Below are 576716 nucleotides of genomic sequence, written 5' to 3'. Positions count from 1 at the left end.
ATAGCTGGCGCTGCCCAAATGCCACTCGGTCCCTTCAGGGCTCTCCTCCCTGACATCTTTGCTCTTTCTGGATGTCAAAGCCTGCTTCCTGAGTCCAAGTGTCCTATCCTCACCCCCTAACACGACAGCTGTCCCCAAACAATGACTGCTCGGATGGGTGTGTCAGAACCCCAGCTCTCTTGCCCCTTTGTGACTAAATCTGCTCTGTGCTCTAGGCGGATCCTAGAGTTTCCTCAGAAAGAACAAGCTCCTGTAACCCCTTCGGCGAGCGGCACCTTTTATTAGCGCCCCCTTCCCTGTCTCCCTTTCCAGCTCCCCGTGGCTTGCTGCCCAAGATCACGTTGCCAACAGCCTGCACTTGAGTCCTCATCTGAAGGTCTTCTTTGGGGGAACCCAGGCTGATCCAGGAACTTACCCTCTAGGGTTGATATGAGGATTCATGCAGTCAGTGCTGAGAGCTGTGCTCGGCACACAGTGGGCACTCCGTAAATGATCGCCATTACTATTAGTAGCTGAGCCCTGAGTTTGGAGTCAAGACACCTGATTCCAGTTTTGCTTTGCACCTGCCAGCGAGGGGAGCCTGAGGAAGCCAGTTATCCCCTCTGAGTGTCAGTTTCCGCCCTTTCAAGGCTATTGGGGGAATAAAATAGAAGAGCTCTGCAGGCACTTTGCAAACGCTGAAAGGTTACACCCAAGTGAAAGGTAAGAAGAACTAAAGGCTGAGGAAACGCACAGCTCAGCTCCATATACCCCTGGAGCCGGGAGCCAGGACCACCTTGGGCCCAGATAGGAGCCTCCTGAACCAGCGCCCACTCACCTGGGAGGGCGGGGAGGCAGCTGGGGATTCCTCAGCCTCGCTCGTTTGACACAGCAGTACTGAGCACTGCTGAAAGTCAGGCCCTTCGATCCCTCCAGTGCTGAGCATTTGGGGCCGGGTATCTCAGGAGTCACAAGGCTTTTATTTTGAGGTATTTAAAATGGGTATATTGGGCGGCTTCCTCGGTGGCGCAGTGGTTGAGGGTCCGCCTGCCGATGCAGGGGACACGGGTTCGTGCCCCGGTCCGGGAGGATCCCACGTGCCGCGGAGCGGCTGGGCCCGTGAGCCATGGCCGCTGAGCCTGCGCGTCCGGAGCCTGTGCTCCGCAACGGGAGAGGCCACAACAGGGAGAGGCCCGCGTACCGCAAAAAAAAAAAAAAAAAAGGGTATATTGGAAACAAGAGCAATGCCAAAGGGGATGTAATACAATGCCACGTTCCAATATTTATCTTTTATGAATCAAATGCTTGTAACATGAAAAGTGCAATGCAGCATAATTGTGCCACCAGCATCATAATTAAACTATTCACGAATCATTCTTAATTCACAGTGCAGAACAGGGGCGTGGTCCAAGACAAGACTCAGAAGTTTTCTCCCTTGAACTGCGTGTGTTTTGTCGAAGAATCCCCAGCTTAATTGGCCACGATGTCAGAGGCCTGACTCCTTGGCCCTTTGTCCCCCACATGAGCCGGGAAAGCCATTTTGAAAGTGGAGGTGTTGAAAGGGCCCCCTGGGAGCCCTGTGGAGTGTGGACGGCAGAGGAGAGACAGGCAGGGGATTTTTTTAAAAAAAATATTTATTTATTTATTTTTGGCTGTGTTGGGACTTCATTGCTGCGAGTGGGCTTTTCTCTAGTTGCGGCGAGAGGGGCCTACTCTTCGTTGCGGTGCGTGGGCTTCTCATTGCGGTGGCTTCTCTTGTTGCGGAGCATGGGCTGTAGGCACAAGGGCTTCAGTAGTTGTGGCACACGGTCTCAGTAGTTGTGGCTCACGGGCTTAGTTGCTCCGCAGCATGTGGGATCTTCCCAGAGCAGGGCTCAAACCCGTGTCCCCTGCACTGGCAGGCGGATTCTCAACCACTGCACCACCAGGGGAGCCCTAGAGACAGGGGATTTATTTGGACATACCAGCAGCCATCTGGACTGAGACCCTGAAGGGCTTAAATGAAGTTGTAGAAAATGGCGATAAAGAGGTGAAAGGGACTAACGTATATTTTGAAGGGGAAGTCTCCTGGTTTTTGTTTTCTTACCTACGTGAAATAACAGAAATACAAACAGGATTAACAGAGGGCCATTTTTAAAAAGAGCGTTCGAAGGATTCTTCTATGGCTTCCAGAAACTTCCAGTAACTGGTGACTTCTGTCCGGTGATTGCTTCCCTCTCCTCAGGGGAAGAAAGAGTTTTACTCAGGCAGGCAGCTTGCCAATGACTGTTCCTCCAGCAATGCACATTTGTCTTTTTACGCCTGAGACATGTTTTTCCTCAAAATGTCCGGGCAAACGCCGGTAGGAGACAACGTGTCCCAGGGTAGTGGATGTTGCTGACAAATGTCGTGCCCTTTCAGACTTCATTCTGGATGCCGGGAAGATTCTGAGGTGTCCAAGCTGCTGCAGTGCCCGCCATCATTCTTGCATTGTACACGATGGGGAGATTTGTCTGGAAAAGGAAGGGAGGGTGGACTCCAGCTCTTCCAGTTTGAATTTCCTGTGAGGGCAGAGGTGGGGTCCTGGGAGGGAGGAGGGGCTCCTGGAAGGCTGGCCAGGTCCCCTCCTCTCCACCATAGCACTGTGCTAACCACCAGCGAGGGGCCAGGCCACTTAAATCTCATCTCAACCTGGCTGCTTTACCTCGAAAACCTCAGCGTCACCAGCTGAAAAAGTAATGATAATGTGGCGAGGAAAAACTGCCAGGCAGCCTTCTATTTGAGAAGAGGTGGGTGCTGGGAGTGGAGAAGCAAGTGGGCCAGTGGACAGAGGACAGCCTCCCAGTGATGGCCATGGTCACTTGGCTTTTGGGGAGTTTCTGAGAATGGTGGAGGCCTGTGCCCTGTTACCACGCAGCTGGCTAAGACAAGTGTGGGATTTCTGAAGGGATCGAGTACGGAAGAAAGCTAAGAGCCATGGTGGTCTTAGAGATTGAGGCAAAACATTCCTGCTTCTTTGCTTAGCTCGGAGGACATGAAGCCACCCAACTCTCCTGACTTCAAATGGGCCACCCCTCAGCATGACCAGGAAGGAAACACAGAGTTCCTGTTTCCAAATGTTAGCTCTTTGGATACTTGTCTGACCCCGGAAAGGGGGAAGGGTTCCCCCAAATATGCCTGGGGTTGCATCTCCCACCACCTTTAAATAAATACAACAACACGCAAGTCCAGGTTTGTGGAGTCTGAAGCTTGGAAAACTTGGAGAGCGCTCTTTAAGAAAAAGAATGCCAGGCTATGAATACGCAAGTAGGCACGGAAGTGATCATTTATTCGGAACAACAGAAATCACAACAGATTACAAAATGTCAACAATGGGCTGTATTAGCTTCCTGTGGCTGCCACAGCAAATTACCACACACTTAGTGACTTAAAATAGGGGAAATTTGTTCTCTCACAGTTCCGGAGGTCAGAAGTTGGAAATCAAGCTCTCAGTCAGGCCATACTTCCTCCCTTCAGGGGCTCTAGGAGAGAGTCCTTTCCTGCCTATTCTAGCTTCTGGGAACTTCCCCAGCAGGCCCGGGCTTTCTTGGCCTATGGTCGCCTCACTGCAGTCTCTGCCTCTGTGGTCACGTTGCCTCCTTCTCTTCTGTTTGACTCTTCTGTGTGTCTCTTATGAGGACACTTGTCATTGGATTTGGGCTCATCTGGATGAGCATGATCTCATCTCAAGACCCTATGTAATTATATCCGCAAAGACCCTTTTTCCATATACAGTAAATTTCATGGGTTCCGGGGATTAGGGTGTGGACCTCTTTTTGGAGGCCACTATTCAACCCACTACACTGACAAATACCACAAACATCACAAATGTCAGGAAGATAACATTACATTTTTATTAAATAACTGTCTGAATTCTTTTCTGAATACTTTACACTTCTGAATACTTTTTCTGAAAAGTTTTGGCTGTGTACCATTTGTCTGCCTCTCCGTGTGCCAATGATTTTATAATTTCATTTTCTGTAGAGACAATAGAAAGAAGACCCATGTTTACTCCATCATGATTTATGTAAATGTGCATATTATGATTGATAGGATGCATAGAACATGTGGTTCCATGCATTTACTGCTTCCAGGACTGCCGTAGGTTCATGTCCACAAACACAGGAATTCGGATAAGTTCTATTTCACGTGATTCCTATCAAAAGAGGAAAAGAAAAAGTACGGTAACAAAGTACTACAGACTGCGTGGCTTAAAACAACAGAAATGTATTCTTTCATATGTCTGGAGGCTGGAAGTCCAAAATCAAGGTGTGTGGGGGGGGCCTCGATCCATCTGAGTCTCTGGACAGAACACTCTTCACCTTTCTCTGGCTTCCGGTGTTGCTGTCAATACTTGGCATTCCTTGGCCCTCCCTGGTTTGTAGCTGCATCGTTCCAATCTCATCCTCTGTCATCACCTGGCATTCTCCAGTGTGTCCAAATTTTCCTCTTTTTATAAGGCCATCAATCACTGTGTTAGGGCCTGCCCTACTTCAATAGGAGGAAGTGGATGACTTCATTTTAACTGACACTTTAATTATATCTGTCATGAAATAAAATTTATATTTTAAGGCAAGAAGAGAACAATTTAAACATAAACTTTTTCTCTGCCAGTTTGGGCCTCCTCCCTTCCCTCTAGTATGCATTATGCATCTACATTATGCGTTAACTAGACCTCCCCAACCGTAGAACTATCTGCTCAACCACAAAGCTCAATTTTTCTTCTTTTGGCCATACAAGTCCTTAGAAGATAGCATTCCTTTCTTGGTCTTGTAAGGGGGGTCATGATGACCCACTACTCTCCATGTACGTGCAGAAGTCTCTGGTGAACTTTATGTGCAATGTCCAATATGTACTTTCCTTTAAAGATAGTGTTTGGTAAGGAACGGACTGGGTCAGATGACCTGGGGAGATATTGGGCCACACCTAATGGAAGTTCTTAGCTTAAATATTTATGCCAGTAGTATTCTGCCTATTTTATAAGAGTATTGTTTCTTGAATTACCAGATGGGTGACTAAGCCTCCGATAAAAATAATGATGACTAGGGGACTTGAAACAATTGACCAAATATATAGTCCTGTAAGATCAATGATTGTAATAGTGTAACTCGGGATATGGGAAGAAGCAACAGGAGGGAGCCATTTCCTGGACCGTAACAGACTAGTAAGACAGGTGGTCCACAGGCTTTTGGCTACTGTTAACTGGGTCTGGTCCAGTAATAGCACATGAAGTGTCCCGTCAAGGAAATCCTCGCCTGACCTGGGAATGAGCATTCCTAGAGCAGTGGGACAATTGGTCACAAAATGCCTCCCAAACCTTGGTCAAAATTATGACCGCAAGGGAGGGGATTGTAAAATAAGGGATGTTACCCACCATCCAGTTCTATAAGAATTAGCCACTGCAGTCGCTGACCTACAATACACCCTGAAAGGGATTTACGGTGAAGATCAGTGCGAGATACTGTCTGCTCTGGGAAAACTGACAGCACTGGCCCTCAGACAGTTAGATTTTTTCAGGAGAGAGTTTTATGAACCTAGTTTCCTGCATTTTCCCGTACTTAGAAAAGCCCTGAAACCATTAACTAAGATATTTATTCCTTGTGAAGAGCAGTAACCTTCTACCAACCTGTGTGCTTGATTGCATGGACCCCTTCACCAAAATCACATATATACTTGGCCTCCCCCGCCTTACCTCTTTGGAACAGTCCTCAGAGCTTTCTGAAAGACTGTCTCCTGGGTTAGGATCCTCAGGTTGGCTCGAATAACATTCTCCATTTCTTTTTTTAAATTTATTTTTATATTTTTTAAAATTTTTTAAATTTTTTTTTTTTTTTTTTTTTTTTTTTGCGGTACGTGGGCCTCTCACTGTTGTAGCCTCTCCCGTTGTGGAGCACAGGCTCCGGACGTGCAGGCTCAGCGGCCATGGCTCACGGGCCCAGCCGCTCCGTGGCATGTGGGATCTTCCTAGACCGGGGCACGAACCCGTGTCCCCTGCATCGGCAGGCGGACTCTCAACCACTGCGCCACCAGGGAAGCCCTCCGTGTCTTTTTCTGATTATTAATTAAATTTTCCTCGACATCTGCAAAGACCCTATTTCCAAATTACATCACATTCAGAGGTACAGGGAGGTAAGACTTCAACCTATCTTGAGACACAATTCAGGTGTATTTATAATTGTACAGGACGCATTCTTCAGTATATACCAGGAGAGAGCCTTCATTTCAGACTCTGCGTCAATGAGAAGCAAATCCTTCACTGGCAGTTTTATCCGCCAGATGACTGCAACCACCTTCCACAGGCTAGCTTCCATCTCTAGACAGTTCAAACCTGTTTATTATGTTTGCCATAATTTTCTGGAGAATGGGCACGTATCATAAAATTCAGAAACCCCAAATGAAAGGCTCCCAGAGAAGAACCAAGAAGAAGGCTGTGTTGTAGAGATGAATGTCTTAGGGGAGTGTGTTGCCTCTGGATGGAGAACAGAGTGGGATGTTCTTGAGGATGTAGAGGGGTCTTGCTAACTCGCTGTCTTGTTTCAGGGTTTTACAGTGCTGACTGTCTGGGAGTTCTTCGGACCTTCACATGTCTCCTGCTTTACTTTAATCCCACTTTTTTTTTTAAATGTAGGTGTGTTTTAAAATTTTTTTTAAATTAATTAATTATTTACTTTGGCCATGCTGCGTGGCACGTAGGATCTTAGTTCCCCCACCAGGGATCAAACCCGTGCCCCCTGCAGTGGAAGCGGAGAGTCTTAACCACTGGACTGCCAGGGAAGTCCCAATCCCACTTTTTTGAGTGGAGGGGTCTCAGAACAGACACCAACGACTCGGCATGCTTGCCCTTAAATCTTCCCATCTGCCAGGATAGGACCTGGCCAGACATCCTTGTCACTGAGCCTGGGCCCAGTGGCTTCAGATGCCCCAGCTGCAGAATGACTTCATTTACATTGCTATTCAGAAGCAAATGGCCCAGCTCCAGGGAAAGTCTTTCCTTTCTAACCAACAAGCCAGTATGTGGCATTTTTCTTTTCCTTACTCTGCAGAGTAAAATGAACCTTGCAGATGTCCCTATAATCCCAGGAGAATAAGATTCACACATGAGCCGCCGAGAGTGGCTTGGCTCTGATGCTGGGTTAGCCAGTTGCCATGTGGCCTAGGGTCAAGTCAGAGGGAGCAGCTGGGAATCTCGTTTGAAAGCTAACTTCATGGCTGTGGTCAGAGAGCCAGAAAGCCTGTTTGCATAGAGCCTTCCCTCACAAACTGCAATGAATGTGCTTCCCCCGTAACAAAGCCTGCAAGCGACAAAGGGGGTAGATAAGAGCACCTCCTTGTCCCAGGAAAGTGGTGGGGCTTGGCTTTCCCTAATCCTGGTGGTGGTGACCAGGCAGTGGGAACCCAGGGAGGATGCAGGAGGCAGGACCCTTAACCCATAGGGACTCAACCCGGGAGGATCCAGATAAATAAAACATTCTAGAGTTGGTCCATGATGACTCTGGGAATAGCCATCACCTAAATAAGTAGAGACAAATGGATGCTGGCGCTGTGTATTTTGTGGCAGACCCATCTTACTAAACGGCAGTCAAAGAAACTTTCAAACCAACCAATCAGCGGCCACCTGTTTCCAGGGTCTTATGGGCAGATCAACCCAAAGTTCAAACAACATCAATAGTATACATTTGGGGCTTCCCTGGTGGCGCAGTGGTTGAGAGTCCGCCTGCCAATGCAGGGGACACGGGTTCGTGCCCCGGTCCGGGAAGATCCCACATGCCGCGGAGCGGCTGGGCCCGTGACCCATGGCCGCTGAGCCTGTGCGTCCGGAGCCTTTGCTCCGCAACGGGCGAGGCCACAGCAGTGAGAGGCCCGCGTACCAAAAAAAAAAAGAAAAAAAAAAAGAAAAAAATGTATACATTTAAGGACAATTCTCACGTTCAACTGTCAGAGTCTATTTAAGAAAGAGTCCAGTTTGAAAATAACCATTAGGTCGCAACACAGCAAAACTCTCTCTTCTCACAGACGATACTGATGCCAGAAATGACACTCCCTTTCAGAGCATTTTCTCTTCCTCATTCCATGAGATTTTCACCCTTGTTAAGCTGTAGAGGAGGAAAAAGAAAATTTTCCTGCCCTGTTAGGCTCTGCCTCTGGAGCCCTAGAAATTAAACTGACAAAAGGCAGATTAACAGGAGAAAAGGCATACACATTTTATTTGACGTTAATTTTTTTATGTGTGCGTGGAAGCCTTCATATAAAAGAAATAAAGACCCTCAGAGGAGGTTAGGCCTGAGAGCTTATAGACCATTTTTACCAAAAAGAGATAAAATTGTGGACACGTGACAGACAGGAAAAGGAGTTTGAACTTTTAGAGGCAGTAAATTGTGGAAAAGTAAATACATGGAGGAAAGTAATGGAAGATAAGGGTTGATTAGTAAGATTTGTTATGCGGATTCCTCTCCTGTGTCTCTGGACTGATAAGAGTCTAGAGTCTTCTCTGGGGATTAATGGTGATTCAGAGTTGTTCTGCACTTCCTGGTATGAGAGAGGGGGGGATCCCTCCACAAGGGGAAATTTATGCCCTGCTTTTAGACAAATAGAGAGCGTTTCTGTGTCTCATTAAAAAATATCAGAACTGGATGGTAAAGTGATAAAAACAGGTTTTTCTCAGGACTATTGCAATAGGGAAAAAGAGACCTCAATATAGAACTGGGCTCGGTTTCAAATATAGCAGGGGCAAGAAGAGATTTAGAGCCAAGGAGCAGGGTGGGGGTCAGTGGAAGGAAAATTACTAAGAGGAAACATGGGGGGTGCAATTCTTGCTGCAGGCAAGCCAGAGTCATCAGACATCACCTGGACAGTGGTGGAGGCTGAGGAACCTGATTAGATATCTGTTGAGGGTGATCAGATATCGAACGTGGGGATTCTAGCTAAACTGACCTATGGTATTGTTAACTGGACAATATAGAGACAACACACACGTCCAAAAGTCGAGGTTAGCAGAGGAGAGGGCTCAGAGGCGCCTAACTAAAGTTTGGTCAAGGAGAGACTCTTTGTCAGTCTGCAGTCTGTCAATTGCCTTCAGCTCAAAATAATCCTTAAGCCAATGTGGCATATTTGGAACAGCATATTCTGATCCTGTTCATTGCTATCACGGAACTCAGCCATGTACCAGCATCTTCCAGGTGGCCATCACAAGAAAGGGGACCCCTGGGCTGTGCAGTAGACATGTTTTAAATGACTTCCATAGACACAGAGGCATTTGATTGTCATCACTGCAAGAACTCTTAGTTATAGAGACATAAATGCACCCCAATTTAAAGAATTCAATAAAAGAATGTATAGAAAATGACTAAAACATGGCCCCAATTATCTTAAAAATGTGTATGCATACACACTTGATTGTATAAATATATTTGCAGTTGTACTCGTGCTGATGATTAATTTCTATCTCTCCACCTAAGTGTACACTCCTTGAGTGCAGGGATAATGTCAGCTGGAGCCTGGAAAAGGAGGATGACTTTCTGACCAAAGGAACAAATGAAGAATTTCCAGCAATCAAATATATTTTCAGCTCCTTATGATGCTTTAGCTATAAACGGCTTTTTAAAAGAATTCTGACCTTTCAGGGACTTCCCTTGTGGTGCAGTGGTTAAGAATAGGCCCCCCAATGCAGGGGACACGGGTTCGAGCCCTGGTCCGGGAAGATCCCACATGCCGCGGAGCAACTAAGCCCACGTGCCACAACTACGGAGCCTGCGCTCTAGAGCCTACGAGCCACAACTACTGAGCCCATGTGCCGCAACTAATGAAGCCCGCGTGCCTAGAGCCCATGCTCCACGGCAAGAAAAGCCGCAACAATGAGAAGCCGGCGCACCGCAACGAAGAGTAGCCCCCGCTCTTCACAACTAGAGAAAGCCTGCGCCCAGCAAGAAGACCCAACGCAGCCAAAAATAAATAAATAAATTAATTAATTAAAAAAAATTCTGACCTTTCAATCTGGATGATACAAGGCTTTGGAAATATTTTGGATCTCATTATTATTATTATTATTATTTTTTAACATCTTTACTGGAGTATAATTGCTTTACAATGGTGTGCTAGTTTCTGCTTTATAACAAAGTGGATCAGTTATACATATACATATGTTCCCATATCTCTTCCCTCTTGCATCTCCCTCCCTCCTACCCTCCCTATCCCACCCCTCTAGGTGGTCACAGAGCACCAAGCTGATCTCCCTGTGCTATGCAGCTGCTTCCCACTAGCTATCTGTTTTACGTTTGGTAGTGTATATATGTCCATGCCACTCTCTCACTTTGTCACAGCTTACCCTTCCCCCTCCTTTGTCCTCAAGTCCATTCTCTAGTAGGTCTGCGTCTTTATTCCCGTCTTACCCCTAGGTTCTTCATGATATTTTTTTTTCTTAGATTCCATATATATGTGTTAGCACATGGTATTTGTCTTTCTCTTTCTGACTTACTTCACTCTGTATGACAGACTCTAGGTCCATCCACCTCACTACAAATAATTCAATTTCATTTCTTTTCATGGCTGAGTAATATTCCATTGTATATATGTGCCACATCTTCTTTATCCATTCATCCTATGATGGACACTTAGGTTGCTTCCATCTCCTGGCTATTGTAAATAGAGCTGCAATGAACATTTGGATCTCATTATTTATCTCATAAATGACTAACATCGAGCTGCCATGCTTGAAATACATCATCAGGTTCCCATGGAGACCAGCCTTTTCATGGGTTGCTCCCAGAGATGACCCGGTGTGGCAGGGACAGCAGGAAGACCCGTTTCTGGGATGGGTGACATTGGTTCGAGGACTCCGCATTGGCCTTGCCAAACTTCCCTGGAAGTACTGCAACCCCAAACTCTTCCACTCAACCTTCCTTCCTTCCTTCACTCCTTCTGAAAATAGAGAAACACTCTGTCCGACGTTCAGGGTAAACCACATGGAAGGACACACCAAAAGAGAAGAATCTGTGGCGAAAATAGAAATGGCTGCCAGGTACGTACTGGCATCTGAACCCAAGAGAAACCCCTGAGCGGCTGCCCTGGCCCCAGGGGCACAGAAAACCCAAATGTTTCCTGTGTCCCTAAGGGTGTACTTTAGCTATAGCTTTCAGGTATAACCTTTCTCCCAAGAATTTCCTGAAACTGAAATTTTTCATACATGAAGTGATTGAATTATTACTAACTTAATCAAATGTCGTGTACTGGAAATATTACTTCCAAAGGGAATGGCAGCTCAAGATACAAACTGAGTTTAGGTTTGGAACAAATATAAAAAATAGGTTTTGCAGATGAGTTTTGTGACTTCAAAAAATTTTGCACTGTAGACACATATATGTTTATTGTATAAGCAGTTTTTTCACTGGACTTTTCTTGACACTTAATATATTGTGAGAATCTTCCATGTCAATAAAAAGTTTTTCATTTTTAATAGTCATGGCCACATCATCATTTACTCACTCACTCCCTTTTCTTGCTGGTGGTCAGCCAGGAACCTCTCTTAGCTGGGAGCCTTTCTCAGCTCCGTAAGGTCACCTACATTCCTTGGTCGGTTGGCCCCTCCATCTTCAAGCCAGCAAAAGTGTGTCAAGGCCTTGTCACACTTGGAATTTCTCCAGCTTCCCCTCCTACTGCATCTCTTGTGCCTCCAACCAACTCTAAGATCCTCCCTATTCTACGTCTGTAATCTAAGTCATACCTGCAAAGTTCTTTTTCCACAGAATGTAGTGTCTGCCCAAGTTCCAGGGATATGGCATGAACATCTTTGGGGACTGTTCCACCTGCCCCAGTGCTTTATATCATATGTGCATATAGTTAGTTGCTTTATAAATGTTAATTGCCTTAATTTTCTGGTCATTCAATTTCATATTGCTCTTATTTTAGCTGTAGATAACATTACAATAAATCTGTTTGTTTTGTTCTACCTGAGTTATACCTCACATATTCCAGACTTCCTCCATCCTGAGGTCAACTCTTAAGGAAGAAACAAGGACCACAGCTGTAATCTTAGTTTGGAAATGGCACTTAGCTCTCCCTGTGCACAAGAACATAGAATTGAGGATTGAGGGGAATAATGTACCTGGAAAAATCTTGTATCAGTTAGAATTAGGTTTAACTCCAGGTGACAGAAAATTTAACCTTAAAAGGGGTAAAGGGGTTTAAACAAGACTGAAGTTCATTTCTCTCATAACAATGAAGTCCAGAATTAAGTACCCAACAGCTGGTACATTAGCTCCACAATAATCTTGGGCCAAGGTTCTTTTTAGCTAATTGAGGCACTTTCCCCGTATGGCTTCCACCTCATGGTACAAAATAGCTGCTTGAGTTCCAGCTATTACATCCACATTCCCATCAGCAGGAAGGAGGAAAGACGGAGACGTCACACGTAAGACCTCTTATCTCACTGGCCAAAAGTTACTCGTATGGCTACGCCTAACTCCAAGGGAACCTGGGAAATGTAATCCCTATTCTAAGTGGCCATTATGCCCTGTACATGTTCTTATTACTAAGGAAGTAGAGGAGAACAGATACTGTAGTGAAACCAGCAGTCTGCCATAGATCTAAACCTAAAATTATTTTCACTTTTCCTTCTGAGTCCTCCTACCTGCAAGCTGAGGAAAGTGGTCTCTAGTAAGCTGCGTATATGGCCAGGAAGGTGTGAAGGAAATGCAGAGAGGCGTTACTATCTAAACGTTCATTATTTAAGCCCCCAAACAAGGAGCTCAAGGTCACTAATGAAGTAACCATATGGAAACCTCACCCCCACTTGTTACTCCCTCCTCACTTAACGCTAGCATCTGTCACCGCCAATCTCCTCACAACTCTGTCTTTCAGCCTCTCCCAGAGTTTTAGCTACTGCGACAGAAGGCAAATGCCAGGCAAGCTGATCTCAAAGTAACGTCACAAATACTGTAAAAGGTCCAGGGTTTCATGAAGTCCATGAAATGCTATTAGGGAACCTCTTGTATCCCAGCAAAACCAATGACGAGCACCTCTGATGAGAGTGACTAATTAGCAATTAAAGAAGGAAAGACTCTTGAGGCATTTCAAAAAGGAGTTATTTGAATATTTAAAGTTTAGGAAAAGCCCTTGGTGAAATTAGTGAAAAGCATCACAGTCATGTATTCTTTTGAGTTAAAAATCGCCCTGTCCTTTCCTTTTGAAAAATGTAACCGTTGTGAGAAGGTTAACACCTCAGTGCCTGGGTTGTCAGCAAACATGGTGGGCCTCTTCTCTCAGATAGAGAAAGGGGCTGTGTGGAAACACCAGAACTTTCTGGAGACTAGGGGAGAAGAAGGGTCCACTGAAGGCTGAGGCAAATGTGGAGAAGCACGTTATTGGCTCTATAAATTTGCTCAAGGCCAGCCCCACAGAGCCAGACAGTTATGTCATTTATATGAGGAAATAGGGGGGACCTTCAAGATGGCAGAGGAGTAAGACATGGAGATCACCTTCCTCCCCACAGATACATCAGAAATACATCTACACGTGGAACAACTCCTACAGAACACCTACTGAACGCTGGCAGAAGACCTCAGACCTCCCAAAAGGCAAGAAATCCCCCACGTACCTGGGTAGGGCAAAAGAAAAAAGAATAAACAGAGACAAAAGAATAGGGACGGGACCTGCACCTCTGGGAGGGAGCTGTGAAGGAGGGAAAGTTTCCACACACTAGGAAGCCCCTTCACTGGTGGAGACAGGTGGTGGGTGGGGCGGAAGCTTCGGAGCTACGGAGGAGAGCACAGCAACAGGGGTGCGGAGGGCAAAGCGGAGAGATTCCCGCACAGAGGATCAGGGCCAACCGGCACTCACCAGCTCGAGAGGCTTGTCTGCTCACCCGCTGGGGCGGGCGGGGCTGGGAGCTGAGGCTCGGGCTTCGGAGGTCAGATCCCAGGGAGAGGACTGGGGTTGCCTGCGTGAACACAGCCTGAAGGGGGCTAGTGCACCACGGCTAGCCGGGAGGGAGTCCGGGGAAAAGTCTGGACCTGCCTAAGAGGCAAGAGACCATTGTTTCAGGGTACGTGAGGAGAGGGGATTCAGAGCACCGCCTAAACGAGCTCAAGAGACAGGTGCGAGCTGCGGCCACCAGCGCGGATACCAGAGACGAGCATGAGACGCTAAGGCTGCTACCGCAGCCACCACGAAACCTGTGTGAGAGCACAGGTCACTATCCACACCCCCGTTCCGGGGAGGCTGTGCAGCTCGCCACTGCCAGGGTCCCGTGATCCAGGGACGACTTCCCCGGGAGAATGCACGGCGCGCCTCAGGCTGGTGCAACGTCACACTGGCTTCTACCGCTGCAGGCTCGCTGCACATTCTGTACCCCTCATTACCCCCAGCCTGAGTGAGCCAGAGCCCCCTAATCAACCTCTGCTTTAAACCCATCCTGTCTGGGCGGGAGCAGAAGGCTGAGGGTGACCTACCTGCAGAGGCAGGGCCAAATCCAAAGCTGAACCCCAGGAGCTGTGTGAACAAAGAAGAGAAAAGGAAATTTCTCTGTGCAGCCTCAGGAGCAGCGGATTAAATCCCCACAATCCACTTGAGGTACCCTGCATATGTGGAATACCTGAATAGAGAACAAATCAACCCAAAATCGAGGCAGTGGACTTTGGGAGCAACTGTCGACTTCGGGTTTGCTGTCTGCAGCTGACTTGTTTCTGATTTTTATGTTTAGCTTACTATAGTTTTTAGTGCTTCTGATCATTGGTGGATTTGTTTATTGGTTTGGTTGCTCTTTATTTTAATTACTTTTTTATTTGAATATTTTTTTATTTTTATTATTTTATTTATTAAAAAATTTTTTCTTTCTTTCTTTTTTTCTCCCTTTTCTTCTGCGCCATGTGGCTGACAGGGTCTTGGTGTTCTGGCCTAGTGTCTGTCCTGAGCCTCAGAGGTGGGAGAGTCGAGTTCAGGACATTGGACCACCAGAGACCTCTCCTGGCCCCATGTAATATCAATCAGTGAGAGCTCTCCCAGAGAGCTCCATCTCAACTCTAAGACCCAGCCCCACCCTACAGCCAGCAAGTTCCAGTGCTGGATGCCCCATGCCAATCAATTAGCAAGACAGGAACACAATCCCACCCATACGCAGACAAGCTACCTAAAATCATACTAAGTTTACAGACACCCCAAAACACACAACCGGACATGGCCCTGCCCACCAGAAAGACAAGATCCAGCCCCACCCACCAGAACACAGGTACCAGTCCCCTCCACCAGGAAGCCTACACAAGCCACTGAACCAACATTACCCACTGGGAGCAGACACCAAAAAAAAAACGGGAACTACGAACCTGCAGGCTGTGAAAAGGAGACCCCAAACACAGTAAGTTAAGCAAAATGGGAAAACAGAGAAATACTCAGCAAATGAAGGATCAAAGTAAAAACCCACCAGACCTAACAATTGAAGAAGAAATAGGCAGCCTACGTGAAAAAGAATTCAGAGTAATGATAGTAAAGATAATTCAAAATCTTGGAAATAGAATGGACAAAATATAAGAAACGTTTAACAAGGAACTAGAAGAACCGAAGAGCAAACAAACAATGATGAACAACGCAATAAATGAAATTAAAAATTATCTAGAAGGAATCAATAGCAGAATAACTGAGGCAGAAGAACAGATAAGTGACCTGGAAGATAAAATATTGGAAATAACTACAGCAGAGCAGAATAAAGAAAAAAGAATGAAAAGAATTCAGGACAGTCCCAGAGACCTCAGGGACAACATTAAACATGCCAACATTCAAATTATAGGGGTCCCAGAAGAAGAGAAAAAGAAAGGGACTGAGAAAATATTTGAAGAGAGTATAGTTGAAAACTTCCCTAACATGGGAAAGGAAATAGTCAATCAAGTCCAGGAAGCCCAGAGAGTCTCATACAGGATAAATCCCAGGAGAAACACACCAAGACACATATTAATCAAACTATCAAATATTAAATACAAAGAAAAAATATGAAAAGCAGCAAGGGAAAAGCAACAAATAACATACAAGGGAATCCCCATAAGGTTAACAGCTGATCTTTCATCTGAAACTCTGCAAGCCAGAAGGGAGTGGCAGGGTATATTTAAAGTGATGAAAGGGAAAAACCTACAACCAATATTACTCTACCCAGCAAGGATAACATTCAGATTCGATGGAGAAATTAAAACCTTTACAGACAAGGAAAAGCTAAGAGAATTCAGCACCACCAAGCCAGCTTTACAATAAATGCTAAATTCCTGCTAGGCAGGAAACACAAGAGAAGGAAAAGACCTACAAAAACAAACCCAAAACAATTAAGAAAATGGTAATAATAACATACATATCAATAATTACCTTAAATGTAAATGGATTAAACGCTCCAACCAAAAGACATAGACTGGCTGAATGGATACAAAAACAAGATCCACATAGGCTGTCTACAAGAGACCCACTTCAGACCTAGGGACACATACCGACTGAAAGTGAGGGGATGGAAAATGATATTCCATGCAAATGGAAATCAAAAGAAAGCTGGAATAGCAATTCTCGTATCAGACACAATAGACTTTAAAATAAAGACTTTTACAAGAAACAAAGAAGGACACTACATAATGATCAAGGGACCAATCCAAGAATAAGATATAACAATTGTCAATATTTATGCACCCAACATTGGAGCACCTCAATACTTAAGGCAAATGCTAACGGCCATAAAGAGGGAAATCGACATTAACACAATCATAGTAGGGGACTTTAACACCCCACGTTCTCTAATGGACAGATCATCCAAAATAAAAATAAATAAGGAAACACAAGCTTTAAATGATACATTAAACAAGATGGACTTAATTGATATTTATAGGACATTCCATCAAAAAACAACAGAATTCACTTTCTTCTCAAGTGCTCATGGAACATTCTCCAGGATAGATCATACCTTGGGTCAAAAATCAAGCACTGGTAAATTTAAGAAAATTGAAATCTTATCAAGTATCTTTTCCAGCAACAATGCTATAAGACTAGGCATCAATCACAGGTAGAAAACTGTAAGAAGTACAAACACATGGATGCTAAACAATACGATACTAAATAACCAGGAGGTGACTGAAGAAATCAAAGAGGAAATAAAAACATACCTAGAAACAAATGACAATGAAAACATGACGACCCAAAACCTACGGGCTGCAGCAAAAGCAGTTCTAAGAGGGAAGTTTATAGCAATACAATCCTACCTCAAGAAATAAGAAACATCTCAAATAAACAACCTAACATTATACCTAGAGCAATCAGAGAAAGAACAAAAAAACCCCAAAGTTAGCAGAAGGAAAGAAATCGCAAAGATCAGATCAGAAATAAATGAAAAAGAAATGAAGGAAACAATAACATAGACCTCTAAAACTAAAAATTGGTTCCTTGAGATGATAAACAAAATTGATAAACCACTAGTCAGACTCATCAAGCAAAAAAGGGAGAAGACTCAAATCAACAGAATTAGAAATGAAAAAGGAGAAGTAACAACTGACATGGCAGAAATACGAAGGACCATGAGGGATTGCTACCAGCAACAATATGCGAATAGAATGGACAACCTGGAAGAAATGGACAAATTCTTAGAAAAGCACAACATTCTGAGACTGAACCTGGAAGAAATAGAAAATATACACAGACCAATCACAAGCACTGAAATTGAGACTGTGATTAAAAATCTTCCAACAAACAGAAGCCCAGGACGAGATGGCTTCACAGGCGAATTCTATCAAACATTTAGAGAAGAACTAACACCTATCCTTCTCAAACTCTTCCAAAATATAGCAGAGGGAGGAACACTCCCAAACTCATTCTATGAGGCCAGCATCACCCTGCTACCAAAACCAGACAAAGATGTCACACACACAAAAAAGAAAACTACAGGCCAATATCACTGATGAACATAGATGCAAAAATCCTCAACAAAATACTAGCAAACAGAATCCAACAGCACATTAAAAGGGACATACCCAGTTATCAAATGGAGTTTATCCCAGGAATGCAAGGATTCTTCAATATATGCAAATCAATCAATGTGATACACCATATTAAAAAACTGAAAGGTAAAAACCATATGATAATCTTAATAGATGCAGAAAAAGCTTTCGACAAAATTCAACACCAATTTACGATAAAAACTCTCCAGAAAGTAGGCATAGAGGGAACTTACTTCAACATAATAAAGGCCATATATGACAAACCCACAGCTAACATTGTTTTCAGTGGTGAAAACTGAAACCATTTCCTCTAAAATCAGGAACAAGACAAGGATGTCCACTCTCGCCACTATTATTCAACATAGTTTTGGAACTTTTAGCCATAGCAGTCAGAGAAGAAAAAGAAATAAAAAGAATCCAAATCGGAAAAGAAGAAGCAAAGCTGTCACTGTTTGCAGATGACATGATACTATACATAGAGAATCCCAAAGATGCTACCAGAAAACTACTAGAGTTAATCAATGAATTTGGTAAAGTAGCAGGATGCAAAATTAATGCACAGAAACCTCTTGCATTCCTATACATTAATGATGACAAATCTGAAAGAGAAATTAAGGAAACACTCCCATTTACCAGTGCAACAAAAAGAATAAAATACCTAGGAATAAACCTACCTAAGGAGGCAAAAGACCTGTATGCAAAAAACTATAAGACACTGAAGAAAGAAATTTAAGACAATACAAACAGATGGAGAGATATAACATGTTATTGGATTGGAAGAATCAACATTGTGAAAATGACTATACTACCCAAAGCAATCTGCAGAGTCAATGCAATCCCTATCAAACTACCAGTGGCATTTTCCACAGAATTAGAACAAAAAATTTCACAATTTGTATGGAAACACAAAAGACCCCGAATAGCTAAAGCAATCTTGAGAAAGAAAAATTTAGCTGGAGGAATCAGGTCCCTGACTTCAGACTATACTACAAAGCTACAGTAATCAAGACAGTATGGTACTGGCACAAAAACAGAGATATAGATCAATGGAACAGGATAGAAAGCCCAGAGATAAACCCATGCACAAATGTTCACCTTACCTTTGATAATGGAGGCAAGGATATACAATGGAGAAAAGACAGCCTCTTCAATAAATGGTGCTGGGAAAACTGGACAGCTACATGTAAAAGAATGAAATTAGACCACTCCCTAACACCATACAGAAAAATAAACTCAAAATGGATTAAAGACCTAAATGTATGGCCAGACACTATAAAACTCTTAGAGGAAAACATAGGCAGGACACTCTTTGACATAAATCACAGCAAGATCCTTTTTGACCCACCTTCTAGAGAAATGGAAATAAAAACAAAAATAAACAAATGGGACGTAATGAAACTTAAAAAGCATTTGCACAGCAAAGAAAACCATAAACAAGATGAAAAGATAACCCTCAGAATGGGAGAAAATATTTGCAAACAAAGCAACTGACAAAGGATTAATCTCCAAAATATACAAGCAGCTCATGCAGCTCAATATCAAAAAAACAAACAACCTAATCAAAACATAGGTGGAAGACCTAAATAGACATTTCTCCAAAGAAGATATACAGATTGCCAACAAACACATGAAAGGATGCTCAACATCACTAATCATTAGAGAAATGCAATTCAAAACTACAATGAAGTATCACCTCACACTGGTCAGAATGGCCATCATCAAAAAATCTACAAACAATAAATGCTGAAGAGGGTGTGGTGAAAAAGGAACCCTCTTGCACTGTTGGTGGGAATGTAAATTGATACAGCCACTATGGAGAACAGTATGGAGGTTCCTTAAAAAACTAAAAATAGAACTAGCATACAACCCAGTATTCCCACTACTAGGCATATACCCTGAGAAAACCATAATTCAAAAAGAGTCACGTACCACAATGTTCAATGCAGCACTATTTACAATAGCCAGGACGTGGAAGCAACCTAGGTATCCATCGACAGATGAATGGATAAAGAAGATGTGGCACATATATACAATGGAATATTACTCAGCCATAAAAAGAAATGAAATTGAGTTATTTGTAGTGAGTTGGATGGACCTAGAGTCTGTCATATAGAGTGAAGTAAGTCAGAAAGAGAAAAACAAATACTGTATGCTAACACGTACATGTGGAATCAAAAAAAATAAAAAAAGGAAAAATGGTTCTGAAGAACCTAGGGGGCAGGACAGGAATAAAGACACAGACATAGAGAATGGACTTGAGAACAAGGGGAGGGGGAAGGGTAAGCTGGGACGAAGTGAGAGAGTGGCATGGACATATATACACTACCAAATGTAAAATAGATAGCTAGTGGGAAGCAGCCACATAGCACAGGGAGATCAGCTCGGTGCTTTTTGTCCACCTAGAGGGGTGGATAGGGAGGGTGAGAGGGAGACGCAGGAGGGAGGGGATATGGGGATATATGTAAACGTATAGCTGATTCAGTATGTTATACAGCAGCAACTAACACAACATTGTAAAGCAATTATACTCCTAAAGATGTTAAAAATAAATAAATAAATAAATGAGGAAATATTTGCGTGAAAGGCCTCTGTGGCCAAGCTTGTATAAATAGTCACATTCTATAGGCTGATTGCATCTTTTGAAGGGTGTCACTTAAGGACATGACTAACCCTTCCATCAGGCACTGAGGAAGGCAGCTAGTCCCCATCATGTAATAATGCCCTCAGAGGCCCTGGGGGAGACAGAGGACAGAGCCCAGGTCCTGTGGTGGTTGTGGTGGATTCGTCATATTTTGGAGGCAGGAATGCTGGTGACTGAGGTGTGGTCCAGGCTCCTTTTGGGTCATCATTCTTATTATGAGCTGAACTGTGTTCCCCCAAAGTTCACATGTGGAAGCTCTAGCCCCCAGTAACTCAGAATGTGACAATATATGGAGAAAGGGCCTTTTAAGAGGGAACTGAATTAAAACTTGGCCTTTACTCTGGGTCCTAATCCAGTCTGACTGGTGTCCTTCTAAGAAGAGGACATTTGGATGCACACAGATGACCATGTAAGGACACATCAAGAAGGCGGCCATTGCAAGCCAAGGAGAGAGGCCTCAGGGTTAACCAAACCTGCTGGCTCCTTGATCTCAGACTTCCAGCCTCCAGAATTGTGAGAAAATAAATTTCTGTTGTTTAAGCCGCCCAGCCTGTGGTACCTTGTTGTGATGGCTCAGGCAGACCAATAGGGCTGTTAAGAGGCGGGGAACTACCTGGCATCTCCAGCTTCCCCTCTGCTTTCCTGCGCCTGGTTCAAACCTTCACCGTAACTTTTTTTTTTTTGCGGTACGTGGGCCTCTCACTGTCGTGGCCTCTCCCGTTGCGGAGCACAGGCTCCGGACGCGCAGGATCAGCGGCCATGGCTCACGGGCCCAGCCGCTCCGCGGCATGTGGGATCTTCCCGGACCGGGGCACGAACCCGTGTCCCCTGCATCGGCAGGCGGACTCTCAACCACTCCACCACCAGGGAAGCCCAGCCGTAACTTTTTATGTGGCTGTAATTCTTTGATATCCTGATGGCCTCCTCCTCTGACTGTGAGTCCCTGGAGAGGAGAGACTATGTTTTGGTCAACGCCGAGCACTTTGATTCCATCGTGAAGATTTGGGGGAATTATCATTGGGGACCTTTGTGCCTGTCAGTGCTGAAGATGTGATCATTTATTAATTTTTCAGTTATTCAAAGTATATTTATGGAAAGCCTACTTTGTGCCAATAATTATTTGTTCATTTAAAGAGTAATGCACAGGGCTTCCCTGGTGGCGCAGTGGTTGAGAGTCCGCCTGCCGATGCAGGGGACACGGATTCGTGCCCCGGTCCGGGAAGATCCCACGTGCCGTGGAGCGGCTGGGCGCGTGAGCCATGGCCACTGAGCCTGCGCGTCCGGAGCCTGTGCTCCGCAACGGGAGAGGCCACAACAGTGAGGGGCCCGCATACCGCAAAAAAAAAAAAAAAAAAAAAGAGTAATGCACAGTCACTATTGTAACCTAAATTAGAGTGATAGGGTAGATTCTAGGGAAACAAAATAGGTTGTGTGCATTTCCTTACCTAAATGAACTTAGGAATTCAGAATAGTAAATACATATGCTGCAAGGCAATGTGACAATGCTGTTATGGACAGAAAATACTGCTGGGACCAGTAAGGAAGGAGAGTAAATTATACCCATCTTCCACCCCTAAGAGAGAGAGGGGGGGCTCCTATGTGTGCCTTAAGCATCTTCTTTTAGATTTACTGGTTGAAATAGACAAGGCAGTTGACTGTGTCTCATGGCAGACAGCATGTTAGGACATTTGTGATTCCAACAGTGGGCTTTGAAAGTCTACTTTCTGCAACTTAACACATTGTCTAAGGCTTTGAACTAGACCCACTGCTAGAGAAAGGGGGAAACGCAGAGCTAGCTAGCTGGTGACATGTCCATCTTCTGTGTGCTCTGGTATGCACTGAGAGCCGGCCAAGCCGCCCTTGCCAGCCCATCATGTCTGACTTAGGCTTTTGCCTGGGTTGAAGGCTATCATATTTTGATGAGAATGACATTTTGCGGAGCCCCCTGGGGTGTTTGGATGTGTACAGAGTAGCTGCTCAATGAGCCGTGGAAACAAAGTGTGGGTAAGTATATAGACTTTGGCAGGAACTCTAGTAGGAAAGAAGTTAAACTGGTCTCTGCCTTACTCCTTGCTTCTCTCTCTCTCCAGCCCCGCCACCATTTTGCTCTACTCGCACCCTCCACCCCACATCAGCAACTTTCAATTGATGACAGCAGAATCAGAATTCAAGAAGAGCTCACGGTGTTTACGGCAACTTCAGAGAAGATGGGCAAGGGTAAGGGGGTGGGGGAATTAGGTCTGAAGTGAAGAGAAGCCTCATATGACATCCACAGAGGGGGAATAAATATGATGGGACAATACATCAGGTTGAAACTTTCCAGAGGAAGTTCCCTGTCACTGACACTGTTCTTTGTTCTGTAAGAGTGTCTGGAAACTCGCAGACATGCTCTATCTGCTCAGTAGACTGAGCCGTCTTAGCAGATAAACCAGAGGCAATCTGCTTCCTTCTCATCAAGGATGGTCCAGGTTGGAGCCCAGGCATCTGAGGAGTGAAGGGAGGCCTGCCTCCTGCCCAGAAAAACAGCTTAGGGCTTCATCCAAAGGCCATTTACTGAAAGTATCCACTGGCATGTTTACAATGGGAAGAAAAGTGTTTACCTGGCTCTGTTGGAGGAACGGTGGATTCTAGGAACTCAAGGTATCTCCCAGCTTACTTCACAGACAGGGAAGCCTCATTATCCTTGAATAAAACTGGTCAGCATGAAGCATATGCCTCAGGTTCCCAGCCTTCCGCATTGCTATAAAGACAAGTTTCCTGGATCCAGAGAAACTTTCCCTAGTCATCAAAAAAAAAAAAAAAAAAAAAAAAAAGGCATTTAGCAAAGGATAGCTGCTAAAAGATTTAGAAAGCACATTTATAAGTGTTCTAGAATTGTTGAAGGGCACGTCTTCCCGAAGAATGGATTATGAGAGAGAGGATTATAGGGAAGATCTGTCAACTGGCAAAAGTAAGCTGGGAATAAATGGCTTAGGAGACGGCTGCACATTTCTGTCCTCATGACATGGAGCATGAAGATAAATGTTCTGTACATCATCTGTCCCCCTGCAAACTATTTCCTGAAGAAGAAGTCCAGCCACACCTAAAACTCTTATTATTACAAGTTCATTGTCACCTTTCTCCTCTGCTTGATTCAGTTTCACACATTCATCCTTAGTGGTTGTGTTAGGGTCGTCCAGAGAGACAGGACCAATATATGGAGAGAGAAACAGAGATTTATTTTAAGGAATTGGCTATGCAATTATGAAAATTGACATGTCCAAAATCTGTACAGTAGGTAGTCAGGCTAGAGACCTAGGGAAGAGTCAATGTGGTTCAAGTCCAGGGGCCATGTGTTGCCAGAATTCCTTCTTGCTTGGGGGGATTGGGGGGTCATTCTTTGTTCTTTCAAGGCCTTCAGCTGATTGCACGAGGCCCACTCACATTATAGAGAACCACATGCTTTACTCAAAGTCCACTGATGTAAATGTTAATCTGATTTAAAAGCACACTCCAGAATAATGTTTGGCCAAGTATCTGGGAACCGTGGTGCAGGCAAGTTGATACATAAAATTAGCCATTCACATGGCCCATGACCTTCAACAGTGTTGTGGATGATTCCCATATTTCCTTTCAACCCAAAAGTCAGCGATTTTAGGCTCTAAATATTTCTGTGCCACCTGTTCTACTTATCACTTGACATTGTCGATGAAAGTTCAATTAACTATCAAATTAAGAAGAAAGAGAGGGAATTTTATTCAAGCCAAATTGAGGATTATGACCTGGGAAACAGACTTTCAGAAAGCTCTGAGAGCTGTTCCGCCTGTTAGAAGTCAAAGGCCCAGGCATATACATTTTTGAGATAAATGATCGTAATTAAAATGACATACTGATGGCTTACCTAAAGTTCACCAAGGATGCACAGTCCAGGTAAGCACGGAACAAACTAGCAGCAAGTCACCATGACCCCCATACAGAGCTGGGAAAGAACTATTCTTTTAAGAAGTCACATTGCTAACATCAGAAGAAAATAAAAATTGATCTTTATGGTCAAGCAGGCACTACCATCTATGAGGAGCTCCGGTTAATGTAATGCAGATGCATACTGCACCTTAGGGATGAAGGGAAGAGGCCCAAACAAACTCAGAGAGAATTTTATGTTTAATTTTTTCTTCTCCTGCCTTCAAATATAAATTTTATTTCATCAACAAGAAGGCCAAGTACTTTCCAAAGTGTGGTCTTTGGACCACCGCTTGTCACATCTCCATCACATGGTTACCAGGTGGTGTGGCCGTTTCAGAAAAAAATAAGTTGGTGTACAAAAATTTTACAGATTTTGAAATGTAAGATGGAGTATTAGCCCAGAAATACCACAGCATTGTTAATAAGTGTTATACTTTGTAAGGGAACCCAAGGTTGATCTTGGTCTGTTCAGTTTCAGTTAAAGATGAGGCTGGAGTCTGCTGATGGCATTAGTAGGTTGTTGCTGGTGCTTGTTAAACTTGCATTTTTAAAAGATTTATTATTTATTTATTTTATTAACTTTTGGCTGCGTTGGGTCTTAGCTGTGACATGTGAGGTCTTTGTTGCGGCGCACAGGCTTCTCTCTAGTTGTGGGGCGTGAGGCCCAGAGCATGTGGTCTCTGTAGTTTGCAGCATACGGGGCTCTCTAGTTGAGGCTCACAAGCTTAGTAGTTGTGGCACATGGGCTTAGTTGCCCCGGGGCATGTGGGATCTTAATTCCATGACCAGGTATCGAACCCGCATCCCTGCGTTGTAAGAGGGATTCTTTACCACTGGACCACCAGGGAAGTCCCAAATTTGCATTTTTTCCATTGTTTCTTTTTTATCTATATTATATCCCAATTCATAAAAATGCATCAATTACCTGGACTGGTTCACTAGAATATAAAAGTCATGATAAAAATTAATAAGCAAAATGCTACAATCCAGAATGAAGTCAAAAGTTGTAAAAAGGCGAACTAGGACTTCTGTGTAAATATTGGATATAAATGTGTGTGTTCCAGGACAGGTAAAACCATGATTGTGATAAATACGCACAAACTGCTCTGAGAGAAGGACAAAGAGGCTGTAACATTATGAACACCTACAAATTGTACTTTGTTGATTCTGTATTCATTCAGTCCCCATTTTCTCTCCCTTTCCGGTGTGTTGTCTATTGTGAAACCACAGAGTAATGGATTGGAACTCATCAAAGCCTTGTGTAATTTTCACTCAAAGCAGAGAATCTTTTCTGGTAAACGAATGAAATTTTTTGGGAACAAGTGTTAAATCATGCATTTCAGGGTAAAATTGATGAATACTGCCCTTAAATTGGAGAAGAGCGGTCCCGGAAATTCTAGTGACAATGACCAAGTTAGGTGATACATCCCCAGAGTAGCTTATTACCTAGAACCAGGACCATTTGACAAGATATGTGGAGTGGTTGTCAGGGGGCAATGAACTCTATTACCCCAAGGCTGAGCAGCTGTCTCCCAGCTGCTGTGTGTTTCAGCGTTAAAGACAGATGCAAGTATGCAGATTTCCCACTGCACATTGGAAAGTATGAGATTTTCATGGGCATAACTGCTGGAGCATTGTGTCTGTCTCTGGAGCTTCGATTTATTGGTAAAGGCCCTGTGGACTTAGAAAACAGATGTGGACCACCCAGCAGCAACAGGGGTATAAATCCATGTCAGTGATTAATCTGCAGCCTTAAGCTTCCTGCCATGAACTGAAAATCCTTCTACAGCAGGGGAATGTGAGTCTAATTATGTTGAAAATCCATACCTCCCCCTCGTGCCTGAGCCCACAGGCAGAACACATGGAACTGTACTCTGGTCAGTTTAGAATCCACCCCTCGTATGTCAGTCCACAGATGTGAATTGGGTATTTCACCCAGGGGTCAACTCTGGCTTTGAATTCCTCATTTGTGCCAGTTGACTTTTGTCATTGTATTGGCTATCCCATGTCTCTACCCTGTCCATATGGGAAGAAGTCCTCACTGTGTGTAGTGCTGGTGGGGCTGAATGCTCTACTGTCCACTGTAACCCTTGAAGTATAGAGATTTCCTCTCCTACCTACCCTCTGCTAGCCACGGAGTGGGTATGTGTGTTGTTTAGAGTCAGGCAGGACTTAGATTTGGAGTAAGTGACAAAGAACAAAGGGTCAGTTAATATTTAATCATAGTGGCTTCATGGGTATTCAGGAGCACACAGTATCGGACCCCAGGACAATGACACTACAGCCTTATGTTTCTTCCTGCAAAATAATCAATTAACTTCCTGTATAGGACCCTCTATACTGCCTTTCTAACACATTTTCCAGGTCTGGTCCTCTAGCTGTCAGTCAGTTGTATGAGCATCTCACAACTTTCCAATGTGAGCCTTTTCTGCCTAAGACACCCTGTGATGGTTTCCATCACTTCCATCCACATCCCTGATTGATACACATGCTTTTTGGTCTCTGAATGGTGGGGAACGGTGACAGTGGTGATCAAAAAGGAGGAGGAAGAGAGAGAAGAGGAAGAGGAGATGATAAAAATATCATGAAGATATAGATGAAGACAAAAAGGAAAAAAAAAGACGACAAATAGGAAGGTTATGAAGCAGGTGAAAAATTCAGATTCCCACAGCTATTTTATAGAAGCATCATGAGTTGTCTTTTTTTTTTTTTTTTTTACTGTATCTTTCCATGTACTGATAATATTCCTTGTAAGTTACAGAGCAATCTGTTCCTTAATTCAGTCAAGAAGACCCTGGAGAGATCAGGCTTAGAATAGACCAGGGATCTGTGACCTCAGGGCTTCCATCTGTTTTTGGAAATAGTTTTACCAGAACATAGCCATGCTGATTCATTCCTGTATTGTCTCTGACTGCTTTCAAGCTGCAATGACAGAGCTGAGTCGTTGAGAAAGAGATTGTAACAGCCAGCAAACCCTAAAATATTTACTACACGACCCTTCACAGAAAAGATTGCTGACCCCTAGAACGGAACGTCTGAATCTCTGGGAAATGAAGTACAGAAATATATTTTCTTCTTATTTTTCATTCCTTACCTAGATGTCCAACCTTCCCAGCTAAACTTTCGCCATGTTGAAGGTTAACCCAATGGGCCTGCACTATTTCAGTGGCCTGGGATCTGTGTTGTTAGAGGACAGGAACAAAACAGGGAGAGAAGATGGAAGCAGCTCTATGTCCTCCCTCCCCAGGGGCCCTGCTCTGGGGACTCCAAGGCTGCTTCTGGAGGCAACATGGGGAGGCCGAGTGCTGAAGACCACAGGCTGGTTAGTAATGGAGAACAGGCCCAAAGCCAAGTCTTCCTATACCTGGCCGAGCGCTCTCTCCGCTACCATTCTGTCTCATCAGGGAGGCCTGAAAGGAGGTGGCGGGTGTGGAGTCTCCCTCAGAAGCCTGAGTGAGATCCAGCCAAGCAAAGACCTTATTTAATCCTCCTTCAGTGCCTAAATGTTGAAGAGCAGCATTTCACTGTGCTAGAAACATACCACACCATTCATGATGAAGCCCGAAAGTCACCAGTCTAGAAGTCAGCAGACCCATGTTTTTGTTCTAACACTGCCACTAACTAGCTCCGTTACCTTGGGCACATTGCTTCTCGTTTCCCAGGCCGTTATCTGCTCGGACCTAACAGGGTGGGGGAATTAGATGAAATGAGCTGTAGCTGGCTCTGCCCTTCTTAAGATCCTTGGCCAGGATGCTCTTGTTGCTCATAAAACACGTGACCTCTCCATGGCTGCACATCCCAGCTAGGTGCATATAAACTGGATGATTTTGCACCCAAATTCATCCTCAGGGGGCCAGCCAAGGATGCAGTCATAGGGCGTGAGCATTCAACTGGCTTCATTGGAAGTCCGGCAGCCTAGAGGGACAAATGGCTCTGCAAGATGAGAGCACCACGTCACACCAGCAGACAGGAACCAATGGGTTGAGGAAACTCATCAGCGGACACGGCTGGGTAGACTCTTGGTTTAGAATCCAAGAATGCCTTTCCTGTATGGCCTACTTTAAGGCTCGGAATAAAGAAATGTATTTGGGACGCCAACCCCAGATCTATTCCCCTCTGTGGTTGGGGTGGAGTGTCTGGAATCAGCATGACTCATGTGGAAACATTTTGCTCTTTAATACCTCCAGAAGATCCTGGAACGAACTGTGGCAAACCACGAAAGCAGGCAAGACAGGGCAGCCCTATTACTTGCTGAACCAAATGATTAATTTTCAAGGTGGTTTGAAAGTTTTCTATGAGTTATTCATATATCTGTAGAGCTTTACTCCTTCTGGAGGTTTGTCTCTGTTTCTGCATAGAAAAGAAATCTATCCTTATTTTCTCAAATGCATCTTTGAGAAATAAAAGAAGTTAATGAAATATCTTATAGATTACACGGGGCTCCCAAACTATTTCTTGGACACCAACGAGCTGAATTCAATGGAGGAAAAATTTCTCCCAGCACTTAAAAAAAGACACAAAAGAAACAAATTGTTTTTATTGATCTGAAACCTCTTAATACGTTTAATGACTCAAATGCTCTTTTTAATTGCTTACTCACTAGCAGGAAGTATAATAAAAGTTTATATTGACCAAATGTCTTCTTTCTAATCATTTCCTCCAGCTCCACCCCTTTATTTCTATTTTTGAGCTACAATGATAGTTAGTGGGTGCCAGGCCCTGTGCTGGGAAGACAGTGCCTCACTACAGAACCATGTCTTTTAATCTTCACCAGCACCATGGGAGACAAATGACATGAGTCTTATTTTACTAATTGGGAACCTGAGACTTAGAATGGCTAAGGAAACACAGCTAGAAAGTTGGGAGCTGGGAATCAAACTCAAGTTGACTCTGAAGCCAAAACAAATATCCACCTGTCCATCCTTTCATTCATACAACCACCCACCCATCTATCCATCTCTCATCCATCCGTCATCCACCCATGCACTCGCCGACCGTCCATCCATCCATCGATCATCCATCCATTCACTCATCCATCTGTCCATCATTAGCAAATATTTATTGGCACTTATATTCCTGGAACAATGTTAGATACTAAAAATATAATAGAAAACAAATGATCTCACATGGAATACACAGTCTAGTGAAGAGAACAACATTAATAAAAGAATACAACATCATCAAAAAGTCTACAAATAATAAATGCTGGAGAGGGTGTAGAGGAAATGGAACGCTCCTACACTGTTGGTGGGAATGTAAATTGGTGCAGCCACTATGGAGAACAGTATGGAGGTTCCTTAAAAAACTAAAAATAGAGTTACCATATGATCCAGCAATCCCACTCCTGGGCATATATCTGGAAGAGAAAAACTCTAATTCGAAAATATACATGCACACCAGTGTCCATTTCATGGCAGCACTGTTTATAATAGCCATGAAAGCAGCCTAAATGTCTAACGACAGACGAATGGATAAAGAAGATATGGTATATATGTACATATCACTTTGCTGTATACCTGAAACTAACACAACATTGTAAATCAACTATACTTCAATAAAAAAAGAATACAACAAACAAACACAGACGTTAACTGGGAAAGTACTACAAAGAAGAGATTTTAGTGCTCCAAGAACATAAGAGAGAAGGAACTGATCTAGTTAAGGATGCCTATTAGGTGAGGTAGGATATAGACTGCCTGTAAAATAAATTCATCCTCGAAGCACAGTGGTTTAACACAACGAGGTGCATCACTTATTTGGAGTATATGATTTATAAGGGTCAGCAGGGTTCTCCTCCACCCAGTCATTGAGGGACCCAGGCTGACAGAGGCTCTGCCATCACAGCCCCCATATGGAACACATGGCCTCCAAGGTCAGTGTGGAAGAAGAAAAGTAGGATAATCTCACTGAAGATCTTCAAGGCCAAGTTCAGAAGTGGTTCACCTCACCCATGTCCACTGACCAGAATCCAGTCACCTGGTCCCAGTTGAACTGCAAAGGAAGATGGGAAATGTCTAGGAAGAGAACAATGAAATGGCAATACAGGGCACCGTTTCTGCTGTGAAAAGTCACAAAAGGCTTTGGTGAGGAAAAAAGGGACTGATGTGAGGAGGGGGTACACTGCCTCTTCAGGAAGTACTGAGGGACACACAAACGGGGGCAGAATTCTCCAGCCTCTAAATCCCTTGGCTTCTGTTTTGAGCTCAGGGGAGCTTTAACTAATCAACCCATACGTGATCTGTTAATTTGGGTTATATTTTCCATTTATTTATTCTATCAGTTAAAGGCTTTTATGGAATGTTTACTATGTGAAAGCTGTAAATACAATAATAAACATGGTATTATTATTTCCCTCAAGGATCTTCAATCTAGTTGAAAAAAGGCAAATGTGCAGAGATTATTAAGTAGTAACACAATAATGACAGTATCGTTTATCAAAGGCACAAACAATACATAATGTATTCTCTCACAGAGCAAGACAGTTGAGTGGCTTGGAGATTAGAATCAATGGCTCCTGGATGCCCTCAAGGAGCAGATTCTTTATATCTTTCCCTTCTGCCGTCCTCGGGGTTGTCAGTAGTGTTCCACTTCATCTGTAAACATGATAAGATTAAGTGGAGGAAGAGACAGAAAATGTACATTTCCATCTTGCATGTCCCTTTTTAAGAGTGAAGAGTCTTGAGTCCTTCCCCTAAGTACCCTAGCAGATTCCTTTCCCACTGGATTATGTCAAAGTCAACACCCCAGATAATTACTGGCAAAAAGATGACACCAATCCTGATTTACTCCCTGTGGCTTAGACTTGCTTCCTCAGAAAGAAGAACAAAATCAAGATTTTGTTACAAGGAAGAAAGAGACTAGTTGTCGGTCCCTAAACAAAACAGTGTCTGCCATGGAGATGATGCTAAGTGTGAAATGAGTGTTCAGACATTTATTATAACAGCAAGAGAACCCATTGCGGTGTCACCTGAATAAGCCTGACAAAACATTGTGAAGAGGGACTCTGGCATCAGAGAGCCTTTTCAGGCAAGGAGATAGTGACCAGGAGAGAGGAACATATAAGGACTGATGGGCAACGGAAGGAAGGATTGGGTGGGGGCAGGGACATCTATGGAAGCCTAAGAAAGGCTGAGCTTAGAGACACTGAAGGTAGGGAGAGTGAGGGATCTCCACAGGCCTGTCCCCTAGCGCTAATCCTCCCTGGAATATTTCAGGATGGGGGAATTCTCTTCCCGTCTCTCAAGTATTATTGGATTATTCTTTGTGGTTACCAAATGTACTCAGCTCTCCTGAGATATCTATTCACTTTCTACAATGACACCTACGATGCTTAACTTTACACGTCAACTTGGCTAGGTTCTGGTGCCCAGCTGTTTGGTCAAATACCAGTCTAGATGTTGCTGTGAGGGTGTTTTTAAAGATGTGACTAACATTGAAATCCGTAGACTTTGAGTAAAGCAGATTGCCCTCCATAATGCAGGCGGACCTCATCCAATCAGCCGAAGGCCTCAAGAGAAAAGACTGAGGTCCGCAAGAAGGAAAGAATCCTGCCTCCACACTGCCTTTGGACTCAAGACTACAGCATGGACTCTTGCTAGAGTTTCCAGACTGCTGGTGTGTCTTGTAGGTCTCAGACTTGTCCGCCTCCACAGTTGCATGAGGCAATTCCTTAAAGTAAATCTCTCTTTATGTGTATATGCATCCAAATCTCTCTCTCTCTCTCCATATGCATGTATACATATATATGTATATATGAATATATATGTATGTATATATATATGTATATATGAATATATATATATGTATATATATATATGTATATTCCATTTGTTAGGATCTTGCTTTAGCCCAGCAAGATCTCTGAGAAAACAACACTTGTCTCACCTTGATTATGTGACTCTGTACTTTGCCTCAAATTACCAGGAGGATGGCATGGCTTGGCCCTTGCTGGGAAATGGAGTTCCTGAGTGTCAGCTGCTTCTGCCTCAGGCTTCTTCAGCATCTGGATCAAGCTCATTTGGCCTCCATCGGCAGAAGTGAAACCCCAGTTCCTGAATGAGGAAAACGACTTTGGGCTGACCAGTCCTGGGGGAGGTCATTATGTCAGTGTCTACTATTCCCTGAAAGAGAAAGAGTCCAAAGGTCATTTATGAATACCCTAATCCAATCCAGGTGTTCTGGGTGCAGCCTCCAGGGGAAATAAGAAAGCTTTTGATTGTCTCTGCCTGCAGAAAGAAATTATTAGGAAAAATGAGATGGTCTGAATAAAATTCACAAAGGGAGAATCAGATCCGCCTGAGTGATGAGTCTCAAGGGCTGCATCAGTAACTTGACTTCTGCTCCTGTAGCAGGACCATTCTTAGAGATGGGGCTGGTGCACCTCCTCTGTTCAAGCCATGCAGCTGTCTCTTGGCTCCAACCCAGTTTCAAATAATCTGTCCTGTGATGCTGGGACTGTGACTCTGCAGATTACTCTTCTCCTTTGTCAACCAGTAGGAGGTGCTGGAAGAAGGTGCTGGAAGGAGGAGTATCCCAGAAGACATTTCCTCTCTCCTTTTGCTTGCTGTTTTTGTGTCATCTGAGCAATGGCCCTTCACCCTGGTAGCTATAGTTGGCTCCAGTCCAGCATCTTTCTATATTCCCAGAATGAACCTCATTGTACCCTGATAAAGGTACCAGTTTTAGCTGGGCGGTGACTCCTCCTCAGACATCTGAGTTCCAGCTCTGCAGGGACCTTTCCTCTAGCTTCTGAATTCTGGTACCATCACCCTCTTCCCTTTGTTCTCCCAGCTTTAAGAGATGGTTGCTTCCTGTCATTACTATCTCTGTGTTTAACCCATTCCTTGTATGAAATTCTCTCGTTTTAGGTATCCGGCATGGTTTCTGATTTTCTGTTTGGACCCTAACTACTGACACAAATGCATGATGATACCAGCCATTAATATTAAATAGCAAATTTCCTTTCACACACACACACGATCTCATGCTTATCACACACCTCTCAGATTAGAATTTGGCTGCTTTTGTAGATTTCCTACAGTGAACATTTGTTGCCCAGCAAACATGCACATGTATAGTCCATTTGAGAGTTATATTCTTCATTATAAGTGAGAATGCTTGAATGCTGGTTTTTATTTTTGTTAATTTTTAAAATTTATTTTATTTTATTTTTTTGCTGTACGCAGGCCTCTCACCATCGTGGCCTCTCCCGTTGCAGAGCACAGGCTCTGGACGCGCAGGCTCAGCGACCATGGCTCACGGGCCCAGCCGCTCCATGGCAGGTGGGATCTTCCCGGACCGGGGCACGAACCCGCGTCCCCTGCATCGGCAGGCGGATTCTCAACCACTGCGCCCCCAGGGAAGCCCAATGTTGATTTTTAAACATTAGTCTCTGGGGAATTCCCTGGTGGCGGTCCAGTGGTTAGGACTCAGTGCTTTCACGGCTGAGGACCAGGGTTCAATCCCTGGTTGGGGAACTAAGATCCTGCAAGCCATGCAGTGTGGCCAAAAAACAAAAGAAGACAAAACAAAAAAACATCAGTCTCTGACAGCCTTCCTTTGGCCATCAAGACACATCCATTCCTGGGACACTGGCAATGGGTCTCCTGCACTTGCCTAAGGAGGGTCAGACCCTAAAATGTGTAATTTCACCAAGGTGATGACACCCTGATTAGCCGACCAATTCCTCCCCTGACTTTGCCTCACGTCAGTGCAAAGCACAAACCTATTTTTCTTAAAATGGCGCCAGCGAATATCTATCTATGTATGTATGTATCTATGTATGTATGTATCTATCTATCTATATATTTTGGCTGCACCTGGTCTTAGTTGCAGCATGCAGGATCTTTTGTTGCGGTGCACAGCCTCCTCTTTGTGGCCTGTGGGCCTCTCTCTAACTGTGGTGCGCAGGCTCCAGAGAGTGTGGGTTCAGTAGTTGCAGCTCGAGGGCTCTCTAGCTGTGGTGTGTGGACTCTAGAGCACACAGGCTTAGTTGCCCTGTGGCATGTGGGATCCTAGTTCCCCGACCAGGGATCAAACCTGCGTCCCCTGCATTGGAAGGTGGATTCTCAACCACTGGACCACCAGGGAAGTCCCAGCACCAGCTAATATTGAGAGACAATGGACCCTTTCTGAACACACTATATTCCTTTTTGTAAATTCTTCTCAAACAAAACTTCTCTGAAAATAATCTGAAAAGGTCTTCAACATCAAGATATAAATGACCAGTATAGCTAAACTATCTCATCTCAGGAAGTATTTTAATTTTATTTGCATTTTAAGTTTCAATGAAAGGGATCAAGCCTTGAGTTTAGAATCTCAGAATTCGCTGAGCTGAGTGTTGGGAGAATTTTTCCGTGGGAAGGGGTAGGAGAGAGGTGGGTCACACTCCAGCTGCTCCTTTCTGGAAATGACACAAACACATGCCTTCCTCAGCTACCCTTTCAGTTGGCACTGATATAAAGACACGTTCTGTCGCACACAGTTCTTGACTGTCCATTGCCACACCAGAGCTGATCTCCTTTTGACCAAGGGCACAGTGGAGCGCCCTGGGGGAGGCCACAGGGCACCTACACATCACATAACAGCCTCCTCTGTGAAGCTAAACAAATATTTGCCTCTCGCTTGCAGAGCACATCTACGGAGCTGACTTTTCACACGTATTCGCAGTGTCTGCACCTCTGTGGTTCACGGTGGTATCTGTGCCAACGTCCTGGCTGTAGCCTAGGAGCCAATCAAGCAAGCAAGATTCAGTGGCAGTCCCGGTACATCATAGCAGCCAGATGTCTCCAGTCATTTGCTGTGGGCTCTCATAGCCAGAGACAGCTGTGCAGAACTGGGGCTTTGGTACCTTCCATGAGTTTGCTGGGTGTAGATGTTCTCAACCCTCAGCCTACGATTAAGGAATTATGCCCACCTTCCCCCCTACCAAAAAAAGAAAAGAAATTATGCCCAACTCTGATTCATATCTTTTTTTTTTCAAAAGTTCAAGAGAGAATCTTTTTTTTAATTAAGTTTTATTGGAGTATAGTTGTTTTACAATGTTGTGTTCATTTCTGCTGTACAGCAAAGTGAATCAGCTATACATATACGTATATCCTCTCTTTTTTGGGTTTCCTTCCCGTTTAGGTCTCCACAGAGCTTATTCACATCTTTGAGCAAGGGACATTGCCAGAGCATTATGAAATGATAACCCCAAGTAAGATTTAGTAATAAGCCATGGTTTAAAATGCATTTCATGGGAAGATGCCAGAGAACACAAACTAAGGGGCTGGGGACTCTTCTCTGGGCCAGGTTTGCTATTCTCTGTCCATGAACTTGAGCAATTCGCTAAATCTTTTTAGACTGTCATCTCCCTGTCTGTAAGATGATGAGGTCTGGAGTTTTTTAAGGCTTCCTTACATGCTTTCTGTATTAGTTTGCTGGGGCTGCCGCAACAAACTACCACAAATTGGGTGGCTTAAACAAAGGAATTTATCGTCTCATACTTCTTGAGGCTAGAAGTCTGAGATGGAGGTGTCAGCTGGGTTGGTTCCTTCTGAGGGCTGTGTGGGAGAATCTCGTCCAGGCCCTTCTTCTAGCTTCTGGTGGTTGGCTGGCAATCTTTGGCGTTCCTTGAGTTTTAAGTGCATCACTCCATCTCTGCTTTCATCTTTACATGGTGTTCTCCCTGTGTCCGTGTCTGTTTCTATGTCTAGTTTTTTCCCCTTTATAAGGACAGAGTCATATCTGGGTAGGGTCTACCCTAATGACCTCATCTTAACTTGATTGTCTGAAAAGACTATTTCCAAATAAAGTCATACTCATAGGTACTGGGGGTTAGGACCTCGATGCCTTTTTGGGTGCTACAATTCCACACATAACACTTGGACTCCAGATTCTTGTCCTGGCCACTATGGAGCTGGCCTTCTCTCTGCAGTCAGCCTGACATTGGTCCTCTGCTTTGCTGTAGAAGGGAGGAAGACAGATGGAGTCATATCCTAATAACCCCTTTCCAGTGGTGCAATACCAGGCAAGTTACTTTACTTCTCTGAGCCTCTGTTTCCTCATCTATAAGACGAGAACAATAGGTTTACTGAGAGAAGTCAGTGAGCTAAAGCAAAGAAGTACTTGGCTGACGTATGGTAAGTGCTCAACAAATGAGAGATCTTATTGTTATTTATTCCTACTGAGTGAAGGAAAGGATGGGTCAGTGATTCCTAACTCTGACTGCACATTAGAATCATCTCAGGGACTTTTCAAAAACTCTTAGTGCCCAGGCCCCACTAGCGATTCTGAATCAATTGGTCTCGGATGGGATCCAGGCACTGATATATTTAGAAGCTCCCTGGTTTATTTTATTATGCAGACAGGAATTGAGAATCACTAGAATAAATGAAAGGGTGGAAAACACCAATGGAAATTCTCAATACAGTTGAAAGTCAGAAGAGGTTGACTTGGAGTTACTTATCCATATGGTCCAGGTGGTGGGATCAGCCAGAAACAGCTCTTAGAAAACTCGTGAATGAGGTGACCTAGATTTCAGAGACGTTTCTTGCTTTGTGGTCTCCTGTAAAATATTTTCCAGGCTTCCCTGATGACGGAGCCACAGCAATATCCCATCCACTTGCTTGTCCAAGGATACCTAAGAGCTGTCCTTCCCCAGTCTCCTGCCCCAGGTCTGTTCAAAAATCCTCAGTAAGAATTGATGCCAGATAACCGCTTGATGTGCTACCTTCCTCAGGGATATCTGCCCAAGAGTGCTCATCACAGAACTCAAAAAATCCTCCAGTGGGGAAATCCTGGACACCTAAGGGTAGACTTATGAAATGGGGACGGCAGAGCTCCTTATACCCCGCTAGGTGGGAGCTGCCTGCTTAGAAGAAGCATGGCTCCCGAGGCCCCTGCATTTGTGAACTGAAGAGCTTTTATTTTACTGAATCACTCTCTCACGCCATCCTCCACACCAAGTCCTTTTACGTATAAGTGTGAGGTCTAGAAGCAGCTGCTCTGACAGTGGCAGGAGTGATGAATCTTGCATCGAGAGGTGGCTTTTGGTTCCCAGGCCCCTTTGCTGAGTGAGGAGAGCAGCTGTAAGCAGCCCTCTCGCCACTTTCCTCTCTCCAGCTGCTCTGTCATCTCAGCACCAGGCCTGGCTTCCCCAGCTTCGGCTTCTTACGCTGCCACCCTTGTCCTCTGAACATCACATGCTGGTCACTCACTGCCTTTTAAGTCCCAGGGTGTCTTCAGTCCTCATGGAGGAGGGCAGTGACTTTTTGTTATGTGAGTGAGTGAGTAATATTAAATAAAATGATATGGAAATAGAAGCAATTTTTTTTTTTTTTGCGGTACGCGGGCCTCTCACTGTTGTGGCCCCTCCCGTTGCGGAGCACAGGCTCCGGACGCGCAGGCTCAGCGGCCATGGCTCACGGGCCCAGCCGCTCCGCGGCACGTGGGATCTTCCCGGACCGGGGCACCAACCTGTGTCCCCTGCATCGGCAGGCGGACCCTCAACCACTGCGCCACCAGGGAAGCCCTAGAAGCAATTTTTAATGGCAAAGCTATATAAGTTCTCTTTATTGTCACTAAGAGGTTAGGAATGTCCATTTTCTCTTTGGCTGAATTCTTAAAAATGTAGCAAGTATTCTAAAGGAAATGATAGTTCTCTCCATCCTGATCTACTTGAGGGAGGTTGTTTGGTTTGATGCTTTCTAATTCTTTACTTTTATTTATTTTTCATTTATGTTTTTAAAAACCTGATTCATCTTTTTATATATATAAATTTATGGATTATTTTTGGCTGTGTAGCGTCTTCGTTGCTGTGCAACGGGCCTTCTCTAGCTGCGGGGAGCAGGGGCTACTCTGTTGCAGTGCACCGTCTTCTCACTTCGGTGGCTTCTCTTGTTGCGGAGCACGGGCTCTAGGCGCAGGGGCTTCAATAGTTGTGGCATGTGGGCTTCAGTAGTTGTGGCTCGCAGACTCTAGAGTGCAGGCTTCAGTAGTTGTGGCGCACGGGCTTAGTTGCTCCGCGGCATGTGGGATCTTCCCGGGTCAGGGCTCGAACCCATGTCCCCTGCATCGGCAGGTGGATTCTTAACCACTGCACCACCAGGGAAGTCCCTCGATTTCTTCAATTTAAACAAGAATATGTGAGAAGGAAGAGGAGCCAGAGACAGACAACCTTCTTTTAATATGAAGCAGGATGTCGTATCTTCATCTGGCAATAAAGCGACTTGGTCCACTTTGATCTAATTTTGGCTTTTGGGAACTCCAGGGAAAAGGAAATGAAACCTGGGATGGGGAAATGCTTTTGTTAAACCCAGAGACTCTGCCCCTGAATCCAGCTCAGTGTTCTGGATTCACCCAACTGCCTTCTGCTGCCAGTGCCGGAGGCAGAAATGAGTACCTTTAAGGGACGGCTACAGTGGGGAAATATTAGCTGTGCAATGAGAGTGCAGAGCTCTCTTGATGGCCCTGAACACGTTCCCACCGCCATTTCAGACGGAATTGATGCAGTTAAGCCCGAATTTCCTGGCAAGCCCGGGAGGAGGTTTTTCCAAAAGGCATCTTAGACTGCAAAGGCACAGCCTTTCCATGTCTAATAGCAAAAGCAAACCACTGGACACACGCTGCCTGTTTCCAGCTGGTTGTGCATGTTTTCTTCACGCTTTAACAAAAAACGTGCCAAGGTGTGACATTTATGAACCCACCAACTGGGAGCTGTCACACAAATCGTTTTGCCTGTGATGTGGGAAAGTAATGAATGGGGGCCGTTCCGCCCACGGAGGAGCACCGCTCTTCCTCTGGCCTGCAGCCTTATTTATTACATACCGAAGTATAAAACCGCCTGGCCGGCTGCAAGTCTCATCTGCAGCCCTGGCACTTGCCCGAAGAGACCACGGCAGCTGGAGCCCTAGCCGTCTTCTCCAGGAGGCTCTGTGGCTCTGTTGGGAATCATGCTCGGAGGGCAGCTCGTCTGTTGGCACCTGCTGGCTTTGCTTTTCCTCCCTTTTTGCCTGTGTCAAGATGAATACATGGAGGTGAGCGGAAGAGCTAATAAAGTGGTGGCGAGAATAGTGCAAAGCCATCAGCAGACTGGCCGTAGCGGCTCCAAGAGGGAGAAAGTGAGAGAGCGGAGCCATCCTAAAACTGGGACTGTGGATAATAACACTTCTACAGACCTAAAACCCCTGAGACCAGATGAGCTACCGCACCCCGAGGTAGATGACCTAGCCCAGATCACCCCATTCTGGGGCCAGGTACTCGGAATTCTCTTTTAAGGATTACTGTCAAAGCTTAATGAGTTTTGTTGCTTTTGCTCTTTTTCCAGCTATGATTCTTAGGATCGATGCTTTCCAGAAGTTGGCTGAGCTGCTTGTGGGTCTCTCTCTCTGGGTTGCTGTGGGATACTGGGGACGAGGCTGGTCTGTGTTAGAAAATCAGCAGAGGTAGCACTGATGGACTGAGATAAAGAGAGGCCACAGCTGTCCCATCAGAAAGGGGAACAGGGACAGCCAGCCCAGCTCTGCTGTGATTTGGTTTCTTTCTTGCTCTGTTGATGCGGAAAGGAGGAGAGCTGACCTTTGCAGATCTGACCTTTGCAGATAGATCATTAGAGATAATCATCTGCAGATCGTAAGTTGGACTTCGTTAATTCTTCCCAGCAGAGAGAAGCTGCCCTTTGAGTTTTTCACTTGATTTGCGAGTTTACTGTGACATTTCATGCCAGGCTTGGTAATTGGATTTATAGCCCTCTAAGTTGCTAAGTCTCTACGTTCACTCTGTTTAAAAAAGGACCAAAGAGTTAAAACAAAAGCACACTGTGTTTAAAATGCAGACTTGATTCTGTTGTATGAGTTAATGCCTGATAATCACAGAGGACTTGTGTAAGATGCTGAGTATAAGCACAGCATCTAAGGAAACATCTTTAACTCTTTCAGGGTAGTACGGGAGTGAGTTAAGGTTTCAGTGTAGTGAATGGCAAATTGATGAAACTCATTTTAATCGAAAACATTAAGAACAGGAAGAAACAGGTTTTCAAGTATGTCTTTATTATTTTTTTAAATTAAAAAATTTTAATTGTGGTATAATTGACATATAACATTATGTTAGCTTCAAGTGTACAACATAAGGAAGAAGCAGATTTTGATTTGTCTTCTAGGTATCAAGCACGTTGAAATCAGATGAGGGGCAAGGAGAGTTATTCTGAATTATATGATCTTTGTTTTTTTATTAAACATTTTAAAAAATTTATTTTATTTATTTATTTTTGTCTGCATTGGGTCTTCATTGCTGCGCGTGGGCTTTCTCTAGTTATGGCGAGCAGGGGCTACTCTTTGTTGCAGTGCGCAGGCTTCTCATTGCTGTGGCTTCTCTTGTTGCGGAGTACCGACTCTAGGCGTGCGGACTCAGTAGTTGTCGCTCTTGGGCTCTAGAGCGCAGGCTCAGTAGTTGTGGCACACAGGCTTAGTTGCTCTGCGACATGTGGGATCTTCCCGGACCAGGGCTCAAACCCGTGTCCCCTGCATTGGCAGGAGGATTCTTAACCACTGCGCCACCAGGGAAGCCCCCTGAATTATATGATCTTTGAACAAATAAGTTTTACTACAAGAATTGACTGCTTCTATGCGTTGAATAGGCCCTGGCAAAGTCCATGCAGCTGAAATCTAAACCCCTCTGACCACAGATTGAAAGTTTGCGTTGAGACTGGTAGTGTGATCAGACCAAGATCACAGGCAGAAGCATCTGTAGATCTGCGACAAACCTGGGACTTCTAACTTGACCACAAATGCAGTTGCCCGAACTATTCTGTGGGGCCTGGTCAAGAAAACATTGCTCCTTTGCAGAGCCGTGGAAGAAATGATAACCTCTAAATCCAATCCTGCTTTTTGAAAGACACTTTTAGAGATTGTTCTTTCATTTGACAGTCTTTTGGCTGAAGAGTGAGTACCACTCATTGTTTTTCTCAGTGGTAAAGATATCTGTGCTTTTGTCCAAGCCTTGATCTGGACAAAATGGGCTCTTTGCTGGATCCTTCCGGGTCATGACATGTGAGCCCCCAGAGGCAGCAGAAGGCAGATGTAGGCTGTCATCGGTCATCAATTCTTGACTGAAATCCAAATTACATTTCTACTCCACCCCACCTTCTAGTGCCTCTAGGCATCTAGCATGTGGAAATCAGATGAGGGGGAAAAGAAGCCACTTTCTAGGTTTTCTTTTTTTTAAGCCGGGGGGCTTTCCTACTCCCTTGGGTTCCTGAAGTATTTCCAAACCAGCCCCCCACAGGAGATAGTGAGGAGATTTAGCCACTGATATTCTAGAGGGTTCAGTACCACTCTCTGCCAGTAGATACAGAGACCCACATTGAATTTAGGACTGCTCTGTGTTCCTCCCTCTGGCCTCACTTCCCACACTGCTTCTTTCCTTTTATTCCTCCTTTTCCCTCATTCATCCCTTTACCGATTAACCTGTGTGCTTCTAGTGTGAGTCATGCTTTAGGATGGGGATAAATACACCCAAGCTTCTCTCTCTGAGCAATGCTGAAGGGCTCCAGTGGGGATAAATCAACAGGTAATTAAGTACCATGTGATAAACAAAGTAATGGCACAAAAGACTATTGGGGGAAAAGGGTCAGAATAGTGGTGGCCGCTGAGTCGGATCTCAAATGATGAGACGAAAGCGTGGGCATCCCCGGAAAAAATAAAATAAACAAACATGCGCCACAGCAAGAGCCTTGAGAGGGGCTTGAGGAGTGGGTGTGGCTGGAGAGCTGGGCTATAGGAGGAAGACATCAGTGATTTTAGTGCCACCTGATGGATTCCGTTGGCCGGTGAAGAAGCTTAGACCTTATTTTGCCAGCAAAGGTTTGTTTGTTTGTTTGTGCATAGCAGGGAAGTGAGGTGATCAAGTGTGTGTTCTAGAAAGATGACTCTGGCCATAGCGTTTGTGCGGAGAGGTGGGCTGAGCAGACCTGCGCTCTATTTTCCTGACATTTTCTTCTCTGTAGCTCTTTATTGTTCACCTTTATCCAGCTCCCCTCTCTTCCTGGACGCCTATCTCTCCCTCTTCCACTTCCCTTCACCTTCTTTCTCTTCCCTCTTCCTTAAGTTAAGGAAGGAGCTGTGGACTGTCTTTCCTGAAGTCATTTCCCAATAGTAGAGCTTCATTCTCAGTAGCTGCCCCTAGGCCTCCATCTACAAAATGGATGGAACTTGTCTTAGGGACTTTCTTCCTCCCATGCTGTCCATTTGCATGAACTTGGTGTTCAAATTTGACCTAATTTGGGGAAAGGAGTTGAAAAACTTGAGAGGGTAATATAGAGAACTACCTAGAATGTCATTTTCCCTTACCTGGGAGAAAACTTCTCAATGAACACATCCTGTCCAACTTGTTCTAAGGCTCATGAACACGGTTCCATTTGACTGAACTCTGAAAGACCAGGCCAGAGGGAGGACCATGTTGTGAAATGTCACAGGACAGTTCTCAGGAAGGGGCCCACTTAATGACCAGAAGTCTCTCCCTGTTTTGGCGGCAGCGCTATGCTCTCAAAGTGGTCGGGTATGCACCCCATCTCCTGGCGCTAACGCCTCATACCCAGACACTAGATTTCAAAACAACATCTTTCTAAGTCACCATCTGAGGCTTTGGAAAAGACTTCAGTATCCTTGTTTGCATTATAGAGCTGGAAAGAAAATTCATGACCATCTTTACCCTATCCTCTAATTTAGTGGACAAGAAAAATGATGCCTGGGGGAAAATGACTTCACAAAAGTCACACAGACCTATGATGGGAGTTCTGGCTCCAGTCCACTTCTTTTTCTGACATTCTTAGCATCTCAGTTTTTCAATTCTATTTTTAAACCAATGGTTCCACTTCAGTACTTTCCCTCCCTCCCCACCCTTCTCCTTCCCTAAAATTTCTTATTGGCAGAGCTCAGGATCTCTTGGAGCTTAAACAGCTGTATTTCATATTAGCAAAATCATACCAGGAAATTACAGAATACCTACTTCTCAGGTTGCATCTTTGGATTAGAAGGTGGGGTGGTGCTGTGGTGTCTGACTTTCCAAGTGTCTGAAATCCCTTGTCTCAGACCAATTGCTTTCACTGATTTTCTTTGCCTCTGCCAGTTTTATAAAAGGTTTTCATGGACTCCCATACCTGTCCGAGGTTGGGTCTGGGGGACAGAAGACTAGACTAGGAGATTGCGCCAAATCCTAGCTACTGAAAACTTGAGATTGAGCTCTGAGCCGTTGCAGGCAATTGCTGGGACTACAGCTGCTGTTCTGCATTTTTTTCTTAATAGCTATAGGTGGGAACCTGTAGGAAAAAGGAATGAGAGTAAGGAAAAAAGCCCAAGTTTATTTTTTGGTTTGTTTGTTTTAATTTAATTTAATTGTTTAAATAATTTTTATCGGAGTGTAGTTGATTTACAATGTTGTGTTCGTTTCTGCTGTACAGCAAAGTGAATCAGTTGTACATATACATATATCCACTCTTTTTTAGATTCCTTTCCACGGCCATGACAGAGTATTGAGTAGAGTTTCCTGTGCTATAAAAGTCTAGAGGTGCAGCTGTGTGAAGCCTTGATACATTGTTCTACTTGGATTTCTAATGATAGAGAAAACTTCAATTTTGAATGACTTCTTCCTCCCTCCCTTTCTCCCTTTCTCTCTCTCTCTCTCTCTCTCTCTCTCTCTCTCTCTCTCTCTCTCTCTCGTCCTTCCTCTCTCACCCCATCCTTTCCTTTTAAAAAGTGAATCCCTTAGCAACAGTATGCTATTTTCCAAAAACTTTTGAATTATAATTGGTGTCGAGGAAAGTTTCCACGAGTCTTTTGTAAGCCATCATTAAAAGTTGCCAGTTTAAGGGACTTCCCTGGTGGCGCAGTGGTTAAGAATCCACCTGCCAATGCAGGGGACACGGGTTCGATCCCTGATCTGGGAAGATCCCACATGCCACGGGAGCAACTAAGCCCGTGAGCCACAGCTACTGAAGCCTGCACTCCTAGAGCCCGTGCTCCACAACAAGAAAAGCCATCGCAATAAGAAGCCCGTGCACCACAAGGAAGAGCAGCCCCTGCTCGCCGCAACTAGAGAAAGCCCGTGCACAGCAACGAAGACCCAACGCAGCCAAAAGTAAATAAATAAATAAATAATTTTTTTTAAAAAGTTGCCAATTTAGAAGAGACTCCAAATTTTATGAGCAACTCTAACTCTTCTGCCATTCAACTTCTGCCAAATCTCTAGCTCCTTGACAGTAAGCACAAGTTTTTTAGAAATTTATCATTGAATAAAGAAGCATTGAACTCAGTGTCATATTTGAATACATTTAATATCCATTAAGTACTCATGAAATCTCGGTTCAAATAATGCGTTAATCACTTTAAATTTTCAAGTGGAATATGAAACAGAACAGCATGTTAAAGGTGGAAGTTTAAAAAAAGGGAGTTAAAGTTGTTTCAGGATGTAGATAATTAATAAGAATTTATTGGACTAATGAATACTTTCTTTCCTTTATTTTCTAAGGCAATTTTTGTGTGTTGTGATACAATTCAGAATTTCTAAGAACTCTTTACCCAGTATCATGAATATAGATAGACTTAATAACTACATTTGAGGTTGGTAATTTTTATCATTTGAGGGTCATCTACTCAATCTAGCTACATCTGAGACTACTGGCAGTTGGAAGAGAAAGGGAGCTTTCTCTTTCTGTAGCAGCAGGAACATACTTCCCAGAAACACAGCCCCAGTCCTCCACTCCCACTCCCAGTTTCCAAAGAGGCTGTTCTTCTAGTGACTCTCCTGTTTCCTTTGCCTTTCTGATCATCACCTCACCTTAGCTACTCCCTGACTCCTTTGCCATTGACATAAGATGACATAAGTCACCCCACACTTTCTTTTCTGATGTTGTCATAGGCTGTTTGGAATTAAGCTTACCTAGGGGCTGTGGCCAGAGGAAGCTCAAAAGTTCTAATTACTCATATGTACCTTGCTCTGAAGCTTCTCTTTGTTTTTTTTCAAAGTCTCCACAAACTGGAGGACTGCCCCCAGACTGCAGCAAGTGTTGTCATGGAGACTACAGCTTTCGAGGCTACCAAGGCCCCCCTGGACCTCCTGGTCTCCCTGGCATTCCAGGTAAGGATGAGAGAGATGCGTTGTTTCCAGTCTAATTGCAGACTGTGCCAAAACAGGAGCCAGGGGTGAAGCTCAGTGAGTTGGGATCACTTGTGTGTGATCCAAAGCTTATGCATGGAAAATCCAAAAGAGAGTTGGCTGGGGAACTGGGCTTATTGAGTTAATGAGGTGGAACTGTGTAAACTATAGTATTTATTATCCATACTGCTTGCAGAATCCCATAGGCATTAGGCATGCTGGGGCCCCAGCTTACAGGCCAGGAGGCCCTTCCCCAGCGTGGAGTCTGCAACCACTGGAGCTGAACAGGTTTATACTCTTGTTGTTTTAGTGTTTCTGCCACCGTGTGCTCCATACAGCGCACCAGATCTAGGCTTCAGGGGATTTGGGAAGTGAGAGTGGGGAGGAGAGCTTGCTGGTCTGGGTTTTAGTCATCTTCACAGTCTCTTTTACTGAGCTACACATCTTTCTGTCTGATTCTAGGTCTAGCTGAGTTTTTCTTCCCTTAATCCCCAGGCCCTTCCATGCTCAACTGTCTCTCAGTTGACCTTCATGCCTCTCTTGGACTCATGGGGACATTTTTGGGCTCCAGCACCATATGGTGGCACGAGGCATGCTGTACAGCTCCACTGGGTCCCTCTAGACCCACTGTTCAGCCATCTCTACTACTGAGTGGCACCCCAGACATGGATCATTTGGGGAACTTGCTAGTCTCCTGGGTCAGCCAAGGAAAGGGCAGCCCAGGTGCCCTCTGTCCCAGGACCTCCAAATCTATCTGGGGGTTTAACTGACTTTCTTGTCTCCAGGTCAATTCCTGGGGATATAGAACATTTTCTCAGGGTTTGGCAAATGTCTGCTTGCTCTTCTCTGACTTACTCCCATTGATGTTAATATTTAACAAATAAGGTTTAATTTTTCTTAATACTTTGGAGTGGCTTGTCAAATGAAACCAAATTTAGAATAAGAAAGTGCTCTGTTAGATTTTATGATCAGTAGCTTGGAATCTATGTCACTGAACACCAAGGGCAGCAGGCAGCCCGTACAGTGATTACGGGTAGGGAACTTTCAGATCCCTCTAAAATCTTCTTACGTCTAAACTCTTCTGAGGTCACAGGACAGGCTGGCCTTGGCTACGTGCTTCCCATCAGGAACAGTTTTGTCATTAGCACATTAACTTGTAAACCCAGCCAAAGTTCATTAATCTGGAAGAATTGCAAGCTCAGTATGAAACCTGACCAAAGGAGGCACACAAAATAAACAACAAAAGGGCCTGGAATTCAATAAATATAAAAATAAAGGGAGAGGTGTAGAAATTATCTCTTAGCAAAGTAAAGTGAAGAGTTGAAATCATGATCCAAGTCTTGCTTTCAAGATTACTGTTAAAATTTTTTATCAATGATTTTACTTTTCCTCCAGTTATAAAAGTAGTTCGTGTTCTTTGTAGAAAATTTCAAAAATGCAGAAAAGTGTATAGAATGACACAAAAATCATTTGTGCTTTATCCACTTAGAAAAAACCACTGCAAAATATTTTTATGTAATTTGTTCTAGTCTTTTTCCCCTTTGGATAAAACATGTACATATTTTATATTATATACATATATATACACATATACATAGTATCATGCTATCACTATTGATTGATTCATAACCTTTTTTATCTAAAAAGATCATGCTATTAAATATTTTTCTTCAGCATTCTTTTTTTGTGACTATATAACATCATTTACTGGGATGTACCATTTTTTAATTTAACCCTTTCAGTATTTTTTTTTTAATTTATTTTATTTATTTATTTTTGGCAGTGTTGGGTCTTCGTTGCTGTGTGCAGGCTTTCTCTAGTTGCGGGGAGTGGGGGCTGCTCTTCGTTGTGGTGCATGGGCTTCTCGTTGCGGTGGCTTCTTTTGTTGCGGAGCACAGGCTCTAGATGCGCGGGCTTCAGTAGTTGCAGTACCTGAGCTCAATAGTTGTGGCTCGCGGGCTCTAGAGCACAGGCTCAGTAGTTGTGGCGCATGGGCTTAATTGCTCCGCGGCATGTGGGATCTTCCCAGACCAGGGCTTGAACCCGTGTGCCCTGCATTGGCAGGCGGATTCCCAACCACTGCGCCACCAGGGAAGCCCGCCCTTTCAGTATTGATGGATATTTAGGTGGTTTCAAATCTTTGCTCTTATAAAGGATGCTTTATAATGTCTCTATGCAATTTTTCATCCAAGTCTTGCTTTATAGGTAAAACAGGCTTTGGAGCCTGGAGCCTTAGGAGTATCTAAGGCTGTTTTCAGTGTCCCATTTAAAAGTGAACCCATCTGATGATGTCACCATGGCTGTGTTTGAGCTTGTTTCAGATGGTCCCCTTTTACAATTAAGTTTGTCATTTTTGAAGAAAGGAGCTGCATTTGTATAAAAATAGATGGTGAGTATGAGTGACTGGGCTTTCTCATGTGATGATGTCTGGTTGTTTAAGGAAACCATGGAAACAATGGCAATAATGGAGCCACTGGCCACGAAGGGGCCAAAGGAGAGAAAGGAGACAAAGGTGATCTGGGGCCACGAGGGGAGCGTGGGCAGCATGGCCCCAAAGGAGAGAAGGGCTACCCGGGGATCCCACCAGAACTGCAGGTAAATCGTCTTGGCACGTCTCCAGATGACCCTCACTCAGGGTCCAGGAATCAGAAGGCTTGAGTGCTTTTTCATCCTCAGTGTTGAGTAAACCTGTCTCAATTTGTTCATCTCCACCACAGGGTGTTTGCAGAAGACCTATGCTGTCAAAGTGCTTTGAAATCATTCTTAGGGAGAAATGTATGAAGGGTGAAATTCAACACCCTCATTGGACCAAATTACAAAGCAGCCCTGAACATCAGCTAATCTCCATTTTCCAAATGAGGAGACATGTTCAATAACAAGGTTTTTGGCGACTCGAATATGTAAACTTTTAGATGCATAAAATATTATTAAGTAGATATTTGACTATTCCATTTATTTATCGATTTTGTTACATTTGCATATTTAAATTACATATATGGATATTAATATACAAGTAATTCTATCAAATCAGATTTCGTGGCATTAATTTTTATAAAAGGTTTTCTCATCAGTATCTTTATTACTGGAGGCATTTTATTTTGAGTCATGAGACCATATTCATTTCAGCTTAAAGTTTTTTTAATTCATTTATGAGGCTATCATTGGACATTTTATCTCAAGCCCACTACCCATTAATCTGTTCTTTTTTTATATATAAATTTATTTATTTATTTTTGGCTGCGTTGGGTCTTCATTGCTGTGCGTGGGCTTTCTCTAGTTGCAGAGAGCAGGGGCTACTCTTTGCTGCGCTGCGCAGGCTTCTCTTGTTGTGGAGCACAGGCTCTCGGTGCACGGGCTTCAGTAGTCGTGGCTCTCAAGCTCTAGAGCACAGGCTCAGTAGTTGTGGCGCACGGGCTTTGTTGCCCTGTGGCATGTGGGATCTTCCCGGACCAGGGATTGAAGCTGTGTCCCCTGCACTGGCATGCAGATTCTTAACCACTGAGCCACCAGGGAAGTCCCGCATTTATCTGTTCTTTATTTCTCTTTTAAGTGATGTTCAAAATTCTTGTTGTCAGTAACACCTAAAACTTGCAAATGTGAGGTTAGGTCACACCAAGAAAATTACTAGGTCTGGGTTATTTATTTATTTATTTGGCTAATATTTTTAAGATGGATTCTTCCAAGGGACTCCTATCAACATCGAAAACTAGCATTTTTTTATTTCTTGTTTCTGGCTGGTATGTGTTCCTGAAACAGCAACTAGTGATTAAAATTAAGTAACTGAGAGAACATGCTGATGGAATCAAATTCATATTTTAAGGCAAGACAAGAAAAATTGAAACATAATTTTTTCTCTGCCCATTTTGGCCTCCTCCCTCCCCTCTAGTGTGCCTTGTGCATCTGCATTATGTATTAACCAGACCTCCCCAATGGCAGAAATAACTGCTCCACCATAAAGATCAATTTCTCTTCTTTTGACGCCAGACATGTAACTCCTTAGAAGATAACATTACTTACTTACAACCTTATTAATGTTACTAGCTATATTACTTGCGTTCTGCCTATTTTAAGATTATTTTTTCTTTCATTACCAGTGTGTGACTGAGCTTCCAATAAAAATAATGATGACTAGGGGACTTGAAACAATTGACCAAATATATAGTCCTGTAAGATCAATGATTGTAATAGTGTAACTCGGGATATGGGAAGAAGCAACAGGAGGGAGCCATTTCCTGGACCGTAACAGACTAGTAAGACAGGTGGTCCACAGGCTTTTGGCTACTGTTAACTGGGTCTGGTCCAGTAATAGCACATGAAGTGTCCCGTCAAGGAAATCCTCTCCTGACCTGGGAATGAGCATTCCTAGTGCAGTGGGACAATTGGTCACAAAATGCCTCCCAAACCTTGGTTGAAATTAAGAACAGAAGGGAGAGGATTGTAAAATAAAGAATGTTGCCCACCATCCAGTTCTATAAGAACCAAGTCATTACCACTGCAGTCGCTGACCTACAATACACTGTGAAAGGAATTCAGGGCGGAGATCAGGATGAGGCATCTTGTGCTCTGGGAAAACTGACAGCACTGGCCCTCAGACAGATCTTTTCAGGAGAGAAATTTATGAACCCAGTTTCTTGCATCTTACCATTACTTAGAAAAGCACTGAAACCATTAACTAAGATATTTATTCCTTGTGAAGAGCAGTAACCTTCTACCAAGATGTGTGCTTGACTGCATGGACCCCTTCACCCAAATCACATAGATACTGGTTTCTCCCCCTATCCCCACACCTCTTCAGAACGGTCCTCAGAGCTTTCTGAAAGACTGTCCCCTGGGTTATAATCCTCAGGTTGGCTCTAATAAAATTTTCCAATTTCTGTCTTTGATTACTGATTAATATTTTCATGGACAATACTATAACACGAGAAACTTTCAAAGAACTATAAGGTACAGCCACTCTATCTGAAATATCAGTGGGGGAAAACTTTACCCTTTATTTGGGCACATGTGGTAGTTGTTTGACCTTGGATAAATTCCATCATTTTGGGGGGAATCAAGTTATTTTAAGGGTAAGCTAAGAGATCCTGTGTGTTACTCAACCTGCTTTTTTGGTTTCGTAACGTCTTTTTTTTTCGTAACTTTTTAATGACTGCTGTTTAATAATTTTAGCAACCTGCGGTCTGTGTACCAGTATAAATTTACAAAGGAAAGGAGACAGATGCCATCGCCCAGATTATAGGTACCTAATAAGATGGATGGTTCTCAAAGCTAGAAACTAACCCAAATCTGGGAATGGTTATATGCTAGTTAAGGGGCCTTGTAGTAGCCAGTTTAATGGAGAACACCTGGGCAATTATTACATTTGCTCCATCAGCTTTTTAACCCTAAAAACACGTTATGGTCATTAGGGAGAACTACTTTCACATGTTTTGAAGGAGGCATTAAAGTGGAGACAAGATTGGTCCTGGGCAGATTGTAACGGAGGGTGACTTGCAGCCCCTTCATCCCCATTCCTAAATCTCGTCCTCTGGTGTCACCCCTTCTTCATCCTTCTGTGTCCAGTGCCCTCACACTGTCCTCTGAGTGCCCCAATCCTTTCTGTGTTGATTCTCCCAGGCCTGCCTCCCTGTCCACACCCCAAGTCTTCCAGAACGTCAAATTATTTGCTCTCTCCTCTCTCACCCCTCTCCCTTAAAACTTCCATTCATTCAAGATGGATAATCCCAGCAAGTTAAAGAATTTATTGATCTAATTCGCACTCAGTTTCAATGACTCATTTGGACAGGGGACTGGCATTGACTTTCAAATGTGACTCTCCAGTGGTGGTACAATTTCCGAGTGTGGGCTATTCCCATACCACCAAGCAATTCTCGGATACCAGCTGGATGTCTTACAATTCAGCTCACTTCTGACACTTACGAGCTCAGTCCTTCGAGACTGCCCCACCCTTCCCCCACTTTAGGTGCCAATCCAAGTTCAGGTTATCACCTGTGCTTCTGTCTTCCAATGACCCCCCCCCCCACCTTGGGTTTGATTAATTTACTAAAGCGGCTCACAGAAGCACTCAGAGAAACATTTTACTTACTTGCTCACCAATTTATTATAAAAGGATGTAACTGAAGAACAACCAGATGGAAGAGATGCATAGGGCAAGGTGTGGGGAAAGGGGTCTGAGCTTCCACTCCCTATCTAAGAGCACCACTCTCTCCAAATCTCCATGCGTTCACCAACTGGGAAACTCTCCAAAACTTGTCCTTTGGGTTTTTTTTTTTTTTTCGCGGTACGCGGGCCTCTCACTGTTGTGGCCTCTCCCGTTGCGGAGCACAGGCTCCGGACGCGCAGGCTCAGCGGCTATGGCTCATGGGCCCAGCAGCTCCGCGGCACGTGGGGTTTTCCCGGACCGGGGCACGAACCCGTGTCCCCTGCATCGGCCGGTGGACTCTCAACCACTGCGCCACCAGGGAAGCCCCGTCCTTTGGGTTTTTATGGAGGCTTCGTTACTTAGGCAAGAGTAATTAAATCACTAGCCATTGGTGACTGATTCTCTGTCCAGCCCCTAACTCTCCTCTCCGGAGGTTTGGGGGCAGGGCTGAGAAGGGGGGGATGGGAGAGGACTGAGAGTTCAAATCACGTGGTTGGCTCCACAGGCAACCAGACCCTCCCGAGGGATTGTTCCAAAGTTACCTGATTAACATAACAAAAGACACCTTGATTGCCCTCAACACTTAGGAAATTCTGAGGATTTTAGTTCTCTGCCAGAACTGGGGTCGAATACTAAATATATATTTATTATAAATCATAATATCACAGGTGTCTTTTTGGAGAAAATAACACAGGGCAAACAAAGTTAAAAAGTTGGCTGCAGGACTTTTCGGATCCTTTAGTATATGCTAATGGACATGTAATAGCTATATGTAGAAGATTTCATCCAAATTTTCCAGTATTATTTGATAATAGAATTTTAATATCTCAGAAAGCACTTTAAAGTCTAATGTTCATTGAAACACATGCTCAGAACTGTTGATATATACTTTTAATGATGCATAGCATAAAAATGTTAGAAATCACCATGATTCAATTTTTCTCTATAGATTAATGTTTAAATTATTTCCAATCTTGCTGTTACAAATATTGGTGAAATAAAGTTCTTGTATCAAAACCTTATTTCTCTAAGATAAATTGCCTTTTAATTAACCACCAACTCTTCGCTTAGATTGCGTTCATGGCTTCTCTGGCAACTCACTTCAGCAATCAGAACAGTGGGATTATCTTCAGCAGTGTCGAAACCAACATCGGAAATTTCTTCGATGTCATGACTGGTAGATTTGGGGCCCCAGTATCAGGTGAGAGGTAAAAATAAATGACTGGATTAATCAATTAAGCAACCAAGAGAAAGAAGGAAGGAAGTGGGGGAGGGAGGAAGGGAAGGAAGGGGGAGGGAACAAAGAAAGAAAGACCCTAAGGGAATTAAGAGTTCTTTGTGATTCTGGTTAAAACATATATATATATATATATATATAATATATATATATATATATGAAAAGACAGAGACATTTTTAAAAATGATGATGACCGTGGGCTACTTAGATTATTAACTCATTCAAACTAACCAAATAAAGCTTACAGGCATAGTTACCTCTGCCTTGAAAAGCCCTTATTCTCACAGTTTAAATGTGTCATAACTGAGTTCATCCCCTCTCCTTTGCCACCACCCCAAGGAAGGTCGTATCCTTTTTTAAAAACGTTAAAAAAAATTTTTTTTGAGTACTTCTGTATTCATTTCCTATTGCTGCTGTAACAAATTACTGCAAACTAGGCTTAAAACAACACAAAATTATTCTGTAACAGTTCTGGAGGTCAGTACTTCAAAATCCGTCTCACCGGGCTAAAGTCCAGGTATGGGCAGTGCTGCTTCCTCTGGAGAGCTCTAGGGCCTTGCCTCTTCCAACTTTTAGAGGCTGTCACCATTCCCTGCCTATTGGCCACATCACCTCAATCTCTGCTTCCACTGTCACATCACTTTGTCTTCTCAGATTCTGACCTCCTTGGTCTTTTATAGGGACAGAGTGATTACCCTGGGCCCACCTGGATAATCCAGGATAATCTCCCCATCTCAAAACCTTGAATTTAATCACCCTTGCAAAATCTCTTTTGCCATATAAGGTAAGAGTCACGGATCTTGGGGACTTTAGGACATGGGCATACATGGGGGCCATTATTCAGTCCCCAACCACTTTCTTACTTTCTAGTTCACAAGCTGCTTCAAGCTCATATTGCATTTTCCCCTGTCCTAGCTCTGGAAATACCCATTTTCCCAAGGAGTCTTGGGAGACTAGTATTTAGAAACCAAAACTTGGGTGCTAAATATACTCATCGCTATTAGCAGGTCACTGCTTCTGGGTCCTGTCAATGGACAGAGTTAGGAAATACACATGTATACTAATCATGCATGCATACATATCTGTATTTATTTTCCTACTATCTATCTATGTTTTGTGTTAAAAAACAAACAAAAAAATGAGTTCATTCTGATACAATCTATCTATATTGTGTGTTAAAAAACAAACGAAAAAACATGAGTTCATTCTGATACATCTGACTCAAATCCAGCACCACTGAGTTCATCCTAGCATCTTCTTTATTTATTTGTAACTTCTTTCTTTGACAATGTGAACCCTGGCTCTCTTAATCTATAATATATTTACTTATTTGTTGAACCTTAGTATACAAATAAAGTAGTTAAAAAATTGCAAACCCGTGTGCCATGAGAAACAAAGTTACCAACTAGGGTGTAATGTTTGTGTCCAATTTTTTTATTTTTACCGTCCAGTCAAAACACTGTCTTTAAAAGCCCTTAGATCATCTTTTTCCCCCATGCCCTTCAGTTCTGTTACTTCATTCATTTGTAATACAGTTAGATTCATTTATCATAATCTCATCTTGAGTTTCTCATATTCTAGTTGAGTTTTTAAAACTCTGCAAGGAGCAAAATTTACTCTTTGTGGTGTACAGCTGCTCTATGGGTTTTGACGAGTGCATAGAGATATATCTCCACCACCATAGTATCAAATGGAACAGTTCTTTCATCCCCCAAATTCCCTTGTGCTATCCCTTGGTAGTCAACCCCTGACAATGACTGATCAGTTTTCCAACCTTAGAATTCCAAAATGTCATATAAATGGAATTGTACAATATATACAATATGTCTCTTAGCAAAATTCATTTAACGTTTACACATGTCTATGTATGAATCAATAATGTTTTCCTTTTTCTGGCTATGTAGTATTCCATTGAATGGATGTATCAGTTTGTTTATCCACTCATGAGTTAAAAGACATTTAGACTATTGGTGAATTGACCCTTTGTCATTATATAATGTTTCTCTTTATCCTTGATAATATTTCTGAAGTCTCCTATGTTTAGTATATTATAGCTTCCCCAGCTTTCTTTTGGATAGTGTTTTCTATCTATCTATCTATCTATATATCTCAAATATTACAAATAAGCCAATCAATGAGCTTATTATGTCTCCCACCTTCTCTCTTTCTTAATTTTTAACTTTTGGTGGTTGAATCATTTATACACTGTCAAGGTATAAAACAATTACATTTTAGTTTGTCAACATTACCCCTCCTATGATTTGGACTTACCTTGCAGTTAAATATATTCAATGTTCACCACTAGTCATGTTGCCAAAGTCTCCCAGATATCTCTTTATTAGCTAAACTTTATCCTTCAATTTTCTCAAGAAAGCTTATGCCATCAGTACTCCCTGAGACTTTACATGCTCTAAACTGTTATAACCTTGGCTGCAAATAAAAACCTTGGCTTACTTTTTTTTGGTCCTGTTTTCTGGCATTTGGTCTGGAGAACTCTGACATAAGTCTGAGTTTTTTCGTCTTATAAGTGACAATCTTTCTGCTTGACTTCCCAAAGAATTATTTCTCTATCTTCAAAGTCCAGTGAATTTTCTAGAAGAAGTGTTAATCATTCTGGGTCAGATTTTCCTGCTGTGTCCTTTCAATATGTGTGTGTAAGCCTTCTTTTTGTCTGGGAAAGCTTCTTTGAATTATATTTTAAAACATAAATAAAGTTTTTTCTTCTCGTTTTACTAAGGTGAGGTGGCATTGGGAGCAGTCTGACTTGTGTTAGGAAATTAGGCAAACGGGATATATTGTCTATAGAATATTTAAAAACTGTAATAAAGCCAATGAAAGTTAGCTAGATTTTTTTTATTAGCATCATAGACCAGCAGTTCTAAACATGTCAGAGATAAAATACTCCTCCCCTGTGGGGTGGACCGCTCGCAAGCATCCCCCTGGCTCCCTCCCCCTGCACCTTAGTACACCACTGGTTGACTTTTTTAAGAACTCCAAGTATACTTTGTTTTGTTTTTGACTTTTCTTAGTCTGTCTTCTGTATGCATTATTTTCTCTAATCTTTTGGTGCTCTTGACTTCCATTTCATGTTGTTTGCTTTTTCCATTTCTATCCTGCATATGCTTAAAATTGCATCTTCTAGGGATTAATTATCCTTTTTGCTTCTTCCAATTTCTTCCGTCTTGTTTCTGTGATCTTTTTTTTTTTTTTTTTATGTTTTCTGTGTTTTACACTAGTCATGATGTCCTGGCTTTCAGTTCCTCCTCTTGTCTGGTCATTTCTACCATGGATTTCTGTATTCTGTTTTACAATGTTCTTTCATAGAGGGATTTGCTTCATCAATATATTTCAAACACATGATGGAATCTTTGCTTACATTTTTCATCTACCACATGATGAAATTTCTTCTTGGTGAGTAATTTTTGTTCTTTTCTACTTTCTAAAATTAACCGATGGTTGAAGAATTTTCCTAGATCAGCTCTATGCAGTAGTTTCTTGGGGAAGGGGAGGGACCCCAGCACACTTCCAGGCTTGGTGGCTTGGTGGTTCCTACCTTGCTGCCAGGGGACTCCCCATTTCTTTGTTTTCTTTCTTCCTTTTCTTTTTTTTTTAAATATGGAATGCTTCACAAATTTGCATGTCATCCTCGCACACGGGCCATGCTGATCTCTGTATCGTTACAATTTTAGTATATGTGCTGCCGAAGCGAGCACTCTACACTTCTTTTTTGACTGCCCCGCAGGGCTTGCCAGATCTTACTTCCCCTACCAGGGATCGAACCTGCGCTCCTGCAGTGGAAGCACAGAGTCCTAACCACTGCACCGCCAGGGAAGCCCCGCCACTTCCTTTAACTACAGCCGCCCTGTGTGGCCACACTTCTCTGTCTCCCCAGACTGCACTGGGTCTAGGAAAACTTCTAAAACCAGCCTTGCACTGGCCGGTTCCTTGGCCTTTAGGAGACTTATATTTGCTGGTAGATTCTGAGATCTGCCACCGTAGGATGGCTTTCCACACCTTCTGTACTTTATCTAGCAACCTTCTCCCCAAACATAACTTTTGCTTTATCTCAGCCCTGCTCACAGGAGCTTCTTTTCGGCATCTATATTTCAGAGTGGCCCTTCTGCATCAGGGAGTGCATTTTTCTGGGCACTGTTTGAGATCTGCTGCCACTTGGCTTCCTCAAAACTCCTTGCCCTCCATGTTGACTCCCCGTGACTCTGCCTGCGGTCAGTGACATGTGACAGGACTTAACTGATATGTTAAGTTTATTGATTTTTTTTTCAGTCTCCTAGTTTTGCAGAGAATGGATACTTTTTTGGTGTTTGTTGTCAATTTTCCTTGTCTCTGTATATGGTATTGAGAAGAAAAAAAAGAAAATTCGGATGGGTGCAGTGGCCATGTTAGATTTGTCACAAATGCTTTCTTTTTTTCAAATTTATTCGTTGTGTTGGGTCTTCGTTGCTGCGTGCGGGCTTTCACTAGTTGCGGCGAGCGGGGGCTACTCTTCATTGCAGCGCACGGGCTTCTCATTGCGGTGGCTTCTCTTTGCTGCAGATCACGGGCTCTAGGTGTGCAAGTTTCAGTGGCTGTGGCACGTGGGCTCAGTAGTTGTGGCTTGTGGGCTCTAGAGCGCAGGCTCAGTAGTTGTGGCACATGGGCTTAGCTGCTCCGCGTCATGTGGGATCTTCCCAGACCAGGGCTCAAATCCGTGACCCTTGCATTGGCAGGCAGATTCTTAACCACTGTGCCACCAGGGAAGTCCTGTCACAAATGCTTTTAATGTGTGCCTTGATTTATTTTTCTACCCAGCTGAAGTCAGAAATGAACTGACATACGAAGTGATAGAAGCAATCTTTCATCATGCTTCAATCAGCTTTAAATCTTCTTATGTGATTTTCTGCTCTGAAGGCTTATGTTATAATTTTCCTATAACTATTTTGTTAAACACTGTCTGTGCCACAGATTACATAGGTGCGTAGATATGCCCAATGAATGCTTCCATTGCTTTCAATGGCTTTATAATTGAAGCTCAAGGATTTAGTTGTGTTTTAGAATTCTCTTGAGCTGGACATAATTCAGACAATAACAACCATCATTTGACTCCCACTTTACTGTTTAAACCTCATCCAATAGATTATAAAATGGCCTTTTCATACTTCTTAACTCTGAGAGTGATGGGACAGAGAAAACAGAGTTTTCTGAAAACTCCTGAAAAACAGAGTTCAAATGTATTACCTCTGATTTTAGTACCTTCCCTTGCAGAGCAAAGCCATGTGTGGATATAATATAGATTCACTTTTGAATTATATTTCCAACTCTATAGTCATTTCAGTTATTCACCATTTGGTTTCTTAGTCTTTCTAAAATGCTTCTGCATCTATTTTTTATAATAGTCATCATTTTTTCCAGGAAAAGTAATATCTTTTTCTGTCATTTTGTTATTATTATTATTCTATTTTATTTTTGGCTGCATTGGGTCTTCGTTGCTGTACACAGGCTTTCTCTAGTTGTGGCATGTGGGCTTCTCATTGTGGTGGCTACTCTTCTTGTGGACCACGGGCTCTAGGCGGGCAGGCTTCAGTAGTTGTGGCTTAGTTGCTCTGTGGCATGTGGGATCTTCCCAGACCAGGGCTCGAACCTGTGTCCCCTGCATTAGCAGGTTGATTCTTCACCACTGCGCCACCAGAGAAGTCGCTTTTTCTGTCATTTTGATTCCCACTTTATCTTCTTGAGGCATTGAAAATTGTTGTGTGTGCATGTAATAAGAAGTTTTGTAAAATGTGAAAAACTGCACACATATAAATTACTTTCTTTGAGTCTCTAATTTCTATCTGCCTTTACTTTTCATCTGTGGACCAATCTTTAGGCATATGAATGAACATGACTTATTTTTATATCGTATCTTTTATTCTCAGCACATTGAATATGCAAGCCTGGCAATAAATTAAGCATAATCATACATCTTTTTTTTTTTTTTTTGCGGTACGCAGGCCTCCCACTGTTGTGGCCTCTCCCGTTGCGGAGCACAGGCTCCGGATGCGCAGGCTCAGCGGCCATGGCTCACGGGCCCAGCCGCTCTGCGGCATGTGGGATCCTCCCGGACCGGGGCACGAACCCGTGTCCCCTGCATCGGCAGGCGGACTCTTAACCACTGCGCCACCAGGGAAGCCCAATCATACATCTTTATTTGGTTCAACTTGACTGAGAGGCAGGTGGATCAACATGGTAGCCTTAGAGCTTCTGTTTTATTTGATTGCACCTTTGGAAAACAGCATAGAACTATGTGGTGCTTTTTTTTTTTTTTTTTAGATGTTTCTGGGTTTTTCTTTTACAAAGTCTACTATGGTCTGACTGTGTCCCCCTAAAACTCACATGTTGAAAGCCTGATGCCCAAGTTGATGGAATTAGGTGATTAGATCACATGAACTCCCATGAATGGGATTAGTGCCCTCATAGAAGAGGTCCCACAGAGCTCCCTAGCCCATTCTGCCATGTGAGGACACAACCAGAAGTCTGTGACCTGGAAGAGGGCCCTCACCGGGTCTTGGAATTCCAGTCTCCAGAGCTGTGAGAAATAAATTTTTGTTATTTATGAGCTACTCAGTCTGTTGTATTTTGTTATAGCAGCTCAAATGGATTAAGACAAGGCCATTAGTTTAAAAATGTAGCATGGAAATCAATAAGAGTTGGATGATTTATATTCATTCATCTTTCCAAAATGCAGTCTCAAAACCAAGATCGTTTAGAGTTAGGAAGATTTTCCTTTTCGCTCATCTCTCTACTGTTGGATTTTTCTTAATCTTTCAGTGAAGGTATTTTCTACACTGGCATTTAAAGTGTATCAGGTATATTAAGTTACTTTCAATTAGGAGCCCTAGACTCTTAAAAGAAAACTAAAATATTTTAAAATATGTTGGTGTTATTTTAATGAAAAGGATTCATATTTTTAGTAGCAAGGTCATGCTGCTGAGTCAAAGTTGAATCTTTTTATTGTACATAATTTCACCTACTTACAATGAATAACATGAGAAATTGCTGGAGCTGTTAAAACTGATGAACATTTCACTGTGCTACAGTACTTTCTTATCTTTGGCTAATGACAATGTTGCACTTGGGTCATTTTTTTTTTTTTTTTTTTGCGGTATGCGGGCCTCTCACTGTTGTGGCCTCTCCCGCCGTGGAGCACAGGCTCCGGACGTGCAGGCCCAGCGGGCACGGCCCACGGGCCCAGCCACTCCACGGCATGCGGGATTCTCCTGGACCGGGGCACGAACCCGCGTCCCCCCATCGGCAGGCGGACCCCCAACCACTGCGCCACCAGGGAAGCTGTTGGGTCATTTTGTTAGGCCACAGAAGACCACGGGTGCCTCCATGCAGGCCTCTCTACTTTGTCCATATGTGTCCTGAGGAAGGTGTGAATGATGGTTAATCTAAACCTAGGGATGGGTTTATATACTTTGCGCTTTGTTAGGGGCAAGGAGAGGCCATGAGATACAGCCAAATCCTGCCTTTAAAGACTTTGTATTCTTGTTAGGGAAACATGGTCTACGCACTGAGAAAGTCTCAGTAATATGTAAAGCAGTTTGAAAGTGAGAGCAGGTAAAGGGACACTCACAGAAATAAAGGCCAAGAAGAACCTACATACCACGTAGAATAGCAACAAAAGAAGTGTGACGTCATGGGACATATCTCCCCGCTATCTCCCAGTCCTCAATGTACAATAGTTAATATAAATGTGGATAAATATCGGCCTCTTTCAGGTGTGTATTTCTTCACCTTCAGCATGATGAAGCATGAGGACGTTGAGGAAGTGTATGTGTACCTCATGCACAATGGCAACACGGTCTTCAGCATGTACAGGTGAGTGGCCTTTTCTATCATAGGAATCCATGCTGCCATTGTTCGCTCAAAGGATGGCCAATGCCAGCGGGTATATAGGAATCAGCAGAGACTGGCATAAACCTTGTTGTCGTTGAGACCTCCCATGTACAGTATATGGCCAGATTATCTTTACTGTTTGGGAAGCAGTGAATCGATAAACTTGATCATAAGCAGGTTGATAAGAGGTCTTGAACTAATTACTAGCAACACTCCCCATAACTAGTCATTTGTATTCTTTTCTCAACTCATTCTTTCTTTCCTTCCCTCTCAGCCTTTTCTTCTCCTTTCCTACTCTCCGCCCCCTTTGCCTAGAGTTTAGTCCTTTTGATGGCCTTCTCTATCATCCCTGGAGCTGGCAGTTCAAGAGTTGCGAGTTGGTTTCCTTCTTTAGCAGTGTTGTGGCTCTGATGTTTACCTTAGCAACCTGGCCCTTAGGCACCTTGGAAAAAAGTTCATTTAAAAAAGAAATATTGCAATTTGCTCTGATATAAGCTTAAGATGTAGGGAAGAGAGGCCAACACCTTTCCCATAATTAAATAAATGGGTATTGTGAAACTGTGAAAAACTTCGTGGTTGTTATCTTTTCTCGGTTATTTTTGATGACTTGTGGGGATTGCCATATTTTTTTCTTTTGGACCCTGGCCTCTAGTAAGAGGCTTTGAAAAGCCAAAAGAGAAAAAGATGAGTTAGGTAGGTGAAATGCTGCAACAAAGAGATCCAGAATATTGTGGCTCGAACTCACTAGAACTCAATTTTTCTTGCCTGGTTTCAGGTTGGGGAAGGATGGGGTGGAAAGGGTGGAGGAGGGAATTGTGTGGAGTTTGGAAGGAGAGTTGCTCCACCAGGTTTTTGAGGGATGTGGGCTGGTGAAAGCATTTCTGCCATCTATAAAACTGACTCCCAAATTCTCACATCATTGTCATTGCCACAGTCAGAAGGAGGAAAGAACAACAAGCTTGTGGACACTTTTATGCATCAGGCGTTCTATTCCAAGTCATCATGTTTTCCTAAATGTTTTGCTCTAGCATGACAGGGATCTCCAACTTTCAAGCCCACGATATCTGTTTCCTCACCGCTCTCTGCCTGACCATGAGCCGATGAAACATGTTTTAGTTTGCAATATGGCAGCACCCTTCTTTAGAACCAAATTCTAAATTAGTTAAGGTGGACTGAACTGCTATAACATTGGTCCAAGGGCTTGAACATGATAGAAATTCCTTTTCTTCTCAGGGCACAGTCTTCAAACACTCGGGCTTCAACAGATGGCTTCCAAGGTCACGCTGGTCATTGTCATTAGCATTCCACACAGTCATAATGAGGAAGGAGCAGGGGGGCTGTTTGTGAGAGCTGTATTGGTGAATCCTATATATGAGTGGCACATGGCATTTAGAGAATTTAATCCCAGGACTATACGTAATTGTATGAGACTCCGGAAGAGAAGGGAGGACGGATTTTGGTAAAGAGCTGGCTGTTTACTGCAAAGACTAAGTAGTCGGTGCCTTTTTTTCTTTCTAGTTATGAAACAAAGGGGAAATCAGATACATCCAGCAACCATGCAGTGCTGAAACTGGCCAAAGGGGATGAGGTTTGGCTGAGAATGGGCAATGGCGCTCTTCACGGGGACCACCAGCGCTTCTCCACCTTTGCAGGCTTCCTGCTCTTTGAAACTAAGTAAAAGTATGAATAGACCAGCTCCACTTTTGGGAAGACTTATAGCTGAGCTGGTATTGTCATGATGAGGGACTTTAGATTTGATGGTTCTACATGTTGTATTAAAAAAAATTTTTATTGGTTACATTGCTAATCATACTGCAGGTACATCAGTAATGTGGGATGACTCAGGAGCTCAGAAGAAGAAACCACAAAACAGTCTTCCCAAGTGACCTTGACTAATATACCCAGCAACATTTATCACTCTTTCCTAGGCACCTAAAAGAGAGTTCCCTTCTTGATACAGGTTGGAAATAATTGTTCCCATCAGAGAAGTCATTTGCAAAGAGTATTGGCTGTTCTAATAGCAACATTCAGGAACCCCTGAGGGTCTGGGTTCCTCATTCTTTTATTTATTATTATTATTTTTTTGGTACGCGGGCCTCTCACTGTTGTGGTCTCTCCCATTGCGGAGCACAGGCTCCGGACGCGCAGGCTCAGCGGCCATGGCTCACGGGCCCAGCTGCTCCGCGGCATGTGGGATCTTCCCGGACCGGGGCACGAACCCGTGTCCCCTGCATCGGCAGGTGGACTCTCAACCACTGCGCCACCAGGGAAGCCCTGGGTTCCTCATTCTTTACAACGTTTCAGAGAACAGGATGCAGTGATTATGATGGGGCCAAGGAAAGAATAGGGGGCACTTGCCTGGATCAAGGTACCAGAAATATTTGTAAAGTCTAGACTGGGAAGTAACACTTTGATCCAGTGGGTCAATATTCATGGATAAAGTATAGATATTTTTTAGTAATTCCAGATAGCTTTAATATAGCAGAAGTATTCACAATTCTCAAAAATAATTGACGACTCCTTTTTTTATAAGGATAATGCTATAATTAAATCTTGACTTCGAATGGCTTATATTTTTGGAAATAGAATTTTCCTGTGATCCAGAATTGGGTTTACCAGATCTGGATTATCAGATTGACTCTTTTCCTTTGCATCTCTTACATTACAGCAGAGCTTTGTTGACTTTGGCCTGCAGTGAGTGTAGGTCCATACAGTACGGATATAATCACCCACTTTTCTATCAGCTTAGAAATTACCTTAGTATACTATACACACACTGACATGGCACGTTTAAGGACCTGTAAACCCAAACATATACAGCCAAACTAAGTATACAAAATATAAGGGTATTTCACTTAGGAGACATATAATAAAATTGCTTAATCTTTTTAAAAAATAAAAAATTATATGGGAATTGCCTGGTGGCCCAGTGGTTAGGACTCGGTGCTTTCACTGCCACGGCCCGGATTCAATCCCTTGGTCACGGAACTAAGATCCCGCAAGCTGCGTAGCGCAGCCAAAAAATAAAAAAATCTGTATATTTAAAAAAAATTATGTGACTTCTTTGATTACCATATTTAATCAATATTCACAGAGCAGCTGTGCCACTTGACTTTTGCCTATACCTCCCCAAAAATCAATTCTCAAAGGATTAAGTTTGCCACCAAAAAGATACTCATGAGAACGTGCCGTAAGTTCTGATGACAGTACCCCAATTGGTTTACTTTAAGCAAAGAATCATTGGAATATGCGTTTACCTTGACGTTGAATCATATTTAAAATGCACTACAGAGATGTCCATCTAACAAATATTACATAATGAATTCCCTTAGAAGTAATGAGCCCTTAATTTCTGTTACAGTTTGAATTTCCACAAAGGCTTTTGAACTATGTGTTTACTTGTATCTTGTATTGATTACCCCCTATAGCTAGAAGCAGAGATAATGAATGAGAGCTGCCCTTTTAGCTAATAATGTGTTCCACATTCATGCCAGTCTTTGACCCTTTCCTTTTGATCTACGAATATTTTGAAACTCTTCCTGAATCCATATACAATGCTATTTTAAAGTGAATGGATGTTAGCTATAATGTGCTTGACTGGTAATGTTTTTGTGGTTTTGTGTCTATTCTCCCTCCCCCACCCCACCTCGGTATAGGGTCATGGGGTTGAAGTTTACTCTTACCAAATGTCATAACTTTCCTAGAAGTGCATTGCCAATAGATAACTGAATATTGCATGTTGCCCAAAAGGACTTCATATCTAAAGAGCATGCATTACTAATAAAGTGACTTAGAGTAAGATATTGGCCTGGCTTTAGATAAAACTGAAGCAAGAAAACTGTAATAAGCATTATATGGAAATAAACCCACTTTTGTGAAATGTTTCTAGAATGTTTTTAATAAAGTTGAATAGTCATACAATTATAAGTCACTATGGTTTGTTAACACAAAGTTAAAATATTTTCATGCAGATGATGTAAACAGCCATACAGTCGATGGTGTGGGCACAGAACAGGGTCACCGTCTACAGAAAACTCTACTTTTCAGTTATTCTATTGTTCTAACTTCAACCCTCTGGGTCTTTAAGACTCTGATGTTTAGAGGGTCCTGTGATGAAATCAGCATCCCTGAGGGGAAGGGACCTTCATCACACACTTGAAGTCTTTCTATGTTGATGCCTAAATTCCAGTTTTCACCTTGGTAGAGACACCCAAGATCTGGTTGCAGGCAGGTAGAAAGCACTTTGGGCTGGCAAATAAGTCCCAAGTGTGAAGAAGAGTGGGTAGTAAGGATGGTGGGAGAAGGCCAAGGTAATTATCATAGATTCATAATTTCACCAACGACCAGAGTTATATCTGGAAGACTGATTTTACGAGTCTTCCTAAAACTGAGGCTCTGAAAAGGAGACAGTAGGTAGGTGTCATGGGAAATTTAAATATATCATCTAAGCAGCCAACTTTAAAATTCTAAACCCCCAATGAAGGCAAACTCTACAAATGAAACACATGGGTGTATGCCTGCTGCAGAAATGCAATACAGGGTAGAATAGCTTCACATAATGATTAGGTTGGGTGATTTTCCAGTGTAGAAAAGGCTACGTTTGAACCTTGGACAACGAATAACTTATACTGAAGGAATTTTATTGAGCATATTGTGAGTAAAAGCCGAAGTCAATAATATTCAAACAGAGGATAGAATGATCAAATGTAAACTACAAAGGGCCTGGCTGGAATTGATAAACATCTACTCTGTGCAAAGGTACTGTGGTATTCCAGGAGTGACTCAGCATTTAAAGTACAAGTCTTACCTTCCATGAGTTTTCAACTCAGTGAAGGAAGATAAGTAAAAAGAGGAAAGTGCATGGATGTGTGGATAAAGAATATCAGAATATCACTTGCCACATCAGTAAACAAAGGGTATTGCAGCCATCAGGCCATCAGCTACTGCAGCTGTGAGCTGTGAGGGGACTCGGGATGGAGAAAAACAGGATCCTGGCCCCAGATAGCTAAGGTGCACATCAAAGGCACCTGTCACCTGCAGATGCCCAGGTGTTACCGGACTTTCCCCCAGTTTTCTAGGAAGGGAGGATGGGAACTCAGCCCTATTAGAAACTAGAAACCAGACACCGGACCAGAATTCGAGTTCTCTGCCCACCAGAGGTGATCAGGCTCCATCCCTCAGGTCAGGCTGAGGCCCTTCAACCAGACTCTCGCGTCCAGGACCAGGACAGAAGAAAAAAGGGTAGGATAGGAGGGGTTGGAAAGAGGAAAGGGAGAGGGAAGGGGAAAGAGGTCAATAAAGTTCCTTACCCAGAGTTCCTTGTCGGGGCTCTCTGGCCAGTCGTCTGAGTCAGGAGGAGACCAAGGATAAAACGGTCCTGGTTGCGGCCTCTGAGTCTGGTCCGTCAGCAGGCAAACTGGTCCCTGAGTACGCCGAGTGGTCAGGATGTCAGTCGTAGAGAAGAAGAGATCCTGCCAGAGTGGCCATTTTTTGCAGGAAGGGGGACCCCTTCCAGGGCCCGGGAGTGGGCTGTTGTCTAACACTTAGAAATGAATTGTCCGAGGAGACATGTGCTAACAAAGCAAGAGACTTTATTGGGAAGGGGTGCCCGGGGGGAGAGCAGCAGGGTAAGGGAACCCAGGAGAACTGCTCTGCCACGAGGCTCTCAGTCTCGGGTTTTACGGTGATGGGATTAGTTTCCAGGTCGTCTCTGACCAATCATTCTGACTCAGGGTCCTTGCTGGTAGCGCATACATCACTCAGGCAAGATGGATTCCAGCAAGAAGGATTCTGGGAGGTTGGTAGGACATATGGACTGGTGACTCCTCTCTCCTTTTGAACTTTCCCAAATTCTTCTGGTTGGTGGTAGCTTATTAGTTCCACATTCCTTCCCAGGACCTCCTTTTGTAAGATAACTCATGCAGGTGGCTACTATCTTGCCTGGCCAGGGCAGGTGGTTAGCTTTGTTAGTGGTTCCCCTAAAAAAGCTATGCCAGAAAACACATCTAAAATGGGACAAGGTCTTGCCAATTGCTCTCTGTATGCTGGTGGCCCCTAGAAGCGGGCTAGGATTGAGCCCTTATGGAATTATATACAGGGGACTACTCCTGATGCCAAAATCTTGGCTCTCTGTGCAACGATGTCGAACAGAAATATGGAGACAGAGTTATGGAGGAAAAGAAAGAGTGGCTTTGTTTCTTTGCAGAGGGAACACAGTAGGCTAGTGCCTCAAGATCTGTGCCCCACTCCCTTGGGAATAGGGAGAGGTCTTATAGTCAGGGCTCCTGGTCAGGGGTATGTGATAAGGATCAACACAGTAACAGTCCTGCATTCTTCTTTCTTCTGCAGAGTTTCAAAATGGTGGGGTTGCTGACAAGATTAGGGTGTGTACAGGGTCCCAGGTGGTGGGTCTCATCATCTAGATGAGCTTCTCTGGTCCCTTTAATCTCGCCTCAAGTGGTTTCCTGGCTGCTCCTCCCTTGATTAGCAACTGTTCGAATCTGCCCTTTGGAACTCAGGGAAGGTCATGGAGGCTGGAGTCTTGCCTACAAGAAATGGGGGACAAAAAGGCCTCCATGCCTGGGAGCCCCATAGGGGCTCCCAGCAACGCCACCCTTGGGAAGCATTGTTATAAAACTCCTTATCAAATCCTCCCGGGTTCGGACACATAATTTTGGGGGGCAGGAGCCCACTGTGTCCCCCTTTGCCTGGCAAAGTAATACAGTTATCCTTTTCTACTTCACCCAAAACTCTGTCTCCGAGATTTGATTTGGCACCAGTGTACAGAGAAGCTGAGCTTTCGGCATCATCCCTGGCCACAGGATTAATTATGCTAAATAAATCCAGAATTTAGGAAGCATGGTTCCATAGCTAAGTAACTCTCTGGGATATAGTCTGTTTGGTGACATGAGAACCTCATTAGAGACCTCATCTATAATCATGGGTCAGAGGGTGTATTAGTTTGCTAGGGCTGCCATGACAAAATACCACAGACTGGATGGCTTAAACAACAGAAATCGATTTTCTCACAGTTCTGGAGGCTAAAAGTCCAAGATCATAGGGTCAACAGGTGTGGTTTCTTTTGAAGCTTCTCCTTTTGGCTTGCAGATGGCTGCCTTCTGCTCTGTCCTCACAAGATTGTCCCTTGGTCTGTGTGTTCTATGTCCTACTCTTTTCTTATAAGGACACCAGTCATACTGGATTAGGACCCACCCATATGACCTCATTTTATCTTAATTACCTCTACAGGCCCTATCTCCAAATGTTGCCGAAATCTCGGCTTCTCTGTGCACCGATGGCAAACAGAAATACAGAGACAGAGATTTTGAAGGATGAGAGAGATGGCTTTATTTTTCTGTCAGGCAGACGGGAAGACACAGCAGGCTAGTGCCTCCAGAACTGTTCCCTCCTCCTTGGGGAATCAGAGAAGATTTTATACGTGGGGCTCACAGTCCGGGGGTATGTGATAAGGATCAAAGTAGTGAAGGTCTTGCATTCTTTTTCCTTTGCATTATTTCAAAACAGTCATAGCTGACAGTCAGGCAGCCCAGTAATTGGGGTCCAGCATTCCGGTAATTGGGTTCATTTGTCTCTGGTTTATCAGCCAGCAACCTTCTCTCTGAAATGCAAAAGCTACAGGGGGTGATTTGTTACAAGGGGGCATAGGGAATGTAAGCCCTGGGATGTAATAAGGTTAGGGAGTGATAGGCACAGGATGTAACTCACGCAGTTAGGGGTGATAGGTGCAGAATGTAATTTACATAGTGTCAGGGAGTGAGGTTAATTTTGTGAAGTACACATCTAGTTACAGATACTACAGACGAGTGAAGGTTAAAATAAAACTAGGAGTGATTAACTCTTTCAGGCCAGGTTACATTTCTTCTCTAGCTTGTTCACTGTTCCCTTTGTTTTCCTTGCTCTCAGGAAAAGGAAAACTTCATTTCTATTTTTGCTGCAACACAAATACAGTCACATTCTGAGTACTAGGATTGGACTTGAATATATGAATGGTAAAGGGACACAATATAGCTTGTAACAGGGGGTATGTGTCCAATGAAGGAAGGAAGGGCTTGTAGTGTCAAGTGAGATTCCCCAGACCTCTGCTTTGTCTCATCATGTCTCTGCTGACTAAAAAAGTATTCACAACCTAAAAGTTGAGAGTTATGTTTCATTTGGCAGGAATTTTTAGGACTTCAAGCCTGGGAGGCAGCATCTCAAGTAACCCTGAGAGAACTGCTCAGGAGTTCTGAGGAGGTGAGGGGAGAGCTAGGATATACAGCAGTTTTGCAACAAGGGGCAGGTAGTCAGCACATCAAAAGATTACTGTTAATTAAAGAAAACCAGATATCTGGAGTTAAGGAATTTAGCGCTTTTCTCTGTATGGGAAGATGCAGGAGTCTGGGCTCACTGAAATCATTCCTTTGAAATGCACCTCAGCTATCTGGGGCCAGTATCCGGTGTTTTTACATCCTGAGTTTCCTTGGGGCTCACCATAGAGAGTGGCTGCAGCCTGATGGCTGCTAGATGGCAGGTATTCTTCCCTTCCTGAGTTCCCTCAGGGCCACCAGGTCTGGCAGTGGCTGTAATCATTGATGGCTGTGACATCCTTTGTCTACCGGTAAGGCAGGAGATATTCCATTTATCATCTCCATGATCTGCATCTTTGACCATATTAGTAAAGCTTGATGCTGGTAAGATATCTGATTCACGTGAATCTGATCCTGGGTGTTAGCACCAGCTGTATCTGTACTGTTTACTTTTTAGAAAAATAGACTGGGAGCCACTGTGAAAAAATATTAGTGGATGTCTGGATGTCTGCTATAGCATTTTTTGTATTTTTCGCTTTCTTTAAGTTTCTCAAAATAAAAATAAAACAAGAGGATGGGGGTAAGGAAACGTATGCTTGAGCAAAGGTAGGAACATGGGGTACAGGGGGACAAAAAGGTGTTAAATTAATTAAACAAGGAAGCCATTAGACTGATGTGGCTCTAATGCCCTTGGCAGTCTCTGTAAATGCCTCAAATTTCGGAAATCAAAGGTAAGAACCAAACCCAAACAGCCAACCAGGCTTTAACGTTATAGCCAATGAATAATTTCCTTGCTTTGCCTTTACTCTATAAAAGTCTCCCTTTAGTTCCTGGAGCACCCCTAACTGAAAGGAGTAGGCCTATTTGGAATTATTTTATTGTACTTTTAAAAAATGTGCATTAAAATCTAAAACTCCAAGCCGTAATTGTCTGTAGAAATGGCAGGTGACAAACTAAATATTTTTAAACCTCTCTGATTTGCCTCTGATGAGCACCGCCCTCTCAGATGTTCTTTTGATATTCCACTATACGCAAGCCATCTGTGGGTGAATCATCGGGTGGCTAAGAAAGAAGTAAGAAGTCTGCAGCCCACCGAAAAAAATACTTTAGCATTGTTCTTAAATATTTATGTACTTTTAATTTCTCCAGGGCCGGAGAGGTTTACGAACCCAAAGCGCACAACAGCTGGGATCGCAACATCGAGAGTAAAAGCGTCCTGAGAAGTCGGTGACCAGCCACGGGGTCCCCAGGTCAAGCCCGGTCACGATTTAGGATTCCGCACTTACAAAAAGCGAACACTCCGCCGGCCCACTAACGGCCCCGGACCCGGGGAGGCGGGGCCAGGAAACGCCCAATGCGCAGACTCCGCGGCCGCACGCAGGCGCACAAGGGAGAGGCCTCGAGGGCGGGGCCCCGAGGGACGGAGGGAGAGTGCGACGGGGGGGGGCCCCAGGCCCGAGTGGCCGACGTTGGGGCCGTTCCGTTTCTTACGCCTTCGGAAGGATATGCGGGTGCCCATGGCTTTGCAGGGCATCTCGGTAGTGGAACTGGCCGGCCTGGCCCCGGGCCCGTTCTGCGGTATGGTCCTGGCGGACTTCGGGGCGCAGGTGGTGCGTGTGGACCGGCCGGGCACCCGCGGCGACCTGAGCCGGATGGGCAGGGGCAAGCGCTCGCTGGCCGTGGACCTGAAGCATCCGCGGGGAGCGGCGGTGTTGCGGTCTCTGTGTGCCCGGGCGGATGTGATGCTGGAGTGCTTCCGCCCTGGTGAGCCCCAGGTCCCGACGCTACGCGAGACCGGACGAGGGACGCTCCCCGAAGAAGGGAGGCCGCCGGGCATTTGGGGTTGGCACGGCACACCTTTTCCCTGTTGCCACCCGAACCCTTTCCGTCCCTGTCTGTCTAGACCTTTCTGTTGCATTTGATATTGTTGCTGATCGTTCGCCCACTGAGACGGTCTTCCATACTTGGATTCCGAGATACTGTTGTTGCCTTTGCTCTTCTCATACCTCTCTCTCACTCCTTCCCAGTTTCTGTTTTTTTGAGTCACCCTCTTATAGTTGCCATTCTTAATTACTTGAGGATCGTGAACCCTATGAGAAACGATCGAAAGCCATAGATTCTCTCCCCGGAAAGCTGCATATAGGTACATAGTCATTTTGTTACCGTTTGGAGCTTGGTGTACCTCATAAAGCCATCCACGGACCCAGGACAACTCCCTGCCTTAAATGCTGGTGTTCCCAAGTTCCAGCTTCTGCTCAATTTCCTTTACACTCTGCTGCTTGGAGCCACCTTATCTATTCCTATTATTTTTACTTTTTACAGGCAGATGTTGGCCAAATCTATAACTGTACCCCCTTTTAGAGCCACAGACTTCCGGAATACCCAGCTCCTGTCCATTTCTACTTGGCCTTCCCCCGGGCACTGCAGCTTCCACGTATTCCAAACTGAGCTCATCATCTTCCCTACTAAAATGAAAACTCCTCTTTGTGTTTTATTTCAGTGAAATAAAACTCCTCTTTGTGTTTTATTTCAGTGAATGGAACCAATGTCCACCCAGTTGCCTGAATCAGAAACTTGTACTTCAACCAGGACTCCAAATCTTCCTTTCCCCCTGCCAGCTTTCAGTTATCACCAATCCCATCATTCTTCCTCCTTCCTATGACTCAGGATTCTTTCTCTTCATACCTGCTGCAGCTTCCTTGGCAGCGTTTTTTAAAGCTGATGTTTGGGTGTAGCACCACTCTGATCTATTCTTAGACAACTGCCACCGTCATCTTGCTCAAGTACAAATACAGAGCTTTGCCTGGTATATAGCAGGAAGGCAGTAAATGTTTGGTGGATGAATTGAATGTCTGTGGGCATCAGGCATATTTAAATGTGTCAATTCATTTACCCTCAGATTTGAGGATTATAACAGTAATAATTTAGTAATTAGGATTATGTCATGATTTAATAATACCATATTTGAAGTTGAAGGAGGTTCAGCATGGTTAAATAACTTGTCCACAATCTTGGAATTAGGAGGAGGGTACAGCTGTGAATACAGACGTAGCTGCCAGGGGAGGGGATTGTGGCTGTTGTTTATCTAGGTAGAGGAATAAAGTTCTTTTTATTTTATTTTTTTATTTTTTATTGAAGTATACTTGATTTACAATGTGTTAATTGCTGTACAGCAAAGTGACTCAGTTATACATACTTATACATTCTTTTTCATATTCTTTTCCATTAAGGTTTATCACAGGATACTGAATATAGTTGCCTGTGCTATACGTAGGACCTTGTTGTTTATCCATTCTGTATATACCAGTTTTCATCTGCTAATCCGAAACTCACGATCCATCCCTCTCCCAGCCCCCTACCCCTTGGCAACCACCACTCTAGGAATAGAGTTCTTTTGTAACTTATCATAGCTTTATGGAGGCAGAGGCACATTATAAGCCTGTGGAAAGAGATGAGGCATGGATCCTGCCAGAGGAGCTTCTGAGCTGATAGGGAAGATGGAATATATACATACATAAATAAGTATAGCAGGCGCTGATGCGGATATAGACATAGAAAAGGTCCTGAAAGGAATAGCAGCTTCCAAAAGTGAATTTTTGGTCAAAGACCCAGAGTAACTTCCAAAAGAACAGACCATTTCTAATAAATTACTAAGGAGAGAATTTGGGGAACTATAAAGGGCCTGAATAAAGGGATGAAATGTCCACTCTGAGGATTGAAGATGCTTGGGTATGCCTCAAGGGATGCAGGGCAGTGCTGGAGGGCAATAGCATTCTGGGGGTCGGGGGGAAGCCACACATTCCAGAAATGGGGGCTTCACTCTCTTGGTCCTTAATTACTGGCAATACCCTATAAACCCGCAACAAATGTTACTAGTTTTCCTTGCAAGAGTGCTCTTTTATGTTTGCCACAAAGAAGGGATTATACCCATCCTCAATTCATGCTCTCTTAAAAAAAAAAAATTGTAACTTTTCTCAAGGTGTGATGGAAAAACTCCAGCTCAGCCCAGAGATTCTGCAGAGGGAGAATCCAAAGCTTATCTACGCCAGGTTGAGTGGATTTGGCCAATCAGGAAGATTCTCTAGGGTAGCAGGACATGACATCAACTACTTGGCTTTGTCAGGTATGTTGAAAACAATAATTTCTCTACACTTTTTATTTTGTTCCCAGTCAAGATCTACGGTTACACTTATTAAAAAGAATTTTTTTAAAGTGAAGATTTAAATATTTGCTGGAATCAATAAAGAGCATGTGGTTGTTTAAAAAGGGTTGGTTTGTCTTGGAACAGTCATTCTCATCCTCCCCCTGCCTTAACACATTGAAGGGGTAATGTGTTCACTAATAACGTTTACTGACTACATTTGTGAAGTTAATTCTCCAGCAAGCCCCTGCTAGGAATTAAGAGACTTGTTGGTAGTAGAAAGGGTTGCTCTATATTTTGCAAAGATATAGTTTGATTTTGATACCCCTCGTCCCTCACTTTATTGAGAATCATTGACTGAGTCATGATTTTAGAAATTCTGTGAATACTAGAAAAAGCCCATGGTTTTCAGGTCATAATATCACCTTACTAGAGTTTTTGCCTGTAAGAACATATCTTAGGGCTTCCCTGGTGGCGCCGTGGTTAAGAATCTGCCTGCCAATGCAGGGGACACGGGTTCGATCTCTGGTCTGGGAAGATCCCACATGCTGCAGAGCAACTAAGCCTGTGCACCACAACTACTGAGCCTGCGCTCTACAGCCCACGAGCCACAACTACTGAGCCCACGCACCACAACTACTGAAGCCCACACGCCAAGAGCCCGTGCACTACAACGAAGAGTAGCCCCCGCTCACTGCAACTAGAGAAAGCCCACATGCAGCAACGAAGATCCAACTCAGCCAAAAATAAATTAAAAAAAAAAACATATCTTAGAATGGCCTAATTCTAGATTTCTAAGAACTGCATTGCTGAGTCAAGGAAGTCTCAAATTTTCTGTGTGTACACATTTAAAGGCTGAGGAAAAGAGTGAGTGTAGAGTTGGCTTTTCTCATCTACTTAAAAATTTAATTCCTTTTCTTTTTCTTGTGTTTATTTTCTTGCATCTCTTTCTAATAAGAATGGAAGTGCATTATACTGTTGTTAAGCCATAAAGTGCTAAGTGGATAGCAACCGTTTCCCCCCCAAAACCCAGTGAATAAAAACTTAGCAACAGAATTCTGAAAATGTTAGTTGGAATAAAGTTTTAGAGAAAACAAAATAATCAAACAAGGAACGTTGTTAGAGGGAAAGCCTTCTCTTTTTTTTTTTTGCAGTATGTGGGCCTTTCACTGTTGTGGCCTCTCCCGTCGTGGAGCACAGGCTCCGGACGCGCAGGCTCAGCAGCCATGGCTCACACGCCCAGCCACTCCGCGGCATGTGGGATCTTCCCGGATGGGGGCACGAACCCGTGTCCCCTGCATCGGCAGGCAGACTCTCAACCACTGTGCCACCAGGGAAGCCCAGAAAGCCTCCTTATAAATATGCTGAACAGGTTTAGGTTTAGAAAAGCATTAGGTATTAGTTTTCACTTACAACAGTAACTAGAGAGATTGGTTTTCCCCCTAAGATGTTCATGTATTTATTTAAAAGAGGCACTAAGTTTACAGTTGGTGTTCCCCGATTGTTTTTAATGGTGTAGGTGTTTTATCAAGAATTGGCAGAAGTGGTGAGGCTCCATATGCCCCGCTGAATCTCCTGGCCGATTTCGGTGGGGGTGGCCTCATGTGCGCACTGGGCATCCTGATGGCGCTGTTTGAACGCACACGCTCTGGCAAAGGTCAGGTCATTGATGCCAACATGGTAAGTGTTGATTGGGGGAAATGATAAGCCTACTAGTTGTTCCTGAGGTCGATACATGGCTGCCTCACATCCTCTTCTGAACAAGACGAGATAAATGAGATTTGAAATTTGAATCCAAGTTACCAAGGATGGCCTTTTCTTTAAAATAGCTTCATATCTTGAACATGTGTCAGAATGTCATATTTTGATCATCTGTTTGTGGAGTCAATCTTCTAAACGTTTCATGACTCACCTGATTTCTATGTTGTGTTTCAACAATTTTCCCCGTGCTGTCTCTTGTGCTTAGGATATGGTTTTCAAGAAATCTTCATTCAAAACTGGGCTCAGGAAGTCTCCCTTAGCAGGTAGAGAAGATTCTTAATGATGCTCAAGTAAAATGGGCCAGTCTAGACCTTCCCGCTGCATTGTGTAGGGGAGACTCAAGTGTCGGGATGCTTCGGTGTTTTTACCCTCATGCACGTGCCTCATGTTATCCTAGGCACTTTTCCTGTGTGATTTCTCCTGATCCCCCAGACAGCAGTTTCACTTGGAATACATTGTTATTTTAAAGAAGAGGAAACTAAAGCACAGAAATTTGCCCCAGTTCTCACAGCTAGTTGATGAGAGCCCAGTCCAGTGTCACTATACCTTTGCGTTTGGACAGATCTTTGGCGGTAGGGTGGAGAATGGATTGGATGGAGAGAGAAAAGGCGAGAACTAAAATGGTTAATGGTAGAATGGGTCTGGATTTAAGGATTTACATTTGAGATGTAAAATTGCTGGGATTTGGTGAGATATTGGCAATGAAGGGAGAGGGAGGAATCAAGAATGGCTCCCCCATCTCTGGATTGGAAGACCCGGTGGATGGTGGCCTTGGAACCCTGGGGAGGATTGCTGAAGGAAGAGGGTGATTGGGGGAAATAGATACCTTATTCTTTAATTTTTTTTTTTTTTTTTTAATTTTCTTGGCTGTGCTGCACAGCATGTGGGATCTTAGTTCTCCGATCAGGGATCGAACCCTTGCCCCTTGCGTTGGAAGCATGGAGTCTTAACCACTGGACCACCAGGGAAGTCCCCAGATACCTTATTCTTTTGGGCCAGTAGTTTCCAAATGACTTTAGCAGCAGAATCCTTGATCCAGGCCTGCCTGTGATGACCTGGAGTTGTCTCTTCATCAGACTGTTGCCTTAGAAACTAGAGTTAAGGTAACTGTGGAATGTGCAGTCCGTTTTATGGTGTTTACTCCTGATCTGGGAGTGCTCATCTGACCTGGGGGGCTGTGTGTTGGCATGCAGGCCATTGGCCTACGTGATGAGAACAATATAAAAGGTTGGGAAATTGAGGCTGCAGTGCGTCAAAGCCTCTGGTCTGTGGCAGCACACGCTACATGTGCGTGAGGGGAGAAGAGAAGTATGTGCTGGGAAGCCTCATGATGAGATGAGGATTATAACTGCTGTGTCTCTTGTCCTCTATCCTCCTATGACACCAAGTAAAGGTGGAATTAAATTAGAGCCTGTTTGTATCCTGAGTGAGCCAGACCAGCCCCATAACACTGTTAGGACGTCTGTTTTCAATAGACTCATCACTACATCCAGTGTGTAAAAGAGATTCTATATGTATATGTATATATATGTGTGTGTCTATATGTGTGTTTGTGTGCATATGTCTAAATGTGGGGACACTCTAAGATCTCTGTAACCCCATTTCAAAAAAAAGCACCACCACAGGCCACTTATACAAACTCCACTACTTGGTGACAACAAATGTCAGATCCATGAATTGAAGTGTGCATGAGCTTCCTCCAGTTAAACGGGAAAACTGGGATGTACCTAAAGATATATTTTGTGTTTGTTTTATTACAGCCAGAATCTGTGAGAAGTCCCATGCTCACAGTTGGAATGGGGCCCCTCCGTTGGTAACCTCAGAGACAGGGATGCTTTGATGGCCTTCTCCCTGTGGTGCCAGAATCATTAGGATCATAACGCCCTAAGGATGGGGAAGTAGTCTTCTTTAGATAGCCCAGTGCATCCAGCCTTGTGATAATCATACCTGAGTTTGTGAATCCATTCCCGTTACTTCAGGACTAGTGGGAAGTTGGCATTCCCAAACTAGTTTGTCTGTACTCTGAAAACCCATATACCTGCCACCCATACTGTTATGTTTATTTTGTAACTTTCTAGTGATTATTAAAGTTAAGATATATTAAATACTCAAATTTGTTTTCTTGGGCTTGGAGTCAAACTAGAACAAACTAAATTTAACTGTCATGTGATTTACCTTTAAAATGTGATATGCTTCATATATCTGTGTGTATGTGTTTGTAGGTATTGAGATCAGATGATAGATTTTTAAAAAAACCTTTTCGCTTTGTTTTCAACTTTTTTATCCTGACAGTTGTTAACATATATAAAAGTAAAGAGAATGTATAATGAACTTCCAGGTACCCTCACTTAGCTTCAAAAATTATCAGCATTCTGCCAATCTTATTTGAAAGGAAGAACAAAAGTAATTCCTTTAAGTCTTTTCTGAACAGTATTCCCTGATCTGAATAGTGCAGAAACTCACTCTGTCATAAACCTGCTCTAACTCACTTTCTTGAAATATCAAAGAAGTTGTATAATTAGATATAATCTTCCTATATTCTAAGATAAACATTTTTATACAAATATTTTTTAAAAACTCAAGTAGAAATCGATCATGCTTTTTATAGTTGAATTGCCAGGATTTATACTGTATTCTGTTTCTTCAAAGGTGGAAGGAACAGCATATCTCAGTTCTTTTCTGTGGAAAACCCAACAAACAGGACTGTGGGGACAGCCTCGTGGACAGAACATGTTAGATGGTGGAGCGCCTTTCTACGCAACCTACAGGACGGCGGACGGCGGGTTCATGGCTGTTGGCGCATTAGAGCCCCAGTTCTATGAGCTGCTGCTCAGGGGTGAGTACCTCTTTTCTGTGGATGTTTTTTGGACTATTTTGGAGTCTTTTGAAGTTCATGATGTCTTTTATTATATATCCACCTTATAGTTTACCTAATTATAGCCATCATTATATTGTGGGGCACTTCCCCCATCTTTTAAATTGACAAGTAAATTTACAAGTCTGTAAAATAGCTCAGATTAAAAAAATAATAATCCTTTTTGTGGTAGTTCAGTGTTTTTATCACATTTCATACTCCGTAGTATTGGATATTTATCTTGCCCATGTGTGCCCACATCCTTTTCTTCCCTGGAATGATCTACTGGTTCTACCAGTTTTTGTTCCTTGATAAATGTCCCTCATGGTACTTCAGTGACGGGGTCACCAGAGCACAGAGAGACTTTGGTGAATGAGAGTTTGTTGGAATATGTTACCATCACTTGATGCTTCTGCAGTTTACCTTTCTTGCAGATTCTTGTCTTATTGACATGTTGCCACAAGTTAGCAGGAAAATTTGGGATCCCCTCTTCCCTAATTGATAATTGGACTGAAGTTACTTTGTTCCTGTGAAATGTGAATTTAAAGTTTACAGATAATTTAGTATCTAAGAAGTTGTAGAATGTACTCTGAAGCGGTGTGACAGGCTGCTTGCAGCACATTTATCTTTCAGCTTTAAGTTTGGAGTTTTATCGCCGTGTTTGGCAGCTTTTCAGATGCGCAGTGCTACTCAGAGTTATTTGTATATCGCTGAAATGACTGTTTTTGCTAGCCTCAGAAAGCATTCTGCGATCAACTATATTAACTTCACCAACTTAACTATAAGTTAGAGAAACCATAGAACAAAATGGTTTATCTAGATCATAGAGGATGCCTTTCCATCCAGAAATTAAGACTAAGACTAGAGGTCAATTCAAAATTCTGGACAGAACAGTGCTATACGAGGGGCTGAGTGCTGGGAACAACACTCCCACTCTGGGGTTCAGGGCCCTAGGAAGCAGCAGATACATAACATAGTGGAGTCTGTGCCTTACAAAAACCTTGTGTTTTTATCTATAGGGAATTTAAATATAATAATAAAATTAACTAATCTTCAGTGAAATTTTATTATCACCACCCACAGGCAATTCTAAATGACAGTTGCAACTGACTTTTTTTTTTTTTTTTTGACAAATGTCTCAGGAATAGGGCAGTGTAAGCTCTGAGTGAGATCAACTAAAGACAAGCCCTGAGGGTGGGGATTTTCAGGGAGCTGTCAGACAGGCCAAACATTGGCGCTTCTCTGGGGATAGGATTTTGTGGGAGCTTCAAACTCATTTTGCCTCCTCTTCCTTGGCTGTTAACCTACTGATTTTCATGACTACCATTGTTGAGAGCCTGTTGGTTTTCAAGGCCATCACAGAGCTGGGGAGAGAGGGATGAAATTAGCCTAAGTTATAACACCACAAAGCTCACTGGTCTTACTGAGTTCAGTCATTTTTTTTCTTAAATATGCTCCTTAGATTGTTGCAAGCTTTTAGTTAATGTCTAGAGTTACGAAAATGTTGATTCTGACAATTTGTGCCAGTGTTCTTGTTGCTTTCATACAGGAGCCAAGTTTTGAAGGTCCTTGCTCTGTCATTTCAGAATTTAACTCCTCTCTGTGGTGTATTTTGTTGTTTTCTTAAAAACATACATGTTTAGAATGATCATGTCTACCATCCACACTCCACCTCATTTTGTAGCAGGCAGACTGCTCCAGCCCTTGACTTGTGGTAATCTTCTCCCGGGTTTCCTCTTTCTGAGTCTAAACTCTGTAACCCCTGAGTCTAAACTCTGTAACCCCTGAGTCTAAACTCTGTAACCCCTCCAGTTGTTTTGCAGTCGCGGCCTTTTGTGGTATCTTTCATGTCCTCTCTTCCTTTAAAGTTCACTAAGGATCCTTAGCTGGCAGGTGGCTTGTGCTTTCGGCGGACTTAGCAAGTTCGTTCAGCTTTTGTTTAATCTACGTAGTCCATGCCGAAATGCCTCAGCATCTTCTTTCTTCTACAATATTGATTTGCAAAAATAGTACTTGTACTTGTCCCATACACATTACTTCTCTCTCAGGCCTAACTGGACAAACCCCCATATCTGTAATGATTTTTTGAGGTAGTATTAATTTATTTATTTCACCTTATATACTGAGATCTTTGAGAACATACCTTCATTTAGCTCTCAGTATCTGAACATAAATACACAAGGTTTTTGTAAGGCTCCGACTCCTCTGTGCTATGCCCCTGCTGCTTTCCAGGGCAAAGAAGTCTGAAAGTACTGAGAATTTCATGACCTCTTGAGACTCTTGTAGTAAATCAGATAAGCAATAGAGATTTTTTTTTTTTTTTTTTTTTTTGCGGTACGTGGGCCTCTCACTGTTGTGACCTCTCCTGTGGCAGAGCACAGGCTCCGGACGTGCAGGCTCAGCGGCCATGGCTCATGGGCCCAGCCGCTCCGCGGCATGTGGGATCTTCCCAGACCGGGGCACAAACCCGTGTCCCCTGCATTGGTAGGTGGATTCTCAACCACTGCGCCACCAGGGAAGCCCCTGTATTCTTAATAGTGACTGAAATGGTAAATTTTGTATTTTGTGTATTTTACCACAATTTAAAAAAAAATGAAAAAAATTCAAAGTAATGTATTTTTTTAACGAAAAGAAATGTAAACAATACAGAATTTGTAAAGTAAGAGGTAAAAATTCTCCCTTGTCCTTCCGCTTTGGGAAAGTTTGGGATGTGGCCTTGAAGAACTTTCCCTATGCACATGCAAACACAATTAAAATTTTTTTACAATTTATATATAATCTATTTAATTATATAAATTTATAATTAATAACTATTTTTATTCAAAAATATAGCAAAGACATCCTTTTTTGTCAGTACCAAAGATCTTCAGCCTCACCCTCTTTATATAGCAGCCACATCACATTCCGTGGTATACCTGTACTAAAATTTATTTAACCACTTCCTTATTCAAGTTAATTTACGTTTTTTCCAGGTTTACATTATAACACATAATGTTTATTGTTTATTAATAAGCATTAATCTTTGTACATATGTCATTGCATACTTGCAGCATACATTTTTGACTGCTTAATATGTGCCTAATATTGTGTTACAGAGTAGAAAGTTTATGACGTGTACTTAAAACAATAAATATTTTGTATAATTGTGTGTGTGTGTGTATACATGTATGTATAAGGTAGTTTTTTGGAAATCAAAAACTACTATTTTCCCAAGTTTTAAATGGTGTCTGAATCCCCAGGTCAGTCTCTGAAAGTCTGTTTGACTTATAATAGCAGAAATTGAATATTGATTGTACTATAAAAGCTAGCCACAATCGATAATTGTGCTCTATGGGGAAATGGACTCAGAGTTACGCATAGGCTGTCAGCAGCACAGGAAGCAGCCCACCCTAAACCACTGGTAGTTCATTCTGGGGCCTTGATGAGGGGTCCTGAGCTTGCTGGGAAATTGTGGGCTGAGAAAGGGTGATAGGACGATGGAAGAGCTGGTGTGTCAGAGTTAGGGGTAGAGCCTGGGGTCTTGATTCCTAGTATTTTCCAGTATACAAAGTATGATCTGTGTAATCTCAAGTATAGTGTTTGTTGGAGAACTATTGACTCCAGTTTTACTTAGTTTATGATTCTGATCACATTCTGATTTTTTGTTTTTAAAAAACTGTTTAAAAAAGCATGCAAATATGTTTCCAGCAGTAGCTGTGGTCTACTTAAATGCTTTTGGCCAACTGCTCGTTTTATGTGTTTTTTAATCCCAGAGTTCGGGGCTATCAGGAAAGAGAAAGCAAAGTGAAAGACGCCCTTAGAAACATTTCCTTATAGATTTTAGTGATAAACCTGAAACTGTGGCTCCATATCTTTCCTGGCTTTGAATGGGGCATGTGGCCACAGAGAAAAATGTACTTGTATATCCCACAGGTGTTTCTTCACAGCTGTTCAGAACTATGTGAATTCTCTTCATATCCCTCAAAACACTAAGAAGAGCCTGCAGTATTCATGTCTTCTTACCTCCATAGGCACTTTTGCATCTTCAGAGCAGCTTACAATTGGTCATTGTTTTTCAACATGGTAGATGAGAAAAGGATGATAAAAGTGAGAATTACTTGATTAACTTGGCCAAACTTATGCAAAATATTATGCGTAATTTAAATTTAGAAACCCTCTTCTACAAGAGGGAATAAAAATGACAGTTACACCAAACCCCAACAAAGTGTCCCCTTGGGTATAATTTAATCAGCACTGGAGTTTGGTTGTATCTACAGGGGTAGGTGCTTGTAGTCAATAAAGGAAGCACAGGTCAGGTCATGGGGCAGAGAAGCCATCCTTCCTGTGATATCCCCTGGTGGATGCTTTCATCCTCTCTGTCCCTTGTGTTGATGGGCCCTTCAAGGTTCTTCATACTTGAGAGAGCAAAAAAGTCTCTGTGCCCCCTGTTGATTGGCTGGCTGAAAATTTTCTGTCCTGTTTGCTATAGGAACAATTTGCATGTGTCTTTGGTTACTTTACAAGTTCTTTGTTCCTAGGTCACAGCAGGGTTGTAAGAGAGTAATGAGTCAAATATCACTGCCCTCCTAGAGCTCTTTTATTTGACGAAAATAAAGAGAAATGAACATTATTTATAAAATTGCAATCTTGAATTTAATCATTTATCCTTATACTTCTTCCTTGAAAACAGGGGTACAGGCATACCTCACAGACTTTGTGGGTTGGGTTTCAGACCACTGCAATAAAGGGACTATCTGAAAAAAGCAAATCACATGAATGTTTTGGTTTCCCAGTACGCATAAAAGCTATGTTTACATGATACTGTAGTCTATTAAGTATGCAGTAGCATTGTCTAAAAAAACAACGTACATACCTTAATTAAAAAATACTTTACTGCCAAAAAATGCTAACCATCATCTGAGCTTTGCATGAGTTGTAATCTTTTTGCTGGTGGAGGATTTGAAATATTGCAAGAATTACCAAAATGTGACACAGAGACACGAAGTGAGCAAATGCTGTTGGGAAAAATGGCGCCCATAGACTTGCTCCACCCAGGGTTGGCACAAACCTTCCATTTGTAAAGATGCAGTGTCTGCGAAGTGCAATGAAGTGAAGGACAATAAAACGAGGTCTGCCTGTAGTCTTGTATAAAGTGTTTAGATTTTAGCTTTTGTAGGGTTTGGGAGCACTATATGAAATATGGGTTTTTTTTTATATAAACTTACTTATTTTATTTATTTATTTATGTCTGCGTTGAGTCTTTGTTGCTGCGCGTTGGGTCTTTGTTGCTGCGGGTGGGCTTTCCTCTAGTTGCAGCGAGCAGGGGCTACTCTTTGTTGCCGTGCGCGGGCTTCTCATTGCAGTGGCTTCTCTTGTTGCGGAGCATGGGCTCTAGGTGCGCGGGCTTCAGTAGTTGCGGCATGCGGGATCTTCCTGGACCAGGGATCGAACCTGTGTCTTCTGCATTGGCAGGCGTATTCTTAACCACTGCACCACCAGGGAAGCACATGGAGTTATTTTAATTCAATATGACAGATAGTAACATCATGAGGAAATTTCTTTTTAAAAACCTACTCAGAAGGAAGAAGTCAGTTTCTGGAAACTAGACTATTAAAAATAGACTATTTTGGTTGAAATGTAAATAATAAAATCTTGGTAAAGACTTGGAAAGTCTGTTTTGAATCCTGTTACCCCTACTACCTTCTCCAGCCTTTGGCTCCAACTTCAAGTTGAGTTTGAATTTCTTCTTTTGACTCATTTGAGAAACCCTGTAGAACATCCTGTTTTGGGTGACTATAGTGAGTTCAAAACTCATTTTCACTGATTATATTTACTCTACCCAAAGCATACTAATTTAAGAAATTGTGTTTTTCTCTCAGGACTTGGGCTAAAGTCTGATGAACTTCCCAGTCAGATGAGCATAACTGATTGGCCAGAAATGAAGAAGAAATTTGCAGATATATTTGCAAAGAAGACAAAGGCAGAGTGGTGTCAGATCTTTGACGGCACAGATGCCTGCGTGACTCCTGTTTTGACTTTTGAAGAGGTTACCCATTGTGGTCACCACAAAGATCGGGGCTCATTTATTATTGATAGTGAGCAGGGTGTGAGTCCCCGCCCTGCACCCCAGCTGTCCAACACCCCAGCTGTCCCTTCGTCCAAAAGGGATCCTTTTGTAGGAGAACACACTGAAGAGATACTCAAAGAGTTTGGCTTCAGCCAGGAAGAGATCAGTCAGCTTAAGTCAGATAAAATTATTGAAAGTAATAAACCAAGAGCTAATCTCTAACTTCTAAGCCCCACAACTCAAATAAATTTGAATATTGCATTTATAGTATAGAATAATGCAAAAAATTGTATGCATGGAAACATGAAAAAACAATATCACAGTGGTCCAACTATTCTGATCAGGAAACAAGGCTGATTATAAAGTGATGATTGAATTCTGAAAACGATTAACATCATGGTTTTTGATTTAGGAATATTTTTAGTTGGCCTATACTAAATTGTGGCAGTTTTTCTGCCTTCCAATTTACTTGATTGGTTATATTTGTTGATTTAAAATATTTATAATATACTTTAAGTGAATTAATATAATGCTTTTTATTAAATAAAGCTTTTTTCCCCCCAAAGTTCACTCATGCTTTTAAGTTTGTGAAAAACTTTCAAGAAAGTTCTTTAAATAGAATCTAAATCTAAATCTAAATCTAAATCTAAAATCGCCTTTTGTTACTCCTTGAAATATTTTAGTCTCTACTGTTAACCAGAATGAATGTCCTTAGATAGAAAAGTCTGATCCTTTTCATTTGGTGAGGAAATCATTCAGCCAGTGTCTTGGAACTGGAATTTTAGAAAACGTCCTGAGATTTCCTTCAGATAGTTGCCACCTCTCCGTCGAGACCCGCTCCTGTGTGTAGCTGCCTGTTGGTATCATCCAAATGTGTCTCTTGATCAGTAAACTCAACCGTCATGCATTTGAAAGTGTTAACTAGACTTTTCCTCCTCTTACCAGTCTCCAGCTTCCGCTCCTGTGCTGTCTCCCTCTGCCCCCAGTAGGCCCCCACGGCTTACGCCTCACCTCATTTGGCCACTGTTCACATGTCCCTTACGGAGAGTCCTTTCCTGACCCCTGTCCAGGATGGCAGCTGCCTTGTCACTCGCTCTCCCCTCACCCTATTTCATTTTCCTTCACACTGTGTATCACTGCTGACATGCTGATTGACCCCAGCCCTCATTCCGTAACCAGTGCAGGCTAGAGTGGAAGCTTTATGAAGGACTTTGTAGGTTTCATTCCTGGGTTTCATTACTAAGTCCCCAGTTCCTAGAGTAGTGCCTGGCCCATGACTGGAAACTTTGTGAATATTTATTAAAGGAATGAAACTCAACAGTGAAGTGCTGTCAGTTCCACCTTCAGAGCTCCCATATCCATCCTTCTGCCCATCTCCCATTGCTGCTTTCATCCAGACCCCTGTTACCTCTTCCCTGGACTACTATTCAACTTCCCTACCCAGCTTTTCACCTTCATTTTTTTCCCCATCATGTAGCAAGTTCTGGATCTCATTTCCACACACAGCAACATCCAGAAGAAGAGAGCATCTCAGGAGCCCTCAGCAAACCTTGTCTTGTGTCTCCTTGGATCTGGATAAGTCACAAGCCAGTCCTGCACCAGTCTTTGGCAGAGAGGATAGGCTTGTCCTTAGATGAAGCCAACCTGCTCCTGGAGCTCCCCTGGACTCAACTTCCTGGAAGCATGTGGGTATTTGAGGGAGGGGTGGATTCCTGAAGCTAGTCCAGGTTCCATCAGGATGGGGGAGTGGAGAACAGATGTTACATCTGTGACATACAGTATCTCAGTTGCTCTTCAGTGATCACAAGGGGAAGGTAGGGCAGGTTTCTCCATTTTATAGATGTGGACACAAGCCTCAGATGGTCCTAAACCATCTTAGTTCACATCTCCCTTAGTGTCTTAGTAATTTTTCCATGGTGCCCCTAGGTCAGAAGAAATACCTAACTATTCCCCTTATAAATAATCAGGTCCCAACAACTGAAGTATTTATGTCCTGACAACTTATTAGCTGTTTGAAAAATATAATACATGTACATTGAAGATATTTTTTATTTCATTCTTTTTTAAAATTGAAGTATAGTTGATTTACAATATTGTGTTTAGTATACAGCAAAGTGATTCAGTTATGTATATATACTTTTCAGACTATTTTCCATTATACGTTATTACAAGATATTGAATATAGTTCCCTGTGCTATGCAGTAAATCCTTGTTGATTTTATATATAGTAGTTTGTATCTGTTAATCCCATACTCCTCATTTATCCTTCCTCCACCCCTTCCCCCTTTGGTAATCATAAATCTGCTTTCTATGAGTCTGCTTCTGTTTTATACATAGATTCATTTGTATTATTTTTTAGATTCCATGTATAAGTGATACCATATAATTGTCTTTCTCTGTCTGACTTACTTCACTAAGTATAATCTCTAGGTCCATCCATATTGCTGCAAATGACAACATTTCATTCTCTTATGGCTGAGTAGTATTCCATTGTACATGTATACCACATCTCCTTAAGCTAATTGTCTGCTGATGGGCACTTGGGTTGTTTCCATGTCTTGGCTATTGTAAATAATGCTGCTATGAACATTGGGGTGCATGTATCATTTTGAATTAGAGTTTCCGTGTTTTCTGGATACGTACTCAAGTGGGATTGCTGGATCACATGGTAGCACTATTTTTAGGTTTTTAAGGAACCTCCATACCCTCCATAGTGGCTGCACCAGTACAAGTTGCCACCAACAGTAGGAGGGTTCCCTTTTCTCCACACTGTCTTCAGTATTATTTGAAGACTTTTTGATAATAGCCATTCTGACTGGTGTGAAGTGATACCTCATTGTGGTTTTAATTTCCATTTCAGTAATAATTAGCGATGTTGAGCATCTTTTCATGTGCCTTTTGGCTATCTGTATGTCTTCTTTGGAGAGATGTCTATTAGGTCTTCTGCTCATTTTTGATTGGGTTGTTTGTTTTTGTGCTATTGAATAGTATGAGCTGTTTGTATATTTTGGAACTTAAGCCCTTGTTGGTTGCATCATTTGCAAGTATTTTTTCCCATTCCGCAGGTTGTCTTTTCATTTCGTTAATGGTTTCCTTTGCTGTGCAAAAGCTCATCAGTTTGATTAGATCCCATTTGTTTATTTTTGCTTTTGTTTCTATTACCTTGGGAGGCTGATCTAAGAAAATATTGCTACGATTTATGTCCGAGAATGTTTTACCTGTGTTCTCTTCTAAGAGTTTATGGTGTCACATCTTATATTTACGTCTTTAAAACATTTTGAGTTTATTTTTGTATATGGTGTGAGGGAGTGTTCTAATTTCACTGATTTACATGTAGCTGTCAACCTTTCCCAACACCACTTATTGAAGAGACTGTCTTTTCTCTGTTGTGTATTTTTGCCTCCTTTGTCGTAGATTAATTGACTGTAGGTGTGTGGGTTTGTTTCTGGGCTCTCTATTCTATTCCATCTACATGTCTGTTTTTGTGCCAATAGTGTGAAGTTTTAAGAACTGTAGCTTTGTGGTATTGTCTGAAGTCTGGAAGGGTTATGCCTCCAGCTTTGTTCTTTTTCCTCAGGATTGCTTTGTCAATTTTGGGTCTTTTGTGGTTCCATATAAATTTTAGAATTCTTTTTTTCTAGTTCTGTGAAAAATGTTATGGCTATTTTGATAGGGATCACATTAAATCTGTAGATTACTTTGGTTAGTATGACCACTTTAACAATGTTAATTCTTCTAATCCAAGAGCATGGACTTTCCATTTCTTTGAATCATCTTCAGTTTCCTTTATCAATGTTTTATAGTTTGCAGCATGTAGGTCTTTCATCTCCTTGGTTAAGTTTATTCCTAGGTATTTTTAAAAAATTAATTAATTTATTTTTGGCTGCATTGGGTCTTTGTTGCTGCGCACGGGCTTTCTCTAGTTGCAGTGAGCAGGAGCTACTCTTCGTTGCGACACGCAGTCTTCTTATTACAGTGGCTTCTGTTGCGGAGCATGGCCTCTAGCCGTGTGGGTTTCAGTAGTTGTGGCACGTGGGCTCAGTAGTAGTGGCTTGTGGGCTCTAGAGCGCAGGCTCAGTAGTTGTGGCGCACGGGCTTAGTTGCTCCGTGGCATGTGGGATCTTCCTGAACCAGGGCTCGAACCTGTGTTCTCGCATTGGCAGGCGGATTCTTAACCACTGTGCCACCAGGGAAGCCCTTCCTAGGTATTTTTAAATGCAATTTTAAACAAGATTGTTTTTTAACTTCTCTTTCTGATATTTCATTGTTACTGTAAAGAAATGCAACAGATTTCTGTATCTATATCCTGCTACCTTGCTGAATTCATTAATTAGTTCTAATAGTTTTTGTGTAGTCTTTAAGGTTCTCTGTATAGAGTATCATGTCATCTCCAAATAGTGACAGTTTTACCTCTTCCCTTCCAAATTGAATACCTTTTATTTCGTTTTCTTGTCTGATTGCTGTGGCTAGGACTTCCAATACTATGTTGAATAGAAGTGGTGAGAGTGCGCATCCTTGTTTTGTTCCTGAATTTAGTGAGAAAGAAATTTCAGCTTTTCACTGTTGAGTATTATGTTGGCTGTGGGTTTGTTTTAAGTGCTTTTATTATGTTGAGAAATGTTCCCTCTGTACCCACTTTGGTGAGAGTTTTTATCATGAATGGATGTTGAATTTTGTCAAATGCTTTTTCTGTGTCTATTGAGATGATCCTGTGGTTTTTGTCATTTCTTTTGTTAATGTGGTATATCACATTGATTTGTGTTTGTTGAACCATCTTTGCAGCCCTGGAATGAATCCAACTTGATCGTGGTGTATGATCCTTTTTATGTATTGTTGGATTTGGTTTGCCAATATTCATTGAGAATTTTTGCATCTATATTTATCAAAGGTATTGTCCTGTAATTTTCTTTTTTGGTAGTGTCTTTGTCTGGTTTTGGTATCAGGGTGATGGTGACTACCTGGAATGACTTTGGGAATGTTCCTTCCTTTTTAATTTTGGGGAGTAGTTTGAGAAGATTAGGTGTAAGTTCTTATTTGTATGTTTGGTAGAATTTCCCAGTGAAGCTGTCCAGTCCTAGATTTTATTTGCAGGGAGTTTTGTTTGTTTGTTTGTTTTTTAATTATATGTTCTATTTTACTTCTAGTGATGTTCAAATTATCTGTTTCTTCTTGCTCAGTTTTGGTAGGCTGTATGTTTCTAGAAACTTGTCCATTTCTTCTAGGTTGTCCAATTTGTTGGCATGTAACTGTTCATAGTATTCTCTTATAAGTTTTTGTATTTCTGTAGTATCAGTTATAATTTCTCTTCTTTCATTTCTTATTTTATTTGGGTCCTCTCTCTTTTCTTGGTTTGTCAATTTTGTTTACCCTTTCAAAGAACCACCTCTAGGTTTAATTGGTTTTTTTCTATTGTTTTCTAAATCTCTATTTTATTTATTTCCTCTCTGATCTTTATTATTTCCTTCCTTCTGCTGACTTTAGGTTTTGTTTGTTCTTCTTTTTCTAATTCTTTTAGGTGGTAGGTTAGGTTGTTTATTTGAGATTTTTCTTGTTTCTTGAGAAAGGACTGTATCTCTGTTAACTTCCCTCTTAGAACTGCTTTTGCTGCATCCCATAGATTTTGTGAGGTTGTGTTGTCATTTTCATTTGTCTCGAGATACTTTCTCATTTCTTCTTTGATTTCATTGTTGACTCATTGGCTTTTTAGTAGCATATTGTGTCGTCTCTATGTAATCATTCTTTTCTCATTTTTCTTTCAGTGGTTGATCTCTAGTTTCATACCGTTGTGGTCAGAAAAGATGCTTGAAATAATTTCTGTTCTCTTAAATTTGCTGAGGCTTGTTTTGTGACCTACCCTAGAGAATGTTTCATGTGTGCTTGAAAAGAATGTGTATTCTGTTTTTTTTTTTTCTGTATTAAGCCCAACTAGTCTATTGTGTCATTTAAGACCTCTGTTGCCTTATTGATTTTCTGTCTGGATGATCTGTTCCTTGATGTCAGTGAGGTGTTAAAGTCTCTTACTATTATTGTATTACTGTCAATTTCTCCCTTTATGTCTGTTAGTATTTGTTTTATATATTTAGATGCTCCTATACTGGGTGTATATATGCTAATGAGTATAATATCCTCTTCTTGTAGTGATCCCTTTATCATAATATAATGTCCTTCTTTGTCCTTATGGCCTTTGTTTTAAAGTCTATTTTGTCTGATATGAGTGTTGCTACCCCACTTTCTTGTCGTTTCCATTTGCATGAAATATCTTTTTCTATGCCCTCATTTTCCGTCTGTGTCTTTCTTCCTGAAATGAGTCTCTTGCAGGCAGCACATGGTGGGCTTTTGTTTTTTTTAATCTAGTCTGCCACTTTGTCTTTTGATCAGAGCATTTAGTTCATTGACATTTAAAGTAATTATTGATAGGTATGTACTTATTGCCATTTTAAACTTTGTTTTCCAATTGATTTCGGAATTCTTCATTTCTTTTTATTTCTCCTTTTGTGGTTTGATGGTTTTCTTTTGTAGTATGCTTGAGTTCCTTTTTGGTTTTATGCATCGATTTTATGTTTTTGATTGGTGGTTACCCTGGAGTTCAAGTGTATTGACCCATAACTATATCTACTTGCTTTAAATTGATAGTCATGCAAATGCAAACACATTCTAAAAGATCTACAGTTTTTTACTCCACTCCCCCACATTTTACGATTTTGATGTCCTATTTTAATCTTCGTGTTTATCCTTTTGCTGTTCATTGTAGTTATAATTGCTTTTACAAAATTAAAAAAATTTTTTTTAATCTGTATACTGGCTTTTTAAAATGATCTTCAGTCCTTTAATATATTTGCCTTTCCTGTTGTGTTTCCCCTTTCCTATAGATACTTGCTTCTTTTCTATTTAGAGAAGACCTTCCAGTATTTCTTTTAGGGTAGGTTTAGTATTACTTAACTCTTTTAGTTTTTCCTTGTCTGAGGAATTCTTTCTCTCTCCTTTCTGGTGCCTTTTTTTTTTTTTTTTTCATTCTACCTGGTTACGTGGAGATCTTTCTTGCAGGTTTGGTTGTATAGAAGATCTTCTGCCAGTTTCCAGTTGCTTTTCTGTGAGCATTGTTCCACATGTAGATGTATTTCTGATGTGTTTGTGGGGGGAGTTAAGCTCCACATCCTCCTACTCCACCATCTTGATCTCCCTCCTTATTTCATTTTTAGTCACTAATGGGTCATAGGCACCTGTTGGACACTGCAGCTTCTCGTGCCTTGGAATCAGATTGGATGTCACTACCCTCGTTTTCTGTTCCACATTGATATTCATACAGTACTTGCTTTTTTTTTTTCTTTTGGCTGCGTTGGGTCTTCATTGCTGTGTGCGGGCTTTCTTTAGCTGTGGTGAGTAGGAACTACTCTTTGTTGTGGTGCACGGGCTTCTCGTTGAGGTGGTTTCTCTTGTTACGGAGCATGGGTTCTAGGCACGTGGGCTTCAGTAGTTGTGGCTTGCGGGCTCTAGAGCACAGGCTCAGTAGTTGTGGTGCACAGGCTTAGTTGCTCCGCGGCATGCGGGATCTTCCCGGACCAGGGATCGAACCCTTGCCTCCTGCATTGGCAGGCGGATTCTTTTTTTTTTTTTTTTTGCGGTATGTGGGCCTCTCACTGTTGTGGCCTCTCCCGTTGTGGAGCACAGGCTCTGGACGCGCAGGCTCAGCGGCCATGGCTCATGGGCCCAGCCGCTCCGCGGCATGTGGGATCCTCCCAGACTGGGGCACGAACCCATGTCCCCTGCATTGGCAGGCGGACCCTCAACCACTGCGCCACCAAGGAAGCCCTACAGGCGGATTCTTAACCACAGTGCCACCAGGGAAGTCCCACAATACTTGCTTTTTATCATGGCTGTGGAAAACTCAGCCTCACAAAAATCTAAAGTCACTGAAAGGATTGTAGTACAGTCTTATGTTGTGAGTATGAACTATTTCATTCTTACTTCATGTAGTATCTGAAAGATGTTGAGTTTCTCTGAGTTTACTCTCTTTAAATTTTTAAATCTCCTGAGATACCCCTTTGAGTTCACTGTGGTGCCCTGGGGCACCTTGGCACACAGTTTGGGAATTACCACTTTAAGTGATTTGCTCAGGGAAAAATACAGGTAGAAGGAGGCAGAGCCAGAATTTAAACTTTAATATTTTGACTCCAAGTCTTGCTGTTAAACCATTTTTAGGGCCTTTCCTATGAGATCATGTTTCCCTTGCCACTCAAATTTTCATTTGAATTCAAGGTTCAACAAGGAAAATATGACCCACTCGAAGTCTTTAAAACAGGAAATTTATTATGGAGAATTACATTGGTGATAGAAGAGATGAGAAGCCCAGGGGACAGTGAGGCAACTCAGATACGAGCAACCACAGGAAGCCAAGCTCACTCCCATAGCTGCAGGATCGATGGGAAAGATAGTGTTATAGGGACCCAGAAGCTAAGGTTGGCAGCTGGACCCACAATGGAGATGCAGACACTGCCAGAGACATCTCAGGATGGAGAAAGAGAGGGGAGGAAGTATCCTGATTTCTTCCTTTCTCCTGCCCCGAGTCTTCCCACCAGTGCCTCTGATTGGACACATCTACCTCGAAGCCAGAGAGCAAGGGAACCTGGGAAATGTAGTCCCTTATGGTATGGAGCATAGTATGAGGGGGAGAGAATGGATCTGAGCAAACAGGCAATTGACTGGCATTACAAAATGTTGTGTATACACTTTATTCATTCTATAATTCCTGTAGCAAATGTTTATTGAGGACCTACTAGGTGCCAGGTATCATGCTAGATGCCATAATGAGCAAAACAGACCAGATCACTGCTCATAAGGGGATCAAAGATCAACATAGGAGAAGGAGAATAAACACGAACTATCTGAAGTGTGTTAAGTGCAATGAAGGAAACTATCACAGTGCTGTGAGAGAGCTAGCGATTTAGGGGAAGGGGCAACCTCCCACTGTTTTAAGTCTAGTTAATTGACTATACGTATGTGTGTGGAAAACTTGTGTTCAGGAGAGGACAGAATATTTATACCTAGAAAAAGTTTAGAAAAAAGATATCGACTCATTCATACTTAACATCTGGATTATAGGGCTTTATTGTCTCAAAGCTGTGTGTGATTGTGTGTCACAGATTGTGTGTGTGTGTGTGTGTGAGAGAGAGAGAGAAAGAGAGAGAGAGAGGCAGAGAGAACAGTACAAAGGAAGACTCTTAGAAAAACATTCTAAGGAGCCAGAGGGCTCACAGCAGCTAATCTCCATCATGCTTTCCAGGCCCCACCCCCCTTCCTTCTCATCATAACTTGTGATCTTAGAGGCATGAAAGAATTTGAGCCCCTCCCCCAGCCTGACCATCTCTGTTGGCCGCTCAGCCAGGCTGCACCTCAAATCCAGCTGGGAGCGCAAACCCCAGGGCCACGCAAGAGGTGGTGGGCTCGCAGGCAGGTTCCTCACCCAGTGGCCATGGGCGACAGCAGTGGGCAGCCTGGCATCCACACCTACAAATCCCTCGCTGAGGAGGGCCCCTTCGGCTCTCTGGAGCCGCCCAAAAGACCCACAGGGAGCCTGGTCATGCACAGCATGGCCATGTTCGGCCGGGAGTTTTGCTACGCGGTGGAGGCGGCCTACGTGACGCCAGTCCTGCTCAGCGTGGGCCTGCCCAGGAGTCTCTACAGCATGGTGTGGCTCCTGAGCCCTGTCCTGGGATTCCTGCTGCAGCCCGTGGTGGGACTGGCCAGCGACCACTGCCGGGCCCGTTGGGGACGGCGGAGACCCTACATCCTCACGCTGGGCATCGTGATGCTCCTGGGCATGGCTATGTACCTTAACGGGGACGCTATCGTATCAGGTCAGTGGGCAGCACAAGGTGGGCAGGCTGGGAGAAGGGTCCTGTTATACAGCTCGCTGAAAGGAGAATGCAGATTTCTTTACGCCACAGTCAGAAATCAGGTAAAACTGATTCTCTCTCCTAAGTTACACTGAGTTTTCACCTTTGAGTGACCCAAATTCTGTGGTTAGGCAACTTTACTTTTAGAAACATCAGGATACATTATTTTTCAATTGTGAGAATTTGAAAATAGGATTATATTTTTACCTATTTTATTAAATTACATATTTTTACATGTTTATCAATTATGGGGTTTTTTTTGTGCCCATTATATCTTATTTAGTACTTTCTCAAATTAACCAGCTGCCAAATGGCTCCATAAATTTTTACAATAAATGTAACTTTGTGTCCAGATGAGAGTTAATTATGTTCACAGCTTTCTGTGGAGTCTTTTAATAGGTACCGGGCATCAGCCTGGTAGCTCAAGGGGACATTTTTGCACTGCAAATTGTGGACATAAACCTGACGGTGAGCACTTTTTCTAGTCATTAATCAGCCACCACCAATTAGTCAGTAATTGGTGGTAGTACATATTGCATTGAGAAAAGAATCGTTAAACTTAAAAATAGCACACATATTTTGAGCATTAACTCTCAGGCTAGCAGAAGGGATGATAATGAGACAGGATAATCAGTTATCATTTGTGTGTATTTAAAAGAGGGCATAAATCTATAAATGTAGGGTGTTTCTGGAAGAAATTACAAAAAACCTGAAAAGAATTGTTGCCAATAGGGAAGGAGTACTAAAGGGCTGGGATGAGAGGGGGAGGGTAGACTTATTTTTCACTTATTTTTTTACTGTATTTTTAAAAACAGGTACATACAGGGAGATCAGCTCGGTGCTTTGTGACCACCTAGAGGGGTGGGATAGGGAGGGTAGGAGGGAGACACAAGAGGGAGGGGATATGGGGTTATACATATGCATATAGCTGGTTTACTTTGTTATACAGCAGAAACTAACACAACACTGTAAAGCAGTTATACTCCAATAAAGATGTTAAAAATAACAGGTGCATATATTACATACTAGGTTTACAAAATAAACTGAAAGCAAGGAAAATAGTTGTGAGTGAGTCAGTGAACTGTGGCATAGCCATAGGATGAATATTATTTAGCTGTTAACACTGTGAAGTTGCTCTTCATCACCTGAAATGCTCATGTACAACACGATCCCGTCCCCAACTCCCGGGCCATGGACCGGTACCGGTCCATGGCCTGTCGAGAACCGGGCCGCACAGCAGGAGGTGAGCAGGGGGGCCAGTGAGTGAAGTTTCATCTGCCGCTCCCCGTGGCTCCCGTGACCCCCCGAACCATCCCTCCCCATCGCTGGCATTACCGCCTGAACTGTCTCCACCCCCCACTCCCAGTCGTGGAAAAATTGTCATCCATGGAACCGGCCCCTGGGGCCAGCCTGCAGCATTAGCCTCAGTGGGGGGCTGTTAGAGGCCCCACCTCCCACCTACTGATGACTCACAGGAGATTCACAGAAGGTGGAGCCCAGCAATCTGTTTGAACAAGTCGTCCAGGTGGTGGTTAAGCACGCTGAAGTTTGAGAAGCACTGCATAAGGGCACAGGTGCACACCTCTCTACAGTAGTGTGTAAAGGGATGTCTGAAAGATGACCAGATCTAGGGGCTGGGATCTAGAAGCATCTCCCCAGCTTTTCTATATGGTTGGAATGGTTTACAATCAGCGTGTATAATTTTTTAAACAGCTTTATTTAAAGAGATGATTCACATACCATAAAAGTCACTATCTAAAAGTGTACAACTCAGTGCTTTTTCATATGTTCTCAAGGTTGCATAACCACCATCACTATCTAATTACACAACACTTTCGTCCCCCTGACCAGAAAGAAACCTGGTAACCGTTAGCAGTCACTCCCCACTTCCTTCTCCCTGACAGTCCTAGGCAACTGCTCAGTCTACTTTCTGTCTCTAGAGAGCTGCCTTTTCTGGACATTGACTGCACCATTTTTAAAACTTGAGAAAATAATGGAGCTATTTCTTATTTGGAAAAGCAAAACAAAATGAAAGTAAAGGGAAATAATTTGATGACAGGAAGTCTGGGTGGAAATAGAAACGCGGATCATTCTAAACCAGGATTTAGGAGACCAATGTTTGTTTCTCTTTTAGCTTTGATTGCTGACCCAAGGAAGAAGCTGATTTGGGCCATCAGCGTCACCATGATAGGTGTGGTTCTCTTTGATTTTGCTGCTGACTTCATTGATGGGCCTATCAAAGCCTACTTATTTGATGTCTGCACCCATCGAGATAAGGAAAGGGGCCTCCACTACCATGCCCTCTTCACAGGTAGGGAAATATTCCGGAAAGTCTATCCTTCAGCTCCCCAGATAGGGAGGCCCTTCCACTGAAGCCATCCAGTGTCTCAGCACTCAGACTTTTTCAATGAATGGATCCGTTGATGGACTGCTCCCATCACGCGGGCTCTGTCTTCCAGTGCGTTTCTCTTGTGACCAGGCTGTGGAGTTTTTGCAAAGGAAGTTTATACAAGAGCTTTCTGAAGAGCCATTTGTGGAGACCTTTACAACTAAAATGAAAAGAGGCCTTGTAGACTTGACTTTATTTTTTGTTTTGTTTTATTTTTGAATCAGTAATTTGTAGCATCAGCATTACTTAGGAGCTTGTTAAAAATGCAACTTCTTGGGCCCCTCCTCTAGTTATTTTGATTCAGTAGGTTTGAGGTGAGGCCTAGAAATTTGCATTTTTGCTGACTACCCCAGATGATTCTGTGGCAAGTATCCCAAGAATCACATTTAAAAACAAAAATAGAAACAAACCAAGCAAATAAAAAGCCCCAAGTCTTAGAGGTTTCTTAGTTGTATAAAGAGTTGGCATTTCCTCAGCCTCCTGGTTTGGAAAAGGCCATGCCAGGAGGATATGGGGGGGCTCTCTCCATTTCTTGGGGCCATTGCCGGTTTCCTTTTGTTGCTGTTGGGTCCTTGATTTAGAGCAATGCTACTGATGTTCAGCATGAATTTATAGAGCTCCAGTTAGGACTTTTCTAGGACTGGGGTGTCATGCACAAGATGACAGCATGATCCTGGCCTGGGAGCATTTCTGTGTCTACTCGTGGGGACTCTATTTGATTGTCTTCATCGCCCAGCCAATATATTTTATGTTTTGACATATTCTGTCTCCTCCCATGGACAGGTAGGTCCCATGAGAAGCAAAATCTTGAGTTTTGTCCAGTTTGTGTCTCTGCAGCCCAGAATGGCACCTGCACGGAAGCCGTTGGCTCAGTAATTTGTTGTTAGAGCAAATATTTGGTTGGTGAGCCCTGGAAGGATGGGGCTGCCCAGCAGAGGGTATTTCCTCCGTGCTCCAGGGCAGACAGAGAGCAAGAGTCCAGCCCGTCTGTGGGGCCCCCGAGCCCCCTGTCTACAGCTAGAAGGTCCCAGAATAGAGATTCAAACTGCATCTTCCTGACTGAAATCCCACAGTTCCTGCTGCTTTATCATAATCTGCAAATTAATTACAGCAACATCATGGGAGACTTGTTGGCTTTTGAACCTGACACATTGACAGTCTTATTGCTCTAAGTACTTTGGGCAATATGGCCACTTCTTCCCGGCTTACATCAGTGTTAGTCTCGGCCAAACAATCTCTGCTTTGCTGCCTCTGTGTTAGCAGACTGAGCCCTGTATTTTGGGAACTTTTCCGAGGTTAACGCATGGTAGTATTTCTATTGAGTTCGATAAAAAGTCTTGAAGTTTTCTACTGATATTAGCGTGTAGTGGTCTCAAGCAAACGTGACCTGGGTTTAGGCTTTCACTGTATCTTTTGTACTTATCCTTTAACTGATTTTCCAGTCTCTAATTTCTTCCTATTCCAACTGAAACAACACATAGCTTCCACTTCATATTCCTAAAAGACAGCTGTGACCAGGGCACTTTCCTGTTCAATGACCTGCAGTGGCTCCTGTTGGCAAATTATGAATTAATCGACAGTCAATCGAAGAAAGAAATAGAGAATTTTAGTCAAGCCAAACCTGAAGATTATAAACCAGGAGACAGTCTCTCAGAGAGCTCGAAAACTGTTCCTCCCATTAGAGGTCAAAACACAGTTAGATTTGAGACAAAGGATTATACATCAGATGACATATTGACAGTTTACATAGTCCAGATCTGCACATACAAGGTGAGTAGTGGGTCATCGTGACCACTTACAGGATTAAGAAAGGAATGTTATTTCCTAAGGGGTTACCTTGCTTGTGCCAGGAGAAAATTGCTCCTTATCGAGCAAGTATTCCTGTGTCTTATACAGTGGTCTGGTTAATGTATAATACAGATGCACGCTGCACACTAAAGGGGAGGATGGAGGCCCAAACGGGCAGAGAGAACATTTTATGTTTAAATTTTTCTCGTCTTGCCATAAAATATGAATTTTATTTCATCACTCCCCATTTGTCTACTGAATCAAGATCAAATTCCTGGACAGGGTTCAAACTCCCCACAATCTGTTCCCACCCTACCCTTCAAGCTTTGTTTCCCATTACTTCCGCCACATCCTCTGTGCTCTGAGCAGTTTCCCAGCGTGTTCCCAGGGACAGAATCCAGGACTGTTTTACTCACTGTATCCCTGTACCGCCACCACTGCTTGGCATATTGTAGGTACTCAAAGTGAGTATTAATGGAACAAACCAAGGAGACTGCCCTTTCCTTTCCAGCTTCTGGGGCTTTACTCACACTGAAATTCCCTTCCCCCTCTTCTCCCTTTGGAAATCAAAGCTGCTTAGAAACTTTCTTCTACCCACTTCCTAGAGAGAAGGCCCCTCCATTCTCTTCCAAATTGCAGGCAAACTTAATTTCTAATTTGGTCAGAGGCTCCGCCCACAGCATAATCAAAGCACAAAAGTTCATCAGGTATCAGTGAAATGGATAATTCCAGCAGGAAGAGACAGTGGAGGTTACAGTTCACCATACACATATCCTGAATTTTACTTCCCTTGTGGCCTATGTGGTCTGCTTGGGCTGCCATAACTGAATACCACAGACTGGGGGGCTTAAAGTACAGAAATTATGTTCTCGCAGTTCTAGAGGCTGGAAGGCCAAGATCAAGGTGCCAGGAGGGTTGGTTTCTGGTGAGATCTCTCTTCTTGGCTCGCTCCCGGCCATCTGCTCGCTGTGATCTCACACGGCCTTTCCTCCTTCCTCCGTGCATGCACTCCTGGTACCTCTTCTTCCTCTTATCAGGACCCCAGTCCTATGGATTAAGGCCCCACTCTTATGACCTCATTTTACCTTAATTATCTTCTTAAAGGCCCTGTCTCCAAATATGGTCACTTTGGGGGTTAGGGCTTCAACATATGTCTTTTAATGAAGAAAACAAAAGCTTTCCTAGAACCCCACAGACTTCTGCTTGTTTCTCATGGGGCAGAATTAGGTCACATGAGCACCGAGGGGCCTGGGAGGTTGGAAAAAAGAGAGGGTATTTTGGGGGGTGGGGAGCATATCCCTGAATCAAATTGGGGTTCTGTTAGCCAGGAGGAAGGGGTAATTATTAATACTGAATAGGCCCAAACTGGTAGCTACCACAGAGAATACAAACACAATTGAGTATTAGCCTCATTAATTAAAGACCAAGACTATTGTAAGACAGTGACAGCCAGAGCTTCCAAATCCCAATCTCTTAGTGAATAATGAAGAGGTAATTGCATTTTAAAGTTATATTCACAGTTTTACCTGATCACATTTGTTACATTCACATTCTCTCCTGAGTTATAACTCACTATGGATTTATCCATCTCTTCTACAAGATTTGTAAACTACAAGATTTGTTAAAACATGAAGATTCACCTGCAAACTCCCATGGCTTCCAACTCATTGCTTGCCATTAGCAGACACTCAGAAGTGTTAGCTATTTAAAAAGAGACTCTAGGTTTTATAACCCTGCTTGTATTTCGGGCAGTTTTACAAATCGCAGCGATCAGATGAATATGCTCATTTAGTTACCTTGCTTTGTCTCTTGACCAACATGAACTCTGGACCTCAGTCAACTGTCTCTGGCTATAGGGGGACCCCTGAGGGTGTGCGGATGGCTCAAAGCAAGTTCTTTCCTCTACTAGAAAAAAACAACTTAAAATACCTTCCTCCTATAAAACAGAAAGTCTCACCTTATTTAAAATTTAGATTCTAAAGTCCCTTCTTAAGTGATAATCACAGAGAGTCCACATTATTTGTAAACGCCTCTCAGATCATTTATAAAATACAGTATACCTTGTTTTATGTATGTAGATCTGCATAGTGATGGATACAGATAAATATATCTGCAGATTCATCTCCTCTTTAGTGTTTACTTCTGGACATGCACTCGATTAACAGAATAGCAGATAGGACAACCCATATTATTTAAAATGTTCTTTTTATCTTTCTTGCTCTTTCTCTCCCTTTTTTTTTTTTTTTTTAAGATGACAGAACCTTTTAGAAGTTGAATTAATTTTTTTTTTTTTTGAGGCAGGGCTGGACCATACAAGGAGCTGGTTTATTTATTTATTTATTTTTGCTGTGTTGGGTCTTCGTTTCTGTGCGAGGGCTTTCTCTAGTTGTGGCAAGCGGGGGCCACTCTTCATCGCAGTGCACGGCCCTCTCACTGTCGCGGCCTCTCTTGTTGCGAAGCACAGGCTCCAGACGCGCAGGCTCAGTAGTTGTGGCTCACGGGCCTGGTTGCTCCGCGGCATGTGGGATCCTCCTGGACCGGGGCTCGAACCCGTGTCCCCTGTATTGGCAGGCGGACTCTCAACCACTGCGCCACCAGGGAAGCCCTCTCTCCCTCTTTTTAAAGTGTGAGTAGTTGAATTCTGTTGAGTTAAACGTGGATGTGTGACCCCACTGTGGTGTCCTTGCTCTGAATGGTAGACCACATTAAAAAATGGAGAGAAAAATAATGAGCAGTGCATTATCCCTTTGCTTAGTCTTTGCATACATTGCCAGACCTCCCGAATTTACATGAACTTGGCAAAGAGATGTCTATAACATTCTGCTTGAAACAAGCATTTTATAATAAATTCATGTTCAGTTTTTGGGCCCATTTTGATTTTCATCATCAGCAAGATATCATTGACCTGACGAATCCAATCATTCGAAATTGAAATTCTTTTTTATTTATTTCAGAGCTGTAGTCCAGGCCCAACAATTCCAAATGCTTTGTGAGTAAGTGTCAAAGGGTTCACTGCCAAAATATTTTCCAGCATATTTCTGTTTTTTTTTTTTTTAAGAAAAGACCCTACTGGCTTCCAGAAGGACATTTTAGTCCTCCAGCTTCTCTGTCTCTTATGTTTAAGGGTAACTCTATCTGCCCTCCATCCCTGGCGAATGTGGTAGATATGCTGTGTTTAGTGGATCCACCCTCATGCCTTCACCCCATGCCTTCACCTTTGGGTGCTTCTGAGGCTGTGGAACCCACACTCACCAGAAGGAGATTCCTCCCTTGTGTCAGAATGCCTCTAACCAAGCCTGTGTTGCTAGATTAACCCAAGGCCTTGCTCTCCTTAGCAGTGGGCTCCATCCCACCAGAGGAGGCTGGGACCAGACATGCTGGCGAAGGCCGTCCCAGGTCACATCCTGGCTCCTCCTCTGCTGAGTCGCCGTAGTATTTCTGAACTTTTGTTTCTTCACAGTGGTGTGAATCTCTACACAATGCTAGTTATTAATATCCTGGCAAGTAGTCCCGGGTCCAGAGCAAGGAACCATTTAAAAGGATTCAACACCAAATGTTTATGTGTATTAGATTTCCTCCATTCCCGCCGGACCTGTGAAAGTTTTATTTGTATATAATGACTCAGTGAGAAACTTGCCCCATGTACATCTTTGGAAGAAGAATAGGTAACTTCTTAGGCTCAGCCTCTTTTGATTTTTCTGTTTCTTTAATACTTCAAAGTGTGCATGAAAATGCTAGTGAAACAAATGCTCAGATTAGAAATAATTAAGAACTAACAAAACGAGTCCTAAAAATAAATTTCAGATATGGGCCCCTTTGACCAAACCTATACAGGTGGCAAGAAGCCACGTTTCATGTTAGAGTCAGTTTTAACTTCTCCTTTAGGCCTCATTGCTGCATGAGTGGATTTCTTTCATCAGCTGGGTTCCCTTTGAAGTTTCTGCCCCTGGTGAACTTTCATATCGCCTCACTCAGGCAGCTTGGAAAGGATGTGGGCAGAGCAGAAGCCAGGATACAGGAACTTCAGCTTTGAGGGTGACGTGAATAACTTAGGGCAAAACGGTTAATGTCTCCAAACTGCCATTTCTTTTCCCATTTCAGCACCTACCTCTCAAAGAATCTCAAAGGCAGGTTAGAGACGGGAGCCCCTGAGGGCATTTTTCGCTGACTGCGTTGTCTGCCAGAAATCTTTCCCCAGATACCAGTTGGCCACCTTGGTTTGCTTTCACTCTTTGTTACAATCTGGTGGCATAGCCCCTCCTCAGTGATGTGTTCCTGATTACCTGATAATATATTATTTGTTCATTTGTTTGTTGTTTATTGTCTGCCTCTATAGCCAACATATAAGCTCTGTGAAGACAGGAATATTATCTTTCCTGTTTGTTGCTGTATCACCAGTGCTTAGAATAGTTCTGGGAATAGGCTGAAGAAATATTGATGAGACCAATACTCTATTTTAACATCCTCATTTTACCTATGAGGAAGCTGTGTTGCCAAGAGGTAAGTGACTAACCCAAGGTCACAGAGCTGAGTAGCGGTAGACTAGACCAGGGGCAGAAGCCAACCAGCCAGCCAGCCAGCCAACCAGAGACCTGGGTCATGCTTTTGTTTGGATTCACCTCAAAGCTGAGCCCCAGGGAAGGTCTGTATGCACATAGCTTATTGGGGAAAGGATTCCAGAGATTGAAAGTGAGAGAACTGCGGGGGAGTGGAACAGGCCAATACAGGAAGCATTACAGAGTTGGCCTTTGTTCTCAGTGGCTGCCTCTATCTCACCAGGACCCTCCAGGGAGCCTTATGAAGTGCATCTCAGAACTCTCCAGCTGGGAGGATCAAGTTGGGGAGGTGAATGCATTGGCTCCGGTCTCCACCGGCCAAGGGTGCTCCCGTGGGTTTTAACCTCCCTTGTGTGGGTGCTGCCCCACCTGAGTGTGGGTTCCCTCAGGCAAGGTACCTGAGCAAAGAGGGCCAAGGCTAGCTTAGAACTGGTCACTGCAGCGGCTGCTGGAGAAAGGGCTGGGATGGGGGTACCGAGAGGACCTGCCGTGTCCACAAGGGCTGCCTGATTCAGCTCATGACTTAGTCCTGAGCTTTTCCACTCTAGCGTAGGTGCCCCATGCTGTTTGGTCACCATTAGTAGGAGTTAAAGCATTTTGCAAAGTGCTCAACAATTTACCTTACAGTAAAACGAGCTGCTGCAACTCAGAACTGAAATATTAGTTCTGCAGACTTAAAGAAAACTCATGGAAGCCACAGATGGCTCCAGAATCGGGCCCATCAGTGACTTGACTATTTCTAATCTTTAAGCAAGAACAGGAGTCAGATTTGACATGTCACGTCAGAAAATGAGAAGTTTCAAGAACCTTCTCTGAATTAGGGTAGCAGTAGTCATTCATAGACTCAAATCAAGAAACTTGCCTTTAGGAAATGTTGAGATAAGGTGAACGCTTTTATGGGAACCATTATTGCATTAGACATGTCAGCAGCTTTCACAGGAGCACAAAATGCGGTCTCAGTGCTCTTACCCTCTGCGGCAAACACTCCCCCAGTTCTCTGCATGCGTGTGTTTGATTAAGAAGTATATGATTCTGGCATTGCTTTGCTGCAAATTTTTTAGCCTACAGCATAACCGATGCTCGGTAATGGAAAATGTTGGGTGAATCTTCATGTCTGAAATGGGTGTGAATCCCAAACCCCAAACTTAATTTAATTGCATCTGTGTTAAGCCCCATTGGCACAGGATGGAAAAAACTTAGTGTCAGTCCCTTTGGAATATTCTCCCACCCCTTTCCCCAAGGGTTGCATCTAAATTCTGAGAGCTTAGAGTAGAAAGGTTTCAGGGCAGGGAGGATCTGGGTTTTAGCATCATGTGTTCACACTGGCATTTACTGGGCTGTCCCTGGTCCCCCGGTGTCTCAGTGGTCAGGCTCAACTGGTCACAGTTGCATTTGCTCTCATCCTTGTCTGCAGGGCCCCTTCAGAACCCGGGGATTCTCAGCTCCCTCCACCCCCAATGCCATTCTGCTCTTCCCACGCCTGCCCGTATGAGGGGAGCTCTGTGACCTGCAAACTCTCCGTGCTCTGATTTCCTTGTCTCTAAAATAGAGATAAAAATACAGTTGATCCTCCTTATTCATGGATTCTGTATTTGTGAAGTCATCTGCTCACTAAAATTTATTTTTGCCGTCACAAACTTGTAGCTTGTTTGAGATCACTGAAGGCATCTGCAGAGTGGAGGAGAAAAATTTTGAGTCATCCAATGTGCCTGTTCCCGGCTGTGGTTGATCAAGGTGACACTCTGACTTCTTGTTTTGATTCTCACACTGTAAACAGATGTCCCTTTACTGGAATATTTAGTGCCAATTTTTTTCTTTGCATTTTTTTGGTGATTTCACTATTTACAGTGGCCCTAAATGTGGTGCTGAAAGCACTGTCTCGGATTCATAAGTGCAAGAACGTCGTGATGTGTCTTATGGAGAAAATATGTTTAATAAGTTTTGTTCAGGTGTAGGTTATAGTGCTGTTAGCCATGGGTTCCATGTTAATGAAACAACTGTATATTAAATAAGATATCTTTAAGCAGAAACACACGTAAAACAAGGTTGATCAGTTGATGAAAACGAGACTAGAGGCTCACATGGAACTTAACACGGTATTTCCCCTCAGAGCAGTAGTTTACTATTCACGAATTCAGGGCTTGTGGAGACTTTCTAGAACGTAACTACCACTAATAATAGGAGTCAGTGGTAGTACCTTCCTCAGAGGGTGGTTCTGAGGACTGTATGAGTCGTAAATGCCAAGCACCTAGAGCAGAGCCTGACACACAAGCCCATCTGTCTCCATCCACCGCATAGCCATTTCTTTCTTGAGGTCTTAATATCCCCCTGGGGTCTTCCCAGGAAATAAAGTATTGGTCCCTTCTGCTCTTGGATCCCCCAAGCTACCTGGAAGGAAGGAGGTTCTGAGGAGGTTCCCCACCTCCCATCCTCCCACCCCAACTAAGCCCAAGGAGGAAGGAGCACAGCCTCCACTGCCTTAGGGATTCGCCAGTATAGGCACACCCATCATGAATGCCCTGCCTACCCTGGGAAGCCTTGTGGGTTTTTTTTTAATTTTTAAAAATTATTTTATTTATTTTTTGATGGGGAAGGAATAGTGACTTTATTCAGAAGCCAGAAGATGGTTCCTAGAGAACCATCTTAATTCGGGGTAGAATTTGGGCTTCTTTTGTGCGAAGGGAAGAGGGGAAGCGGGAAGATTTGGGATTAGAGGGTGAAGGCAGATTGCAGACTTCTGGGAGCCACCTGGCCTTCAAGGAAGCATAGCATTTCTTTGTTCTGCTTGCTCAGCAGGCCGGATCACAAGGCTGCTACAAATCTCACAGCTCTTGCATTGTGCGTTTGTCTTTCAGTTGACAGTTTAGTCCAGCAACAATGCATTCAAGGATGGACGTGGAGCATTCCAGGTCAGACAGGCAGCTTGTCCTGACCCTGTGTCATCCACCACTGCTTCCCAAGGCCTGTCCCCAGGCTCACACCTGGAGCTGCAGGGGCATCCCCTTGGGACCAGGTGATGGGGAAGGAAGAATTCCCAGCCCGGTTCTCCATCGGTCAGCTCAGTGTGAGGGAGATGGGGCCTGCACTCCAGCCCACTCAGGGGTGGCCCGAACACCAGGGTGAGGGGCAGAGCGGCAAGCAACTTACTTTCATTGGACCCTTGTCCCCAGAGGAGAAGCGTGTACCTGGGTGTGGTTGCCAGTACTCCCAGACCTCAGTTGCACCCCTCAGGAACTCGGAGTGCTGACCCTGCACAGGAGTCCACGTCATATGTCATCCCCAGTGATGGGAACACAAGCTTGGGTCTGCCAGTCACGTCCCACACCTTACCACCCCACTGGAACAAGCAGAGGGTGGGCACCCCTCCTGGCTCCAGTTAGCCCTCAGGTCAAAGGCCTTTATGAGGTGCTGTGTGGCTGTAGGTAGAATACATGGGTCCAGGACCACAGGGCAGAACTGGGCAGCTCTGCCTCTTGTCGTTTCCTGGACCACTGGTGACTTCATCCTCTCCAGCCCTGGTGCTCTGGGCTCTGTGGGTTCAGAAGTTCTGTTTCCCGAAGCTTCCTTCAGGTGACACAAAAAGGTGCCGTTGGGCTTCCCTGGTGGCGCAGTGGTTGAGAGTCCGCCTGCCGATGCAGGGGACGCGGGTTCGTGCCCCAGTCCGGGAAGATCCCACATGCCGCGGAGCGGCTGGGCCCGTGAGCCATGGCCACTGAGCCTGCGCGTCTGGAGCCTGTGCTCCACAACGGGAGAGGCCACAACAGTGAGAGGCCCGCGTACCGCAAAACAAACAAACAAAAAAAGGTGCCGTTGACCTAAGATCTCTGGATGCCCCTTTGTTTCTCATGCCTGGGTCACAGACAGGGCCACTTGACTCTGGTCCGCAGGAGGAGAGAGGGCTGCTCCACATGGGGGAGCAAGGTCCCCTCTTGCCCAATTTTGATGGTAAATGGCCATGTGCAGCGCTCTTGCCCCCAGACGGTCACGGTGACCAAGGCCTAGGTTTCTCGGAGAAGGGGCCACATCACACAGCAATCCACCGGGCCTAGCAGAGCTGGTAGCTGAGGCTGAGCAGAACGTAGGATGAATTCCAGCGTGAGAAGCTTCCTGGGGTCCTGGAGGGGCTGCTCGCAGAACCTCCTCCAAGAGGCCCACGTGAGCAGCTCAGCGGTTAGGCTGCGGTGGCCGCCGTGACGCACATTCAGACCCACCATCATGAAGGAAGGACTCACTCACTCCTGAGCCTGTGCTGCCTTGGCTTCCTAGCGGAAGCCTTGTTCTTAAGTCACATTTTCTACTGAATCTACCATCTATGCCTTTGGAGCCTAAGGGCCTTTGAAACTCAGAAGCAAGGAGGTACATTCTTGTTTCTCAGCTTTCTACGTTCATGTCCTTCCCCCAAGCAATGAGGCATCCTGGCTCCGCTTGAATGTGGAGGAAGGGCCCAGGGAAATACCGGGGTAGTTGTGGGTGGACAGAAACCATTGTCAGTACTTTAAATATATTATCTCACATCTCTTAAGAGACGAGTTGCCTTGTACATCTAAAGGAGTGTCAGGTCTGCTTGTGTCTTCCCTCTTTTTGATTGATTTTCCTTGTACACTCAGCCTCCAGGAGGGCAGGTCATGTCTGTGTTGTTCATTGCTGTATCTCCAGTGCCCAGCACAGTTCTTGGTGAGAGTAGTCCTCCATCAATTTCTGTTGATAAACAAATGGGGTCAAGGTCTCTCTTTCTCTCTCTCACACACACACTCATACACACCTAGTAACTGGTACTTATGTTAGCTCTCTGGGATTTAGTGTGTATGTGTTTGGTGTAGGTAGGAACCTAGGCTGACACTTTCATTGCTATTTTCTGAGCACGTAGAGAAGAATCAGAACGACTCTCTCATGAGCCTCCCGGGAACGTGGAGGTCTTTCGTCTGTCACCTTGCTGGGGTATGGAAGCTGGCAGCACACCGCTAGCTCTCTCACCTTGAGCTCTTTCTCCATCAGCGTGGAGGTCGTTCAGTCACACACCTGAAGCAGGGAAGCAGTTACAGGCATGTGGTATGTGTCGCGTTTGACTCAGACAGACTCTCTTCAGATTCCTTGGCGCTGAAACTCTCCCAGTTTCCTATTTTACCTATTATAGTTGTGAACAAAAGAAAAAATAATACATATTTCTATACGCTTGGACTTCTTCCAGGAGGAACCGTTGTTCAACCTGTATCATTCATTAGTTATGAAATACAATATCTGTCTGCCGAGCCATTCACTCTCCTGGGGTTGGCTCTGGTGTGAGTTTGACATCACGGCCTGGCTCTGTGAAGGAGGAGCCTTCTTTATAAAGAAGGCTGGACCACTTGTGGGCCCTTCCTCGTAAAGGCTGGTTATCTGATGTGGCAGCAGGTGCCCTTTGGAAGCTCTAGCTTATGATTTGGCCAGTAGCCTGGGGATTGACTCCAGGAGCCCCAGGGAGGCTGGTGTTGGCAGCAGAGATAAATGTAACCTGGACGTAGACGTGGGAGTTGATGCTAACCTCTGTTGCAGCTGCGACGACTAGGCTTTGTTCAGGAGACTATTTTGGAGATAAAATTCTTAGTTTAAGCAGAGGAAGTAAAAAGTAAAGCATTCAGTAAGTTCCCACAGCCCTCCGCTGGCCCTCATCATACCTGAAGGTGTGAATAGATAAAGTTAAATGTTTCCATACAGAGTTTTAATATGGTGCCTACTAAAATAATATCCCCAATGGCCTACTATTCCTTCAAGGCATGTTCTAACTTTTAGTTAGGTCTCACAGTAGCTTTGGGACAAACAATCATTTTACTTATTTTTTCCCCCCTTCCCCGAGAGAAGAGAGGATTGGAATACTTTCAGATACTTGTAGCATGTTTTATTTAACTGATTAGTGAGGGAACCGACAGGGAAGACATAAAGAACAGTTTCCCCAAGTTCTTGCAGGATAAATGTATATGTGTGTGTGTTTAGCAAAAGAAAAAAAAATACTAGGTTAGATGCAAATCTGATTAACCTTCTACAAGGCAATATAACTATAACTCCTCTGTAGTAGTTCTACCAGGTTACAAATCATAGAAACCTATTAATATCTGCAAATTATCCTTAGTTTTACAGGACTGCACATCACTGTGCTTTATCAAGTGTGGCTTGTTGGTCAAATATCCTATGACAATAAAATCTCATTCCCAAGAATATCAGGTAAGGGTGGGGCAGGTGGCTTGCAAACTGCTCTGTCACCTGAGTACTCAGTGATATTTGGACTAGCAGCCGTGGTATCACTGGGGAGTGTGAAAGGAATGCAGAGCCTCAGCCTATGCCTGCATGTTTAAAATCAGAACGTGTGCTATAGATTGAACGTTTGTGCCCCCCAGAATCCACATGTTGAAAACCTCATGCCTAATGTGATGCTCTCAGGAGATGGGCCCTTTAGAAGGTGATTAGGTCATGAAGGCTCATGAACGGAATTAGTGCCCTCATAAAAGTGGCCCAAGAACGTTCCCTTGCCATGTCTGCCAAGTGAGATTACAGTGAGAAGATGGCTGTCAATGAGGAAGTGGGTCCTCACGAGACACCAAATCTGCTGGCACCTTGATCTTGGACTTGCCAGCCTCCAGAACTGTGAGAAAGACACGTCTGGTGTTTATAAGCCGCCAAGTTTATGGTATGTTTGTTACAGCAGCCTGAACGGACTAAGACAACCTGTATTTTACCAAGACATCTGTGTGACTCACGTGCACATTGAAGTCTCAGAAGTGCTGCTTTATAACGATATTTTTAAAGATCAGGCGCTTAAACAGTTCTCTTTCCAGGTTCGAGATACATATTTTTTCCACCATACTTGCTACAGGCCACACTAGGTCAGTGGTTAGCCCAGGTCTCAGCCCTCAAATGAGCCCCCGATTCTAGTCACTGGGCCTAGAATGACAAAGTCCTTTCGGCCAGCTCCAGGCAGATCGTCACCCTCTGTGCAGCAGTCAGCTTCTCCTGCTTCTGGATGAGGCTTTGGGATTAGGGTTTCTGTAGGAAGTCAACAGGGCACTTGGTTTGGGACCTCGTTCTGCCACTGTATGTGCTGGTGCTTTACACGTATTATCATGTTAACCCTCACAAGACTCATACAAGGAGGCGTCACTGTCCCCATTTTCAGAGAAGTGCCCAAGGTCACATGATTAGAAAACACACAGGTGGGAATTGAAATCAGCATGATTACAAACCCTTCCTTCTATGTGGTCTCCTGTCACTTACCCACTGTAGCCTGCGGTTTTCTTATCTAATTCAAGACAAGCTACACACATCCTTCTACCTCTAAAATCTTTGGATTCCTTGATATATTGAACTCTTATGAGCTTCACTGCTGATTAAGAGGAATTCTGTAATAATAAATGTACTCTTCAGAGCTCCTCTCTACTGTTTGAGTACCCAGCCCACAGTTCTCACATCATTTATTACAGTTTTTTTTAAAGCAGCTGTTTACTTATCTGCTTCTTCTGTTTGTAACTATCTTCTGAGGAGGAGACGATTGGGCTGCTGTGGCTTATTTATGTTTATATCCCCAGAAGTTAGTAGCGTTTTTTTATATATATTTAGTACTCAATAAATATTTATTGAAGTACACGACACTAGTGGACGCAAAACTAGACTAGGAAACCCTTCAATTTTAGGACTCAAGTGTTCGAGTCAATATTTAATATAAATCCATTATGTTTATATCCACATGTTTGTATTCATAAAATAAAGCCACCATTCTGTTGCACAGTGGAGGATTTATTTCACACATGAATTCTTTCAAATGGGTAGGGGTCTTCTGTTCTATATTTTCTCTGCTCAGTGGAACAATAAGTTTGAAAGAACGGCATACATGATAGGAGAACTTAATGGCAGTATGACAACCATTGATCTAGTTACAAATGATAGTTTTGAAAACGGAATGTGTAAGTTTTTCATAGGGTTAATTAAGATCAGGGTTTCTCAGCTGGGGCCCATTTAGCCCCGTGAGGGACATTAGGCAATGTCAGGAGACATTTGTGGTCGTCCAAACCAGTGGAGAAGTTTTACTGGCATCTAGTGGGAGAGGCCAGACATGTTGCGAAATATCCTACAATGCACAGAACAGCCTCCAAGAAAGAATTATCCCACCCCAAATGTCAGTCGTGCTGAGATTGAGAAACCCTGGTTTAGACAGACCCTCAAATAGTGCTGGGCTTTTAGTACGTTCTTTTCGGTTGAGTGCTTGACTCAGCACTCGACCTCTGACATCCACGGCATCTCCATGATTGAATAAAGAGCATCATTGTCTAATGGCGATCCAGACGCACCATATGTCCCAGAGCTGCCCTCTGAATCAGCAACAGTGTGACCCCCTCAAGGGCCTTCCGTTCTCGGAGCCTACCAGGGTGCCCACTGTCCAAACAGGTCACTGTATGTGCCACTGATCTGTTTATATATATGCACATCACCCATAACTAGGCCACATACTCCTTGCTGGCAGAGAACATGTTTTTTCATTGCACCCCATTGGCCACCATTTCCCATAATTCCACCTTAAAATGCTTTGTCACTCAGGGCATGATAATGATGCCGTCTTTTTGGAATTCAATTGTTAAACAGTTGTTTATCTGTAAATATCCTCTATGATAAATTGCAACTAGACAGAATGTATAGTCACCAGACTCATCCATTCTTCCACCATTCTGGATAAATTGGGATTCATTTTATTTGGCGTTCAGATCTGTGTTCCTGGGGTCAGAGTTTATGTAAGTTTAAATGTTTAGGGTTAGAGATAGAGAATTCCTTAAGCTCTGTTTTCTTCCTTGATTCTCTGATTCGTGGGGATGTTGTCTTTATCTGGGAAATAAAATGGAGCCTTCACTCACACAAGAAAAATAAAAACAAACAGAAAGCTGATCTGACTGGGTAGATATTTGTCTTTGGTAAGGCATGATGGGAGGTTGATAGGTAAAGGTATTTGCCAGAGGATCAGCCCTATGAAAGCTTGTGATGTAGGTAGAAGGTGTGTTTGGCATTCATCTGCTCACTTCCCTGGACAACCTCCCACCCCATGGTAGACCCCCGCTGCAGCCCGGTGTTCTCAGACGTCACTGGTGCCTGCTGCCAGAGGGACCATCTGAGGAGCACTTAGTATTTGGGCGCTGAGACATGCAATGTCTTGTCCGTACCAGGAGCACTTGCTTTTTAAAACAGGAACCCAAGAGAATGAATCACTAATGGTAGAATTTCCAATATTAGACCACAAGGGCAGGATCGATTTTGAGAAGTCCTTCCTCCCTCAGGTCACACTGTCTTTAAGTGTAAGCAGGTAAAGAAAGCACCAGAAAGACTTCAGGTCCAGGTCCTGTGAGAGGATAAGATTTAAAAAGATTCATATTTAAGCTTTTGTTTTTATTTTTCTGTGGCTGTCAACTGGGAACAATTACCTTTAGCTTTTTTTTTGTTTTTTATTTTATTTTACTGAAGTATAGTTGATTTACAATGTTTCAGGTGCACAGCAAAGTGATTCAGTTATACATATATGTATACATACTTTTTCAGATTCTTTTTCATTATAAGTTATTGCAAGATATTGAATATAGTTCCCTGTGCTGTACAGTAGGTCTTTGTTATCTGTTTTATATACAGTAGTATGTATCTGTTAATCCCAAACTCCTAATTTATCCCTCCACCCACACCATTATCTTTTCATAGATGAAAGAAGACAGATTCTAAGGCTGTTAGGTCTCTGCAAACTTGTGTCACCCTAAGAAGCTTATTAATAGATCAACAACAATACATAATTATATTTTATTGCAGTCAGAAACTGGTTTTCTTTGGAGCCCTTTAGGGCCAGGAATTTTAGTTCTTAAGCAGTGTTGAGAGTGCAGTTTAGAAAGCTGATGGACTTCAGATGGTGGTACTATTTACTAAGCGCTTACTACGTGTCTGGCACTAGTCCATTTTCCAGTCGTGACCCTACCAGTAGGTTGCTTTTTTATTATCATCCCCGTATGACAAGTGAGGAAGTCCAAGGTCACAGCAAGTGCATGCTAGAGCCAGGCCTTGAACCCATGCTTCCTGGCCAAGGTGTCTTAGCTCCTCCCATCATAACCAGGCTGCCTACGCTGTCCTCAGGGAGCTTTCCCACGGAAGGAAATGGAAAGAGACGATGCTTCTAAATAATGCTAATACAGCTCTTGCTTGCTTGCTTTGCAGGTTTGGGAGGTGCCCTGGGTTACCTTTTGGGTGCCATCGACTGGGCCCACCTGGAACTGGGAAGACTGCTGGGCACAGAATTCCAGGTCATGTTCTTCTTCTCCTCGTCGGTGCTCACTTTGTGTTTTATTATCCATCTGTTCAGTATCCCTGAAGCCCCGCTTAGAGATGTTGCCAAGGACATTCCCCCACAGCAAGCCCCTCAGGACCTTGCATTGTCATCAGACAGAGCGTATGAGTATGGGTCTATTGAGAAAGTTAAAAATGGTTATGTACACCCAGAGCTGGCGCTGCAGGGAGAAAAAAACAAAAATCCTGCTGAACAGGTAAAGATGCAACTTCTTTTTTATTACCTTAGGAAAAATATTTTTGTTCTTGTCTTTTGTTCAGATTTTTATTTTTATTTTTTTATTTTTTATTTTTGTTTTGTTTTGTTTTGTTCAGATTTTTAAAAATTATTCTTTGTCTTTGTTTCGTTTGCTTATTTGATGCGAAAAGTCTTGTGAATCCTCAAATCCCCAGTAGCTATTATCCCTTGGAATTAAAACTTTGCACCTAATAGAAAAATGTGTGCATTTTCTTCTAGTCCTCCTGTCTCTTACTCTTTTCAGACTGTCAAACCAGGGAAGATGAAGCCAGTTGAAAAATGTAAGGCCATAAGAGAAGCCTTGACTCATCCTCAGGACACAAGAAGTATCTTCACTTCTTAGATTAGGATTATAAATTTGTATTCCAGATAGCAGCATCCCTGGGTAGGGAACTGGAGGAACTAAGAGGTTATTGGGATGAAGCCTTCCTTTTATCTTGATCACACAGTAAATAGAGAAAAGATGAGAATATAGGTTTCCGGAGACCTGCTTAAACCTTTGCGGCTCCAGGCTACCTGGAGGAGAACACTCACACTCCCTGCTGATCTCAGTTAGGATGGAGCTCCTCGCTGTGCAGTTCTGCAAGGCAGCACGGGAATCATGGAAGAGCCATACGATGGAACCCATTCGATCATTAAAGGATCTGTGTGTTTTTGAAGATTTATTTAAGACATAATATATCAGATAAAACACACATACATATACAAAATGATCTCCACTGGGAAAAGCTATGCAGATCCAGAGAAAAAATAGAAAGGATATATACCCAAAATGTTAATTGAAGTTATTGTCTCTGGGTGATGGGCTAACAGGTGGTTTTCATTTTCTTTTCTAAACCCTTCAGTCTATTCAACATTTCTATAATAGACAAGTATTACTTTGAAAATAAAGAAAAATAATGTCAGGGTTTAAGGAACAAAACAAGGCAGGGTTTACTAAAGATTAAGTAGCTATTATAGATTATGCCTGCCTCTTTGCCCTATTGATAGATTATGACTTGCCCTCAAAGGGTCACCCAGCAGAGGCTGTCTTATTCTACCCCGAGGCTGTTGTGATGATCAAATGAAATCAAGTGAGTAGAAGTCTTTTGAAAGGCATAAAACCCTCCACACCATTAAGACTTGCATCAAATGTAATTAACTTGTATTAGTATGTGCCACACGCACAACACTGTAGGCTCTGAATGGTTCTATTATGTGACTTAAAAAATAAAAGCAAAACAACATAAGAAAAAAAAAAAAGAGAAACATATCTTAGGCTCAAAGCCAAGCATCTGACACCTCTATTCCAGAAGTGCATCTTGGGAGCTTCCAGCTGAGCAATGGGTGTCTCCGAGGTGTCAGGGCCAAGGCCCTGGCCATCTTGTTTGTCAAAGTCATTACTTTCCAAAACGAGGGTGGCTATGCAATTTGAGAACTGGGATTTTTTTTTTAATGGCAAGAGGCCTGAATTATTTCATTTATTGTTCGAGCTGGATACCATAAAATCCATCTCTAGTTCCTCCATGCCATCAGTTACTCCCTTCAATATTTAGTCTCCTTCTGGTGGCACTTTTGTACAGTTCTCTCTCCCCCTGATGGCTCTGTGCCTTTTTCACTTATAAATCCATCACCACCCAATGTCCAGTTGACAAAGGTGCATAACGTATGCAGTAAAACATTTCCCAGCGGCTCAGAGTCATTGCAAGGGCTTCACAAAGGGAATTGATGCGTCAGTGAATAAGAAGCCAGCTGCATTTTCATTCTGAGTTAAAATACCCAAAGGGACTTTAAGTATTTACATTCACAGCTTTTACAGAAAGACTAGGCACAATTTTGAAGCTTTTATTTTTGGAAGAAAAAAAATTAGGTTAACAATGAAAGCAGGCTGAAAATTATGTATAAGGCAGAAGCATAAATTAATGTTTGGAATGAGACTGAATACTTGCTGGTCAGATTCACTTTTTAAAATTTTGAATTTTTGGAAAGGAAAGAAAGTGAAGGTAAATCACTTTGAGGCATGAAAATCAGGCTGTTGTCTCCCAGTCTATACCTATAATTGCTTCTTCCTGTGGTCAAGGAAAAAAGTAATAGTTCTTCATTGGATTTCTGTTATGGTCACCACTTATTTTGACAAATACCATATTCTACATGCAGAAAATGTTTATTTTTCCTAACTCCAAGGTAATGTCTATACTTTTTAATACTGATTAAGTATAAAAAAATCAGTTGAGGCATAGTCACAAATACTACAAAACTGATGAATTAAAAAAATCAACTTGTACAACGAACCTACAATGAGTAAATATAATTTTCTGCATCAAAGAATAAAAAGCATTATCATATAAGGTTAAGAGCTATGAAACAATTTGCTATTATAGTTAAAAGAGAAAATCTCAGGAGACTGTCTTATAAATAAACGAGCCAGGACCCAATATCATTATGTCAAGACTCAGAATAAATAAAAATCTGACGAGAAAGACCCATTACCCCATCATGGTTAATGTTTATGTCTCAGTGTCTTCAGGGCAGGTGATTGCTTCATATTCCTGAGGTTTCTTTCTTCTCTCATATGACAAGCTATTAAAGGCTCTTTCCTTTTTTTGTATTTCAAAACAGTTGTGTCAATAGTTCAAAATTTTTCATTCTCTCAAGGCTACTGATACCAATAAATTATAGCCTCTGGTTTTAATGTAATTTAAGTCTAGATTAAAGAATTGTGGGCATATGTAGTCATTGTGTGTGTGTGTGTGTGTGTGTGTGTGTGTGTGTGTGTTCTACAATGTTCTCACTTCTGACTTGACATAGGGCTCGTCTACACCTGTTGGCTGATGGCAGGATCCAGAGAAATAAACTAGGAGGAGGTACCTGGCCCAGAGCAGGGAGCTGATTGGCTCTATGTGGTAGTTTTCTGTTGCTACATAACAAACTACCACAAATTTAGCAGCTTAAAACCGTACCCATTTATTATCTCACAGTTCTGTAGGTCAGAAGTCTGGGTGGGCTCAGCTGCATTCTCTGCTCAGGGTCTCAAAAGGCAGAAATCAAGGTGTTGGTGAAGCTGCCTTCTCATCTGGAGGCTCCAATGGGGAAGAATCAGCTTCAAGCTCATGCAGGTAGAATCCAGCGGCTTGTGGTTGCAGATGTCCTTGTTTTCTTGTTAACTGATGATGGCCAGGGATCACTCTCATTTCCTAGAGGCCACACCCAGGTCCTTTCCATGTGGCCCCCTTCACCTTCAAAGCCAGCAATTCTTGAGCTTTGAGACTTTCTGGCTTCTCCTTCTGCTCCCAGCCAACTGGGAGAAATATAGAGAAAACTCTGTGTTTTTTAAAGGGCTGATATGACTTGATAAGGGTCACCCAGGTAATCTCCCTATTAATTAACTCAAAGCCAACTGATTAGTAACCTTAGTTATATCTGCAAAATCCTTTTGCCATGTAACGGAACAGAATCATGAGGATGGAGATCATAGAGGCCATCTTGGAATTCAGACTACTACATTTTAAGAGTCAAGAAAGAGGCTTCCCTGGTGGTACAGTGGTTAAGAATCCACCTGCCAATGCAGGGGACATGGGTTCGATCCCTGGTCTGGGAAGATCCCACATGCCACAGAGCAACTAAGCCCGTGCGCCACAACTACTGAGCCTGCGCTCTAGAGCCCATGAGCCACAACTACTGAAGCCTGCGCGCCTAGAGCCCGTGCTCTGCAACAAGTGAAGCCACCGCAATGAGAAGCCTGCACACCTCAACGAAGAGTAGCCCCCTCTCGCTGCAACTAGAGAAAGCCCACGCACAGCAACAAAGACCCAACGCAGCCAAAAAAAAAAAAAAAAGTCAAGAAATCTAAGAATTATAACCATCTAGGGGCTGGCTTAGATCTATGCGCTTCATCCTCAGCAGTGGTTCTGTTGTTCAAAGATAGGAAGCTAGATATGTCTTACATCTTGGCTCAAAGCAAGCTTTATTTCCAGTCCCTTCACCCTATCCCCAAAGCCCTGTTCCTGACCTGAAACTGCTAAGTATCTGTACGTACTTAACAGAACACCTCTTATGAGAACACGCGATGGAAACCTTGGCACCATGCCCAGGAAGTGCGACCTCGTGTGATAGTCTACTGACAGATATGTAACATGGCTGTATGCTTTGCTCCCACAGCTGGCTGTGTGTCTACACTGAACGTCACACCTGTTTGCTGTTTTATTCCAGACTCGGAGGGCAGTGACCGTGAAGTCACTGCTGAGGGTGCTGTTGAGCATGCCTCCCCACTACCGCTGCCTTTGCATCAGCCACCTCATCGGATGGACCGCCTTCCTGTCCAACATGCTCTTCTTCACAGACTTCATGGGCCGGGTAAGGGGCATGTCTGTGCACACGCTCATTATCTCACACACCTGTCCCTCCATCAGCACCTGTGGAGCTTCTGAGCCAGCCTCTAAGATGGGCACAGTAAGAGTGTAGGAAAGGGTACCTTCAAGGAGCTGGCTTACAGACAGATTCCAGAGGGAAGTTACTACACCCTACACAACTAGAGGACACTATGCGATGGGACCAGTACTTGATCAAATACAACAAATAAGGAAGAAAAATCAAGGTGAACTGTAGCGGTCACAGCAGGCTTAATAAAGGAGGTGCAGTGTGATTTGGATCTTGAAAGGAGAGAAGGAGTTGCAGAGGGAGGGGTGAAGGAGAAAACATTCTAGGCAGGCATAGGAATGGCATGTGTAGAGATGAGTCAGAAGCCTGTTGGTTGTACCAGAATATGGGTGGCCGGGTTGCCTATGGCGGGTAGAGCCAGCTGTTAGGCAGAAGGAGGGGTGTTAAAAATCCAGGGGGATGTTGTTTAGACTTTATGCATTAAGACCTCCTGAGGGTCCCTGAATGGAGATGTGAAAGGATGAAAGGGTGACGTGCTCATGGGAGAATGAGGTCTGAGCCCCAGGAGGGGGTGAAGAAGCAGAACGTGTGAGAAGGGGTCCTTACCACCCTGCACTGGTAACTCAGTGGCCCCAAATCTCTCTTGCAGATCGTGTACCACGGGGACCCCTACAGCGCACACAACTCCACAGAGTTCCTCATCTACCAAAGAGGGGTCGAGGTTGGATGCTGGGGTTTGTGCATCAACTCTGTGTTTTCCTCCCTTTATTCTTGTGAGTCTCCTCCTCCTAAGGATGTCTTCTACGGGCTGGCGGAATCTTGGATTTTATACATCTGTATTTCTATATTTATTTTTTTGCTCTCTAAGATGCCAGATTCTTGATAAATATATACGGAGGTCAGGAAAAACTATTTCCTTAGAAAGGACCGCATCAAGTAGCCTTTTCCCTAGTGAATTCTGGGTCTCATTTTCCTCAGTGATTACTTTGTACTTGCAGTAGGTGGGATCCTAATCAAAATCCTTTGGAAAGCAACAGGAAATCTTGTAAACGATATGGTGAAGTATTGGATGGATGGGGGGTAGTCACAGCCAGGATTATTGATTAACGCTAGGTCTGTGTTCTGCTGGAATAAGGGCACTGGTAGCATTTCATAGATGTGCTTATCAGTCTTGACAGAAAATGAGGGATGGTTAATATGCTAGGTGACAAAATGAACGTATAAAATAACTTAAGCTCAGATGGGCGGGTATGTAACAGGGCCACTCTTCCAGATTGAGAACAACAGCTTACCTTCTCAGACCCCAGCTTTCCATGGGGTCTGGAGTCTATTAACCCCCCTTGGCTAAGATCACCTATGAGGACACTGTAAACAAAGGGAATTCTGGGATTGGTTTTAAATAAGTCCAAACGGATGTACTCCGACTCTAGGGCATCACACAGGCTTGTTTTGTGCTGGCTAATTTGTTTGGAAGTCTCCAAGTGCTGTACACATTGAATTAAGTAAAAACTCTGGCCTATAAAACGTACGCAGGTCCCCCATTTGGAGTGGAAATCTGAGAGCTTCTCCGGCATTGTGGGGAGAATAGCTGGTCCCCAGGGCAGAGCTCCAGGCTTTGGACAGGCCCAGGGGACAGCAGGGGTATGGCTGAGGTTGGGGGGGAGGCGTTGGGGACAATCCCTGTTACCATTCTCAGGGGCATCATTCTGTCACTGAACCGTGCTTCTTGTGGGGATGGAGGCTGAATATATATAAGGACCCCTAGTCTGGCATTTAGCCCTTTGCTAAGCCATAGCACAGTGGGAAACCTGCTTCGAGATCAAGAAAAATCTCTTCAAAGTGTAGCACAATTGGGAAAAGGGGACCTAATATAAGCATATTCATGAGCCCAATCATCATAAAACCATAAAATTCATTACTTTCAAATTTATGGTAACCAAGTAGTGGTGGCTTAAAGCTTACGTTTCCTCAGCAAACCCATTTTTTCCCCCTTAGAGTGTACGAATTAAGGAAACTCCAGGGCGCTTGCTTCGGCAGCACGTATACTAAAAGGAAAGAAAAGAAAAGAAATCTCCAGGAGGACGATTTCAACTACCTAGAATCAGGGAGTGTTAGACTGAAAGGATTTAATAAATTATCCATCTCAATCCCTTTGTGCTTTCAAGAGGTGGGGGGAATATTTACCACTATTCTCATTCTTGTAAGAGGAAAACATTTTTCTAAAAGTCATTAGTATTTGAATTTTGTGTCAAGTTTAACTTGTTTTCCTCAAAAAATTCCCTTCTAGGGACCCTTCCATTAGTCTAGTCTGAGTTCCTGTATGAATTTCATGGCATTTGAAAATTCAAAAGCATGTTATTTTTTAGAGCCTTTCCAGTTAAAATCCCTGTGTATAAAGAATACCTACTATTTGAATAATTTTCCAAAGTTCTATTAATGCATAAATCTATGGGATCCCTATCACTGTGAATTAGAACTAAAATTTTCTTTATAAAATACCAACCAGCCCTACCCAAGGATCTTCAGGGGCTCTCATGCCCATAAGATGGAGTAAAAGTCCTGATCTGGGCACTCCGGGATTCACAGTTTGGCCGGGCTCACACTTGGACCTTTGTCACTCCCACGCAGGAACTCCTCCAGTGACCCACTGCACGGACGTTCTCACCTCTGTGTATTTGCTTTTGGTTTCTTCCACCCGAACTGCTGTTTCTACCTCCCCACCCAGACCCAACTCCAATATGTCCCTCTCTGTGCAATCTTTCAAGTCTTTCCCTCTGCACTCCAACCCAGTCTGGGCAGAATCAATCATTTCCCTCAATTCCAGAGCACACCCGATAACCCTGTGTTCTGGACTCATCACATAACATCAGGCACAGACCCAGAATTTCTATCCAGACAGAGCTTAGCAGGTTATCTGGCTGCTGGGCGGGCCGTGGGGAATGGTGATAAGGGACTTGTTTTTAAGCTCCTTCGCACAGCAGGCACACGTAGATCAATGAGTATAGCCACGCTGAGTACTGAAATACAGCCAGTTGTTCATATCATACACTACTACCCATAGCTGGGGCTTAAATCAATCATTTCCGTACAATCCTAAGGAGAGGCACAGTATGAGTTGGCGTCAGACCCAGCAGAGGACAAGTCAACTTGGCCCTTAAACTTATTGCTTTCTCTTTATGAATAAAGCATTCTTTGCTAGACTTTCCATCTTCGTAGTGAAGTTAGTTATGTTTCCAAATATCTCTTTATCCTCTTTTGCCTCCTTCCTGGCTGGCCTATACACTTAGTGAGAGCATTTCCCTAATGAATACCGATGGTTATCTTTTAGGTACTGAGACAACTTAGATGACGTTTTCCGCATAAATGTAATCATTAAGCAAACAGAAACTGACCTAAATTTCTACTGCTTTTATTCTCAACCTTGGCAACAGCCCTCCAAGCATGGCATGAATTTAACAGAGGAAGCACTGTTGCCCATTTAACATTTTCAGAATTCCATAATTGATACAAATGTAATAAATATTAGGTTTCTTGTCTATGCAATGTAAATCCAATAATTATTTGAACAGATATGGAAAATTTCACTCTTGAATAGGCACATTTCTAGTATCTATCATTCGTGTATCCCCTGGGTCCATGTGTTCCAGTAGAATGGGGCAGAGGAAAGACAAGGAAAGTACGGATTAAAAGCCATTTGCAGCAACATGGGTGTACCTAGAGATTGTCATACTGAGTGAAGTAAGTCAGACAAAGAGAAATATCGTATGATATCACTTATATGTGGAATCTAAAAAAAATGATACAAATGAACTTATTTACAAAAGGGAAACAGACTCACAGACTTAGAGAAAGAACTTATGGTTGCCAGGGGGGGAAGGGGGAGGGGGGAGAGATAGTTAGGGAGTTTGGGATTGACATGTATTATGTAACAACCTAAATGGGAAAATAATTTGAAAAAGAATGGATACATGTATATGTATAACTGAATCACTATGCTGTACACCTGAAACTATCACAACATTGTTAATCAGCTATACTCCAATATAAAATAAAAAGTAAAAAAAAAATAACCAATTAAAAGAGGAAGATAAAGGTTTTTTTTAGGGATTTTTCCCTACTGTGGTGGAAAACATAGTAAAATGTTTTAAAGCTGTATTTCCAATTTTAAAAAATGAGCTCTACCATGAGTTCTTTATGAGCAAGCCAAGTTTACCTGCTGGGAGGGGACCCCAGTTAAGAGTCAACCATATTCAGCAAGCTCTGTATTTATTGAAGTAATGATAGCCACCATTAACTGGGTGTCTTCTGTGTGCTTGGCACGGGGCTGGGTGATTTCCTAGACATTTTACTTCATTTGATCCTGATAACAACCACCAAGAAGGGTTTTGTTAGTTCCATTTTCTGATGAGGAAGCTGAGGTTTTGAGAAGTTGTGGAACTTGCCCATAGAGGGTGAAGGCACCAGCGAGGGGGAGGACCCCCTGACCAGCCTGGGAAGGGCTGGCAAGGCAGGGAGAGCATCTACAGGTGATGTATGTTCTTTACTTCCTTCTCAGGTTGTGCAGATGACATTTAGGTGGGGCAAAGAAACTGAATGAGTTGGATCATTCTGTGCAATCTGGTTGTGTTAATTTCCTCCAACCTGACTTTGGGCTGTGGGGCTAATAGAGACCTGGATTGTCATTTTGGTCTTGTTAGGCTAGATCTCTGTGAATCGGAAAGATACCCGCTTTTCTTCCATGGCTTGCTGCCCCAGGGTCCCATAACCAAGGCGGGCTTTTCAATCGCCTCTTTTGCATCCCGTTGCTATTCAGCTCCCCAGTACACAGTGCCTGGTCCTTCCCTGCAGAAAAGAAAATCAACCCAGCAAGGCAATCTCCAGCTTTTCTTTACACAAAGGATTCAAAACTTATTCCAAAAGCCAGCTGTTTTCAAGCACAGATAAGGAGGTTCTTCTGTTCCTGACTCAGTGTTAAAGGAAGGCTAAAAAAAGTGAATCTTCAAAAGGAAAGGTTGTCTGAAATTATGAGATGATGTGAGGCACTGCCAGCTGTAATTTCTCCCTCTCTTCTCCCCACACACAGACTTTCAGAAAGCTTTGGTTCCCTACATCGGATTAAAGGGTCTTTACTTCATGGGGTATTTGCTGTTTGGCCTGGGGACGGGCGTCATCGGGCTCTTCCCGAATGTCTACTCCAGCCTGGTCATGTGCACCTTGTTTGGCGTGATGTCCAGCACCCTGTACACCGTGCCTTTTAACCTCCTCACCGCATACCACCGTGAGCAGCAGGAAGAGCAGGTGTGTTGTTGAACCTCTGCACCGAGTGACGTCCGGACTCACCTGGAGGCTGGGGGAGCTTGCTAGGAAAATGTAGAGCAGAGCTGGAGAACAGGGCTTCTTGAAACAGCAGCACTAAGATGTCCAGCCAGATGTAACGATGGTCTAGCCAAGGCCTGACCACTTTTCCAGCCCACCCCCTCCTTACTCTGAAGCCCTGTGCACCTGGGAGCAGTCGGGCAGGTACCATTACTCCCATTAGTCAGATTAGGGAAGGTGAGGTTGGTAATGCTGAGAAACCAGCCCACAGTCACACAGAGACAAAGCAAGGGGAACTCTGGGCTCATGACATGTCCAGCATACCTGCAGTGTTTCTGGATGCCACAACGAGGGCCCAGGCCCTCAACCACTGCAGAGGTGCCTGGTGCAATTTCCGGGAGTTACTGGTTGAGCGACGTTTTCCTTGGAAGTCCGCGTTTTGGTAAGTCATGCCCTGTGTGCAGGGAGGAAAGCTGGTCGCAGGTGGTCATCTCACCAGCTGCCTCAAGGGAGGCCCGCCCCATCTCCATCTAGGAGCTCAAGCCAGAGGGCAAGACCCTATGCTGCCCTAAAAAAGCACTAGGTTTGGTATTTCTGCTCTAAGATTACCACGTTTTCTTATCCAGATATGCAACTTTTCCCCTGAAAATAGGCTTACATTTCTTTAACTGTAAAAGTTAAAGAGATGGCTAGTAGCTTAATCCATCACAGTAGGAAACTGCAAAAACGCTGAACACGCGTCCATGTGACCGCAACGCTGGCCTTCTTTTTCATCATTTGATCTGGTAAACACAGCAGGAGAGAGTTGCACTGGGTGTTAAAACCTTTTAAACAAGAGTTGTAGCTGTCCTCTTCCCTGGCAGACATGGTCACTAATGTTTCAATGCATGGCAGGTGCTTTGCTGCTAAAGAGACAGCTATCATAAAGAACTATCCCTCCACGAGGGAGTTGGATGGTACTAGGCCCAAAACACAGAGGCTTTGGACTCAGAGAACCCTGGATTCAAATCCTGCCCCGCCCCCCTCTGACAGCTATGTGACACTGGGGATCTTACTCATTTATTTATTAAATATCACTCAAAATGAGTTCATGTTTAGATGGGATAATACAATCACGTCGTTCAACAGCCACAGTGATATACATGTACGTGTGCATCCCCTCCCTCGCCTCCCCACCCTGGGCTCCTACATGTAACCACTCCCATCAGGTCTTTGTCTATTTTTCCAGTATCTTTTAATGAAAATCCAGCGATTATGGATCCGTTTTCTTATTTTCCCTTTCTTATTCAAAGGATAATGTGCGTTTTCCTGCACAATGATTTTTTCTCATTTAAGGAATTATCATTCAAACTCTCAGAGCCTTAGTTTTCTAATCAATGAAGTGGGAATGATACACCCACCTTAGAGAGTTGTCGGAAAATTAAATGAAACCAGATAGTGTAGGTAATCCGCTTAGCATAATGCCTACCTGGCACCTGGCAAAGACTCAGAAAATGGTAGGTAGTAGTATTATTGTTATCACGGGGCTAATGATTATGATATGTGCATCGAGGGAGGTGGTAAGAGTGAAATGAAGGAAGGTATGTGAAAGAGCCTTGCACAAGGCCTAGCACATATATGATACCCAATAAATGGCAATGTTATCAACCAATTCCGACCAAATATCAAACTAATCAAATATGAATCTACTAAGCAAAAAGCAACCATATTTTGAAAGGTGGAATTGCTTTTTATGTTGCTCCCCCTACACATACCTGTGATTCAACATCCTTCTGAAAATGTTTGAACCGTAACCACTAGGGAAGAGGAGGAATGGGAGACTTATTGAGCTTCTACCGCATTGTATTTATTGACTTATTGATTTATTGAAGAGATAATTTTGCGTTCTTAACCATTTAACTCCCATAGGTGTGAACGGTGGAATTTAAGACTTCGTGGCAGGTGGGGAAGAAAGGTGCAGGCCGGGGGGTGGAGCTTGAATCAGGAGTTGATAAACTGTCTTCTGGGCCGAACGTGGTCTGACACCTGCTTTTCTGTACAGTCTGTCGTGTACAGACACGACAGGAATTCTAGGAATTCTCTGACAATTTTAAAATGAGTTTTAAAACATCACTGGAAGGATAATATTTGTGACAGGGGAAACTTACATGAAAGTCAAATACCCGTGTCATAGAATTCTGTTGGAAGGCCACCTGGTTTACGTTCTGCGGCTGCTTTTGCACTGCAGCAGCAGAGTGGTGTAGTTGCAGCTGAGATCAACGACCCACAAGCTGCAAGTATTTATTACCTGGATTTTTAGAGAAGAAGTTTGCTTGCTGCCTTCTGCCCTGAAGGACAGTTGGTGCAGATCAAACGCTGTTCCTGTGCTTCCCTTGCAGAGGCAGCAGGCCCGGTGCGGGGGCCCGGACGGCAGCGTGAGAGGGCAGGGCGTGGACTGCGCCGCCCTCACCTGCATGGTGCAGCTGGCTCAGATCCTGGTTGGAGGCGGCCTGGGCCTTCTGGTCAACATGGCCGGGAGCGTCGTCGTCGTGGTGATCACAGCCTCTGCGGTGTCACTGATTGGCTGTTGTTTTGTGGCTCTCTTTGTTAGATATATGGATTAGGTCAATAAAGAGACATCGTTCCTAATCCCAGACACAGTGGAGCACACGGCAGGAGATCGATCTTTTCTTTAGCTCTGCACTGTTTGTATCTGCCCATGGGATGCCGCGTGTTACGACTTCAGCGGCGGTGATCTGCCCACTCCTCACTCTCAGCCAGCCCTCTGCACATCCGTTTCCCTATTTCAGGCATCATTGGTCTTAGGAGAGACTGGGCTATGCCTCCATTCACTGGGGGCAAAGGGCAAGTGTGGGTGACGGCACCGCCCCGGGCCTTTCTCCCTCCGTCTCAGTGCAGCGGAATGGAGAGGCAGGGTCTGTTTTCCACAGGGCATTTCAGGCCTTGACGAAACCTGCGAAGCAGACTAGCACGTCCCTGTGATGCTGGGATTTATGCTGTAATGTGATTTTTTTTTAAAACCTGCTGTCCGTGTATAGTTGGCGGGGGGGAATAATATTTTTCGTCAAATTCACTGTAACTCAAAATATTGCCAATGATTTATTTAAAGATATTAATTCAGTCATCTTTAATTCATATTTAACTCGTTCATAATTCGTGCTAATTTATAATATCCCTGACAAGTCTGCTTGAACATCTCATGCTGGAGGATTTGCTACTTTTGAAAGAGCTCATCTTATTGACACAGTAAAAATCTTTCTCTCCAGTCTGCACTTTTGTTCCAGCCGCTGGAGTCTCTATGGAAGCCTTTCAAAGAACTGCCTTCCATTTCTCTTCTTGGTCCAAGTGAAGCCGTTTTCTCAGCCAGGGGTCAGCATGGTTTAATAGAGAGACCATGAGCTTTAGAGCCGGGCTGGTTTGGGATCCTGGCTTTGCTGCTCCCCAGCAAACTACAGACCCACCCAAGCCACACTCGTTCATCTGCACATTTGGGGTAATAATTCCTACCCCAGAGAGTTGCGACCATTTGTAATAACGTTAACACTTACGGAGTGCTTACCACCATTCTCAGCGTTTAACCTGTGTTAACACAGCAATCTTGAGAGAGGCTGCTGTTACTGATCTCCATTTTACAGATGAGGAAACTGAGGCAGAGAGGCATTACAGAACTCGTCTGAAGCTATACAACTCCTAAGTGGCAGAGCTGGGCCTCGACCCCAGGCACTCCGGCTCTGCTGTTTCCGGTAAGAGCAGCGCTTGGGCTGACAGTTGGTCTGCACTAGAAAAATGACAGCCATTGTCACTATTTTTGAAGGCTCACCGTCCTGCTCTCCCAGACCTCGATCCTTCCATCCCCAGCCTTTCATAAGTGTTTGTCTGAATAACACCGGATGTGCCTGAGTGGTGCGGAATGATTTGCCCCCAAGTGTTTACAAGTTAAAAAAATGTTTGTGGTTCTTCCTCCTGCCTCATCTTAGAGTCTGATAGTGTAGTCGTTGCCTCAGGTGAATTTCTAGCTTATCAAAACCTCCCACGTTCGAAGGGAATTTGGAGAAAGGAAACGAGCTGCTCTGAGAACAGGAACGTGGGGATTTGGGCTGTTCTCTGGTTTTTCTCCTGTGTAGCAGGATGGATGGTGTGGTAGAGTGGCCAGGCCTCTGCAGGGTCAGCTCATTTGGGGGTAGGGGTTCCGAGAAGAGGAACCGTGCTCTGGGGGTTCTTTGGGTTCTCTTTCGCAAAACTGCCGGGGGCAAAAGGGGTGCAGGCCCACTCCCAACTTCTGCTTTCCGGGGCCCGGGGTGAGAACGCTGATGAAGGCCCCTCCCTCCTCCCCCCACCCTTAGTGCCACCCAGCACTGTGAGGGCCCTTGTGTGCACCTGGGCACCTGCATACCCACAGCCTTCCCAACCCCTCCAGCCTCGACCACACCTTCAAACAGCCGCCCTCAGCCTCCCCTCGCACCTAAGTGTGCAGAGGCTCAGCGGTGTCGTTCACCTTCCGAAGGACAGGACCGCCGGAGCCCTTGTAGACTCAGGGCCACTCAGATGGGGAATTCTGACGTCTTGGGCACCGGAGCATAATCTAGAAGGTGTGGGTGTGGAGTTCAGGCTCCAGGCGGCTCTGGATTCCTTGCCATGTGGGAAGGGGTCCAGGTGGGAGGGGAGGACAGAGCAGTGCCCCCTAATAATCAGAGCCAGGGCAGGGGTCCTGGCTGCCCGGGTCTGAGGGGAGTACCAGAGAGTACCAGCCGAAGGGCAGGGCCAGATCCACTGTCACCGCGTGGCAGCCTCCCTCTCCTTCCCAGTTGCTCCAGTGGTCTCAGGCTAGGGCTGTATTCTCTCACACTCACTCTCCTCTCACCACTTGTGGGCTTCCAGGCTGCTGCAGTTCTCTTGGTTGCCTCCGTTTTGTTTTACGAACCTGATCTCTGCTGCTCTTGGGTCGTGGCTAGGGCAGTGCTAGCGTGTGTGGGGCGGCACGTCGGGGGCACCCCTGTGGATCTGGGCACTTCTGGTTTGTGTGTGGGGGGGAGGTGAGGGGAAGGAAGGCAGCGACTTACACCGCAGCGGTCACCCCTTCCTGCCTCCTGCAAGACACACATCTTGCTTATCCAGCAACAGCCTCTCTGGGCTCCCACAGTTTATCCCATTTTCTCCAGATTAACTTTTTCCAGACCGGGCTGAGCTTTCTCCTCAGAGCTGAGTGTGCTATTGCTTCACTTATCAACCTCTGAGCCCTGCTCTCCTCCTCTCCACAGCGGCACTTATTTTCTGCCCCCCAACCGGGTCCCCCTGCCTTCTACTAGTGTATTCACTCCCAAATGAAGTTACCACATTCACATGCAAAAATATTCCATCTTCCCCAGTCTTCCTTCCTCCCTCTCCGCCTCACGTTATCCATCTGAGCACAGCAGGGTCATGACTGACTTAGAGGAGTGACCGGGGAGAACACCTGCCCCCAACCCCACAGTGTGGGTGAAGCCAGGGCTTCCAGGACCCCACGTGACACAGCACCCAGCATTAGGAAAGAAACAGCACCCAGCCGCCTCTCCTGCTTCACCTACCTCTTCTTGACCTCTGCAAGCTGTGGAAATGGAATTGTGTGCTGAGTTCAGTGTTTATTTCCTGATCATTTCTCCAAGGACTGCTCAGGTGATTAAAGATTTTGAAATGAATGACTGGGTGAGCTGGGAGGGTGACCTACAGCCGAGGGTCCTCTTACCTGGACCGCCCAAGAAGTCAAGAGTAGTCATCTCTGACCAACAACAGGGCATCAGGGCCTGGTCTTTATTACAGGGGAAGCTCTTTGCAGATGGAACACTGGATGGGTTATGGGATGAAGAAGGGAGCTAGAGCACACAGCCTCTCTCTCTCTCTCTCTCTCTCTCTCTCTCTCTCTCTCTCACACACACACACACACACACACACACACAGAGTCACACTCAAATATTCAAATACTTTACTCCCTTAACTTCATTGAAGTTTGAATGAGTGAATAGAATCCAGTTTCAAAATCCTTTAACCACCTTTGGGAACCTAAGTACTTGTTCTTAGTGTACCAATGACATATCCTCTCTGAGACAAAAATGTCTCATTCCCAGACAAATAAAGCAAGTATAGGGATATCTACATTCTTCACAGAAATCCTAGGAAATCCTGCAGGAGAAAGGGAAGCCACACGGCTTTGCTTCCCTCCCCCACCATGCACCTGGCATTCCAACCTCAAAGCCTTCCATCACTGCATTTCCTCAGCTTCAGACACCCTCTCTCTGTGCCCACTCCCCCGTCTCACCTGCCAGATCTGCCCATCTAAAGTGTACCTATCTTCCTAGGTCCATCTCAAATACTGCTTTCCCCCAGGAGAATCCAGCTTTCCATCCCTGTGTTCCTATAGACAGCACTTCCTTTTAGCCCTTACTATGACATTCAACTCACTGTCCCATGACTCATTTGCCTTGTGTACATGGCGCTGTCCCCTTCTAAAGGTCAGGAACGTGTTTGTGATCCCAGCACTCAGGATAGAGCTAGGCACACAACACGCATTCATAAAATAAATTGCTGATGTCCACTGGATTTGACCATTTCCTTGTTGATGCTTTTGTCCTTGTGACAGACAGAAATCTTGGTCTTTGCTCCCTCTAGCCGTGTTCTCAGGAGTCCTCGGGTTTGGGTGGGGGCGAGGTGACTCGTTTCATAGAGTTTTTTCACGAAGTCCTTGCCCACAGCCCCTTCTGTTTTTCTAGTGCCCAGAAGCACACACTTCAACATATTGCCCCCAAATCCTGGGCTACCCACACATTATTCTATCGTCAAAATTGAAAAGGCAAGTTGCTTTAATAAAGAGAATCTCTCTGTAAATGTCTAATACCAGCGTTACACGTAGATACACTACCATGCTACTATTTGTTCTTTGTGGGTGTTTACTTGTTCATTTATTTTGTATTTTGGAGACATGGAGGGCTTACAGTTCAATTTTTATTAGCCCATGGGTCCTCAATATCAATATCAGTAAGTTTTCTTTCTAAAGGGCAAAGAGAGACTGATGTGACTACTTTTAAAGAAAAGCATTTTTCTGTTTTCTGAAAAAGGTAACTTCTCAAGGCTACTCAGGATTGAGGATGCGAGGCAGCTTTTGTTTTTGCGGCAAGGCCTGAGGGTTTGCACTGTGTGTGTTAACAGGAAGCAGGGCCGGGACGCTGGGGCCGTGCAGTTCACGTTTGGAGCCTTAAATCTCAGACGCTACTGGGAATTTCCAACAAAATCACAAAACGATTGACAGTTCGAGAGGCTATTTAAGCAGACATGTTTGTATAATGATTATTTATGGTATTAAATAAGCACACCAGTAGGTGCCTACATTACCTGTGTTTTGATCCCAAACTAGGTCGCCAAAGAGAACAACCGTAGCACCTCGGTCAAAACTGGCAGCTGGATGGGTAGATTGTTCGATCCCCACTCTGAGCAGCCTCAGGAAAGGACTACTGTGCCGTGACCGGAACGGAATTGTTATGAGAAACGTGTCACCCTTCAGATGGTCCCATACACTGGGGCTTAAGGAAGAATTCATCACGCATGTCAACGTGCTGACCACTCCTTAGAATGAATGGAACTTGGTTAAGGTAGAGTCCTGCGGGAATTCTGACTCCCTGCCTTCTCTCCTCAATGTTATGAACAATAAGAAACCCCACACCTGAAATCCTGGCGATCCCCTCAAAACAGACTCTCGGTACTCTTTTCCCTTTAGGACAGATTTTACCGGAGTCTCCCATTCCCCTTCCCACCCCACAACCCCCCCTTGAAAGATCAGACGCCAGCTTCCAGGAATTTGGGTTTCAGGAACCACCTTTCTACAGCATCTCTTAATCTTCCATCTAAGCCAACGAAAAACGGGGCCGAACGATCCCCCTACTTGCTGGCCCAGAGCCTCAATCAAACCGGCATTCCGATTGCCAAAGAGTGAAGGGGGAGAGGCTGCAGGGGAGTCCCCAGTCCCAGTAGCCTGTCTACTCAGACCTGTTCAAGTTGCTCCTGGGCACAGCTCACTTGCAGCGCGCAGACCCGAACGCAAGGAGTGTCTCCAGGTACCCACACGGCTCTCAGGGGAACCCAGACGCCCAGCTTCCAGCGTGCGGCGCAGTCGCTGCTGGGGGACCCAGAGAGCCCCCTTTCTCCTTTAGGGGTCGTAGCCTGAAGAGGTCTCTCTATTCAGCCCCTCGAACTACACTGCGTCCGCTCCCTCCCGCAGAGACTCCACTCCCCCGCGAAGGGGCTCTCACACGCACGCCGGAGGGTTTTGGTCTCGGCGACCTATGAGCGCAGAGGCCATGCAGGGTCTCAGTCGGGCTCCGCGTGTGTCCGCTCTCCCCATCCCAAGTGACAAACCATACGCGCCACGGGAGGTGGCTCTCTCGCGGTGCATTTCCCCTGAGGGCGGACCAAGATAGTCACTCCTTCCTTCTAACTCCGAAGAAGTTTCTTGGTCCCATACTCTAGGCTCTCCGCCCAGCCAAGCAGCAAATCAGGCCTTCGCGCCTGGGCAGCCCCGGAGCCAAGGTGCAAAGGTTTTGTGAGTGGCTTACCCGACTGGGTGCACCTTGAGGACCCCTTCAAGAGCTGGGGCGGGGGTGGGTAGTCGCTGAAATAAGTGCGCTCAGTTGTCTGCGCACCACTTGGCTGAGGCCCTCTTCCTTGTCCCCGAACTGCTTTACATTCCTGATGCCTTTCTCGGCTTCTGGGCGTCCCACACAGCCCAGCGCTGACAGCATAAGGAGAGGAAGGGGTGTGTGTGGAGACAAGGGGGACGGAGGCTGGTGGCTTGGTCCATTGAGGCTGGTCTCGGCCACTTTGCCACCTTCCTCTCTCCACCTGGGTTCGCAGCCTCCCCTCGCCGGAGAAGGTCCCCTGGCCACTTCGTAGGCTGCTCTTTTGTGTTTCTCTCTCTCCTCGTCCCTCCTACCTCTTGATCCGGGGGCCCCCAGCATCCTCTAATCCGCTCTACTCTTTTCCGCCGAGGGAAGGCCACTTGGCAGTTCCTGCGTACCCCGGGCCTCAGCCTGCGTCAGTAGGCGGAGCTGCTGGGCAGCAGGTCGTAGCGCCCCTCGCTGTAGACCACCACGCCGGGCGGAGAGTAGAGCATGTCGGGCTCCGCGGCCTGGTGGAGAGGCGCCAGGGCCTGCCGGTCTGGTCCTCGGGCTCCGGCTTGGTGGCGGCGGAGAAAGGACGCATTGCTAGTGAGAGAAGGCGACGCGAGGCGACGCAGTAGATTCTCGAGCGCATTGCGGAACTCGCGGCGCACGAGGCAGTAGAGGATGGGCTTGAGGCAGCTGCTGGAGTGCGCCCCGCACACGCTCACCGGGAGCGCGTATACCTGGCACAGGAAGTACTCTCGGCTGAAGGGCACCGCGTTGAACTTGATGAGGATGTTCCAGGTGGTGAGTGCCTGATTAGGCAACCAGCACAGGAAGAAGGATAGGACCACGACGGTCACTGATTTGGTGGCCTTGGAGCGTCTCCGGGCGCTGGCTCTGGCCAGGCCTCCCCCGGCTGCTGAGGCTCCTACTTCGGTCCCTGCCACGCGGTGGTCGGAGATGAAGCGCACCAGCAGCTGATAGCACAGGCTGATGATGCCCAGCGGCGGCAAGAAGCCCAGCAGCACCTTCTGCAAGTGGTAGAGGCCCAGCTAGTACTGCCTGTCGCGGCCTAGCAACTTGTCCGGGAAGTGCACCAGGCACAACTCCTCGCCCATCACCTTGATCGTGGTGGAGAAGATGGCTTTGGGCAGCGAGGCCAGCGCAGATCAACACGCGCAGTGCTTTGGCCGAGAAGCGGCAGCTGTCCCCCAGGCTCCGGCCGCAGCAGTCACCCCCGCCGTGCCCTCGGGTCCGGTGGCTCTTAAGAGCCAAGGCCACCGAGTGGCAGCGCGCCACGCTCGTGGAGGTGAGAAAGAAGACGCTGGCGTACATGTTCATGGACGTCACTGTGGATACGATCTTCCACGTGGCCTTGCCAAAAGGCCATCTGAAGTCGAGGGAGTTTTCCACAGCTCAGAAGGGCAGGGTGAGCACGAACTGCATGTCCGTCAGCACCAGCTTGGTGACGAAGAGGTTGATGGAGGACTTGCGCCAGCCCTGCTTACTCTTCATCAGGTAGAGCGCCAGGAGGTTGCCCGTCAGCCCCAACGCGCAAACCGCCCAGTGCACCACGCTGATGAGGATCCTCACCCGCGCCTGGGTGTCCGCGCTCTCTGCCCCGCCGCCGCCCGGGGGATGCCCTGGCGCCGCGCCGGCTGGCAAATCTAGCCCCAGCTCCCACGACAAGTCCTGGAGCTGCAGGGACGCGTTGCCGCTAGTGTTGGTCGCCTGCAGAAGGTCCGGCATCAGACTGAAGAGTTCTGCGAGCTCGTCCCCGCCAGCCACCTTATTCATGGTGGCTTCCGCGGCTGCAGCGGCCACCTGCCTGCGCAGGTGCCTCTAGGTCAGGTTTCGGGAGATAAGCCTTAAGGGAGTCCAGCTCTCCCGGGGTTCCGGCGTGCCTGGGGGTTTTCAAAGCAGCCGCGGAAGAGAGCGCCTAGGACCAGGGCGCCAGGCGCGTCCCCGGCGAGCGGAGCTTGGCCTTGGGCGCGGGAGTTGCGCGGAGCGTCTGTTCTGAAGGGGAATTCGAGAGCCTAGGAGCACAGTATCTAAGGCGAGCGGTCGGCGTCTAGAGGTTCTCCGGACAAGGTGGCAGTCTCCGGGTCCCTACTGTAAGAGTCAGACTTTGCCCCCTGCGTTTCCCGCTGTCACTTGGTCACTAGCGCATACCCGCCCTGCCGCTCAAGGCCGCTATTGGGGGCCCTCTCCTTCTCTTTCAAATACCTTTGTCGGTTTCCTCGGCAGTTGCGTGGACGAGGCTTCTGAACAGAGTTCTGTCTACCTCGCTCTGACTCTCTGCAGGGCTTTCGATGCTGCCCTCGCAGCTTCGCGTCTCCGTCTCTCCGCTGTTGTCAGCTCCCAGGGAATTGCCAGCAGCGTTCCCGCGAGTTGCATCCCCACCCGCCAAACCGAGGCCGCGGGCTCCCAAGGAGCCTGCGTAACCCCCGCGCCGTGAGAGGGGGCGCTTTCCGAGGTGCTGAACTTCGCCGCGCCCGCCGCGGGGGAGCAGGGAGAGGTGCGCGGCAGGAAGAGCCCAGCGGCCAATTTCCCTTTTCCTCTTCAGCTTCAAAAGGAAATGGTCGTAACCCTTTATTTTCCTATGTTGCTGGAGAAAGTCGGCTTTGATTTGCGATCGCTTTTCCTTTCTTATTCTCAAACATAACTATTAGAATTTTTTCTTTCTCACTCCCAAATGCAAAATCTTCTGCCAATTTTTCTTTTCTTTTCTTTTTTTGCAGTATGCGGGCCTCTCACTGTTGTGGCCTCTCCCGTTGCGGAGCACAGGCTCCGGACGCGCAGGCTCAGCGGCCATGGCTCACGGGCCCAGCCGCTCCGCAGCATGTGGGATCTTCCCGGACCGGGGCAAGAACCCATGTTCCCTGCATCGGCAGGCGGACTCTCAACCACTGCGCCACCAGCGAAGCCCCCATTTTTCTTTTTAAAAGCAATGATAGTGGCCTCTTTTTTCCTGCCCAGACCTTAAATCAGATGAGGGCTCTTCCTGAATACACAAACGCCAGCTCCACTTCCCCTTATTAATTAGCTGACCACTTTAATTGGTGTCTGTGACTGTCAGGATTTTCAAAGCGTCTTCACATAACAAATCTCTGGGTTCATGTGTTGCCCTCTGCTTTGGTGTATTCTGAGAACTGAAGCGAAGCAGAGCACGTAATTGGTGTGCCGACTTTACAGACATTAGATGTTTAGCTCTCAGCCCAGAGCTCTTCAACAGATTGTTTACTCATATACAACCACACTCTACCTTGATGCAGTTGGAATAGAGGATTTCATAAGGCTGTTTTTTGGCCACCAGCCCCCCATTTCCACTACTATTATAATCAGAACTCTTAACCAGTGATTTTTTTTTTTTTTTCCAGACCGGTGGAAGTAAATTCTAAGGAATCTTTTAAGTTCCTTTGGGCAACGGGAACCAATATAAACCATTTGAATTACTTCTTAAATTGAAGTTTATTTAAATGTCAGATCAACCGCTCTGGTGTAAAATGTACATTTCTTAGGATAAACTTAAGAAATTTGAAATGTTTTCCTCACTGTCCGGGACTAAACTGAAACAAAAGTATCTTACGCGTAACTGTCCTCACTCTTGCAGAGCTCGTGACTTTACTTACAGAGATAAAGAGTTTGCGCCTTGAAAGCAGAGGTGATAGAAAAAGCATAGTGAAAAAGAAACCGCGGTACCCAAAACATGTGAAGGGAAACGGAAACAAGCTTGATTCCCAAGCGGGAACACGGTTCCGGAGAACACGCTTCACGGTAGTCTCTGGTCTACTCCGTTTACCCGCTAGAGGGCGCCAAGGCTTTAATCAAAACCAAAACCAAACCAAACCACTTCCTTTGAGAAGTTCTGATCTGGAGAAACTCAGCTCTGCGCGGAACCGATACACAGGTCGCTTCTGTTTACATCTCTTATCCCTGCTTTAGTAGCCTCATCTTCAAGTTTACTTTTCACTCAAATTTTTACTAGCTCTTTCTCCATCAGATTTTTATTTCTCCTTTATTTAAAAAAAGTTTAAAAAATATTTCAAGGTGCTGTTGCAAAACAAGGAAGCTTAGGGCACGCCCGGAAAGCCTTTTGCCTTGGTTTCCTAGTAGGTACGTGGGAGGACTTGTGGTTTTCAAATATTCTGAGGCTAGGTGCTGAGCAGGTGATATCTGAGTCAGCTGGGGAGCTTGATTATATTTCAATATAAGTCGCTGCTCTCCTCCCAGCCCCATGCGGCCACAGAGATTCTGATTCTCAGTGGAGTCAGAAAGGGGCTCAACAATCTACATTTTAAAAACATTCTTCCAGGTGATACTAATTTTCCCCCAAGTTTGGGAACATCTGGATTAACTTTTATTCCTTTTCTGTCTCTCCATGTGAAAAAATTTAAGTCCCAAAGAAATATTAATGTCCACTGGTGGTTGATCACATACGAGGATTGGAAGCAAAGGAAGAGAAGGGGGTCTCAACAGGTTTCCTTAAAATCACATTTAGGCCCAATAGTGATATTTTCTTCACTGTAGGACAGGGGGGACCATGAGCTCCTGAGGTCTGCCAGGCCTTGAGTACTTGGCAGCAGGACTCAGACTGAGCCCCTAGGAGAGGCTCTTCCCAAGTGTGACTCCCAGAGAATGCTGCCAGAGTGCTTCCGGGCCTAGAAGGCTCTTCATTTCCAAGTCTGTTCTCTGAAAATGAAGCACACGTGTGAGCAGGAATTTATAGCATCACTTAATTAAGTCTGCGTCATGGAAGGAAAAAATCCCTTTTCAAATAAGTTCTTTTTCAGTATGACCTTAAGATATTTTAGACCATTTTTCTTAAAGGCAAGGGCCATGTTTTTCTCAACCAGCATCTAAAATATTCAAAGAGAGAGGCTTATCAGTCATGGTCAAATATCATTTAGGTATACTGTTAAAATATTACCAAAATCTTACCATATAAATTCCTAACGTAAAATTTGGAAAATTGACAATGTTGTCAAATTGTATGTTGATCCATAAGGATCAACCTTATGGAAAAATTAAAAGAGGGGCTTTTTTAGTTGGTTTTAACCCAGCTGTTACCCCTCCTCCTGCCCCATTAATCTAATTGCGTGTCAAGTTTTATTACTGAGGATCCACACTTGTCAGTCTGTTTTCCCAAGTTAGTACCTTTGCTAACAATGTTCTTGTGCAAGTTCTTCCTCTATTGTCATCTCTCTCTTCCCCCACTTAACATATTTCCATGTTACTTACACTGTTTAATATTACTGGCCAAAGGTTACTGTCTGGGGGGAAGCTTTCTGAATTCTCCGAGAAATAGGTATTGATCGTTTCCCCTCTTGATTATCACAGAACCCTCTATCAGCACACCTGTTAAGACATGCCTCCCTATCAAGAAGTGCTGTGGCTCTTTCTGAATATGTCTCGTCTTGTTTAAGAGTGTCAGCCTGGCAGGGCAGAGCGTGTATCATCATCATTGTTGTTTGCCCTTAGTGCTGGGCTCAGACTTTTCACATGTATGGGCACAGGACACACTTATTGATTGGACTCTGCATTCAGATGCAATCTTCCTACTAAGGCAATTCCTTCAAAGGTAACTTACAAGTTTCCCCTAACTATCTACTCCTATAGAATATCCAAGTCTAACTCCAGGGAATTGATTTATTTTAAAAACCTTTCATTTTTACCTAAGCTAGACCTCCATCTATAAAGCCACCTGCACATTAAAACCACTTAAAAATATTGATGCCCAGTGCCGACCTTACACCAATAAAATGGGAATCATTTGTTAAGAGTAAGATGTGTGGTTCCATAGGGCTTATTATAAAAAATTGCAGCTCCCCTACAGCTGGACCATCCGTATTTCTTTTGCACAGAGGCACATTCGAATCTTTTAACCGATTCTTTTGCTATATACTGCATAACTCTGGTTGAAATACTTATATTGGTATTTTATTTTTTCATTGTAGGCATTAATAGTTTACTCCCTACCATGGAAGGTGAAAGTTTAGCTTTTTTCTCACACATCCTCTCCTTCCACTTCTCCCAACATTCTGACACCCCCCCCCCAGTTTATTTATATTGTACTTTTGAAAGATCCGTCCCCAGCATTTTCACTGTAATGACTATGTAAACGTTAACAACTGAGCCATATATAGTATATGATTGTTATTCTTTTCTTTCACAACTTTTTGTCTCCATTGGAATTAATAATTATCTTTGTTACTAAGGTAGGAAAGACCAAGTAGAAGCTACTAGAACTGCTTCTACCTACCAAAATAGTAAACCAAAACCATACCACCCACCTGAAGGAATCTTGGAGGAATAAGTGTTATCATCAAGGATTTCAAAGACGCAGAGGTGGCAGTGAAGCAGCAGCTATTTCCATTTAGGACAACAGGCACTGCTGCATCTTGCCCACATTTTCAGTGATCTGCTGGCTCAATTCTTCGGCGTTGGGCAGCATCTGGGGTCACAGCTCCTGCAATGCCCACCAGATCTCTTCCTTCAACTTTTTTGAGTCATCAGCCAGCCACATATGCAGCTCCACGCCAAAAGGTGTCATCTTCTCCTGCAGGCCTCTCACTGGCGATATCGGAGGCAGTGAGAGAGAGACGTGGACCCAAGTTTGTTTTCATGGGTTCCAGAAGAAGAATATTTGTTTTAAAAAGGAAGACAGCAGGGTAATATGTCTGGAGGTGGTTGAAAGTCCTCTTACTCCAGCTCCAAAGACTAGTTGGCCAACAGATTTAGGTAGGTTGTTCCAGCAGGTGAAGAGCAAAGAACCAAAGTTGACCCTAGGTGGGAGACCATGCTGGAAGGAATGGCACACGATGAGACCAGGATGAGCAAGTGTCAGATCACACAGAGCCTAGGAGACCATGATTGAGAGTTTGGATTTCATTCGAAACTCAAGAGCAAGCTACTGGAGGGATCTAAGTAGGTTTAGAGATGCTGTTGGTGCCTTGCCCATCTCCCCTCCTTACATGCCATTTCCCTAGTTGCCAACTTGACCTTCAGATACCAGCTCCTGTGACTCTTTCCCAGTGGCCTTTCTCTGAAGCTGCTTTGCTTGTTTGTGGGGCTGCCTATAGGTGTTGCCTAAGGTGGACTTAATCTCCCACTCTCACCTCTCAGAGGAGCCTACAACAAATGACTGATGGAGGTTGGTGTATAGGTACCCCAGCTTCCTTGTCCCTTTGTCAGAGTAACTCTGATTATGTGTTTTAACTTATTCCCCAGAATTTAGAGATAAGCTTTAGCTGGCAGAGTGGCAACTTGTTTGACGATACATGCTTATTGGGTTTCTCCCGTTCCCTGTCACACTTAACTTTCAGTGTCTTCAGGGGCCTCCTTCCAAATAAACTACTTTCACTAGAATTTTTGGTTCTGGATCTGATTTGGGGAGAGTCCAAATCAGAACAGCAGGGGAATTATGCCATCCAATTCACACATTATAAAGACCATACTGATTGGTGAAACAGTTATAAGGCATGAAGGGTGCAAACTGGAAGCCTGGAAAAACACTACTGCAACAGTCTAGGTGGGAGATGGTGGCATCTTGCCTTAGTCGATTCAGGCTGCTATAACAAAAACACCGGAGACCAGGTAAAGGAAACAACAAACACTTATTTATTACAGTTCCAGATTCTGGGAAGTCCAAGATTAAGGCACTGGCAGATTTGGTGTCTGGTGAAGGCCTAGTTCATAGAAGGTCATCTTCTATTCCTCTATGCTGGGTCCTCCATTGCAGAAGGGGCAAGAGAATTTTCTGGGATCTCTTCTATAAGGGCACTAATGCCATTCATGAAGGCTCTATCCTCATGACCCAATCTCCTCTCAGAGGTCCCACCTTCTAAAACCATTACATTGTGGGTTAGGATTTCAACCCATGAATTTTGATGGGACATAAACATTCAGTCCAGCTTAAGGGTGGTGACTGTGGAGGTGGAGAGAAGTCCTGACTTGAATTTTTATTTGGACAGTAGAATCACCAGGATGTGGTAATGATGATGGGTTGGAAGGGGTTAGAGGTGAGAGGAAAAGTAGTTTCCAATATGTAGTAGTTTCCAATCCTAGGTGGTTAACAGACATTTAGTGTGATGGAAAGACTGGAAAATGAAAAGACTTTGGTAGAAGATCAAGAGATTTCTTATGGACATATTGCCTTTTTGACCTCCAGTTGGAGAAGTCAAACAGGCAGTTGAAAACATGGGTATGTGGAGCTTGCAAATTAGGACTGGACTGATCTTTAAAGCTATAAGAACAGATGAAATCATTCAAGGAGAGAGAGCATAGAAAAGAAGACCTGAGCCAACATGTGGTACAAGAAAGTCAGTTTCTTAAAATGAAGTTTCTATGACTTTTTTTGGAGGAAGTTATCATAATGAACATTTTAATTTTATTATCTATTTTAAAAATTAGTTCTCTTGGAGAAAACTAGAACTATCATCACCAAGCTGAATCTGGATAATAGAGACAAATAGAAAATATTAAAAAGAAAAGTTGAGCATATGCTTACCAGGACTAAGACCTTGAAGAATGTGATAAATATTTTCACTAAATACAGAAAATATTGATATACCATTACCTGGGGTCCTTCACAGATCAAGAGAGGCCTGGGACTCCTCCAATATTTTCCTAAGCCTCCTAATATAGATAAATATAGATACAGTTTACATAATGATATGTACTCTAATGAAAACATGCCAAAACAAATTACAAAATAATATTGTTATAATTTACATATTTACTATTTAAAAATTTGGTATTTTAATGTAAGTAAAGACTGAGTTGATGCAAAAGCCTAAGTTTGATGCCATTTGCGAGTGCAAGATCCAGATCTCCCCCGCTACTCCCTACACTCTTCCGTTCCCTCTGATGCCAACCACTGTGATAACTTTGGACCCAAAGAGGGAAGAACTCACCTTGGAGTGGGAATGATGTTTCTTTTCTTCCCTGATGTCCTCTTTGTCAATAAACAAACTTTGAACCATAGGCTGTAGAAGAGGAGGCATCATCTCCTCTCGGGCTGAGGCAATTGTAGGGCTGGACTTCAGGCTGGGTGGATGTCTGGGTGGGCTGGACTTCCCTGTGGAAGGAGTTGGGCTGAGATACTCAGATTATGAGCCTCAAAAGAGTAGCCAAGGCTAGTAGCAGGATAAGCAGTCCTCTGTGAAATTCCTTCTCCAAGTGTTTAGAGAAGAGCTGTTAAAAACCATCGCCTGGATTTAAGTGGGAATGAAAGAAGACATTTGAATTCATGCCTACAGTGGATTGGTGCCAGGAGAGAAAATTAGCCTGGAAAAGAGTTATAGGACTGTACATTGTGACCTGATTTTCCAAGGTCACGGGTGATTCATTTGAAGTTCACATTGTTGGCAGAAGGGGCTAAACAACCACCAGGCGGATTTGTGGAGTATTCAAGCATTCCTCCTGGATTCTTGTGGTTTCTTTGCAAGTGGAATACAAGGTAGGGATGGATTTTCCTTGGGATGGGGCTTAGAAAATGAGCACTGGAGATATAAATAAAAAGTATGACCTCAAGATGGTTTCTTCATACCAAAAGTATGGTTTCAAGATGTAACAATGAGGAAATATGTCTGGTAAAGATGTGGTAACATTCCTTATGTGTAAGAGAGTCATTCTGCTGTGTTTTGAAACAAGTATAAAGACTGTCTGATGTTTCGGTACTTATAATCACAGAGATAATATACTGATGTGAAAAGTTGAGTAAACATATAAAGCTATAATCCAATTAATGTCACCTATAATTAACGGGTAAATAAAGTCTAGGATGTGAGTTTGGGGTAGTTTGTTCTGGGAAGATTTCTGCTGGGCAGAAGAACTTGAGCTGGATCTAGATAAGAGAACAGGAAATTACTCCCAGAGTCAGATTAGAGAGAAGATATATAATCAGAACTTTATAGAGTCTGGGATTCTACAAAGCAAAGTGTGTTTTCAGATAAGAGAGAGCAGAAAAGGATCCATCCTCTCGAGATCCCTTTGGAGTATGTACAGGCACCGCTCACTCTGCATTACTTCTTCTTAATCTGCAAGTATCACATCTTTCGTTCCACCGTAATTATAAATTGAGTTCTTACTATGTGCAATGCAATGTGTTAGGTGTTTGGACAATTAACAACAAAAACATCAATGACACAGTATGATTAATGATTGAAGTGATGATAACAATCACATGTCACATTTATTTGGATGCTGTATTATTTTCCTAGGGTTTCTGTAACAAATTACCACAAACCAGGTGGCTTAAAACAACAGAAATGTATTATCTCACAGTTCTGGAGGCTAGAAGTCAGGGTGTTGGCAGAGTTGGTTTTTTCTGGAGGCTCCGAGAAGGAGACCATCCCATGCCTCTCTCCTAGCTTCTGAGGGGGTTGAAGGTAATTTCTTGTCTTGTAATTGCATCACTCTCATCTCTGTCTCAGTCTTCAGATGGCATTCTCCTCTCCGTGTCTATCTTTGTGTCTCTATTTTATCTCCTTATAAGGGCACTAGTCATTGAATTAGGGTCCACTCTAATCCAGGATGACCTCATTCTAATTACTTTCATCTGCAAAGACCCTATGTCCAAACAAGATCACATTCACAGGAATCAGGGGCTAGAATTTGAACATATCTTTTTTGGGGACACAATTCTACCCACTACAGATAACAACCGTGTGCACTGTGCCAAAGGTTCTGCATTATCTCACCCAATGCTCACAATGGGTGAGGTTGATACTATTGTTATCCCAAATCTGATTTCCAGACTTTTATCCCCAGAACTCCAGAGTTGTAAATTCAACTGCTGCTTGACATTTCTACATGGTTTCTGATTTTCCTTCAGTTTTCTCAATCTTAGTAAATGGCATTACTATTCACTTAACTGTTCAAGCTTAAAATCCAAGAGTAATTCTTAATTTCTCATTTTCCCATAAAACCAGTCTAACCCAATTTAGTAGGTCCTGTTATCCTGTTCTCAAGAACAGAAACAAAAACCCTGAAGACCAAAAAATTCCTGAATTGATCTCCTTCTTCCCATTTATTCACTTCTCTCTGCATGAGTTATCTCTTCCGAGATAATGATTTATGCTGAAACTTTATGGCTTAAAAAAACAAACATTGGGCTTCCCTGGTGGCACAGTGGTTGAGAGTCGGCCTGCCGATGCAGGGGACACGGGTTCGTGCCCCGGTCCGGGAAGACCCCACATGCAGCGGAGCGGCTGGGCCTGTGAGCCATGGCTGCTGAGCCTGCGCGTCTGGAACCTGTGCTCCGCAACGGGAGAGGCCACAACAGTGAGAGGCCCACGTTACCGCAAAACAAAACAAAACAAAACAGAACATTATTCCACAGTTTGTGTAGGTCAGGAATCCAAGTGCAGCATAGTGTCATTGGCTCAAGGTCTCTCCTGAGGTTTCAGTTAAGGTATCAGTGGGGCTGTGGTTTTATCTGAAAGCAAGAGTGCTAGGGAGAGGGATTTGCCTTTAAGCTCACTCACACGCTTGCTGGCAGATCTTCAACTTTCACCATGTGGGATTCTCCGCAGGGCTGCTTCACATTACTGCAGCTGATTTCCACCAGGGTGACTGATGAGGGAGGCTAGAGAGGGGGAGAGAGGAAGAGAGAGGGAACCCAGCATGAAAGCTGGGGTCTTTTTAGAATGAAACAACAGAAGAGACATGCCCACGACTTCTGCTATATTCTATTCTTTAGAGGCAAGTCAGTAAATCAAGTTCACACTCAAGGAGACGGGAGTTATACAAGAGTATGATTACTAGGAAGCAGGGGTCGTTGAGACTATCTTAAAGGCTGATTACTACAACAGGGCAGGTGCTCACAATATCCAGCAGAAAACAAGAGTTGAAGGGCTACTCAGCTGAGCAGATATTTCAAGAGCCACAAGGTGCTGGGGCAACAGAGATTGAAGTTCAAGCCTGATAAAGTGGAGGAGAATAGGTAAATAGTCCAGGCTTTCAGTCAAAACCCCAGAAGAGGCACATCGGTTTTTGTTTTTTGTTTTTTGTTTTGCGGTGCGCGGGCCTCTCACTGCTGCGGCCTCTCCCGCTGCGGAGCACAGGCTCCGGACGCGCAGGCTCAGCGGCCATGGCTCACGGGCCCAGCCGCTCCGCGGCATGTGGGATCCTCCCGGACCGGGGCACGAACCCGCGTCCCCCGCATCAGCAGGTGGACTCTCAACCACTGCGCCACCAGGAAAGCCCAGGAGGCACATCTTAACGGTAAGTTCTACACTCTATTCTCACCAACCAGAAAATATATACTTTATTCAACTATATACAGAGCACTCACCAAAATAGGCCATATGCTGGGCCAAAATCAAGGTTCAACAAATTTCAAACGATTGAAATCATGCAGAACATGTATTTATTTTAAACAGCTTTATTGGAGTATAATTGCTTTACAATGGTGTGTTAGTTTCTGCTTTATAACAAAGTGAATCATCTGTACGTATACATATATCTCCATATCTCCTCCCTCTTGCGTCTCCCTCCCACCCTCCCTATCCCACCCCTCTAGGTGGTCACAAAACACCGAGCTGATCTCCCTGTGCTATGCGGCTACTTCCCACTAGCTATCGATTTTACATCTGGTAGTGTATATATGTCCATGCCACTCTCTCACTTCGTTCCAGCTTACCCTTACCCCTCCCCATGTCCTCAAGTCCATTCTCTATGTCTGAGTCTTTCTTCCTGTCCTGCCCCTAGGTTCTTCAGAACTATATATATATATATATTAGATTCCATATATATGTGTTAGCGTATAGTATTTGTTTTTCTCTTTCTGACTTACTTCACTCTGTATGACAGACTCTAGGTCCATCCACCTCACTACAAATAACTCAGTTTCGTTTCTTTTTATGGCTGACTAATATTCCATTGCATATATGTGCCACATCTTCTTTATCCATTCATCTGTCAGTGGACACTTAGGTTGCTTCCATATCCTGGCTACTGTAAACAGAGCTGCAATGAGCATTGTGGTACAAGACTCTTTTTGAATTATGGCTTCTCAAGGTATATGCCCAGTAGTGGGATTGCTGGGTCGCATGGTAGTTCTATTTTTAGTTTTTTAAGGAACCTCCATAGTGGCTGTATCAATTTGCATTCCCACCAACAGTGCAAGAGGGTTCCATTTTCTCCACACCGTCTCCAGCATTTGTTGTATGTAGATTTTCTGATGATGCCCATTCTAACTGGTGTGAGGTGATACCTCATTGTAGTTTCGATTTGCATTTCTCTAATGGTTAATGATGTTGAGCATTCTTTCATGTGTTTGTTGGCAATCTGTATATCTTCTTTGGAGAAATGCCTATGTAGGTCTTCTGCCCATTTTTGGATTGCATTGTTTGTTTTTTTGATATTCAGCTGCATGAGCTGCTTGTAAACTTTGGAGATTAATCCCTTGTCAGTTGCTTCATTTACAAATATTTTCTCCCATTCTGAGGGTTGTCTTTTGGTCTTGTTTATGGTTTCCTTTGCTGTGCAAAAGCTTTTACGTTTCATTAGGTCACATTTGTTTATTTTTGTTTTTATTTCCATTACTCTAGGAGGTGGGTCAAAAAGGATCTTGCTGTGATTTATGTCATAGAGTGTTCTGCCTATGTTTTCCTCTAAGAGTTTCATTGTGTCTGGCCTTACACTTAGGGCTTTAATCCATTTTGAATTTATTTTTGTGTATGGTGTTAAGGAGTGTTCTAATTTCATTCTTTTACATGTAGCTGTCCAGTTTTCCCAGCACCACTTATTGAAGAGGCTGTCTTTTCTCCATTGTATATTCTTGCCTCCTTTATCAAAGATAAGGTGACCATGTGTGCATGGGCTTATCTCTGGGCTTTCTATCCTGTTCCATTCATCTATATTTCCGTTTTTGTGCCAGTACCATACTGTCTTGATTACTGTAGCTTTGTAGTATAATCTGAAGTCCAGGAGCCTGATTCTTGCAGCTCAATTTTTCTTTCTCAAGATTGTTTTGGCTATTTGGGGTCTTTTGTGTTTCCATTAAAATTGTGAAATTTTTTGTTCTAGCTCTGTGAAAAATACCATTCATAGTTTGATAGGGATTGCATTGACTCTGTAGATTGCTTTGGGTAGTATAGTCATTTTCACAATGTTGATTCTTCCAATCCAAGAATATGGTATATCTCTCCATCTGTTTGTATCATCTTTATTTCTTTCATCAGTGTCTTATAGTTTTCTGCATACAGGTCTTTTGTTTCCTTAGGTAGGTTTATTCCTAGGTATTTTATTCTTTTTGTTGCAATGGTAAATGGGAGTGTTTCCTTAATTTCTCTTTCAGATTTTTCATTATTGTATAGGAATCCAAGAGATTTCTGTGCACTAATTTTGTATCCTGCTACTTTACCAAATTCATTGATTAGCTCTAGTAGTTTTCTGGTAGCATCTTTAGGATTCTCTACGTATAGTATCATGTCATCTGCAAACAGTGACAGCTTTACTTCTTCTTTTCTGATTTGGATTCATTTTATTTCTTTTCCTTCTCTGATTGCTGAGGCTAAAACTTCCAAAATTTTCTTGAATAATAATGGTGAGAGTGGACAACCTTGTCTTATTCCTGATCTTAGAGGAAATAGTTTCAGTTTTTCACATTGAGAACAGTGTTGGCTGTGGGTTTGTCATATATGGCCTTTATTATGTTGAGGAACGTTCCCTCTATGCCTACTTTCTGGAGGGTTTTTATCATAACTGGGTGTTGAATTTTGTCGAACACTTTTTCTGCATCTATTAAGATGATCATATGGTTTTGTCCTTCAGTGTGTTAATATGGTTTATCACATTGATTGATTTGCATATATTGAAGAATCCTTGCATTCTGGGATAAACCCCACTTGATCATGGTGTATAACCCTTTTAATGTGCTGTTGGATTCTGTTTGCTAATATTTTGTTGAGGATTTTTGCATCTATGTTCATCAGTGATATTGGCCTGGAGTTTCCTTTCTTTGTGACATCTTTGTCTGGTTTTGGTATCAGGGTGATGGTGGTCTTGTAGAATGAGTTTGAGAGTGTTTCTCTCTCTGCTATATTTCAGAAGAGTTTGAGGATAGGTGTTAGCTCTTCTCTAAATATTTGATAGAATTCACTTGTGAAGCCATCTGGTCCTGGGCTTCTGTTTGTTGGAAGATTTTTAATCATAGTCTCAATTTCAGTGCTTGTGATTGGTCTGTTTATATTTTCTATTTCTTCCTGGTTCAGTCTTGGAAGGTTGTGTTTTATAAGAATTTGTCCATTTCTTCCAGGTTGTCCATTTTATTGGCATAGAGTTGCTTGTAGTAATCTTTCATGATCTTTTGTATTTCTGCAGTGTCAGTTGTTACTTCTCCTTTTTCATTTCTACTTCTATTGATTTGAGTCTTCTCCCTTTTTTTCTTGATGAGTCTGGCTAATGGTTTATCAATTATGTTTATCTTCTCACAGAACCAGATTTTATTTTTTTGATCTTTGCTATTGTTTCCTTCATTTCTTTTTCATTATTTCTGCTCTGATCCTTATGATTTCTTTCCTTCTTCTAACTTTGGGTTTTTTTGTTCTTCTTTCTCTAATTGCTTTAGGTGTAAGGTTAGGTTCTTTATTTGAGCTCTTTCTTGTTTCTTGAGGTAGGATTGTATTGCTATAAACTTCCCTCTTAGAACTGCTTTTGCTGCATCCCATAGGTTTTGGGTTGTAGTGTTTTCATTGTCATTTGTTTCTAGGTACTTTTTGATTTCCTCTTTGATTTCTTCAGTGGTCTCTTGGTTATTTAGTAGTGTATTATTTAGCCTCCATGCGTTTGTACTTTTTACAGATTGTTTCCTGTAATTGGTATCTAGTCTCATAGCACTGTGGTTGGAAAACTTGATACGATTTCAATTTTCTTAAATTTACCAAGGCTTGATTTGTGACCCAAGATATGATCTATCCTGGAGAATGTTCCATGAGCACTTGAGAAGAAAGTGTATTCTATTGTTTTTGGTTTGAATGTCCTATAAATATCAATTAAGTCTATCTTGTTTAATGTATCATTTAAAGGTTGTGTTTCCTTATTTATTTTCATTTTGGATGATCTGTCCATTGGTGAAAGTAGGGTGTTAAAATCCCCTATTATGACTGTGTTGCTGTCGATTTCCCCTTTTATGGCTCTTAGCATTTGCCTTATGTATTTAGGTGCTCCTATGTTGGGTGCATAAATATTTACAATTATTATATCTTCTTCTTGGATTGATCCCTTGATCATTATGTAGTGTCCTTCTTTGTCTCTTGTAACAGTCTTTATTTTAAAGTGTATTTTGTCTGATATGACAGTTGCTACTCCAGCTTTCTTTGATTTCCATTTGCATGGAATAACTTTTTCCATCCTCTCACTTTCAGTCTGTATGTGTCCCTAAGTCTGAAGTTGGTCTCTTGTAGACAGCATATATACGGGTCTTGTTTTTGTATCCATTTGGCCAGTCTATGTCTTTTGTTTCGAGCATTTAATCGATTTACATTTAAGGTAGTTATCAATATGTATGTTCCTATTATCATTTTCTTAATTGTTTTGTGTTTGTTATTGTAGGTCTTTTCCTTCTCTCATGTTTCCTGCCTAGAGAAGTTCCTTTAGCATTTGTTGTTAAGCTGATTTGGTGGTGCTGAATTCTCTTAGCTTTTGCTTGTCTGTAAGGGTTTTAATTTCTCTGTTCAATCTGAATGAGGTCCTTGCTGGATAGAGTAATCTTGGCTCTAGATTTTTCCCTTTCATCTCTTTAAATATGTCCTGCCACTCCCTTCTGGCTTGCAGAGTTTCTGCTGAAAGATCAGCTGTTAACCTTATGGGGATTCCCTTTTATGTTATTTGTTGCTTTCCCTTTCCCTTGCTGCTTTTAATATTTTTTCTTTGTGTTTATTTTTTGATAGTTTGATTAATATGTATCTTGGCATACTTCTCCTTGGATTTATTCTGTATGAGACTCTCTTCGCTTCCTGGACTTGATTGATTATTTCCTTTTCCATATTAGGGCAGTTTTCAACTATAATCTCTTCAAATAGTTTCTCAGTCCCTTTCTTTTTCTCTTCTTCTTCTGGGACCTCTATAATTTGAATGTTTGTGCATGTAATGTTGTCCCAGATGTCTCAGAGACTGTCGTGAATTCTTTTCATTCTTTTTTCTTTATTCTGCTCTCAGTAGTTATTTCCACTCTTTTATCTTCCAGGTCACTTATCCGTTTTTCTGCCTCAGTTAATCTGCTATTGATTCCTTCTAGAGAATTTTTTATTTCATTTATTGTGTTGTTCATCATTGTTTATTTGCTCTTTAGTTCTTCTAGGTCCTTGTTAAACGTTTCTTTTATTTTCTCCATTCTATTTCCAAGATTTTGGATCATCTTTACTATTGTTATTCTGAAATGTTTTTCCAGTAGACTGCCTATTTCCTCTTCACTTATTTGGTCTGGTGGGTTTTTACCTTGCTCTTTCATCTGCTGTGTGTTTCTCTGTCTTCTCATTTTGCTTAACTTACTGTATTTGGGGTCTCCTTTTCGTAGGCTGCAGTTTTGTAGTTCCCGTTGTTTTTGGTGTCTGCCACAGGGGGTAAGGTTGGTTCAGTGGGTTGCGTAGGCTTCCTGTTGGAGAGGACTGGTGCCTGTGTTCTGCTGGATGAGGCTGGATCTGATCTTTCTGGTGGGCAGAACCACGTCTGGTGGTGGGTTTTGGGGTGTCTGTGAACTTATTATGATTTTAGGCAGTTTCTCTGCTAATGGATAGGGTTGTGTCCCTGTCTTGCTAGTTGTTTGGCATAGGGTGTCCAGCACTGTAGCTTACTGGTCAGTGGGTGGAGCTGGCTCTTAGCATTGAGCTGGAGATGTCTGGGAGACCTTTTGCCGTTTGACATTACGTGGAGCCAGGAGGTCTCTGGTGGACCAATGTCCTGAACTCGGCTTTCCCACCTCAGAGGCACAGGCCTGACACCTGGCCAGAGCACCAAGACCCTGTCAGTCACATGGGTTTCTTCTGGCCTCTGCTACTGGCCAGCAATCCTTGGCATTCCTTGACTTGAGGCAGAATAACTCCAATCTCTGCCTCAGTAGTCACATGGCATTCCTCCTGGGTCTCTGTGTCCAAATTTCCCTCCTCCTTATGGTCATTCCTCTTGCAGTCTGCAATCTCCCTCCACCCAGCCTCTATTTACACCTGGAAACAGGAGGCGCTAATGCGCAGGTGGAGTAGGATATCCCAGGGATGCAGTGGTGTCTGCGGTTGACGCCAAGCTAATTGAAGGTGTTGTCTCCTCATTGTAGTTTTGATTTGCATTTCTCTAATAATTAGTGATGTTGAGCATCTTTTCATGTATCTGTTGGCCATCTGTATGTCTTCTTTGGAGAAATGTCTATTTACATCTTCTGCCCATTTTTATTATATCTTGTAGTTTCAAATTGCATTTCCCTAATGAAAAATGATGTTAATAATCTTTTCATGGGTTTTTTAGCTATCTTTTGTGAAGTTCTCATTTAAATATTTCACCTATTTTTATTGGTTGGTTGTCTTTTTCTTACTGAGTTGTAAGAGATCTTTATATATTTAAGAGACACGCCATTTTTCAGATATATGTTTTGTAAATATTTTCTCCTTGTCCATGACTTACCTTTTTATCTTCATCACAGTGTTTTTTGATGAAGCCCAATTAATTGATTTCTTTTCTTTTAGCATTTGTACTTTGGGGTTTTATTTAAGAGATCTTTGCCAAACCCAAGTTAAGTAAGGATTTCTCCCAAGTTTTCTTCTAAAATTCGATATATTTAGCTCTTAAATTTCACTTGAAAGAGAAATATGATGTCTTTGAAGTTAATTTTTGTATATGTTGTGATTTCAGGGTCAAAGTTAATTTTTTTTCATTCATTTAATTTATACAGTTCTTTCAGCATCACTTATTGAAATCATTATATATATATATATATATATATATATATTTCTGTCTTTTCAGATTCTTTTCCCTTACAGTCTATTACAAAATATTGAGTATAGTTCCCTGTGCTATACAGCAGGTCCTTGTTGGTTATCTATTTTTTATGTAGTAGTGTGTATATGTTAATCCCATGAAGGCTTGCTTTTAAGTTTTGCTAAGTGAGACCAGGACAACATTTATTCCAGGTATCATTTTGTTCCACTATTGAGGCAACATCCTTCTGATGCCTTGTGTATTGTAAGGCTATTTTCCAATTTGACTGGTGGGAAAGCAAACTATTTCTAGCACTGTGTAATCACTGGAGTTGTTCCACATGAATCTTTCCAGTGTTTTCTTTTTTTAAATTATTCCTCCTGCTTCAGATAGTTTATTCCCATGCATGGGCTGAGAAGTGATCAGTTAAAGGCTTGCAGGGAATCTGCTACACATTTCTGAGACTCTCTCTACATGCAGCAGACCTCTCTGTGCATGTCTCTCCTCTTCCATAATCTGTCCGGCAAACTCTTAGCTACTTTGGCTTCCTCGAATTCCTAACTGCATCCTCAATTCAGAGAGACCATTAAGCTGTTTGGGGTCCCCCTCCCTGCACTGCAGCCTGGAAACTCTCTCTAGGCAGTAATCTGGGTAATTGCTAGGCTCGCATCACTTGTTTGCCTTCTTTCAGGGATTGTAGTCCTGTGCTGCTTGTTGTAGTGTCCGAAACCATGGTTTCATATATTTTGCCCATTATATTTTTAGTCATTTACACCAAAAGGGAAAATTGCATTTCTGTTACCCCATCAAGATTGAAACTGGAAATCCCTTTTCCTAGATATTACATCCTGTTTGTGTAAGGTTGGGAGTGTCTCTACAATATCCTCCTCAAGCCACATATCTTCAGGATTCTAGTTTAAAAACATCTGGCATTTATCAGAGAGAAAGATAGTTGAAGTACTTTTAATTGCTGACTTGTAGTGTGAACTTTTTTTTTTAAAATAAAATTATTTATTTATTTATTTATCTTGGTTGCATTGGGTCTTTGCTGCTGTGGGCGGGCTTTCTCTAGTTGTGGCAAGTGGGGACTACTCTTCGTTGCGGTGCGCGGGCTTCTCACTGCAGTGGCTTCTCTTGTTGCAGAGCATGGGCTATAGGCATGCAGGCTTCAGTAATTGTGGCACGTGGGCTCAGTAGTTGTGGCTCGCGGGCTCGTAGGCTCAGTAGTTGTGGTGCACAGGGTTAGTTGCTCTGTGGCATGTGGGATCTTCCCGGACCAGGGATCGAATCCGTGTCCCCTGCATTGGCAGGCAGATTCTTAACCACTGTGCTACCAGGGAAGTCCCAGTATGAACTCTTGATTAAATATTACCTAACACTTCTCAAGGTTCATATCGTTTTTCTAGGGTGTACATTAAAAGTAATACATACCAATATTATTGATAAAAAAATATTTTGAAGTAAATTGTAGATATTGTATCCCCTTCTCCCCAGTAAAAATTTGCCTGTGACGTGGGATGTTGGTTTCACTTTCCAAATCCTCACCAGCAGAGCGCCAGCCAGGGGTTCTTCTTTCTTGTCTATGTGCTAAGATTAGATGCTGGAGCCAGGACCATGTGCAGAAGTGACAGAGAGGGGGTGCTCAGAGTGCTGCCACAGTCCCTTGAGCAGTGGCCGATGCCCCACCTTCTGCTGAGGTACATATTGTCTGTTGTAACAAGTATCAGTGCTAACAAACCCCTCCTTGCTGCAGTGACTGGTGATTTCTATTGTTACGTTTGCTTTTAACAAATACACACAGGAGAGTACTTATTCCTGAGGGCAAAGAGAGGAGAGGATAGTCTAATACTAAGACCAGAATCGATTTCCCAAGGTCAGGTGGGATTGAGGAGAGGAAGCCAACTCTTAACAGAGGGGCGTTTCCATGGGCATCAAGGCAGATCATTCCCCAGAATATTCTCCAGTAAGTCACCCACCCACACACCCATCCTCCGATCAAATATTCATTTACCATTTTTATCTTTGAGGGAAATGCAGAAATAAAACATAGTCTGTACCTTCAGTTTATAATCAAGTGGAAAATCAATCATAACCAGTCATAAAATTCATTAACCTGAATCTCACTGCAGGAAATGCAGCTCCAGTTGTCACTTTTTAATTCACCACATGATAGCATCACTTCTTTCTATAAGACTTTCATAGACTTCTGCCTGTCTTACACACTAAGCCATATGTTCAATAAACATAGCCTGTGTACTGAATTTTCTCACACTGGGTTGCAAAGGCTCCATCCATCTATCCATACACATATCACCTCTCTCCCCTTCAAAAGATGAATCGCAGCACCTTAATCTGATCACGGCCACTGCAGGAAGCAGTGACTGAATCAATACAACCCTTTGCTCTTGGGGACCTCTCAGGAGACTTGGTACAGATTTAGCAGGAAAGCAAAACAAGTAACTAATAGTGTGAGTCTGTGTTATCAGCAACACTCAGAGGGCTATGAAGCAACAAAGGAGGCCTTCTCATTGCCAAGGAGGCAACCCTGGCAGCACCATTTGGAGAGAACAGCCAGGGTGGATAAAGGTGTTAGCAGAGTACCTTGCCCTCTGCCAGCCATCCCCTGGGCCTCGCGAGAGCACTGAGTCTGGCTATCCGTGCTCTGGAGAATCAAAGTGCTACAAAGACCCATCCCATGGCTGTGAAGATAACCTCTCCTTGGGTCTGGCAGGGGAGTTTATCTTTACACCACCATCAAGAGATCTTTTATCTTAATCCAGGGTCAACTTCAAAGATGATTTTTCATTATTTTGATGTGTATCTTTTAAAGCACTTCATCCTGAGGAGAAATATATACTGTCCATGGAAATAAAGTTTTTTTGAGCAATTAGGGACCTTCATAAATGTTGAGGAAAGATCTCTAACATGAACTAGTGGTATGCACACATCTGCCTGGTTTTAGATGAGGTGCCCATGACTAAGCTTTATTTCCATCATTTTTTCCAGTGGTTAGCAGATAAATTAATAACAAAGTGAATGAATAGACAAATTGTGGTAGATCCATATGATGGAATACTATGCAGAAATAAAAAGGAGCAGAGTATTGGCACACAAAACATACAAATAATTATGCTGAATGAATGAAGACGGATAAAAGTGAGTATATACTATATGACTCCATTATGTAAAGTTTTAGAAAATGCTAATCTCCAGTGAAGGAAAGCAGGGCAGTGGCTTCCTGTGGTTGGGAGTGATGCAAGTAGGGACAGGAGGAAGGGATTACAAAGGAGCAAGAGGAAACTTCGGGTCTGACACATACACACACACACAAACACACACATACACACACACGCTTGCACACACATGTACATGTCAAATTTTATTGTGGTGATGGTTTCACAAGTGTGTATGTACAAACACATGAAATGGTATACTTTAAACATGTTCAGTTTATTTATGTTAGTTATACCTCAATAAAGCAAAAAAAAGAGTGGGTACTATTATTATATATCCTTATTGTTACCTGAACTAATCTCATTTACTCACTTCAAAGTTTCTTAAGGGCACAGTTGATGTTCTGCTCTCAATGATCCCAGGAAGAGATCAAAGAACAGTGATAAATACTGGCACTTAGCTGGTCTCTGATGAGAACCTCAGCCCAGTCTACTTGTAGGCTCTGGTTGAGCTCAGCATGTTCAGAGAATATAAAGAATGAGGTGAGCTAGGGTTGTGGACATTCCTTGGTACTCCCATCCCTTCCTGACACCACTCTCCATGACAGAATTTCTAATTTGGTCAGGTTTCAAGGACCTTGACTGAGCTACAGTTATTGGGTTGGCCAAAAAGTTCATTCAGGTTTTTCCGTAAGACTTTTTTCCAAAAAGTCCGTTACGGACTTTTTGGCCAACCAATATCAGTGGGTAGAGTTATTGCTTCTTAACTGAACAAACTCAGTCTTTGGTCTCTTTCTTCCATTTTTTCTTCCACACAGGTGGGTATAGAGAGCAAGGACTCCTCTCCTGTCCTTACCTCCAGTTAGAGCTAGTGAATCACTGTGGTATATTGATTTCGAAGGTACCACACTTTCCTGATTCTCTTCTTACCTTGTTGGCCACCCCTCAGTATTCTTTGCTGATTCCTCTTTATTTCATCCCCCCACCAATGTTTTAACCCATTAGGGCTGCTGTAACAAACATACCATAGACTGGGTAGCTTGTAAATAAGAGAAATTTATTTCTCACAATTCTGGAGCTTGGGAAGTCTAAGATCAAGGCAATGGAACATTCAGTGTCTGGTGAGACATGCTTCCTGGTTCAGAGAGAGCCATCTCTTGCTGTGTCCTCACATTGTGGATGGGGGAGGGGCCTCTCTGGGTTCTCTTTTATAAGGATGCTAATCCCATTCAAGAAGGCTCTGCTCTCATGACCTAATCACTTCCCAAAGACTCCACCTCCTAATGCCATCACATTGGGGGTTAGAATTTCACCATACGAATTTTGGGAAGACACAAATATTTAGTCTACAGTACCCAGAGTACAGTCCTCATGCCTCTTTTCTTCTCAGCTACATTCATACATTCTATTTCATGGCTGTCAATATCATCTATATACCTATGATGTCCATATGTACACCTTCAATCTGAACCTCTCTGAACTCTAGACTTGTATATCCAATGTCCTTGTTGACATTTCCTTTCAAATGTCTAAGAGACATCTTAGCATGTCTCCAACTGAGCTTCTGATTTCCCCACCCTTATCAAACCTATTCTACCTTCCATCTTCCTCATCTCAATTACTGGCAATTCTGAACCTTGTCATCATCCTTGAGTTCTTTCTTTCTGTTATACCATACATCCAATTCATTAGAAAGTCTTGTTGGCTCTACCTTCAAAATAAATCCAGAATCTGAGTAATTCCCACCATGTCTTTTGCTACCACCTGATGTAACCCACCATTATCTCTTACCAGAGTTAATTCAATAACCTCCTAACTGCTCTCTGTGCTCCTGCCTTTCCCTCCCTACAGCCATTCTCAACCCAGCAACAAAAGAGATCCTTGTAAATCCTAAGTCACTTCTCTATTCAAAACCAGCAATGGCTTCTTAATTTGCTCAGGGTAAAATTTAAAGTCCCCACTAGGGATCTTCATGCTTTCCCCTCTCTCCCTCTCCCACCACTCTCCCCTTGCCCGCATGCTCCAGCCACACCACACTCCTCAATTTTCCATGTCCTCCTAGCATATTTCTTCCCAATTGAGGATCTTTGCTATTACTGTTTCCCTGGCCTGGAATATTCTTCTACCAGATAGCTATTTTCCTCAGAGTCTTATTTTTTTCAGGTTTCTGTTAATATCATCTTAGTAGGAAGGCCATTTTTGGCCCCCTTATATAAAATAGAAACCCACCCCTCTCAGTCACTCACTGTCCTCCTTAGCCTGCTTATTGTTCTCTGCTGCTCTTACCACTATCTTACACAGTACATATTTGTTTGTTTGTTTATTTCCTTTACCCCTGATTCCCACAACCTCAAACTAGGACATATTCAAGCATGAGGAAAGAGTCTCTATTTCCTTCATTGCTATACTCTCAATGCCTGGACATAGTAGGCAATCAATAAATATTTGTTGAATGAATAAATGAGGTATTCTCTTTTTGCTAAGGTAGTAGTATTCAAAGGTTCCCCGATACATTCCACCCCTAATTTCTTCCTCTCTTTGGGAACAATGAGCACACTATTCTTTAATTCAGGCTTAATCTTTAAGGCAGAGTGTTAGAAAAGGACTGGTGCCCATGTGGTTCAGGACCAACATAGGACCAGTCTGACAATGGTAACATCCACAGCTGTCAGCATGGGTGCTCAGAGACTACCATACATGGGCACTTAATTGACTACTAACCTCTCATTATTAGGCTTCTCTAATTCCCAATTCTGTAGCATCTCTACCAAGTGTTAAATTATTTTAAAGAATGAGAACAGATTGTTACATTTGATGTTTTTTATTTAGAAGCAATCTCAAACTTACAGAAAAGTTGGAAGAGAAGTTAAAAAAAAGCAGAAAACATTTTGTGTTCTAAATTATTTAAGTTGTCAACTAGATGTCTCATCACCTTCAAATATTGATACTTTAAGGTATATACCTCTAACAAACAAGGACATTCTTCTACAAAACCACAACAATCACAATCAGGAAATTAAGTGAAACAGTACTACCATCCAATCCTCTGTCCCCTTTCAAGTTTCACTAATTGATCCAACAATGTCTTTTGTAACAAAAGGATCCTATTCAGACTCATGTGTTGCATTTAATTGTCATATCTCTCTGGTCTCCTTCAATCTAGAAGAGTTTTTCAGTTTTCTTTTGATTTTCATGGCCTTTTGAAGATAAAAAGCCAGCTATTTTGTAGAATGTCCCTCAATTTTGGTTTGTCTGATGTTTCCGCATTGTTAGATTCAGGCTATATATCTCTGGCAAAGGTTTCACACAAATGATGTTGTTCTCACTGAAGCCTATCAGGGAGTGTGCAGTTTTGATTTTCCACCTCACTGATGCTGTTTACTTTGTTAACTCGATTAAGGTGATACCTGCTAGGCTTCTGCACTCTACTCTTTTGAGTACTTTATAATTAATAAATATTTGGGAGGAGGTACTTTAAAATTATATAAAGATTCCGTCCATCATCGATCTTTCTATTCATTTATCTATTTGTATCAGTATGGATTCATGGTTCTTATTTTATGTCTAATAACGTATTACTATTGTGTATTTTTGCTTAAACTTTCCTAGATTTGGCTAGTGGGTGCTCTTTTATGCTAGCTCCTCTCCTTTTGATGTGCTCTCATCTTTCTTTGAGTCTTTCTTTGTTGTTGTTGGCTTTTTTGGTTGTTTTTTTGTTTGTCTTTTTGTTTTTTGAGCAATAAAATGATTCAGGCTCATCTTCTGTTTTCTCTGAGCCATTTCTTTAAGGAGTCCTAGTTCCTTTAGTGGAGAATCGTATTTAGAATCCAAGATCTGAGTGTCAGACGTGTTCATTGCTTTTGGGGTGTTGTTGCTCCAACATACTCAAACGGACAGGCCTAGGGAATATATGTACGCATACACACATATACGTAACACTTATGCACATTTATATCTTTATTTCTGTATACATCGATACATACATCAACAGCTATGGGTTCCAACTATGGATTCAGTTACAATACAACATCACAGAATTCATTCTACTTTTTTCTCTTTTCTGACTGGTACTTCCCTTCACTGGCAGTGAGAAACTTGACTCCCATTATCCTTGCTGTGTTAACTTATTTAATCAATCCCCCTGTATGTAACCAACCTCCAGTCACTGCCTCAGTTGCCACCATCACCCCACGCCTCCTTACCCTGCCAGTATTTCAACACCCTGCTGGGACATCCCCTCTTAGGGGGTACCCTTCTCACTCTGCTCTGGCTCTGATACAATTCATTGGGCAGCTATCCTACACAGATGTCCTTTTTACATGGCTGAGGCTCTGACCCCTTTCCACAAGCCCTATCCCCCCCTTACCCCACCTGGGCTCCCTCTGGGAGACCACCCATGTGGATCTCCTTCCATCAACCCTAGTAAACCCTTGTTACATTTCATTTTGATTAGGCTTAAGTTGATCCCAAACTGATGTTACTTTCCATTTACTGCAACATTTTGATCCAAGTCCTACACCTTTTTCTTTCTGAGGTGCACTGTTTTCTTTCAGCCAATAGTATGTTTTTATAATCAGGGATCCATGGCTTTCTCAGCCATGGCTTTCAAAGGGGCATTGGCATGACATTGTTTCTTTAATCAAATGGATTAATTACAATGTCTGAGGAATGGTCCAATGGCATTCACTTAGTACAAAGCCAGGTAGCTTTACAAAATCTGCAATGAATAGATTCTAGGGTCTTCAAATTGAGCCAGGAAGACAAATTCCCTGGGTGTTGGGAATGTACAGAGTGGGCAGTGCTTATTATTGATCCAATTATACGTTGAATACAAATGGGTGGAAGAATAAAAGTGAACTGACAGTCCTGAGGGTTACAAATACCATCCCCATCTTCTTTCAAGGACTGCAGAGAGGTTTAAAAGAAAATAGTACTTGTGACAACAATATTAAAATGTATGATTTTTGAAGGTAATGTTTTTTGACTTCCAAGCACAGTTAAGGTCTAACTACGCTCGAAAACCTCAGAGGAAGACGCTTCTCCCTTCCATCCTCTGACTTGGCTTACGAAAAGAACTTTGTAAACTAGAGAGTATGATACTATGATTGCCGTTATGAGGTGGTGGTTGTGGTATTTGGGTAGGACTAACAGATGTTAATTCCCTTTCTGTGGCATATTCATTTGTAATACTTGGGGCCAAGTCAGGCTTGGTTTTCTTGGCTTATGTCAGTTTTTTGTCTTTCCAGCGTTAATGACAGCTTTGAAAAATGCCTTGAGCTAATTTTCCTTGAATTTCAGCCATCCCTTGTTCGTCTACAGGTTTTTAAGGAAAGTATGAATTTTTTATGCCTTATTTGCTTATGTAACAGAGGAAACTCTTTGTGAAGCATTTTAGATATTTTGTCTCAATTTGTTTTTTTACATGGAAAACACTTTACCATAAGAACTAAACCACTACCTGAGACACTATGATAATGTCTGTATGGTGGTATTCTTAGTTCCTTCACTCTCTGTGGATGAAGACATTACAAGGAAGTGAGACAGTTCTATATTTGATTCTACCTGGTGTCTTGCCTAAGTCTTTTCATTTCTCCGACCTTCACTGCTTCACCCTAGCTTTCCGCTTCATGGTGATGTGATCCTAGGCAGTTATTAACCTTTCAGTGTCTGTTTTCTCATCTGCAATCCAAAGATAATAATATTACCTGCCTAATTAATAGGTTTTTGTGAAGATTAAATAAAGTAATGCAGACACAGGGCAATGCCCAGTAAATAGTCAGCATGTAGTAAATGTTTGCTGTTCCTACCTCTTATTTAACAGTTGGATTTTACATGTGTTTGTAGTTTTTCTTCAATGGTAGCATATTTGCATCAGCCATGGGATATTTTGGAGACTATGCACTGCTTCACAGCTGTGCTCTCTATAGAGGACATATCAGGAAAGGCAGTTGGCTTTTTTATTGCTACCAACCTTGGTCACCAAAAGGATTTGTTTCCTTTTCCCACTGAGCAGAGGAAAAGTTGAGCAGGATTAATTCTTCCCTCTACCCTGAGTTAACACCAGGCTTTGGAGGAATTTTATGAATTCTGGAGAAAGTAAGAGGAACTCAGTCTTGGAATGATAGCAGGATGCATATATGTGCTGAGCCATGTTGAAAACTTGCTGAAATTGGAGACGTGAATTGGTAGTTGCACCAGTAGGTGCAATTATGTGAGTCGCTTCCACAGTACTTGGAAAAAAAAAAAAAAGCAGAGAAAAGACCCTGAAAAAGAATACATATATATGTATAACTGAATCACTCTGCTGTACACTTGAAACAAACACAACATTGTAAATCAACTAGACTTCAATTTAAAAAAAAAATGGGGCTTCCCTGGTGGCGCAGTGGTTGAGAGTCCACCTGCCGATGCAGGGGACACGGGTTCGTGCCCCGGTCTGGGAGGATCCCACATGCTGCAGAGCGGCTGGGCCCATGAGCCATGTGAGCCATGGCCGCTGGGGCTGCGCGTCCGGAGCCTGTGCTCCGCAAAGGGAGAGGCCGCAACAGTGAGAGGCCCACGTACAGCGAAAAAAAAAAAAGAAAAAAGAAGAAGAAACAGAAGGAGGAAGAAGAGGAGGAGGAGAAGGGCAAGGAGGAGGGGAAGAGGAGAAGACGGAAAGAAACAAAGAGTTCTAGCCCAAAGTGGTTCTTCAGTGCCTTTGCAACTGCCCTACTGTTGGGTCTTCATGACATTTCACTAGGCATGCCTGTCTTCTCTGTATCCCCTTTGGACTCAAGCTATGCTCTTCTTCCCTAATATTTATGTCACAGAACAAGAGGCTCAGAGCAGTTCTATGACTGGCCTATGACAGCACAATATAACCTGTAAAGTATGGCAAAGAGGATAAGGTTGCAGATGGAATTAAGGTTGCTAATCAGCTGACTATAAGATAAAAAGATTAAGCTGGATAATCTGGGTGGATCTAACATAATCACAAGGGTCCTTATAAATGGAAAAGGGAAGAAAAAGGGATAGTGTCAGGATGATGCGACTTAAGAGACCCAACTGGCCCTTACTGGCTTTGAAAATGGCGGAAGGAAAGGAAAGGGTCTCGGGAAAGGAATGCAGCTGGGCTAATGCCTTGATTTAGCCTAGGGAGACCCGTCTCAGACTTCTGACCACCAGCACTGGAAGATACTAAATCTGTGTTGTTTTGAGTCACCAAACTTTTGGGAATTTGTAATGGCAGTAACAGGAGTCTTATACCTACCCCTTGAAATGTCGTGGTGTGTATGTATCCAGTCTGAAGTCCTTCAAACTACCCGCCCCAGGCTTGTGAGGACCACCTTGTACTTGGATCACTGTTTGACTTGGCCGCACTGGCCGTGGGCAAGGTTGGATGAGTTGGTACCCTGCCCCCCTCCTCTCACTGAGCACAGATGGATGGCTGGAAGCCATGGAGAACCAATATGGGGCCAAATTCCTCCTGAATGGAATAAGGAGGCCCGTTTCAGCCCAGAGGTGAAAACCTTGGCTGGATTATCCCAGGAAGTTCTCAGGATGCCTGACAAGCACCCTAGTTTGCAGCATTAGCTCGTTGAGGTAAAGCTTGAGCCCCTGAATGGTTTCCCCTTCCGAGGACAGCCTGTGCAGGTGAACTGGAGAAATACCATGACACCTTCTTGGGCTGACTTACTTCCTCTGCTCTCCGGGTTTCCTTTTGGGTGAGTGGAGGTAGGCTTAGGAAATTAGAAAAGCACTAGAGAGACCTGCAGACTCAGAGTGGCTCATGGTCCTGTGGTCCTATGCATAGCCTCATGGTACAGATGAAGGGACTTGTCCAGGGTTGAACTAGCATTTGAACAGACCATTTCCCTTTGTGTGACTTGGCAAAGAGAAAAATTGCATGTTACTTTTTCAAATGAAAGCCCTAGCCGGGCCTGGAAGAGAATCGCAGAGACCGTCTGAGGAGCCTTGCTAGAGCAATGGTGGGAAAAGTTCGGGAACTGGGAAAGGCCGGAAAGGGGGCAGCACTGAGCTGAGGAGGGTCAGGGAGTGGGGTCCTCTCTGCCCCATCCCTGCGCTCAACATTTTCCGCCTGTATGAGGGGCTGGCCTGGGGGGGCCTCTCACTCGGAGTCCCGCCCAGGGTGACTCTTCCCGGGGCTCCCCTATTTGGCCGGCTTGGCCGGGCTCTGGGCGGGGCCGGCGGAGCGCGGGGGTGGGAGTCCCGGAGGAAGATGCGCGGAGCTGTCTGCGAGGAGGCCTGGCGCCCAAGGCAGAGGGGTGGGGATCGGGGGTGGGCTGCGCCCTCCCGCTCTGACCCATTCCGCACCCCACGGAAAGCAGACGCTGTCAGCTGAATCACTCCACTTTCGGGAGGAGGGAGGGGACGGAAAGGTAACTAGCCCCTTTCTGCTTAAAAGAGCAAAGGGAGATCGTGGGCAGCCTTGCAGCTTCCCCCTCCCCACTCCTGGACCATGCACCCCTGCATCTTCTTGCTCGGCCATAGGCGAGGACTTGATTTCTTGAGCTAAAACTTGTTGACTTTTCTCTCCGCAACAACTGAACCATGCCATGTGCACAGAGGAGCTGGCTAGCAAAGCTCTCCGTGGTGGCTCAGCTCCTAAACTTGGGGGCCCTTTGCTATGGGAGACAACCTCAGCCGGGCCCTGTGCTCTTCCCGGACAGGAGGCAAGGTTAGTGGCTTTTCTTTATTTCCTTTGAAAACCGCAGGGGTAAGACGCCAGCAAAGTTGGTTGCTCTCTTTTCCCTTCCCCCACTCGGCTGAGCTCCGCAAAGACGTTTGGCTGAGTTGCGAGGAAATCTGGGCTGGGAGCATCTTGCATTTCAGTGCTGAAGGTGTAGATTCCTTACTTTTTACCGAAAGGCGAGGATCCACATCTCTTTTACACTGAGGATGCTGCAGTGAAGACTCTAGAGGTAGCTCGGAACCACCCCCAACTGTCTCTTTTGTCTCTTCTGAATGCTGCACTGTTTCAATCCCTACTTTTCAGATGCTGAAAACGGAAAATGATTTTTTTTTAAAAAGTTCCAACTGTCCACTGGCAGTCATTGCCATGTTTTTAGTTAGTTTGAAACTTCTGGTGAGGTAAGGGGAAATGTGATTCCAACCCCCCCTGCTGAGTGAGCTTGGCTGTGTTTTCCTGGAAAGATTTAGGGCTGTGTTGTAAAAATAACAGACCTTTTAGAGAAAATTTCCTACCATAGGGGTGCACCTTTCCCTGTCCTGTCTTGCTGGTCACAGCTGGCTGCTTCTCTTTCAGAATTTCATGGAACTCTACAATGCTATAGAAAGCATTGGAGGAGTTGTGATGGAAAATTTGTTATTATTATTATTGTTGTTGTTGTTATTATTATATATTTTTAAAACCTAACACCCTGAGCAGGATGGTATTGTTGCCTCTGTTTTTTTTATTGGACTTGCAAGGGTCAGACACACTTTCCTGTTTGGTGAGGAGTTCGTTGGACTTCTGAGGGGAAACAGTCATGGCAGCAGCAATGACCTGCGTGGCTGGAGTGTGTCCCATGTGCCAGGACTGCTAAGGCACTCTGGTGTGTCAGCCTCTTGACCACTGACAACAGCTGCCTGGGGTGCAGGGACCACTGTTACCATCCCTGCTTTACACCCATAGAAGCTGAAGCTTGGGGACTTTACGGGCTTAGCTATGGTGGAGTGAGGTTTTAAACCCAGGTAGCCACACTCCAGAGGTTGGCTTCTTACAAGCAAGCAGCATTGTCCTAGAACAATAATAGGGACAACACACTCACACACACACACACACACACACACACACACACACACTCAGCACGGGGTTAGCATCCATTAAGTCCTCTGTCTGCTGACAGTGCTCAAGTCTCGGGAAGCTTCCATAGCCTCCTGACCCCATTTAATGCCCAAGACCACTTGGGTGGCAAACATCACCTGCCTGACCTTGTTGAGGGTTTCTGCCTACGTTGCAAAGCTCAAATACTGCTGGAGACCTCATTTGTTGCTCACTTCCAGAGCCATCAGAAGCAGGTCCCTTTGCTTTCCTGGGAAGCCAGAACGAGCAAACCCTGGGGTGAGATGTCAGTCAGCCAGCACTTGCTTGTGTAAACGGTCCAGATACGATCTCCCACCCCCAAGTTTAAAATAGCGTTTGTTGTTCTTTGAAAAACAGCCCTTTTGTGAAAAGTCTCTCTTTTGCTGGCAGCACAAACAAAGCCTGCAAGCACTTCCCAGGGCATTTGGAGATGATTTGGTTCAAAGACACGCATTCTCCTGGGTTGGTTTTCAGCTCTGCTTGTTCCACATCTTTGTAAGCAAATTCAGCTTAGTGTGGGACAGACTCCACTGGGACTTGCTTTCTCCTCTCTAAAAAGTGAGAGATGGTTGTCTTTCCCGGTCACCTTTAGGGTTATGGGCTGAGAGGAGTTGATACCGAAAAATAGTTGTACAGTACTCTGAGCTTATTAGTGATGCACAGATATATAGATTTAAAAAATAATTTCCAAAAAAATTTTCAGATTTTAATTAAAGACCTAAAATGTAAGACCTGAAACCATTGAAATCCTAGAAGAGAACATAGGCAGAACACTCTTTGACATAAGACGTAGAAATATTTTTTTGGAACTGTCTCCTAAGGCAAAAGAAACAAAAGCAGAAGTAAATAAATGGGACCTGATTAAACTTAAAAGCTTTTGCACAGCAAAGGAAACCATCAACAAAATGAAAAGATAACCGATTGAATGGGAGAAAATATTTGCAAATGATATAACCAATAAGGGGTTAAGATAAAAAAATATATGTATATATATACACACATATATATATGTATAAAACTCAATATCAAAAAAACCAAACAACCCAATCAAAAAATGGGCAGAAGACCTGAATATACATTTTTCCAAAGAAGGTATAGAGATGGGCAACAGGCACATGAAAAGATGCTCAACATCAATAATCATCAGAGAAATGCAAATCAAAACCACGATGAGATATCACCTCACACCTTTCAGAATGGCTATCATCAAAAAGTCAACAAGTAATAAATGTTGGTGAGGATGTGGAGAAAATGGAACCTTTGTGCACTGTTGGTGGGAATGTAAATTTGTACAGCTACGATGGAAAACAGTATGGAGCGTCCTCAAAAAGCTAAAAATAGAACTACCATGTGATCCAGGAATTCCACTGCTGGGAAAATATTGGAAGAAAATGAAAACACTAATTCAAAAAGATACATGCACACCAGTGTTCATAGCAGCACTATTTACAACAGCCAAGGTATGGAAGCAATCTAAGTGTCCATCAATAGGTGAATGGATAAAGATGTGGTATATATATACAATGGAATACTACTCAGCCATAAAAAAGAATGAAATTCTGCCATTTGCAACAATGTGGATGGACCTAGAGGGTATTATGCTTAGTGAAATAAGTCAGAGAAAGACAGATATTATATGATATCACTTGTATGTGGGATCTAAAAAATAAAACGAATGAATGTAACAAAACAGAAATAGATTCACAAATATAGAGAATGGACTAGTGGTTACCAGTGGCGGAGAGAGGGGTAGGTTTAAGATAGAGGTAGCGGGTTAAGAGATACAAATTACTATGTATAAGATAAATAAGCTACAAGAGTATATTGTACAGCACAGGGAAATATAGCTATTATTTTGTAATAACTTCAAATAAATAAATAAAATTAAACTAGAAAAAAATTCAGATTTTTAAAAGTCTTTTCATCAAAATATTTGTTCTCAATCAACTCACCAGTGGATTTACAAGTAATCCCCATTTGGTTCAAAAGAGAAATTTCTGAGCAGATTTCCATGTAGAACTAAGAGAGAGAGAGGGAGAGAAGTGAGAGAATGAGAATAAGAATGAGGGCAAGCTAGTTAGAGAAGGAAATTCTTTTTTTTTAATTTAATTTTATTGAAGTATAGTTGATTTACAATGTTGTGTTAATTTCTGCTATACAGCAAGTTGATTCAGTTATACATATGTATACATTCTTTTTCATATTCTTTTCCATTATGGTTTATGGCAGGATATTGAATACAGTTCCCTGTGCTATACAGTAGGACCTTGTTGTTTATCCATTCTCTATATAATAGTTTGCATCTGCTAATCCCAAACTCCCAATCCATCCCTCCCCCAACCCTTTGACAACAAGTCTATGCTCTATGGCTGTGAGTCTGTTTCTGTTTTGTAGATAAGTTCATTTGTGTCATATTTTAGATTCCACATATAAGTGATATCATATGGTACTTGTCTTTGTCTTTCTGACTTACTTCATTTAGTGTGATAATCGCTAGCTCTATCCATATTGCTGCAAATGGCATTATTCCATTCTTTTTGATGGCTAAGTAATATTCCATTGTATATATGTAACACATCTTCTTTATCCATTCAACTGTCGATGGACATTTAGGTGTTTCCATGTCTTGGCTATTGTGAATAGTGCTTCTATGAATATAGGGGTGCATGTATCTTTTCAAATTAGAGTTTCATCTGGATATTTGCCCAGGAGTGGCATTGCTGGATCATACGGCAACTCTATTTTTAGTTTTTTGAGGAACTTCCATACTGTTTTCCATAGTGGCTGCACCAATTTACATTCCCACCAACAGTGTAGGAGGGTTCCCTTTTTCTCCACACCCTCTCCAGGATTTGTTATTTGTAGACTTTTTAATGATGGCCATTCTGTCCAGCGTGAGGTTGTACCTCATTGTAGTTTTGATTTGCGTTGAGAAGGAAATCCTTAAGACTTCCAGGGAATAGGATGACCAGAGCTTTGCCTCCACATGACCTGCTTGCTGCTTCGTAATTAAGCAATCTCCCTAGACTTCCATTTCCACTCTGACAACATTTTTGAATTGCACCCAAATTCTGAACATTTAAACTTTCAAATTACTTCAGATGTCATGTCTGTCATCCTCCTTATTTTTGCAGATGAGGAATGAGAGACCCAGCTGGTCCGTCAGTCAACATGCATTTACTGAGCACCTACCCACTGCCGTTCCAGCAGTGGCATCAAGGGAGTCACACAGGGTCCTGCAGTAGGAGGCTGACTCAGAACCTCCATGACTATTAAGGTTCCTTCTAGTTCTAAGGGGCAGGCAGAGTCTGGATTTTAGATCTAGGAAGGACCATGGAAATAAATCCAATCCTTTCTGGGACTAGAAACAGGTAGATTGGGCAATCTCTGCCCACTATTCTTTCCACATCGCTCAGTGGTGACATACACAATTGTGTGATGACCTCCACAAGGCTCCCAATGAAGTATCAGAACAATAGGAAGTATTAATCTTGCACACAACACGTGGCCTCTCTTCTATAGCTGACGATATCCCCTCAGGTTCGTTTTGCCCTGTACTGTTTACAAGTCACCGGTCACTTCCATGACCTCTTTTGCTGCTGACAACTCCATGAAGTTGAGAGGACCGGCACCTCATCCCATGTTAGAGACATGCTCCAGGTTGCACGGACTTGGATGGAACCGAGGGAGCGCTGCAGTGCGTTTCAAGACCAATGTCATAATCATGTATTTATGCCATTTGCAAAAAATAACTTCTGCAAGGAGGAAATCATTTCAGATCTTAATGTAAGAAGAGCCTTCACAGGGCTTCCCTGGTGTGCAGTAGTTAAGAATATGCCTGCCAATGCAGGGGACACGGGTTCGAGCCCTGGTCAGGTAAGATCCCACATGCCGCGGAGCAACTGTGCACCACAACTACTGAGACTGTGCTCTAGAGCCCGCAAGCCACAACTACTGAGCCCATGAGCCACAGCTACTGAGCCTGTGAGCCACATGGCCCCAGCCCTGTTGTCACCCTACCTTGATGTCTGGCTCTCAGTGGTTGCCCCTTGAGAAGCAGTGAGAGCAAAGGTTAGGAGGTTGGGCTCTGGGGTCAGATTGCCACAGCAGGAATCCTCACTCCTCTTTATTGTCTTTTTACAGAGGTGGCGATGAAGGCTAAGACAAGGGACACTTGTTAATCATATTCCAGATAATTGTGAGGATAACCAAGACCAAATTGGTGTACTCTAAATGCCATCTTTGACCATAGAAATGGGAAAAATTAGGAGTTATTATTATTTCCTGATATCTTATTTCTCCATCCCTGTCATATCCCCTCTGAACTCTGCTTTCTGTTGGCCAGGACGATGGCTAGCTCATCTTCCAAACTAAACACCTACTGAGAGAAAGCCAAGATGAGTGCAACCTCTCCCCATCGCCTGGAGCTTACATGTACTTAAGGCCACAGAGATCCCTAGTAGCCAAGTTTCTATCTTTATTTATATGTATTTTTGGCTGCACCTCACAGCTTGCAGGAATCTTAGTTCCCCGACCAGGGACTGAACCCTCGACAGTGAGAGTGCAGAGTCCTAACCCCTGGACCGCCAGGGAACTCCCCCAATTTTCTATCTTTAATATCAAGAGTAAGTAGCTAGTGTTTAGATAGTGAGTGTTATCTGTCAAGCACCGTTCCAAATCTATTACATATATTACTACATTGAATTCTCACAACCACCCTAGGAGGGAATACTATTATTGTTATGCCCATTGTGGAGACGAGGCAGGTGCAGCTGGGCCACCCCCGGAAGCTACACTCTGTAAGTGGCCTCCTGTTTCCATCCACACCTATTGCCAGATGTGGCTTAGCCGCTTCCTTTGCAGCAAAATCAAGAGGTGAAACTGGTCTTGCCTCCCATTACTTCACCTGATAAAGAGGCAGTTATTTTCTCCATTTATTGCTGAGTGACTTGAGGCCTCTTAAAGAAGTCATGCAGTTCTTTTACTGTCAGATCATCATCCCCAGGGGCAGTGCTATTACCTCTCCTCTGCTATCCCCGCTGCCAAGTACAACTGCTTATGTACACAAAATGCAGTGGCCAAGAACATGATTTTGAAATAGGAAGCACAAGATTTTAATCCAAGTAACATTGCATGTTGGCTTTGTGACCTCTCTTACATTCTGTTTCTTTTTCTATGAAATGGGGATAGTAACTGAATCTGTGTCAGAGTCGTGGTGTGTATTAAATGAGGAGTATTGTAGCAAGTGTTCATTAAATGGTTACTATAATTATTATATGATTATACAACCAGCTTATGCTGGCTCTCTTAAAAGCACATTAGATCAAAAGCAACTGGGTCAAAAGCTGTATATGTATTTGCTCTTTTATTCTTTGGGCAATAGGTGCTGGGGTTTAGGCAAGTTAGTCTTTCTTTTTATATTTAAATCATGTTTAATTCTTTGAGATGTATCTTCAGAGACAGGTCCTATAAGGCAGCGGTCTCCAACCTTTTTGGCACCAGGGACCGGTTTCGTGGAAGACAGTTTTTCCATGGACGGGTTGGGGGGTGTTTGTTCAGGCTGTAATGCGAGTGATGGAGGGAATGGTTCAGGAGGTAATGCAAGCAATGGGGGATGATGGGGAGAGGCAAATGAAGCTTTGCTCGCTGGCCCCCCTGCTCACCTCCTGCTGTGCGGCCCGGATCCTAACAGGCTGCGGACCAGCACAGGTCCATGGCCCGGGGGTTGGGGACCCCTGTTATAAGGGACATAAGAGCTTCTCTTGAGAGGAGCCAGCATCAGGACAGGACCACGTACAGGGGGTACCATTGTAGGATAATGGCTGTATTCAGTTGAATAAGACTTTTTCTGTCCCTTACTGCTCTCCACTGCTCCAACCCTGGAAGAGCCAGAGACATCACTGTGAATCATAGAAGAAAAGAGAAACATGAGGGAAATACTAGAGAAGCTGACTACATCCAACCTCAGCCAACCTGCCCATTCCCCGCTGAGGTCTGAACTCTGAAGGGCAGTGAAGCTCTAATACTAACGAGGTCCAGATATTCCTTGAGGAGCTGGCAGTACAGAGGCCTGAGTCAATTTGACTCCTAGTGTTGGTACATTAGCACTATTAATTTGTGTAAAACACCTTTCTTGTTTTGTTTATTTACGCATTTTGGTCCTCATTCTCCACTCCCATTCCTCTGCATAGAAAACCATTTTAATGGGTTCCATATGTATTTTTTTGTTCGAGTATGTACTGGCAAACTCTGTGTTATTGTTTTTGCATGTATTTTCCATGAATGTAAATGGCTCTGTATTAACTTGTTTTGCTTCTTATTTTTCACTGAGCATTGTTTTTAAGGTTTGTTCATGTTGCTTTGTGCTCTGTTGCTCTTAGTTGCTGCAGTCAGAAACAAGGGTCTGGACTTTTAATAGTCTCTTAAAAATTGAGACTATTGGTTAGTACCTAAGAGTGAAAACTGTGCTCTGTCTCATATTTCCCTCTTTCTTTCTTTTATTGAAGTATAATTGACCTACAACATTCTGTTAGTTCCAGGTACACAACATAGTGATTTAATATTTCTATACATTTCAAAATGATCACTGGTAAGTCTAGTTACCACCTGTCACCATACAAAGATATGACAATATTATTATTACTATTTTAGATTTTAGCAAAAGAATTTATTTTTTTTTAAATTTATTTAATTAATTAATTTATTTTTGGCTGTGTTGGGTCTTCATTACCGCACATGGGCTTTCTCTAGTTGTGACGAGCAGGGGTTACTCTTTGTTGCAGTGTGCGGGCTTCTCATTGCGGTGGCTTCTCTTGTTGCGGAGCACAGGCTCTAGGCGTGCAGGCCTCAGTAGTTGTGGCTCGCAGGCTCAGTAGTTGTGGCTCACGGGCTCTAGAGCGCAGGCTCAGTAGTTGTGGCGCATGGACTTAGTTGCTCCACGGCATGTGGGATCTTCCCAGACCAGGGCTTGAACCCGTGTCCCCTGCATTGGCAGGCGGATTCTTAACCACTGTGCCACCAGGGGAGCCCAGAAGAAGAATTTATTAAAGGGATCTTGGATTGCTCAAGGAAATGCCAGGAGAGCTGAGAGCCAAGTGTGGATGCTTTGCAGGAGGAACAAAGGTCAGAATATGGCTACCTCTGCGGCCACTGCCTCTGCCGTGTCCTACACACTTCAGCTTGTGATGCTCATCCACTGGGGCTAGACGCTGGGTGCTGCTTGCGAGCCCCAGCTCCTCCTTCATCTTGGGGCCGCTACCATAATCCCTGCTTCTTAGTATCACTGCTTCTGGATTCAAAGTCAAGGCAGTGCTTCTGATGAATGAAGCGTGAGTGTACGGGTTGCTCCAGAGCTGCTAGACTGGTGAGGGACATGCTTCCTGCACTTGCATCTTCTCTCCTGGGAGGTGGGCTCTGTTCCCAAGACCCATGATGAGGACCTCCCTAAATGTGGTAAAGACGTTCAGATGCAAGGCAGCCATAGGAACAACAAATGGTCATCTTTACATCTACTGTATGAATGATGCAGCTAGACCTGGTGGAGGATACAGAGGTGAATCACACCTAGAACTTGCCTTCAGAGGCCTTATAGACTTGGAATTCTCTTCCTTTCAACGTGTACATTTATTTGGCACCATAGTTTGCAAAGCCCTCTCATTGTCATTGTTTCATTAGCTCCTCCCAACAGCCATGTAAGGTAGACAGAACTGATATTATCTCTATTTTATACTTGAAGAAGCTAAGAAGTTAGGTGATGAACCCAAGGTCCCACTGCTGGTGAGTGGCAGAGCGGGAACTTGGCCTGTCCTCTGATTCCAGGCCCAACGTCAACCAGAAGTAAGACGTGATCACAAATATTTTGCTTCATTGATTCCTAGGCATGCGGTTTTCCCCCACATTTTTTTTTATGTTAACAAAACAAGCCTTTATTTTTAACTTTTCATCACAGAAATTTTCAAATGTACACTAAAGAAAATAATATAATAAACTCCCATTACCTAGCACTTCAATAACTACAAATTATGGCTACTTTTGTTTCATCTATAATCCCCCCTCACTCCCACCTCCGCCCCCAGTATTTTATTTTATTTATTTATTTTTTAAAACTTATTTATTTTTGGCTATGTTGGGTCTTCGTTGCTGTGCGTGGGCTTTCTCTAGTTGTGGCGAGGAGGGGCTGCTCTTTGTTGCGGTGCGCGGGCTTCTCATTGCGGTGGCTTCTCTTGTTGCGGAGCACGGGCTCTAGGCACATGGGCTTCAGTAGTTGTGGCACATGGGCTCAGTAGTTGTGGTTCGTGGGCTCTAGAGCGCAGGCTCAGTAGTTGTGGTGCATGGGCTTAGTTGCTCTGTGGCATGTGGGATCTTCCCGGACCAGGGCTTGAACCCCGTCCCCTGCATTGGCAGACGGATTCTTAACCGCTGCGCCACCAGGGAAGCCTCACCCCCAGCATTTTAGAGCAAATAGGCTTCCTTAAAAGATAGGACTTTTAAACTTAGTGATTACACACTTCACATGTCTGTTTCTCTTTTATCACCTCACCAAGACACTAGATAGAGTATGGTGCCACTTTATGCAAATTTTTTTAATTGAGGTATAATTGATATATGACATTCCACTCAGATGTACAACATAATGATTCAATATTTGTATACAGGGCTTCCCTGGTGGCGCAGTGGTTGAGAGTCTGCCTGCCGATGCAGGGGACACGGGTTCATGCCCTGGTCCGGGAAGATCACACATGCCACGGTGCAGCTGGGCCCGTGAGCCATGGCCGCTGAGCCTGTGCATCCGGAGCCTGTGCTCCGCAACGGGAGAGGCCACAACAGTGAGAGGCCCGCGTACCGCAAAAAAAAAAAAAAAAAAAATTAAAAATATATTTGTATACAGTGAAAATTATCACCACAATGTTTAGTTAACATTTGTCACCATAAAATGTTAAAGATTGTTTTTCTTATAATGAGAACAACATTTAAATTTGCAATAGAGTATTATTGACTATAGTAACCATAGTGTACATTACATCCCTATGACATACTTATTTTATAATGAGAAGTTTATAGCTCTAGATCCCCTTCACACATTTTGCCCAACCCCACAAGTCTCCTCCCATCTGGCAACCACTGATCTGTTTGGTAGATCTATGAATTCAGTTTTATGTCTATTTTTTCAGTTGTTGTGTCTTTTAGATTCCACATATAAGTGAAATCATACAGTATTTGCCTTTACCTGTCTGGCTTATTTCACTGAGCATAATATCCTCAAGGTCCATTAGTGTCTCAAATGGCAAGATTATATTCTTTTTTAATGCTGAGTAGTATTCTTCTGTGTGTGTGTGTGTGTGTGTGTGTGTGTGTGTGTGTGTGTATGTGTATATATATATGCCATATCTTTCATATTCATTTATCTACTGATTGACACAGTTGTTTTTTTTTCATATCTTGGCTATTGTAAATAATGCCACAATGAACATAAGGTGTGTATATCTTTTTGATTAGAGTTTTTGTTTTTTTCAGATAAATAACCAGAAATGCTGGATCATATGGTATTTCTATTTTTAATTTTTTGTTTTCCAAAAAAATTTGGATAAATTTTACTTATTTTTTCTGCCTAATTGTTCTAGCTAGGAACTCCAAAATATGTCAAATGAAAGTCCTATGAGTGAGCATTCTTTTCTTGTTCCTGATCTTAGAAGAAAAACTTTCAGCTTTTTACCATTGAGTATGTCATATATGGCCTAGGTTATACTGAGGTATGTTTAGTCTACACCCACTCTGTTGAGAGTTTTTATCATAAACAGATGTTGAATCTTGTCAGATGTTTTTTCTGCATCTATTAATACAAGCATGTGATTTTTGTCTTTTATTTTGTTAGTGTGCTGTATCATGTTGATGGATTTGAAGATGTTGACCATCCTTGCATTGCTGGAATAAATCCCCTTTGATCATGGTGTATGATCCTTTTAATGTATTGTTAAATTCAGCTTGTTAATATTTTGTTTCGGATTTTTGAAATCCGAATGAAAGAGATTTCTGTGCATTAGTTTTGTATCCTGCTACTTTGCCAAATTCATTGATTAGATCTAGTAGTTTTCTGGTAGCATCTTTAGGATTCTTTATGTGTAGTATCATGTCATCTGCAAACAGTGACAGCTTTACTTCTTCTTTTCTGATTTGGATTCCTTTCCTTTCTTTTTCTTCTCTGATTGCTATGGCTAAAACCTCCAAAACTATGTTGAATAATAGTGGTGAGAGTGGGCAACCTTGTCTTGTTCCTGATCTTAGAGGAAATGGTTTCATTTTTTCACCATTGAGAATGATGTTGGCCGTGGGTTTGTCATATATGGCCTTTATTATGTTGAGGTAAGTTCCCTCTATGCCTACTTTCTAGAGGGTTTTTAGCATAAATGGGTGTTGAATTTGATCAAAAGGTTTTTCTGCATCTATTGAGAAGATCATATGGTTTTTATCCTTCAATTTGTTAATATGATGTATCATGTTGATTGATTTCTGTATACTGAAGCATCCTTGCCTTCCTGGGATAAATCCAACTTGATCATGGTGTATGATCCTTTTAATGTGCTGTTGAATTCTGTTTGTTAGTATTTTGTTGAGGATTTTGCATCTATGTTCATCAGTGATATTGGCCTGTAGTTTTCTTTTTTGTGACATCTTTGGCTGGTTTGGGTATCAGGGTGATGGTGGTCTCATAGAATGAGATTGGGAGTGTTCCTCCCTCTGCTGTAATTTGGAAGAGTTTGAGAAGGATTGGTGTTAACTCTTCTCTAAATGTTTGATAGAATTTGCCTGTGAAGCTATCTGTCCTGGGCTTTTGTTTGTTGGAAGATTTTAATCACAGTCTCAATTTCAGTGTTTTTGTGGTTGGTCTGTTTATATTTGCTATTTGTTCCTTGTTCAGTCTTGGAAGGTTGTACTTTTCTAAGAATTTGTCCATTTCTTCCAGGTTGTCCATTTTATTGGCATATAGTTGCTAGTAGTAATCTCTCATGATCCTTTTTATTTCTTCAGTGTCCATTGTTACTTCTCCTTTTTCATTTCTACTTCTATTGATTTGAGTCTTCTCTGTTTTTTTCTTGATGAGTCTGGCTAATCGTTTATCAATTTTCTTTATCTTCTCAAAGAACCAGCTTTTAGTTTTATTGATCTTTGCTATTGTTTCCTTCATTTCTTTTTCATTTATTTCTGATCTGCTCTTTATGACTTCTTTCCTTCTGCTAACTTTGGGGGGATTTTGTTCTTTTTTCTCTAATTGCTTTAGGTGTAAGGTTAAGTTGTTTATTTGAACTGTTTCTTGTTTCTTGAGGTAGGATTGTATTGCTATCAACTTCCCTCTTAGAACTGCTTTTGCTGCATCACATAGGTTTTGTGTCGTCATGTTTTCATTGTCATTCATTTCTAGGTATTTTTTGATTTCCTCTTTGATTTCTTCAGTGATTTCTTGGTTATTAAGTAGCATATTGTTTAGCCTCCGTGTGTTTGTATTTTTTATAGATTTTTTTCCTGTAATTGATATCTAGTCTTATAGCGTTGTGGTCGGAAAAGATACTTGAGATGATTTCAATTTTTTAAAATTTACCAAGGCTTGATTTGTGACCCAAGGTATGATCTATCCTGGAAAATGCTGCATAAGCACTTGACAAGAAAGTGTGTTCTATTGTTTTTGGATGGAATGTTCTATACATATCAATTAAGTCCATCTTGTTTCATGTATCATTTAAAGGTTGTGTTTCCTTATTTATTTTCATTTTGGATGATCTGTCCATTGCTGAAAGTGGGGTGTTAGAGTCCCCAACTATTCTTGTGTTACTGTCTATTTCCCTTTTTATGGCTCTTAGCATTTGCCTTATGTGTTGAGGTGCTCCTTTTGTGGGTGCATAAATATTTCCAATTGTCATATCTTCTTCTTGGATTGATCCCGTGATCATTATGTAGTGTCCTTCTTTGTCTCTTGCAATAGTCTTTCTTTTAAAGTCTATTTTGTCTGATAGGAGACTTGCTAGTCCAGCTTTCTTTTGATTTGCATTTGCATGGCATAACTTTTTTCAATCCCCTCACTTTCAGTCTGTATGTGTCCCTAAGTCTGAAGTGGGTCCCTTGCAGGCAGCATATATATGGGTCTTGTTTTTGTATCCATTCAGCCAGTCTATGTCTTTTGGTTGGAGCATTTAATCCATTTACATTTAAGGTAGTTATCAATATGTATGTTCCTATTACCATTTTCTTAATTGTTTTGGATTTGTTATTGTAGGTCTTTTCCTTCTCTTGTGTTTCCTGCTAGAGAGGTTCCTTTAGCTTTTGTTGTTAAGCTGGTTTGGTGGTTCTGAATTCTCACTTTTGCTTGTCTGTAAAGGTTTTAATTTCTCTGTCAAATCTGAATGAGATCCTTGCTGGGTAGAGTAATCTTGGTTGTAGTTTTTCCCTTTCACCACTTTAAATACGTCCTGTCACTCCCTTCTGGCTTGCAGAGTTTCTGGTGAAAGATAAGCTGTTAACCTTATGGGGATTCTGTTGTATGGTATTTGTTGTTTTTCCCTTGCTGCTTTTAATATATTTTCTTTGTATTTAATTTTTGATAGTTTAATTAATATGTGTCCTGGCATGCTTCTCCTTGGATTTATCCTGTATGGGACTCTCTGCACTTCCTGGACTTGGTTGCATATTTCCTTTTCCATATTAAGGAAGTTTTCAACTACAATCTCTTCAGATATTTTCTCAGTCCCTATCTTTTTCTCTTCGTCTTCTGGGACCCCTATAATTCGAATATTGTTGTGTTTAATGTTGTCCCAGAGGTCTCTGAGACTGTCCTCAATTCTTTTCATTCTTTTTTCTTTAATCTGCTCTGTGGTAGTTATTTCCACTCTTTTATCTTCCAGGTCACTTATCCATTCTTCTGCCTCAGTTATTCTGCTATTGATTCCTTCTAGAGAATTTTTTATTTCATTTGTTGTGTTGTTCATCATTGTTTATTTGCTCTTTAGTTTTCTAGGTCCTTGTTAAATGTTTCTTGTGTTTTCTCCATTCTGTTTCCCAGATTTTGGATCATCTTTACTACCATTACTCTGAATTCCTTTTCAGGTAGACTACCTATTTCCTCTTCATTTGTTTGGTCTGGTGGCTTTTTACCTTGTTCCTTCATCTGCTGTGTGTTTCTTTGTTTTCTCATTTTGCTTAACTTACTGTGTTTGGGGTCTCCTTTTCGCAGGCTGCAGGTTCATAGTTCCCGTTGTTTTTGGTGTCTGCCACAGGGGGTAAGGTTGGTTCAGTGGGTTGCGTAGGCTTCCTGTTGGAGGGGACTGGTGCCTGTGCTCTGGTGGATGAGGCTGGATCTTGTCTTTCTTGCAGGACCACATTCGGTGGTGTTTTGGGGTGTCTGTGACCTTATTATGATTTTAGGCAGCCTTTCTGCTAATGGGTGGTGTTGTGTTCCTGTCTTGCTAGTTGTTTGGCATGTCTAGCTAGGGTGTCCAGCACTGTAGCTTGCTGGTTGTTGAGTGGAGGTGGGCCTTAGCATTGAGATAGACGTGTCTGGGAGAGCTTTTTCTGTTTGATGTTACATGGATCCGGGAGGTCTCTGGTTGACCAATGTCTGGAACTCAGCTCTCCCACATCAGAGGCACAGGCTTGACACTCGGCTGGAACACCAACACTTTGTCAGCCACACGGCTCAGAAAAAAAGGGAGAAGAAAAGAAAGAAAGAAAGAAAGAAAAATAAAATAAAGTTATTACAATAAAATTTTTTTAAATTATTAAAAATTAAAAAAAATATTTTTAAAGTAATAAACAAAAAAAAGTAAAGAACGAACAGAACAACCAAACCAAAAAAGAAATCCACCAAAGATAATAAGCGATAGAAACTATATTAAAAAAAAAAAAAAAAGGACAGACAGAACCCTAGGACAAATGGTAAAAGCAAAGCTATACAGACAAAATCACACCAAGAAACTTACACAGTCAGAAAAAGAGAAAAAGGGGAAAAATTATATATCTATACTAAAAAAGAAAAAAGGAAGAGAGCAACCTAATCAATAAACAAACCTACCTATGATAATAAGCTCTAAATACTAAACTAAGTGAAACATAAATCCAGAAACAAATTTGATGCAGAAAGCAAACGCCAAGTCTGCAGTTGCTCCCAAAGTCCACCTCCTCAATTTTGGGATGTTTCATTGTCTATTCAGGTATTCCACAGATGCCGCATGCATCAAGTTGACTGTGGAGATTACCTGAGGGTGTCTGTTCTTCGACCAGACAGGATGGGGTTAACGAAACAGCTGATTAGGGGGCTCTGGCTCACTCAGGCCCGGGGGAGGGAGGAGTACGGATGTGGGGTGAGCCTGTGGCAGCAGAGACCAGCATGACATTGCAACAGCCTGAGGCGTGCCATGTGTTCTCCCTGGGAGGTTGTCCCTGCATCATGGGACCCTGGCAGTGGTGGGCTGCACAGGCTCCCAGGAGGGGAGGTGCGGACAGTGACCTATGCTTGCACACAGGCTTCTTGGTGGCTTCAGCAGCAGCCTTAGCGTTTCATGCCCATCTCTGGGGTCTGCGCTGATAGCCACAGATCGCGCCAGTCTCTGGAGCTTGTTTAGGTGGTGCTCTGAATCCCCTCTCCTTGCGCACCCTAAAACAATGGTCTGTTGCCTCTTCGGCAGCTCCAGACTTTTTCCCGTACTTCCTCCCAGCTAGCCGTGGCGCACTAGCCCCTTCAGGCTGTGTTCACACAGCCAACCCCAGTCCTCTCCCTGGGATCTGGCCTCCGAAGCCCAAGCCTCAGCTCCCAGCCCCCGCCCATGCCGGCGGGTGAGCAGACAAGCCTCTCAGGCTGGTGACTTCTGGTCAGCACCGATCCTCTGTGCGGGAATCTCTCTACTTTGCCCTCTGCACCCCCATTGTTGCGCTGTCCTCCATGGCTCTGAAGCTTCCTCCCTCCGCCACCCCCACAGTCTCCGCCCTCGAAGGGGCTTCCTAGTGTCTGGAAACTTTTCCTCCTTCACAGCTCCTTCCCAGAAGTGCAGGTCCTCTCCTAATTCTTTTGTCTGTTTTTTCTTTTGCCCTACCCAGGTACATAGGGAGTTTCTTGCCTTTTGGGAAGTCTGAGGTCTTCTGCCAGCGTTCAGTAGGTGTTCTGTAGGAGTTGTTCCACATGTAGATGTATTTCTGATGTATTTGTGGGGAGGAAGGTGATTTCCATGTCTTACTCCTCTGTCATCTTGAAGGTTTCCCCATGACAGTATTATTGACTATATTCCCCACACTGTATATTTCATCCCCATAACTCATTTGGTAACTGGAAGTTTGTACCTCTTAATCTCCCTCATCTATTTCACTCATCCCCCTACCCCTTCCCCTTTGCCAACCACCTGTTTATTCTTTGTATCTATGAGTCTGTTCTGTTTTGTTATGTTTGTTCATTTGTTTTGGTTTTTAGATACCATATATAAGTGAGATCATAGGGTATTTATCTTTCTCTTATTTCACTTAGTATTATACCTTCTAGGTTCATCCATGTTGTCACAAATGTGAGATTTCATTCTTTTTTATGCCTAGTAATATTTTATGGCTGAGTAATATTCCATTGTATATATACGTCACATCTTCCTTATCCATTCATCTATTGATAGACACTTATGTTGCTTCCATATCTTGGCTGTTGTAAATAATGCTGCTATGAACATTGGGGTGCATATATGTTTTCAAATTAGTGCTTTTGTTTTCTTTGGAGAAATACAGAGAAGTGGAATTGCTGGATCATATGGTAGTTCTATTTTTAGTTTTTTGAGGAACTGCCATACTGTTTCCCATAGGGTCTGCAGCAACTTACATTTCCCCCAACAGTGTACCAGGGTTGCCTTTTCTCCACATTCTCGCCAATAGTTGTTATTTGTTGTCTTTTTGATGATGGCCATTCTGACAGGTGTGAGGTGATATCTCATTGTGGTTTTGATTTGCATTTCCCCAATGATTAGTGATGTTGAGCATCTTTTAATGTGCCTGTTGGCCATCTGTATGACTCCTCTGGAAAAATGTCTGTTCAGGTCCTCTGCCCGTTTTCTTAACTGGGTTGTTTTTTGATGTTGTCTGTCCTATATTTCACCCAAGGCACAGATGAACGACAAGTGTGTTTGAAGGCAGTTGTCTGGAAAAGAACTCTTTTGTAATTGTACTCTATGAAGTCCAGTTCTTTTGTTTAGCCAGCTACAAATGTGTTCACTGCTACATCTACAGAAATGAATTGGGTACCTGTGATGTGCAAGATTCTGGCCTCTAAAGGGTTTGGGAATAAATAATATAATAAACAAAAGGCTTTGTAAAATTGGGCTGTTCTGGGAGCTACAGAAAGTAAGGACATGGGGGTTCAGGGGAGGGAGAAAGAACTTTAAGCAAGGACATTAGGAGAAAGAAGAGGGAGAATTTGAGTTGGGACTTTAAAAAATAAGCATAAGATTATGTTAAACATAAGATTCTGATAGAGAGTGTGAAAGACATTGTAGTTGGGGAGGTAACTTGAACAAAGTAATGCAAGTTACAAAGTGCAAGAGGTACAGCTGGGAGGTGGAAATAGAAAAGTAGAAAAAAGTAGAATTTTTTTCCTCTTTCTCTCTCTCCTTCTCCCTCTCCTTCCCCTTTTGTTTTCTTCTTTCCTTCCTTCCCTCCCTCTCTCTCTTTTTTTTTTTTTTTGCCTGAAGCAAAAGATTCGTTTATCTGCGTTTAAGTGGTTAATGGTTTGCTTTAAGTAGTCTGTAATCCAGAGCCTGATGCTTACTCCTTACTAGTTAGATTCCTTGTTATTCTCAAACAGGAGAATGAAGAGGCAGTGGTGGAGATTTCAATTTGAGGAAGTCAAAAGGTGTCTGTGTTCTCGTGTGTGGAAGGAAGGAAGAAGTGTGAGTGTCTTGCATTTCTAAAGTGGCAATTTTCATATTTTGACCCCATGCCTCTGATCCTAGTACGTTCCCTTACCATTTTATGTTGTATATTTTATAAAAATAAAAAAGAAACACCCAAGTTCTTTTAAGTACTCATTGCTACATTACAGAACACTTGTGCTGTAACCGTGCAAGGTTTGTCAGAGTGTACATGATGGGTTCACTGTGCTTTTGCAGTTTTCCTCCAACATGACTTAACTGGAAATTCCAGAGGCATTTACACTCCTTATGTGAAGCCCTGTGATTTGTATTAATGAACTCTAGACCTGAAATGTTTCTGTTTGTCATAATGATCTTGCCCCTTTCCTAACCATATTCCTCATGAGTTAATTCTTGTCTTAGTTTGTCTCCAGTAAAACATCTGACATCCAGAGCTATGTCTTGGTGTCAGCTCAGAGAGCCACCTGTCATCTATGAGACAGTCCCAGGTAAATTTGTGTTGTTCGGGGAATTTGATATTGATGGTGTTTGTATGGTGGAAACGATCTCTACACTTCAACAGTGGGATTTTGCAATCAACAGGGTGAAATCTAAGTTCCAAACAAGGTGTATTTGTCTTGCCACAGACTCAGCAGGGATCTCTTAGGCTTATTCTGCGTCTCCTTTTTTTCCAGAGCATTTTGTCAAGGCCCTGCCAGAATACCACGTGGTGGCTCCTGTCCGAGTCGACGCAAGCGGACATTTTCTATCTTATGGCTTGCACCATCCTGTCACCAGCAGCAGGAAGAAGAGAGATTTGGATGGCCCAGAGGACCGGGTGTACTACAGAATTTCCCATGAGGAGAAGGACCTGTTTTTTAACTTGACGGTCAATCAGGGATTACTTTCCAAAAGCTACATCGTGGAGAGGAGATATGGGAACCTCTCCCATGTGAAGATGGAGGCTTCCTCGGGTCCCCCCTGCCATCTCAGGGGCACAGTTCTGCAGCAAGGCACCAGGGTTGGGACTGCAGCCCTCAGTGCCTGCCATGGACTGGTGAGTCCCCTTACTTCTCTGCCCTCAGTCCCTGACTGTCGTGGTCTGCACACCCACTGCCAGTGGGTTCGTAGATGCATTTAACGCATAGGAATTGAGCACTTGTGGTGTGCATGGTCTGGGCTTCCAAACAGGCTGGGGAGAAAATGCATAAAATTAAAATCAGTCTGGGTGGTAGGGGGAATATGGACATTGAGGGTCCAGGAAGAACTTCAACCAGGAATATCAGGGCAAGGAGAGGAGGGGATCAGAGTTGGGTCTTCAACCTCCGAGGCAGCTCTGAGCGTGCTGGTGACTGACTGGGTGGCCAGCCCCTTCTGAGTGCGAGGCTTACAGATGGGATGGTGATGGCAGCAGCTGCTATGATCTAATTGTTGACTGCGGGTAGTTTATAATCAGATTTCATGTGGGCCCTTGGGCTGTCAGTTGATTCCTTTGTGCCTCTGTTTTCTCCTCTGTAAAATGGAGATAATGATAGCACCCAACTCACAGAGCAGGGGTTGGCAAACTACAGCCCACAGGCCAAATCTGGACCACTTCTTGTTTCTATAAATAAAACTTTATTGAAACACAGATATGCCCATGTGTTTATATTGTCTACGGCTGCTTTTGAGCTGCAAGAGCAGAGCTGGGTGGTCAGGATAGAGACCGTATGGGGCCACGAGGCCCCAGATATTTGCCATCTGGTCTTTGCAGAAAAAGTTTGCTGACCCCTGTAATAGAGTACTGTGAGCATTAAATGAATTCATATATATATAAATCTTAGAAGAGTATTTAGTAAATAGTAGATAATGAAGATTGGCTGCTATTATTATTATTTATATTTCTAACATGCCAGACACTGGAACGTGTAGCTTATTATGTGATTTACACACACTGTCCTCTCTACAATGTCCCCCCACCCCGCCACCAGTTTAGCTATGTTTTAACAGATGATGCAGTTTGGAGATGTTGAATATCTTTACTGTGTTGTTGTTAATTTGAGCCCGAGTCTTTCAACTGTTCTGTGCTGCCTCTCAAAATGTGACCAAGCTTGTTTTTCAAAATTTAAACCTTAAAAAAAAAAGTGGGCCCTTTGTTCCCCCTTACTTCTAGCAGCGACGACAGTGACAGCCCCACTGGTAGCTGCTTGGCGAACAATGCCTAGGACTTATGTTGAGGTTTCGTCATGCTGGAGTAGGGGGCAGGCACCAGCACTAACCAGGGGTACTTAGGGACTGACTGTGGGTGGAAAGCCTCCGGAGTCCTGGGGACAGTTGTGGCAGAGACTTGGGCATCGGCCTTGGCACCTGTACGTGGGCTTTTTTTTTTAATATAAATTTATTTATTTATTTGTTTGTTTGTTTATTTCTGGCTGCGTTGGGTCTTTGTTGCTGCACACGGGCTTTCTCTAGTTGTGACGAGCAGGGACTCCTCTTCGTTGCGGTGCGTGGGCTTCTCATTGCGGTGGCTTCTCTTGTTGTGGAGCACGGGTTCTAGGCATGTGGGCTTCAGTAGTTGTGGCACGTGGGCTCAGTAGTTGTGGCTCGTGGGCTCTAGAGCACAGGCTCAGTAGTTGTGGCGCATTGGCTTAGTTGCTCCGTGGCATGTGGGATCTTCCTGCACCAGGATTCAAACCCGTGTCCCCTGCGTTGGCAGGTGGATTCTTAACCACTGTGCCACCAGGGAAGTCTGACTGGGGTTGTTTTGCTGGGCAAACCCGCTAGTGGTGTTCACATTCCTACAGGAAGCGCTCATCTCAAATCCTCCCATCCTTACTGCCAGTTTGATAAGAACCCTGCTCTTCATAATTTAAGAGTCTGTTTATCCTGTACCTGTCTAGTTTGGCTTTGCTTGAAAACTGTGGGAAAATTAATGTAAAACATTGTACATCAGTTTATAGGTACCAAGAAAGTTCAATGTTCTGAAGGACCTCTGGGGATGAATCGTTTTGTACGATAAGCGGAAAGTCTTGCTTTGCCATTTTTTGGTAAATCTAGATTTTCATATGTAGCTATTTATCATTTCATAAATGACACAAAATAAAAAAAGATGCCCTATTCTTTTCTTCTTCTCCCAGGGTCTCATACAGTGCTTGGTTGAACCAGGGGATATCTCCTGGCTCCATGGTCCTAATCCTCTGGGTTTCCTCTGGGTTCATATCACATTTTCCCTTTGCAATTTCTGCTTTCATTTCTATGAGACAACCCTGGAAGCATCAGTGTCACCTGATCCTCTACGACTAGGGTAACAGAAGAAAGAGCCCTTGTTCTAGAAGGACAGGCACATAGGAGTGAAGTGATCCACAAAACAAACATGCAAAAGCCACACTGCTCCAGAGAACACTGATGGGGGAACCCACCTATAGTCACTACCATTAACCATTCATAAACCGTTATCGTGCTCATAAAATCCTAGAAAGTTTAAATGCCATTGCCTTTCTGTGGCCTAGAGCAGTTTGGTCTGTGACTTCACAGAATCAACATCACCTGGGATTTCATTAAAAAGGCAAATTCATGGGCTACACTTCAGAACAAGTGCATCAGAATCTCTGGGAGTGGGCAGAAACCTATGTGAGTGTGTTTTAACAGCTTTACTGAGATGTAATTCACATACATACAATTTACCCACCTAAAGTATACAGTCCAATGGCTTTAAATATGTTCACAGGGTTGTGCAGCCATCACCACAATAGATTTTAGAACATTCTCATTAGACCCCGAAGAAACCCCTTAGCAGTCACTCTCCAATCCTCCCATCTCCCCTCCTCCGTGGGAGCCTCAAATCTACTTTTGGTGTCTGTTAACTGCTTTCTTTGAAACCTTTGATTTAATGACCTCTTCAGGAGATTCTGATGCTCCCTAAAGGCCTGGACTAGGGCAGTCATTCTTAACCCAGGCTGAACATTAGATCAACTAAGGCTTTTTTTTTTTAAATTGAAATATAGTTGATTTACAATACTGTGTTAATTTCAGGTATACAGCAAAGTGATTCAGTTATATATATATATGTATATATATATATATATATTTCAGATTATTTTTCATTATAGGTTATTACAAGTTACTGAATAGTTATTCCCTGTGCTGTATAGTAGTACCTAAGGAGCTTTAAAAAAGTACCCATGCCACAACCCCATGTTCCAGATGCTCTGATTTGACTGGTCAGTGGGGGTGGAGCCCAGGCGTCAGTATTTTTAAAAGCTCTCTAGGAGATTCCGATGTGCATTAGGTGTTGCCAATCACTGGATTAGTGCGAGTGGGTATTAATGAGCAGTATTAGCCAGTATTGCTCTAAAGTAGCCGCTCACCCAGGTGATTCTAGCGTGCAGCCAGGGTTGAGGACCATTGCCCTCAATTTCTCCCTACTTCCATCTTGTTTTCTCTAAGGGAAATCGCATACTGGTTAGCATTATTCCAGGCTTGGGAATAGAATACTGGGAGCTTTGCAATTTCTAATGGCCCCAGAGAGCTGCAGGATCCACCATGTGGCCATTTTCAGATTCAGATTTCAGATTCATGCTAAGCACAGGAGCACAAAGAAACGAATGTGAACTAATAGACTTATGTGGTGGCCAAGATGATGGAAAGTTTTAGATCTAAATCCCTGAATGATGTTTTTCCAGGAGAACCAGTCCACTGGGATTATTTTGGATCTTTTCACACATAATTGGACAATTAATGGATGATTATAAAAAAGGCACCAAAAGTCCAATGAGTTCGTTTTGTGAGCACACAAGTTGGCTGGCTTCAAGCTCATTTGCTCACGTGCCATCATTTCACAGTGCTCATCTACAGTGGTTCTAGTCAAAAGGTAGTGGTTGGACTTGCGTCTGATTTCTCCTGGCCAGTTGTCTGGGGCCTGATCTTCAGGATATTTATTTTCCTTTTCACCCAGGGACGACCCCACACTCAGATTCACAGGATGGCAGGCTTAGGATATGCTGCCTCTAAGCCTCCCAGCACTCCTAGGGACAGAGGTGGCATTGGGGAAGGCTTTCTGAGGCAGGAAACCCTCTTGTGTGGAGCAGGACATTTGCTTCTTGTTCGTATGGCTCAGGGCTGGCATATTCTTTGCTTCAGATGGGCTCATCCTAATGTTGGAGGCTGTGTTCTCTTGGAGTTTTCTATAATTTGAGGTTCATCTAGTCTCCCTTGGAGAAGACTCAGATGGTTACAAACTGAAGACCCAAGAAAGGTCACCCATGACAAGATGTGGGATGACCTCCTTCCTCCAGTTAATATCCTCTCACACGGCTCTGGTACCCATCCTCTTGGAAGCTGCTTTCAGACCGGGTCAGTCCCTGTCTGAAAGTTGGCTCAGCAACTTTCTCTATGTCATCTTCACCATTTTCACCATCTTTTCCCCTCAACATTTGTATAAACTTTGAAGTTATGGAATTTGTTTCTTTTGAACAGTTTAGTTGATTTGTTTTATTCTATGTTCTTTGATAGAGAAACTGTATTCTTTTATCAATTAGATTCAGAATTCATCCGCAGTGGGAGTTGTTACCTGTGAGAACCCTGGGGTGGTGCTGGATTTGCTGTTATCAAGGGCCCTACACGATGTGTTGCAGGCTAGTTTGCTGTTCGTATTTCAGTTTAGATTTCTGGACTAGGAGGATAGTGCAAGGTGTTAGACTCCACACTTATGTGTGATACAGGATTGGGGTTCTGCCTCTTAATGGAGTACCCCACTTCCACCAAGGGGCTTGGGCTAGGCATGCACTATCTAGACTGCATACTTGAGTCAGTAAAAAATTATTTTTAATTTTTACTCACAGTCAGGCACAGTATTTCTCAGCTCAGTCTTTATTAAAGTGAATACAGTTCTTGGCTCCATCCTAAACCCTAGCCTCAATTCCAGGCCCTGCTGAGGAGTTGAAGGCTGACCCCTAATCTGAATAGCAGGGTTATTCAACTTCAACTCCTACTCAACTCTCTTTCGCTTTCCCTTTGGGCCTATTGAGATTTCCTGTCTTGTTTCAAGCTCAACTATGGATTAAAATTTTGAAAAGGTGTTATTTTTAGTTTTTTTAGAGTTAAACTTTTTATCTTGAGATAGTTGTAGTTTCATATGCCGTTGTAAGAACCTATACAGAGAGGTCCCCTTCCCCCACAGTGGTAACATCTTGCAAAATTACTATATAATATCATAGACAGGATCTGACATGGATACAGTCAAGATGCCCAACATTACCATGAAAACAATCACTCATGTTGTCCTTTTAGGCACACTCATTTCCTTCCTGCCTCTATTCTCTTTTGAGTTAATTTTTGTTTAAAGTGTGAGACTTAGGTAAAGGCTCATTCCCTTTCTTCCTCCCTCCCTCCCTCCCTCCCTGCCTTCCATCCTTCCTCCTTTTTCTTCTCTTTTTTTTGCCTATGGATGTCTGATTGCTCTAGCACCATATTTTAAAAGGCTACCTTCCCTCTATTGAATTGCTTCTGCACTTGTCAAAAATCAGTTGGACATATTTCTGTGAGTCTGTTTCTGAGTTTTATGTTCTAGTCTACCAATAGAATTTTCATTCCTATGTCTTCATTACTATTGCTTTAAAATCAGTATTGAAATCAAGTAGACTGATTGCTCCCGTTTTATTCTTCTTTTTCAGAATTGTTTTAGTAATTCTAACTTCTTTTCCTTTCCATATAAATTTCAGAATAATCTGACAATAAAAAATTGCTGAGATTTTTTTTGACAGGAATTATATTAAACCTATATATTAATTTGGGGAAATTGACATTTACTACATTAGTCTTCTAATCCATGAACATGGTAGGTCTCTTCCAATTCTGCCCATGAGACCTATCTAGGTTGACTGGTGGAACTGAAAGGTCCACGATGCTTGGTCCTCCCTCTTTCCCAAGGTGAGAGTTATACAGCCTTCTGGGGAGGAATTCTAAATTCCACTCTGATGGCATTTCTCACAGGAAATCTTCCAGCCCATCACCCTTATAATATCACCCATTGGGTGGGCTGTCCTTGTGGGGCATCAGACCTACCCCACCCATAGGGTAGTTAGTGTGGGTAGAGAATGAGTCTCTTAAATAGACTCCAACAGTTGCCTTTTTTTCCCCTCTGGGTCAGATAATTTATTTGGGAAAAAAAAATAGTGAACCATTTTTGCAAATTTGTTCCCCTGGTTTGTTTTGTCATATTAATTCTTGCAATATTCTGTTTTGGAAAGTTTCCTGATTCTAAATTAGTCTGGTAGAATGATAGCAATTTCTTCTGTGCTGAGCCTCACTGTCTCCCCATCACGGAAAGACGGGGGCTGGTGGGATGACCACATTTTATTCATAGGTGAGATTTGGCTCGTCGATTTAGGGCATGCTTGGAGAAGAGTGTCCTGGTGTAACATAAATTTCTATTCCTCAGTAGTATGATCTATGATTTCTTTTCAGTCTGAAGGACTTCAGTGCCCTTTTAATTTGACTGCCTTTTTACAAGCTTTTAAATGTGCAACCTATCTGGAAAGTTGTGGCAAGAACCTGCTTTTTAGTGACTGTTTTCATTCCAACATGCCCTTTGCAATCTATCTGTCTATCTATCTATCTATCATCATTATATCTATCAATCTAATCATCTAATTATTTGTCTATCTATCATCTATATCCTCTATCTCTATATCTGTATATGTATGTGACTAACTACTACATTTGTATATCTAACTCTGACATTTCTTGGAACTTCAGCTGTCTATCTGCCATTTCCACATGCCTAACAGGAATCTCAAATTTAAGATGTTCAAAGCAACACCCTCAATTCCCTGCTCCCACACTCTTCCCCATTGCTGTATGTGGTAACTCCATTTTCCCTGTTACCCAGGTCAAAAACCCATGGAATTATTCTATCATTGACTCATCTCTTTTTCTCACACTCTCTATCTATTCTTATCAGCAAGTCCTATCAGCTCTTCCTTCAAAATATCAATATATTCAGAATTTACCACTCTTGTCACCTCCACAGTTAACCCCCTAGTCCAGAAATTCTCAGCAGGGCTGGTTGTGCCCGCCAAGTGACATTTGGCAATGTCTGGAGACATTTTGGGTTGTCACCACTGGGGGAGGGGAGGATTGCATCTGGCATCTAGTGAGGCCAAGGATGCTACTAAACTTCCTATAATGCACAGAACAGCCCCACAACAAAGGATTATATGGTCCAAAATGTCAATTGTTCCGAGGCTGAGAAACCGTGCCCTAGTCCTAGTCACCATTCTCTCTCCTCTGGACCATTGCATCGACCTCCCGAGTGGCTCCTCTGCTTCTTCCCTTAACTCCCTACAAGCTATTACTCGCAGAGTGACAAGACTGGACTTCTAAACACATTTATAGAGCAGTGCATTCTTCTGCTTAAAATCTTCTACTGGTTTTAAGTCCACGATGCTTGGTCCTCCCTCCCTCAAGAAAATCCAAATAACTTGCCCTGGCTTCCAGAGCTCCCTCTGATCTGGGGGGCCCACCTCCCTGCACCCCTCTCCCACCATGTTGCCCTCCTGCAGAGTCCTCTAGCCACACTGACCTTCTCTCTGTTTTTCAAAGTATCAGGCACACTCTGGCTTCATTGTCTTTGCATGGACGGTTTCTTCTGCCTACAACACTCTTCCCTCGGATTTCTACATAGCTGCACCTTCTTCTTCTTCTGTCTTTCAGATCCCAGCTTGTGGTATTCCCTGACTACACAAAGTCTACACTCCTCCGGTATTCTATCACATTGCCTATTTTATTTTTTAAAAAACCTAAAATACCTGATATTTTCTTCTCTTTTTTGCTTAACTTTTCTTCCTCTCACCCTGTCTTGTTTGCACATGTTAAGCTATGTTTCATAATAAACACTCAGTAAATAGTGGTTGAATGGATGTGCTTATTTCAGTATTTAGCCTTTATACTGCTCCAAGTTTCTGTAGACCCTCCCAGTCTGTGGCTTCACAATGAGATTATAATTCCTCAGCTACCCAAGCAATGGCTTGAATGCCATCTATTGAACTCCTGAATGCAGTCTGCTTAAATGTTCCCTGAGCCACTTCTGATGGGTTCCCAGGGTGCTGGCTCCCCATCATGGCTGGGTGATGTTACCTCTACTCCAAGATCCTCCTGGGTCTATCACTCTACAAGCATGGTGACTGCCACCATCATGTTGACTTTGGCAAGGGGACACCGCAATCAACTTTGCTATTCTCTTCTGCATCTCATTCAGGCCTTTTCTTTGTTCTGTAAAACACATCAGAGTCCAAACTATAATTTTCAGCAAGATTTCTTTGAAGGTTTGCATGTAAAAGGAAGAGAAGTACAACACAAATAATAACCTAAAACTGCCAGTCACCTTGGCTGTGCTTAGAGCCTAGGCTGAACTTCAAGAGCATCTCTAACCAAGCACTTGGGCTTTCATCATGTAGCATGAATCACCCTACAGCAATCTCCAGTGTAAGGGATGCCCCTAAACATAGTTCTCTCCGGAGGCCTGGGTCCAATCATGAGGCTGCTGGGAAAGGAGGAAATTTCCCTAGCCTGAGGCCCATCTTTGTTTCTAGTTCTCCTTTCCAGGAGTTCCTTTCAAGGAATATCTACTTTCTTCAGAGGGATGCCCAACCTAAAGGTGCTGGGTCCCACCGGGCAGTTTTTGCGTTACAAACCCTACAAAGGTACCCCATCCAGGGGACCAGTTGGGGCTGAAATCCATCTCAGGCTCTGCCAGCCGAACCATGTCCTGGCTCCAGGAGGAAAAGGGGTATTTTTATAATCCTTGTGCTCAAAGAGGAGCATCTTTTTGTAATTTGTCTACTTAGATGCGGTGCCTTTTAAAATTCATCTGTCTGGAGGGGGCATCTGTTAAAATTTCATCTGCCTCCCCTGCAATTGCCCCCTCTTGCAATTTGCACAAATGTGTGCTACTGCAGTAGCCCTGGAGCCCCCTTCCCATAGGACTTGGCTCTGTGGCCCCCAAGTGACAATCACAGGGGAACACAGCAATCCACGGCCAGTGTGTTCCCCGAAGCCTGAGGTATTCAGTTTCAAATAACAGTGTGGAGAGATGGGGTATGTGTGCATTAGTAACAGATCCTTTTCCACTGAGCTGCAGCAAGTCCTGACCGAGTGCCTTTCCCAATCTCCCTTTTGCTTCAAGGTGAAGAACAAGTCTGTTCTGTTTCCTGAAACTCGGAGGTCTTTGCTACTGATCTCTAGTGAACAACTGCTTGAGCTGGAACACAAGGGAGGGGGTCTTCTCAAGAAGAAACAATTATTGATACATAAAGGCTCAGTTTCTATAAATATGTGTAGAGAAAAAACACTGCTCCCATACAGATGCCCGAAACTGCAGTGAAACATTTCTGCTGAAATATATACCCAAGAGTCATGTTTGAAGGCATCCTTTTCTTTCTTTGCTTAGCCATCTTCACCCGGAAGGGAATAGAATTTTAATCTTTGTCACCAGAACAAATGGAAGGGATACTCTGAAAAGAAATTCAATCTTCGGATGCAGGACAGTATGGAACTCTGGAATCGTTTTCCAGCTTCTAACCAGCAAGGTATCAGTTTTTGCTAGGATGGGCTGTTACAATAATTTTCACAGTTTAAATTTTGTTAGGTTCCGATGTCCAAAAATGCAAACATTAAGTGTTCTCTGCGTTTTGCTATGTGGATGCTACAAATGAGATTAGTGACATTTAAAAGTCTCTGCTTTATGGTGGTGCCTCTAATGAGAGGGATATACTTTATACCATGTCACTCCCTCGAGTGCTGTTGAGTTCTTGGCCCAGCTGGAAAGCCCTGCTGGTTCCTAACATACAATCCAAAAATGCAGCCGTTTCTGCCCTCTTGTTCTTGAACTCAGCTGAAGCTTGGGGCGATGTAGCTGAGGAATGAAACCCGCTGGCAGAGCTGTGTGGGAAAACTTTCTCAGCGCGGCTTCTCGCCTTGCTTCCCGATGCGGAACTTGGTGGCTTATTTGCAGAAAGCACTCATTTGAGTTGCGAGGTGCCTGCATGTCAGAGTTTGTTGTTCCTCGCCAGGGGGAGGGAAAGAAATGCTCTGTGTATCTCCTAACTCTGCTCCCAGGCCGAGGAATTCTCCGTGACCCCTGACCTTTGGGGGTTGCCTGGTAAGACCCATGCTTACTCAGACATTAGACTTTGGAACGGGGCCTCTAGCAGGCGGGAGATTCCTCTCCTCACTATTAATGCTTTGTGTTACAGGTTCATAAATATGAGCATTTCCAGCCCACCCCCCCGCTTCTCTCCCTTTTTGTCTTTCTGCTTATTTTTCAATTCATCAGGTTCATTTTGTGAGTTCCCAGCTTGACAGATTGAAAGCGAGAGAGAGACCTGAAGAATCAGTAGTTCAAGAAGCACTGATTGTGAATCAGGGACCCTCCCTATGGTCCAGGACAGGAATGACCCTCAGCTGTGATGGGAGATGAGCGGCTGGATGTTCTGTTTATTACCAGGCTAATTACTTGGCTTCCGTGTCCACACAAGTGCAGCATAGACACGTTACTCTTCTCTTCTCTGGAGACTCTGCTTTGAATCTCATTTCTGTTTTCATTACAGAGACTGAAGATTAGGTGTCCAGAGTTTCTCACTAGATGTTCATATATTAATATTTCTCTTCTTTTTTGATCCAGCATGAATCATAGGTCAAGGGAGCTTAAATATTAGCTTTCAGAAAGATCTGGTTCTTTTCAAAAATGTCTCCATTGACTGACAGATGTTAATAAGAACGTTGAAAAATGAGAAAACAGGAGGCCTGGGTTTTAGGTTTTGTAATTGAAAATAACGTTTTAACTTGACTTTTGGAGATGATCTTTCAGGGTGATAGGACTGATTTAATTTTAACCACCATATAACCCATGTCGGAGAGACACAGCCAAGTCGGGGGAGATGGCATACTTTTCACATGGAGCAGTCCCACTGGATTTGGGAGTCACAGGAACTGAGTTCAAGTCCAAGCTCGATACTTACTAACGATGTAACCTTAGATGGTATCCTTTGCCCCTTTGGGTCTCTTATTTGAGTGGACTGGGTCCTTGCAGCTAAATGTGTGGCCCATGGACCAGCAGAATGAGCACCACCTGAGAGCCTGTTAGAAATGCAGGTTCTCAGATCCCACCCCTCTCATCTGCTGAATCAGAGCCTAAATGTTAACAAGATTCCCATGGGATTTGTATGTGCATTAAAATTTGACAGGCGCTGGCCCATCAAATCCAGCTTCCCTAATTCTATTTGAGTTCAGTCTTTTACATATTGCATCCTTTTGGCAAATTGTTTGCCCAAATGCCCAATGATGCCTAGAAGCAGTGGGTGGGAGATGCTGCTTATTCTAATCGGTGTCGATGAGTGAAAGGATGGAAGAGGAATCTTAGATAATGTGACCCAGAAAAAGACTGAGAAGGTACATGTGACCTTGGGAGCCAACTAAGACGGGTTATAGTGGTCAGGTGGACCCATTGTCTTCCTTTGCTGCTCTTCTGTCCTCTGCCGTGTTTTGTTATGTTAGAGCCCGTGTCTTTGGCATGGCAGCTCTTACCAGGACAACTTCTGGTGGTTCTCAGGCTCTTTCATTCTCATCTCTCTGGTGCCTGCGCGAAGTAGCAATCTCTTGTTTCTGTGTCTTCATCTAAACTGTTGAGAAGAGACAAGCTTTCTGGGCCCTGAAAGGCTGGGAGAGACAATAACAACTGATACTGTTTAGACTTTCGTCCCCTTCCCGAAGGGATGGAGCCTTGTTGATGGTAAGTTTGGGTTAAGAATGAAGAGACCTTGATGTTTATAAATATTCCCTTAAGAGCTTATAAGTGTGGCATTTTCCAGAATGTTTGTGCAAGTCTAGGTATAAAAGGCAAAGCAAGAATGGGGCTCCCTTCTCAGCTCTGGGAGGACACTATCCATGCAGAGAGGGCCACTTACAGCAGTGCACCCCCTAGACCACAGGGACAGGAGACACGGCCTCTGCTCCTGGGCCTGGCCACCTTACTTCCATTAAGTTCTATATCCTTGACTAAATACATTGGGGCCTTAGAGAAAGTGTGCATGTGTTTCTCTTTCCACTTGTCTGTAACCATTTGTTAACACCACAGTTGTCCTTGTTTGCCTTCTTCATAGATTATACCTGGTTATTTGCTTTTAAGCCTTTAAAAATAGTCAAAAACTGAAAATCTTCCTCTAAGCAAACCCATTAGAAAATGAACTTCTGAGATTCCCCAACGGTGTATGTTGCTGGATTTGTTGATTTCCCTGCTTGAGATAATCCAGGAGTTCACTTAAAAAGGTGCTTCCTTCCAGACCCAGCTTCTTTGACTTCCAGACCACACATTCTCACTGCAATTCCTTCATGGTTCTGCAGTGAAGTTGGCTGGGATGACAGTAAGCTATTCTGAGAAACAGATTTATCAGTTACAAAAGTTCATACTAAACGGTCCCATTTCATGTCATTGACTCTCCCCTTCACCAATCCACCCTCCCCTGACCACCCGCCACCCTGTTTACAGACAGATTTTTCTCTGGAAATTTTTTCCTCACTTGATTTCTGCTTTGGCCCCAAAGAATGAGTCACACAATTAAAAGATGCACAGCTTCCAGTCTCTGACTGGGTCATCAGATAGCGCTACTTTCCGTCCAAGCAGGCTTCCTTTCTTCTAGCAAATTAAAAAAAAAAAAATTTTTTTAAGTTTACCACTGAACTTCTCTCTTTCCGATCCTCCAACATTCTCAGCTTGTCCCTTAATGACCGATCTCCCGACCCTCCCCAGTTGTGAGTTTTCTGGGCTTTCTCTTTGGCTTTCCTTTCTCTTGCTTTTGCTGTATTTTAGTTATTTTTACAATTTTTTAAAGCACATCTGCAGAAGGAACACATGAGGTTGAGCTGTTCATTGAATAAAGCTTATTTAACTTCTAAAACTTATGTATATATTTAGCTTTGAAAATAATTTATGTATTTTATATGTTTACGTTACATATAATTTTAAATATATACATTTAACTCATATAACATACAACATAAGTTATTTAACTTATATAATTTATATAAATTTCTTACCTCTTTTCCAACCTCTACATAACTTGATAGAGAAAGAACATTGGAAATGAGCTGCTTATAGCAGAGTTTCCAGACAAATTGGTGTTTATTGCAGGTAGAGGAGCAGACTGTGTGTGGGGGTGGGGAGGGGAGGGAGGGAGATAGCTAATAGAGAATGTCTACAGAAAGCAACATTTATCTGAAGCTGTGGTTCAGAAGATGGATGAAATCACAGCGACTGTTACAGCTGAAGACGTAAAACATCCTTGACCATCATTTGTTTGAAATTTTACTGGAGCGAAGGGCACGTCTGATCTTGGAGGATGGATAGAAGGCACTCATCTAGTTTCTCTTCTGACTGGGTATTCTTTTCTCTCTGGAAGGTTGTGATGGCATTTGCCTTGCCAAATGAACAGGAAAGGATTTGAGATCTACTGAGAAATGCTTTACATCCTTCCTCTGGAAATGATTCAGTCTTTTACTAGTTAATTCTGTTTCCATTCAACTGTTTTAATAAAGAGATGCAAGTTTGACAAGTGGGCTTTTCTTCCCTTTTAATTCAATCTCTAGTCCAGTCCACTATGATGTAGGTTTAAGAAGAGTATTTTATTAATCAAAAACATTGGACTTGGAGTTGAAAAACCTGTACTTTATGTCTGACTGCTCCTGGCTCTCAGGAGCTCTGAGGCAAGTCCCTTAATTCCTCAAGCTTCCAGCTTCCTTGTCTGTGAAATGAAGGCTGAACAATTTCCATGATCTCATAGAACTCAGGACCACTGACACTGTGACCAGTCTGTGGCCAAGGTACTTACGATCACTAACATACTATCGTTTACCATGCAGGGTCCATCCGTGTTGTCCCAAATGGTAGGATTTCCTTCTTTTTAAAGGCTGAATATTATTCCATGGTGGTGGTGTGTGTGTGTGTGCATGTGCGTGTGAGTGTGCATGTATGTGTGTGTGTGTCTCTCTCTCTGTCTCTGTCTCTCTCTCTCTCTCTCTCTCTCTCTCTATATATATATATATATATACATATATATCACATTTTCTTTGTCTATTATCCATTGATGAACATTTGGGTTATTTCCATGTTTTTGCTTTTGTGAATAATGCTGCAGTGCATGTGGGAGTGAAGATATCTCTTTGAGATCCTGATTTCATTCCTTTTGGATACCTACCCAGAAGTCTGATTGCTGGGTCATATGGTAGTTCTATTTTTAAGTTCTTTGAGGAATAGCCATACTATTTTCCAGAGCAGTGGCACCGTTTCCCATTCCCACCAACAGCGTATAAGTGTTCCAGTTTCTCCACATTCTTCCCAACCTTGTTAACTTGTTTTTTTTTTTTTGATAATAGCCATTCTGACAGGCATGAGGTGGTATCTCATGGTGGTTTTGATTTGCATTTCCCTGATGATTAGTGATGTTGAGCATCTTTTCATATACCTGTTGGCCGTTTGTATACTTCTTTAAAGGTTGAATAGTATAAGCTATCAATTGCTTAAAAAGGAAGACAGTTCTTACTGTAGACTTTTAAAATCTCAATGTCTCTGTGGAGAGCAGAAGTTGTGTGTAAGTTAGGCACTGTGGAATTTCCAGACCAGAGTGGGAGACTTGTGGCATAGTAGGGCCAAGCTCTGAACTTGGAGGCAGAAGATCTACATTTTAAGCCTGTGATTGTAGCTTGCTTCAAGGAGTTGGGTCTGACAGCTAGGTGCAGTAAGGGACCCCTTGACTATTCTCTATAGGTCCTCTGTGCATTTTGCCAATGTCCACCTTGGGAACATTCCACAGCGAATGCTTACATGGAGAAGTGCAAATATCACTGCTACCATTAATAAATGTCCACAGTATCAGAATGATGTCATTGTGCTTAGCTGTTGGCATTAGATATTAGATAACTAATTGTAAACATATAATTCGGATGTTCATACGTGCTATGAATGCTATAGGAGCATATAAAAAGGGACGCAGTGAGGTCTGGGATTTTGGAGGAGGCTTCCATGAGAAGATCATTTTTAATCTGAGTTTGAAGGACAAATAGGAGAAAAAGGTGGAAGACAGCATTTCTGGAACCTGTGTACCGGCCATGGGGCAGGAAGGAGCAAAGGAAGCCCCTTGGAGGAACTGCGAGAAAGGGGTGTGGCTGGAAAGCAGAGAGAAGGTCTTTTTACTCTCTCTAATTAATAAATATTTAGGGGGAAAAGAAAATTTTGAAGCTATGTAAACATTCTCTTTCTCATAGAGTTTCAATTTATCCATTCATTCATTTATATTAGTATGAACTTGTGTCCATACTAATAAATCATTATTTACTGTGATGCTCAATTGTCTCAGTTTGGTCAGTGGAAGTCCTTCAATCTGGCTTCTGTGTCCTTTTGACTTGACCCATCACTATTTGAGCACTCTGTTGTTTTTGGGTACAGTAAGATGTTCCAGCCTCACCTTGTACTTTCCCAGCCCTAAAATCAGTCATTTCGTCAGGGAACTTTTTCTCCCTCTCCTGAAGAGCGGTATGTAGCAGCAAAGATCTGGGCACTAGATGTGCTCACTGCTATTGGGCGTTGCTGTTCCAGGCCCACTCAATGGAATATATATGGCCACACGCATACATGTATGTAAATCAAAACACACAGTCACATCTGTAGTTATTAATCTATCTATCTATACATATAGAAAATTATGAATTTACATCAATACATTCAATTCTAGTCCAACAATAGGATTTCTTCTAGTTTTCTCTCTTTCCAAATTTGTAAAACTATCTTCTCTGACAATGACAAAACTGGTTCCCATTATTCTTTGCATGTTTTCTCATTTGATCAGTCCCCGTCTTTATAACCAACATCCCATTGCTCTCATTGCTATGGCCACCTCCTTTCTTCTGTAGATGCCCTTGTTACCTGAACTGGCCTCCTCCATTCTATGCTGGCTACCCCCAGATGCCTCATGTGGGTGCCCTCCTCACCCTGCTTGGGCTCTGACCCTCATGCCAACACACTGGACTTCGCTTTCCTAGCTAGGCTGCCTCCCTGTGGGGTTGTCACCTCATTTTGTTTAGGCTCTGAAACTCAGCACTGTACCACTTCTCCATCAACAGGGATGCATTATGCATTCCTCCTGTGCGGGTATCCTTTTCACGCTGCTCAGGCAATGACATTCTGCTCTGCTCCTCCGCAGCTCTCCCTGCACCTCCAACCTCCTTACCCTAGCCTTGCAGGTGCCTACTTTACTCTGCCCTACTTAAGGGCTTTAGAGCTGAATTGTTCAGGAAGAGAAGAGGAGAGAGAGTAAGGGGAGAGAAGGGCACCTTGTCTGTAATTTGACCATTTGCCTCAGTGATCACCAAATACCTTTCCAGTTCAGATATTCTGTGATCCCATGCTGGGTTGCTCACAGATTCCCGGTTCTTCCTTGGTATTTCTTGTGTGCCCACCAAGTGTGGCTGTGCCTTTGGTAGCTGTCCTGGCCTTTGCTTCCGTCCTTAGCGTTCACACCTCACTGTTACCCTGGCTCTTGGTGTTAGGCCCACAGTCTTGGTATCTTGGGGTCTTCTATCCTTATATGTGTCATCTGCAGGGCCTCTCCACCCAATGTTACAGGGCTTAGCTGCCCCAGGTCCTGGCACCATGCCTGCTTTCTATTTCCCTGTGTTTTTCCAGCTGCCCCTGGAGTTTTCTCAATAGTTCTTTATGAAGCACTGTGGATATGAAGTACGTTTTATGCTAGTTTCAGTGTGAAAGGTCTGTTTAAAAATCGCAGTGTGGACAACTCCTGTTTTAAATTCCTTTTGCTCTAAAAAGCTTTTATGAGATGAAGACACACTTTTGTTAACCCTCCCTTTGTGGGTAGGTGCAACCCTGTAAGTTTACTTACACAGGAGCCATTCCCAAAGTGAATTCTATTTGACCATCGATTCAGCTGTATAACTTGAAATATATCCTTAAGTAAAGCACCCTTAAATTTATGTAAGCATTAAAAAGGAAGAATGGCAATCAGTAAAGGGAGATGGAGATTGAAAGGGCACGAGGAGAACACGTTACACTTCTGTGCTTAGGACTGTCCAATATTTTCTCTCTGTTGTGACTTACACATGAACCTATCCAATTAGCTATTGGGCCTATATCCCTAGATGTCCTAACAAAGTAAAATCATGATTCTTTTGTTCTGGCAACTGAGAAGCATTGCTGAGAGATGGTTGAAGGGGCATGACAGAATTATCTGATGCACGCATGTTGTTAATTCTCTTCACCTGGGTATCCAGGTGTGTAAGAAGATTAAGGAGTCAGGAAGGGGGTGGGGTAAGAGGAAAATGAAGAGGCGTCAGGGTCTGGAATGTCCTGGTGAGCATGAACAGTGATGTGGGGAGGGCAGAAACCACAATGTATTACACAGAACAGTGAATAGGAGGAAATGAATCTCCAACTGTAGGCAACTCTTCCTGAAGGAAAGAAAAATACACGTCAATGGATAGAGAGAAAGAAAGGGTTATGTGTGAACTGACTTTTCTTTTTGAAAGTTGGGAGAGACTTGAGAGAAGGCACCAGGAGCCAGAGGTTGACCATACAGAGAGAGGACAGCTGATGAAACATGGACCCTGAGGAAATAACGGGGTCCAAGACTCAGAGCACAGTGAGAAGACGACTTTGCCTTAGTTGGGAATTTTTAATTTTTTTTTTTACTTTTTAAAGGTGGGATTTTTATAATGACTTTTTGAGGGTGTCTGTGCTTTTGTACATTTTCTAGCCGAGAAAAAGTAATGCCGGGGTATTGGGCGTGGACACGGGGCATCGGGCATGGATCAGGGGTGTCAGGCGTGGATGGGAGTGTCTGGTGTGGAGCTCGGGGGCGTCTGGCCTGGGCCGGGGCTGCAGCAGGTCACTAATGTGCAGGTCGCATCGCACTGCCTTGGAGATGCCCGCCTGAAAGTGAACCTGACGTCCCTCCTACGCTCCGCAGGGCCCATGCGCAGAGCGCGTGCGCAGAGCCCCTATGCAGCTCGGCCGGCGCAGGTTTCGGGGCCGCGTGCCCTGCCCTCGGGGCTGCAGCTTTCATGATGTCAGCACAACCGCAGAAGTCCGTCTCAGGTAACTCCTCCAGGGCCCGCCTCTGGAGGATGCGCTCCAGCCGCTGCTCGTGGCTAAGCCCCTCTCTCCGCAGCTCCAGCTCCCGTGGAAACTTGGCCCCTGAGGGACATGCGGCCACTTGGGGGCTGTCCCCAGCCTGGACCAAGGTCTCCCCCTGCCTCATCCTTGCTTAGATTTCGAGGACAAAGAGCTGCTTAGCCTGGTAGGGGCGGGGCTTAAGAAGGCTCCAGACCTCCCTCCTCCGCGCGCCCTTGGGCGTGCAGCGGCAGGTTAGGCTGGAGGCCAGTGTGGCGCCCACGAGGCTGGCCAGCTACTCCTTCTTGCAGGTGATGTACGGCTCCCTGCTCACGGGGCGCAGCTAAGGTGCAAGGATGTACAAGGGCAGGCACAGCATGTTCAGGACAAGGGCTTGGGGTGCAGCCAGCCTGCCAGTGGCCACGGAGATGCCAGACACCAGCGTCTGATCCCTTCTGCTAACACAGGGAGGGTGGAAGTGAAGGTGGGAGAAGACGCAGAGAGTGTGAGGTTGGAGGACCGGAAGTGAAGGAGCTCCAGCAGTGCCCGGAGCCTCTGAACCCTGGTCAGAACTGATAAGGGCTGTGGCTATCAGGGCCTGGCTGAGTAGTCTGGAGTTCCCCGTGAAAATCCAGTGCTGGCCTATGAACCAAGAGACTGTGCTGAAGGCCAGCCACAAAGACTGGGCGAGCATGCCAGGACTGGGCGTGGAGGCAGCTCAGATTAGCAGACATGGAAGTTTCTAGCCTCATGAACCTCTGCATTAAACCACAGGCCTTGGTAGCTGGGGGCTTGAGGCCCCACTGGCTGGATCAGAAACTGGACAGAGGCTGCGTCTGCGGGCTGAAGATCGTTCCTACCCCTGCTGGTTGGCCTTGGGGGTCCAGAGACTCAGTGTGCACAGGACCAGGGCTGCAGGAAGGCCACTGCATTCCTGGGGTCTTGGGCAGAGAGCTGATACTGTGATCGCTACTACTAGGACTATTACTAGCTTGAACACTTGACTGTGTGTGTCAGGCACTATTCTACCTCTTTATTTCATTTAACCTTAACCACAAATCTACGAGGTGGTACTATGATAATCTCCGCTCTTGAGAAGAAAAAACCGAGGCACAGAGAAGTTAAGTCAGTTGCTTGAGTTTCTGCATTTAGTAAGCTGCTGAGCGGTGATTAAACCCAGGCTGTTGGGTCCCTGGTCCTGAGCTCTGAAAATGCCACACTGAACCGTGACCAGTTCAAAGGTGGGGTGAAGAAATTGAGGCAAGGGAGAGGGTAGGAAACCTGCCAGTTCACAGCTAGTGAGGGGAGAGGAATTTGAACACTGCAGTTGGACCCTAGGGTATGAGCATTGTTATGTCTTAAATTAAGCTCTTATAAAGACAGAGGTGAAGAAAGAAAAGGAATAAAATAGGCCATGCTAATCTTTTGAGTCCCGGACCTGGATCTCACTGCTTTTGCAAAGCGTTAGAGAAAATACGTTAAGTAACACCTTTCCAGGGCACTTACTCCTTCATCAAAGTTTGGCATCTTTCTGCAGATGCCACCCACTTAGGATCCGTACAGGAATGTCAGTGAATGGGGAATTAGGGGTTTGCTTAGAAAAAAATCATCTTTTCATCAAAATACATTTAGGAAAATAGCTTTGAATTCTTTAATGCCAAAGCCATCTTTGTTTTGTATTTTCTCTCTCCCTCACAGCTAGTCACTTTATTCGACCCTATTGAAACACAGGAGAGGGGCTTCCCTGGTGGCGCAGTGGTTGAGAGTCCGCCTGCCGATGCAGGGGACGCGGGTTTGTGCCCCGGTCCGGGAGGATCCCACATGCCGCGGAGCGGCTGGGCCCGCGAGCCATGGCCACTGAGCCTGCGCGTCTGGAGCCTGTGCTCCGCAACGGGAGAGGCCACACAATAAGAGGCCCGCGTAATGCAAAAAAAAAAAAAAAAAAAAAAGAAAAAAGAAAAAGAAATGCAGGAGAGTTTTCTTCTTCCCATTTCATGAAAGTACCAAGCAAAATACTGTGGTTTATTTATAGTGAACATAAAAGGGTGGACAAAAGCAGGGGAGCAGGGCTAAATTATGCTTTTACTGCTTGTGTTTCAGTAAAGAGCTTTATGCAACCTTTCTGAATGAGCAAGACGGTGGAGATAGGGGCGGGAGAGCACAGTATTTGCAGAAGGGGGTTTGAAGTAGCCCGATAGTCAAACCTAGTAGGTGAGAAGCTTGACCTCAGTAGGAACCAAGCAAGGAACCCCCTGTCCAGTCTGCTTCCCTCAGCATGGAGTGCAGACGTCCATTCTCTTGTTCCCTCCCAAGGTTGGAGCCAGGGGACCAACCACACATCAGGGAGACTGGCTTGGGATCCTCTAAAGAAAGGGAAGCACCTTGCCTCAGTGTGACTCAATAATGTTTAGACTTGGGAAGAGCACATGCCGATTATTGTGACTGTAAAACGTCTAACAAGAGCAGGCAGCAAACTTCTGATCTAAAACATGGTTAGCCCACACCCCCCATATGGATTAGTGGATACTTGAAATCTGGGATAAAAGATCTCTGCCAATAGACAGCTCAGTCTTCTGACCAGGCTCCATTCTGACTCAATCTTCGCTAGAACCCTACAGATAAATATTACCATCACCTCCCATTTCTAGGCAAGGAAACTGAGGCACAAGTAGGTTGAGTGGCTTTCTACAGGGCACACATCAAGAGGAGATTGAAGCAGCTGACTTCCTGTTCCTGTGGTCTTAGTCTCGGCACCGTTCTGCCTCTTTTTAAATCACAGAAGAGTCAGGTTTGAAAAGACCTGTTTTAGGAGCTTCATCTTATAGATGAGGGAACTGCAGTTGAGGGAGGTTGGACTCAGAGTTGGGGTAGCTCTTCAGGTTAACGTCAGCATTGGCACATTCTGAGTCCAATTGTTTTTCAGTCAGAAGAAGAGGAAGTTACCGTAACCACTGCTATCTTTCCAAGTGTGTCAGTCAATCGTCTGGTTTAGGGACACATCTTCTCTTAGGAAATGACCTTCCGTGTTCTGTGGTAAGCTCTTCTTCTCTCCTTTTTCCTCCTACACATTTCTGTGCCCTCATCCCCTCTCCATCTTTCCCCCGCTTCTGCTTCTTCCTTTCTCCCTCCCTCCTCCCCACAATTTCTTCTCCTCCTCTAATACCTTTGTTCTCCACAATTCTCTTTGTTTGCATCCTGCTTTCCTTTTCTTTTCTTGCCTTCTCCTCTGATGCTGTCATTTTCTAGTTAAAAATTTTTCTTTTTTATCCTTTGACTCCATTGAGTCTGACGGATGGGGTCTAAGAAACAATATAGTTGACACAGTTCCTGTGATTGAACATCTTTAATCCTTCAGACCCTCGAAAGATGACTCCATTGCTTCATATTTTCTAAATTTGTGTAGTCTTTGCTCATCATGGAAGTCTAGACACCCGTGTGAGTCCACATGAGGCATCGGGGGAATTTTTATGTGAGCATTTCTGTGGCGATGTTGTGGAGAGTAATTAAAATGCAATGTGATTTTTCATGACAATTCTTTAAAAAAATGAGAGATGTTAAGTTGAACCACAAGTACAGATCTAATTGAATTGCGGCATTTCAGTGTTCTTAGTAAGTAATAGTTTTTATATCATACTCTCTATTGTCTACAGCTTTTAAACTTCTTAATAAGTTTTCTGAAAGGCAGGTCTTGCTCAGTAGGAAATCTGTTTCTCTGGTAAAAAGTTTTAAGTGAGGTTTCTTTCAATAATTCCCTCTCAGCAGTGTTCTGGGTGTAGGAAGTGTGTGCTGACAATGCAGTGATTGAGTCCGGAGAGCCACAGTCCTGGATCTGTCTCCTTAGCTGTGTTATTATCATACTCCATGCATTCTTTAAAACTTTCTTTCACAAAATAATAATACCCTCCAAGGAGCGCCAAGCAGGAGAGCATCTGCAGATTCTGGGAAGGTAGTGGGAAATACTTGTACCTCAACCCAGGAATCCCATTCATCTGGAAACAAAGACATGCCCTACGGGGTCAGATTCCTACAAGAAGTGGATGCTTTTCAAGAACTTCTTGGTGGACCCAGGTGGTCAGTCGTCAAAAGAATTTGTTTATTTGTGTGAGTGTGGTGAGCAGAGCTCTTATATGACTTTCTTATCATTCATTTTTGGCCTGATGCAAGGGGACTGGGATCTCCCCTCCCCTCCCCATCACCACAGCTGGGGCCATCCTTAGCCCCATTGATTCTGGCTCCAAAGTATAGTTCAAGTCCTTCCCTTCTCCCCATGTCCACTCTCGCTCTATCCACCCCCTCCCCGACCCCACCTGGTCTCATTACCTCTGTATGAGTCATTCTACACAGAACAGCTAGAGAGACCTTTTAAAGACATAAACTGGACTTGTGGTTCCCCACTGTTCTTGGCCTAAAATCCCCACTGCTGCAGAGGCCGAGCATGACCTCTCTCTGCAGGCTCTGTTCTGCCCGTTCTGCACACTGCTTCTCAGGGCTGCAGCCACCCTGCCCGCCTTTGATGTTTTGGGGATGCCTCAAGCTCTTCCCCCCAACCCCCAGCCCTGTGCACGTGCTGCTGTCTTTGGCCAGAACATCCTTTACCTGCATCTGGTTCCTTCTGGCCCTTCAGTTCTTCACTTGCTCGTGTATCACCTCCTTTGAGACTCAGCTGAGCACTGCCCCGCCTTATTATTCGCTGCTCCATTTCCTCATTGCTCTCTTTCCCAGCAGGGAATGTAATTTTTGCTTCTTCATTGCCTGAAACCTATTGTCTGTCTCCCCCTCGCCCCAACTAGAATGGAAGTTCCCCCAAGACCAGGGGAGGAATCTTTGTCTTGTTCACATATGCTCTCTGTTATATCCTTAATATCTAGTGAATATTAAAGATTTGTTGAATGAATGAATTTGTTTCTAGCCTCCCTGGTTGTCCTGACTTTTATCTTCCCCTCCCAGAATTTTAATGTGCTACTCCACTTGGGATTTGCATTTTCAGAAAGGATATTTGGAGAAGGCTGGCGCCAACGCAGGGAGTGAATCACCCATTGGAGAAAGTGAGGGTTGAAGGGAGGGACATTTTCTAGGGGTGGAGCGGCCGCCTGACTGCTTTCAAGACATTTCAAATTGGCACCACCTGCTCCTCAGGCTGAGGGGGTCTTGTGGCTGGTGAACAGCCTTCTCCCTCCACCCAACCGGACCACAGCAGGTGTGGCCAAGTGGTTTCCAGATTCGGCACTCACGTTCGCTCAGCCTTCTCAGTTGGAGGAATGCTTTGTGATAACTTAATGTACAGGGGGTGTAGATTTCAAGAAAACACAAACAAAACCAGCAATATTTATGTCTGTACTTAGGTTCTGCAGCACATGTCTTGCATTGGGTCTCAGCATAAACTGCCTAGCTAGATGATAGAGAGATAGGTGATAGGTGATGGGTAGGTAGATAGATAAATGGATGGATGTTTTCCTCAATTTGGTCATAAATTCTCTACAGGTGTGGGAAAATCCTATACTGCTGTATTTTTCAATCCTGAGAATGTTGCACAGACTTAATTTCTCCAAGCCTCAGTTATATCAGTTCTAAAATGGGGATAATAATACTGATTTTGCAAAATTAGTGTAAAGACTAGAGATAATACTTGACAGATTCTTACCGGGCACTGTCGGTTCTCAGTAAATGATACAAATTTGTGCTTGGTGGGGGGCAAGCTATTTGGTCTTCTTTCATTATTCAACAGATACTCTTTATGAACCCCACTGGGGACCTGCCTTTGTGGAGCTTATGTTCCTGAGTGGATGGATATGAATGGGGCTCTGGAGATAGGCTTGGGCTCTGATCCTTTTACTTGTAACCTAAATATGTATTTTTAAGCAGACATTTGGAAGTTGCATTCTTGGCCAACAGCAGCATGTGTGTCTCACAGTTGGAACACAGTGTCCTAACCCTCCAAGGAACTGGGGACATCTGTCCTAAATTCCTATCTGCACAGGGAACTTGGGTGAAATGTGCGTGTGTGAGGTCAGGGAGGTTAAGAGCGGTGGACCTGACTGTGGTGGATGGGCTTTGCCCTTCTGACTCCTGCAGTGGAGTTTTGTGGAGAAGGGCAGGCCCGGACCCTCTGGAACGCAAGCCGAGGGTTCATAGCCGGTCACGGGTTCCCACGTGAGGGGTAAGTCATTCCCTGACACATACCTGGCAGTCAGCTCAGTGTTAAGGAGGCAGCTTTGCAGGAAAGCCTTTCCGTTTCTCAAGAATGCGAAGAACTTGTTTTAAAAATAACCTTCATTGTTTTTTTCTAAATATAAAAGTAACACATCTTATTGTAGAATATTTGAAGCATTTATAAAAATACTAAAGAGAAAAATGAAACTCGCCCCTCATCCCGCCACTTTCTTCTTTTTTTTTTTTAACATCTTTATTGGAGTATAATTGCTTCACAATACTGTGTTAGTTTCTGTTGTACAACAAAGTGAATCAGCCATATGTATACATATGTCCCCATATCCCCTCCCTCTTGCATCTGCGTCCCACCCTCCCTATCCCACCCCTCTAGGTGGTCACAAAGCACTGAGCTGACCTCCCTGTGATAGGCGGCTGCTTCCCACTAGCTATTTTACATTCGGTAGCGTATACATGTCCACACTACTCTCACTTCGCCCCAGCTTCCTCCTCCCACCCACCGTGTCCTCAAGTCCATTCTCTATGTCTACGTCTTTATGACCTTAAGTCCGATGAAGCCAATTTGTATAGCGACTTCAGAACTAAAAAAGCAAGTACCGCTCTATGGCCTGAGGCACACTTGGAACTTTTCAAAACAAAGATTTTTCGAACAGAAATTTTATTTCCTCTCCTCCGCCATCCCATCCCCACCTTCGTTATTCATCCTTATCATTCCACACTAATTCCTGTGCCTTTATAAAACGATGGGGACAGTGGCTCACATCTCGTACTTTTATTCATGGTGACTTATTCGTAGCCATTGTACTCCTGGAAGATCTCTTATTAGAGAGAAACAAGTATGTTACTGGAGTCTGTGCTAATAAGAGGACTGTATTGACTTGAAGCTAAAAAAAAAGGAAGAAGAAAAGTTTCTCCAAAGGATGGAGAAATAAGCGAGGGGCCTTTGTGCATGCAGCCCACCCTTTTAGTCTGGCCCCTGACTCCCATGTTTGTCTCTGATACACAAGTGAGAGTCAGACAGAGTGAGTCTTATATTTAGACTGATTTAAGTGGAGGCAAAATATGGGTTTATATGGGAAAACTCATATGGGTTATATTTAAAGAAGGGGAAATCCAGCTCTTTTATAAACAGTCATTCCAAATAAGCAGACATTGAATCATTGTTCCCAAATCAAAATGTACCAAGGGAAGACACCACCACCCATCCAATGCTGAGTGGAAATTCTCTCTCTGAGCATGCGCCGTACCAAGTGGGAGAAACTGTCCACATTACATGTTGTAAAGTTTTTAATGCATAATGCATTTGCCTGCATGTCAGTTGAATGGAACTCAATTGAAACAAGAAAAGGAAATTCCGTTTTGCGTTTGTGAAAATTCCAACTACATTGATTATTTTCAGTTTTCAGGCTGTAACTTTAAATGGGTGTACGGTGACCACGCCCATAGGTTTTTTTTTTTTTTCCTCACAAAATGTTCATTTATTTATTAGGTCACTCTCTTTGCAAAACACACCGTCAAGTGGGAACCTCGTATAGTGCAAATGAGGAAACTGAGGCACGGAAAGCTTTCAGATTTTGATGAAGCTCAGACGAGTCAGTGGTACGACTTAGAAATGAATAAAAGATCTCATTTCCTCTTTAATTACCCTAAACATCAATCTACACACCCTCGCACAGACTTCCAGATTTTGCCTTTAGAAAGTAAATGGCAGATACTCATTCCCCTTCTTCCATTCGAAATTTTCCAGATAATTTTAGCAACAGGTCACGAATGGTGGTCTTGGTGATCACCTGAAACCGGCGGAAATGGCTGCATTCTTCAAAAGGCGGGGAGCTATGCTTGGTACCAGCTCCCCTTCAGGAATCCTGGGAACCCCCTGTCTCCTGATACGGAACACTTCTTACCTTATCATTCCTGGCAGGACTCTCCCTGGGTGTCAGGAGGTACTTGAGGGGACCCGCCTGCTTCTAGCTCCCGCAGTGGCCTTGGCTTTGGGGCAGGGCTTTCGTGACTGTCTCTGCCACCCGGAGTCTTCATCTTGGGGACCTATTCATTTGCCATGGCAATATATTTTGTTTCCTGGGAAGGTAGGTGGGCTAGTATTTGGGAGAGTAGCCAAAATGAAAAGATAACGAGGGAGCCAGGTTAATTTGTGCCTAGCATTCTGTCAGTAATTAAGCAGTACAAGGGGATGCAGATGGAGGCAAGCTCTTGGCTTGGAAGAGCTGTCTCCCGTGTGGTTTGAGGAGGTGAGAAATCATCCAGGGTGAGGACCACCAAGACAGAAGATGGAAAGAGCGCCCTTCGATTGGAACCCATGTTGTGTCTCTTGCTGTTGGTTACTAAGGATGCAATAAGTCAAGCAAAATATTTGCCCTTAGCAGCTATTAGTGAGGAATCTTTCACGATGAAGCTTGACTTAAGGTCACTGTTTATTTCTGCCGGGCAGATAAATCACCATTATTGAAGAGGCTGTGTAACAGAGTGATTTTAGTGATAGATTGTGGAGCCAGAGTGCATGGATTGGAATCCCAGTTCTGTCCCCTTCTCACTGTATGATCTTAGACGAGATGTTCAATCTCCATCTGCCTCGATATATGGGAATGTAAATAGTAACTATTTTAGAGGGTGTGGATTCAATGAGTTAACACATGACATGTGCTTAAAAGAGTGTCTTGAATGTCATAAATATTATCTACTGTTTTCTCTTATTATTGTTGCAATTATTATTTTTTTCCATGCGGATTCTGGGTGTGCTCTGAGTTACGTGTGTGTGCGTGTTTGTGTACTTCATAAGGCAAGAGTCTGTCACATATTATGATGGAAATCATTCTGAAAATGGAATTAAATCAGGAACCAGAGGCATCAAGTCAGCAACTGTCAACAGTTACAGTGTGGTCTTTTTTTTTAACAGAAACTGATGAAAAGGCAAATTCTTTAATAAGTGGCTTTGAAGTTGTTAGGACCCCCTGCCCCTAGACCTTTCTTTGTTCTGTATCAATCAACTAGTTTCTTGGTGGGGTGACCATTTTCTGATTATCTTCTTTTTTGAAAATAAATATTATCATGTAATTAGGCTGGCCTTATGTCAAATTGTGATGCAGATCAAATTTGCATTCCAGTTGTCCTAACCCATTTTGCCACTAGTCTCTTCGTATCACTCCTCCCGTCTACCCCTCTAGTTGGGCAGTTTCACTCAGGTCTGCCTTCCTCATAGATCCTTCCCCTTCGCCCCACAGTTGTCCCATCCTTTCTTCTCCTTTAATCCATCAAATCCCCATTCCCATAGCGTAGCCAGAAATGGCTGCTGCATCCTCTTCCTGATTTTGATTTGTATCCAATGACCTTGGCCTCTTTCTTGTCTGGGATATCTTGCCCACCTTCCTTCATAATGTTAGGGTTTAGGATGCTAACATTTTATTGGGTCAGAGGTAGAGGCTGACCAAGAAGGTAGTGGAGAGGGCTCTCTGAGTGCCACTGAAGAGCCTTGAAGCTGTTGGCCTGGGAAGGGCCAGGGCTTTCCATCTATGGTGCCAAATGGATTCCTCAGTAAAGCAAGGCTGAATTCCATGAAATTAAAGAGAGCTGGTTGACATTAGTGGGGCTGGAAAGGGTCCTTCCATAAGGCTTTGTGCTTGCTGACTGTGGTTGGTTAACTCAGTGGAATCTGCTCACAGCTGTATAGGGGAACTGTTTCCAGGGAATGAGTTCAAGGGAATAGAGAGGCCTCGAGAGGAACTAATTATTAAAGCCCAGGGGGGTTAAAGAAGGCAGGGGCAGCTCAAAGGCCAGGGGTCAGATCCTCTTTCCATGTAGTTCCTGGGAAATCACTTCTGAACTTCCAGGCAGAATTAGAAGTTGAGGGAAACAGATAAAGCAGAAAGTCAGTTGTGTGCTCTTTGGAAAGGTGGGGAGGGAATACCCTGGCTGAATGAGAAGAGAAGAGGAATGAAAAACTTTCCCACAAAGCTTTAAAAAAAGCAGTGAGTTTAAAGTATATCATGAAAGATGTGTCTTGTGAAGGCCTTTTTAACCAGGCAGGTCAGGACGTCTGATCTCTGAGACCAAGTCCTCTGCTTGGCCCTAGAGTCTTCCATCTTGTAATGTTTAGGGAGGGCCAGCTTGGGGAGGTGCAGCTCACAAGTGTGGTCTTTTTAATGGGTTCTTCTCCCATCTCTGGCCTAAGGAACTATACCATTTGTTTATCTTATTGGGACTTCATCAACTTTGTGATGAAAAAGATTTGAAGATGGAATGGAGCACATCCAGTGCAGCGTGGGTAATGCCAGCTGCTGATGTAACCAAGGCTTACATGGTATATGTCAGCATGACCCTTTCTCTACTACCCCCAAGTGGAAAGGAACTCTAGTTCTCAATAGAAGAAGATAAATCAGAGATTAGTAATTATAACACATGGGCCAGATAGGATGTTCAGGAGAGTATCTCCTGGGATGGACCCTTCCGTTTACCTCTTCCCACCACCAACATCTTGAGTCACTGTATCATGCCCTTCTCCAGAGGATGGTGGGATGACTTTGGCTTTCCACCCCCACTGACATCTGCATTTCTCATCTTACTTTTACCCAGGGTATTGTGGAGCAGATGGTGCTAAGAAAACTGGCTTACAATATGGAGAAGAGTAAAACTAGAGTCTCACAGATATGGACTCTAGGTAGATTAAGGACTGAAATGTGAAAGGTAAAAATATGAAGTCAAGAGAAGAAAATACTGGATACTATTTTAGTGTCTTAATGATGGGAAATATTTCTTAATAAGGATTCCAATAAAGTACAAGCTATAAAGCAAAACATTGATGAATGTGCTTATATAAAATGGAGAATTTCTGAGTTAACAGGAAAGTATTACATTGGGAGATACCAGAAGAATCTGGTCTCCAAAAGATACAAGAACTTTCTAGAAATCAATTTCTAGAATCAATAGCAAATCAAATCTAGAAAAAGATGGGAAACATAATAAAAAATTTGCAAAGAATATGAGCAGGAAATTCACAAGAGGGGAAATCCAAATTGTTAATACATATATGAAGTAACACTCAAAATCACTGATTCAGAGAAATGCAAATTAAATGAACACTTTATTCCTTGGAGATTGACAAAGATTAGGAAGTTGGTAATGTCAAATCGTGGAAGAGATAGATAGAAAACAGGAACCCTTGCACTGTCAGGGGAGTAGCCTAGTGTAACATTTGAGAGAGTGATCTGATAATGCACAGGTAAATTAACTATCATATATCCTATGACCTATTTATCCTATTCCTCGGTATGTACTCTGGAGGAATTCTTAGACAAGATCATGAGGAAACATCTATGAGGGATGCTTATCATAGTGCTGGTTTTGGTACCAGGGAATTGAAGGCCAATTTAGAAGAGTGCATTAATAAAAATGTAGTGGATACATACTATGGAATACATACTTCACAGCAGTTGGAAGGAACTCACTAGATATACCCACAGCAACATGGATAGATCTTAACAAGATAGGTCTTGTAAAAAAATTAATAGCATGGCATACAGGGCACAATACTATTGATATAAATTAAGCTACATATATAAAACAAGGATGAATATATATATATATTCATATATATATTTTTTAAGGAACCTATACAAATTCAAGTATACATGTCAATCACAAACAGAGCAGTTTGCCTATGAGTGAAGGGGAGTGAGGCTCAAAGGAAATTTGCTGAGGCATTAGCTTTCTATTACTAAAACAAATTTTCACAAACTTTGTGGCTTTGGAACAACACCTATTTATTAACTCAGAGTTCTGTAGGTGAGAAACCTGGCACAGCTTGGCTGGTTCTCTGCTGAGAGTAATACATGTCTGAAATCAAGGTGTTTGGTTGGCTGAATTTTAATCTAGAGGCTCTGGGGAAAAGTCTGTCTCTAAGCTCAGTTCCTTGTGGTTGTAGGACTGTGGTACTTGCTGGCTATAAGCCAGAGACACTACCAGCTCCTAGAATCTACCTGCATTCCTTGCCACATGGCCCTCCTCTTGTCTTCAAGCTAACAGTGACACATCAAATTCTCTCATGCTTTCCATCTCTGATTTCTTCCTCTGTGACAAGCCAGAAAAAACTTTCAAAGGGCTCATGTGATTATATCATGGCCACTCTGATAATCTCCGTATTTTAAGGTCAAGTGATTTGGGACCTTAATGATGTCATCAAAATCCCTTTACAGCAGCCACTAGATTAGTGTTCCATTGAATAACTGGGAGAAGCTGTGAACTTCTGAAGTGGGCTGGGACCATTTTTGATGTCTACCTACCACACTGACCTTGGGATCAGATATTTTTCTTTTCACAGTCCTTGATCTCCTGGAAAGAGTTTCACATTTGTTGTTCATTAGTTTGTTCATTTGGCATTTTTTTAAAGAATTTTATTTATTTATTTTTTAAACATTTATTTATTTTATTTATTTATTTTTGTCTGGGTTGGGTTTTCGTAGCTGCGCATGAGCTTTCTCTAGTTGGTGGCACGTGGGCTTCTCATTGCGGTGGCTTCTCTTGTTGTGGAACATGGTTTCTAGGTATGCGGGCTTCGGTAGTTTTGGTGCACAAGCTCAATAGTTGTGGCTCACGGGCTCTAGAGATCAGGCTCAGTAGTGGCACACGGTCTTAGTTGCTCTGCAGAATGTGGGATCTTCCCAGACCAGAGCTCAAACCCGTGTCCCCTGCATTGGTAGGCAGATTCTTAACCACTGTGCCACTGGAGAAGCCCTCACTTGACATTCTTAGCCTGCAGAGACTTCATCCACATCTTAAATCTTGACTTGGTCTGGGAGTAAATATAGAATGTGCTATGAGGAACTCGATCTTGCCTTGAATATAATGAGCTGCATGCAGTCCTGCTATATAGAAAGCCATTTTAGGCTTATCAAGCTGAAGTCTGTGTGCCAAACATTACAAAAACACCATGTTCTTGTGAGTGACTTGACTTTGGCTGGCTGCCTCATCTGTTCCCAACAGCTTGCCAAGTATAGCAGGTGCATTCCCCCAAGAAGGGATTGAATGTTGTTCACCACTGGCTTTGAAGAATAGCTTTTTGGTTACATTTTCCAGGTCCTCCTAGCCCGGGGCTGTTTTCCTGGCCTTCTGGGTACCCAGGCTTCTTCTGCATCATCAACTTCTAGTGCTTACTTGCTTGGTATCAGAAATGCAGCCTCCTCACTGTGCAGAATAAAGATGCTGCCTGAGATGTCAAGATTTCCTCCCAAGTCCACGCTCAGGAGTTGTCAAGCAAGTCTAACATCTGCCCATGTCTTTTCTTGCAAAGTAGTTCCATTGGAAATGCATAGAGTAGAAAATAGGAGGTAAGCAAAAGACTTTTATGCAGACAGAGTGACTTAAGAATCCATTGATTCATCTCCATGTATTCTAGGAGGGATATCAGGGATTTAGTTACCTTATGCTATTGCTATTAATTGCTTTTGTGCCTTTCTAGAGTAATAGATGAGAATAAAAATGCACATGAGAATCAAAGAAAAAGCCATCTGGTATTTAGACTTTGGACTTTGTATTTTCAATTAATTTTTGTAGGTTCTACAGGAGTAGAACCTACAAAAGGAGTGCCTACATAATTATGTATGTATGATATAATATTTTTCCAGGCCCCCCACCATGGCTTCAATCAAAGCAGCTCTGTTTTATTTAACTTTTAATTTTTTTATTGAAGTATAGTTGATTTAGAATGTTGTGTTAATTTCTGATATACAGCTAAGTGATTCAGTTTTATATGTATATACACACACACACACATTCCTTTTTATATTCTTTTCCATTAAGAATGAAATAATGCCATTTGCAGCAATATGGATGGACTTAGAGATTATCATCCTATGTGAAGTAAGTCAGAAAGAGAAAGACAAATACCATATGGTATCACTTATGTGTGGAATCTAACATGTGACACAAATGAACTTATTTACGAAACAGAAACAGACTCACAGACATAGAGAACAGACTTGTGGTTGTCAAGACAGGGGGTTGGGGGAGGGATAGATTGGGAGTTTGGGGTTAGCAGATGCAACTCTGTTTTTAACCATTTTATATGTTTATATGTCTGGGTGACTTTTCCTTGAAGTCAAGTGTTCTGAGGTCCTGGTGCAAGAATCTAGTTTTTGTTTTTGACTGTTCTCTTCTGCTTCATATCTCCTTACAATTCACAAGTTAATTTTTGTAAGTAACAGAATGCAAAAACCTAAACATAAAACAATAGCTAAATGTTTATTTGCCAGGAGTGGTGCAAAATGATGTACATGGATTCTGTTAGAGGAGAACACATTTTTGGGGTGAAGGGTAGATAGCAAATTTTTTAGTCTTTGGGTGCCATGCAGTCTCTGTCACAGTTCCTCAGTTTTCCTGTTGCAGTGTGAAAGCAGCCATAGGCAATACATATATGAGCCGGCGTGACTGTGCTCCAATAAAACTTTATTTACAAAAACAGGTGGGCTGCGTTTGGCTCATGGACCAGAGTTTGCCAACCCTTGAATTTATATCATTTAATCCTTGTAAGAACCCTAGATGTAGAGACTATTATTATTATTTCCACTTTAGGGATGAGGAAACTAAAGCCTAGAAAAATTAACTTATTTGCCTAATTTCACACAGCTAAGAAGTAGAAAAGCTAGGTTTTCTTTTCCATTGTGACTTCAGAACTCAGCTCTTATCCTTAAGCTATAACTTCTCCTGACTACCGCTAAAGAAATAATTAAGTAGAAAAACATTTGGGTCTTATGTTTTATTATTGTGGATTGACTAACAAATAGAATCTTCCTGAGCTACAAGTACAAGGTTCTAGCTGTATCTTTTCATCCATTTCTTCGATGTAAATAAGACTGACCTTCCCCTGCTCCTACCTCCCTATGAGACCTGATCTTGGTCGATGGTGGTCAGGATTGGGGGGGTTTCATCAGGGTTGATCCTGAAAGTGCTGCCTCAGGCCCACTTGCCAGCCTTGAACAGCCTCCTAATGAGCTGAGAAAGGGCCAGGTCTTTATGAGGGGAGTGATGCATTCCATCGACTTTAATTTTTGTGGATGACTGAGAGCTATTTAATAGCAACCAATCGTGTGTTATGAAGGGTTGTTAAGTTTTAGTATTCATACTCAAATTAGTGCATTACTGGAGCTTATGATGGACTCTAATTCAGTATTTTACTAAGAAACCCGGTGGCCCTGTAATGCTTGGCAATGCAGCAGGGGGCCCACTGCCCTCCAAACACGTAGGTGGCTGCAGTTCTGCAGTTTTGGGACAGAAACTTCTAACCAGGGTGGTACTTAGCTTTTTGTATTTGCTATTATTCTTGATTTTTTAATTATAAATTGCACTTATCAATTTAGTTTGTTATTTGCTATATAGTTAATCAAATAATGTGTAGTGGTACACATTTTATCAAGAATATTTTTGACATATGTTTTCAAACAATTAGACTATAAGGCGTATATATGTACGTAAATGTATATGCACGTATATACTGAGGTGCAAATTGAACCACCCATACCCTGTTGTTCAAACCGATGTGTATAATCTCCCCCAAATCTGCTAGTACTGTTATCACATTTTTTTCCATTAACAATTAAAACAAAATTGGTGAGTTAGGTGAGCAGTGAATCTTTTGCCCCCTCCAGGTAGACTGCCATTACAAAAAAAGTTTCAGTTCCATGGCTCAGGAAGGAGAGCTCTTCTTTTCTGAGCACACTATTGTAGACCTTATCAATAGGCACAAACTGAATAAAAACTTTTAGAAAAAAAGTGGAAAAACCAATCTGTTTCTTGACTTCACTTGGAACTGTCTCTCTTATCAACAGATATCTAGGAATACACAGGTGAAAATATCACATGTTTTCATCTCCTTTTTCTTTTGGAGGGAGGTTTTTATTTTTTAATACTTCCCCTTCACCCAACTGCAATCAGACAACTGCGTCAAATGATACATCCAGCCTCTTCAGCTGTGGCCAGGGAGGGTTCTGTTCCAGTGTGACATTTTCTAAATCCAATTTGCAGATGTGACCTGGTTCAGCCTCATTCTCTAGACCAAGCCTGATTCTAGTTTGGAGCATACTCTTCAGCTTACATAATTGAGGACCCGCATGATAGAAGTGCTTCCAGCGATTTCTCTATAGAAGGGTTGAGCAAGGACTCGTATGGGGAAGAATTGCTTGTAGTTTGGTCCAACTTTCTCTCTCACTTCCAAACAGTTTTCATGTAATCAATTATTACTTCTTTCTCAATCATAATTTGCTGAGCAAACCCCCTACATTTAGAATTACCCATTGGAAATCATCTGATTTTTTTAAAAAAGTACTGCATCTTGATTAACTAGTTGTATGCAACTAGTTAAGAGCCTTGTATGCTTTTTTAAAAACAACACTTTTGGTTTTGTGTGGCATCTGAAATACAAATCCTGGATGTATAAACTTCCCTCTTGGCAAAAGCTTCTGCCACATTCATTGCTTTATCAGTTGAAGGTCATCAAAGTTTGGCCACTGACTAAAACTCCTGTCCAGTGAAATGGCATACCAGCCAGCCCAGTTTCCCTCCCTGAACAATTTGGGTCCACAGTGCATCTGTAGGTATCCCAAGGAGGGCTTGTCTGGAATTTCAGTAGGTGACTTGACTCTTTACACAGGTAAGGGTATTTTCAGCAGGTTTTGTGGGGTCATTTCTGGGGACCTCATCAAGAGTAAGAACTTTGATCATTTGAAGGGCAGAAAAGCTTGTGCACACTGGATCCTTGGTTAGGCTTAGATGAAATCACTCTAGTTTTCTTGGGAACTCTATTAGGATATGCTTGCCAGCTACTTTAACACATAGCTCCCAAATCTTTGTGGCTAATCACAAGAAGTTTTGTTTCTTATTCACATCATTGCCCAGTCTGGGTCAACATCTCTTCTGTATGGCTGTCCTCCAAAAAATGGCTCCCCTTCCAGTGATGACTCAGGGAACCTAGCTTCCTTCATCTTGTGGCTTTGCCATGTTGGAGTCCTTTACTTCCCACCTGCTGAAAAGCTATCAAGGTCTGTGAGCTGAGGATCTCCTAGGAGATTTTAGGGGCCAGATCAGGAAGTGTCATCCTAGCCATGACTGCATAACTTTACAGAGAAAGGGGCACTGGGAAGTGAGGCTGTCCTGTGTGACCAGAAAGAGGAAATGGGATTGGCGAACAGACAGGCAGGCTTAGCCACAAATACCATAGCAGGACCTTTCTTTCACACTTGTACTCCTGAACTGATGGCCTGTCCCTAGACAGCCATTCTTCAGAGTGCTGAAGGATACACTGAGGCATATTAAAATTTGGAAGAGTTTAAAACAAAATAAAAACAGACTCATAGAAGCAGAGAACAAATGGGTGATTGCCAGAAGAGAGGAGCTCCTCGGGGGGCTGACGGAAATAGGTGAGGGGATTAAGCGTTACAGACCTCCAGTTATACATCAAATAAGTCACAAAGATGTAATATACAACATGAGGAATATGGCCAATAATATTGTAATAACTTTGTATGGGGACCCATGGTTACTAGACTTATCATGGTGATCGTTTCATAATGTATGCACAGGTCAAATCATTATGTAGTACACCTGAAACTAACATAATATTGTACCTCAACTATATTTCAATTAAAAAAGAAATAAAAAAGGATATGAATCAAAAGTATTATAGAGACAAAGGAAAGCTGAGGTAAAATAAAACCCTCAGTTATGCAGAAAAACAATTTGGAAGAGTTTATTTGAGCAAAAATTGGTGGAAGCAAGTAGCGCCAAACTGGAAGTGGATAGGAGTTCTCTGCTGACAGGAACCAAGGGAAAGACTTATACAGAGAAGGTGTGGAAGCAAAGAAAGGAAATTATTTGATTGGCTGTAGCTTAAAGCCTAGTTGACTGATTGGGATTGGTTATCCTTAAGTTTCAATGTCATAACCTTGAGGCATTTACAGGATTAGGTTTTGGTTTGCCTATATGGACCACCACGGCACTGGAGCCCCTTCAGTCTAATGGCCTCCTTGTTTACTTAAACAACAGCCAGCTGACTGGCTCCTCTCCTTTGGCAACAAGCAGGGCGCTCTTCTGCTTCCCCTCTGCTCTGGATGAAGACTGACTGCTTTAGAATGGGGGAACCTATTTTTTCAGACAGGTTTATATTCTTATTGTTCATTTGTTTTTTATTTTTATGTGGACTGAATTGCCTCATTGAAGCTTGCAAAACTGTAAAGTTAGGGGCCATTTTCTCTGCTAAGATGAACTTTACTGGAGAAAGGAGGCTACCTTCAAGGGCTGTTTGGGATCCGTAGCTCTTCAGTGGGGCTCCTACAAACCCACAAGTTATCCCACATTGCTCCCTTCCTCTGGCCGGGGGCTTCATGGGGTAGAGCATAGAAGTTAAGAGCATGATCTTGGGTTTGAGTCCTGGGTCATGCACTTGAAACTGTTTGAATTTGAGGTTCAGGTGAAATTAACCATGTAAAGACTTAGCACAGTATCTGGAATATTGTTCTTGGTATATCTTAGCTTTTGTCATTGTTGCCTATTGTTATTTAGAAGGAAGAGGTTCTCTTCGGTGGGTGAGTTGCCTCATGACCCATTTATGCTTTGGGATCTTTAATTTCAAACTTTAGAGGTTGGTTTTCTTCATGCTTCTCCCTTTCTGCCCCAATTCACTCTCACTTTTTGATCCTAAAATGACACCCTTGTCTCATCAGATGGTTCTCTCTAATTTTTTTTTTCAACAGGGTAAGTCTAAACTGACTGTACAAAGACATATGACATATTTTATCTGGCTTGCATAGTACTGTAATCAACCAGAGCTAACAGGTAAAATGTCAGGAGTTTCTATCTGAAAATGCAAAGTTCCTGTTACTCAAAAGACCAGATCTTATAAGAATAGGCCCGCATGCCAGCGAGGCCAGAGTCAATGAGGACTGGGTGTTCTTCTCTCCCCTAGTGGTTAAGTGACTCCTGTCAAATTCACTGCACGCCCCACCACTTCCTGTATTTCACCTGACACTAAGGCTGAGGTGGGGCAGTCACCATTTATCATTGTTTTTGTACTTTTGTTTTCTAATTGTTGAGTGATACTGTTTTTCTCGCGCATAACTGTATAAAACAGAGAGAGAAACAAAAGATAGACCAATTGTGTTAAATGTATCAGGAAAATGGGAGAAAGTATAATTCTTTGTGAAGGTGAAGACCATTCCTGTATCTAAGTATAAAGCATGTGTCAATTTTGAAAGAATAAAAGCCAGCATGCTTCACTCACTTGTATTACCAGTTTGGCCCCTGAAGGTAATTGAGCTGGCTACCTGGGGAGAAGAAGATGTTAATCAAATATCATTAAGTACCACAATATATAGGGTGGTAAATATTATGGGCAGTCTGGAGGAGGGCTTTGTGTTTTTCTTGATTGAGTTGAACTGCCGTGCAGTGACATTTCTTAATTACTGATGTCTAGAAATTCCCTTTTCATTGGGAACTTAGGGACTTTTGGAGAAGACCATAGAGATGAAAGGGGTCTTATAGGGCATATAACCCAATTCCCTCATTTTCCAGTGAGAAAAACTGAGGCCCAGAGGAATAGTGAGTAACATCACACAATCAAAGCTAGGACTCGCATCTACCTCCCAGAGCAGTGCTTCTGAGTTCTGGGTGATCAAGTAGGCAGTTTATGTCCCCAGGATGAGGTTTGCCACTGAGAGAGAAGGATTAGAGACCACATGGAGGATCCTGTGGCTTTTTATTTTCCAGGCATTAAAATGAAAGTAATCAGGGTTTAAGGCATTTCCCCAGACTGCCATGAAAAAGACTTGTGGGAGGTCTGTAACTGTGGAAGATGGACTATTCCACGATGATAAGTGTAGATTCTAAGAATAGAGAGAGGACTAGGGATGAAGGAAAAATATAATAGTTATTTAGAAGTAATATCATAAAGAAACATTTGTAAAAACGAAATGGAACATGACTTGAGGACCCCCAAATCTTAATCAAAATATGTGTTACTATCTTAGTCTAAACAGAGAGTAGACAGTTTCGGCAAATCACAAATCCAGCAATTTTAAAGAAAGAGATGAAGTTTAGTGATCAATGACTTGGTTGGCAGAGATCCATTACTGTATTGAAAACTCTTCAGTAAAGCTTTTGAAGGAGTGAAGGTGGGTAATTAGGATCTGCAGAGGAAGTTCAAAGCTAGAGAAAGGAAGGAAGCACTTTGATGGATTTGAGTAAAATATGTCTTGGAGTAGCTAAGCCACGGGAATGACTCTTTTTTTATTTAAAATTTAAAGTAAAATGTATTTGCTGCCCATCAGATTTCAATTACTTTAAAGTTAATGAGTATTAAAAAAAAAAAGTTAATGAGTATTGACAGTGGTAGGGGAGAGGGCACACCCATGTACGGCTGCTTGGAATGGATTATGGTACCAGTGTTCAGAGGGCAGTGTGTAAACACAGATCAAAATAAAATTTTGTATGAAGTATGACCTAACGATCCCATTTCTAGGATTTTATTTCCAGAGTATCCTCTAAAATTCAGCTACCAGAATATTTGCAAAAGCATTGGTCATAGTAACAAAAAACATAAATCGAAAACATACCAAATGCCCAACGATAGGGAAATGCTCAAACAATCAGAGGATCTTCATACAATAGAAAATTATGTAGCCATTCTCAGTATCTTGGGTGATTATTTGATGATGAAGAAAAGAATTCATAATATTGTTAAATGTGAGAAATAACATGATATGAGTCAAAATTTAAAATTATAAAGACCATAGATATTACTAAAGCTACAGGAGTGTCATCAGTGGTCATTACTGGTATTATAATCACCTGATATTATTTTTCTAAGCTATATTTCCCAAGTTTTCTTTATAATTTAGCAATAAAAATTTATAGTTCAGTAATTAAAAAAACCCAACCCCACAATCAAACTGAAATTTCCTCTCTCAGCTGACACTGGCTTTAGTTCTGTTGACTACAGAGCAGTTTATTATCTCCTCTACCCATTAAGTATTTTGCAGTTGTCTTAAGATCTTGTGCAAATGCCGAACATGATCTGCTGAATACATTTTTAAAGCTTGTATGTATAAAGCTGTTCTCTAAGAGTTTCCAGACGGGCCACACATTAAGCATTCTTAGAAGCAAACAAGCCATGTGACTCTTTAAATCTATTCCAACGTGATAATACCTAGATTGTTAACAGTCTGCTCTGTATTTAACTTAAATCCACTGCTGTTGGTTTCAAAGAGTGAAGTTCCCCCTGCGGAGTGAAGCCCTGATTTTTTTATTTTATAAATATCACCAACAATTATGGCAATTTCAATTATTTTGTTTCAAATTTTTTGAAAGAAAGCATAGAATGTTAGCATTTGAAAAGTCTCAGAATGTATAGATGATACAGTTGAGACCCAGAGAAATAAAAGTATTTTCCCAAGGTCACAGTTAGCCAGTGCCAGAGATGCCTAAGTAAATATCAGCCCACTATGGCCAACAACATCTTAAGGGGCCTGAATGTGTAATCCATTAACAGCAAGGAAGTGAAATTACTACTAGATAATCACAAATACAAAATGGTGGCCAGAGAATGGTGACTCTTCCTTTTCCCTTCCCAGCTGGTCAACTTTTAGCTCTATGTGAGTACTTCTTTCTCTCTGTGCTCCCTCCTCTTCTCTTTTCTGCCCCTCTGCCCTGCCCATCCAGGTCAAGAATAGGAAGTATGTACATCACTGATGACACCATTCTGGGATGGCTCCTCAGTGCTTCATGTGGGAAGTGTTTGGGCCCCTCAGGTTCTTTTGAGTGGAGCATCTACAGGACAAGTAAATCCCTATCTTGCTGATACAGTTTTCTTTTCACAAGGAAAAGCCTCTGTGGCTCAGTGGTTAAGAATCTGCCTGCCAGTGCAGGGGACACGGGTTCAAGCCCTTGTCCAGGAAGATGCCATGTGCCACGGAGCAGCTAAGCCCGTGTGCCACAACTACTGAGCCTGTGCTCTAGAGCCTACAAGCCACAACTACTGAGCCCGTATGCCACAACTACTGAAGCCTGCACACCTAGAGCCCATGCTTCGCAACAAGAGAAGCCACCTCAGTGAGAAGCCCGCGCACCGCAACGAAGAGTAGACCCTACTCACCGCAACTAGAGAAAGCCCGCGTGCAGCAAGGAAGACCCAACTCAGCCAAAAATAAATAAATAAATAAATTAATTAATTAATTAATAAAAAAGAAAAGCCTTGCTTAAATATCTCTGTGTTGTACTATGGGATGATTTGCATGATGTAGCAGTAAATGAAAAAAAAGTAGGGGGAGAAAAAGTTACACATTTAAAAAAATTAGTGAGTCAATCAGGAATATCTAAATACTGACTGAATATCTGATACAATTAAAAGAATTATGGTTCATTTCTTTAGGCACAATAGTAGCGTAGTTTTATATATATATATATATATATTTTTTAAAAATCTATATTTTTGGAGGCGCATACTAAAGTATTTTCTGATTTAATTATCTGATGTCAGAGATTTGCCACAAAATAATCCAGGGCATGGGGTGGGGGAATGGGTGAAGTATAGATTAAAAGACATTGTCCACGAATTGATAATTGTTGAAAGTAGGTGATGAGTATATGGAGGTTTATTATATGATTCTATTTTTGTAATGTTTGCTATTTTCTGTATAAAAAAGGTAAAGAACTCCTATTAGGATGTTTAATGGAAAATGCAGGAGCTTGAGCTCCTTGAATACTCAGGGCTTAGAGAGGGAGGACCGAGGATGGTGGAGGAAATTCCATTCTTCAGTATCATAAATATTTCTTGACTGAAAAAATGATAAATTGAAGGTATGAATGAATTAGTAACCAAATGTGGTTCTTCTGATTCTAGTGCAGGGCAGTTTCCAGTGAAGTTCAAGTTAGCCTCTCCTGTAAAACAAAGACTAATTACCACCTGTAGGTTTCCAGATCAGGGTTTCTTACTTGTTTATTCAACATCATACTTTGTAGTCCAGGTTCCCTTCTGAGTTTCACATGCTTTGAACTTGCATTTTGACTCACTTTTTTTTTTGTTTGTTTAAGTTTGTATCTTTTGACCACCTTCACCCATTTTGTCCATTCCTCACCCCTCTCCTCTGGCAACCACCAATCTGTTCTCTATATCTATGAGTTAGGTTATTTTGTTGTTGTTTTGTTTTAATATTCCAAGTATGAGAGAGATCGTATAGTATTTGTCTTTTTTTCTGTTGACATATTTCATTGAATGTAATGCCTCGAGGTTCATCCATGTTGTCACAAATGGCAGGAATTCCTTTTTTATGGCTGAATAATATTCAATTGTATCTATATACCACAACTTCTTTATCCATTCATCCATTGATGGACACTTAGCTGTTTCCAGCTAATCTTGGCTGTTGTAAATAATGCAGCAGTGAACATGGAGGTGCAGATATCTTCCCCCCCATTTTATTTATTTATTATTTTTAAGGGTTTTTTAAATTGAGGTATAGTTATTTACAATATTAGTCTCAGGTATACATAGTGATTCAAAACATTTATAGATTGTACTCCACTTATAGTTATAAAATATTGGCTATGGTCCCTGTATTGTACAATATATCCTTGTAGCTCACTTATTTTACACATAGTAGTTTGTACCTCTTAATCCCCTACTCCTAAATTGCCCCTACCCCCTTCACTTTCCTCACTAGTAACCACTAGTTCATTCTTTGTGAGTCTGCTTCTTTTTTGTTATATTCATTCATTTGTTTTATTCTTTAGGTTCCATGTAGAAGTGATAACATAGAGTATTTGTCTTTCTCTAACTTATTTCACTAAGTGTAATACCCTTCAGTTCCATCCATGCTGTTACAAATGGCAAAATTTCATTCCTTTTTACGGCTGAGTAGTGTTCCATTGTGTGTGTGCGTGTGTGTGTGTGTATCCATTCATTATGGACCCTTAGGTTGCTTCCATGTCTTGGCAATTGTAAATAATGCTGCTGTGAACATAGGAGTGCACGTATCTTTTGAATTAGTGATTTCCTTTTCTTTGGAGATATACCCAGGAGTGGAATTCCTGGTTCATATGGTAGTTCTATTTTTAGTTTTTTGAGGAACCTTCATACTGTTTTCCACAGTGGCTGCACCAACATACATTGCCACCAACAGTGTACAAGGGTTCCCTTTTCTCCACATCCTCACCAACATTCGTTATTTGTGGTCTTTTTGATGACAGCCATTCTGACAGGTGTGAGGTGATATTTCAGTGTGGTTTTGATTTTCATTTTTCTGATGATTAGCAATTTGAGCACTTTTTCGTGTGCCTATTGGCTATCTGTATGTTTTCTTTGAGAAAATGTCTATTCAGGTCTTTTACCCATTTTTTAAATCAAGTTATTTGTTTTTTGATATTGAGTTGTATGAGCTGTTTGTATACTTTAGATATTAATCTATATCAATCTTATAATTTGCAAATGTTTTCTCTAATTCAGTAGGTTGTCTTATCATTTTGATAGGTTGATGTTTTCCTTTGCTGTGCAAAAATTTTATGTTTAATTCAGTCCCATTTACTTATGTTTGCTTTTGTTTCCTTTACCTTAGGAGACAGATTCCCCCTAAAATATTGCTATGATTTATGTCACAGACTGTTCTGCCTATGTTTTCTTCTAGGAGTTTTATGGTTTCTGGTCTTTAATCCATTTTGAGTGTATTTTTATATATGGTGTGAGGAAATATTCTAATTTCATTGTTTTAGATGTAGCTGTCCAGTTTTCCCAGCACCACTTATTAAAGAGACTGTCTTTGCTCCATTGCATATTCTTGCCTCCTTTGTCATAGATTAATTGACCATAAGTGTGTGGATTTATTTCTGGTTTCTCTATTCTATTCTGTTGATCTATGTGTCTGTTTTTGTGCTAGTACCATGCTGTTTTGATTACCATAGCTTTATAGTGTAGTCTGAAGTCAGGGAGCATTATACCTCCAGCTCTGTTCTTCTTTCTCAAGACTCTTTTGTCTATTTGGGGTCTTTTGTGTTTCCATACAAATTTTAAAATTATTTGTTCTAGTTCTGTGAAAAATGCTATTGTCATTTTGACAGGGATTGCATTGAATCTGTAGATCACCTTGGGTAGTACAGTTATTTTATCAGTATTAATTATTCCAATTCATGAACATGGTAAGCTTTCCATCTATTTGTGTTGTCTTCAGTTTCTTTCATCAGCATCTTACAGTTTTCTGAGTAATAGGTCTTTTACCTCCTTAGGTTTGTTCTTTGGTATTTTATTCTTTTTAATGTGATTGTAAAAGGGACTATTCCCTTAATTTCTCTTTCTGATAGTTCATTGTTAGTGTATAGAAATGCAACAGATTTCTGTATATTAATTTGTGTCCTGCAGCTTTACCAAATTTACTGATAAGCTTTAGTAGTTTTCTGGTAACATCTTTAGGATTTTCTATGTATAGTATCATGTCATCTTCAGTGACAGTTTTACTTCTTCTTTTCCAATTTGGATTCCTTTTATTTCTTTTTCTTGTCTGATTGCTGTAGCTAGGACTTCAGCACTACATTGAATAAAAGTGGAGAAACTGAGCATCCTTGTCTTGTTCCTGGTCTTAGGGGAAATGCTTTCAGCTTTTCACCATTGAGCATGAGGTTAGCTGTGGGCTTATCATAAATGGCCTTTATTATGTTGAGGTATGTTCCCTCTACATTCACTTCGTGGAGAGTTTTTATCATAAGTAGATGTTGAATTTTATTAAAAGCTTTTCTGCATCTATTGAGATAATCATATGGTTTTTATTCAGTTTGTTTATATGATGTATCATATTGATTAATTTATGGATATTGAACCATTCTTGCATCCCTGGGTTAAATCCCACTTGATCATGGTGTATGATCCTTTTAATATATTGTTGGATAAGATTTGCTAATATTTTGTTGAGTATTTTTTGTTGTTGTTGAGTATTTTTGCATCTCTGTTCATCAGTGATATTGGACTGTAATTTTCTTTTTTTGTGATATCTTTGTCTGATTTTGGTATCAGGGTGATGCCAGCCTCACAGAATGAGTTGGGAAGCACTCCCTCCTCTGCAAGTTTTTTGGAATTTTTTGAGAAGAATAGGTGTTAACTCTTCTCTAAATGTTTGGTAGAATTCACCTGTGAAGTTATCTGGTTTTGGATTTTTGTTTGCTTGGAGGTTGTTTTTTTTTTTTTTTTTTTAATTACTGATTCAATTTTATTACTGGTAATTGGTCTGTTCATATTTTCTAATTCTCTCTGGTTAAGTCTTTGGAGAGTATACATTTCTAAGGATTTGTCCACTTCTTCTAGGTTGTCTATTTTATTGGCATATTGTTTTTTTTAGTAATGTTTTAAGATCCTTTGTATTTTGTGATATTGTTTGTAACTTCTTTTTCATTTCTGGTTTTATTGATTTGGGCCCTCTTTTTTTCTTGATGAGTCTGGCTATAGGTTTATCAATTTTGTCTGTCTTTTCAAACAACCAGCTCTTTGTTTCATTGATCTTTCTATTGCTTCTTAGTCTCTATTTCATTTATTTCAGCTCTGATCTTTCTTATTTCTTTCCATCTACTAATCTTGAGTTTTGTTTGTTCTTTTTTCCCCTGGTTCCTTTAGGTATAGGGTTAAGTCGTTTATTTGAGATTTTTCTTGTTTCCTGAGGTAAGCTTGTGCCACTATTTTCTCTCTTAGAACTACTTTTGCTCTGTCCCTTAAATTTTGAATTGTTTTTTCATTTTCATTTATCTCCAGGTATTTTTTTATTTCTTTGATTTCTTCAGTGATCCATTCGGTTGTTTAGTAACAGATTGTTTAGTCTTGATGTGATATATATTTTTTTGCAGTTTTTTTCTTGTTGATTTCTAGTCTCATAACGTTGTTGTTGGAAAATATGCTTGATATGATTTGAATTTTCTTAAATTTACTGAGGCTTTTTTTTGTGGCCCAGCATGTGATCGACCCTGTAGAATGTTCCATGTGCACTTGAAAGGAATGTGTATTCTGCTGTTTCGGGATAGAATGTTCTCTATATGTAATTAAGTCCTTCTGTTCTAATGTGTCTTTTAAGGCCAGTGTTTCCTTATTGATTTGCTGTCTGAATGATCTATCCATTGATGTAAGTGGGATGTTAAAGTTCCTGACTATTATTGTGTTACTGTCAATTCCTCCTTTTATGTCTGTTAATATTTGCTTTATGTATTTAGTTGCTCCTATGTTGGGTCATATGTATTTACAGTGGTTATATCTTCTTCTTGGTTTTATCCCTTGATCATTATGTAATGTCCTTTGTCTCTCATAACAGTGTGTTTTAAAGTCTATTTTGTCTGATTGATACCCTGGCTTTCTTTTGATTTCCATTTGCATGGAATAACTTTTTCCATTCCCTCACTTTCAGTTTGTGTGTGTATTTAGATCTGAAGTGAGTCTCTTGTAGGCAGCATATATATGGCTCTTGTTTTTGTATCCATTCAGCTACCCTATGTCTTTTGACTGGAACATTTAATCCCTTTACATTTAAAGTAATTATTGATAGGTATGTACTTATTGCTGCTTTGTTAATTGTTTTGGTGTTGTTTTTGTAGTTCTTTTTGTTCCTTTCTTCTTTTGTTCTCGTCCCTTGTGATTCAATGACTATCTTTAGTGTTATGTTTGAATTCCTTTCTCTTTTCTGTGTGTGTATCTACTATAGGTTTTTGGTTTGTGGTTGCCATGAAGTTTGTATATAGCATTCTATCTATCTATCTATATAGATATAGATATATGTATGATTATTTTAAGTTGCTGATTTCTTAATTTCAAACACATTTTAACAACCCTGCATTTTTACTCCCCTCCTGCCACAGTTTCTGTTTTTGACAGCATATTTTTAACATCTTTTTGTTTGTGTATCCTTTAACTGCTCATTGTGGACATAGATAATTTTACTACTTTTCTCTTTTAACCTTCCTACTGGCTTTGCACATGGTTGATTTTGTACCTTTACTGTATATTTGCCATTACAGATCAGCTTTTTCCTTTTGTAATTTTCATGTTTCCAGTTATAGCCTTTTCTTTTTCACTTAGAGAAATCCCTTTAATATTCCTTATAAAGCTGGTTTGATGGTGCTAAACTCTTTTAGCTTTTGCTTTTCTGTAAAGCTTTTGATCTTCCCATCAAATCTGAATGAGAGGCTTGCCAGGTAGAACATTGTTGGTTGTAGTTTTTTCCCTTTCATCACTTTAAATATATTGAATCACTCCCTTCTGGCCTGAAGAGTTTCTGCTGAAAAAATCAGATCATAGCTGTATGGGAGCTCTCTTTGTGTAACTTGTTGTTTTTCCCTTGCTTCTTTTAATATTCTCTCTTTATCTTTACTTTTATCCATTTTAATTACAATGTGTCTTTGTGTATTCCTCTTTGGGTTAATCCTGTTTGGGGCTCTCTGTGCTAAATGTACTTGGAAGTCTATTTCCTTTCTCAGATTAGGGGATTTTTAGCTATTTTGTCTTCTATATTCTCTGCCCCTTTCTCTTTTCTCCTTTTGGGACCATTATAAGGCAAATGTTAGTTTAGCTGTTGTTATCACAGAGATCTCTTAAACTGTCCTCATTTCTTTTTTTTTCTTTTTTCTGTTCAGCTTCAATGATTTCCACTATTCTATCTTCCATCTCACTGATCTGTTCCTCTGTATCATTTAGTTTACTGTTGATTCTTTCTAGTGTATTTTTCATTTCAGTTATTGTGTTCTTCATCTCTGGTTGTTCTTTATATTTTCTAACCCTTTGTTAAAAACTTCTCACTTCTCGTTCTGCTCACTGTTCTTTCTCCTGAGTTCTTTGGTCATCTTTAAAATCATTACCTTGAACTCTTTCTTGGGTAGGTTGCCTATCTCTACTTCACTTAGTTCTTCTTCTGAGGTTTTATCTTGTTCCTTCTTTTAGAACATGTTCCTCTGTCTCCTCATTTTGCCTAATTTGCTGTTTTTATTTTTGTGTATCTGGTAGGTTAGTTTCATTTCCCAACCTTGGAGAAGTGGCCTTTTGTAGGATATGTCCTATGTATCCTAACAACACACTCCCCTCTGATTTCCAGAGCTATGTACTCTAGGGGTGCCACCTAAGTGGTCTGTGTGGGTCCTTCTGTTGTGGCAGGCTGACTATGTGGGCAGTCTGGTAGGTGTGGCTGGCCCCAGATCTGGTTGGTTGCCTGGCCTTGCCTTGTGCAGAGGCTGCTGGCTGCTGGTTGGTGGGCCTGGGTTACAAGGTGCCTGGCTATGGAATCCTGGGGATCCCTGGGTCTAGTGCTGGCTGGTTGGGGTCCAGGAGATCCTGGAGCTGGTACCCACCTACCAGTGGGTGAAGCCAGATCCTGGGGCTACTGCTGGCCCATTGGTGGGTCTGGCTGCAGGGCCCAGGGTTCCCAGAGCTGGTGTTAGATCCCTGGTGGGTGGACCGGATCCCAGAGTGGCTGGCTGAGGGTCCCAGGGTGTCTCAGAGCTAATGTTGGTCTGCTGGTGTGCCAAGCCAGGGCCTGGTCTGTTTCATGGCTGGTTATGGCCCGCTGGTGTGTGGGCTGGGTCCTGTCAATGTAGACTGTGGGGCTGCACTTTTCCTGGGGCTGGTTCCTGCCCACTTGTGGGTGAGGCTGTTTCCAAGGCTAGAGCTGGCTCACTGGTGTGCAGGGATGGGGTCCAGGGAATTCTAGGGTCAGTGCCTGCCCACTAGTGGGTGGAGCTGGTTACCAGGTTCTCTGGCTGCAGGGCCCTGGGGGTACCTGTCTAGTGCCTACACACTTGTGTGTGAGGCACACCAGGGGTGGCTGTGAACTCAGGGAGTCTTAAGGCAGCCTGTTGGGATGGCGGGTGGGGCTGCCCAGTTAAGTTGCTTGGCCTGAGGCATCCCAGTACTGGTGCCTTCAGGCTGGTGGGTGCGTGGGGAGTTGTGTCTTGAGGCTAATAAGTGAGAGGGAGGATTTCAAAATGGCCCTTGCCAGCACCAGTGTCCACATGGTAGAATGAGCTCCCAGAATTGGCTGCTGCCAGTGTTTTTGTCCCTAGTGTGAGCTCCAGTTGCCTCCTATTTCCCTGGGAGACTCTCCAAGATCATGAGGTAGATTTGACCCAGGCTCCTTTCAAATTACTGCTTCTGCCCTGGGTCCCAGAGCATGTGAGATGTTGTGTGAGCCTCTTAAGAGTAGAGTCTCTATTTCTCACAACCTTGGGACTCCTGAAAGTAAGACTTGCTGACCTTCAAAGCCAAATGTTCTGGGGGCTCATCTTCCTGGCACAGGATCCCCGGGCTAGGGAGTCCAATGTGGTGCTCAGACCCCTTGGTCCTTGGGGAGGACCTCTGCAATTGTAATTATTCTCCTTTGTGGGTTGCTGACTAGGAGTATGGGTCTTGGCTCTACCATGACTCTGCCCCTCCTACCCATCTCATGTGGTTCCTTCTTTGTGTCTTTAGTTGTAGAAGATCTTTTCTGGTAGGTTCCAGTCTTTTTCATAAATAGGTGTTCTGTACATAGTTGTGATTTTGGTGTGCCCACAACAGGAGGTGAGCTCAGGGTCTTCCGAGTCCGCCATCTTGGGAACTCTCCAGATACCTTTATACCTTAGTGATTTCATTTCCATCAGATAAGCACCTAGAAGAGAATTACTGGATCATATGGTAGTTCTGTGTTTAATTTTTTGAGGAACCACCATAGTGTTTTCCATGGTGGTTGCACAAATTTACACTCCCATTGCCTTTCTGAAAGGGCAGAATGGGATCCTTCCTTTTGTCCTCTAAGCAGCTGTTTTTGGGAGAAGTCTGACCAATATGTTTTAATAATTCAATTTGTGGTACATGACTCTTTTTGAATTATGGTTTTCTCAGGACATATGCCCAGTAGTGGGATTGCTGGGTCATATGGTAGTTCTATTTTTAGTTTTTTAAGGAACCTCCATACTGTTTTCCATAGTGGCTATATCAATTTGCATTCCCACCAACAGTGCAAGAGGGTTCCCTTTTCTCCACACCCTCTCCAGCATTTTTTGTTTGTAGATTTTTTGATGATGGCCATTCTGACAGGTGTGAGGTGATACCTCATTGTAGTTTTGATTTGCATTTCTCTGATGATTAGTGATGTTGAGCATCCTTTCATGTGTTTGTTGGCAATCTGCATATCTTCTTTGGAGAAATGTCTGTTTAGGTCTTCTTCCCATTTTTGGATTGGGTTGTTTATTTTTTTGATATTGAGTTGCATGTGCTGCTTGTATATTTTGGAGATTAATCCTTTGTCAGTTGCTTCGTTTGCAAATATTTTCCCATTCTGAGGGCTGTCTTTTCGTCTTGCTTATGGTTTTCCTTGCTGTGCAAAAACTTTTAAGTTTCATTAGGTCCCATTTGTTTATTTTTGTTTTTATTTCCATTTCTCTAGGAGGTGGGTCAAAAAGGATCTTGCTGTGATTTATGTCAAAGAGTGTTCTTCCTATGTTTTTCTCTAAAAGTTTTATAGTGTCTGGCCTTACATTTAGGTCTTTAATCCATTTTGAGTTTATTTTTGTGTATGGTGTTAAGGAGTGTTCTAATTTCATTCTTTTACATATAGCTGTCCAGCTTTCCCAGCATCACTTATTGAAGAGGCTGTCTTTTCTCCATTGTATATTCTTGCCTCCTTTATCAAAGATAAGGTGACCATACGTGCTTGGGTTTGTCTCTGGGCTTCCTATCCTGTTCCATTGATCTATGTTTCTGTTTTTGTGCCAGTACCATACTGTCTTGATTACTCTAGCTTTGTAGTACAGTCTGAAGTCAGGGAGCCTGATTCCTCCAGCTATGTTTTTCTTTCTCAAGATTGCTTTGGCTATTTGGGGTCTTTTGTGTTTCCATACAGATTGTGCAATTTTTTGCTCTAGTTCTTTGAAAAATGCCATTGGTAGTTTGATAGGGATTGCATTGAATGCATAGATTGCTTTGGGTTGTATAATCATTTTCACAATGTTGATTTTTCCAATCCAAGAACATGGTATGTCTCTCCATCTGTTTGTATCATCTTTAATTTCTTTCTTCAGTGTCTTGTAGTTTTCTGCATACAGGTGTTTAGGTAAGTTTATTCCTGGGTATTTTATTCTTTTTGTTGCAACGGTAAGTGGGAGTGTTTCCTTAATTTCTCTTTCATATTTTTCATCATTAGTGTATAGGAGTGCAAGAGATTTCTGTGCATCAATTTTGTATCCTGCTACTTTACCAATTTCATTGATTAGCTCTAGTAGTTTTCTGTTAGCATCTTTAGGATTCTCGATGTATAGTATCATGTCATCTGCAAACAGTGACAGCTTTACTTCTTTTCCGATTTGGATTCCTTTTATTTCTTTTTCTTCTCTGATTGCTGTGGCTAAAACTTCCAAAACAATGTTGAATAATAGTGGTGAGAGTGGGCAACCTTGTCTTGTTCCTGATCTTAGTAGAAATGCTTTCACTTCTTCACCATTGAGGACAATGTTGGCTGTGGGTTTCTCATATATGGCCTTTATTATGTTGAGGTAAGTTCCCTCTATGCCTACTTTCTGGAGGGTTTTTATCATAAATGGGTGTTGAATTTTGTCGAAAGCTTTTTCTGCATCTATTGAGGTTATCATATGGTTTTTATATCCATTCAGCCGGTCTCTGTCTTTTGTTTGGAGCATTTAATCCATTTACATTTAAGGTAATTATCAATATATATGTTCCCATTACCATTTTCTTAATTGTTTTGGGTTGTCTTTGTAGGTCTTTTCCTTCTCTTGTGTTTCCTGCCTAGAGAAGTTCCTTTAGCATTTGTTGTAAAGCTGGTTTGGTGGTGCTGAATTCTCTTAGCTTTTGTTTGTCTGTAAAGGTTTTAATTTCTCCGTCGAACCTGAATGAGATCCTTGCTGGGTAGAGTAATCTTGGTTGTAGGTTTTTCCCTTTCATCACTTTAAATATGTCCTGCCACTCCCTTCTGGCTTGCAGAGTTTCTGCTGAAAGATCAGCTGTTAACCTTATGGGGATTCCCTTTTATGTTATTTGTTGCTTTCCCTTGCTGCTTTTAATATTTTTTCTTTGTGTTTATTTTTTGATAGTTTGATTAATATGTACCTTGGCATGCTTCTCCTTGGATTTATCCTGTATGAGACTCTCTTCACTTCCTGGACTTGATTGACTATTTCCTTTCCCATATTAAGGAAGTTTTCAACTATAATCTCTTCAAATATTTTCTCAGTCCCTTTCTTTTTCTCTTCTTCTTCTGGGACCCCTATAATTTGACTGTTGGTGCATTTAATGTTGTCCCAGAGGTCTCAGAGACTGTCCTCAATTCTTTTCATTCTTTTTTCTTTATTCTGCTCTGTGGTAGTTATTTCCACTATTTTATCTTCCAGGTCACTTATCCGTTCTTTTGCCTCAGTTATTCTGCTCTTGATTCATTCTAGAGAATTTTTAATTTTATTTATTGTGTTGTTCATCCTTGTTTGTTTTCTCTTTAGTTCTTCTAGGTCCTTGTTAAACGTTTTTTGTATTGTCTCCATTCTATTTCCAAGATTTTGGATCATCTTTACTGTCATTACTCTGAATTCTTTTTCAGGTAGACTGCATATTTCCTCTCATTTCTTTGATCTGGTGGGTTTTTACCTTGCTCCTTTATCTGCTGCATATTTCTCTGTCTTCTCATTTTTCTTAACTTACTGTGTTTGGGGTCTCCTTTTTGCAGGTTGCAGGTTCATAGTTCCTGTTGTTTTCCATGTCTGGTCCCAGTGGGTAAGGTTGGTTCAGTGGGTTGTGTAGGCTTCCTGGTCGAGGAGACTGGTGCCTGTGTCCTGGTGGATGAGGCTGGATCTTGTCTCTCTGGTGGGCAGGACTGTGTCCAGTGGTGTGTTTTGGGATGTCTGTGACCTTAGTATGATTTTAGGCAGCCTCTCTGCTAATGGGTGGTGTTGTGTTCCTGACTTGCAAGTTGTTTGGCATGGGCTGTCCAGCACTGGAGCTCGCTGGTTATTGAGTGGAGCTGGGTCTTAGCGTTGAGACGGAGATCTCTGGGAGAGCTCTTGCCAATTGATATTATTTGGGGCCAGGAGGTCTCTGGTGGTCCAATTGTCCTCAACTTGGCTCTCCCACCTCAGAGGCTCAGGCCTGACACTCAGCTGGAGCACCAAGACCCCGTCAGCCACATTGCCGTGTATGTTTTTCCAGTGATGTTCAACTGCACAATAGTAGACACCAAGTATGTGGCATGTTGGAGTTTTTTTTAAAAATAATTTTATTTATTTATTTTTGGCTGTGTTGGGTCTTCATTGCTGCATGTGGGCTTTCTCTAGTTGTGGTGAGCAGGGCCTACACTTTGTTGTGGTGCATGTATTTCTCACTGTGGTGGCTTCTCTTGTTGCAGAGCATGGCCTCTAGGTGCGCGGGCTTCAGTACTTGTGGCATATGGGCTTAGTAATTGTGACATGTGGGTTCAGTTGTTGTGTCTCACAGGCTCTAGAGTACAGGCTCAGTAGTTGTGGCTCATGGGCTTAGTTGCTTCCCAGCATGTGGAATCTTCCCAGACCAGGGCTTGAACCCATGTCCCCTGCATTGGCAGGTGGATTCTTAAGCACTGTGCCACCAGGGAAGCCTGGCAAGTTGGATTTAACCTAGGTTGTCTCCTGGCATTCCTGCTCTGCGAATCCTCCTTGCACTGTAAGTCAGTGTGTTTTTCTGACACTGACAGCAGCAGACCTCAGGCCTTCACGTTTGGTCACGGGTAGTCTTTACTTTCAAGGAAAGGAGGCAGGAGAAGCATTTCCCTGGGACCTGAATGATAGCCACTGGAGTGAATTTCAGGGTCAGAGCCCTCTTGGACCTGTGTGCCCAAGTTAATGATAAAGGTGCTATCTCAGGCAGTTCAGGCTGCTACAACAGCATATCTTACACTGGGCAGCTTAAACAACAAACATTTATTTCTCCCAGTTCTAGAGGCTACAAATCCAAGCTGATTGTGCCAGCGCAGTCAGGTTCCCAGTGAGGGGCCTCCTCCTGGTTACATCCTCACCATGCTTTCTTTGGTGCACACACAGATATAACTCCCCTTTCTCCTCTTTTTCTAATAAGGGCACTAATCCCCCTGCCATTTCACCTGCCTTCACTAATCAAGGTCATTTTGAGACATGCACGTCCTCCAATAGGCAGATAGCTTAAACAATATGATGCTTGCCTGAGTTATTTTCCAGGAACCTGAAGTCACCTGTGTCTCCCATTTCCCATTCTTTCCTGAACTCTTCCAAGGCATTTGCCTCTATCACTCCTCCTTTCAAGGAGTGTCTTATCAGTTTCTCTGGTCTGTCCCAATGGTCTCCACAATGATAAAGCTGATGGTAAATCTCAGTCCTGATTTTCTTGACTTACCAGCATCATTGACACAGTTGATTATTTTGTCCTCCTGGAAGAACTTTCTTCACTTTGTTTTTTGTATACTTCCTTCTCCATTCTGCTGGTTCTGCTGGTTCTTTATCTTTTTCCCAGCCTTTTAATGTTGTAAAGTCCTAGGGCTCAGTCCTTGGACCTCACCTCTCCCCTCTTATATTTTCTTGGTGATTTTATCCAGTTTCATGGCTTTAAAGAAACCTATGCATGTGTGATCCCCAAATTTATATCTTCATTGTGTACCTCTTCCTTGAAATTCAGAGTCGTATATCTAACTGCTTAATTGACCTCTCTACTTGATGATTTAATAGAAAACTTAAATTTAACTTGTCCATATGGAACAGAAGAGAAAGCCCAGAAGTAGAGTATCACATATGCAATTACTTGGTTTAGGACACAGGTGATACTGAAGTGCAGGAAAACAATGGCCCTTTTGATAATTGGTGCTGGTGAAGTTGATATCCATGTGGAAAAAAAGTGAATCTCAACCCATGTCTCACACCATAAGAAATGTCAGTTCCAGATGAAGTTTAGGTTTTAAGATGAAAGGGAAAACCATAAAACTTCTTGATGATAACATAAAAGAATATATTCATAATGTTGGGGGAAGGAATGATTCCATTAATAGAACACTGAAAGCACTGAGATAAAGGAAGAGGTTGATAAATTGAACTTCATTATAATTACGAACTTCTGTTCATCAAAAGACATCATTAAGAGAAGGAAAAAGCAAGACACAGACTGGAAGAAGGTATTTGCAGAACATACATACAACATAAGATTTATATACAGCATATTAACAATTTCCTAAAAATTAATAGGAAAAAACAGAAAGTAATTTTACTTATTGTCTGCTGCATAACAAATGACCTAAAAATATTAGTGGCTTAAAAAGGAATGTTTAATTTACTCACAATTTTGCAATTCAGGCAGGATTCAGTGGAGACACGTCTCTGCTCCATGTGGCATCAAGTGATTGGGGCTGGGAGATCCATCTGCAAAATAGATCACTCCTAGGCTTGCAAAGTGGTGCTGGCTGTCGCGTGGGAATTCAGAGGGGGCTGTTTGCCAGAGACTTTAATTCTCCTCCATGTGGGTCTTTCTGCATGGCTTCTTGAGCTTCCTCACAGCATGGCGGCTAGGTTCCAAGAGAGGGGACATAGTAGCCGTCAGCCCTTTCCAAGGGTAGGCCCAGAACTGGCACTGCATCACTTCCACTATATCCTGTTGAGCAAAATATTGAATGGCCCTGTGCAGATTCAGGGGGATAGAGAAGTATATTCCATCTCTCACTGTGTGTGGGATGGTTACAACAAATTTTGTCATCTTTAATCCACTGAAAAAAATCTAATTAAAAGATTGGCAAAAGACTTGAACAAGTACTTTGTGAATAAGGGATATTAGCATTACCAATGGCATGAAAGTGTGCTCAATAACATTTGTTATCAGAGAAATACAAGTTAAAATTGCAGGATACCACTACACATCAATCAGTTGGATAAAATGAACAAACAAACAAACACACTTTATAGCCATTGGTGAGCAAGTAGAATGATACAAACTCTTAAATACTGCTGCTGGGAACTTAAATTAATACACAACATTAGGAATTTGTTTGGCATGATCTGTAGATGACTCACATGACCTGCAGGTTGGTGCTGGCTGTCCCTTGAGAGTTCAGCTGGGGTTGTTGTCTAGGGAACTTAATTCTTCTTCACATGAGTCTTTTTATGCAGCTTCCTGGGCTTCCTCATAGCATGGTGGCTGGGTTCCAAGTGAGAGGAAGCAGCATATATGTACATACAGATATGGACCCAAAGAAATGCATATATATGTGCAACAAAAGGTACATAATACAAGAATGTTCCCAACAGCTGTATCAGTAATAGTCTCAATCTAGAGACGAACCTCATATACATCAACAATGAGTGGATATATACGTTGTTATGTTTTCAAGCAATGGAATAATATACAAGAATAAAAAAGACAAACCACTGTTATACTTAACAATGTGGATGCTTCTGACAAATTTAATATCAAATGAAAAAAGCCAGGCACAAGAGTTCTTATTCTTTGATTTCATTTATATGGAGTTCAAAACCAGGCAAAACTAATCTATGGTGATGGATGTCAGAATAACAGTTACCTTTGGGGTGAGTGGTGACGAGGGGGGATATGATGAAAACTTCTGTGTTAGCAAAAATATTCTGTTTTTTGATCTTGGTGGTGACTACCCTGGTATGTTCTTTGTGTACAAATTCTTTGGGCTGTCCATTTAAGATATGTGCATTTTTCTCTATGCTTGCTTGAGATAAACATAGTAACTTGTCTAAAACTGAACTTCTCATCCTCCTACCAAAACCTGCACTACTTAAATCTTCCCATCTGAGCTAATGGCTCCCCTATTTTTTGAGTCATCTCTGACTTCAATCTCTCTTCCTCTCACACCCGAAATTCATCTGTAAATCTTACTGGCTATTCAGCATAGGTCTAGCTTCCAGCCACTTTCTGTTCCTCCAATGGAACCATTTTGGTCCAGGACACCTTGGTCCATTATAGCCTCCTAACTGGTCTCTCAGCTTCCACTCTGACCCTTGCTACATGCTGGTTCTCAGAACTGCAGCCAGATGATCCACTCAAAACCCAAGTCACTTCTCGGCTCTCCTTCAGTGGCCCCCATCTCACTCAGAGGAAAAGCCCAAGTCCTTAACATGCTTTATGGGGTCTGGAGGGTGTGGCCCCATTTCCTTGCTGTTTTCCTTGCATCCTTTTACGTTTCACTCTGGTCTTCTTGCTGTTCCTTGAACACAGCCTGTGCACCCTCCCCATAGGGCTTTTGCCCTTCCCATTTCTTCTCCCTGATCACATTTCCCCCCACAGAAAGGGGCATGGCTTTCACCTCTTTAAGTCTTTTTTCAGATCTCACCTTCTCATGAATCTTACTCTGACCACCCTAGTTAAAATACCCGTCCCTTGTAGTCCCCTGCCGTGTTTTGAATTTCACCTTTGTCCTTCTTATCTTCTAACAAACTATATATTTTCCTTATTTGTTCTGCATATTATTTGTCTTTCCCCTTTATACAAATTCCCTGGGGGATTTTGAAGCAACTTAAAGTTTGGGAAGCTCTAGTTCTGACCATTCTGCTTTTAAAGTGCTTTTGCATCCTGTGCTTTTGCATACCCTGCGAGTTGGCAGAACATATGCCATTAGCTCCAAATTTGTTGTTTGTTGAGATGAGGAAACTGAGGCTTAGAGGACAAGGTCATGGTGCTAGAAAGCGGCAGGGCCAAGACTGGTATTCAAGGAGTTGACTCCAAGGCCGATGTTGTTTCCATATCATCCCCTATGGCAAACAGCTGTAACTAAAGGGCGGGTGAGATATCGGAGAGAGCCCAGCAAAGAGGTGGGCCAAGGAACAGAGGGAGTGACCAGGACTTAATTTAGTTACGAAGCAGGATGGGGGTGGTGAGTATGTGGACATAAAAATGACGGACCCTGGCTAAGAGATAGCTAAACTGTTGTCCCCAGAGACTGCTGTGGAGTCAAGTAAGGACAGTTCTGGCTTGATTCCATATCCAGAGGCTGGAAATGCAGCAAGAGAAGGGCAAATCCTTTAGTGACCAAATCCCTCAATTTCAGAGCAGAGTTCCTGGACTGTGATATTATATTCCTTGTTTTTTTTTGTAAGTAAACTTTCTTTAATTATGGATTAAAGAATTTTACGACATTGCAAGATACAGCTTATTATGCAATTATTAGTTACATTTCTGTGTACAAGCAATAAACAGCCCAAAAATGAAATTAAGAAATCAATTTCATTCACAATAAGATACTTAGCAATACATTTAACAAAAGCAGTGCAATATATCTGAACACTAAAAGTTATAGAGAACAGCTAAGAGAAATTAGAGAAAATCTCAATAAATGGAGAGATATTCCATTGTTTTAGAACTGGCTTATGAGATAGTTGCATAACTCCATAATTTAATAAAAATTACTAAAGTGTACACTTACAATTGGGGAATTTTATGGTATGTAAGTCATACCTCAATAAAGCTGTTAAAAAATTGTTTTTTTAAATGACCTTTCTGGGTATAGGTGCTAGGATGCATTTGTGTCAGAGAGCTACATTTTATGTTTGCACTTTTGAAATAAAGACTATTGAAGTAAATATGAGGGTTTATTAAAACCAAGGTAATTTTATATTCCTAATTCCAGTCTCTTAACTCTTAAACTGCTAAGCATTTATCATAAATTTTAACTTCTAAACTTGTACGATTATTTATTTGTGTCCACAGCTAAAAAAACTTGGAATGTGTATTTTTATTGTGTTACTTGTTAAAACTATTGTGTTGTGTTGTTTACTATAAGGAGGAGAAAATAGGGTGTTGTGGATGAAAATGAAGCTAAAAGCTGTGGCTTTCTATAGGTTAGTTATTTCAGTAATCTGCATGGCAATCGAGCAGTTATATTGAAACATTTTCTCCATTAGATGGAAACTGGCAATTAGATTAATATTTTAAATATTGGTAGACTTCTCAGTGTGAAAATCTCACACATCACCTACTCCCTCTGTTAAATATCTTTTATGTGGGGAAGCTCCCTGTGAAGCAACATCTGTCATGTTACTTTTTTTTTTAATTGGAATACAGTTGCTTCATACTGCTGTGTCAGCTTCTGCTGTACAGCAAAGTGAACCAGACATACGTACATGTATATATATCCCCTCTTTTTCGGATTTCCTTCCCATTTAGGTCACCACAGAGCACCGAGTAGAGCTCCCTGCCCTACACAGCAGGCCCTCATTACTTATCTATTTTATACACAGCTGTGTATATGTCAGTCCCAATCCTCCAATCCATCGCCCCCCCCCCCAGTATCCATACGTCCATTCTCCTCGTCTGTGTTTCTATCTCTGCTTTGCAAACAAGATCATCTATACCATTTTCTAGACTCCTCATATATGCATTAATGTACGATATTTGCTTTTCTCTTTCTGACTCACCTCACTCTGTATGACAGTCTGTAGGTCCATCCACATCTCCACAGATGACACAGTTTCTTTCCTTTCTATGGCTGAGTGATACTCCACCGTACATATGCATCATATCTTCTTCATCCATTCCTCTGTCTATGGACATCTAGGTTGCCTCCCAGCTTTATTCCTTGTTTTGCTGGTGCCCACAGACCTCTTAGTGGTCTCAGATATTCCGTAGTATTTACATAAGAATCAGGTCCAAATTTCTAGATTCTTTTACTTACATTTTTATACTCTTTCCCTCCAACTTTCCTTATAAGTAGATTTGAGATAGCTTACGACTTAAGAGGACCAGTAGCATAAACCTAAAAGATAAATAGTGTATGTGTGGGGGGAGGGTATGTAAAAAGCCAAAAAAATTTTTTGCTATAGTGAATTTATTGTAAATGGAACATTTGATTTTCATCATTCTGAAAGCTGGAGAGAAAATGAAAAGTAGCAGTTATTGCCTGACTAAAACATGCTCAATATTTGGTTACAGGGACGTGGAAATTTTAGGGGTATCTAAAAGGAACCCATCACGCAAATCTTATTTAAGGGATGTTGACTTCATTAGTGGATTTCTATTTTTACAGACCTATTTTAAAGCATTTTTTTTTCTTGCTGCTGCTCTATGCGCTCTTATGTGTTTGTTGGCCATCTGGATATCTTCTTTGGAGAAATGTCTATTTAGGTCTTCTGCCCATTTTTAGATTGGATTGTTTGTTTTTTTGTTATTGAGCTGCATGAGCTGCTTATAAATTTTGGAGATTAATCCTTTGCATGACTTAGCATTTTTGTGTGCATCACTGTCTTTTAACTTGAGTTTGCAGGTTAAATTTAAACTTCTTGAGGATTGAAATGTATTCCACTTCTTCTGTACTCCCTCAATTACAGGCCCCCGATATTTTAAAAACTACAAAGTCTTCAGCCATCTGTCAACGGAGTTTGACTGTAAAGTCAGATCAAAGACAAAATTTGACCTTGAATTCTCATCTAGGATTATACTGGGTGAGAGATTTAGAGCCGAGAAGCTTTGGTTTGTGTACTGGCTCCAACGCTTACAAATCATGAACTTCAGTTTCCCCTTTTGTAGATGGGACAGTTAATGACCCATTTCTCATATGACCTTCGCTGTGATAAATTTAGTAGTCACGTGTCAGTTTTAGTCTTAGTGAACCAATCAGCAGCATTTGACACAAATGATTTCTTTCTCCTTTCTGACACACTGTATTCACATAGTTTCCAGGACACCAAATTCTTTCCATATGGTTGGTCACTCCTTCCTGGTTTCATTTGCTGGTCCCTCTTGACTTCTTAAAGTAAGTGTGCTCTAAAACTAACCCTTAGCCAACTTTTATTCCTCTCTGTCTCTATTCATTGGTGATGTCACCAATCACAAACATAGGCTGATATATGCCAAGGTCTCCCAAATTAATGTCGGCAGTCCGTATTCCTCTCCCTCAGACTTCAGACTCATGTTCATCAAATTGATTATTCAACATCTCCACCTGGATGTCTACTAGAAATCTCAAACTTACCACATCCAAGACTGAACTCTGGACTTCGCCACTCCTCACTCCCTAAACTTGCTCTACCCACAGCTTTCCCCATCTCAGTTGATGACTACATCCTTTTGGTTGCTTAAGCCAAAAACCTTGGAGTCATTCCTCTCTTATCTTTCTCTCTCTCCCCATGCAAGCCATTAGGAATTTGTTGACTCTACCTTTCAAGAAGACTGCTGATAGTTGGAACATCCTGACCTCAATTTTTTTTCTCACCAATTCCAATGCCAATATCATGGTTACACCCCATGCTAACATCCCTATGTAATCTCTTACAAAGATTATTGAAAGAAAACTTTCAACTTGTCTCCTTGCTTCTAAAAGAAGCTCCCCTTCATGGCAGTCATAGTGATCCTTTGAAAATAGGTCAGCTTATGTCACTTCCTCCTTAAAATCCTGCAATATCTCCTCATCCCATCCTAGGTAGAAGCCAAAATCCTCCTACAGTGGTCTACAAGCTAGTACCTACATGGTCCCCACCCCCAGACCACCTCCACTAGAGGATTTGTATTGGCTTTTCTGTCTGGAACACTCTCCCCCTTGACATCCTCCACATCTTCATTAAAATGTCATGCTCCCTGACCATCAAATATGATATTGCACTTGTCCACACCCAAATAGCAACTTTTTCTTTTTCCCATAGCACATTTCAACTCTTAAGTTACCATCTTAATTATTTATGTTTGGTGCTTATTGTGTCTTCTTCTGCTGGAATGTAGTGTAAGATCCATAAGTCCATATGGGAAGAAGCAATGACTTGATAATTTTCCAGAATTGACAAGAGACTCAATGCTCAGATCGAAGAAGCATCCCAAGTCTCAAGTAGGACAAATAAACATAAAGCTAGTGCATTTCACCAAAGACAACAAGAAAAAAATTTAAAGTCACCAAAGGGAATGAGGTTCTTCCCTTTAAGCAGGCAATTCTTAAAAACAAATACTAGACTGGTATAGAATTTCACATTAGCAACAGTAGAGGTCAGACCACAGTACAATATCTTCAGAGCCCCTGGGGGGAAATAACTGTTAACATTGAATTCTGAATCTGCTAAACCCTTGCTATCCAAAGTGTGATCCAAGGACCAACAGTACTGGAATCACCTGGGAGCAAGTGAGAAATGCAGGATCCACCCCAGACTGACTGAATCATAGTCAGTAGTTTCATAAGATCCCCAGGTGTTTTATATGCTCGTTACAGTTTGTGACTCGTTAAACTAAATTATTCAAAATGAGACCAAAACAAACAAATTTTCAAGTCAAGAATAAGAGAACCTTGCTAAAAAAATTACTTCAATAAGGAAATTGAACCCACAGGAAAGAAAAAGGATGTGGGAAACAAAGAAATTGGCCTATGTGGGTAAACCTAAAGAATTGAAGACATAATTCTTACTCTCAGGGAGTTTACCATATTGCTGAGAAGGGAAACCAACACACACAGGAAACAGAGGATCAAAGGTGCCCTTGAAGTAGTTGTCAGGAAAACTAGATTCTAGTGTGAAATTGGCCATCATTCGTGGGTGTGCTTTGTGTGTGCATGTATGTGTTTGACTTTAAAGGAAACTTTTAATCTATCTGAACCTCAATATTTTCTCATCTGTGAAAGGAGTTTAAGTCACTGTTTTTCAAACTTGTTTGACCCTGACCCGCAATAAGAAATACGAACTTATGCAATTAAACAAAATGTTAATCAGAATTGTGCTTTTCCTTTCTATGGGCAGAGCGCTTAGACGTTTTCTATTCTGTTTCCTTTATAAGTTGGCTGCTGTGCTTTGATTTGAAGAAGATAAAACTGAAGGCTCTCTAAAGCTCTTTTTGGTTCTAAACATATATAATTCACTCTTAATGGTAAATGTTAAATCACATACTATCTCTAGGTGACTGGTTCTCAAACTCGACTCCATATTAGAATCTCTTGGGTGGTTGTTGTTTCCTAATTACTGATGCTTGTGTCCCACTTCAGAGATACTGATTTTGTTTTGGTGTGGCATGTAACCTGAGGTCAGGCGTTTTAAAAGCTTCCCAGGTGGTCCACAGCTAAGCCAACTTTGAGAACCACTGTTGACAGAGAGTCCCCTGTGTTTGAAGCATCTTTGCAAATGGAAATAGCTTCTCCCAGGCTCTGCTTTTTGGTGGCTCCCCACAGCCATTGCAGAAAGTCTCACTAGTGTATGTAAAGATGTACGTTTGTCTAATTCCTCCGGTTACATCAGAAGAGGAGTCCTTCCTCCTATCTAAAGTTCATGCTTGCCCTCTTCCTAAGCTCTGGATCCTATCATCCTCACTCCCTTGGGTACTTTGCAGAATCAGTTATCACCTCTCCATCCTGCACTCCACGTTGCTGTCTCTACTACTAGCTCCATCCCCATCCCATTGTCCCTGGACATTTCAGCATGCCCTAATCACCTGAGGAAAAAGATTTTTCCCATCTCACCTCTTTTCTCTCTTTTGTAGTAAAACTTCCCATGTAAACAGAGATGTCTGCTACCCCTTCCCACTCCAACCCTTCATCAACCAACTGCCCTCTGCCTTCCACATCTGCCCCTTTTATCAAAACTGCTTTTGTCAAGGTCACCAGTGCCTCCCAGACTGTTGGGTTCAATGGATGCACTTCAGGGCTTAACTTGCTTGAACTCTCAATAGCATTTGATGCTGTCAGCTGTGCCTCTCCCCTCAAGGCTCTCCTTGGTTTTCTAAGAATTTCACGCTTTCTTAAATTGCTTCTTAGTAGTCAGTTCACTTCATACCCCTCCCTGACCCCGCACATTACCCCCCCCCACTGGCTTTCATATTCCTCAGAGCTTAGTTCCATATCTTTCATTTCATTTTTTTATGCCATGCTCTCTATCTCATCTTCCCCCATTTCTACCTATATGAAATAACTTGTAAATTTCTGTTTTTTTGCCCCAGATCTTTGTTTGGAGCTCCAAGTGCTTGCTTACTGATAATCTCCATAGACGTCCTACAAACTCTGTTTGTCCAAGGCTGAATTCATTGTCCTTTCCAACCCTTTCTCTGTCAGTGTTGCTGTTTCAGTAAATGACACCAATATCACCCAGTGGCACAAGCCAGAATCCTGCACATCCTCCTCTTTGTTATCTCCCACAGCTGATGCCTCATTACATCCTGTTGATTCTACCTTTTACATTTCTCTTCACTATCACGGTCATCCATCCTGTTACCATCTTCTCAGTGCTGTCCACCACACCATGACTGCAGATTTCAGATTGCTTCCTGCCTGCTCTCTAACCCCTGGAATTCATTTTCCACTTACTGTCTCTGTGTATTTTGAGAATGTATATCTGCTCGTGTCGTTCCCTGTTTAAAACCCATTAATGTCTTTCCATGACCTCATAATACGGTCTGAACCCTTTCCCACAGCTTATACAGCTCTTTTCCCTCTGGCTCCTTTGTGTCTCCAATCATTTTTCTCTTTTCTCTTTCTGTTTCAACAATGCTGGACTTTTATCTCCTCCAGAGTTCCACATTCCCTTCTGCCTTTTGGGTCTTTGTCCTTGCTGCTTTTTATCTCCCTCTGCCTGAAACAGTCATTTTACAGGTAAGAAAACTAAAGTTCAGAAGAAAGGAAGTGACTTACCGGTGGAAATTTCATCTGTTTCTTCGTTAGAAAACAACTAAAATCCCAAAGTAAAACAAAGAAAGACAATAGCGTGGCTCTAGGATCAGACACACTTCGCTTCAGCTTTTAGCTGCATCACTTACTAGCTGTGTGACCATCGTCAAATGACTTAACTCTTCTGTAATCCTTGCTTTCCTTATCTATAAAATGGGGATGATGGTAGAACCTTTATCGTTGGGTACCTGTGAGGATGAAATGAGATGGTAGGTGTAAAATTCTTATTACAAAGCCTGGCACATAGTAAACATTAAATGAAAATCTGGTACTGTGTTGTTGATTTAATTATCACCATCATCATCAGTTGGCTTGTTTCTTGGTTCTTTGAATTTAAATCTAATGCAGTCATAAAAATGATGCCATAAGTAATTCATTCAAGTGGAATATGGAACCACTTCAAAAATGGGCAGTGAATTACTTATATCCAGTGAAAGATCAATAAATACATAACAGGGCATCGGCACATAGAAAATTGTATGGAATTCAAAGAGAGCCATCATAAGCAATGTTTATCCAGATTGAATAGACCAAAATTAGCACGTAGCTATTTTTAACCAATTTATTCTTATGCAATATTTGTGGAGGAAAACATATTAGGCACCCTCTCCATCAGCTTCTTCTTTCACTGAGACTTGAGGCTCAGAGGAATTGAGTAGTCACCGAAGTCACATCATTTTGAGTGACATAGCTAAAGTTCAGGGGTGGGGCTGGGACCTGAGCCCAGGTTACCAGACTGCAGGCAGCATTCTTTCCACGGTATGGCCCAGTCACAAAGCCTGTCAGCTCCCACGGCAGGAAGGGAAGCACTGAGTCACATAGAGATTTAACTCGCTCAGGGTCACCCAGGTGGTACTAGGTGTATGATCCAAATAAATAGGATACATTGGAAATCTGTAACATGAGAATATTCATTTTTTTAAAAGTGTAAAATTTTCTTCCCTAAGTTCTATAGTAACTAGCACATTTAGAGGATTTAGAACCTAGATTCTACACTAAAAACCATTGTTTCTTTAAAAATGGTCACAAGGTGAAAAGTTCCTCTGGGTTTTTGCCTCAGTAATGTGTTTTTTCCCATCAGAAAAGCTCAGACAGAGCCTGAAATGTACTCTTGGCAGGAAGCATGGAGACTGGGAGTTTTATCACCAACTCTATCACTTGACTAGACCTGGGATTCCTCGACTCGGATTTCAGTGAATAGTTTTTAAAAAGTAAAAGGTCGGCATGAGATTGTTGATGTTTTTACTTTTCCATGTAAGGATATTAAAAGGTTACAACCACCTGCAGCTGTAACTGACCAGCATCATTTCATTCCATAGACCAGTACTGAGAAAGGACTTAGCTAGGCTGCCATCATAAGTGGTCTTTACATCCTTAAGAGACGGTGCTTCCATTAACTATATCTTTGTGTATATACTGAATACAGTCGTCCCTCGGTATCCATGGGGGATTCCAAAATCTTGGATGCCTAAGTTCCTTATATAAAATGGCTTGGTACGGTAGGCCCTTGGTATCCACACGTTCCGCATCTGAGAATTCGGCGAATTTCTATCTGTGGTTGATTGAATCAGCGGATGACGTGGAAACCGCAGATATGTAGTGTCCACTGTACATTTCTAGATTCATTAGTGACTTCTATATATTGGGGGCGAGGGGAGAGAGGGAACTAATACCTTTTGAAAATGCACAGTGCTTCTTCCTATGCTCGAGACCTTCTACTCTAAGCACTCTTAGTTGGTACTCTGTAATTATTATAATGCAGTATCCCATTTAATGCAGCACTCCTTTAAGATATAGGAGTATTACAAATGAGAAAGCTGAATTTCACAGCAGATCTGTAGCTCGTTGATGGAAGAACCAGGATTTGTATGACTTTAAAGCACAAATTCTTTTAATATTTCATCATCTTATTTAGAATTATAAAAGAAACATATCTAATTTTAGACATTTGTACTTATTTACTCCTTAGACTGCAGTAGACTCTAATTAAACATAATTATATTTAGTTTATTTTTAAGTGTTCTATAATTTACATTCTTTACAAAGCCATGTTTTTCCAAATTAGAAAAGGCTTTTTTTTCTTGTATAGCATAGACATCATAACTTCTTTTTTCTGTCACACATGCAGACATTTATTAGACAAACATTAATTAACAAGGCAGGCACAAAACAGTACACAGATCTGTTCTGTAAGCTCTGTCTCCTCTTAGGTGCTCTGCCCCCTCTCTATATGAAACTACTCATTCCAGGCAGATGTGGCCACATTACAAGGCAGGATGTTGTGCAGTCAGTCATCCTCCTAATCCCATCAGTGGTTGTGAGTCTGATTGAAGATTAAGCCCTACGGTGCCCTGTCCATGTCTCTGGTTGTGCTGGATTCTTATACTTTGTTCGTGTAAGAACAGAGAGCGTTGCTCAACTATCTTAGCAGTTTATACATTTTCAGCCTCTTTCATTTCTTCAGGGAGATTGCATTTCTAATACTCATTATGCTAATTAACAAGACCCTAATCTCACAAGTGTTTTTTTTTTTTATGTACACTGTGCTAATTAGCAAGGTATAGACTGTTGATGTTGACCCAAAGAGTAGGATTCGTGGGAGCCACTCAGGGAGTGTGGCTCTTTATTTTAATGCCAGCTGACCATCCCTGGGCTGCACATCAAGCACATCGTCAGCTTGGCCAGTCTTGGAATCTAAACGAAACGAATTGGTGCGTACACAATATTATACTGACTAGACCGAGATATCTTACAGAAGTTACATACTTTATAACGCTTGCTCTGTGAATACACTGGTCCTAGTTTTGTTTGTGTGGTTGAGGGGACAAAGTACCCTGTGAAGAATAGGGGCTTCATCTTGGCTGTGCTGATTCCCATTGACTTACGAATATTTCTCTATTGTGTGTTCTTAATAGGACTTATCAGAATGCGGTGTTCTGTCCACTTCCCTCCTTATTCACAGGAGTGAGGTCAGGCTCACAGGGTTGCGGGGAGTGGGGATGTTGAGCAGGTCAGGTATGTGTAATGTGAAATTTCCAAGGGATTCTGATACCACTCCCTCCCCACCCGCTGCCTTAGATCAGTTCCTCCTTTTGGCCAAAACATTCTTTTCACTTATGAATTGCATTGCAAACATTTTCTCAAGATGGTTTCTAGAGTGCTATCAATTTCCTAGGACCTGTCAGTCTGAGCAGGAAGGTGAAAACTTGATTGTTGTAAGACAGCAATCCTTTATTGTTGCCTATACATCTGCAGGTCGGCTGGGAGTGTGCTGGGCATGGCTCCCATACAGGGTGAGCTCAGGTCTGCTCCATGTATGTGGCTTCTGGGGCCAGGCTGGGGGGCAGCAGCTGTTGGGAGAAGCTCTTTCCAGGGCAGTGGCAGAGTAGAAGAAGTGGCATGAGCGCCACTGTGCAAGCTTAGTTCACGAATTTGGTTGCACTACGTCTGGTTACAACACTTTTACCAAAATAAGTCATGTGGACAAGCCCAAAGTCAAAGAGCAGAGAGGTGTCTCCTTGCTTGGAGATGGAGGAAGAGGGAGAGGATATGTTCAATAACCTAATCTGCTGCGGGCTATGAGTGAAAGGGCATTTTGGAGCAGTTTTTACTGTGCAAAGACTTCCACCCACTTTTTTTTTTTTAACATCTTTATTGGAGTATAATTGCTTTACAATGGTGTGTTAGTTTCTGCTTTATAACAAAGTGAATCAGTTATACATATACATATGTTCCCATATCTCTTCCTTCATGGTTCTCCCTCCCTCCCAGCCTACATATCCCACCCCTCCAGGCGGTCACAAAGCACCGAGCTGATCTCCCTGTGCTATGCGGCTGCTTCCTACTAGCTAGCTATTTTACGTTTGGTAGTGTATATATGTCCATGCCACTCTCTCACTTTGTCACAGCTTACCCTTCCCCCTCCCCATATCCTCAAGTCCATTCTCTAGTAGGTCTGTGCCTTTATTCCTGTCTTACCCCTAGGTTCTGCATGACATTTTTTTTCCCTTAAATTCCATATATATGTGTTAGCATACGGTATTTGTCTTTCTCTTTCTGACTTACTTCACTCTGTATGACAGACTCTGGGTGATCCACCTCATTACAAATAGCTCAATTTCATTTCTTTTTATGGTTGAGTAATATTCCATTGTATATATGTGCCACATCTTCTTTAACCATTCATCCGACGATGGACACTTAGGTTGTTTCCATCTCCTGGCTATTGTAAATAGAGCTGCAATAAACATTTTGGTACATGACTCTTTTTGAATTTTGGTTTTCTCAGGGTATATGCCCAGTAGTGGGATTGCTGGATCATATAGTAATTCTATTTGTAGTTCTTTAAGGAACCTCCATACTGTTCTCCATAGTGGCTGTACCAATTCACATTCCCACCACCAGTGCAAGAGGGTTCCCTTTTCTCCACACCTTCTCCAGCATTTATTGTTTCTAGATTTTTGATGATGGCCATTCTGACTGGTGTGAGATGATATCTCATTGTAGTTTTGATTTGCATTTCTCTAGTGATTAGTGATGTTGAGCATTCTTTCATGTGTTTGTTGGCAGTCTGTATATCTTCTTTGGAGAAATGTCTATTTAGGTCTTCTGCCCATTTTTTGGATTGGGTTGTTTGTTTTTTTCTAATTGAGCTGCATGAGCTGCTTGTAAATTTTGGAGATTAATCCTTTGTCAGTGGCTTCATTTGCAAATATTTTCTCCCATTCTGAGGGTTGTCTTTTGGTCTTGTTTATGGTTTCCTTTGCAAAAGCTTTCAAATTTCATTAGGTCCCATTTGTTTAGTTTTGTTTTTATTTCCATTTCTCTAGGAGGTGGGTCAAAAAGGATCTTGCTGTGATTTATGTCATAGAGTGTTCTGCCTATGTTTTCCTCTAAGAGTTTGATAGTTTCTGGCCTTACATTTAGGTCTCTAATCCATTTTGAGCTTATTTTTGTGTATGGTGTTAGGGAGTGATCTAATCTCATACTTTTACATGTAGCTGTCCAGTTTTCCCAGCACCACTTATTGAAGAGGCTGTCCTTTCTCCACTGTACATTCCTGCCTCCTTTATCAAAGATAAGGTGGCCATATGTGCATGGGTTTATCTCTGGGCTTTCTATCCTGTTCCATTGATCTATCTTTCTGTTTTTGTGCCAGTACCATACTGTCTTGATTACTGTAGCTTTGTAGTATAGTCTGAAGTCAGGGAGCCTGATTCCTCCAGCTCCGTTTTTCGTTCTCAAGATTGCTTTGGCTATTCGGGGTCTTTGGTGTTTCTATACAAATTGTGAAATTTTTTGTTCTAGTTCTGTGAAAAATGCCAGTGGTAGTTTGATAGGGATTGCATTGAATCTTTAGATTGCTTTGGGTAGTAGAGTTATTTTCACAATGTTTATTCTTCCAATCCAAGAACATGGTATATGTCTCCATCTATTTCTATCATCTTTAATTTCTTTCATCAGTGTCTTATAATTTTCTGCATACAGGTCTTTTGTCTCCTTAGGTAGGTTTGTTCCTAGATATTTTATTCTTTCTGTTGCACTGGTAAACGGGAGTGTTTTCTTGATTTCACTTTCAGATTTTTCATCATTAGTGTATAGGAATGTGAGAGATTTCTGTGCATTAATTTTGTATCCTGCTACTTTACCAAATTCATTGATTAGCTCTAGTAGTTTTCTGGTAGCATCTTTAGGATTCTCTATGTATAGTATCATGTCTTCTGCAAACAGTGACAGCTTTACTTCTTCTTTTCTGGTTTGAATTCCTTTTATTTCCGTTTCTTCTCTGATTGCTGTGGCTAAAACTTCCAAAACTGTTGAATAAGAGTGGTGAGAGTGGGCAACCTTGTCTTCCTCCTGATCTTAGTGGAAATGCTTTCAGTTTTTCACCATTGAGGACGATGTTGCCTGTGGGTTTGTTATATATGTCCTTTATTATGTTGAGGAAAGTTCCCTCTATGCCTACTTTCTGGAGGGTTTTTATCATAAATTGGTGTTGAATTTTGTCGAAAGCTTGCTCTGCATCTATTGAGATGACCATATGGTTTTTCTTCTTCAATTTGTTAATATGGTGTATCATATTGATTGATTTGCATATATTGAAGAATCCTTGCATTCCTGGAATAAATCCCACTTGATCATGGTGTATGATCCTTTTAATGTGCTATTGGATTCTGTTTGCTAGTATTTTGTTGAGGTTTTTTGCATCTATGTTGATCAGTGATATTGGCCTGTAGTTTTCTTTCTTTGTGACATCCTTGTCTGGTTTTGGTATCAAGGTGATGGTGGCCTCGTAGAATGAGTTTGGGAGTGCTCCTTCCTCTGCTATATTTTGGACGAGTTTGAGAAGGATAGGTGTTAGCCCTTCTCTAAATATTTGATAGAATTTGCCTGTGAAGCCATCTGGTTCTGGGCTTTTGTTTGTTGGAAGATTTTAAATCACAGTTTCAATTTCAGTGCTTGTGATTGGTCTGTTCATATTTTCTATTTCTTCCTGATTCAGTCTTGGCAGGTTGTGCATTTCTAAGAATTTGTCCATTTCTTCCAGGTTGTCCATTTTATTGGCATAGAGTTGCTTGTAGTAATCTCTCATGATCTTTCATATTTCTGCAGTGTCAGTTATTACTTCTCCTTTTTCATTTCTACTTCTATTGATTTGAGTCTTCTCCCTTTTTTTTCTTGATGCGTCTGGCTAATGGTTTATCAATTTTGTTTATCTTCTCAAAGAACCAGCTTTTAGTTTTATTGATCTTTGCTATCGTTTCCTTCAGTTCTTTTTCATTTATTTCTGGTTTGATCTTTATGATTTCTTTCCTTCTGCTAACTTAGGGGTTTCTTTGTTCTTCTTTCTCTAATTGCTTTAGGTGCAAGGTTAGGTTGTTTATTCGAGATGTTTCCTGTTTCTTTGGTAGGATTGTATTGGTATAAACTTCCCTCTTAGAACTGCTTTTGCTGCATCCCATAGGTTTTGGGTGGTCATGTCTCCATTGTCATTTGTTTCTAGGTATTTCTGATTTCCTCTTTGATTTCTTTAGTGATCACTTCGTTATTAAGTAGTGTATTGTTTAGCTTCCATGTGTTTGTGTTTTTTACAGATCTTTTCCTGTAATTGATATCTAGTCTCATAGCGTTGTGGTCAGAAAAGATACTTGATACAATTTCAATTTTCTTAAATTTACCAAGGCTTGATTTGTGACCCAAGATATGATCTATCCTGGAGAATGTTCCATGAGCACTTGAGAAAAATGTGTATTCTCTTGTTTTAGGAAGGAATGTCCTATAAATATCGATTAAGTCCATCTTGTTTAATGTATAATTAAAAGGTTGGGTTTCCTTATTTATTTTCATTTTGGATGATCTGTCCATGGGTGAAAGTGGGGCGTTAAAGTCCCCTACTATGAATGTGTTACTGTCGATTTCCCCTTTTATGGCTGTTAGTATTTGCCTTATGTATTGAGGTGCTCCTATGTTAGGTAAATAAATATTTACAATTGTTATATCTTCTTCTTGGTTCGATCCCTTGATCGTTATGTAGTGTCCTTCTTTTCTCTTCTTATAGTCTTTATTTTAAAGTCTATTTTGTCTGATATGAGAATTGCTACTCCAGCTTTCTTTTGGTTTCCATTTGCATGGAATATCTTTTTCCATCCCCTCACTTTCAGTCTGTATGTGTCTCTAGGTCTGAAGTGGGTCTCTTGTAGACAGCATATATATGGGTCTTGTTTTTGTATCCATTCAGCCAGTCTGTGCCTGTTGGTGGGAGCATTTAATCCATTTACATTTAAGGTAGTTATCGATATGTATGTTCCTATTCCCATTTTCTTAATTGTTTTGGGTTCGTTATTGTAGGTCTTTTCCTTCTCTTGTGTTTCTTGCCTAGAGAAGTTCTTTTAGCAGTTGTTGTAAAGCTGATTTGGTGGTGCTGAACTCTCTCAGCTTTTGCTTGTCTGTAAAGGTTTTAATTTCTCCACCAAATCTGAATGAGATCCATGCTGGGTAGAGTAATCTTGGTTGCAGGTTTTTCTCCTTCATCACTTTATATATGTCCTGCCACTCCCTTCTGGCTTGCAGAGTTTCTGCTGAAGGATCAGCTGTTAACCTTATGGGGATTCCCTTTTGTGTTATTTGTTGTTTTTCCCTTGCTGCTTTTAATATGTTTTCTTTGTATTTAATTTTTGACAGTTTGATTAATATGTGTCTTGGCATGTTTCTCCTTGGAATTATCCTGTATGGGACTCTCTGTGCTTCCTGGACTTGATTAACTATTTCCTTTCCCATATTAGGGAAGTTTTCAACTATAATCTCTTCAAATATTTTCTCAGTCCCTTTCTTTTACTCTTCTTCTGGAACCCCTATTATTCAAATGTTGGTGCGTTTAATGTTGTTTCAGGGGTCTCTGAGACTGTCGTCAGTTCTTTTCATTCTTTTTTCTTTATTCTGCTCTGCAGTAGTTATTTCCACTATTCTATCTTCCAGGTCACTTATCCGTTCTTCTGCCTCAGTTATTCTGCTATTGATCCCTTCTAGAGTATTTTTAATTTCATTTATTGTGTTGTTCATCATTGCTCGTTTCATCTTTAGTTCTTCTAGGTCCTTGTTAAATGTTTCTTGCCTTTTGTCTATTCTATTTCCAAGATTTTGGATCATCTTTACTATCATTATTCTGAATTCTTTTTCAGGTAGACTGCCTATTTCCTCTTCATTTGTTAGTTCTGGTGGGTTTTTGTCTTGCTCCTTCATCTGCTGTGTGTTGTTCTGTCTTCTCATTTTGCTTATCTTACTGTTTGGTGTCTCCGTTTTGCAGGCTGCAGGTTTGTAGTTCCTGTTGTTTTTGGTGTCTGTCCCTAGTAGCTAAAGTTGGTTCAGTGGGTTGTGTAGGCTTCCTGGTGGAGGGGACTAGTGCCTGTGTTCTGGTGAATGAGGCTGGATCTTGTCTTTCTGGTAGGCAGATCCATGTCTGGTGGTGTGTTTTGGGGCGTCTGTGGACTTATTATGATTTTAGGCAGCCTCTCTGCTAATGGGTGGGGTTGTGTTCCTGTCTTGCTAGTTGTTTGGCATATGGTGTCCAGCACTGTAGCTTGCTGGTCGTTGAGTGAAGCTGGGTGCTGGAGTTGAGATGGAGATCTCTGGGAGATTTTTGCCGTTTGATATTACGTGGAGCTGGGAGGTCTCTTTTGGACCAGTGTCCTGTAGTTGGCTCTCCCACCTCAGAGGCACAGCACTGACTCCTGGCTGCAGCACCAAGAGGCTTTTATCCACATGGCTCAGAATAAAAGGGAGAAAAAGTAGAACGAATGAACGAACAAAAGAAAGAAAGAAAGAAAGAGGATAAAATAAAATAAAATAAAGTAAGGTAAAATAAAATAAAGTTATTATAATAAAAACAATAATTATTAAGAAAAATTTTTTTTAAAGTTAAAACAACAAAACGGATGGAAGAACCCTAGGACAAATGGTGAAAGCAAAGCTATACAGACAAAATCTCACACAGAAGCATACACATACACGCTCACAAAAAGAGGAAAAGGGGAAAAAATAATAAATCTTGCTGTCAAAGTCCACCTCCTCAATTTGGGATGATTCGTTGTCTATTCAGGTATTCCACAGATGCAGGGTACATCAAATTGATTGTGGAGATTTAATCCACTGCTCCTGAGGCTGATGGGAGAGATTTCCCTTTCTCTTCTTTGTTCTCACAGCTCCCGGGGTTCAGCTTTGGATTTGGCCCCGCCTCTACGGGGTTAAAGGAGCAGCTGATTCGGGGGCTCTGGCTCACTCCCGCCGGGGGGAGGGAGGGGTACGGAGCGCGCAGTGAGCCTGCAGTGGCAGATGCCAGCGTGACATTGCACCAGCCTGAGGTGCGCCGTGCGTTCTCCCGGGGAAGTTGTCCCTGGATCCCGGGACCCTGGCAGTGGCGGGCTGCACAGGCTCCCCGGAAGGGAGGTGTGGACAGTGCCCTGTGCTCGCACACAGGCTTCTTGGTGGCGGCAGCAGCAGCCTTAGCGTCTCATGCCCGTCCCTGGGGTCCGCGCTTTTAGCCGCGGCTCACGCCCGTCTCTGGAGCTCCTTTAAGCGGTGCTCTTAATCCCCTCTCCTCGCGCACCAGGAAACAAAGAGGGAAGAAAAAGTCTCTTGCCTGTTCGGCAGATTCAGACTTTTTCCCGGACTCCCTCCCGGCTAGCCGTGGTGCACTAACCCCTTCAGGCTGTGTTCACACCGCCAGTCCTCTCCCTGCGCTCCGCTCCGACCGAAGCCCGACCACTTTTTTTTTTAACATGCTAAAAACCATTCAGTTTTATTAATTAAAATCTATTAAACTCACAAATAGCCTAAATAAATTCTTTCGTAATCCACTGTATGATCCTAGATCAAAATACAGATTAATCACATTCAGGCCCATCCCAGTGGGCAGGACCAGGCCAGGCTGGCATCGCCTGTCACAGTGGGAGCTGAAGAGGTAAGGAAGGATGAACTGGTCCATTTAGCTGAGCAGCCATCTCTTTCTTCCTTCTTGAGGCTGCTTCTCCAAAACGTAGAGCTTCCGAAATGTCAAATCAAGGATTATTTCCCCAAATTACAATATCCTAGGGATAGTTCTGATTCCCATGTTAACTCCTAAAGCAGTTTAACTCATCATTGTCACCGATAACTGTGTGTCGTTAGCTGTAAGGCAGGATTTCCTTTATACAGTGTGTGTATCTGCCGAACTCTGACCCAGAAACCAACCACTTAAGAGGAAAATTCAGACAATATTAATGAAAATGAATATTGAAAATGAGCATGTTTCTCACTTGGGAACAAAGAATTGATTTTGAATCTAAAATTGTTTAAAGAACAATAGACCCAAGTGCAAATATTCAGGAAGAGCTCCCCAGGAGAATGGAATAAGAGTTTTTTATTGTAGTATTTCCCATCTCCACACCATGTAGAGGACAGAAGTGTTGCTCATGCTTTTTTTTCTTCCATGGTATGTTTTTTTTAAAAAATGCTTTTCTGTCAGGTTTAAACATTTTGAAGTGTCCCATTGACAAGAACATACTGTAAAACAAAAATATGAAGAGTAATATATGGTACGTTTGTGTTCCTATTGTAATAATTTGATTATAAGAAACTTACTTATGGGGGCTAAATTACACTGTACGAATGTCACTCTTAAAACTCGCATGTTTGACATAGCTTCTAAGACACGTAATTTGTTGTAACCCTTTTGAATTTTTAAACTTTTAATTAACAGCTAGTGAATATGAAAGTATTTCTGAATAAAAATAATTCTACATTACTGGAAAAAAATACAGGTTAATAGAGTTCAGAAGCATTCCTGTTATCCTAATGGAATGATTTGAAAATTGTGATTTACATGGTTTAAAAACAGAGGCTAATTATTTACTAATCATGGGTGTACATTAATTTTCTAACCTTTTAGGGAAGAGTTACCTATACTTTTCTTCAATATCTGTGAAGATGTCTTTATTTTAACCTTGTCAACTAATATTCAGTGACTTCTGTTGCTTTTATGAAGATACATCAGTATTTAAATGAACTGTCATTCAATCCTTACAATAGCCCTGTGAGGTACCTATTATATCTGCCTTCATTTTTAATGAGCAGTTAAGGCTTAAAGAGGTTAAAGACATTTGATAAAGGATGTCCAGTCCGTAGATGACAGTCGGACTGCTTTCTTCTTCCCCTGCATTGTCTCATTCCCCACCTGATCTCCCATGAATCACAGAGACCTTTGCCCTCTGGGCTGCCACTGGAGAGCATGAACGTGACTGTGCGTGTTTCTCAGTGTCATTTGTTGATGGCATCCTAAGGAACATTGGAAGCCAGAATGGCTCAGGCCGGTACATCACAAACTTCCATGCAGTTAAGAGTGAACTTGTGTGATCATCTTTGGCCTCTTCCCTGGCGATAGCACTAACGCTTTAGGTTGCAGGGAACGTGTCCTCAGTTGTCTGTCTCTCTAAGTGTAAGCTGCTCATTGACGGGGTTTACGTCCTGTTCCCAGTAATGTTTCTGATGCTGCCAGTTGTTTGTCCCCATCATCTTCTTTTGGGTTTTGTTGTAATTTTGTCTGTGGGTTTTGGGTTTGGTTATTCTAGTCTGTCTCCTTTTATGGGGAATTTGGGGAGATTCAAAAGCAATACCATCAGTGTTTCCATCTTCCCAGAATCTATACACCTGATCATTTATGGAGCCATTCCTGGTCCTCCAGAGCAGTGGTCCCCAACCTTTTTGGCACCAGGGACTGGTTTCGTAGAAGATACTTTTTCCATGGACGGGGGTGGGGGGAAGCGGGGGGGATGGTCAGGCGTTAACGCGAGCGATGGGAAGTGATGGTGAGCCACGGGAAGCGGCAGACGAAGCTTCGCTCGCTGGACCCCTGCTCACCTCCTGCTGTGCGGCCCGGTTCCTGACAGACCATGGACCAGTACCGGTCCGCGGCCCAGTGGTTGGGGATCCCTGTTCCAGAGTACTTCACTCCCACCTCCTTTGGACCCCACGATACCAGATATCTTTATCTCATAATACCAGTGACCCTTGCTGATTCTGTGTAAGTCTCCTTCTGAAGGCAGGGGTTGCTTTTTACCTGTCTTAAACCTCCAGTACCTAGTTCAATCCTTGGCATATAGAATTCCTCAATAAGCATTTCTTAAATGAATGAATAGGTAAGATTTTGCTGCAAATAGGTCCCATACCTGGAGGAGTAAACTTGTTACCCTGTGCAAACCACCCAGTAATAGCAATTACAGTACCTGTCCCATAAAAAACAAGTCATGGGATATTCACTGTGCTTGGCTGTTGCTAAAAACTATAGCTTGAAAGAATGTCCAAGGGGTTTATTGGGGTGGGGGGATGAGGGGAGGGTAAGGATTCAGAGATGTGTTGTCTTAGAGAAAGTTAGATTGTTTTCTATTAGCTACCCCTGGGTGTTAACTTCAGATGCCACCAGAGGAAATTGCCTGAAGTCTTCATAAAACTTTAAGCAGAGGAGTGGGTAAGGACATTTATGAGGAGTAATGGAGGAAGATGCAGAGAATAGGGACCCAGGTGGCCATCCGAGCTGTGGTTTGCACATTGCTCTTACCATAGTATCAATGGAGCAGAGGCGTCTCTGGTGATAAGCGACACCGTGGGTGGCGTCCTCTTGTTTGACAAATGAGAACTGCCAGTACTTAGGATACAATTTTGTACCTGACCCAGTTTAGTTTTTCTCGGAGATAGTAGCTTGGGTATGTGTTCAACAGAGAAACAAACGTTCCAATGTATCCCCTTTCAGAAAGCTCTTTGATTAGTCTGGGAAAGCATCTCCCACTGAGAGGTCCACTCCCCGGTGACAAAATATCTCAGTGACTTGGCACTGGGATCGGAAAGAGTGAACACTGCGGAGATGGGATACCTTAGCAGGCACCTTTGACCTTTACCTCACACAGGCATTTTTTTGGTCACTTAGCTATCTAATGTCACAAATAGTGGCCCCTCCTCAATGACAGGCATCGTGTCTTGCTCATCTTTGTACCTCCAATGCTGCTTCTGGTACACAGTACGTGCTTAGTAAATGTTTCTAGAGTGAATGTGTTTGTTTTGAGGCTCTTATTTTTCAGGAAGAAAACCACAAACAAAAGTAAAGAGATCTATGTGAGGACAGATGGAATCTGTTTGGGGAGGAATCAGAATGAAGATCCTGTTCACAAGTTAAGTGCATTTTCTGGTGTATGATGTCACATGACATCACATCATAGTACATCATGCCATGTCATGCCATGAAGCATGTTCTCTAGTTGTTTATCTCAGGCCAAACTACCCAGTTATAATGTGAGTGCACACCAGCTCTGTGAAACCAAAAGCCCTGATTTGTAGCATTGCCAATTTCTGTGGTATAAATACTCCATCATGGCTGATTTCAAGCCACCCACCATATTAGCTTCCTGTGGCTGCTGAAACAAATTACCACGAATTTAGGAGCTTAAATCAACAACAATTTATTCTCTCTCAGTTTTGGAGGCCAGCAGTCCAGAATCAGTTTCATTGGGCTGAAGTCAAGGTGTCAGCAGGACCACACTCCCTCTGGGGGCTCTAAGGGTGGCTTCTGGTGGCTGCTGGCATTGCTTGGCTTGTGGCCACATCACTCTAGTCTCTGCCATGGTGGTCACATTGCCTTCTCCCCTTCTGTGTGTATCAAATCTCCTTCTGCACTCCTCTTCTGCCATGGTGGTCACATTGCCTTCTCCTCTTCTGTGTGTATCAAATCTCCTTCTGCACTCCTCATAAGCATTTATATATGATTGCATGTAGAGCCCACCTGGATATCCTCCCATCTCAAGATCCTTAACACATCTGCAAAGTTGTTTTATTTTTTATCATATAAATTAACATCCACAGACTCCAGGAATTAGGGCATGATATCTTTTGGAGGGCCATCATTCAAGCAACTATACCTCTATTTAGCAATCAGCTCACAAAGTGTCTAATAATTTAGCAAATAGTTCTCACAGCAGGTAAAAGGGGACTCAGGACACCACTGAATGTAAGCTTCTTGCAGGAAAAGATTGGGGCTGCTCCTTAATTTGTGTCTTCTACAAGCCTCAGACTGGTACAAGCCAGTATGAGCTAGTACTTAAAAAGTGCTCCTGAATTGTCTAGAAGAGACCTTAGTTACAACCCAAAAGCTAGTTACTGTAAAACCACATTGGTTGTTTATTTCTAGGAAAAACCTCCTGTTGTAGAGACGAATAATTGAAGGCTCAGGAACATGGTCAAAACTTGTAGCTTGGTGAGAGGGTTTAATGGGTCATGACCAAAATTTACACAGTACTGAGCACTTTGGAAAACCCACATATCTGCAATGATTCAGTTTCTGAATGTTCCCCTCAGGTCAGATTTTCCAGTCCGGAGTTTTTTTGTTTGTTTTTGTTTTTCCTCATGTCCTTTGTCTCACCCTCCTCATGAGACTGAGCTCGTTGGGCAAGGATTGTGTGTTAGGATGCCTCATTACCCCTGACCTTCTCCCTGCACCCAATTCTGCAAGGCTAGAACAGTACCTTGAACTTAATGCCTCTGTGATTCTTTTGTTCTGTACCACGTAACTGAGCCACTCACCAAAGTGAAGTGTGTGTCTGTGTGTATGTGTTTCAGCAGTCTCAGTATGAGACTGCTGAACGAGTGAAAACTTGAACAGGCCTTGTCTTTTTCTAAAGGTATCAAGTCCTGTATCATATTGGTAACTTCTTTGGTTCCAGTGCCTGGTTGGCACAGGTTGTGTTGCCTGGGCCCTCATAGGAGGCAACAGTTCTGGGGCCAAGAGGAGTTTCAAGAATGTTGGTCCCATATTCCTCTAGTCCCGGAACATTCTATGGCCTTCTGCTCTCTGCTGCTCCTTTATCTACTGACCTCGCCCCAGTTCCCCTCTACCTGGGTTGAGGGGGGAGATGGTGCATGCAGCATGTAAAGGGGGTGCACTCTGAGATGCCCTCCTGGTCTTTTGTTGGATCCAGGGCATTGACCAGACACAGCCCCTTTTACCAGCCTTCACAATCTTGCTTTCAGATGACCACTCAACACTTCTGATCCTCCAAGAAAGAAAGAGAGAGGAAACCCGTTAAACATACACTTTATGTCGGCATTGGACTACGTGGTTTATAACATAGTTTTCTATTTACTCCCCTTGACAACCTAGCCAATGGGGCCTTATCCCCATTTTATGGATGATGAGATTATGAATGTCCAAAGAAGTGAGTCAGCATGTACCTAAAATAGTTGGGGAATGAAGGTGCCTAAATATGGATGGTCAATCAGTAAACCGGGTATTGTAATTCCCACTTTACAGAGAATGCAACCATAGTCCAAAGTAGTCCAGAATGTGCCGCATTTCTCTTGTGGGGAGCCCTGTCCCTACCATCATCTATATTTTCTGGCATTATAAGCCAGCTCACTTTGGCTTCTGTGCTCAGCCGTGGTCACCTAGGGGTCAATGTTGCTGTGTTCCTCTGGGTCCCAGAATCTTTCTCCCGGGAGACCCTATTTCACACTGGTTGGTAGGGGGTCGTATTTTAGAGTGAAGGCTTATCAAACTGTGAGCAGTTACATATGCTGTTCATAACTCTTTTAATCCCAGGGTTTACTAACCTTTATTTCTTGTAACTCCAGGAGATAATGGGGATTTTTTTCAGTGTTATTGACATAAAATTGACAAACCTGTAAGATGTTTAAAGTATAATATCATGATTTGCCATGTATACGTTGTGAAAGGGTTCCCCCACTGAGGTAATTAACGCATCTGTTAACCGTACATGCTTACCATTTGTTTTTTTTTAGTGAGAACACTTAAGTTCTACTCTCTCAGCTAATTTCAATTATACAATACAGTGTTATCAACTGGAGTCATCATGTCATATGTTAGACTCTCAGACTTGATTCGTGTCATAACAGAAAGTTGGACTCTTTTACCAACCTCTTCCTATTTCTCCCACCCCCCAGCTCCTGGCAACCACTTCTCTATTCTCTATGAGTTCGACTTTTTTTACTTTTTTTATTTTTTTGCGGTTCACGGGCCTCTCACTGTTGTGGCCTCTCCCATTGCAGAGCACAGGCTCCAGACGCGCAGGCTCAGTGGCATATGGGATCTTCCCGGACCGGGGCACGAACCCGTGTCCCCTGCATCGGCAGGCGGACTCTCAACCACTGTGCCACCAGGGAAGCCCCGACGTTTTATTTTTTTAGATTCCACATATAAGTGATACATACCATTTAGTATTTATCTTTTTTGGTCTGGCTGATTTACATAGCATAATGCCTTCCAGGTTCATCCATGTTGTTGCAGGTGTCAGGATTTCCCTCTTTTAAAAGGCTGAATAATATTCCATTGTTTGTGTGTATTATACATACCACTTTTTCTTTTATATACATCCATTGATGGACACTTAGGTCATTCTCATACCCTGGTTATTGTGAATAATGCTGCAGTCAACATGGGATTACAAATACGTCTTTGAGATCATGACTTTGTTTCCTTTGGATGTCTACACAGAAGTGGGATTGCTGGACCATATTTTTAATTTTTTGAGGAACCTCCGTACTGTTTTCCATGGTGGTTGTAGCAATTTACACTCCCATCAACTTCTCTTTTTGATAATAGCTATCCTAACCAGTATGAGGGGATAGCTAACCTAACAGGTGTTAGGTGTTAGGAGGATACGCCTAGCAGGTGTGTGAGTTTCAGGCAATAGCATTTAAATAGACTACAACACGAATGGCGTTTCCTTGAGTTTTACAGGGCAGGAGCCCTCCTCAACGCGCTTGGCCAGGAAGACTACAGATCCTTGACCACTTTTAAGAGTACTAAAGCAAAGGGTAAGTTCTTTTTGTCTAGCAACTGGTGCTGGGACTGTGGGAGGCTAGGCATCTAAATTTGTTGATATGACATAAGCTAAAGGATTGCTTGCTAAATATATTGCCTTCTCATGCCTGAATTTAGGGACTCTTTTATAAAAGAAGGTTTCTCAGATTCTTTTCAATCCTGCCTTCTGTGAATTCTTTGCTTTTTATTTTGGACGTGATTTGATCCTGTAATAGCTGGAAAGAGGTCAGGCTGCTTTGAAGGACTCTGGCCATCAGTAGTCGCAAGGTTTTACCCATCATCCAGTCTTCCGTTCCCAAAGGCAGTTAAATCTACACAGCGTTCATTTGAAATCACATAATTTTGATCTTTTACTTATTTTTTTGAGGTATAGTTTGCATATAACATTATATTAGTTTCAGGTGTACAATATAATGATTCGTTACTTGTATATATTTCAAAATGATCACCACAGGAAGGCTAGTTGATATCGGTCATCACACATAGTTACAAAGAATGTTTTTTTTGTGATGAGGACTTTTAAGATCTACTCTCTTAGCAACCATCAAATATGCAGTACGGTCTTATTAATTATAGTCAGCATGCTGTTCATTACATCCCTATTACTTATTTATTTTGTAACTAGAAGTTTATACCTTTTGACCTCCTTCAACGATTTCACTCACGCCCCAGTTTTAACCTTTTAAATAAAATGAAGATGTGACTGAGATTTGGGCTTGGGATGGGGTTTTGAAACTGCCCTGGGCACCACAGCTTTGTCATGGAATTGGAATGGCAAGTAGCACTCTTGATATTAACCATTACAAAGTTGGAATTGACATAACTTGATATACAATAAAAAGGATTCCACGTTGTAGCAGGCAAAGTTCGGCTTATCAGGATGCCTCTTCATTGTCAGACAAATAGTTCTTCCCATCTTTCCCTTTCTCTATTCTTCAAGGAGAGATGGGAGAGACAGCCTTTGGTTTCTGGAGATTTGGGGCAGGTTCCATTTTGTGTCTTTCCTTTGAGCTTCAGTCTTTTAACTTCAGATTTTGCTCCTTGTTAAAATATGCTTCCTGCTTGGAGGCAGTCACAAAACTGTCCAAGCTGTTTTCAGTTTAGAGCAGTGGTTCTCCATCAGCTCCTTTCTCCAAGGCAGTTCTCAACCTTGGTTGCATGTTAGAATCACCTGGGGAGCTTTGGAAACTTCTGGCACCTCCGTCCCACCACCAGGAATTCAGACTCAGTTGGTTGGGATGCAGCTGACACTGGGATGTTTAAAGGCTCACCAGGTGACCCTGATGTACAGCCGAGCTTAGAATCAGTGGCTTAGAGGAAGGAGCCAGTGAAAGTTTAGATGGGGCTGGAGGAGAAGCATAGGGTGTTTGGGGAGCTGGGGAGTAGAGACGATAGGTAGGGAAGAAAAGCAAGGCAAGAGCAGAGAAGAGAAAGGCACAGACAAGGAAGCTGAAAGAAGGAAAGACAGGCTTCTCAGATCTCACTTTTGCTAGATTGGCCCAGCTGGAAAGCTCCCCCCACCCCATGCTAACCTGCTCAGTTAAATGATTTCCAGCTATTCTAAAGCTGCCTGATGCCAGGAGATGAAGGCATCAGAAACTGAAAGAGAAGCTACAGGTTAAGATTGCACGTTGGCTGATTTGGCCTTACACATGGACAAGTAAGTCAAGAGCTAGGAGCAATCAGAATTACTAATTACAGATGTGATTGTGTTTAGTGTAAAACTGAATTTTAATGTTTTTATTATTATTTTTTTGGATCATAATCAACATCTAATTTATTGTGTATGAATTATTTAATGCAATAATCACAAAAACTAAATTATTACCCTTCATATAACTCAATGCATTCATATATATATATATATTTAACATCTTTATTGGAGTATAATTGCTTTACAATGGTGTGTTAGTTTCTGCTTTATAACAAAGTGAATCATCTGTACATATACATATATCCCCATATCTCCTCCCTCTTGCGTCTCCCTCCCTCCCTCCCTATCCCACCCCTCTATGTGGTCACAAAGCACCGAGCTGATCTCCCTGTGGTATGCAGCTGCTTCCCACCAGCTATCTATTTTACATCTGGTAGTGTATATATGTCCATGCCACTCTCTCACTTCGTCCCAGCTTACCCTTCCCCCTCCCCGTGTCCTCAAGTCCATTCTCTACTACATCTGCGTCTTTATTCCCGTACGGCCCCTAGGTTCTTCAGAACCAATTTTTTTTTGTTTTTTGTTTTTAGATTCCATATATATGTGTTAGCATATGATATTTGTTTTTCTTTTTCTGACTTACTTCACTCTGTATGACAGACTCTAGGTCCATCCACCTCACTATAAATAACTCAATTTCGTTTCTTTTTATGGCTGAATAATATTCCATTGTACATATGTGCCACATCTTCTTTACCCATTCATCTGTCAATGGACACTTAGGTTGCTTCCATGTCCTGGCTATTGTAAATAGAGCTGCAGTGAACATTGTGGAACATGACTCTTTTTGAATTATGGTTTTCTCAGGGTATATGCCCAGTAGTGGGATTGCTGGGTCATATGGTAGTTCTATTTTTAGTTTTTTAAGGAACCTTCATACTGTTTTCCATAGTGGCTGTATCAATTTACATTCCCACCAACAGTGCAAGAGGGTTCCCTTTTCTCCACACCCTGTCCAGCATTTATTGTTTGTGTATTTTTTTGATGATGGCCATTCTGACAGGTGTGAGGTGATACCTCATTTTAGTTTTGACTTGCATTTGTCTAATGATTAGTGATGTTGGGCATCCTTTCATGTGTTTGTTGGCAATCTGTATATCTTCTTTGGAGAAATGTCTGTTTAGGTCTTCTTCCCATTTTTGGACTGGGTTGTTTGTTTTTTGATATTGAGCTGCATGAGCTGCTTGTAAATTTTGGAGATTAATTCTTTGTCAGTTGCTTTGTTTGCAAATATTTTCTCCCATGCTGAGGGTTGTCTTTTGGTCTTGTTTATGGTTTCCTTTGCTGTGCAAAAGCTTTTAAGTTTCATTAGGTCCCATTTGTTTATTTTTATTTTCATTTCTCTAGGAGGTAGGTCAAAAAAGGATCTTGCTGTGATTTATGTCATAGAGTTAAAACTTAATTTTTAAAATAGAGAGTTACATGAAATAGCTAAAGCCCCTCTCCCTAATCCTGCCTTCAGAGATAAAACTCTTATCTGATTGTTTTTTATTCTTCCAGATTTTTTTGTGCATTTTGATATTTGCATGTATGTATTTGTAAATATACACATATATGCATACATGTATAGACGTGTGTGTGTGTGTGTGTCTGTGTCTGTGTGTTTTGTAGTTTTTAGAATTAGGTTAGATTATGCTGGGGTAACAGACAACCCCAAACCCAGCTGAACACGACAAAAGTTTACTTCTCACTCCCGTATTTTGTGCATATTGAGGGGATCTGCTCATTATAATCACGTCAAGATCCCAGTTGCTGGAGGTTTGATCTCAACACTTACTTTCAAGATAAACTTGGGAGGGGGAAGAGAACTCTGAGGCACATGCTGGTATGTAAATGCTCTGTTCTGGAAGTGATGCATGTCACTTATGCTCACAACTCCTTGGTCATAACTAGACATGTGACTCCACCCAACTTAAGGGGGCCAGGAAATTCAGCTTTCCATGTGCCTGGAAGGAGAGGAGTGTGGGCATCAGTGAACAACACAGTGACTACGGGTGTGTATAAATACTCCATATCTATGTGAAACATACATAATTTTAGAATGAAAAAGATCTAAAGAAATAAATGTGTATATATCACTAACAGTAAAAATGGAGTCATACTGTTCTATAACTTGGTGCTTTTCATGTAGCAGTATACCTTGACATCTTTCGATGTCGGTCTATGAAACTCTTGCTTATTCTAAAGTTTGCGCAGTAGTGTGTTTATTGTATTCGTTGATTCATCTCTCCAGTGTTACTATACACCAGGCCCTCTGCTGGGTCCTGGAGTGAATACCGTGGACATGGCAGCCCTTGCCCTCATGGTGCACTCTGTGCAGCCTCTATGTAGTGTATCTGCTGTGGGTATGTACCGCAATCTGTTGTCCTATTGATGTCCTTATTGTTCGGACATTTAGACAATACAAATAATGCTGTAGGCAACACCACTGTGCATATATCTTTGGGCACTTGTGCAAGTTTTTCTCTCTCGTCAACAGTGGGGAATAGATTGTGAATCCTAGTGGTTCTCTACATGCTCAGAAAGAGTCTGTTTATTGTAATGGAGGTGCCAGTGGGACTCTGTACAGTTGGGCTTTCCAAGTGGAATTTCCAGGCGCTTGTTGCTGGGCTGTTCCTCAGTCGCCTAAGGTACTTGGTCCCTTCATTCTCTTCAGCCTTTACTTCAGATGGTGGGGGAAACATGGCAGATTTTCAGAGCCCTCCGTGTTTGGGCTGCAGTGGCTCTCACTGACTGTGTGAGGGACAGGCTCTGAGAGGAGCGTTATGCATCCCTGCTGGACCGCTGCATCCCTGCTCCCCTGCACAGAGCTCTAGGAGTTTGTTTGCCCACTGCTGCTCCTCTGCGTAGCTTCCTTCCTAGAGATGACACTTACCCAAATGTTTTAGCATCTTTATTGGAGTATAATTGCATTACAGTGTTGTGTTAGTTGCTGCTGTACAGTGAAGTGAATCAGCTGTATGTATACATATATCCCCTCCCTCTTGGACCTCCCTCCCCACCATCTAGGTCATCACAGAGCACCGGGCTGAGCTCCCTGTGCTATACAGCAGGTTCCCACTAGCCATCTATTTTACCCGTGGTAGACACTTATCCAAATTTTTGATTTAAGACAGACTGTTTCCTCATTTTAGTCCTGTGAGTAGATTTTTCCCCCATATTAAATTATCCATTTCATATGATTTAGGGGGTCTGGAGAGCTGTAATTTTCTTTTGTTTCTGCACTGTCTTTGCCGGATTCCTCTCATGTATTTAGTGTCCTCCATCGTAGGGCATTAGGTGCGGGTGACACTTTTTTTAATTTTGTTCCCACAGAATGTTATATTAGGGTTGGTGTATTATAACATATTGAGACATTTCAAATCGCTAAGCTTGCCAGCCTAATGATTCTCTCGTCTTTACTGCTAGCGCGGTGCCGCTGTAAGCACACCGAGAGCCAGGGCAGATGCTTACAGAAAGGATTTACTTGAATCTTTCAGACCATGGGTACTATCATGTTTGCTTTAGGGCTGGAAATATAGAGAAAGCTCTCCCCAGCTTTCCTCTGCTAGGCCTTTAGAGTTTCCAAATAAAACCCAGACTTTGCTGTACAGGAAAGTCTGTTCTTAGGACAGGCTGCCCGAAAGTAACAAACTTTTCAAGTGTCTTTTTAAAACATTTAGAACTTTGTAGTTACTAAAAGCAAGATGTAAATATCAGTATCTCTGGGAGGAAAAGGACATCCTTGGAGAGCTGTCCCTTGAAGAATATTTCAAGCTGCCAATGAAGTTATTTCTGGAGCTGAATTTCTGACAGGTGGCAGCCTGAGACGTGATTCATAGAATTGGAAAGTGCACTGCCTTCTTGCTTTTCCCTCAACTTCTGGGGAGCTGGCCCATTGCAGACTGAGGAAAATATTCAGGTGGGTGCCTCACATGCCTGCCAAACCAGAGGCTGTTGAGAGAACCTCCACAACATCTGTACGGGCAGCTGCTGCCTGTTCTGCTACTAACGTGCCACCCACAGCAGCAGGTGCGAAAGGCAGCAGAGTGTGAGAAGGGCATCAACTAGCAGTAGGCACACCACTCCCTACCTGCACCGTGGTCTCCAATCCAGTGGACATCACATACTTGGTTTACTTGATTGAGTGGCTGTGCTGTAAATTGAGAACAAAGTACAGCACGATGAGAGTCAGCTCATGCACCAGGCTGGATCCAAAGAAACAAGGTTCTTTCCAGCTTTCCCCCCTAACCAGGTGAGTGCCCTCAACTGCACTCTTCTTAAGTAATAAGGATGCTTGAAGAGACAGCTGAGTCTCTTTCCTCCCAGGAATTCTTCCTTGACGCTCCTAAAAACACATATCTGTCCTCTCTTGAAACTTTCCAAGTCTGTGCCACACTCTGACACTTATTTACATGCTGTATTTTATTGTTCCCCTCGTGTTCCGTGCATCAGCCATGACTCCTCAAGGACAGGTATGCTCAGAGGGAGAGAAAATGCATTACACATTGTACTAGAGAATTGCTGGGCCTCGCTGAAGGGTCGTCTGGTCAACCTTTCCCCCAATTATGAATATTGAGTTTATTTGAGATGGCCAAGGCTGATTAGAAGTTAATCTCCACCTTTTCTTCCACACTAATCTTTCACTCCTTCTGACAGCCCCTTCAACACCAATCAAGGCCAGATATTTATTCTTCTCTGCCATTTCTTTCTTTGGGTCTTAAATCCAGTTGTTCCTCTAGTTTCCTATTCCCCTTCCCCAGTATCTTTTTAAAATTGTATCCTTCCTTCTCAGTTCCACTCCCCATAAGGGGCCTGCATTGCTGATTTTGTCCCTGATTATTAACACTGATGATAATTAGTGCTCCATGACGATTGGTCTTTGCCAGGTTTTACACGCATCTTTTCTCTCCTGGTCTAAGAGGTCAAGACTGTATTTACTACTTCTATATTATTTTAGAGCCCAGGGTCACGCAGTAACTAATTATTGTTGGTACCATCTTCCTAATAGTACCGGACTTTGAGATTCATTTAGAAAAGGGTCCCATTTGACAAATAGAATATTCTCTAGAAGTCTTATAGTGAAAATACAATAATAAACTGAGGTATGGATATCAAATTGAATATGAGGATAACATATGGAGCTCCATGTGGAAATGTATTAAACAAATAAGAAGAAATTTGGGTAAAATTGGGTAAAATAGCTCAATCTAGTCTCATTTGAAAAACCTCAAATTCAATTTTAAAAAATGATTAGATAACCTTCCACTTATATCAATGCATAGTCCTTCCAGATGTTAAGAAACCTGCCTGCCTAAAACTTCTACTGCTAGATGTTCATTAGATTTCCCAGGATTTTAAACTATTCAGAAGATTATTCTTAAGAAATGAAAAAAAAGCAGAAGTTTATTGTATACAACTTTAATTCCTAATTGAAACAAATAAGAACATTTGACATTTCCTTTAAAAATTTGAAAAGGTTCTCATTTTGTGGGAATGGACATAGAAATAAGATTCTTCTTCATTTTAGACACAGTAGAGATATATGTGTAGCCATCATGGAGGAAAAGAGGGATGTATTCATTCAACAGAGATTTACTGAGCACCCGCTAAGTAACAGGCAGTGTTCTACAGAACCAAGGTAAGAATTCATACTCTCCTAGAGCTTCCATATTGAAGAAGATAGCCAGGAAATAAGCATGATAAATATCTACTTTGTTTGATGGTGATCAGTACCGAGGAGAACAACACAGCAGGCAAGGAGGGAAAGAGTTATGGGGACGATGAAGTGGATAGGGTGGCCAGAGAGGGCTCAGTGAGAAGACAACTTTGAGTCCAGACCCATGGAGATAAGGGAGAGAGCCATGAAAGTATCTGGGGAAAGGGTTCTGTTGACTGAAGGAACAGTATTTGCTGAGGCAGAAGAGTGACTGGTGTTGAAGGCACAGCCAAGAGACCAGTGTAGTTGGAGTTGAATGAGTGGGGTATTGGGTGGCAGGGGGTGGTGGTAGAGATTCCTAGGCCCTCATAGCCATTGTCAGGACATTGCCTTTACTCTGAGGGAGCTAGGGAGCCATGGCAGGCTGATTGAGGAGTGCAGTGACATGATATAACTTATTTCACCTACCGTGATGAGAACAGACTGAAGTGGGGCGAGGCAGAGGGCTGGGGAAGATCCAATCAAGAGACCGCGGGATGGAGTTAGTGGACCCTCTGAACTGGAGGGTCTTAGTGTCTGAGTTCTGAGGCCAGGGAGTGGATAAGATGCAAGTGAATGGAGCAGAAGGATTGAGCACACACCAGATATCAAGGAAGGGCCTCTTCATAGTTATATCACTTAAATCTTGCAAAAGTCCAGAGGAAGAGAGTGAGGGATAGATGTAGGGGATGAGAGAGGGAGGGAGCTGGGGGTGAGGGAGAGGGAGAGAACGAGAGGGAGAGCGATGTCTCCCGTTTGACAGCTAGGTTCTGAGAGATGAAGGGATTGCCCGAGTTCACACGGTGACTGCAGTGTTGAGTGGGGTTAAGGCCCAGGAGAGAGGGACTGTGGAGGTGAGGCCTGGGGCACCTGAGGGCGCAGTGTGCCTTGCTTTGAAGGGTTGCACGCATGCAGAGTGACGTCTGAATTCCTTCCTCTCCAGGAAGCAGAGCTCAGGTATATCCCCTGTGGGATTGCGTTCCTTCAATCCTCCCCTGCTACCCTGCCCTAGGATGAGGTCTGGGGGCAGCCAGTCTCCAGAGCCCCCCTGCCTTGTCTTTGCAGGGGTGATTCTGCAGCAGAGCCTGGGAGAGGAAAGCCCTTCACACCTACTGCAGCTTCTGTTCGCCTGCCTGTGAAGGCAGGGAGCACAAGGACCCAGGCACGTATTTTGGGGAGTTATAAAGGAATCTGAACACTTGGCCTCTGCCCTCAAGAACTTTTTAGTTTGGGGGAGGGGGGAAGATGGAACAATAAAAATAACCCAGCAGAGAAATAGGAAGCTGGCGTTCTCCTGGGGCCTTCAGAAAGGACAGCCTGGGGCCAAGGCTTCCGTGCCACTCCCTTGTTGAGGACCGCAGTCTCTGGGGGCAGGAGTAGGGGAACAGAGTGAGGCAGGGGAGGAAGGGGGGTGCACCGCCAACCTGGGAAGCCCTTGGCATCACGTGTGTCTAGTAGCTGCTTCTGAGAAACAACACAGAGGCCTGTTCCTCAGGGCAGGCTGCTTAGGGACAGAGGGGAAACAGATGTATTTGCTGGCTCTGTCTCCCTTTGCTCAGAGATCTTCCCGTGAGATCTTATTACCCTGCCCTTCCAGAGTGTGCATGGCTGGGTGTCAAGGGTGCGTACCGTGGCATCTCTCACCTCAGAGTCAACAGAGAGGTCTCAGAAGAGGAGGTGAGACGTAGGCAAAGCAGTTATCGGATGCCGTCTGGCTGTGCCGTGTGGACTTAATCACGGTCCGGGCAGCTGGTCATTAGAGTGGTGGCAGGGGCTGGAACAAGTGGCCCAAGCCCTGAGACAGGTGAAGCCCAGATCATCTGAAGTGGCAGAGGAGAGGTGTCTGATGCCCCCAGGGCACAGCCCGAGGGAGGATGGATTGGCCCAGAGTCCGCAGTTGAGTCTGGTGTTTAGGGAGTGCCCTGGGAAGAGGAAAGAGAGGCGCGGGCTCAATCCCGGAAGGCTGCCTGGAGAGGCTGACTTTGGGGTCAGTTCAAGGGTACCAGGACTGGACTGTATTTGGTTGCTTGGACGGTGCTCTGCCCAAAGACACCAGCCACAGGACGAGTGGAGGTTGGAATCCAGCTCCTACTCTGCTCACCATGTTGCTCTCCACTGGTTGGACTGCAGGTCTAGAAAGGAAGGGGCATGTTTTAAATTTTACATAAGCGTGGCCCTGAGGCTGTGGCTAGCTTTTCAAGGGCACTGTTCTTCTTGACTTTGCTCTATCCCTGTGGAGGCAGCCTGGTAACCAAGGCCAGTGAGCCCAGGGGCGAGCCTCTGATCCTTCTTACGGCTTTGCAGCAGCCTCAGGACAGGTCAAAAGTACTCGGATTCCTCAGACAGTCTATAGATTTGTCACTTTTCCTCCCAGACCCGTCACCGATGACTCCACACAGGATCAGGGACAGCAGCAGTGGCAGGACAGCTGAGTCTGTATCTTCCAGGCATCTCCTGTGTGCCCACCCCTGCATAAGGTTCTCTGGGGGATAAAGAGAAGTACAGGAAACTTCACCAATGCAGTCATTGGAGTGCATCTTCACTCATGTAAAATATGGAGTTGTGTTGTTACAAGGTCAGTGAAAAAGAGTGCTTACAGATGATAACAATTTTCGTCCAGTCTCTTATGAGAATGGGAAGTGGGCGGAAGACGGGAGCTACCTACATGAAATGCACGTTCCGGGCATCAGGGGGATTTCCTCTGTGGTATAGGGTCACTTTGTTCCCCATCTAGTGGACTAATAAGGTGTGGAAGCACGTGGGAATTAAGTTTGGGTATGAATACCTCAGATGTTGTAGGTGAGTTGCACAGGTAATTAGCCCCATAATATATGGACAGAGAGCTGTCACCATGGCTGAGGTAGCCTAAGTGTCTTCAAGAAGCATCAGAATCTGAGTGGCGCCTTGGAAGGTGGGCAGTGTATCGGTAAAGGTTCTTTTTGTAGCAAACAACAGAAACCAACGTGGTTATCCTAAGCCAAAAAAAAAAAAAAAAAAGGAATTTATTGGAAGGTTTGGAAGGATATCTGGAGTATCTCAGAGAAGCACAGATGGATAGAACAACTAAGAGTGAGACATTTCAGGAACCAAAGCAACAAATGTTTGTGGGCATCTTCTCCAGAGGATTTCTGTTAACGTGGCTCAGCTGCCACTGTACAGTCACTGCACAGACGTGCCAAGTTCTAATTCTCAGAAGATAAAAATCTGATTGGCTCGAACACTCCTCCGGGTTTTTTTCTCATTGAGTCCTCCCTGTTTTGTTTTTGTTTTTAAGGGGTCTGGACACAGCAAGGATGTGTATGTAAAGGTTAATAAAATTTTTCATTTTTTAGGAATTTTATTTTTAGGAATTTTTAGCTTTAGAGCTGGAAGAGACTGAGATCAACTTTTTCATTTTACAGTTGGAGTTTCAGAGAAGGTTAAGTGACTGGTCTGGAGTTACAGAGAATGTGGATGTCAGGGTTAGGTTTAGGATCTCAAACTTTCCTATACTCCGTGCTGCTCAGTCCCTCTCCTTTGGGTAGTTTAAGATTTTAAAACTCCTGATCACTCCTATGGGCTCTTTCAAGCCAGTAGCTACCAGATAGCTAATTCTTGCTGAGAGCCAGGGGTTAGGGGTTGGTTATGTTGCCCTGCACGTGAGAAGTTGTGACCAGGTGGGGTGAGGAATCAGGGGCAGAGCTCAGGCCAGAGGTGTTGCCCTCCATCTCCTGGAAGGCTTTTAGATCCGGGCTTGGTTTGCCTTTGTCATTAGAGCCTGCTCTCACACTTTACAGTGGGGGGAATCACCTGGTAACCCTCTGATCAATGTTTGCATCACTAAACGTGGGCGACCTAGCTAGATGTTAGGGATACCTCATGTGGGATGCAGCAGGAAGAACATAGCACCACCTATCAAGTGTTCTTGGTCGTGTATTTGTATATATGACTCTTGCCTATATATATGTAAGAGTAGCTGGTATCCATTATTTAGCCATATGTGTGTGTGTATATATATATGCATATATATGTATGTGTCGAGCTAGAAGCTTGATTTGATTCAGATATATATATGTGTGTGTGTAAATATATACACACACGTATGTATACACACACACATACATGTACCATGTACCTGAATTTAATCAAGCTTCTAACTCAATTTACCGGTTTACAGAACAGGATTAAAGAAAACCACAAAGAAGCAAACAGAAAAATCCAGAATATGAGATGTTCTAAAGGACAATTGACCTGGTTCTGCAGGAAGGAAAGACAGGTTGACCTGCTCTAGAATGAAACAGATGTAAAAGATAAATCAACCAAATGCCAAGTGTGGACCTTGTCTGCTCCTTACGTGAACAGATGAACTGTAAAGAGATTTTTTTTGAGAAAATTGCAAAATTGGATTATTTATAACACTCAAAAATTAATTCTTCACTTTGTTAGGTGTTATAAAGCATAGTGGTTATGTTTGAAAATGTCCATAAATTTAAGTATAGCATTGAGATGAAATGACATGATGTCTGGGATTTGCTTAAAAATACTTCAGCAACCAGTGTGGACCTATTCTCAGCCCAAGAGGGGTTGCGAGGGGCGGGACTGAGGTGTCCAGTTAGAGGGAGGGGCCGCAGAGCCCAGCACACTTCCCCTCCCAGAATGGACTTGAGAACACTCGCGGGAAATGTCCTTTCCCCTGAGTTGGTCAATTTGTCAGGAGCATCAAAGTAATTTCAAAATAGAGGAAAGCAAACCATTGCCCTGAAATGCCAGTGACAGGGTGTCAGGAGCCTTGTTTCTGTTTTACTTTCAAAACGTCACTGCTGCAAACATGTTCATTATTTCTTTTCAAACCTGCTGGGAATGTGGTTGCCAGCAGCATCGCTCCTCCGTGGACCGCGTATTACTTTCTGCTTTCCTGCCTGAGGGCCCCATGGGGGACCACAGAAGGCTCCCATGGATTTCTCCACTGCTCAGTCCCCTCGGGGGTGGCCCACTGCAGGCCGGGGACGGAATGTGTGGGCAGCACTGGCTGGCGTTTGAATGACAGATGTGTCCTTATCCACATTTCACGATACCCACGTGGGGCAGCAGCTGGTCCTCTGGGGATCTGAGGCCCTGGGCCTGAGACCTGGCAGCTGTCAGGCTGTCCCCTGGCTGAGTGTGTACGGCCATCTGTCCAGTACGGAACTCACACAGTGTCCACAACCTACTAGAGTTCCCATGTTCCCACAGATCTTGAGCATTACTCAGCGCAAAACCACCCTTGGTTTACAGGGTCCGTGCATCCTGAGTGTGTGTGTCTGCATGAGTCAACCTTCCGTGCCCTGAATCACATTTTCGGCGAGCTGGGACTTCACTCTGAGAGACTGGAGTTTCCAGGCTCCTGGAATGAGTGGAGAACCCCCTGCAGAGCATTGTGGGGACCGTCAGAGGGCCTGGAGGAAATTCAGTTGCTGCGTCTGTACAGAGAGGGTGGTGATGCCTGCCCTGCCTCTCTAACAGGGTTATTGGGGGAACGAAGGAGAATGTGCGTAGAGGTGCTTTCGAAGCTCAAGTGTTCTGCACACGTGACACGGGGTTTCTGTGGACTAGGCTTGCATATGGCGAGAGTCACTTCCTCCTCTTAAGTAGCCCCTCTCTTTCTCTAAGGCTGTGATCCAAGGATACGCTCTCAACTGAAGAAATTCCAACTCGCTGCCTGGTGCACCTACTTCCGTGTGTTCTAATCATGCCCCATTCCTTTCCCCACCAACTCAGCTGGAGTCCCTGGAAAATGAAATCCCATGGAACTATCCAGAGAAAGACAACATTTGTTTTTTCTTGCACCTCCACCTGGTATATTTTAGTAGTCACCGCTTTTCCTTCCTCCCTCCCTTCCCTCCCTCCCTCCCTCCCTCCTTTTCCTCTCTCTCTTTCTCACCTTCTTCCTTCCTTGTGAGACTGACCAGGGTTTCTGGACTCTTTAATCAATAGAAATTGATGAGAGTCCAGGCAAGCCTTTATGTGCTGCAGCACGAGGGAGTGAAAAATAGGTTCCCTTGCTTACTCCCTGAGGCGGGGTGGGCTGGTCCCTTATAGGGTGAGGGTAGGGGCAGGTTCAGGGGTCCGGCTGGAAGAGTGGCTTAGATGGTCCGCCCACCCCCTTGGTGGTGCTATGTGAGAGATCACGTGCAGTCCCTGCTTTTGCTCGGGATATCTCAGAAGTGGCAGTTGGGATTTTGGTCTTTTTGCATCTTGCTGTTCATAATTTGCCCCAACTTAGCATGCATGCAGTTATTTTTAGTCCTTTATAGTTTCTTTGTATTCTATTGCTGGAGGAGACATTTGTCTAGGTGCAAGCACTGCAGTAAAGGGTCCTAGCCTGCCTCACTTCTTGGTACATTTTTATACCGTTCCAGTGGGTTGTTATCAAATGTAATTACGTGTATCATCTTGGATATGTACTCATTTATTGGATAGGCAGAGAAAGAGAGAGATCCAGGTCTCTCCCAAAGTTGCTTGTTTGTTTCAGTGAGAGGAGGTGCGTTAGTCCGAGGTCTGTTAAGTGATGGGAACCACTTCAGACTGTTTAGAAGGAGCCATCCATGGGCAGGTGTTCATGTCCCAGAACAGAGTACAACGCAAGGACCTGGACACGTTCCACAGCCATTAGCGGGTGATCAAGGCAAGGACGGGGTGCCCATCTGCTCTGGAATTAATTGACATCCTTATGAGATCATCTTGATTGAAGGTGACTAATAGTTGCCTGTTCTCTCCCGTGGAGTGAGGCTAGGAGCTCCTTGGTGGCAGAGACCGTGTTATGTTTATCTCACTTGTCTCACGCTGGAGCGCTCCCTCACATGTGGTAGGCATCAGTAAGTGTCTGTTTAATGCGTGTGGAAGAGTCAGAAGAAAACATCTGTTTTCTACGCTGCTTCCCAGGCCTCTGTAACATGTTGAAAAAAATTATCACCCCCATTTCTATATGGGAGACTCTTCTGTATCCCCATACAGGGGTGTAGTAACATGCGACAGTTAGGTGTGGATAGCTAGCTGGCGTGGAAACCAGGAAATAGGCCTTCCTAAGGATGGACCACAACACAGAGAGTCCTGTTGACTTGATGCCGTTCAATTCATGGTTCCCATGACTAATGTTACCAAAGCACCCTTATATATGTGGTAATTAAAGTGCCCATAGTTGCTTTCTTCTCTCAAGAAACACGTTCATCATGAACCAGCCTTCATGGGAATGCTTAAGGTTTTGTCCACCATGCTAAACAATGGTAGGGATTTCAGGCAGTTTGCTAGACTGGAACCTTGTTGACCTGCCTAGAGCTGGCAGTGACCCTTTGATGGATAGCAGTAGCACTTTAATTTTGTTGAAGTCCCCATGTTCTCTCTGCTACAAACCTGTCCTTTTTCTAAAAATAATAGGAACATTTAGCCTTCATCTCTAGCAATCTGATTTTTCTGGCAAACTTAAAATCAGGAAAATAAAGCAATAGGAGATGACTGCAAATGCTGTATATTTTTTGTTTCCTACATTCTTCCAAGAATGGGAACCTTCTGTTGACTAAGGAATGACAAGATGCTTCAAAAGAAAAGACAAAACTTTTTAAAAGGGGAAGTATATTCTCATGGTCTCATAATCACTGAATTGGCAAGACCCAAAGCACTTTTCACCCTAGAGGACCACAACTAGGCACATATATAGCAGATTATCTCATAGCTAATATGTGTTATAGTATGAGTAGGTCATAATCATAACAAAATGGTTGGCCTTTTTGGTATTGAGCTCAGAGGGATTCATTTCAATGGATCAGAATCCCCACCAAAGGTGGAGGAATTGGGAGTCTTAATTATTGGTTTAATTCACTAAAATCATTAGGTATTGGCTGTCCCCAGTGTCTGGCACTGGAGGTGGACTGGGTAGATGTGATTAAAAAAGGGTCAGAAAATAGGTCTTCCCAGAGTAACATTTATTTCACTGTGCCCTGCCATGATGCTGAAGGTTCCTAGAATTGTAGAACATGGGCAGAGTTTCTTAAACTTATCTGATCACAAAAATCACCTGTTTTGCTTATTGAAAACATAGACTTCTGGGACCCAATGTGGTCAAGAAGAGATTCTCAGGGGTACATGTGTGGGTAATGTATATCAGAATCATCTGGGGGAGTATTTGCAAACTACCTATAGCCTTCCCATAATAGATGATGATATTCTTTGATTTCTAGTATTATACTGTAGGGAGGAGCAAATATATATATGTGTGTTAAGAAAAAAAAGCTTCTTAGATAATTCTAATATGCTACCTCCTGTCTTCCTCCCTGCCTCCACCCCCCATCCCCACACACCCTCACTGGAGAACCACTAGCCCAAAAAAGGAAATGATTTTTTGGGGAAATGTTTTTCAGTAGCTTTATTGACATATCATGTACATACCATAAAATTCACCCACTATAAATTTACAGTTCAAAGATTTTTAGTAAATTTATGCAGTTGTGGAATCATCACCACAATACATTTTTGGAGTATTTCTATCACCCCCAGAAGTTCACTCATGCCTATTTGCATGTCAGTTCCCATCCCAGCCCCAGGCAAATACTGTTCTCTTCTCTAAGAGATGTGCATTTTAAAGAAATTTTATATAGTAGAATCATATAAGATGTAGTCTTCTGTGTCTGGCTTTTTTCACTTAGCATAATATTGTTGAGGTTCATCCATGTTGTTGCATTTATAAGTAGTTCGTTCTTTTTATTGATGAACAATATTTCATTGTACTGATATATCATAACTTGTTTATATGTTCACCAGCTGGATGTTTGGATTGTTTCCAGTTTTACGCTGTTGTGAATAGCACTGCTGCAAATATTTGTATACACAGCGTTGTGTGAATATATCCTTTCATTTCTCTTTAGTAGATACCTAAGAGTGGAATTGCTTAGTTATATGAAAAGTATATGTTTAGTCTTTTGAGGAACTGCCAAGCTGTTTTCCAAGATAATTGTACCATTTTACGTTTTCACCAGCAATATATGAGGGTTTTGGTTTCTCCAGACCCTAGCCAACACTTGGCATTCCTAGTCCTTTAGATTATAATCATTCAAATGGGTATGTAGTGGTATATAATTATGGTTTTAATTTGCATTTCCCTAATAATTAATGTTACTGAACATCTTTTCATGAGCCTAGTAGGAACTCATACTGTTATTGAAGTGTCTGTTCAGATCTTCTGCCAATTTTATAATTGGTTTGTCGTCTTATTGAGTTTTAAGTATATATGTATATATATGTGTGTGTGTGTATATATATAGTCTTATGTGAAATATGTATGTATGTGTATATACACATACACACACTAGGTATTAGTCTTTTATCAAATATACGTTTTGCACATATTTTCTCCCTGGGTGTGTCATGCTTTTTCATTTTCTAAAAGATATCTTTTGAAGATAAAAATTTTAATTTTGGTGAAGCTCAATTTATCAATTTTTTCTCTCATGGGTTGTGCTTTTAATATTATATATAAGAAAAATTTTTGCCTTATCCAAGGTCACAATGATTTTCTCCTCATAGTTTTCACGGTTTTTATTCTTACATTTAGGTCTATGGTATATTGTGAATTTTTTTAAAAATTTATTTATTTATTTTTATTTTTGACTGTGTTGGGTCTTCATTGCTGTGCGCGGGCTTTCTCTCGTTGGGGCGAGCGGGGGCTACTCTTTGTTGTGGTGCACGGGCTTCTCGTTGCAGTGTCTTCTCTTGTTGCGGAGCATGGGCTCTAGGTGCATGGGCTTCAGTAGTTGTGGCTCATGGGCTTCAGTAGTTGTGGCTCGTGGGCTTCAGTAGTTGTGGCTTGTGGGCTCAGTAGTGGTGGCTTGTGGGCTCTAGAGCACAGGCTCAGTTGCTCTGTGGCATGTGGGATCTTCCTGGACCAGGGCTTGAACCCATGTCGCCTGCATTGGTAGGCAGATTCTTAACCGCTGCACCATCAGGGAAGCCCTATTGTGAATTTAGTTAGATATATGGTGTGAGGTAGATGTCCACCGTCATTCTTTTCCATGTGGATATCCAATTGTCTCAGCCCCATTTCCTTTCCCATTTTTCCTATCCTGTCCCCATTAAATTGCCTTGGCAATTTCATTAAAAATTAATTGACCTAAGAGTGAGGGTTGATTTCTTACCTCTCTGTTCTCTTCCATTGATCTGGGTATTTTTCCTTACACCACACACTGTCTCGGTTACTGTTGCTTTATAGTAAATTTTGAAATTAGGTAGTGAATTTCCAACTTTGTTCTTTTTCATAAAAGTTATTTTGGCTGTTCTAGGTATTTTTCATTTCAGTATAAATTTTAGGATAATCTCAATAAGCTCTCCCCCCCCCCCAAAAAAATGCCACTTGAAATTCTGATAGGGATTGTGTTGAATCTATAGATTAGTTTGGGGAGAATTTCACAAAATTGTGTCTTCAATCCTTAAACATTATACATTTTCCAACTATTTAGAAATTTTTAATTCATCTCAGTGATGTAGTGCTGTTTTATCGGTTTCAGGGTATAATTCTTGCACATCTGTTTAAAAATTGATGTGTAATTTTTCAATTATTTTTGATACTGTGAGTAGAATTGTTAGTTTCATTTTTGGATTGTTTCTAGTATAGAAATACTTTTTAAAAATGGTAGCAATACAGTTAATTTTTCTATATTGATCTTGTGTCCTATAATTTTGCCTTCCCTTCCCTAGTTGATTTTCACTGTCATAGGGTCATTTTCAAAAAGTTGAAAACATGATTTTCATATATATTTATTTATATCTTTAATGAATTTAATTTAATTAATAATTTAATTAATTCATTAAAGAGGGAACCAGCAGCATAATAAAGCTGGTAAAAGAAGAACATAGTAAGAGTTAATGATGAAAGAGAATGCTGGGATAAGAATGTCAAGCCAGATACAAAATGGTCTAATATTATATAAGGCAATACAAATTAATCTTCAGGGTTCTCTTCTCTACTGGACAGGTAACCATTTCCATTTCCATTGGACAAAGGTCATTTCAACTTTTCAGTCTTCTACAATTCTAACTTCACAGAGTCTGGACTCTTACCAAAGGTAAAAAGTAACTCAAGTAAGAGTACATTCCTCTAGAGAATTAGACAACCTTTTAGTGGGCCTGTTTGACAATGTGCCAGTGTGAAATCACAAGGACATGCTTCTTCCTTTTGCATTCTTTCCAAGTTTGGGGTAATTTTTCATACCATTAAGTACAGCCACGCTTAGAAAAAAACAGCACAGTTCACCCACATACAAACAAAACATGCTAGTTGGCGCCAAATTAAGCGTAAGTGTCAGTTTCCTGGAAGCCCTCATGTGCTCTTACAGAATCCCACGTGTTCCTTATCGGTCCTTTTATTACAATATATATATTAAAATTACTTATTTAATTCTAGTGTTCTTCAGTAGACTTGAACTTCACAAGGCCAGGAATGTCTAGTTTGTTCAGTGTTATATTCTCAGGGCTCTGAAGGAGAAGCTGGTGCACAGGAAACACCTGATAAATGCTTCTAGATTGGGTAGATGAAAGTGATGATCTCAGAGCAGGTTAGTGTGAAGTTAAACAAAAGTCCAATACAGTGGATTCAGAGGAAGCCCAACCAGCTGCTTTCCTAGGGCAATACTTGATGGTCAGCCACTTCTTAACAATGTTAAGGGCCAACTCAACCCTATTTTTCCCTAACAACAGAAAGGATTGAAGGTTATCTGTGCATCTGCAAAAAAATCATCACCAGCATCCTAAAAAAAAAAGCTATTTTCTTCAGTAGCTCAGTGTGTATGGTGCTGTGTTAGCTTCTGGAAAGAAAGCACTCACCATCATCAACACCTATAAATAGGGGTTAACCAGGATACAAGGTGTAAGGTAGACAAAGAAAACTGGCATTTTTGGTCTCTTTTCTTACCAGTTTTATGCATATACTTAGGTCCATTCTACTACTAGGAGGCAGGTAATTCTGAGTCTAATGACTAATTCACATAGAAAAATAGACCCTAGTTCATCATGCTGATGGCCACAGTGGTGGAGCTCTGACAAGCCATGAAGGAGGCTCAGTAGATGACACACATGTACATCTAGAGCACACACCAGGCCATAAACTGTTTGGCAGCAGGCTTTCATCTTATAAAGGCCATAGTTCACTCATTCGCAGCCAGTTCTCACTTTAAACTCCTAAGTGAGAAGAATGAAAACTCTAGGGAGCATGGTTCTTAAAGCTGTGAAAACTTCTCTGCCTGCTCTCTACCAGGCTTCCACCCAAATGTTGAGATCGTGACCTTTCTTTGCATTGAGTAGACTGATTATTGGAAAGTTGGCCAAAGACTTACTGTGTTGAGCCTAAATTCGAAAAGGGACAAGCTTTAGAGCCTGAAATGTCATTGAACAAAAAGATAAGTAGCAAAAGCTGTTCTCAAGACAAAGACGAATTGGAGCAGGAGATTCAATCAAGAGCAGCTTCTATGTTCTGGAATCTCGGCTATGCCTTCTACCTTCCATATCTGAGCTTTGTGCAGAGTCTTTTCAGCTGCCTAAAAGATTCTATTCTAAAGTACTACTCATTCTCCAAGGCCCAGATTGCAGATACCTCCCTTATGAAACCTTGCCAGATGGAATCAATTGCTTTCTCATTAGAACCTCCACAGCGTGGGATCTGTTCCTTCTCACTATCCACTTTGAATTAGTTATTCATGTCTGTACCTAGAAGGCAAAATACAAGCCTTATTCATATATACATCACATATGGTGGGGCTTACCTTAATGCCCTTCAAAGAGTCTGCTCAAAATAAATCAAATCCAGTGGAATCATATCCAGTGCTAACTCATTTTCTTAAGAGTCGTGCAGACCTGCCTTTAAGACAGAACTCTCATTATGCAAAAGGCTGAAACACAGTGGCTGAAACACAGGAGCCCTTAGTGGCTCCTTTTCAAGAACCCTGGAGAGAGAGGATCTCATTTTTCATTCACATGCATACACTTTATTACGTATGCATGTAGGCACATATGGGAACTCTCTCCATCTCTTTTCCTAGAGTATTTTTTTTAAATTCTGCCATTATTTTTGCTCAATCTCCTGACCTCCCATATGTTTTCCAAATGAGTAATAGGACACCTTAGGAGGAGTTATGTCTAGATCACAATGGTAAGTAAGTTTCATCTCACATTGTCAAATTTGATTAATTGATAGAGGATGCCTGAACCACTGTTGAGAGGGTCTATAAGGTGAGTAGAAGGTGTGGACTGTGTGCCACGAATGAACAGCAGTGACTGCTGTGAACACAGTACAGGGCCATGTAGGTGAGGCAGGAGGCAGTGTGTGGACCAGGCTTTTGCCATCTCTGGTCTAGATGGATTATGGTAGCTCTTGTGCAAGGAACTGGCTGCTGAGAGTCTAAAATTAAAACCAGACAGAATTTACTTATTGAAAGAGACAGCACAGCCTATCTATTCTGCAACACAATTTTATTTGACAGTGTTATTTTAAGGACAATGGATATTTCTTTTCTCTTTTTTTGCAGTTTTTTTATATTGTGGTAAAATACACATAATATAAAATTTGCTGTCTTAACCATTTTTACATGTGCAATTTTGTGGCATTAAGTACATTCATATTGTGAATAGAATGCGTCCGTCCACAGAAAGCTTTTCATCTTGAAAAACTGAAACTTTATACCTATTAAACTCTACTTTTTTAATGCACTTTCATTTTTTTAAAGAGCAGCACTAGGTTCACAACAGAATTAAGAAAAAGGCCCAGAGATTTCCTTTATACCCGCGTGCCCGCCACCACATGCATGGCCTCCCCCACCAGAGTGATATACTTGTTACAACTGAAGAACCTATATTGACACATCATAATGACCATAGTTTTACTTTAGGGTTCATTATTGGTTTTGTACACTCCATGGATTTGGACAGATGTATAATGACATGTACATGTATCCATTATTATGTTATCATACAGAGTATTTTCACTGCCCTAAAAATCTTCTGTGTTTCACTTATTCAACACCTCCCCCCCCGCCCCCAGTCTCTGGAAACCACTGAGTTTATTACTGTCTCCATAGTTTTGCCTTTTTCAGAATGTCGTATAGTTGGAATCATACAGTATCTAGCCTTTTCTGATTGTTTTTGTCACTTAGGAATATGCATTTAAGTTTACTCCGTGTCTTTTCATGGCTTGATAGCTCATTTCTTTTCCATACCAAATAATATTCCATTGTCTGGATGGACCACAGTTTGTTTATCCATTCACCTACCGAAGTACATCTTGGCTGCTTCCAAGTTTTGGCTATTATGAATAGAGCTGCTATAAATATCCAGTTGCAGGATTTTGTGTGGACATAAGATTACAACCCCTTTGGGTAAAAAACAAGGAGTGTGGTTGCTGGATCGTATGGTAAAAGTATGTCTAAGCATTATAAGATACCATCAAACTGTCTTCCAAAGTGACTGTACCATTTTGCATTCCCACCAGCTGTGAATGAAAGAGTTTCTGTTGCTCCACGTCCTCATCAGCATTTGATGTCAGTGTTCCAGACTTTGGCCATTCTAATAGGTGTGTAGTGGTATATCGTTGTTTTAATTTGCATTTCTGTAATGATGTATGATGGGAAACATCTTTTCATATGCTTATTTGACATCTGTATATCTTCTTTGGTGATGTGTCTGTTAAGGTCTTTGGCCCATTTTCTAATCAGATTTTTTTTTTTTATTGTTGAGTTTTAAGAGTTCTTTGGATATTTTTTGATGACAGTTCTTTATCAGACGTGTCTTTTGCAATATTTTCTCCTAGTCCATAGTTTGTTTTCTCATTTTCTTGACTTTTTTTTGGAAAGCAGAAGTTTTCCAAAAAGACCAGCTTATCAATTATTTCTTGGATCATGCCTTTGTACTGTATCTAAAAAGTCATCACCATACCCAAGGTAGTCTAAGTTTTCTCTGTTGTTATTTTCTAAGAGTTTTATAGTTATGCATTTTACATTTATGTCCATGATCTATTTTGAGTCAGTATTTGTGAAGGGTGTGAGGTCTGTGTCCAACACACCATTTATTGAAAAGATTACCTTTGCTTCTTTGTTAAATATTGGTTGACTATGTTTATGTGGGTCTTTTTCTGGGTTCTCTGTTCTGTTCCATTAATCTATTTGTTCTTTTGCAGTACTACACTATCTTGATTACTGCAGTTGGGTAGTGTCAGTCCTCTAACTTTTTTCTTCTCCTTCAATATTGTGTTGGCTATTCTGGGCCTTTCGCCTCTCTGTATAAACTTTAGAATCAGTTTGTTGATATACACAAATATGACTTGCTGGAAGTTTGACTGGGATTGCATTGAATCTATAGGTCAAGGTGGGAAGAACAGGTATCTTGACAATTTTGAGTCTTCCTATCCATGAACATGGAATATCTTTCCATTTATTTCTTCCTGGATTTTGTTCATCAAGGTTTTGTAGTTTTCTTCATATAGGTATTGTGTATATTTTATTAGATTTATACCTAAGTATTTCATTTTGGGGGTGCTAATGTAAATGGTACTGTGTTTTTTTTTTTTTTTTTTTTTTTTTGCGGTACGTGGGCCTCTCACTGTTGTGGCCTCTCCCGTTGTGGAGCACAGGCTCCGGACGCGCAAGCTCAGCGGCCGGGACCAGCCGCTCTGCAGCATGTGGGATCTTCCCGGACGAGGGCACGAACCCATGTCCCCTGCATCTGCAGGCGGATTCTCAACCACTGCGCCACCAGGGAAGCCCGTAAATGGTACTGTGTTTTAATTTCAAATTCCAGTTGTTCACTGCTGGTATATGAGAAAATTATTGACTTTTGTAAAGTGTTTCCCACAGCATTGCTATGATCACTTATTAGTTCCAGGAATTTTTTTTTGATTCTTTACATAGATGATTATTTCATTTGCAAATAAAGACAGTTTTATTTCCTCCTTCTTAATCTGTGTACTTTTAATTTCCTTTTTTTTGGGGGGGTCTTTTTGCATTAGCTAGACCTTCCAGTAGAATGTCAAAAAGGGGTGGTGAGAGAGGACATACTTGCCTTATACCTAATCTCAGTGGGAAAGCTTTAAATTTCTCACCAGTAAGTATGATGTTAACTGTAGGTTTTTTGTAGATAGTCTTTATCAAGTGTTTTTTGATATGCCAAGGTGTGGTTTTTGTTTTTTTGCATTTATCCTGCATGCTGTTCTCTGAGCTTCCTGGATCTGTGGTTTGGTGTCTGATATTACTTAGGGGAAATTATCTGTCATTATTTCTTCAAACATTTTTTCTGTCTCTTTCTTTTTTTTTCTCCTGGCATTCCCATTATGTGGATGTTACACCTTTTGTATTTGTCCCAACAGTCCTTGGATATTCTGGGTTTTTTTTTTCAGTCTTTGTTCTCTTTGATTTTCAGTTTTAGAGGTTTCTATTGATATATCCTCAAGCTCAAGATTCTTTCCTCAGCCATGTGTCCAATCTACTAATAAGCCCATCAAAGTCATTTTCCATTTCTGTTAGTGTTTTTTATCTTTAGCAATTTTTTGTTCTTTCTTCAAATTTCCATCTCTCTGCTTACATTGCCCATCTGTTCTCGTATGCTGTCTTCATGACCTATTAGAGCACTTAGTATATTAATTATGGCTGTTTAAAATTCCTGGTCTGATAATTCCAACATCTCTGCCATGTCTGGTTCTGATGCTTGCTTTGTCTCTTTAAATGGTGTTTTTTGCCTTTTGGTATGCCTTGTAATTAAAAAAAAATGTATATGTTTAAGGTGTATAACATGTTTCCATATACATAGTGAAATGATTACTATAGTCAAATTAATTAACATATCTATCTCCTCATGTAGTTATGTTTGGGGGGGTAATTTTTTCTTGATAGGTGAACATTATGTATGGGGTAAAAGGAACTGCAGGAAATAGGCCTCTAGTAATATGGTGGTGAGGTGTAGGAGAAGGGGAAGTGTTTTGCAGTCTAATACTTAGGTGTCTCAGTGTTTAAGTGAGCCTGTGCTTCTGGATTGTAAGCTTAACAAGTGTTTTTCAGTTTTTTTCTCCCCCCTTAGGTGGGACAGAATAACTAGAGTGGGCTGGAGTTGAATATTTCCTTTCTGCTATGTAGAAGGCTAGAGCTGTTTAGAGTTGGGTATTTCCCTTCCCCAAGGTCAATCAGGCTCTGATTATACCTGGCAGGTTAGGCACTGGTCTACTGTTCCCCTGAGGGCAGGTCTTGTTAAGAACAGAGTGGCACATTTTAAAATGATTCCTTTTGCCCTCCTCCTGATGGAAGCACGATAGGATTTTTCTCTGGTATTTACTGTGGGAATTTGGTTGAGCTCCTGGATGTAAGTCTCACAGTATTGTAGAGACTCTTTGTAATTGGGTGCCCCTGGAGTTAACTCTCAGAGTTGTCCACACTAAACTTCCAGCAATTCATCAATTACAGTTCAGGTTTCTCTATCTCGGCACTGGTTCCCATGGTGTTTTCCACTTGTGAGCCTCTGCTCTGGTAAGCCACTACTTCCTGTACTTGCCATCTGTCCCTTCAGTCTTGGGGGCAGTGATTTGCTCTGTGTCCTCCCTTCTCTTACGGATCCAAGAAGAGTTGTTGATTTTTCAGTCTGTTCAGCTTTTTAAGTGTTGTTAGGATGGAGTGGCTTTCAAGCTCCTTACATGCAGAACCAGAAACTAGAAGCCTCTTTTGTAACTATTTTGGATATTTCTTTTTTAGTTAAAAATTTTAATAATAAAAACTAATCACTTTAGGAAGTTTAGAATATACAAGAAAATAAGAAAGAGGAAGAATATCATTAAATGGTACAATTAATGTCCTGGTGAATGCCTCTCTGTTCACTGAGGCTCTGACTTAGTTTGTCTCTGATTTATCATCATCTGTTCCAAGAAAAGGACTGAGACCCACTCCTTCATACAGATTAAAAAACTTACTAAGATACTGCTTCCAAAGTTATTTTAATTATTTTTCAGGAAACAGATTCCTTATTTACCTTAAGCCAAAGGAATAAAGATCTAATTATGGATTTTAGGCATCAGTTAGTCAACATTCATCTCTGAACAGATATATGTTGAACACCTACCATGTGTCGGGTTGTATTCCAAGCAACGGAGATATAGGGTTGAACAAAATAGCTAAAAACTCCTTCCATCATGGGACTGAAGTCTAGCATGGAGAGTGACATGAGACAAGATTAAAGTGGTAAATATACATGCCTATGTATAGTATGTAATAAGTGCTTTGAAGAAAAATAAAGGAGGTGGGGCAGGTAGGGAGTGCTAGGGTGGGGGCTGTCTACATTTTTGTTTGCATGGTCAGGGAAGGACTTCCTAGAAGATGACGTCATAAGCACACATATGTCTGGGGGAGGGGGATGAAAGCACAGCAAGGACCATGAAATAACATTATCTCAGTCATCCTGCCTGGGTCTAATTCACAGCTGACTATCTGCTTAGACCCCTGAATTGTTTTGAATGTATATTTCAGACAGGTTTGAGAAACACTTTACATTGCCGCACAACCCCAGAAAAGCTGTGGACGTATGTCAATGAAAGCTGGACTTATTCAGAGTTGCTAATATGTCCTGGGAGAAGCTGTTGAACTGTCACAGGCAGTTGAAAACTTCTCCTTCTCCCAAACAATGTACAAGTTACAAATTAAAACAAAGCAGTGAGAAGGGATCCAGCGATGTGCCCACAATTTCCCAGTGGGCTGCAGGAAGGTTAAAACTTGATCTGAATGGGCTCTCTTGCTCCCCACAGATTTCACATTTTCCTATACTCAGTTCATAATTGGAAACAACCAGGACCCAGCGCATAAGGGCCATTTCCTCCTTAAGGCCCTTGAGGTTTAACAGATTGTTCTGGGAAGGTCTTTTTGGAGCCTTTGGAATGAAGACATGTTTAAAACCATGAGCTCATGCTTTCCATAGATGAGACTTTGTCAGATGGACTGTCACATTATAAAAAGAGCATCCACCCACCATCTCCAGGCATGGGTTTATTTGAAAGAAAACTATTACTAAAGCATAATTGTGACTTGCAGAAAATCATAATTTATCGTGCACAAAATAAATGATTGTGATTATTAAACTGAGACTAATAGACGGTTATATATATGTATTACTTGCAGCTTCATATATAGTTTTGTTTGCTTTTCACTATACCCATGGGAAGAAGGCAGGGCAGGTATTATAATTTTAATTTTTCATTTGCAAAACTTGAGATCTGAGAGAGTCCATGACTGCATAAGATCACATACCAGGGTACGACTGCATCTCCTAATTGCTAGACCAGCGTCCTTTAAGTCATTTCTTTTCACCTCTTGCATTCCACCTCACAGTCCCAAATCATGTTAAGATTTCTAGAAAGACAACTAAATATCTTAATGCTGTTTCTAATTTTTCTTCCTAGTAGAAATTGTGTTTTCAACCTTAATAACCGTGGCATTTTCATTGTGCTGATTTGGCAAAAACTTGGAGGGCTGAGATGAACTCACATCACTGTAATTGATTTAAGGTGAATACAATGACCTCCTTTTAAGTTCTTTCAAACACTTTAGTCTGGACCAAGTAACTAAAATTTCCAGGGAGCAAAGTTAGCCCTTTCCATCAATCCCAGGGTTAGGTACTATTTTCCATCGAAGTTTAGGTAATCTTCCTTTATTTGCAGCTGGCAAGCCAATTCCAGCTGGCAGCCTGTCCTTTTGCACTTGATGTACGTAATACAAACAAATGTTGTATTTGTTTCCTGTTTGCTGCTTTAGCAAATTATCACAGGCTGTGTGGTCTAAAGCAACATAGATTCCTTACCTTACAGTTCTGGAGGTCAGTAGTTTGAAATGGGTCTTGGTGAGCCAAAAGCAAGATGTCACCAGGGCTGCATTCCTTCTAGAGACTTGAGAGTAAACTAGTCGCTTGCTTTTTCCAGCTTCTACAGGTCACTTGCATTCGTGGTTTATGGTTCCATTTCTCTATCATCAAAGCCAGCAATACTGGGGGGAGTCTTTTTCACACTGCCATCTCTCTAGTTCTACCTCCCTCTTCCACTTAAAAATAATCCTTTGGATTACATGAGGTCCACCTGGATAATCCAGGCTAATTTTCCAAACTCAAGGTCAGTTGATTGGCAACCTTAATTCCATCTGCAATCTTAATTCCCCTTTACCATGTAATCAACATATTCACAGTTTCTAGGAATTAGGACATGGTCGTCTTCGGTAGGGGACATTATTTTGCCTACCACACATATATTGTTTTGTTTTCTAGTTGTCTCCTTTTAACAATGTGCATTTTATTGTATAACAACATGGTAATATGTGGGATTCTATTTTCCCATGAGGAATATTTAAACCAAATAAATTATAGCTAAAACCCACAATATGCTATAAAGGGAAAAGCACAAACATTAAAACCCTTTTAAATTAGTTGGAATAATAATATTAAGCCATAAACCCTATAAAACAAATGTGAATGTATTCTGTCCAGTAACTGCATCTTGCATTTTCAATGTACCGAAAATTATAAAGCAGGCAAAGTACAATTCTCCTGCATCATTTACAGAGGATAGAAAGCTAATATCTTGGCAAGTCAGACACTCAGAAAATACTTAGGTAATAAGAATTTCCCTTTCTTATGATTTAGAAGGACTTTTGAAATAGTGATTTTGATCACCCAAAGCCTCCAAAAGCTTAGTGGTATTATTATTTCCCTGGGGTTAGCAGTTGTCTTCAAAATCACCCCTCCGACTTTAGAGATTTGCTTTTCAGAAATTATCTACACTTCTCCCTCGTGTGCTGTGCAGTAAACAAGTGAAACTGAGAAAGGAAGTGGAAGTGGGAGAGTCCTGGACCACCATTGATGGGCAGGACAACCCACTCCGAGGACAACATGGGGACCACCTGTATGTCTCCTTACACACAGAGCTCTTGTATATTGACTAGCGCAGGTGTGAATGGTCTCTTCCCCAGGACATTTTCTCACAGCTATGAAATATTTTTAAACAAAATTCATTCCTGATATAACCCTGTTGGTTTATCGACTGATTAAGAACATCTCTAACCCTGTATTATTATTGCCTTTTAGTGAGTTTATTTCATGTAATTTCCAACTTCCTACTTCCTAGATTTGAGAGCAGTGCATGTTTTTCTCTTTCTTTCTTGCCTTCTTTCCATCCTTCCCACTCTTCCCTTTACCTCTTTTTCTGTAATTCCTTTTTTCTTTTCTGTTGTATTTGTCTTTTCCCTCTTCTCTCTGTCTTCCTCCCCCTGTACATTCTCCAACCCCACTCCCTCTTCCCTGTTCTCAGCTGCTTCACCTGTGGACCTGTAATTAGCAGTGTAATTGGACAAACTGGTGACTGATATCAGGAACAGAATGTATTTTAAAAGCACTTTAAAATCATGCTTCCTAATTAAATATCCCCTAACATCATACTCTGTGTATAGCACTCAGTATCCTTAAAAGTCTTTCCCTAGCTAAAATGTGTGTTACCATTCAAACCATTGCATTTACAGAGTATAATAAAACATTTTATACATACTCTTTGGTTTTTAAAATATCATGTGCCAATATGGAGATTAGAAAAATTCAGAAAGGCACAAAGAGGAAAACAAAAATTATGTGTAATCAAATCGCACAAAGAAAAGCACTAGCAAATGTTTTGAAGATCATTTTATTTTACCATAAAAGAAATATATATCCAATGTGGCAAATTCAGCGTTTTCAGCAAAAATATGAAAGAGAAAATAACCATTATCTAACCAGTCAGGAATGACTATGATTGACGTTAAAAGATATATTTCTTTCCTATATTTTCTCTATATTTCTACACAGTTGAAAGCATGCTTAATGTACAATTTTGTATTCTTTCATTTAATGTCATATAATGAACATTTTTCGATATCATTAAAAACCTGACACATTTTTTACTTGCTACATAATGTCCCCTTATATAGATGCTATATAATTTATTTCCCAGCTCTCTGTTGCTGGTCATTTAGGTTGTGTCCTGTTATTCATCATTATAAATAAAGCAGTGATGGATATCTTTGTGCACCAACTGTTTTCCTTATTTGAACCAGTTATTTAGGAAATAATTTTACAAGTGGAGTTTGGGGTCAAAAATGTGCATTTCCAAGGCTCTCAATCCATATTGTCCCAAATGTCAGAGGTTGTCCTCCCTCTCTTCCTCTGAAGTGTGAGAGTGTCTGTCTGACTGTGATAGGAGGGGTCATATTGACAGAAGAATTGCACAATTTTATGATGGAAAAAAATTCTAATTTCTCTTCCCAGATTTCTATTAGGATTCACCTTCCATCAATTTTAACACAGTTGTTTTATCTATCTATCTATCTATCTATCTATTTATTTATTTAGTGGTACACGGGCCTCTCACTGTTGTGGCCTCTCCCGCTGCGGAGCACAGGCTCCGGACGCACAGGCTCAGCGGCCATGGCTCCCGGGCCCAGCCGCTCCGTGGCATGTGGGATCTTCCTGGACCGCGGCACGAACCTGTGTCCCCTGCATCAGCAGGTGGACTCTCAACCACTGCGCCACCAGGGAAGCCCTGTTTGTAATTTCTAAAAGGATACTTTTTATTTTAGAGCAGTTTTAGATTTATAGATAAGTTGCCAAGATAGTACCTGTAGTTCTTGTATACCTGGCCCCCAGTTTCCCATATTGTTAACATCTGACCATATTATGGTGCATTTGTCATAATTAAGGAACCAGCATTGGTACATTACTGTTAACTAAACTACACACTTTATGTAGGGCTCGCTAGTTTTTCCTAACATCAGTCTTCTGTTCCAAGATCCCATTCGGGACCCCACACTACATTTTAGTCATCATATCTCCTTAGCCTCCTCTGGGCTCTGACAGTTTCCTAGGCTTAACCTGGTTTTGATGACCTTGACGATTTGAGGGGTATTCTGTAGAATATCCCTAAAGTTGGGTTTGTCTAATGTTTTTCTCATGGTTAGACTGGAGTTACGGATTTGGGGGAAGACCACAACAGAGAGAAAGTGCCCTTCTCGTGACCTCATATCAAGGGCGTATGCTGTCAGTGTAACTTATCACTGATGATGCTATCCCTGATTGCCTGGCTGGAGTAGCATTGGCTGTGATTCTCCATTGGAAAGTTACTTTTTTTTCTTCCCTTTCAGTATGCCACTATATGAAACCAAGTCACCAAACACAAGCTACACTAAAGGCAGGGTTAGGGTAGGGGGAGTTAAGTGCCACTTCCTGGAATGAAGAATATTCACCCACACTTCCTATAATTCTTCTTTACAGGGGAAGAAGTTTGTATTTTTAATTTTATAAAATAAGCATGTCACATAGAGATAGCCACTGGTAAATTTTTCAGAATAATTGTTTTGTGTATAAGAGAAATATATATCAAATGTATATATGTATATGTGTGTTTTATATATAAACATATACATACATACAACACATACATATATACATATATATTATATATATCAAATGTAGCAAATTTAAGAATTATAGAAAAAGTATAAAAGAGAGAATAACCCTTTTCTTGGTGTCAATGCTGTGATCAGAAATTCTTGATTATACTGTTGTGCTTTGCTTAATAATTACTGTTCATTAGTAATTTGGGAGGTCATGAATTAAGTGTCAGACAGGTTGACATTTCCATAAGGCCAGTTCATCTCCAAGAACATCACTCTCATCAAGGTTAAGGTCACTGCAAAGGTCACAAGTGGTGGATAAACTTCAGCTGTCATTCAGGTACCTCAGAAAGTTCTGTAGAACTCACCACATGCTTTCCAGAATTGCATAAATTGTGCTGTATAGATTTTGACAAGAATTCTATGTTATTTTAGTGTATAATTATTGGTAGGGATTTTTTAATATTTTATGCCAGTTATCATTTCTATGTTATGAATTATTTTGGATATAAACAAATTTAAATGGTGAATTAAAACAAAAGTAGACTTATTTTTCTGAGTTTAAAAAAAGGATGAATTTCATGTTTTAATCTCTTTGATGTTGGTGTGAAGGTTTAACTCATTGTTTATTTAAATCTGTTAAAATTATGTCTCATTGGGGACTTCCCTGGTGGCGCAGTGGTTAAGAATCTGTCTGCCAATGCAGGGGACACAGGTTTGAGCCCTGGTCCGGGAAGATCCCTCATGCCGTGGAGCAACTAAACCCATGCACCACAACTACTAACCCTGTGCTCTGGAGCCCATGAGCCTCAACTACTGAGCCTGTGTGCCACAACTACTGAAGCCCACGTGTCTAGAGACTGGGCTCCACAACAAGAGAAGCCACTGCAATGAGAAGGCTGCACACTGCAATGAAGAGTAGCCTCCCGCTTGCTGCAACTAAAGAAAGGCCACGCATAGCAACAAAGACCCAGTGCAGCCAAAAATAAATAAGATAAATAAATTTTTAAAAAGTATATCTTATTAATCTAATTATTTTTAATGTTCCTGGAACCATCAAAAAGTTGTCAAAGATGACAGATGGCACAGTAGGTTTCCTCTCCTTCCTAATAATAACAGAGAATAAGAGAGGAGCTTTCTTAGGACATGAGATTTAGACAGAATTCTAGAGGATGGAAAGTGGGACAAGTAATAACCAATGTTTCATGGCCAAGTGAGCCCGACCCCAGAGTGTGCATACTGGTGGGATGTAGACAAGAAGGAAGTTGATTTGACCCAGGAACCACAGAGCATTTTGGGACTTAGAAGTGCTGGATATGATGGAGGGAAGGCAGGGAGAATGAAGGCATGGGGCTGAAAACAAAATGGTTGTCTACTTCTAGTACTTCAGGCAGAATTACTACAGGCAGGTGTCTATCCCTTAAACTATAGACTAGAGTTTTCTTCTCTGCAGGAATTAAATGGTCCACAAAAAAAGACTGTTACATTCTGGCATTTAGGAAATCCTCCAGCCATAAATATTAGGTACCTACCAGATTCCCACTTGAACAGTCAAAAGTCCTTCATACGTACACAGAGCACTTCACCAGCTTTTCAGCACTCCCTCATATATATGGATGGATGTCAAGACATTTTAGGAAAACTTCAACAAGAAAGAAGTAGAGCAAGGTAAATAAACAGGAAAAATTAACTTTGAAGATAATGCAGGAAACAGAAAGGAATGCATCAGACAAATAGGCAAACCTCAAAAACCTGTAAATAGTGTCCTTGGGAGTATTCTAGAGTAGATTTTGTCCATAAAACAAGAAGAGGATACTGTGAAAAAGGAACAGCTAGAGGCCAAGAATGATATCTCTGAAAAAAACGATTTATGAAATTTATAGGAAATCAACAGAAATGTTGGAAGATAAAGCCAAGAGAATCTCCAAAAAGTAGATAAAGAAGACTAAGATTTGGAAAAGATGAGAGAAAAAGTTAAGGAAAATGGAGGAGCAGTCCAGAAGATGCAACATCCAAGAGTATTTTTTCATCACTGAAGGACTGAAAAACACAGTATCCAGAGTGAGATGGTCTATTGACTGTCCAAAACAATGGATGAAAGAAGACTCACTCAAAGGCACATAATTTTGAAATTTGGCAAAGAGCATGGGTAAAGAGATGACCCTAAACCTTTTGGGGAGAGAGGGAGTAGCCACCCAGAAAGGACTGATATTCAGAAAAACTTCTCAGTTTTGAAAATGGGTGCTGGAACAAACAGACATACAGATGTGAGAGCCATAAATCAGTAGCTCTAACCTGGAGGTGGCATGGAGGGAAGTCCCTGGATAGGATAGCCCGGGGCTGGCCTGTGAGCCACTAGGCAGGAGCAGGGAGACGGCGAGCTCCAGGGATGTCTCCAAGAAAAAGAGGGACTCCATAGAACAGTGCTGGTATGTTGAGGATGTAAAAAGAATGAATTGTAACAACAGGGAAGACAATGCAATAAGAAAAGAAAGATAAGCAGAAATTCCAAGAAAAACAAAATGCGACACAAGAAAGGAAATACTAGTACCCTGTATGGCTTAGAGACCAACCTATTAGAGTAGATACTGGCCAGTAAGTTGTGTCAGTATCTACTGGCTGAGTTTCAGGTTTGCCTTTGCATTGTTTCAGAAATGTAAATGCAGTCACCAATATTGGTTTGACGAAAGTAATGATTCTGGGAAAATGGCAGAGTCATTGTGTAACGATGCCAATCCTCATCTATTATAGCAGGGACAGTATTTCAGATAATGTCTAAAACTGATTTTTTTTTTAAAAACAGCATGTTATTGAGAAAATATAGAGATAACTTGCAGAAGAATACGGTAAAAAAGTCAAGAGTCATTACCTCTGGGGATTGGGAGAGGTAGAACAAAATATTATTGTTTTTCATAACAGGCTTTTAAGAAATAGTCCACTTTTTAAGCTATGTGCTTGAGGTACATATGAGCAGAAGAGGCTTAGGAAGCCAATCAGTGTATAAAAGGCAATGATGGGTCAGAGAAAAGAAACTAGAATCATTTATCAACATTCTGGCTAAATAATGATTTTTCTTTTGTATGTAAAGCAGCTGCTTTTTAAGGGAGGGGAAATAGCTTTAGCAGTGACATAAATAATGTAGGAAACTTTCTAGAGGGATTTCTGAACAGATGTCTGGTTACTGAATAGCCCAAGAGCATAATAATATAAACAAGTTGAAGGCATGAATCTAACTCTGAGGAGGGGATTTTATGAAACATCAGCTACCTAGTGGGGTAGGAGACTATCAATATATTGTAAGTTCTGAATTTAAGAAACTTTGGCAAAATTATGTTTCAGTGGATTTTAATTTAAAAGTCCAACCTAAAACTCTTGATCCAAGAGTGTGTCTAACATATACCAATAAAATGGTACGTTCCAGAGGTTTAAAAAAATAATAATTTATTATAAAACAACCAAACTGCATTGTATTAACTTGATTAGTTCTAGATTACTAACAAAGAAAGAAACAATGAATAGCTCTAAAAGATGTTTTGGGGGACAATATGGGAAATTGGAACATGGAATTAAATTAGGATTATGTTGTAGAATGATTACTAATTCTTAGGTGAGGTAATGGAACTGTGGTTACATAGGAGAGTGCCCGCTTCTTAGGACAGGCTTGATAAAGTACTTAAGGCTGAATTGCCACAGTGTCTGCAAGTTACCTTCAAATAGTGCAGCATATATATTTCAGAAGTGGCAGGATATTAATATTTTTTAATCCAAGTGGGGACATATGGATGTTGATTATACTGTTCTTTGAGGGGGTTTGTACTTCTGAAATTTTTCTAAATAAAAAGTTGGGAAAAGAAAAAAACATCACATGTACTCTTAGTCCAACTTTTTCCCTGCAATAACATCCAGACACTGCCAGCCCATTTTGTAGAGAGATTGGAACTGTTTGCAGAGGGCTAGTTTTGGTGTGGTCTGTTCATATCCCAAGCAGCACTGCCATGAACTGTTTACCGACCATCTCCACTTGGATGCTGAAAGAATGTTCAGAATGGCAGGGAAATCGAACTCTAATGAAGAAGATGTCTGGTCAATTCAGGGTGTTGTTTAAGAAAAAAATCATTAAACTTCAGGGAGTACTGAGACATTCTGTCTTCAGTGTTGTCACTATGTATTTTCTCCAATTCTGAAGCCCATTTCCTGGACTCCATGTAACAACATGGAGAAAATAGATCATTTCGTTAAGCCCTAGTAAAAGAAGTAAGTCCTTATTAGACCAAATTTTTGCCTTACCAATTTCTTCCCTGAAGAATTTGATTATTGTGAAGGGAAAAAAAATACTTTTCCCACTATTTCTTTTCTCCAAAGTTGATGGCATTGGAGTGCTAGGCTCTCAATGCCCAATTCTGGTGTCATTTTTAGAGAAATATTGACAAGCTGTAGTCAGGGCGATTAACCAGACTGCTAAAGGATTAGCACAATAAGAAATGAAAAATGATTGAAGGAAATGAAAATATTTAGGCTGAAAAGAGAAGTCTTAGTGGCACATGATAAATGTTATCCAATATACTTAAGTAGATATTATGTATAAAAGATATTAGACATATCTGGTATAGCTCCACAAGGCAGAACTAAGATGATGAGTGGGAGTTATAGGCACACAGACTTTTAACACCATAAAGGGAAAAGAGTTCTAATAATTATTTTAGCAATAGCAGATGCCTTGAGAAGTCTGTCTCCTCGTTAGAAGAGCGTTTATGATGTGGATGAGTGGAGGTGAGGAGACAATTCCAGTATCTGCTGAAAAATTGACCCTCAAAGAGTCTTAGGATAAGATTCTCTAATTTTATAAGAAGCCACTATTTTTGAATGAATGCTACACACCAGCCATTGTAATAGGTGCTTCCTCACAACAGTTTATTTATTCTTCTTAACAGCTTTAGCAAGTAGGCAATCCCCATTTCTCATGTGAACAGCCGGAGACTCATCAATCAACTACTTGACCAAGGTCACACAGGAAGAAAGTATAGAACCAAGATAAGAACTCAGATCCAGATTTAGCAGTAAAAGTCCACCACCACATTGGTGTTTTTGAATCTGCAGATTGTAATCCACTTACATGGATGTGAAATCAATTTAGTGTGTTAGAACCATAATTTAAATTGAATAACACAGAATGGAATATGTCAGAATGCCTTCTACATAGCAAAAGAAGGAAGCATTGCCTCCTGAAATGTTTTGGCTATATACTGGGGTCACAATGTGAAATGTATTTTTAACTGCGGGTCAAGGTGAACACCTTAACCTCATGGACCCTTCACCTTCTTGACTTCCCTTCCCTAGAATTCTTTGATTGGGTTCCCTTTGGTGACCTATTCCTATGACCACTCACCAGGTGTATGACTTTCCTAAGGCTGCTGTAACAAATTACTAGAAATGCAGTGGCTTAAAACAACACAGATTTATCCTCTTACAGTCCTGAAGGTCATTCAGAGTGTCATGAGTGTCATTAGGGTCACATTTCTTCTGGAGGCTTCAGGGCAATCTGTTTTCTCACCTTTTTCAGTTTCGAGAGGCTGCCTGTTTTCCTTGGCTTGTGGCCTCTTCCTTGTCTCATTACAGCCTCTTGTTTCTGTCATTACCTCTTCTACTACTCATTCTGATCCTCTTGCCTCCCTCTTAGAGGACTCTGCTGATTACACTGAGTCAACAATCTCCTCATCTCAAAATCCTTAACTTAATTACATCTGCAAAGTCCCCTTTACCGTGTAAAGCAACCTATGCACAGGTTCCAGGGATTAGGATTGGACATCTTTGGGGGCCATATTCATGCTACCACACCAGGCTTGCCTTACAAACTCTGAATGCTTAAACTTTAATATTCCCCTTTCTGACCACAACCTCTTCTGCATTTGCCTCATCTGTCATCTCCTTTGACTTGCTTTTCAGTGGCTCACGATCTCAGCTGAGGCTTCAACTGGGCTCTGTCAAAGGTTGGTGCCTTCTCCCATTCTTCAGAGCAGTTTCCCAGATGCCTTTCCTACTTGCCTCAAGTAGACGATTTTACCCTCTACTTAAAGAGATTCCTCATATGTATTGCTTCAGTGATTCTCTCCCTGTGCCACCTTTGAGGGAGGATACAGCATTTCTAGTCACACACACCAAAAAAGTATTAGAGAACAGTGTTTGTTTTACTGAAGGTTTCATAGGTAAAAAAGATAAAGGAGTTTACCTTGTACATTTCCTATGATGCTCCAAGCAAAAATCCCCATTTTCTTTTTTTTTTTGCGGTACGCGGGCCTCTCACTGTTGTGGCCTCTCCGGTTGTGGAGCCCAGGCTCCACATCATATGTCTTCATCACCGTGGGAAGAAACAAATTGATTTGTTAACTTTTGGAATTTTCAAGTGAAAAAGGAATTTCTTCCCAGGACCGGTTGATGAGTTTTAGTGACAGTGTTCCACTGCACACCTCCAGGGGGCGCCACTCACAGTTTTTTTCTATGTGAAGAGCACCCCCTTGAGTTGTGCAACACAGGGCCCTGAGTGCTGGCTTTGATAAAATCCCCCTATGTCTTTTACAATACCATTGTTTTTATTCTTTGGTCTGCCGTTTTCACCTGTGGTAAAACCTGAAGGCATGACAGCATAGGTTAGGTGACTCTTCAAGGTCTCTGGGCTTTGCAATTCTAGAACATTCTATTCACAAATTGCTTGTAAGACACTACCGGTTTCCCACTAGGAAAAGTAAATTGGTACTAAAGATTCTTAAGCTTCTTCCCCCTCCTTCCTTAGCAGACAGCAGTAGAGGTTCAATGCCAAATGACTCATGCTAAGGTAGCTCAGTCCTTTGTCTCATCCCCACTGGTTAGGACTGGTAGGAAGCAGTATGAAGAGTCCGGCTTAATGGACCTTGAGAAATCCCCCTGCCTTAAATTTCTCCCATTGGCCAGTCCCTAACACTCGAAACGAACTAGAAGACATTATTTTTTTTTTATATCAAGTAATGCTTCCTGTAAAGAATTAAGGATAGGTTTAAAACAAATGTATTAGTGTTAGAAATCAGAGTAAGGTTACCCTTGGGGATGATATTGACTTGGAAGAGAAACAGGAAGTTTCTTGGCTGCTGGGAATGTTCTGTTTCTGCGTTTAGGTGTGCCCTCTATGAAAGATTTATGGGACTTTACAATTATAACTTGCATATCTTTCTGTATGTTTATAATGCTTCACAATACAGCTTATTTAAAACAATTCTTAGAAGAGAGCCTCAGGAAGCATTCACAGATATTTATAACTTAGTTAAAACAAGGAGGTGAGTTTATTTCCAAAGGACAGTTAGCAGTGTGCTGGGATACTGGATACTGACAGGAGGAAGAGGAGATGGACGGAGGTAAAAGTGCAAACTTGTCCGCTTTGAGCTTCTGCCTGCGGCTCATCCCGCTCTGGTTCTTCCAGGAACCTGTTCAAGCCCCCAGTGAATTGGATACCTTGCCCTCAAGTCCATTCTCATTCTCCTTCAGAGATATAAGAGGTGAGCTGTTTGTCGAGAAGACTGGAATGAAGAGTGGCTTCTTTGGTCCAGATGCAGAGCTGGCAGTGAAAGAAGGTGGCTCTCTTGGGCAGTTAGCTTCAGGGAGAGAGTGGAGCCAGTCCTTCCTTCCGGTGGAAAGAAAACCGGTATATGCTCTAACCAGAGCATGACCTGGCTCTGTTAGATGAGAAGAGACCAGTGACCCATGGCCATTTGGGTACCAGGTGTACAAAGCTCTGTGTTTATATGTTGGGGAAGAGGGGAGGTGCGCCGCTCAGCTGGGAAATCTTCCCGCCTCACTCTCCCTGAACCAGCGATGTCCCTTCATCCCCCATCCTGTCCCTTCCCTTCTCCGTGACACACACGGGGTGCTGGGGCCAACAGCCCTGCTTGCATATGAGCAGATGTTCTGTTTCCCCTCCAGCTGGTCACCCAGTTCTCCTAAGTCTCCATCCAGCTTCTGAGGAATATTTAGGCTGTACAGGTGATTTCCAGGTACACACTGGCAAAGCTGGCCTTGTGCAGGAACGGAAATGGAAGGAAGCCTTTAAGAAAATGCTTGTTTGGCTTTCAGACACCCTCATTCATATTGCCCATAAAACGGTTATTATGTTCTCAACTGGTGCCCCATTTGTTTCTTCTGCACCACCTGGGGCCAGAATTTGAGGCTGGAGAAAAACCAATATATCCTTCTTGTTGATGTTATTTTTTTCTTCAAGGACTTTAGTATTAGTTTGATGACAGTTGCACAAAGGGACCCCACACCAGCCGTCCCCGAGGAGTCCTTGCCTTCTATTGCGTTTCCATGGAACAAATGAGCTTCATTAGCAATAGGCGCACCATCTCTTTGTGTCCCTGGTCTTTGTCTCAGAGTAGAAATAGAACCCAGTCTCAGTCCTGCATAAGTCTGTTTCCAGCTAGTTTATTGTAGTCTGGACCTTGTCAGTGCTTCCTGTCCCAGAGGCTTTTCCTCAAAGAAAGAGGCTGAGGAAAAACAATGTCATGTCTCCTAAGAAATGCCAGCAAATTTGAAGTCAGATATAACCGCTTCTGGGGTTGGTAGTTAAAATAATACCACCCTGCATTTGTAAAGAGTTTGCATGGCAGTCGGCTAAGCTTCAGCTCATTTGCTTCTCCTAATAGCCCTATGAGGTGGTAGGCATCATCCACATTTTACAGGTTGGGTGACCCATTCAAGGTCACACAGCTCTTCGTATGACTTTCAGTAAAGTGTTCCTTTTTTTCTGTTCTCCCTGTTATCAAAGATACGCTAAGGTCAGTAATCAAAGTAGGAAGCCAATTGTGAGGTTTCTGTTTAGATCTGGTTGTATTACTGGTACAGTGCAGCAAACGTTTTGGAAAGACCCCCAAGTCAAAGCCTGTTCAACAGAGAGCGTCTCCCTTCGCAGAGCCCCTGTTGCCTCCTGACCCCGCTCACCCCATCTTCAGACTCGTCTGTGTAGCAGAGCATCCCCAGCTTGCTGACATGTGGTGAGGGACCTTGAACTTTGGGACCCGTTCATATTTTTCCTAACCTCAAACTTTCCAGGTTTATTTTTGCAAACTTAATATTCATTGAACAGCTATATTGACTCCGGAGACCCTAAGACAATGAAAAGACGTAAAATCTGAGATCTGGCAAGAGTCTAATAACAGATAAGACTATGGGCCACGCCCTTTTCTAGGAGCTTCACGGGTATTAACTCATTTAATCTTCACAGCATCCCTTGGTTATCCCCATTTTTCATTTGAGAAGGCTTAACCTGAGCAAGTCATTTGTCCCAAATCACAGAGCTAAAAAGTGGAGGAGCTGGGATGTGAACCTGGGTTAATTCCAGAGTCTGAGCTCTTGGTCACCTCAAGAGGAAGCTGCAAGGGGGGCGTCGAGGGCAAGCCCTCTTTTTCATCAATATAGAATTCACATCCTGAGAGCTAAGTCCATCCTAGGAGATCATTGGCAAAGCAATTTCTAAACATCTTAAATGGGCACTAGGAAATTTTCCCAAAGAGGAAACAGAGTTGTCGGCTATACCGCTTCTAGACCTGACCTCCAAAAAGAGTTACTCATTGCCCAGCATTCTCCAACTTATGGCTGATTCCCGTATCTGTGAAATGAGAGTGCCCTCTTTAGACTCTTGGAAACTCAGACTCAGATCAGGAAATTAGTATTATATTTCTTTGTTTCCTTGAGAGCAGAATGGCATTACACACTTCAAGTCAAACCGCTGCTCACTTACAGGTAAACGTTCCCAAAAGTTGTCAGTGAAATACGGATTATAAGTACCAGTTCCATAACAGGGCAACCGGGAAGCACTAATTTAAGATTCATGGATATCCAGCAATGAGTTATAGGGGTGGAGGGAATCCACGAACCTGAAAAATTGTATGCTACCTTTGGATATGTGTGTATATATACACTTTTTCCATTAGCGTCTCAAGGGATCATGACCCCAAAACATTTAATAACTATTACTATGAAGACATTTCACTAAATTATTTACGTGTAGCTCTTCTGCGAGATCACATGGCAGACGATGAAAGCACCAGTCTTATGAGTTTCAGGGCTCATCATAATCTATATAATTTTCACTTTACTAATTTTCTTTGCCTCGGTAAAGAATTGATTCAAATAAAACCTTTGTACTGCGTGTATTTACAGACTGGATTTTTCCATCTGCCACATGGAGACTTTTTCATTGAGCCTGTCAAAAATCATCTGCTGGCTGAGGGAGTGTACCACCCACATGTCATGTACAGGAGGCAGAGGCCGGGCGTCCCAGAGATGAAGGAGCCAACCTGCGGATTAAAGGGTACTGTGACTTAATCTCCTCACTGGATGGAGGAATCTGTTCTGTTCTATTATTGTTTTTTTTTTACAACGAGACCTGCTCTTCTTCAAATCTGTTATCTCTTCCCCATTCTGTGGCCAGAAAATATGTACCCTTGTACCCTTCACTTCTCTGTACTCAAGTCTCTGTATTCTTAACGGGAAAGGAAAAAGGTATCTCTTACATCCTTGCCACATTAGTTGATGATATTTATATGGTATTCATAATGGTAAATTTTTTTTTAAGCTTCTTCTGAATCCCTTGGAGGAAAATAGTTTAAATTACAAACGATGCTTTGCAGTATCAGCAATGTTATAATACATTAGCATGGAATATCACTAGACAGCTTTTCATATCTGCATATGGAAAGCAGATTTAAATATTTGATGACGCTGATAATGATGTGTGAAGAGAAACTGAGAAAATACCAACACGTTATCAAATGATGAATCCAGCTAAGGTTCTTTTGGCTGCGTTTTGTTTGTAGTCTGCTACAAAGTATGTTATCTGCCCCCGTGTCTTGGGAATGATCCGAACTGCTCCTCTCTGCCTTGTACTAAAGAGTTTCAGGTAGTTTTCAGAGCTAAACTGACCCAAGTTATTTCCTTGCGACGCCCATATTCTCTTTAATATGTAGGAGATAATAGTAATGCATAAAGGGCCACTGGAAATTGGGACTTTTAAAAAATATTATTTAGTTTCTCCTTTCTTCAGAGGAAAAAAAAATAGTGGACTAGGGAGACAGTTACCAAAAGGAATCCATAATATTATTTATGTGTCTCAAGGATTTAGAAACTGTGGACCTCAAAGGGAAAATAGATGAGGAAGGAATTAGGGAGAGTAGATTCTGATAAGCGTTTCAGAGGACTCAGAACTTGAGCTTTGCCAAGTAGGAGAAAGAAAGGACAAGGGGAGGAGTAATTTCTCTGCAGACATCATCCAGACCCTAAGATAGATGGTAACTTTCCTGGGAGTTTCTTCTGTAATCTTAGCAGAGTATATGCAAGCAATAAGAAATTTTTGAGTCTATATTTTCTGTATACAAAAATGGACAGCTGCTTAAATTCCTTAACTTTAATAAGCTATTGGAACTCTGACCTAAATTAGATAACTTACTATCTAAATCTCCTTCCAGAAAGCACCAAGAGAAGAGACACATCATCTGGTCGGTCCGATTGATTGATGTACCATTCCAGATAATTTAGTTTCAGTGTGAATTTTTAGGACTCTGTCACCAATCCGATCATCTGGAAGGATTGGAATAGTTGGAATAATTGCCCAATTCCTATTAATAATTGCCCAATTCTTATTAATCTTGGGTGATGGATGACACTTTGTATGTGTGATTTGATAGTTTTTAGATCACTAGGTAATGAATATGGCGGAGGGAGTTACTAGGACCGTGAGTGAATTTGGCTGGGTAATTGCTCCTGTAGGCATGGCTGCTCTGTGAAATGAGTTAGGCTGTTCCTCATCCGCCCACTTGAACCCATTCTCTCCTTTATAACTCCGCTGTTGAGGTAGAGTTGAGTAATAATGTGTTGAGAATGGCATGCGTTTAGTCATAAAGGCAGAAGAGATGAATAGGAAAAGAATGAGGTTTACAAATGTGATGCCCCCAGTAGGTCACACGCAATACCACAGTTATAGTGCTTGCAGTACCACTTCATCATTGTGCTTCTAGGCCAACCTTAAGACCCACCACTACTCCGAAACCTTCTCTGATTAATCCCACCTTGGAACAATCTTTGCATTGTGAGTTTCTCCACACACATCTTCTAAAAGATACTCCCTTAGACTTCTTTAAAACCCAGAATGTCAGAAGTGAACAGCTTTGTCAGAAGGACCTTTGAGAGTGCCTTAATGTAGCCTCTTTCTCTCGCCAAAGAAGCAACTGTGGCTCAGAGGAGGGAGTGAATTTTCAAAAGCATCGAGGCAGTTGGTGTTCAGAATATAACCGAGCTCCTAAGTCAAGGTTCTATTACACCTCGGGCTTTATACTCTGTCGTGTTTATTCTTTAAGTCTTCCTTGAATGTAAATCTTGTTTTATCAACTATCTGGAAAGCCCCATTAGAGTAGGAACTCCCTTCCCAAACAGTATGTAACATAGTGTTAGGTGCAAAGTGGAAAATCAGTAAATCATTGAAATGAAATGAAGAGTGACTTGTAGCCACATAGATGAATCTAGAGTGCGCTGGCATCCGGTCCACATAACATAACAGAAAAAAGAAATGTGTGATTTCTAGATGTTAAGGAAGTGTCAGTTCTTTGTGACGATCTCCCTCCCTAAGACAATAATTGTGACTCAATACTAAAATGACAGCTAGAGATTGCAGAATAAGCTAATGTGCTTGTGATTATTCTTAAAGTATACTTGACATTTGGAATTTAAAAATCTTGGTATACTGAAATGTGCTTGGTCTCCCCGAAACAGGTAATTGCACTGTTCTTGTACTATGTTACCCTGCAGAGGGGATGAAATTCACCAACACTAGGCATGTCATTAGCCCACGTTAAGGTACACCTCGTGCTTAGGGAAGTCAGTGCTACCAGATTGAATTACTGTGATTGTATCGAGAAAGACCACCTTTCCTTGTATAAAACATTCCTTCTTCATAATGTTCAAAACAGGAACACCCTTGGTATTGAAAAAAAGATGTACTTTAAAAGTACTCTAGTACTTCAGGAGAGAAAGTATATCAATTACTTTCCCCAAAATGTGTCCCTTCACTTATGTTTATTTCCCAAATAGAAAGGTACTCAGGAATTTCATAATAAGTCCCTTTTCAATATGGCCCAATGTAATTAACTCCTTTTTTTTCCCCCAGAACTTTAATGTGATACTATTTTGTTATCGATTTGATCAATTTGAACTAGAATTTCTTAACCAGTTTTGTTTGCTGTTCTGAACCTTGTATTTGCCGAGCCCTGTCAAAGTCTTTGTTTACTCCAACTTTCTGGAATCCATGTTAAATCATGGGAAAATACAACTTGCCGGAATTAAATCTAGAGCACATTTCAAAACCTCATTTTATTGACATTGACAAGCTCCCTTCTCTTAGGGTTTTTGGTGGCAATGTATCACACTGGGACTTGAGTGGCTCTTAGATGGAAGTATCCGGGGGAAGTATGGTTTTTGGAACCTGGGGAAGGGGAGTCAGATAGGTCAGATGACAACAGTTGCAGGGTCATCTATGGCAGAAAGGGGTCCAGGTAGGTAAAATCAGGGTTTGGGATTTCGTGCATCAGGACACTAGGCTAGAAACACAGGGTCTGTTTCCTGGCATGCATTTTTTTCTTTCTTTTTTTTTTTTTTAACATCTTTATTGGGGTATAATTGCTTTATAATGGTGTGTTAGTTTCTGCTTTATAACAAAGTGAATCAGCTATACATACACATGTATCCCCATATCTCCTCCCTCTTGCATCTCCCTCACACCCTCCCTATCCCACCCCTCTAGGTGGTCACAAAGCACCGAGTTGATCTCCCTGTGCTATGCGGCTGCTTCCCACTAGCTATCTGTTTTACATTTGGTAGTGTATATATGTCCGTGCCACTCTCTCACTTCGTCCCAGCTTCCGCTTCCCCTTCCCCGTGTCCTCAAGTCCATTCTCTACGTCTGCGTCTTTATTCCTGTCCTGCCCCTAGGTTTGGCATGCGTTTCTGTGTTCAAAATTTATTCATTCATTCAACAAGTATCTGTTGGGTATCTTCTTTACGTCTTGTGCTCTCCTAAGTTCTGTGGGTACAGTTGTGAATAGGATATAAATCTTGGTCTGAAGAGTTGACAGCCTGGATATAGGATGTGGGTAAGTAGGGATCTGGTCCAGGTTTTTTTTTTTTTTTTGTACGCGGGCCTCTCACTGTTGTGGCCTCACCCGTTGCGGAGCACAGGCTCCGGACGCACAGGCTCAGCGGCCATGGCTCACGGGCCTAGCCGCTCCGCGGCATGTGGGATCTTCCCGGACCGGGGCACAAACCCGTGTCCCCTGCATAGGCAGGCGGACTCTCAACCACTGTGCCATGAGGGAAGCCCTGGTCCAGGTTTTATCTTTAAAATATGTGATAAGACCATGAAAAGAAATGAAATTTTAATATATGTATTGGGCCAGGACATGTAGCTGTAATTCATTCATTTTCTCTGTTGTAGATAGTCCATTATGTGACTCTTCCACTTGGACTAGTCTCCTGTGAGTGGATCTGAACTGCTTCCAGTTTGGGGCTATTATACATTATGCTGCACAGACCATCTTGTACATGTTTTTTAGAACACAGATTCACAGGGTTTTCTAGGGCGTATACCTAGTAGTGGAATGAAATCATTATCTCATAGGATATATACATCTATGACCTTACCAGATGATGCAAAATTGCTTTCCAAAGTTGTTCAAGAGCAGTGAATCTAATAGTTCCTATTGTTCCATATTCTGTCTAATACTTGATATTCTCACTTATAAATTTTGCCAGTCTGGTGAATATGAAGTGATATCTCTTTATGCTCAGTGTTGAAGTTACACATGTTCCATGGTGGAGTTGGGTCCCAAATCTATGGCTTGTGGCTATAGATTCTCCATGAACAGTTTTCTACCCTGTACCCAGAGTTGAAGCCCCGAGAGCCAAGTTTAGGTTTGCTTACTTGGTTCTTTGTTTTCTGGTTCACATTTTCACTTAGTGGATCCTAATCTGACTTTTCACCTATGTGAGTCCTAAACTTGCCTCTTTTCTCCGGAGCAGAAGTAGGGAGCAGCAGTTGCCCCAGATCAGCAGTGAGCCTCATGCATCAATCGGGGTTAGCCAGAGAAGCAGAACCAGTAGGAAGTAGATATTAAGAGGATTATTGCAAGAAATTGGTTTACATGATAGTGGAGGCTGGCTAGGCAAATCTAAAATCAGTGGGCAGGCTGTCAGGAAGGGCGGGCTGCAGCTTTCAGGCACAGGCTGAAGCAGCGTCCATGGGCAGAATTTCTTCATCTAGGAAGTCTCAGCTCTGTTTTTAAGGTCTTTTAACTGATTAAACCAGGACTACTAGATTATCAAGAATAATCTTAAAGTCAACCAATTATGGACTTCCATTACAGCTACAAAATGGCTTCACAGCTGCACCCAGGTTAATGTTTGGTTGAATAACTGGGACTGTAGCCTAGCCGACTTGACACATAAAAAAAGATCATCACACTGCATCTTTTACTTTTCTCTCTGAGTTTCTCTCATTTCTTTGTATTTTTCTTTTTTTGATTTTTGACCTCTAAGGACTTACCCCCTTTCTTAATGCTGTAAGCTTTGTTAGGGGCTTAATACTGGGAGAGTTTTTCGGAATATCTTGTCTACCCTATTGAAGTCCTGGGTGGATTTCTTACCTAAGTCATTTGGAAATCTTTGAGTTGCTTTTTAAGTGGCCTGCACAAATATTAATTATTATAATAACATTAACAATCCCTCATTAGAATTAGCATATCAGATCACTAATCCGACATCATGTTGGGAAGGTATTGTGTATAGTTTTGTTCCGATTTAATGGAAATTGGGTGAGTTGAAGATCTAAGCAAGCACCATACTCCATGTTGAGTCTAAAATGCACTGTTAGTTTTCCTTGGCTAAGAGCAAAGTTTCTTGGTACAACCTGCCTGAGACTTATCTTGAATTTCTTGATTACCTGATTTCCTCATGATTATAGCTACTCTACAGTGATCCATGCTATTCCTTGCTATGAGGTAGTTAATATTTTAATTGTTGTTCTGTACTTTTAATTTTTCTTTTAGTGAAGGGTCATGTTATTTTTAATTACCTGCTTTCAGGACTGGTAGGAGGATTGGCAAAGTGCTTCAAGCTTTTACTAGTGAGAGGAATGAGAAAACTTTTGGAGAGAATTTGGGGAAATACTTCATGTGTGAATGTATGGGAAGATAAAATGGTAACCCAGTGAGTTTTGTTTGCTTAGTAAAATCCAAGACCAAGACTACAGGAACTCAGAGCACTGACATCTCAGCACAGTTGCTTTGTGGCAATGAGATATTCATTTATCCAGTCAAAAGCCTTTATCCATTAGCCAGACCTCACCACGGTAATTCCTTTCTTTGCATTTTCCCAGCACTTGACAATTTTTGACTCATTTCAGGTACATACATTCCCGCTCCCCAAACAGGAAACAGCTTCCCTAGGAAACATGACATCTGCTCATTTTACCTCCTACAGTGCTCTGTGCTGAGCATGTGCTGTCAGAGTGGCTGGGACTACACCAAAGTTTGGGTAGAATCTGGAAAGGCAGAGAACACTGGGGAGTGCATGCTAGGCTGGGAAGGGGATTTAGATCAGTATGAGCAAAGAATCAGTTTCAACTAAAAGATGATTCCCTTATAGGGCAGAAAGTTTTAAGTTTGAAGAGATGTTATGTGAGTTGTTAGCTATTAAACTCTACTTCACTTCCTACAACTCTGTAGGGAAACACGTGAGGTATCTTGATGAGTAGTGGCTCCTGGCTTTGCCCTTGGTCATCCTTGTGCTTCCGTGTGCCTTGGGTGGGGACGAGAGGAGGTTTATCCTGTTCTGACCAACCTCTGGCTTCCTCCTGCTGCCTGCAGAGACTGAGGCAGTGGTCTCATCGCTCCATCCCACTCTGGTCTTCTCACCACTGGAGCCATCAGTGGCCCTTACTGGACAGTGATACTGTCCCTAAAAAATGGATGACTCAGTCTCTAGCTTCAAAGATCTGTGTGGCAAACAAACTCCTGGGTTTTCTTCTTTTATTCGCGTCTTCAATCAACCCACATTACCAAGTCTTGTCATTTCTGCCACCTAAATAGTTTTCTAAATATGTCTCCCTTCAACGTCATAACCTCTCACTTGAATTACTGCAAAGTCTCCCTGCCCTTGATCTCATCCATTATAAATCGGAGAAACATTTCTAATACATAAATCAGCTCATCTTTCTCCCATGCTGAAAGCTTTCCAGTGTACCCTCAGAATAAAGACCCAGCTGTTTAGTAAGTTTTAGGATCTCCTTCTCTGTGTGACTTTTGCCTTTTTCTCCAGTTTCATCTCTTATAACTCCAAATATAGCCTTGCCATCCTGAACTAGTGTTTATTCCTCAAAGAAGCTGCCTCCAGCCCTTGCCCTTATGTTCCTTCTTCTGAAACATTTTCTCCCCAATGCTTTACTGACTCTCTTCTGTTTTTCTCTAGGACTCACACATGACTTCCTTTAGAAAACCTTCTAGACTGCCCCTCCATCTGCATTAGGTGCCTCTCCTGTGACTATTATCACCAGTTGCTTCCTCTGCCACAGGCTTTATCATATAATGAACATCTGTCAGTGTCATTTGCTAGGCAATAAGATCAACAAGGATAAGAATCACATCTGCTCATTCACAGGTTTGTCCCCAAGATCTGGCAGAGTTTCTGGCCAGGGTAGGAACTTAAAAATGTTGAACTTCTAAGTATTGATTTTGTTTATCTTCTCAAAGAACCAGCTTTTAGTTTTATTGATCTTTGTTATTGTTTCCTTTATTTCTTTTTCATTTATTTCTGATCTGATCTTTATGATTTCCTTCCTTCTGCTAACTTTGGGGTTTTTTTGTTCTTCTTTCTCTAATTGCTTTAGGTGCAAGGTTAGGTTGTTTATTTGAGATGTTTCCTGTTTCTTAAGGTAGGATTGTATTGCTATAAAATTCCCTCTTAGAACTGCTTTTGCTGCATCCCATAGGTTTTGGGTCGTCGTGTCTCCATTGTCATTTGTTTCTAGGTATTTTTTGATTTCCTCTTTGATTTCTTCAACGATCACTTGGTTATTAAGCAGTGTATTGTTTAGCCTCCATGTGTTTGTATTTTTTACAGATCTTTTCCTGTAATTGATATCTAGTCTCATAGCATTGTGGTCGGAAAAGATACTTGATACGATTTCAATTTTCTTAAATTTAGGCTTGATTTGTGACCCAAGATATGATCTATCCTGGAGAGTGTTCCATGAGCACTTGAGAAGAATGTGTATTCTGTTGTTTTTGGATGGAATGTCCTATAAATATCAACTAAGTCCATCTTGTTTAATGTATCATTTAAAGCTTGTGTTTCCTTATTTATTTTCATTTTGGATGATCTGTCCATTGGTGAAAGTGGGGTGTTAAAGTCCCCTACTATGATTGTGTTACTGTCAATTTCCCCTTTTATGGCTGTTAGTATTTGCCTTATGTATTGAGGTGCTTCTATGTTAGGTGCATAAATATTTACAATTATTATGTCTTCTTCTTGGATCGATCCCTTGATCATTATGTAGTGTCCTTCTTTGTCTCTTGTAATAGTCTTTATTTTAAAGTCTATTTTGTCTGATATGAGAATTGCTACTCCAACTTCCTTGTGACTTCCATTTGCATGGAATATCTTTTCCATCCCCTCACTTTCAGTCTGTATGTGTCCCTAGGTCTGAAGTGGGTCTCTTGTAGACAGAACTTATTGACCATCTGTGCTGAATTTGGCAGCTTATTGGATACTTACATTTTACCTCAGTGGAGCCAGTTTAAGCCCTGAGAATATCCATGCCTTCCTGAAGGAATTTAGTGGATACTCTGATACCTCGCAGTCGAACAGGAATATGTAAGACAAAGATGTGGCCTGAGGATGTAGCTGAAGACAGCTACTTTGAATTCTCGTTTTGGAAAAAAGAAGAAGAATGGGTGGATGGATGGATGGATAAATAAGAAAAAACAAGTGACATTTATCTACTCAACAAGCTCCTACTTTGTGCCAGACACTGTTCTAGAACTGGGGATGCAATGGTGAACATAATATTGGTCCAGGCAGGAATGTAGAGATGGGGGCCTGAGAGACCCATCAGCTAGGGAGGAACAGGTGTGTTCTCTTAGTAGAGTAAAGAAGAGCAGATGCCTTGGAAGATGAGTGCGTCAGAGAGAACCAGGTCAGTCATCTGCAGCCACGTTAGCACTCCGACTGCTGGTCTCTGAACCTAGAGCACACGTGGTTTTCAGCTTCCTGTGGAGAGTGGGAAGACAAGTTCTCAGCTGGTCCACTAGGCAAATTGCTGGCATCCTTTCAGTCTCATTTCAAATGCTACCTCCTTGTGAGGTTCCCCCCCACCCCCATGTAGGACTGATGTGCTCCTTTCCTGAGCTCACTCTGCATCTTGATGTGGTCCCTGGTTGCCTTCTACCTTCCTTCCTGCCACTGTCCCCTCCTTCTCTGCCTCCTAGGCATTCCTGGATGTGGGCTCATCCTAGGGCCTTTGCACTTATTGTTCCCTCAGCCTGGAATACACCTCCCCAAGATTTTTTCATGGCTCATTCTCTCATGCTCTTCAGGTCTCTGCTCAAAATCACCCAATCAAAGAAGTCTTCCTTGACCACTAAGTTATATAGCTTTCTCTCTGTCACTTTGTAAACCATTTCTCCTGCTTTAGTTATTTTCATAGCACTTGTCATCCTCTGATGTTATTTTATCTCTTTATTCATTTATTGGTTTATTATCCATCTCTCCCCAACAAGAATGTAAGCTCCACCAGTGCAAACCCTTCCTCACTTTTGAACTCTACTATATCCCCGCTGTCTTGGACAGAGCCTTTTATAGTAAGCACCTGGTAAATGTTGAATGAATGAGTAAATAAACAAATGAATCATAGCTTCATTCATGATTGTTCTGTTAAACTTGTATTCTATTTTCACCACGAGACTCATCTTTGCAGCCCAAGTGTCAGGGACACTTGAATCCTAAGGCCAGGGTCTGATGCATAATATTCATTTGTTTGATAAATGTTTGTCCATTGAATGAGTGCATGATGTGTATTTGCAGTGGGGTCCTGCAGGTGTGAGCAGGACACCCATCTTACCTCAGCTAGTGTGTCTCAGCATTCCAGGAGTGCTCTGAGTCACTGAGGCAAGGCAAATGTGTTCTTTTGGAAGCAATTAATGTTAACTGTATGTTCTTCCCACAGCTTGATTAATGCCAATGTTTGGGAAAACAAGCATTCCTACCCCCCCGCACTGTTCCATTTCTGTGCAGCAGCTGGAAGTCTCATTAAATAACCACAAACTTGTTTCTTTATGGGGAAGGACGTTTACTTGTTAGATTTGAAATTAAATACTTGAGGAAATTATCAATACACTTTATGTTCTAAATCCTCTCCTCCAAAAGCCCAAGAAGTGGATTCCCAGGCTGTTTCCTGGGCCAAGAAGCCAAAGATTAGAAGGTTCCAGTTTAATTCCATTGGTTTGTGTGTCATTGGTTGGCCTTCCTTCCTTCAGAAAATTTTAATTTGGTGCTTCCTAGGGACCAAATACTAAGGGACAAAGCTCTGAACATTCCAAGTTGGGTCCTGCCCTCACAAATTTATAATCTCCTGAGAGGAGAATTTAAAAATTCTAAAATTAGTGTGCACAAGCATTGTGGCTATAAGAGTGTCTACAAGAGGAACTTGATTGATCAGGAGGCTTAGAGAAGGCCTCCCTGAGAGAAGCCATAGACTGCATATAGGTTCTTAGGGAGCTGTTTTCCCTGAGATCACCTCTATAGAGTATCCAGCATTTGAGGAATGGTGTCTGTTATCGATTGATTGTGTCCCCCGCAAACTCATATGTTGAAGTTCTAACTCTTGATACCTCAGAATGTGACTGTATTTGGAGATAGGACCTTTAAAGAGGAAATTAAATTCAAATAAGGCCATTAAGGTGGGCCCTAATCCAGTATGAGGAAAAACAAGAGGAAATTTGGACATAGACAGACACAGAGGGAAGACCATGTGAAGACACAGGGAGAAGACAGCCAGCTACAAGCCAAAGAGAGAGGCCTTAGGAGAAACCCACCCTGATAATACCTTGATCTTGGATTTCAAGCCTCCAGAATTGTGAAGAAATAGCTTTCTGTTGTTTTAGCTCCTCAACCTGTGGTACTTTTTTGCTCTGGTGGCCCTAGCAGGTTAATACAGTGTCTATTTGTTAGGGTACCTGCACAGTGATCCTCTAGTTCTTTCAGGCTGCTTTTGAGCAGTTAGTTAGCTGTCTGAGCAACAGAGGATTGTACACACAACAGTAAAGTTCAGTCAGGGCTAGCTTCATGGTGACTAGAGTAGCCTCACAGGGCCATACTCAGAAGAAGTCTGCCATCTTGAAATTCTTAATGGTTTTCTCTTCGAATTTGTGCCTCGTTAAGTGAAGTCTGATAGGATGATGGAGCCAGTGCTGTGGGCCTGGAGCCTCTGCTCTTACAGATGACTCTTGCCACCTCCCTGCCTTCCTAGGATGGGTTCTCGGCCACTTTCTTGCCCCTTTGTGCCCAGTCCCTTCTGGCCTCCTGCTTTGCACTCAGACACCACTTTCACTGTGACCCTGCCAGGGCAGTGATTAGGTTGCACCTGGGTGAGGGTGGAGGCCTGTGTTCCATAGCTGCCCTCTGCCCCCCAGTGGGAGCTTGGGCACACACTCGGAAGTTCAGGTTGGAGTGTGCATCCCACAGTGTCTTGAGGTGAGGCGACAGCAGTCCTCCCCACCCCAAGCTGGCATGCGGCAGGTGGCTAGGAAGGGGACTGCTCATCCCTGTCCCGTTCAGGTACTGAACATATCCAGGGGTGGTGTTGGCAGTTCCTTGGTGGTCGCCCATCTGCTGTGGGTTCGGGTGGTGGGCTGTGGGAAGGAAAGATTGAGGTCCCTGCCCCTGGCCAGGGCCCTGTGTTTTCATTTTGCGATGCACTCTGCAAATCATGTGGCTGGCCCTGGGTTGAAAATTGCTTTGCTTGCAAAAGATTAAAGTGAATCTGATGCATATTTCCCCCCCACTTTATTTTTTATTGAGATATAACTGACATATAACATTTAGTTTCCGGTGTACAACATAATGATCTGACGTTTGTATATATTGCAAAATGATCGCCACTAGAAAAATGGTACAGATGAACCTATTTGCAAAGCAGAAATAAAGTGAATCTGACACATATTAGTGGAGATTACTTATAATTAGCCAGAGGTAGAAAGCAATCATTGCGCATCATTATTTTTAGTTTTGCTCATATACAGGCAAACGAGTTTTACATTTTTCTCTTTTCACAGTAGAATTTAGAGAGAAATGGACTGGAAATTGGAAGAACCATGTTCTATGCCACCTCTGTCGTCCTGTAACTTAGATAAGTTACAGGAACCCCAGCTTCCGTTTGCTTATCAGTAAGATGAAGGGGTTGTGGAAGATCTTAGCAGATTCTTTTAACTCTCATATGTTATGAGTATGTTGCTGTTTCTATCCTGCAGTATCTAGAAACAAAGCATTGTTGACATTCTTCATTCATACCAGTGTGGTTTAACATGACATGAGGGTTTGTACACACTGGCGTCTCCCACTTAAACAGCAAAGATCTTTCTTCTCATATATATATTTATATATTTTATTGAAGTATAGTTGATTTACAATGTTGTATTTATTTCTGCTGTACAGCAAAATGATTCAGTTATACATACATACATCCTTTTTTATATTCTATTCCATTATGGTTTATCACAGGATATTTAATATAGTTCCCTGTGCTCTACAGTAGGACCTTGTTTATCCATTCTGTATATAATAGTTTGCATCTTCTAACACCAAACTCCCAATACCTCCCTCCTCCCACCCCCCTTGTCAACCACAAGTTTGTTCTTTATGTCTGTGAGTCCGTTTCATAGATAGGTTCATTTGTGTCATACTTTAGATTTCACATGTAAGTGATATCATTGGTATTTTTCTTTGTCTTTCTGACTTACTTCACTTAGTATGATAATCTCTAGGTTCATCCATGTTGCTGCAAATGGCATTATTTCATTCTTTTTTTGTGGCTGAGTAATATTCCATTGTATATATGTACCACATCTTCTTTATTCACTGTCGATTCACTGTCGATGGACATTTAGCTTGTTTCCATGTCTTGGCTACTGTAAACCATGCTTCTATGAACATAGGGGTGAATGCATCTTTTTGAATTACAGTTTTGCTCAGTTATATGCCCGGGAGTGGGATTGCTGGATTATATGGTAGTTCTGTTTTTAGTTTTTTGAGGAACCTCCATATTGTTTTCCACTGTGGCTGCACCAACTTACATTCCCACCAACAGTGTAGGAGGGTCCCCTTTTCTCCACACCCTCTCCAGCATTTGTTATTTGTAGACTTTTTAACGATGGCCATTCTGACCAGTGTGAGGTGGCACCTCGTTGTAGTTTTGATTTGCATTTCTCTAATAAGTAGCGATGTTGAGCATCTTCAAATGTTGAAGATCTTGACCCATCTCTTAGGTATCCCTAGGGCCTGGTTCCCAAGTGCTCTCTCCTTGAGAGCTTTCTACCCCTTTACACCCTTGCCCCATCCCAAACCGCCACACCTGGAACAGAAGCACAGGTTTCACCCTTCCCTCCCTTCACCCTTCCCCTGACCCAGGAAAGCCAGCCAAGACCAGCATTTTGGAGGCCTTAAGCTGGGGCCACAGAACTCCAGGGTCCTGAGTTAGTGGATGTTTCTGGTCCATCCTCATGAGTCAGTGTATCAAAGGGAAGGAGGGGCAGTCCAGAACCGACTCTGGACCCAAGATCTAATACCTGGGAGAGGAGAGAGGTGAGGGCATGAATGTTAGCAAGATTAGAGGGTCTACTTACCCAGGCATGGCTCTAGGGTGCGTTTGCGCATGCACACACACATACACGCGCGCGCACACACACATTTCTCTTGAAATGTGGTGCTTAGTTAGAGAGTACCATATATATTTAAGTGATGTCAAGTACAGTGGGCCTGTTATTCTAAGTTCAGAACCTCACGTTTTAGCTACATTCAGCCTGAGTGGGGTGTGTGTGTTTGTGTGTGTGTGTGTGTGTGTGTGTTGTGTGTAGATGTGTTTAAACACATCCATCACACATTTTGGCCCCAGGAGGCAAAGACAGCTTGCTCAGCTGTGATGACTCAGGGTTTTATGGACGTTCTTTCCATTATCGTTAAATATTCCACCCTGAAAAGCCCAACGTATTCTCTCGTCAACAGAGGAGTTCTTTGTTTAATTTAACTGAGGAGGGAGTGTTCAAACTCCTCAGAAAAAAAGGCTTCCCTTGCTGAGAAACCATGCGAGGAATAGTGCCAGTGTCAACTCTGCCAGCAGCACCCCGCACGGCGGCTGCATCTCCCGGGGGATTGCAGCTGCTGAAGCGCGCAGAAAGGGGCAAAAGGATCATGGTCCGTGAGGCCAGTTCCTCCCCACTCCACCCTCAGGAAACATTTAGTCACGAGTCAGCCCCTCTCATCAGCTGCTCTGGAACCCCAAACCCTAGCCCTTTGGTGCTTTCTCCCAATGGGGCCAGCATGCACTGAGACATTGAGGACTGTCCTTCCTCAGCCAGTTCAGCGCCCTGATGCGAAGCCTGCCCCGCAGTGACTCCCATGGTGCCCACGTTGATATGCAGAAGACAGACAGATGTCAATGCAAATCTGCTACGAAGATCGGTCGATACAATATCTGTGGTTATGACGCGTCCCTAACCAAGGGACAGGGCTGACCTCGGATGTGAGCAACGAGAGCCAGAAACTTTTCTCTCGTAAGCTCTGTCAGGCTTCAGAGCTCTCTTGGCCTCATTTCTCCTAGGAATACGCAGGAGATGTGCCAGATTGAGAGAATCAAAGACACTTTCAATGTGCACACCTTCTACTTCTGGGGAGCAGCTTCAATCAAAAGTGGGCGATTAGTGTTGGGGAGAAGGGAAGCAAAAGCTCACTGATCAGAGCTTCAGGCCTGAGAAACAAAAGATCAAAGGACAGTCCCCAGGGACTGAGTAGTGGTTTGTCCTGCTCATGTTTCTGGCTCCAGGAGTGACATGAGTTTGGTAAGAGTGCGGGTCGTGGCCTTCCAAGGGGAGAGGTCAGTGTCAAAACGCAATGGCTCCGTCTCACACACCTTCCACTAGCACCATATTGGAATGGATTCTCTGGGATCTTCTTTGAGTTTCAAGGGACTTCTTTAGGATTCCGTGTTTCGTTGACCATATCTGTGTCCACGTTAGCCTGGGGTCAGGGTGAAGCCTCAGCAGTTGAACTAGGCAAGTTTGCGTTTCCACAAGCTGACCGACCTTTGCCCAGTGGCTATTTTACTCCTGTTGCATCCTGTTTCTATTTTCTCATCTGTAAACTGTGGATAATGAACATTTCATACTGAGGTGGCGTAGGGTGGGGTTAGTGGGAGCTACAGGCTCGCAGTTCCTGAGCTGCAATTCCAAATTCCGGAGACTGCTGAAAACCAAAAGTCTCTCAGTGAATATTCAGTAAACTTACTTTGTGGCAAAATATTACCTGAATTGATATGAGGCTGTATGATTTTCATTTATCTCAGTGAGACTAGTTGTGCATTTTGTTGCAGACGTATCAATGTGTTTGATTTCGGGGTACCACCCTAGACCTTGCTAGGGATGTTCAGTAATATAGAGAATATGATCCTAATTGTTTTTTCATAAAATTGTGGCAAAATACACAAAACATTAAATCTAACATCTTAACGATTTTTAAGCATGCGGTCCAGAAATGTTATGTACATCATATGATTGTGTGAACAATTTCTAGAACTCTTTTCATCTTGCAAAACTGAAACTCTATCCCCATTAAACATCGGCTCCCTATTTCCTCTACCCGCAGCCCCTGGCAACCACCCTTCTACTTTCCAGATTACTTTTATAATTGCAAAAATCCTGAATTCCAACACACATCTGGCCCCGAAAGTTTTGGATAAGGGATTGTGGACCTTAATTAAGGATGGGGAATGTCACCACCTGTGAGACAGTCATCCTGGAGAACGCAGTTCCTCTGATCTTACAGGGGTCTTCTTATTACATCACTCTGCTTCCCACGTTGGGCGCCCATTTGTAAAAGACTGCAAAACACGGAGAACGAGTGCCACGGGATTGTGACTAGTAGCCAAGAGAGTGTGGGGACTGGAATGCAGTACTTAATGCACTCTCCCTTTTCTCCCCCTTGTCATTCCCTTAATCTGACTCTTTCTGGGGAAGTCGAGGGGCATGCATTGGCAGTTGGTGGTGACATCAGCTTTTTAGCTTCATGCCATGGAACAGGATACAGTATGCTTTCACAGTGAGAAAGCATTCAAACCTGCACGGAGACTGAACTTGTAGGGAAGATGCTGACCGCCCATTGAGACCTTGCTGAAGGACTTTAAAGCTGGATTTTTCCATTTTGCAGAACTCTCCAGGCATGTCAGGAAAAGTGGTACCACTTACTTTGTTATTCCCCAGCAGAGCTCAGCAGAGGGACCTGTTCTGAGTCATGTTCTCTCTAATTGGAATGAGTTCAGAGATTGTTAACACGTCTCTGATCATGTGGGGGTGAAGGGCTCCTCAAGGTTTTCATTGGAAAACCCATCAGTAGCTGAGCATCGTTATTGGAATGTCTTCTCTGCACCACCCATTTTGTGAACTTCCGGGGGTGGGTGGGTAATGGAGAAGTGCTTCTCTGCAGGGGCCTTATGCTTTCTTTCCCTGTTTGTAATCTCCAGGGACAAAAGTGGGTGCTTGAAAAATTGGAAGCTCATGGACACAAAAATTCAGAACATGGATAACTCCTGACAAATATGGAAAAACCTTAGTACCGGATCTTCCGCTTTGGGGTTATCTAAAATATGCAAAGAGTGGTATGCTTTCAAAGCAGATTACATTAATTGGGGTGTCTTTGTTATCATCATTACAGTTTTTAAAAAGCTGTAAGAAATCCTCTATTCCCCAAAAAACAACACTAAATACAGCACTTTTCGTGAACTAGAACTAGCCCCAGAAAAATCAAACAAATGATCAGATTCCAAACATCAACATGGAACGTTCCCAGTCCACAGTGACCAGGGTGCCCCTGAGTGCCAGAGGCTCCAGAACAGGTTTCCTATACTCAGTGGCATTGCCACCCCATCACTGCCACTGTGTGGCCTGCGCTGGATACCAGCTGGCCTCTCAGTCACTGGAAGCTAAGGTTCACTTTCCTGACAAGGACATTAATCTGCGGGGACCTTAAGAAGAAAACAGGTGTAGGGTGGGGCACGGAGGGACCAAGACCAGGAATTAGTCTAGAGTCTAGACCACAGGTCAAATGTGGCCTGAAAGCTAAGAATAGATTTTACAGTTTTAGATGGTTACATTTAAAATGGTTGCATGAGTTCTCATATCATACCCTTGATTTTGCCCCTTGATCGTCAAAGCTTAAACCATTTATTTACTGGCTCTTTCAAAAAAAAATTTGCTGACTCCTCATCAAGGCCATTAGTTCTCAAAGAGTGGTTCCTGGATCCAGCAGCATCAACATCACCCTGGAGCTTGTTGGAAATTCACATCCTCAGGCCTCACCCCAGATTTACTGAATCAGAAACTCTGAGGGTCGAGCCCAGCATCTGTGTTCTAACTGGTCCTCTGGACGATTCTGATGCAGGCTTAAGTTTTGAGAACCACTGATGGAGACCGTAAGTGCCGTCCTTCATGAGTTCACCGATTTACTCCTTAAAAAAAGAGGACCTGGGGCAGATTATTTAACCGCGGTGGGCCTGGCTTTCTTTATCAGGAAGTGTTTTTGTAAGGATTAAAAGAGCTAAGCATGTTCAACATATTAAAGTAAATGCTCAATGCATATTAGTGGTTCTTTCACACTTATGGTTACTAAAAACTTTTTATTAGATCTGAGGTCATCTGAAAATCAAGAGAACTTACTAGAGCCCTGAGATTTTATTAGAACTCATCAAGGTACCTTACAGCAAGGTATGCCCTGGAGGAATTCAGATACCGGTCTAGAAATTGGGTGCTGAGGGCCGCAGACCCCATCAGGGTGACCCACAGGTCCTCCTCCAGCCAGGCTCTAGGATGTGTCTCCAGCCCTGACCGGACACCCCGGCCGCTCTTTCTTCCAAGGAAGTGCCCTTCTAGCCCTCTTCCCCCGCTTTGGCACCAGCACCCTTCCTGTCAGGCCTCTGGGGGGTTTCATTCTTTGGAGCAGGGTCCCACTTCCTCACCGACCTTGGACGTAAGCACGCATACTTTGTCGTCATGAATCACTATCAGGAAACTGGGCTCATAAAAATCACCCTAGGGATAGGGTGGTTGTAGGGAATTTTAAAAGCTATATATGTTTTAGCACGGTGAATTGAATATGTGCTACATGTTAGCTGCTGTCGTTATAATTTTTAAAGTTTGTAATTGTTATTCAAAAACATGGTGACTAAGTCTCAAGCTGGTTAAAGTCAAGAGAAGCGGAAAGTTCTCTTGGTCAGCTGAGGTTTCTTGATGCTGCTGCTTCTCCCTCGGGGATCTGGGCCTCCATCCTTGGCTGTGTTTCCTGAGGGTGGCTTTGCAAGGCTGTGTCCCCCACTCTGACCCAGGAGCACTTGGACCATGTCAGGCAGCACCTGAGGGCATGTCCCCCTTTGCCTGTGGAGGCAGCTTTCCTCCAGGGTGGCAGAGTGATGACTTCACTTGAGAGACAGGGGTGTTGATCTCCGGTTACCAGGAGGAGAGGCAGGGAACACATCCCTTGGTTATAGAGTGGAGGAGAGAAAGGAGGAAACTGGGGCCTCTCTACCATCTCTGACGACTTGACCCCTGCTCAGGGGCTGCGTCCCTCCCTGACTGCTCAGGCCATCTTCAGAGGAAACTTGATGCTAAGAGCTGAGTGTGTGTGTGTGTGTGTGTGTGTGTGTGTGTGTGTGTGTGTGTGTTGATGGTGGTGGGAGAGTCTGGGTTTTGACATCACATGGATGTGGGTGTGAAACCTTGGCTCTGAGCCTCTCTGTCATCTTGGGCAAATTTCTGAAGCTCTCTGAGCCTCATTGTTTTTATCTGTAAAATGCACATGGTCCTCGCTTGGCTCAGTGTCTGCATGAGTTGGAGAGGATGAAGGGCTCAGTAAGTGCTGGCCTCTGTTACGGGGGCGGGTAGCAGCTGTGTCTCACTGACGCATCTCCTTGACGACGTGTGGAAAGATGGTTTATGAAATGGCATTGACGATGATTCTCAGGAAACTCCAGCTAACACAGGTTCTTTTGGCCAACCACAAAGCCAGCTGGACTTGCACAAAGCATGGCCCCGTAGGCATGCGTTTGGAATGTAAGGACTCAGGGTGCCATAGCCGCTTTCACTGGCTGAGTCTAATTCACCCAAAGCCGGTGGTCAGTTCCCCTCAGAGTAGCTAGTGATCAGTGTTTTAAGTACCTCCTAGGGGCCAGGAGCCATACTAACCACTTGAGGGTATCTCTTACTTAAGACTCATAGCTGTCTTATGAGTAGGCACTCTTATCATCCCCATTTCACAGACAAGAAAACTGAGGCTTGGAGAGGTTAAGTGACTTACCCAAGTTCACGTTGTTAAAGGTGTCAAGGGTCTGTGTGACTAAAGTACTTGTTCTGGCCCACTATGCTCCAGGATTCTTTTCTATGATTAGGTTGCTTGAAAAAAATTCATGTGCCAGTTTCAATCAAATAGAATTTAAAATTTCCCAGTTAAAAGAAAGAATAGGGACTTCCCTAGTGGTGCAGTGCTTAAGAATCTGCCTGCCAATGCAGGGGACACAGGTTCGAGCCCTGGTCCAGGAAGATCCCACATGCCATGGAGCAACTAAGCCCGTGTGCCACAACTACTGAGCCTGCACTCTAGGGCCTGCGAGCCACAACTACTGAGCCCATGTGCCACAACTACTGAAGCCCGTGCACCTAGAGCCTGTGTTCCACAACAAGAGAAGCCACCACAACGAGAAGCCCACGCACAGCAACGAAGAGTAGCCCCCGCTCGCCACAACTAGAGAAAGCCCGTGTGCAGCAATGAAGACCCAATGCAGCCAAAAAAATAAATAAATATATTAAAAAAAGAAATAATAAATTGTTTTCCACTAGGAAAACATAGAATAATAAAATGAGGAAAATAAAAATTACTCCTAATCACACAACCCAAAATAACCAGTATTTGTGGATATTTTACTTATTTTTGATATTGCATGACATATATGACATGACAATATAATTTAATTTAATATTGGATAAAAATATAATATGCTATAATAGATAATGAAGCACACAATTGAGATGTGCAAAATCTTTTCATGTAGGTTATACAGGAAAATTATTCCAAAGCAATTTTAAGGATTGATTAAAACTCCTCTGTTGGATAAATCAAATTTTATTTAACATTTTCTAATTTGGACATTTAGATTTTTTTCCAAATGTTGTCATAGTAAAATTCTTTATGATTATTATTCTTGTGTTGTAAATTTTGCCGCCATTTAAAAATACTCCTTAGATGAGATTCCTATAGATGAATTACTGGAAGTATTTTCAAGTATTCTCAGAAAGGCAATGTATATTCCTAAAGCAACATATAAGTATCTACTTATATTCTTACCTGCATTGAGTAATGTATCTTTAATCTTCTCTAATTTTATGTGCAAAATATGTTATCTCATGAGTGCTCTAGTTGTTTCTTTGAATATAAGTATGCACATTTGTAATCTAAGCTTTTGAGTCATTTAAAATTCTTCCTTAAGAATCATCTCTCCATATTCGTTTGTCATTTTTCCATTGGCTCATTAGCATTTTTCTTAATAATTCATAAGAGAGCTTCCTATATAAATATACAGTACCTTTGTCATTTGTGAAAAATACTTTTTCTGCTTTTTAAACTTTTATTTTTTATTTATTTATTTTTTTTGCAGTACGCGGGCCTCTCACTGCTGTGGCCTCTCCTGTTGCGGAGCACAGGCTCCGGACGCGCAGGCTCAGCGGCCAGGGCTCACGGGCCCAGCCACTCTGTGGCACGTGGGATCTTCCCGGACCGGGGCACGAACCCGTGTCCCCTGCATCGGCAGGCGGACTCTCAACCACTGCGCCACCAGGGAAGCCCAATTTTTAATATTTTTTGATACCTAGATATTTTAGAATTTTGCTTAGATATTTTTCTTTGTAATTTCTTCCATTCCTTTTATGCTTACAAAATTCTTTCCCATCTTAGTATCAGATAAGTATTCACCTATTTTTTTTCTGGTATCTTCTTCATGGCTTACAATTGGATTTTGAATGAGAAGAGAGATGATGGGTATATGGCACATTCATTGCTGCTTCTGGCTCCTGGTGTCTGGCCAGACATTACTAATCTATCACAGCATCCTATCCTGCTCAGCCTGGATGCAGCCCTAGAATATTGCTCAGTGCCGCTGCACCTCTAGCCATACGCAGCCCGTCAGAGTTGGACCATGAGATTATATACCTTTTCCCCATCTCTACTGAAGAACAAATTTTCTGATGTTGACAATGGTTGAATAGTTTTAAAATCCTAAGTATCCTATAAATCTTATATATTTGTGGAATAATGTATAGTCTTGTTCATAATAACACACAGTCTAATAATGTGCAATCTTAACATTTCTTGGTCAGGGTCACAAGCCATCTGCAGATTTCTGGCATCTTTCTGCTGGACAGCCTCTGCTAGGACAGAGCATCTTATTCCTTTCACTCGTGCTGCCTTTCCAACTGGCCTCAATTCTGGATGTGTCAGTGTGGTCCTCAAGAGGGTGTTTGCTCCTTTCTGCTTTCTCTGATGTCTGAGGACTTGATCTCTCATCTTAGTGGACACCGCTGGCCCCTGTTTTGGAGCTGGATACCATGACCTGCCCTCTCCTGGCTCTCTTGCCTCATTATCACTCATACCTTTTCAAGGCATTAGATAAGGGCCATATCTGAGTACACCTGAATGAAGCTTGGGATTGGATGAAAAGGCAGCAGGAGCTTCTGTATGTATGCCTGTTGTCTTCAATACTCGCTGTACTGTAGAGGAAAAAACAGAAAACCAGCAGAGGGGAAACTGGTGTTTGTTAATTCATAATAACAATGATTAAAACTAAATTGCCATTTATTGTATGCATGACATTGAGTTAAATACTGTACAAATATCATATATTTAATTATCACAATAACATTCTGAGGCCATTTTAAATATCCCTATTTATAGATGAGAAAACCAAGGCAGGTTAGAGATCTTCCAATTAGTAAGTGTGAAGATGGGATCTGTAGCCAGGTCAGTCTGACTCCTAAGCTATTAACCATTGCTGAAGGGCGTCAGGAAAATAATTAGATTATCCTAAATGAGCAAAGTTAGGGGATTATGTAGAGTTGCCTTTCATGGCCACAGTTAGGAATGTGTTAAAATATATCAGTGAGGTTAATGATATCATACCAGTGTGGAAAACACTATATGAAGTAGGGGCTCCCAATGAAACAATCTCTGCTGTGTAATTAGGTGGAAGAGGGACCATTCTGTTTTTGACACTTGCTTCCTGTAGATCAGTGGTGGGAACCAGTCTTTGGAAGACTGCTGATTGATTTTAGTATATTTTCCTCTTATTAAAAAATAACGAAATTATAGATTTTTATCCATTCCCTTAGAGATTAAGATAATAAATGAAAATTCTATGTGAGGGCTTCCCTGGTGGCGCAGTGGTTGAGGGTCCGCCTGCCAATGCAGGGGACACGGGTTCGTGCCCTGGGCCGGGAAGATCCCACATGCCCTGGAGTGGCTGGGCCCGTGAGCCACGGCCGCTGAGCCTGCACGTCCGGAGCCTGTGCTCCGCAACGGGAGAGGCCACAACAGTGAGAGGCCCGCATCCCGCAAAAAAAAAAAAAAATTAAAATTCTATGTGAAAAAATAAAAATAGGTGTTTAAACTATATTTTAACCATATATAGGAATAAGTACAAGAACAGGAGGAGACATAGGGTAGGAAGGATTCTGTGATCCTTCCCACCTCTCACTTTTCTGTCCATCTACCCTTCAAAGAGGATTAACTCTTACACACACACACACACACACACACACACACACTATCCGACTTTGATAGCATAATGATGCCATCTTGTGGCCTTGTGCAATTTTGATACTTAAAGAATGTCACAAATATGCTGTTTTTGCAACTATTGGCATAAACTGTGTATAATCCCATTTCACACAGAAAGATTTACATTGATCCTATGCTAGAAGGGTCTCACTTCTAACCCTGGGTGGGTAGTGAAGGACATTGTTAAGAGCATCAGGGTGGGAGGAAGGAGGCTTCTATTCTGTGACCTTGCTTGTAGTTCCAGAATTGAACTTTTGCCCATAGACACACCCTTAACTATTATGTATTTAGAAAAGTTGGGTATGTAATAAGTACTTGTTGAAAAGCTACATATACTCTGTACCAGTGGTTCATGATACACACACATACAGTTTCCAACCCTCTTGCTCTACCGCCTGAAACTGGCTGTTCTGGGTCTCACCACTGCTAGTATCTCTTCCTTTCACTTGGAAGGAAACTTTGGGAGAATCCGCCATGTGCTAGTAGGCAGGGTCTGCCTGACCTGCCAGTTGCCAAAATCCCAAATGTTCATTTGGGCGATGCTTCTGATTCTTCAGAATACTTTAGAGCATGATCCCACTGGATGACATATCTACCTATACACTTCATGAGCTGGAAATTATTATCCCGTTAAGCTCTTTTTCTGATTGTGTAAGTTGTGTCTGCATAATATAACGTTTGGAAACTCCATGCAAGTATAAAGAATATAAAATATTGGTGTACTTGTATCGCATGGAGCTAATATTAACATTTCATATTTCATGTGCATCAGTTTTCCTATGCATACATACATATATACATGTATGGATACACATATGTACGTCCATGTGTGTATGTATACACACACACACAGACATATATATACGTGATGCATGTTATTTTGTAATGAGATACTTTATAAATTGAGAAGTTAAACGACCTGTCTAGCCATACCTGATGTTCCTGGTTAGTCATCTGATTCTAGAAATTCTTTCTCTCCTATTGGCCCACCCTCTGTTACACATAAGCTGTCCACAAGGCTGGGTGGCCTTTCCCAACCTGGGGTCAAAACAGGTTTTGTGGAAGAGCCTGTGCTAGCCCGTGGCCTGAATCCCTGCTGGCAGGGACACTGTCCCTCCCTCATTATGGAGAAGTGAGGCTTCAAGAGCAAATGGTCCCAGCAGAGAAGGTCCAGGGATGGGCTGATTGCACAGACCACACACTGAGAGGATGTGGGGGCCACCAGCCAGAGGGCTTATGAGTCTAGGGGATCACAGCTCTGTGGAGGGAAAGGGGCACCGTTGGGAGTCAGGGGGCACTGAAAACTCATTCTGTCTGCCTCACAGTCTGTGGCAGATCCACCTCCAACCAGGAACCTGGAGGGAGCGTCCCACCCACCGCAGACGGCGCCCAGCGCGCAGGAGCCTGGCTCCCTCCCAGGCCTCCCTCATAGGGTCCTTTCTTAGGCGGTGCTTTGGCTCTGCTCCTCCCCTCTCCCTTTCTTCTCCTTTAGCCTGTGGAGTTTTCAGCTGAAATGTATTATTTCAGTAAACATCGCAAGTAGAATAACTTCCTCCAGCCTTAGGGAATCTGGGCGGCAGACAAAGAATGGGGCCTCCTTCTGGGAGAGGAGGGTGGTCTCAGGCTGCCCGGGGTTGGAGGTGGGGGGGGGAGACAGGATGTCCAAGACTCATTGAACTGCCACCTGAGCATTTCATGGACATGCCAGGTCTCTGAGTCAAGTTTTGTTAAATTCATTTTTTTCTTTAGAAAATATGAGGAATTTCAGTCTCTGTGTTTTTGATCAATCTGCACATGTGTATCGAGTGCCTGCATTCTAGATGCTGGGGGTGGACTGTGAACAGGCAGTGTGTCCTCAAGGAGCCCACGGTCTCATAGGAAGACTGATAAGGAAAGAGATAAATAATACAAATAAACAAAAAACAAATGCAAACCAATAAAAACCAGAAATGGAATTAGCAACATAGAGCAGTAGAGGACACAGGGGATGCTAAGATGCTCTGCAGCGCTCGTAGGCTGAGAGTGGAATGATAGGAGACATCCACTCAAAATCCAGGACCAAGATGCACAAAGGCCTTGAGCACAGACAGCTTAGATTATTTTAGGGATTGAAAGAAGGCTTGTGTGACCAGAGAGATGATAAGGGGAATGCGCTTGGAGAGAGAGCCAGGAGCCCCCCTTGAATAAGCCCTGAGCTATCACTCATGTATCTATAATAATCGAAGGCCTTGGAAAGTTTGGAAAATGGAAATGCCCAAGAAACTGAGACCTCAGAACAGAATCCGTAAAGCTAACGTTTGAATAATTCTCTCTTCAAAGTAGAAGCTCACAGTCAGAAAACTGCTTTCTCTAGAGAGGCAGCCGCAGAGCTGTGAGATGCCTCTAAAGAGAAAGAAAAGAGGCACAAACCTGAATGACCTGCTCTTGGATCACTGAGAGTTTATTCAGAAATGCAGGGACACATACATGGATGTATCATCCCAGGCCAGACCTCCAGGCCGGACCTGACCTTGACCCAGACTTCCAAGACCAGGGCAGCCCTGATTCATGGTGCCCCAGCGGGTGAGGTGGAAACACCCCTTGAAGGGAGGGAGAGGAGAGAGGACTCTGTGGGAGCCTCTGTCCATGGGGTGATGAGCTGCCTCGATTAGAGCTGGAGCTTCCTCTGCAGCCACAGGGAGAAGACAGCAGCTGTCAGAGAGCCAAGTCAAGGAGGTGCTGCCTCGACAGGCAGATTTCTGGACCTGGCCTTCCAAAAGGGTGGATTCATGTGGCTTCAGAGAGTGAAGGCACTCCGTAAAGTGCAGAACACCAAAGAATTGGAAGGGAAAATTTTTAGGAAGGTACTAAAGACAGATTGATGATTTCTAGGTGGTCACCTGACCAGAGACTTGGAGCTCAGCCACTGCATTTCTTTAGGAGCGCATAGCTGCAGCCCTTCACCCAGGTCTCCTCAAATAAGCCTCCAATGTGAGAGAAATCAGTGTACTCACCAAGTAGAGGGGGCTTCAAGACAGCCCTCTGGACCTGCCCCTTTCGACCAGATTGCTGCCTCAAGCCCCTTGTTTATAGACTTTCTAGTGACCACTGTACACTGAGTCTGTTTGACGGTTATTGCTTAGGCCTTGTAGTGGAAGGTGACCTAGAACAGGACACAGAAGACCTGGGTTCTTGGCCTGAACCTGGCGCTAATAAGCTGTGTGGTCTGGGGCAAGGGACTCAGCCTCTCTGGGCCTCCATTTTTTTTCTTCAGCTATAAATTAAAGAGCTAGGGATATATTTTCTAAGATAGCAGTGGTTGTTGAACTTGAACGTGCATCAGAATCCCCTGGAGGGCTTGTTGAAACAGATCTCTGGGTGTCCTCCTTGAGTTTCTGGTTTAGTAGGTCTTGAATGGAGCCCAGGAATGTGAATATCTAACAAGTTCCTAGGGGATGCTAGTGCTGCTGGTCCTGGGAGTCTACTTGGAGATGAAATGTTCCTGAGGTATCTTCAAGCTGAGTTATAGCTGTGATTGTAAACTCCACAAAGTGAGGGTTTTCTCGCTGACCCATCTGGCAAGGCCTTTCACAGCTACAGGTCCTGTGCCTATTTCCTTGGGTGTCTCTACATGGGGCCCAGCTCCTGATTATGTCTTTTGATGGATGCAATCTACTTTCAGATGCTTCATCTCAGCCCTCTTTTCCTCCCTCCTCTGATTTGTCAAGTTTAGACATACAGAGCTTTAAATATTTCAGAGAGTTCTGAGCTCTCAGATAGCAACAGTTGGATATTTTAAAGGGAGAGAGTTCTGAGTAATGAAAAATCTCACTCTCTAGGGCTGGATGAGATGATAAGGCAAGGAAGGAAGGGCTGGCTCTTGTGCTAAATACCATCCTTTAAAGTTTGGCCTTATATTATCAGATAAAGAGAAACTATATCTAGAGAGCCAGGCAACCTGGGAGGATTCAGTGCGAGGAATCAGGATTGGAATTTAAAGCAGAATGTTAAAGCTAGTGGGGCTTAAAGATCATCCAACTCAGAGGTTTTTAAAAACTAGTGTTTCTGCAGAACCACATGAAGGGCTGTTTCAGGGTTGTTGGATTGTCCACTTTTCAAAGACCACCAGCTTGCTGAGTAAGCACAGCTAGGTCGATTAGACATGCTGGGGTAAAGGAGAGCGCAGCGGTATCGCATAAGGGGCAGGGCATTGATGGGATCTGGGGGCCTGAGGTGGGTGATTTCAAGGCAGGTCTTGTAAGGGAGGAAGTGGTTGGGATTCAGAAGAGTTTATGACCTAATAGCTTGGTATTGGTGGGCTCAGCAAGGCGAGTGTCTTAAAATGGATTTTGATAAACAAGCTGTTAGTCATGATTCATAGCCTTACCCTCCAGGAAAAGAAACGTCCAGAACACACAGCTAGCGTAGTCCCCCCTGGGTCTCAGAATTGTTTAAGATAGGAACAGGAAAGTGTGTCTGTTTCCAGTGTTGTTTAGCATAAAGAAATAAAGGGGATTATGTGGGCTTCAGATCTTAGGACCCAGGGGAGTGGTTGCTGTATGAGTCCCTGCCCCTCCCCTGCCTTCTCAGTCAACTGGACCACCTGCACAGTTGTCCGTTTTCTACTTTGGTTCCCTACATCAGAGTTCAGTGAAAGAAAGGGCTTTATGTTTTGAAAGCGGTTCAGAAACCAGATCTACATAAAAATCTCCATTTAGAAAAGAGAACACAGAAGTCCAGAGGGGTGATACAGCGTGCCCACAGTCACACCGTTGGTTCATGGCACAGAAGAGGACCAGCCTCACCTTGTACCACGGCCCTGGGGCAGTCAGGACAGTGATGCTGGGCTCAGCCACAAGTCACTCCCCAGATCTCAGCAGTACCCACTAAAGGTGTCTCCCCCTCATGTCACATCTGAAGGGATCAGGCAGCTTTCTCGAGTCTTCCATCTTTCCCACCAGGAACATGTGGTCTCCAAAGTGCTGTGGAGGTAGAAGCAAAGGGATTTGGTTCACTGGCCCTGAACTCCAGCGCAGTTGAAAACACAGGTCACATCTGTGTGCAGGCCATTGGCCCCAACCTGACCGCAAGGGAGGCTGGGAGACCAGGAAACGCTCGGTGAACACTGACTACCTCTGCCTTGCCCAGGATTTGGGGGTGTACACATGCTTCACCTTCTGCTGTTTTTATCCCCTAATTTCTAGAGGAGAAACTTGATCAGCGAGGATGAGCCACTTGACCAATGCCACACAGGCTGAAACTGATGTGGCCAGCATGTGAGTCCAGATCTGACTGAAGATTAGGGCTCTTGTCTCTCTCCCATCCTGTTAGGGAAAGAGACGTGGGAGATGAGGTGCCCAAAGCCGGACTGCTGTGAGGGAGAAGAGATCCCCACTTTGGAGGCAGAGAGGCAGGACCAGGTAGACAGGAGGTTGAAGGAAGATCGATAAGGTCTTAGAAAAATAGGATTAAAAACACAGATAAAATATTAGCAAGCAGAAAGTGATGGGATTATTTCTCTTCCTCTTACACAAAAGGAAGAATAAGAGAGTAGTTTATAGATCCTGTGAATATGGGGATCAATGGAGCCTATACACAAAACCTGTGATTACAGTGACAAATGACAGTACAAAGGGGAGCGGAGGCATCTGCCCACACTGAGAGGACAGGAAAGGAGCAGAGTAATTAGATGCCCCAGGTTTGCATTGGATCCTGTGACCTGTGCTCCCCCGTCACCTTGCCCCTCCTTGTTACTACTGTCCCTGGCTTCTCTGTGGCTACTGAGGCTGCATGCTGGGCACTTCCCCCTTGCACACAACCTGCCCTGCCTCGGGGAGGCCAGTTTGCTGCTCCAGTGTCATCAGACTTTGGTGGTCACTGCTGGGACAATTGTCCTGACTTGGTGATCCCTCGGTTGCCTGCCTTGACTCACCTGCTTCCAGAATTATTCCTGATGAATTCTTGTTAATAGAGTAGCTGTCCCCTCTATACTCTTTTCATCCTTCCTGCTAATGGCAGTCCTCAACTCTGCATAGCTAAAATCCACTGAAAAGAGTCAAGCTTATTTTGATATTTGGTCTAAGAAAAAATTAGGAAGATCCAGCCTTAGGAGAGGCAGTGAGGCTGCTTGGGTTCACATCCCAGCTCTACCCCAGCGAACTCTGAGACTTTATGCTGATTGCTTACTCTCTCTGGGCCTCACTCATTCTTCATCTGGAAGATGGAGATAGTAGTAGTTTCTACATCATAGTGTGTTTCTAAACCTTAAAACTTGTTAATATCTCTAAAACATTAGGAAAAATATATCTAAAACTTAGAACAGTGGTAAGAATAATATAACTGTTTACCATCATCATTATTGCTCCTAAACACACAAGTGTTCCTAAACACGGGGTCAGTAGTGATAATGGTTCTATTATTGCACATTGTAAAAATCTGTGTCACCGCTTTGCTTTATTCTCATAGCAGATAATTACTGGTGGACCATATTGCCATTTTGGTTATAATGGCATTTCATTAGGTTCAAATATAAAAAGGTGTCTTCTGAGTTTGATGGGAGTGTGGTTGCTGTGTCAGTCGTACTGCAGTTTTATATTCTTGCCATGGGAAATATTGTGACCAAAGAATTGCTTTTATCTCAAGTCACAAGGGAAAGTTTTATTGAAGTCAGGATAAGGGGGAAATCTTATTGCCATCAAAATGAAAGGAAAAGTCTTCACACACTCTATAAAGAAATCTCAGCGTCAGATCCCTGTGAGCAGAGACCATAGCATCTGGGATGAGCTCTTTGGAGGCTCAGAGGACCATTGAGAGAAGGGCAGTCTCATTTAGTAAGATGGGAGGCTGATCTGCTGGTTTTCGCTCTCAGCACAGACTTCTGCTTGAAAACAAACAAGGGAAGATGCAGGTGGTAAAGCGGGGGAAGCTGTGGAATAGACCCAGGAAAGCTGAAATCAATCCAACGCAGGATGCAGAATTAAAATATTTACTCTGGTATTGACAGAAATGCCTGCATTGAACGTTCTCTCTGCTCTCTCAGCAATATCATCTATCTTACCACTTCTCTGTCACTACCAATCTTGAAGCCTTTAAAATACCAATGCTTAGCATCTTCTGGGTAGAAATCCAGATTTAGGGAAAAGGAACCCTTCCATATTGGGAGACCATGGAGCCCTTTGCTCCAGCCACCTTGGAGCTATAGAGAAGCAAAAAAGCAAGGATCCCTCTCCTGATTTATCCTGCGTCCTGATCTGATTGCCCTATTCCAATGGATTGACTGGACATGGAATTTTTAAGCTTTTTTTATTCATTCAACTTAAAAAAAAAACCTAACAGAATAGATTGCTTTTGCCTTTTTGGTACTTCATATAAATGGAATAATTCAGTAAGTATTCTTTGTACCTGGCTTTTCCCCTGGACATTGCATTGGTGAGATTCATCCATAATGTTGTGTGTGGCTGGAGATCATTCTTCACTGTAGAGAATTCCATCATGTGAATACTATTGATGGGCATTTCGCAGTTTCCATTTGGGCTTTTTGACTAGTGTTGCTATAAATGTTTTAGTACATGTCCTTTTGTGAATGCACGTGCACATTTTGGGGGGCTATATGTGTGTGCATTGGGGACACACACACATATACACATACTCCCTTCACACCTAGGAGTGGAATTGCTGGGTCGTACAATACGCATATGTTCAGCTTCAGTTGATACTGGCAGTTTTATAAAATGGTTGTGTCAGTTTAGAGTATGGGGGTTCCATTTGCTTTCCATTCAACTTTTGTCTCTCTAGATCCTAGGGCCAGGATGACAGGCTGCACATGGAATAAGCACATATAACATGCAACATACAATCCTACTTCCAATAGGCAACTTCACATTCTTTTTTTTTTTTTTTTTCTTTTTTTTTGTGGTACACAGGCCTCTCACTGCTGTGGCCTCTCCCGTTGCGGAGCACAGGCTCCGGATGCGCAGGCTCAGGGGCCATGACTCACGGGCCCAGCCTCTCTGCAGCATGTGGGATCCTCCCGGACCAGGGGCACAAACCCGTGTCCCCTGCACCGGCAGGCGGACTCCCAACCACTGCGCTGCCAGGGAAGCCCTCACATTCTTTTTAAAGTGGAAGCTAATATCGTGGCCGCTCACCTCAGCTGCTCTCTGTCTGACTGATGAGATTTATCCGTGGAGCCGTCAAGTCCCTAGTGATATAAACACTGATCAGATCTTCAGTTTTGGTTTTTTCTTGACCGTTGAGCGTCTGTTCTTGATGGTTGCCATCAAAGGACAGTCTTCATAACCTATTTATAACAAGAAGGGTGGAAGGACTTGGAAAGCCTATTCCTGAATCTGGAAAAAACACATACTGGAGTTGGGAAATGAAGCCACTTTTTGGAGTTGACAATTGCTCTTTTTTGAGGGGAAGGAAAGCTATTAAGAGCCTATTTAAGAAATGATATGTTGATGCCAAAAATCTCTTTCATTCTCACCAAGGAATTCATTTTAATCCCACTGTCCAATTGGATGAGTTGTTCACAATTTTAGAAGTCTCTGGTTAGGTTCCACTGTGGGTGTTTGTTTGTATGTTTTTACAGGCAGCATATTTTCTTGTGGAATGTTTGGCAAACATTTGCAATAGTTTGGATTTGAAGTTGTAGATCCAAACATCTGCAATAGTTTGGATTTGAAGTTATAGATGGGTAAGGTCACCATACAAGTCAACCAGCAAGTAATATTTAAACTGGATATAAGTGTTTTGACTACCCCCTTCTTCTTCCCACTCTCTCTGAGTATTTAAATTGTATCTTTCAATAATTAACAATGTCGTTATTGGATTTTGGGCAAAAGACTTTTTTTTTTTAATATAGCATTAATCTATCATAGTAACTTCTCTTCTTTTAAGGAAACTAGTACAATTTCTGCTTTCCATGCTGCCTTTTACTCATAAATTAACTTAAATTCCAGCAAGAAAAGATGACAAAAGCCAGTGGCTAGGAGTTGTCCTGCAGGTAAGATATTCAGCTTGAAGGTATTTCAAATGCCACTTTGCATGATTAAGATTCTTAGAAATTGACAGTGCTGTGAAACCACTGGACTTAATAGATACTCATTGCACAACCTAGCCATCTGACCATCTTATGACTCCCTGGTCAGAAGAGCAAGTTAATCATGTATGCCACTATTTTGTAGCTAAATTTCTAGAAATGAAATTGCTAGGTCAAAGAGTAAGTACACTTAAGAAATTTTACAAATATTGCCAGATTGTGGTCCAGAAAGGTTGCATCACCTTTCACTCAATCCACAGTCTACCAGAGTATCTCTTTCTCTCATCACCTCTTTTAAAACCTGTCATAAAAATAAATTGCTCTTGGCTTCTTTTTAGAAGCCCTCCTCTCACAGCTCCACTTTGCATTTCCTTGGCATCTACCTTTTCCTTCTCTATGGTTCATACTTTGCACAGTTTTACAGCTTACTTACTTATCTACTTTATCCATCCACCCCTTCCTACCTAAGAGTTAAATTAAAACCCAAGTGGATGGGAAGAACTGTTAAGTTCTCATTAGTGGAGTTGGCTTATGTACAATTTTAATTTCACAATAACTTATGAAATAGACAAATTGGGCAAGTTAAGGAACACCTGTATAATGATAAAGATACCAAGATTAGGACTGTTAAATTATTTACAGTGATCAAGGTCTTTTATTTGGCACAGGATGGTTGGTGGGGGGGGGGAGAATATTTATGAGAGACAGTGCAGTGGTTAAGAGCTAAATTGCCAGTGTTTAAATCCTTACTCTGCCACTTACTATCTGTGTGACATCTAGTCAGGAACCTATGTCTTCTGTAAAATGGGAATAATAGTTGTACTTGCCTCACAGATTTATTGTGTAGATTAAATGACTTAATATACGCAAAGCACTTCTAAAAGGATCTGGCACAGGGCCATTAGTATTAGTTTAGGGCTATTATTATTAGTTCATTGCTTCCTTTTCTTCAGTGCACTTAACTATTCCATTGACAAGAAGATGAAAGTTCTGCTCTGAGTTCCCTTCATAAGACTAGCTGAAATTAGGATGCATGGAAAGGCAGTTTACCTGAAACAACGGAGCTTTTCTGCCTGAAACAATAGGCAGGATGGTGCTAAAAGAAAGTGTCAAAGAAGAGATACATGGCTTCCCTGGTGGCGCAGTGGTTGAGAGTCCGCCAGCCGATGCAGGGGACGCGGGTTCGTGCCTCGATCTGCGAGGATCCCACATGGCGCGGAGCGGCTGGGCCCGTGAGCCATGGCTGCTAAGCCTGCGCGTCCGGAACCTGTGCTCCATAGCGGGAGAGGCCGCAGCGCTGAGAGGCCTGCGTACTGCAAAAAACAAACAGACAAACCAAAAAAAAAAACAAAAAAAGAAGAGATACAAATTTTGTCTTATCTATTTAAAAATATTGCCTGCACGAGCCTCAGTTTTGTTTGTTTGTTTGTTTTTTAATATTTACTTATTTATTTATTTTTGCTGTGTTGGGTCTTCGTTTCTGTGCGAGGGCTTTCTCTAGTTGCGGCAAGTGGGGGCCACTCTTCATCGCGGTGCACGGGCCTCTCACTGTCGTGGCCTCTCTGGTTGCAGAGCACAGGCTCCAGATGCGCAGGCTCAGTAGTTGTGGCTCATGGGCCTAGTTACTCCGTGGCATATGGGATCCTCCCAGACCAGGGCTCGAACCCGTGTCCCCTGCATTGGCAGGCAGATTCTCAACCACTGCGCCACCAGGGAAGCCCGAGCCTCAGTTTTTTAACTATTTGATGGACACAGTGGCTACCATAAAATGGGTACCTCTTTCTTCCTCCTCATGGCTCATCTGGCAAGGCTTCAGCAAGGAAACATAAGCCATGCTAATCTCCATGATGCCAGGACATAGGACAACCTTCCTTTGCAGCCTTTCCTGGCCCACAGCACCTCTCTTGTGTGGTGTGCACAAAAAAAAGCCAAAAAATATAGAATTCTTTCTTAATCAATCTCTACTTACACCTGACTTGCCAGCCTCTAAATCCATAGTTTCTTTATCTCTGTGGTGGGACCAAAACTGTATGCATGTTCTTAGATTTTTCCCTCCCCAAACGAATAAATTAAGGATTCTGTTTTGGCAAGCTCACTGACTCTCCCCTTATCTTTCGAGTAGGGTTTAGTCCTACTAGACCAGTTCTTTGGGGGCTTTTGTAATGTGGAATCAGGAGGAAAGTGAAAATGGAGAAGAATCTGAAACCCTTGGACTTGGGCTTAGGCTAGGGGAGGAGATTTCCAGGGCAATTTTGGAGGGATGCTATGAGCTGAGACATTGGTCCTTGTCGTGATGATTCATCATTACAAGTAAATTGCTTGAGTTATTATAAATTTATTTCGTGAGTGGCTGAACTGTGATCCTCTGTTCTTATCAAAATATAATTTTCAATGAATAAAAAAGCACATTCTGATAAAGATTATGGTGACCATGTGCAAGGTTTTAACTACTGCAGTCATGAGGGAACCAGCAGGATGACGAAGCTGATTCACAGGAGGACATGAGAAACTAACATGTATACAGCCAGTGAAGGAAGAACGAAAAAGAACATGCAGTAAAGAAACTGCAATAAGACTGCTAAGTTTGATGCACAACTGGTTCATTTCCTACAGGGCAATAAAACCATAACCTTTGTGGTTATCTTGTCTATTGGACAAAAAGCATTTGTAGTTTATAAGTTTTCTACAAATTAACATCTGTTTTTACCTAGTTGTAAAATGCCTGGCCTCTTATCAATGGTAAATAGTAAGTCAAGCAAAGCTACCCCCAAGCCTGGAGTCCGATGAAACTTGGGTGGGCTTGTTAGACAACTCCCTCAGTTATCTTTTTGCTTTTCTTCCAAGTTTTGGGGAATTTTTCCCAATAGTCCTTTGTGTGGTCATAAACAGTCTTCTAAGATTCATTTTATTGCCAGAAAGGCTGGTCTCACTGTGTTTTGTGTTCTTTGCCTGCTTCCTTTTCAGAGGAGCAGCATGTATAACACATACCACCATTCTTGCTGTGCAGCCAGCAAATCTATAACCATGAGAAGCCAAGTGATACAGAAGCCAGAGAATTAGCTTTGTCCTGGAAACTTTGTAAAGAATCTAGGATTGCATCTCCGTAACCTCTATTATTACAAAGATTATCTCCCCAAATGTCTGTCTGTTTTAATCATTCTTATATGCTTATTTATTCCTGAAGGTAGAGAAACAAAATTGAGAAGTTCATTTCCATCTGGATTTCACCCACAGTGCCTACAACTGCATGTGAATTCTTCCTTTCCCGAGGTACCCCATATTGCTAAAGTTCCTTGGCTACCAGGAAGTGATCCTCCTTACTGCCTGTAAGGCTAGACCCCTGTAAGCACATACCAATTTCCCAGCATGGCTTTGTTGACTTTCAGTCCACATACGACACTCAACTCTTGTTGCTTGTCATGCCAGGTGACATGAGGTTTAACACAGGTACGACACTCTAAGTATGGCCAAAGTTTACTAATCAATTTGTTCAATTATATCTCTGTTTTAAAAAAAAGCACAGGGCTTCCCTGGTGGTGCGGTGGTTGAGAGTCCGCCTGCTGATGCAGGGGAAGATCCCACATGCCGCGGAGCGGCTGGGCCTGTGAGCCATGGCCGCTGAGCCTGCGTGTCCAGAGCCTGTGCTCTGCAATGGGAAAGGCCACAACAGTGAAAGGCCCACGTACCGCAAAAAAAAAAAAAAAAAAAAAAGGACAGATTTTTAATAATCTGTGTAAATAACGTATCTTGCCATCATTTTAGTGGAAAGAATACCACATTCTATTTTGCATTAATATAGTATCTAACAGTAAAGAATTTATGAGCGTTTTTAAAATGAAAATCGAACCAGGCTTTGTCAACATTTTAAACAAATTTCTTTTTTTCAGTCTTAAATTTGCAGGTTTTATAACTAAGGCAAAATTTCCTTTTCTTCGAAACCTCTGCATCTTGCTCCCATGCAGGTTTTGGCTTTCGCCATCTTTTTTCACATTCTAGCACAACCAGATATTTTACTATAAGATAGCATTGCTTTCCATTTTCGTTAGTAAACCAAAACACAGCCTGCTATCTTACATACATTCATACCTATTTATTAGGCACTGTTGTTCTCGGTGTAGTCTCAACCGCTCATCTTATTTACAGCTTTTAACTAAAGTAACTCATTTTTTTTCATACTGAAAACTGGGAGGTAATATTTAAGAACGAACCATCTGTTATACAGAAGCATCCTAACAGACTAGCAAAGTCGAACACAAGCAACACAACGTAGTACAGCCATACACATCTGTTTAACACATACATGAGCTAGGAGCTTACAGCTTCAGTTCTACAGCTTGGTGAAATGTAGATACAGACACAGATACATAATCAAACCAACCAATCAACCAACCAACAAACTCCTGTCTGGAGTTTTAAAAAAAAAAAGAAACCCTGCATGCAAGATCAGCAGACCCTGAGAATGGATAATTACTCTACATTTTTTAAGAGAGGCTTTCCCCATAGCATATACATAGCTGTGGGCCGTTATTTAATGACATTCAGATACAAACAAGTGATAGCAGAACCAAAGTCCACACCCAGGCTTCTAGCCTCTATCTGGCAGACAGGTGTCCAAAGTTGCCTATGATCTCACCTTGGAAAGGAGATCGTTGTCAAACTAGATCTTTGAGACTCTCACTCTGAATGATAATAAGCAGAATCACTAGACCTTAACATTTTTTTCAGATCTCAGAAATAGTTTTGCTTCTATTAACCAGTGGGTTTTTGTCAAAGGAACAGTGAAAGTCAAATAACTAATCACATTTCCCTTTTCTCAGTAATGACTAGAACTGAAGCCAAGTTTGTGGACCAAACAAAGCAAGGAAAGACAGAAGATAAGAATTGTTTTTTAAATTAGTCTCATCGTTTTTCACTCATTTTATCTTCTTCCTCTTATTTTTTTTTCTTTCTTGCTGTCTTCTAATTTAAGTAATCTGGTCATAGTGTCTATATTTGGGAAGCACATGAATAACTCCATTGTGAAATAAACAGGGTATGTATATATCAATCAAATTCCCATACTGGATTCATTTCCAAATTTCTGTTTGTGATGCCCCTGCAGTTTTGAGGATTGAAAATGCTTTAGAATGAACAAGAAAAAGTTGTTGTAGCTTTAAATCTGTATTTTCCAAAAGCTCTTGTGAGAACAGGTAATGACATTATTTTGTATGTTGGGGGTTTTTGTTTTTTGTGTTCTGTTTTTGCTTCCCTAGAACTTGACTTCCTCAGCAATGAGTTAATAGGACTCACTGCTGCTGTTGACTGGACACATCTATATACAATAAATCTTGATAAAACAGTATGCACTGAGGAGTCGTATGTATAGCTCCCTGATTGGCCCTTTTGATAATACTGACTGTTACCTTTGTTGCATTTCACACTATGAATCAAACTCTAAGAACTGGGAGGAAACATCTCCTTAGTTTCAGAAACATCAATTCAGAGTCCTAAGGCCCCAGATTATGGGCCTTCCACAATTACATATCTCGTGTGGAATTTGGGGTATTTGACTAGTATTTGTTTAAAATCAAGATGTGAATCCCTAACCAAGTCCCAAATTTATTTTAAAATGAGGCCAAACTACACGAATGTAGCTAGATCCCCATGTTCTGTGATGACCTGAATTGCTCTTGGGTCCAGGCCATGATCCAGCCAGTGGTCCACAGGCACCTTCGTGATCTTAAGGGCCAGATGTTGTGTTGAATGCACCAAGGTTCTAGGGTCCAGCGGGCAGACACTATATTAGCTTATCTCGTCTGGATTCATCTCTTAGTCCAAGAGGGACTCAGTAGGCTCAAGAGGAGTGAGGTTTGAGTTGAGAGGCCAAGCTAGTTCATCATATAAATCATCATAGCTTCTCACCTAACTTAGTGGTATTGGCCTTGGCTTTGTCTCTTTAACCATGTCAAGCCTCATCGATTCTTTTCCCTGCCTCTGAAACCCCTAAAACCTATGGTATCCTCTTCACTCATACTTGCCTGAATCCATGCAGCTTAGTGCTGTAAACTCATCCCACACCTGCAAGAGGCAATTCTACAGCAAAGCTGAGGGTTTTGTGACTTGCTTTTCACAACCTGCTTTCTCTCCTCTATGTTGTTCTTTTCCATCCCCAAACTTTTATCCTCATCTATATTTGAGGACACCTCTGAAGAGCATTTGAAAACTTTTTAGCTCTCTGAGGCAGTGTGTGCATTTGGGGGATATGTTAAAAATTGCTCTCATCGTCCAAAGCCCAATTTGCTATTAATTGAGTCTTTTTAGTTTTCCAGCCAGTTTTTATTTATTGGATCAATTATTAATAGTAATAGATAACATTTATTAAATTTTTAGTGTGCCAGATACTATTATAGGTATTTTATGCATCAACTTATTAATGCTTGTAATAATTCTGTAAGTTAAACTCCAGTGTCTTCTCAATTTACAGATGAGGAAACTGAGGCAGAGAGAATTCAAATAAATCATCCAGAGTCACGCAGGAGTTACTAAGAAGCAGTGCTGATTTGGCTTTGAAGCTCTGCATGTAAAGACCATTCTATGGTCAGAACTAAGATTAAGATACTGTTCTGTGTTCTGCACATGACCTCAAGGTCACTCCATCTCTCCAGGGTCTATTGTGTTCTCAGTGTTTAAGTAGTATTTGTACCTCTGAGTTTGAGAAGATAATACATACTGCAATTCTAACTTTGCAGACATTTTCAAAGAGGAAACTAGAAGGGCAGTGAGGAAGGCAAATGATGATGTTTACTTACTGGCATTAATTTTACATGTTGCTTCTATGGGAGGGTGTTGCTTGTGTATCTGTTGACATAATTTCATTCTTTCAGAGACTGATGTTAGGGAGTGGTGCTTGGAGCGTGTAGTATAGTTGGAAGGGCACCAAAGTCTGTTTGTGTAGCACAGACCCCAAGTCTGTGCCCGCTAAGCTCAGTAAGGACTTTACTTTAGAATTTCCTCAACCACTTGCATCCAAAGTATGTCATCTGTGTTTCAAAATAATCATTGAAAAGGAAGCACAGACAGTAAGTCAGCTGTAAAAATTGTATGATATCTAACAACGGGGCCAGGTTACCAATGGTTGTCACCCCTGTGAGGAATCCATAGCAAAGTGCCTTGGAAAGTTCCATGTTGACTTGGATGGAGAGGCCGCGGTGCGTCTGGAAGGGCAAAGAAGTTTCAGGGTGCTGGTAATAATTTGAGTAGGGTGAGTCAGTTACTCACTGGGCTCTGATTTGGGTGTGAAGGACATTGTCCGGCTGGGGCCTAAGTGGAGGAGAAAGCTGGCTTAGGGGGCAGAACATGGCATTTGAAAATGATGGGGGTGAAAGTTTTTATTGGAGAAAAGGCAGAAATGATCACATCATCTCTAAAGGTGCTTCCTTGGTTGCCATCGCTCAAGGCCATGTATCATCTGGCCCTGCCCTCTGTTCAGGGTAATCTCTTATGCCACTTGCCCCACATTCACTATGTCCCAGCTCATCCTTTCTGATAGTTTCTAGTTTGTCATAGGAGTTCACACTTGATCCTTCCTGTGTCTGGAATTTTCTCCCTCTATGTCTACACATGGGCTTCTCATCATCTAAGTCTCAGATTAAATGTCACTCCCTCGAAGTATTTTTTCCTGATCATCCAGTCTAAAAAACGTTCCTCACCTATGCTGCAGTTTTTCCCATCAGCCTGCTTGTCGTGTCTTTCCTGGTGCATATTACAATCTCTAATCGGTTTGATTGTCTCACTTATTTATAGTGACTCTTCACCATCAGATTCTAAGCTCCATGAGGCCAGAGATCATGTCAGTATTGCTCACTGCTGTCTCCTCAGCTTCTAGTACAGTGATGAGCTCAGAATAGGTGCTTAATGAATGTTTGTTTCAAAGGCAGGCAGGGGGAGGAAGAAAAAAGAGGCATGGTGAGCCTTGGGAATGGTTTGTGATGGGATCCGACCTCTAGCTTCATCTTCTTGATTCCATACTCCAGTGGCAGTACCTGGATTCAGAATCATTTCTACATGCAGATTCTCTGGCTCTCTTTATGATGATGGTTGGCATGTAGACTTGAGTGAAGAAGCAGAAAATTGATCTGATTGGTGATTTGACAGGCTGTGTGAGACTTCCAGAGTTGTTTTTTTTTAATGTAAATCTTTAAGAATAAGTCTGAAGTAATATCAGTTACTAATTCCTAATATGTATATAGAACTTGTCATAGAATGGTCATACCTAGAATATCCTTGGATTACCATAGTAACCCTGGGAATTTTAATCCCATTTCAGAGCTGAGGAACTAACCTTGGAGAGTTTAAGAGACTATCCCATTGTCAGATGGGATCAGAATACAAGACCGTTGGTGTGTATGGATTGCTCTTTTTATTACATTTTTTCAGACAATATGTGTTTTGTTTATGTGTATATGTTATTTTCACGGTAGATTGCACTTATGCAATTTTGATCTTTTTCTGTATCCATAACTTTGGCTGTGTCCCTGAAGTCCCTCTCACTTTCTCCTCTGAGTATGCCTTTGTGTATAGTTCTGACTTTTACAACTATAGAGACGTTTCACATTTTCAAAAAAAAAGAGAAAGAAAGAACTAAAATCAACTGGGATGTGGGAGGAATCAATATGGAATGCAAGCAGTAGCAAATAAACCTAACTATATTATAAATGCATGATATAACCACAGTAGAATGGGTGGGGAAGAAAAGAACTAACGTAACACAGAAAAACAGTGTTTTGACTGCATTGTAAGGCTAAAGACCACAACAAAACACACAAATACAGTACTCTAGTTAGTAGATTTGTTTTTCACATTTCACAGGGTATGGGTTAGCAAATCTGAAACTGTGTTACATGTACTAGAGAACTGAGCAGATAAGTAAATACATTGTGGATAATAAGAATTAGGTTTCTCAGTGGTGGAGAAAGAAGTTATAAACAAAAAAAAGAGGAAAGCTAAAATAAACCCTATGATGTTGGATACCCAGAGGTATCAGTAAGAACTCATGGTTTTTAAGAGGTGGATGGATGGATGGAATGATAGATAGGCAGACAAATAGATATAGACATTGATATAGATGTGTGCATACATATATTTCCCAGCTCTCTCTGATGAGAAGGCCTAGAAGCAGGGACACCTCAGTAGCAACAAGCACATCTAGCACCCAGATCTTGATTTCTAATACCATTCTCCAATAAAAGAACCTGGGTTTGTTGGTAAAGTGGTTGATTCCATGTCTAGGGCAGGGAAAATACAAGATGAACCTGGACCATCTTATGGTACCAAAAAATAAGGAAGTACTTGAAAATGTTGGACATATTGAAAGTACATAGAGCCAACTTGAAAAAATTCCCAATGGCCAAAGTTGGGACAATTTAAGCAATAAAATAAATGATGATAGTATTGGATTATGGCCCACAGAATAAATATAAGTCCAAACTGTTGTAAATAAATAATTGAAAAAAGTAGTGGTGAAGGGGCAAGGTTTTCCTTACAGTAAAATTCCAATTAATACATGTAGCTGGAATGATGGAAATAGAAAATCACCATTTGCAGAGCAATAATTGTTTCAGGCAGGAATCACCAGTGTTTGCTAGTATTAGTGGGTGAAAGTCTGATGAGAAACAAGATATTTGTATAATTTCAAAGTAGCTCCCTATGAAATACTTATTGATTACTAAGGAACAAATGGTGACTTTACAGTAGAGAAATCTGGCAGATACCATCATAGTCAAGTGATGAAAGTTAGCATCATCAATACTGAGTCATCTACCTCTTGATATCATGTACTGAAAAGGGCATAGCATCACATCTGTGGTATTTTTGCCCCAAATGCATGATCTAATTTAAACCTGAAGAAACCAGACACACCCAAATTGAGGGTTATTATTATACAGAATAACTGGCCAGGCCTGTTCTAAAGTGTCATGGTCATAAAAGACAAAACCTGAAGAACTGAGCCAGATTTAAGGACACTAAGGAAGCGTGACAACTAAATGCAATGTGGGATTCTGTATCAGAGCCTACAATAGACACAGAACGTTAATTGGACCTTGGCAAAATTTGATGAGGTCTGTAGAGTAACAGCATTGTATGTCAATGTTAATTTCCTGGCTTTGACCATTGTATTGTGGTCAGGTAAGATGCTAACATATCGGGGTGAAGGGTATATGGTAACTCTTTGAACTATTTTTGCAAATGATTTATAAATCTGAAGTTATTTCTAAGTGAAAAGTTTAAAATACAAAAAGCAGGTGTAGTTGTGGCCCCCAAATGTGGTCCCTGCCTTTAAAACACTTACAGTCTAGTGGTGAAGACTGATGCTAAAGTAAAAACACTTAAATAAGTGTAAAATTACAAGTGTGATAAGTGCTCCAAAAGGTAGGATAGTGGGAGGAGAGCACATTTGTAGGGAATTTATTCTAGTTAGGGAGGAAGAGACATTTGAGTTGAGATCTGAAGGAAAACTGGGAGTCACTGAGATGAAGGAGGAAGGAGAGAGCAATCCTGGCAGAACAAACACCCTATAGAAAGGCCCTATGGTGGGAAAGAGCAGGACACATTCAAGAAATCGAGATAAGGCTAGTGAGGATGGAGTTCAGAGAGTAATGAGCAGAAGAGGAAATAGGCTGGAGAATTAGATAGGCAGGAGAAAAGACAGACCGGGCTGGCTTCAACAGGAGGATATGGGATTCAGGGAAGGAGAGGTTACCATTTATTTGACATTTATTATATGCCAGGTTCTGTGCTAGACCCAGCCCTGACGCGGATGCTCTTTTTAGCCTTCTTTTGCAGACGGCAAACTTACGTCACTTGCCAACATCATTGAGAAACTGCAGATTTCAGCTCACTGGTTCTACTGAACCAATACCACCAAGTTCTCCAGATCTCAAGAGTACCATGAGAAGGTCCTAGGGAAACTGCGATTTCAAAAGAAATGCATAGTTAGTTCATAAAAGAAAACAGCTCTCACCTAGGAGAGTTAGTGGCGACTGAGGTAAAAAAATAGAATCAGTGCTAGTTGCCACTTACCTGCACTTTGATCACTGCTTTTGTCTTGGGTAAGTCGGCTCACTTGAAGCCCATGGTACAGTAGACTCTGCTTTATCCAGAACTATTCGCTGATGCAGGGTTCAGGGAAATTGTACCTGCTGTTTGACTTACACTCTGTGTCACCACACTCCTCAATGTTTAAAAACACAGAAGGGGATAGAAAGTATTCAACAGGAGAAAGATGGGCATAAGGCTTTCTTTGATGATTGAGAAGGCATGTGTAGAGCCTCACAGGCTCACGATCACCATCGGTGCCATGTAACACTGTAGCAGAAGAAAGAATATCCTGTAGGGAAGCTGGGCTGATTCTAGAACAAATGCTGGAAGTTGCTTTATATAAATTATTGATATCAATGCCTTTATCATTTGGCCAATTCTCTTTCTCCTGTTAAAAAAAGGGGGGTCTAAGGGGAGAATGATGCCCCGGTTATGTATCAGATTGAACTTTGTGCTTGTTAGTGTTCCGTGAACAGTCATTAAGTGTCATGTTAGTAACACTTCTATGGGATTCGTTATGGGAGACTTTAATCTGTCTGTTTTTAGCCATCTTGAACACCCAGAAAATCCATTTAGTCTAGTGCATGCACTGCAAAATCCTGTAAAGGTTGCTGTTGCTGGTTGTCACTGTCCTTCAGGTTGACATTAATAGGAAACGTGAAAGAGGAAAATGACGGGGATGTTTTGGGTTTTGTGGCTCTGGGGGATTTTCCATCTTCATCTACAACAACTTAAGGCCATTTAAGACTATGGGCAAGGTGTTGTGCTGATGGTTGTGTGGTTCTTCAATTTTATCCCCACAAGGTAGGTCTCCAGCTGGCAATGGAACCAGCGACTAGAGTCTCTGTCCTGATTGTCAGTTCTGAATGTGGTTTTTTGGAGGTCAAGGCCATGGGTTATCTACCGCCTTGTATGACAATCTGAGAACCTCAGAACTTTTTAATTTTGTATAATTTTCTTCTATATTTTGAACACATAAAATCTGAGGAGAGCTTCTCAGTAATTCTAGGATCCAGCTTAGGATAACTTCTTATGGATCCAGACCTGCTCCCAGGGGCTACACTGGGACAGGGTGGGGATGGATGGGTGGGTTGTCAATGCCACTTCAGGGGAAGCTCAAGAGAAAGAAGTGAACACTGCTGTATGGCCCATAATGGGTACACATGGAGCTCATTGGGTCATCTTAAGAAAAGGAGTAGCTAGGCAGCTACAGGCCCAGGAAGGAAGGGAGGAAGAGAGGGAGGGAGGAAGGGAGGAAGATATGAAGAAAGATTTTAGAAGAGAGCAGTAGCCTTGCCTCACCAGGGAAACCAGAAGAGGTTGAAGCTTCTAAGGGTGCTCAGATGCTGGGAAGCAGAACCTGGAAGAATTCTGCTAGCAGGTGACAGCCCAGCTAGGCCTCTTTTAGGCTGATTGTATTTGAGTTACCTTCATCTTGTTTGTTTTTATTTCTTTATGCACACACCTCTAACTCCCCACACCTGGGATTGTATCATGCAAACTATTGTTATTATGGGCACTTTCCCTGTCTCTCCCCCACTCCCGTTTCTCAGCAGTTCCTCTGCTTGGTGCTGAGTTCACTCGAGCAGGAAGCACAGATCAGGAGCTCAGAAGGGCTGTTTGAGCCAGAGGAGTAGTGGTGAGCCACTGGCTCCGGACTAGGAATTGGGAGATTTAGGTTTAGTTTTTGCTTTTCTACTACTCTGTGTGAGCTTGGACAAATAATTTATTTTAACAAAATTTTACTGAGATAATTGTAGTTTCACATATAGTTGTAAAATATAACAGAAAGAGATCCTTTGTATCCTTCATGCAGTTTCCCCCAACGGTAACATCTTGCAAAATGATAGCATAATATCACAGTCAACATAATGACATGGACATAATCCCCTGATCTTATTCAGATGCCTCCACTTTTACTTGTGCCCATGTGTACGTTTATGTGTATGTGTAATTAGTTATACACAATTTTATCACATGTGGCACTGTGGTAATCCACTGGCACAGTCAGGATACTGAATAGTTCCGTCCCCAGTAGGATCCCGCATGTTGTGCTTTTATAACTACAACCGCCTCCCTCCCATGCTCACCGTCCCTCATTCATAAACTTTGGCAACCACTAATCTGTTCTAAAATTTTTTTTCTAAAATATTTTCATTTCAAAATGTTATATAAATGGAATCATACAATATGTAACTTTTTGGGGTTGGCTTTTTTCACTCAGTATAATTCCCTAGACATTCATCCAAGTAGTTGTGTGTATCAATAGTTTGTTCCTTTGTATTGCTGAGTAGTATTCCATGGTGTGTATGCACCATAATTTGTTTAACCATTCACCTTTTGAAGGACAGTTGGCCTGTATCTAGTTATTGGGTTTTGGGTGAACATAAGTCATCATTTCTCTAGGATAAATGCCCAAGAATACGATTGATAGCTCATGTGTTAAATGCATGCATAATTTTATAAGAAAATGTCAAACCATTTTCCAGAGAGGCTGTATCAATTTACATTCCCGCCAGCAGTGTATGGGTGACCCAGTTGCTCCATATCCAATACCACAATAGTGACATTGTCCCTGTTTTTAACTTTAGCCATTCTGATAGATATGTAGTGTTATTGTGGTTTTAAGTTGCATCTTCTGATAGATAATGATGTTGAACATCTTTTCAGGTGCTTTTTGGACATCTGTATATTTTATTCAGTGAAATGTTTGTTCCTGACTTTTGTTCATTTTTAATTTGATTTTTGGTTGGTTGTCTTTTTTGGTTACTATTGAGTTTTGAAAATTCTCTATATATTCTTGATACTAGTTTTTTGTTAGATATGTGGTTTGCAGATATTTTCTCCCAGTCTGTAGCTTGTCTTTTCTCCTCTTCACATAGGTTTTTTTAAAAAAATAACAACTTCATTGAGACATAATCCACATAAATATAATTTATCTGTTTAAAGTGTACAATTCAGTGGTTTTTATTATATGCACAGAGGGATTCAACCATCATCACAGTCAACTTTAGAACATTTTCATCACCCCAGAGTGAAGCTCTGTACTTCACATTGGCTTTTGCAGAGCAAAAGCTTTACATTTTATTGGGGTCCAATTTATTAATTTTTCCTTTTAAGGATGATCCTAAGAACTCTCTGTCTAGTCCTGGATCCCAAAGGTTTTCTCTTATTTTTCTAATAATGTTGTAGTTTTACATTTTATGCTTAAGTCCACACATTCATACATTTTGAAGTAATTTTTATATAAGAAGTAAGGCTTAGGTTACGATTGTTTGTTTGTTTGTTTTGCCTATGGATGTCCAATTGCTCCAACATCTCCTCCATTGAATTGCTTTGCACCTTTGTCAAAAATCAGTTAGGCTTCTTCATGTGTGTCTGTTTCTGGGTTCTCTAATCTGTTCCATTGATCTTTGTGTCTGTGATTTTAATTTAAGCTTTTTAAAATGCAATTGGCCTATCTGGAAAATGGGGTTAGGAATACCTCCTCTCCTACTCCCAGGTTTTTAAGTAAAGCAACTATGATCGTGTGAAGGTACATGCTGTTATTGGGAAGAACACATTTCACTCATTCCCTTTAAATTCTTTCAGCTTATCTAGTTGGCATTGTTCAGTTTTCATATTCATATTCTGGGAACCATGACGAGTTACCACTGAGTTATGGATGTGGGAAATGTCCACTTTGTGGAGTCTTTGCAGCAAAATTAGAACACTTGCCCAGCTTCCATCTGTAGCCCTTTTGCAGGATCTCTGGATTCCTCCCACCATCCCTGTTTGGGTAGGTTTGGAAATGCAAGCTCAATTTAATAAGCAAAGTATAACATAAACGAGAGCTGATGTCCCCTAATCACTTGACAAATGAAAACAGTTGAGGATTAGGCAGTTTGGAAATATCCAGGCCATTCTGAATTCTTGAAAGGCTACAAGACCAATCCTTCCCTCTGCACCTTTGTTCATCCTGCTTACCCATTCTGCTGTCCTATCTCCTCTGTCTACTTACATGCTACCTACCCTGAAAGGCCTGCTTATCACCTTGAGAGGTAAGTCTGTTCCATCTGCTAACTAGACAGAGGGTGCCTCAGTGGAAGTGAAGGTGATTGTATTCATCTCTGTAATTTCAGTCTGGCGTGGTGACTGGAGAATAGCAGGTGCTCATTGAATCCAGCTTTCTTTGATCCCTTTTCCCTCTAACTGACTCCCTTTCTGACATTTAATCACGTGTTGTGTGTATGATTATGTTTCTTGCTGATGGTTTTTTCTTTAACAATAAATGAGAGAATCTCTTGAAGTTAAGAACTATGTAGTTTTTAACGTTCTCTTTCCCCAGAGAGGCTAGTGCCGGCTGGGCAGGCTCTGAATACATACACAATACCTTATGCCTAATGAAATATCACGGTTGAATTTACTGTCACATTTTTGAGAAGCAAAAGTTCCAGAGCTTTAGCTCAAAAGCCGAGAGGCCCAAAGTGGCATCTCAGGGAGGAATTATATGGGATAGATGTGTGACGAGAGTTCTCTTTTGGGGGCAAAGATTTAGGTGGAGGATTAGAGAGCGAAATTTAGATGCTTGAAATGTATAGTCCAAAAAAGGCAGGTGGACCTACAGAGGACAGTATCTCAGGTTGACAATATTAAACCAGAAAGAGCTGCCTAGGAAATTCTAATGCTTCAAGAGAGCAGAAGTGGGCAGATGCGAAAGATAAGCCAACACTGGCTTGTCAGCATTGATGGATGATTATAGTCCCAGGACAGGGGAGAAAGTCAGAGAGGGCAGAACTTGCCAGGCTGCAGTCAAAGGTCCAGGAAAGAACTCATAATTTATGTTATTGTCAAACCTCATTTCACTGGAATGTTTTGGAAAGTGGCATTTCTGGCTAGTTAAAATGTTAATTAAAGCTTATTTAGAAAAGATTTACTTGGATAACCCCACAGGTTGAAATGTTAATGCCTTATTAAGCACACTTTAGTGATTGTGAAACAGTGATGAGTGACTGAGTTTCTTAGGACCTCAAAGGTCACTGAGGGACTTAACTGATGTCACAATAGAAAATGCAGGAGATTGGGTGGATCTGAGTTCATGTCAACACTCACCATCTACCATGGAAGTTACTTTTTCTTTTAGTTTATTTTTTACACTGTAGTAAAACATAGATAACTGAAAATGTACCGTTTTAACTACTTTAAGTGTACACGTCAGTGGCCTTGAATACATTTAGACGTTGTTGTACAACCATCACTACTATCTATGGATCTCCCGAAATTTTTTCATCTTCTCAAACTGAAACTCTGTACTAATTAAACAATAACTCCCCATAATATCCCTCCCCTGCCAGCCCTTGGCAACCACCATTCTATTATCTGTCTCTATGAATTGGACTACTCTAGGCGCCTCATGTTAAAGCAATCTTATGGTATTTGTCCCCTTGTTGACCGGCTATTTCAGTTAGCATAACGTTCTCAAGTTTCATTCCTGTTGTAGCGTATGTCAGAATATTCTGCCTTTTTAAGGCTGAATAGTATTCCATCGTATGTATGTACTGATTTTCTTTATCTATTCATCTGTCGATGGACAGGAAGTTAGTTTTTAAAATAAATCTCAGTGTTAGAATTTACTGCCCCCCCCCCCGAAAAAAGAGTGTGGAAAAACAATAGGTAAAAGTTATTTGCTTCTGAGGGCTGCTTCCTTGTCACTTTGCTCTAGTGGGTGAGTAATTAAGATATTTTACAAGGTGAGGGAAGGGATGAGGTTAGAGTCATGGCTTTCCCCAGCCAATGGAATTAAATAAGCCATAACTGAAAATGAGAGGAACTAGAGTTTAGACCTATTATGAACATCATGTCTTTCATTGTAAAGCAGATTGAAGAAAACAAAATAACACTTATTGTGACTTGGGGACATGGCAGGTATTATGCTTGACGCTCATCCCACATTCTAATTTATTCCTTCCTTCCTTTTTTTTTTAACATCTTTATTGGAGTACAATTGCTTTACAATGGTGTGTTAGTTTCTGCTTTATAACAAAGTGAATCAGCTATACATATACAAATATCCCCATATCTCTTCCCTCTTATGTCACCCTCCCTCCCACCCTCCCTATCCCACCCCTCTTGGTGGTCACAAAGCACTGAGCTGATCTCCCTGTGCTGTGAGGCTCCTTCCCACTAGCTATCAGTTTTACATTTGGTAGTGTATATATGTCCATGCCACTCTCTCACTTTGTCCCAGCTTACCCTTCCCCCTCCCCGTGTCCTCAAGTCCACTCTCTGGTAGGTCTGTGTCTTATTCCCGTCCTGCCCCTAGGTTCTTCATGACCATTTTTTTTTTTTTTTAGATTCCATATACATGTGTTAGCATACGGTATTTGTTTTTCTCTTTCTGACTTACTTCACTCTGTATGACAGACTCTAGGTCCATCCACCTCACTACAAATAACTCAATTTCATTTCTTTTTTATGGCTGAGTAATATTCCATCGTAGATATGTGCCACATCTTCTTTATCCATTCATCTGTCAGTGGACATTTAGGTTGCTTCCATGTCCTGGCTATTGTAAATAGTGCTGCAATGAACATTGTGGTACATGACTCTTTTTGAATTATGGTTTCTCAGGGTATATGCCCAGTAGTGGTATTGCTAGGTCATATGGTAGTTCTATTTTTATTTTTTTAAGGAACCTCCATACTGTTCTCCAGAGTGGCTGTATCAATTTATATTCCCACCAACAGTGCAAGAGGGTTCCCTTTTCTCCACACCCCCCAGCATTTCATTATAGATTTTCTGATGATGCCCATTCTAACTGGTGTGAGGTGATACCTCATTGTAGTTTTGATTTGCATTTCTCTATTAATTAGTGATGTTAAGCAGCTTTTCATGTGCTTCTTGGCCATCTGTATATCTTCTTTGAAGAAATGTCTGTTTAGGTCTTCTGCCTATTTTTGGATTGGGTTGTTTGTTTTTTTAATATTGAGCTGCATAAGCTGTTTATGTATTTTGAAGATTAATCCTTTGTCAGTTGATTTGTTTGCAAATATTATCTCCCATTCTGAGGGTTGTCGTTCATCTTGTTTATGTTTCCCTTTGCTGCAAAAGCTTTTAACTTTCATAAGGTCCATTTGTTTATTTTTGTTTTTATTTTCCATTACTCTAGGAGATAGATCAAAAAAGATTTTGCTGTGATTTATGTCAAAGAGTGTTCTTCCGGGTTTCCCTGGTGGCACAGCGGTTGAGAGTCCGCCTGCCAATGCAGGGGACGCGGGTTCGTGCCCCGGTCTGGGAGGATCCCACATGCCGCGGAGCGGCTGGGCCCGTGAGCCATGGCCGCCGAGCCTGCGCGTCCAGAGCCTGTGCTCTGCGGCAGGGGAGGTCACATCAGTGAGAGGCCCATGTACCGCAAAAAAGAAAGAAAAAAAAAAGAGTGTTCTTCCTTTGTTTTCTTCTAAGAGTTTTATAGTGTCCAGTCTTACATTTAGGTCTCTAATCCATTTTGAGTTTATTTTTGTGTATGGTGTTAAGGAGTGTTCTAATTTCATTCTTTTACATGTATCTGTTCGGTTTTCCCAGCACCACTTATTGAAGAGACTGTCTTTTCTACATTGTATATCTTTGCCTCCTTTGTCATAGATTAGTTGACCATAGGTGCGTGGGTTTATCTCTGGGCTTTCTATCCTGTTCCATTGATCTATATTTCTATTTTTGTGCCAGTATCATATTGTCTTGATTACTATAGCTTTGTAGTATAGTCTGAAGCCAGGAAATCTGATTCCTCCAGCTCCGTTTTATTACCTCAAGACTGCCTTGACTATTTGGGGTCTTTTGTGTTTCCATACGAATTTTAAGATTTTTTGTTCTAGTTCTGTAAAAATGCCATTGGTAATTTGATAGGGATTGCATTGAATCTCTAGATTGCTTTGGGTAATGTAGTCATTTTCACAATATTTATTCTTCCAATCCAAGAACATGGTATATCTTTCCATCTGTTTGTATCATCTTTAATTTCTTACATCAGTGTCTTATAGTTTTCTGCGTACAAGTCTTTTGTCTCCCTAGGTAGGTTTATTCCTAGGTATTTTATTCTTTTTGTTGCAATACTAAATGGGAGTGTTTCCTTAATTTCTCTTTCAGATTTTTCATCATTAGTGTATAGGAATGCAAGAGATTTCTGTGCATTAATTTTGTATCCTGCAACTTTACCAAATTCATTGATTAGCTCTAGTAGTTTTCTGGTAGCATCTTTAGGATTCTCTATGTATAGTATCATGTCATCTGCAAACAGTGACAACTTAACTTTTTCTTTTCCAGTTTGAATTCCTTTTATTTATTTTTCTTCTTTGATTTCCAAGGCTAGGACTTCCAAAACTCTGTTAAATAATAGTGGTGAGAGTGGACATCCTTACCTTGCTCCTGATCTTAGAGAAAATGATTTCAGCTTTTCACCATTGAGAATGATGTTGGCTGTGAGTTTATCGTAATTGGCCTTTATTATGTTGAGGTAGGTTCCCTCTATGCCCACTTTCTGCAGAGTTTTTATCATAAATGGGTGTTGAATTTTGTTGAAACCTTTTTCTGCATCTATTGAGATGATCATATGGTTTTTATTCTTCAACTTGTTAATATGCTGTGTCACATTGATTGATTTGCATATATTGAAGAATCCTTGCATTCCTGGTATAAATCCCACTTGATCATGGTGTATGATCCTTTTAATGTGTTGTTGGATTCTGTTTGCTAGTACTTTGCTGAGGATTTTGGCATCTATATTCATCAGGGATATTGGGTGGTAATTTTCTATTTTTGTAGTATCTTTGTCTGGTTTTGGTATCAGGGTGATGGTGGCCTCATAGAATGAGTTTGGGAGTGCTCCTTCCTCTGCAACTTTTAGAAGAGCTTGAGAAGGATGGGTGTTTAACTCTTCTCTAAATATTTGATAGAATTCACCTGTGAAGCCATCTGGTCCTGCACTTTGGTTTGTTGGAAGATTTTTAATCACAGTTTCAATTTCATTACTTGTGATCGCTCTGTTCATATTTTCTGTTTCTTCCTTTTTCAGTCTTGGAAGGGTATACCTTTTTAAGAATTTCTCCATTTCTTTCAGGTTGTCCATTTTATTTGCATAGAGTTGCTTGTAGTTGTCTCTTAGGATGCTTTGTATTTCTGTGGTGTCTGTTGTAACTTCTCCTTTTGCATTTCTAATTTTATTGATTTGAGTCCTCTCCCTCTTTTTCCTGATGAGTCTAGCTAATGGTTTTTCAATTTTGTTTATCTTCTCACAGAACCAGCTTTTAGTTTTATTGATCTTTGCTATTGTTTTCTTTGTTTCTATTTCATTTATTTCTGCTCTGATCTTCATGATTTCTTTCCTTCTACTAACTTTGGGTTTTGTTTGTTCTTCTTTCCCTAGTTCCTTTAGGTGTAAGGTTAGATTGTTTATTTGATATTTTTCTTGTTTCTTGAGGTAGGCTTGTATTGCTATAAACTTCCCTCTTAGAACTGCTTTTGCTGCATCCCATAGGTTTTGGATCATCATGTTTTTGTTGTAATTTTTCTCTAGGTATTTTTTATTTCCTCTTTGATTTCTTCAGTGACCTCTTGGTTATTTAGTATCGTATTGTTTAGCCTCCATGTGTTTGTGTTTTTTACATTTTTTCCTCTGTAATTGATGTCTAATCTCATAGCGTTGTGGTCAGAAAAGATGCTTGATATGATTTCAGTTTTCTTAAATTTACTGAGGATTGATTTGTGATGCAAGATGTGATCTCTCCTGGAGAATGTTCCATGTGCACTTGAGAAGAAAGTGTAATCTGCTGTTTTTGGATGGAATGTCCTATAAATATCAATTAAATCTATCTGGTCTATTGTGTCATTTAAAGCTTGTGTTTCCTTATTAATTTTCTGTTTGGATGATGTGTCCATTGGTATAATTCAGGTGTTAAAATCCCCCACTGTTATTGTGTTACTGTTGATTTCCTTTTTTTAGCTGTTAGCAGTTGCCTTATGTATTGAGGTGCTCCTATGTTGGGTTATATATGTTTATAATCGTTATATCTTCTTCTTGGATTGATCCCTTGATCATTATGCAGTGTCCTTCCTCATGTCTTGTAACATTCTTTATTTTAAAGTCTGTTTTATCTGATATGAGTATTGCTGCTCCAGCTTTTTTTGATTTCCATTTGCATGGAATATCTTTTTCCATCCCCTCACTTTCTGTCTGTATGTGTCCTTGGGTCTGAAGTGGGTCTCTTGTACATAGCACATATATGGGTCTTCGTTTTGTATCAATTCAGCAAGCCTGTGTCTTTTGCCTGGATCATTTAATCCATTCACGTTTAAGGTAATTATCGATACATATGTTCCTATTCCCATTTTCTTAATTGTTATGCATTTGTTTTTGTAGGTCCTTTTCTCCTCTTGTGTTTCCCACTTAGAGAAGTTCCTTTAGCATTTGTTGTAGAGCTGGTTTGGTGGTGCTGAATTCTCTTAGCTTTTGCTTGTCTGTTAAGCTTTTTATTTCTCCGTCAAATCTGAATGAGATCCTTACTGGGTAGAGTAATCTTTGTTGTAGGTTATTCCCTTTCATCACTTTATATGTATCATGCCACTCCCTTCTGGCTTGTAGAGTATCTGCTGAGAAATCAGCTGTTAACCTTATGGGAGTTCCTTCTAAGTTATTTATCGCTTTTCCCTTGTTTCTTTCAATAATTTTTCTTTGTCTTTAATTTTTGTCAGTTTGATTACGATGTGCCTCAGCCTAATTTCTCCTTGGGTTTATCCAGCCTGGGACTCTGTGTGCTGCCTGGACTTGGGTGGCAATTTTCTTCCCATGGTAGGGAAGTTTTTGACTGTAATCTCATCAAATGTTTTCTCGGGTACTTTTTCTGTCTCTTCTCCTTCTGGGACCCCTGTAATATGAATTTTGTTGCATTTAATGTTTTCCCATAGCTCTCTTAGGCTGTCTTCATTTCTTTTCATTCTTTTTTCTTTATTCTGTTCCACAGCAGTGAATTCCACCATTCTGTCTTCCAGGTCAGTTATCCATTCTTCTGCCTCAGTTATTCTGCTATTGATTACTTCTAGCGTATTTCTCATTTCAGTTATTGCATTGTTCATCTCTGTTTGTTTGTTCTTTAATTCTTCTAAGTCTTTGTTAAACATTTCTTGCACCTTCCCAATCTTTGCATCCATTCTTTTTCTGAGGTCCTGGATCATCTTCACTATCATTATTCTGAATACTTTTTCTGGAAGGTTTCCTATCTCCCCTCATTTAGTTGTTTTTCTGGGGCTTTATCTTGTTCCTTAATCTTGTACATAGCCCTCTGACGTTTCATCTTGTCTATCTTTCTGTGAATGTGGTTTTTGTTCCACACACTGCAGGATTGTAGTTATTCTTCCTTCTGCTCTCTGCCATCTGGTGGATGTGGCTATCTAAGAGGCTTGTGCCCCTCATTGTAGTTTTGATTTGCATTTCTCTACTGATTAGTGATGTTGAGCATCCTTTCATATGTTTGTTGGCAATCTTTATCTTCTTTTGAGAAATGTATGTTTAGGTCTTCTGCCCATTTTTGGATTGGGCTCTTTGGTTTTTTGATATTGAGCTGCATGAGCTGCTTGTATATTTTGGAGATTAATCCTTTGTCAGTTGCTTTGTTTGCAAATATTTTCTACTATTCTGAGGGTTGTCTTTTATCTTGTTTATGGTTTCCTTTGCTGTGCAAAAGCTTTTAAGTTTCATAAGGTCCAATATGTTTATTTTTATTTCCATTTCTCTAGGAGGTGGGTCAAAAAGGATCCTGCTGTGATTTATGTCAAAGAGTGTTCTTCCTATGTTTTCATCTAAGAGTTTGATAGTGTCTAGCCTTACATTTAGATCTTTAATCCATTTTGAGTATTTTTGTGTGTGTGGTGTTAGGGAGTGTTCTAATTTCATTCTTTTACATGTAACTGTCCAGTTTTTCCCAGAACCACTTATTGAAGTGGCTGTCTTTTCTCCATTGTATATTCTTGCCTCCTTTATCAAAGATAAGCTGACCTTATGTGCGTGAGTTTATCACTGGGCTTTCTACCCTGTTCCATTGATCTATATTTCTGTTTTTGTGCCAGTACCATACTGTCTTGATTATTGTAGCTTTGTAGTATAGTCTGAAATCCAGGAGCCTGATTCCTCCAGCTCCGTTTTTCTTTCTCAAGATTGCTTTGGCTATTCAGGGTCTTTTTGTTTCCACACAAATTGTGAAAATTTTTGCTCTAATTCTGTGAAAAATGTCATTGGTAGTTTGATAGGGATTGCATTGAATCTTTAGATTGCTTTGGGTAATGTAGTCATTTTCACAGTGTTGATTCTTCCAATCCAAGGACATGGTATATCTCTCCATCTATTTGTATCATCTTTAATTTCTTTCATCAGTGTCTTACAGTTTTTTGCATACAGGTCTGTTGTCTCCTTAGGTGTGTTTATTCCTAGGAATTTTATTCTTTTTGTTGCAATACTAAATGGGAGTGTTTCCTTAATTTCTCTTTCAGATTTTTCATCATTAGTGTATAGGAATGCAAGAGATTTCTGTGCGTTAATTTAGTATCCTGCAACTTTACCGAATTCATTGATTACCTCTAGTAGTTTTCTGATAGCATCTTTAGGATTCTCTATGTATAGTATCATGTCATCTACAAACAGTGACAGCTTTACTTTTTCTTTTCCAGTTTGGATTCCTTTTATTTCTTTTTCTTCTCTGATTGATATTGCTAAAAATTCCAAAACTGTTGAATAATAGTGGTAGGAATGGCAATCCTGGTCTTGTTCCTGATTTTAGAGGAATTGTTTTAGGTTTTCACTATTGAGAATGATGTTGGCTATGGGTTTGTTACATATGGTCTTTATTATGTTGAGGTAGGTTCCCTCTATGCCTACTTTCTGGAGAGTTTTTATCATAAACGGGTGTTGAATTTTGTCAAAAGTTTTTTTTCTGCATCTATTGAGATGATCATATGGTTTTTATCTTTCAGTTTATTAATATGGTGTATCACATTGATTGATTTGTGTATATTGAAGAATCCTTGCATTCCGGGATAAACCCCACTTGATCATGGTGTATGATCTTTTAATATGCTGTTGGATTCTCTTTGTTAGGATTTTGTTGAGGATTTTTGCATCTATGTTCATCAGAGATATTGGCCTGTAGTTTTCTTTTTTTGTGATATCTTTTTCTGGTTTTGGTATCAGGTTGATGGTGGCCTCGTAGAATGAGTATGGGAGTCTTCCTCCCTCTGCTATATTTTGGAAGAGTTTGATAAGGATAGGTGTTAGCTCTTCTCTAAATGTTTGATAGAATTCGCCTGTGAATCCATCTGGTCCTGGCCTTTTGTTTGTTGGAAGATTTCTCATCACAGATTCAATTTCAGTGCTTGTGATTGGTTTGTTTATTTTTATATTTCTTCCTGGTTCAGTCTTGGAAGGTTGTGTATTTCTAAGAACTTGTCCATTTCTTCCAGGTTCCATTTTATTGGCATATAGTTTCTTGTAGTAATCCCTTATGATTCTTTGTATTTCTGCCGTGTCAGTTGTTACTTCTCCTTTTGCATTTCGAATTCTGTTCATTTGAGTCTTCTCCCTCTTTTTCTTGATGAGTCTGGCTAGTGTTTTTTTCATTTTTGTTTATCTTCTCAAAGAAACAGCTTTTAGTTTTATTAATCTTTGCTGTTGTTTCCTTCATTTCTTTTTCATTTATTTTTGATCTGATCTTTATGATTTCTTACTTCTGCTAACTTTGGCGTTTTTTTGTTTTCCTTCTCTGATTGCTTTCGGTGTAAGGTTAGGTTGTTTATTTGACATTTTTCTTGTTTCTTGGGTAGGCATGTATTGCTCTAAACTTCTCTGTTAGAACTCCTTTTGCTGCATCCAGTAGGTTTTAGTCATCGTGTTTTCATTGTCATTTGTTTCTAGGTATTTTTTGATTTCCTCTTTGATTTCTTCAGTGATCTCTTGGTTATTTAGTAGTGTATTGTTTGGCCTCCATGTTTTTGTATTTTTCACAGACATTTTTCCTGTAATTGATATCTACTCTCATAGTGTTGTGGTCAGAAAAGATGCTTGATATGACTTCAATTTTCTTAAATTTACCAAGGCTTGATTTGTGACCCAAGATATGATCTATCCTGGAGAATATTGCATGAGCACTAGAGAAGAAAGTGTATTCTGTTGTTTTTGGATCAAATGTCCTCTAAATATCAATTAAGTCCATCTTGTTTAATGTGTCATTTAAAGCTTGTGTTTCCTTATTTATTTTCATGTTGTATGATCTGTCCATTTGTGAAAGTGTGGTGTTAAATTCCTACTATGATTGTGTTACTGTCGATTTCCCCTTTATGGCTGTTAGCATTTGCCTTATGTTGCCTCCTATGTTGGGTACGTAAATATTTATAATTTTTATATCTTCTTCTTGGATTGATCCCTTGATCATTATGTAGTGTCCTTCTTTGTCTCTTGTAATAGTCTTTATTTTAAACTCTGTTTTGTCTGACATGGGAATTGTTACTCCAGCTTTCTTTTGATTTCCACTTGCATGGAATATCTTTTTCCATGCCCTCACTTTCAGTCTGTACGTGTCCCTAGGTCTGAAGTGAGTCTCTGGTACACAGCATATATACAGGTCTTGTTTTTGTATCCATTTAGCCAGTTTGTGTCATTTGGTTGGAGCATTTAATCCATTTACATTTAAGGTAGTTATCTATATGTATGTTCCTATTATCATTTTCTTAATTGTTTTGTGTTTGTTATTGTAGGTCTTTTCCTTCTCTCATGTCCTGCCTAGAGGAGTTCCTTTAGCATTTGTTGTAAAGCTGGTTTGGTGGTGCTGAATTCTCTTAACTTTTGCTTGTTTGGAAGGGTTTTGATTTCTCCCTCGAATCTGAATGAGATCCTTGCTGTGTAGAGTAATCTTGGTTGTAGGTTTTTCCCTTTCATCACTTTAAATATGTCCTGCCACTCCCTTCTGGCTTGCAGATTTTCTGCTGAATGATCAGCTCTTAACCTTGTGGGGATTCCCTTGTATGTTATTTGTTGCTTTTCCCTTGCTGCTTTTAATCTTTTTTCTTTCTGTTTAATTTTTGATAGTTTGATTAGTATGTGTATTAGTGTGTTTCTCCTTGGTTTTATCCTTAATGGGACTCTCTGTGTCTCTGGACTTGATTGACTATTTCCTTTCCCATCATAGGGAATTTTTCAACTATAATCTCTTCAAATATTTTGTCAGACCCTTTCTTTTTCTCTTCTTCTTCTGGGACCCCTATGATTCAAATGTTGGTACATTTAATGTTGTCACAGAGGTTTCTGAGACTGTCCTCAATTCTTTTCATTCCTTTTTCTGTATTCTGCTCTGCAGCAGTTATTTCCACTATTTTATCTTCCAGGTCACTTATCCATTCTTCTGCCTCAGTTACTGTGCTCTTGATTCCTTCTACAGAATTTTTCATTTCATTTATTATGTTGTTCCTCAGTGTTTGTTTGCTCTTTACTTCTTCTAGGTCCTTGTTAAATGTTTCTTGTATTTTCTCCATTCTTTTTCCAAGATTTTGGATCATCTTTACTATCATTACTCTCAATTATTTTTCAGGTAGACTATTTCCTCTTCATTTGTTTGGCTTGGTGGGTTTTTTATGTTGCTCCTTCTTCTGCTGCATATTTCTCTGTCTTCCCATTTTGTTTAACTTACTGTGTTTGGGTCTCCTTTTCATAGGCTGCACGTTCATGTTCCTGTTGTTTTTGGTGTCTGCCCCCAGTGGGTAGCGTTGCTTCAGTAGCTTGTGTAGGCTTCCTGGTAGAGGGGACTGATGCCTGTTTTCTGGTGGGTGGGGCTAGACTTTGTCTTTTTGGTGGGAAGGGCTGCATCTGGTAGTGTGTTTTGGGCTGTCTGTGACCTTAGTATGGTTTTAGGCAGCCTCTCTGCTAATGGGTGGGGTTGTGTTCCTGTTTTGCTAGTTGTTTAGCATTGGGTGTCCAGCACTGAAGCTTGCTGGCCATTGGCTGGAACTGAGTCTTAGCATTCAGATGGAGACCTCTGGGAGAGCTCTTGCCAATTGATATTACTTGAGGCCGGGAAGTCTCTGGTGGTCCAGTGTCCTGAACTTGACCCTCTACCTCAGAGGCAGAGGCCTGACACCAGGCCAGAGCACCAAGACCCTGACAGCCACACAGCTCAAGTTGATTATGGGGATTTAATCCACTGATTCTGAGACTGCCCAGAGAAATTTCCCTTTCTCCTCTTTGTTTGCACAGCTCCTGTGGTTCAGCTTTAGTTTTGGCCCCCACCTCTGCGTGTAGGTTTCCCTCACGATTCCAGGTATGTGGGGATTTTCTTGCCTTTTGGGAAGTCTGAGGTCTTCTGCCAGTGTTCAGTAGGTGTTCTGTAGGAGTTTTTCCACATGTAGATGTATTTTTGATGTATTTGTCAGAAGGAAGGTGATTTCCACATCTTACTCCTCCACTGTCTTGAATATGCACCCTTCACATTATTTTTAAAGTTCATTTTTCTAACTTAAAAAGTAATATAGAAAATACAGTAGAGTGTATAAAAGAAAAATTACCCATAGTCTCACTTGCTCTAATGAACTTCTGAGAAATTTCAAAATGGAAGGGGGGAGCACCTTGTTATTTTGTGAGTTCCCTTGTCCCTTAGAGTGAGGAGGGCACCTGACTCCAGAATAGTGTTTCCTTTAGGAAACAAAACTTGCCCAGTTTTGATATGTGTGCACGTTTGTTGTTAAGTAGAGGGAAAGAACTGCAAATATGTCCATTTGTACATATGTTATACACCCATACTTATGTAAATATGACCAGATATAAATATAATAATTATCTCATCGGGCTGGAATTGTTCTTTTGCTGTCTACTCAGAAATGAGGCAGATGGTTTCTCAAGGTTTCTGTGATCTATTTCTCTAATTAGAGGGCTCAGAGATTTCTCTCCTCATGACTTGCAACTTGACTCTTGCTGTCTCACCAAGTTAACGATTTTTTTTTACTCAGGGACTCTGGGGGTGCAGGAAGAGCTTAGACCTATTTAAGCCCTGGCATCAAGTGGGTGAAATATCAAGCAGTCATGTGTGATCTGGGAGGCAGCAGCAGCAAAAATAGCTGACTATTAGGTTTCTTAGTAACAGATGCACTGAGCCTTTGATGCCGCCGGATAGAGTGTTAATAAATGAACAATCCAGTAGGCATCACCCAGAATTTTCTTGCTGCATTTTAAAGTGCATGTGAATCGAGGTTCCCAACCATGCATAGTGTTTTCTTCCCCTTTCCACAAAACCTTGGTACCTTCAGATCTCTTAAGATGACCATACATAGGACTCAAGGGATTGTTGTCTCCAGAATGAGAGTAGGCATGTAATATTTATGAACATACTGTTTCTGGAAGCTGTTGGGCAGTTCAGTCTTATTCCTGCTAGTGACAGAGTGGAGGTACTAAAAGAGAGCCCACTGTTTATTTACGTTTAATCAACTTGCTGAGCTGAGGGATTGGATCAAATGCTACCACTTTGTGATGAAAGCAGCCCACCTTCTGAGGGTCATGGGTGAGAAGAGATAGTGCTTACAAACATGGAGTGGGTGGTTAAGTCATCATATCATTCAGGATATGTTTATGTGTAGCAGAAAACCCCATATAATATTTACTTATTTAAACTACTGTTGTTACTGACTGCAAAGAACTATTCTAGGTGCTGGGGATAAAGGAGTGAATAAAACAGACAAAATAGCCCTCTTTTATTCTAGTTGAAAAACGGACTTTTATCACTCACATCAATGAAATTTGGAGATAAAATGTCCAAGGCTGGTGTAGCACTCCACAGTCTTCAGGAACTCAGACTCGTATTGTCTGTCTTCTATCTTGTTTTTCTATCTTCTTTGACATCTGGCTTCTACTTCCTTGTCCAGACCATCCAGATTCAGACCAGAAAGGAGGAAGAATAAAAGAGGTATCCATGCCTTCCCTTTAAGTTCTGTAAGTTACATGTAGCACTTCCCCTTGTGTCTCATTGGTCAGAATTTAGCCACAAGGGAGGCTGGGACATTTAGTCTTTATTCTAGGAGGCTGTGTGCCCAGCAAAATGTCAACGAGGAGGAAAAAATATTGTGGGAACTGGTAGTCTGACACAGTCATCATAAAGTCAGGCACAAGTTGCCTTAGGCTTGATATGGTAGTTTTAAGGACCTGACACAAACAATAGAGAAGGGACAGATGGAGAAAGGGCATTGTGAGGGTACCCACCTTAGGTTGCCCACCACCTTAGAGTGGCCTAGATCTGTTGGAGAGCACTGATTCATTTTTCCTTCTGTGTCAATGCTTGCCTGTAGGTCCATCTTACCATTAAGAAAAGCCTGTTAAGTAGTTTGCACCATATTTATTGAGCACATACTATGTTTGGAGAGCTCAGTAATCTTTAAAAAGTACTGCCAGAAAGTGTAGGGAGGTAGATACGGAGTTTCAGAGTGGCCTCTTCCTTGGAAGGTCCCGCTGAGGCTCAGGACCAGCCCTAGGTAAATTGTAAGATGGCCCCATGCTGGTCCATCACCCATATCCCCACAGATGGAAGAGAGCTCCATTCTCCAAGTGACCACTCTCTGGTCTCTCCCACTGCCTCAGTGGCTCTACTTATGTAATAGGTCTTTCTGGTCCATCAATATGTAAACCTTCATTAAGACCTAGAAAGAAAGCATAAGCTACTTAAAGCAACCTGAGTTTCTTTTCTCACTCTGTAGCTCCTGTACAAGACATTTTTTTCTTTACTTTCATGTAGGTAATTTTAGAATGAGAGATTCTTATAATCTAAAGAGGCTTTGGCAGTCATTTAGTCTAAATTCCTTCCTGAGCTTCTCTTCCTTAAAGCTGTGTTCCGCAAGTAATGTGCCATGGAAGTCTAGGTATTAACAGGAGCTCTGAAAACGAGTCCCAAGGTCAAGAAAGCTTGGGAAACAAGAGTACCAAATTCCCCAGTTGGAGATTCGCAATATAATTAGTTTTTATAGGCTGGCAAAATTCCATACCTTACATGAAAATGTAATTGTGCAGGAGTAAACTACTGATGCCTGCAGAAAACGAGAGCTCACCACTGAGGACTTAGAGCCTCTCAGAAGCCTTTCATCGTGGCTTGGGTGAAGTGTGAAGGTCCCTGAGTTATTCACCAATCCTTCGGTCATGAAGCTGAGGAAAATGTGCTGCCAGACTTCTGTCAATGTTTAAGCATGCTGGGACTCATTATCCACTTGGTTGATTATTCAGTTTTTCTTGGTCTTCATTCTGCCCCCAGCTGCCTCCTCCACATCTGGTCTTAATTGTGAGAAATGCATCAGTACATTTCTATCAGAAGATGAGGAATGGAAAGAAAGTGTGTGGGATTAGATCTCAAATCAGGGGGATTCCTTGTCATTCCAAATGTTACCAATGAATGAAATTGATAATTTAAAATAAAATATTAGAGAGACCTTCAAGATGGTGGAGGAGTGAGATGTGGAGATCACCTTCCTCCCCACAAATACATCAGAAATACATCTACATGTGGAACAACTCCTACAGAACACCTACTGAACGCTGGCAGAAGACCTCAGACTTCCCAAAAGGCAAGAAACTCCCCACGTACCTGGGTAGGGCAAAAGAAAAAAGAAAAAACAGAGACAAAAGAATAGGGATAGGACCTGCAACTCTTGGAGGGAGCTGTGAAGGAGAAAAGGTTTCCACACGCTAGGAGGCCCATTCACTGGCGGAGATGGGGGAGTGGGTGGGGGGGAAGCTTTGGAGCCACGTAGGAGAGTGCAGCAACAGGGCTGCAGAGGACAAAGCAGAGAGATTCCCGCACAGAGGATCCATGCCGACCAGCACTCACCAGCCCGAGAGGATTGTCTGCTCACCCACCAGGGGGTGTGGGGGCTGGGAGCTGAGGCTGCGGCTTCGGAGGTCAGACCCCAGGGAAAGGACTGGGGTTGGCTGCGTGAACACAGCCTGAAGGGGGCTAGTGCGCCACAGCTAGCTGGGAGGGAATCCGGAAAAAGGTCTAGAACTGCCAAAGAGGCAATAGACCATTGTATCAGGGTGCGTGAGGAGAGGGGATTCAGAGCACTGCCTAAACGAGCTCCAGAGATGGGTGCAAGCCGTGGCTATCAGCATGGACACCAGAGATGGGCATGAGACACTAAGGCTGCTGCTGCAGCCACCAAAAAGCCTGTGTGCAAGCCCAGGTCACTATCCACACCTCCCCTCCCGGGAGACTGGGCAGCCCGCCACTGACAGGGTCCCGTGATCCAGGGACAACTCCCCCGGGAGAACGCACGGCATGCCTCAGGCTGGTACAACGTCACGCCGGCCTCTGCCGCCGCAGGCTCGCCCCGCATTCCATACCCCTCCCCCCACCCCGGCCTGAGTGAGCTAGAGCCCCCTAATCAGCTGCTCCTTTAACTCCGTCCTGTCTGAGCCAAGAAAAGACACTCTCAGAAGAGCTACACACAGAGGCGGGGCCAAATCCAAAGCTGAGCCCCAGGAGTTGTGCGAACTAAGAAGAGAAAGGGAAATCTCTCCCAGCAGCCTCAGGAGCAGAGGATTAAATCTCCACAATCAGCTTGATGTACCCTGCATCTGTGGAATACCTGAATAGACAATGAGTCATCTCAAATTGAGGAGGTGGACTTTAGGAGCAACGATACATATATTTTTTTCCTTTTTCTCTATTTGTGAGTGTGTATGTGTATGCTTCTTTGTGTGATTTTGTCTGTGTAGCTTTGCCTTTACCATTCGTCTTAGGGTTCTGTCTGTCCGTGTTTTTAGTATAATTTTTAGCACTTGTTATCACTGTTGGATTTGTTTTCTGGTTTGGTTGCTCTCTTCTTTCCTTCTTTCTTTTTTTTTTAATTAGTTTTTAATTTTTAAAAAAATTTTAATAATTTTTATTTTCTCTTTTAATAACTTTATTTTATTTTGTTTCCTTCTTTCTTTTTTTCTCCCTTTACTTCTGAGCCGTGTGGCTGACACAGTCTTGGTACACCGAGTGAGTGTCAGGCCTGTGACTCTGAGGTGGGAGAGCCGAGTTCAGGACATTGGTCCACCAGAGACCTCCCAGCTCCACATAGTATCAAACAGTGAAAGCTCGCCGAGAAATCTCCATCTCAACACTAAGACTCAGCACCACTCAACGAACAGCAAGCTACAGTGCTGAACACCCAATGCCAAACAACAAGCAAGGCAGGAACACAACCGCACCCATTAGCAGAGAGGTTTCCTAAAATCATAAGGTCACAGACACCCCAAAACACACTACCGGATGCAGCACTGACCACCAGAAACACAAGATCCAGACTCATCCACTGGAACACAGGCAGCAGTCCCGTCCACCAGGAAGCCTACACAACCCACTGAACCAACCTCAGCCACTGGGGGCAGGCACCAAAAACAACGGGAACTACAAACCTGCAGCCTGCGAAAAGGAGACCCCAAACACAGTAAGATAAGCAAAATGAGAAGACAGAAAAACACACAGCAGATGAAGGAGGAAGATAAAAACCCACCAGACCTAACAAATGAAGAGGCAACAGGCAGTCTACCTGAAAAGGAATTCAGAGTAATGATAGTAAAGATGATCCAAAATCTTGGAAGTAGAACGGAGAAAATACAAGAAACTTTTAACAAGGACCTAGAAAAACTAAAGAGCAAACAATGATGAACAACACAATAAATGAAATTAAAAATTCTCTAGAAGGAATCAAGAGCAGAATAACTGAGGCAGAAGAATGGATAAGTGACAAGGAAGAAAAAATAGTGGAAATAATTATTGCAGAGCAGAATAAAGAAAAAAGAATTGAGGACAGGGCTTCCCTGGTGGCGCAGTGGTTGAGAGTCCACCTGCCGATGCAGGGGACACGGGTTTGTGCCCCAGTCGGGGAAGATTCCACATGCCGCGGAGCAGCTGGGCCCGTGAGCCATGGCAGCTGAGCCTGCGTGTCCAGAGCCTGTGCTCCACAACGGGAAAGGCCACAACAGTGAGAGGCCCGCATACCGCAGGGAAAAAAAAAAAAAAACCACACATGGAGGCTAAATAATACACTACTTGATAACCAAGATATCACTGCAGAAATCAAAGAGGAAATAAAAAAATACCTAGAAACAAATGACAGTGCAAAAAAATGACCCAAAACCTATGGGATGCAGCAAAAGCAGTTTAAGAGAGAAGTTTATAACAATACAATCCTACCTCAAGAAACATCTCAAATAAACAATCTAATCTTACACCTAAAGCAGTTAGACAGATAAGAACAAAAAACCCCTAAGTTAGCAGAAGGAAAGAAATCATAAAGATCAGATCAGAAATAAGTGGAAAAAAATGAAGGAAACAGTAGCAAAGATCAATAAAACCAAAAGCTGGTCCTTTGAGAAGATAAACAAAATGGATAAACATTAGCCAGACTCATCAAGAAAAAAAGGGAGAAGCCTCAAATCAACAGAATTAGAAATGGAAAAGGAGAAGTAACAACTGACACTGCAGAAATACAAAGGATCATGAGAGATTACTACAAGCAACTCTATGCCAATAAAATGGACAACCTGGAAGAAATGGACGAATTCTTAGAAAAGCACAACATTATGAGACTGAACCAGGAAGAAATAGAAAATATACACAGACCAATCACAAGCACTGAAATTGAGACTGTGATTAAAAATCTTCCAACAAACAAAAGCCCAGGACCAGATGGCTTCACAGGCGAATTCTATCAAACATTAGAGAACAGCTAACACCCATCCTTCTCAAACTCTTCCAAAATACAGCAGAGGGAGGAACACTCTGGATCTCACTCTACGAGACCACCATCACCCTGATACCAAAACCAGACACAGATGTCAGAAAGAAAGAAAACTACAGGTTAATATCACTGATGAACGTACATGCAAAAATCCTCAACAAAATACTAGCAGACAGGGCTTCTCTGGTGGCTCAGTGGTTGAGGGTCCACCTGCCGATGCAGGGTACACGTGTTCATGCCCCAGTCTGGGAGGGTCCCACATGCTGCGGAGCCGCTGGGCCCGTGGGCCGTGGCCGCTGGGCCTGCGTGTCCAGAGCATGTGCTCCACGACAGGAGAGGCCACAGCAATGGGAGGCCCGCGTACCACAAAAAACAAACAAACAAACAAACAAAAATACTACTAGCAGACAGAATCCAACAGCACATTAAAGGATCATACATGAGAATCAAGTGGGTTTTATCCTAGGAATCCAAGGATTCTTCAATATACGCAAAACAATCAATGTGATACACTCTACTAACAAACTGAAGGATTAAAAAACCTATGATCTTCTCAAGAGATGCAGAAGAAGCTTTTGACCAAATGCAACAGCGATTTATGCTAAAAACCCTCCAGAAAGTAAGCATAGAGGGAACTTACCTCAACATAATAAAGGCCATATATGACAAACCCACAGCCAACATCGTTCTCAATGGGGAAAAAATGAAACCATTTCCTCTTAGATCAGGAAAAAGACAAGGTTGCCCAGTCTCACCACTGTTATTCAACATAGTTTTGGAAGTTTGACCATGGCAATCAGTGAAGAATAAGAAATAAAAGGAATCCAAATCGGAAAAGAAGAAGTAAAGCTGTCAGTGTTTGCAAACGACATGATACTATACATAGCGAATGCTAAAGACTCTACCAGCAACTACTAGAGCTAATCAATGAATTTGGTAATGTTGCAGGATACAAAATTAATACACAGAAATCTCTTGCATTCCTATACACTAATGATGAAAAATCTGAAAGAGAAATTAAGGAAACCCTCCCATTTACTGCAACAAAAAGAACAAAATACTTTGGAATAAACCCACCTAAGGAGACAAAGGACCTATATGAAGAAAACAAAAGGCCTATATGCAGAAAATTATAAGACACTGATGAAAGAAATTAAAGATGATACAAACAGATGGAGAGATATACCATGTTCTTGGATTTGGAAGAATGAACATTGTGAAAATGACTGTACTACCCAAAGCAATCTACAGAGTCAATGCAATCCCTATAAAACTACCAATGGCATTTTTCACAGAACTAGAACCAAAAATTTCACAATTTGTATGGAGACACAAAAGACCCTGAATAGCTAAAGCAATCTTGAGAAAGAAAAACGGAGCAGGAGGAATCAGACTCCCTCACTTCAAACTATACTACAAAGCTACAGTAATAAAGACAGTATGGTACTGGCTCAAAAACAGAAATATAGATAAATGGAACAGGACCGAAAGCCCAGAAATAAACCCACACACATATGGTCACCTTATGTTTGATAAAGGAGGCAAGAATGTACAATGGAGAAAAGACAGCCTCTTCAATAAGTGGTGCTGGGAAAACTGGACAGCTACATGTAAAAGAATGAAATTAGAACACTCCCTAACACCATACACAAAAATAAACTCAAAATGTATTAAAGACCTCAATGTAAGTCCAGACACTATAAAACTCTTAGATGAAAACTTAGGCAGAACACTCTCTGACATAAATCACAGCAAGATCCTTTTTGAACCACCTCGTAGAGAAATGGAAATAAAAACAAAAATAAACAAATGGGACCTAATGAAACTTAAAAGTTTTTGCACAGCAAAGGAAACCATAAACAAGACCAAAAGACAACCCTCAGAATGGGAGAATATATTTGCAAATGAAGCAGCTGACAAAGGATTAATCTCCAAAATTTACAGGCATCTCATCCAGCTCAATATCAGAAAAAGAAATAACCCAATCCAAAAATGGGCAGAAGACCTAAATAGACATTTCTCCAAAGAAGATATACAGATTGCCAACAAACACATGAAAGGATGCTCAACGTCACTAATCATTAGACAAATGCAAATCAAAACTACAATGAGGTATCACCTCACACCAGTCAGAATGGCCATCATCAAAAAATACACAAACAATAAACGCTGGAGAGGGTGTGGAGAAAAGGGAACCCTCTTGCACTGTTGGTGGGAATGTAAATTGATACAGCCACTTTGGAGAACAGCATGGAGGTTCCTTATAAATCTAAAAATAGAACTGCCATATGACCCAGCAATCCCACTACTGGGCATATACCCTGAAAAAAGCATAATTCAAAAAGAGACATGTACCACAATGTTCATTGTAACTCTATTTAGAATAGCCAGGACATGGAAGCAACCTAAGTGTCCATTGACAGATGAATGGATAAAGAAGATGTGGCACATATATGTAATGGAATATTACTCAGCCATAAAAAGAAATGAAATTGAGTTATTTGTAGTGAGGTGGATGGACCTAGAGACTGTCATACAGAGTGAAGTAAATCAGAATGAGATAAACAAATACTGTATGCTAACACATATATATGGAATCTAAAAACAAGAAAGCAAAAATGGTTCTGAAGAACCTAGGGGCAGGACAGGAATAAAGATGCAGACTTAGGGAGTGTACTTGAGGACACAGAGAGGGGGAAGTGTAAGCTGGGATGAAGTGAGTGAGTGGCGTGGACTTATATATACTACCAAATGTAAAATGGGTAGCTGGAGGGAAGCAGCTGCATAGCACAGGGAGAGCAGCTCGGTGCTCTGTGACCACCTAGAGAGATGAGATAGGGAGAGTGGGAGGGATTTTCAGGAGGGAGGAGATATGGGGATATATGTATATGTATAGCTGATTCACTTTGCTATAAAGCAGAAACTAACACACCATTGTAAAGCAATTATACTCCAATAAAGATGTTAAAAATTAAATTATTTAATTAAATAATATGCTAATGGATTAAATTGTTTTATAAATTCTCTTTCTGATTTACTCTCCAGAGAGATCTTAAACCCTCCCTTTCACTTATACTTGATTTGATTATGTTGTTATTTGGGGAATTTTCACATTTCCAAAATGGTTCATCATTTCCTCTTTTTTTTTTTTTTTTTGGCATGTTCTGAATAAACTTAGGGCTTTGTAAGGCAAGACCAGTCAGCCTTTGGAGAGTATATTTCATTTTATTTTTTCAGGTTCTCTTATTTATGTCCACAGTCCTAAACCTGGGGGGTTCTTGCTTTTGACGTATACTAGTTACTAATACTTAGTTTATGTAACTGCACTTGTTTGTCTTTAAAGACAGCTGTTTTTACTTTAATAGTGACCAGTTTTGAGAAATGGATAGTCTATTACCGAAGTGTAAAAATATTTTTAGTCCCCAGTGAATGAGGTAAATTTTTTTTTTTTTTTTTTTTTTTTTTTTTTTTTTTTTTTAGTGAAAATAAGCTCCCCGGCTGAGGCATTTTTTTTTAACATCTTTATTGGAGTATAATTGCTTTACAATGGCGTGTTAGTTTCTACTTTATAACAAAGTGAATCAGTTATACATATACATATGTTCCCGTATCTCTTCCCTCTTGCATCTCCCTCCCTCCCACCCTCCCTATCCCACCCCTCTAGGTGGTCACAAACCATGGAGCTGATCTCCCTGTGCTATGCAGCTTCTTCCGACTAGCTATCTATTTTATGTTTGGTAGTGTATATATGTCCATGCCACTCTCTCACTTTGTCACAGCTTACCCTTCCCCGTCCCCATATCCTCAAGTCCATTCTCTAGTAGGTCTGTGTCTTTATTCCCGTCTTACCTCTAGGTTCTTCATGACATTTTTTTTTCTTTCTTAGATTCCATATATATGTGTTAGAATATGGTATTTGTTTTTCTCTTTCTGACTCACTTCACTCTGTATGACAGACTCTATGTCCGTCCACCTTACTACAGATAACTCAATTTCATTTCTTTCTATGGCTGAGTAATATTCCATTGTATATATGTGCCACATCTTCTTTATCCATTCATCTGTTGATGGACACTTAGGTTGCTTCCATGTCCTGGCTATTGTAAATAGAGCTGCAATGAACATTTTGGTACATGAGTTCTTTTGAATTATGGTTTTCTCAGGGTATATGCCCAGTAGTGGGATTGGTGGGTTGTATGGTAATTCTATTTTTAGTTTTTTAAGGAACCTCCATGCTGTTCTCCATAGTGGCTGTATCAATTTACATTTCTACCAACAGTGCAAGAGGGTTCCCTTTTCTCCACACCCTGTCCAGCATTTATTGTTTGTGTATTTTTTGATGATGGCCATTCTGACTGGTGTGAGATGATATCTCATTGTAGTTTTGATTTGCATTTCTCTAATGATTAATGATGTTGAGCATTCTTTCATGTGTTTGTTGGCAATCTGTATATCTTCTTTGGAGAAATGTCTATTTAGGTCTTCTGCCCATTTTTGGATTGGGTTGTTTGTTTTTTTCTTATTGAACTGCATGAGCTGCTTGTAAATTTTGGAGATTAATCCATTGTCAGTTGCTTCATTTGCAAATATTTTCTCCCATTCTGAGGGTTGTCTTTTGGTCTTGTTTATGGTTTCCTTTGCTATGCAAAATCTGAGGCATTTTAAATCTATCCAAAGCCAGCCTGAAGAGATGAACAGGTCTGGCAGCTCAGCTATCATTGCTAAAGGACATGGCTCCAGCATTGACCTTCAGCTCTGTTGGGAAAGGCCACAGTGTTCTGCCAAGAAGGGGATCTGGTTGCAAGTATGTGATGGCAGCCAGCTGCTGACAGTTGTGCATGGGCAATGGAAAGATGTGTTGGCTCAACTCTGACAACACCAGAGCTGACAGGTCCCTGAGAGATGGTGGTATCTAGTGGCTTAAAGTTGTGTTGTGTGGAATCCCCCTCAGGGTCATCTGCCACAACCCAGTGATCAGAGCCACTTTCTTTTCTTTGCTTTTTGCTTAATCTTTGTTTGAAGAAAGGGTTCCATAAGTGAAATAAAATTTTAAAGTAGGAGTTCAGTTCATTTTCCTCATTACATTGGGGTGGAGTTGTGGGGACTGGTGATGAGAACATTTGTCCATGGTCACGGGACTTGCAGTTGGCTCTGTGCAGAAGTGGTTCAGGCCGGGCCCATAGGGAGTGAGTCAGCAGTGGGCCTGGACAAGGTGTCTAGGTCCTCTCAGACTTAAGACATTCTTCTTCCCTTTTCCAGGCAAGTGGAGCCTGGGAATTCCACCCCCATCTCTATGCCACCCATCTAAATAAGATTCAGACTGACTCACCTAAAATGCTCACCTGCTGCTTAGTGGCTATGAGACTTTGAACAAATTTGAATAAATATAACCTCTTCGAATCTCATTTTTCTCACTTAAAAATGGCAATAATAAGACTTACCTCAAAACTTGTTGAGAATTAAATACAGTTGGCCCTCCCTATCTGAAGGTTCAGCCAACCACAGATTCAGCCAACCTTGGATGGAAAATACTCCAGAAAAAAAAGAAAAACTCCAGAAAATTCCAGAAAGCAAAATTTGGATTTGTTGCTCACTGGCAACTATTTGCATAGCATGTTATTGTATTTATAACTATTTACATAGCACTTACATTATATTAGGTATTACAAGTAATCTAGAGATGATTTAAAGTATACAGGAGGATGTGCGTAGGTTATATGCAAATATGTCATTGTATATAAATGACTTGAATATTCATGGATATTGGCATCTGCAGGGACTCCTGGAACTAATTCCCTGTGGATACAGAAGGGTGACTGTAATAAATGTCAGATCTGAAAAAATGTTCATCACAGGCCTGTCTCTTGATAGGCGCTCCGTCAGAAGTGGGCATTAGTGTTTGTGTTCTTCCTGAGTTGTGTTTCAGGAAACTCACTCATGCTGGTGGCAGGAAGGTGGGAACAAGGGTACTAGGTCTCACTTATCTGGAAGCTATAGAGTGTGGCCTGGTAAAGATTAACTTGAGAGGATCTTCTTGGGGGAAACTAGATCTCAAACCTGGCAGTCGGTACAATTCATGGCCAATTTCCAATTAATGGTAAACAGTTCTAAGCTAGTCAGAAATCTTCCTTCTTCATGGGAGCTCTGCATATGAGGCAGCAAAAGAGAATCCAGATGAGGGAAGAGTTGAGTTGGGGTAGGAGACAGAGCCTGGAGCAATTCCCTAAGCAGAAGAGGTAGCTTCTAGAAGCTACTAGCATGCTAAAAAGGCTCCCTTGAAAGTACAGGAAACTATAATTTCCAGAGTCTCCTGCTCTGTGTTCACTTTCCCTGCTACCTGATAGTACTCGAGCTGCCTCCAGGCAACTTCCTCAAGGCTTGGTCTGTTCCTGTCTGAAGGTGACCCTGAGTCTAAGAGAAAGGTGGCAGTTAAAGGCTCCACTACCTGAGAAAGCTCTAAATGAGAGTGAGCTTTGTGAAGAGCTGCCTAAAGCATTTGGGAAAGGAGGAAAAAAAAAAAGCTGAATTATTTGTATTTCCCAGGGATCTTCAGTGCCTCTGCTGTGCTAGTGTTCAGGGTGTCCTGGACATCTCAGTGGACCCTGGACACACCCCTGCTCTTCCTTAGCTTCCGGTTTAGGGAAGTCATTCCTGTGTCAGGACAGGAAATCATCTGTACTTACACTGCCCACTTGGCTAGATTTCTTCCCTTAAAACAAACACGTCCCAGGCTCAGTGTGGAGAATCCTCTAACTGAAACAGTCCTCTCAGGGAGAAAAGTAAACAACTCTTGCAGTTCTTCTTTATTTGTGATTCATAAATCTATTCCAATTCATTTTTAGCTTTTCCTTCACCCATGCATCAAGCATTTACTGGTGTCACTGTTTGCCAAGCACAGTATTAGGCACTGGATACAAAGCTAGTGGAGCTCTGGCCCTGTAGGTACTTAAAGCCTCACTGGACATTCCCCAAGCAGCAGGATATCACAGCAGGGTAGAAAGTGCTCAGAAGCTATCCCAGCCCAGAAGAGGGATCTCTAAACAGAGTGTGTGTGGTATGGAATGGACTGTGTCCTCCTGAATTTCCCATGTTGAAGTTCTAACCCCCAGTGTGACTGTATTTGGACATAGGGCTTTTAGGAGGAAACTAAGGTTAAATGAAATCATAAGGGTGGGGTCCTAATCCAATTGGATTGGTGGCCATATGAGAAAAGGATGAAAAAGAGATCCCTCTCTCTCTCCACATGCACACAGTGGGAAAAGAGGTCTCACCAGAGCCTGACCATGCTGGCATCCTGATCTTCCAGCTTCCAGGACTGTGAGAAAGTAAATTTCTGTTGATGGTATTTCATTGTGGCAGTCTGAGCTAAGATAATGTGTGTGTGTGTTTGAGGGGCAGTGGGGCGGGGGGGTTGGGGAGATAGGAGCTTCCCAGAATTGTTGGCACCTCACCTGCCCCCGAAGGACTGTCCGGCTTTGTCATCAGGCCTTGAAGATAAATGTGTAGGGCTGACTTCTTGTAGTTCATAACATTTCTTAGCCAAGTCTGGGATGACTTCCTCAGGACTCAGCAAAGTCAGCCTAGATATGTACAGTTCTGTCTCCCAACTCAGTCCCAACAGGGCCCAATTCAAATCCCACCACTTCTGGCACTATCTGTAATAGAACTGATATCTCTCTCCTTGGGAATTATTTGAAACCTGATCATGTGTTCATATGTTCTTGTTATCTTACGCACAATTAGATTGACTGTCACATCAGTGCGAAGATCGTGTCACTTATTTCTTTGCCTCTATTCCTAGGAAGGTAGAGTAGGGCTTGCCCATAGAGCCTGGTCCATGTTGTTGCTGTCACCAGACAGACTTGGCTGGATCTAGGCTCTGTTGTTTACTGCGTGACTCTGGGGAAATTATTTAACCTCTTTGAGCTTTGGTTTCCTCGTCTGTACTACGGTGATAACATCAGGGCTTATCAGATGGACTTGCTGGCACAGTGAATGAAGCATTGTGTATGGAGGGCTTAGCACAGGATCTGGCCTTTAGCACGTGCTTGGTGTAGGCTTGTTGAAAACATTTTGATATTTGTCTTTACCAGACCCCATCTCTCACTTCCATGTTTCCTCCTGCAAGACCATTTACTGAGTGACTCACCTATTTGCTGGAAAAATGAAGATAACCTGATGGGCTTTAAACTCTGTTTCTTAATATCAAGGAGATAAAAGGTAGAGGAGGGAGAGTAGAGAAGGAGAAGTGAGAAAAGAAATAAAGGACTGGGAGAAGCAGAGAAATCGCCTTTATTCTACCAGTGTCTTACCTGTGCCGGCCTCCTGCCAGACCTTAGACACATTTGGGCCTGAGGAGGTGGGAGGGGGGAACCACAGCCAGCCAGGGATCCAAGGCTGCAGCCTGGAGCACAGGGTCCTCTTTAATGAAAGGGCTGCATACTGCACGGTGTCTGCCAACTGCAGTGAGCTGAGGGCTATACGAGGGGGCCAGCGCCCAGGGAAGGGATGCAGAGCCTGTGGAGCCAAGGGAGAGTAGGGGACCGTGTGACCAAGGGCTTTGTGAGGGCACTGGGTTGCCCGGGTAGGTGAGCTTGTGGAGAGCACTGAGCATCCTTGCACCTTGGAGGAGACCCATCCCCACACAGCAAAGAAGGAGACTGAGAGAAGGAGATTGCACCTCACCCATGTTGGTAAGGTTCCTCTACTTGGCCCAGTCTTCTGACACCCCTCCCAGAAGCACAGACCCCACCTGAGCTCAGGGTGGTTTGTTCCCTGGCTGTGCAGAAAGATTTAGAAACAGGTTGTAGTTTGAAAATGTTCCCATGAGCTTCAAAAAGAGATGAAAGGGTGAGAGACAGGAGGTCAGTAGGGGTTCAGAGTTAGAAACCATCAGTCAACTCTCTGGAGAGTCCTTAGGGAAGTCATACTTATCCATGCAAAGTAAGGGGAGAAGGAAGATAGAAAGTTGTTCTACCGCAGATGAGGGGTTAACCGTCTCCCCGTTTGTAAGTCTTCACAGCACTTCCCCCTAAGGTTTCTGCAATCCTGAATTATTTTTCAAAAGTCTCATATCAAAGTACAGCTTTATTATTTTCAAGGAAAACTCACAATAATAGAATTTGAATTTATTTAGCCCTATGGTCATGTGTCATTTCTTTTGTAAATATTACTCAGTGTAGTGTGTTCTAACTTCACATATAAAGCAAAACTAAGGAACCAGGATGGGTTACATAGCAAACCAGTGTAATCAGCTCTACAATCCAGAGAGCACTGTGGGGAGAGGAGAGGATATGGTTTTAGTTGTCCCTATTCCATGTCTGAGGCAGGGCCTCAGGAGGAGGTGTGGTTCTAGATGGCTCGGAAGAACAGGACCAGACTAATAAGTGGAAATGCCAGGGAGGAGGTTCCAGCTCACTACAGGAGGGAACTGTGAGTTGGTGCGTGCCCCCAGCACTGGAAGTATTCAAGCTGAGGCTGGGTGGCCATCACCAGAGAGGAGGAAGGGGGAGTGAGCTTTGCTGTTCTGCTCTCCTGTTCTGCCCCGGCCAGCGGTCCAGGGTGCCGATGAGAGTAGGTAGCAGGTGTGTGGCTGTCTTCCTGATAGAAATCTTCAAAGACTGAGACTGCTTCTCCATCAGCCCAGGCTCCTTTCCTTATTTACCCTTTTGGTAAATTGATCTTTTGTCAACTTTCTAAACCATTCTGAGCCCACTGAAACCTTTTAGACTTGACCACCACTTGGGTTAAACTTCCCAATGTGTGAAGTAGCACTTTATTCTTATTTTGGTTTTAAATAGACCTCTTTCAGGTTTCAAGGAGGTGCTTCTCAAACTTCTGGGAGTTTGAGAATGATTCTAATTCTCTTCATGATTCTATAGCCTCTTCTGGGTTTTGCCTTCCAGACTATGATCCTCATATATTGTCTTTTCCATACTTAAACCTATGAGTCACCTTGAGAGTTTCACTGTGCTTTGCTAGATCTTTTCCAGCTTTTTAAAAATACCTTCGTGAAGTAGGATATCCTGAACCAAATGCAGCTTTTCCAGCTTACATTTCTGCAGTTTTATGCATATTTACTCTGTGGGAGGCAGTGTGGTGTATATGAAAATGCGTGATTTTAGGGCATAGAAAATCCTGGATCTTCCATGGATGTTATGGGCTGTGTGACTTTGGGGAGTTATTTAACCAGCCACTTTGAGCATCAGTTTCCACATTTGCAAGATGGAGATAGCAGTAGGCACCTCAGATGTTCATGAGGATAAACAACTTGGCTTTTTTTTAAAAAAATATTTATTTATTTGGCTGCACTGGGTCTTAGTTGAGGCACGTGGGATCTTCGTTGCCGCATGCAGGATCTTTAGTTGCAGCATGTGGGATCTAGTTCCCTGACCAGGGATGGAACCCAGGCCCCCTGCACTGGGAGTGTGGAGTCCTAACCACTGGACCACCAGGGAAGTCCTGCAACTTAGCATTTTAAAGTCTAGTACCCTGCCTTGCGTTCAGTAAGCCCTGAATAATTTAGAGGAGAAGGAGCTGGAGAAGGAGAAGAAAGTTCCCATTCTTGATTATAATATCTTTTTAATGAGGGACCTATTTAATGAAACAGGTAATAATTATTTCAGAGCAGTATATTTGAACCTCCCTGTCATATTCCAATTTCACTTATCTGGGTCATATTCATTTAAACTGATCTCTTCTTCCATTCCAGTCAAATAGATAAGAACGTTGTATTCATGCATTATTAAATATAACTTAAACTTACAGCCTTGCATCTTTATAAACATAAGTGAGTAATATGTGAGAGAGATAGAGAATGAACCCCCTATCTTCTGGTTAATGTTTAGACAGTCTTGGCACCTCCCAGAAGCAAGAGCTACAGCGAGAGAAGTGGGAGAGGAGCAAGCTGCCAGGCAGAAGCCTCTCTCGGCGTTCCATCAGCAAGGAGAGGTGGGTGGAGACCCTGGTGGTGGCCGACACGAAGATGATTGAGTACCATGGGAGCGAGAATGTGGAGTCCTATATCCTCACCATCATGAACATGGTACGTCAGACCACGTGGGGACAGGGGCAGCTGGTGAATAGATACCACTAGAGGTGCTCCATCCCCCAAATAAGAGACCTTCTTTTGATCCCCTTTTTTTTTTTTTTTTTGCGGTACGCGGGCCTCTCACTGTTGTGGCCTCTCCTGTTGTGGAGCACAGGCTCCGGAAGCGCAGGCTCAGCGGCCATGGCTCACGGGCCCAGCCACTCCGCAGCATGTGGGATCTTCCCGGACCGGGGCACGAACCCGTGTCACCTGCATCGTCAGGCAGACTCTCAACCACTGCGCCACCAGGGAAGCCCCCTTTATTTTTTAATTTTTTTTTTAATTTTTTTTTTTGGCTGCACAGCTTGCAGGATCTTAGTGCCCCGACCAGGGATTGAACCGGGCCCTTGGCCCTGAAAGCGCAGAGTGCTAACCACTGGACTGCCAGGGAGTTCCCTGGTCCTTTTAATATATATATATATATATATATATATATATATATATATATTTGTATTTATATTTATAAATATATTCCATGCCTAGATAATTAAGGACAAATTATTCTTTCTCTTAAAAACACGTATCCTAGGAAAACTTATAATGTGTCATGTACATTTTCTACTAGTTACTTATCAAGTGACTCAATCATTTTAGTATGATTTTTTTCCTCACTGATTTATATAAGTTCACAAATGAGGAAACTGAGACAAAGAACTAGAACATGATTTCTTCAAGGTAGTTGGAGCTAGAATTGGAATAAAGTTAAGGACCCCTAATTTGAAGCTTCCGTTTTGCCTTGTAATGCTTCCTGCTTTCCCACGTGGCCGTATCTCACTCATCTTTGCACTCCACCAAAAATTCCTGATCTATAAGATAAGGAATTATTTCAACTACATTACAGTTCTGTTTCTTCCCCTCCTCCAGCATTTATCTGTTCTCTGTTCATGTGAGCCTAACGGTTTTCCGTTTCTGACTCTAGGTCACCGGGTTGTTCCATAACCCAAGCATTGGCAATGCAATTCACATCGTTGTGGTTCGGCTCATTCTACTTGAAGAAGAAGAGGTAAGGAATAGTTTCCCCACCGGTCTTGTGACCTGGCTCTTCACACTCCCTACCTGCTTCCTTCAGAAGAGCTGTGGATGGACAAGAAAGAGGGTACCAGAAAGATGTTTGGAAGCCCATCCGTGTTATTTTCTTGGGAATTCAGGGATGTCAAGTGGGAGATAGAGAACGTTTCCGAGATATACAGACTTGAAATCACCTGACGGTCTTTGTATCTAGTAACTCACAAATCAGATTGACAGCAGTGACTAAGAATGTTCCACAGTGGAAACAGACTAAATCATGTTATGGCTGGGTGATTCAAATAAAAGTTAGGAGAGACATGGTAATACTGAACCTTTTACACCGTTTATTTACCTCTTGCATGTTAATACATGTCTCTCGGATCTGGGCCCGCTTGTCTCTCCGCAATTTTACTTGGGGATTCTATCTCTTCTCAGAGACTTAGAGAGCATGTGTATGCTGAGACTCAACTGATACCTCAAGCCCAGACCTCCTACTTGAGCTCCAGACTTACATCCAGTTGCTCATTTGACATCTCAACCTGGATGTGTTCTACTCCACTTGAACTTGGAAACTTAGTCCAAAGTGGAATTCTCGATTACTCCCTGCCCGAATCATCTCAGCCCTGCCTTCCACCCTTCCCCTACCCCCCATCTTACCCATCTCAGTAAACGGTGCTATTGTGCACTGTTACATAAGCCTGGGAGTCACTCTTGCTTCCCTCCTTTCTTATCTTCCACGTTCCACAGCAAGGCCCACCGTGCTCCTACCTTCAAAGTGCATCTCAAAATCACCCACTGTTCATCATGTCCACAGTCATTGTGTTGGTTTATGGCTTTTATCATATCCTGCCTAGACTACCACAGTGAGATCCCAAATGCTCTTCCTATTTTAAGCCTTCCCTGACACCCCCAGCACCCTAATCCAATCTCTGCGTAGCAGTTAGAATGGCAATTTTAGATACAAATTGAGTTGCTCCACTGAGCAAAACTATTTAATGGATTTATGTTGTTTTTAGAACAAATTCAGCATTTCTTACTGCGTCCTGCAGAGACATTCATGGTCTGGCCTCCGTCCACCTTTCCATTTTTAACTTGTGTCACTCTCTGCCTCGCTTACCCCACATCCCCCCACTTTGCCCACCCCCGCACTGGACTTCAGATAGGTTCCAGAACACGCAAGGCCCCCGTCAGCCTCATGGCCTATGCACTTGAGGTTCCCAGTGCCTGAAGCACCCCTGCCCTGGCTCTGCTCAGTGGCTGACACCTTCTCACCTCTCAGGCCTCTGTTGAAATGCTGCCTCTTCAGAGAGGTCTCAATGACCAGCCTACCCAAAGCTGGTCCCACTTAACTGTTCTCCATCACAGAAAGTGATTTACTTCCTTTACTGATACCACTCTTGCAATTCATTAACAGTCTGTGTATTTGTTTTCTCTTTTCTTATTTATCTCAGCCACCATCAGAATGTGAATTCCATGAGAGCGGTAACTATGTCCCTTTATCCTTGGCTTTGTCTCCAGCACTGAACACAGTGCCTGGCCATGAATGAATGAATAAATAAATGAATGAAGTAAAATTTAGTGAATGACTGAACCAGCCAACCTGATGAAATGACTTTGCAATCTATAGCACTTAGCCAGCAGCTGAGATATGTGAAGAAGGGCATCGTTCAAATCTTCATCAGCAAGAGATCTGAGGTCAAGATGCTCAGGGCAGGGTTGATTGCTTTCGGAGGAGAAGCCTCCAGGCAGAAGATTTTAAAACAACGATCTCTGGAGCCTGATCCTTTTTCCTTCTTCTCCCCTCTACCATCGCTATTTCCCTTAGTCACTCAAGATATACTTTGGGTATCTTGGAATACCGATGGATATATTATTTCCCTTCCTGTAAACCTTTTGTTAAGAAAATTTACCCAAAACTTAGAAACCAGGCAAAACAAAAATTATGTGTCCTTTCAGTGTCTAACTGACCTATCTCACTCTATGGGAATGTAACTTTGTTTGATTATTATTCATGATTGATTAGGGTCTAGACATGGTAAAGTTAGGTGTTAACATGCAGGAAACTGATAGAGTACAAATGGGTTTTGGACAGTAGAGATGGAAATGATTTGTGTCCAGCAAGAAGATAACTCCAAAGACTATGGTTTTATTGGTCTGTGGAACATTATGTAATTTTGCATCTAATGTAGCAGTCTTAGGCCAGCATTCTTTTTTTTTTTTTTTAACTGACTATAGTTGCATCAGTTTCATGTATCTGCCTTCGAACCAGCTTTGCCATCTTGCCTGTCTCCTTATTAGTGAGTTAAATATATCTTGAACATGGGCTCACTATATATCTGTCTGAGAATTATGTTTTTAACTTTTTGAAAATTATACCTGGATACCTTGGAAGACAAATTTTCACTACTGTATAATGGCCTAGCATATATGCATGCTTAGCTACAGGGGGAAAAAAGGAAGGTTCTTCTGGGTGTGGGAAGGAAAAACCTTTACCCTCTGCAGTTTCAACAGCAGCACTAGTGGGAGCTCAACATGTGGCTTCTGTGGATTTTGGGCCCCTTTTAACTCTGTAGCTCTTCATTCCAGGAAACAATGCCGCCAAAGTCTTGCTTCCAGTGGAATCCTTTGAAAGAACTGGATTGGCCATTACCTCTCTGACCCCACCACAGTTACATTGTTTTTCTTCTTCCCTTCCTCATTTCGCAAGTGCAATGAGACACAAATGATTTGCTGCAAAAATCCACGGCTTCCTTTCTCCCACTTGCCAAATATCTTCCTCATTCAAGCTTTTATAGACTCTCCAAGGGGTACAAGGTTCATAATTTGACAACAGAACGGCCAGCTCATTGGAGAGTTGCAATTCACAATTCTCATTTTCTTGATTCCCAGATCATGGCTCTAACTATTCTTCACATCTTGGACTAATGAGCAGCCCCATCAACAGCAAACAGCAATGATTCCAGCCCTTAACTTACATCAGGGTAGCAGCCAGAGGCAGGAAGTACAGTGTGAGGTACTGGGAGGTGACTGCTCTTGAGCAAGGAGACCTGAGTTCGAGTCCTGACTCTGTCATCATCCCGTAGGTAACTCTGAGAAAGTCACATCATTGCTGCATCCCTCCTTTTTTCTTCATCTGTAAATGAGAAGCACGTTGTGGTACGTCAACTCTATGTCTCATGCTGTGCTAGCTGGTGAGGGTACAAATATGAATCAACGTCGTATTTCTGATTGTGAGGAGCTTAGCATCTCCTGCACAAAGGCACAGAATAGAAAATTTCAAATTGAGCTTGTCATGAATACAAAGAAAAGAAAAAGAGTACCTGGGATAAGGAAGGATACTTGGATGTCTATGCTGGGTTTTAGAGGATGAGAAGAAATTAACCAGTGAGGAAGGACATCCCAGGAAGGGGAACCTAGAAGTAGGGACAATAGCCTTAGTGCTTAAACTAAGCACTAAGCATGCATATATGCTAGACCATTTATCTGTGAGAGGCTGTGAACACACCACTGATCATGAACCACAAAATGGGAGGCTCAGAAACCTTGCTGTGAAAAAAGGAAACAATGAGATTTTGTCGGAGGCAGGAGAGAAAACAGCCGATGGAAACCTGCCCACCTCCGTTCACACCTGGTCTTGTTCCAGTGTTACCTGTCTCTGTGTGACATCATCATCCTTCCTGTTGTAGGAGCCAAAGACCCAGAAGGCATCCATGACACCTCCTTCTCCCCCCTCCACCCCATATCCAGCCCATCATCATGTACTCACAGTTTTCTCTGACCATCTCATTTACATCACTTTAATTCAAGATACAGTTATCTCTTTCCTGGGCTATAGTTGTATGTACTTTCTGGTCTGCTTGGATTCCTTTTGATCTTGTTTTCTCATTGCAGCCAGGATGATCTCTAAATGGTAATCTGATTATCTCTACCCTCCTGACACCCCTTTCCAAAGCCCATCCCTGGTTTAAAGCAATCCAGTGTTTCTCTGATTCCCTCTCTAATCACTTACTATGCCCTCCTTGCTCTTGAGATAGAGTGATAGTCTTCTACTTATCATGCTTTCTCCTGCTGCTGGTCTTGTTATTGCCTGGACTGTCTTCCTTTTTGACTTCACTTAGTTAACACCTTCATCCTTCAGATCTCAGCTCAAGTGTCTCCTGGCTGGGGAAGCCTTCCCTGATGTCCATGCCCAGTAATATTTTATTATATACTCCCACAATACTGCATTTCTCCTTCATAGCACATATCCGAATTGTAAGTTTACATCTATTTGCCTGCCACACTTTCCTCCATTAGTGTGTAAGACTGGGTCTGGCAAAGGTTGGGTCTGGTGTTGCTTGCCACTTAGCCCTACTGGTATATAACAGATAAGAGAAAGAGTGAATGAGTGAGGCCAGCAGTCAGTGGGTGAAGATAAGTGGCCAAGTCATGACAAGCCTGTGGCCCCATAAAGGGGTTTGGATCTAATCCTGTGGGAGTCTCTGGTTGATTCCAAACTGAGAGATGAAATGGAGAGAAAGGCATTAGAGAGATGGCTCTGAGGCTCTGTGGGAAGTGACATGAGGTGGGGAACACTGAGGTAGGTCTCTTCCATCAGTGACTTTCTATGGCTCTCATCTTTCTTATTCAAAGTCATACCTGACAGCTAACAGCATTTTGGACTTCATTTTCTGTGGTGGGTTCCAGAGACTTGGTGATTAACCTACATACATAAAATACAGTTTCTCTATGTCAGTTACTGCCATGTAAAAAACCACTGGGGAATTTCATCACATTTTGAGAATAAATTAGTCGGATGCAATACTAATTTGTGAGCATCCTGGAGATGTCTCAAAGAATAGAGGGTCACATTTTGGACCAGTGGAAACTCAGGTACACAAAACCATGAGCTGGAAAGATTTGTCTAGCATATTAAGACATCATGGTGAGATGAGATTGGCCATGTGTTGATAATTTTTGAAGCTAACTGATGGATTCATCGGGATTTATTACACTACTCCTTCCACTTTTGTATATGTTTGAAATTTTCCATAATAAAAAAGTTTTTAAAAATTAAAAAAAAAAAAGACATCAGGGACCAAGCAATCAGAGTGGCTTCAGAGATGAGCCAGCTTGCTCTCTGTCCTATCCTGCCTCCATCCAGCCCTAAATCAAATTCTCATTTCCACCTTATGACCCTAGTCCTATCCTTTGAACTTCCATCCTCCCTCAAGGACTCACACACGAACTTAACCTTTAGCCCTTTCCACTTTAGACCAACTCATTCAATGGCCTCCCTGCTCTACTTTTGGGCTGGGGTTACGGAGAGGATTGCTCCCTTCCCTCCTACTCTTGTGAGCAGTTAACATTGTAGTGAGCACAGGTTTATAGTCAGTCCCCCCTCTTTCTACTCATGTAACCTTTGGTAGGTTACTCATCTGTGTCTCCATTTCTTCATTTGGTAAATATTTACTTCCTAGGGTTGCTATGAGAATCAAACGTGTTAATTCATGTAATAGTCAGCCTCGTATCTGGCTTGTAGAAACCACTCCATCAATGTTACTTGTCAGTATCATTCTTATTCTTATCATTGTCATCATCATCAGGTCCCACAACAACCCTGGAAACTTGTTACTGTAATACTCATTTCACAGATGAGGAAACTGTACCAAAGTCCTTGACAGAAAACAGAAAACCTAAAGGAGAAGATTAGAATCATAAGAAGTTGGAGGCTTCTTTTAAGAACAGGATGGAGACAAAACTGGGATGGGAGCGAGTTGGGATGACGCCAGCCAGATGGGCCCCAGGTCGCTGTGCCATTGAGGGGTAGAGCCTGCGGGTGTCAGGCTGGCTTGAAGGAGCTGCAGTAGAGCTGACAGACGGGAGGGAGATGACTTTTCACAGAGGATTTCGCTCTTGGTCTCAGAGTGATTTAGTGTTGGGTTCACTTCTGTGAGCCTCTGGGGTTAAAAGCCTGTTAACTCCGGCAGTTCAGACTGGTGACTTCCCTGTCCCCAGGGTGATTGGTGGGTCTGTTATAACCTATAGAACTGCTGCTTTTTCAAGATAAATGTCAAAAATAAGGTAAATGAATTCGTACATTCATCACTTTTTTTAAAAGTCAAGTATCTCGGGCTTCCCTGGTGGCACAGTGGTTAAGAATCCTCCTGCCAATGCAGGGGACACGGGTTCGAGCCCTGGTCTGGGAAGATCCCACGTGCCACGGAGCAACTAAGCTCTTGCGCCACAACTACTGAGCCTGTGCTCTACAGCCCGTGATCCACAACTACTGAGCCTGCACGCCTAGAGCCCGTGCTCCGCAACAAGAGAAGCCACTGCAATGAGAAGCCCGCGCACCGCGACAAAGTGTAGCCCCCACTCGCTGCAACTAGAGAAAGCCCAAGCTCAAACACGAAGACACAGTACAGCCAAAAATAAATTAATTAATTTTTTAAAAAATCAAGTATCTCTTCCTTTGATCATCAGATGAGTTATTCCACTTTACTGCTTTTCCCTTCTCTGCCTGTTCTCCTTCTTCCAGGAACCTAAGCCTGGCTAGCAGAGCACGATCAGATTGTGCGTTGAATCGCAAATTCTCAAGGAAATCAATACATGATTTTTTTTTCATTGTAAAGAGAAAGCTTTCAAAGAGAACAATTTATAATAAAAGCCATGTTCTTGCAAGATCATCTTCTCTCTCCCATTTGGGACTCTTTCTGCGAGCCACCCCTGATTTCCTCTAGGTCACCTCCCTGTCCAATCAGGTCACATACTCAAATAAATAGGAAAGGGGAAGTGGGAAGTGAATTGGGCTTGTTTTAGAAAATGAGGTGAGAAAAAATGATGAAAGAACAAAAAGGGAAATCTATTTTTGTTTTCAAAGGAAATACGAAAAAAATTTGTCTGGATGGGGGTTTGTTTTGACAAGCTCGAATAATGACGAGGATGCTTTACAGGAAATGTTTGGTACTGTACAAGTCTCCCCTTATTCATTGTGTGCCAGTGTGATCTCTCCAAAGCTCCTCTGTATCTTGTGTGTGCTGAGGGCTGCATGGTGTTGAGGTGTAGCTAATAACACTAACCAAGGCTCCTGGGATCAAGTACATTCAAGAAACTGAGAAAGTGTTGGACTTAACCTCTTATGAGACTTGGAGATAAAAAGGCTGAGGAGGCTGAAAAAAGTGGTGCTTAATTCAAACTTCCTGGAAGAGTCACGACATCTAGCAGACAAGCAGTAAGCACTGAACTTGTGTTAAATGCCACATACTGTAGATGAAAGTTCTGCACAAGGGCAAGGCACCCAGCTACAAATGACCAGCAACTCAGTTAATTACACTTGCTTTGTCTGTAAGAGGAACTGACAGAGGCAGGGAGAAAGCAAGCAAGATTTGGGGGTAGACTTTGGGCCAATATTTTTTTTTCTCATGTCAATGAAAATTCAATTAACTATCAAGTTAAGAAGATTAAAAAAAGGGAATTTTATTTGAGCTAAACTGAGGGTTATAAACCGGGAACAGATTCTCAGAAAGCTCTGAGAATAACATCACACAGTTTTAACATTTTAACCTAGTGCAGCAAGTGCTGTGAACCAAGATGCCCAAGATGTATTTGTAGGAAACTACTCCAGATTGGGGGCAGGGAATGCTCCTTGGAAATGCCCCAGTTGAATCTTAAAGAATTAATAGATGCTGAGTAAGTTAAAGGGAGTAAATGATGAGAGAAAGGAGGTGTTCTAGGCAGAGCAAGCAGCCAGAAGAAAGCAAGGAGAAAAATAACGTGTGCGTGGGCCTGGAGGGAATGGTAATACAGGCAGTTTGAATGTTGCTGGAACATAAACTACGAGGTTGAAAATGAAGGGAGGGCTTCCTGGAGGTTAGACTTTAAAGGGTCTTGAGTCTTACATGGTGATATGAGCAGACTTTGATTTTGGCTAGATTAACTTGGCAATGGCAAGGAGGATAGATTTATCTAATTTTTTATTTTATTTATTTATTTATTTTTTTGGCTGCATCGGGTCTTAGTTGCAGCACACAGGGTCTCCGTTGAGGCATACGGGTTTTTTCATTGTGGTGTAGGCTCTTCGTTGTGGTGTGTGGGCTTCTCCCTAGTTGTGGCATGTGGGTTTTCTCTCTCTAGTTGTGGCGCACAGGCTCCAGGGCGCGTGGGCTCTGTAGTTTGTGGCACGTGGGCTCTCTCGTTGAGGCACACGAGCTCAGTAGTTGTGGTGCGTGGGCTTAGTTGCCCCGCGACATGTGAGATCTTAGTTCCCTGACCAGGGATCGAACCCACATCCCCTGCATTGGAAGGCGGATTCTTTACCACTGGACCACCAGGGAAGTCCTGGGAGGATAGATTTAAAGAGAAGAAAGAAGGAAAACAGTTAAGAGATGCTGTAAGAATTAATCCAGGCATAAAATGATGAGGGTTTGAGCTAGGGCAGTTGGGAGTAAAGATGGAGAGGAGGTAAAGTTAGCAGCACATCGTGATAGATTGAGATGCCGAATAAGGAGAGAGGAGAGACCAGCAGGAGGACACTGATGGTGGTTCCTGTAACTAAGAGGATGCAGGAAGAATAGCAGGTTAACGTGGAGAGAAAGGATTTCAGGGATGCTGAGCTGTGGGTACCTCTGGTGCCATCTGGAAGGGGGTGTCCATCAAGAGATTTGGGTACATGAGTTTGAACTCCAGGAGAGGTTTGGAATGAGATTGAGATTTGAGAGTTAATAGTGTATAGGTGATTTCCCAAAATACAACTGTGATTGAGAGTGAACTAGCAATGAGCCAAAAGCAGGGCAGAAGAGCCCATAAAGGAGCCCAAGAAGTGGCCGGAGAGTAAAACGAGGAAGGAGAGCTGGAAGGAGAGGGTCTCTGCCTGTGTTTGTCTCCTTCCTGGTGGTGGGAGTGTGAGGTGGGGGAGATAAATAAGCAATAACCATTGATAGGTGAATTGCTAATTCTTTGCAGTTATTCAAACAGAAGGTTTAGAGAAGTCTTCAATAGTTTGGAAACCACCATTCCTGGATTAGTAGCTGCATACCTTGCATCACAACCTTGCTCTGCCAAAACCTGCTGAATTACTCCCCTCTCTGGCCTGGATTTCCTCATCATTTAAATGAGAGGATTGGGTTTATAGTTCCCAAGATCCTTCAGGGAAATGGGCTCGTAGTAACTATGGGAAAATTGGAGGCAGAATTTATGCTGCGGCATCTGGAAGATGACTGCTTTCCCCGTCACGGTGAAGATATGTCCTTGCTGACACTGAATTTGGCTCAGAATCCAGGGACAGTGGATGTTTGTAAACATTCACTTTTCCTCAAACAGACACATGTGGATTGGTATGTAAGTTCTTCCAAAATTGTGAGTCCAGCCAGTGTATAAAAGGACAGTATAGCACAGGGAGATCAGCTCTGTGGTTTGTGACCAGCTAGAGGGGTGGGATAGGGAGGGTGGGAGAGAGGGAGATGCAAGAGAGAGGGGATATGAGGATATACATATATGTATAGCTGATTCACTTTGTTATAAAGCAGAAACTAACACACCGTTGTAAAGCAATTATACTCCAATAAAGATGTTAAAAAAAAAAAAAAGGACAATATTGAAGGAAAAAATTGATTTTTTCCAGTCTGGCAATATCCCACCTTGAGCTGTGTGCCCCCTCCAGGGACTGTGAGCCACAGGAGGACATTTCGAGAGGGCCTCCATCTGCTTCTGCCTGTGTGGCCACCTTGGCTCTAACAAGCTTTTACATTCATGGCTATTTAAATAGAGAACTTAACTGAACCTCAGAGTGGGTGTGTGGGTATGTGGGTCTGTGATGTGTGGGCTCTTCCTACCCACTGTAACCCATCTGAAAGATTATAGGTTTCCTTTGATTCAAAACTCTGGGAACTCACACGTATTCAATTAGTAAGTAACCCACATAGGCTCATACTGAAAAGTGCTTTATAACGCTGTCCCCAACCTTTTTGGCACCAGGGAACTGTTTCGTGGAAGTCAATTTTTCCACAGATGGGGACGGGGGGGGATGGTTCAGATGGTAATGCCAGCGATCAGGGCGCAGGGGGTTTCAGGCAGTGACGTGAGCGATGGGGAGCGATGGGGAGCAGCAGATGAAGCTTCGCTCGCTCCCTTGCCCGCTGCACACCTCCTGCTGTGTGGCCTGGCTCCTAACAGGCCGCGAACTGGTACCGGCCCACGGCCCGGGGGTTGGGGAGCCCTGCTTTATAAGACCTTCTATTGCAACCCTCTAGCCTTGATTCAGATCAGTTATTATTTTTAAGATATTAAAAATTTTTTGAGGTAATTGTAGATTCACATGCAGTTGTAAGAAGTACAGAGAAATCCCATATACCCTTCGCCCAGTTTCCCCCAGCGGTAACATCTCATATAACTTTGGTACAACATTAGAACCAATAAATTGATATTCATACAAACCACCTACCTTATTCAGATTTCACCAGTTTTACAAGCACTAATTGATGTGTGAGTGTGTGTGTGTGTGTGTGTGTATTCACAGTTAGTTCTATGCAATTTTAACATGTATAGATTTCTGGAACATTTGCCACAGTACAGAACAGTTCCATTACAAAGATCCCTCATGCTACCCTTTTGTACCTCCCTTCTGTCTACTGACCTAACTCCTGGAAAGCACTAATCTGTTCTACGTCTCTATAATTTTGTCATTTCAAGAATGTTATATAAATGGAATCATATAGTATATAACCTCTTGAGATTGGATTGTTTTCATTCAGTGTAATTCTCTTGAGATCCGTCCAAGTTGTGTGTATGGAGAGTTTGTTCCTTTTTGGTCCTAAGTAGCATTCCATGGTATATAACAGTTTATTTAACCATTCACTCATTGAGGGACATTTGGGTTGTTTCCAGTTTTCCGCTATCATGCATGAAGCTGCTATAAACATTCCACTACAGGCTTTTGTGTGAGCATGAGTCTTCATTTCTCTGGGACAGATGTCCAGGAATGTACTTGCTGGGTCATATGGTAGTTGCATGTTTAGTTTTTAAAGAAACCTCAGACTGTTTTCCATAGCGGCTATACCACTTTACGTTCTCACCAGCAGTGCACGAGTGACCCAATTTTACCACATCCTTACCACTGTTTGGGTGCTGTCACTTTTTAAAATTTTAGTCATTCTGATAGGCAGGTAGTGATATCTCATTGTGGTTTTAATTTGCAGTTCTCTGACGGCTAATGAGGTTCAACATCTTTTTGTTGTGCTTATTCGCCGTCTGTATATCCCCTTCAGTGAAATGTCTCTTCATGTCTTTTGCCTGTTTTCTCATTGTTCTTTTACTGTTGAGTTTTGAGAGATCTTTAGATTTTCTAGAGGCAAGTCCTTTGACAGCTATATGGCTTACAAATACTTTCTCCCACTCTGTAGCTCATCTTTTCATTCTCTTCACAAGTTTCTCTCAGAGCACAAGTTTTTCATTTTGATGAGGTCCAATTTTTCAGTTTTTCCTTTTCTGGATCATCTGATTAGTATCCAGTCTCTGAACTCTTTCCCTAGGGACCCACGACTTTCCCCTATGATTTTTTTCGAAAGTTTTATATTGTACATTTCAGTCTGTGATACATCTTGAGATAATTTTTGTATAAGGTGTGAAGTTTAGATCAAGACTCATGTCATTCCTCAGAATTTTGTAATTTTCCAGATACAGATCCTGTACATGTTTTGTTAGATTTATACCACTTTCATTTTCTTTGGAACAATGCAAAATGGCATGATTTTTTAATTAATGAGTATTCTTTCAGAGACTTCCTCCCCCCAAAACAAACAAACAAACAAATGTAGGGTTTAAAACAAACCTCAAAGCAATCTAATCATAGCTAATGTTTTGTCTGATTACTTGCCTTCTTGTCTGAAGGGGAAGTAAGGCACCTTTCTAATGAGGCTGGTCACCGATTAGAAGTACAGCTTCATCAAGGAACCCCTGTTCTCATAGTCTTTGATTCAGTAACTGACCTGAGTGACCTTCAGCTAGTTCTTCACTTCTCTGAGGTTTAACTTCCTCTTATTATAAAATGAAAATAACAATGCTTTCTTTACAAGTAACGCTGAGAAGATGAAATTAATTAGAGAATTTATGTGAAAATATCTGGCACATAAGTAAATAAATGATCAAGAAATGTTTCTTTCCTTCCTTTTCTCCTTTCCCATCCTTCTACCCACCACCCTCACTCCTTTTCTTTCCTCCTCTTTTCTTCCTTTCCATTCGTAATTCATGCCACCTAGCCAGTGCTTTATGGTGGGTGTGGGATGTTTGTTCCAGTAGGGTTCCTGTTCTAACTACAGTTTTACTAGTTGAATAGGAGACTGACTCACCTGTGCCCAGCTAGTCCCCAGAACCTCTCTCCCTCCACCACCATATACCCTATAATGGATGATATAATGATGAGGATTGTTAAATAATGAAGTCTGTTGCTTTTATTTAAATTCTTTACACTAGGGAGTTCAGTGAGTTTTTATGAGCGATGAGCCACCTGCCTGTGTTTTCATGAAGGGAAGGTGATCTATGGTAGTCAGTTAGCATGGGTGGGGGGACCTGGGAGTACCTCTGACAAGCAAGTACCTCTGTTGGATTTGGGTGTGGACCTTAGCAAAATACAGAATATAGAGAAGCAAGCTCATGGTTTGATGTAGAGACAGCCCTGAAGACCTTGGGCCGAGCCCAGAGTAATAGACTTGGATTGGAGTGAGCCAAGGGAGGTAGTCATTCTCCACATAGAATCCACCCTGTTTAAGAGATGGCACTATATAGAGATCCCGAAGAAATGAGGCAAGGGAAAGGAATTTCTCCTTTAGAAATTCGAATTAAACTGGAGCCCTTCTAGGGCTGATTATCCCTTTTTTCTTCTCTCCCATTTGACAAGTGTTCATCCAGTTAATTTGGAACAAGCCCTCTCCTTCCATCTCCAATAGTAACTGCGGGCCAGCTAGATATGACTCAGGAGCCCTTGAAGTTGCAGGCTGGGGCATCTACCCCAGCGTCCTAATTGTTGTCAGACAATCAATGATCCTAACTGGTTAAAAGCCTGGAGAGATTGTGTCACCCTCTGCCCTTTACCCACAGATGTCAAACCAAGATGGAAACCATGGGCAAGGAAACATCCAGTACATCCTTGCAGGATACCTCATGAAAGGAAGATGCTTTTTGTTGAAAGTCTATTCATTTTGCATTAGAAATAAAAATGTCTCTTTGGAATTGTATTGGCTTAGGAAGAAGAGAACCAGTAGAAATAGAACTTCAAACAGATCTTGGTCTTTGCTAATATATTTTTAGTTTTTCTTCAAGGGCTACTTGTCCCAGTAATAATTTGTATCCTGCAGTGCTCCCCTTTGCGTTCTTTTAGTGGAAGTCATGGGAATGATCGTGTTTAGAGAAGGGGGTTGGCCTAGAGGAGTACATTGGCCTCCCTGAATCCTTGCCAGATGTCTGGGACACCCACCCAGAGCTCATCTCACCTAGCTGCTTCTGAAGACTAAAGTGATGGGCTCTGACCAGAAAAATCACCCATGCCAATCTCTTCCTCTTCTTTCTCCAGCAAGGATTGAAAATAGTTCACCATGCAGAGAAGACACTGTCCAGCTTCTGTAAGTGGCAGAAGAGCATCAATCCCAAGAGTGACCTCAACCCTGCCCATCATGATGTGGCCGTCCTTCTCACCAGGTACCCCAGAGCCAGGGGCTGCAAGGCAGGGAGGGCTGGCAGGTGAAAGGGTTGCCAGGTATTCAACCTCATGAGATTCTTCTGCTCTTTGCTGCTCTTGTCATTTAAAAGGCAGCGTCTATCAACTAGACACTTCCTGACTCCCATACCTGTAAGGGAGCAGTCAGCAAACTTGCTCAATGTGCACAGCTCTCTGTGTTAATAAACTGCATCTGCTCTTTCCTATCCCAGTGATGATTTCATCTTTAAAACTGGCTTTTCGGTGCAGCTCTATAAACAGGAAGCTTGTTAGCAGATCCTCATTAAAGGCTCCTTTAACTCTTAACCATGGAATTTCTCATCCTTTAATTTTCTTTTTAAAAATTTCCTCCAATTTAGAAAGCTGCAACTATCTCTACAGAAATCAGTCCTCCTTGTAACCCATCTCTGACTGATGTTGAAGACAGAATATGGGGAGAAGGTCCTCCCCTGAATAGGCAGAGTGGTTTGCTTGCACCTTTCTCCCTTTTACCCTCATGAAGATACTATTTGTTCTGACTACAGAGAGACCCTATGGTGCTAAAGAAGAACCGTCAGACCTTCTAGGACTCATAGCTGTGAAAAGCTAGTGAATTTACCTGATCAACCTAGGCTCTTGGAATGCTATGTTTGCTCATTGATTCATTAAATATTTTTTGAGTACCTACTATGTAACAGACATTATTTTAATCTAGACAAATGAAGCTCTTAATGGGGGGAAAGTAAGTTTTCACTGGGCACTCCTATGCACATTCAGAGACATCCTGAAATCCAGAGATGTGTCGTGGAAGAGGCCTTTCAGCCTGGCCCTCCAGCTGAAGAGACCCTCATGAGCGGAAAGGCCCTGGGTGTCTGTCTGTTGTTCCTGGGGAGGACAGGCTGCCCCTGAACACCTTGGCTTGTCATCTGTCCCTTTGACAGGGTTATCCCAGTGCATAGGTTATGTACAAGGGATGTACATAACCTATGTACACCCTATCCAAATTTCTGCCTTACCCTGACCCAAAATTCCAATCATTAGAATCACTCTTTTGAGTGATAGTATCAAAACTTCGGTTGAATGCAAATACGTTCCAAAATAAGTCCGTGGCATAAACCTATTACGTTAGGTTCATTAGGTCTTATGACACCTGGGTTGATCATAGCTCCCCTGGGAAATAGGTTGGTGTGGGTGTAGAATGTAAGCACAGAGGCTTTGGGGAGCCAACAGGCAGCCAGGGAACATGAGGACCCAGGCAAGTGGCCAGGGGAAGACTTCGGTCTAGGCAGGACCTGGCTGTAGGGAAGAACCCTGGATCATGGGACCAGCATTGGCCACCTGTGTCTCAGCACCGTCTCCTTTCTTTCCCTGAAAGCAGAAATAGTTTCTCCTCTCATTCGCACATGCATAAATCAGCATCGGCCACCTGTGTCTCAGCACCGTCTCCTTTCTTTCCCTGAAAGCAGAAATAGTTTCTCCTCTCATTCGCACATGCATAAATCAGTGAGTTAATGATAGTTGGCATTTAGGGAGTATTTGACACGGGCCAGGCCCTATGCTACATCTGTTAGAACAATCATCATTCCATTTAATCCCCACAACAACCCTGGTAGTTCATTACTGTCAATCATTCCTATTGTACAGATGGGGAAACTGAGGCTTAATTATGTCACTTGCCCAAAATCTCACTGCTTTTAACAGGTACAGTAGAGACTTAAATCCAGGTAGCTTGACCCCAATAGCCATACTATTACTCAGTAAGAATACGAAGGATCTGTTCTCCTTTTTTTCTTACTGTGATAATTTTTCTTCCTTAGAACAGGGGTCAGGTTTCAAGCTTTGATGAACCTTACCAACTCCTAGACAGTAGAGAGAATTTCAAGTTCTGAAGCAGGATTTCTCAATATCAACACCATTGACATTTTGGGTTGGCTAATTCTTTGCTGTGAGGGGCTGTGCATTGAAGTGTATTTAACAGTATCCCTGGGGGCTTCCCTGGTGGTCCAGTGGTTAAGAATCCACCTTCCATTGCAGGGGACGTGGGTTCGATCCCTGGTCTGGGAACTAAGATCCCACACGCCACGGGGCCACTAAGCCTGTGTGCCACAGCTACAGACCCCACACACTCGGGAGCCCACGCACCACAACTAGAGAGAACCCCACGGGCCACAAGAAAAGATCCTGCATGCCACAGCTAAGACCCAACGTACCCAAAAATAAATATCAGAAAAAAACAAAACAAAACACAGTATCCCTGGCCTCTATCCATGAGATGGCAGTAGCACCTTCCTCGAAGTTGTGACAGCTAAAATTGTCTCCAGACATTGCCAGATGTTCCCTAGGAGGGTGCGGGGAACAAAAATCAACCCCTGTTGAGAACCTCTGCTCTGAAGAAATAGGTAGGCTCAGGAAGGGAGGGAAGTATAAGACTGAACTTGCTTCTGGAGGACTACGCTGAGATCCACTTCAACAGAGCTCACTACAGAGGTACATTCAGTAGAAGGTGGTTTTGATGTGAACACGCCTTGTGAAATGGGGCTGGTGGCTGCATGCCAAGGCGTGTTTTCTCTTTTACTATCCTCAGTGCATGGTGGAGGTGGAGCTGATCTCCTCCTGGAGCTCTTTGCCTGCAAGACCACCCCTATCTTACAATCCTTTTGTTACCTGCTTTTATCTTCTTTAGTGCTGGATACTTAATAGGCACTCAGTGAACATTTATTTAAGGGACCCAACTTCCTGCACTTTCAGAAAGTTGGTAGATTACCAAAAAGCATCATTCATCTTTTCCCAGCAGCTCCATGCAGACCTAGACTTTTTTTTTTTTTAATGAAATAATAAAAAGTAAATCTAGCAGTAGGGGTGGAAAAGCGTTTGGTCGGTCCTCCCACAGACTCAGAAATTATTTGAAGTGCTTGGGCTATATGATCCAATCTAGCTCTCCAACACGGAACTACCACTGCTAGTAGGGGTGCAGATTCACGTCTGCTGCGCATGCTGGGAGATGACAGTTGCTTTCTCCTGTTCCATTGTCCCAGCCATTGCCTCTTGGAGAACTGAGAACTTATGGGGGTTCTCAGAGCCTGAACCTTTTCTGTGGCCCAATGGACACAAAAAGCAGACCATTTATTGCCAGAAATCACACCCACACAAACCCCATGATCTGAAAGTCTGCAACCAGCTAAAGCTCAGAACTCTGTTGGCGTTTGTGCTAGTCTTTCTTGGCGAAGACTTCTTGAACTAAAGAAGACCATATGACTAATTAACGACTCTTCAAAACTCTTGTCACTGATTGAAATGAGCCATTCTAGGATATGGGAGCACATTTTTATATTTAAAAGCTGTAACTAGTATTTTGTAAGATCCTAGGAGTGTTTGTGTGTCCATCCCCTCCCATATGCAGTATTGTTAGGGTGGTGGAACTGGAGAGACCATTAATTTGATCTCTGGATGGGTTGATTGCACCAATTCCCTTTTTCATGAATGACTAAAAAATCTCAGATGAGTTTTGATGACAGACCTCAGAACGACCAAAAAGGTGTTTCATGTCTGAAAAAACCTCAGCCACTGATGGTTCTCCCTTCCCTAATTAAAAGTTCAAATTAATTCCAGTTTTCAATCAAATCCTTCCCTTATGGGTCAAATAATATACTTTGGCCTCCTGAGATTAAGAGCAAAAACAACTCAAAGTAAAACATTTGCCATATTTTCCTACCTCTTTCAGGTGTCAGTGAGATTCAGTCATCAAGTGGTGAAATCAGAATAATTCTAGTGAATTCAAAATTGCTCCCTCATTCGTATGGACTATTAAAACAATTTTAATCATGCTTTACAGACCATATTGAATGTGAATTAATACGCAGATTTTTTCCAGGAGGGTTTTTTTTTTCTCTAGATGTTTCTTTGCGTACCTCCTCATCTCTGTTCTTTACTTTCAGAAAAGACATCTGTGCTGGTGTCAATCGCCCCTGTGAGACTCTGGGTCTGTCCCACCTGTCGGGAATGTGCCAGCCTCACCGGAGTTGTAACATCAATGAAGATTCTGGACTCCCCTTGGCTTTCACAATTGCCCATGAGCTTGGACACAGGTAAAGGGCCAAGGAAACTGAGATCTCTTCCTCATGTTCATGCATCAGTATCAGTAGAGGGAATGGAGGGAAACTTAAACAGGGTGTCAGGAGAATCTGATTGCATTGTGGCTTGAGAATCACCCTCTTAAATCTCTGCTTCCTCACCTGTAAAGGGGGGAATGGGGAATCACACATGACAAAGATTCCACTGTCTTCTCTGCTCTGACCCCTTGTACCATCGACATCACAGAATCGAAGAGGCCACTGCAATTCTCTGAGTTAGAATGAAGCGAGCAGAAACAAGGAGACAAGCTTTAACTTAATTGATTAATTCAGGAATAACAATCCCTATTTAGTTCTTATGAAACTGTAATATTGTTAATATCACTAAAAAGTCATAAACCTTAACATTTTATGCCAGACGCTTTGCATTGTGTCACTGAATCCTCTCAACAACATTATGAAGTAGATACTATTGTTAGTCCCATTTTACTTATATGTATTAAAGGAGAACACTGAATAAAGAAAAACTGGAAAACTGCTATAAACTTGGAAAGCCCAGCAGACCAACACCAGTTAACAGAAGGTCCAAGTTGTCACACAAATGTGTGAATTTGATTAGGTGAATTGACTGAAGGCAGGTTTCAGAAAGGTTGAATAAAGGAATAATGAGGATTCTGGATTCTCTAGGTATCAGAAGTTCCCATGGAGGAAAGATCTTAGCTTATTCATAATTTATTGGTGTATGTATTAACCACAAATAAGAGAACAGCACACTGATTGGAAACTCAGAGTGGGGAGTCATTATAAATGGCTCAACTATACCCCTGCCTGTTTAGGAATAGCCCTGTTCACTGGATTATTCAAGGCCCAGCCTCTTTGGCCTGAGCTTCCCCACCATTTTTCTCATATAATATTGGAACTTTTCAAAATACTTTTACCTGAAGTACAAAACCAGAGTGTCGGCTTAGTGCTTATTCTGGCTTTTCCATCAACCAGTATTATGACCTTAGAGAATTCCCTTCACCTCTTTGTGCTTATTTCCTTATCTCTGAAATGAGTAGGTTGAATTAGGTACTGTGATTTCTTTGATCCTTACCAAAAAGCCCTGGGAGATAAATGTGATATATTCTAGTATCCTTAATTATCAAAAATACAAAGAGGTTAAGGGACTTGCTTATGATTAAATAATGATTGAGGACAGAATGCTAGGTCTTGAAAAGACCAGGCCATAGTTGTTGGCGTGTTGATAATAAGTTGGCAAAATGAAAATTATTAGTATGTGCAAATGCATAGGCATCCTCAATCCTGGTATGTGGAAGGACTGTCCCTTGTAACTTCCAATAAAGTCATTGGTATCAGCAGCATCTGCTGACCAAGCAATGTCAAGTGAATATAATTAGGTCAAACTGAGAAATGATTGCTCAAGACATTCCCAGCAATGGGATGCCCAAGCTAAAGAAAAGTGGAGAAGACATTCTCAAATGCTCACCACTTGTGTCAAGAATGGATCCTTTATATACTCAATTCAATTTGGCAGTTTTTAAAAAGTAAACTAGTGGTAATACTGCCATGTGATCCAGCAATTGTACTCCTGGGCATTTATCCTGGAGAAATGAAGATTTATGTTCATACCAAAAAGCCTATACATGAATTTTTTTTTTGCACATCTTTATTGGAGTATAATTGCTTTACAATGTTGTGTTAGTTTCTGCATGAATGTTTATAGAGGCTTAGTCTTAATAGCCCAAAACTGGAAGAAACCCAGGGGTTGTTTCAACTCAATATGGTGAATGGTTAAATAAAATGTGCTGGATCCATACCATGGAATACTACTCAGCAAGAAAAAGGAACCAACTATTGATACATGCAATGACCTTGATGAATCTTTGAACGATTACGCTCAGTGAAAAAAGCCAATCCCAAAAGGTTACATACTGTAAGATTCCATTTACGCAGCATTATTGAAATAACAAAATTATCTAAATAGAGAACATATTAATGGCTACCAGGGTTTGAGGAGGGAATGGGGGAGGGAAAGAAGTGAGTGTGGCTATAAAGTGCAATGTGAGGAATCCTTGTGATGGTGAAAATGTTCTGTCTTGACTGTATCAACATCAGTATCCTAGATGTGATATTGTATTACAGTTTTGCAAGATGTTACCATGAGGGGAAAGTGGGTAAAGGGTACATGGGACCTCTTTGTATTATTTCTTACAACTTGCATCTGAATCTATAATGATATAATATTATAAAATTAATATATAAATATAATAAATTAAAAGTTTAATTTTTGAAAGAGGACCTTGGGCCATGTACAGATGACCTAAATAGAACACTGTCTTCTAAATGGCAAAAAAAAAAAAAGTTTTGGGTCACTGATAAGAAAGACAAAGTTGAAAGAAGACATATAACCTTGAGTTTGAGTGATAGAAAAAAATGCTTTGGTAAGACACAAAACTGAAGAAGACATTAGGAGTGTCTTGGAGTGTCCTGAGAAACTTGTTCATAGCTAAAGATACGTCTGAGATATTTAGTTCCTTCTTTAGGTGTAAAGTTCTAACTAGCTGTGAACCAAACTGAGAAACCCTGGGCAGATCAGTGAAATGGCCTGAAGCTGCCCAGAAAAAGAAAAACACAATAAGCTACGATCCTAAGAAGATACTCATTATAGTTCAATGACAAAGATACCCCATTGTTCTTGAAAACGTAGTTGTTTCATCACTGATTGCGTAGGATGCAAAAGAGAAAGTGAAGTTAACTAACTTGTGCTATGGCCTAAATAAATAGTTTGATTTTTATTCTGAGAAAATTTAAAATTCCGTTTATGAGAAGCCTGGATTACATCCATCATCCGTACCTAAGCTCTCATCCCTTATTGGGTGAGTTACCAAAAATGAAGATGGAATTCCAGCAGGAAATTTAAAATGTCTCTCTGAGACGTAGCATCCTTTTCCTTTAAGTAATGAAAATATCACGATAGAGATGAACACTTAAAATGCAATATCCACCCAATATATCCCACTCTTCTGGATTGTGATATTCCATTTATTTCATTTATAGAGCTTTGCTTGTTGCATATACCAAATTGATATTTTCTGAATGCGTTAGAAAAGCTCACATTCATACTTTGATGATTCTTGTTCTCTGCTGGTTCTGCTCCACCATAAAATAAACAGTAAAAGGCAGAGAATGTCTCACCAAGTGATACCCTGAAACCCAGGCAGTGACTTAGCTTACTGTTTCATGTCTATAATTTCATAAACCCATCTAACAGGAATTACAAAACAAAGATGTAGTAAAGCAGGCTAATCCAACAGCCCAGTTAGTTGTTTCAGACTGTAGTAGGCTCCTTACTCCAAGCTGCTCTTGAGGTTCATCCCGCCTGCTGGAAAGTAGCTTCCTGGAAACACCTTCCATCCCTTTGACCCCATGTGCTTTCCTTCTCTCTCATTATTCATTGACCCGCTGATCCCATGTGACAGGAGTGCTGCCCCCATTTAGAGAAAGTAGACATGTCCAGAGGGACCTTTGTTTAGCAGCACTGCTTTTCTTTTGTTGGATGGGAGCACAGAGGAGTGATAAAACTGTAGGGGGAATGTTTTAGTGAATTAAAAACTTTGGAGGGAACAAAATCAGTTCCTTTTGGGGAACTAATACATTTAGAGTATAGGTTTGAAGCCACCCAGTATACAGGATCCAGCCATATGGCTTGTCTTATTGGTTTTTTGGCCACGAGGCATGTGGGATCTTAGTTCCCTGACCAGGGATCGAACCTGCACCCCCTGCACTAGAAGGTGAAGTCTTAACCGCTGGACCCCCAGGGAAGTCCCGCTTGTCTTATTGGAATAGCCAATGCTAGAAAAACAATTATTCATGGAGATTTTTAGAACCATGCTTGTTTAGGATTTTTCCTAATTATTGAACAGGTGAACTTGTGGAATACCTTATGAACTGGGTAGGACTGGATTTGCAACAGGCTGGGGAAGGCTTGCTTGGGGGGTGGGGGGAAACAACTTTCATTGAATTAAATTCTTTGTGGTTGGGTGGTGAGAGCTCTGTAGATTAATTCCCTGACTCCTTTGTGAGTTTTGTATTCATGTGGAATGTGATCAGAGTCTGTAAGTAAGTTGATAACATCTTAATGCATTAAAAATCATACAAGAAAATCCCTAAATCCCCCAAAGACTATTTTCTGCAAGAGTTGCTAATGTTGATCAGGAGATTTTATTAAAGTTAGATATGAGCTTCCCTGTCAGAGGGATTGAATTTCACTAGCAGTGTAAGAGGTCATACTTTCCTCTGTTCAGATTTGGAAAGTTGAGCCAACATCTCTAGGCTGTAAGTGTCCAATAAGCAGATTCCAGCAGAGAGGGGTCTTGTGGGGACTCAGAAGTCATCTTGATGGTGATCCTGAGGGTTTGGCTTATAAACTGACACTTCTCAGTCTGCCTGTTTCCCAGGCACCTCCTTGCCATGGGAGTCAGTTAAGCACTTTAGGGCCTTTCAAGGTTGCTTCACCTGGTCATCCCTGGCAATGGGAGGTCAGGGAGCCAACCCAGCAAGACACAGACAAGAGCACTGATTTAGGAGCACAAAGATCTGCAGAAGACCTAGTTTTGCCACAAACTAGCTCATGACTTTTGACAGATCTCAGACTCTCAACTTACTTATCTAGAAAAGGGAAATAAGCTAGCTAGACAATGATAAAAACAGCAATAAAAAATGTCTGTCATTTACACAACATATATATATGCCAGGCACCTTGCTCAGTGATTTTCAAACTTTCTTCCACTCAAATCTCATCCCAGGACTATGATGATGACTCCATTTTCTGCTCAGTGAAACTCAGCAAGTTTCACTAACTCACAGATCCTTAAGTAGCAGAGCTGGAATTCAAATCCAAATCATCTGTCTTCAGATACCCCGCTCTTAACCCTTGTACTGTAAGGTCTCCCTAATATCTGATGTTGGAGGACTCATAACAATACTAGAAAGAAATCCATCCCCTCCAAGCTGGTGGCCTTTGACAAAGTCTTCCACAGGCTTCCCCTCTCATGCTCTCCCTTAAATTATGATGAAAAGGGAAGAGGAAGGTTTTGCTCTTTTGTGCTACGGTTGCTACAGCAGGAGAAAGAGGACAGCTGGTTGCAAGATTTGCCCCTGACTCTAGTCTCACAGAAGCCAAAGCCAAACTGGAAGCTTTTAGCTTTCTGCCAAACAGAAGTTTTTGAATTAGCCACATGGCTCCCAGGGGTTGCATACTTGAAACAAAGCCATGCCTGAAATGTTTCCTGTGCTTTTGAGTTGAAAATTAGCTAGACCCCTCCAACTTCAAAGGCCCACTTTGTAATCAGATACCTTCTGTACAGAGGTGGATCTCCGTGGGTTATTTTCACCTTGGAGAAACTGTGGTTTCCTCCTTGTTTCACGCCTGCCTCCTTGATATCCTTGTGTCTCTTCCCCCTGCAGCTTCGGCATCCAGCATGACGGGAAGGAAAATGACTGTGAGCCTGTGGGCAGGCACCCGTCCATCATGTCCCGCCAGCTCCAGTACAATCCCACCCCACTGACGTGGTCCAAGTGCAGCAAGGAGTACATCACCCGCTTCCTGGAGTAAGTGACCGCACATCTCAGGACAGCCTCACTTGGCTCTCTGTAAACCGGAAGTCACTTTGAGTTCTACCCAAGGCCCGGAAAAGTCTCAGTTCCTCTCACAGGTCACAGTATGAGGGTGGCAACAGAAGGGGTGGACCTCACTGCTGCTTTCTGACCCTGAGATCTAGGTGGGTTTTGCCTCCAGCCTCAGCCGGGTGAATACTTCGTCTCCCCCCAACTCCCCCTTCAGCTTGCTTCTGTCTGAAGGTGGCTCTTTATGACCTGATCGTGAGTTAAGTCCCTGGGGACTGGCAGAAGCAACCCAGACAAGTCAGTGGTCATTGTACCCCATTTGGGGTAAGATGGTGATTTTCTCACTTTACCACTGCTTGTATTTCTTAGATCACATCTGAACAAATGGTGTGAGATGCGATTTGCATTTCCTTTTAGACAACTCTCACCTTGGGCCTGATAGAAATAAAGTTGTCTTGAAGGACAGAGTACACTAGAGGAATGGAAGTTTCTCTTGAATGAAAGACTAAATCTTTCATTTGGGAGGAGATCATAAGCAACTGCTCTCATTTCTATTAACTCATTTTCAGCCGAGGCTGGGGGTTCTGTCTTGATGACAACCCCAAAAAGAAAGGCTTGAAGTCCAACGTCATTGCCCCTGGAGTGATCTATGATGTTCACCACCAATGCCAGCTGCAGTATGGCCCCAATGCTACCTTCTGCCAGGAAGTAGAAGTAAGTGTTGGGTATGTTGGTGCCCCTGCTGGGTATGGGCAGGGCTTGAGATCCAGCATGGTAAAGGAAGGGCCAGGGGAATATTTGGAAATCTGAAGATCCAGAAATGGAAACTTTCTATTCATGGCAAGATATCTGTAAGGCAGAAGGACTGAAGTTGAGGTCATTTATACTCCTTGACCCACCTCCTTGGTATCCTTTGCAACTGGGTGGTGGTAAAGAAAATTCTACAGTGATTTTCAAGAATCACAGTTATTCACACCTGCAGACTCCATAGCAACCAACTTAGTCCCTAAAGTTGCTCCCTTTCCTGAATTTCCTCTCTGATTGAAGAGCACCTCCAGATGCCAAGGTAGGAATAAGATTTATCCCTAATTCATTCTTCTCCTTTATTTTCTTCAACATCCAAGTGATAAGTCAAGCCCTGACATTTAGCCTCTGATGGCATTTGTGGCTCTGACATGTCATCTTCATTCTCACTACCCTTCTCCTGATTCACTTTCTCATCACCTCTCCTTCTATTGTAATTACCTCCTACCCAATCTCTCCCTCTTTCACACTCTTGCTTAAGTTATTTCAAAAAGACACAAATCTAACTGTGGCCCTTCTCTGCTCTTAGGGTCTTCACTGACCACAGGATAAAGTCCCAACTCCTTTGTATGGCATCCCTTTGTGATCTGGGTCTTGCCTATTCTCTGAACTCATCCCTTTTAGTGTGCAAGTGTCAGTGTTAATACACAGACATGAACAAGGCAGGTCTCGTTGACCCCTGCCAGATTCTGTGCTGTGTACTGAATAGGGTGAAAAAGATGAGACCTCAAGAACGAATAAAGTAAATTCTCTGACCTTGAGGAGCTCATTCTCTGGTTGGGGAGGCAGACAGAGAAATTTCAATACAGTCAGATAAATACAAAAAGAGACATATAGAGAGAACGCTGAAGAGGAAGTAACTGCTCAGACAGCACAAGCAAGACAACGGAGAAAGTAAGGTTGTTGCAAAAATCCCTCACCTTACTTCGAACTGGTTGCCAAGTTATGCTAATTCTGCCCCCAAAATATGTCTAAAGACCACCTGTTCCTATGATTTCAGTAGTCCCCTGATTGGTCTCCTTTCTAAGACTCTGACCACCTCCCCTCAACTCTGCTCCACTCTCCAAAACACAGCCAAATCGACCTTTATGAAGGAAATCTGATTGTGTTCCTCTCTTATTAAAATATTTCACAGCCTCCCTATGGCCCTACAATAAAATTCAAATTCTCTAAAATGGTTTAAAAGGGGCTTCAGGATTCATCCTCTCTCTCACTCTTTGGCCTTATCTCTTAAAATATTATTTTAACCCTCTACTCTCTAACCTGGAATTCTAAGTATATGTATGTTGGATTTTATCACTTCATATCCTTCATATTTTTCATCTCTTCACATCTCTGCATTTTGTGTAATTTCTTCCTCTTTCCCTTCCAACTCACTAGTTCTCTTTTCAGATATGTCCAGTCCTTTGTTTAACCTGTCTATTGACTTTTTAATCTCATTTATGGTACTTTTTTTAAACTTAGAACAGTTTCTTTTGTTATTTTTCTAGATTTTCTCTGCTTTTTTTTATGATCTTATTTCTAATTCAGACTTTCAATATGATCTTCTCCTTCTTTAATCATATAAGACACATTTATTTTGCAATTTATAATTGCAAATTATAATGGACAATTCTGATGTCCAGAGTCTGTGTGGGTCTGCTTCTCCTATTTGGGGTTTCTTCTGGGTCTCACTTATTATGTATTATTTCCTTTTGTCAATTTCTGCTTTTATTGTGAACTCTCGGTTGTGAAACTTCATGTCAGGCTATACTTTAGGGTTTAGATGGAAGGCACATTCTTTCAGAGAGAAATTTCACTGCCATCCCTGGGTCCATTTAAAATAAATTATTGGTTGGATGTTGTTTGACTACCTACGTGAGTGAGATCAGGGCCAGTATGGATGCAAACTCTCAGGGGTAACATTTTACCACTCCTTCTAGAGTTAAAGTCAAAACAGACAGGTTTCCCAGCTGTGTTCCGAGGTTTCTTTCAGTCAGGGGGTAGTCCTTTGGGGTTATGGCCTTATATGAGGTATTAAATCGAACTTCCCACCCTACATAGACGTGAGGCATTTTCTCCAGTGCCCAAGTGACCATCAAAACTAAAATCTAAGTTACTAGGTTTGTATCTTCAGATTAACAATTTCTCCTACATTTTTAGCCTCTGAGGATTTCCCTTACTTCCTTACCAATTCAGGAATGTGTTTAAAACATTTAGAATATTTTATCCAGGATTGTAGATGTTTTATAGAGGTAAGGATTTTTCTGGTTATCTCTGGTCAAATCTTCTTTTATATTCTGTTTATCCATACTGAACAGCCTCATTCCCTGTACATGCTGGGTTCTCCACTACCTCCAGAACTTTACATGCTCTGGTTCCTTTGGACCATCTCTCCTACTCATCATTTGAGTCTGAGCTTAAATATCACTTCACATCCTATTGTTCACATCTATGTATTTTTTTGACAAAGCTTTTACTAGACTATGTTATAGTTACTTCTTACTTTTTTATACCCTCCCCTACTATATTGTCAGCTTTCTGAGGGAATTTTTATTCCTGACATTCAGCAGTACCTAGCACATAGTAGGCACTCAATCAATAAGTGAATAAAGTCTTCAAATCCCTGCATATTGCAACCAAGATAACCTAATCATTTTCAATATTTAAAAAAAAAAAAACTAAAATACTAGAGAATGTTGCATCATCCTTCTTTATTATAACTTTTGTTTATCTTGAAATAGTTTACAACTCAAAAGAAGCTGCAAAAATAGTGCAGAGAGCTCTTGTGTATCCTCACCCAGAATATCATTCTTTATAAATGCATTACAAATTTATAAGAAACTTTAAAAATATCCTGGGGGGGACAAAAAAGGAGTGATAAGCATCAAATAACTAAAGGGTTTTGATTTTAACATCTGAATGGCAACAGACAATGAGATGTTCACCTTGAGCAGCACAGTGAGTTAGGATTGAGACCCCTGTCTGAAGCTGGGAGCCTTTAAGAGCTACACCTCCATGACAGAGTAGATTAGAAGAAATCCACCACCAACAAAGGGAGATGACAGAGAAACACCTTTTATCTCAGCCTGAGTTTTAAGGGAGAAGGGTGCTGGTGGATAACTTCCTCACTAGAAACTTCCTACCATGGGCTAGCCTCATGCCAATTTAGAGTTCATATTTATACTCTTACATGGTTTGAGAAGCCCTCAAAAAAATTAACATGAAAATATTTCTGACCTGATAATACCATGGGCTTCCTGGTAGAAACAAAGGTTGAAAAACTGCCCTGGAGGAGCCAACACTCAGCTAAGGATGCACAAAACTCCAATAGATAAAGCTTTGTTCAGTTGAGTTCACAATTCAGCACCTATTTAAAAATGTAAGACGGTCTATCTTCAACTAAATAAGGAAAGACAATAAATCTTCAAGAGCTTTGGATAATTGAATTTTTTAGGTAGGGATAATAAAATAGATGCATAGAAGAGGAGTTTTATATAAGAAAAGGGAAGAAAAAGCACTATATGATATATTAAAGTAGATGTAAAGAACAATTACAACCTCTAGAAATGAAAAATATCACGATTGACTATAAATTTAGTGGACGAGTTACACAGCAGACTTGACAGAGCTGAAGAGAAAATCAGTCAGTTGAAGTTTAGAGTTGAGAAAATTACTTCCCATCCCACTTGAGTGTTTCTCAGAATTGTGTGATGGAGGAGAGGCTGGCCTTTTCCTGATAGAAATCCAGACTTTTTCAACTTTTACATATAAGAAAATTGAGAGCTAAAAAATACAAAAGTAAAGTTGAAACATGAAGGGTGGAATAGGAAGATCCATCAACAATCATTGTGAGTTGCAAAGGGAGAGAATAGTTGCAAAAGTTGTAAACATGGAGAGGCAAGAGTTAGAAAGATAAAAATTAAGAATTTTCTAAAATAGTTAAAAATACAAGATCTTATGATGAAGGAGCATATTGAATATAGAGTACAGTAAGTAGATGGAATGATGGCAGATGGGTGGATAGAAGAAAGACTAAAAGGTGGATGGAAGCAGCTGAGCCATTTCAGATGCTATGTAAGAATCTTGTCAACCTTCCCTTGTTCCTACTGTAGGAGGAGGAATGTGAGGGAAGATTCAGTTCACTCCCTGGCAGCTAAAACAAGCTGGCTATTTCGGGTAATAAGTAAATAAGCTGAGGTTTTCTGGATGGAATAGTTTCACTTTCCTTCAATGAGCAGGTTCAAGTTATAACCGCCCAGCTGTTGGTAATCAGATCACCTTCCATCACAGTCCGGAGTGCTCTTTGATGACTACTGTCACCAGTTGCCCTGCCTAAGGGCAGTGAGTACTGGATTTTGTGCCACAGGTATAGAAATTCAACTCTTGGGAAATGTCTTTTACCTCCCATTTACATATTGCCTAGAATGGCCTACAGACCACTGTTTACGAATGATGACAAAGTCCAAGTTAAGTTTAAACTGAGGGTTCTTGTGTGATTACTTTGCATCATGTTACTCACTAACAACCGCAGCATTTATTGTGGGTGAGTGTGTGTAGATTTTACCATCACTGTACACATGCTTTTGTGCAAGGATTTTTTTTGTTTCTTTTGTTTGTTTGTTTTTTGCGGTATTTGTGCAAGTTTTGAACGTAAAAAAAGTACGATCTCATGTTTGTTTTCCAGAATGTTTGCCAGACACTGTGGTGCTCTGTGAAAGGCTTTTGTCGCTCCAAGCTGGACGCTGCTGCAGACGGGACGCGATGTGGTGAGAAGAAGGTGACGTGTCTGTGACGTGTCAGTGATGTGAGGAAGGAAGGTGGTGGGTGAAGGGCTTAGCATTCTTGGAGAGAGCAGAGGAGAAGACCCTGGAGAGCAGCTGCCTCTGGGTGAAGGCAGATCATCACGCAGTCAGATTTGCCAAAGGAAAGGATTCCACTTCCGCAACTCCTTTTGAGCCTTCACTGGAAACAAGTAGTCAGGGAGAGAGGGCCATGCTCCAATTATAAAACATCTGGCCCATCTTTTCCCGATGACTTTCCATGGAGTTTGTGGTCAGTAACATCTGCTGGGCTTATCATCAACCTTCATTTTGACATTTTTCCCCCCTCCATATTGAACATTGGGAAGGACAAGCCAGTGGCTTCTTCTTTCCAAAGATGCTGTATTTAGACCACTTGTTATCTTCTTTCTCATCATCTGACCTGCATTTCTTGAAGTCCTATGCACCTTACTAAGCAGGAAAGCCATATACCCAAGAACTCAGAGATGTTAGATATCCTCCAGACTACCTAAGAACAGGTTAATACATGCTGCTCAACAACACCATTTGGGTTCGTTGTGGGCCTAGGACTTATGTGTTTAGTGGGTGTCTTTACACAGCTTGAGTGTGGCACGACCCATCACTGAGATTACAGAACCTGATCAGAATACACAGTGACCAGAAATAATGAGAAAGAGGAGGCCAGCAGCTGAAACATGCCCAGATCCTCCAGGAAAATGTGGCCATTTCTAACAACCAACTTGCATTTCTTGTTTCCCTTTTCCTGTGTTCACCCTCCTAAACTGTTAGTTGTTGAAGGATTCCCTTGAAGAGGGAGAGAGTGGACTTTTTCCTGAGCCACTTGAAACACCAGAACTGGAAAGAATGGGTAGAGTTATAGGAAAGCAGAAATTTTTCTTGATGCCTAACTTCAGCTTCTTAACAACTTGTGTTTTCCGGCAATGAGTGGACATTTTGCAGGAGGATGTTATCTGCTGCAAACATTAAATACCCATAGAGGCTATAGAGAAGTGTTATCACAGTGCCAGTCTGCAAAATGTTTGTTATGGTCTTCAACAAGATAAGAAGCTTGCACCAGAAAGGAAATCAATTACGTTACTGAACAACTATATTACTAAGCATATTCAGCTGACATGCTTTTCATGGCGAGACTTCCTCAGTGAAGGAAGCGGTGTTTTGATTTACTTCTGGGGTGCAATCTGTCAGTCACACTTTGAGTAACACTCCTGCATTCACTGCAACTAGGCACTGTAAAGTTCCCTTTAATTCCTGAAAGACTCTGATTCTAAAACCCAAGACTCTTGGGGGAAATTCTTTTATGAGGCTCTCTTTGTGCTACATCTGATGTGTGACTTGTAGGAAGTCTGCTTGCTCTGGGAGAACTGGGTTTAGACTGCTAGGTTTCCTGACTCAGCTTACTATGGGAACCTTCCTGACTTATGCATCTCCTGCTTTTTCCCTTTCCAGTGGTGTATGGCTGGCAAGTGTATCACAGTGGGCAAGAAACCAGAGAGTATTCCCGGAGGCTGGGGCCGCTGGTCACCCTGGTCCCACTGTTCCAGGACCTGTGGAGCTGGAGCCCAGAGTGCAGAGAGGCTCTGCAACAACCCTGAGTAAGTCCAGCCAAAGATATTTCCCTTCCTTCCATGAGCACCGGGAGACTAGTCGTGGACAGCATGACTTCAGTGACCCCAGACCTTCTGAGGGAAACCAGATATGTTCCCAAAGATGAAAGGGAGCCAGGAGGAAGATTCGTAGAGTGTGAAAAAAAAGGTGGTTCTTTTTTGCTTTGTTTCATTTTGGCTTGGCACTGGATTTTACTAGAACTTGGGTAAGTAAGCTGATTCCATCATTTGGAGAAATAAGCAAATTTTTTTAAAAGTAAAATCTATGTGAAAGACTTTAGGAGATTACACAATTAAATCCTTCTAAATAACCGCATTCTATCAGTGGGGATTAGTTAGACCCAATTTTGCTGATAAGATGGCAGCTTTCTTTCCATCATAATGAATGTACAATTTTATAAAAATATTCTTCTTCCCTTAGGTGACTAATTAAATAGCTAGGCACATTTTTTGAGGATAATTATTTTTAATGTTTTAGATTAGGATTTTGTAAACCTCAGAGTTCCCTATTAGCCTGTCAAGGATTCCACAGACGTTATTTCACAAGTGGCTTTCAATTTTTTAATCAAATTGCTTACTTTTTTCATATTTTAAGTTTGTATAATGATATTATATATTTCCTTGATGTCCAAATATATATTACATTCTTAATTTCATTATTTCTCAGTATACTAGTTCCCAAGTATAATTTTTAAAAAGTGTACATATAATGCCTCCGGTAAGTAGAAAATGTATTAAACTTCTTTTACCTAGATTTACATTAGTCTGCATTAAAGAGTAAGAGTCACATTTTTTAAAAGTGATAAATATGGTTATAATTCTCTCAGTGTTTCAGTTCCAAATCTTACTTCTCCTTTTTATAATAAATATATTTCTATATGTATATATCTGCATGTATATATATATATATATACACATATAAACTATATATATATATATATAATTTATCCTAGAGGTTAATAAATTAACATCTATGAAGAGTTTAACATAATATCTACTACATAAAATTGTCAGTAAATGGTAGTTATTATGTTATCTTTACCATCTCCCATGAAAATAAGTAAGTGTACATTTGAGGAATTTGGGCAAAATTGTTTTAAAATCTTACCTATTTGTTTAAATACAAAGTTCCTGTGACTTCAAAAATTCAAAACCAGAAATCCCTTTAAAAGTATTTTTACAGAATATCTTTATAGTTTGTTTCAATGTGGTCAGAAAGTGATTTCCATTTCAGAGATCAGGAAATACAGGTGATTTGTTCTAGGACCTATTGTCAGTGTTCTGTATCAGCCACTACCCAGTCTGTAGCCTTCCTGGGAGGATGGTCAGTGATCCATGGTTGTCAGAAAAGGGACATCCTTGTTGAGGAAATGAAAGATGATCCTCTAACTTGGCTTCAGGGGGAAAAAATAGTCCCAACTCCCATCTCAGAGGCTACAGTTTGTCTTAGAGTCTCCTTGGATGAGTGACCATGTCTGATCTCAGTAGCTGGTTTGCTTAAGTTCATTGAGAACTATAGCAATGGAAACACAGTAACAGATTCAGTTCTGTGATTCAGATCACAGACTCAGGTCAGTGCATCCTTGACGTGTTATCAGTCAGCTGTCTAGTGAGAACCCAGCAGGGTTTGGCTCACAAAAGGCTCTTGGATGGAAATGACTTGGAGAGGTGCCAAGTCATAGAGTGTCACTCCATCGTCACAGATAGGAAGCCAGCCTACCCTCAACTCTCAAGGACAATTCTTAGTCCCGCCTACAGGGAGTTAATGAATGTGAACTGCCTTGGTCAAAGAATTATCTTTGGGTGTGATAAATGCAGGAAGTGCCTACAGTAGGATAATAAAGTGTCATTTAAGAGGAGAAGGAGATTACTTAAGGCAGGAATTCAGGAAGAATTCATGATGGAGATGGAGATAGCATTTATTGGTCCTTAAAGCACAGGCAGTATGTAGATGTTTAGAGACTTAAGAGAGCAGAAATCTATCTAGAAGCACAGAAAAAATAAAAGCAAATAAGTCAGCCTGTATCATGGGAGCAGTGTGCAAATGAGGAGGAGTGTGGGAAGAAAAGTTGTTCAGGTGAGGTAAGTCAGTATCATGAGGGCCTTGGATGCCAAGCTCAAGAGGCTAGACTGGATTCTGTGGCCATGGGGTGCCATTAAAGATTTTTAAACAGGAAACTAAAATAATTAAAGCAATCATAAAAATTAGCCAGAGAAGAGTGTGTACAGTAGGTTAAATGAGGAAGAAGAGGGCAGACAGGAATGGAGATAAGGGGTGAACTAGTTTGGTGATTGTGGGAATGAAAAGGAGGAAATAAAATGAAAGTCACAACTGATGACCAGGCAACTAATTGACCATGGAGTCAAACTATTTCAAAACAGGCAACTGTATACTTGGGACTGAATGTTCATGGGCAACAGCAAAAAATGTGGGAAATTTGAAGAATTTATTCAAACGGTGAGTTTTGAGGCTAGAGAGGGACAAGGTTTGGCAAGGAAGGGGCATGGCCGGATGCCAGAAGATTTTTAAAAGAAAATGCTGGCCTTTAAGGAAATTAAAGAAGAGTTTGTGTGTTTCATGTGTAGACCAAAGTTTGGAGGGAAGTACTGCACTGGAGAAAGAAAACGCTATCGCTTGTGCAACATTCACCCCTGTCGCCCGGATACACCAACATTTCGGCAGATGCAGTGCAGTGAGTTTGACACTGTTCCCTACAAGAATGAATTCTACCACTGGTTTCCAGTTTTTAATCCAGGTAAGGAACTATAAGAGTATATTCCAGATCTAAGACTACAGCCATTATCAGAAAGCATTTATCTGTCAGGGTACCTGTGATGCCTTGCAAAGTTCAACAAGAAGAGAATAGTGTCATCAAGAGTTTTATATTTTAGGAGGTGGAGACACTGACCTGGTTAAGTGGATCAGTAAATGTTGAAGGTGAATATTCCAACTCTCTGCTGAGCTATATTGGAGATAAAAGAGAAGTTTATCAAACATGATGGCTCACTTCAAAACAGCTGAGGTGCAACTAAGCAATAAGTGGAGCTTGTAGGGAGGGATTCAGAAACTAATCACTGATGAAAGTGCTGGTTGATGAGCATGTGGAACTGAATGTAATTTTGGCAGAAATTCAGAAAAGAAGATCATTATGGTTTTGGAGTAATTTCAAAGAAGTCTTCCAAGGAAGTAGTTGATGATTCTTAAGCATGAGTAGTCTTTCTCTTGGCATAAGGGAGGGGGAAGGCATTCAAAATAGAGTCATCAATTCCAAGTGAGAGGAGAAAAGCACAAGGAAAGACAAGATGATAGAAAATGAATGAGAAACTTGATCAGAAATGAGTAAAAGCCAGCTCTGGGCCAGAAATCAACATTTTGTAATGTATAGGACAGTATAAGAAGGGTAAAAAGTAAAATCAGGCATCTAAAGGATGCATATCAGAGGATGGGGCCTCTCCAAACAGAGTTGGAGAATGGAGCAGCAGCTTTGGCAGTGCTTCCCTTGAATCAGCACCAGTGACACATTCTCTACTGAAAATGAGGAAGAATCATTGACTGTTAGCTATAGATTAGCCTCAAAGAGTATTTGTGCTATTTGTTATTCAAATAGAGAATGAAAGAAAGATTTTCCTGAGTTAAGGAGATTTGAGACAAGGTAGTGAAAAGTAACCAGGTTTTTTTTGATTATTCAGTTTCTGAAATGCAGCATGATAGAACAGAAGAGGACTTGTAGATGTCAGCCAATGAATGAAAAGTACATATTTGGACAGTTAGAAAAATGATATAGTCAATTGCTTTTGGAAAAAATAGTGCTTTTCCTTCTTTGTGTCTCCAAAATACCCCGATGGCTGTTTGTCATGGGCAATGTCTGCTCCTTGTCGCCCGTTGTTTAGCATCATTCATGCTCTAGGGGAGTGAGTCATTTGGTTTTTGGTGCAATTTTACTTTATGATCCAAGTACTCGAATACAGGAAATCTCGTGTATATACTCATATGGGTGCAAAAAGAAAAAAAAGATAGTTATGAAAGGTATAGCCAGTTGGTACTACCTATACCTGTATTTTGGACATTCTGTTTTGTTGGAACTAGTTGAGTCAGTAGTACTATAGACTCTGAATGAGCACTCTTCCAGGACTAAAATGGCATAGCTGCCTCAGTGTTGTGACAGGTGCTTAGTTTGGGATACCCACACCTGCCAGTCAGGGTTGAATTTGTGTCTGCTGCACTCTGATGGCTCAAGTAGCTATACTTATAATTAAAGATTTGGTTCAGCTTGACTTTTCATTGATTTACAAGCATTTATCGTGTGCCCACTTTTTGCATAGCCTAGCAATAGGTATTAAAGAAATGAGAGCTGTAAAAGTAGACACAGATTTCACTCACTTTGGAGTGATCAGTTTGCATCTGTATTGAGGCTGTATAAACCATGTGAGGGAATTTAGCTGAGCGCCATCTGCTTAACTCACCATCTACCTGGGCTGTAAGCCTCCATTCTCCATCTCAGGGGTTTTCTTACAGGCTCCTGTGCTATTATTTGAGCATAATGACTTACCTGCTAACCCAAGTAACTACCACCTTGACCAATACACTGATTTCTTTCCCCCATCAACCTCTATCCTACAGAGCTGCTATTTTCTTAGTTCTGGGCATCCCGGGTGACAGTAGTGTGGCATTCATGACAACAACTCTGTGCGCAACACTTAATCTGTGCCAGGCATTGAGCACTTTACACCCTCCCAGCCTTTCCTTAGAAGCCACCAGAGGATAAACTAACTTACAGCAGAGTTTTCTACCCACTCAGTAGACAGTGTTAAGTGTCTTAGTAAGTGACCTTTGGCAGATTTGCTAAGTAGCCAATGACAGAAGAAGAATCATAGATTCAAACATTTGGAATAAGCATAGAATCTCCATCAAACCTTGTAGTTTTCACACTCTGTTCCAGGGCTTCCAAAAATGTTTGATTCTATTATAATTTCATTTTCCAAAAGAAATAATTTAAACTATTTTTAAAAGTGCAATAAAGAACAATGCTTACACTCAAAAACAGTATATGTTGAGTTTTAACATATCAAAAAACAGCAATACATTAACTTACACAAATTAATTGGTTTTCTACAGACCTTAGAATAAAAGTCTCCCATCAACCCAATTTAACTGAGAAATATCCTGAGATTTCAGGTCAAGTTGTTCTAAACTGTTATCATTTACAGCTGTTTGTGTGAGTCAAGATTTTTCAATGCTGTACAAACGAAAAAACCCACAGAAAAAAATTAGGTGCTGCAGCCATATGTCTGTAACTGCCATCTGTAAACTTGATTTCAAAATTTTCTGTTCATCTTAATAGTCTCTTTTGATCCCACTGAACTATTTTTAAGCATTATGTACTTGAACTTATAAAATTTCTGCTTAATAAAATCCTGAATTTTATCTGCTTTATTTGCAAGATCTTGATGAAAGAAAAATAATTCTTCTGCCTAAAGTGTTTGAAAACTACTAATTTAAATCAACTTACTTTCCAATATAGGCATTTCCTTTACCAACACTCCTGGCAAAAAAAAAAAAAAAAGGCATCCAAACTCCACTTGATCATATTCATGGAAGCACCAGTGTGAAGAGCTGAGTCTATACATTTTCTCACTTACCCCCATCCCCATCCTTCAGAGATGAAGAAACGTAGTCTCAGAGAGGACAGTAACTTATTCAGGGTTATAGTGTCTTATATAATGGAGCTGGAATTGAAGAATACCGTCTGTTTGATTAGGAAGCTGAGATACTTATACTAACTTATATTCCTAAGGACTTGATTAGCCTATGTGAATAGAAATATGTTTACATCCTGCATCTTCTATTAGGAAATGGCCAGAACCTGATCTTGGTGCCATCACTTTCTTGGAATCTCTTCCTTTTTGGATGTTTTTCTCAGAACCCCCAAATAACTCCTCATTAAGGCTAATTTTTTAGTTGTTGCTTCTGAATATTTCAGCCCTATCAATGCTTGTTGCCAGTAAGGTTTCCAGCATATGTGAAGGTCTGACCTGAGGTCAGACAACAGTCTGCTCCTCCTGGGATAGGATCCTTCAGGGACATCTGTAAGGAATTGTTGCAATTGCATTCCCTAGGAAAGAGACTCTAAGACAGATACTAGCGTGTGGGAAGTTCAACAGGTGCAGAAGGAGAGGGAAGGAAGAGGGATTGGGCGGGGGGAGAAGCTGGGGTGCAGAGCACAGTCTCAGCAGAGGGCTTCTCCACCCCTCGGGATGCTCTACAGCTCAAAGGACCTTCAGAATTGCTGCAGTTGAGGTGGGGCAGCCAGTCCTTGAAGCCCCACGTGGCCCAGACGTTGGGTGTGGTCTGCCTCAGGAAGGAGTGAGTGTCCTTGGGCAAGGAAGCTCTCTTAGGCCAAGGTGACAACTGAGGGCCAGTGCTGGCAGCACTCCCAGGAGCTGGACACCTGGGAGGACCTGGGCGCTGTGCATAGAGTTTATTACAAGAGTACTTGGTGTTTAGAAAGAAACAGCCTTTAAACAGAGTGTCATTGCGGGGAGCAACCTGGGAGATCTTCTAGCCAGAAGCCTCTCATTTCACAGACTAGGAATCTGTGGCTTCAGGAGGGAAAATGATGGAATAATAAGGATGATGTTTGCAGACACCCCAAAGCCATTCACAACCCCTTCACTATCCTCTACAAGAGAAGAGGGAAAGCTAGAAGACTTGCTAAACTGTATTCCAGGGAGCCCCAGTTCCAACCAAAGAGATAAAGATGGCAACTTCACTGGGTCAGGCTTCTGGGAAGGATTTTAGTTGGTACTGACCAAGCTGCCCTCGGCCCCCTGCCTTTCTGCCTTTCACTCTGCCCTCGTGCTGCCTGGGGTACACCAGTCCTATCGCAACCATGCTGAGACGGCTGAGAGGAAGACAGAAGGAGTATAGCCCCTGGATTTCTTGTTATGTGGGAAAAATAAATTCCTGTCCGTTTAAAACAGGGAAGCGACATTTTTTTTCTTTTTTTTCTTTCTTTCTTTTTTTTTGCTACTTGCAACGAAACTCGCTTCTAACTGATAACGAGAACAGGTTATATTAAACTTATATCAGTATCTGTTCTGTGTAGGTACTTACACTCAACACTTTGTATGCATTTCCCTAATTTTATCTCCACAAGAAAATCCTACATGGAAATTTAAGGTTTTGATCTAATTCTTATGGGTATGCTAATAGATTTAGAGAATGAGTAACTTCTTAAACTCAGACTGTACAATAAAGCCAAGAGTTAGCCCTGGCCTGACTCTGCAGACTAAATATTGACCATAGAAACAGAGACTGGGATAGACCCATTACCTTAAGAACAAATGCATTGAATTTTGAATTTTACCTAAGATGATGTTCATGTTTTTTTTAAAAAATAGATGATTTTATGGCCAAGGAGCTCTGGTGGGAGGAGAAGAGCCCCCAAAACTGTTTGTATTATGACAAATGCTAGGTTTATTAAACTTATGTATCTCGCCTTTGGAAATCAATTTTTTAAACATTTAAGCATTCTGATTAAATTATTACGTTTAGTAAACAACTTATAATAAGTTGCAATTCCAAATTTAGTGTCACAGTTCCTAACCATTTTAACTAAAAGACAGAACATAAACGTACAGTAAATAACCAACATTGCTACATTTAGCGTAGTCTAAAACATCAATGAAGTGGGTTTAATTCATTTTTAACAATTCTATTCCTGTTTTCATACCTTTCTATAGTTATGGTAGAATATATTAATTTTAATGCCTTCTTATGTTTGATGTATATTTTGATATATTTGGAGATTGCAATATTACCTTATCAGAAAGTAAAAAACATACTATTTTAGACCAGCCGAAGTTACAGAGTTTTGGTAATTATTTGACTGATTTTTGGTTGGGTTTTTGGTCAGGACTTCTTGTTTGGTTTTGGTTTTGTTTGTTTGTTTTCCCTCAAGCTGATTTGAGCCTGGTCATTAAACTGGGCTTCTTTTTTAAGTTAAATGTTACTTATTAAAGCAATAAAACATTTTTAAGTTACGCCTTTTGCTTAAGGTTTAGTATTTCTTAAAATCTGGCAAGGAACTGCACACATGCACATCACAAATCTCTTCTGCTCATGCACGTGTTCCATTGTCCAATCAGACTTCACTTACAAGGCACAAGTTCAGACGTAAAATTATTAAGAGTTTTAAGACAGTGACAACAGAGCATTCAACCAAGTGTGACTGCACAGGACTCACACCCAAGAAGTCCTGCAGGTAAATGGATTTTAGAAACTAGATATTTTTAAATGGTGAAACTCAAATTGCAATCTACTCACAGAACATGAAACACACTCAAATTTTTCCTTGACCTAAGAAATAATTTTTGTCCTTCTTAGCAAGTTTTAGCTTTCACTTCTAACGATCACTTCGTAAGATCATTATCCAAAAACGTTGGGCCGCCCTATTTTAGCAGAATTGAAAATTCAGCCTTCGATTCAGTGAGTTCATTCAGTTCCCTAAGCTTCCTTTGAGAGGATTAATCAGACAGTGCGAGGGGAAAGTTCACCAGTCCATTAGTTTTAGAATTTTCACTCAGCTGAAAAAATGGATTGAAAAGCTAGAAGAAAAAAATCCCACGAGCCCGACGAAAGGATGTGTCTAGGCAGATGAGTGTACCTGAGACGGTGAAACACTCAACTCTGTGGTTGTTATGGAACCGATGAGGTTGGTATCTGGGAGAGAGACTCTCTGATAGTCGGGTTGACCTTTGAGAACTAAGACCATCTGTTGCTCCTCCTGCCTCTTGGGGCAGCGCCCTGTGTCACAGGCCCACCTAATGACATACCCAGAATGCCAGGAAAGACAGAGAGGCCAGACGAAAGGGCAGGGAAGCAGGACTTCAGAATCCACCTTGTAAACTGCTTCAGTAGCCCTGAACCTTCAATTCACAATGGCCACTTTCAAGCACAGCGTTCCTTCTGGCCTTGGGCACGCCTGTGGGTCGTAGGTGTGCAGGCGCTGGGGGTCACAGCAGCAGGTGTGTGTGCTGCTGTTGTTTTCAGCACAGATTATTTACTAGGTGTCCCTAAGACTCCATAGACCACTGTACTTACATTCCTTAGAAATCTGTTTCTTCCTTACTTCAGTTAGCCTGTCTAATCTTGAAAGATGTACAAACCAGTATCACAGAAGCAAGATAAAGGGAAGTCTCAAAATGAGGGCCTCTCCTCATAGAGATGTGTCATGATTATCACAGGGGAAAGGAGACCTTTCCCGTTTTCTTGTTTGAGGGCCAAGACATTATTTATAAAATGAATATATGCTGCTTATAAAAATGCAAGTGTATACAATAGAGTAAAATAAAAATAGATTCTTCTTAGCCCACCCACACTTATCCCTCAGAGGCGAGTGTTGTTAACTGCAGGTTTCCATTTGCGCACAAGTGAACTCATACTTTGCCAGTTCTGCAACTTTTTGACTCATGGAGCAGAACACCATGGCATTACAGCTCACCTCATTCCTCTTAGTGACTGCATAGCCTTCCATTATGTAAATGCAATTTAAGTCATTTGTCCGTTTCTTCCTGGATAAAAAGTTAATTGCTGCAATGAACATCCTTGACCTCTGTCACTGAGGTCAAGGTTCATTTTTATGAATGAGTTGATAATCTCTTAGGATCGAGTTGATCTCTGCCATTTGGTCCAAAGGTTTCTCCCTAACAGTATCGATCACTGCCATGTCAGTTAATTAGTAAACATGGGTTAAGAGCCTTTGCTGAGTGTAATGATCTGCTGGTATTCATTAGGAAAGGTTAATGGTAATAACTACCACATTAAAACAACCAGATACCTTATTAGAGGTTTCAGTGTGCTATCCTCTGATAGTCCCCTCTGTGCAGAGGCCAAAAAGGCCTTGGGCAAGATGTAAGAGTCAGGGCTGGGATCTGAACCCCTATGCATCTAACTCCAACGCTCATGTGAAGGAGAGCCTCCTCCTGTGCTTTTCAGTCCTCACCAGTGTGTGTCTGTTTCCTCCTTCTCACACTGTGGGCGCCAGTAGCAGCTGATCAATGTGCAGATGACTGGGGTGCCCTTGAGGACATCGCAGTTTGGTTGAGGAGCTTGTAAAATCCATGGTCTTGGAAGCATAGAGCCGGGAGGACCTCAGTAGGCATTGTACCAGCTTTGAACCAGGTTCATAGTCACAGAAAAGGAAAGTCATGGAACCACCTACTGACCTAGCAGGATATGGAATCCTTTATGCTAAACTGACAAGACAGCGATTATTTAGAAAATGGTAAAACAAAGCATGAAATCAGTGCAGAATTGATTAGAAATGGCACAATGGAATAATCTGAAGGAGAAGAGGATATTTCAGGAAAGATCGGTATATGTGTGGGAAAGAGAATTGAGCCAGCTTTTGACTGCTCTGAAAGAAGGTTGGAATGATAGAAGCACAGCTTATGGGGTAACTGCAAGGACCTTTAGAATTCACCAGGTCATGATAAGGAGGTGAAATCAGCAACCATAACCACTGTCATTTGTCAAGCACTTACTGTATACCAGGTACCGCGCTGAGTGCTTGACATACAGTCTCTGTCTTAATCCTCTCTATTAATTACCCTGCAAGGTAGGTATTATTATCCCCATTTTTCAGATGAGGAAACTGAGTCACAGAAAGGTTAAGTAACTTTCTCAAGGTAATATTAGACGTTCATGAGCTAGAATCTGCTACATCTGCTCTCTAAGAAGTAATGGCTTTTACATCTGCTCTCTGTAGAGGTGATAGCTCCAGAGGCTAAAGATTCTCACCATATTTAAGACCCATGAAAGATTATTAAAATGGAGTCCAGTGGGTATTCTACCAAGTTTGCTTCTCAGATATGATCCATGAATAAATGCATTGCCTAATAACACGAAGAGTGGTTACTTTAAATATCTCATCAAAGCATTTGTTTTTTGTTAAAAATAATTCTGTGCCTGTAGGTTAGGGGTTAATAGCGTGAGCTCTAGCTAAACCATCAACTTCTACTGTACCACTCATACTGTGAGATCTTGGAAAACTTAATCTCTCTGCGCCTAAATTTTCTCTTCTAAATGGGGATAATAAAAGAACTAACATCATAGGGTAGTTGTGATGGTTAAAATGAAATCAGATAACCACTGCAAACACAAGAAGATTTGGAAAATAACGTTCAAGTAATACATTGGCTGTTATTTGAACAAAGCAACTTTCCCTTAGCTCACTAAATAAACAAGACTAGCAAAAGCCTCTGGTTAGTTTCATCCTTCAGGGAGGGAGTCAAACAGCACAAGCCCAGAGGGAGTAAAACTAAGGCAGACATTGGAACTTGACCATTCTGGAATTCAGTGCAATGCTTGCCTTTGGATGGGGGTTTACTTGCTGTGAGGACCCGTTTTTACAACCCTGAGAGTGAATGCCTTCTTAGAATTCGCACCCTCAGGCACCTCTAGTCCCAGCCCTCCCCAGCAGGCTGGAACAGGTAATTCCTTTAGAAAAACTCCAGAATAATTCAGGGCTGCTTCGTCTTTGTGCTTCATGTGTCCAAATAGAAAATCTCAAATCTAAATTCTAAAGCTCAAATCAAAGCTTTTGAAAAAGTGTTTCCCCTGCCTCCATCCTTCTACTTGTTGTTTCCTGAAATGATTCCCTGGACTCAGCACACCTGGATGGATGCTCTCATCTCTCAGAGAGCAGAATTGCTCCCAGGTGGCTCCCTCTAAGCAATTCTATTCAAGTTCAGGCAGTCACAGAGCTAATCATGCTGCCGGGAATGAAGATTTACAGTAGTACTGAATTATGCCTTGTCTCCGGGGTCTGCTGGCCCTTTTCCGACGGCACTTTGTGATCTCTCCAGCTCATTTTAACTTTATTCATTTTCTCAGACAACTTATCCACTGCAGTTTATATAGAATCAGTTGGTATTCTTTATTTGCTTTTACCTTTCTCCTTTAAGTTTTAAACAGATGCTTTAGAAATTGTCTCAAGTTCCTCCAGAGTTTCAGTGTTTGAGTTTTACTCTGTTATATTTGTGTAAGCTGTACACTTTTGTTTCTTTACCACATGGACCATTGCATCCTTGAGCAGCCCTACCTAGAGCTGTGCACGTTGGCCTTGCATTTGGGGCCCATCCACCCTGAGGTGGGTCCGAGGCAAACGGCCTTACGGGTGGTCTCCTTGAGCCCTCAGCTGGTCACACCACCAAGAAACTTAACAGCCCTTCCCCCAGTAAACAGACCCAGAAGAGATCCCAAAAGGATCTTTCTGAAGAGGATATTCTCAAATTTTTCACTTAAAGAGAAGACGTAACATTCAAGGAAAATTAACTATTTGAATTCTTATCATATACAGATATTACCTGTTAAAATTTTTAGGACAATTTATGTTTTAAAAGTTACCTCTTTTTCTGGTTATTCGAAGTACCTACGTATAGATACACATTTTATTAAGTAAATCTTTAGAACGATTCTGTGCAGGAGATCACTCACCAGGGAACAGAAAATTGAACCTTAGAATGGATTCAGTGCAGGACCCAGCATGATGGGATGGACCACTATGATAAGCAAGGTGGCTTCTGCTTTAGCAAAACAGCAGATCTTTTGTTTCTCTGTGGTTGTAAACCTATGTCCAAGGACTTCTTGGACTTGAGAGCAAGGGAGAATATTTGTTGGGGGTGGTTTATGAACGTGGCAGTGGTGTTAGTAATGAGCTGGCCCCATGGGAGCATCTCCCCTGGTGGTCTGCTTACTTTGCTGCAAAATACCAGGCAAACATGATGCTTGTCTGGAGTCCTGCATCACCGGTTGCTATGACTTATTTTCTAGGTTAACCCCAGATGCTCACTGCCTTATTTTTATAAGCACAGTTCAACATGGGATTGAAAGGTCTCATCATTTGTAACAAAAGGCATAGCATTTTAAAGCAATCTTCCCAGTTTAATTTGTTGTAAAACGCTTTAAAAGAAAGAAGCCCACATGACAGCATGTGTCACAGAAAGGGAAAAGATGGGAATCTCCAGATAAATGACACTTGGGGATTCATACATACAAAATCCTGGGGGAAGGATGCTGAGCAAGAAAGCTAACTTGCAAGGATTTGTCTCTTTTTCACTTCAGCACGTCCTTGTGAGCTCTACTGCCGACCCATAGATGGCCAGTTTTCCGAGAAAATGCTGGATGCTGTCACTGATGGTACCCCTTGCTTTGAAGGCGGCAACAGCAGAAATGTCTGTATTAATGGCATATGTAAGGTATTGGGTATGTTTCCTTAATCTACAACTTTATAAAACCATGATTTTTATTAATTCGGGAAGTCAGATGTGCTAATCTTTTGCTTTCGCGGTATTTGCATGTGGTCTGGTATTTTTATATGGTCTGTGAGACAAGACTCTTCAGTGTTCATCAAAATCACAGGAACTGAATGTCCTCCTGCTGTCATCTTCATTTCTTGATCTGTTGATGTGCTCTGTGATATTATTTTAGGCATGAAGCTGGGTCAAGTTGAAGAAGAACCAAATTAAAGGAGGAATTACTAGGAAAAGGCAACTCGGATTATTTCAGTGGTATTGAATTGTTTGTTGGTTACTTGCCAACAGAGTTAGTTAAATTTGAGGAAAAACTGAAATTAATAATTGTATAGTGTTTTTCACAGAGCATTTTGACATTTCATTCTCAATTGATCACCAACATGAGGTCTTCTGATTTCGATTTAACTTTTTCACATTGACTCCATTAAAAAATTGACTCCAATTAAAAAATTCTGCCCAGGGCTTCCCTGGTGGCGCAGTGGTTGAGAGTCCGCCTGCTGATGCAGGGGACACGGGTTCGTGCCCCGGTCCGGGAAGATCCCACATGCCGCGGAGCGGCTGGAGCCGTGAGCCATAGCCGCTGAGCCTGCGCGTCTGGAGCCTGTGCTCCGCAACGGGAGAGGCCACAGCAGTGAGAGGACCGCGTACCGCAAAAAAAAAAAAAAAAAATTCTGCCTTTATATAAAGTACTTAGATCTGATTTTTTAATGCTTTTATGTGTACAAACATTGAAGGATTTATCCCCATTGCTCACAGTCTGTTTTGCAAGGAACTGATGAACAAGTTTTGTGATCCAACACTCAGGCATAAATCTCAGTTTAAAGAGAAGGTGTTTTTAATCAGTGAAAAAAGAAACTACATAAAAATACTCAATTAACTATTAGTAAAGCATAATGGCTTAGTGCTCAGGCTCTAGAATATGAACCCAATACCACTATTTCCTAGCTGTACAACTCTATACATCTTTCTAAGACTCAGTTATCTTTCATAAAATTGGGATATTAACATATTTTAGATTAAATAAGGTCATATAGGTTAAGCCCTTAACAGAGCCCCTGACACACAATAAACTCTTAATATATTTTATTTGTTTTTGCAAATAATTATCACAATTTTTTCCACTGGACTGAATTGTTGCCATGAAAAGCTCCTGCCCATAAATTGTTAGCACCCTGGGAAAGTGAATTTATCACCTTGCAGTTACTGATGGACTTATTCCAGTAGCAGCCAAGGCACAGGAGGCAACATGATGATTCCCAGGACTGAGTGAGCTAACAAGCCATCCTTTCTAAATTGGAAAGGGCTCAGGCAGAATTCTCTTCCTGACACGCTAATTACCACTGTAGCTACAAAAAGCCAAAAATAATTAATATATTTTAGGTTAGACCTGTTCCCTAGAGCAGGAAAAAGTGTATTTAGCTAATTTAGGTCCAAACAGCCCCATTGCCATTTAATACAGTGGTTCTCAGGCCTGGCTGCCTATTAGAATCAGCTGGAAAGCTTTTAAAACCTACTGATGCCTGGCTCTCTAGCCACCCTATTAATTCAGAATAGATGTGATTTGGTCCTGAGCATTGGTATTTTTAAAACTCCTCAGGTGATTGCCATGTGCTGCTAGGGCTGAGAACTTTAGTCATCAAAAAATCAATGTGATGCTAAAATTATCTTTTACATCTAAATACCTTTGCATGCATAGAGACAGTATCTTTAGCTTGTGATGGAAAAAGAAAGATATTTTGAACAAAACATGAGGGGTCTTGGGTATCTCTCTTGAAACCAGTTAAATCAGCTTAATAGAATAAGCCCAATTCTCTCAGCTTGCCTTTTTCTTTCTGGAAACCAGTTAAGGCTTTTAGAAAGTTTAATTACTTTCTGTCTACACCACACTGAGTTAAGTTTTTAAGCGGAAAAAAATATGTCAAATCAAGTTTACCTTAATAACCTAAATACAGTTTATCTTTTAAAGATCCAGATTGTAGTTATTTTCAGCTTTTGTTAGTCTTCTTATTCATTTACCACAGTTTTTTCAAAGGGAATTGAACGTGTATTGATATAAAAAGTTACACCATCAGAAAAAAATATATATGTGCCTAATTCATCTTCTTCGTGGATACGAAAATATTTGCTTATATTCATATAAATACTTGTATTTGCTTATACTTATATACTTAGCCGTCTATTTGAAAATTATGATATTTGCCAACATTTTGGCATCTTAGATTTGCAGATTTTGTTGTCGAGGAAATTATCGAATGTTGATCAGAACTGAATTTGTTTTAGGAAGTATCTGTCTGTGCCCCTCCCCCAATTTTTTAACTGGTACTGAACTCCTAAGCTGCTTTTTTTCTATTTATTGAACTTTTTTCTACTATTTCATTTACTTAACTGTATCTACACAAGGCCAAGATTTTTAAGTAAAGTGGTATTTACAGTTAAATTATTTTCTCCTTTCCTTTTTTAATCACAAGTACAACATGCGGTAAGCTTTTAAATATATGAGCAGATATTCCCACCCCTCTTCCACCTGTCCCAGCTCTGCAGTCTTACCTGCTGTCTTAAGACAGGCTGCTAACCATCCAACTTGCTCACCCCTTTCTCTTGGTAACCAGTTCTTTGACTTTAAGTTCCTTCACTCGTCCCTTTTCTCCCAGTCAGCAAAGCTTTGGCTTCATTTCTTCCCCAAACAGCCTGGATGCCCTGAACTTGCACATCAGCCATCCCCTAGATTTCTCCTCTCAGCCTTCCATCAACCTCTTTCCCCAGGACCCTGATTCTGACCAACCCAACCACATTGATTTTTTTGTTCTGACAAGCAGTCTACTATACACTTCTTAAAATAATAATTCAACTTTGTGAATTTATGCCCTTACAAAGTCAGTGTCTTCAACCCCAGCCGAGTCCTTAACCTTACTCGACAATCTTCCTACCTGCCCTAAGTTAGCTCCCCTTCTCGTTGCTCTCAGAAACTCTCCTGAACCTTCTTTGTTCTCTCTCAAGGCCATTTTGGCCATCTCAGTGATTGACTGAACACCCCAAAATCAATTTCTCTGGGCCAGATGTCTTTCTAGAAGGCCACATCCTATCTCTTGGCCCTTAAAATTATGGTGAGGAAAGCATTATTGCTGCTGTCCCATTTATTAAAGGACAATATCATTTACCTGTTCTCAGTTAAGCATAACTGGCATTATCTTCACACTAAAGTTTCATTAGCTGGGAATGAATCTCCTCTTGGAATCAGGCATCTTTCCAGTCTCTACCTTTGCCAAGGGACTGTAGAAAGAAATGATGACATTCTAAGTGGCTTAGGTCAAGGCGCCAGTTGGTATTTCAGTCCTCAGTTACTTGAGAATTTACTAAGTAAAACAGTAAAACTCATAAGGAAGAAATGAGAATTGGTAAGAATACGTATTACTTATTCACTCACGTAGGGCTGAAAGCCTAGTGAAAGACTGGGACTGACTTCTCTAAGTAATACTCAAGATAGGATGCTCTTCAGTTCAAATGACAGGGTCAAGAATTGATGATACACTTCTGCATGGGAAAGGAAACAGTCATCGGAATAAAGAGGCAACCTACAGAATGGGGGACAATATTTGCAGACCATATATACAATAAGGGGTTAATATCTAAAATGTATGAGAAACTCCTACAGCTCAACAGCAGAAATACAAATAACCTGATTTAAAAAATGAGCCAAGTACTTGAATAGACGTTTCTCCAAAGAAGATATACAGATCGCCAACAGGTATATGAAAAGGTGCTCAACATCATTAAACATAGAGAAATACAAGTGAAACTCATGAGATATCACCTCATACCTGTTGGGATGGCTATCACCAAAACACAAAAGATAACAAGTATTGGTGTGGATGTGGAGAAATTTAAAACCTGTGCACTCTTGGCAGGAATGTACAATGGTGCAGCCACTATGGAAAATAGTATGGAGATTCCTCAAAAAAATAAAAATATCTATTTTAATTAAATTAAAATATTTATTTTTTAATTAAATTTAAAATATTTAATTTTTACCCTATGACCCAGCAATGTCAGTTCTGGGGTATGTATCCAAGAGAATGAAATCAGGATCTTGAAGTGACATCTGTACGCCCGTGTTCATAACAACATTATTCACTAGCCAAGATACGGATGGAAAAAACCCAGATGTTCATCAACAAATGGATAAAGAAAATGTGGTATATACATACCATGGAATATTACTCAACTTTAAAAAAGAAGGAAATCTTGACATTTTGACAACATGGGTGATCCTGGAGAACGTGATGTTAAGTGAAATAAGTCAGTCGCAGAAGGATAAATGCTACAGGATTCCACTTATATGAGAACCTAAAATAGTCTAACTCATCAAGGCAGAGAAGAGGATGGTAGTTGTCAAGGGAACAGTGGAGAGTTGCTGTTCAATGGGTATAAAGTTTCATTTACGCAAGATGAATGAGTCCTAGAGCCCTGCCGTACAACGTATTGCCTGTGGTTAACAACACTATATTGTGCCCTTAAAATTTTGTGACGAGGGTAGGTCTCATGGTAAGTGCTCTTACCACACATACACAAAAGGGACACAAGGAAACTTTCGGAGCTGATAGATATGTCTATTGTCTTAATTGTGTCAATGTTTTCACAGGTGTTTGTATGAGTCCAAACTCATCAAATTATAAAATTAAATATGGGTAGTATTTTATATATCAGCTACACCCCCAAGAAAGCTGTTTTTTAAAGAAAAAAATGATAGGAAATTAAAGGGATTTTCTTTTTTTAAAAAGAAATGCAGCCTGTTGGGAGGCTATCTGGCCGCCTTAGAGGCACATCGGAGGAGAGCCATACTGGATCAGAGCCCCTCTGATCCGGCTGAAGGCAGAAAGACAGTATTGCTGTGGCCCTGTTGCCAGAGCACAAGACGTGGAAGAGAGGAATGTCTGTTCATTTTCCCCTGGGAGTCTTACATTTTATGTATAGCAAGGAGGATGGGCTTCTGCCTCCTTCGGTTATGTACTCAATTCGGTGTTGAGTGTGCTGTGCGCAGCTGATGGAGGAACAGAAGGGTGAAGTCTCCACAAGAACCACACACTATGCCGTGGGCCAGCCTACTGGGGTGTGTGTGTTTCCTTCCCCGCCCCTGCCCTCCAGGGATGCAGGAAAATATTGCTGGAGGAGAAAGATGGGCTCAAGGTATTTGTTTTTCTGGCTTTCTTTCCTTTTTCCTTCACATGTTTTATCCATCCCCTCCTGGTAGAGATTGTTTTTAAACACTTCAGTATGTTGCAAAGTATGTTTCCCTGGCTGGTTCCAAATCAGTGAAGGAATGATGGTCACTGAGAATGGGATTTGTAAAGGTCACCTTAGTAGAGGATGCTCAAGCTTGACGTAAACATATCACTTGTGACGGGTTGACATTTTGCTTATAACCAGTGAAGGCACACATCCAGGCAATTTCTTTCTTTTCCATTGTGATTAGTATTGTTAAGTTTTTTTAATCTCTTAGCAGTTTATTTTTCCCAACTGGGTCAAGTAGCACCGTCTTTGGATCTAAAGGAAGTTAGACATGGTTAACCTGAGTAATGGCGCTATTTTTGTCTGTGGGCCTTAATTCTCTGTTTAGAATTAAGGTGGAGGGAGGGTGTATTTAAAGACCTCAATGGTTCTTCCTTTCAGTCGATCTGAGGCGGCTTTAAAATAAGAAAGGAAATTATCTTTGAGAGAGAAAAAACTACCTGGGCACCATTCTTCTTCCCAAACAGAAAAGAAAAATCCAATTAATATAATATGGTGTAGGGACTTTGCTGGTAGTACAGTGGTTAAGGATCTACCTGCCAATGCAGGGGACACGAGATCGAGCCCTGGTCTGGAAAGATCCCACATGCCGCAGAGCAACTAATCCCGTGTGCCACAGCTACTGAGCCTGAACTCTAGAGCCCATGAGCCACAACTGCAGAGCCCTCATGCCAGAACTACTGAAGCCCACGTGCCTAGAGCCCATGCTTCACAACAAGAGAAGCCTCTGCAGTGAGAAGCCCGCACACTGCAAAGGAGAGTAGCCCCTGCTCGCCGCAACTAGAGAAAGCCTCCACGCAGCAACGAAGACCCAATGCAGCCATAAATAAATAAATACATAAATAAATAAATAAACATTTAAAAAATATATAATATGGTGTAGTTTTTCCTCTTTATTCTACCACTGAAATGTGGTTAAGGAATATAGGCCGTAGTAGAGAGCAAGGAACAAAAGACTTCGGTGGATGTTCACGTGTTTTCCATGTCTTTCCATCTGAGTGTTAACGGTTCTCTGGTATTTGATGCTACCAAACACCCCAAGTTTAATTACTCTCCTTTTCCAGAATGGGAATTGGATGGGAAAGCCTTGGCCGTATTGGGGGGTGGAGGAGAAGGAACCAGTGGAGAGGGAAGGATGATGACTTGGGAGGACCAATGGACAGAACACTGAGAAGTGGTCAGGTCCAGAGCACATGAACAAGATTAGGCCTGGCTCAGGGCAGAAATGACCAGTTCCTCCTCTGCAGCTGGAGGGAAGGAGGTCAGGATGGCTGGGATATGGCTACATGTGACAGGTGGTGGGGCTGGGGTCATAGGAGGCTCCAAAGGATCTGCTGATGGGTCTGCAGGTCCGAGATCTCATCCCTCACGGGACTGGAATGGTCTCAGCATGAAGCCAGGTTTTCCCCCAGGGCTGCCAGTTCAGACAGGAACCAGAGAGAATATCCCCAGTGAGGAATGTAAAGGGAATGAACGACTAAGTATAGGTGGAGTCATTCCGTCATCCCTGGGAATCTCATTAGAGAGGAGGGGGCATGAGGTTTGCACATCTGAAAGGGATTTGCTGCTCCACCGACAATGATTCCAAGACATTTTCATGGTTCCACTTTGGCAAGTGTGTTCAATTCTGCTTCTCACTCAGGGGAAATTGCAGATGCATTCAGTGTGTACCTCTTTCCCCTCAAAGCAAGTATTTCCTTTACCATCAGTGGGTGCTTTGGGTATTCTTCTGGCCACCACCAGGAAGAGGAAACATTTATCTTGTATCTGCCCCCGCCACAATCTCATCCAGAGCAAAATGGGGGGAAGGAGGAGTCAAAAGTCCAGGGTAGGTGTGGCCTCTCCCGCCTGAGTCATTCGTCCTCAACCTCTCTTCCCCGCAGATGGTCGGCTGTGACTATGAGATCGATTCCAACGCCACAGAGGATCGCTGTGGTGTGTGCCTTGGGGATGGTTCAGCCTGTCAGACCGTGAAGAAGGTGTTTCAACAGAAAGAAGGATCTGGTAATAAACACATAAATAATTGAGGTGGCAGGGGACTGAGAATGAAAGTCAAGATGGAGTGTTACTCTTTTTAAGCAGATTGTGACTTTCACAGAATTCAAAATGGGTATAGCCTTCACTACAAAGGGATAAAGGTTCCTTGGCAGTTTTAGGAAAGGGGTTGAATGCTAAGCAATTACAGGAAGCATCACGTTGCACTAGGGATCTAAGACGGCTTAGTGGCTGTGCACAGGACCAGGTTTAAGAGTGTGATCCGGGCTGCCCTGGTGGCGCAGTGGTTGGGAGTCCGCCTGCCGATGCAGGAGACACGGGTTCGTGCCCCGGTCCGAGAAGATCCCACATGCCGCGGAGCGGCTGGGCCCATGAGCCATGGCTGCTTAACCTGCACGTCCGGAGCCTGTGCTCTGCAATGGGAGAGGCCACAACAGTGAGAGGCCTGCGTACCGCAAAAAAAAAAAAAAAAAAAAGAGTGTGATCCCTGGAGAGGATCCAGGGCAGAAGGCAAATGGACCGAGACCTGGGGGAGAGAAGGGATGAAGAGCTGGCTGAGGAGGGTGCAGACCTAGGAGCAGGTTCTGTAACTGAGGGCAGAGAAGCCAACAGTGGGTTTAAAGGCAGAAGAGTTGGGGTGTAGCTTCAGGACCAGAGGAGAGGCGAGGCAGGGTTGCTTCAATTTGCTCTTATTCCCAGTTCCTCCCTGTAAGGGAGTCCCAGCCAGTGGTGCCTTAAGGCTCTCCAGGTGGCTTCTCCCACCTAACATGCCCTCCTTACTCACATCGCACTATTCCTTTCCCATGATTACCTTTTTCGAGGTTTCTTCCTTGTGCATCTTTGGGCTGTTGACAATCCTCGGGGCATGGAGAGCCCATCCTCATCCCAAATCAGCTGTGACCCTGCAGACTGTCTTCAGTAAAGACAGTTCCCACGATCCCTTGACACCAGCAGTTGCTGAAGGCATCTTGGGAGGAGGCTAAGTTAGGCCTGGAGATGATGAAGACAGCTGAGAGCATCTTAGTTTAGTCCCCCTCGTCCCCTCCTCCCCAAGAGGTACCCTGAGACAAGAATTCAGGTACCATTAGTTTGTATGGAGGTCGGAGAATCCTGGGAAACACCAGTAGGACATTGGAGGCAGTGAAACAGAGAAAGGGAGGCAGCCAGAAAGGGAGTGTCATTAAGCCAGTTATTATATAGGAGCCAGTGTAGAAGTTGTACTTCCAAAGTTTTCCCGCCCAGGAGGGAAGGCGTTGAGAGTACACACCAGCTCCCACTAGCCATTGCTCCACGCTGCTTTGGGGAGGTGGGGGGATCTGGTTGTTAATTCTCTAAATTCCAAGGAATGGAGGTACTGGAAATAGGGTGGCCAGGGGGCACCACCCAGGTAGAGCCAGAGGGCATGGGGCAGTATCCCACGCTGGGGCTGGGGTGATGCCTAGGGTGGAAGTCAGATACAGTGGGGCACCTCCCTTCTAGACTTGCTTAACACCCGGGATGAAGTTACTGAGTATGCCCCTGAGTATCGGGTGTGGTCATTAAATGACCTATTTTTCCCTAGCACACATCACCAAAATTTGGACTTAATCCATTGACTTCCTAAAACTACCACTCTAGACTCCTCTGGCCTTAATTGGCTTCTCTAGACCTCACCAATGCCAGACCCTCTGACCACTGAATCAAGTCCTGGTCTTATTCACACTGACCTGCTTTGTTTTGATGCTGGGAACAAGGGACCACATCCTCTGAGCATTCTGGAACTCTCCTACGACTAATTGTGTCACTTAACTCAGTGCCCAAACCACCAGCCTTGATTCCTACCTCTTTTATTTAATCATAACCAGAATGTGCGCAACTTTTGTTTGAAATCTTTTTATGGAACTAGAACAATTACTGTATAAATTCACCTTTAAGTTTATATTTTAAATGATACGTTTGTATATCTATTGAGTAGATTTGATGCACATAGTAATTTTAAGTCTTTTGGCACAAGAAGTTAATTCAATTTCCACTGTCTGATATACCTCACATACAATTTTTCACTTTTACAATTCAGCATGTTGAAAGAAAAATCTATAATCTAAAAAGCAGAGGAAAGACACAATGTCCCTGTTTTTCAACTCTTGCTGCCAGTATCCATATCTTTAGAATAGGAGATTCCTGAAATGGAATAAAAGCAGCAGCTGCCTGGAATTAGGTGTGTACCTGACCACCTGGATCCCATCTACTTATTGATTCTGTGTGTTTATGTGCTTAGTTCTTCCGGCTGTAGCTCCCTAGACTCTGCCACTGATCTTTATGGTCAAAAGATTAAATTCATATAGAGTTAGGAATTGACAACAATTACAAGTTATGCTAAAATTACCATCTTAATCCCATAATGAGGCATGTTCTGGACTTTTGCTTGCGGCTCCCTAGGCTCTGTGACAAAATGAAAATGATCATGAATGAATGGAACCCATTAAGAACACTCACAGCACAGGCTGGAGGGCTGTGGCCGCAGTGTGGGTGTAGGGTCTATACAAGTCTGGGCGGTGGGACATGAGACCCTTTTAGGAAGAAATGATACGACTTCATGACCCAGAGTTGCTCCTAGGCTGTTCCGTAAGGTTCAATTTCTTTGCTGTAGATTCAAGAGAAAATAGGGACCTTTCTAAGATTTTAGGGAGGGTGAATGACCTGAGGAGGTCAGTGTCATAGAAAGACTAGTTTGCCAGCAACATACAAAGTTGCCCAGAATAGGAGAGCCCAGTGCTGGGAACCCAAACATTAACCCAGGTTCAGGAGATAAGGGCCTGGACTAAAGATGTTCATGTAAAGGGGATGAGAATCATATAAGAAAACATTCCAGAGACAGAATCAGAGGCAGAAGGTAGGACATAATGATAAGAGAGGACATGGCTTTCTTGAAACCATGTTTACCAAAATACCACCTTACTTGGAGACTGTCCTATGTCATGCTTTCCAGGAAACCTTGAGTTGGAAGGGGTAGGGAGAGTGACTGGACACTTTACACGGGAGTTTTCCCATCAAAAGAGCTGAAAGACCTCCAGGGCTCAGGGCTGTGAGGAAGCATTTAGGGTCAGGAAGCCCCTGTTGGTGTCTATTCCCTCTGCTATGTTTCCACTGGTTTCCAGCAAGAGGATTATGGTTGCTCACAATGTGTTCCAAGACTCCAGACCCCTTACAACCCTCTTTTGAAATAACTGAGGCTAAAACTCCAAATCCAGGGCAGTTTAATTCTCAGTACATCTGCCTGGCAAATGTATCTGTACGTAGCTCTTCCTCACTGTGATTCGTGAGCAGGTCCAATGCAGTTTTGGATCTGAACCAGACAGCAATGTGTCACTGCTGTCAAGCCAGGCTTCAGAAGATGGATCTGTCTTTCCCAGGAGCCCCCTCACAGAAACCATGGCATCTTGGCCTGCAGTGAGAATGGTCTTGCTTGCCACACACTGACAGCACAAATCGTAAAAAAAAAAAAAAGACAAGCTGGTAGTTGTAGTTAAATTGCCTGGGTTAATAGTATGACCTCTTTATAAACACATTTTTATTTGAAGTGACAGACTAGAAACCAAATATGCCAGTGGGTAAATCGTTTTTTTAGAAGAGTTGAATAAGATGCACATTAGCACCAATAATCCATTGTCACTCTTATGATATGTCTTCAGAAGTGAGACCAGTCTTCTGCTCCATCCTCAAAGGCCCTGAATATTCTTTTAGCTCAAGGTGTTCAAGACTCAGTAGCGGGATGGTTTCTCCAGGTGGTCTCCATGGGCCTAGAGGCTCCTTCTTTGAGGTCAAGGTTATGTTTTCCACTTCCCCCAACACTGGTGCAAAAGAATCGTGTTTACTGAGGAAAACGGAAGAAAACTGATTCACTGAATGAATATATTCATCGTTCTTAATACTTTGGAGATATTCTTACCAACCCTGAAAATCTGACCTTGACATAGAAAGAATATCTCAATAACCCTTCACCCCCTACAACTTTTTAATATGATTCTCATTTCTGTTAAGAAGACCCATGAGGGTGAGACATTCAAGGGGATTTTTTTTCATCTCTGTTCTACCAATCACATTTTTTCATTAAAAATGCTGTATTAGGAGTTGGTTAGCAAAGCCTGGTTATAGAGGTGTGTGTGTGTGTGTGTGTGTGTGTGTGTGTGTGTGTGTGTGTGCGCGCGTGCGTGTGTGCGTGTGCGTGTGTGTGTGTTGTGCGTGTGTGTGTGTGGCCGTGTGATGTGACATAGATTTCTTCCTCTCTTGGGAACTCAGTTTCCTCATTTTATAGATAAAGAGATTGATGGTCATTCCCTTCCACCTAAACGTCCATTAACAGTTGGCTTATTAAATAAATGGGTTTATGTCATTTTGGCAGTTGTTGAAATGCTAAAAAAATGTGGAAAGATATGGAAGGTATATTAAATTTAAAAAGCAATAGTTAAAATAGTTCACATAGTATGATTTCACTTGTTTAAAAAAGTATGTGTATGTGTGTTTATACATGCAAAGAAAGGTTTTGGAAGAGAATCCAAGAAACTATTAACTGTAATTATCTTTGGGACATAGGACTCTGGGTGGAGGGCAATGGAAACTTTTACTTTTCGTTTTATACTCCTCTCTATTGTGGGTTATTTTGTCATGTGTAAAGGAGTCTGGTGGCTATGTTATGGTTCTTTTCGACTCCAAACACCACAATTTTATCTTTTGGGTTCCTCTTAGGTATTCTTTTGCAAAAATATATTACAAATATGTATTGCTTTTGCTCATGGCTAAATCTGCCTCTGTTTACATCTTCTTTCTACAAACTGTTCGGAAGCAGCAATTATATTCAATGAAAGCTTTTATTTTCAATTTGATGTACTTCGCCTTTTGATAAGACAGAATCTATACAAAATATTTCTAATTTTAGATTTTCTTAAGCGGAAGATAAAAGGCAAACTCTTTTGGGTTTTTTCCTCATCTAGTTCTCACTGTTTTTTGTTTTGGCTTGGTTTTTTGTTTGTTTTTAAACAAGGCATATGGTGGTTGCCATATTCTTTAATGCTAGTTGACTTTATGCATGAGCTCTGCTATGAGAAGCTCTGCTATGCTGCAGGGAGCAGTGCTCCAAAGGCATTTTAAACAGTTTCATCACCCTCAATTACATGTGATTAAATATTTTCCCTGAGCTAGTTGTAACTTAATAGTTTCAATGAGCTGTCTCAGGCAAGTGTGTGAGGGCCCAGTGGAATTTAATCAAGTACTTCAGGCCCCATACATCACTCCTTTAGATGGGAGCTGCCAGTTCGAAAAAATAGAGCTGAGGTTGTGGCCTGTACCCAGCTTCTGAGTAAATCGTTCCTGCTGGCCAGATGTTGGTTTTAACTCCTAGGATCCCATGCTGTGTTAATGTCTGAGGGAAAGAGAGCAGTCAGGGCACTTTTAGGTGACAGAGATGCGGGTGTGTTTGTTAGTCAAAAAAAACCTTAGTGTATATCCAGTGGAAAATGATCAAGGTCTTAAAATCAAGTTTTGTATGGAAGAGGTAAAGGAACAGAGAAAATTTAGCTGGGAGGGACGTCAGACATCATCTCATTCAAGCTCTCATCTCATTCAACGTCCTTCATTGTGCAGATGACATTCAAAGAAGTTAGATAAGTCAATGGACATCATGGAGCTCGTTCGTGGCAGTGTAGAAACCAGAATCGGATGTCTGACTCCCATGCCCCAGTACTCCTTACCCAATGCCAGGCCCAGCGTCTTTCCATTCTATCACAGCTATGAGATGACGGTTCTTTTGAAGCATAAACAGGATGAATGCATAAAGGGCTTAGCCTAGAGCCTGGCAAAGAGAGGAAGCCATTATGTGTTCATTCCATTTCTCCCCAGTAGGTCTCCTACCGTAACAACCAATAAGCAAGGATAAGACTGTAGCTAGACTTGATCATGGTCTTTAAGTAGATGTCCTCTGTGCTTTTTCAGAATGTTGGATTAGAACACATGAGAACAACATAAGTTTATGTTTCATCAAAACGTAAGAAAAAATGTGAAAAAAACCCCTTTCTGATGAATATAATTGTCCAGCAATATAAAAAGCTGTGCTCAGAGCTGAGTTTCTCATCACAAGCTGTATTCAAGAGCGCCAGGTGGCAATCAATCCAAGATTCCCTCCAGAATTCTCTTAATGAATTTAAGCTATGATTAAATTACTTCTGAGAGTCTTTAATTTTCAGGCAATGAGGGTGAGCGAAAGGATGTAGCCGCTGCAATGTTTAGGGAGATTAATCTGATAGCAACAAAGGCAGAAGCAGAAATGCTAATGGGAAGCTGGCTAGGGGCTGTAACAGTTTGAACTGTCAACAGAAAATAAATGCAGGATCAACCACAAAAGGTTCAGAGTTCAATCTGCATTTATTTCACCTCTCCTCTCATAAAACTGATTACATAATGAGTCACAAGGCTCCTGAGAATTCTACTCATGGCCATGCTTTTAAAGTTCCCCGTAATTAGTGCATCTGCCAGTCCCAGTAACCACCCAGCAGGAAAACAAGGGCACTAAACTGATGGAGATGCTGGGAAGGGGATGCATGATGAGTCAGAAACAGACTGTGTTTGTTCAGCTAAGCTTGCATGCCTCTCTTCTCTCCTTAGGTTATGTTGACATCGGACTGATTCCAAAAGGAGCCAGGGACATACGGGTAATGGAGGTTGAGGGAGCTGGAAACTTTCTGGCCATCAGGAGTGAAGACCCTGAAAAATATTACCTCAATGGAGGATTTATTATCCAGTGGAATGGGAACTACAAGCTGGCAGGGACCGTCTTTCAATATGACAGGAAAGGAGACCTGGAGAAACTGATGGCCACAGGTCCCACCAATGAGTCAGTGTGGATCCAGGTAACGCAGAAGCAAAGGAAACTGCTGACGTGTGCACTAGTTAGGATCTTTCTAATTTTCTTTACCAAGGTGTTTGCTAGGGGATATTCATTAAGAATCCTTAGGGGCTTCCCCTGGTGGCGCAGTGGTTGAGAGTCTGCCTGCCGATGCAGGGGACACGGGTTCGTGCCCCGATCCGGGAAGATCCCACATGCAGCGGAGCAGCTGGGCCCGTGAGCCATGGCCGCTGAGCCTGCGCGTCCGGAGCCTGTGCTCCGCAACGGGAGAGGCCACAACACTGAGAGGCCCGTGTACCACAAAAAAAAAAAGAATCCTTAAACTTTCTCTTAGCAAGGAACAGGGAGGGAAGTGAGATATTAGTTTATGCTGCTAATCCTTTATTGCCTAAAATTGGCAAAACGCTTGTGATGAAATGCCACGGGCCCTAAAATCATCTGTTGAATTTAGTTTCCAGTATAGTTGACAGGCTATTTATTTCAGTGTGTGTTCCTCAGGTATAAAAGGGATGCTACCAGTCTATGTCAGCCTGGCATGAGTTTCCAAACAGCTTTCCAGCAGTGGTGATGAACTGACATGGTTCTTTCACATGTTATCATGCGGTTGTCCTCAGGCAAAAGGTTTGACTTCGTGAAACTCCTGGAGAAGAGAGGGGTAAAGACGTAGCATGTGCTCTTCAAAGGCACAAGTGATTTGTCTTTCATACTAGCAAAGAGCTGTAGAAAAGGAGCGGGGTAATTATAGCAGCAGAGCAAGGCAGGTTGGGGCTGATGGATGGCCCAAGACAGTCACATCTAACTATAATTCAGAAGTTAGAAGGAAGTCATTTCAAAGCCAGAGATCAGAGCATTCACAGAAGCTGGAGGTCAATGCTTGACAGCTATGATCCGTAAATGTCAGGAGACCTTACATCTTATAGGCCCGCCCCATGGAGCAACCAGTCTACCACCTCTAAGTGTGAGATTAATCCATTTCAAACATGTGGTAAGTAGATTGCCTGCATGAGAGGGAAGTGAGGGGAGGGTCCCAAATTCTGTCTCCAATTTTATGCCTAAAACCCATGACCATTTTAATCCCAGAGCTATATGCTTTCAAGAAAACTAATCAGCCTGAGAGCTAGAGAAGGGCACCATAAAGCAACAACAACGGCAACAAAAGTTACTGTTTACTGAGTGCTAGCTATATGCCAACACCGATCTAATCATATCTAGTCACATTACTTTCGTTTGTTTAACCCTTAAAAGCACCCTATTAGTCATGCTGTGATTATCCTCACTTTGTAGATGGGGAAAGTAAGGCACAAAGAGATTAAGTAACTTACCCATAACCACAAAGTTAGCACATACGCAAGGGCACAAGGTGACCTACCAGCCTATTGTTGGAAAGGGCACTCTGGTCATTCCCTCAGAGTAATTCCCGTATGATTAGGCCTCCCATGAATACCCATGAGAATTCAGTCAAGAAATAATAGAATAGGAGCAGATTAACTATAGACATATGTAGACATGCAGGTGGAAGTATTTATGTAATGGTATGTATTCCAGTGCACACCTCCATGACTACTTTAAGATGATGGACATTGTACAGCATTTTTATATGACTGTGGTTTGCGGTATAAAGTCACAACAGAGTTTGACATGACCCCGCTCTTGTCCTTTAGCTTTTATTCCAGGTGACTAACCCAGGCATCAAGTATGAGTACACAATCCGGAAAGATGGCCTTGACAATGACGTGGAAAAGCTGGTGTATTTCTGGCAGTATGGCCGCTGGACAGAGTGCAGTGTAACGTGTGGGACGGGTGAGAACAGCTCCTCTCTCTTTGAATCCACGTCAGTTTCAGAATAGGCCATGGAGGAAGTTTAAGCCAGCAGTTTGCACTCTCGCCCCTAGGTCGGCAGGGTTCCACAAAGATGGCCCAGGGGCCTCAATAGGGAGTAAATGTGTTGGTCATGGTCTAAAGAAAGAGGCACTTTTTCTTTTATCAGGTTTACATACTGTCCTTCATGAAAGGTTTTGTTTGCAGAAAGGGTTACATGTCTTTTTTTAAAAAGCAGACCAGAAAGGTTTATAACTTCTCTGGTTGAGGACCTGAGGACCACAAAAGTCAAACCACCCACCATAGGTATCCTTTAAATCATGGCCAAATCCAGACCATAACTGTCTCTCTTAATTCCTAGCCCAGTGTTCTTCTGTCTCCAATTTACCAGTTTTTCATAGCTACAAGAAAAACAGTTTTCTCTCATAAATCCAGCATTGGAGAGCTTCCTTTGCTGTCAAGTGTGTCAGGATGGGACAAGTTCTGCTATGGTAACAAAGAAAACAAAATCTTAAGAACACAATGAAGGTTTATTTTTAACCCAGTCTAAATCTGGCACAGATTAGATGGCCTTGCTTCCTCTTGTAGCTGAGACATCTGAAGTTGCCCCACAGGGGAAGGGAGAAATTGAAGAGGCAGACTGGCCCTTAACAACGGCCTGGGCCTGGAGTGACGCAAACCACTTCTGCTCACGTTTCATTGGTTGGCCTCAGCCCTGTGGGCACAATCCAACTGCAGAGAGAGGCTGGGAACTGTAAAGGAGTGTGTGTTTGTAGAGTGCGGACTCTTGTGGCCGCAGTGCTAGATGAACATTTCTGGGGCCGCTGGGGGCAGGGGTCGGGGCTGTTCTGGTACTTGGGGCTCTTCACTCATTTGGGGGCTTTAATAGTAGACTCGGCCTCTCTTTCTCCTTTTGGATCCTGTCCAAGTCTGTTCGGGAACTTTCTGCCTCTATTGTTACTGCTGCTCATAAAACTAGGGCAGCTATTGGCTGAAGTACCAGAATCAGCAATGTAGCAAAGGGAATCAAAGTGATGGAGAGAAGGGGTCAGGAGAGCACAGCCTCCACCTCCCTGGCTTCCCTCTCGTGTACTTTGCTCCATTTGTTCACTTGCTCCTTCCACCCGCCCACCCCCACCCCCCAGGAAGTAGTCGTGGAAAGAGATCCAGGGACAGACATTGAGTCGTGGCCCATCAGCCTTGTGAACAATTTTCGTATTACTGATTTGTTTCTTTCCCTCCTTCAATATAGAAAACCAACAGCTCCCTTTTAGAAATCACAGGAATCCTATGTTCATTTCAAAATGTGTGACATCTTGAAAATCCTGAACCTCTGGAAATCTGTCTAGGTCAAATCTGGCGGCAGCCGTAAAGGGCATCAGTAAGAGTCAGCCCTGCTCTTCCCACTGCTGCCCAGGAGGGCTGGGATCTTTTGCTGAGAAGCAAAAGCAATTTAAGCAGAAAATAAGTAGGTGAAAAATATTTCCCTGAGGAGAAGTTGGGAGGAAAATGAGGTCATCGGGACTGTAGTTCACAAATACTTTTACGATTTTGCATCCCTTTTGTTCTCTTTTTTGCAGTGACGTACAGGTTTAAGCTTTAAGTTTAAATCATTTATTCCAGGACACCACGGAGAGAAACTCAGCCAGTCCTGCCTGAGCAGGGCCTTCTCAGAGAAACACGAGATTATCCACCCCACACCCCCTTCTATTTCAGCATGGGCCGGACCCTTTGCATTGCTTGTGTAGTATTTCAGAGCGTGGGAAATACAATATAAATGGCTGATTTGTGCAGTGGTCATAAAGATATATTCGTATTTAGCAAGGAGATGAAACAGCCCTACCAAACAGCAGGCGTTTGGCTTTGATACAGCCTGATCCTTCAGGAGCATCTCTGCCTGACTTGGGCAAATGTCACTCTGGTTATTAAACCTTAACAGATGCTATCGTAGTGCCCATGTGCCTACCTGAATTTCAGCCATGCTATCTGAGTGGCAGTGAGCTCTCTTAATTCTGGGAGAGAAGGATGGCAGCGTATCTACCTTCACGCTCTCAGACATAGAGAATGAAATGCTAATATTCACATAAGACACTCACTGCTAAATATAAAGATGGAAGACTGCCCGAAACACTGAATCATTCAATGATGTATTTTTATTTCCTTTAAGTTAAAACTTTCTATATTATAAAACTAAGTTAAATATGTTACTGAAAAATTAAAGTCACCAGTCTAACATACATGCACTTCAGTACTTTACTTTATTGCCTTTCAATATTATTTTCTCTCATCATAGATGTATATACTTGTGTGCATATGGATATATTTATGTACATATACACATGTTTTCACTTAACGTCATAACGTGGGTACCATTCCATGTGTTATTCAGTCTCCATAGCTATCATTTTTGTGGATACATTATATTTCACTGGCAAGACAAAACAAAATTCCCTTAGCCGGTTCCTTATTGATCATCATCGTCTGATGAGCATCTTTGGGCCCATGTAAAGAATGATCTCATTAAATTTTAATTTGTAGATGGAATGTCTAGGTTCAAAAAGTAACATACTTATACCAAATGTTAAGAAACTTATTACCACATTGATTCCCATCAATTGATTCCCATTGATTCCCAAGGTTACAAACAGGTAGTAGCAATTATTTTATTTTACTTTATTTTATTTTGTTATCGTGTTATTCTAGTTTTACACTTTTTCACGGGAAAATACTGCAAAGGCCCCAGCAAAAAGGAGAATGCAATAACAAATTCCTGTAAATCAACCACTCAACTTTATCAGATCTTATTATGTCATGTTTGTTTCAATCTTCATTTTTAGAGTAAGAAGTTGCACAAATACAGTTGAAGAGCACGGTCTAACTCCACTCCCTTTCCTTTTCCTCTGGAGTTAACTAGGGTCAATGTTTTATTTCCATGTGGGAGAAACACTAGAAGGGAAGGAAAAGAGATAGAAGATCTTGGCAGTGGTCTAGGGAAGTAATAATAGTGGCTTGAACTAAAGCTAAGGTGGTACAGATGGAAAAACCATGAAAATGTGGACATATTTAGGAGCTGTACTAGACTGAACTTAATGGTTGATTCCATTTATCTTTTGACAGAGAGTGGTTTGTGCATGAGGAAGGGTTGAAGGGTGACCCCCAGTGTTCTCCTTCACATAACTGGCTAAATGGTAGTGTCACTCACTGAAACAGGGAACATGTGACAAGAAACAGATCCCAAGAGGAGTTTATGATTATATGAGTTCAATTAAAGTGCCTATGAGATTTCCAGGTGAAAATGCCCAAAGGCAGTAAGTAACATGCTTATTTTAAAAAGTAGGTCAGTAGACAGTAGGCACTGTCCTAACAAACTTATTTTATCCAGAGTGAACTGTTGTAATTATTTCTTTGTCTTTCTTGGTATTATATTTCTTTATAGATTTTGGAATAGTAATTTACAGGCCTGATTTGAGTGTGATTTCCTTTTAGTTTCTTTTATTTTTCTCTTTCCTGTCCCTTTCCTCCCTTTTTCTCTCTGTGTGCACCCACTCTTTCTAGTTTTTGCAGTTTTTTCCTGACCGCACTGTGGGACCTCATTTCAGGACAGGACTTGCTAAGGTGGTTCAAAATTGCCTCTCCTAGTGACATTGAAAATACGTTAGGAATTATCACAGAGCCAGTCTGGCAGATGGGCTGAGTACTCGCATGAGAAGCTGAGTCCTTACTTTGCAAACTTCCTAGGCCTGAAAGTCATCAAGAGTTAAGGCTCTAAGAAGTTTGTGGTGATGGTGGTCTCCTTCCCATCTCAGGCGGAGCAGTTAAAGCCCTCGTATTTCACGGGGGCTGCGCACATGGCCACCACCCACCACAGCTTCTGGCTGAGAGCCCGGCAAACCCTTCACCTAAGTCCTGCTCACCCTTTTGCCGGGATGTTTACCTACATTTAAGCATTGTGACATTTTGGTCTTCCCTTTTTACATAGTTATAATTTAATATCTTTTATAATTTATATTTTACATATAATTTACATTGTGCATTTGGAGCAAAGAGCTGCTTAAGTATAAATTCAAGAAGATGGGGCTTCCCTGGTGGCGCAGTGGTTGAGAGTCCGCCTGCCAATGCAGGGGACATGGGTTTGTGCCCCGGTCTGGGAAGATCCCACATGCCGCAGAGCAGCTGGGCCTGTGAGCCATGGCTGCTGAGCCTGCGCTCTGCAACAGGAGAGGCCGCAGCAGTGAGAGGCCCGCGTACGGCAAAAAAAAAAAAAAGATGTAATCAGTCATTGGCTTCTTATCTGGATGAAGGCTTTTGGAGGAGAACCAAAACAACGAGTTCCAAGGGGAAGATGAAGCTCTGCCTCCGCTGGCTCAGTCCTGACCCTGCCAAGGAAGAAGGGCCCGTTGGGGCTTTGCCTGTGCCCGTCCACCCAAGGCTGTCACACGTCTCTAAGTCAACAGCCCTCCCCTTCCCAACCAGGCAGCTTGTGTTTACAATCTGCTTCTTCTAGCAACTCTGTATCTGTTTGCTTCAAGAGAATATTTTGCCTCCACATATGCACCCCTTCTCCTTTTTTAAAGCATGGATTTAAATGAAGATGCCTCCAGGAACGAGGACAAAATGAGTATATTTACAGAAGAATCCAAAAAATACAATTTGAGGGAAAATGCAATAATTTTTGATGAGATGGTTGAAGGACAAGAAGCGAGTTATGTCGATTATTGTAGACACAATTTTGTGATTAAATCTGGAAAAAAGGCAGCCTGTTCTTTCTGCTTTTATTTTATTAACAGCTGAGGTAGTTAAAGTTATTTAAAATAAAATAAAATTTGTGATTCAAAAAAAATTCACCAAGATGTTATTTCCTTAGTTTGACTATTTAAACATTTTTATCATCTTTGTTCAAGAGCAGAAATCCATATGAAAAATTGGCAAGAGTATTTTATAAATTTAGCTAACTGTCATCAAAGCCAGCCCACTTATTTTCCACAGCCCACTTTTCCAAGGTAAAGAGGACCCAGAGTATACCAGCAACAGGCCTCTCTCTCCACTAGTGTTCGTTCTTCTGTCCTCTCCACCATATTTGCTTTCACTCCTGCCTTATCTGTGGGGCATGACTTTGGGGTGACTCTGGGAGAATTTAGGACTAGCTGTCCCTTGGGAAAGGTTGGAAGGGAATGGAATAGCAAGTGCTACCATTCATTACAAGAGGCTTGTTGAAGAAAATTTACCCTGGTCACCCATCCAAAGATCAACCATGAAAGTGCAACCAATGGATTATCTGTGGAGGAACAGCTGCAGAAATGGCTTGACACAGATGCTGGTCTCAATAGGAAGCTTCAGGACTCCTTATTAAACAAAAAAAATATTTTGGCAAAACCTCAAGATCACTTTCCTAAAAATGTAAAAGCCATAGTTTTGCCCCATGGCAACCCTAGTACTGCAGGAATCTGTCAGTTGTAATATATTCCAACCAGAATTCCCATGTGTCTTATAAAACTTACAGCAATGGCACTACTGTCAGACTGTCATCACTTCTGAATGTGACCTTTGCCAGTTGTGTGCTCTGTTGTCTCCTCTGTGCTGTGTTTTTGGTCTAGAAGCACAACAATGGCTTGCACAAAAGGGAGAACATTTTCTCCTGCCCCACGCTGGACGTCACCCTGCTTGGCTGAATTCTCTTTGGAGCGTAGTCATTGTTCCTTTGTTTAAGGAACGTCACATTCTGATAGGAAAAGGCAAATACTGAAAACTCCACTGACATATATACACTAACATGTATAAAATAGATAACGAATGAGAACCTGCTGTATAGCACAGGGAACTCCACTTCGCTGTACACTAGAAACTAACACAACACCATAAAACAACTATACCCCAATTAAATGAAAAAAGAAAACTCCAAAGACCATGCGAAGCTCCTGGAGATTGCTTGAACTGTTCTAAGCTGCCCTAGAAACTAGATCATGTTCATTAGAAATAAATACATGCAGAACAGATACTTACATCACTGAAACTAGTTCTTACAGAGTCTGACAGTATTCCTAGTAAGGCTCAAAATAATCACGTGCATTTGAGATATGTCCACATATCCTTGCTAAAGCGTGAAAATAACAAATAAGGGCACATATTTCACTCTGATCCTGATGGGTGACCATATAGTGATGTTTAGAGGACAGAGAATCAGAGTCAGATACTTCCTTGACTTTTTAAAATTGCGCTCGGCGCTAATCCGTCTGACTTTGTCCTCTGTAACTGTCAGGTAGGATCAACCAAGTCCAGATATTGATCTCTAAAAATATCTGGAGGATTTTTTTTTTTTTTTCAGAATGCGGGCCTCTCACTGTTGTGGCCTCTCCCGTTGCGGAGCACAGGCTCCGGACATGCAGGCTCAGCGGCTATAGCTCCGGGCCCAGCCACTCTGCAGCATGTGGGATCTTCCCGGACTGGGGCACGAACCTGCGTCCCCTGCATCGGCAGGCGGACTCTCAACCACTGTGTCACCAGGGAAGCCCTGGAGAATTTTTTTTAATATGTAGGACTTAATAAAAATAGTAGGATTTATTGAGATGCATTTAAACATATGCTGTGGAATGAGGATTATATAGTTTACCACATGCATAAATATATAAAATAAGCTACGAGTGATACACAGTGGAGACCTGAAAACCTTCCAGTTGTACTTCATTAATGAACTAATGGAAACTCTTAGCCCAGAGTAGCTAATCTGCTTTTTTTAGTGATTGCCCTAGAGTTTGCAATATATGTTTGCAGCTAATCCAATCCACTTTCAGATAACACTGTACCACTTCAGTGTTATGAGTACTTTATAATAACAAAATTATAGGCAGTATGAGTACCTTATAATAACAAAATAATCCTGGTTCCTGCCTCTCGTCCCTTGTATCATTTCTGTGATTCATTTCATTTCTATATGTGTACCTAAGCACATATACATATATATCATATATACATAAGCATCATAATCAAAATAATTGAATACATTATTGGTATTATTATTTTGAACAAACTGTTTTCTGTTAGATCAACTCAGAATAGGAAAAAGGAAAGTTTTTATTTAACCTTCATTTATTGCTTCTTTAGTGTTTTTCCTTTCTTTATATAGATCCAAGTTTCTGATTTTTAATATTTTCCTTTTTTCTAAAGAATTTCTTTTAACACTTCTTTCCTGCAGGTCTATTGGCAATGAATTCCTTCAGTTTTTGTTTGTCTGAGAAATTATTTCTCCTTCACTTTTGAATGGTAATTTCACAGGTGTGGAATTCTAAGTTGGTGGGGTTTTTTTCTCTCAACACTTTAAATATTTCACTCTGCTCTCTTCTTGCTTGCGTGAGTTCTGAGAAGTCACATGCAGTTCTTTCTTTGTGCCTCTGTAGGTAAGGTGTTTTTTCCCTCTGGCTTCTTTCAGGACTTTTTCTTTGTCTTTGATTTTCTGTGATTTGAAAGTGATATGCCTAGGTGTAGTTTTTTGGGGTTTCGGGGGGGCATTTATTATGCTTGCTGTTTTGGGGTATCCTGGATCCACGGTTTGGTATCTGATATTAAGTTGCCGAAATTCAGGTTCCTGTGGTAGTCAGCTTATGAGTCTATACTCTGGAAAGTTGGAAAGTTCTGACTGCCTCTATTCACTCGTCTGTCTCTCCAGAGAGCAGCTGTTTGCCCTGTGCCCTTTCCTCTCTCATATCCAAGAAGCATTGTTGATTTTTCAGTCTGTTCACCTATTTACTTGTCATTACAACAGAGTGGCAACTTCCAAGTTCCTTACATGTGGAACCTTTAACCGGAATTCTTTCCAAGGTGGCTAATCTAATATTCTCTTATTCTACTGGTCATCTTAGTCCCATCCCATCCCATTTTTATCACATGCAGCCAGCAGAGATTAGTCCCTCCCCTGTTTCCAGGGCCTTAGTTTTGTTCCCTAATAGTGCATTTGCTGGGGATTTCTCAGTTGGTTTCTCTGAAGGCTTGCTTTTCTCAACGTATCCTGCAAAATGCTGAATGTTTGCTTTTCTTGTTAACCCTGTGAGTTTTGTGAGATGTTGCAGGCCTCTGACTTTCTTTAAGTGTGTGCTTTGCCTGATTTGTACACAGTGGCTGCAGAAGAGGAGTTATAAGAAGGAAAGAATACTTCTTGATCGTGGTAAATTTTGAAAATGGTTCCTACCTGGTTCCATTAAGCATTCTTCAAGCACCAGCGATGCTCCTGTTTGAGCATTTCTTACGTATTTCTTATATAATTTCTTTCTGACCATGACAGTCAATGTATGTAATCAATTCATTGGGATTTCAGGGAGGAAAAAACTATCGGCTTTGAGTCTTACCAATGTTGTGAGAAGTATGGGTTTCAGCAATGGGTAAGAGAATCAATGTGTTTGAGCTCTTGCAGTGATGGGACTCAAGTTCTTGACTGAGCCTTCATTATGAAGGATAGATCTGAACTCATTGATCAAGGAAATCAGAGATGAAGGGGGTCAAAGAGCCAGAAAATACAAAGTAAATATTTAGTGGGAACTGAAATTGAAAGTTGGTAGATTTAGGATGGACTTGTCAACAAGATATATGGTTATACAGTTCCTACCCTTGCCATCTTCTATGAAGTTACATGTTATTTCTGTATATTGTAAGGGAATTGTGGCAGTGCCCTCTGTTGAGTCATAGAATTTTTATCATCTCACATTATTAAAATCAATGTTATATCCAATTTTAGGAGAATTATAGATTATGTCCTAGTGTAAAATTTAACTTATACTGTTTAACTTGTACTCAAGTGGTTATAAAAAGAGATCTTGGAATTTGTCAGTATTTTAAAAACCATGTATACAGTACTTTGAATCTCTTTCAGGTGATGTGATTAAATATTCAGTGCTTGAGTACCTTTGATCTTAAATTTTGATATAGTAGGAAATATTGCATTTTCTGCCATAGGTGGTTACAATAAATTGTCTTCACTTGCTTTCTCTATACCCTTCCTAACTTGAATTTTTGAGCGAGGAAAATCTTATATGAACTAAATTAACCGTATAACAGGCTCCCTTTATTTTACAATCTCAGTATTGAATTGAGAATATGATGAGCTATGTAACTGTTTTATTTCGTTTTGGTTTTGGACATAAGAAACTTTATTGCTCTTATATCAAGGTATAATTTCCACTTGAGATGATCAGGTTCAGGGGTATATGAAGATAATTCTTTTTTTTAACATCTTTATTGGAGTATAATTGCTTTACAACAGCGTGTTAGTCTCTGCTTTATAACAAATTGAATCAGCTATACATATACATATATCCCCATATCTCCTCCCTCTTGCGTCTCCCTCCTTCCCTCCCTATCCCACCACTCTAGGGGGTCACAAAGCTCCGAGCTGATCTCCCTGTTCTATGTGGCTGCTTCCCACTAGCTAGCTATTTTACATTTGGTAGTATATATAAATTCATGCCACTCTCTCACTTCATCCCAACTTACCCTTCCCCCTCCCTGTCTCCTCAAGTCCATTCTCTACGTCTGCGTCTTTATTCCTGTCATGGCTCTAGAACCATTTTTTTTTTTAAGATTCCATATATATGTGTTAGCATACAATATTTATTTTTCTCTTTCTGACTTACTTCACTCTGTATGACAGTCTCTAGGTCCATCCACCTCACTACAAATAACTCAATTTCATTTCTTTTTATGGCTGAGTAATATTCCATTATATATATGTGCCACATCTTCTTTATCCATTCATCTGTCGATGGACACTTAGGGTGCTTCCATGTCCTGGCTATTGTAAATAGAGCAGCAGTGAACATTGTGGTACATGACTCTTTTTGAATTATGGTTTTCTCAGGGTATATGCCCAGCAGTGGGATTGCTTTGTCATACGGTAGTTCTATTTTTAGTTTTTTAAGGAACCGCCATAGTGTTCTCTATAGTGACTGTATCAATTTACATTCCCACCAGCAGTGCAAGAGGATTCCCTTTTCTCCACACCCTCTCCAGCATTTATTGTTCGTAGATTTTCCAGTGATGGCCATTCTGACTGGTGTGAGGTGGTACCTCATTGTAGTTTTGACTTCCATTTCTCTAATAATTAGTGATGTTGAGCATCCTTTAATATGTTTGTTGGCAATCTGTATATCTTCTTTGGAGAAATGTCTATTTAGGTCTTCTGCCCATTTTTGGATTGGGTTGTTTGTTTTCTTGATATTGAGCTGCATGAGCTGCTTGTAAATTTTGGAAATTAATCCTTTGTCAGTTGCTACATTTGCAAATATTTTCTCCCATTCTGAGGGCTGTCTTTTCGTCTTGTTTATGGTTTCCTTTGCTGTGCAAAAGCTTTGGAGTTTCATTAGGTCCCATTTGTTATTTTTGTTTTTATTTCCATTTCTCTAGGAGGTGAGTCAAAAAGGAACTTGCTGTGATTTATGTCATAGAGTGTTCTGCCTATGTTTTCCTCTAAGAGTTTTATAGTGTCTGGCCTTCATTTAGGTCTTTAATCCATTTAGAGTTTATTTTTGTGTATGGTGTTAGGGAGTGTTCTAATTTCATTCTTTTATATGTAGCTGTCCAGTTTTCGCAGCACCACTTATTGAAGAGGCTGTCTTTTCTCCATTGTATATTCTTGCCTCCTTTATAAAAAATAAGGTGACCATATAGCGTGCGTTTATCTCTGGGCTTTCTATCCTGTTCCATTGATCTATATTTCTGTTTTGGGGCCAGTACCCTACTATCTTTGCTACTGTAGCTTTGTAGTATAGTCTGAAGTTCGGGAGCCTGATTTCTGCAGCTTAGTTTTTCTTTCTCAAGATTGCTTTGCTATTCGGGGTCTTTTGTGTCTCCATACAAATTGTGAAATTTTTTGTTCTAGTTCTCTGAAAAATGTCATTGGTCATTTGATAGGGATTGCATTGAATCCATAGATTGCTTTGGGTAGTATAGTCATTTTCACAATGTTGATTCTTCCAATCCAAGAACATGGTATATCTCTCCATCTGTTTGTATCATCTTTAATTTCTTTCATCAGTGTCTAATAGTTTTCTGCATACAGGTCTTTTGTCTCCTTAGGTAGGTTTATTCCTAAGTATTTTATTCTTTTTGTTGCAGTGGTAAATGGGAGTGTTTCCTTAATTTCTCTTTCAGATTTTTCATCAGTAGTGTATAGGGATGCAAGAGATTTCTGTGAATTAATTTTTGTCTCCTGCTACTTTACCAAATTCATTGATTAGCTCTAGTAGTTTTCTGGTAGCATCTTTACGATTCTTTTTTTTTTTTTTTTTTTGTGGTACGCGGGCCTCTCACTGTTGTGGCTTCTCCCGTTATGGAGCACAGGCTCCGGATGCGCAGGCTCAGCAGCCATGGCTCATGGGCCCAGCCGATTCACGGCATGTGGGATATTCCTAGACCGGGGCACGAACCCACGTCCCCTGCATCAGCAGGCGGACTCTCAACTACAGTGCCACCAGGGAAGCCCAGGATTCTTTATGTATAGTATCATGTCATCTGCAAACAGTGACAGCTTTATTTCTTCTTTTCCAGTTTGGAATCCTTTTATTTCTTTTTCTTCTCTGACTGCTGTGGCTAAAACTTCCAAAGCTATGTTGAATAATAGTGGTGAGAGTGGACAACCTTGTCTTCTTCCTGATCTTAGAAGAAATAGGTTAATTTTTTCACCATTGAGAACGATGTTGGCTATGGGTTTGTCGTATATGGCCTTTATTGTGTTGAGGTAAGTTCCCTCTATGCCTACTTTCTGGAGGGTATTTAACATAAATGGGTGTTGAATTTTGTCGAAAGCTTTTTCTGCATCTATTGAGATGATCATATGGTTTTTCTCCTTCAATTTGTTAATATAGTTTATCACATTGATTGATTTTCGTATATTGAAGAATCCTTGCATTCCTGGGATAAACCCCACTGGACCATGGTGTATGATCCTTTTAATGTGCTGTTGGATTCTGTTTGCTGGTATTTTAGTGAGGATTTTTGCATTTATGTTCATCAGAGATATTGGCCTGTAGTTTTCTTTCTTGTGACATCTATGTTTGGTTTTGGTATCATGGTGATGGTGGCCTCGTAGAATGAGTTTGGGAGTGTTCCTCCCTCTGTTATATTTTGGAAGAGTTTGAGAAGGATAGGTGTTAGCTCTTCTCTAAATGTTTGATAGAATTCACCTGTGAAGCCATCTGATCCTGGGCTTTTGTTTGTTGGAAGATTTTTAATCACAGTTTCAATTTCAGTGCTTGTGATTGGTCTGTTTATATTTTCTGTTTCTTCCTGGTTCAGTCTTGGAACGTTGTGCTTTTCTAAGTATTTGTCCATTTCTTCCAGGTTGTCCATTTTATTGGCATATAGTTGTTTGTAGTAATCTCTCATGATCCTTTCTATTTCTGCAGTGTCAGTTGTTACTTCTCCTTTTTCATTTGTAATTCTATTGATTTGAGTCTTCTCCCTTTTTTTCTTGATGAGTCTGGCTAATGGTTTATCAATTTTGTTTATCTTCTCAAAGGACCAGCTTTTAGTTTTATTGGTCTTTGCTATTGTTTCCTTCATTTCTTTTTCATTTATTTCTGATCTGATCTTTATGATTTCTTTCCTTCTGGTAACTTTGGGGTTTTTTTGTTCTTCTTTCTCTAATTGCTCTAGGTGTAAGGTTAGGTTGTTTATTTGAGATGTTTCTTGTTCCTTGAGGTAGGATTATATTGCTATAAACTTCCCTCTTAGAACTGCTTTTGCTGCATCCCATAGGTTTTGGGTCATCATGTTTCATTTTCATTTGTTTCTAGGTATTTTTTGTTTTCCTCTTTGATTTCTTCAGTGATCTCTTGGTTATTAAGTAATGTGTTGTTTAGCCTCCATGTGTTTGTATTTTTTACAGATTTTTTCCTGTAATTGATATCTAGTCTCATGGCATTGTGGTCAGAAAAGATACCTGATACTATTTCAGTTTTCTTAAATTTACCAAGGCTTAATTTGTGACCCAAGATATGATCTATCCTGGAGAATGTTCCATGAGCACTTGAGAAAAATGTATATTCTGTTGTTTTTGGGTGGAATGTCCTATAAATATCAATTTAGTCCATCTTTTTTAATGTATCATTTAAAGCTTGTGTTTCCTTATTTATTTTCATTTTGGATGATCTCTCCATTGGCGAAAGTGGGGTGTTAAATTCCCCTACCATGCATGTGTTACTGTTGATTTCTCCTTTTATAGCTGTTAGTGTTTACCTTATGTATTCAGGTGCTCCTATGTTGGGTACATAAATATTTACAGTTGTTATATTTTCTTCTTGAATTGATCCCATGATCATTACATAGTGTCCTTCTTTGTCTCGTAATAGTCTATTTTAAAGTCTATTGTGTCTGATATGAGAATTGCTACTCCAGCTTTCTTTTGATTTCCATTTGCATGGAATATCTTTTTCTGTCCCCTCGCTTTCAGTCTGTATGTGTCCCTAGGTCTGAAGTGGGTCTCTTGTAGACAGTATATATATGGGTCATGTTTTTTTATCCATTCAGCCAACCTATGTCTTTTGGTGGGAGCATTTAATCCATTTACATTTAGGTAATTATCGATATGTATGTTCCTATTACCATTTTCTTAATTGTTTTGTGTTTGTTATTGTAGGTCTTTTCCTTCGTTGTGTTTCCTGCCTAGAGAAGTTCCTTTAGCATTTGTTGTAAAGCTGGTTTGCTGAATTCTCTTAGCTTTTGCTTGTCTGTAAAGGTTTCAATTTCTCTGTCAAATCTGAATGAGATCCTTGCTGGGTAGAGTAATCTTGGTTGTACGTTTTTCCTTTTCATCACTTTAAATATGTCTTGCCACTCCTTTCTGGCTTGCAGAGTTTCTGCTAAATGATAAGCTGTTAACCTTATGGGGATTCCTTTGTATGTTATTTGTTGTTTTTCCCTTGTTAATTTTAATATTTTTTCTTTGTATTTAATTTTTGATAGTTTGATTAATATGTGTCTCGGCATGTTTCTCCTTGGATTTATCCTGTATGGACTCTCTGCACTTCCTGGACTTGATTGACTATTTTCTTTCCCATATTAGGGAAGTTTTCAACTATGATCTCTTCAAATATTTTCTCAGTCCCTTTCTTTTTCTCTTCTTCTTCTGGGACCCCTGTAATTCAAATGTTTTTCCATTTAATGTTGTCCCAGAGGTCTCAAAGACTGTCCTCAATTCTTTTCACTCTTTTTTCTTTATTCTGCTCTGTAATAGTTATTTCCACTCTTTTATCTTCCAGGTCATTTATCCATTCTTCTGCCTCAGTTATTCTGCTCTTGATTCCTTCTAGAAAATTTTTTATTTCATTTATTGTGTTGTTCATCATTGTTTGTTTGCTCTTTAGTTTTTCTGGGTCCTTGTTAAACATTTCTTTTACTTTCTCCATTCTGTTTCCAAGATTTTGGATCATCTATACTATCATTATTCTGAATTCTTTTTCAGGTAGTCTGCCTACTTCTTCTTCATTTGTTTGGTCTGGTGGGTTTTTACCATGCTCCTTCATCTGCTGTGTGTTTCTCTGTCTTCTCATTTTGCCTAACTTACTGTGTTTGGGGTCTCCTTTTCACATTCTGCATGTTCATACTTCCCATTGTTTTTGGTGTCTGCCCCCAGTGGCAAAGGTTGATTCAGTGGGTTGTGTAGGCTTCCCGGTGGAGGGGACTAGTGCCTGTGTTCTGGTGGGTGAGGCTGGATCTTGTCTTTCTTGTGGGCAGGACCGCATCTTGTGGTGTGTTTTAGGGTGTCTGTGACCATATTGTGATTTTAGGCAGCCTCTCTGCTAATTGGTAGGGTTGTGTTCCTATCTTGCTAGTTGTTTGGCATAGGGTGTCTAGCACTGTAGCTTGCTTGTTGTTGAGTGGAGCTAGGTCTTAGCACTGAGATGGAGATCTCTGGGAGAGCTTCTGCCGTTTGATACTATGTGGAGCTGGGAGGTCTCTGGTGGACCAGTGCCCTGAACTTGGCTCTCCCACTTCAGAGGCACAGGCCTGACACTCGGCCAGAGTGCCAAGACCCTGTTAGCCACGCGGCAGATGAGTGGTTTATTACCGAGGATTTTAAAGCACAGGTACCAATAGCCAGATGAAGAGATTTATAGCATTAGGTCGAGAACAAAGAAACTTCAATCCTCTTGGAGTTTGGAACCCAGCACGGTGGCATGTGGAGGCATCCTCCTTCACCAACTTGGAAGCTCTCTGAAACCCCTCCTTTTGTATTTTAATGGTGGCTTCACTACACAGCCATGGTTGATTAAATTCTTAGGCATTGGTGATTAATTCCTGAAGATAATTCTTAAAAAGTAGAAGGTCTTAACTGATCTCTCACTGCTAGTATCTAATAAGATTTACCAAATATTTACAGGTGCATGGTGACACTCTCATTGCTATGTGGAGAAAGCAACTCAGAATCCTCTATAAATAACATTTTGAATTTGATTGTCATATATTTTAGAACGTGATTGATTTCCACTTAATGCCCTTTTCAAGTAAATACTTCTAGATAAGCAGCTAACTTAGTTCTGGGCCAATATATTGATTAGTATCCTTAATTAACTAGAATTTCTTTGGGGGCTGTGTTCAATGTGTAAGAGAAAGGGGCCAAAGGCAAAGCCAGATTAAAAGCCAATATCATTTGTCTTTTTTGAATACCAGGGAAATTTCAAGGTCATACAGATTCAGCCTTAAGCTCTTCTACTTTCTGCATTTGCAGTGTTACATCATGATCACTGCTCTTAATAGGATGACCTCATTCTAACCCCCTCCACAAGAGGTATTACAATATGCTATGTCAAAGAAAGATTCTGTTATTCCAGCAGTTGGTTTACAGAGTTAATTAATGACTATGTCACTCAAGACTGATGGTTTGATTTTTTTTTTACTACAAAGCAGACATTATCAGTCAGGGTGCCCTGCACACCCAAACAGAATACCTTGACTACTTTCAAAGGTGTGGGTTGGACTTAGGGAAACCAAGAAAGATGATTCATTACCTCTGTCCATTAATAGTAGAGGATTGGGGGAACAAGGCTACCATCCTAGGCCTGAAGAAGTAAAAGAAGGAGCAGTTATCCTAAGAGACAGCACCTCCATTCCCCAAATCCAAGTGGAAGCCACAGCAATCTATAGCATCAGCTTCCCAGGGTTCCGAGCAGCTGCAGAAGGGATCTGGAATGGAAACAGAAAAAGTGTAACACAGGAGAAGATGAAATGAAAAGTCAATAAAATCGTAGTGGTTAGTATCCTAGCAAGCCAAGCTGGATGGTAGCTCTGGGTTTTGTCTTGAGAAAGGAAGAAAGCTAGCATTTATTGAGTACTGTTCCACTTACTACTGCTATATAACATATCAACCTAAATTTAGTACGGTAAAACAGCCGTCATTTTACTATGCTCCTGGTCAGAAATTTAGACAGGATGCAATGGAGATGGTGTGTCTTAGCTTCACAATGTTTGGCATCTCACCTAGGAAGACCTAGATGGCTAAGAATGACTCAGATGCCTGGGAGCTGGAGTCATCTGTAGGCTTCTGTGCTCAGATGACTGGCACCTGGGCTGGATGGCTCACTGGGGACTGTCAACTGGAGCACCTACACCTGGCCTCTCCAAGGGTGTAGGCTTCTTACCCCATGGCAGCAGAGGCTCCTGAGAGTGACAGATCCAAAAGAATCAGATAGAAGCTGCATGGTCTTTTATGACCTAGCCTCTGAATTCACACAACTTCGTTTCTGCATTCAGTCCCAGGCCAGGGTAACTAGACTCCGTGTCATGATGGAGTGATATCATGGTCACGTTGTAGAAGAGCATGCCAGATGAGAGATTATTGTTGCAGCCATCTTTGGAAAATACAACTTGTCATATTCACATTTACTAAGGCAATATGAACTGATAATTTTGAAACTTTCTGACAATAGTTGCAACAAACTATTTTCCAAGTTAATGGTAAAATTACACTAACCAGAATCCTCTTATTAGCCAGTGTTTTCAATGATTAAACTTTATCTTCCCTTCATGGATTATAGATTTTTAAATGTGGAAGACACTCCCAGAAATCAACTAGCTCAGCATCCTGCCCTTAACCAGTCTGAATGTCATTATTCTCATTTTCCTGCAGTTAGCCAAGTGATGGGTAGAAGGAAAAGTAGACACGAGAACCCAGGACCCTTGGATTTTATTTATTTAACCAGAATTTGATAAGGCATGAAATTATAGATTAAATTTTACCAAATGAACCCACAAGCATCAAAGTAGAGCCAGAAGCATCTGGCCAGGTATTGTGTTCCTATAACATGGGAGAAATCAATCTTCTGAGCTGGAGCCCCTCAGTGGAGGGTTTGGGCTTAGTTTTGTATGTGTCAAGTGAGAACTCAAGAGCTAGAAGAATAGAAGATTAGTGGTCACCACGACCGTTAATCCCAACAGAAAAACCCTGACACGTTGCTATTAATTTTCCTCCGTGCACTTGGCAGCATCTGCCTGGCCCGTCCATCCGTTCATCTGGCTGCTGGTCCAGCAGATCGACCCATGAAATGTTATTAACTTCTTGGCGGAGACTTTTTATAATGTTCTGTGCCCTCCTACTACTTCTGGAGTCAAGCCCTGAGTATGCTTATCTTTGCTATCCATGTGCAGAAACAAGGCTTTTGGGGGATGTTTCCAACCTCTGAGAGTCACCTGACAGTTGCCTTTTATTTTTGACATCAAGCATTTGCCAAACTACCCAAAGTTCTAATGAAACGTCTAAGAGCTAAGCTTTTTCTTCTTTCTCTTCTATGATGGCAGATACACGTCAGCTTTTCTGGCTTCAACCATTTTGGTCTCCACTCCACTCATATTGTCTAAGACTTCTCTGTAGGTGTTCATGTCTTTCCAGACAATGACTCACTCATTGTGCCATGAAAGTTTCTTTCATAATGTTGCTTCCAGCTGTTCGTAGTGCTTTATTTATATGACAAAAGAAAAAGAACACGTAGTCTATCAGTTGAGAAAGCCTGAGTGGTTGAAAGGTTACCTATCTCTTCACAAGAATAAAATAACATTAATTTAACAGTAAAATATTGTTGATTTATTTTAAAGGCTTCACTTACTGTTCTGCAACTCCCTCTGACATTTTTAAATGGCGAGATGCAGTGTCCGGCACCTGAGTATGCAGCCAGCCCGGGAGACTGGAGGAGTCCACGTGAGGGAGTGTGAGGCAGTAGGTGGTAGAGGAGCCGCCCCAGTTCGGGTCCTGCCAGCCTTGTGGTTGTGGGGAAGCCCCTCCAGGTCGTGGGTGCTAAAGTGAGGAGGTGACTAGCTTATTGGTGCACTCGTGACCTTTCCAATTCTGGGCTTCACCAGTAAGCCTACTTGAGGCCTGGATGCCCTGAGAGCTCAGGGCGCTCCCCTCCGTGCAGACTGATGGCTCCATCCCCAGGGCCTCCGTCTTCAGTCTTCTCACCCAGCCTTGCACATTTCTCATGGAAAGAAGCATTAGCCCTCTCCGGAGAGCTGATGACTCTCTTTCCCACTGCCCTTTACCTCCTAGTCTGTGGGGTTCTGGCCACTCCTCTGCGTTCTCTTGCTAATGATATCCTAGCTGCTAGCAAAGCCACTGGTCCTTTGTTTTCCCTTCTCAACCTATGTGACTTCATTGTGCCTCCGTTTCCTCATCTAATAGCAGTAATGACAGTGTTGACTTCATTGAGTCGTTGTGAAGTTTCAGTCATTATATATCATGGTGGATAATAGGTACTACATTACACACACACACACACACACACACACACACACACACACTTACATATGTATATATATTTGTCTGGGACATATATAGGTAGTCACACACACACATACACAATTTTGAATAGTGCCCTGGGCAAGGCAAGCACCACATGTGTTAACTATTGTTATATATCCAAAGTCACATCCAGCCCACACACGGGAACCCGATTTCAGAAAGCAGCAGTATTATCAATCCCTGCTATCAAAACCCTCTACTTTAAAAAACATCACCTCTCAAACTTCACAACATTATTTTGAATTTGATTCCTGTCTTTCAGAGTTTATAAACAACTAATATAAAGCTCCCAACTCCTCCATTCCTTCATTAAAATAGTAATGTATGATTGTGTTATAACAACTGGTGATGGTATCTGCTTTCACTATATAAATCTCACCTTGTTTTTTTTCTGTTTTTTTTTTTTTTTGGCATATGTGTGTTAGTCTTGTCTCCACAGCTAGATTGTAATCTTTATATTAGACTATATATTAATCTGCCTATATTATCCGTGGTCCTTCCTAAGCAAGATCTTTTCCACCCATTGCCTCCTGCAGCATGAGTAGAGAGAATAAGAGGTCCCCATTCCTCACCCCTATGTTAAAACCAAATACTTTATGGACAACCTTCCCATCAGCTGTAGGCATGACCAGGGGCCTCACCTGACACTGAGAATGTAGGCTCGGGATTTAATATGTGTGAACCGTTCTGCCCGACCCCCAGGTATACGCCGCCAGACTGCCCATTGCATGAAGAAGGGTCGCGGGATGGTGAAAGCTACGTTCTGTGACCCAGAAACACAACCCAATGGGAGACAGAAGAAGTGTCGTGAAAAGGATTGTCCACCCAGGTAAGTGTCGGTAACAGCTGGAGATCTGTGTGTCTACCTGCAGTGGTGGCTGGTTTAACAGTAATCCAGGGCTCCGTGCTGCAAGAGGGCTGTGTGGCTTTGTTATTAGAATAATTACGGGAAAGCTGTCACAGGTTCCTGTGGCTATGCTGTTGGAACCTGTGACAAGCTGTGAAGGGGACATTTTCTCCCCAGAGAGCAGTACTTCTTAGAAAGCTTGTGTGATCTGTGTTTAATTATTTGGTAAGACTTAAGTCCCAAAGCGCTGTTGAAGAGAATGGTATGTAAATCATCCAAAAATTCTTTAGCTAATTGGGCTTGGCTCTTCCAAGAACACTTACCAACCAGTGCCACAGAAGCTTCTAGATAACATGCTGACACGTTCAGGTCGCTGCCTGGAAGAGAGGACTCACAGACCAGGCTTTCTCCACCTCAGCACTGCTGCATTTGGGGCTGGATAATTCTTTGTTGTAGGAGGCTGTCCTGTGCATTGCAGAATGTTTAGCAACATCCCTGGCCTGTGTCTATTTAGATGTTTGTAGCACTCCATCTTCCCCACCCAGGTTGTGACAACCATAAATGTCTCCAAACATTTTTTGCTAAATGTCTCCTGGGGGCACAATCACCCTTGGTTGAGAACCACTGTTATACAGGTATTCACTTGCTCCTAATCGTATTGGTTCAAGATTCTAGAAGGTAGCTGGGATGTTAGCTGGGGAAGAGGAAGAAAGAGAGAGACAGAGAGAGAGATAAAGGAAATAGAGAGGAAAGGAAAGAAAGAATTAATTCTGGGGAGTGTCTTCATTCTCTCTTGTCCTTAAACAGGATGTAGTTCGGTTGCAGATTCCATCAGGCATTCATTCCAGTCCCAAGAAGACATATTAAGAAGAGTTTAGTTTAACAGGAGGGAGCCAGTTGGCATAATCAATCTACCAAGTGACAGGCTGAATTCTAAAGAAGAGCTGGAAGAATGGGATAAAGGCCAGAGAACTAGGTCAAAAAGAAGTGTCTAGACAAGTCAGTTAAGTCAAACAGTGTCAGTCTCTTATAAGCCCGAACAGCGAGGTCCCAGAGGCCAGGGAGTTCTCATCTCAGAGTCAGATTGATTCTCTGTCCAGTTCTGTGGTTTCTTCCAGGTACAAAGTGGGCTGTGAGGTCCAGAGCTGGACCCCACCTCCACTGAGGCAGAACAGAGCTGCTGCTCTTCCCTGTAACTCTCTTGCTGGGAAGAACTAGGGACTTGAGCACAGGATTTGGCCTCTCTAGGTTTTGTATGTAATTGCAGTTTCTATAAATCCTTCTTAGGGAAAAACGAGCCAGGAAAGAGGAAGGTTTCCTATCGCTAGCCTTATCTAATCAATAGCCTATCACGCCGCAGAGCTTATGGGCTTCCAGCATACTTATTCTCCCTCAGAGTTAACGACTGTCATGTCACTTCATTTCGCCCTCACTAGCTGACTACCAGTACATACACACCTGGGATTCTCACCTCACTTTTCAAATCCACCCTCCCTGGTGAGTGGCTACCTTTTTAAAACCACAGCTGTTTATTTCTTGAAGCTAATTTTATCCCTGGGGTTCAGGTTCTTATTTTTATTATTTCACTTAGTGTGCCTGGGCCTTAATATTACCCGCAAATATTTGTTCAGCATTCATTATTTTCCATGAGAGATACGACAGTGATAATAACCATGTAACAGTTACCATTTACTGAGCACTGTGATATTGTGATATAATAAGAGATATGGGGCTTCCCTGGTGGCGCAGTGGTTGAGAGTCCGCCTGCCGATGCAGGGGACACGGGTTCGTGCCCCGATTCGGGAAGATCCCACATGCCGCGGAGCGGCTGGGCCCGTGAGCCATGGCCGCTGAGCCTGTGCGTCCGGAGCCTGTGCTCCGCAACGGGAGAGGCCACAACGGTGAGAGGCCCGCATAAAGCAAAAATAAATAAATAAATAAGAGATATGTGTCTGGATACCTGGTTCCAGGCAGAGCTCCAAATATTCAAGGCTAACTAGCTCTAAGCCTGCAGCAGGTCGACATACAGCAGACTCCTCAAAGAGGCATGCACCTCACCCCCTACTCAGTCTGTGTCTGAGGAGAAGCAAGCACTCTGCTAGGCCTGGTGGGCACCAGAAGGTTTTGATGTGGGCACTAACCAGCTGGGACCAAGGTAGAGCTGGGGATATTAGCCGTGTCCATAAAAGCAACATGGTCAAAGAAGACTGGATTGAAGATTGTAGCAGCTCTCTATTTTAGAAGAGACATCAATCAGTATCTGACATTTTCTTATTCACCTGTAGCTAAAATCTTGGCTTCACTATTTTCAGAATTCAGTTGCCATAGGGTGGTTATCTTTACGTACCTCTGCACTCTAATTACAGAACTTTCTAGTTGAAGGTGACTCTATAATAAGATACAACCAGTGCTAGGGACTTCCCTGGTGGCGCAGTGGTTAAGAAGCCGCCTGCCAATGAAGGGTACACAGGTTCGAGCCCTGGTCCGGGAAGATCCCCCATGCTGCGGAGCAACTAAGCCCTTGCGCCACAACTGCTGAAGCCCATGTGCCTAGAGCCCATGCTCCGCAGCAAGAGAATCCACCACAATGAGAAGCCCATGCACTGCAACGAAGAGTAGCCCCCGTTCGCTGCAACTGGAGAAAGCCCACGCACAACAGTGAAGACCCAATGCAGCCAAAAATAAATAAATAAATAAATTTATTTAAAAAAAAAAAAAAAGATACAACCAGGGCTAGAAGGAGACAGATACTGGGGCAAGAGTCCAGAGGCTGGCAGACAGGAGATGAGCTGAGGCTGAAGCCTGGTAGACACAGAGGAGGAGTCTTGATAGAGGAATTCTTAAATGATACAGGCTGAGCTCTGGGGACTTGAAGTTGGCCCTGAGTGTAGTCATACGGTGGCCAAAAAGTAGCCCCCAAGATATCCACATCCTGGTCCCTAGAACCTGCAAGTGCTACCTTATTTAGAAAAAGAGTCTTTGCATGTGTGATTAAGTTAAAGGGTCTTGAAATGAGATTATGCTGGATTACCCACTTGGGCCCTAAATTCCATCACAGTGTCCTTATAGGAGAGTCAGAGGGAAATTTCCCTCTCTCTCTCTCTCTCTCTCTCTCTCTCTCTCTCCCTCCCTCTCTCACACACACACACACACACACACACACACACACACACACACACACACTTCTGTGTTACACATAATTCATACTAAAACCACAGTGTCCATTTTTTGGGTAGGAAAATTTAAAGATAAACAATCAAATCCATTTATTTGGTATCATAACACCAGTGGTTTCTAATCCTGACTTCATATGAAAGTCATCGAAGAACTCTTAAAAAACACTGATACCTTGGCCCTATGCCCAAGAGATTCTGGTCATCCAATATAGCAATGGGGCCTGAACACTGATAACTTTTTTAAAGCTCTCCAGGTGATGGTACAGTGAGAATCACTGATAGAGCCCCAGTCCTTAGGACTTTTACAAAGTAACTGGAATGATAAGATTGACTAATTATAGGGACTAACGAACAATCCAAAACAATGCATGATCAATTATCCAATTGTACGTTAGGTTTGACAGGTGTCATGGAATTTTGGGCAAGAGAAAAATCAATGGCAAAAATGGAAGACGTCATATTAAGTTGTTCTTGATTCTATGCTGATGAAACCAGAAAGGTTGTCTTATTGGGGGTGAATAAATGGGTGCGCTTGGCCTTTTGTCCTGCTGAGTTCTTTGTGTGTTATATTGTCCTTCTCATCAATCACTCAGAGCATGTAAACAGTCTTCTGTTATAAATCTCCTAGAAGAGGTGTGGTTATGGCAGACACTGAAAACAATGAGATGGACAACAGAGAACAATTTGGCAATAACTCCTGAGTCCTGGGCCTGGAAAATAAAGAGGATGGGTTTCACTTTAAACTAGGGACAAACATATGCAAGATGTCCCCAGGAGACTGTGGAGGAAATTTCAGAAAGAGAAACAAGGAAGTCTGTTATCACCTTGCGGTGACATAGCAGAAAGCCTTGTAGCAAGTAACTAGATAAATTAGACTTTCAGTCAGCTCACATTAAGGCCCTTCCAGAATGACATTTGATCTATTCGATAGTGTGTCTGGCCTCCCTTAGAAATGTCAGAGGTAAGACAGAGTAATTAGAATAATAGAGTGGGCATTTATTTGGTGTCATATCATATGGTTCCAATATTAGCTCTTTATCCACACCAGATGTCCAGATGTTAAACACCAAAGAATAAATAAGTAATCTTACTTATTAACTGAAGAGTATAACAGACTTGAGGAACAGTTTCTTCTAATATTTTTAACCAGAGATTAAAAGTATAAGAATCAGGGCTTCCCTGGTGGCGCAGTGGTTGAGAGTCCGCCTGCCGATGCAGGGGACGCGGGTTCGTGCCCCGGTCCGGGAAGATCCCACATGCCGCGGAGCGGCTGGGCCGGTGAGCCATGGCCACTGAGCCCGTGCGTCCGGAGCCTGTGCTCCACAACGGGAGAGGCCACAACAGTGGGAGGCCTGCGTACCGCAAAAAAAAAAAAAAAAAAAAAGTATAAGAATCAAAGAAGTTCTACCTAAATAAATCCAATATTTTGTAAACATAAGTAATAGCACAAAGTTTAATCTTCTTCAAAATTCAATACTCTCTCAAGGTCAGGAGGTTTCCTTAAAATCAGGAATGAAGGAATTCACATGCTGTACTGTTTTCCCATGAAAAACAAATATTCCATTTTATTCCTGCATAGAGGGATGAATAAGCAGACCATATGTCTATAGCAACGGTGGACCCAAACCACACTGGGTCAAGACACCTGTTCTGTATTTTGTGTTAAGGAAGATTTGCACAATGATGGGGAAGGAAGAAAAGAGGGGACTCCAAAAAGGGCTCCTCGCCACTTTCAAAAGCAACTTCTGTGAAACCACTGGGCCCACATCCCAGAATCTTGAGCCAATCTTCCATGATAACAGGTAGAGGAAGAGCACACCTCTTCATTTTTCCATGGAGAATCCAGAATATTAATTTAGCCAACAGTTTCAACTATTCAACTCATCAAGAACAGCTGACAAAAAACGAAATTATTTCATAAGTTTCTTGTTTTTCTACTCCTTTCTTATTACAGGGATCAGTGAGAATGTTAACAGGTAGACTGAAGGAGATGGGGGAGGGGTGTCAATGAAGGCCATGCCCCTGATTGATCATCTCCTAAATAATGGAAAATTAGTAAGTGTTTAAGTACCTGCTTCACACTGAAATAGAAAAACATTCAATTAGGAGCCAGGAGACTTAGATTCTGATTGGATTCTTTTAGTCAAAAGCAGAAGTCCAAATAACAATAATTACAAATGACTGAGTTTGTATTATGTCAGACTCTGTACTATGCACTGTACATAAACTGCTGTTTCGTTGCATCCACATCACTCATCTAAAGTCAGTGTCGTTACATCCATTTAACAGATGTGGAGAGTAAGGCCTAAACTTTCCTGAGGTTGCACAACAGAAAACTGGACCTCAGTTTTCTTGACTGAAAAGAGAGGGTTTTTTTTTTTTCTTTTTTCCATTTACAGACATTATGACTTAGCATCTACTTATGCCAAGTAGTCTGCTGGCTTCCGGAGCTGTGATTGAACAAGCTAGCCGTGGCCCTGTCCGCAGAGCTCCCTCTGCTGGGCTGGAGCATCTTCAGGGACCTCCCAGTTCTGTAACCAGAGCGTCTGCTCCCAGTTTCTTGCCAGTGGCTGAACTGAATGTGTGTCTCCTCTGGGTGACCTTCTCTGACATGTCCATGTGTGTCTGCAGGTGGTGGGCAGGGGAGTGGGAAGCATGTTCGGCGACATGTGGGCCCCACGGAGAGAAGAAGCGAACAGTTCTGTGCATCCAGACCATGGGCTCTGATGAGCAGCAGGCTCTCCCGGCTCAAGACTGCCAGCACCTGCTGAAGCCCAAGACCCTCACCTCCTGCAACAGAGACATCTTGTGTCCATCGGACTGGACAGTGGGCAACTGGAGTCAGGTGAGCTCAGGGGTCAAAAGGAAGGCCAGCGTTACTCATGCTCCATCAGCCCCCCACCCAGTCCTCTTTATTAACTAATCCAGAGTGACCCGGGGTAAAAGCGCACGATGGCCAGCGTTTATAACCTCTGACCTACTTCCTGCATTTCCCACCTCCCAGTATCCTATCGTGCTTGTTTTCCGTTCTCACGGGATCTTCCTCTCACCTGCCCAGTGGTCAGATACCCGCCAGACATGAGCTGGATCTTGCTCGCTCAGACTCATGACAGATAATTGAAAAACCCTCAGGATTTTTGCTGGCCCGTTATTAAACCATCGGTAGCAAATCAGGGCTCCCCCACCTACCCCAAGAGTTGGTTTGTCAAACATTTACTGGTAGTTATGCTTCATACTAAAAAACCAAAGGTGGGTCACTCTACTTGGCATGATAGACAGTAAGTTTACTTGAAGAAGCCCCTCACATCATCCGTCTATTCAATCCTGATCAAGGTTTAGGACATGTAATAGTATTAGCCACATAAATTCAAATAGTGTTGCATTTCCCCAAGATTAATCTGATCTAATTCTCTGCACATAATTAGAAATTCATGGGCTAGGAGGTCACGAAAGACTCCCAGGCTTTAATTTTCTTTGGGTCACCATGGGACCCGGAACTATCAGGCCTTGTGCTCCCAGAGTCTGTAGTAGAAGTAGACCTCTGCTTTCTCCAAGGGTGCTGGAGTCTCCAGGGGCCTTGCTCTGCTTCCCTATGCATATTTCAGTCAGTTACCTAAGGAATGACTAGAAAATAAATGATTTTGTAAAACCAACAGGCCAGAATTTATCCATGGATGCTGACTTCTTATGAGCTTCCTTGGGAAGCCACATGGTCTCCACAGTAATGCTACCATTGACCAGAGTCTTAGGAATTCCTCTTAGACTCACCTTCAGAGAAATGGAGAATATTTGATTCAGGAGAATGCCACAAAAAGTTGATTAGAATTAAGTCTGATGGACAAAGGAGTAATCTGATCCATTTGGATAAAACCTTTGTGTTTAAAGTGATACTTGATTATAAATAAATGCAATTGCTTTTCATAGTTTATAAAGTATTATCTAAAGAAGAATTCAAAATTTTGTATAAGCAAAGGTTCCATTTCTGAAGATAACTATTTGAAAGCGGAAAACACTCATTTGAATACAGCCATTTTGATTACCTTATTTCCAAAACTATTTCATTCGCTCAGAGTCACAGTTTAGGTTTATTTAGTTTCTAATTCTGTACAGAATATTCTCTGGAGCACCTGGGTGAAAATAAAAAAGATATGGTCCCTTTATTGTAAGAACTTATCAAATGGGAGAGCTAAGACCCCAAGAAAGAAAAGACAAAGTTATACATGTAAAGAAAACATACCTACAACCTAATACAGGCGTGTTACTGATGCATGTGCACACGTCAGTAATAGGCCAGAATATACCCCCCTGCTGTTCCTGGAAGGTACAGTCACAGCCTGTGGCTGGCCTGACCTATTAGTCCACTGCCAACCTCGATTGCCGTAAATTACAGTGTTGTCAAAATAAGGCTGAATGGGGTATTGTGACTGGTCCATTAAATCTGTTTACCCAAAGTGCGTTAGCTGTATCCAAAGCAGTTAATAATTTCTGTCGTGTAGACTTTACTAATTCCCAGAATCTTCATGTATTTTCAAAGGACTGCAATTCACATTTGGCTGAGGGATTCTCTTCCTTGTGTTTGTGTTTCTGGGGAGCAAAATGATGTGCCTAACTGGAGAACAAGGGCCTGAAAAGCTGGCACGATGTGACAAGTACTCAAGTCTGTTATTCCAAATAGAGGCCACTGCATAGTATAGTGGCAGCAGACATGGAATACAGTTTCCAGCGTCCACAGAGAGGCTGAACCGCTGCCTTCATTCAAGAGATGTTGTCAAGAGAGGTGCTTTTAGTTAAATCAGCATCAAAATATTCATTGAATGGGTCTTCCTTTCTTCCCTTTGCTGTCTTGCTAATGTCTGTACACATTAGCCCTCTAATGAGCTTTGCTGAAATATGCTGAATGTCTTTGACATTCTATGCTGGGATACTTTTTTAAGAGATGATATAGTGATTCTTGCTACACATAGTATTTATGGTCTGGATTTTGTCTTGAGATCAACATTAATTGATGAAAAGTAGTGTTCCAGCAATACCTGATCACTTGGTCTGTACTGGGCTATTTGGGTCACTCTGGATGAGTCTAAAGCTATCACATAACTGGGTCAAAAGACTCAAGAACTGTGAGGCTCCTAGAATCCTGTAGAATTGTCCTCCCTGGGCTGACCAAGGTGGAAAGCAGAAGAGGGGAATCCATGAGCTTCCCTTCCCTGTCAAGGTTTTCCAGCTCTGGCGAGCCCTAACTGAGCTAGTGTTAAACCTCTCCCAGCCTTTACTCATTTAGAAAGACAGAGTTATTGTAAGGTTTAATGATACTCCACGTGAGCCCTTCACATAGTGCCTAGCAAATAGTAAGCGTTCACTAAATAGAAACTTTATCATCAGGCGAGAAGACAAGGGTCTGTTTTCCACGCTACTCTAATTTTGCAAGTCTTGTCCAGTCAGTGGCACCCAAGTCCCCTGACAGAATTGATTTGTGGCCCCTGCATTTTCATCTAACTCCCTCCCTGAGCTCAGGGCCATTTTAGGTGGGGAGCATTGTAAGCACAGGGCTTAGAGCCTGCAAGTTTTTCATGGGCCTACAAAAATGTTTGAGACCTGAGGGGGGAAAAAAAACCAAAACTAATGTATTGTTCCAGTAAAGCAAAGGACACTGCAAAATCAGAAATCAATATTAAATTACATATTAAAAGCAAAGAATTATCAAACATTTAGTATGTATATTAAGCACCTTTATGGGTATTAGCACAATATCTCACAATGGCCTGATTAGCCCCATTTTACTGGTGAAGGAACTGAGGCATTAGAGATATTTAGAAATTTGTCCAAGGTTGCACAGCCTCCAAGTGTTGAAGCTAGGGTTTGAAGGCAGGCAGCAGAGCTTTTACTCTGAACACTATGGCATAAAGCATCTCAGAAGTCTGCAAAATGTAACAATTTGACAGCTCTCAGTTCATAAAAAATGTATTATGTTTGGAAACAATTTGTAGATCAGCTTTTCTCACTTTGCTGGAATTTCAGACTATGCGTTAATGATTGCTGAGAAATGAGAGCCATTCATAAATTAAATGAGTTGGCCTCACCAAATATTTAGTTTCAAAAGCAAAAGAATAAGAAGCCTTTCAAATTGTTTTTACAGAAGAAGATTATATTTCACTTGAAACTAGAGATGTTTTTAATATATTTGATGGGCTGTAGGGTGGAACCCCCAAAAGCAGACCTGCCCAGGGTCTGCAAAGATCTTTAATCCACCCTTTCTGTGCCTGACCAAAGCACACAATCAAACAAATGAACAAAGCAATTAATTTGCCCAGCTACTAAGAATGTATTAAGTGCAAAGCTGTTCACTCGGGTGTTGGCTTGCGCAAGTGACCAGATAGATTAAATGTTTCACAAACAAGCTCTCCTGGCTCTTCAAACAGAAGGCATTGCAGCAAGTGCCAATGACTTATCTATCACTAAATGAAAAGCAAAACATGTGAGGGCCATAGGAGTTCCTGCAAACTGAAGGGAGACAGAGCATGGAAGGTGAGGAGACATCGCTGAGTCGCTTACCCTCAGTATTTCCTAGTTTCATTCAAGGTCCAGGACACTCTTGTGAGGCTGGACACCTGATGCTTTAGCCTCCACCGCCTGCTCTTTTAGCATGGGACCTCTGCAAGAGCCAACAAGGACTGAGAAGTCCTTGCCAGATGTCAGCAGCCCATGCTTTGCCAGGTTTCCTGGAAAACACATGTGAGCACCCTTGTCTGAAACAGCTACTCACAGAAAACCAATCTGGAGCCATGCTGCTTCTCTACATCATGTCTGATTTGTTTTTAATTATCTAGAGTACTGTATTCATTTGCTAGGGCTGCCATAACAAAGTACTACAAACTGGGTATCTTAAGCAGTAGAAATGTATTGTCTCACCATTTTTGTAATGTTGACTAAAAATAATGCACAACCTAAAAGTCGAGAGTTATGTTTTATTTGGTGGACAAAACTGAGGCATTAAGCCTGGGACACGGCCTCTCAGATAGCTCTGAGGCACTGCTCCAAAGAGGTAAGGGACGAGCCAGGATATATAGGGTTTGTTTGTTTCTCTTAATTTTTATTGGAGTATAGTTGATTTACGATGTTGTACAAAACAGAAATAGAGTCACAGATGTAGAAAACAAACTTATGTGATTTATGAGAGGGATAAATTGGGAGACTGGGATTGACATATATAGGGGTTTTTGTGACAAAGACCAGGTTGTTGGAACATCTAAAGATTACCGTTAATTAAAGAAAACAAGATATGTGAAGTTAAGGAATTTAGCACTTTTCTATGTATGGGAAGATGCAAGAGTCTTGGCTCACTGAAATCATGCCTTTGATGTGCACCTTAGCTATCAGGCCAGGATCCTATTCTTCCCCATCCTGAGTCCCCTCAGGGCTCACCATCGGTGGCTGTAGTGGCTTGACGGCTGCAACATCCTTCGTTTACGGATATGGCAGGCAACATTTTTCATTCACAGCAACCAGCAGTCCAAGATCAAGGTGTGGGCAGAGTTTGCTCCTTCTGAGGGCTGTGAGGGAGAATCTTTTCCATGCTTTTCTCCTAACCCCCAGGGCTTTGCTCAGAATCTTTGGTGTTTCTTGACTTGTAGATGCATCACCTTCATCTCTGCTTTCATCTTCATGTGTCTTTATATGTGTGTCCCTGTATCCAAATTTACCCTTTCCATGAGAACAATGGTAGTTTGGATTAGGGCCCAACCTAGTGACCTCATTTTAACTTGATTACCTCTGTAAAGACCCCATCTCCAAATAAGACCACATTCTGACGTACGAGTGAAGAGGGTGAGCAGGAGTTAGAACTCTAGTATATCTTGTTTGGAGGGGACACAATTCAGCCAATAACAGGTACCTAAGGGTTTTAGCTTACTTTCAAAATGGTTTTAGTATGAGGTCCAATCATTCATTTATAAATTCCTGAGACTATGCATTAAATGTTTTTATGCCCAAAGCATTAGCTGTTTCCCTGCTCATCCCTTTAGCCCAAACTCTCTGAGAAACCTCAACTGTGGTTTTGAATAAACTCTCTTAGCACTACAGCTCTGAGCCAACTGGGGGTCCCCCCCCCCCGCTGCACAGTGCACCTCGGATGGGTGGAGTTGACTAATTTAGCAGCAGACCTCTTTCTCAGCGGGCTCCCCCCAGAGACCTTAATCTAAGATTGATGGCAAATGAGGTCAAGATAACTCCCAGGGAGGACATTAACAGATTGACAAGCTATTTGCCTGGTACCGGGGTCAAAATTATAAGGTAAAGGGGTAAGGTAATCATAGCAGAAATTGGTTTTGAGAATCCTGAAACTACCCGTTGAGATGAGTTCTAAGTGTGGCTTTGTGTCCTGCATTTATCTCATCTGAAGGGTTTGACAGCTTCTAAGGAGATAAACACAGTTGGAAGATGTACTGGAAGAAGCATGGCTGAAGGCACAACAACACTGCTTGTTCTGCTGTGACTATGAGAAAAGGCAACAGAGTTTTTAGGCCCAATATACTTGGTAGATAGTTGACACTGACTCTCTCACTGGGCACAATATGCCCCAATGTGAAGGAATGGCATCCACCGATTATTTGAAAGATTCTTTGTCTCCTGAGTAAGGAAAGCAGATGGGGATGAATGGTAGGTGGAAAACATAAACTCTCCCAGACCCAGGTATCCATTCATGAAGTTTTGAATTGCCATTTGGGAATGGGGCGATAGTTACAGATCATCTGCTTTTTCAAGAGTTTTAAAATGATATCTGCTCATTTTTAAATGTTGGCCGCTAATTTGGTGTTTGTATTTTGTTTGTTTGCTTGTTTGTTTTGAGGTTGAGCAGACCAAAGAATACACACCAATGGGCCACATGTAGCCCTTAGGCTGCCACTTTGGCATTTCTGTTCTAGAATAATCTTCTGTTTTGAAAGATCAAAAGCTAATGTATTTTAATTAAGCAACCACCTAGATAGTGATTATTTACTCCTGTTTTATTCTTTTAGGCTGAACAAGTTCACAGTGAATAAGATTATTGAATACTTGTAATCTGTAAATTAAAAATAAAAAACTTATCCGTCTATTAGTCCTAGGAAACCTGAATGTAAAAGAAAATCCAGCAATAAACCCATGGGATATATGGGCCTTTACAGGTGTCTTCTAGACCTGTGCCAACAACTGCTTTACTCAGACACCTGCTTACTTCACAGCATGCCCTAAGACAGGTCCATGCGTCACTCTGTGTTTCACAAGGATAGTAGAAATTGGGGACCCCCATGCCCTTTGTTATTATTATTACTATTGTTATTATCAGCACCAATATTATAACAGTGATAATAATAGCTTCCAATTCCCAATTTCTTCTATATATTGTGTACTATGTTAAGGTTGTTTTCTTATATAATATTCACAGCAGCCTTGAAAGATGAGTATTCAATTTCTAGATGAGGAAGCTCTGAGGCTTAGTCCCTGCATCATGCATGGAGTTCATCATGGGCTTGAGGGCTTTAAGCTATTTCTTACAGGTTTTATAACTTTTTTACTTCCTAGTTCAATGTGAGGGGGAGAGCACACACCCATATATTTTTGGATTTTTAGAAATGCTTGTAAAGTTGTACAGGAAAGTCTGTGGGTATTAGGGGCATTGCAAATCAAAATAAACAAAAAAATGGGAATGAAAAGAAAGAAAAGAAAAATCAAAGAGTTTCCTACTATGAGCTTTGTCTACTCTGACATTTCTTGGAAAGAAAACCCAAAGCAGAATACACCTGCAGCTTGAGAATAACTGGCGTTAGTGCTAGCAGGGTCCTCATTTATGAATCACCTCTGGATCAGAGCCTACCTGAGGTTGCCATCGTGGAAATATGTTCAGACATACATGGAGGATTATTTGGTTAGACTGATACATTTTTACAAAGTGGAGATTTGAAAACCCTAGGAGATGGGATCAGAATGTAACAAGTGGAGAAGTGACTCAGGATGACTAAAATGGATGGAGTATAAAGTGTCTTCATACACAAGAAGAGCAGAAATATTGTAGTAAGCCAGGAAAATAAATACCCCCAGCCTGCCTGTCCCAGGCTCCAAAGTGAAGTGAGTCATGGAAAGTGCTGGAAGAAACCATTTCCTCACTGCTGGGCTCTGAGAGCTTTAGCTGGTAGTCTCCACTTGGTTGGAAATAAGTGTGCATTTCTTGGTCCATGAAGCACTGTTCCCACCAAAGATTAATATTATTATATCAGAACTTGGAAGTTCAGTCTTAGAGCTGGGCATTTGAGTGTTTGTTGACATCTTAAACTCACAGCTTTATTGGTTGACCCCAAACCTGCTGTTGAACATTCCCTGAGCTGCACAGTCTTCTGTGCTCACGTGTCTCTCCTGCTTTTCAAAGATGCTGATTTCAACAGAGCTATCATACATCAGTGAGTGATTATGCTGGATTGGAGCAAAATAAAGGGTGAAGTTATTTTCCAATAGAAAGGAAATTGAAAACAGGACTTGAGAAGGCAAGAAATTCAAGCTGAAAAATGCATAAGTTCACAGGGAGAAGCATTTTCCCATTCCTGATTATTTTCCAAGTAGAACAGTCATGTAATAAATATGTAGTAAGTGATCATTGTATCCCAAGAACTATCCTGGAATTCAGTTATGGATAAGAAACAGTTTCTGCCTTTGGGTAAGTTTTCAGAAATCAAAAGTTTGGTTAAGTCAATAAGTAAATTCAGTAGACAAACTGCTTTCCACTGTGCTGTGCTAGGTGGTCGGTGTGTGGTCGGTGGGGAGGGGCATGGAATTAATCTAATTCTTACTCTGCCACTGACTTACAGCCTTTCAGGCAGGTTCCTGGGTGTCAGCTTCCTCTCTTGTAAGAGATGGAATAATAATTCCAGCCTTGTAAATCTCACAGCCCTATAAATCTCGCAGGGTTCATATTCACAGGGTATCACACAGAATAATGGCTGTGAAGCCCTTTGAAATCCAGGAAACATTATGTAGTCCCCATCTTCAAGAAACCTACTTTAGGGTCAGAGATTGTAAGACAGACGAATGCAAAACAATCAGCACAGACTCTGGACAGTCCATGTTCAAGAACCAATATTTGGTGGTTAACTTAAAATGTCATTGGAAAGGAAGGCTAAAAATGGAGCAGTTTGGTAAAACTACGGATTTTTTTCAAAATATCAAGAAATTTAGTGTTATGTAGCAACTATGTGTGGTTTGCAGCTGCTAAGACTGATGACATAGTCTTTACCATGAATCCTGGGAAATGACTGTCCTGTTAGGTTTCCCCCGAAGGCAGTCTAGCTGCCTGTGCCCTACAGAGCCTGGAGGGACCACTAGGGAGGGGGACCTGCCACGGCGTCCATGTGTGTATCAGCGCCATGCTACAGGAATCCCCTAACTCTTTGGAAATGGTATCTCCCCACCTATGGTTAACTACCCATCTTTAAATTTCATAAAAGGTCCTGGATCTGTATACATGTGTGAGTATGTTATTGTCTAGTTTTTAATCTGAGTCCATCTGACACAGGCAAGAAAATGGAGCTTAGGATGCCTGAGTGAAGCTATGTGGCTATATGGATATAAAAGGAAAGGCTCATATCATTAAATTAATAGATTCCCAAAAAAACGTAAACAGTTTACATTAATTTAATAGCATCAAACCCTAGGGAAGATAATATTACTATCTTTTTAAAAAAATTAGGTGATCCATTTAAATCATTGCACTCTTTGAGGATCTACCATCCAACAGTCATAGCCCAGGGAGACTTCAGTTTTACTATTTCGTGGTTTGCATTTTCAGTTTGTGAAGGGTAAATGGTTAGTCCTGAGCCTTAGGTGGTCTCCCGGAGACACATATTTCCATGGGAAACTAAAATTGCACAGAAACCTTATACAAAGATAGAGAACGATTTTAGCTGCACAGTTCAGTTTCTACTGGGCCTGTCCTGATTTGCCATAAACCTTAGTATGAGAACCAACACATCTTTCCACCAAACTAGACTAACAGCCGTCTCTCTTTCCCAGTGTTCTGTTTCCTGTGGTGGCGGAGTGCGGATTCGCAGTGTCACGTGTGCCAAGAACCACAATGAGCCCTGCGACGTGACAAGGAAACCCAATAGCCGAGCTCTATGTGGTCTCCAGCAGTGCCCATCTAGCCGGAGAATTCTAAAACCCAACAAAGGCACAATTTCCAATGGGAAAAAGCTACCAACAACGGACCCCTTCAAGCCCATCCCTCCAACTACACCTAGTCCTAGGGTGCTGACTACGCCCACAGTGCCTGAGCCTATGAGCACAAGTGCTCTGACGATTCACAGCCCTGGTCCTACCACAGCCTCCAAAGAAGGAGACCTGGATGGGAAACAGTGGCAGAATAGTTCAACCCAAACTGAACTGGACTCCCATTATGTCATTTCCACTGGAAGTACTTCCCAGCCCATCCTCAATTCCTGGTCTTTGAGTACCCAGCCAAATGAAGAGAATGTTTCCAGTCCAGACACTGGTCCTATCTCAGAGGGAGACCTTGTAGTCACAACAGTGAGTGGTTCTGATTTGTCAACCTCCAGCAATCCTGTGACATGGCAGGTGACTCCATTTTATAATCCCTTGACCAAAGAGCCAGAAATGGAGATTCACAGTGGCTCAGGGGAAGACCGTGAACAACCTGAGAACAAAGATGAGAACAACTCTGTGACATGGACCCAGATCAGAGTACCTGGAAGTGATGCTCCAGTGGAAAGAAGTACAGAAATGCCACTTGGACCTCCACCAACACCTCATCTTAGAGGGGCATCCCTGTGGCCACCTTTCAGCACAGTGTCGGAAGGACTGGTGCCCAGCCAAAGGCCCACCACTCTCGAAAATGGTGCACCCAGAGCTGAGGGGATGGTCACTGAAAAGCCAGCTAACACTCCACTCCCTCCAGGAGGAGACCACCAGCCAGCATACTCAGAAAAGCCAGTAAAGCATCACCCCCAAGAACCTCCAAGCAACATGAATCTAACACAGAGTTCCGGACCAGTCCTGACCGAGGAAGACGCAACAAGTCTGATTGCTGAAGGGTTTTTGCTGAATGCCTCGGATTACAAGCAGCTCTCCACGGGCCGCAGCCCTGTGTACTGGACTGTTGGAAACTGGAGCGAGGTAAGAGTTCTATTTCTTACCCAGGCCTGATTCTATATGGAAATTAGCTAGGGGTGTTGCAGTCCTGTGCAGATTTCAAAATGGACTTGTGTAAAACATAGTCTAATGTACAAAAAAGTGAAGCAATCAGGTCCATGCCCTCACCTCCCTCTTCACCTCCTTAGCTCCAAAAATGAAAGAAAAAAAAAATCCAGGGAAGGAGAACAAATGTAATGAGATAGAGTGAAAAGAACCTAGAACTAAATCAGGAGACCTGAGTCAGCCAGCTGTGTGACAGTGGAGAATTCAGTCTGTCTCGCTGAGCCTGCTTTTGATCTACAGAACAGTGGAACTAGTGTAGATCACTGCTCCTCTCCAGTGTCCCTTCCAGCTACAAACTGTAATGATGTTGTGAAGAGGGACCACTGGAAGGACATGGGTTCATATTTCATTCAGAAAGCCAGTGTTGAGACTCTGGTTTAAACCTGTCAAGCAATCACAATTGGAATGGAAATCTAAGACAAATTTCTTTAAAAGAATTCTATAGCTCACTGTATCAAGCATTTCTTTTCTTTTTGGACTCAGTGTTTGCCTGCATTAAAAAAAAAATTCTTTTTGGCTTATTAAAAGGATTAGAAGACAGAGGAAGAAGAAAATAAACATGATGACAAAGTATTGGTCCCTGTTTTCAGGTTTGAGGAATTTGGCTAGATATTTGTTTGTTCATTTCTAGAACTAATTACATCCTCCGAAGCATCAAAATCATTTCTCACCCACTTGAATTTCAAATGCACAGTATTTGAACTTGTTAAAAATAACTTGACAATGCAAAAGAGGAATTTGTGGCAAAATGATCACATGTTGATGTCATTCAGCATTTTTGATGACAATGCATGACTCATCTCTCTAGCTAAAAAGAAGTGTTAACAGCTAATATAAAATAACAATATATTTCATTTATGAAGCATGTTAATTTCCAAACCACTTCCATATGTAGTCTACTATTTTCTCTTTTTGACAGTCCTGGGGAGTAGGTAGGGTCTTGTTTATACCAATTTATGTAGAGAAAAAACTAAGATTTTTAACAGTTAAGTAACTTGTCTATGGATATGTCCGTTGGATGATGAATCTTCTAAATCTTTCTGCTCTTATCTGCTGTCTCTCTAGTGAATTTCAGTACCAATCGACAAGTTAGCTATATAAGATTCTTTTGTATGAATTAATCAGCATCATTGGTCCTGAAATTGACTATAGTGGCAAAAAAAAAATAGGTATATTCAAACTTCCAAAGTTTTTTGTTTGCATTTGAACTATGTTTCACATTGATTTACTTTAAGTTCTAAAGTGAAATCACATTCATTTCATTTTCTGTCAATGGAGGGGCATCTTATTATCCCCATTTGGAAGTAAAGAATCCAGGTTCAGGAGGAGAAAAGATTTTCATGCTTAAGAGTAATCTAATTTGTTGAAAAAAAGGAGAGGAGTTGGTCTCATGATCCCTGACATTTTAGTCAGGTTTCTTTCCATTAGGAAAGTCCTAATGGGCTCTTAATGATGAGGAGGATGTTGACAATGAACATCTATCAAGTGTGTGCCATGCTTTATAGCATGATTTTATGCTAATTCACATGCATTTATATGAATGCGTGAATCCTCACCACAGCCCAAGGAGATTGGTAATATTGCCCCCCATTGTAGAGATAAGGAAACTGGAACTGAAAGGTGAAGTAGCTAGCCAGAATCACACACACTCATGAGTGACACAGCAGGGATTTGAACCCAAGCAGACAGACTTCATAGCCTATGATCCATTGCTTTGCAAATCAGAAAACATCACCACTCCCTCTACCTTCTGCTATTTTTGTTTCTTCTTTGGTCATATGACATAAAAACAATGCCATTTATGTGGTGACCCTGGGTAGACAGATGAGAAAATCACATAGTTCACAAGAAGGTACTTAAAATAACATTGAGGGCTCCATGGTTACTTTTGAGTTCACAGAGGCAAATGGTGCCTATAATGTCACTGCAGTGGGTTCAGCCTAGATATTTTGAAATACAAATGTTCTGTTTAGGTTTTATGAATGATATCCTTTTAAGTAGTACCACCCAAAGGTATCTTTCTTTCCAAAAGCTTGGGGCATCCTTTAAGGACAGATAAATAGGCTTATTGTTCTGCATCCAGGAAAGCAGTCTGGACCGTGTGTCCATACTCAAAGACAAAGAGAACAAGTTATGGAAACTGAGGCTACTTAGTTAATTTGTAGGATTTTGTTAATTAGCCAATGGAGATGAAGTCTGAAAGTACCTACCATTAAAGACCCTGTGGGCCTTGAGAAGAATACAAGCTAGGTCAAACAGAGTGTGAAAGTGTAGATGATAAAAGGCATATATATGGGATCAGTATCAGAATAAAGTATGAATGACATGTGTACAGTATGTGTATGTAATTAGAAATCACACACAAACACAGAGGCTAGGATGTTGTTAACAAATAGAGCCAAACAAGTTATGGTTCGCCAGAAATTGATTTCTCACTCAGCATAATAATACAAGGTGATTCCATGTCTGCAATGGTGGTAGTAGAAAATGATGCTGGGAATCCAGTCTGAAAATGGCTCTGCCATCCTCCTGTCTTCAAATTTGCCCTGGGGTCACGATCCTAGTCACAGTCAGAAAGGGAAAAGAGCACAGAGGCACTCCCATGGGAGGTTTTATGGACCAAGCCTAGAAGGGACACTTATCAATTCTGCTCACATTCCATTGTCTAGAACTCAGTCGTATGACCGAACCAAATAGCAAGGTGGATGGAAAATGTAATCTAATTGTATACCCAGGAAGAAGAGGAAAAAGGATTGTAGTGAGTATCTAGCAGTCTCTAACACTGAATGACATGGCCCACTGTGTGTTTTAGGTAGCTCATTCTGGAAGCAGTGAGGATGAGGGATTTGACCTGTTGGGAGGATACTGCAGTAGTCCAGATGAGGAATGAGAACTAGGACAAGAATGCTTGGGATGTTTTTGTGCCAGTAGCATACTGTCTGGATTACTGTAGCTTTGTAGTATAGTCTGAAGTCAGGGAGCCTGATTCCTCCAACTCTGTTTTTTGTTCTCAAGGTTGCTTTGGCTATTCGGGGTCTTTTGTGTTTCCATACAAATTGCAAAATTTTTTGTTCTAGTTCTGTGAAAAATGCCAGTGGTAGTTTGATAGGGATTGCATTGAATCTGTAGATTGCTTTGCGTAGTAGAGTCATTTTCACAATGTTGATTCTTCCAGTCCAAGAACATGGTATATCTCTCCATCTATTTGTATCATCTTTAATTTGTTTCATCAGTGTCTTATAATTTCTGCATACAGGTCTTTTGTCTCCTTAGGTAGGTTTATTCCTAGATATTTTATTCTTTTTGTTGCAATGGTAAATGGGAGTGTTTTCTTGATTTCACTTTCAGATTTTTCATCATTAGTGTATAGGAATGCCAGAGATTTCTGTGCATTAATTTTGTATCCTGCTACTTTACCAAATTCATTGATTAGCTCTAGTAGTTTTCTGGTAGCATCTTTAGGATTCTCTATGTATAGTATCATGTCATCTGCAAACAGTGACAGCTTTACTTCTTCTTTTCCGATTTGGATTCATTTTATTTCCTCTTCTTCTCTGATTGCTGTGGCTAAAACTTCCAAAACTATGTTGAATAAGAGTGGTGAGAGACAGTATGGAGGTTCCTTAAAAACTACAAATAGAACTACCATATGACCCAGCAATCCCACTACTGGGCATATACCCTGAGAAAACCATAATTCAAAAAGAGTCATGTACCAAAATGTTCATTGCAGCTCTATTTACAATAGCCCGGAGATGGAAACAACCTAAGTGCCCATCATCGGATGAATGGATAAAGAAGGTGTGGCACATATATACAATGGAATATTACTCAGCCATAAAAAGAAACGAAATTAAGCTATTTGTAATGAGGTGGATAGACCTAGAGTCTGTCATACAGAGTGAAGTAAGTCAGAAAGAGAAAGACATATACTGTATGCTAACACATATATATGGAATTTAAGAAAAAAAAATGTCATGAAGAACCTAGTAGTAAGACAGGAATAAAGACACAGACCTACTAGAGAATGGACTTGAGGATATGGGGAGGGGGAAGGGTAAGCTGTGACAAAGCGAGAGAGAGGCATGGACATATATACACTACCAAACGTGAGGTAGCTAGCTAGTGGGAAGCAGCTGCATAGAACAGGGAGATCAGCTCGGTGCTTTGTGACTGCCTGGACGGGTGGGATAGGGAAGGTGGGAGGGAGGGGGATGCAAGAGGGAAGAGATATGGGAACATATGTATATGTATAACTGATTCACTTTGTTATAAAGCAGAAACTAACACCCCATTGTAAAGCAATTATACTCCAATAGAGATGTAAAAAAATAAATAAATACAATGACAAGCTTTAAAAAAAAAGAATGCTTGGGATGAAGAAGGGAAGATAAATTCACGAGTCACTGAGAACTTAAAATCAGCAGGATTTTGTGGGGAATTGAATGTGGGGTATGAAGAGGAGAGAGGAGAGGAGGAGTCTGTCATGACTCTTCTGTTGGAATCTTGGGTGTCTGTTAGGTGATGCTCCTATAAACTGAGATATAGTACAATGTATGGAAAGAGTAAGTTTCAAAAGAGACAGAGAAAGGAAGGATGATGAGTTTAGTTTCAGATCAAGTTTAGTTGATAAGACCTGTGGGATATCCAAAGGATAACCAGCATATGTTTGTGTGTATGGGTCTGAGGTTCTTGAGAGAGGTGAAAACTGGAGATAAAATTTGGTAGCCATGATCAATAGGTAGAAGTTAGAACCTTGGAAGTGAATGAGGTCACCCAAGCACAGCCTGTAGGCCGCAAAGAGTGGTCCAGGGTTGGGACACTGGAAAACACCAACATTTTAAGGAGCTGGCTGACAATGAGATTCCATGTGAAAGACTGGTAAGGAACAGTCTAATATTTAAGGCTTAAATCAAGAAATATGGTGCCACAGACGTCTAGGGACATGAAGACTGACAGTGGGCCTAATGGATCTTACAATTAGAAGGTCACTGGTGACTTTGGGGAGAACATTTATAGTATTGAGATGGAAGGAGATACCAAAGTGCAGCCCAAAGGAGAGACCCTTTTGGAGGCTATCACAGTTCTCAGATAGGACAGTCTCCACATTAGGACTGTTAATAAAGATGGACAACTCTTCTCAGTCCACAAATTCATACAAAAGTTTCATTAAAAAGTAGCTTTAGGGGCTTCCCTGGTGGCGCAGTGGTTGAGAGTCCGCCTGCCGATGCAGGGGACACGGGTTCGTGCCCCGGTCCGGGAAGATCCCACATGCCGCGGAGTGGCTGGGCCCGTGAGCCATGGCCGCTGAGCCTGCGGTCCGGAGCCTGTGCTCTGCAACGGGAGAGGCCACAGCAGTGAGAGGCCCGAGTACCGCCAAAAAAAAAAAAAAAAAAAAAAGTAGCTTTAGGATGACTCAGAAATTAGTTTCCTTTCCCATACTCTTATGTAAATGTGTTTTAATGCATTTGTCCTGAGGATATTTAATACATGTGAATTAATTGATAAATGTTAATTGATCTAACGAGACGTTACTATATCCAAATAAACTAAACCTAAATAAACGTACCTATCAACCCTGATGACTGTTTGAGCCCAGAGGTTAACGGATGCATTTTGATTTTGATCAAGATACAAAAATTAATTCTATCTCATGTCCTATCTTTGACTTTGACAGAAATAAAGTCTCTTATTGAATACATCATAGCTCACCAAAAATTTGGCAACCGTGGTGGAGCCATTGAGAGCTATTAATTCTAGGCAGTTTGGCTGGAAAGGCGGAACTGGCCCAGATTGCAGAGGTTTGTAAAGCTACAAGGATATTACAAGAACAGAGTTCCACGTTTGGCAGGAGTCCCCTTCATGACAGGGCTTCGTGCCTGCTCCCTTTCTGCATCTTTTGAGACAAAATGTTTAATACACAGAACTGTCCGAGAGAATCAGGATTCAGAATGAAAACTTTGGGTTTTGAGTTTCCCACTCTGCCCTGATTTTTTATTCTACCCGTATCTGAAGTTGCTTCTTTAGGATTGTCCCTCCCTATAATGGCATCGCTGGCCCCTCAGTCACCACCCCTTAGGAACCCCAGGATCACCACTTGTATCAGTCTTCCCTTGTCCTACTAGAAAAACCCTAACAGTTTTTCACGTCTGTGTCATCTCATCATTTCTGTCATCTCCTCTTCATTTCCTGTCAGTTTAGGCTCAGGAGTTTCCAATCTAACAGTGGGAGGCATCTGGAAAAGAGTAGGGATGGTTTCGTTTGTTACAATGATGGGGGATGGGGGCTGCTACCAGCATTCAGTGTCTGAGAGCCAAAGACAATGAGGGTCCTGTGACATTGAGGGAAGTCCAAAATACCAATAGTGCCCCAATAGTTAAGAATGGAGAACCCTAGGACTCTTCCCTTTACCTTTACTGGTCTGGGCACTTCCAATCTCTCCCCTCCCCAATGCTTTCCATACATGGTCACGAGAGATGTAAGACTGCCATATTACTCTTCTGAGCGGAATTTTCTAATCATTCCAAACTCCTGATCACAAATCATTAATGTCTCTCCATTACGTACCAGATAAAATCCACTCTAATATCCAACAGCCTTCAGGTCCTCGAATAATTCCGCTTTCAACATACTGCCTCCTATGACGTCATCCATCGTAAGCTTCACCAAATCGAAACTGCTCAGTTTCCACTAAACCATCTGCTCGTCTCAGTTCAATGCCTTTGTTTACGCTGTTTCCTCTGCCTGGAACTTCCTTCTCTTTGTCCTTTGTCCTTTTACGTTCTACCTGTGCTTCAGTATCAAGCTTTGAGCTTCTTCTTCCATAAAGCCTTTCCTGCTCTTTAAGATTGGAAGTATTGTCATTTCTAAAGTTCCTTAGCATTGGATCTGAAATTTCTCTCTGTGTGTCCCCCCTTTCTGTCCTGTGTTGAAGGGGTGTTCATGTCCCCCAGCATACACAGCATGTTCCTCTAACTACCTGTGATTTTGAAAATTACTAAAGAATTGATATAAAAACCGAGTTAACACTGTAAATAGACATAAATCTAGAAAGCAGATGTTCTGGGTTTGAGTATTGGCTCCATCATTTAATAACTATGTTCTCACTGCACCCATTTCCTCATCTTTAAAATGAGGATGATGACGATGCCTGATTCATAAGATTGTTATGAGATAAAAGGAATAACTATATGTAAGAGAGTGTCAGGCACATAGGAAGTACTCAGTAAGCATTGGCTTTGATATCTGTTTATAAGACAGAAAATGTAGGTGCTTCACAGTATGTATGGGTGTGGATCTCATTTTGACAGAAGGTCACCTCTCGTCAAATTGCCTCATCATTCAGTCGGATCCCTTGGGCCAGTCAGTGAAATGTATGCTGTGCAGTCCTGTAAATGGAAGTGACAGTAAAATTTTCCGCAGCCTTTCACAGCAGTTTTCGCAGGATTCTGATGTAGCGCTGCACATCATTTCCAGTTCTGACCACCCCCAAACCTGCTCCTTGACCTGGTAAATCGGTTGTCACAGGGTCACTAGCTGTAACGAGGGAGAAAGTTCCCAGAACAAGCAGATTGTCCCTTCTGCCTCCTTAGGGTCCTCCTCTCTTCTCTGACCACCCCCCCCCACCCCCCCGCTGCACTCCTAATTTGAAACTAACTAAAGAGACAATCAGTGGAATCCCCTTTTGCTTACTGCATTCCACCACATCCTCCTGTCAGCTTCACCTTTGGACTCATTTGCTGTCTAAATAGAAATTGTCAAAAAGGAATTAAACAAATGTCTACTCACAACATCTGAATCTAACAGGACTAGATTCAGAGCTCCAGAGACATGTGTTTATTTACAACATAAATATGGTACAAAGAACTGTAGACATCACTTGTGATGTACCAGGGTCATCAGTAGCCTGGGAATTTGGTCTCACTAGCTCCTGTCCTGGGTTTGGGGCAAACGTCATGTTTTTCTCCATGTGGTAATGTGAAATTAACGTTGTACTGTCTGTGTGACCTTAAGCATGACGGCTAAGCTCTCTGGGCCCCAGAAATCTGGAAAGTGGGACTCATAACGCTGACCTTGCAGGTATGCTATGTTTAATAGGTAACATTTGTAGAGCACTCACTTTGTGTGTGAATTACCTCTGTTGTTCTCACAGCAACTTAATAAATGAGGTCTTAATGTTATCACCAGTTTCACATGTTAGGGAAGTTAGGAAACTGCGAAAGATTGCACAATTAGTCAACTGCAGAATTATAATTGTATCCTGAGTCTCAGAGGTTAGAGAAAATATAGGAAAGGTACCTGTTGTGTAGTTGTATCAGTTGTCCATTGCCACAATAACGCTATATAACAACCAACCACAAAATCTCAGTAAACATTAATTTTTGTCCATGAGTTTCTGGGTCAGCTAGGAGTATCTGCGGACCCGGGCTGAGCTTAGCTGACCTCAGCTTGGCTTGTCATGCATTTGCTGAAGGGTCAGCTGAAGGCTGTCTGGTCTGATATGGGCTCGGCTGGGTCACCCAGCTGGGTTTCACATGATCTCTCATCCTCCAGCAGGCTAGCCCAGTTTTATTCTCATGGCAGAGACGAGGGTCCAAGAGAGAACCAGAACAAGCAAGGCCTCTTGAGAACTGACACAACGGCACCCACTGCAATTTCTTGGCAAAAGAAAGTTGCAAGAACAGTCCTGATTCAGCAGCTGGGGAAATACGTTCCACCATATGATGAGAGGAGCTGTGAAGTCCATTGAAAAGAGCATGGGTGTGAACAATTGGGCCACTAGTGCAATCAATCTATTCACTTCAGCTGTTATTATCTCTAATGTGTATATATATATGTATATCATATATATACACACATAATATAGTACAGAGGAAAAAAAGCTAGGAACTTATATGAGAGATTCAAATCCAATCCTAAAGAATTTTAAGGAGAAGAATTGACCTCCATACGTGAGCCAGGTGAAAAAATGTTGACCGAGGCTATTTTCTGCTCTTCCCTTTCTATGAGCAGCATTGGTGAAATGCGGCAGTGTGCCTGCAGCTCACCCCCTTCCCCAGGCCTTCATGCCAGGATACTTGTTTTTTTTTTAACATCTTTATTGGAGTATAATTGCTTTACAAGGGTGTGTTAGTTTCTGCTTTATAACAAAGTGAATCAGTTATGCATATACATATGTTCCCATATCTCTTCCCTCTTGCGTCTCCCTCCCTCCCACCCTCCCTATCCCACCCGTCCAGGAGGTCACAAAGCACCGAGCTGATCTCCCTGTGCTATGCGGCTGCTTCCCACTAGCTATCTATTTTACGTTTTGTAGTGTATATATTCCATGCCTCTCTCTTGCTTTGTCACAGCTTACCCTTCCCCCTCCCCATATCCTCAAGTCCATTCTCTAGTAGGTCTGTGTCTTTATTCCCGGCTTGCCCCTAGGTTCTTCATGACCATTTATTTTTATATGTTCCATATGTATGGGGTAGCATACGGTATTTGTTTTTCTCTTTCTGACTTACTTCACTCTGTATGACAGCCTCTAGGTCTATCCACCAGGATACTTTTTAAAGGGAAGCACATCTCTATTTGCACTGGGTTTTCCTCCCACAGACAAATCAGGGATTTGCAAGCCTGGCTGCTTATTAGAATCACCTGGGATTTGTTTCTTAAATACTCCTGCCTGAGCCCTACCCACAGGCGTTCAAATTGTTTGGGGTTGGAGCCTCAGAGCTGGTTTGTTCAAAAGCTCCGCAGGCCATTTTAGTGAGTAGCCGAGATTGAGGACCCCCTGACTCCAGGGTGGGGTGGAGTGTGTCTGAGAAAGCGGCCCTGAGCCTCTTCTCTCTCCTCCCCTCCACCCCACACCCCCAGCAGTGTTCCACCACGTGTGGCCTGGGGGCCTACTGGCGGAGCGTGCAGTGCAGCACCCAAGTGGATTCCGACTGCGCTGCCCTGCAGAGGCCTGACCCTGCTAAGAGGTACCACCTCCGTCCCTGCGCTGGCTGGAAAGTGGGAAACTGGAGCAAGGTAACCGATCAGGCTCAGCAGTGTTGGGGGTGTGGGGGGGCGGGGAGGGACTTATACGAGGTCATTTGCTAAAGCAGGTTTCCTTCCTCCCTTCCTGCCTCCTTTCTGCCCTTTGCTTTGATAAACTGGTGAATGCGTAAATCAGGTGTTACCATAGGCCTGCTTCAAGTTACACAATAGCCTGAGAACAGAGTTTTCAGTAGCCCACAAGTTTGTATCTGCCTGTCTTCCCTTACCAGATAAACTGAGAAAAAAAAAAAATTAATTTGTGTAATGAATTGCTTGTCCAGCATGCAACACTATTTCTAAATTGCTTAAGTTTAGCATTATGATTAATAATGATACATTAGCACAAGTGTAATTAAATCATCGTTCAGCAGCTGCTCACAAAGCAAGTATAACATTGAATCTGTCAGACTCAACATGAAAAGAAAACGGAAACATAAAGACACATTTGGTCTTCAAAAGTGTATGTCCTGGGCTTCCCTGGTGGCGCAGTGGTTGAGAGTCAGCCTGCCAATGCAGGGGACACGGGTTCGTGCCCCGGTCTGGGAAGATCACACGTGCCGCGGAGCGGCTGGGCCCATGAGCCATGGCCGCTGAGCCTGCGCATCCGGAGCCTGTGCTCCGCCGCAACGGGAGAGGCCACAACAGTGAGAGGCCCGCGTACCGCAAAAAAACAAAACAAAAGTGTATGTCATATATTGATCTTTCGGAAGTGCAATTTTCCTGTCCTTGCTAATCTAGCTGTGGTTACTCATTTTTCTGTGCTGCCTGCATAGTCCCTTGTGAAAGGCTTTATCAGGTTTTAGGATTAGTCAGGCTTGGTTCTTCTGGGCACCAATCAGGCCCGACCTGCCTGTCACCCTGATGGGGCTGAGCCGGCCCCTGGGGGATACAGATGCAGCCAGGTCGTAGAGACATTGGTCAGAGGTGGGGTTAAGAGCTGCTTGGCAGAAGGGGTGCGAGGTATGAGCTGTGCCTACACCTTCTGTTTGTGAAGTGCACCCACCTGTAAGACACCCTGCAGGCTCCTGTCTTCTCTCTGGGGAGCCAGTTTCCCTTGATGGCCTTGACACAGAAGGGAAAAGAGCTACCCAGAAATGTGGGGAGGCTGGCATCCCCTCTAGATGGTTAGCGCCCTCATCTTGTAGAAAGCTCACGTCCCCAGACAAGCAGGGCCATGAGGTGTCCCACTGGATGTCTCTGGTTCTCCTGGCAGACTTAACTGACAGACAGGAGTGTGGAATGTCATTTATCTGCATTAGGCCCCTTTTCCCAAAGAAAGGCTCTGATCTTTGGCAAGAGAGAGAAAGAGAGAAAGTAGTGCGGCTCCCTGAGGAAATCACCACGCATTTCTTTGATGCCTGCCAACCCCCCTTTTTCTGTTTTCATACCATTTTTCTTTCAGGAACAAATGCTGGTTCTTTTTTCTTTCTCTTCCAACTCATAACAAACTCAAGATCAAAAAGGACTAAATGTCTGGCTACAAGTTCTCTTCCATATCCAGAAGAATCTCAAGCAACATTTCTGTCCCTGACCTTGCCAAATGTTGACCAAGTCCCGAACTTCCACTTTCCCATCACTGGGACTAATCCTTTCCTTGGAAATTACATGGCTCATAGAAAGGACAGATGTGTGAAACAGCTCACACTTTTAAAAAGGTCCCTCCACTGTAAAATTCTAGGAATTCTAGCTGATGTAAAAGCCTGCATGGGAGATCCGGTAGCTCTTCTCTGGGGTCAGACCCCCTAAAGAAAGCCCTGCTCTGCCAGCTCATCCCTTCCGTGTCTGTCTCTGGGTCTCTTCTCTCTCGTGGCTGGGAGGCTTGTAGATGTATTTATTAACCCCTGTAGACTCCTGGTGTTTTGTAGAAGCTGTCTCTGACACATCACCAAGTTCTTCCAGAATGTGGTAACCACCCATCTAAACTCAGACCCTCAAAGTCACTCCATTCCTATCAGTAAGGAAAATATCTCCTCTCTCAGGATAATAGATAAACCTTATGTCAAAGACACTGTTTAACTACTGATAGTCAATTGCCCTGACTTCTGTTTTTTCTATCATTGGGGACATTGAATACATGACTTCCATTTTTCCTAGGAATGTTGATTTAAATTTTATCTCAAATTTTTGGTGACTGAATGATACAGCTTTTGGACTACCACGTTATTAACCAGTTCATATGCATGTCTAAAGTCCAAATCACACACTAGGAAAGATTTGAAGCCTCCTTAGTTTCACTATTCTACCGGGACTCTTAAACTTACTCAGTGGCCAACCTCCAAACCCTAGAGTAGGAAAATAGACCCCCTGGTTTTGCCTTTAACTATCCAGAGGGTTTAGATTCTGCCAACTTGATGGTTTACCTTTTCACAAATACTTTCTCCGAGGGAAGAATTCTAATTTGATCATGAATCTTTCTGCATTATCCCACTGACCACTACCCCGTCCAGAGGCACTTCAATCTTGTAGGACTAAGGGTATTCCGCAGCCTCCCTTGAACCCGCAGGGATCACACCAGAGGCCCCGGGTTACTCATCAGCAACTCCCCACTGCTGGCTGAATTGTAGCTGTTTAACGGGCTTCTGTTCCGAGCACCACTCATCTCCATGATGGAGCCCTGACGCAACTGCTGTGGACATTTTCTCATACATGTGGCAGTGCAATGAGCCTGTACATTCAGATCTTTACCTTTAAAAAGTGTAGAAGTTGTTTTTTTTTTGGAATGGCTTCTTCTTCATGCATTGATCTGTCTGAAACAAATTCCAGGGCATAGTCCTCACGTTTGTCCCCGAGGTGTACCTGAGAAAACGCAGTTCTGCAGAATTGAATCCTGGAAGCAGCACTGGGCCTGGGATCAGACACGTCTGGGTTGGCAGCTCCACTTTGTCACCGGCATAGAACGCTGGTCCTTCCTTCCAACCTCTTAGGAGCTTTAGTATTCTAAAGAAATGAAGGGGATCCTACGGCATCTACTAATCTCATAAAGTTGTACAGATCAAAAGAGTGTGTGTGCAACAACTTTGTAAATGGTAAAAGACTGTTCAGATGAAGCCTTGGGCAAACTTTGAGCTCTGGGTAAAGGTTAGGAGTAGTTCTCAGGCGTTTGCTAACTTCTGGCTTCCTGGACTTGGGGCAGGGGTGTTGTGGAAAGGTGGCAGTGGAGTAAGTCCTGTCCGTCCATCAGGTCTCCACTCCCCAGGACTAGGCAGACAAGGTGAACCATGAGCTTTGGAGGACTTGACCTACCTTGCATCCTGGCACTCGCCAAATATCACCACCCGACACCACACAAGAATTTTAGGTAAACAGTTTTATTTTTATCCAATAAACGACCTTCTTTATAATTCCCACTGAGGAAATGAAGGCTTGGAGAGTTTAAGTCACTAACACATGATCAGCTAGTACTAATACTCTCAGTTCTGAGAAACCGTCAACTGGGGGACGGATCATCAATTTAATGACAGCCTTTCAGAAAGAAAGGAGACACTACACAGTAAATATGTACATCAGTTGTAAGACACATGCCAATTACAGAACATTAAAATTTGCATAAGAAAAGAAGTGATTCTTGTGCTGGAAGAAATGCTGTAAGTGACAAAGATGAACTTGAAAAACCTTCACCTGGGTTTGATACCAAAGCTATGCATCCTCACAGCCCCACACACTTCCTGATTGTACATTTTGCCTGTACCTCCTGCAGTTTTGTAAACTTTATTATCTTTCTTAGAATGATAATAACTTTTTGTAGTTAAGTCTGACAGATCTTGATTATTTCTGAAATGAATCAAAGATTTTTACGTTTCCTTGGAATGCCCTGTCTTCCCACCTAGGTAGTGTTGCAATTTTATTTTAGCAGTAGCTGACCTTATTACCTGTAGCTTTATTTTGGAAAATAAAAGTGACAGCCTTTTCTTATGGCCTTGAGTTTCATAATATTCAGTGCTACATTTTTTTTAGATCTGAACTTTTACAAATGAATAAAATAGAGAAAGAGCCCCGTCTTGCTAAATACAGCCCCTGACTCTCATACGTAACGTGTTCCCAGAAACATACATCAAAGCCCGATGTGCAAAAGTCAAAACAGAACTGCACGTTATAGGGGAGCTTTTGTGCCCAGAAAGCAAAAACTGACCAGCTGGAAGGTGAATAATACACTCAAACTCACTGCATTTATTTTCTCTTGATATACTTTGTTGTACATCTAAACTGTTACCCACTCTTGGAAGCCCCAAGTGTTTTAGATGAAGGAATCCACAAGTAGAGAAAAGAACAGCAATCAAATGGAAACCTTTAGGACCACAGAAAGCATGAAGTCAAGATGACTCTAGCTGAGGACTGATGTCCAGACCGTGAGGCCCTATCATGGCCCCTGCCCATCTCTCTTTGTCCACCCCTTCCCGCTGCTCTAGCATTCTGATGGACATGTTCCTGAACAAGCCTTATTGCTTCATGGCACTGTGCCCGTATATGCCATTACCCCCACTTTGAATGTCCCCCGCGCTATTTTGCCTGCTGAGTGAGCATCTACTCATCTTACATGATTCAGCTCAAGCTTTGGCTCCTCTATTCAAGCCCTGCCTGGCTTCTTCAGGTGAAGTTGACCGCCTCCTCCTTTGTTCCCTCACTAGATCATGAACGACTTTTGACATATAATCTTTATGACTTCTACTCATTACATGACTTCTTCCTTCTGCTAGATTGGGATACAGGAGCTGGAATATAGTTAAGTGCCCAATAACAGGGAGGAAGTGAAGTGGGAATGGGGTGGGAGGAAGACGGACAGATGAATTTGGGTGCTGTTCAACACAGAATTTTGGAATGAATTATTTGATCTTAAGGGTCTTGTGAATCTGTTTAACATAAGGAAAGGAACAGAAAAGAATTATTTCCATATCCTGGTTTAGTACTTGGAGAGCAAGAAAGTATTCTGAAATCAAAGCAGAATGCAAGTCCAGTGATCCCAGACACATATCACTCTAGAATGCTGGGAGAAGTTAACCAGCCAGCTTATCCTCCTTTTAATACCGATGGAGAAACAGAGGCTTAGACGGGTAAAGTCACGTAGCCACTTGGTGTCAGGGTCGTACTTGAATGCAATCTGCCGACCTCCCAATCCCACGTTGGTTAACTTTATTATACTCATCTGAACACTTGGTAGCAGTCTAACGTGGAAAGTGTGTCAGGATGACTCCATAAATCAGAATCAACACAAGGAAGAAATGGTGGTGATTTCATTTTCTCTCTGCCAGGGGCTCCTGTAAGCTAAGAGGAATTTTCTTTCTAACTCAGTCTGGTTTGCTGATCACATCAGTTAAACAAACTGGTGTGAGAAGCAGAAAATGGTTAGGCCTGTTTGGACACAACTGGGCATTAGCCAGTCTTTCCATTCTCCTCAGTCTGGCTCCTGTCCTCAGTCTGGTCCACAGACTCCAGGTTAGGAAAACTTGAATACAAATAACCGTCCTTTAGGGCAATAAGAAAATGAATATGATAATTGGCATTCAGCAAACAAAGGCAAAACAGTTATATCCTGCCACTTCACTCCTGCTAACTGAATCAGAGGCCCTTCTGAAAATGAAACAGAAGAGTTACAGATTTCGTATCTTCCCTTATTATTTACTTCACCATATTAATAAACTTCATTTCCCACTGAATGTGAATGTACTCTTTGACAAAAAGGTAATGCAAATTTCAAAAATCTAGGAATAACAGATAGTAGCAACAAATGAAAAATAAGAAAACAAAACCCCATTGTACACTTATGTCTTAGAAAATTCCTCTTCCTAATAAAGAGCCCTCTTGTTTTAACCATGGATTATTTCCTGGAAGTCTGTTTGTCAGACAAATGGCTGCTTTGTGTGGAAATTATTAGCATGCTTCTGCATTTGTTCTGTGGCTGATTTTATTTTATTTTTTAACATCTTTATTGGAGTATAATTGCTTTACAATGGTGTGTTGGTTTCTGCCTTATAACAAAATGAATCAACTATACATATACATATATCCCCATATTTCCTCCCTCTTGCATCTCCCTCCCACCTCCCTATCCCACCCCTCTAGGTGGTCACAAAGCACCAAGATGATCTCCCTGTGCAGTGCAGCTGCTTCCCACTAGCTATTTTACATTTGGTAGTGTATATAACTCCATGCCACTCTCTTACTTCGTCACAGCTTACCTTTCCCCCTCCCCATGTCCTCAAGTCCATTCTCTACGTCTGCGTCTTTATTCCTGTCCTGCCCCTAGGTTCTTCAGAACGCTTTTTTTTTTCTAGATACCATATATATGTATGAGCATACGGTATTTGTTTTTCTCTTTCTGCTTTAACTTCACTCTGTATGACAGACTCTAGGTCCATACACCTCACTACAAATAACTCAATTTCGTTTCTTTTTATGGCTGAGTAATATTCTATTGTATATATGTCCACATCTTCTTTATCCATTCATCTGCCGATAGACACTTAGGTTGCTTCCATATCCTGGCTATTGTAAATAGAGCTGCAATGAACATTGTGGTACATGACTCTTTTTGAATTATGGTTTCCTCAGGGTATATGCCCAGTAGTGGGATTGCTGGGTCATATGGTAGTTCTATTTGTAGTTTTATAAGGAACCTCCATACTGTTCTCCATAGTGGCTGTATCAATTTACATTCCCACCAGCAGTGCAAGAGGGTTCCCTTTTCTCCACACCCTCTCCAGCATTTATTGTTTGTAGCTTTTTTGATGATGGCCATTCTGACTGGTGTGAGATGATACCTCATTGTAATTTTGATTTGAATTTTTCTAATGATTAGTGATGTTGAGCATTCTTTCATGTGTTTGTTGGCAATCTGTATATCTTCTTTGGAGAAATGTCTATTTTGGTCTTCTGCCCATTTTTGGATTGGGTTGTTTGTTTTTTTGATATTGGGTTGCATGAGCTGCTTGTAAGTTTTGGAGGTTAATCCTTTGTCAGTTGCTTCACTTGCAAATATTTTCTCCCATTCTGAGGGTTGTCTTTTGGTCTCGTTTATGGTTTCCTTTGCTGTGCAAAAGCTTTTAAGTTTCATTAGATCCCATTTGTTTATTTTTGTTTTTATATCCATCTCTTTCTTTCTTTTTTTTTTTTCTGTACCCGGGCCTCTCACTGTTGTGGCCTCTCCCGTTGAGTAGCACAGGCTCCGGACGTGCAGGTTCAGCAGCTATTGCTCACGGGCCCAGCCGCTCCGTGGCATGTGGAATCTTCCCGGACCGGGGCACAAACCCGTGTCCCCTGCATCGGCAGACAGACTCTCAACCACTGCGCCACCAGGGAAGCCCTATATCTATTTCTTTAGGAGGTGGTTTGAAAAGGATTTTGCTGTGATTTATGTCATAGAGCATTCTGCCTATGTTTTCCTCTAAGAGTTTTATAGTGTCTGGCCTTACATTTAAGTCTTTAATCCATTTAGAGTTTATTTTTGTGTATGGTGTTAGGGAGTGTTCTAATTTCATTCTTTTACATGTAGCTGTCCAGTTTTCCCAGCACCACTTACTGAAGAGGCTGTCTTTTCTCCATTGTATATTCTTGCCTCCTTTATCAAAAATAAGGTAAACATATGTGTGTGGGGTTATCTCTGGGCTTTCTATCCTGTTCCATTCATCTATATTTCTGTTTTTGTGCCAGTACCATACTGTCTTTATTACTGTAGCTTTGTAGTATAGTATGAAGTCTGGGAACCTGATTCCTCCAGCTACGTTTTTCTTTCTCAAGATTGCTTTGGCTATTCGGGGTCTTTGTGTTTCCACACAAGTTGTGAAATTTTTTGTTCTAGTTCTGTGAAAAATGCCATTGGTCATATGATAGGGATTGCATTGACTCTGTAGATTGCTTTGGGTAGTATAGACATTTCACAATGTTGATTCTTCCAATCCAAGAACATGGTATATCTCTCCATCTATTTGTATCATCTTTAATTTCTTTCATGAGTGTCTTATAGTTTTCTGCATACAGGTCTTTTGTCTCCTTAGGTAGGTTTTCTCCTAGGTATTTTATTCTTTTTGTTGCAATGGTAAATGAGAGTGTTTCCTTAATTTCTCTTTCAGATTTTTCATCATTAGTGTATAGGAATGCAAGAGGTTTCTGTGCATTAATTTTGTATCCTTCTACTTTACCAAATTCATTGATTAACTCTAGTAGTTTTCTGGTAGCATCTTTAGGATTCTCTATGTATAGTATCATGTCATCTGCAAACAGTGACAGCTTTACTTCTTCTTTTCCGATTTGGATTCCATTTATTTCTTTTTCTTCTCTGATTGCTGTGGCTAAAACTTCCAAAACTATATTGAATAATAATGGTGAGAGTGGACAACCTTGTCTTGTTCCTGATCTTAGTGGAAATGGTTTCCATTTTTCATCATTGAGAGTGATGTTGGCTGTGGTTTTGTCATATATGGCCTTTATTACGTTGAGGTAAGTTCCCTCTATGCCTACTTTCAGGAGGGTTTTTTTTAATCATAAATGGGTGTTGAATTTTGTCAAAAGCTTTTTCTGCATCTATGAGGTGATCATATGGTTTTTCTCCAATTTGTTAATATGGTTTATCACATTGATTGATTTGCGTATATTGAAGAATCCTTGCATTCCTGGAATAAACCCTACTTGATCATGGTGTATGATCCTTTTAATGTGCTGTTGGATTCTGTTTGCTAGTATTTTGTTGAGGATTTTTGCATCTATGTTCATCAGTGATATTGGCCTGTAGTTTTCTTTCTTTGTGACATCTTTGTCCGGTTTTGGTATCAGGGTGATGGTGGCCTCGTAGATTGAGTTTGGAAGTGTTCCTCCCTCTGCCATATTTTGGAAGAGTTTGAGAAGGATAGGTGTTATCTCTTCTCTAAATGTTTGATAGAATTCACCTGGCAAGCCATCTGGTCCTGGGCTTTTGTTTGTTGGAAGACTTTTATTCACATTTTCAATTTCAGTGCTTTTGATTTGTCTGTTTATATTTTCTCTTTCTTCCTGGCTCAGTCTTGGCAGGTTGTGCATTTCTAAGAATTTGTCCATTTCTTCCAGGTTGTCCATTTTATTGGCATATAGTTGCTTGTAGTAATCTCTCATGATCCTTTGTATTTCTGTAGTGTCAGTTGTTACTTCTCCTTTTTCATTTCTAATTCTATTGATTTGAGTCTTCTCCCTCTTTCTCTTGATGAGTCTGGGTAATGGTTTATCAATTTTGTTTATCTTCTCAAAGAACCAGCTTTTAGTTTTGTTGATCTTTGCTATTGTTTCCTTCATTTATTTCTGATCTGATCTTTACGATTTCTTTCCTTTTGCGAACTTTGGGGTTTTTTTTGTTCTTTCTCTAATTGCTCTAGGTGTAAGGTTAGGGTGTTCATTTGAGATGTTTTTTGTACCTTGAGGTAGAATTGTATTGCCATAAACTTCACTCTTAGAACTGCTTTTGCTGCATCCCATAGGTTTTGGGTCATCGTGTTTTCATTGTCATTTGTTTCTAGGTATTTTTTTTGATTTCCTCTTTGGTTTCTTCAGTGATCTCTTGGTTATTAAGTTGTATATTGTTTAGCCTCCATGTGTTTGTATTTTTTACAGGTTGTTTCCTGTAATTGATGTCTAGTCTCCTAGCGTTGTGGTCGGAAAAGATACTTGATATGATTTCAATTTTCTTAAATTTACCAAGGCTTTATTTGTGACCCAAGGTATGATCTATACTGGAGAATGTTCCATGAGCACTTGAGAAGAAGGTGTATTCTGTTGTTTTTGGATGGAATGTCCTATAAATATCAATTAAGTCCATCTTGTTTAATGTATCATTTAAAGCTTGTGTTTCCTTATTTATTTTCATTTTGGATGATCTGTCCATTGGTGAAAGTGGGGTGTTAAAGTCCCCAGTATGATTGTGTTACTGTCGATTTCCTCTTTTATGGCTCTCTTAGAATTTGCGTTATGTATTGAGGTGCTCCTATGTTGGGTGCATAAACATTTACAATTATTATATCTTCTTCTTGGATCGATCCCTTGATCATTATGTCTTTGTCTCTTGTAATAGTCTTTACTTTAAAGTCTATTTTGTCTGATATGACAATTGCTACTCCACCTTTCTTTTGATTTCCATTTGCATGGAATATCTTTTTCCATCCCCTCACTTTCAGTCTGTATGTGTCCCTAGGTCTGAAGTGGGTCTCTTGTAGACAGCATATGTATGTGTCTTGTTTTTGTATCCATTCAGCCAATCCATGTCTTTTGATTGGAGCATTTAATCCATTTACATTTGAGGTAATTTTCGATATGTATGTTCCTATTACCATTTTCTTAATTGTTTTGGGTTTGTTATTGTAGTTCTGTTCCTTCTCTTGTGTTTCCTGCCTAGAGAAGTTCTTTTAGCATTTGTTGTAAAGCTCGTTTGGTGGTGCTGAATTCTCTTAACTTTTGCTTGTCTGTAAAGGTTTTAATTTCTCCATCGAATCTGAATGAGATCCTTGCTGGGTAGAGTAATCTTGGTTGTAGGTTTTTCCCTTCCATCACTTTCAGTATGTCCTGCCACTCTCTTCTTGCTTGCAGAGTTTCTGCTGAAAGATCAGTTGTTAGCTTATAGGAATTCCCTTGTATGTTGTTTGTTGTTTTTCCCTTACTGCTTTAAATATTTTTTCTTTGTATTTAATTTTTGATAGTTTGATTAATATGTGAATTGGCGTGTTTCTCCTTGGATTTATCCTGTATGGGACTCTCTGCGCTTGATTGACTATTTCCTTTCCCATATTAGGGAAGTTTTCAACCATAATCGCTTCAGATATTTTCTCAGTCCCTTTCTTTTTCTCTTCGTCTTCTGGGACCCCTATAATTCGAATGTTGGTGCATTTAATGCTGTCCCAGATGTCTCTGAGATTGTCCTCAATTCTTTTCATTCTTTTTTTCTTTATTCTGCTCTGCAGTAGTTATTTCCACTATTTTATCTTCTAAGTCACTTATCTGTTCTTCTGCCTCAGTTATTCTGCTATTGATCCCTTCTAGAGAATTTTTAATTTCATTTATTGTGTTGTTCATCATTGTTTGTTTGCTCTTTAGTTCTTTTAGGTCCTTGTTAAACGTTTCTTATATTTTCTCCATTCTATTTCCAATTTTAGCATCATCTTTACTCTCCCTATTCTGAATTCTTTTTCAGGTATACTGCCTCTTTCCTCTTCATTTGTTTGGTCTGGTGAGTTTTTACGTTGCTGCTTTATCTGCTGTGTGTTTCTCTGTTTTGTCATTTTGCTTAACTTACTGTGTTTGGGGTCTCCTTTTCACATTCTGCAGGTTCGTACTTCCCATTGTTTTTGGTGTCTTACCCCAGTGGTTAAGGTTGGTTCAGTGGGTTGTGTAGGCTTCCTGGTGGAGGGGACTAGTGCCTGTGTTCTGGTGGATGAGTCTGATCTTGTCTTTCTGTTGGGCAGCACCGCATCTTGTGGTGTGTTTTGGGGTGTCTGTGAACTGAGTATGATTTTAGGCAGCCTCTCTGCTAATAGGTGGGGTTTAGTTCCTTTCTTGCTGGTTGTTTGGCATAGGGTGTCCAGCACTGTAGTTTGCTTGTTGTTGAGTAGAGCTGGGTCTTAGCGTTGAGGTGGAGATCTTTGGGAGAGCTTTCGCCATTTGATATTACGTGGAGCTGAGAGCTCTGGTGGACCAATGTCCTGAACTCGGCTCTCCCACTTCAGAGGCACAGGCCTGACCCCCAGTCGGAGCACCAAGACCCTGTCATCCACACGGTAGATCCGCAGTTGATCATAAAATGATATAACTCAGGAACAGCCAGATGAAAGGGATGCATAGGGCAAGGCACGGGGAATGGGAGCAGAGTTCCCATGCCCTCTTCAGGCACACCACTCTCCCAGCACCTTCATGTGTTCACCAACTCAGAAGCTCCTGTTCTGTGACTGATTTTAAATTGGCAGTTACTTTTTTCTCTGTGTACTTACAGCATGGCAGGCAAATGAAGTTTTGAATTTGCTTTTGCGGGGGCTGTCTGGCAAGTGTTGCTTATTTCTGAGAAGCTAAACACACTTGATTTATGGTAGCATTAGAGCATCAATCTGCCCCCTTGTCATATGGGCCCACATCTTCTATGTTACAGCCCAAGGTTTGATGTCAGGTGACTTGTGCAATCTGCCTGGTGGCAGAAGGATGGGGATCAGTATTTTGGGATATACCTCTACTGAAAGATTTTGAGGAATTTTCTTTCACCATCCACAACCCTACATGATTATGCCACCATAACCAGAAAGCATGATATTTTACCATGTAGAGAGAGGGCCAGATGAAAATATACCTTACAGCAATGCGCACACCTTGGTGGTGGTGCATTTTCTCAGCCAAGACTGTAATGAGATCATCAGTGGAAGGATTGAGAGGGTGAAGAAGGATGCTCTTTATAGCGACCACAGATCTCTTTAGTCCACTGGGAGCCGCCAGTTGCTCTTTTCTCAGAATTCATATATTCATTCAGCAAGCTGTGGGGAACATCTATGCTGCACCTGGCCCCATGCTAGATGCTCAAGACACAATGGTGACCAGGGCAGACAGGCCTCCAACTTCAGGGCAGTGATAGTTTAATAGAAAGGATGGACAGAATAAATAAAAGTTGTTTCACATTTCAAGTTCTTTTGATGGAAACAAGGAAGGACCTGAGATAAATAACAAGAGGGATAGGTATCCTTTGGAGAAGGTATTCAAGGAAGGCCTTGCAGAGAAGGTAACATTTATGCTAAGTTAAAGGAGGGGCAGTAGCAAGTAATGCGAAGGGTGGAAGAAGGAATATTTGGGACACAAGGACCACAGGACATATTGTTAATCCACGGAGAATCTGGGGGAGAGGGGCTGAGGAGCACAGAGATCAGGCTCCATGCCACCTACTTCGGGTCCCCACCTGAGTGTGGGCAGTGACAAGACAGGCCAGGACTGTCCTTGAGAGACTAGGATGCACAGGCAAGACGAGCTGAAGGGAAACTGATGGCACTAGCATTCTACACAGACTGTAGACAGACCAAGTCTTGGAAGCTCAAGTTACGATTAAGTAAAATCTAACTAGGTGGGGGATGGAGAAGCTTCCAGAATCCAAGAGGTCAGAGAGTGAACCAAAGAAGTCCTCCAGAATAGGCCACATAAACTCTGGTTTTAGGTGACCCAGGCTCAGCCGTGTTTATCATGATCTTAAGGAAATCAGCAGCCTGCGAGTGAACAGTGCCCTTTACTGAGAGCAGGGTGCAGGGGCCGCTGCGCAAGGTACGGGCACAGGGCAGGGGGCGTGAGGGCGGCCTCTGTAAGGGCTTGCTGCAGGCACGCACTGAGAAAACCCTCGGTGATGGAGGCTATAGAAGGAAGGATGGTGGGCGATGGTGCTGTAGGGGGAAACCTGGCAGTAGGGGCAAGGACAGGGTTGGCCCACTCCCTGAATCAAACCACTGAGCAGTTATTCAGTTTATTTTCCTTATAGAGGCCCTTCCCTTGAAACAAGGTAACCCAACCTGCATTCACACTCAGGGAGAAAATGGGTTTTCGGTAGGATTTTGAGGGACAGTTGGCTGTGGCTTTGCAGAGGGCTCCCCCAACAGCGGTTCCATTTGCCTCAAATGAACACAGGCATCTTAGGGAACATCCACCCACTGAGTGGATGCTGTGCCAGCCTCACCCCAAGCCCACCCCTGCGGCTGTAATCTTCACAACAGCCCCATAGGTAACGGTTACTATCCCAGTTTACAGATATGACAGCTGAGGCTCAGAATGTTTCTGCAGCTCGCCCAAGGGCTCACTATGAGTGAGTGACAGAACTGGACTTTTCACCCGGTTTTCACCCTTCCACACCTGCATTTTCTGACATTGGGAGGCCCCTCTTGGGGAGCTGCTCAAGTGACTCCCTTTCTGAGGGAAGACAGTTTACTAACCCCTCTTCGTGACTGGAAGCCTGGAACTTCGTGATGCTTTGTGAAACCCCTGGGAATCCGGGCGTGGATGGTCTGATGCCAAGGACTCAGGTGTCCCCTTTTCTCTCGCTCTCTATACAGTGCTCCAGAAACTGCAGCGGGGGCTTCCAGATCCGGGAGATTCAGTGTGTGGACCGGGACCACCGCAGCCTGAGACCATTTCACTGCCAGTTCCTGGCTGGCCCTCCTCCTCCACTGAGCATGAGCTGTAACCTGGAGCCCTGCGAGGAGTGGCAGGTGGAGCCTTGGAGCCAGGTACGGTGCCTAGTACACTATCCGGACAACCTGGCAACCATGAATCTCTGTGTTACTTTGTGAGTCTAGATGTCGGGGAAGACCACACGTGTATCAATCCAGCGCCAGGCCTCCACTCAGCCACCTTCCACTGGGTGTGTTACTGAACCAAACTTGGGTCACTTGTCCATACACAGTAAAGCCGATCTACTGACACCAGGTGGTGGTGAAGGAAAGTGCAGCGTTTATTGCAGGCGCCAAGCAAGGAGTCCAGGTAGCTAGTGCTCAAAAGGCCTGAACTCCTCGAAGGCTTTCAGGGAAACGTTTTTAAAGACAGGGTGAGGGAGGGGGGTTGTGATCAGCTTGTGGGCATTCTTATGATTGGTTGGTGGTGCGGTAATGGGGAGTCAACAACATCAGCATCACAAACCTTCTGGTTCCAACCCGTCTGAGGTCTACATGCTTGTGGGCACCATACAGTTAACTTCTTCCACCTGGTGGGTGTTTCAGTCTCTGCAAAACAGCTCAAAAGATGTGGCTCAGAATATTATCTATAGTCCTTGAGGAGGAACTAAAGGTCCTTGGCTTTGTTTAATAGCTAAACTATTATTATTTTGTTTTCCTTTCTGAGTTTTCTCACCTCGCTGATTAAATTTACTCTTTGGAGATCGAGGAAGGCCTAGGAGGCTAAAGTGTTTCTATAGACAAGAGGCAGGTGGAGAACATGATGGGGTGAGAGGGCGAGGCTGTTCTGGGAAAGCCCCATAGGGTCCTGCTCGGTGACAGGTGGGAAGGCTGGGCAGGTCCAGCAACTTGAAGGCTATGTTGTGTGCTTTAAACTGTGACTGCTCAATGGTTTATTACAACCTAGTCTCAATGGATATACTGGGGAATCGGGGTCCCTCTGGGGAGATGTACATGTACCACTGTGGTCAGAGGCATTTAGGACAGAGCATCACCACATGCCCCTCTTAGGCTTCTGCAGTGGGGCTGGGGGCAATGGTCAGATCCTTTCCACACACAGTATTTAATTTCAGAGTTCCACCTCTCAGTTAAATGCCCAGATCCTCATTTACACAAATAAGAAGAGGTGTGTGTGTGTGTGTGTGTGTGTGTGTGTGTGTGTGTGTGTCCATCCTGTTTTGTGAGGGCTGAGGCTCTGCTGCGTCTTTGTCCTACTTCAGTACATGGAAACAAATTACTCTTCCTTGGTGAGGTATAATGATTTCATTTGCCCATTGGCCTCAGTAGCTTAAAAAAAAAAAGAATACTCCCAGCTGTACCCATGTATGGTGGAAAGAAGAGGGAAAGAAAGAATGCAGCACGTTTTGAGTGTGTCCATACACTGGACACTTTACCTACAATACTTGTTTTAATTATCACAACAACCTGGATGTTAGGCCTTATTAATTCCACTTTATAGGTGAAGAAATTGAGACTCAGAGGTTAAGAAGTGTACATGAGGTCATACAACTAGAAAATAAATGGTGGAGTATTAAGTTCAAGCTTAAGGCTGACTCTGATGCCTGTACTCTTTCTACTGTAGAATTTAGTCCAGTGGACATGGAGCAAAGAGCGAACTGAGGAGAAAGAGTGAGTCGATAAGTATTTGGGGGGAAACTTACCACATGCCAAGGAAGGGAAGATAAAGAACCACAAGTGTAGGATACAGAATTAGTGTTCAACCCTGGAAGACTGAGCCCCCTCAAGCTTCTTACTGTCTGCTGGGTCAAGCAGCCATGTTGATTCCTGAGGCCCTGGTTCAATACCTGGTGTTTTCTGGGGCAAAAACCACCACTGTCCCCTCTTCTGCTTCCTTCCCTGTCCAGCTCTGGAGGACATAAAGTACCTGCTACTCCCATGCTTTGAACTTAGGCCTCCATGTCTGCTGGGCCTGGTGACAGCTTCCAGAATCCTGGCATTTGCAGAGGCGCTTAGATTGCCTTATCAGAGAAATTGCATTTGCAAGTTATCCAAGATGAGCAATCATATATGCTCTCTGGTTGTGAAAAAGATGTATTCTATATGCTTCCTCAGTAGCTTCTGGGAGCCCAATCATGAGCCTGTTTCCTGAAGGCCTCCCAATGTCCTCCTTTCTAAATTGCTCTGTTCTGAGCAAACCACAAAGTTGGAAGACTTCCCTCTGAAGGAGCAGTAAAGACAGAAAATGCTGAAGTTGGTTGAACATTTCCCTGGGAATGTTGAGGGACTATTAGGGACTGGGCACCTTTAGGTGCTTTCCCTGAGCCATCATGATGATGCTCTGTCTGTACATACTATCTAACAGATGGCTTCGTGGGAATGTTCTGGGGCCTTGCGGTGAATGTCAGCCAGCCCAGACTACTTGCAATGGAAGATGCATTTCAACTGTAGAGATGTCTCCACTGGTTCTCAAACTTTAGAAAACTTTAGCATGTTTCAGCATCACCTGGAGGGTTTGTCAGCACACAGATGTCTGGACCTCACGCCCACAGTGTCCAGTTCAGAGGTCTGGGGTAGGGCCTGAAGTTTTGCATTTCTAACAAGTACCCAGAGATGCTGAAGTTGCTGCTTTGGGGACCACACTTTAAGAACCACTAGTTTATACCTTCTTTATCCACCCTTTCCTGGAGGTTACTTGGCCAGGTGGCCCTGGATCTATATGCACAAATGTAGGTATGCAACAGGATCCCAAGTGTGGAATTTCTCTCCTTCCCTCCTCATATAGGGTTAAAAACAGTGAATAAGTGGGAAAAGATCCATGTTGGAATACTGTGAAAGCAATAGATTAGTTCTTTTATTGAGCAGAAAATGTTAATTGTATATAATTTCCCTCTTTTCTATGGTTACCATCACACATACAGTGCCTGTAGTGATAGGCATGATATTGGCAATCATAATTGTTTTGTTGTTGTTACCATGTCATAATTAAGATTTTTCAAAGTACTAAGATCTTTCAAAGTACTTTTCAAGTACTCAAAAGCATTCTTCAAAGATTCTTGGTGAATTATTTACCTTCCTCTTAGAAACCTCAGGAAAATGAGACAATACAACTTAGAAAATTATTCTGGTGAGCAAAAACTTGACATGTTTTAGAATTATATCCCTTCAGGAATCCAACTTGTCATCTCGAACTTATTTTGTAAGCATTACAGCCAGTTCATCAGACCCTTAGAAAACATATAACATCACTATTCCAAAGATGGACAAATTTAATTCTAAAGCTTTATATAGTGGGGAAAGAAGGCTGAATCCTGTTTTAATAGATGAACAAAATTGCATTGTAGAAGTATGCGCTCCATTAGGGCTGTCACAACTAATCAGAATAAAAACATCTACATTTTACATTTTGGTTTCTAGACTAGAATTCCTTCCATTTGACATACTGAACTATTTAGCATCTTCTGATTTTTTTCCCCTCCTCTTATCCCCAGAATTTCCTTTATCAGTCTCCTTTCTTTAAGTCTTGTTTCACCGCTGTTTTTGTTTCTGGTATTGCTTTTTGGCTTCAACAACAAAAATATTTCTTTCTCACAGTTCTAGAGGCTAAAAGTCTGAGATCAAGGTGTTGGCAGGATTGGTTTCTTCAGAGGCCTGACTCCTTGGTTTGTAGATGGCTGTCTTCTCCTTTGTCTTCTGTCGTTTTCCCTCCATGTGTGTCTGTGTCCTAATCTCCTCTTCCTATAAGTACACCAGTCATAATGGATTAGGGCCATTATGAAAAGTACACAAGTAAAATGACATCATTTTACTTTCATTACCTGTTTAAAGACTCTTCCTCCAAATACATCACATTTTGAGGTACTGGGGGGTTAGGACTTCAAAATACAAATTTTGGGGGAACACAATTTAGCCCATGACAAGCATAGCAAAGATACTAGCAGGGTATGTATCTTGGCAGTGTGAAAGGTTGAATTTTGTTGTTGTTGTAGTGGCGGTTGTTTATTTAATGTGTTCTTAATAATCCACCCTAAATTCAGGTCTTGATGACTCTTTTTTTAACTTAAATTTAGTTGACATACAATAATACGTAAATTTCAAGTGTACTATATGATGCTTTGACATTTGCATACATTATGAAATGATCATCACACTCTAGTAACCATCTGTCCCCATAATAAGTTATTTCAATATTATTGATTATATTCCTTATGTTGTATATTACATCCCTATAACGTATTTATTATACATCAGGAGGTTTGTACCTCTTAATCCCCTTCACCTATTTCCCCCCTACCCCACACCTCTACCTTCTGTCAAACACCAGAATTTGTTCTCTGTATCTATGTGTCTCTTTTCATTTTGTTTTGTCTGTTTGTTTTGTTTTTACATTCCACATGTAAGTGAGATCATGCGGTATTTGTCTTTCTTTGTCTGACTTATTTCACTTCTAGATCCATCCATGTTGTCCTAGGTGGCAAGATTTTATTTTTTATGGCTGAGTAGTATTCCATTTTGTGTGTGTGTGTACACGTACACACCACGTCTTCTTTATCCATTCATCAATGGACACTTACATTGCTTCCATACCTTCTGTTATAAATAATGTTGCAGTGAACATTGAGGTGCATATATCTCTTTGAATTGGTGTTTGTTTTCTTCAGGAAATACCCAAGCGTGAAATTGCTGGATCATATGGCAGTTCTATTTTTAATTCTTGGAGGAACCTCCATACAGTTTTCCATAATGACTACCCCAATTTAAATTCCCACCAACAAGGCACAGGGGTTCCCTTTTCTCCACATCCTGGTCAAGATTTGTTATTTGTTGTTTTTTTTTGATGCTAGCCATTCTGCCAGCTGTGAGGTGATAACTCATTGTGGTTTTGATTTGTATTTCCCTGATGATTATTGATGCTGAGCATCTTTTCACATTGCTGTTTGCCATCTGTCTGTCTTCTTTGGAAAAATTTCTATTTGGGTCCTCTGCCCATTTTTTAATCAGGCTGTATGTTTTTTGATGTTGACTTGTATGAGTTCTTTGTATATTTTTTATATTAGCCCCTTATCAAATATATTGTTTGCAAATAGCTTCTCCCATTCAGTAGGCAGCCTTTTCATTTTGTTGATATTTTACTTCACTGTGCAAAAGCTTTTTAGTTTGATGTAGTCTCATTTGTTTATTTTTGCTTTTCTTTCTGTTGCCTGAAGAGACAGATAAATATATATATATATATATATATATAACTAAAACCAATGTCAAAGAATGTATCTACAGCCTATGTTTTCTTCAAGAAGTTTTATAGTTTCAGGTCTTACATTTAAATTTTAAATCCATTTTGAGTTTATTTTTGTATATGGTGTGAAAAAGTAGTCCAGTTTTTCCAACACCTTTTATTGAAGAGGCTGTCTAGTCCCCATTGTATATTCTTGCCACCTTTGTCATAGATTAGTTGACCATATAAGTATGGGTTTATTTCTGGACTCTCTATCCTTTTACATAGAACTATGTGTCTGTTTTTGTGCCAGTACCATACTGTTTTGATTACCATAGCCTTGTAGTATAGTTGGAAATCAGGGCATGTGACACCTCCACCTTTCTTCTTTCTCAGGATTGTTTTGCCTATTCGAGGTCTTTTGTGTTTCCATACAAATTTAAGAATTATTTGTTCTAGTTCTGTGAAAAACGTCATTGGTATTTTGATAGGGATTGCACTGAATCTGTAGATTTCCTTGGATAGTATAGTCATTTTAACTATATTAATTCTTCCAACCCATGAGCACGGTGTATCTTTCCAGTTGTTTGTGTCATCTTCAGTTGCTTTCATCAGTGTCTTATAGTTTTCCAAGTACAAGTCTTTTACTTCCTTGGTTAGATTTATTCCTTGGTATTTTATTCTTTTTGATATAGTTGTAAATTGGATTGTTCCTTAATTTCTTTTCCTGCTAGTTCATTTTTAGTTACAGAAATGCAACAGATTTATGTATATTTATTTTATATCCTGCAACTTTATCAAATTCATTGATGAGCTTTAGTAGTTTTTTGGTGGCATCTTTAGGATTTTCTATGTATAGTATCATGTCATCTGCAAACAGTGACAGTTTTACTTCTTCCTTTCCAATATGGATTCCTCTTATTTTCTTGTCTGATTGTTGTGGCTAGGACTTCCAATACTATGTTGAATAAAAGTGACAAGAGTGGGCATCCTTGTCTTATACCTGATCTTAGGGGAAACGGTTACAGCTTTTTACCGTTGAGTATGATGTTCGCTATAGGTTTGTCATGTACAGCCTTTATTATGTTGAGGTATGTTCCCTGTACCCACTTTGTTGACAGTTTTTATTATAAATGGATGTTGAATTTTGTGAAAAGCCTTTTCTGCATCTATTGATGTGATCATGATTATTTTTATTCAGTTTGTTAATGTGGTGTATCACATTGATTTTGAATCAAAAACAATCCTTTTATCCCTGGGATAAATCCCACTTGATCATGGTGTATGATCCTTTTAATGTATCATTAGATATTTTTTTCTAATATTTTGGGGGGAATTTTTGCATCTATGTTGATCAGTGATATTGGTTTGTAATTTTCTTTTTTTATTTAACTTCTTTATTGGAGTATAATTGCTTTACAATGGTGTGTTAGTTTCTGCTGTATAACAAAGTGAATCAACTATACATATACATATATCCCCATATCTCCTCCCTCTTGCGTCTCCCTCCCACCCTCCCTATCCCACCCCCCTTGGTGGTCACAAAGCACCGAGCTGATCTCCCTGTGCTATGCAGCTGCTTCCTACTAGCTATCTATTTTACATTTGGTAGTATTTATAAGTCCATGCCACTCTCTCACATCATCCCAGCTTACCCTTCTTCCTCCACGTGTCCTCAAGTCCATTCTCTATGTCTGCATCTTTATTCCTGTCCTGACCCTAGGTTCTTTAGAACCTTTTTTTTAAATTTAGATTCCATATATATATGTTAGCATATGGTATTTGTTTTTCTCTTTCTGACTTACTTCACTCTGTATGACAGACTCTAGGTCCATCCACCTCACTACAAATAACTCAATTTTGTTTCTTTTTATGGCTGAGTAATATTCCATTGTGTATATGTGCCACATCTTCTTTATCCATTCATCTGTCGATGGACACTTAGGTTGCTTCCATATCTTGGCTATTGTAAAGAGAGCTGCAAGGAACATTGTGGTACATGACTCTTTTTGAATTATGGTTTTCTCAGGGTATATACCCAGTAGTGGGATTGCTGGGTCATATGATAGTTCGATTTTTAGTTTTTTAAAGAACCTCCATACTGTTCTCCATAGTGCTGTATCAATTTACATTCCCACCAACAGTGCAAGAGGGTTCCCTTTTCTCCACATCCTCTCAAGCATTTACTGTTTGTAGATTTTTTGATGATGGCCATTCTGACTAGTGTGAGGTGATACCTCATTGTAGTTTTGATTTGCATTTCTCAGAGGTCTCTTAAACTATCCTCATATTTAAAAATTCTTTCCTTTTTCTGTTCAGCTTGGGTGATTTCCACTCCTCTTTCAGTTTGCTGCTATGTTCCTCTGTATCATCTAATCTACTGTTGATTCTTTCTAATGTACTTCATATCTCAGTTATTGTATTCTTTACCTCTGTCTTGTCCTTCTTTATATTTTCTAACTCTTTGTTGAAATTCTCACCTTATTCATTAATTCTTCTTCTGAGTTTGTTGAGCATTTTTATGATCTTTACCCTTGAACTCTTTATGAGGTAGATTTGCTTACCTCCACTTCATTTAGTTCTTTTTCTGAGATTTTGTTTTGTTCCTTAATTTGGAACATATTCCTCTGACTCCTCATTTTGCCTAATTCTCTGTGTTTATTTCTATGTATTAGGTAGGTTGGTTACATTTCCCAATCTTACAGAAGTGGCCTTATGTACGATATGTCCAGTGGGGCAACAGCACACTCACCTCTGGTCACTAGAGCTGTGTGCCCTATGTGGGCTGCATGGGCCCTTCTATTGTGGTGGGACCAACTACTGTAGGAGCTCTGGTAGGTGGGCTTTTTCCTGATCTGGTTGATTCCTAGGCCCTGCCTCATCTGGTGGCTGCTGGCATGCTGATGGGAAGGGCCAGCTCATAACATGGCTAGCTGCATGGCCTGGTGATCTTGGAGCTACTGTTGGCCCACTGGTGGGTGGGGCAAGGTTCCAGTGCAGGTGGCAGTGGGCCCTGTGGGGTCCGTGTCTGGAGCTTACCTGCTGGTGGAAGGGCTGAGTCCTGGGGCTTGTTTCACCTTTGTCATTTGAAATGACAGAGTGGTCATTGTAAGGAACCTGGCACAAATGTTCCAGATTCCAATAGAGATACTCATATTCTTAATAACATTGTACACAGCAAAAATAATAGTAAAAGCATTTAAAGAAAATATAATTCTATTGAGTTTTTCTGTCTTTTCTTGAGTTCTTTATTTAAAAATTAATAATAGCTGTTTTGGAAATGTAAATTCTTTATTCTAGCATACTTTGATGAAAAACATCTAAATACACATGATTGTGAATTCAGACAGACACTAGGAACATGTTTTGGTGATTAGACGAAGCTACCTAGATTTGGAGTTAATATAGCTGGGCCTAACTGTTGCTACCAACTTTGTGATGTACTGCAATAAGCTAGGCCTTATCTCAAGTAATGCTGAACCAGTGATTACCAAACTGAGTTTTTAATCCCCACTTGAAATATTCAGTAATCATGAATATTTGTTCAGTAATCATGGGAATTTCTGCTCTAAAGATAGGTTATATTTTATACTATATACATGTATATCTTTGTAACTTAATAATATGTCATAGAAAAAAAATGCTTGTTCCAGACTTACCTGGAAACATTCATTTTTTAATTTCCAAACTGAAAAAGGAAAAATGAACCTTCTTACTAAATAATTAGTGGGGAATGGGTTGACATATAAGGTGTGGAACTAGAGATGAACTGTCAAGTATTTTTTCTAAATAAAGTAAACATTTATTCAGCATCTACTGAATATTCACATCTGCCAGGTGCAGTGTCAGGCACTGAAGATACAGTGAAAAAAGGCACGTCCCTACCCTTTATCTCTGAAAATGACACCATGTGATTTTTACCTGACTTTGTCCCTGTTGTGGACCAGTGTTCCAGGTCATGTGGAGGCGGAATTCAGAAGAGAGGAGTGACTTGTCCAGGAGGGCTGTGTGACTGGACGAAAAGGCCCACATCCATTGCACCCTGCAATGGGCACCCTTGCTGTCACTGGGCCACTGGGAACTGGGACCTGGTAAGAGTCAGTTATAATCTCTTTCATTTATTTTTTTAAAATAGCATTTGTTTCCTTTTGATTTTAAAAGTCATATATAATCCCTGTAAATGTTCAATGTATACATTGATTTAAAGTGTGTTTCTATATATTTCAGTTCTGTATTTTACTTTTCTGCTCTCTAATACGTCTAAGTCTGCTAAAACTTGACCCATGGCTGACATGGTGGTCAGTGTTAACTATCCTGAGTTCAGAAGAGAAAAAGATCAAATACTTTCAAAAGAGAAAAGATCAAATACCGACAACTAGCCCAAAGGCACAAAGCCTAAGGAAAAGTGATTTGGGGTCCTAACATCTTGGATCCTCTGGCTTTTTGCAGAGCAAATAGGAGTTGCATGTGCCCTGAAGCTTGAGACTTAGCATGATTTAGTGAATTTCAGGTCTCTTGTCAACCTGCAGATTATCAGTTTGCTAGATGGCCAGCATGTTTGATGGAAGGACAAATGAAATAGTTAAATTGTAAATGAGAGAAAGATTTATGATTCTTACAAAGTTTATTGTAGAAATAAGACTATCAGTGACACTGAAAATAAAAAAATTCTTCCACAGACAGGTTCTTCCATCACTCTGACTTATTGTATCCTAGGTTCTCTAGAAAATAAAGCTGAGGCAAAATCTAATACTTTATAAGGAAATACAATGTCAGGGAATCAGGAGTGACAGAAAAGAGGAAGGAGGCAGGGAAGGAGGAGAATCAAGTATGAGGTGGGGCATTACCAGGCTGACCATTTTTCCTAACTGACCACTGCTTGGTGTCAAGAGCAACTGATTGCCTGCTCTCGAAAGAAGGTCTTTTAAAAGCTGTTTGAACTACTGTCTCTTGGAGTAGTTTGTCCAGAGGCAGGAAGAGAGGAGATTATCTACCGGCTCCTATCTCCCAGGATTGTGTAAAAAGTCTCCCCTTAGATGGGTAGCACCCCCCATTGTCCTGGGTTATTTATGTGTGGGCAGGTCCCACTGTGTCTCACATCTCATTGACAACAAGAAAATCCATTGTCAGGGTAAGAGGCACACAGCAAGGGCATGCATGAAGTGCAGGCCAATGAGTTGTGCTTCCATGAAGCTGGTTCCCACCTCAGCTGGGGCCCATCAAAGGCCAACATCTGGGAGACAGGTGAGCCAAGAGGATCTGATATACTAACCCCGCAACTATTAATATTTTTTTAAGTAACTTGTTCTTGTGTAAGTATATTTTGATGGTTATAATTATAACAGAGGCTAATGCAGTATTTTACCAAACATAATCCCAAGATATTTTTAGGTTGCTATGTTCTTAGCAGTTGTCGTTGTTATAGTTGTGTAGTTATACCTGCAGAGCCATGATCAATTTGAATGCTAGCAGGTACTTTTTTTTTTTTTTTTTGATTTATTTTTGGCTGCCTTGGGTCTTTGTTGCTGTGTGCGGGCTTTCTCTAGTTGCGGCTAGAGGGGGCTACTCTTCATTGTGGTGCGTGGGCTTCTCATTGTGGTAGCTTCTCTTGTGGAGCACAGGCTCTAGGTGCACAGGCTTCAGTAGCTGTGGCACGCGGGCTCAGTAGTTGTGGCTCACGGGCTCTAGAGCGCAGACTCAATAGTTGTGGCGCACGGGCTTAGTTGCTCTGCGGCATGTGAGATCTTCCCGGACCAGGGCTCGAACCCCTGTCCCCTGTATTAGCAGACGGATTCTTAACCACTGCACCACCAGGGAAAGTCCTGTGACATGTACTCTTAGAAAAGGCTCCTGCTGGTGCATCCAACTCAAGGTTGTATTGGTCTCTTCCCACTCAAATCCAGGAAGAACAAGATGACTTGTTATTGCTAAAGGACCATTGTACATTAATCAGTTAGCCTGCAACAAATAAAAATACATATTTTACTATTTTTATAGCTTAAAAAATGCCTAGTAGACAATGAAGAATGACATCAACCATTCCCTTAGACAGAACCCATAGTATTTTCTATGAATGCCCTATATTAATTGGCATCTAATGCTGATTCACGATGAATTGGCAAAGGAGATTCTGGTGTCTGGGCAAGCTTCTGGCTATGCATTCTACTAAGCTGTCTGCCAGGTCCAGGACCAGTTTTCACCCTACCCCCATGGGTCATGTGAACAACAGAAAACAATGTCATACAGTTGTATTATTTTTCATATGAAGAAAATTTAATTTATATTTAGGCATCTTACAATATCTTCCTTGGAAATATACATTATTTCCTATTTTTTGGAGGTTCAGTTATTTCTAATACCAATTTTCCTCATCCATCTTTGATTTCACAACCTGAAAAATTGTCCTCAACAGATAAAGATGTGTTTCAGGATTAGGCTTTTCATAAATACCCTGGAGCCCTGTGTAACAATTATAAGCATCACTAATCAAATAAAATGTGACCATCAGAAAAGAAAATTTGATACACTATGAACTGTCATGAGAATGCTATAAATTTGGGCCCATCCAGGGGAACAAAATCCTATAGATTAGAAACTACAGATAAACATTTTTAAGTGTCACTGTCAACTTCCCAAGGCTCTAGTACCTTATCATTCATTGTAAAGGAAATTTGGATAATGCAGTTTTCTTTCTGGCAAGAATGATGATGATACCCCAGTAAATATGACAGTAGTAATGATGTGTGAAACATAAGCTCTCAGGGTACACACTGAGAAGAGGAAATTGTCAAAAACATTCTCATTTTCCTGTAAGAATACAGGCTGCTCCTCATTTTGACATTTAGGTAATGTCAGTGTTAGGTAACACTGAGGTTGTAAATTGTGAAGTTTTGTGTGGTTGTTCTTTAGCCAGATTCCAGTGCATTTCTTTGGTTATAATCATCTGTGTGAAGTTAGAATAGAAAGTATTAAAATCAGTGAGAAACTTAAAATCCATAAAGTATCTGACCCAGTAACTCTACCTTTAATAATTTAACCCACAGATATACCACCAGATGTAATCCTAGATGACTATAAAGAATGTTCATTGCCACCTTGTTATAATAGCAATTCCTGAAAATAATCTAAATGTCCATTGATGGAGGAACTGGTTAATTTATTAATTTATTATAATAAAGAATGAGGTAGACATGTATTTCTGAGATGTAAAAATTTCCAACAGCAGAAATACAGAATTTCCTTAGAGGGAGGTAGAAGTAGCAGTCTCTTGGAGGTGGAGATGAGTTAAAGTTTCCTTGGAAGAGCCATGTACGACTAATTCATCAGTTGTGCATATCAGAGAATAGGGGGCAATGGAGGTGGCTCCACCTACCAAGCCAGCCTTTAGGATTGTCCTTGACCTCTTTACCTATTATTAAGAGAAAAGGAGAAGTTACCAGAGTTCAAGTAAGACATATGGATGGGTCAAATATATACATTTCCCTCTGTTCCCCAAACTCCATTAAACAGCCAGAAAAAGAAAAAAAAACTGCTAAAAGTGGCACAAACCCACAAAGAAAGAGAAGAGGACAGGAGACAACAGCAAAGTGATGGGGTCAGTACACTTTTGGAAGATAGAAGTAAGTAGCCAGCTGTGTCCTGGGTTTAAGAGGTGGCTTTACTTTCTAATGTGAAACTGACTGTGCCTTAGCATCACCCTGGGGCAGCTGGTGGTGTCCAGGAGAATGAATGTCTGCTCCAGATTTAGATGCCTACTTGGGCTTTTATTTGGTTTGGGGTATTCCGGTCTTCTGCTCTGCAAGTTGGGGGAGCAAAGCTAGTGTCCCAGGAGACTTGTGCCACGGCTTGTTTGCAGTTTACACAAACTTGTTCACATTAAAGCTCCAACTAGAATCTGATTGGCAAACTCCAGCAATAGCATATGGAACTTCTAGATGTTCACTACCTTGAATGGGTGTCAGTGCCACTGAACCACGGGGGAGAGGAGTCGAGGGGCGGAACCACTCTCTCCCTCTTCCTGGGAGGGCAATGGTCTAAGTCAAGGGCCGGTGAGCTTGAGGCCTTCCTCTCCTCACTCCTGCAGGAAGGGGGCAGTTAGGACCCCTCTTAAGCAGTCTTCTATTTCTTACCACTAAATTGGCTTCCTTTTTCATCCAAAAGTTGGAATTCCCCAAATACCCTGTAGAGGCCAAATCTGAATTCTGAGATTTTGAAATATCTTAAACCACGAGAGAAGGTCTAGTTCTGTCCCATCTCTGATCAGCAGGGCCCTCTGTCCCTTCCTCTCCTCTGAGTCAGACAGCTCTAGCAAGCAAGGTTACTTGGCTAGTTCCTAATGCACTGATGGGAGCCATCCCATTAAGGACGACCTCTACTCGAAACATGACCCTCTGGACATCAGATGCCTCATTTAGCAGGAAAAGGCATTGATTGGATATATTTATGTGACTGTGGGCATTTGTGGCCGTAGAGTCCTTGACCATAATGTTATATGTAATGGAAACTATCTTATAAGCCTGAAAAAATAAAGTTTTTATTTTCTAAAAAAAAAAGTAGATACCCAAACTTACAATTGACTTAGTAGCATGTCAGAGAAAGCTAAAAACTGTCTATAGCAGAGATTTCCAGGTACATCTGAAGGCAGAGGTGAGGGTAAAGGAAAATGGGAGTTGGTTGAAAGTTTGTAAGAGAAGCAGTTGGATCTTTAGAAATTTTCCTACATCCCAACCATAGCCTGGAGGTCTTCTCTCCGATACCTTGGAATCAGGCATAGTTGATCAGGGCAAAAGGATTAATTGTCTCACCAGCGATTCAGTGATGAAAATACAGTAAATAGTGTGATATCCCCCTCCCCTACTGAGCTCCACAACGGCAGGGGACCAGCTTAGCCTCAAGAGGAAAAAAACTACATAAGAGACCTCTTCCTGCTCACCTTATATAAAGCCATGTCTCAACAACTGCCACCCATGGAACATCCAGTCAGCTCATTGGTGCCTCATCTTAAATATACATAGATAGCGTAGGATTTCTGGACATTTGAGAAAACCTATCACACCAAGAACAAAATAACAGGATGAACAGAACAAAAGGAACGCCAAGGAATAGAGACCATGAAAGAACTCCTCATAAAAAATATATAATTAGTCTCTTTAGGGAAATAAGAGACTATATCCATGAGCTAGCTTCTTATCAAAGGTATATAAAAAGCGTATAAGGAGAATTTAGAAATTTTTAGAATAGCAAAGGTGAAAATTCAAACATGAGACTGTGAAAATAATGTGAAGAAATCTCTCAAGAAAATGAGGACAAAGACAAAATGAGATAAAAGATAAGGAAATTAGAGGATCAGGCCAGCAGGCACAACATCAAAATAATAAGATTTCAGAAAGGGAGGATGGATGGGACTGACATGTATACACGGATGTATATAAAGTTGATGATTAATAAGAACCTGCTGTATAAAAAATAAACTAAAATTCAAAAATTAAAAAAAAACTAATTAAAAGGGAGGATGGAGAGGGAATGGAAGTGAGGAAATTATCAAAGAATTAATACAAGAAAAATTTTCCAAAACTGAAGGACATGTGTCCCCATGTCCTTCATTAAATGCTATGAAAAAAGGAAAAACATCAGAGGAGAGGAATATCTGATTCTACAACACCCAAAAACAAATTTTATTTTACATGGTTGTTCCAAGAATTGAACTCAAGGATATTGCCTATGTACTTACAGTGCCTGACATATATTAATTGTAAGTGCAAGAAAATTATTAAAGGACTTCCCTGGTGGCACAGTGGTTAAGAATCTGCCTGCCAATGCAGGGACACGGGTTCGAGCCCTGGTCCAGGAAGAGCCCACATGCCACGGAACCACTAAGCTTGTGCACCACAACTACTGAGCCTGCACTCTACAGCCCACGAGTCACAACTACTGAGCCCATGCACCACAACTACTGAAGCCTGCATGCCTAGAGCCCATGCTCCACATCAAGAGAAGCCACTGCAATGAGAAGCACGCACACCGCAGCAAAGAGTAGCCCCTGCTCACCGCAAATAGAGAAAGCCTGCGTGCAGCAAAGACCCAATGCAGCCAAAACTAAATAAATAAATAAATTTATTTTTTTTTAAAAAAAAGAAAATTATTCAATTGAGATGCTTGCATTAGTTTGTACCAGTTTTAAATCATCAAATGGTTTCTTCATTTGATCTATGTTGGTTGAGTGATAGCACTAACAGTGTCCAGTCTTCATGTTTCTATTTTATAGCTTCTCACAGAGAGTCTTTGCTGATCATCTGCTGAGCCCTGGGAATCAACCTTTCCAAACAGGCCAGTTTAAGCTGAAGAGAAGCATCCAGGACTGAAAGAGCATAGTACAGAGTTCAATGTAGGGTGCAAACAATTCAGTTGCTCAACAATCTTAGCTTAGAGCTAAGCCCCAACTAAGCCCCATCCCTACTTTGGGTGCTCAGTTCTGCACAAAGATCCCTTATTTTTATTGGACACAAAGAAGTGGAACTGAGCATTAAGAGAGTTACCTTGTCTCTAAAACCCCAAACTCACAGCATTACCACAATTAACAAAACCCAAATCAGTAACCATGCTTCCTGCTTAATCCTCTAATTTAATACAACACAAATTCATGCATCTTCTCCATCACAAGTTATTTAAATTAGCTAATAAATGCACAGGCAGTGACCTCTCTGCTTATTTTTGTGCTTGGCTTGGAATTAGCTCTTCCATCTTTGTTTGTTTGTTTTGTATATTTAATTTAATTTTTATTTTATATTGGAGTATAATTGATTTACAATGTTGTGTTTCCAGTGTCCAGCAAAGTGATTCATTTATACATACACATATATCCATTCTTTTTCAGATTATTTTCCCATATAGGTTATTACAGAATATTGGGCACAGTTCCCTGTGGGTCCTTGTTGACTATCTATTTTATATATAGTAGCGTGTATATGTTACTCCCAAGCTCCTAATTTATCCCTCCCCCCAACCTTTCCCCTTTGGTAACCATAATTTTGTTTTCAAAGTCTGTGGGTCTGTTTCTGTTTTGTAAATAAGTTCATTTGTATCACTTTTTTAGATTCCACACGTGATATCATGATATTTGTCTTTCTCTTTCTGACTTACTTCACTTAGTAGGATAATCTCTAGGTCCATCCATGTGGCATTATTTCATTATTTTTATGGCTTAGTAATATTCCATTGTATATATGTACCATATCTTTTTTTTAATCTTTTTTTTTAATTGGGGGCATAGCTGTTTTACAGTGTTGTGTTAGTTTCTACTGTACAGCAAGTGGAGTTCCCTGTGCTATACAGCAGGTTCTCATTAGTTATCTATTTTATACATATTAGTGTGTATATGTCAATCCCAATCTCCCAGTTGTCCCCACCTGCCCTTTCCCCCCTTGGTGTCCGTATGTTTGTTCTCTACATCTGTGTCTCTATTTCTGCCTTGCAAACCAGTTTGTACCATTTTTCTAGATTCCACATATATGCATTAATATTTGTTTTTCTCTTTCTGACTTAATTCACTGTGTATGACAGTCTCTAGGTCCAACCATGTCTCTAAAAATGATCCAATTTCATTCCTTTTTATGACTGAGTAATATTCCATCATATATATGTACCACATCTTCTTTATCCATTTGTCTGTTGATGGACATTTAGGTTGCTTCCATGACCTGGCTATTGTAAATAGTGCTGCAGTGAACACTGGGGTTCATGTGTCTGTTTGAATTATGGTTTTCTCAGGGTATATGCCCAGTAGTGGGATTGCTGGGTCATATGGTAGTTCTATGTGTAGTTTTTTAAGGAACCTCCATACTGTTCTCCATAGTGGCTGTATCAATTTACATTCCCACCAATAGTGCAAGAGAGTTCCCTTTTCTCCACACCCTCTCCAGCATTTATTGTTTATAGATTTTTTGATCATGGCCATTCTGACTGGTATGAGGTGATACCTCACTGTAGTTTTGATTTGCATTTCTCTAATAATTAGTGATGTTGAGCATCTTTTCATGTGTTTTTGGGGCCATCTGTATGTCTCTGTTGAAGAAATGTCTATTTAGATCTTCTGCCCATTTTTTGCTTGGGGTTGTTTGTTGTTTTGATATTGAGCTGCATGAGCTGTTTTTATATTTTGGAGATTAATCCCTTGTCAGTTGCATTGTTTGCAAATTATTTTTTCCCATTCTGTGTGTTGCCTTTTGTGTATGGTTTCCTTTGCTGTGCAAAAGCTTTTAAGTTTGATTAGGTACCATTTGTTTATTTTTGTCTTTATCTTCATTACTCTAGGAGGTAGATACACAAAGATATTGCAGGGATTTATGTCAAAGTGTGTTCTGCCCATGTTTTCCTCTAAGAGTTTTATAGTATCCAGTCTTACATCTAAGGCTTCAATCTATTTCGAGTTTTTGTGCAAGGTGTTATGGAGTATTCTAATTTCATTCTTTTATATGTAACTGTCCAGTTTTCCCAGCACCACTTATTGAAGAGGCTGTCTTTTCTCCATTGTATATTCTTGCCTGTAACAACCTCGTTTAACAGAGGAAGAAAACGAGAGGTTGAATGAGATCCAGGACAATGTGTAGTGAGTGAAAAAGCCCAAGTCTCCTGAATTCTGGTCCAGTACCTCCAGTACCCTTTATCATATTCTGGCTTGATTAACTTCACTTGTTCTTCCTTCTGTCCTCTGTTGCACACTTTTATTTACTCAGGATCAGTTGAGTAGCTATTTTCTTACTTTTCTCTTGTCCATATCCATGGAAAATTTGATGTGAATTCACTGAATAAAATTACCTTTAGGTTTAATGAGAGTAATCTCTGACGTTATAAAACAGACATAAAGTTCCATGCTGATCACCTTGCTCTAGGCTTTATGAAGAGTAGAGTAAAATAAAGTAGTGGATGTTAAGAAGAATTTGATGTTTCTCCTCTTATCCCACATTGGAGTTTTAGGTTTGGTAACAGTATTCTGAGTTTCAGTGGTATCCAGTGTGGGTATTTTTTTAAGCCTAGTAATCTTGTTGACCAATAATATTTCAAATGGCAAATGGGATATTTAGGGCCTGGAGATTTTTCCAGAATTTACCATGCAGCTGTCTTTTTCGGCCAATCAATGGGTATTTACTGAATGGTCAGGCTGTGTTTAGCACTCACCTACTTACCGTGCAGAACAAAGAAAGAGGAACTGGTTTCTGCCCTCTGGGAGATTTTGATTATGTAAGACAGATGAGGCGAAAAGTAGTAAAACATGAAATAGACTGTAAACCATAAGAGTATATGTGGGTCACTATAGCCAAAAGGTGGAAGCAACCCAATGTCCATCAACAGATGAAAGGATAAAGAAAATGTGGTACCTACATACAATGGAATATTATCCCACCTTAAAGAGGAAATTCTGACACATGCTATAACATGGAGGAAACCTGGAGACATTATGCTAATTGAAAGAAGCAAGTCACAAAAGGACAAATATTGTATGATTCTACTTTTATGAGGTACCTCAAATAGTCAAGTAGACAAAAAATAGAATGGTGGTTGCCAGGGACTGGGGCAGGGTAGGTTGGGGGTACAGAGTTTCAGTTTGGAGAGATGAAAAACTCCTAGAGATGGATGGTGGTAATGATTACAGAACAATGTGAATGTATTTAAGGCACTGAACTGTACTGTGAAAAAATGGTTAAAATAGTAAATTTTATGTTTTATATATTTTACCACAATAAAAAATTTTTTAAAGAGCGTATGGATATATAATAAATTCAGACACATTTTCTTACATCCCCAGGATAGTTTCCCAGGCCAGAGAATCTCCCTTCTGCTTCCAGGCAGCCACATCATGACATTACATGAATCTTGTCTGTTAGGTGGCTTGAGGCCACACATGGTACAGCTAGGTCCATTCCAAATTCCCTCTCCATTCCACCTTGCTTTTTCCTCTCCCTCTTCCCTTTTGATCCTCCCTCAGCTTTCCTCGTAGCTCTGTCCCCTCTCCTCACATCTGACTCCCAGTCCCAAATCAAAACCAGTTCAGAGAAACTGGATTGCCGAGGCACCAGAGTCCAGATATGAAATTGTTTTCTATTTTGCTTGCAGTTCAACCTCTGTCCACATTCTTCAGAGAACCCAATTGTAAATTAAGCTGAATTCAGTTCACACAATCTATAATATAAACTCTTCCGAAATTCACATCTCCAAATTATTAGTGCCTTTATTCTATGACTCCTTCAAAAAGCCTTGTGATAATTGAGGCTTGACCCTATTTGACGACCATGGGGTTAAAGCAGTTATGCTGGAGTTTCCCTGGTGATCCTGGGGGAGAATTCTGACTCTCTCCCTGTGCCCCTCTCTTCCAGTGCACTGCATCCTGTGGAGGTGGCTTTCAGAAGAGGACTGTCCATTGTGTTGCCTCAGAGAACAGTAAAACTGAAGACCAGGACCGATGCCTGTGTGATCACGAACCCAGACCCCTAGAATTCCAAAAATGCAACCAGCAGGCCTGCAGGAAGAATGCTGGTAGGTGAATGGCTTTGCTCAGGGGCACAGAGCTTTTCATAAATAAGTTGTCCTGCATGACTTGATTTGTAGGTAGTTTTAGTCCCCTTTTACAGAGCTAAGAATGTTAATGCTGAAGAGGCCAGCCAGCTCCCCTGGGAGCCATCTGTCTGATTCCGTGAATTTCGACATTAATTCCTTGAGGGATTATCTCATCCATTTTCCTAACTCAAAGCACGTTTACACTGACTTCATCCCACACAAATGAGAATCACTTCCATTTTTTCAAAGATTTCTGAGAAATGCTCTAACCTTTCTCAGGAAACCAGTCAAGTACTGAATGGACCTATCAATCTTGTACTGCTGTCTGAGGTCAGGTTCCATAGAAACAGACCCTGAGGTGCAAACTTGTGTGCAAGGGATTCATTCAGGAAGTGCTCCCAGGGAAGATAGCTAAGGGAGAGGGAAACAAGACAGAAAAGGGAGGAAGCACAGCTGGGCTGCCATCTCAGGCACATTCCTAGCTTCAGCCTGCTCCCACAGGGAAGCTCCAGGGTGAAAGTTATATCAGAGTTGTCTGCTCTTGAGGCCAACGAGCTGAGAGTTCACATACCCACACCTTTCAGCCATTGGCCAACAGCTACCCAGGGAAAGTGGATTTGCAGGTATTTAAGGCTCTTTACCAGTGGTAGTCTTTTTCCAAAGATTCTTAAGGATGAGAAGTAGTGAAACCTGCTGTTTATTAATCTGCTCCTACCTCCTTCCAAGCACTGAGGGCTGACATTCAACAGAGACTGCTGTCAGAGTTAATATCCTGAGAAGAGTTTCCCTAAGGATTGTTTATTTACAAATCATGTATTTATTTAACAGATATTTGCTGGGCACTTACTTTGTGTTAAACATAATGTCAAACAAGGAACAAAATCACCAACCAGTGAGATACTGATCAGGGCAGTAAGGGTGTTATGACAGCACTTGGGAAGGGTATCATATGGAAACTGGGGAGAGGAGGGAAGGCCTCCAGAGGAAGTGAAGGATGAGTAGAGAGGTCAGGGGAGAGGTTCCAGGAGCAACTTTCAGTGTCTGTAGTAAGCAGAAAGAAGATGATGTCATGGCATATGAGTCTAAATGCAGTACACAGTTCCAGGGGAGTTAGGAAACAGTAGGGCTAGAGGGGTAAGCTGCAACTAGAGGATAAAGAGCCTCATGAAGCAACGCTGATGAGTTTGGACTTTATCCCTAGGGCAGAAGGGAGCCATTCAAGTATTCCAAACAGGGGAGTGATGATAAGAAAGTCATGCAGGCTGCACTGTGGAAGACAGAGAAAGGAACCAGTTCAGAGACTACAGCTGCACCCCAAGCAGTTGTACGTGGCATGAACTAAGGCAGTAGAAGTGCAGATAGAGAGAAGTGAGTGGATTCAAGAGCTACTTAAAAGAGACACCTGACAGGACTTTGTGCCGGGGAAAGAGGAGGGAGAACAAAGCCCAGATTTCCGACTTGGGCAGCTGAGTAGATGAGGCTACCATTCTGTGAGAGACGAAGCCCAGGGGTGGGTTTGGGAATGGGGAAAGGTAATGCATTCTGTTTGGGACATGTTTGTTGAGGAGCAGATAAATCATTTAGGTAGGAGTGGTCTGTGATTGGTTTTTACACAGGTGCAGAGGTCAGGAGAGAGGTTCCTGAACACAGTGCACTGAGGGGAAAATGCTTCAGGTCTAATGATCACATGCAACTTCTTTCTGACCAACTTGCATTTGAGGCTGGCTGTCATTGACCTTACTTGAACCTCCAAACAGAGCTACCTAGGGCTTATTTTCAGAGGTATTATTAAGTTTTAGCCTTCCAGACTCTTGCTACTCAGTGTGGTCCCCAGCTGCACTGGCATCACCTGGGAGCTTGTTAGAAATGCGGGATCTCAGGTCTCACCCCAGCCCTCCTGAATCAGAATCTGCATTTAAACAAGATTCCCAGGTGATTTGGATGCACGTTAAAGTTTGAGCAGCACCCTGTTCTATTTTTTTAAATTTTATTGAAGTATAGTTGATCTACAATGCTGCATTAATTTCTGTTGTACAGCAGTGATTCAGTTATACATTTACATATTCTTTTTCATAGTCTTTACCGTCATGGTTTATCACAGGTTACTGAATATAGTTCCCTGTGCTATGCAGTAGGAAGGACCTTGTTGTTTATCCATTCTATATATACTAGTTTGTGTCTGCTAATCCCAAACTCCCAATCCTTCCCTCCCCCCTCCCCCATGGCAACCACAAGTCTGTTCTCTGTGTCTTTGAATCTGTTTCTGTTTCATAGATAGGTTCATTGGTGTCATATTTTAGAATCCACATATAAGTGATATATGCTATTTGTCTTTCTCTTTCTGAATTACTTCACTTAGTATGATAATCTATAGGTACCTCATTGTAGTTTTGATTTGTATTTCTCTAATAATTAGCAGTGATGAGCATCTTTTCATGAGAAGCACCCTGTTCTAGACCAAGGGGTCAATTTGGGACACTTCCTTTCATGTCATCTCATCACATTCTTTGGTACCATGCTTTTAAAATGCTGAGAGTATAGAATCCTTCTAAGCTGTGATGGTTTTTTATATAATTGAGGCAGCAGCACAGTCTTGGTTGATCATGCCTAGTGTTACTGTTTTTTGTCTTTGGACGTACCACACGGCATGTGGGATCTTAGTTCCCTAACCAGGGATTGAACCCGTGCCCCCTGCAGTGGAATTGCAGAGTCTTAACAACTGGACCACCAGGGAAGTCTCTATTGGTTATTTTTAAATTATATATACATTGCACTGCCCAGCAATAAGACAGTTGAAGACAATTTTCAATCATCAAAATTGGGTTAAATGCATATCTGGTATTTTTTACATTGAAATCTCACACTGAAGAGATGATGACTAATGGTTAGCTGACAATGGATGTAAATAAAAATGAATTCCACTCACCAAAAATTATCAGGGCCACAAAAGGTAATTACAAGTTTCTCTCGAAGGCAGAGTCATGCTTACTCATATAGAAACAATAGGAAAGAGCAGCTGCAAGAAATTCCTTGATTTAAAAGAAGCCGACCACCCACCCTAACCCCTGTACCCTCTAAAATGCTTTGAAAATAAGCCATTCAATGCCCAGATTCTTCTCAGCCAGCCAGCCATCACAGTAAACATGCCCCCATGCCCAACTTGTAAAATCAGGTGTGAATTCATGTAAGGTTTGTTTTCCTCCAGGCCATTTTACTTTCTTTAGGTGCCGTCTAAATTGTTAATGACTTAGAATCTAAATCAGAACTACTATTTCCATAGTGGGAGCTATAGAACTCTTTCCAAGCATATGGGTTAAAAAAAACATCAAAATATACAAACAGCTTATGAAGCTCAATATCAATAAAACAACCCAATCAAAAAATAGGTGGAAGATCTAAATAGACATTTCTCCAAAGAAGACATACAGATGGCCAACAAACACATGAAAAGATGCTCAACATCACTAATTATTAGAGAAATGCAAATCAAAACTACATTGAGGTATTACCAGTCAGAATGGCCATCATCAAAAAATCTACAAACAATAAATGCTGGAGAAGGTGTGGAAAAAGGGAGCCCTCCTGCCCTGTTGGGTTTGTATCAATGTAAATTGATACAGCCACTATGGAGAACAGTATGGAGGTTCCTTAAAAAACTAAAAATAGAACTACCATACAACCCAGCAATCCCACTACTGGGCATATACCCTGAGAAAACCATAATTCAAAAAGAGTCATGTACCACAATGTTCATTGCAGTACTGTTTACAATAGCCAAGACATGGAAGCAACCTAAGTGTCCATCGACAGATGAATGGATAAAGAAGATGTGGCACATATATACAATGGAATATTACTCAGCCATAAAAAGGAATGAAACTGAGTTATTTGTAATGAGATGGATGGACTTAGAGTCTGTCATACAGAGTGAAGCAAGTCAGAAAGAGGAAAATAAATACTGTATGCTAACACACATATATGGAATCTAAAAAAGCGGTACTGATGAACCTAGTGGCAAGTCAGGAATAAAGACAGAGACGTAGAGAACAGACTTGAGGACACAGCAGAGTAGGGGAAGCTGGGACGAAGTGAGAGAGTAGTACTGACATATATACACTACCAAATGTAAAATAGATAGCTAGTGAGAACCTGCTGCATAGCACAGGGAGATCAGCTCAGTGCTTTGTGATGACCTAGAGGGGTGGGATAGGGAGGGTGGAAGGGAGATGCAAGAGGGAGGGGATATGGGGATGTATGTATACATATAGCTGATTCACTTTGTTGTACAGCAGAAACTAACACAACATTGTAAAGCAATTATACTCCAATAAAGATATTAAAAAACAAAGAAAAACAAAAGGGCAACATGCACCCCAATGTTCACTGAAGCACTATTTACAATAGCCAGGACATGGAAGCAACATAAATGTCCATCAACAGATGAATGGATAAAGAAGAAGTGGTACATATGTACACAGTGGACTATTACTCAGCCATAAAAAAGAACAAAATTGGGTCATTTGTAGAGACACAGTTGGACCTAGAGACTGTCATACAGAGTGAAGTCAGAAAGAGAAAAACAAATATCGTCTATTAACACATATATGTGGAATCTAGAAAAATGGTACAGATGAACCTGTTTGCAAGGCAGAAATAGAGACACAGGTGTAGAGAGCAAATGTATGGACACCAAGGAGGGAAAGTGGGGGTGGGATGAATTAGGAGATTGGGACTGACATATGTGCACTGCCATGTGTACAAGATAGCTAGTGGGAACCTTCTGTATAGCTTAGGGAGCTCAGCTCAGTGCTCTGCAGTGACCTAGATGGATGGGATGGGGGAGGAGTGGGAAGGAGGTCCAAGAGGGAGGGGATATATGTATACACGTAGCTGATTCACTTCATCATACAACAGAAACTGACACAACATTGTAAATCAACTATACCCCAATTTTTTAGAAAGTCAAAAAAATTCATCCAGAAATATTTACTGAATATCAGCTATCTTCTAGGCATTATATTCATGATGATTAAAAAAACAAAAGCAAAACCCTTATGCACACCATTGTTGGGTTGTTGTTGTTGTTTAATTTGGGGAATGAGGGGTACAGAATGCAATAGAAAAATACAGAAAGTAATAAGGATAGTACTTAAAGTTGATACAAATAAACATTTGAGTCAGCAGACTTAAAATTTTTTCTTCCAGTTTTATTGAGATATAATTGACACATAGCACTGCATAAATTTAAGGTGTACAGCATAATTATTTGATTTACATACATTAGGGACTATCACAATAAGTTTACTGAACATGCATCATCTCATAGATACTAAATTAAAGAAATAGAAGTTTGTTTTCTTGTGATGAGAACTCTTAGAATTTACCCTTAAAAACTTTCATATATATTGTACAGCAGTGCTTATTATATTTATCGTGTTGTATATTACATCCTTAATATTGTAACTGGAAATTTGTGTATTTTGACTGCCTTCCTCCACTTCCCCCTCCCCTACACCCATCTCTGGTAACCACAAATTTTATCTATTTTTCTGAGTTTGTTTTTGAAGTATAACAACACTGTGTTAGTTCTTGGCACACAAGATAGGGATTTGATATTTCTATACATTTCAAGCTGATCACAATGATAAGTCAAGTTACCATCTGTTGCCATTCAAAGATATTACATAGTTATTGACTATATTCCCTACACTGTACATTTCATACCCATGACATTAATTTTATAACTGAAGTTTGTACCTCTTAACCTCCCTCACCTACATCTTTCCTCCCCCTACCCCACACCCCTCTGGCAACCACCTGTTTGTTCTCTGTATCTATTAGTCTGTTTCTGTTTGGTTTTGTTTTTTAGATTCCACAAATAAGTAATACCATGCAGTACTTGTCTTTCTGTGAGTTATTTCACTTAACATAATAACCTCTAGGTCCATCCATATTGTCGTAAATGGCAAGATGTCATTCGTTTTCATGGCTGAGTAATATTCCATTGTGTATATATATACCACATCTTCTTTATCCATTCATCTGTTGATGGGCATTTAGGTTGCCTCCATATGTTGGCTAGTGTAAATAGTGCAGCAATGAACATAGAGGTGCATATATCTTTTCTAATTAGTGTTTTCATTTTCTTTGGATAATACACTGGAGTGGAATTGTTGTATCATATGGTAGTTATATTTTTAATTTTTTGAGGAACCTCCATACTGTTTTCCATAGTAGCTGCACCAATGTACATTCCCACCAACAGGGCACAAGGGTTCCCTTTTTTCCACATCCTGGCCAATGTTTATTATTTGTTGTCTTCTTGATGCAAGCCATTCTGAAAGGTGTGAGGTGATATCTTATTGTGGTTTTGATTTGCATTTCCCTTTTCATAAGTGATGTTGAGCATCTTTTCATGTACCTGTTGGCCATCTGTATGTCTTCTTTGGAAAATTTCTATTCAGATCCTCTGCCCATTTTTTAATCAGGTTTTATGTTTTTTGATGTTGAGTTGTATGAGTTCTTTGTATGTTTTGGATAGTAGCCCCTTATCAAATACACTGTTTGCAAATATCAATTTCTTCTCCCATTCAGTAGGCAGTCTTTACATTTTGTTGATATTTTCCTTCACTGTGCAAAAGCTTCTTAGTTTGATGTATTCCCATTTGTTTATCTTTGCTTTTGTTTCCCTTGCCTAAGCAGACAGATCCAAAAAAAAATTACTAAGACCAACATCAAAGAGCATACTACCTATGTTTTCTTTGAGAGGCTTTATGGTTTCCAGTCTTAGGTTTAAGTCTTTAATCCATTTTGAATTTATTTTTGTGCATGGTGTGAGAGAGTGGTCCAGTTTGATTCTTTCCCATGTAACTGTCCAGTTTTCCTACCACTGTTTATGAAGAAGCTGTCTTTTCTCCATTGTATATTCTTCACTGCTTTGTCATAGATTATTTGCCCATATAAGAGTGGGTTCATTTCTGGGCTCTCTGTTCCATCCCATTGAACTGTGCATCTGTTTTTGTGCCAATACTATACTGTTTTGATTACCACAGCTTTGTAGTATAGTTGGAAATCAGGTCACGTGATACCTCCACCTTTGTTCTTTCTCAAGATTGTTTTGCCTATTTGAGGTATTTTGTGTTTCCATACAAATTTAATAATTATTTGTTCTAGTTCTGTGAAAAATGTCATTGGTATTTTGATAGGGATTGCCCTGAATCTGTAGATTTCCTTAGGTAGTATAGTCATTTAAACAATACTGATTCTTCCAATTCATGAACACAGGATATCTTTCCATTTGTTTGTGTCATTTTCAATTTCTTTTATCATTGTCTTATAGTTTTACAAGTACAGGTCTTTTACCTCCTTAGATTTATTCCTTGGTATTTTATTCCTTTTGATGTGGTTGTAAATGGGATTGTTTCCTTAATTTCTCTAATAGTTCATTGTTAGTTATAGAAATGCAACAGATTTCTGTATATTAATTTTGTAACCTGCTACTTTACTGAATTCATTGATGAGCTCTACTAGTTTTCTGGTAGCATCTTTAGGATTTTCTATGTTTAGTGTCATGTCATCTTCAAACAGTGACAATTTTACTTCTTCCTTTCCAGTTTGGATTTATTTTATTTTTCTGATTGCTGTGGCTAGGACTTCCAATACTACGTTGAATAAAAGTGGTGAGAGTGGACATCCTTGTGTTCTTCCTGATCTTAGAAGAAATGCACTAAGCTTTTCATTATTGACTGTGATGTTAGCTGTGGGCTTATCATATGGGCTTTATTGTGTTGAAGTATGTTCCCTCTAAACTCACTTTCTGGAGAGTTTTTTTTATCATAAATGGATGTTGAATTTTATCAAAAGCTTTTTGGCAGCTGTTGAGATGATCATATTATTTCATTCTTCAATTTGTTAATGTGGTGTATCATATTGATTGATTTGCAAATACTGAACCATCCTTGTATCCCTGGGATAAATCCCACTTGATCATGGTATATGATCCTTTGAATGTATTGTTGAATTTGGTTTGCTAATATTTTGTTGAGGAGTTTTGCATTTGTCCATCTATGATACTGGCCTGTAATTTTCTTTTTTGTGATCTCTTTATCTGGTTTTGATATCGGGGCAATGCTGGCCTTGTGGAATGAGTCTGTAAGTATTTCTCCCTCCTCAATTTTTTGGAATAGTTTGAAGAGGATACATGTTACTCTTCTCTAAATGTTTGGTAGAATTCACCTATGAAGTCATCTGGCTCCAGGCTTTTGTTTGTTGGGAGGTTTTTTTTTATTATTATTGATTCATTTTTCATTACTGGTAATCAGTCTATTCACATTTGCTATTTCTTCCTGATTCAGTCTTGTGAGATTGTACATTTCTAGAAATTTGTACATTTCTCCTAGGTCATCCATTTCATTGGTGTATAATTGTTCATATAATTTCTTATGATCCTTCGTATTTCTGTGGTATCAGTTGTTACTTCTTTTTCACTTCTGATTTTATTGATTTGGGCCCTCTTTTTATCTTTTCAAAGAACCAGCTCTCAGTTTCATTGATCTTTATTATTGTTTTATTAGTCTCCATTTATTTGTGCTCTGATATATATGATCTTTTTCCTTCTAACTTTGGGTTTTGTTTGTCCTTCTTTTTCTAATTCCTTTAGGTGTAATGTTGGGGTTTTTTTGAGATGTTTCTTGTTTCCTGAGGTAGGCTTGTATGACTAAAATTTCCTTCTTAGAACTGCTTTTGTTGCATCCCACAGACTTTGGATCTTTGTGTTTTGTTTTTATCTGTCTATAGGTATTTTTTGATTTCTTCTTTTATTTCCTCAGTGATCCGTTGGTTGCTTAGTAGAATGTTATTTAGTCTCCACGTTTGTGTTTTTTGAAGTTTTTTCTTGTAGCTGATTTCTAGTCTCATATATTGTATTTGGAAAAGATGCTTGATATGATTTCAGTTATCTTAAATTTACTGAGACTTGTTTTGTGGCATAATGTGATCTATCCTGTAGAATGTTCCATGTACATCTTAAAGAATGTTTATTTGCTGCTTTTGGATGGAAGGTATATATATGTGTGTGTGTGTGTGTGTCTGTGTGTGTGTGTGTGTGTGTCTCCATTTGGTTTAATGTATCATTTTTTTTAAGGAAAAATTTTTTATTGAAATGGGTAATTGGAACTGGGAAAGAAATGTGGGGATATTTATCTGTTTCTTTCATACATAGAGTGTGTTTGTGATTTGCAGTGTCTGAATTAAGGTTTCATTAAGATCTCACTTTCATCAAGAATAGGTTCATCTGAAGAAAAACCAGCCAACCAAAAGGAAAACCCTTAAATCACAAGATACCATTGCCAAAGTCAAAGAACATATGTGAAGTACATATTCTCTAGTCAAGCGGATCCATGCTGTGTTTTTTTTATTGTTTGCCACTTTATTATGCTTCTCTGATATTACATTTTTATAAATTGAAGGTTTGTGGCAACTCTGAGTTGAGTAAGACTATTGCCACCATTTTCCCAACAGCATTTCCTCACTTAGTGTCTCAGAGTCACATTTTGGTACTTCTCATAATATTATAAGCTTTTTCATTACTACTAAATTATGGTGATCTGTGATCAGTGATCTTTTTTTAGAGCTCTTATACTTATTTTTTTTAATTTTTATTTTATATTGGAGTATAGTTGATTTACAACGTTGTGTTTCAGGTGTACAGCAGGGTGATTTAGTTATACATATACATATATCCATTCTTTTTCAGATTCTGTTCCCATATAGGTTATTACAGAATATTGAGGAGAGTTCCCTGTGCTATGCAGTAGGTCCTTGTTGATTATTTTATTTATAGTAGTGTCTATATGTTAATCCCAACTTCCTAATTTATCCCTTCCCCCCACCTTTTGCCTTTGGTAACCATAAGTTTGTTTTCTAACCCTGTGAGTCTGTTTCTGTTTTGTAAATAAGTTCATTTGTATGTTTTTTATATTCCACATATAAGTGATGTCATATGATATTTGTCTTTGTCTGACTTACTGTACTTAGTATGATAATCTCTATGTCCATATGATAATCTCTATGTCCATCAATTTTGCTGCAAGTGGCATTATTTCATTCTTTTTATGGCTGAGTAATATTCCATTATACGTATATACCACATCTTCTTTATCCATTCATCTGCTGATGGACATTTAGTTTGCTTCCATGTCTTGGCTATGGTAAATAATACTGCAATGAATATTGGGGTGGCTGTATCTTTTTGAAGTATGGTTTTCTCCAGATATATGCCCAGGAGTGGGATTACAGGATAATATGGTAGCTCTATCTTTAGTTTTTAAGGAACCTTCCTACTGTTCTCCATAGTGGCTGCACCAATTTACATTCCCACCAACAGTGTAAGGGGGCTCCGTTTTTTCCACACCCTCTCCAGCATTTACTGTTTGTAGACTTTCTGACAATGGCCATTCTGACTGGTGTGAGGTGATACCTCATTATAGTTTTGATTTGCATTTCTCTAATAATTAGTGATGTTGAACATATTTTCACGTGTTTTTTTGCCATCTGCATGTCTTCTTTGAAGAAATGTCTATTTAGATATGCCCATTTTTTGATTGGGTTTTTTGTTTTTTTGATATTGAGCTGCATGAGCTGTTTGTATATTTTGGAGATTAATCCTTTGTCAATTGCTTCATTTGCAAGTATTTTTTCCCATTCTGTGAGTTGTCTTTTTGTTTATAGTTTTCTTGGTGGCGCAAAAGCTTTTAAGTTTAATTAGGTCCCATTTGTTTATTTTTGTTTTTATTTTTCTTACTCTAAGGGGTGAATCCAAAAGGATATTGCTGCAATTTATGTCAAAGAGTGTTCTGCCTGTGTTTTCCTCTAAGAGTTTTATAGTATCTGGTCTTAAATCCATTTTGTGTATATTTTTGTGCATGGTTTTAGTACATTCTCTAACTTCATTCTTTTACATGTAGTTGTCCAGTTTTCCCAGCACCACGTACTGAAGATACAGTCTTGTCTCCACTGTATATTCTTGCCTCCTTTGTTATAGATTAATTGACTGTAGGTGTGTGAGTTTATTTCTGGGCTGTATATCCTGTTACATTGATCTATATTTCTGTCTTTTTGCCAGTACCCTGCTGTTTTGATTACTGTAGCTTTATAGTATAGCCTGAAGTCAGGGGGCCTGATTCCTCCTGCTCTGTTTTTCTTTCTCAAGATTGCTTTGCCTATTTGGGGTCTTTTATGTTTCCATACAAATTTTAAGTTTTTTGTTCTAGATCTGCAAAAACTGCCATTGGTCATTTGATAGGGATTGCATAAATCTGTAGATTACCTTGGGTGGTATAGTCACTTTGACAATATTGATTCTTCAATCCAAGAACATGGTATCTTTCCATCTGTTTATGTCATCTTTTTTTTTTTTTTTCATAAGTATCTTACAGTTTTCAGAGTACCAGTCTTTTGCCTCCTTAGGTAGGTTTATTCCTAGGTATTTTATTCTTTTTTTATGCAATAGTAAATGGGACTGTTTCCTTAATTTCTCTTTCTGATCTTTCTTTCTTTGTGTATATAAATGCAACAGATTTCTGTTTATTAATTTTGTTTTGTTTTGTTTTTTGACATCTTTATTGGAGTATAATTGCTTCACAATGGTGTGTTAGTTTCTGCTTTATAACAAAGTGAATCAGTTATACATATACATATGTTCACGTATCTCTTCCCTCTTGTGTCTCCCTCCCTCCCACCCTCCCTATCCCACCCATCCAGGGGGTCACAAAGCACCGAGCTGATCTCCCTGTGCTATGTGGCTGCTTCCCACTAGCTATCTACCTTACGTTTGGTAGTGTATATATGTCCATGCCTCTCTCTCGCTTTGTCACAGCTTACCCTTCCCCCTCCCCATATCCTCAAGTCCATTCTCTAGTAGGTCTGTGTCTTTATTCCTGTCTTACCCCTAGGTTCTTCATGACATTTTTTTTTCTTAAATTCCATATATATGTGTTAGCATATGGTATTTGTCTTTCTCTTTCTGACTTACTTCACTCTGTATGACAGACTCTAGGTCTATCCACCTCATTACAAATAGCTCAATTTCATTTCTTTTTATGACTAATATTCCATTGTATATATGTGCCACATCTTCTTTATCCATTCATCTGATGATGGACACTTAGGTTGTTTCCATCTCCTTGCTATTGTAAATAGAGCTGCAATGAACATTTTGGTACATGACTCTTTTTGAGTTATGGTTTTCTCAGGGTATATGCCCAGTAGTGGGATTGCTGGGTTATATGGTAGTTCTATTTGTAGTTTTTTAAGGAACCACTATACCATTCTCCATAGTGGCTGTATCAATTCACATTCCCACCAGCAGTGCAAGAGTGTTCCCTTTTCTCCACACCCTCTCCAGCATTTATTGTTTCTAGATTTTTTGATGATGGCCATTCTGACTGGTGTGAGATGATATCTCATTGTAGTTTTGATTTGCATTTCTCTAATGATTAATGATGTTGAGCATTCTTTCATGTGTATGTTGGCAGTCTGTATATTTTCTTTGAAGAAATGTCTATTTAGGTCTTCTGCCCATTTTTGGATTGGGTTGTTTGTTTTTTTGTTATTGAGCTGCATGAGTTGCTTGTAAATTTTGGAGATTAATCCTTTGTCAGTTGCTTCATTTGCAAATATTTTCTCCCATTCTGAGGGTTAATTTTGTATCCTGCAACTTTACCGAATTCATTGATGAGCTCTAGTAATGTTCTGGTAACATCTTTAGGATTTTCTATGTATAGTATTATGTCATCTGCAGGCAGTGACAGTTTTACTTCTTCTTTGCCAATTTGAATTCCTTTTATTTATTTTTCTTCTCTGATTGCCGTGGCTAGGACTTCCAAAACCATGTTGAATAAAAGTGGTGAGAGTGGACATCCTTGTCTCATTCCTGATCTTAGAGGAAATGCCTTAAGTTTTTCACCATTGAATATGTTGTTAGCTGTGGGTTTGTCATATATGGCCTTTATTATGTTGAGGTATGTTCCCTCTATGCCCGCTTTCCAGAGAGTTTTTTTAATCATAAATTGGTTTTGAATTTTGTCAAAAGCTTTTTTTGCATCTATTATGATAATCATGGTTTTTATTTTTCACTTTATTAATGTGGTGTATCACACTGATTGATTTGTGGATATTGAAAAATCCTTGCATCCCTGGGATAAATCCCACTTGATCATGGTGTATGATCCTTTTAATATATTGTTGGATTCAGTTTGCTAGTATTTTATTGATGATTTTTGCATCTTTGTTTATTGGTGGTATTGGCCTGTAATTTTCTTTCTTTTTTTGTGGGGGGGGGGTGGCTATCTGTCTGGTTTTGGTATCAGGGTGATGGTGACCTCATAGAATGAGTTTGGGAGTGTTCCTTCCTCTAAATTTCTTTTTTTTTTCTGTATGTGGGCCTGTCACTGCTGTGGCCTCTCCCATTGTGGAGCACAGGCTCCGGATGCACAGGCTCAGTGGCCATGGCTCATGGGCCCAGCCGCCTCGCGGCATGTGGGATCCTCCCAGACCGGGGCACGAACCCATGTCCCCTGCATCAGCAGGTGGACTCTCAACCACTGTGCCACCAGGGAAGCCCCTCTAAAATTTTTAAAAATAATTTTAGAAGGATAGGTGTCAACTCTTCTCTAAATGGGTAGGGCCAGGTCTTGGCATCAAAATGGGGGCCTACAGGACAACTCACACTAGGGAGTACTCCCCAGTACCTTTGCCACCAGTGTCCTTGTCCCCACAGTGAGCCACAGCCACCCCCCCCCCACCTCACCAGGAGACCCTCCAAGCCCAGCAGGTAGGGTCTGGCCCAGGTGCCTATGAAGTCACTGCTTTTTCCCCTCGGTCCTGGTGCACACGAGACTTTCTGTGCACCATCCAAGAGTGGAGTTTGTTTCCCCCATTCCTGTGAAGTTCCTGCGATCAAGCCCCGCTGGGCTTCAAAGCCAAATGCCCTGGGGGCTCCCCCTCCCAATTCCAAACCCCTAAACTGGGAAGCCTGACATGGGGCTCAGAACCCTCACTCCTATGGGAGAACCTCTGTGATATAATTATTTTCCAGTTTGTGGGTCACCCACCCAGCAGGTTTGAGATTTGATTGTATCACAGATGCACCCCTTCTACCAACTCATTGTGGGTGGCTTCTTCTTTGTTTTGGAAGTAGAATATCTTTTTTGGTAGGTTTCAGTCTTTTTTGTTGATGGTTCACAGTTAGTTGTGATTTTGGTGTTTTCTTAAGAGGAGGTGAGCTCAGGTTCTTCTACTCCACCATCTCGTCCTTGGACCCTGTTCCAATCTGTGTTAATGTGGTCCGTGAACCAGTAGCATCAGCTTCCTCTGGGAGCTTGTTTAATGTACCATTTAAGGCCAGTGTTTCCTTATTGATTTTCTTTCTGGATGATCTGCCCGCTGATGTATGCATGGTGTGAAATTCCCCTACTATTACTGAGTTACTGTCAATTTCTCCCTTTAATGTCTGTTAATATTTGCTTTATGTATTTAGGTGCTCCCTATGTTGGGTGAATATATATTTACTTTTGTTATATCGTCTTCTTGATTTCTTGATCATTGTATAATGTTCTTTGTCTCTTGTTACAATCTTTGTTTTAAGGTCTATTTTGTCTGATACCTGTATTGCTACCATGGCTTTCTTTTCACTTCTATTTTCATGGAATACCTCTTTCCATCCCCTCACTTTCAGTCTGTGTTTTTAGATCTGAAGTGAGTCTCTTATAGGCATACAGGTTTTGTATTTGTATCCCTTCAGCCACTCTATGTCTTTCAATTGGAGCATTTAGTTCATTTATATTTAAAGTAATTGTTGATACATATGTACTTATTGCCATTTTTAATTGTTTTTGTAGTTCTTTTTTGTTCATTTCTTTTCTTCACTTCTTTTGATTTGTTGGCTATCTTTAGTGTTATATTTGGATTTCTTTCTCTTTTTTGTGTATCTATGATAGATTTTTGGTTTGTGGTTACCATGAGGTTTATATATAGCCATATATATATAATTATTTTAAGTTGCTGATCTCTAAGTTCAAATGCATTTTAACAACCCTGCATTTTTACTCCCCTCTCCCATGTTTACTGTTTTTGACATATTTTATATGTTTTTGTTTTGTATATCCCTTAACTACTTATGTGGATATAGATGATTTTACTACTTTTGCCTTTTAATCTTTCTACTAGCTTTATACACGGTTGATTTATTACCTTTATTGCATATTTGTCTTTACCACTTAAATTTTCCTTTTACAATTTTCATGTTTCTAACTGTGCCATTTTCTTTTTCACTTAGAGAAGTTCCTTTTAGTATTTCTTGTAAAGCTGGTTTGGTGGTGCTGAATTTTTTAGCTTTTGCTTGTCTGTAAAGCTTTTGATCTCTCTATCAAATCTAAATGAAAGCTTTGCCAGGTAGAGTATTCTTTCCCCTTTCATCACTTGAAATATATCGTGCCCTTCTGGCCTGCAGAGTTTCTGCTGAAGAGTCAACTGATCATATGGGAGTTTTTTTCTACTCGTTGCTTTTCCCTTGCTGATATTTTTATTTTTATTTTTGTTGGGGTATATTGTATTAGTTTCAGGTGTACAGCAAACTGAATCTGTTATACATATACATATATCCATTCTTTCTTAGATTCTTTTCCCATATAGGCCATTACAGAGTATTGAGTAGAGTTCCCTGTGCTATACAGTAGGTCCTTATTAGTTATCTATTTTACATGTAGTAGTGTGTATGTGTCAATCCCAATCTTCCTATTTATCCCTCCCCCGGACATACCCCCCAGTATTTATCCCTTCCCCTGACATACCCCCAGTAACCATAAGTTTATTTTCTACATCTGTAACTCTATTTCTGGTTTTTTTTTTAAGATTTCTTTATTATTTATTTTATTTTTGGCTGCATCAGATCTTAGTTGCAGCCCACGGGATCTTCATTGAGGCATGCGGGATTTTTGTTGTGGTGTACAGGCTTCTATCTAGTTGCGGTGTGCAGGTTTTCTCTCTCTAGTTGTGGCACGCAGGCTCCAGGGCATGTGGGCTCTATAGTTTGTGGCACACAGGCTCTCTAGTTGAGGCACGCAAGCTGAGTAGTTGTGGTGCATGGGCTTATTTGCCCCATGGCATGTGGGATCTTAGTTCCCTGACCAGGGATCAAACCTGTGTCCCGTGCATTGTAAGGTGTATTCTTTACCACTGGACCACCAGGGAAGTCCCAAACTCTATTACTGTTTTGTAGATAAGTTCATTTGTAGCCTTTTTTAGATTCCACATATGAGTGATATCATGTGATCTTTGTTCATTCAGTATGACAATCTCTGGGTCCATTCATGTTGCTGCAAATGGCATTATTTTTTTCTTTTTTATGGCTGGGTAATATTCCTCTGTATATATGTACCACATCTTCTTTATCCATTCGTCTGTTGATGGACATTTAGGTTGCTTCCATGTCCTGGCTATTGTAAATAGTGCTGCAGTGAACATTGTGGTGCATCTATCTTTTCTCCAGATAGATGCCCAGTAGTGGGATTGCTGGGTCGTATGGTAGTTCTATATTTAGTTTTTTAAGGAACCTCCATACTGTTCTCCATAGTGGCTGTACCAGTTTACATTCCCACCAACAATATAGGAGGGTTCCCTTTTTTCACCACACCCTCTCCAGCATCCCTTGCTGATTTTAATTTTCTCCCTTTATCTTTAATTTTTGCCATTTTAATTACATTGTGTCTTGGTATGATCATCTTCGGGTTCCTGTTTTGGGTTCTGTGCTTCCTGGTCCTGGTTGTCTATTTCCTATCCCAGGTTAGGGCAGTTTTTAGCTATTATATCATCAAATATGTCCTCTTCCCATTTCTCTCTCTGTTCTCCATCTGGGAGCTGTATAATGTGAATGTTAGTACATTTGATGTTATATCACAGAGGTTTCTGAATTGTCCTCATTTTTTAAATTCTTTTTTTCTGTTCAACTTCAATTGTTTCCACTACTCTGCTTTCCAGTTCACTGATCCATTCCTCTGTATCATCTAATCTACTATTTAATCCTTTTAGTGTATTTTTTATTTCAGTTTTTCTATTCTTTAGCTCTGTTTCTTTCTCTTTGTTAATCTTCTTACTGTATTCACCCATTTTTCTCCCAAGTTCTTTGAGTATCTTTACAATCATTACCTTGAACTCTTTATTGGATAGGTTGTCTATCTTCAGTTCAGTTAATTCTTCTGGGGTTTTATCTTATTCTTTCATTTGAGATATATTCCTCTGTTGCCTCATTTTCCCTAATTTGCTGTTTTTATTTCGATGTATTTGGTAGGTTGATTATGTTTTCTCACCCTGGAGAAGTGGCCTTTTGTAGGAGACATCCTGTGTGTCCCAGCAGCATACTCCCCTCTGATCACCAGAGCTATATGCTATAGGGGTGCCCCCTACATGGGCTGCATGGGTCCTTCTTTTTGTGATGAGCTGACTACTGTGGGTAGTCTGGTAGGTGTGGCTGGCTTCCTATTAGGTTGGTGTGAGGCTCTGCCTTGTGTGGAGACTGCTAGCTGGTGGGGCAGGGCATGAGATGATAGCTGGCTGCAGAGTCCCGGGATTCCCCTGGGTAGTCCTGGCTGGCTTGTAGGCAGAGCTGGGTTCTGGAGTGGGTGACTGCAGACCCGGTTCCTGACATGGCTGGCTGTGAGTTCCAGGGTGTCCCAAAGCTGGTGCTGGCCTGCTGGTGAGAGATACAATGTGTCTCGGAGCTGGTGTCACCCCACTGGTAGGTGGGGCCAGATCCTGGGACTGCTAGCTGAGGGACTCAAGGTGTCTCAGAGCAGATGTTAGCCTGCTGATGGTCAGGCCCAGGGGGTACTGACATGGCAAGCTGCAGTAGTCCTGGGGCTTGTGTCTACCCACTGGTGGGTAAAACTTGGTCTTCAGACTTCTGGCTGCAGGGCCCTGAGGGTCCTGGAGCTGGTGTCTGCCCACTGGTGGGTGGAGCCAGGGTCTCTGGCTCCAGGGCCCTGGAGTCCTGAGGCTAGTTGGCTAGTCTCAGCACACGCAGGGCTGGGCCCTCTGGTGGACAGGGCCAGGTCCCAAAGCAGCTCAGGGGTTTTTAAGGCAGCAGGGCTGCTGGTGAGTGGGGCTGTGTCTCCACCTAGCTAGTTGCTCAGCCTGAGGCATCGCAGTACTGGTGCTGACAGACTGGTGGGTGGAGCCTGGTCCTAGTGTTGGAGGGAGGATTCCAAAATGGTGCTTGCCAGCACCAGTGTCCTCGTGGTAGAATGAGCTTCCCAAAACAGCTGTCACCAGTGTCTGTGTCCCGAGGGTGAGCTCTAGTTGCCTCTTGTCTCTGCAGGAGGCTCTCCAAGATCAGCAGGTGGGTCTGACCCAGGCTCCTTTCAAATTACTGCTTCTGCACTGGGTCCTGTGAGATTTTGTGTGTGCCCTTTAGGAGTGGAGTCTCTATTCCCCATAGCCCCTGGCTCTCCTGATTAAGCCCTACTGACCTTTACGCTAAATGTTCTGGGGGCTTATCTTCTCAGTGCAGGACCACTGGGCTTGGGAGCCTGATGTGGAGCTCAAGCCCCTCGCTCATGGAGAACCTCTGTAATTATTCTCCCATTTGTGGTTCACCCACCCAGGGGTATGGGTCCTGACTATACCACATCTCCATCCCTCCTACCTGTCTTGTTGTGGTTCCTTCTTTATATTTTTAGTCGTAGAAGAGCTTTTCTGCCAGTCTTCCAATCTTTCTCATCAATAGTTGCTCTGTAAATAGTTGTAATTTTGGTGTGCCTGTGGGCGGAGGTGAGCTTAGCATCTTCCTACTGAAAGATATTCTTCCAGATGAACAGAACTTTCATTTATTCAGCAAATATTACTGATCACAAGATATGTCTCAGGCAAGTACTAAAAACTGAGGACACAGAAATGAGTCTGACACATTCCCTGGCCTCACAAAACCCAAAGTCTTACAGACACTGTATTTGCCAACAACATTGAAATTATTTTCCAACTTTTGTGGGCAAAATATCATCCCTTCAAGACAGCAGGGGAACAAGCTTATGACTGTCCCTTTACATTTCCAAGTATGATTTCTATTAAACAGGCATAGGCAAATTGGGATGTCCTCTCTAAGTTGCCCCCAATTATAAGCATTGTGTGCTTCAGCTGGGATCCCGTTGGCTGATGAACACAGCAGCCTTCATTGTTTCACAATAATAACGAGAACTGGTGCAATTAAGCCCTGCCTGCCGTGATGTTGGGCTCCCAGCCATTGTCTAAATGAGCTGCTAAACAGAGCTGGAACAGAGGCTCCCAATATAGGTCACTGGTATCCTCCACTCTTCCTTCCAGTTTCCCACTTTTAAACAGGAGGATTCCAGGACTCACATGTGCCCAGGGCTCTGAGGACCGTTGAAAAGCTGGGCTCATGATCCAGTGGTTGCCAAGATCAGGCAAGGACACCAGGCTTGGTTGAGCCTCTTTCAGTCAGGTAGACGTTGACCTGACAAGTGGGGGCCCTTGGTTGAACAAATGAAGCTGCTCTGGTCAGGGAAGACCTGTCCATGTGGGCCCCTCCTTCCCCATAAGCAGCACAAGAGATTCATTTTCTTGGTGCCAGTGCTTTAGAGGCACCGAGGCAGCATTCAGATTCCAGCACCACCATCTGTGTTCCAGCTATGAGACACTGGGCCAGTTATTAAGCCTCTGTGGAACTTCAGTATTAAAGGGAGAACAATAGGTATAAGTAAATTTATATGAAGATCAAATGAGATAGTATAAGCCAGGCACATTGCCTAGTGTGTGGTAAGTGCTTAAGAAATTGCTATCTGTGTCGTTAAAACAACAGAAATTTAGTCTCACCGTTCTGGAGGCAAGAAGTTCAAAAACCACGGTTCTTGGTAGGGCCATGCTCTCTGTCTCTTAGCTTCTGGTAGTCACCGGCTTTCCTTGGCTTGTAGCTGCATAACTCCAGTCTCTGCCCCCATCATCACATGGCCACCTTCCTCTGTGTGTCTGTGTCGTCACATGGCTTTCTCTTTACTGCATGTGTCTGTCTATCTCTTCTCTCTCTATAAGGACACAGTCATGTTGATTAAGTCATCTTAATTTACATCATAATTACATCTGCAAGGAAATATTTCCAAATAACATCACATTCACAGGTACCAATGGTTATGACTTCAACTTTGGGGGAACACTTCAACTTTGGAGGATCCAATTCAACCCAGAACAAAGTTAAAGACTTTGGGGTCCTCTAAGAGGCCTTTTTAGAATGGTAGACACCCTAGAGAGAGGTCACACTTCAGCCTTTAGCAGAAAAGGCTCAACGCCATTTACAGAACTGTTCATGATAGAACATAGTGCCATGTTTGAGCAAACGTTAACAATAATAATACAAGTTTGGAGATTGGGACAGAAGGGATCCATGTGGTCCAATGTGGCCAAAAGAAGCTTTGTGGAGAGAAGGAATGGAAGCTAAGCTTTCATACTTCCTCTGTCTTCTTTTCTTGTAGTAGCCCCAGAGCACTCACATACTCATGGCAGGGAGAATGTGGGGCAAAGAGCTACCCCAGATGCACCTTCTCCGTCTACCATCCATAAGGAATTTAGGAGAGGCTGGCTAAGAAATCAGAGCAGCCCTATGATGCCTAGGCTTCCATGCTGGGCCCTGCCTCAATGCCAGAAGCCTAGGGAGGAAGCCCTGCCTTGTTCTGAACAGCAGCCTACACGATGCACAGCCCAAGCCCCATGGAGAACACCTGCTCTGGTGGGCACGTGGGAGATGAAGAGCTCAGATTTCTATTCCACAGTAGGAACACTTGGCAGAAATATGAACTCTTTCTGAAATGTCAGATCGTGTATAGAAGTTTCCTGGGGGATTAGAGGGCACTGATTTTTATGAACTGTTTAGGAAGAGGCCTGAAGAAGAAAATAATCAGCAATGAAGAGGTTTGGGGTTCTAGGAGCATTATATGTTACCTACTCCCAAGTGCACTTAACACTTGCAAACCAAATGGAATTCTGACAGCTAACAGAAGACATTTCTTCATGAAAAAACCAGGCACAGTCAATGAAATGAGTTCTGAGAAGATAAAAAGCATTTTTTTGCCTTCATGACCTGAAGGTGAAAAATGCATAGAGAGGCAAAAATACTGTCACAGATTTGGGTAAAGAGAATACTACCTCAATTTCTACTTTTACTGACAGTTCTATTTACAAAGGACAGCAGCCTGTTTGGGGAAAAGCTTTTCTTTAGAACTGTTCAAATCTTTTCTGTAATGGAGAAAGATCAACCAGAGCTCTGAGAGGCACTGAAGCAAAGTTTGAAACAATTTCACTTTATAAAAGAAAAATGTGTTATTGGGGCCTTAGTGAATTCCTTCCAGACCAGGAGTACGTGGGCCAGTGCAGTCTGAGTACCACCCATAGAATATGCAAGGGTGGTCCCTGAGAAATCTAGTCCAATTCCCTGTTTCATATATGAGGAAAGGAGGGCCAAAATAATTCAGGAACTTACTTGCCCAGAGTTAGGGTAGAACAAGGATTAGCACCCAAGTAACTAATTGTATCCTTACCCTGGGAATTATTTGTGCATGTCTTATGCCTTCGTCTACACGGTACCTTTCTGGAGGGCAGTGACCACATTTTATATATCTATATCCTTTGCTCAGGAAGCATTGGCTGGTTGGCTGGCGGGGTGACTGCTTGGTGCTCCGGATGATATGACTGATAAAAGCATGAGCTAGAGTCAAAACTGCCCATGTTCAGATCTGACTGTGCCCCTCATCAGCTGGATAACATTGTGCAAGTGCTTAACTTCTGTAGGCTTTACGTCTCCTTTTGTAAAACGGAAAGAACAGTTGTATTTACCTGATTCGTTACCGCTGTGAAGATTCAATGAAGCGATGCAAGTAAAATATTGCATTCAACTATTGCATAACAATCCTGCATAACAAGGCACCTCGAAACTCAGTGCTTTAAAACTACAAGGGTGAATTTTCAGCTGATCTAGCTTGGCCGTGGTTGGCCTCGGCTGCAAGCTGTAGGTTGGGTCTAGGTCTGCTCCATGTGTCTCATCCTCCTTGGTCCAGTGGCTACATGAGCCAGAGTCTTCTAACGGTGATGGCAGAAGCTCATCGGGGCAGCTTCATCCTCCCTCACATTCCAAGGCCCTGCAGGGATCACGTCCACTAACATCCCATTGTCCAAAGCAAGTCAGAGGGCTGAACCCAAAGTCCAGGAGTGGGGAAGTATTCACCACCGGGTGGCCATGGCAAGGGTGGGAATGTATAACATTGCTACACAGGAGTGAATGTCAGTGGATGTCAACCATTATGAATTGTTATGGAGCCTTTCTCAGTAGACACAAAGTCTTCCATTAATAGAAGTCACACTTATTCACTTACAAAAGGATAATCTTCGGTTTTTTTCCTATTTTTTTTTCCTCCCACAGATTTACTTTGCACCAAAGACAAGTTATCAGCCAGTTTCTGCCAGACACTAAAAGCCATGAAGAAATGTTCTGTGCCCACCGTGAGGGCTCAGTGCTGCCTCTCGTGTTCCAAGACACACATCGCCCACACCCAAAGGCCAAGAAAGCGACAGCCACTCAAAAACCCCAGAGCACCCTAAGTCCAGAAGAAAGCCACCCTCCACCACAGACTGCAGCAGCCTGCTGACCGTGACGTGTTCTAGGCCCAGGGACCACTTCACTGCGGTTTTACTGTGTATTTCAGGTTCAACTTTGGCTCATAACTAAACAAAGCCCACTGTTTTTAGCCACAAAACGCCCCTCATAGGAGACATGGGACTGTAATACTCACCGCTCCCTGATAGGCAGGTGAGGTATCCAGGAGAATCGGTCCTTTCGTGAGATCAGCTCGTGGGAAAGGTGCCAAGGTGGGCAAGTCTGTGAAATGATGTCTTTTGTTCCTCCCTTAAAGATAAAAACAGAGAGCCCAGATTTTTTCCCAGACTACCTCAAGAGTATCAGGAAACAGAGCCACGCTTATCCAGGGAACAAATAACCTTGTTAATTTACCTTGGTGAAATCATCCTTTTTTGTCTCCCTACTTGGGGCAGCTGCTGCTTAAAATGTCATGGGAGAGCTTTCAGGAACATTCTTGTAATTCATCCAGGCAGGGGACCGCTTTCTTCACCCCGTGTTCAACTGGGGCAGGAAGAGAAAGTGCTGGCTTCATCCTCAGCCTGTCCCTAATCCCTATGGACTCTTCATCTGGGCTGTTTGGACTCCCATTCCTTCCTGGAGACACTAGAAGAAGAGGACATGGGCAGGAACTGTAGGCTTTAGTGAACCTAAGGGATTTAGGTTAGTTATACAGAAGACATTTCTGACTTAAGGATAATTTCTATGAAAATTCTTAAAAAGCAAATTAACAGAAATCAATTTCTTGCTAGTATAAGGAAGAGAAGAATATGGGCTTTTTGTTCTTCCCACTTCCCTGGCAAATACCCATTCCTTTGCAGAAGAGCAAATGAGTCTTCCTGTGTGGCTTTCCCTTCTCTAGCAGATTCCCTGCCTGAGTCTTCAGTTCAGGGTGAACGTCTTTTCACCACTAGGGGTTTACACACCCCAACTGCTACGGCCAGGTCCACAGCTGCAACCTGCCCCCACCCACCCTCAGGTTGGAAAATGGAGCTCTAGATTAAAATATTTCCGAGAACCAGGTAAATTGTATTAAGTATAGAAAAACTTAGTATAAACTTCTAGTCTCGAGAAAAAAAAAAATTTTCAAAAGTGAGGTAAATCCGATCTATTCTCTAGCACACCCAATAGTTACTTTTGAGGATCTGTTTCCTGGGGTGGGGGTGGAGGACAGGTGAGTCAGGTAGTCCAAAAAAGTGAAATGAAAGTTAGAATGCTTATTCTGGATGTTTCCATCACCCGTCAGGAGTCAAAGTAAGCTGTGGTCTCAGATTCAAGGTGAATTTCCTGGTTTGTAAGGGGAGGTATTTATATGAACTGAACGTGGAAAATGAGGGTTGTGGAGCCCCCAGGGGAAGAAGCCCTCAGAATCAGCTCTTGACAGAGGGGAAGGCAGGAGAGTGGGCTTCACGTAATGGGCAGCGTGTCTTCAGTCTCACGCACAGGTCCCGTTAACATTCACCATGGAGCACAGTATCCCATCTCTCCCTTGAATTATCTATCCGTTCAGCAGAATGGTGCTATTGAAAAATGGTGCTAATATCTAGTTGGTGGCAGAACACATATAAACATATAGATAGATGTACAAGTGGGCAAGTCCACATGCATCTTCTGTTAAATTTGTAATGGTGTTGCTGGCCAACGCCAGTTCTATTGCTTGGATACCAGAAGCTTAAATTTTTTATATTATGCGCTTTTTTTTTCAAGCCATTACTGTGTATTATTATGATAAATGCCTGTGGGAAATAAAACACTGGGGTTGGGATGAAATTTGAGATAGAACAGAAACAGGAGGTGAGTAGAAATGTTTACCAAAACCAGAGAATTTATTTCTATATAATTATGTTCTTGTATTCTGTCTTTAAATCTAAACATTGCTGGCCAGTGACAGTCTCTGGTGAAATAAGTTTTAGCAAGAAGATGCTTACATTGTCAGTGATGTGAGTAGAAAAGAACCTGATTTTTCTAATGAGGCCGTTCTCAAAAACTGTCCCTGAAGTATAGTGTAGGCTTTCAGGGAGATTAATTTAGTAAGTTGGATGGATTTAACTTAACCTGGTACTCTGCTACCCTAGGATAATGCATGTCATCAGAGACCTGGATATGACCAGTCTTACAAAACTCAGGAACAAACTCCAATGCCTACTGACCTCAGCAAACTAAACTAGGCCAGATTTCCCAATATGCAAAATGTTATTTATGACCCATGTGGCAAAGATGGTAGAAATGTAGGAAGGGTCTGTCCGGGTGCTCCATTCTAGGCCTTTCTCTAGTTTCTCAAAGGCAGAATATTGGCCCCTAACCCTAATCATGGACATTCACTTCCTATGTGGGGCTGTGTTGTAAGACAGTTGGGTAGCAGCTGTCCTGGACCCCAGAATCAAGACAGCACTTGCTACTAGAGTCATTTGACATGGTTGTTGCCTTGACAGTCACTCAGCTTTGGGTCATCAGGGTTTTGACAGGTCCCCGTGTTTGCAATAAGAGAGGGACCTCAGATTAACAGGGAGACTCTGAAGACAAGAACCTGAATGGTGTCTGACCATCCTTTTGGTGCTCACGGGGGCCAACATGAAGTAGCGTTGTTGGTTTATTTCTTCCATGGCCTCCTTTCTTCCCACCTTGAACAAGCAACTGAGATGTACAGCAAGAGACACTGGATACACATCTACCATGAATCAGAGAGGCCGCCACAGGGCCTGGTGCTTAAATACATGAGATTCTCAAACCCAATTTGGTTTACGTTGCCTCTCCCAGTGGTAGAGTTAGCTCTTCTCTGAAAAGGTGTGGGTTAATTTAATTCTTAAACATCAAAACATAATTCAACACACCACAAGAAAACAATATTTGAAGAGACTAAATAGTGAATATTTTTGTAAAACAGGAAATCATTTTGTGATACAAGCAATGGCCCCTTTGTAAGAACGACTTGTTTTAATATTCGGTTTTCTTAATCAAGAATGCACCTCCATCCAATCTCCTGACCCGTCTCTACTTGGTGGGGTCATCCCAGTGTGACGCTTTCGGATAGTTAGTGAATGTTTTTGATAACCTTTATCACATTTCTGGAACACACGTTGAGGGATTGATATTGTTTCAGATCATAATTTCCCAATGAGTTCGCTAAAATCCTCCAAACTCTGAAAGCTACACATTGCTGCCACCGAGAGTACAGGTCTTAGCTCTTCTCCCTTCTGACTTTAGGATCAAGCCCTGGGACAATGAATCTATGCATAGCGATTCACTTTCAAGAGAGAGACCACATGACATGAACTGCCTGGTGCTAAAACTTAGCCAACGTATTTGATGCTACTCTTTTTCTGTTGTAGTGCTAGTTCAAGTATTAGTAGTAGTAGTATTTTTAAGTTATGTCATTAAAAAAAACCTGGTTGGGGGAAGCACAATTCTACCTATCACTGTCCTCCAAAGTGGTTGTATGGGGTACACGGCCTCATCCATTGTCCTCTCTGCATCTCTGCTGCTTTGCCAGGCCCAGCCTCCTTAAGGGGTACCTTGGTGGGTACCTCAGTATTTAAAACCAGACTGTAACCATAGCCTGCCGTTGTGTGGCACCAATAAATGGCCAAACTCACTGGTGTGTCCATGTGATTCATTTACCCCTACTGCGAGACTGCCACCACCCACCAGAGAAACCCTGGAATTCAGCAACCTGGGGAAGGATGCTGTCAATCCTTCCTCCCCCACTCCCTGCAGATTCCCTCCTACTCCACCCCTAAATCAGTATGTCACGAGATGAGTCATATCCCAGGTGAGGTAGAACTGAGGTCTCTTCTCATGAATGATTGTGCAACAACTGACACAATCCACCGTATGAGAATCTGAAGTGATGCCTGAAATCCTCCACAATCCCAGATCCAATGTATTCATAAGTGCAGCTCACAGCATAATCTGGTCCCTCAATCTATCCAAAGTATAGACATAATGCTTAAGAGAAAGTAATAACAATGATGGAGAGGAATTTGCTTTGGAAATCCAATCCTTTTTCAAAAGTGGTTCACAGCATGGTGAGTGTAACCAGAAATTGTAGAATTTGGACATATGGACATGGAATCCACTCACATGGAATGAATAAAAGCATGGAGATGGGAAGAGCGAGGCATCCACAGGTGATCCTAGATGTTTGCAGGCATGTACAGGGGTGGTAGGAATCTGGTTTGGGTCAAGAAATCACAAAGGGCCATGCACACGTCCCTGTTTGTACCTTGGAAACTCTTCTATGACCACTATAAGGTGACCCTTATCCTGCAAGGCTTAGCTCAAATGCTATTCCCTGAGAAGCCTATACTAACCCTGCCAGAAAGACCGAGGCATCTCTCTGCTCTTTCTTCACTGTGTCCATTTTTATCTAGAAGAATTGTCCCTAACTGGGGACAGTTTTGTCCCCAGGAGACATTCGACAATGTCTGAGACATTTTTGGTTTTCACAACTTTGGGTTGGAGGGCACTCCTGGCATCTAATGAGTAGAGGCCAAGGGATGCTGGTAAACTTCCTACAGGACCACTCCTCCCCACAACAAAGAATTATGTGGCTCAAAGCGTCAATAGTTCTGAAGTGAAAAGCTCTGCACTAGAACAATTATTACCCTACAGTGAGTATCAGGATTGCTGGGTTGAGTAAAACTGAGCTTACCCTAACACTCAGACCTCACAAAGAACTGAGGAGGTGGGTCAGAAAACTTCCAAAGAAGAAAATATATATATCAGGGTTCAAAGCTCACTAATTTGATAAAATCACAGTGACAGAGAAGAGAGAGAGGATAGTGAGCATAGCTCCAAAAGAGTCTTGAATCAGCTGCTGGGGGCTCAGGTGTTCAATCCTAGAGTCAGAGGGAATAAACCAAAAGTGGGGAAAATGGAAAAGTGACCTATTTGGGGTTTGGAATAATCATCCTCCTCCAATTGAGGTTTCTAACCAAACAGAATAGACATAATCAGCCAGATCGAAACAACAGCCTTACTAATGGTGAAGCTGGCTTGGGGAGCATATTTTGGAGGCAAATGGAAAAGGGCTTTCCTAGCCTTCTCTACACCTACAGGTTTCAGGCTCAAGAGGGATGTGGGGGAGGGGACAGGGTGGGAGAGGGAAAGAAGAGAGAGGAGATAGAAATGGACCACTTAACCCATTAAACTCTGTTAATAGAAGTATCCATGGCCATTAAATGATCACTAATAGTAGCCCGCCCTCCTGCACTGGGAGGAGCCTGACAGGGTTATCAAAGATCTCAAAGGGATATCCCAACACTCTTCCACCATGGAAGTGGAGTCTTTTTGTTTCTATGTAAGAAAGGTAAGGTTAGCATGAATGGAAGATATGGGAGGGGGAGCATTATCTAAAAATGGCTCCTTTCCCATAAATTCTAAATGATGATGTGATTTTAAGATCATAATGAAAAGACTTGGAATAAGTAGTGTAACAGCAAGACACAGAATTTAATGAGAGAATGGCCCTATCTTCTGTGCTCACTCCCCTACCAAGCACTGCCCACTCCCTCACTGGACAGCACCCCGGCTCCTTCATTTCGGTGGTACAGCCTGACTCACCCCCAACTCGTTTCGTGGGATGTGGCCAGGGGTCCTCACTGATGGTTCCTGCAGACTCTGCAGTGATGGGATATGGTACCTGGGGCCAAGGTAATACCAAGAGATTCCTGAACAGGCAGCACAACCCAGCTGGCACTTGACATCAGGCAGCCACTGGCTGGGGGTTCTCCTGCCCAAACACCAGCTATGGCTGTGCCTCTGGCACCATCACTGCACAGTTTCCTCTTTGGTACCACAACAACTGGGAAACATCTCCACAGACAGCTGTGTCAGGACAGGAAGACAGTGAGGCAGGAAAGACATAAAGAGAACTAGTCCATGGTGTTGGCTGCACAGAGACAGCCTGAAGGAGCTAGAATGTGGAGCACCACAAGCGGGAGTGTTCGCAGGAGAAGCCCAGGCCACCACAGAAGCAAAGTGCCACTGTTGAGTGGCATGCAAAGGGAGGGATGGGGCTGCCATTGCAGCCGCTTACCCCACCCGCTGGCTCCTGCCTCCGCAGGCTACAGGAGAGGCTCTGGCCCAAGCAGGCTTGCATGCTCCGGCCACCACCTTGGCAGCCCAGGACCAGACACCAGTGGGTCGCCCACATGCAGATGCGGGGTTGAAATCACAGCTGAGCCCCAGGGGCTGTGTGACTTAGGAAGCAGAGCTGAAATCTCTCGCCATGGCTGTGCAAAGCACAGATTTACACCTCCACCTCCGGCTTTGTAAATTCAGTGCCTGCAGAACAGACAACGGATGCTCCCATGGCTGGGATGGGTCTGGCCTTAGCAGCTGTGGGCTTTGTGGATGCATACATGTGGGGACTGGGCCAGGCCAGAGTCTGAGCTGCCTCCACAGCTCCCACAGTGGGTCCAGCTATGCAGTCCTGTGACCTGACTTCAGTGGTTCTGTGCTGGTAGCCTTGTGAAAACAAAGACTGTGAGACATGAGGGCCAACTGCCAGCATACCCATGGTTGAGGTGGGGCTGAGGGCAATGCCAACAGCAGTGTACTTTGTGAATCCGCACAATGGGTGCAAGGTGACACAACAGAGCACACTAACAGGTAAACACCGCCAGCGAAGAAATACTCAGTGGCTCCTCACCCAGCAAGAATGCTCCAATCCCACCTACCTTGCACCAAAGATCAGAAATGCAGCTAAGATGGATCTGGGGACATCTACTCTAACAACTAGGGAGCAGACCCTGTCCCTGACAGGGCACTGACAACCACAGAGCAAAGAGGAGGCCCTGCTCAATATCCAGTGCAGGCTCTGGTCACCACAATGCCAGTGACACCTCCTATCAAGGGGATAACGGCCAGCATACACTGAGGAAAGAGGTGGCAGGCATCCATACTAAAAACAGCCCTCGCACTGAAAAAATATTAAGCCTGCACAGGTTACAGAGGAACATTCCCACATAAAAATAGCCCTCCAAGACCACAGTAGATAATTGTTTCCCCTAAACTTATAGAGCAAGAGAAATATAAGTAAAATGAAGAAGCAGAAGAACTACTCCCAATTAAAAGATGGAGAGAATTCCCCTGAAAGAACAATGAAACACACCTCTTCAGTCTAACAGACACCAAGTTCAAAAAGGAGACACTGAAAATACTGCAGGAATTAAGAAAGGCTATCAACACAAATGTAGATGACTGTAAAAAGGAACTAGAAAGTATAAGGAGGAGCCAAGAAAAATTAGAGAATTCATTTGAAGAGATAAAAGTTGAACCAAAGGGTATGAATATCAGAATAATGCAGAAGAACAAATAAGTGATCTAGAAGATAGAATAATGGAAATCACCCAATTAGAACAGCAGACAGAAACCCAAATTTAAATAATGAAAGCAGTATAAGAGACCTGTGGTATAATGTAAAGCATGCCAATCTACACATAATAGGAATCCCAGAAGGAGAAGAAAGAGAAAGGATATTGAAAATGTATTTGAAGAAATTATGGCTGAAAACTTCCCAAATGTAAAGAAGGAAACAGATATCCAGATACAGGAAGCACAGAGGGTCCCAAACAAGATAAATCCAAACAGATCTACACCAAGACATATTATGATAAAAATGGCAAAAGTTAAAGATAAAGAAAGAATTCTAAAGGCAGCAAGATAAAAACAAAGAATTAATTACAAGGCTATCCCCCATAAGGCTATCAGCTGATTTCTCTACAGAAATGTTGCAGGCCAGAAGGGAGTGGCAAGACATATTCCAAGTCCTGAAGGGGAAAAATCTGCAACCTAGGATACTCTACCCAGCAAAATTATCATTTAGAATAGAAAGATAAAGAATTTCTCAGACAAAAACTAAAAGAACACAGCAATACTAAACCTATCCTAAAAGAAATATTGAAAGTTATTCTCTAAATAGAAAAGAAGTAGGGTAGAGGAAACAAGATGGTGGAGTAGGAGGACGTGCTCTCACTCTCTCTTGCAAGAATACCAGAATCAACTAGATGCTGAACAATCATCAACAGGAAGACACTGGAACTCACCAAAAAAGACACCCCACATCCAAAGACAAAGTAGAAGCCACAATGAGATGGTAGGAGGGGCACAATCACAGTAAAATCAAATCCCATAACTGCTGGGTGGGTGACTCACAGACTGGAGAACACTTATACCACAGAAGTCCACCCACTGGAGTGAAGGTTCTGAGCCCCACGTCAGGCTTCCCAACCTGGGGGTCTGGCAACGGGAGGAGGAATTCCTAGAGAATCAGACTTTGAAGTCTAGTGGGAATTGACTGCAGGACTTCGACAGGAATGGGGGAAACAGAGACTCCACTCTTGAAGGGCACACACAAAGTAGTGTATGCATCGGGACCCAGGAGAAGGCGCAGTGACCCTAGGGGAGACTGAACCAGACCTACCTGCTAGTGTTGGAGGGTCTCCTGCAGAGGCGGGGGGTGGCTGTAGCTCACCATGGGGACAAGGACACTGGCAGAAGTTCTGGGAAGTACTCCTTGGCGTGAGCCATCCCAGAGTCTGTCATTAGCCCCACCAAAGAGCCCAGGTAGGCTCCAGTGTTGGGTTGCCTCAGGCCAAACAACCAACAAGGAGGGAACACAACCCCACCCATCAACAGTCAAGTGGATTAAAGTTTTACTGAGCTCTTCCCACCAGAGCAACAGTTAGCTCTACCCACCACCAGTCCCTTCCCATCAAGCCTCTTAGATAGCCTCATCCACCAGAAGGCAGAGAGCAGGAGCACGAAGAACTATAATCCTGCAGCCTGTGGAACAAAAACCACATTCACAGAAAGATATACAACATGAAAAGGCAGAGCGCTATGTACCAGATGAAGGAACAAGATAAAACCCTAGAAAAACAACCAAATGAAGTGGTGATAGGCAACCTTCCAGGAAAAGAATTCAGAATAATGATAGTGAAGATGATCCAGGACCTCGGAAAAACAATGGAGGCAAAGATCGAGAAGATGCAAGAAATGTTGAACAAAGACCTAGAAGAATTAAAGAACAAACAAACAGAGATGAACAATACAATAACTGAAATGAAAACTACACTAGAAGGAATCAATAGCAGAATAACTGAGGCAGAAGAATGGATAAGTGACCTGGAAGACAGAATGGGGGAATTCACTGCTGTGGAACAGAATAAAGAAAAAAGAGACTTCCCAGAACTTCTGCTGCCAGTGTCCTTGTCCCCACAGTGAGCCACAGCCACCCCCCACCTCTGCAGAAGACCCTCGAACACTAGCAGCAGTGCAGATGAAAGGCTCTTGGTGCTGCAGCCAGGAGTCAGTGCTGTGCCTCTGAGGTGGGAGAGCCAACTTCAGGACACTGGTCCACAAGAGACCTCCCAGCTCCACATAATATCAAATGGCGAAAATCTCCCAGAGATCTCCATCTCAACACCAGCATGCAGCTTCACTCAATGACCAGCAAGCTACAGTGCTGGACACCCTATGCCAAACAACTATCAAGACAGAAAAACAACCCCACCCATTAGCAGAGAGGCTGCCTAAAATCATAATAAGTCCACAGACACCACAAAACACACCACCAGACGTGGACCTGCCCACCAGAAAGACAAGATCCAGCCTCATCCACCAGAACACAGGCACTAGTCCCCTCCACCAGGAAGCCTACACAACCCACTGAACCAACCTTAGCCACTGGGGACAGACACCAAAAACAATGGGAACTAAGAAGCTGCAGTCTGCAAAAAGCAGACCCGAAACACAGTAAGATAAGCAAAATGAGAAGACAGAAAAACACACAGCAGATGAAGGAACAAGATAAAAACCCACCAGACCTAACAAATGAAGAGGAAATAGGCAGTCTACCAGAAAAAGAATTCTTAATAATGATAGTAAAGATGATCTAAAGTCATGGAAATAGAATAGACAAAATGCAAGAATCAGTTAACAAGGACCTAGAAGAACTAAAGATGAAAGAAACAATGATGAATAACACAATAAATGAAATGAAAAATACTCTAGATGGGATCAATAGCAGAATAACTGAGGCAGAAGAATGGATAAGTGACCTGGAAGATAAAATAGTGGAAATAACTACTGCAGAGCAGAATAAAGAAAAAAGAATGAAAAGAACTGAGGACAGGGGCTTCCCTGGTGGCGCAGTGGTTGAGAGTCCGCCTGTCGATGCAGGGGATACGGGTTCGTGCCCCGGTCCGGGAAGATCCCACATGCTGCTGAGCGGCTGGGCCCGTGAGCCATGGCCGCTGAGCCTGCGCGTCCGGTGCCTGTGCTCCACAACGGGAGAGGCCACAACGGTGAGAGGCCCGCGTACCACATAAAAAAAAAAAAAAAAAAGAACTGAGGACAGTCTCAGAGACCTCTGGGACAACATTAAACACACCAACATTCGAATTATAGGGGTTTGAGAAGAAGAGAAAAAGAAAGGGACTGAGAAAATATTTGAAGAGATTATAGTTGAAAACTTCCCTAATATGGGAAAGGAAATAGTTAATCAAGTCCAGGAAGCACAGAGAGACCCATACAGAATAAATCCAAGGAGAAATACACCAAGTAACATATTAATCAAACTGTCAAAAATTAAATACAAAGAAAACATATTAAAAGCAGCAAGAGAAAAACAACAAATAACACACAAGGGAATCCCCATAAGGTTAACAGCTGAATTTTGAGCAGAAACTCCGCAAACCAGAAGGGAGTGGCAGGACATATATAAAGTGATGAAGGAGAAAAACCTGCAACCAAGATGACTCTACCCAGCAAGGATCTCATTCAGATTTGATGGAGAAATTAAAACATTTACAGAGAAGCAAAAGCTGAGTGACAACAGCACCACCAAACCAGCACTACAACAAATGCTAAAGGAACTTCTCTAGGCAAGAAACACAAGAGAAGGAAAACACCAACAATACAAACCCAAAAACAATTAAGAAAATGGGAATAGGAACATACATATTGATAATTACCTTAAATGTAAATGGACTAAATGCTCCCACCAAAAGACACAGATTGGCTGAATGGATACAAAAACAAGACCAGTATATATGCTGTCTACAAGAGACCCACTTCAGACCTAGGGACACATACAGACTGAAAGTGAGGGGACGGAAAAATATATTCCATGCAAATGGAAATCAAAAGAAAGGTGGAGTAGTAATTGTCATATCAGACAAAATAGACTTTAAAATAAAGACTATTAGAAGAGACAAAGAAGGACATTACATAATGATCAAGGGATCGATCCAAGAAGAAGATATAACAATTGTAAATATTTATGCACGCAACACAGGAGCACCTCAATACATAAGGCAAATACTAACAACCATAAAAGGGGAAATCGACAGTAACACATTCATAGTAGGGGACTTTAACACCCCACTTTCACCAATGGACAGATCATCCAAAATGAAAATAAAGAAGGAAACACAAGCTTTAAATGATACACTAAACAAGATGGACTTAATTGATATTTACAGGACACTCCATCCAAAAACAACAGAATACACATTCTTCTCAAGTGCTCATGGAACACTCTCCAGGATAGATCATATCTTGGGTCACAAATCACACCTTGGTAAATTTTAAAAAATTGAAAAAAAAAAACAAACACATGGAGGCTAAACAATACACTACTTAATAACGAAGTGATCACTGAAGAAATCAAAGAGGAAATTAAAAAATACCTATAAAACAAATGACAATGGAGACACGACGACCCAAAACCTATGGAATGCAGCAAAAGCAGTTCTAAGAGGGAAGTTTATAGCAATACAATCCTACCTTAAGAAACAGGAAACAGCTCGAATAAACAACCTAACCTTTCACCTCAAGCAATTAGAGAAAGAAGAACAAAAAAACCCAAAGTTAGCAGAAGGAAAGAAATCATAAAAATCAGATCAGAAATAAATGAAAAAGAAATGAAGGAAATGATAGTAACAATCAATAAAACTAAAAGCTGGTTCTTTGGGGAGATAAACAAAATTGATAAACCATTAGCCAGACTCATCAAGAAAAAAAGGGAGAAGACTCAAATCAATAGAATTAGAAATGAAAAAGGAGAAGTAACAACTGACACTGCAGAAATACAAAAGATCATGAGAGATTACTACAAGCAACTCTATGCCAATAAAATGGACAACCTGGAAGAAATGGACAAATTCTTAGAAATGCACAACCTGCCAAGACTGAATCAGGAAGAAATAGAAAATATGAACAGACCAATCACAAGCACTGAAATTGAAACTGTGATTAAAAATCTTCCAACAAACAAAAGCCCAGGACCAGATGGCTTCACAGGTGAATTCTATCAAACATTTAGAGAAGAGCTAACACCTATCCTTTTCAAACTCTTCCAAAATATAGCAGAGGGAAGAACACTCCTAAACTCATTCTATGAGGCCACCATCACCCTGATACCAAAACCAGACAAGGATGTCACAAAGAAAGAAAACTTCAGGCCAACATCACTGATGAACATAGATGCAAAAATCCTCAACAAAATACTAGCAAACAGAATCTAACAGCACATTAAACGGATCATACACCATGATCAAGTGGGGTTTATTCCAGGAATGCAAGGATTCTTCAATATACGCAAATCAATCAACATGATACACCATATTAACATGTTGAAGGCGAAAAAACCATATGATCATCTCAATAGATGCAGAGAAAGCTTTTGACAAAATTCAGCACCGTTTATGATAAAAACCCTGCAGAACATAGGCACAGAGGGAACTTTCCTCAACATAATAAAGGCCATATATGACAAAGCCACAGCCAACATCTTCCTCAATGGTGAGCATTTCCACTAAGATCAGGAACAAGACAAGGTTGCCCACTCTCACCACTCTTAACATAGACTTGGAAGTTTTAGCCACAGCAATCAGAGAAGAAAACGAAATAAAAGGATTCCAAATCAGAAAAGAAGAAGTAAAGCTGTCACTGTTTGCAGATGACATGATACTATACATAGAGAATCCTAAAGATGCTACCAGAAAACTAATAGAGGTAATCAACGAATTTGGTAAAGTAGCAGGATACAAAATTAATGCACAGAAATCTCTGGCATTCCTATACACTAATGATGAAAAATCTGAAAGTGAAATCAAGAAAACACTCCCACTTACCACTGCAACAAAAAGAATAAAATATCTAGGAATAAACCTACTTAAGGAGACAAAAGACCTGTATGCAGAAAGTTATAAGACACTGATGAAAGAAATTAAAGGTGATACAGATAGATGGAGAGATATACCATGTTCTTGGATTGGAAGAATCAACATTGTGAAAATGACTCTACTACCCAAAGCAATCTACAGATTCAACGCAATCCCTATCAAACTACCACTGGCATTTTTCACAGAACTAGAACAAGAAATTTCACAATTTGTATGGAAACACAAAAGACCCCAAATAGCCAAAGCAATCTTGAGAACGAAAAACGGAGCTGGAGGAATCAGACTCCCTGACTTCAGACTATACTACAAAGCTACAGTAATCAAGACAGTATGGTACTGGCACAAAAACAGAAAGACAGATCAATGGAACATGATAGAAAACCCAGAGATAAACCCACACACTTATGGTCACCTTATCTTTGATAAAGGAGTCAGGAGTGCACAGTGGAGAAAGGACAGCCTGTTCAATAAGTGGTGCTGGGAAAACTGGACAGCTACATGTAAAAGTATGAGATTAGGTCACTCCCTAACACCATACACAAAAATAAGCTCAAAATGGATTAAAGACCTAAATGTAAGGCCAGAAACTATCAAACTCTTAGAGGAAAACATAGGCAGAACACTCTATGACATAAATCACAGCAAGATCCTTTTTGACCCACCTCCTAAAGAAATGGAAATAAAAACAAAAATAAACAAATGGGACCTAATGAAACTTAAAAGCTTTTGCACAGCAATGGAAACCATAAGCAAGACCAAAAGAGAACCCTCAGAATGGGAGAAAATATTTGCAAATGAAGCAACTGACAAAGGATTAATCTCCAAAATTTATAAGCAGCTCATGCAGCTGAATAACAAAAAAACAAACAACCCAATCCAAAAATGGGCAGGAGACCTAAACAGACATTTCTCCAAAGAAGATATACCGACTGCCAACAAACATATGAAAGAATGCTCAACATCATTAATCATTAGAGAAATGCAAATCAAAACTACAATGAGATATCATCTCACACCAGTCAGAATGGCCATCATCAAAAAATCTAGAAACAATAAATCCTGGAAAGGGTGTGCAGAAAAGAGAACACTCTTGCACTGCTGGTGGGAATGTGAATTGGTACAGCCACTATGGAGAACAGTATGGAGGTTCCTTAAAAAACTACAAATAGAACTACCATATGACCCAGCAATCCTACTACTGGGCATATACCCTGAGAAAACCATAATTCAAAAAGAGTCATGTACCAAAATGTTCATTGCAGCTCTATTTACAATAGCCCGCAGATGGAAACAACCTAAATGTCCATCACCAGATGAATGGATAAAGAAGATGTGGCACATATATACAGTGGAATATTACTCAGCCATAAAAAGAAACAAAATTGAGCTATTTGTAATGAGGTGGATAGACCTAGAGTCTGTCATACAAAGTGAAGTAAGTCAGAAAAAGAAAGAAAAATACCATATGCTAACACATATATATGGAATTTAAGAAAAAAAAATGTCATGAAGAACCTAGGAGTAAGACAGGAATAAAGATACAGACCTACTAGAGAAGGGACTTGAGGATATGGGGAGCCAGAAGGGTAAGTTGTGACAAAGTGAGAGAGAGGCATGGACATATATACATTACCCAATGTAAGGTAGATAGCTAGTGGGAAGCAGCCGCATAGCACAGGGAGATCAGCTCGGTGCTTTGTGACCCCCTGGAGGGGTGGGATAGGGAGGATGAGAGGGAGGGAGACGCAAGAGGGAAGAGATATGGGAACACATGTATATGTATAACTGATTCACTTTGTTATAAATCAGAAACTAATACACCATTGTAAAGCAATTATACTCCAATAAAGATATTAAAAAAAAAAAAGCTGGGTGACCACGGTGGGTTACAACTCCAATCTGATTTCAGTTTTATGGACTGAATTACTTAGAACCTGGCCAAGAATGTACCTGCTAAAGGGGCATGGCAGAAATAGCCTGAGTGAGGGAATGGCAACAATGTGTGGTCTGTCTAGGAGAATTACTTTGGAAGAAGAAAAAAAATCTGTTTATGAGCCCAGGCATGCTTGTTGAAAAGCTCTCTCGTTCATCCATTCACTAATTTAGCAGCATGTTCAGCAAGCAGTATCAACAGCTACCAAGCTTTGAGCACAGTTCTAGGAGCTGGAAACATTCGAACAATTAGGACCCAGCCTCTTCCCTGGAAGGTTCACAGTCTAGTTGGTGAGAAAGTCATTTTAATGAAGTATCACACAAACTGGAAAAGTTCTTTGACAGAGACATGCACAGACCTCAGAAACTCATTCATCAGAGACTGTGACTAAGAGATTCTGGACATTATAACCTATTTCTGTCATGGACACTTTGGACAGTCTGGTGAAACTTATAGACCCCTTATCTGATAATATTTTTAAATGCATAATATGAGATACATATTATTACAGGGAAACTAAAAAAAAAAAAAGTATGAAAAGGAAAGAAGACTGCCTAAGAGACCTCTGGGACATCATTAAATGCAACAACATTCACATTTTAGGGATCCCAGAGAGAGAGAAAGGACCAGAGAAAATATTTGAAGAGATTATAGTCGAAAAATTCCCTAACATGGGAAAGGAAATAGCCACCCAAGTCCAGGAAATGCCACAAGTCCCATACAGGATAAACCCAAGGAGAAACATGCTGAGACACATAGTAATCAAACTGACAAAATTTAAAGACAAAGAAAAATTATTGAAAGCAACAAGGGAAAAATGAAAAATAACATACAAGGGAACTCCCATAAGGTTAACAGCTGATTTCTCAGAAGAAACTCTACAAGCCAGAAGGGAGTGGCATGATATATTTAAAGTGATGAAAGAGAAAAACCTACAACCAAGATTACTCTACCCAGCAAGGATCTCATTCAGATTCAATGGAGGAATCAAAAGCTTTACAGACAAGCAAAGGCTAAGAGAATTCAGCACCACCAAACCTGCTGTACAACAAATGCTATAGGAAATTCTCTAAGTGGGAAACACAAGAGAAGAAAAGGATCTACAAAAACAAACCCAAAACAATTAAGAAAATGGTCATAAGAACATACATATCAATAATTACCTTAAATGGGAATGGATTAAATGCTCCAACAAAAAGACACAGGCTTGCTGAATGGATACAAAAACAGGCTTGCTGAATTGATACAAAAACAAGACTCCAGGGCTTCCCTGGTAGCGCAGTGGTTGAGAGTCCACCTGCCGATGCAGGGGACACGGGTTCGTGCCCCAGTCCGGGAAGATCGCACATGCTGTGAAGCGGCTAGGCCCGTGAGCCATGGCCACTGACCCTGCGCATCCGGAGCCTGTGCTCCACAACAGGAGAGGCCACAGCAGTGAGAGGCCTGTCTGTCGCAAAAAAGAAAAAACAACAAGACCCATATATATGCTGTGTACAAGAGACCCACTTCAGAGCTAGGGACACATAGAGACTGAAAGTGAGGGGATGGAAAAATATATTCCATGCAAATGGAAACCAAAAGAAAGCTGGAGTAGCAATACTCATATCAGATAAAATAGACATTAAAATAAAGAATATTACAAGAGACAAGGAAGGACACTACATAATGATAAAGGGATCAATCCAAGAAGATATAACAATCATAAATATATATGCACCCAACATAGGAGCACCTCAATACATAAGGCAACTGCTAACAGCTATAAAGGAGGAAATTGACAGTAACACAATAATAGTGGGGAACTTTAACACCTCACTTACACCAATGGACAGACAAAATGAAAAAAATAAGGAAAGAGAAGCTTTAAATGACACAATAGTCCAGATAGATTTAATTAATATTTATAGGACATTCCACCCCAAAACAGCAGATTACACATTCTTCTCAAGTGCACATGGAACATTCTCCAGGATAGATCACATCTTGGGTCAAAAATCAAGCCTCAGTAAATTTAAGAAAATTGAAATCATATCAAGCATCTTTTCTGACCACAACGCTATGAGATTAGAAATGAATTACAGGGAAAAAAACGTAAAAAACACAAACACATGGAGGCTAAACAATACGTTACTAAATAACTAAGAGATCACTGAAGAAATCAAAGAGGAAATCAAAAAATACCTAGAGACAACTGACAATGAAAACAGGATGATACAAAACCTATGGGATGCAGCAAAAGCAGTTCTAAGAGGGAAGACTATAGCTATACAAGCCTACCTCAAGAAACAGGAAAAATCTCAAATAAACAATCTAACCTTACACTTAAAGGAACTAGAGAAAGAACAACAAACAAAACCCAAAGTTAGCAGAAGGAAAGAAATCATAAAGATCAGAGCAGAAATAAAGGAAATAGAAACAAAGAAAAAGAAAAGCAAAGATCAATAAAACTAAAAGCTGGTTCTTTGAGAAGATAAACAAAATTGATAAACCATTAGCCAGACTCATCAAGAAAAAGAGGGAGAGGACTCAAATCAATAAAATTAGAAACGAAAAAGGAGAAGTTACAACAGACACCACAGAAATACAAAGCATCCTAAGAGACTACTACAAGCAACCCTATGACAATAAAATGGACAACCTGGAAGAAATGGACAAATTCTTAGAAAGGTATAACCTTCCAAGACTGAACCAGGAAGAAATACAAAATATAAAAAGACCAATCACAGGTAATGAAATTGAAACTGTGATTAAAAACCTTCCAAGAAACAAAAGTCCAGGACCAGATGGCTTCAAAGGTGAATTCTATCAAACATTTAGAGAAGAGCTAACACCTATCCTTCTCAAAGTCTTCTGAAAATTTGTAGAGGAAGGAACACTCCCAAACTCATTCTATGTGGCCACCAGCACCCTGATACCAAAATCAGACAAAGATACTACAAAAAAAGAAAATTACAGACCAATATCACTGATGAATATAGATGCAAAACTCCTCAACAAAATACTAGCAAACAGGGCTTCCCTGGTGGCGCAGTGGTTGAGAGTCCGCCTGCCGATGCAGGGGACACGGGTTCGTGCCCCGGTCCGGGAAGATCCCACATGCCATGGAGCGGCTGGGCCTGTGAGGCATGGCCGCTGAGCCTGCGCGTCCAGAGCCTGTGCTCCGCAACGGGAGAGGCCACAACAGTGAGAGGCCCGCGTATAGAAAAAAAAAAAAATACTAGCAAACAGAATTCAACAACACATTAAAAGGATCATACACCATGATCAAGTGGGATTTATCCCAGGGATGCAAGGATTCTTCAATATATGCAAATCAATCAATGTGACACACCATATTAACAAGTTGAAGAATAAAAACCATATGATCATCTCAGTAGATGCAGAAAAAGCTTTTGACAAAATTCAACACCATTTACGATAAAAACTCTCCAGAAAGTGGGCATAGAGGGAATCTACCTCACCATAATAAAGGCCATACAGGACAAACCCACAGCCAACATCATTCTCAATGGTGAAGAGCTGAAAGCATTTCCTCTATGATCAGGAATGAGACAAGGATGTCCACTCTCACCACTAGTATTCAACATAATTTTGGAAGTCCTAGCCACAGTAATCAGAGAAGAAAAAGAAATAAAAGGGATACAAATTGGAAAAGAAGAAGTAAAACTGTTACTGTTTGCAGATGCCATGATACTATACACAGAGAATCCTAAAAATGCGACCAGAAAACTACTAGAGCTAATCAATGAATTTGGTAAAAATTGTAGGATACAAAATTAATGCACAGAAATCTCTTGCATTCCTATACACTAATGATGAAAAATCTGAAAGAGAAATTAAGGAAACACTCATATTTACCATTGCAACAAAAAGAATAAAATACCTAGGAATAAACCTATCTAGGGAAACAAAAGACCTGTATGCAGAAAACTGTAAGACACTGAAAGAAGAAATTAAAGATGATACCAACAGATGGAGAGATATACCACGTTCTTGGAATGGTAGAATCAATATTGTGAAAATGACTATACTATCCAAAGCAATCTACAGATTCAATGCAATCCCTATCAAATTACCAATGGCATTTTTTATGGAACTAGAACGAATCATCTCAAATTTGTATGGAGACACAAAAGACCCCAAATAGCCAAAGCAGTCTTGAGGGAAAAAAAGGGAGCTGGAGGAATCAGACTCCCTGACTTCAGACTATATTACAAAGCTACAGTGATCAAGACAATACGGTACTGGCACAAAAACAGAAATATAGATCAATGGAACAAGAGAGAAAGCCCAGAGATAAACCCACTCACCTATGGTCAACTAATCTATGACAAAGGAGGCAAAGATATACAATGGAGAAAAGACAGTCTCTTCAATAAGTGGAGCTGGGAAAACTCAACAGCTACATGAAAAAGAATGAAATTAGAGCACTCCTTAACACCATACACAAAAATAAACTCAAAATGGATTTCAGACCTAAATGTAAGATTGGACACTATAAAACACTTAGAGGATAATATAGGAAGAACACTCTGACATGAATCACAGCAAGATCTTTTTTGATCCACCTCCTAGAGTAATGGAAATAAAAACAAAAATAAACAAATGGGATCTAATGAAACTTTAAAGGTTTTGCACAGCAAAAGAAACCATACACAAGACGAAAAGACAACCCTCAGAATGGGAGAAAATATTTGCAAATGAATCAATGGACAAAGGATTAATCTCCAAAATATATAAACAACTCATGCACCTCAATGTTAAAGAAACAAACAACCCAATCCAAAAATGAGAAAAAGACCTAAATAGACATTTCTCCAAATAAGACATACAGATGGCCAAGAAGCACATGAAAAGCTGCCCAACATCACTAATTATTAGAGAAATGCAAATCAGAACTACATGAGGTATCACCTCACACCAGTTAGAATGGGCATCATCAGAAAATCTACAAACAACAAATGCTGGAGAGGATGTGGAGAAAAGGGAACACTCTTGCACTATTGGTGGGAATGTAAATTGATACAGCCACTATGGAGAACAGTATGGAGGTTCGTTAAAAAATTAAAAATAGAATTACCACGTGATCCAGCAATCCCACTACTGGGCATATACCCAGAGAAAACCATAATTCAAAAAGACACATGCACCCCAATGTTCACTGCAGCAGTATTTACAATAGCCAGGTCATGGAAGCAACCTAAATGCCCATCGACAGATGAATGGAAAAAGAAGATGTGGTACATATATACAATGGAATATTACTCAGCCATAAAAAGGAATGAAATTGAGTCATTTTTTGAGACGTGGATGGATCTAGAGACTGTCATACAGAGTGAAGTAAGTCAGAAAGAGAAAAACAAATATCATATATTAACACATGTATGTGGAACCTAGAAGAATGGTACAGATGAACCCCTTTGGAGGGCAGAAGTTGAGCCACAGATATAGAGAACAAACGTATGGACCCCAAGGGGGGAAAACTGTGGTGGGGTGGGTATGGTGGTGTGCTGAATTGGGCGATTGAGATTGACATGTAACACTGATGTGTGTAAAATTGATGACTAATAAGAACCTGCAGTATAAAAAACCAAACAAACAAAAAAAAACAACTAATACTAAACTTTCTTTGGGTTATTTCTATGGAAATATGTTAATATAAATGTTTCAGACATTACATGAAATTTCTAAAAATGTTATATGTTCCGGTATAATGTTATAAGTTATAATTCTAGTTATTACTTTAAAATGTAAAATGTATACCTCAGAAATAAATAAATTTCCTTGTCAATTGCATTATTATGAAGTTTCATCAAATCTTTAATCATGGTCATTTTTAATTATTTTGTCATTTACAGAGAGTTCTGGGTGTACTCTGATGCTTTTGCAAAAGTGTTCCTATAGAAGGGTTTCATCTTCAAGGAATTCATGGAAAAGACTGACAAGTACAGGTTTCTGGTAACTGACTATACGGCTGAACTGAATAAATAAACATTTTCAGATCTCTAGTGGAAAACTGATGAATTCATAAAAGTGTTAACAAAAGATCAAGATGAAAAAAATTAATTACATGGGACTGAGTGAACTGATGAGGATGATTATAATTTTTGTGACTTTCTGTTTGAATAAAAAAACATCCCACAAGGACTCAGAGGCAAAAAATATACAAATCAATTTTCACTGCAAAGTAAAGGAGCTGTTACAGTGGAGGATTACTGGACTAAATGTCAATATTATGACATAGTATGCGTGTGTTTCATGTTTGGTAATTGCAATCATTGTTGCTTTTGTTGTGGTCATCCATTTACAATGCTTGGTATCAGTTTATTTATCTCTTGTAAAAAGAAAAAAAAAAGAAAAAAAGAAAGAACAATGGTTGGACTGGCAACAGACTTCATCAACTGCAAGAGGTGCTGGTTCCCATTACCCTGAAGACATTGGGTCCTGGCCACAGATTAGGACAATGGAGTCCCATATTAACTACAAGGGAATAAAATCTTCAGTGTGCTGAAGGAAAATTACTGTAATTCTAGAATATTATATCCAGATAAACTGTCACTTATTAGTAGGGGAAAATAAACACTTCCTTATATTTAAATGTTAAAAGAATTTAGTACACACAGATTCTCACTAAAAGAACAATTGAAAGATTCCTTCCAACAAGAAGAAAAACCAGGAAACAGTGAGAAAAAAGCCCACGGAGAACAGAAATTGATTTTTGTCACGCATGTTAGTTTAATTAACTTAAGAAAATGAACCCAGATAAAACTCAGAGTGTCCTATAACCAAAAGAACAAAGTGAAGAATGGATACTGGGGATATTAGTAATTTCATACTTTACTGGAAGTCTTTGAAATTACTTGTAACTATCTATCTTGACACTTTGTTATTTTCTATCTGGTGATGTATACCTTTTTTTCAATTTTGGTAAATACTTTTAACATTGTTTCTATGTAAACCTGCCCCTTTGTAAATTCCAAAAAAAAGAGAAAAGAAACAATAGGAAAGAGAACATCATAAATGGAAAGTAAATCACTTAAATAAGCCAGTACACAGATTTTAAAAAAAAAATCAAAAAACTTCTGTGAAAGTGACGATAATCACAATGAACAGCAAAATGATGAACGTGAAGATGCAAAAGAGGACATCAAAATAATAAAATGTGGAGTAGGAGGGTAAGAAAATGTAGGATTTTTTTCTAGAATGTGTTTGAGCCTATATGACTACCAGTCTAAAGCAAGTAGACATAGAAGGGGTTAACATATTTGAAAAACAAGGCAACCACAAATCAAAAACATAAAACAGATTCACAAAAACCAAAAAGAAAAGAACATAAGCATAATACAAAAAAACCTCATCAAACCACAAAAGGAAAAAAAAAAGAAAGGGACAAAGAAGAAATATAAAATCAACAGGAAAACAAGGTTTAAAATGGCAATAAATACACATCTATCTATAATTACCTTAAATTTCAATGGACTAAATGCTTCTATCAAAAGACACAGGGTGCAAGATTGGATAAAAACAAGAGTCTACAATATGCTGCCTACAAGAGACCCACTTTAGGGCAAAGGACACACATAGATTAAAAATGAGGGGATGGAAAAAGATATTTCATGCAAATGAAAATGACAAGAAAGCAAAGGCCACAATACTCATATCAGACAAAATAGACTTTAAAACAAAGGTTATAAAGAAGGACACTATATAATGATAAAAGGATCAGTACAAGGAGAGGATATTACACTCATCAACAAATATGCACCCAACATAGGAGCACCCAAATACATAAAACAAATACCAACAGACATAGGGGGAGAAATCGACAAGAATACAATCATAGTAGGAGACTTTAACACCCCACTCACATCAATGGATAGAGCTTTGAGACAGAAAAGCAATAACACAACAGAGATCCTAAATGATGCCACAGAACAGTTAGACTTAATTGACATCTTCAGGACATTACATCCAAAAAAGCAGAATACACATTCTTTTCAAGTGCACATGGAACATTCTCTAGGATTGACCACATACTAGGGCATAAAAGAAGCCTCAACAAATTTAAGAGTATAGAAATTATTTCAAGCATCTTTTCTGACCACAATGGCATGAAAATAGGAAACAACCACAGAAAAATAAATGAGAAGAAAACAATTACATGGAGACTAAAACACATGCTACTAAAAAACCAATGGGTCAATAATGAAATCAAAGAAGAAATTTTAAAATACCTTGAAGCACATGACAATGAAAGCACAATCATACAAAAGCTATGGGATGCAGCAAAAGCAGTCCTTAGAGGGAAGTTCATAGTGATACAGAACTTCTTTAAGAAACAAGAAAAATCTCAAATAAACAACTTGACCTACCACCTAAAAGAATTAGAAAAAGAAGAACAAACAAAATCTAAAGTCAGCAGAAAGAAAGAGATAATAAAGATCAGAGAGGAAATAAATAAAATAGAGGTAAAAAACAATAGAAAAAAGTCAATAAAATCAAGAGCTTTTTCTTTGAAAGGGTAAAATTGACAAAGCTCTGGCCAGGCTCACCACGAAAAAAAGAGAGAAGACCCAAGTAAACAAAACAAGAACTCAAAGGGGAGAAATCACAACATACACTGCAGAAATACAAAAACCCATAATAGAATACATGAACAATTATATGCCAACAAATTTGACAACCTCGAAGAAATGGACAACTTTCTAGAAACATACAGCCCACCAAAACTGAAAAAAAAGAATAGGTAACCTGAACAGACAAATCACTAGAAATGGAATAGAATCTGTAATAAAAAAACAAAACAAAACTCCCTACAAACAAAAGTCCAGGATCATATGGCTTCACTGGGGAATTACCAACATACAAAGAAGAACTTATTCTGATCCTTCTCAAACTCTTCCAAAATATTAAAGAGGAAGGAACACTCCCAAAGACATTCTATGAAACCACCCTCACTGTGATACCAAAACCAAAGACACTACCAAAACAGAAAATTACAGACCAATAACTTTGATGAATATAGACACAAAAATTCTAAACAAAATATTAGCAAATCAAGTCCAACCACACATAAAAAAGATCATACACCACAACAAAGCTGTATTCATCCCAGAGTCACAAGGATGGTTCAACATATGCAAATCAATGTGATACACCACATTAACAAAAGAAAGGACAAAGACTACATGATCATCTCAATAGATGCAGAAAAAGCATTTGAAAAAATTCAACATCCATTCATAATAAAAACCCTTATGAAAGTGGGTATAAAGGGAACATATCTCAACATAATAAAAGCTATTTATGACAAACCCACAGCCAATATAATACTCAATGGTAAAAAGCTGAAAGCCTTCCTGCTAAAATCTAGAACAAGACAAAGATGCCCACTCTCACCACTTCTCTCCAACATAGTATTTGAAGTCCTAGCCACAGCAATCAGACAAAAAAGAAAAATAAGTGTATTCAAATTGGTAGGGAAGAGGTAAAATTGTCATTATATGCAGATGACATAACAATATATATAGAAAACCCTAAAGACTCCACACAAAAACTACTAGAACTGATAAACGAATTGAGCAAGGTAGCTGGATAGTAGATTAACATACAGAAATCAGTTGCATTTTTTATACTAACAATGAAATATCCGAAAGGGAATGTAAACAAACAATCCCTTTTTAAATTGCATCAAAAAAATAAAATACTTAGGAATAAACCTCACCAGGGAGGGGAAAGACATATGCCAAGAACTACATAACATTAATAAAGGAAATTAAATATGATTCAAAGAAATGGAAAGATATTCCATGCTCTTGGATTGGACGAATTAATATTGTTAAAATGGCCATACTACCCAAAGCAATCTACAGATTTAATGCGATCCCTATTAAATTACCCATGAATTTTTCACAGAAATAGAAAAATAATACTAAAATTTGTATGGAACTATAAAAGACCCAGAATTGCCAAAGTAATCCTGAGGAAAAAGAACAAAGCAGGAGGATGACCCTACCAGACTTCAAACAACACTACAGTAATCAAAACAGCATGGTATTAGCACAAAAACAGACATATGGATAAATGGAGCAGAATAGAGAACCCAGAAATAAACCCACATACCTATGGACAGTTAATCTTCAAGAAAGGAGGCAAGAATATACAATGGGGAAAAGACAGTCTCTTCGGCAAGTGGTATTGGGAAAGTTGGACAGTCTCATGTAAATCAATGAAGTTAGAACACACCCTTACACCACAGACAAAAGTAAACTCAGGGGCTTCCCTGGTGACACAGTGGTTGAGAGTCCGCCTGCTGATGCAGGGGATGCAGGTTCGTGCCCCGGTCCGGGAAGATACCACATGCCGTGGAGTGGCTGGGCCTGTGAGCCATGGCCACTGAGCCTGCATGTCCGGAGCCTGTGCTCCACAGTGGGAGAGGCCACAGCTGTGAGAGGCCCGCATACCACAAAAAAATAAAAAAAATAAATAAACTCAGTATGGGTTAAAGATTTAACTATAAGGCAAGACACCATAAAACTCTTAGAAGAGAACATAGGCAAAACATTCTCTGATATAAATTGTACAAATGTTTTCTTAGGTCTTTCTCCTAAGGCAATAGAAATAAAAGCAAAAACAAACAAATGGGACCTAATCAAACATATAAGCTTTTGCATAGCAAAGGAAACCATGAACAAAACAAAAAGCCACCTACAGACAGGGAGAAAATATTTGCAAATGATGCAACTGATAAAGGTTTAATTTCTAAAATATACAAACAGCTCACACAACTCATCAATTAAAGAAAACAAACAACCCAATCCAAAAATGGGCAGAAGACCTAAATAGACATTTCTCCAAAGAAGACATACAGATGGCTAATAGGCACATGAAAAGATGCTCAATATCACTAATTATTAGACAAATGCAAATCAAAACTACAATTGATGTACCATCTCACACCAATCAGAATAGTCATCATTAAAAAGTCTACAAATGCTGGAGAGGATGTGGAGAAAAGGGAACCCTCTTACACTGTTGGTGGGAATGTAACTTGGTGCAGCCACTATGGAGAACAGTATGGAGGTTCCTCAAAAAACTAAAAATAGAGTTGCCATATGATCCAGCAATCCCACTCCTGGACATATTCCCAGACAAAACTGTAATTCGAAAAAATACATGCACCCCCATGTTCATAGCAGCACTATTTACAATAGCCAAACCATGGAAGCAACCTAAGTGTCCACTGACAGATGAATGGATAAAGAAGATGTGGTGTATATCTACAATGGAATATTACTCAGCCATCAAAAAGAATGAAATAATGTCATTTGCAACAACATGGATGGACATAGAGATTATCATATCAAGTGAAGTTAGTCAGAAAGAGAAAGACAAATACCATATAAAATCACTTATATGTTAAATCCAAAATACGACACAAATCAACCTATCTACAAAACAGAAACAGACTCACAGATATAAAAAACAGACTTGTGGTTGCCAAGGGGGAAGGTGGGTAGGGAAGGGAAAGATTGGGAGTTTGGGATTAACAGAGGCAAACTATTATATATAGGATGGATAAACAGCAAGGTCCTATTATATAACACAGGGAACTATGTTCAATATCCTGTGACAAACCATAATGGAAAAGAATATGAAAAAGAACAGATACAGATACACTGATATAGATATATAGAGATATATAACTGAGTCACTTTGCTGTACAGAAAAAATTAATACAACATTGTAAATCAACTATACTTCAATAACATTTCTTTAAAAAAAGAGAGAGAGGGCGCTTCCCTGGTGGCGCAGTGGTTGAGAGTCCGCCTGCCGATGCAGGGGAAACGGGTTCGTGCCATGGTCCGAGAAGATCCCACATGCCACGGAGCGGCTGGGCCCGTAAGCCATGGCTGCTGGGCCTGCGCGTCCGGAGCCTGTGCTCCACAACGGGCAAGGCAGCAACAGTGAGAGGCCCGCGTACCACAAAAAGAAAAAAAAAAAAAAAAAAGAGAGAGAGAGAGAGAACTAGTCTACAGGAGACATTCTCTTGTTGCTCCCAGAACTACTGGGGATGAATTTACAGAGATTGGAATTCCCTCAGAGCAGGTAGAAACAGAACCAGGGAAAAACTAACTCAACCATCAATAACACTGTGTTCTTAAACCCAGGCTGGCAAGGACCCTTCTAACAATATTATTGCCTACATGCTGCTCCTCTAGACTCAGCCCTTTGAGGAGGGACACTATTGTCTGGTATTTCTGTTCCTGGACCCATAGCCCACAGCCTAGTGAATAGTAAGTACTCAATAAAAATGTGTTGATGCCAAGGTAATTAAGTTGGTGGAACACATGAAGGGCTTTTAGCAACTGAGAAATGGAAGATTATTCTGGAAGCTGAACTTGGTAATCCTTTCAGAACCAACACACAGAGCTAAGCTAATCTTCATAGCTAGTAATCAATTAATTATAGGCACCTGAAGCATTCAAGCAACTCTTTGTAACTCCACAGTACTGGGAAACATGATGTGCCTTGCAAAATATTTTCTTGTGCAGGATCCAGGGGCTGAAACTATGAGCCCAGTGTTTCTACTTTACTAATGTCTGATGCTAATCCTCTTTCTGAGGTCTTCCCAGTGTTTGAAGGAGAGGCAGCATGGTGAGAAGCAAGCTGACTAAACTGGGGGCAGAAGAACTGGTTGCTAGTTTTCAGTTCTGCCACCACCAAGTTGTGGACATTGGTCATGTCTCAGGCAATAATTCACTCCCATTTCTGTCTCTCCCAGTGTATGATCAGCTCCCTAATGGAGAGTTATTTCTCTTTTCTTAAATATTTATTTATTTATGTATTTAGGCTGTGCTGGGTCTTAGTTGTGGCACATGGGATCTATGTTGCGGCATGCGGACTCAGTTGCAGCATGTGGACTCTTAGTTGCGGCATGCATGCAGGACCTAGTTCCCCAACCAGGGATTGCACACGGGTCCCCTGCATTGGGAGCTCAGAGTCTTACCCACTGGACGACCAGGGAAGTCCCCAAGAGTCATTTCTGATTCATCATCATCCATCCAGTTCTTAATGCCATGCCTGACACAGGAAGGACGCCTGGAAAAGTTGAACCAATGGATGTGTGGATGACTCTACTAATGAAACAAGGGTGTTGAACTAAGTCCAAGTGTCCAAGGGATGTTAAAAGCACAGAAAAAAATGATGCAGCTTCCAAATCATCAATTTGGCACAAAGTTTGGAGAAGGGAAGAATTTTTTAAATAAAATATATGTTGTGGAGTATGGAGTAAAATTTTTAACATAAAATAGGAAACTTCAAGGACATTTCCTCAATCATAGAGGCCACTTCAGTCAAGCCTCTGGGCCTCTCTCATACCTTAGGGATTCTTTGGTGGAAATGTTTAAGGCTGGATTCAGTGCCCTCTGAAGTCAGATCCGCTCTGATATTCTGTAATATGATGACTTCTCACAATCTGACCACTGTGAAAATGCTACTGGACATCACCTTCTGTCCCTCCCCTGCCACATAGTTCCTCACTGCAATCTCTCCACCAAGAGCTCTTTACTTGCTAATCCAAATTTTCCTGGCACAATCATTAATGCTTTGCTGGCTGCTGACTTGCTTTTTTCTCTCCCCGCCTCATCTCCACTACCCTACACTACCCTGGAGCTAATCATGGGCAGGATGCCCATCAAAACAGTGGTACTCTTCCTGTTTCAACCCATGGCATCCAGCTGCTGAGTGTTCTTTATACCATGACTGAGGATGGAATGAGCAACCCATCCAAGGCCCTTTAACCAGCTGGGCTGGTTTGTTTACACTGATGAGAGGCAGAAGGCTGTGGGGTCACTGCTACCAGATGAGATAAACTGAAATGTCCCAGGTACTATAGCTGCTTCCCAAACTACCCCCAAACTTAGTGGTGTAAGAAAAACCACTACTTTATTGTGCTCACAGATTCTGTGGGTCAGGGATTCAGAGAGCACACAGAGGGATAACTTGTCTCTGCTCCATGGTGTTGAGAACTGCAAAAACTTGGCAGGAATGATTCTGTCCAAACCCTTGCAGCAAGAGACTTGACAAAACACTAGCATGGATTCCAGCAGCTTAAGGCCGTGTCCCTGGGATGACCCAGCCCCTGCTGAGTTCCTGTCTGGAAAAGCTCAAGCATGCCAAAAGAATGAAGCATTTGTTCCAGCCAACACTTGGAGAGGTAGGCCCCTGACCTCCCTATTCTCAGAGCATTTATTAAAAACTTACTAATGTAAATCCTTCCTCTGTCTCTTTGAGATGTATCTGTGTCACCTATAATCCAGAAGTGTCTTTGTCAAGGACCTGAAAGCCATTCCTTTGAAAAGTAATCATTGGGAAGGATAAAGCACTTACCTCCCAGTCTCTGTGGGAGGGTAGAAGCCTGACTTTGAAAAATGCCACACGTGGAACAACTCCTACAGAACACCTACTGAATGCTGGCAGAAGACCTCAGACCTCCCAAAAGGCAAGAAACTCCCCATGTACCTGGGTAGGGCAAAAGAAAAAAGAAAAAACAGAGACAAAAGAATAGGGACAGGACCTGCACCAGTAGGAGGGAGCTGTGAAGGAGGAAATGTTTCCACACACTAGGAGACCCTTCGCGGGTGGAGACTGCGGGTGGCGGAGGGCGGGAGCTTCGGAGCCATGGAGGAGAGCGCAGCCACAGGGGTGCAGGGGGCAAAGCGGAGAGATTCCCGCACAGAGGATCGGTGCCGGCCGGCACTCATCAGCTCGAGAGGCTTGTCTGCTCACCCACCGAGGTGGGCGGGTCTGCGAGCTGAGGCTCAGGCTTCGGTCAGAGGTCAGGGAGAGGACTGGGGTTGGCGGCGTGAATACAGCCTGCGGGGGGGTAGTGCACCACGGCTACCCGGGAGGGAGTCCGGGGAAAAGTATGGAGCTGCCGAAGCGGCAAGAGACTTTTCTTCCCTCTTTGTTTCCTGGTGCACGAGGAGAGGGGATTAAGAGCACTGCTTAAAGGAGCTCCAGAGACGGGCACGAGCCGTGGCTAAAAGCGCAGACCCCAGAGACGGGCATGAGACGCTAAGGCTCCTGCTGCCGCCACCAAGAAGCCTGTGTGCGAGCACAGGTCACTATCCACACCTCCTCTCCCGGGAGCCTGTACAGCCCGCCACTGCCAGGTTCCCAGGATCCAGGGACAACTTCCCCGGGAGAACGCACGGCGCACCTCAGGCTGGTGCAACGTCACACTGGCCTCTGCCGCTGCAGGCTCGCCCCGGACTCTGTGCCCCTCCCTCGCCGCGGCCTGAGTGAGCCAGAGCCCGCGAATCAGCGGCTCATTTAACCCCGTCCCGTCTGAGCGAAGAACAGACACAGTCCGGCGACCTACACGCAGAGGCGGGGCCAAATCCAAAGCTGAACCCCGGGAGCGGTGAGAATAAAGAAGAGAAAGGGAAATCTCTCCCAGCAGCCTCAGAAGCAGCGGATTAAAGCTCCACAATCAACTTGATGTACCCTGCATCTGTGGAATACATGAATAGACAACGAATCATCCCAAATTGAGGAGGTGGACTTTGAGAGCAAGATTTAGGAGTTTTTCCCCTTTTCCTCTTTTTGTGAGTGTGTAGGTGTATGCTTCTGTATGAGATTTTGTCTGTATAGTTTTGCTTCCACCATTTGTCCAAAGGTTCTATCCATCCGGTTTTTTTTAATTTTCTTTCTTAATAATTATTTTTTATTTAATAACTTTATTATATTTTATTTTATTTTACTTTATCTTCCGTCTTTCTTTTTTCCTTCCTTCCCTCCTTCCTTTCTTCCTTCCTTCCTTCCTCCCACCGTGCCTCCCTCCCTCCCTCCTTTCTTCCTTTCCTTCTTTCCTTCTATCCTTCTTTTCTTCTTCCTTCCTTTTCCTTCCTTCCTTCCTTTCTTTCTTCCTACTTCTGCTAATTCTTTCTCTCTACTTTTTCTCCCTTTTATTCTGAGCCGTGTGGATGAAAGACTCTTGCTGCTGCAGCCAGGAGTCAGTGCTGTGCCTCTGAGGTGGGAGAGGCAATTTCAGAACACTGGTCAACAAGAGACCTCCCAGCTCCACATAATATCAAATGGCGAAAATCTCCCAGAGATCTCCATCTCAACGCCAGCACCCAGCTTCACTCAACGACCAGCAAGCTACAGTGCTGGACACCTTATGCCAAACAACTAGCAAAACAGGAACATAACCCCACCCATTAGCACAGAGGCTGCCTAAAATCATAATAAGTCCACAGACACCACAAAACACACCACCAAACGTGAACCTGCCCACCAGAGAGACAAGATCCAGCCTCATCCACCACAACACAGGCACCAGTCCCCTCCACCAGGAAGCCTACACAACCCACTGAACAAACCTTAGCCACTGGGGACAGACACCAAAAACAACGGGAACTACGAACATGAAGCCTGCAAAAAGGAGACCCCAAACACAGTAAGTTAAGCAAAATGAGAAGACAGAAAAACACACAGCAGATGAAGGAGCAAGATAAAAAACCACCAGACCTAACAAATGAAGAGGAAATAGGCAGTCTGCCTGAAAAAGAAATCAGAATAATGATAGTAAAGATTATCCAAAATCTTGGAAATAGAAGAGACAAAAGGCAAGAAGCATTTGACAAGGACCTAGAAGAACTAAAGATGAAACAAACAACGATGAACAACACAATAAATGAAATGAAAAATACCCTAGATGGGATCAATAGCAGAATAACAGAGGCAGAAGAACGGATAAGTGACCTGGAAGATAAAATAGTGGAAATAACTACTGCAGAGCAGAATAAAGAGAAAAGAATGAAAAGAACTGAGGACAGTCTCAGAGACCTCTGGGACAACAATAAACGCACCAACATTCGAATTATAGGGGTTCCAGAAGAAGAAGAGAAAAAGAAAGGGACTGAGAAAATATTTGAAGAGATTATAGTTGAAAACTTCCCTAAAATGGGAAAAGAAATAGTCAAGTCCAGGAAGCACAGAGAGTCCCATACAGGATAAATCCAAGGAGTAATACACCAATACACATATTAATCAAACTGTCAAAAATTAAATACAAAGAAAGCATATTAAAAGCAGCAAGAGAAAAACAACAAATAACATGCAAGGGAATCCCCATAAGGTTAACAGCTGATTTTTCAGCAGAAACTCTGCAAGCCAGAAGGGACTGGCAGGACATATTTAAAGTGATGAAGGAGAAAAACCTGCAACCAAGATGACTCTACCCAGGAAGGATCTCATTCAGATTTGATGGAGAAATTAAAACCTTTACAGACAAACAAAAGCTGAGAGAGTTCAGCACCACCAAACCAGCTTTACAACAAATGCTAAAGGAACTTCTCTAGGCAAGAAACACAAGAGAAGGAAAAGACCTACAATAATAAACCCAAAACAATTTAGAAGATGGGAATAGGAACATACATATCAATAATTACCTTAAATGTAAATGGACTAAATGCTCCCACCAAAAGACACAGATTGGCTGAATGGATACAAAACAAGACCCATATATATGCTGTCTACAAGAGACCCACTTCAGACCTAGAGACACATACAGACTGAAAGTAAGGGGATGGAAAAAGATATT

General features: G+C 41.9%; 5 protein-coding genes across 11 annotated transcripts; 4 read left to right on the top strand and 1 right to left on the bottom strand.

The window, feature by feature from the left end:
- Positions 1–39458: 39458 nt before the first annotated feature.
- C1QTNF3 (C1q and TNF related 3) lies at positions 39459–62586 on the top strand (the record flags this gene model as incomplete). Of its 2 annotated transcripts, none has more annotated exons than XM_082652234.1 (6): positions 39459–39542; positions 45525–45636; positions 48095–48249; positions 52865–52994; positions 60791–60890; positions 62427–62586. In XM_082652234.1, the coding sequence occupies 6 exons, from the start codon at positions 39459–39461 to the stop codon at positions 62584–62586; spliced, it is 741 nt and encodes a 246-aa protein (XP_082508360.1). The 2 variants fall into 2 exon arrangements, with proteins under 2 accessions (XP_082508360.1, XP_082508359.1); XM_082652233.1 differs by having other exon boundaries at positions 39459–39761.
- A 7794-nt stretch (positions 62587–70380) lies between these two features.
- On the top strand, positions 70381–86213 carry AMACR (alpha-methylacyl-CoA racemase). Of its 2 annotated transcripts, none has more exons than XM_082651473.1 (5): positions 70381–71056; positions 73194–73337; positions 74875–75035; positions 77766–77952; positions 83829–86213. In XM_082651473.1, the coding sequence occupies exons 1-5, from the start codon at positions 70720–70722 to the stop codon at positions 84236–84238; spliced, it is 1239 nt and encodes a 412-aa protein (XP_082507599.1). In that variant the 5' UTR covers positions 70381–70719; the 3' UTR covers positions 84239–86213. The 2 variants fall into 2 exon arrangements, with proteins under 2 accessions (XP_082507599.1, XP_082507600.1); XM_082651474.1 differs by having other exon boundaries at positions 70385–70978.
- Positions 86214–93470: 7257 nt separating this feature from the next.
- SLC45A2 (solute carrier family 45 member 2) lies at positions 93471–125973 on the top strand (the record flags this gene model as incomplete). 3 transcript variants are annotated; one of them, XM_082651470.1, is made up of 7 exons in its annotated part: positions 93471–93870; positions 96044–96220; positions 112849–113174; positions 117404–117547; positions 118221–118344; positions 122655–122869; positions 125266–125973. In XM_082651470.1, 7 exons carry the CDS (start codon positions 93486–93488, stop codon positions 125488–125490), a joined length of 1596 nt encoding a protein of 531 aa, XP_082507596.1. In that variant the 3' UTR covers positions 125491–125973. The 3 variants fall into 3 exon arrangements, with proteins under 3 accessions (XP_082507596.1, XP_082507598.1, XP_082507597.1); XM_082651472.1 differs by having other exon boundaries at positions 93486–93870; positions 125275–125973; XM_082651471.1 differs by having other exon boundaries at positions 93486–93870; positions 125272–125973.
- Positions 125974–131945: 5972 nt separating this feature from the next.
- RXFP3 (relaxin family peptide receptor 3) lies at positions 131946–133311 on the bottom strand (the record flags this gene model as incomplete). Its single annotated transcript, XM_082651688.1, is given in 6 exon segments — positions 131946–132067; positions 132070–132112; positions 132114–132566; positions 132570–132681; positions 132683–132930; positions 132934–133311. Coding segments are annotated over 6 exon segments (1356 nt in total).
- A 28662-nt stretch (positions 133312–161973) lies between these two features.
- ADAMTS12 (ADAM metallopeptidase with thrombospondin type 1 motif 12) lies at positions 161974–543978 on the top strand. 3 transcript variants are annotated; one of them, XM_082652276.1, is made up of 24 exons: positions 161974–162282; positions 180968–181329; positions 303557–303707; positions 380288–380484; positions 381449–381532; positions 395081–395205; positions 399139–399288; positions 404743–404886; positions 405471–405615; positions 410372–410464; positions 411936–412081; positions 414680–414849; positions 425220–425353; positions 432580–432700; positions 439328–439572; positions 441230–441368; positions 460861–460987; positions 466813–467026; positions 476215–477333; positions 487279–487431; positions 501456–501629; positions 510690–510833; positions 521112–521271; positions 543767–543978. In XM_082652276.1, the coding sequence occupies exons 1-24, from the start codon at positions 162156–162158 to the stop codon at positions 543943–543945; spliced, it is 4803 nt and encodes a 1600-aa protein (XP_082508402.1). In that variant the 5' UTR covers positions 161974–162155; the 3' UTR covers positions 543946–543978. The 3 variants fall into 3 exon arrangements, with proteins under 3 accessions (XP_082508402.1, XP_082508404.1, XP_082508403.1); XM_082652278.1 differs by lacking the exon at positions 487279–487431; XM_082652277.1 differs by lacking the exons at positions 425220–425353; positions 432580–432700.
- The last annotated feature ends 32738 nt before the right edge of the window (positions 543979–576716 follow it).

Source organism: Grampus griseus (genome assembly GCF_964374135.1).
Source record: "Grampus griseus genome assembly, chromosome: 3".
Lineage (NCBI taxonomy): Eukaryota > Metazoa > Chordata > Mammalia > Artiodactyla > Delphinidae > Grampus > Grampus griseus.
The sequence above is the reverse complement of the archived record's forward strand: the minus strand, read 5'-3'. Positions and strand labels throughout refer to the sequence as shown.

Bases quoted from the DNA above. Each gene is read 5' to 3' on its own strand.
- AMACR (XM_082651473.1), top strand. From the start codon at position 70,720: ATGCGGGTGCCCATGGCTTTGCAGGGCATCTCGGTAGTGGAACTGGCC. The intron at 71,057-73,193 runs GTTGGCACGGCA...ACTTTTCTCAAG, and splicing joins GAGGCCGCCGGGCATTTGGG to GTGTGATGGAAAAACTCCAG. The intron at 77,953-83,828 runs GTGAGTACCTCT...TTTTTCTCTCAG, and splicing joins CTATGAGCTGCTGCTCAGGG to GACTTGGGCTAAAGTCTGAT.
- ADAMTS12 (XM_082652276.1), top strand. From the start codon at position 162,156: ATGCCATGTGCACAGAGGAGCTGGCTAGCAAAGCTCTCCGTGGTGGCT. The intron at 162,283-180,967 runs GTTAGTGGCTTT...CTTTTTTTCCAG, and splicing joins CTTCCCGGACAGGAGGCAAG to AGCATTTTGTCAAGGCCCTG. The intron at 399,289-404,742 runs GTAAAGGGCCAA...TTCCCCCTGCAG, and splicing joins GCCCATGAGCTTGGACACAG to CTTCGGCATCCAGCATGACG.